Genomic DNA, 576,716 nt, shown 5'->3' with positions numbered 1-576,716 from the left:
GCACACCACCATCCCCACCCCACCGCGGTTTTCCCCACTTGGTGTCCATATGTTTGTTCTCTACATCTGTGTCTCAACTGCTGCCCTGCAAACCGGTTCACCGGTACCATTTTTCTAGGTTCCACATACATGCGTTAATATACGATATTTGTTTTTCTCTTTCTGACTTACTTCACTCTGTATGACACTCTCTAGATCCATCCAGGTCTCAACAAATGACTCAATTTCGTTCCTTTTTATGGCTGAGTAATATTCCATTGTATATACGTACCACATCTTCTTTATCCATTCATCTGTCAATGGGCATTTAGGTTGCTTCCATGACCTGGCTATTGTAAATAGTGCTGCAATGAACATTGAGGTACATGTGTCTTTTTGAATTATGGTTTTCTCTGGGTATATGCCCAGTAGTGGGATTGCTGGATTATATGGTAATTCTATTTTTAGTTTTTTAAGGAACCTCCATACTGTTCTCCATAGTGGCTGTATCAATTTACATTCCCACCAACAGTGCAAGAGGGTTCCCTTTTCTCCGCACCCTCTCCAGCATTTGTTGTTTGTAGATTTTCTGATGAAGCCCCTTCTAACTGGTGTGAGGTGATACTTCATTGTACTTTTGATCTGCATTTCTCTAATAATTAGTGATGTTGAGCAGCTTTTCATGTGCTTCTTGGCCATCTGTATGTCTTCTTTGGAGAAATGTCTATTTAGTCTTCTGCCCATTTTTGGATTGGGTTGTTTGTTTCTTTAATATTGAGCTGCATGAGCTTTTTATATATTTTGGAGATTAATCCTTTGTCCATTGATTCATTTGTGAATATTTTCTCCCATTCTGAGGGTTGTCTTTTCGTCTTGTTTATGGTTTCCTTTGCTGTGCAAAAGCTTTGAAGTTTCATTAGGTCCCATTTGTTTATTTTTGTTTTTATTTCCATTACTCTAGGAGGTGGATCAAAAAAGATCTTGCTGTGATTTATGTCAAAGAGTGTTCTTCCTATGTTTTCCTCTAAGAGTTTTATAGTGTCCGGTCTTACATTTAGGTCTTTAATCCATTTTGAGTTTATTTTTGTGTATGGTGTTAGGGAGTGTTCTAATTTCATTCTTTTACATGTAGCTGTCCAGTTTTCCCAGCAGCACTTATTGAAGAGACCGTCTTTTCTCCATTGTATATCTTTGCCTCCTTTGTCATAGTTTAGTTGACTATAGGTATGTGGATTTATTTCTGGGCTTTCTATCTTGTTCCATTGATCTATGTTTCTGTTTTTGTGCCAGTACCATATTGTCTTGATGACTGTAGCTTTGTAGTATAGTCTGAAGTCAGGGAGTCTGATTCCTCTAGCTCCATTTTTTTCCTTCAACACTGCTTTGGCTATTCGGGGTCTTTTGTGTCTCCATACAAACTTTAAGATGATTTGTTCTAGTTCCATAAAAAATGCCATTGGTAATTTAATAGGGATTGCATTGAATCTGTAGATTGCTTTGGGTAGTATAGTCATTTTCACAATATTGATTCTTTCAATCCAAGAACATGGTATATCTCTCCATCTGTTGGTATCATCTTTAATTTCTTTCAACAGTGTCTTATAATTTTCTGCATACAGGTCTTTTGTCTGCATACAGGTAGGTTTATTCCTAGGTATTTTATTCTTTTTGTTGCAATGGTAAATGGGAGTGTTTCCATAATTTCTCTTTCAGATTTTTCTGCATTAGTGTATAGGAATGCAAGAGATTTCTGTGCATTAATTTTGTATCCTGTAACTACCAAATTCATTGATTAGTTCAAGTAGTTTTCTGGTGGCATTTTTAGGATTCTCTATGTATAGTATCATGTCATCTGCAAACAGTGACAGTTCTTCTTTTCTAATTTGTATTCCTTTTATTTCTTTTCTTCTCTGATTGCCGTGGCTAGGACTTCCAAAACTATGTTGAATAATAGTGGTGAGAGTGGACATCCTTGTCTCGTTCCTGATCTTAGAGGAAATGCTTTCAGTTTTTCACCATTGAGAATGATGTTTGCTGTGGGTTTGTCATATATGGTCTTTATTATGTTGAGGTAGGTTCCCTCTATGCCCAATTTCTGGAGAGTTTTTATTATAAGTGGGTGTTGAATTTTGTCAAAAGGTTTTTCTGCATCTATTGAGATGATCATATGGTTTTTATTCTTCAATTTGTTAATATGGTGTATCACATTGACTGATTTGTGTATATTGAAGAATCCTTGCCTCCCTGGGATAAATCCCACTTGATCGTGGTGTATGATCCTTTTAATGTGCTGTTGGATTCTGTTTGCTAGTATTTTGTTGAGGATTTTTGCGTCTATATTCATCAGTGATATTGGTCTGTAATATTCTTTTTTTGTAGTATCTTTGTCTGGTTTTGGTATCAGGGTGATGGTGGCCTCACAGAATGAGTTTGGGAGTGTTCCTTCCTCTGCAATTTTTTGGAAGAGCTTGAGAAGGATGCGTGTTAGCTCTTCTCTAAATGTTTGATAGAATTCACCCGTGAAGCCATCTGGTCCTGGACTTCTGTTTTTTGGAAGATTTTTAATCACAGTTTCAATTTCTTTGCTTGTGATTGGTCTGTTCATATTTTCTGTTTCTTCTTGGTTCAGTCTTGGAAGCTTATACCTTTTTAAGAATTTGTCCATTTCTTCCAGGTTGTCCATTTTATTGGCATAGAGTTGCTTGCAGTAGTCTCTTAGGATGCTTTGTATTTCTGCAGTGTCTGTTGTAACTTCTCCTTTTTCATGTCTAATTTTATTGATTTGAGTCCTCTCCCTCTTTTTGTTGATGAGTCTGGCTAATGGTTTATCAATTTTGTTTATCTTCTCAAAGAACAAGCTTTTAGTTGTATTGATCTTTGCTATTGTTTTCTTTGTTTCTATTTCATTTATTTCTGCTCTGATCTTTATGATTTCTTTCCTTCTGCTAACTTTGGGTGTTGTTTGTTCTTCTTTCTCTAGTTCCTTTATGTGTAAGGTTAGATTGTTTATTTGAAGTTTTTCTTGTTTCTTGAGGTAGGCTTGTATAGCTATAAACTTCCCTCTTAGAACTGCTTTTGCTGCATCCCATGTTGTGTTTTCATTTTCATTTGTCTTTAAGTATTTTTTGATTTCCTCTTTGATTTCTTCAGTGATCTCTTGGTTATTTAGTAATGTATTGTTTAGCCTCCATGTTTTTGTGTTTTTTACTTTTTTTTCCCTATAATTCATTTCTAATCTCATAGCATTGTGGTCAGAAAAGATGCTTGATATGATTTCAATTTTCTTAAATTTACTGAGGCTTGATTTGTGACCCAAGATGTGATCTATCCTGGAGAATGTTCCATGCACACTTGAGAAGAAAGTGTAATCTGCTGTTTTGGGATGGAATGTCCTATAAATATCAATTAAATCTATCTGGTCTATTGTGTCATTTAAAGCTTCTGTTTCTTTTTTTATTTTCATTTTGGATGATCTGTCCATTGGTGTAAGTGAGGTGTTAAAGTCCGCACTATTATTGTGTTACTGTCGATTTCCTCTTTTATAGCTGTTAGCAGTTGCCTTTTGTATTGAGGTGCTGCTATGTTGGGTGCATATATATTTATAATTGTTATATCTTCTTCTTGGATTGATCCCTTGATCATTATGTAGTGTCCTTCCTTGTCTCTTGTAACATTCTTTATTTTAAAGTCTATTTTATCTGATATGAGTATAGCTACTCCAGCTTTCTTTTGATTTTCATTTGCATGGAATATCTTTTTCCATCCCGTCACTTTCAGTCTGTATGTGTCCCTAGGTTTGAAGTGGGTCTCTTATAGACAGCGTATATATGGGTCTTATTTTTGTATCCATTCAGCCAGCTTGTGTCTTTTGGTTGGAGCATTTAATTCATTCATGTTTAAGGTAATTATCGATATGTATGTTCCTGTGACCATTTTCTTAATTGTTTTGGGTTTGTTTTTGTAGGTCCTTTTCTTCTCTTGTGTTTCCCACTTAGAGAAATTCCTTTAGCATTTTTTGTAGAGCTGGTTTGGTGGTGCTTAATTCTCTTAGCTTTTGCTTGTCTGTAAAGCTTTTAATTTCTCCATCAAATCTGAATGAGATCCTTGCTGGGTAGAGTAATCTTGGTTTTAGGTTCTTCCCTTTCATCACTTTAAATATATCATGCCACTCCTTTCTGGCTTGTAGAGCTTCTGCTGAGAAATCAGCTGTTGACCTTATGAGAGTTCCCTTGTATGATATTTGTCATTTTTCCCTTGTTGTTTTCAATAATTTTTCTTGGTCTTTAATTTTTGCCATTTTGATTACTATGTGTCTCGGCGTGTTTCTCCTTGGGTTTATCCTGTTTGGGACTCGCTGAGCTTCCTGGACTTGGGTGGCTATTTCTTTTCTCATGTTAGGGAAGTTTTTGAGTATAATCTCTTCAAATATTTTCTTGGGTCCTTTCTCTCTCTCTTCTCCTTCTGGGACCCCTATAATGCGAATGTTGTTGTGTTTAATGTTGTCCCAGAGGTCTCTTAGGCTGTCTTCATTTCTTTTTATTCTTTTTTCTTTATTCTGTTCTGCAGCAGTGAATTCTACCATTCTGTCTTCCAGGTCACTTATCTGTTCTTCTGCCTCAGTTATTCTGCTATTGATTCCTCCTAGTGTAGTTTTCATTTCAATTATTGTATTGTTCTTCTCTGTTTGTTTGTTCTTTAATTCCTCTAGGTCTCTGTTAAACGTTTCTTGCATCTTCTCGATCTTTGCCTCCATTGTTTTTCCAAGGTCCTGGATCATCTTCACTATCATTATTCTGATTTCTTTTTCTGGAAGATTGCGTATCTCTACTTCATTTAGTTGTTTTTCTGGGGTTTTATCTTGTTCCTTCATCTGGTATATAGCCCTCTGCCTTTTCATCTTGTCTATCTTTCTGTGAATGTAGTTTTTGTTCCACAGGCTGCAGGATTGTAGTTCTTCTTGCTTCTGCTCTATAGCTCCCCAAATATTAAAGCTTGAATTCAATATGGGTTGAATAAATTTGGAATTGGGAATGCTTTTTCCCACAGAAATGCCTTCCATAGGAAATGGAGCAACCCCACAAACACCTATTAACCTATGTCATATCTATGGTACAGTATGGTGCCAGTGCTATTGTAGGATACACCACCATTTGGAACTCACTGTTGTGTAGGATCTGTCACCAGGTAGGACCCATTGTCCATTTCCACAAAGATCCCCAAGGGCACCACTAGGGAGAATGCCAAACACAAGCAGAACCCATTATAGGGAGAGGCGTTCATGGCGTAGACCTCAATGTTATATAGAGTCTGCTAGCATCTTTCTATGAGAAAATGTCCTCTTGGCATTCCAGCTGGCCATCAACTGGAGCCCTTCTCCATCTCCTGGGCTCCAGGTGGCCCTTCCTTGAACTTAGGTCCCTGGTGGGATTGTGTCTTCACAATGAGGGAAAGGAATAAAGGTGCAATGTGAGAAGGAAAGGAGATGAGGGAAGCAAGACTGACGTGAATTGAAAACTTTATGTGCCCATCATTTGGATTCTCACTGTAGTCTGGAGAAGTGGGTCTTATTTTCCCATGTTAGAAACTGAAGAAACTGGGGCATGGCTGTAAAATATTGGCCACTTGTACAGCTACCTACCCAAATAATAATAAACTATAATGGAAGTATTAGAGTTAGTGGTATAAGGGAGCCCGCTCAAACCAGCTCGTGAGAGCTGATTGCATGTATCATTTCCCAGCTCTGCCTTCAGTGACATCACATTGGTAGCCTGATATCGGCCATGGTGGGAGTGTTTACAGCACGGAGATCAACAAATGTTACTGATTCTTTTCCCCCATGGAGCCAGTTGTTAAGCATTTACCAGCACACTACTGGTTACAGTCCAAATGTGGGGTGAAATATTAGTGAAATCTAATTGCTCATTGAAGAAATGGTGACAACCCAATTGGTGAAGAGGGACAGTGGCAATGGTGCAGAATTCCACCATCCTGAATCAGGCAAGGACAACGAAGTCCCTCAATGCAACTGTGAGGGATATAATGTCCTCTTTCATCTCTACTTCCTGCCCACTTTCTGCATGGGCTGGTCAAGTTGGGGTGTGAGATCTGTGGTGAGATTGAGGAAGTAGATGGTTTGGGGAACAGGCTGGGGGACCTTCTCTTTGGAGGAGCTAAAGAGGTAGCTTGCTTGGAGATTGAGAGCTGTGGTCTCCATCTGACGGGACTAAGTTGACCTTTGTCCCAGGAAGAGATTATGAATTAATTATTAATTATGAATTAAAATGTTTTCCCCATTTGGGGTCTAGACCTACAAAGTTTTTATACCCAGTTCTCTTATAAAAAAGAGAAACTCCCAACGCTCCTCTGTTCGATTCTGGACCCTGAGAAATCTGTGGTGAGATTGAGGAAGTAGACGGTTTGGGGAACAGGCTGGGGGACCTTCTCTTTGGAGGAGCTAAAGAGGTAGCTTGCTTGGAGATTGAGAGCTGTGGTCTCCATCTGACAGGGCTAAGTTGACCTTTGTCCCAGGAAGAGATTATGAACTAATTATGAATTAAAATGTTTTTCCCTTTTGGGGTCTAGACCTACAAAGTTTTTATACCCAGTTCTCTTATAAAAAAGAGAAACTCCCAATGATCCTCTGTTGGATTCTGGACCCTGAGAAATCTGTGGTTTTCTAGAGAGTGGAGACGTGGAGGACTCTGTTCAGAGCCCTCTGCCCTCACCAGCCCCTCTGATTGCTCTAGTCTAATATTAGGAATTCAGGGCAGACAGAAAACATTTTAAGACTTGTCTGTCCAGCGGCTCTGAGGGGAGAGCAGCCTGGGTTGAGCTAGGAGGAAGCTGTGGGTTTCCATTACTAACAGTTTTCAGGCCCATTGCATAAGACTTTACTCTGCTTTTTCAAAGCCTTTACTGTACTGTACATAGTTACCCAAGAGGCCCTTCTTGCAGTCACTGTTAACACCAGCAACTTCACTCACGACCTCACTTGTTTTCCCTGGGAGTAAGCTTGCAGGCTATTTCTTACTTTTAAATTAGGGAATCAGAATATGCTTTCAAATACTAATGTGAAAAAATTTCGAAGGATGTATAAGAAACTGATTCAATGGATACTCCTGGGGTATTGGACTGGAGATCCAATATGCTTTATATACTTATCCATTTCTGAACTTTTTCAATTTCTTTTTTCCCTTTTATTATTAAACACTGCAGTAAGTACCTGTGAAGCCACCATCGCAAACAAAAACGCTATGATCTTTCTAATAATTTACATGTAACCATATGGTTCTCTTATTCCATCTTATCTCCCTGCCACTGCCCCAGCCATTAACATCTTTGCTGGGAATTAATCTTTCTCTCGCTTTCCTTTTTATAGAGTTTTATTGCAGCTAATGGATTCCTAAAAATTATGTCTCTTTATTGTCATTGTCTTAAATTTTATGAAAGAGGAATAATATTTCAAGTAAAATTTTGGCATTTGTGTTTGCTAGTTACTATTTACTGAATTGTTGAGATTCATCCAGTTGTTTGGTTCATTCATTTTGCTTGCTGTCTAAATGTTTTTTTGTTTTTTTGATTTTTTTTTGCTGTACACGGGCCTCTCACTGCTATGGCCTCTCCCGTTGCGGAGCACAGGCTCCTGACGCGCAGGCTCAGGGGCCATGGCTCACGGGCCCAGCCGCTCCGCGGCATGTGGGATCTTCCCAGACCAGGCACGAACCCGTGTCCCCTGCATCGGCAGGCGGACTCTCAACCACTGCGCCACCAGGGAAGCCCTGTCTAAATGTTTTACCAAGAGTATTTTGCACATTTTTAACAATAAGTAGTTTAAATTTTTAAAAAGTTAATATAATTATCAAAAGAAATATTATGTGTGTTAAAAGATTAGACAATAGTATTTATATAATCTTTCAGTGGGAAGTAATATTGCTCTTCACCAATTTCAGATCCTGGATTTTTGAGGTCCAGTCTTTACACCTTAATACACTCCTTTTTCTCTCGTTCTGCTTTCTCATCAAGAAGTCAAGCTTAATGGAGGTGTTATGCGAAATGTAACATACCAGAAATAACTTGAGGACAGTATAAAGACATCATGATTTGCATGACTTTTTTAAAGTTTTCATTTTAAAGATACCAAGGAATCTTTCAACTTTATACTTGTTTATGCTTTGCAAAATATTATATATCTTAGAGTAACTAAGCAGCTAGCATTTTCTCTCCCCTTAATCTACTCCGAACCCTTGTCCGGGAGGAAACACTTTTCCTCTAAACTCTTAGGTTTAGTTCTTGGAGGCCTGCAAATGAAACTGGCAAAAGACACATAGCCAGAGGTAAGACAAAATTTAATCACATAGTATTTTTTTTAATTTGTTTTATTGATATATAGTTGATTTACAATGTGTTAATTTCTACTGTACAGCCAAGTGATTCAGTTATACATATATATACATTCTTTTTCATATTCTTTTATTTTTTTATATGTATTTTAAAATTTTATTTTATTTATTTATTTTTGTCTGCGTTGGGTCTTCGTTGCTGCACGTGGGCTTTCTCTAGTTGCTGCGAGCGAGGGCTACTCTTCATTGCGGTGAGGGTGCTTCTCGTTGCGGTGGCTTCTCTTGTTGCTGTGCACGGTCAGGCTTCATTAGCTGTGGCACCTGGGCTCAGTAGTTGTGGCTCATGGGCTTAGCTGCTCCACGGCATGTGGGATCTTCCCAGACCAGGGCTTGAACCTGTGTCCCCTGCACTGGCAGGCGGATTCTTAACCACTTCGCCACCAAGGAAGCCCCCATATTCTTTTCTATTATGATTTATCACAGAATATTGAGTATAGTTCCCTGTTAATCACATATTATTATTAATGTATGTACAGGAGCTTACAGAAAAATGTGACTCAAAGGGACAGTTAAAAAAATTGGGGCTTATATACCCTCTTAGTAGAGGAAGGGGAGAGGGAGAGCAACATTTACAGGAAAACCTGACTTTCTGCAAAGATAAAATGAGCCCTCAGGAGAGTAGACGGGAGATGTGATCATTTTGTGACAATGTCTGTTTAAGTGTGTTGTGAGACTTCTCATCTCCACTTGCTCCTGGGGGAAGGGATTTATGACAATTGAATTTCTTTACTTCTTTGGCTCTGCTTTGAGGCAGATAAGAGATTTCAGGAACTCAAATGGCTTCTGCTCAAAATAATTTTTCTGCCACAGTGGTGTATTCTGGAACTCTTTCTACACGCCCCCCCAAACCTGTACTAACAGATTGTTTGCAAAATTGTCACAAAAATTTCTCAATTAACTCTACTCTTTGCCATTTTTAACATGTGTTTGGTGAGGTATACTGGAACACTCTTCATTTGTAATTCAAAACAGTATTCGACAGAGTCTTATGCATATCAGTGCTAAAGAAATTATTTCTGATATCTATGGCAACAGTGGGTAGAACTGTCTGGAAGGGCTTTCTAGGGCCTCTAGGCTTTTCCCAGAAACCCAGTTACTCTTGGTTGGACTTCCTTGCGACCTTTACCCAGGAAAAGGCCCGAGGCTTCCACAGCCGCCTGAAAGAGCCAGCCCCCTCCCAAGGCACCTGACACAGAGACTTCTGGTAAATGCCTAAAGGTGAAAGCCGGCTCTCTTCCCCTGGAGGGGGCATTGGGGGATGGCAAGAGATAAGAAGTTTCTAGGAAGAAAAGAATAAAAGGGGGGACAGTGAGGGGATAAAGGACTTCAGTTAAGAGGTAAATGAGAAAAGCATTTTCTGCCAACAAGTGAAAAGTGAAGAAAATAAAAGTAAGATTGCTTTAGGGTCAGGGCTAAAAACAACCGGGCAAAAAGAGACTTAACTTCTGTGGTAGAGGGTTTCGTAACAATGAGGGAAGACCCAAAAGTAATCCATGATATTGGGCTAGGAATGCCCAGAACAAGGTCTATTGTGGGTGCCAGAGAAGACAGCTGTCCCTGTGGGGGGATTTCAGAGGCACCAGGGAAGCTCCCTGACTCTTAAAAGTCTTCAGTTATTTTTTATTTTATTAAAATAAAATTTATTTATTTATGGCTGCATTGGGTCTTTGTTGCTGTGCGTGGGCTTTCTGTAGTTGTGGCGAGCGGGTGCTACTCTTCCTTGCGGTGCGTGGGCTTCTCGTTGCGGTGGCTTCTCTTGTTGTGGAACGCGGGCTCTAGGCACGTGGGCTCAGTAGTTGTGGCTCGTGGGCTCTAGAGCGCAGGCTCAGTAGTTGTGGTGCACAGGCTTAGTTGCTCTGCGGCATATGGGATCTTCCCAGACCGGAGCTCGAACCCGTGTCTCCTGCACTGACAGGTGGATTCTTAACCACTGCTCCACCAGGGAAGTCCCGACTGCAGTTATTTTTGGTGACCTGCACAAGGCCTGTGGCTGAGGGGCAAGTGGAGCAGAAACCAAGCATGCTCCAAGAGCGCTTCCAGCAACAGCAGGGAGGGAATCTTTGCTGGGGGGTTGTGTGCGCATAGAGAAGTAGTCTTTTTCTAATTCCTAAGAAGCTCCTTAATTCCTGAAAGAGAATCCGTAAAGAAAGGGCTATCCCACCTTGCAGAGCGCCTTTGTGCAATGATTTCCCTCAAAGGTTTGGCAGAAAAGCTACATTATTTTTTTAAATAAGCAGATAGATTGTAGAGTATAAAATCCACATGAATTTTAAACAGTCAGCACAGATTTTAAAATAAATTTCTTGTAAGAAAGTAAAATATTTAAATTTCTAGCCTCTGAGGACAGCCATAGACCTACTCCCCTGGCTTTCTTGGAATAGTAAGTCGTTCACGGTCTTCTGCTTTTGGGGTTATTTCAGCAGAGAAGTTTGAGAACAGGCTTTAGCAGAACCAAATGACACTATCAGGCAGTGAGAATCACGGAGAAGGAGGTTCTCAAGCCCAGTCTGGATGTCCAGAAAGGGCTTGGATTGTTGAGGGCAGCTGGCTGAGATGACTGACTTTGGGTCTTATTGCTGGTGAGGACCCAGAGCCCTGAGAAGTGAAGTGATATGTCTGAGGTCACACAGCTATTGGCAGAGATAGAACTAGAACCAAGATCTCCTTGTGATAATAGGAAGCAAAGCTCTGTCTCTTATTTTACTCGGCTCCAGGTACGAGGATAAATATATTCTTAGTTACATTTATACCTAGATGAAATAAAACCTTCAGGGCTAAAACTTTCTTTGAAGTGTGACTGTGTGGCATTCCAATCATGGATGAAATGAGATCTTCACTATTCATTCATTCATTCACTCATTCAACAGGCATTAATTGTTTGCCTGTCGTATGCCAGACATGTATAGGTGTGGGGAATAAAGATGGATTATTTCCTCTCCTCAAGAAGTGTGAAGATTAGAATGGGAGACACAGGAGCCTAAGGGGGTTGGTGACAGCCCATCATGGCACACCACGACGCGTGTGGGACAGCCATGGAGAGGGTTCTAAGGAAATAAAAATGGAGGTTATCTAACGCAGTCAGTTGTGGGTCAGGGACATCCTTTCAGATGTGTCCATTTATAAAATAGTAAGGGTATGGTTGCTGGACTGGAATTTACCTTTCGACAGTACAGTTTACTCTGCCAGAGTTCCTGAACTATTTTGAAGAAACATGGCAGTGAGCTGTCCTTGTATGTTCATCTCACCAACTGTTTAGATTGGTTGGCCTCTGTGGGCCACTCGATGGAAACAGCTTGTAACCTTCAGACATTATGTGATCACACGTGGCACCAAGATCCTTCTTCACGATTCATCTCCTCAAGGCCCTCACCTCTTGTTCACCCTCCTCGCTGTGACTCAGACACCGCAAGCACACTCCCACCCCAGACCTTTGGGTTGACTCCCCGCTCTGATCACTTGCCCACATATCCCCATATGTTCCTCAGGCTCCAGACGCGCAGGCTCAGTGGCCATGGCTCACAGGCCCAGCCGCTCCGAGGCATGTGGGATCCTCCCGGATCGGGGCACGAACCCGTGTCCCCTGCATCGGCAGGCGGACTCTCAACCACTGCGCCACCAGTGAAGCCCTCAAATGTCCTTTTCTTAAAAATTTATTTATTAATTTTATTTGTTTCTGGCTGCGTTGGGTCTTTATTGCTGTGCGCGGGCTGTTCTCTAGTTGCAGCGAGCGGGGGCTACTCTTCGTTATGGTGCGCGGGCTTCTCATTGCGGTGGCTTCTCTTGTTGCAGAGCACGGACTCTAGGTGTGTGGGCTTCAATAGTTGTGGCTCACGAGCTTAGCTGCCCCGAGACATTTGGGATCTTCCCGGACCAGGGCTCGAACCTGTGTCCCCTGCATTGGCAGGTGGGTTCTTAAGCACTGCACCACCGGGGAAGGCCCATCAAATTTCCTTTTAATCGGGAGGGCTTTTCTGACCACCTCGTGAGAAACAGTGACAGCAACCTGTAGTGGGTTGAGTGGTGGCCTCCCAAAAGGTATGTCTACATCCTAACCCCAGAACTCGTGAAGGTGACCTTATTTGGAAAATAGGTCCTTGCAGATGTAATTAAGTTAAGGATGTTGAGATGAGGGTGCATCGTCCTGGATTATTTGGGTGGACCCTAAATCCAATGCCAAGTGTCCCTGTAAGAGAAATCAGAGGGAGATTTGAGACAGACCAACAGTAAGAAGGACAAACATGCAGACAGAGGCAGAGAGTGGAGTATGTGGCCACAAGGAATGCTGACAGCCCCCAGAGGCTGAAAAGGGACCCTCCCTGAGAGCTTCTGGAGGAAGCAAGGCCTTACTGATAATGTTGATGTTGGACTTCTGGCCTCCAGAACTCTGAGAGAATAAGTTTCTGTTATTTTAAGCCATCAAGTTAGTGGTAATTTGTTACCACTAACTAATGGCAGCCCCAGGAAACTAATATGCAGCCCCACCCTTGCCACTCTCTGTTCCCTTTACCCTTCCTTTCAACAAGGTGTACCCTTACCAGCACCTGACATGTTATATCTCTATCTATCTATCTATCTAAATTTGTTTATTCTTTATCTTGAATGCAAACCAAGGGCTTTGTCTTTGTTCACGGCTATCGCCAGCAGCTAGAACAATGCCCAGGACACAGAAGGTGCTGGGTGGTTACTGAATGAATAGATGGATGACCTGTTGGAGTCTGAGGCTCTGTAGACACTTGGAGTTACTTTTTCATCCTGTGTGTATCCGAGCAGACAAAAGGATCCCAGTTCTGGTGATACAGAGTTGTATAGTGGGGAGGTTCAGTGATGGAGAGATCTGGATTTAAGTCATGGCTCTGCCAGTTATTAGCTGGTGACTTTGGGCTCAGAACCTCAGTTTTGTTAACAGCAAAATAAGTTTTTACTTTCCAAGGTTGCCATAAGGGCTGCAGGTTCATAGAGTGGCTGGCTGAGCACCGGAGGGGTGGTGCTCAGTATGGTTCCCTTTCTCCCCCATTCATCGTCCTAAGACTCACAGTAGAGGCAGGAAGGCTTTCCTCTGTGGGCCCATTTCCTCCTGCATCAATCACTTAGGTTCCTGAACACATCATATCCTTCTAGGACTAGGCTTTACTATGCTTTTTAAGGGTAGGATTTCCTTAACTGAACATAGTAAACCTGATGATTTTCTGTTATGAGATGATGGGCTCCATATCGCCTTGAATTTCCACCTTTGGACACTAACTCTTACACCCACTTCATTCTATTAGCCTTTGTGCTGTGAAGAGAAACACAGAGACCTTTTTATACCTGCACCATTATGGTGGTTGCTGGCATCCATCAGTGTTAGAGAGGAAGGGACAGCCTCTCAGAGCTTGGCCTGTAGGGATAGCCCTTTGGTGAATAGCGATGGTAAAATTTATATGTAGTAGGATCCCAATTTCGTTTGTAAAAGATTACACACACACACACACACACACACACACTCACAAACATGCACAACTGATCTAGTTCTCTTTCTCAAAAATATTGTTTGGAAACCAATATTAGAATATTGGTTGAAATATTCTGAAATATTAGAAATAGTTATTATATCTACATTCTAGGGCTGTTGAATAAAGCATGGTTTCTTTTTTTTTAAATTTATTTTTGGCTGCATTGGGTCTTCATTGCTGCGCGTGGGCTTTCTCTAGTTGTGGCGAGCAGGGGCTACTCTTCTTTGCGGTGTGTAGGCTTCTCATTGCGGTGGCTTCTCTTGTTGCAGAGCATGGGCTCTAGGAGCGCGGGCTTCAGTAGTTGCAGTACATAGACTCAGTAGTTGTGGCACGTGGGCTTTAGAGTGCAGGCTCAGTAGTTGTGACGCACGGGCTTAGTTGCTCCGCGACCCATGCGATCTTCCCGGACCGGGGCTTGAACCCGTGTCCCCTGCATTGGCAGGCAGATTCTTAACCACTGTGCCACCAGGGAAGCCCAAAAAGCATGGTTTTAATGTTTTTCTTGATACTTGCCTTTATTTTCAAAATCTAAATTGAAGATGTTTCTAATTCATTTTTCTGTCAGCTAAAACCCCAGGCGTTGCGTTTGCAATTTCATCTCTAGAACTGGTTTGGAATATAAATGCCAAGGTTAGCTTCAGTGCCAGCAACTGGGGATTTCTGCTAGTTTCTGGCTGATAGTGTGCAAGTTGTGTTTCTCGTTTTGTTTCTTTTCTTAAGCCATCATTCAGACACCAGACTTCCATGGCAACGAGGAATAGCAACAACTATTGTCTATCAAGAATTTTAGCCAGGATTACTTCAATCTGCTCCTCATTTTTTGCAATCTCGTTGGTTCCTTTAATGAGAACTTTTCTTGAGGTATTATGCAGACTTAATTTAAAGCATTGATTTCATCACACTTTTTAAGCTTCTGGTTAAAAATAGAATATCTCACATAATTCCCAAGGAAAGTCAGTGCTGTCCAATCTCATTGATAATTCATGAAGGGCATTTGAGTGTTCAAATAGAAAAGTGCAAGAATCCAATGGATGTTTCCTAAGTTATTGTTCCTTAAAGGAGTTTAACACCTTATCTTTGGCAACTGTGTGGACCTGAACCAGTTAAACTTAATCCAATGGAGATAAATTTGATTTTGCATGAAGGGCAGGATTTGCAAAGCTCTTGACAGATGTTTCATTCATATTCAGTTCCAGTATCTTTGGCTTTTCTTTTAAGTTTGGGAAGAAAAGGGTCTCAACCACACATTGTAGGCAAATGTGTTACATGCTTTAATGTGGAGGGAACATAAGTTGTTATTATGATAATTTTAATAACACTTTTCATGTATTACATTTTGGTTGACATTTAATCCTAATTGAGAAAAATCTAAAATTAATCTTTGTAAGAAACAAGACCAGAGTGGCTAATCAGGTTTCGAAGTGGGACTAATTGTACCATAATCAGATTGATGGGCTGTTAAATATCTGATGTGAAAACCATGTCACGAAATGATAAGAAAGAATCTGTGCAAAAGTCCGCCTGAATTTTCCCCTTGTCCTTTATTTTGCAGTTTGTTCAAAAGGCTTATTACCTTGGCTTCAAAGCACAGATCCAAGATCTCTACCAGCTGGTTACTTTTATTTTTTAATTAGCTCAGCTTTCCTGAGAGAGATGCAAAAGGAGGCCAAAAAAAAAAAAAAAAGAGTCTTTATTACCTATTTGTCCAGGGTAAGATGCTACAGTGATGATGAATTGAGGGTGGGGGCACTGAAGACCTTGTTGATTCTGATGTTTTGTAGTCAATTTTCAAGCCTGCTTTTCGTTAAATTATTGCTTGTATGGGGTGTGGCAGAGAAGCAGAGCAGAAATGGGCCTGGGAACTTGCAGAGTGGGATAAGTCTGAGTGGCAACTATTAGGTTTTTCACCAAGGTTAAATCCCTCCCTTCCTCCTTGGGCTGAAAGTCTGTCTGGTGAGGGCCCTGGTCCTCAGGATCCTCCAGTCCCGTGAGGGTTCTACCAGGGTGATGCCAGACATGAAACACTAGTTCAACTTTTGATTTTCTCCTGAAACAGGCATAAGTCAGAGCTAGGTAGTCTATGGAAGGACTCTATGCATTTATATTAGAGACTATCTAAAAATCCAGGACTGCCCAAACCCATGAGAAAGGACAGTCGTTGTCACCAATCTGATGTCACTGATAAGGTCAACAGCCACGTGCTCACTGCTCTAGTCTGTTTCAGAACTGAGGGATTATATCAAGTTACAGAGCTGTCTAAAAGAACCAGGCTCGGGCTTCCCTGGTGGCGCAGTGGTTGAGAGTCCGCCTGCCGATGCAGGGGACACGGGTTCGTGTCCCGGTCCGGGAAGATCCCACATGCCGCAGAGCGGCTGGGCCCGTGAGCCATGGCCGCTGAGCCTGCGCGTCCGGAGTCTGTGCTCCGCAGCGGGAGAGGCCACAAGAGTGAGAGGCCCGCGTACCGCAAAAAAAAAAAAAAAAAAAGAACCAGGCTCAGTATTTGTGTACAGGATTTGAGGCTAAATATGGTAGAAGCAGTGGAAAGGCATCAGAAATGAACTCAGACAAGGAGAAGGGTTGTCAATGCTTTAGAAACATAGGAAAGTCTAACCCAGAGGAGAATACTGTGTATTTGTATATGCAAAATATACATGGAGAAAACATCCAAAGATCATGTAACTTTTATTGGGGGGAGGGAAGAAGGACACAGATTAATTACACAGGATTCAAACCACGTAAATCCCACTCCTCTCTACCCTGGTCCCCCCACCAGGTGAAAAATTACATGGAGGGCGCACTTTAACCCAGCATTTTGAAGAGAGATTTAATGAACTGGAAAAAAAAAACCCAATCCCCAAAAAACATCCATTAGCTGGGCAGCGGGGCCCCTGAGAAAACTGCTCAGTCTCCTAGTGACTGGGGGCTGGAGTCGGAGATTTATCTTGTTCTCTTCCCCCTGGGCCTTTCTCAGTGCTCTAGGCTAGGACTGGGGTCAAGACCACTTTCTCGTCTTTCTTAGCAAGAAATCTGGGGCACCTTTGAGCTTCTCCAACCTCCTGGCAGGGGAAGCTCTCCCCATTGCCCCTCCCACTCTCCTCCTGCTTGGTTAGAAAGCTCAGGACCTGCCTTGTTCTATAGGCGGGGATCTCTGCCTTGAAAGTGCTAGACTGGAGTCTGGCAAAGACAGAGGAGGAGAATCCCATCGGAGGTGTGGTGTCTCCAGCTCTGACCTTGCTGGCTAACCTTGACTCCCTCACCTCCAGGCTCCCTTCCCAGCCCACCAGGACCACCTTCCACACTGCTCTTCCAGCCTCCCACTCACGCCTCAACCCCAAGGGCAGGTCAGCAAAGGAACTTCATTTGCAAATCATCTCTGTGGAAGCGGGGACGGGAGCAGGTGACACAAATGCCCAGGGTGGCTTCAGCTGACACCCAAGGCTCTGGTTGGGGAACCGAATACCGTAAGTTCTGGCCAAACCCTCCTCCGCAATGCAATGTCCAGGCACCCTTTTGCTTCATGGGATTGAATGATCTCAATGAGGTCTTTAAAAATGTGTTTGCAACATTCAGTGGAATAAATATCTGTTATAAAAAATAAAATGCACGGAAGCAGATAAAGTGAAAAGTGAAAGTTTCCATCCACCTTCTCCCTCACCCCCATCCTTGACTCCTCAATAGAGACATTGCTGGCATTGGAAATGAGTCCTTCCAGGCCCTTTTCTCTGCAATAAGAACAAAGAGCATTTAAGCCTCTGAGTGCTGAATCATTGTATCCACAAACGTGGAATCTAGAAGCTTCTTGGACAACCAGAATATGCCATCGGGTTATCAATCCCAAGCCCTCTCGACATTGAAGGCTCAGTTCTTTTCATTTTTTTCTTTTACTTCTCTATCCTATCTAAAAATGTAAAGTCCTAACGAATACGTCTGAGAGAACCTTCACTTGCCCCGAAACTCACACATATCAAAATTCATAGTATTTAATGCTCCCCATTCCTTCTCCTCAATCCCATCTGGATCTGTGCAGCCCACGGTTGAAATGAACTTAGCTAGACTCATTCACGGAAGGCTCTGGGCTTCTAGTTTCAGCCTGCCTTATATGTGATGCCTAGAAAACAATCTTAACTATTAAAAAAAAAGAAGAAGGAGGAGGGGGAGTGGGGAGGAGGAGGAGGAGGGAGGAGGGGGAGAGGAGGGAGAGGGGAGGGGGAGGGGAGGAGGAGGAGGAGGAGGAGAAGGAGGAAAAGACAGTAATCTTTCCCATGCTCCAGATCCTCAAAACTTCTTGTAAAATAACTGCTTTGAGAACTTCCTGATTTGGTTGCTTCAGGGTGGAAATGATGGTAACCTGGGTTCTGTTCCCTTTGCTGGGTCACGCAGCATGCATTGAAGGCTCCCCAGAAGTGGCCTTTTTTCCTTATCAAGAGACGGACTCAGCATTTCCTCTTTTCCAAGGGTCAAATGCTCTCCAGGGCCCACACAGGCTCACGTCTCTGAGTTCTAGTATCTTAGCTGAAAAGAGAAGCTTGTTAAAGTCCAGGTGACCGTCCTACTTTACTGTTTCTTTCAAAGAATGAGACCCAGGAAGGTGAGAGACTCTGCTAGTTTCATGAGAAATTTTTGAAAATAATAACGTAAAGGAGGGGCTTCCTTCTAGGGTCATGATCTGAGACTTCCCGGGCCAGGCTAAGTCAAGGAAGCTTCAGAGCATGAGAGTAGCTTCAGGGGACTCTCACCAAGGAGCCTATGGGACCTGAGAAAAAACCTTGGAAAGGGTCTCCGAGGCAGTTCTGGAATCTCAAGTATTACTGCTGAAAGAAACTCAGGCTTTTTCTAGCACAAGCTCCATATTTTAGAGATGAAGAGGAGAGGAGACGTGTAGGTGCTCCACGGCTGGAACAAGAGGCCAAGGCTCTGGCTTTTCACCCAGGGCACTTTGTATTATGTCCGGGTGCCCCTCTGCTGATGACTTCTCCAAATTCCTTTTCCTTTAAGTTTTTGCTTCAAAATTGTGAATGAAGTTGTATATATTGTTTTTCCTACATCATTTACTATGCTCATTTTTGAAATGATGTTTTCATTAGTTCTATTTGTGGCTGCCAAATAGGACCTGCGACACTTTAGGCTGGTGCTGCAGACCCCAGGAGGAGGGGCACGGGACACCCCTTGTACCTTATTCCTTATACCAAAATAAATTCCAGATGGATCACAGATTTAAGTATAAGAAAGTAAAATCATAAAAATGTTAGAAATAAACATGAAAGAATTTTAAATGAGTCCAGACTTTCTGAGGCTAAGATACAGAACCTAGAAGCCATAAAAGAAAAGACTAGCAAGTTTGACTACATCAAGAATTTAAGGGATTTCTCTGGTGGCTCAGTGGTTAAGAATCCGCCTGCCAATGCAGGGGACGTGGGTTCGAGCCCTGGACCAGGAAGATCCCACACGCTGTGGAGCAACGAAGCCCATGCGCCGCAACTACTGAGCCTGAGCTCTAGAGCCTGTGAGCCACAACTACTGAAGCCTGCACGCCTAGAGCCCATGCTCTGCAACAAGAGAAGCCACCGCAATGAGAAGCCCGCGCACCACAACTAGAGAAAGCCCACATGCAGCAACAAAGACCTAACACAACCAAAAATAAATAAATAAAATAAATTTATAAAAAAGTTTTAAATTTCTACATAGCAAAGAATTACCATAAAGACATTCAAAATACAAATAAAAACTTAGGAAAATATTTGAGACATTTCCCTAAGTTATTTGTATTTTGAATATTTTGCCTCCTATATATATATGGCAAAGACATAATTTACTGAATATATATTTCAAAAGTTTTACAACTCAGTAAGAAAAGGACCTACAACTCGGTAGAAGAATGGGCAAAGACCAGCTAGAGGCCAACAAAGGAAATACAACTGCTTTATAAACCTAAGGGAGAATGCCAAGTGCATGAATAATTAAATAAATGCTAACAAAAACAACAGCAAGATGACATTTTTCACCTATTAGATTGTTAAAAATCAAAAAGTTTTTATAACAAACAGTTTAGGTGAGACTTCAGAGAAAGGAACACTCAAACACAGTTGGGAGACAGGTAGGTTGGTACAACCTCTTTGGAGGGAAAATCGACAGTATTGACAAAAATTTAAAATTTGAACACATTTCGACCTAGCAATTTCTTTGTAAGGAATTATTTTAAGAAATTTATGTAGAAAGATGTTCATCACAGAACGGTTTCTTACACCAAAAGTTGAAAATCACCTAAATGATTTTCAATAGTGAGTTGACTAAATAAATTATGTACCTTCCCAGGATGGAATACTGTGCAGGATATAGATATGTATGTGAGAGGACATTTGTAAAGACATAGTCATCTCAGCATTGTTTGTAAGTTGCAAAAGATGGAAGGGACACCCCAGGTGTCTTTCAACAGGGGCCTGGTTGAGTAGATTGTGGTACAGACCTATAGTGACTTGGGAGACAGATGAGAACAGGTGCACAGAGCTGTGCTATTAGTGTGGTAATCACAGGGACATATACATGTTTGTATGTGCTTTGACCATCTCAGGAAGTAATCACAGGAAGGTGATGACCTGCCTGCCTCTGGGGAGAGGGCCATGGTGTCTGCGGAACAGGGTAGAAAGGGAAGATGTGATTTTCATTGTCTATGCATTTGTACCTGGGACAGGGGAGGAGGAGGCATTCCTAAAGGGCTGGACCAAGACTGGGATAGGAAGGGATAGGAAGGAGAAGGGGGATAGGAAGAAGTCTATCTTTTTTTTTTTTTTTTTTTTTAGAAGTCTATCTTTGACTGAATCTTACTCTGGGTACTTAGCAGGCATTTGCTGACTTGAACCTCATAACCACACTGTGGGGTGGCTATTATTATCTCCACTTTACAGATGAGGTAACTGAGGCTCAGAGAGGTTAGTTCACCTGCCCATGGTCACCCAGCTAGTACATTGTGGAGCCACACTCTATACTGTTGGACTCAATGTCCGTGGCCTTAACCACTTGAGCATACTACCCAGGAACCCTCACCTAGAAGGTTCCCTTCGAGCTTTTTTTAAAATTAATTAATTAAAAAATTTTAAGCTTTTTTTAAAAATTAATTAATTTATTTTTTGGCTGTGTTGGGTCTTCGTTTCTGTGCGAGGGCTTTCTCTAGTTGCGGCAAGCAGGGGCCACTCTTCATCACGGCGCGCGGGCCCCTCACTATCGCGGCCTCTCTTGTTGTGGAGCACAGGATCCAGACGCGCAGGCTCAGTAGTTGTGGCTCACGGGCCTAGTTGCTCCATGGCATGTGAGATCTTCCCAGACCAGGGCTCGAACCCGTGTCCCCTGCATTGGCAGGCAGATTCTCAACCACTGCGCCACCAGGGAAGCCCCAGTTCCCTTTGAGCTTTACATCTTTGCCCTACCCGATTTTGGGAGGAACCATCCAGAAACACTTTATCTCTTGGGAGATATGACAGGTAAAAAATGTGATGGGGCAGGAGATGGGACATGTGCCTTTCTTTGAAATCTTGATGAAGTTTTATTTGCAGGTAATTCTATACAAAATGAATCAGACCTAGTCTCACCACTCTCTTTATCACCTCCAGGGAACTAAGGAATTTAGGTTCAGGTCAGAGACGTGACTGAGAAGATGTTAAATCGATGGCTCCTCAGGGTCTCTGGCACTATGTCTAGGTTCTAGGTTGCTGTGTGACTTCAGCAAATCACTGATTCTCTCGGTGACCTTTAGTCAGTTCATCTGTAAAGAGGTTTGGACTAAGGGTTTTTTCTTTTTAAACAAAACAACAACCACATAATTCCCCCAGCTAATTCCAAGCTCCATATTAAATTCCAAAACAATATGAATGGTGGGACCGGGTCTGATTCATTTTGCATAGAATTACCTGCAAAAAATACTTCATTAAGAATTCAATTAGTGGAGTGTTGATTTTTTTCTCAGCATAATTGTTTTCTGACAAACTTGTGCAGGGGCATGGCTTAATCCTCCACTTTTTGTTTGGATTTCACAGTACATGCATAAGCAAGATCACTGTTTTTTGCAAAAGTATTCCAAGGCTTTATCAGTTTTTCCCAGGAGCTTCAGCCCAACCCTTTGATATATAAATAATCTCTTTTGAAGCACCTGTCTTGTCATCACCCTTAGATTTTCTCTTCTTCAATTGTTAGCTGGTATAGTTTTTCCAGATTCTCATTTGTTGATGGCTTCATGTGTCTGATTTGAGCACTTTGCCAATATCACTTTTACCCACTTCACAAAAGTTTATATTTCCCAAGGTTTGCCATCTCTTTGCATGTTTGAATATATACTTGCAAAACAGTCAACAAAGAGCATAACATTCTTACTTCAGGGGAACTGGCTTGTGTAAAAATGGGACAGATGGCTGAGGAGGTCTGACATAGAAGAGTGGTCAGTTCCTTGAGTGAATATTTTTGTGTTAGGATGACTTTTGCTTTTTCTGCGCAACCTCACATCTGAAACTTGGGTAGTTTAACAGCTATGGGAAAGTACCCAGCTACATACTTAGACAAGGAAGCACAAATAGGTGTCACCCTGTGGGCCAGCTCTAGTTGATTTCTAGTATACAGTTGTCTAAAGCATTGTGTTGAGGACTTTGAAGCTCTTTTCAGCCTTACTAGGGAAGAGTAGTACGACTGATTAATAATGACTGATGAGGTGTGGGAGCAGTGGAGTGGCAGTCTGTTTGTTAACATAGCCCACACTAAATACTCAGCAGCTGCTAAGTTTTTCTCTTAAAATGTGGCAACGTTGGGAGAGAGTTTTCAAAAATGAAAAACTTCCCTGGCGGTCCAGCGGTTAAGACCCTGTGCTTCCACTGAGGGGGCATGGGTTTGATCCCTGGTTGGCGGAGAAAGGAAGGAAGGGAGGGAGGGAGGAAGGGAGGGAGTGAGGAAGGAAGGAAGGAAGAAGAGAAGGAAAGGAAGGAAAGGAAGGAAAGAAGAAAGAAAGAAAGAAAGAAAGAGAAACTATGAACATTACTCAGAAGTAATTCGTGTCTGAGAAAAGATAGAAACCAGAGTTGGTTGAATATCTATTCTGGTAGCACCCGCCTGGCTGCTTGGCCAGCCAGATGGTAAAAAAAAAAAAAAAAAAAAAAGCCTAGTACTTCTTGGAAACATTCATGACATTTTTATTTCTCTCTTTATCTTGCAGTTGTGGAAATGTAGACGTAAAACAAGGACGCGAGATAAGGCAGAAACGTTACTTATTGTAGCCCAGGCTCTGGAGTCAGAGAAAGTTGGGTTTAATTCCAGCTTCAATATTTATTGAACTGTATTGGGAAAGTTACTAAATCTGTCTAGACCTCGGTTGCTTCATCTGCAAAATGGGAATAATAATTGTAGGTGCCACACTGGATTGTCATGAGGACTGTCAGTGTGCGTGCAGCCATTCCTTCTTCCTGCGATGGGGATAGCAAATATTTCCCCCAGAAAAGTGGTAGGACGCATAGCTAAGGGTAATGCATGCAAAGTGCTGGGAGTTTGAATGCCACCAAACCTACACATCAAAGTCTTGCCCCTAGGGTCACCCACATGGCACTGAAGCCAGGGAGAGAATTTACAGATGCAAAAGAAGCTGGTGAGCCAGCGAGGCTACTGCTCAGGATTCTCAGCTCTCCCCTTCCTGCTTCTCTCCAGGAATGTGCTTGTTGCTCAAGTAATACTCTCATTGCCACTAATTATCTTAAAAGCTAATCAGATGATACCAGGAAATACAGCATTCTCGGCATGCCTAACCTTTGCCAAATTCTCTTAAATGCTATTGTTTGAGAGAAAGTTGTTTTAATTCAAGTCTATTCAATCTTTCAGTTTCAACCTTCTCTGTTTCACTCAGGCTAAGGGTATACTTACTCTCCGGCCTGGGAGAGAGCTCAAAGCTCAGTTTCATTTGCACTAAAAAAAAAAAGAAAAAAAAAGAGAAAAGAGGAGGGGGAAGACGGGGTGGGGAGAAAGAGGGAGAAGGCTAGTTATTTTACAGTAGGAGAGTAGATAGGGTGTTTGTTTTACCAGCTTGTTTTGAGATTTTTCTTGTTGACATGAAGAGTTAAGATTTTTCCGGGGTGAAAAATGAAATGATTCAGGAGCAAAGGAGAGAAAAGGTTGAACAGGTCACAATTTAAAATATCAATAATTACTTTTGCAGTCATAAGGGTAGTAAGATAAATGATGTGAGCATTGATTACTCTCCTAACATAAATTGTCGATGAGTACCCTTTGTAAATCTGGTTCACTTGTAATTTCATCTTAAAGTGTGGGAGCATCAATTATGGGGCAGGGTGAAAGGGGCTGGGAGAGAGACTGCGCCTTCTGTGCATGGAGAATATGGAATCAGTTTTAACCATCCTCTGGGCTCTTGAGAGAGACAGTCCTGGCATCTACCAGTTCCAGGCTCTGTCACTTTCTAGCTGGAGGACATTGAGCCATACCTCTCAAAGCTTTGGTCTCCTAGACTGTAACACAGGGATAATAGTGGCTGTTATTAGGCCACGCTAAGCTGTGCTGCTATGCTTCCACTCCATGATGAGTAATAATTGTAATTAACACTAGGCATTTTATAGTTTACTCTCTCCATTTCAGGAAATAAAAGACTTGTCCTGGGTCACATGGTAACTAGAACAGCCAGGATTTAAGCACAGCTTTGATGAACAGAATCCCTTTCTCATTGATCTTTCAGGTGGGAATCATAGGCACCACAAACAGTTGCTGCTCAACCAGACTGAAAGCAATTATCTGGGCTAGTCCTGGTATAGCCTCTTTGGAAAAGTAAACAAAAGGAAAATTACTTATGTGGCCTATACCACCAAGCACAATTTTTCGAAGAGGTCCATTACCCTTTGTTAATTGGGAAAACAAATCTCTTTTCTTTTACATTGCTTAGGCTTCCTTTGAATGAACTGTATTCCTCGGGGCCTTGGCCTTCTGTGGTTAAAGGCTGAGAACATATGATAGTATGTAGAGGGAGAGGCACCTGTGCTGTCCTTTTCGTGGAAGAAGCTAAAGCTGGGCCCTCTTCCTCTGCCTCTTCATTGCCATCTACACCATCTCGCTGTGGCCCCAGGGGCTGTTTCTAGTTCTCCTGCCCAGTGAGTGGAAGTGGGCACTGAACTGGCTATAGCATTACTCCGTGTTTAAAGCCAGCCAGCACTTAGCTATCAACCTGTCTCAGTTCTTCTTTTTGCCTAACTTGCTCTAAAGCGGTGCTTTTAACACTATAAGTTGAACTCGAAGCTTCCAGGGATCTTGTTCAAATGCAGATTCTGGTTCAGTAGGTCTGGGCTGGGGTCCGAGATTCTCTGATTGTATTGGGCTCCTGGCTAGTCTCAGTGCAGCTGGTCTTCAGACCCAAATTACAAATAACATTTACTAGCTTTTCTGGCCAGGGCAAAATGGAGCATCTTGAAGCCACGTAGTTCTAAGAGATTTTAAAAAGTAATGGTAAAATAATGAAAGCTGCCCACCATGCACAAATAGTTTCTTAAATGGTCTACTCCTTAAAAAGACTCCCCCTGCCTCCCACCAGCATCCTGAGAATGCATTTAGAGTCAGCTGGCATGCTAAGATGTTTTGCTAGACTCTCTTGCCCTGTGTTTTATCCACATGTGCTTATATTAGCCTTTACCTAGTACTTCAGATGCGGGTCTCGCAGAGAGCAGTGCCTCTAATTTGATCTCTAAGTTAACCATCGGCTGCTGACGGATGGCAGATGAGGCTGACATTCTCCCGTCTGCGCCTTGCGGTGGGCTCTGGCCTTGGTAGCTGTCTGCAGTTGTGAAGTTTGGCTTGTAGAGCCATGGTTTCCTGACGTGGCTTGGCATCCCCTCTCCTTGACGCTGGTGACAAGCTTCATCCGGCACTTGACAGCCCAGGATCCACTTCCTTACAGCTCTCTCCATCAGGCTGTTTCTGCAAGTCAATGGGCTTTGGCTGCGCAGGCGCTCTGGAACGTTAGCCCCAGTATTTTTCCCATTTTCATCTCTTTCCCAGTAGATCTAAGCAACTGCTGGCCTGCTTCTGTCAGTCAGACATGAACATCCCTTCAGGGGGAGGTATGGGAAGTTTGATTATTTCAGTCATTTTTTTTTTTTACCCACAACCCCTCCACTGCCACCCCACTCTGGCTGTGAACAGCTGAAAATGCAGCAAGAAGTTGGACACCCTAAGAAAGAAATCTGCAATATGGCTTTATGGACATCATCCGGGTATTACTTTCCTCCTGAGTCTCAAAGCCATGATGAAATGCCTTCCGGCCACTGTTCGGATGATACCCATTGTGCAGATTAAAGAAGCTCTCTGGGTCTCAGGAATGCACAACCTCGGGGATGGAGAAGGAAGGCGTCAGGTAAACTCTCCGTTTGGTCTTTAAGCCCAAAGCCGGATGCCATAGCAACCACTGACCCTGGAGATGGGTCTATGGAGGGCCTTCCTGAGTCAGTAGCATCCCCAACGGGCCACTGCAGGGACAAGATAATGAACAAAGGGTTTCCCATCAGTCACCAAGGCCTGTCCCTTCTTCACAAGGCTTTCCGCACGCAGCCTCTCCCCTCCATCCCCCCCTTCTCCTCCACCTTGGTTCAGCCCTCCTCCCTGCCCCCCTCCTCCCCCGCCCCGCCCTTGCCTTGAGGCCTGCAGCCCCCGAGCATATGCCAAGAGACAAATCTCTGCAAAGTCTTGCTCTCCTTGAGCTGTTTCTCCACTTGGAAACCTGAAATAGCTCCGCATCGCCTTGGAGGTGGAGCGTGAATCCCTCTGCCCATATCAAGGAGCTTTGCGCTCTGGACTTCCCAGGCTCGTCAGCCTGTCTTGCCAACACTCCCTGCGGCCGCTCCGGTCCAGCTCCTCCCCGCGATCCCTTTGAGACTAGGCTTCGGGACTCCCTCTGCCCAATTTTGTTCTTTGGGTGCTTTCAAATGCCTTGTCCTCGCCTTCCTAGTACCTGGCACAGTGGTCACTGAAGTATTGACTGTGTAATTTCTGTTTATTGTCTGTCTGTCTCAACAGACTCAAGCCCTGTGGGCGCTGGGGGCGCCGTGTTACTCTGTCAGGGCTGCCGTGACAAAGTACCGCAGACTGGTAGGCTTACACAGCTGTGTATTTCCTCACACTTCTGGAGGCTGGAAGTCCAAGGCCAAGGCGTCTGCCAGTTTGCTTTCTCCTGTGGCCGCTCTCCTTGGCTTGCAGAGGGTTCCTCCTCACTGTGTCCTCGTGCGGTCTTCCCTCTGTGCCCTGCGTCCCTGCCGTCTCCTTGTGTATCCGTGTTTCCTCTTCTTATAAGGACACCAGTCAGATTGGCTTAGGACCTACCCAATGGCTTCGTTTTAACGTAATCACCTCTTTAAAGGCTCTGTCTCCAAACACAGTCACATTCTGAGGTACTGGCAGTTATGGCTTCAACGTGTGAATTTGGGGGAACACAGCTCTGCTGTGTGAAGTGAAGTGCTTCTATCCTGTGTGAAGGGCACTATCCTTCACTGTCACTCGTGTGTCCCCAGCGCCCATCCCCGTGTCTGGCTCGTGGAAGGCAGCACTCAGCGTAGGCCTGTGGCTGGAATGACTGTATGAAAGAAGCTACTGTCTGTCCCTGAAGTGTCCTGTCCCTCATCCACACATCATCTGAGGCCTGGGTCCAGCCCTGCTTCACCTGAGAGGCCTTCCCACACCTGGCTGACTTCTCTGCACTTCTCTGCGCTTTGCACAGGCTCCTGTTGCTGACTCTTTCCGGGGTGTTATCCTTGACCCCTTACTTAGAATGGGTGACTGGGACTGTGCCTCCCATGGATTGCACACATAGACTCCCTTCCCCCACATGAATGTGTGGGTGATTTTCCCTTAGGACTGACCTGGATCTGCCATGATTAAAATCTTCGTTGGGGAGGTCCTTGAGGGAGCTCCAGCAGGGTCCAGGAAAAGGGTCCACTCAAGCCCACCCAGCCTCCCAGAGCAGAGATAGAACAGAAGCTGTGGGTTTGGGTCCCAAGTAACAGACTGACACATTTTACTACCTCAGAGCATTTCAAATCTGCGTGGATTGTGTTTTGTTTGCAACCATTATTCTCTTGCCAGCCCCGGGAGCATTTCTGCTGGAACTGAAGGAGTTAAGGTTCGTTATGTCTTGTACACATTCCCTAGCAACTTAATTATTGACCCAGCTTGTAAATCATTCATAGCTTTCCAGAGGTATCCATATACTCCTGCTGGCAGCAAACTGGTACCCTGGGCTATTTGTGGAATGGAAGTTGGGGTCAGGGAGAGTGTGAAAAATTAAGAAGAACAACACTTCCTTTCCTGCCTGAACTTTAATTGCCCTTTTAAATACAGCCAGAGCTTTCTTCCTTTGCCACCTGCTCAGAGAACCTCAGTTCACTGCTGAAAAAGCTTTAGTTTCACTCACCATTCTCTACACCATGCCACCCCAAGGACACCAGGTGACTTCAGTTTCATCTAGGAGTGAAGTGGTTGGGACAGTCATCTTGCCTGGAGCCCCTCTGGGTTACAGCCAGGGCCTTAGGAATGTAACATCTTCACATTTAAGTAACTCTTCTAATCATATCCCTAAGGGGCTGGGTAGGAAGCAGCGGCATTCAGCTGGCCCGCCAGGGAGGCAGGTAGCCGGGTTTGTGGTTTACCAAGGCCACACACCCAGCAAGCAACAAGATGGGGTGTAATCGTAGCGGGGCTGGTGGGGGGCCGCACCTCTGTGGTGTCACGTATCAGCCAGGCCTGCTGACTTTCAAAGGGGAGGAGAGGTCCGGTCAGGTCTCCCGGCTGGCTGTGGGTTCAGCTTCAATGCCTGTGAAAACAGACACCAAAATAATCAAAGCACTGCATTCCTGTGGCTAAATGGCAGCTAATCCTCACTCCTTCAAGGAGCAGAAGCCGCAGGTGAGAGTCAAGCCCTTCGCTCTTTGGTTCATTTGTCCCCAAGTCATGTAGCTCTCAGAGCTGAAAGGAACCTTAAAGATGTCTCGGTCCATCTTACAGGTGAGGAAATGGAGGCTGGAACGTGTTTCTGGATTGTTTCTGGTAACCACGAGGGAGTGACTGGGAACCCAGTTCTGCAGTCTTCCGTTCCAGTGCTTTCTTCCCATCAGACCAGGAACTGTTTTTTCTCAAGTGGGTTAGATAAAGCTTCTTTCCTTAAGAGTTTAAATTAACACAAGCTGGAAGTAGGCCTATTTTATTCAACCCAGACAAGACATGAATGCAAGAGGCTTTTCAAGGTAAACAATTGAATATTTAAAATGCCAAGAGATGATGTCATAATGTGCCAAAGCTAGAGGCAAATCTTTCTCAGCTTGCTCAGTGAACGCAGTCTGGTTCCCAATCAGTTGCAGCCAAGCATGTCAGGACGCACATCTCCCCCCCTGGGGAAACTACTGGAATAGTTGGGCAGCTCCTTTGTGCTTTAGAATTGCTTCTTTGTTTCCCTTGGATGTGTAGTGGCTCATTGGTGGAGAGTGGGGAAGGATCTGGGAGAAGAGATCTGCTGGGAATTTTTAATAGGCTTTGAGTGTTTTACAAGCATCCTTGCAACCGGCGCTACAAGGTGCGGCATTGTGACTGCTCGTTCCCTTATAGAAGCTTCTAAGAGCCCGAGATTTCACAATCAAACATGGCAGGCGGGCGGGCGGCTCTCAAAGCCTCGTTACCAACCAGCCACCGCCTTTCTCACCAACCTCGTTTTTTCACCTTTGGAGAGCATCTGTTAAAGCCAAACAAATCCTTTTTCTAAATTCTACTGTTGCTTGTTACTATTTCTGGCCAGTTGCTTTTCATAGAGTAATTCGTTCATTTAGTATTCTTGCAAATTCTATAAGGCGGGTTTTATCATCCCCAAATTTTCAGATGAGGAAACTGAGGCTCTGAGCCAGTAAGTGGCTTCCTCAGGTAAATAAATAGCAGTATCATTGGGACTGCCTTTATTCCATCCATGATGCCTCTTTAGCAAAGTGCAGTATCCTATAATTAAAAATAAAACCAAAAATCTCTTGACCTTAGTATAGAATTCTGCTTAGATAGATGATCAGTGAATGTTGGTGACTTTTAAGAGAATTCACGCTGTGTAATTTTAGAATCCTATGCCTGTAAATTGTGTGTGTGTGCGCGCGTGTGTGTGTGACAGACCAGATGTTTGTGGACCCCCAAAATCCATATGTTGAAATCCTAACCCCAATGTAACAGTGTTAGGAGGTGGGGGCTTTGGAGGGTGTTAAGGTCATGAGGGTGGAGCCCTCATGAATGCAGTTAGTGCCCATATAAAAAGAGACATCAGAGCTTGCTGCTTTCTCTCTCTCCACCACGTGAGGACACAAGGAGAAGATGGCCATGAAACAGGAGGAGGGTTTTCATCAGAACCTGATCATGCTGGCACCTTGATCTTGAACTTCTACCCTCTAGAACTGTGAGAAATAAATGTTTCTATTGTTTGAGATACCTGGTCTATGGTAACTTGTTATAACAGCTCAAGCAGACTAATCCTACATTATGTATCATCATCATTTTCTTGCCAGGGTGAAGTCCTCGGTGGCTTGAGGGTGAAGTCACTGACTATGGGCCGCAGGGCTCGTCAGTTTATTTGAAGCACAGTGCTACGCTGAGTTGTTTTGGGGGTAGGTTGGAGGGGGGCCTCATGTTTGTTCCCAGAGGCTGTGCACATCTTGCCCTGGCTTAAGCAGTTCACAGAGGGATGTACCAGTTCTATGTAAGGGAGGACTTTACCAAAACTCAGATGAAAAAAGCTGCCTGGCTGCACACCAGAAATGCCACTTCAGGCTGTTAGGTTCCTGCTGTTCTCTCTCTCCACACCTTTTTGGCTTCAAGGAATTTGCAGGAGCTCCAACCCCCAGTTCCCTACCAGACCTCTCTCCTCTGCCAGTTTCGATGCTCCCGCCAGGCTGAGCAGTTGAGCTCAGCAGCCCTCATTCCTCAAGGGGCCCCGCCCCACCCCAGCCCCGATGTTGGTCAGGGAAGTAAAATCCTGCCCCAGAGTGTGTATACCATAATAAGATTCTACTTAAAATCTTGCTTTAAAAAATTGTAAAATGGGCTTCGCAGACACTGGAATATTGGTGTGGCTCTAAGGGCTGGCACAGTACCTGGAATTTATGAGGGATGAATTCTATGATGTTTTCCCATGCTGGAGTTAGGGTGTAGCTTTTATGTGAGGAAGAACCTTCTTTTATCTGAACCCACACCCCTTCAAATTATCTAACATTACATCTCTATTAAAGGTAAGAGAGATAATTGGATACATATCAGCATTTATAATTTATTATTGTTATATTTATTTGTGACATTTATTAAGTCAAGTTTTGTTGCCTCTTCATGATTTTCAAAGCATGAGCTCTTTGACATATTTACTCTCTTACAATAAAGAAATAGTACATCAACCAACAAGGATGGTTGAAATATATGCTTTTTATGAGTGTGTGGCCCTGGATTCATTTCTGTCTCTGAATTGGGTTCCCCATCCTGATCTCACTATAAATTAAGTCCTCTTATCTCTCTCTGGCAGGGAGGGTGTTCAATGGGATAAAGATTGTTATGTGGGAATGTCTGCAGCCTTCCTCCCTTTCCCAGATAACAAAAAATAATGCTGTCCTGGCCTGCCCAATTTCCTCCCCCCTTCCCCCCCTAAAAAGGGAGTGGTTTTATTCCTTTTTTAATTGCTGGGAGAGGGGCTGTATCAACATACACAATCAAGAGATAGAAAAAGAGAGAAAGTAAAGAAAGGAAAGACAGGGGCTGGGTTTGGAAAAAGGAATGGGGAAATTGTGGAAAGAGATTCTTTAGAACAAATGCAGCAGCTATGAGTGAGATGGGCAGAGAAGAAAGGAAAATTCGTAAATGTTGCTGTGCGCCATATTGGCCTTCATGGTTTCCAAGAACCTCAACTAAAGAATGTGAGTCTTTGAAATTCCTTTTTGTGCTGGACTGTATTTCTTTCTTTTTTTCTTTCTTTTTTTTTTTTAAGAACACATTTTAATGAATGGATGGCTTTTCATTCAGGAGATTACTAAAATATATTAATCATATTTCTGTTTGTTTATAATTTTAATGGTATTAATAAATCCATAATATATACCATTGTAATGCATTTTCTATATTTTAATCTTTTCTTTAGTTTCTACAAGTTGAATTACAGGCTCAGAGTATGAATATACTAATGACTCTTGATACATATTGCAAATTGCTTCCCCAAAAAGTTCTGCTAACAAACACAGCCATCAGCAATGTCTGAAGGTGTCTGTTCCACGTCATCACTACCAACAAACCAATGTGTTGAGATGGAGGTGGTTTTTTTTCTGTATTCTCTTATGTAAAAAAAATTTTTTTTTAATTGAAGTATAGTTGATTTACATTGTGTTAGTTTCAGGTATATATATATATATATATATATATATATATATATATATTCTTTTTCAGATTCTTTTCCATTATAGGTTATTACAAAATATTGAACAGAGTTCCCTGTGCTTTATAGCAAGTCCTTGTTGGTTATCTATTTTATATATAGTTGTGTGTATATGTTAATCCCAAACTTCTAATTTATCTCTCCCCACCTTTCCCCTTTGGTAACCATAAGTTTCTTTTCTATGTCTGTGGGTCTATTTCTGTTTTGTGAATAAGTTCTTTTTCTTTCTTTCTTTCTTTTTTTTTAGACTCCATGTATAAACAATGTCATATGATGTTTGTCTTTCTCTGTCTGGTGTTCTTCACTTCATATGATAATCTCTAGTGGACTGTATTTCTTTGACCACCACACCACTCTGAGACTGAACCATGTGGATCCTGGCTTTGTACAGGTTATCCATGAAAACTATTCCTGTGTTCCCTCCTTTTCTAAGCCTTTCTGCTACTTAGTTCCAATTCAGGGGCACAATATTATGATCACACAGCTTCATGATTTGGCTATCCTGAGGTAGATCACAGTCCTTTGGATGTGTCTACAGTAACTGTAGACATAGTTCATCTCTAACTAATCTGATGAATCTGAGAAGAACTATTTCATTACCATGGGTGAGAAACGTTCTTTTTTTTTTTTTTTTTTGGCCATGAGGTGAAGCTTATGGGATCCTAGTTACCCTACCAGGGATTAAATCCAGGCTGCCTGCAGTGGAAGCGCAGAGTCCTAACCACTGGACCACCAGGGAATTCCCTGGTGAGAGACTTTCTAATCAGAGTTTATTTAAATAGTGAGGATCTGTGGAACTTATTCCAAATGTATTGACTGGAATATTTGTTAGATAAGTTTCAAAATATTCCAGGTTTGTTCCATCCTCTTGTCTGGAGAATCCTCTGAGGATCACACCTGTCTTGCAGAAGTGTAGTCAAAACAATTTTTTTAGAGGGAACAGTGTCCCTCTGGTGTCCTTCCAACTTGTTTTTTTAAAAAAATTATTATGAGAGAAATCTCTACTTCCATAAGCCGTCAGAAAGATGTGGTGCTATATTTATCTATAACAAATATCTTCAGCTATTTTTTTCCCTATGTATTTTACTAGAGAAGTTGTTAATATGATTTATCAGGTTCAAAAATGCATTCTTAGGCCGCGTTCACCAACGCAGCCTGTAAAGAGCGCTCATGGAGTCCAGGAGATGTGTGTGTGCTTCCCTGAACTGCCGAAAGCCTCAGAACTGGGACTTGTCTCTCATTGTTATGGAATGGTGCGCTCTTAATCTGGGGGCAACGAACTAACAATTTATGTTCATCTGGTTTTTCCTCTTTTTCACCGTTCAGGTGTTTGTTACCCCAGCAAGAAGTTTGTGAAAGACAAGTTTTAAGCGATCGACAAACTAAAGGCTGATTTTTGGTGGTTAGAGTTTCCTTGGTTCTTTTTAGAACCGAAAATTAGAACTTGCCTGTATTTCCTACCTTTTTCTCTACAACATTTTAATCATTTAACTGATTTTTATGTACACAAGGCCTCATGCTCCAATTCTCTGGCTTCCCCCATTATCCAAAGTATTTTTTCCCTTCCAACCTGCCCAGCTCATCTCTTGGACCGTGAAATATAGCTGGGGTTATGCTTAAATTTGTACCAGTCCTACAAAGGTCACCTAATCCGGGAGGACTTCCCTGATTACCTTGGGTTGGGTGGAATGGAGTGGGCTTTCCTCAAAACTGTTTAGATGCTTACATTGTATTTCTTATGTGGCTTAATTCCACTTCCAGGGTGTTGGGACCTTCATGTGGGGTCCCACTGGGAAGCACCATCGAGGTCATCAAAGTTGAAACTGACTTCGGTAGGAGCTGGGGCTATGGGTTCCTGCAAGATCCCAGGAGGTGCCAGGGTCCATAGGCAGACTGAGGTCCAGGTACCAGGGTGCACACAGATGAATGTGACGTCTTGGGACCCCTCCTAAGGCGGGGATCTGAGTCAGGGCCTCAGAATCTAGAGCTGCAAGTTTGAGAGAGCAAGTGGAAGTGAAGGAAGTCTGGGGTCAAGGCTAGGGTGGGAGGAAGGAAAATGTCTAAGCAAATTTGTTGAACCATAGCTAATGCGTGCTTGAGTCCAGGTGGGGCATAGCAGGTGGGGCAGACATACCTCAGAGGTTAACCATACATCGTTTGTCCAGTAAATGAATGATTAAGCATTCGTAAAGGCACTTCCCGTTTGAGGAACAGGCAGGATATTTGAGTGTCAGAGTAGAAAGGCCCAGTGTTACGTAGGATTTGTTGTTCCGGGTCGAGAATATATATTTTCATGCATCTCCACAGGGCATTTTTATTTCTTGCTCATTTTCCACCACTCCAATCAGTATACAGTTAACACTTGATCTTCTGTTCAATCAACAAATTCCACGTTCCGTCATTTAGAGCTTCTCTGAGAGGTAATCGGTACAGAAATCTGTGTCCGTCAGGGGTTGATCAAAGATGCAGGAGCACTGGAGGAATGTGGAATAGCGAGGACAGGGGTCCTGTCTTTGCATTTGGATGAGCTGAGGGAGCTGCCTGTGTGTACCTTTGGCCCCGCATCTAGGGTTAAGGCTGAAGTTGCTATGGGTCAACGAGATGGGCAGTTGAGAAGGGAGCTGGGGGTGGATAAGAACAGACAGACACAGCAAAGACACACTGGGACCTCCATCTGTCTCTCATTGTCCCCAACCTTCATTACGAGGTGACCTGAAGGAGAAGCTTGCTCTCTTTGCGACAGATCTGCACTCGTACCTGGCCTAGGACTCAGAGAAACTGACAGAGGAGATCTGGCAGGAGCTGGAGGAACCTTGGACTGGATGTTGCCTCCCGCTAACCAGCCCAGCCAGCAAGTCAGTGACAATATTCACAGGCGACCACGGTGCCGCTACTCTGCAGGTACCTCCAGGAAGTGAGAACACGGCTACTGCTTTCCTGCCACCTTCCAAATCTGATGCAAAACATCGCCTGTGGCCAATGCAAACCTGGAACTCTACAGACGAGGGAATTCGTGGAAACGTAGTTCTACTGCCGCTCAGTTCCCATGGTACAAAGCCGCTACAGTCTAGGCCTTGTCGACTTGGCATTCACATACCCTTCTTTTATTCCTGCTTTGCTTCCAAATAAAGACAATAGCAACGTTGTGTTTTTGCCTAACATGGTGTAATTATTCTTGGACCACCTAAAACATGCTACCCTCTCCTGTAAAGAGGTTCTAGAGTCCTTGTATCTCTCTTTGGGTGACGTTAATTCCTGTCCTAGAAAAGTCACACTCCCTTGTTGCTGTTCTGTGACTTGAATACTAGAGTATACAGTTAATTACCAGGAACGCATCTTACGTTACACGGGAGGAGAATGAGAGGGGATCTTCTTTAGACAATCAAACATTTTTGACCAAAGCTAGACTCAGTAAAACCTGTATATTTTGAATGAGATTATGGATGTGCTAAACTGATGACATAGTCCCTGAGCTTAAGTTGGCTATATCCATCCCTTTTTTTTTTTTTTTTTTTTTTTTTTTTTTTGGTGGTACGCGGCCCCTCCCGCCGTGGAGCACAAGCTCCGGAAGCGCAGGCTCAGCGGCCGTGGCTCACGGGCCCAGCCGCTCCGCGGCATGTGGGATCCTCCCGGACCGGGGCACGAACCTGCATCCCCCGCATCGGCAGGCGGACTCTCAACCACTGAGCCACCGGGGAAGCCCTATCCATCCCTTTTTAATGCTGTTGAATTTATCCTGAGATGAGTGGGACTCCCAGCCAAGCCTAAACTTGTGATTCTGCAGTTTAGCCTAGTGGTAACTGATGCACTTGTGTGCAATGAACCCCCCAGGCGTCTGTTTACCTAGAGGATCTGGACACTGTGATGAAGGAGCTTTGAACAGAGGCCCCTGCGGGACAGAGGTGGAGACATAGGGAGGAAAGGCAGTGCCTTCCCAGCACAGCACTGGGGCTTAGAGCTGACCTCCAAAGACACGGGAATGGCAGTCAGAAGGGTTAGAGGGTGTATCATTCTGGCAGAGGCAATCTTGCTCCGGTACCCTGCTGGCAAACTGTGACGCAGCTGGAGAATGGGCAGTCTTTCCATTTCTTAGAGATCATCCTGGGTAAATGACACATATCATGGTCCCATTTGGCATATCCAAGGTTTGTAGGATTCGGGTATTCCTGGAAACAGGAGGGCATGGACTTGGAGACAGCAGTGGTAGAAGGGACAGTACTGGGCCTCCTCTAGAGGGCCTGTAGGAAGTGACGGTATCAAGCATGCTGGTGTGGGGAAACATATGTGAGGTTTCTCTGTGAGACATCTCCTTGGGACTCAAAAATAAATGGGGCCAGAGGTTAAGAATGGGGCAAGGAGGGAGGTGGAGTAGCACAGGGATCGTTGTGGAGATAGAACAGTTCTATATCTTGATTCTGGTGGTTGTTACATGAATCTACACAGGTGATAAAATTGCACAGAACTACACACACACACACACACACACACATACGCACACGAGTACATGTAAAATTGATGAAATCTGTGGATTGTAGCAATATCAATGTCCTGGTTTTATACAAGATGTTACCACTGAGGAAAACTAAGGGTACACAGGAGCTTTCTGAGCTATTTCTGCAACTTCCTATGAATCTATAATTATTTCAAAATAAAAAGCTGGGACTTCCCTGGTGGCGCAAGTGGTTAAGAATCCGCCTGCCAATGCAGGGGACACAGGTTCGAGCCCTGGTCTGGGAAGATCCCACATGCCACAGAGCAACGAAGCCCGTGCACCACAACTACTGAGCCTGTGCTCTAGAGCCCATGAGCCACAACTACTGAATCTGTGCTCGAGAGCCCACGAGCCACAACAAGTGAGCCCACGTGCCACAACTACTGAAGCCTGAGTGCCTGGAACCTGTGCCCGGCAACAAGAGAAGCCACCGCAAGGAGAAGCCCGTGCACCAAAACGAAGAGTAGCCCTCGCTCGCCGCAACTAGAGAAAGCCCACGTGCAGCAAGGAAGACCCAATGCAGCCAAAAATAAATAAATAGAGTAATTAATTTTAAAAAAGTATATTACAAAAACTGGGAGATATAATTGAACCGGGATATTTAGGACTGCGCCTGGGCATTAGTGTTTTTTGTTTTAAAAGCTTACCAGATTATTCCAATTGAAGCAAGACTGAGAATCATCACTTTATTGTGGAAACCCTGTGGGTCCGATTTTTGGATTTTAGTAAGGACATATGGTGCATATCCTGAATATATTTTTTTAATCCATTTATTCATTTATTTAATTTTTGGCTGCATTGGGTCTTCGCTGCTGCACACGGGTTTCCTCTAGTTGCTGAGAGCAGGGGCTACTCTTCGTTGCGGTGCGCAGGCTTCTCACTGCGGTGGCTTCTCTTGTTGCGGAGCACGGGCTCTAGGCACGCAGGCTTCAGTAGTTGCGGCTCGCGGGCTCTAGGGAACAGGCTCGATAGTGGTGGCACATGGGCTTAGTTGCTCTGCACCATGTGGGATTTTCCCGGACCAGGGCTTGAACCCATGTCCCCTGCATTGGCAGGCGGATTCTTTTTTTTTTTTTTTTTTGCGGTACGCGGGCCTCTCACTGTTGGGGCCTCTCCCGTTGCGGAGCACAGGCTCCGGACGCGCAGGCTCAGCGGCCGTGGCTCACGGGCCCAGCCGCTCCGCGGCATGTGGGATCTTCCCAGACAGGGGCACGAACCCGTGTCCCCTGCATCGGCAGGCAGACTCTCAGCCACTGTGCCACCAGGGAAGCCCGTTAAGTGTAATTTTTAAGCAGACAAGGTAGCAATAAATCTTTGTTAATAGTGATATCTATGGATGGTGAGTGTACAATTTTTATTTCCTATTTTATACTTTTTATACATTTATTTTTAAATGTTCTGCAATATTTGACTTTTATCATTAGAAGTAAAAGAAATGTTGTTAGTTTTAAAGTATGCCAAGAAATGTTAGTGTATCAAAATAATGCGGATAGCGAAATTACAGTTGGTGATTTTCTGAGTTCTGCCTGAGGCTATCAAAGTATTTAATTATAGGTTATAAAAGTTCTTGGGAACACTAAATGTAAATCTGCATTGAAATGATAGCAATAGGGAAAGTAACCAATCAGGATTTATTATTCCTTCCAAAATGAGTCCTTCCAAAATACTTTTCTTGTGATAACTTTAATATCCATATGTTGCAGAGTACAACTTAATTTGAAGTTTTGTTTTTTTTCAATGTTTCTAGAACTTAAGGAAAACAATCTGTGCCCATTAGCCGAGGCAAAACCATAATAGAAATACAATTAATTTTTAGTGCAAGCTAACTATATGCTAGGGACTTTCTTTTTTTTTTTCTTTTCTTTTCTTTTTTTTCCCCATTTAATCCTGACACCAGCCCTACAAAATAGATGTTATTATTATTTGTTTTACAGATAAAGAAACTGAGTCTCGGTGAAGTCAGGGTCACACAGTTGGGCTGCCTGACTTTAGAGTCAGGACTGCTAACACTGCAGTCCTCAAGGAAAGAGACTTAGGCTGCACTGGCATGGGGAGTGAGGTAGAACGTGAACTCTTCACGAGGAAGGGCTTCTGACCAAGGCCTGTGAGGAATGGATGGAGCTCGAGGCAGGTTGAAGTTCTCTGTGGGAGAGCAGCTCTTGGAGCAGAGCGGGTGGACAGGGCCTGCGTTAGGGCCCTAGCTTTTGGTTCCAGACAAGTTCCACCTCCTAAACGACGTGGGTTTACTTATCTGCACTAAGGAGAAAGTAAATTATTTACCTCATAGGGTGGTTTTTAGAACTGCATGAGGTAAAACAGGTTTCTAAATCCTTCAACTTTCTGGAAATCATTTTTCTTTAATATCCACGTCAAAAGGCTCAAGCCTGCGTCCCCAATTACACAAGGAATCTAGCTTCCTCCCAGCATGTTTGAAGATTCCCAGGGCATGTACGTTCCTATGGCCTCCCTCTCCCTCTGGGTCCTGCTCAGAGCAAGCCCTCAAGTGGCCCAGTGCTGTCTGGCTAGTCCAAGCCACCATCCTCTCTCTCCATTGCTTCCCTCCAGGCCAGACCTTGCTCCCCCATTTTGTTCTCCAGGCAACACATACCTCTGCTAATTAATGAGGGTAGGTGGTGTGAGTACATCTGGCTGCCTTTTACGGGAGATTTGGGAGTAGCAGAAGGGAATTACAGGTCTTCCCAACCCAGCATGAGCACATGCCAATAAGTCAACAGCAGACAAGTTTTTACAAGTTTCTAACAATCCTCCTTGTCTCTTCCCCAGGAAGCCCGGTCTCTCTTCATCAGCCGTGCTCTTTCTTGAAGATCTAGGGCCAATTCAGCAAATCTCCATCACCTTATTATGCCAGCTGGGTCCAACTCCTTGCCCAGCTCCTGGGGACAAAGGGAGATGCAGCAAGCCATTTTCTCTTCACTTTGGCCTGTGTGACCATGGGTGAGTTATGGAGCCATTCTGAGTCTTAATTTACTTGTCTGCATGGGGGTGGGGGGGATAGTAATAGAACTTAACCCCCAGGATTCTTGTAAAGATTCAGGGAACATAATTCACCCAGCACAGGGATCAGAGCCCAGTGCCTGCTCGTCAGTATCATTTCTCTGACTTTATAGCTTCCGGAGACATTCAGTCTTGTCTCCTCCCCTGCCAAGTATTGAGTCCTGCTGCCCACCTCCTCCTGGTCAGAGGGAGTGAGGACTGTCCATGGGGCCTTTACCTCTGCGTGACTGGCCCTTTTTTTTTTTTTTTTTTTTTTACTGTGGAGGCAGGAAAGAATCTGTGTGCCCTGAAACCAGCCAGGCCTGCCCCTGTCCAGGATGACAGGGAGAAAGTGAAAGGCACGATCACCGTGGTCCACTGCAGTTCAAGTGTTTGGATTTACAATGACCTCACAGGAGATCACAGATGGTCATAAGGCCCTGAAACTTGCAGAAAGGGCTAATTGAGGGTGACTCAAATGTTCGATTCATGATTTCCTTGGGAAAATACTGGGAGAGTGGGTGGAAGGGAATGGGATGGTGGTAAAGGAGGGGAACAGAATTTCAGCAGTAACATTTAAAGAGTCTATAGCTACTGAAGTGTGTTGTGCGTGAGATTTGGTACTTAGGAGTGAACATACAGGTGTCGGGCAGGACCTCCATAGAAGCAGGAATGGATAGAGGAAGAGGAAAGTCCAGCCGCCTTGCTGAGACCCTGCACGTGCACCCGAGGCGGGGCAAAGGGCAGAGGAATCTTTTGGGGGTCCCTCGGAGATCTTCAAACTCCACAGTAGGTTGTCCACTTGAAGTCTGGCCCACTCCTGGTGTCCTGCCCACCCCCTCCCTGACGCTGGGGTGCAGCCCCCTCTCCTCCCAGAGCCCCTTTCTCTTGTCTGCATCCCGATGGGTAGTGGTTGGACCCGGCCGGTTCCTGCCCTCCTGCTCCATTGCAGATCGCACTCCTTGGGCATTGGTTATCTGGGCCCAACAAGTGTTTTGCAGTGTGCCTGGCACAGAGGGCCTGCCTGTGTGCCGTGGTGGAAGGAAAGGGCTCTCAGGGGCACCTCCTGTGGTCCAGAAGAACACAGAGCCGGCCCTGTCTCTAGCTAATGGCCACTACGTTCCCTGAAGAAACAGGATAGCAGGTCTGGAGGCCCCGTGTGGGGATGGAGCTTGGAAACCTGGCTGGGAACTGAAATGGAGCTGCCCTGTTGTGCAGGGGACTTGGACAGGAGAGGGAAGAGATTCCCTTTTCTGGTGGGTGGAGTGTCTGGGGTGTCTGGGTTCTCCCACGCTGCTGGTGGAAGAAGGAAAGATGCTGCAGGGAGGACAAAACCCCATTCGGGACCAGACGCTGCGCCCTCAAGCCCTACTTGAGTTAGGAAGGGAGGAGGGAGAAAAAAAAGAAGGAAGAGGGGAAGAGGGAGGTGGAGACAGGAGGTGGAGGGAAAGAACCCTTCCTCAAAAAGCTCCACTGGGGCTGGGCTGACTCATGAAGCTGCCCACCTGGGAGTAGGGGACCAGGAGAGTCCAGGGCAGGACCTTCCTCCGCTGGACAGGCTTAGAGCTGTGAGGCAGGCCGAAGAGGCAGGCTCTGGGCATCAGCAGGAGAATCAGCCCCTGCAAGAGAGAAGCAGCCTCGGCACGTGGGTGGGACCGCGCCTGGGATGAACCAAGGCAGGTACAGCCTCTGAGCCATCTCTTAGCCGGTCCCGAATGCTGCAGGGGCTGAGGCGGGGCTTGGCTCCCAGGAATTTTATTAGTGGGTGGTCAGCCAAGACCATATGCGTATTTACTTGTTGTTGTTACCAGTAGGACGTGGCTCACCTTCTCTGACTTTTACGCCTTTAGGTTAAAAGAACCTAGGGGATCACAGGATTCCAAATAAGAGTTGATTCATCTTTTCAGGTCAAAGAGTTACAAGTGTCAAAACTCTCAGGAGAGATCTGCCCATGGCGTCATGACCACATTCCTCTACTGAAATTCCTCTTTGCAAGGAGAGTGGCATGTGTTGTTTTTTCCAGCGTGGAAATACAAATGATTCACTCTGGAAACCTTGGCTGTTGTACTGATAACTAATTTGTTTGCTGACAGTGATTACCCAGGAGCTGGGGCAGGGACCCAGATATCAAACTGCAGAAATTATTAAGTTCCCTCTGTGTGTAGACTAAATGCTTGGGGTGCTGCAAAAGAAGTAGGGGTACAGACCTCATCCAGGAGAGTTTATAGGCTAATCAGAGAAAGAAGACAGAGAAAACAACACGATACACACAGCTGCAACAGCCAGGATCTGTGCCTCTCACACAAGCCATGGTGTGATTAAAATAAGGTCAAGACAGGGAGGAAGACTTCTTGAAGGAGGTGCTCCAGCCATGTTTTGGAAAAGAGAAACCAGGGTCAGGCAGGGAGAAAGGAGGAGAGAAAACGAGCATTGAAACTGCCCTTATGGTATTTTTTAATGTTGCTCTTGTTCTTATTGGTTGATTGAGAGCAGCCATAGTACATGAAGGATAAGGATATTTGATTTAAGAAATCAAACAGGATCTTCTCAAATTAGGTCAGAGTTTTTGCCCAAGGAGAGGTCGGAGCCAGGTTTTGGAACTGTTTGGGAAATTGTTCGTTTTGGTCCCAGGACCTGATGCTTTAGTGGTTGGATAGGCCACGTGAATATTTGCCTTGTCTGCTCGTGCAAACTGTAGGTCTCCCAGACGAATAGCTCAGTAAGCCCTTCACTTCTCTGAAGGCGAGGATCTTGGACTGCCTTTGTGGGCAACGTGGACGCACTGGAGGATTTGAAGCAGAGCAGTTAGATAATCATATCTGTATCTCAGAAAGATCATTCTATCGTCAGTATTATGCTTGGGTATAATTTTGAAATACCAGCAGGCTTTCTTCTCCTAATATCTTTCTTCATCGTCTCACCTACCTCTCATCTTGCTCCTCTGAGCAAGGTTAGTCTGTGTTCATCACCTCAGTGAAGGATTCTCAACAGATAGAAGGGCCTGTTTGCTGGCTTTTGAGTTTCTCAAGTCTAAGCCCGTGTGTGTGAAGGAAGGACTCTGACATATACCAGAGGTTTGAGAGAGGACATGATACCCCACTTGAAGGTCCCTGTCCCCAGTCCCTGAGGACTCTGGGGGAAGAGGGGGCACAGAGGGAAAGCAAGAACTGTATACTCATTAAGGGATGTTTGAAAGCAGGATTGTGTGTCCCAGGTGAGTGGAAATGGAACCACCCCATGATAGAACCCACCGATTAGGTTGTGAGACTGGAGAGAGAGGGACCCGTTTCTTACTTCTAGGGTAGAGCCCTAGGAAAGTGGCAAGACCCTAAAGAAATGGATTTGGGGCATGTCTAGGCAGACAGGGCTGTAGAAACAGCCTCACAAAGTTCCCCATGCCACAGCATGGATTGAGAGCAAGGGAATGACCCCCATGCTGCTGAGAGGGGCAGGGCAGGGCAGAGTGGCTGGCTTTGAAAGGGCCTAGTGGGTAGGATGAGGGGTAGCTCAGCAGCCATCTGCATGGACGATGGCCAAGGTCAGATGAGGTGATGATGGTCTCAGCAGATGCCCTTGTGGACAGATGACTGAAGACTAGATGCCCGGCCTCACCGCCCTCCCACAGCCCTTTGTGCCCTAGAACGAAGATATAACCCCAAACTGATAAAGTTTTCACTCCTCTCGTGAAATGAAGGTTAGAGATTAAGTTGGGTTATAGAAAAGTAAAGAAACATTTACGTATCTGTAGACTAAGGTTGGTACCTGCTACTGTCTGCTGTTAAATGATAAAGATTTTCTTCCAGTTAATTTACCTAGGGTTCTAATCGGCTTTCTGGAGAATTTTGGAGAGAATTTTTAATGTCACAGCTTTTCGTTCTGATCCTGTGTTTTGGGCTCAACGTTGCCTTCTTATAACTCCTGAGAATGTTGAAAAGCAATTGTTAGAGTAGCCCAAGCTTATGTGAAGAGTAACCACAGCAGAGAGTTGGAAAATCAGCACGTAGTAGGTCCTGGCCAGGCCGGCTCATAAGCCCCTCAGTGGATGTAAATAGAAAATTCTTAGGTCCTGTAGAATAAGTGCAGGTAAAGGGAAGTTGCTTAACATGGAGCGCTGGCACAGGAAAAAAGAGAGATTGTTTACATACTGTAGAGTAAATATTTTATAATCCCAAACCTGGACATAGACCTGGGGTATGTGGCTTGTGGAGTGGCAGAATTATTGCTTGATACGGTGATACAAGTCATCTCTGGGGGCTGGCATGCCCCTTCGGGGGGATGCGGGGGGAGCCAGAGAACCCCTTAGTCCTGGGCTGCTGGGGCCCGGCCCACTCCTCACCCCAGGGGCTGCGCCCAGCACCATCCTAGGCTTATCCATCTGAGGAACAAAGGGGGACCCTGGGAGGCTGGCTGTTGTGTTGTATACGTGGTCATTTATTTTTAAATACCCTGGCATGAGTAACGTGATATGTGCATGAACAAGTAAATCCTAATCTGTTTTAGCTCTTCAGGGTGGGTTAATTAGTGGGTAAAGCAAGCCAATCAATTCTAGTCTCTGTCAACAATTTAAGTTGCCTTATTTGCATAAAAGTGTTCTAAGTAATTCTTTTTTTTAGAGAAGGAATTCTTGATTTAGTAGAACCCCCCGATTTTTTGGTGTGTGTTTGGTATGTGTATATAATAGGGCGAATTGCCTTGTGTGCATAAGGGTTAAAAATCAGCAAGCCTTCAGCTTAGGGCCCACTGGTGTGGTGTCTCCAGGGATAGGATGACTCTCACCCTCTCCCCACCATCTAACCACAGGAGCCCAGTCTTTGTGTTTGCTTCAAAGAACATGCCTCCAACAGAGGTTTACAGACCGGGGCAAGAGGGCAGATGGAGACCCACATACCATATGTCCAAATATTGAAAAGCAGCAAATCTAGCCTAGAAACTATATTGTAGACTATGTTCTATCCTTTTGTCTTCAGAGGGACCTGGAATGCAGAGTCTGAATGTAGAATCCTCAGACCCCTCAGAGTTCCACCTGCTCCTCCCTGGCTGCCCCTTCTCTGCCTACCCCCAGCTCTATCCCACACCCCATGTCTCTGTGAAGAGCTGTCTCCCGGCCTTTCCTCAGGCCTAGGGGCGAGGCACAGCCATGGGCCAGTCCCTCCTCAGAACTCAGAGCCCGAGGAGAGGACCATGCAGGCTTTGGAGATGATTTCAGGACCCTTGGGCAGGGAACTCTGGGATCCCAGGTACCAAAGGGTGGTCTAGAAGGTGAGGTATGAGCTCTGGGTAGACACACTCCCTGGGCCCTGTGACTCATTGCCCTGTGTGGAGAGGGTGCCTGAGGAGGGCCAGAGAGTTACCCCTTGAAGGACAAGGCTGAGAACAGCAAGCCTTCTTGCCTGGGTGTTTCTGCTGATTTTTTTGTGGGAGTGAGAGGGGTGCAGGAAGAAAAAAGAGAAATATCTTCTGAACCACAAATGAGACTTGTTAGATTAATTTTGTCTGCTAGCTGACAAAGTTCCCTGCATTTGATGGGATTTGGTGTGAGCTGAGACTCGCAGTTATTGTAACAACTCCATTTGGCAGCAAGCTTGTTGGGGTAGAGATGTGCAGGCCCCGCTTGTGTCCGACCGTAGCAGGCTACTGATATTTTCTATGGTTATGGGATCCTAACTTCCAGATGCAGAGCCAACCATGGCCTGAGAGTCCCGTTTGCACCTGCTCACGCCCACACTGGATTTAGCGTGTGCTGAATGAGTTCGTGTATGATCGGGTCATTCAAGATGGCTTTTCTCTTGCTCTCTGTACGTCCCCTGCTGGATCACACCCTGCTTCACTCACACGACTATCCAATTCTCTTAATTATAAGGCTTAATAAGTAACTGCGTGTGTGCTTGCCCCCTGCCCCAGCCGCTGGTTTCCCTGGTAACTGATGAGCCAACCTGACATCAATTCCGCCTGTAAGTGGTAGCCTCCTTCTCCCGCTAAGTAGCGGAGGTTGCCGCCATGTGCTGCCTGCTATCTACAGTGGGGTGTTGCTCTCGGACCTTTTGCTGGCGTCTCTGTTGCTGTGTCTGGGCTCTTTCTTCAGTCTCTGGGCTGGGCAACTACGAGGCTTACAGGCCTGTGCGATGCAGCCCAACTGTTGGGTCTGGTAAGAGCTTTCATTTCTCCCCCTAAACTTGAAAATGGAGTTCTGAAAGGGGTGGTATAAGTTCATGAACCTAAGTTTTGTCTCTTCAAGCCCATCATGGGCCTTTGCCAAGGACCCCTTTCACACTGGTCCTTAAGCTTGGAGCTGGGGCACCTTGGAGGACAGCCTCATCCAGCACCACCTAGAGAGCTGAGGAAATAAGGGTATGGGAATGCAAGCTCTGATAACTCCAGAGGTTTCAGAAAAGTGCAGTAAGCCAGGAGGGCCACTGGGCTCTCTGGGAGGCAGCAGAGGGGAAGGGAGGAGAGTGGCTCTGGGAGTCAGCTGGATTCTAGACTCAACATTGCCAAGAATTTACCAGTGAACTTGTACAAACTTCTTTCCCTTGCTGGGCCTCTGTTTCCCTACCTATAAAATGAGTGTGAATTAAATGATCTAAAATCCCTCCAAGTGCCAAAATCCTTAGGCTACCTTGCTCTCATTGGGTAAGGTGACTCCTTCTTTTTTAAATTTTATTGGAGTATAGTTGATTTACAATGTTTTGTTTCAGGTGTACAGCATAGTAATTCAGTTATACATGTATTCATCCTTTTTCAGATTCTTTTCCCATATAGGTTATTATAGAATATTGAGTAGAGTTCCCTGTGCTATACAGTAGGTCCTTGTTGGTTATCTATTTTATATATAGTAGTGAGTGTATGTTAATCCCAAGCTCCTAATTTATTCCTCCCCCCGACGTTTGCCTTTGGTAACCATAAGTTTATTTCTGAAATCTGTGAGTCTGTTTCTGTTTTATAAATGAGTTCATTTATATCATTTTTTAACTTAGATTCCCCATATGAGTGATATCATATGATATTTGTCTTTCTATGTCTTATTTACTTCACTTAGTTTGATAATCTCTATGTCCATCCATGTTGCTGCAAATGGCATTATTTCATTCTTTTTATGGCTGAGTAATATTCCATTGTATATCTGTACCACATCTTTTTTTTTTTTTTTTTTTTTTTGGCGGTACGTGGGCCTCTCACTGTTGTGGCCTCTCCCATTGCGGAGCAGAGGCTCCGGACGTGCAAGCTCAGCAGCCATGGTTCATGGGCCCCGCTGCTCCGCGGCATGTGGGATCTTCCCGGACCGGGGCACGAACCCGTGTCCCCTGCATCGGCAGGCGGACTCTCAACCACTGCGCCACCAGGGAAGCCCTGTACCACATCTTCTTTATCCATTCCTCTGTCAGTGGACATTTAAGGCTGCTTCCATGTCTTGGCTATTGTAAATAGTACTGCAATGAACATTGCAGGGTGTGTATGTTTTCGAATTATGGTTTTCTCCGGATATATGCCCAGGAGTGGGATTGCTGGATCATATGGTAGTTCTATTTTTAGTTTTTTGGGGTTTTTTTTGCGGTTCGCAGGCCTCTCACTGTTGTGGCCTCTCCCGTTGTGGAGCACAGGCTCCGGACGCGCAGGCTCAGCGGCCATGGCTCACGGGCCCAGCTGCTCCGCGGCATGTGGGATCCTCCCAGACCGGGGCACGAACCCGTGTCCCCTGCATCGACAGGCGGACTCTCAACCACTGTGCCACCAGGGAAGCCCTCTTTTTAGTTTTCTGAGGAGCCTCCATACTGTTCTCCATAATGGTTGTACCAGTTTACATTTGCACCAACAGTGTAGGAGGGTTCTAAGGTGACTTCTAACGTAAGTGAAGGTAACACTCCTCTCTTCTCCTTCAGCACAAATGGACTTCATTCTGAAGTCGTGGTGGGCAGCCTGTGTCCTGGGGGCCCTGGAAAGAGACCCTGTCCATTTGCCCTGAGTCAACAGGGACCAGAGACCTTCCTCTCATCTTTTTGGCAGGTCTGGGCTGCTGTGCTCCTGCAGGCTTCACTGCACAATTTCTTTCCCCTCACGTCAGTTGAGTTGAGCATTCACTTGTGGGTCTGCATGTCAGTTGATACTCAGTGAATCATGTGGTTTATAGACGTAGAGATGTCATATGAACCTGGAATATCTTTCCTCTTGGCCTCCACAGCCCAGGTGATCTGTATGCCTCTCTTCAGCTCCTTTCCTTTTCAGGAAAGAAAAGTGATTAAGAGGTAAAAGAATACACCTTGAGAGGGAGGTATGCTGGAGCAAAAGCTCTTCCCGGCTTTAACGTCCTGTCAGGTGCCCAGTCTGTCCCCGCTCTTAGAGATTGTTCCAGATCTTAGATACTCGGCCGCTGTGCCCAGAGGCGAATCTAGCCTGGGCAGCAGCCAGACTCATAGATCTTCCAGCTGCCTCGCTGCCTCCCTTGAGAGTGGGCGCCCTTGAGTATCACGAGCTTGTGGCGGAGACTGAGTGTCTTAATTGCTGGAAGAAAGATCAACTTCCTCGGCCTTGTTTATGTGTCGCAAACTGGCAGTCGTGACCTCCAGGTGAGTTACAGGAGACTGGGAAGAGGTTGCATTGCCAAGACCTTGAGCAGCTGTGTAGTGCTGGAAGCAAACCTAGGTTTATGGGGCCCCTTGTCTTGCGGGTCACACCCCCCTCCCTCTTCTGGTGTCCACCTCAGTTCTCCTGCTGACCCTCTCCCTCCCTCAGCCTCCTTGGTCAGCTCAGGCCCCACAAGTGTCCCTCATCATGACCCTTCTCCTCCCTGGGACCCACTCCTTTGCTCGTTTGCAGGACTGTAGGAAAAAGAGGCCTAAGGGCCTCTCATATGAACCTAAGAAATGAGCAAAGGAATTGGGGGTGTGTCTGTTTCTCAGGAGGAGACCCACTCTCCTCCCTTCCCCCTGCTGCCTCCCCAGAGAGCGTGGCGGCTCTCCTGGCTAGTTGCAGTTCTCTGAAAACCATTAGGTCAGCCTCCTTTGGACAAGGTTATGAAGCAGGTTAAATGTACTTCAGCCCCTGGCTTCCCTTTCTGAAACATCTTTTTCAATCTCTGCTCCAGCCCGCATACCCCAATCCAACGCTTTCCTATGAAAACGTCTTTCTGTAAAAATCTCCCCCATCATTTCTTTATTCTGCTAAGATGTAAAGTCAGTGCTTTACCCTCCTGAGAGATATTTGTATTTTAAGCCTCATCACTAATTGCGGAGTGAGCGAGAGTCTCTGTCCTCTGCTAAAGGAATTTCAGGCATATGCCAGCCCATGGGAGGATTTGGGAAGACATAGTGCCTTCTGTGATGTTCAGATCACACTGGCATTGAGCTCCCTGTGCCACAAAAAGGTCAGTTTGAAGTCTGCTGCTTGGTTGAAAATTTTCTTCTAGTCTTAAGGATTTTTGAAAACTCTTTCAATGTTGTACTATGGGATGCTAACTTAAGAGGAAAAAAAATCCTCCATAGATTATTTGAGAGTATCACTTAAAATTTATAAATGAGGGAACTAATTCTACACTCTACCACGACAATTTAACTTGGCCAGGTCATCTTACACTAAATGTGGATGATTTTTAATGACATCTTATATAACGTTACTCACTAGTAATTGACGTGGATGGAGAGTGTTCAGCTGAAAAAGACGTAAGTCTTTTTTCTTGGCTACTAGAGTGGGATTCGTTGATCAGCAGCATCGATGTCACCTGAGAGCTTGTTGGGCTACAGACGCCCAGGCTACACTCCTGAGTTGATGTATCAAATCTGCATCTTAAGATCCTTCAGGTGATTTGTATTCATATTAAAGTTTGAAAAGAAACACTGGCCAGGGGCTTTCCTGGTGGCCCAGTGGTTAAGACTCTGTGCTTCCACTGCAGGGTGCATGGGTTTGATCCCTGGTCAGGGAACTAAGATCCCGCATGTCACGCAGCGTGGCCAAAAAAAAGAAAGAAAGAAAGAAAACCAGGCCACCTATTGGAATTCCCTGATAGCCTTTAAAATCTACAGCGACTTGGACTCCACCTCCAAAGTCTTTTCAACATGTTGGGAGTAGAGTCCAGTGAATTCTGTATTTTTAAAAATCTCCTCAGGAACAGTCAAGTTTGGGAACCATCAATCTGGTCCATCTTTTCTGATGAGGAAAATGACCACCAGGGTGGTGAAATGACCTATCCAAATTATCAACAGATTAAAATCCAGACCCTGGACCCCCAGGCCAATCTAGCCTACACAAAAAATGTCACATTATCACATGAGATTGAAAAGACTGTACGTCTGTGGTCCTTGTCCCAAGAAATAGAAGGGATTTTGTCGGACACAACACTGAAGCTTGGCAGTAATACGAAGGAATTAGAGAACTTGAGACCGGCTCTCAAAACGCTTCTGATTCAACAGGGCAAAGAAGATGGTGGCCATCCCATTAAATAAAAACGTACATAAAGGAACCTATATGTGCAATTTGCCGCTCCAGACTTGTGTATGTGCACATGCACGTGTTGGGATTGTTTTCCCCTCCATAACCCCATAGCATTTTGTTTCCCTAGTGGACCACTTCCAACCTCCACTTCTTTCAGAAATCTTTGTGTTAAGCTTTACGCTCAGCGCAAGTGCCGAACCTTCTCTTAATGACTGTTGTAGCCGGGCTGTCAGTTCTCCGCGCACGGTAGGAACTCAGTAGCGTTTGAGGGATGGAATGCAGGATGGGGGGCTGTCCTTGAAGTAGTCATGTGATCAATTACTTAATGGTCAATAGGTGCATTATGCTGAACTAAGTGGTGAGTAGAATACCAAGTTTATAAAACACAGTCCTGCCCCAAGAATGTTTATAATCTCATAGGTGAGACTATGCATGGTCTCAAAAATATAACTAAGCTGATTAGGTAGTATGTAATAAGGGCCAACTGAAGAATGTAGCACCAACCCTACCAGACCCCAACATTCTCTAATACCTTAAAATGACTTCATTTTCTTAAAATAGAATCCATGAATTAAATAACTAGAATCCATGAATAATATAACTAACTCAATCTGTAATGAATTCCTTAATTCTGATACGAAGGAATAAAATCAATTTGTAATAAAACAACATATTTCAATATATAAATGCTCAGGCATATTTATACCAAAAACCAATGAAGTCGTCAGATATAAAATCACTGTACTGGGACAGCTACCAAAGCACACTGATACAGATATATTGTCCTGGAGACTGAAATACTGTAAGCAGCATTCCTGTCAATAATGTGCTTCCAAAATGAAGAACGGGGCTTCCCTGGTGGCGCAGTGGTTGAGAGTCCGCCTGCCGATGCAGGGGACGCGGGTTCGTGCTCCGGTCCGGCAAGATCCCACATGCCGCGGAGCAGCTGGGCCCGTGAGCCATGGCCGCTGAGCCTGCGCGTCCGGAGCCTGTGCTCCGCAACGGGAGAGGCCACAGCAGTGAGAGGCCCGCGTACCAAAAAAAAAAAAGAAAAGAAAAACGAAGGTAAAATTCTGAACAAAACAAAGCACAGTCTTCCCTGAATTCTCAGAAGTTGAATTCCTAGAAAATTGAGTGTATATTAAAACTGTGCAAACAATACTTTGTGTCTGTGTGGAAAAAGGAATTCAGTTCCGGGTTCATATAATTAAAAATAGGTTTTTCACCAACCTGCCTGCCTGGCGGCACTTTAGAAAGTCATGTGATGTATGAACCAAGTCTTCCTTATGTGGAGCTGTGCTCTACACTGCAGGCTGCCCAGCATTCTCCCGTCCAGCATTCTCCCGCCCAGCACCCACCATTGTGACAACTCCCAAATCCCCCTGTACATTTCCAAAGCACCTGTAGGGGGTAACAACTCCCACTGAGAGCCACTGGTAGAGAAGGTCAGTGCGGGTAGAGCAGTGTTTCTCAAACTTCAGTGTGCTCCGGAGTCTCCTGGGATTCTTCCTAAGATGCAGATGCAGGAGGTCTGCGGTGGAGCCTGGGACTCTGCATTTCCACCACAGCCCCAGCTGATGCTGGAGAGATCAGAGGAGGAAGAAACGACCTTTGGCTCAAGGAGCAAGGACCTCACAGAAGAGAAAGGAACACAAACAGGGGCTTGAAGAACAAACGGCTGTGGCGCTGATGATGTCACATGAGGCCCAGGCAGCTGGGAGGCAGGCCCTGGAGAGGTCCAGTAGCAAACAGTGCCCGAAGCCAGTTAACAGCCTTGCGCTGACAGCTACAGTACTGCTCACCAGGCGGGGTAAAAATAACAACTCCCTATTGGGGTTGGGTCTGCCAGACTCTGGTTAAGTTCATTTCTTTCAATAAATCCAGCAGCTTCCCCTTTGATAAATACTGTCAAGGCTGGAACACGTGGTGCTAACAAAATATGGTTTCAATTTGGGGCCCACCGCACTTGTGGTTAAATACTGTGCGTGTGTGTACAAAAGTCGACTCAGAGCCAGCCAACTTAATATGCCTGGGCTGAAAATGGTTCCATCCAGGAGGATTCAGTTATACAGATTCTGCTGCTCTGAAAGACAACCTAATCCCCATCGTCAATTTTAATGCTCCAGAACTTCTCGTGAGCATGGAAGCTTTTTAAGCTCAGCCAGTTGTGCACTTGCATCCCGGGCAGAAGCAGTGCACGCTTGTTTTCCTGATATTTTTATGCCTGCTTTATGTTCATATGTTGTTTGACATTCAGGAAAAAACACCCTGTTTTCATCAACAACTCAACACTGCATTTAAACCTGATGGTCCTTAGCTTTGTAGGAAAGGGAGGTGGAGGCAGAGGGGGAAGACAGTGTGGGGAGAGGAAACGAGAATCATAGTTTAGCAACAGACGGAGGTTTGTTCTGGTGGGATTTGTTTCTGGGAACACAGAAACTCTCGGTGTTTTTGTCAATCTGCATGTGCCGGTCTTGGAACGGCTCAGTGAAAGAAGGAAACTGGCTAAACAAGTTTCGGAGGTGGACCCTACTGGTAACTGCACCTCTAGCTCATCGTGAATAATGAAGAAGTCTGCTCCATAGTCCAAGTAGGTCACAGGAACTGCACGGAGGCAATTGCCCAGCAAACCAAAGATTACAGCACCTGGCCAATAAACTTATCGGGGAAACAAAGCTGAGAACGAGGTCAGCGGCAGGTGTCCTCGGCACGGTGGGATGCAGAGCAAGTGAAGAAGCTGGGTGGGCGGTGGGGGGGGGGGCAGGAAAGAGGGCGAAACTACCAGAATATCTCTATGCTTCAGAAGACAAGCTCATCAGGAAGGTGAGGCTGAGGCGAGTGAGCTGAGTTGTTTCATCAAGCAAGCAAGGAGGAACTGATTTCCTGAAAAGACTAGAAATTTATCACCAAGGGCACCCGGGTATGAAAAGAGCTGACAGGAATTTTTTCCAGAGGCATCTTCCATGTTGCATTTTTAAATTCGTCAGAAGTATATTTCTCTTTTTATGATTAGATGTAATTGCAGTGACAGAAAAAGCCTGAAATGCTGCGAGCAGCGACTTTCAAGACAGCCACTGGTTACAGAGGGAGCTTTGAAGGGGGCAAAGCGTTGTGGAAATTCTGAAACTTTGAATATCCGTACTTATTTTTTTTGTGGCAAAAGTGAGGCATGCTTATTGTAAAAAAAAAAAAAAAAAGTGAGATCCTAAAAAGCACAGACGTTTTTGAAAAATTGGGGAGAGTTCTCTTCATTGCTTAGGGAAGCAATTAAGCCCCTTTCACTGGGCTATCTTAGAACCATTAGGTTCAAGTTAGAACGTGCTTAGGAGCAGTCAGTGGGGAGTGAGTGGATCGAGAGACTCCAGAGGTATTTTTCACTGGTCTCTGAGGTCGGCTATGTTTTCTCTGGTTTCCTGGAGGGGGAGAGAAAAGGAAGCCTCCACTTCCCCAGGGACCCCCCCCCCCCCCCCCCGCCAAATGCTGCTGGATGGTTTGGAGCCGGGGCAGGTGCTGGTCAGGCACTGGCCGAGCCAAGCGGACGTTCGGAAGCACTGCTGCATTTGGCGCAGTTGTCTTTTTTCCTTGGATTGCTTCCTCACTCATGGAAGAGATGGAGAGGGGGGCCTGGCAATTGATCTGGGAAAAGAATTCAGAACTCTAACGGTATAGAGAGCGTGTACCATTAGGAAGGGCGGGGGAGAGGAGGATTTGTTCTCGAGCATTCATCACAGTGATGAAATGCTATAGGGACAAGAGGTCAGTGGGCATTTAACCCAAACCAAATTTAGCAAGTGGAACAAGCCTCTCATTGGAGGCCTGGATTCCACATTAAAAGCCATTCTCCACCTGATACCTTTTAAAGATACCGCTGTGGTATCTAAATTTCATGGATTTTACTCATAGCAGGTGCCCAAGCACAGTCACCATGAAGCAATGACACAGCATAGCCCAGCCTCCAGCGGCCCTAAGCCAAGGGGCTAAGTGGAGAAAGAGGCAGGGTTTTTCCTTTAGGCCCCCTGCTTCTCTACTTGTAGCCTTTTAACCCCTTCCGGGTACCTTGGTTCCAGTCTCCTCCGATAACAACCTTAGTGGGCTTCCGTTGTTTCTGCCCCAGCGTGTGTCTGCCCTTCCAGTGAATAAGAATCCAGATATTTATCAGGGGAAGTGCCCCTTCCCCCCTCTCAGTCGGTGGGGGTCTGATGACACTGACACCCCTCTGACTGGGGAGTGGAGCCTATGAGGCGCGCTGAGGCCAATCATTTCATCCTGTTTCATGGCCACATGATTGCTTCCGATGGGCCCATGACCCAGGCAGAACCTATGAGAGGCAGTGAGATTTTCATGGGTATTTCTGGAAAATAGGCTTGCACTTTCTCCTCTGGACTGGACACTTGAGAGGACGCAGGGCTGAAGCTGCTGCCATCTTCTTGCAGTCACAGGAAGCTGAGATTAATTCTATCAATGCAACAGGCAGGTCTGAAAGCTGGGAACAGAAATAAAAAAACAAAACCCAAATCCCTCCATTCTGGGCTTCCCTGGTGGCACAGTGGTTAAGAATCTGCCTGCCAATGGAGGGGACACAGGTTCGAGCCCTGGTCCAGGAAGATCCCACATGCCGCAAAGCAGCTAAGCCCGTGCACCACAACTACTGAGCGTGCACTCTAGAACCCGTGAGCCACAACTACTGAGCCCATGTGCCACAACTACTGAAGCCCACATGCCTAGAGCCCGTGCTCCACAACAACAGAAGCCACCGCAACGAGAAGCCCGCACACTGCAACGAAGAGTACCCCCGCTCGCCGCAACTAGACAAAGCCCGTGCACAGCAATGAAGACCCAACACAGCCAAAAATAAATAAAATAAAATAAATAAATTTATTAAAAAAAAGAAAAACCTGCATTCTGATGATACTATATGAGGTCTAAAAACTGCTATGCCTAGAGCCAGCCCTACCATGGAGTGTTAAGCTAGGCTTTTCAATAAATTCTCCTTTTGCTTACACCAAAATTATGTCAGGTTTTCTACCACTTGTAATCAGAATTCAGATACACCCAAGAACCTCTTGTTCCTTCTCATTAACCCCTATCACAATCTTCTTTCAGGAAAGGATTTTCCATTCTAAATTATGAACAACTGATAATGCTTCAAAGTATGGCTCCTTCAAGAGAATTTCCAGTTTTCAGCAAATTTTCATTAGCAAATATTGAGCCCCTTCTGGTACAAAGAGACGCAGGAGAGTATGTTAGGAGGAAAGGAGAGCCAAGCTTTCCCACTGAACTCAGTATTTTAGTGTCTAGTTTTGGCCATTCAGATCAGTTCCAGCTTTTGATAACGGCTGAGTAAATACTATCTGACTAATCCTTCTGCCAAAAACAATGATAAGTTCTGGACCTAAAACAAGACAATGACAAAACCTGTTCTAAGGTCCTGGAGGACAACCAAAATGGTTTGGTTCTGAAGACGAAAACTGGAGAAGATATGACCCTTGAAAAAAGTGGGGGGGGGGATCCCACTGGGCGAGGTCCATGTTGATCAGGCGTTTCCCCTGGCAGTACTCTCCTCTTCCCAGAGCTCAAGAGACAGAGCTCTTGTGGAAAGTGGCAGCCCTATGAGCTGAGGAGGCAGAAGCTGGGGTTTGGGGCTTCCCCAGAAAGGAGGGAGCCTCAGAGGGGGAGCTCCAAAATCTATGTACAAACTTCCCTCAGCTCCTCAGCTGACTCTTGCACGGTGCATGTGCAAAGTGAGGTGCAGGGAGCCCAGGGAAGAGCAATAGCTGGAAGGCTGAAATGATGGCTGCCTTGTGTTGGAAGATGGAGCTTAGAGTTCAATTCCTCCCCAGTTAGAGTGGTGTGGCAAATACCCAAGACTTTCCACGGAGACCACAGAGGGCGCACCTTAGGAGTAAGGACTACTTCCCAGGACTGAAGGTTGTGCCCTAGGAATAAAGGCAAAACCCAAATAGACCCACCCTAACAGATCTTAAAACCAATTGTTCACAGCTACACTATTCAATACAATAACCTCCATGTACATGTGGCATTTGAAATGTGATTAAAATTAAATAAAACAAATTGCACTTCCTTAGTCACTAGCTACATTTTAAAGGCTTATAGCCACTTGTGGTTAATGTCCATTATAGTGGACTGCACAGAGTATAGAACATTTCTATATGGCATTTGAATGCCATAGCTCTAGGGGCTCAAGGTGGTATGCTAGTTATTTAACTGCTTACAACAAATCTCAACTTTCTTTAAAGAAAGATAGCAGAATCTAAAGTCTCTTTAATTTACTGTCCATAAGGCTCAGTATACAATAAAAACACTACTCAATGTGCGAGGAAGCAGGAAAATGTACTCCATAATGAAGGGAAACAATAGTCAATAAACACAGACCCACATAGGACCCAGATGTTAGAATTAACTAAGTCTTAATAATTATGATAAATATGTTAAGGAATCTGTGGGAAATATGCGAATAGTAGGTGAAGAGATGGGAAATTTCAGAAAAGATATGTAAACTTGAAAAAAGAGTCAAATGGAAATCCTAGAACTGAAAAATACAATATATGAAATTGAAGACTCATTGGTTAGGCACAATGAACACAACACATGAAATTATCAGTGAATCTATAGAAAATCAATGGATATTATCTAAACAAAGAGGAAAAGAAAGATTAAAAGAAAAAGAATAGGGCCTTAATAACCTGTGGGATAGTATCAAGCAATCTAATGTACATGTAATTAGAGTCCCAGAAGGAGGGGAGAGAGCAGATGAAGAAGAAAAAGTATTTGAAGAAATATTGGAATTTTTTTTAATTTGATGAAAAATAGTAATGTCAGCAAACCTCAAATAGGATAATTTCAGGCATTTAGATATCTTTGACCCAAAACCCAGCCCCACCCACTCACTGACAAGATATAAAACTTCTGGGGTAGGATACAAATACTGAGAGGCAGTGGTGATGCTGACAGAATTCCAAAGATGTCATCCCAGGATTTGGCTGACTCCAGAAAGCAACTCTAAGGTACACTTTTCTCACGTTCCTCTTTCAGGCCACCCTGAGTTGGGGTCTCCAAACATTTTACCTTGATTTGACTCCAGCTTAACTTCAACTTGAACGTCATATTATATTTAGATGGAGAATAACTGATTTCTGAGAGGTAGAGAAAATGGGGCGGGGTGGGAAAGAAACAACGGAAAGCTAACTCAAAGCACAAATAATCTCATATCAGGAATCAGGTTGAGGGAGGGGAAATAGAGAAAAGATTGGCAGGAATTACCCCTAATCACTCACATTCCTGCTGGGTTCTCCTCTGCTACACAGCTCAGGCACTTGTGAGTACCTGTGATACCTGGGAGGCTTTCCATGGCCAATAATAACAATTTTAAAAAATTAAAAAACAAACTGTACCAAACTGACTTAAAGATAAAGAAATTCATTACCTCACAAAACTGAAATTTCCAGAAGTAGCGTGGGCTCCAGGGCTGGTTGATTCAGCAACTCCACCATGTCAACAAGGACCCGTGTTTTCTCCTTCCCTGTTCTGCTGTTCTCTGCAAAGCCTTCACCTTAAGATTGACTCCCTTCAGGTTTTAAGAAATCTCCTGGGGCACGGGGCTATGTGTATAGATTTGTTCACATCTAGCATGAGGAAGAAAAAGCAAGAAAACTCCTCCTTGAAGCAAGGAATATAAATCCTTCCCTTTGGTCTGATTCAGCTAACTTAAGTTGTGCCTATAATGAAAAAGGTATTTATCTTAAATGCTAACAATAAGGTTTTAGAACAGAGTTGTGTGGGGTAACTTTAAGCCTGAGTTTCTACTCAGGTTCCTAGGAGGGGCCTCTGATATCAAGAGGGTGTTGCAGTTACCTATCTCTATCACTTAGAAGTAAATTTCCTGTAGCAAGAGTAAATTACATTTTTCCTTTATGTTCCTAAAGGGTAAACTGACAAGCCCGTGGAGTTGCCGTGGAAGCTCTGTCTGATGGCCAGCACCGTGGGGCTTTCCTTAGGATCAGCCATCTCTCCTGCCCCTCGAGACGACCTCTGACAGCCAGCAAAGGTACGGTGTTTGAGACAGTTTAAGAGCATTTTAGGTAATAGATGATAATAATCATAGTGTCAGTAATAGAGCCAGTCTGCTCACAGTGTCATCCAGGAAATATTGAGGGCTCTCACAACAACAGCAACAAAATTCCCAACAATAATCACAAGACAACATGGGCGAGAGAACACTGAATTGAAGGTTATGTGAAGAGTTTTGACTGAGAGTACCCAAAGGGCAAGAACTTGTTGTGTGACTGCTCTAAGTCATCCTGTTGCATAAAGAAACCAGTTTGTTAAGTGCGTCTTTCACATGTGATTAGATACTGAGTTGGCGTGTTCACCATGGTGCGTGAGTATCCTTAGGAATGAGAAAAAACAACAGCATACACTGGCGATCTGTTTGTCAAGAGGAGGTCACAGCCTGCCTACTAAGAATTAGTAACCAAGTCAAACGGAAAGGAAAAAAGCTTATTGGGAAACTCAAGGGGAAAATTGGTGAGTTCAGTTTCACCGTTTACACATTGACTTTTATTTTGCTTAGTGATACCTGCAGCGTTTGTTTAGCCATCTATGGTGCAACTAAAAAATCCTGAAAGTTTACTCTCATGTCATCTTTTTTATTGAGAACAGACATCAGTTACACTGTCATCCACCTGGTGATCTTAGAGGCACCCTGGCTGCCCCGTAACCCCATTCATTGCCCTAGATGTGCTGAAAATGGGTAAAGACAGAGGATGGATACCCACGCAGAAGTGAAGTGGGGGTAGAACAGCACAGAGAAATCTTTGGAGGACAAGAGCAAAGGATGTGACAAGGCCAAAAGATGTGGTGAGAGGCAGACAGAAACCCTAGAGAAAACTGGCCTAAACAGTCCTTGGTGGGAGGATTCTTTTTAAGAATCTCCTAACCAAGGAGTTTGGTAAACTAGGCAATATGGAGACAAAGGTAAAACTCATGCCAGACTCAGCAAAAAACAGCTGGAAACAAGGAAGCCCAAGGACAGCCCTGAGCGTGGAGAAAATACTGCTGGTTAGGCATTGTTCCCGAGTCAGACCACACACACAGCGGGTCACTGCTGAAAGTGAAGGACAACTGGGGCTGGCATATGTGTCTGTCTTTGAAAAGCAGTATAATGCTTTCTGGACTTATTATAGATTCTATACTTATTTCGAATCTTCCTAATGGCACTTTTTTTTTTTTTTTTTTTTTTTTACAATCCGTGACCCAAACGTACTCAAGTTGAAGCCTCCCCCTTCATCCCTGGTCACTTCTGCTGTCTCTGCTTGCATCGGCCCCCTGGAGAACCTCTGTCTCCTGGCCTGAGTTGAAACTCCGCTCTACCCAGAGGGTATCACTTCTTTTGCAGCTCTCTTAAGTATTCTTCCGCAGCCCACACCCCCAGGATGAAGGGGAATAGCCCGCTCCTCATTCCCTGGAGCAGAGTCCAAACATTCCTGTAAAAATGGCTGCTCTCTGAAGTGCTGGTGTCGTTGACAGCCACTGGCCGCTGGAACACTCCCTCTGCTTCCCTGAGAACTTTGCCTCCTAAGGCACACTATTCCCTCACACCTCAACTCTGCCATATTCCTGGAAGACGTGAGGGTACCCACGGATGACCCAGTCCGTACTCTGGCCTCCCAGTTCCTTAATCTACCCTGCCACCTCCAGCACCTACTTCTCTGTCACACTGTGGACTTTGTCATCTGTCAAAACTCCCCTCTGTTCACAGTCCCCTCTCATTCTAGTCTAGTCTGCTTGCTCACCTAGTCTGTGCCCCAACCCTACTGAGGCCCTTAGCCTCCTGGCCCCTCTACTTTTCCTTATCCATCAACCCACTCTATCTGTTTCCCTTTGAAGCCACGTTAGATACATGGTCCATTATGTCAATCACTATCTCACCAACACCGAAAACTTACTGGTCTATTTTGTCCTTTTATCACTTTTACCTGGGGAAAAAGTCAGTCCTAGAAGAACTCAACCATAGCCCTTTTCACATCTCTGCCTAGGCAGCAAAGCACGACTCGAGAAGAACCCCCCAGCCTAGCAGAGTCTTCTTCATTATCACCTCCACCCCTGAGGAATCCCACTGTCCTCTTGCCCACTCACCTTTCAGTCTCTGAACAACCATTTCAAACTTTCCTCTTCAAGTTTTTAGTCCCTATCTCATCCCTCTCTAGTACCAGGTGTCTTTGTTCCTATTTCACAGAAGACATAGAGGCCCTCAGGTGGGCCTTCTCAGAAAATGTGTGTCACCAACCATCTCACCTTTTCTAGCCTTGATCTGTTCCCCTCTAATGGGTTCTTTTCATCAGCATCTAAACGTGCTCTAGTCACTCCTGTTCTTAAAAAATCCCGCTCCCAGACCCCCAATTTCCTTCCTGGTTCTACTCTTTTCCTCTCCTCCCCTTCACACCCAAACTGCTTGGGAGAGTTGTGCACAGTCATTGTTTGCCCTCATTCAGCACCTGTTTACCCATCAGCCCCGTCCAGCTGGCATCCTCCCCTACTTCTCTGTTAAAACTATTTTTATCACAGTATCCAGTGGCCTCTACACCCCTACATCTCATGGATACTGCGGAATTTTCACAGTATTTGACCTCTCAGTAGACTGTAGCCAATTTAACCTTCCTTCTTTGGGAAAAACTATTTTTCTTGGTATCTAAGCTGCCATATACTCTCCTCGTTTTTCTCCCACTTCTATGGCTCTATCTCTCTGTCCCTTTGCAGATTTTCCTCTTCTAATTGACCTTTAAGCATTGGAACTGCTCAGGTTCAACCCTGGATCCTCTACTTTTCTCACTCTACACTGTCTGCCTAAGTCATCTCACCCACCTTCACGGCCTCATCTCTATCCTCTCAAATTTGTACAACAGCTCAGACTTTTCTCCAATCTCCAGAGCTTCTTGACTACCTGCTTTACATCTATGCTTAGGTGACACAGACACATTTGTTTAGAACTAAACTCATGGCCTTTCCCATCATGCCAGAGATCTTGCATTTTCCTCTCCAGATCCGCTTTCACAACCCAGGAGGCTGATTTAGTTGACTATATCCACTGGCTCCCTTACTCTGGCTTCCACTTGGGTTTGGCCACTGGGGATCCCTGGGGAGAGGTTGGAAACTGGGGAGAGAGTGAGGTCAAGGTGTTCACTCCCTTAGCTCCCTGTCTGTGAGGTTGCCAGGAGCTGCCTGATTCCCTTAACTGAAGGTCGCTGCTTCTCTTAATGGGGCGTCTCTGCATGACCCTCCTCCTCAAGTCTAGGGCAGATCTGCTCAGCTGCTACCAGCTCCTGGTTATTGCTTTCTCTCTTGTGATTTCCCTATATTCTGTCTACACCATTGTAAATAGTTCCCTCTTGAAATTATCCTCATTTGAACACCTGCTGTTTCTTTCTGGTACTTGGCTGATAGAGTCATTGATATTAGAAGTTGCACCAAGAAATAGATCCTCATAATGTGCTTCTGGGATTGGGTTGGTCATGTTCGAGGAGCTGAACGATAACCTTGGGAGAATGCGGAGGTTTAAAGGATGGAAATGGACGCTCATCATCCTTGCATGCAGTAGTATCACAATCATTCAGCTGATCAGCGGTCATAGCATGGCATGAAGAGCAAGTGGAGTGCAAGACATGGGGAGATCGAAGGCTGTGGCACTTAGCTGCTCTGTTGAAGGAAGTGATTTTACAGATTATAGAGTCATCTATGTTTTTCTTACAGCTCCAAAGTGCATATATAGGCAAAAAAGATAAGAGTATGAATATATATATGTACATATATATATAATATATATAATATATTTAAGAACACTTGTGGAGAATCGAACCTCCATGGCAAACTTGAAGAAATCTCTTGTCCTGAAGTTCTTACCGTGAACAGACAAGCCCTGGGTCTCATTGCAAGGGTTGCAGAGTTAAAGTGCCAATGAAAAGTTCAGCCTTTCGGGCTTCCCTGGTGGCGCAGTGGTTGAGAGTCCGCCTGCTGATGCAGGGGACATGGGTTCGTGCCCCGGTCCAGGAAGATCCCACATGCCGCAGAGCGGCTGGGCCCGTGAGCCATGGCCGCTGAGCCTGCGCGTCTGGAGCCTGTGCTCCGCGACGGGAGAGGCCACAACAGTGAGAGGCCCGTGTACCGCCAAAAAAAAAAAAAAAAAAAGTTCAGCCTTTCTAGGTCTCTAATGCTAGTGTAAGGCACTGGTGGGACATGGATAAGGCTGAAAACTTTGAGCTCTAAATGTCCCTGAGCCTTGTTTCTGCAAAACAGTGTTTTCAGTGACTATACATGGAGCAGTTGCCTCGAGAGCTGCTGCTTATTCTCGGGCCTGCACTCTCTCTTCTCTGCCTCCAGCTCTGTAAGAAGAGTTAGAGCTCAATATAGCCCATAAGGAGAAATAGAAAAGTCCTGCTCCAGGGTAAAATAGTCTACCCACCAAGAGAGTTACAAGATCTTGACATGTGGTATCTGCAGGAGTGGGAAGATCATATGTGGGAGGAGACTGTAAGGGTGTTGGGGGAAGATAGTGAGACTCCATCAGGCTGAATGTATTGACATGGGATAGCACCTAGGACTCAGGGTTGGCTCAAGCGCCAGGGAGTGGCGTGAATAGTATGTTGGATTGGATATTAGAGCCTGGAGTCTATGATGGTCTGTGGTTCTTTAGGTCAAAGTTCTGTAAATTCTCTGGCATAATGTAGAACAGTGGTTCAAACAGAGTGGTGACCACATCACCTGGGACCATCAACATCAACTGGGAATGTATTACAGAAATGGAAATTTTTAAATCTTATCCCAGATTTACAGAATTAGAAACTCTGGAGCTGAGGCTTGGGCACTTTGCACTTTCAAAAATGAATCAGGGGCTTCCCTGGTGGCGCAGTGGTTGAGAGTCCGCCTGCCGATGCAGGGGACATGGGTTCGTGCCCCGGTCCGGGAGGATCCCACATGCCGCGGAGCAACTAAGCCCATGCGCCACCACTACTGACCCTGCGCTCTAGAGCCTGCGAGCCACAACTGCTGAGCCCACGCACCACAGGTGCTGGGGCCCGCACACCTAGAGTCCATGCTCCACAGTGGGAAAGGCCCACACACTGCAGCGAGGAGTGGCCCCTGCTCACCGCAACTAGAGAAAGCCCACGTGCAGCAGTGAAGACCCAATGCAGCCAAAAATAAATAAATTAGTTAATTTTTAAAAAATGCCCTGGGGGCTTCCCTGGTGGCGCAGTGGTTGAGCGTCCGCCTGCCGATGCAGGGGACACGGGTTCGTGCCCCGGTCCGGGAAGATCCCACATGCCGCGGAGCGGCTGGGCCCGTGAGCCATGGCCGCTGAGCCTGCGCGTCCGGAGCCTGTGCTCCGCAACGGGAAAGGCCACAACAGTGAGAGGCCCACATACCGCAAAAAAAAAAAAAAAAAATGCCCTGGGAGGACCCACCGAGAAAGGAAAAAATGCATTGGTAAAGGGCACCAGAATCATTGAAGAGTTCTGAGGTGGCTCTCTGAAGATCGGAAATAACAGAGGACTTCCCTGACAGTCCAGTGGTTAAGACTTTGCCTTCCAATGCAGGGGGTGCGGGTTCGATCCCTGGTCGGGGAGTTAAGATCCCAGACGCCTCGTGGCCAAAAAGCCAAAACATAGAACAGAAGCAAAATTGTAACAAATTCAACAAAGACTTTAAAAATGGTCCACATCAAAAAAATGTTAAAAAAAAAAAAGAAATTACAGTGCTGATGTGGCAATGAAATTGGTTTCTGTGGTCTCTGGTTTCCATCAGAGAGAAGGTAAATGCAATTACCTTAATAAGCCACAGGGATGGAGAAATAGAATTTTATATGCAGGGATCTGTGGCAATCAATGGCTAATTGATCACCTAAAATGAACTGGATGGGCAGTGTACTAAGTTACTTCCTTACAAATGAAGGGAGAAAAATTCTAGCTCTGCTGGGCAGAGACCAAACTTGCATCATCATATTGGGAATATATAGCTTCTTATCCAGTTCCCAGACCTAAGCCAGTTTGCAGACCAAGAACCTTTTGAGAAAGGACCCTGCAACTTACCTCAAGCCTAGAGGGACAAGTGACCATTTATCAGGATGACTGAGTACTGGGGAAAGGGTACTATCCATCTCGTTGGGGGGTTGTTATTGAGCTTATGCTGATGCCTAGATCAGAAATGCCATCTGGGTTCACTAGAGGAATGGCTATTGAGATCAGATGATAGAGCCTTGACCTGAACTAACAAGGGGTCCAGTGAGACCACAGTCCAACACGATCCCCTGTCCCAGAATGGATCGTTCGAGGAGATGTCCTCAGGAAATGGAATGCTCCCCATGGTGGTTCCCTGAGGGTTATGATGGCAGTGCCACCACCTCCCTGATAAATGATAAATGCCCTACCCCAAATAGCAAACCAAAAGCAATATTTTATTCCTGTCCCCACTGGGAAACCCCGAAAGCGTCGCTCTCCAGCTTCCCTCTTACTCTCGACTCCGCGTTTCTTCCCAGGATGCTCCTCCCTCACTCAACCCTTCGCTCAATGCCTGTTCCGCTGCAGACCACTCCCCTTTCTACATCCTTCCGTTCCTCTCTCAGGGTCCTGTGCTTCGTTGCCTTCACTGAAACTTGCCCTTCCAGTGAGCACCTCCTTGGGCCCAGTTTGCTTGAGGAGATACAGCTTATACTCTAGAGCAGTTGGTTAACCCTCATGTTGGTATATTTAATCTCTCCGTACAATTAAAAAATGCTTAAATCAGGGCTTCCCTGGTGGCGCAGTGGTTGAGAGTCCGCCTGCCGATGCAGGGGACACGGGTTCGTGCCCCAGTCCGGGAGGATCCCACATGCCGCGGAGCGGCTGGGCCCGTGGGCCATGGCCGCTGAGCCTGCGCGTCCAGAGCCTGTGCTCTGCAACGGGAGAGGCCACAACAGTGAGAGGCCTGCGTACTGCAAAAAAAAAAAAAAAAAAAACTTAAATCACAAAAGTCAGACATGTTGGCTGTAAAGCACTGCACCAACACAGACTAAATACGGACTAAAAATGGACTCCCTTTTTCCCTTCCTTCCTCAGAGGTAAGCAGTGTTAAACGTTCTATTTACCCACATGCACACACAAGCCGATATATGGCTTTGTTTGTTTATCACAAACAGGATAATACCGTACCCATTATTTTGTGACATGCTTTTCTCACTCAACAGTATATCACAGATCTCATATTACATCATATAGATCCACCTTATAGCTTTTTAAAATTAAACTTTATGTTTTGAGATAATGGTAGGTTCACAGGCAGTTGTAAGAAATAGTACAGGGAGATCCCATATACCCTGTAGCAAGTTTCCTCCGATGTAACATCTTGCAAAATTATAGTACAGTATCACAACTAGGATATTGATACTGATACAATTCGTCAATCTTATTCGGACATCCCTAGATTTACTTGTACTCATTTGGGTGTGTGTATGTGTGTGGGTGTGGGTGTGTTCTATGCAGTTTTATCACATGTGCAGTTTCCTGTGTGAACTATCACAGTCAAGGTACAGAGCAGTTCCGTCACCATGAGGATCCTTGTGTTGCCCTTTTATACCCACCCCCCTGCCCTCCTGCACCTTCCCTCACTCCTAACGCCTGACAAGCACTCATCTGTTCTCCATTTATATCCTTTGGTCATTTCAGAAATGTTCTATAAATGTAATCATATAGTTTATAAGCTTTGGGAATTGGCTTTTTCATTTAGCATAACTCCCTGGGGATTCATCCAAGTTGTTGTGTGTATCAATTTTTTCTTGCTGAGTAGTATCCATGATGTGGATGTACCAGTTGGTTTAACCACTCAACCACAGAAGGACAGCTGGATTGTTTCCAGTTTTTGACTGTTAGGAATAAAGTTGTTTTGAACATTCATGACAATTTCTGTGTGAACATGAGTTTATATTTCTGTGGGATAAATGTCCATAAGTATAATTGCTGGGTTGTATGGTAATTGCATGTTTAGGGGAAATGGGCACACTCATGCTACAGATATAAGTGTAAAGCAGAACAATATTTTAGGAGAGTAAATGGGCAGTGTTTATCATTTTTTTAAATGCATATACATTTTAACTCAATTTTGCTTCTAGGAACCTATCTTATAGAAATATTTGTGTACTTGCTAAAAGATATATGTACCAGGATGTTCATTACAGCATTGTTTGCACTGGGAAAAAATTTAAAACAACCAAAATGGCCATATAATACTGTATGCTATACCTCTTTCTATTTTTCTTTTTGCCATTGAGTAGGTGCAAACTGTCATCTTGTTTTAATTTGAAACTCCTTCTGTAGGAACTAGAGTTCAAGCATATTTTTCCCCAAGATTTTTGATTATTTGTATTTCTTCTTCTGGCCTAATCTTCACATTCTTTACACAAAATACACACTCGAGTGATTGTTCTTTTATTGATTTTTAGGCATTTTTATACAGTTGATATTGTGGTGTTAACCCCTTACCTGTTGCCCTGCTGCTTGACCTTTGCAACCTAAAACTTTTAGATTTCTGTGAGATCAAATCTGTCACACTTCCCTTTAAGGCTTCTTGTCTTGTTGGGTAGAGCTTTCCTACCTCCCATCGTGGTTTCATTCCTATTTTGTTAGAGTTATGCTATAACATTAGTTTGTCAGATGCCTCAGATCCTTTTGAAAGAGACGGGATACCTAGATCCCATAAATAAAGACAAATGCTGTGTGTGATCTGAGAAATAATTTTTATTTATTCATAACTGTCATGTTCCTTGACAAATATAATTCTTGCTGTGCTGTATACATGTTAGAGTGATGCCGGAAGGAGTAATTATGTCATAACTTTAAAGGATTATGAACACCTCAGGGAATGGTGCTGTTTAAACACGTTGCTAATACCGTGTTTGCACATTTTTCAAACTGCTCTAATTACGTCCACGTGGCTCGGCAGCCTGGCTTGGACTGGCCTCCTCTGAGAAGGATGGAGAATGAGAGGAGGTCAGAATCTTAATCCACCAGAGGTTGTTTAGGCAAGGAAGTCATTTATCTTGCTGTGGACACAATGAAGAGCTCGCCATCCAGCAATTTGTAATTGATCACAGTTATGTTGCCCAGTGGGGGTCAGGGGAGGAAAATGAAGGAAGGTGTTTGGTCAAAAGCACAACTCTCGGAGTGTTTAGTCAGGTCCCCAGTTTAAGTTGATTTAGCAACAGCAACAAAAATGAAGTCATTCAGAAGAACCCCAAATGAAACAAAGACATGAAAATGGAGATTTATTCCACATGTTGTGGGTTGATGTTTCCTTGGAAGGAGCGGTCAGGAATTTTTGAGCCTTAAAGCAACCACATATTTAAGTAATTTAACTAATTTAGGCATGCTTGCTGCTACCACAAAGAAAATAAATTATAGTGAGCTCTAGCCTGATGGCTAAAAAGCCAATTCACCGAAAATGGAAGAACGTTGATGGTACTCATATTAGGTAATCGGTATAGTATGTTAGCCCTAGTGGTCTGGTTAACCAAATGAATGCATATTTAGTGAAATTCAGTATAATCTTTTCCAAGAACTACCCCACTCAGTTACGGCGAAATAGGTTCTACTAATCACAGGCTGCATAACTTGAAGATTAAGCATGGTTTGGGGGACAGAGATGCTTTTTATTATATCGTTTGGTCTTTTGTGGAGCATAACGGAAGACGTGTCAGCGAGGCTAATGTGGTTTCTTTCTTTGCTTTAGGAATCCACTTAAGAGTTTAAGTGATCACAGGACTTGAACAAACGTCAGTGCTCATTCAGTCAACTCCTTTCATTTTACAAAAGAGGAAAGAGGAGAAAAAAGGCTGTGACTTGTCTGAGGTCATATAGCGAGTTCATGACAGCCTGGATGATACTTGGGTCTTCTGACGCCCAGACCTGTGTTCTTACCTTTGTAAGAAAATGCACGCTCCAAAAGTCCAGGCTGGGTGTGACCTCTGGCCCAATTTCAGGTAACTCAAAGACATTTTCAAAATCTTTCCTGGATGTAAAGCCATGTTGAGTTAATTCCATTGAGTAAAGGGATCCAGAAACTAGGTCTCTGAACTTAAGGTTAAAGCTTTAGTCATTTTTCCTTCTTTTTGGAGCTGATTGGACTCTTCGTTTCAGATGAAGACCAAGATGTGGTCACCTGTTGTGGAGAAGCCACGTCACCTGCCTCTGCTCTCTCTTGCTTGCTCTCATTTGCTGGTGGCTTTGTAATTAGGAACAACGCACCATAGGCTGAAGGTTGGGGAACTCTGAGCTGGGGGTAGGAGTGTCACAAAAGAGGGGGAAAAGGGTAGCTAACTGCTGATTGAGCACTTAAAAATTTTTTAATTTGCGATTTTTCTTTATGTATTTTGGCACCTGTAATTTCCCCCCGACTCTCAGATATTTCCTAAGGCCCTGAGAAGCTCACGGGCCCTAGACACTGTTTGTAGAGCCTGTGAGATGAGGACTTGAAAAGGAGTGCCGTCCGAGTGATCTTCTCTTCTTAGTTTCTGCAGTCCCCACCCTTCACATCCACCCAGGACTCCCTCAGTCAGGGTTGACTGCACGGTAAAGGGATCATGGAGTGACTCAGACTTGCTGAAAATGACAGACAGTTTAGCAAACTGTGAGTCATTTGATCTCATCTTATTCAAGTCCATTGGAAAACAGGTTAGCAAATCAGGTTTTATTGTCCTGTCAAATTCCCTTTCCCTCCCCACCCTGTAGGCCCAGGCCAGTGTTCTTTCACCACTTCTTTCCTGATTAACATCCTGGTGTGAAAGGAATGCTGTTGAAGTCAGGGCTGTGGTGAACGTGTAGTATTTCTTGGGCTACGCGACATCCTTTCCCCGTCCCTGACGGCATCTGATTTCTTTTAGGGAATCACCTCGTCCCCACGCATGCAGTCGTAGTGGGGTATAAACCCAGGTGCCTACCCCACTATGGAAAGTCTAGGAGAGACCTGCTTCTGCCTCTCCCAGCCCCGAGGGTGGACATATGGTCTAAGCCAGCAAATCTGATGAGCTCTTCTGGAACTTTAACCTGGAACTCCGGAATAGTTGGCAGGAAGCCACGCTGAGTAGGCTGACGTGTCTGCTCCTGACCTCTTAGACCCTCCTCGATTCCTGCCCATCTCAAGCCTGGCCCTTGACACTCCTGTCCATTCTGTGAGTACCCAGATGGCTTTTAATCCATTCCCACTTGGTTATCTTAGCTTGAACTGGTTTCTGTTGCTTGCAACCAAGAATTCTGGTACAAGATCCCTTTCTGGCTAGACCATCCCAGGTGGGTCTGCAGTGTTAGCTTCACATCCACCCTGTCTAGAGTATTCTAGAATTAGCCTAAATGAGCTCTTTCTTCCACTGGTGACACAGCCTCCAGGATTGGTTTTTTAAAGCTGGTACTAATAGAAAATGTTCCTCTAGCTTTCTAGCCCTTACAGTTTCTTGTTATTCAAACAAACAACAAAATTCATCAGGACTCCGCTCCCATAGCTATCACTGATAGGAGGGCTCCATTCTCCTGCTCAGAACTCCCAGCTCAGGAATCCACCTGTCTCAGGCAAACATATCACAAATATTTCTCTACCAGAATAGCTAAAATTAAAAAGACTGACAACACCCAGTGTTTGCAAGGATGCAGAGCAACTGCAGCTCTAATATATTTGCTGGTGGGAATGCAAAATGATACAGTCACTTTTGGAAATCTGGTTGACAGTTTCTAATAAAGTTAAATATATGCCTACTCTTTGACCTAACAATCCCACTTCTAGATATATATCGAAGAAAAATTAGTGCATATGTTTACAAAAAAACTTGTATAAGAATGTTCATAGGGGCTTCCCTGGTGGCGCAGTGGTTGAGAGTCCGCCTGCTGATGCAGGGGACGCGGGTTCATGCCCCGGTCCGGGAAGGTCCCACATGCCGCGGAGCGGCTGGGCCCGTGAGCCACGGCCGCTGAGCCTGCGCATCCGGAGCCTGTGCTCCGCAACAGGAGAGGCCACAACAGTGAGAGGCCCGCGTACCGCAAAAAAAAAAAAAAGAATGTTCATAGCTACTTTATTCATAATAGCCAGAAACTAGAAACAACCTAAGTGTTCATTAACAGAAAAATAAAGAAATTGTAGTATATTCATACAGTGGAATACTAAGCACCAATAGAAAAGACGGATGACTCATACATGTAAGAATGTGTATGAATCTCAGAAAAATTGTATTGAGCCAAAAGCTAAGAGTTCACATGACTCAATTTACATAAAGTTGAAGACAGGCAGAACTAATCTATGGTAATAGAAGTCAGAACAGTGATTATCTTTGTGGGAATATTGACTAGGAAGAGGCACAGGGAGCCTTCTGGAGTGCTGGAAATATATTTAATCTAGGTGGTAGTTACATGGGTGTATAAATATGTAAAAATCCATTAAGCTGTACACTTAAGACTTGTATGCTTTATTGTATGTGTTATACTTCAGCGAAAAAGATAAAAAGAAAAGGTAAAAGAAGAAAATGATCACATGGACATCAGCAGTTCTATAATTTAAATGTTTTGTTAATTCTGCATCCAGTCAAATTAGATGTATCCCCAGTCGCACGTATGATGTTCAGGAGAGAATGGAAACCTTTTGTACTTTTCCCCTCTGTGCTTTGTTACATCAAAGCATTAGGAAGCTAATATGTTTCCCCTTCCAGGAGGATTTGTATGTTCAAAGGAAAACCATTGGGAGAAAGTAATGATTAACACAAAGGAATGACCGGTTCAATGGTGGGCTTTCAGGCATCAGTAGAGGAGGTATTTCAGGTCAAGGGAGGGTCAAGGGAAGCTCCTAGCATATTCCACACTGAACGGGTAGAAGTGAGCAATAAACTCCTAATAGCCATTTCTGCTGATCTACTGGGGTGGTCAACAGCCTTTGGTGTTCCGCTTCTGTAATGGAAAAATCAGCTGGCTTGTTTCCAACAGCCCAGAGGAAGCGTTTGTCTCCTGGGGTCAGTCTTTTCCTTTAAAGCTGGTGGGGAGGGTGGGTCTCTCGAGCAGCTTTCCATCTGCATTGAGAATGCAGACAGAAAGCAGGAAAAAGAGAGGCCAGGATAGAGGATGCTGAAGTGAGGGTGAAAGTGAAAAAGCACGGGAGAAAGTGAGTACAGGGCAGCACCATGGGGAACAAACAGAAGACACAGCAGGAGCAAGGAGAGGGGAAGGGAACCCGGCAGAGAGTTCAATGAAAACGTAGATGGTGTGAGTGGACGAGACCCCGAAGCCAGGGCCACTGTGCCCTTGGCACCTGCAGCCTGTGAATCTGTGCCCCTCGGGAAGCAGCTGGGTGGGTGAGCTGTCTCCTGGCTTCTTCCTCTCAGACTCTGAGCTCGCCTCTCCCTCCACTGTGCCTACAACATAAAACCTCATCTGATCACATTAATCCCCAGATTAAAATTATCTAATAGCTTGACATTATCTCTTTAAAAAGTCCAAGCTTCTTAATATGGCTTACAAGTGCCTTTCTTGACACATCCCTTCTCGTTCCTCCACCCTCATCTATTTTGTGAATAATGAGTTAATGTGTTAGTAAATTTTAGTTACAATCCTGTTCACAGAATCTGGCTGTCTAGTTCCACTTGAAGAATCCTAGGAGGGTATCAACTGTATTTACCGGGCCCAACTCCAGGAGAAGCTGTGAGAGAGTTCCTGAAACAGGTGCCCTGCAGGACTTGACCCCTCCAGCCGGGATGACCCGCACCCTTCCCTGCTGAGTGGGCGCAGGAAGTTGGGATTGCCTAATTGAGGTTGGGATAAAGGCATGCCTCCTCACCCTCCGAATCTCATCCAGGACCCTTGTTCTGACAGAAAGTTCTCTTCTACCTTCCAAATCCTGGCTGCCCTTCAAGACTCACCTCAAATACCACGTCCATTATAGCCCACCAGGCTCAGGAGTAAGGCTTTCTGGTATTTTGGCAGCAGCCCTGGTCTGGGGGGGAAAGGAGGATCTTAGGACCAGAAGCTGACAGGCCTTGGGGTGGTAATGTGAGTGGGTGCTAGTGGCCCAAGGTCCAGTTTCCAGGGGCCAACAGCAGACTAACAGCTTAGTTCCCGTAAGCATCAGTCAGTAACCTGGAGGGTCCAGCTTCCTGCTGGGGCAGAGAGGCAGACGGTTGCAGAGGGGGCGACAGCTGAAGTTAAGGGACAAGTCTCTCAGTGTGGCTCCAGGTAACCAGCTTCCTTAGAGCAGGACCCCACCTGGGGATATGGAACTACAATTCCGATTCCAAAGCCCGAGAGAAGAGGCAGGCAAGAGCGAGGCAAAATGTCAGGGCCCCAGCCTGGATCAGGAGAGTGACTCAGATCCCAGTCATGCAGACCAAGTGGACCCACCAGGGAGAGCTCAGAGAAGGTGGAAATTCCATGGGCCCCAGGTGGTAAAGGCCCATGGACACTGCAGCAGTGAACTATCAACAAACTATTCATTCCAGCCTGACCAGCTGCTAGTCATCCCAGCTACAGCTCAAGGACTAGGTATGGCTGAGTTTGATGGGGAGGGGTGCTGTGAGCTGCAGCCATTCTGCGCTGGGAGAGGCAGGGGCTGAACCTTCTCTGGGAACCTGTCCCACGCACCTCACACCCCTCAACATAGCTGCTGGTCACTTTTTCTATATCCTCCTACTGTAAGTAACCCCTGAAGCATGTAGCAGAGGGCCAGGCACACACAGTGAATGTGATTTAAGTTGGACTGAATTGCATTTAGGTGCTTGGCAGTGCAGGCCTTGATGTGGGCTATGCTGTCTCAAGGAACCCTTTCCCTTGTGTCTTATATTGCTGATCAGGACAGTCACTTCCCGTTCTCCTGGGACCCATAAAGAAGTGGAGGACAGTACGTGTACCCCACACCCGCCTTCCTCTGCCATCTCAGGGTTCAGCGCCTCAGCAAAAGTGATCTATCCCTTCTTCCTTTCTGCCTCTAACATCAGTGGAAAAACTTGATCTGGTTGCCATGGAGACCAGCCACTGACTTCAGAGTGCCTGTTTATTAAAGATGAAAGTAATGCATGCCTGGTTGATCTGAGCAGCTGTCAGAGAGAGATTCGGCTGTTAGCAAAGAAAGTCACTAATTTCAAGGCATAATCACTCAAGAGGGAGACGGCCCCCCTTCATCTTCCAAGTGGAGCTGAGCAGTGTGGGTAAGATCCGCCCCAGCAAACATTTCTTGCTCAGGTTTTTTGTTTGTTTATTTTATGATTAATATGGTAACTGTACTCCTTTTCCCCCTTATTTCCTACTAAAATATGTAGCCTTTCAGTGGTGTGATAGATTGATTCGGCTTTGTGGGCAGGCTCAGGAAACCCAAACCCTCTCATGACGTCGTTTCCTTTGGAAAACGTATCCTGGATTCCATGCCACCTACTTTCCAATGAGCTTGTCTGTTTATTCATTCAACAGTCTGCACCAGGTGTGCGAGAAGAAAAGAGGTGGTGTTGAGAGATACAGAGAGCAGACTTGTTGTGTTCTGTGTGTGCCTGGACAGATGGGAGAGAAGCGGGCACCTTCCCAGGGAGACGATACCTTCGAAGAGAGGTGGGGAGTCTCCCGTCTCCCAGCCAAAGGAGTTGTGTGATCAGAAAATCAGTCCATTTGCTTTCGCTTTTTCTTCTTTTCCTTCGTTCAATGATAAAATCTGAGAGAAAATTTGAATTCCGAGATCCGTTATTTTGATTCACCAAGTATTCTCTAAAACCGGCGAAGCAAACTGGGTTAACCCCTGCTTGGCTGTAAAGGAGCAGCACGGTCCCCACTGCAGCGCTTTAAGATGAGCAAACTGACCAGGGAGGCTGAGTGCTCAGAGAAGAGGCGGCTGGTAGCTGGTCCTTATGGCTAGAAACAAAGATCTAGCCCAGCTGTCTGGTCAGAATCCAGCCAAGTCTCTCATCCTTTCTGACCTCAGTTTCCTCATCTGAAAATGAACTAATGAGCAAGCTGACCCTTTCCAGTTCTAAATTTTCTTTTGTTCTTGGTAGGGATTGTAAGTGTAGGTCTCCATAAAGAGAAAGGGCTCTTAACCTTGGACAGCTGAGCAAGGGTTAACTCTGGGTCTAGGTCCCTGTGAACCAAGGACAACCCATGCCTCTGGTCAAGGGGATCTCAGGCCAGGGCAGGTGCTTGTTTCTAGTCTCTCTGCAGCGATGGCCAGGCATTTACGTGGTGGTCTAGGCAGCAGCTTCCACCCCGCTTCTCCTGAGCTGCCTGGTCTGTGGGAACAAAGAGTTTGCAGCTAAGGAATGGAGGTGGGTGTTGTCAGTGTCTTCAGAGCACAGATCTGCCTGGAGCTCCAGGAAGGAAGCCTCTGGGCAGACAGGCCTCAGAAGTGCCAGTAGCCACCCCACTGAAGCTTTTATTTCTCACCCTCTCCATTCGTAAGGCGAGCAGAACTGCTGTCTCATGTCACTGAAATGCCTTCTCCTGAGCTCTTGCTGGAACCATGTTTCTCCAAAGGACATGCATGGGGCTTATGTTTACATGTTTCACTGAGAGAAATTTGAATCCCATTCATGGGATGCCAGGGTAAGTCATAACACATTTTTTACACATTGATTTAAAATTTTTTTATGCCAATTGTATAAAACAGTAGGGAAAGGGAATAATATGCATTCATTCATCCATCCATTCATTTAACGACTTATTGTAGGCACTTACTATGGGCCAGGCACTGTTCTAAGTACAAACTTGCCCTCAAGGGGGATACATTTATTTTTCTTAAAACCAGCTTTATTGACATGTAATTTCTATACAATAAATTCACCCATTTTAAGTGTAAAGTTTGATGCATTTTTAAATTTTTAAATTGAAGTACAGTTGATTTATAATATTGTGTTAGTTTCAGGTGTATAGCATTGTGATTCAGTTTTTTGTTTTTTGGGTGTTTTTGCAGATTATATTCCATTATAAATTGTTATAAGATATTGGGTATAATTCTCTGTGCTATAGGTAAATCCTTGTTGCTTATCTATTTTATGTATAGTAGTTTGTATTCTTTTTTAGATTCCACATGTAAGTGATATCATGTAGTATTTGTGTTTCTCTGTCTGACTTATTTCACTAAGCATAATATTCTCTAGGTCCATCCATGTTGCTGCAAACAGTAGTATTTCATTCTTTTTTATGGCTGAGTAATATTCCCGTGTGTGTGTGTGTGTGTGTGTGTGTGTGTGTGTGTGTGTGTATTCACAAGCCAATTGTCTGTTGATGGGCACTTGGGTTGCTTCCATGTCTTGGTTATTGTAAATAATGATGCTGTGAACATTGTGGGGCATGTATCTTTTTGAATTAGTGTTTTTGTTTTCTTTGACTATATAATGTACTCAGGAGTGGAATTGCTGGATCATATGGTAGTTCTATTTTTAGTCTTTTGAGGAACCTTCATACTGTTTTCCATAGTGGCTGCACCAATTTACATTCCTACCAATAGTGTACGAGGGTCCCTTTTCTCCACATCCTCTCTCGTATTTACTGTTTGTAGACTTTTTGATGACAGCTATTCTGACTGGAGTGAGATGATACCTCATTGTGATTCTGATTTATATTTCTCTAATAATTAGTGATGTTGAGCATCATTTTATGTGCCTGTTAGTCATCTGTATGTCTTCTTTGGAGAAATGTCTATTCAGGTCTTCTGCCCATTTTTTGATTGGGTTGTTTGTTTTTTTGATATTGAGTTGTATGACCTGTTTGTATATTTTGGATATTAACTCCTTGTGGGTCACATCATTTGCAAATATTTTCTCCCATTCCGTAGGTTATCTTTTTGTTTTGTTGATGGCTTCCTTTGCTGTGCAAATGCTTTTATATTTGATTAGGATTTATTTAATTTTGCTTTTATTTCTTTTGCCTTGGGGGATTGATCTAAGAAAATATTGCTCTGATTTATGTCAAAGAGTTTTCCCTATGTTCTCTTCTAGGAGTTTTATGGTGTCATGTCTTACATTTAGGTCTTTAAACCATTTTGAGTTTATTTTTGTATATGGTGTGAGGAAATGTTCTTTTTAAAAAAAAATTCTTTATTTTTTGGCTGCATTTGGCTGCATGCGGACTTTCTCTAGTTGCAGCAAGCAGGGGCTACTCTTCATTGTGGTGCATGGACTTCTCATTGCAGAGCAGGGGTCTAGGCGTGAGGGCTTCAGTAGTTGTGGCATACGGGCTCAGTAGTTGTGGCACACAGGCTCAGTAGTTGTGGCACACGGGCTTAGTTGCTCCACGGCATGTGAGATCTTCCCAGACCAGGGATCGAACCCATGTCCCCTGCATTGGCAGGCAGATTCTTAACCACTGCGCCACCAGGGAAGTCCTGTGAGGGAATGTTCTAATTTCATTGATTTACATGTAGCTGTCCAGCTTTCCTAGCACCACTTGTTGAAGAGACTGTCTTTTCTCCATTGTATATTCTTGCCTCCTTTGTTGTAGATTAATTGACCATAAGTGTGTGGGTTTATTTCTGGGCTCTCTATTCTGTTCCATTGATCCAAGTGTCTGTTTTTGTGCCAATACCTCACTGTTTTGATTACTATAGCTTTGTAGTAAAATCTGAAATCTGGAAGGGATATATCTCCAGCTTTGTTCTTTTTTCTCAGGATTGGCTTGGCAATTTGGGGTCTTTTATGATTCCATATAAATTTTAGGATAATTTTTTCTAGTTCTGTGAAAAATGACATAGTTATTTTGATAGAAATTGCATTAAATCTGTAGATTGCTTTGGGTAGTATGACAATATTAATTTTTCCAATCCAAAAGCATAGGACATCTTTCCATTTCTTTGAATCATCTTCAGTTTACTTTATCAGTGTTTTATAGTTTTCAGTGTATAAGTCTTTCACCTCCTTGGTTAAGTTTATTCCTAGGTTTGTTTTTGTTTTTGTTTTTTGAGATGTTTTTAAATGGGATTTTCTTTCCCTTTCTCCTTCTGATATAACCACCACCACAGTCAAGTTATAGAGCACTTCCATCACCTCAAAAAGTTTGCTTGGCTGCTTTGCAGTCAATCCCCTCCCCCCACCCTCAGCACCTGGCAACCACTGATCTGCTTTCTGTCCCTATACTTTGCCTTTTCTAGCATCATATAAGGAACATACTTTCCAATAGCAAATACAGCTAAAACAGTAAATAGGCATGTGCACTCCCAAATGAGGCAAGAGTTTTGAAATGGGACACACAGATTGTGCTATTGGAGCACATCAGTGATGTCAAGGAGGGACTTCCAAGCTGAGTGCTGAAGGCTAATAGCAGTTAATCAGGCAGATTCTGGTGAGGAGTGAGAGTAAGAAGTGTTCCAAGTTGTGGGAATAGGGATACCTGAGGCCAAGAGGAGGCAGAGTGCAAGGCAGGTTCGTCCGGGACCTAAAAGTTTTCATAGCTCAAGGTTGGAGTATGAGGGGGTAGGAGTGGCAAGTCAAGAATCCGAAGAGATAAGCCTTCAAACAGAGAAGGTCTTATTTGGTCCTTATTCCCTGATGGTGGGGAGCCATTGCAGGGTCTTAAGCAGGAAAGTGAGGGGATCAGAGTTGTATTTTAGAAATATCACTCTCCCCGCATATAGGAAGCATGGCAGGCAAGGCAGGAGGCGGAGCCTGATTAGGGGCTGGTGCAGTGATCCAGGTGAGAGGTGCTAGCAGACTGGGCTAGGGAGGTGGCAGGTGGTGGGAATGAAGAGAAACAAGTAAATATGGGAGAGATTTAGGAGGCAGCAGTAACCAGACTGGGTAACTTACTGGAAGCGGAGCGAGTGAGAGAGAAAGGCATCAAAGAGGACTCCGTGGCTTCTAGATTGGATGCCCGTGAGGAAGATGGTGGCATTCGCTGAGGCAGAGCGCGGTCAGTAGAGCAGCGCTGGAGGGGCGGGGAGAGGAGACGACGGGCTCTGCTCGGGAAGCGTCGAGTTTGGGGGCATCTAGGAAAATGACTTCCACAGTTGGATATGTGTGTAGAGCTTAAGAGACAGATCCTCACTGAGATTTCTCTGTAAACTAGCTTCTGGGTTCTTCCATAGAATTGACCTACAAAAGAAAGACTAAAGGTTTCATCCTGTCAAGTGGAACATTTGTTCATAGGAATAGAATTTTTTTCTTGTGTAGTTAGGTCTAGGGAGATTTGTTCCCACGTTAGGAAACTTATAAAACCTGTCAAAAGGTTACCAACTTCCAATGACCTTTGCCCCCTCCCCTTTCCCAATACGACCCGGGAGTCCACACTTGAGTATCTTTTAGATGAGGAAGCAGAAATGGGGTGCAGTGAGCACACCGGGGCCAATCATACCTGAACTTTCTGATCCTAAATTACCCAGGGGCCTGGATGTTATATGTTCCATGACGTTGACAGTATTTGGTTGTATCTACAAAACGAAGCCCACAGACATGTTTCAGTAAACTGAGTGGATTAGAGGGTCAAAGGAAACCCTTTTCTCTTCCAACTTCCTTTTCTCTCTCAAACTGAAAGACATTAAGGAAATTCAGTTTTGTTGTTGTTTGTTCTGTTTTGTTAAAGGAAGGCTGGAGAAACCTAGTCCTAGGTGCTGCCATTGAGGCAATGACACAGCACTATTTTGGTGCGGGGCAGAGGTTATAGGTTATTACAAGATATTCAATATAGTTCCTGTGCTATACGTTAGGTCCTTGCTGTTTATTTTATATATAGTGGTGTGTATCTGTTAATCCCAAGCTCCTAATTTATCCCTCCCTCACCCTTCCCTTTGGTAACCATAAGTTTGTTTCTCAGAAGCAGGTAGTGTTTTCTCTCATCTCAACAAGAACTCGGGCAACCGTGATTTTATCAGGCATGCGGCATTAGTCAGCGTATCAAAGTCTCACATGGGACTACCCTTAAGTGATCTGTGTTTCAAAAGTACCTCTCCCCTCTCCCTCCATAACCAAGAGGACGAGAAAGGGCAACTCAGTCCCTATACAAACACCGTGACTCCCGAGACCGTGACTCCCTTGCCTGCCTGAGAACTCTAGTGTCTTACGTGTTTGGTTCTTTCTCTCCTTTGCACTGACACTCAGGCCTCGTGGCTGTTTATCAGCTGTCTGAGGCTATCTTAAAAGATTTTTGCTTTCATTTATAAGTCACACTCTTCTTGCATCTGTTGCTGCGTTTTCCAAAGGGGTATGTCAAAGGAAATTCAATACCCACTTTTCTCATTATTTGCTCATCAACTTGCTTACTCATCAAAAGACCAATGCTATTTGATATTTCAGAAGATTATTTTCCCTGTTAGGTGACGTGTCTAAGGGAAGGGGAGCTGGCCCCAGCGTCAGGTGACTGAGTTTTGTTCCCAGTTCTACACTTGACTCAATACATGCCCTTGGGCAAGTCACTAAGCCTCTTCGTGCTGCGGTCTCTGGGGATGAAATCTGCCAACTGCATCATGTGGATTTGAACCTTAGCGGCCTCCGGGATAAAAATACAGGGAGCCAGGTGTCCATGTGGGCTCAAACTGATGGGAGGAGAATGACCACAGGACCTCAAAAATATCCTTGAGCTTCAAACTCTGCAACAGGGTCAGGCCACATCAGTGCCCTTGGGCATTTGTCCAGTGGCCTGTGGGGTCAATTCTAGCACTTGTATTTTTCCAGAAAAAAGGAGGAACTGCTTTGACCTCCCAGTTTGTATATCCTGCCTACTCCGTGTCCCCACGCCTCTGTACTTCCCCCGCCGTGATGCTCACTACTGGTTGTTGCTATTTGCTTGATCACTTGCCTCCTGGACTGGAAGCTTCTCGAGGGAGGGGATCATGTCTGCCTCATGCAACATTGTACCCTCAGTATCAAGCACATGCCTGGCAAATAGACGTTATGCCAGAAATATTTGCTGAAGGGATGAATTCAACCGCAACAGAGTATCCCACTTCTGCATCACTGAGGTTGCCCATTCCTAGCCAAGATGTGGTGGGATCTGATTAACCCCATCTCCCCACAGCCCCGCTGTGATGTAATAATGAAAGTAGGTCTCAGACCAAGTGCTGTGACACACACGTACATATTTATCAGTAAGAAGATCTAAAAATGTTCAAGCAGCTGGTTCTGTAAGCTCAGAGAAGTCCCAGCCCTCTGACCTTTTAGGTGCTCCGTCCACACTTTACATGAAAGGTTCTCTTGAGAGTGACAGGGCACTATTCTAAAGACCAGATTTTAGTTAGCATCAGCAGCCAGAATTGTCTGAATTCATGGCTGAACACAAGACAAGTTCCAAATCATGCCTCTGACGCCATTCTGAAAGGTGACTGGTAAAGGTCTGGCTAGAATCTTATTCTCAGCTTACATAGAGTAGACAGAGAGTATAGCCCTGATGTTCTAGCCAAGCTCATGTCTTGAACACCATTACGGTTTCACGGTAAAAGCCCATGTATAATATCCTTTGTGTTAATTAACAGATCTCTAATTTTGCCAACAAAAGCCATTTCTATCATTCATTTTGCTAATTAGCCAAGCTTCTGATTCCAGATAAAGATAGTTAAAGCACTTGGGGCAACAACCTGAGTACGTGTTTTATGGTGAACTAATGGACACAACAGAAGTCACTGAGACTTTTAAAGAGCAATTAAAAATGTCCATGAGGACTTCCCTGGTGGCGCAGTGGTTAAGAATCTGCCTGCCAATGCAGGGGACACGGGTTTGAGCCCTGGTCCGGGAAGATCCCACATGCCGCCGAGCAACTAAGCCCGCGAGCCACAACTGCTGAGCCCGCATGCCACAACTACTGAAGCTGGAGCGCCTAGAGCCCATGCTCCACGACAGGAGAAGCCACCGCAATGAGAAGCCTGCGCACTGCAGCGAAGAGTAGGCCCCGCTCACCGCAACTAGAGAAAAGCCTGCGCACAGCAACAAAGACCGAATGCAGCCATGAAAGAAAGGAAGGAAGGAAGGAAGGAAGGGAAAGGAAAGGGAAGGGAAAGAAAGAAAGAAAGGTCCATGAGACCCTGCTCTTTGAAAATGAAGAGAAGAGCAGCTGGGCGCTGGAGCTCCCCCCTCCCACCACCGTTCTTAGTGTGCCTACCAACGCTCTGGGGGATTTGGTCTACTTGCTGACTTCCCCAGGTGGCTCTCAGTCTGGGGGTTGTAACTGGAGTAATTTACCTTCTGAGTTCCCTTACAACCTCCTTAGCTAAGTAGGTAATTTTGAGTCCCAGAGGAAGATATCAGAGGGGCCCCAGAATCTTTTGGTTCTACTGACCACTTGGAAGGTTCCTCACCTTCCTCCCTTTTTCCTGATAAATACTTACAGCAAACGTCAGCTGAAAAGTCATCTGTCATGGCTGCCCCGGTTCTGTACAAACTTCTGCTGCTCCCTCCTCCTCTAGCCTCCGAGCCTTGGACACGGATGCACTGCTGACCCTCCATGCCGGCCGGGAGCCCAAGCCCCGTCGCAGGTAGAGGTCTCAAGCTATTTGTGCCACTACTGACCCTTGGTGTTACTGCAGCTGATACGTGTCCCCAGAGTTGTATCAGTGCTCTCCCCTACACATACACCTGCGTGCCCCACGCAAATTCCGTAAGAGTGGGCCTCAATCTTGTGTGTCTGCTTGGCACTCCATTTCCTCACTGGGATTAGTGGTTTGCTCTGAACTTAGACAACATGGAGATCCTGCCTTGATCTTGTCACTCCTCCCTATAGGCCTAGAACCTACCCTGGTTATGATATAACCAATCACTGGCTATCAGCAGACGCATCACCCAGAACCACGCTATGCTGCCTGACCGGCTGCCATGAGCCCGTTTGGGTACAATACACAGCCTGCAGCTGCTAACTCCTCTGGATATCGCCCTCCTGGCTGCCCCTGGGGAAGGGAGCCCTGCTGACAAGGCTCCCCGTCCTACCTGGTTATAGGATCGTTTTCCCCACCACCACCTGTGCTGCCAAGCTTGCCCAGTGAATTTCGCTTGTAGTGTTTTCACAGCAGAGGGTTAATTTTATATGGGTCTCTCCATGGTGAACAACTTATTCACATTATCTGTCATTCTCACTAACCCTGCTAGGGGAAACCCAAAGGAGCAGCTGTAAGTGGTTACACTTTGTCCCGTATGACCCCACCCCTAGAGCTGATCGGTGCAGGGTGGACACCCAACCAACAGGCAGCCACTCAGTAGGCTGGTCGGCAGCTCATTTCATAACCTGGCACACACACGTCTGAAAGCTGGGTTCATCCCCATTTCTCCCTTAGAAATTTAAACAGGGAAATGTCAAGAGAAAAAGACTTGGTAGGATGTTTAGAAACAAGAAAATAAGAGTTGAGGCCACAGTGAGTCACAATGAGCCCAAATTACAAAATATTGAAACTATAAGTAAGCAGAAGTGATGGAGGAGAGAAGAGTTTCAAGCCCAGCAGAGACTGAGCTATAGGTCAATAGGCATGACTCCTGCCACAGAGCCCAGCGGTCTCCTGAAACTAGAGTGGCTTCCCAGTGCCAGGAACTTGCCCCCTCCAATGCCTGTCCCTGGCTGTCGTGAAAGACCAGCCCCATTAACGCTTCACATGTAGTTTTACAAAAAAAAAAAATCCTCCTCCTGAGCTAGCCAGCCTGGATCTGCCCCTGAGGACCGAGAGCACCTCCACCCCCCGCAGCCTTTACTGTGTTCTCTCTGTAGGCAAAGATGGCGGCATGTATCTTTGTAGCTCTTTTCCCGTAATACAACGCATGGTAAATAATGGGTTCTCAGGAAACGAATGCTGATTAAGAGGATTTTTGAAAGCCCAATGAGCAGACAGGTTTATGCAATTATTGTCTTAGATTGCAATACCTTCAGTTTGGCTCTCTCAAAGTTGAACAAAGGATGGTCATGTTTCCTAGCACCCACTCCCCTTCCCCAAGCCTTTCCTATTCCATGAGATTAGAGAAACACTGTTAATTTTTTAAAATATAAATCCTTAATCAGATTTAAAAATCCCCCTTGAGAAGGTAAATTCTCCTATCCTATTCTCAATCTAGTTTGTTGAACTAAACAACACACAGAGGCACACGGAAACAGACACGGATAAACACACACACCCAGAGGAATTGTTTTGATTTTAGATGGTACTCAGTACTTTTAGTACCCAATTTTGTGGTTCCAACTGATTCATCTAAAAATTAACCAGAATTGGTTTGAGATCATCTTCCCCTTTGGAAGTTATTTATCAACTCACTCTATTGTAACTTTGAAGGACAGTTAATTTATTATAAGAAAGCAGTAACCTTTTTTTTCCATAGAAATAAAAATTAGTTTGGTTATAAGGAGAGCTTGTAACTTGGAGCTATGGAAAATTATTTACTATAGGAGGAACATGTAGCAATCCCCTAATATGATGATGAAAGCCATGATCCCCTACAGTGGCTGTCAGTCTACTGGTGGAGGCTGTTCTCTCTGCTTTTCCCCACCATTCCCGGAGCAGTGGTAGCTTTCGCTACACATGGCCAGTGGGGCTTCAGGAGAGGGGGGACAGGGAGGGTTCGTGCCTGACAAGAGTCAGCAAATGTTTACTGCAAAGGGCCAGATATTTTAGGTTCTGTGGGCCTTACAGTCTCCATCACAACTACTCCAATCTGCCCTTGGAGCACAAAAGCAGCCACAGACAACACGTAAACGAATGGGTACTGCTGTGTTCCTATAAAAGTTTATTTCTGGTCCCTGACATCTGAATTTTATAAATTTTCATGTGCCACAAAATATCCTTTTGATGTATTTTCAGCCATTTAGAAATGTAAGCGCCGTCCTTACCTTGCAGGCTGTACCAAAACAATATGAGAGCATAGGTGCAGGGTTGAAGCGCCTGCTTTCTGCCCCGCCTGAGGGCTGGGGGTTTGGGGTATAGAATGGGTGCCTCAGATAAACGTGCGGGTAGGGGCGCTCAGGGCGGAGAAGGCTTGGGCTTTCCTCCCAGGGTGAGCCCTGGGGAGGCTGTGAGCCCCCTGTGGAAATGCCATGTGCCCCTCGGCACAGGAGCATCAGAGCAACAGTGGCTGAGGGAGAGGCACGGACAGAAGGGCCTGGCTCCAGCTCTGTGATACGCGGCCGGAGCGGTGAGAGCAAAGCATCAGAGCTCCCGGGGCCCCATTCAGAGAGAGTGTTGGGGGATGCTGTCTGGCAGCCAGCAGATTCAGAGAAGGCTGGGCTGAGAGGAGCGACCTGCCCGGGCCCACAGCCGGAGGCCATGGCCGGACAGGGGACCTCAGCAGGGACGGCAGAGGCAGCGGTTGACACCCAAAGCCTTTGTGGCACGGGGCTCTCCTTGGAGGAGAAGCAGCCTGCTTCCGCTCCTCCGGGTTCCCCGGAGCTGATGAGGGTCAGGGGAGAAGGGCTTTTCATCTACTTGTGCTAGAGGAACCTGGGGGACTGCCTGAGCTTGCCAACGCCAGAACTGAAGCTGACCTAGGATCCGGTGTGTCCTCTTAGCAGCAGTATCTGCTGAGAACATTTTTATCCACACACAAAAGGAGGGATGTGGAAAAGCCACAGCCATCTCTTACCAGAGGACAAGGAGGGCTTCCCAGATCAGCTGCAGGATGCTTGGCCACCCAAGGGGCTGCACATTCTGTCTGAGAAAGGGGTCACCTGGCAGTGGCAGGAAGCCCAGCCAGCCCTGGTGTGCTGGACGCTTCCTGTGGGGCAGTCACATCACCCTGGAGACAGGGGGCCTCAGGGAAAAGCTCCCCGTTCTGCAATTCAACATCCTAGACTGAGCAGAGCTCTTGTGAGCAGGGCTGTGGTCTCAAGGGGGTTATTCCAGAATCCCCTCAAGGTACTTGTTGAAATTCAGAGCCAGAATGAGAACCGGAAATGATGCGATTGCCTGCCATTCATTCACTTTGCTGAGAAGCAAAGCTTTTGGTTTCTTTATGCCTCAGTTCCTTTACCTGCCTTACGGTTATGTCATATTTATTTAATTCTCCCAGCCCCTCCTTACGAGATTTTTCTTCTACTGCTGAAATCCAGTCTGCAGAAACTAAAAGCTGTAGAGTGGATATGAAATTTATAGAACCACTGTAGTCTGACATCTCAGATGCTTTAAAAGAAAAAAAGGCTAGTATTTATTTCTACAGAACTGAACTTACTAATTCAAGATAACTTCTGCTTTAAAACTCAGACTCCTCTGAATAAATAGTCAGTTTCTGGATTTTTTCCCTCCCCCTGGTCCACCTTCTCCCTGGAGGCCATCCCAGTCCCTGTGCAGAGGGAGAGAGGGCGCTGCAGCCCCCAGGCATTGGTGAGAGGGAGTTTCTGGTTTATTGGCATCCTCTGCCCCCCACTGGCATGAACTCAGCCAGAACTCATCGTGTCTTGTCCTCGTGGGCTGGGATCCACCATTCATGCCCCCAGTCCCACCACGACCTCCAACCAGCAGGCCTCCACGTTCACATTCTCTTGATCTACATCTCAGATTCCCTTGGCTCTGCAACCTGGACGTGCTTGGCCACTTGGGCACACTTGGTTGCTTCCTCTTGCCCTTGCTGGGGAGTGGGCATCTCTGAAACACTCCCTCGCCCCCTTGCGCAGTCACTGCTGGTGCCATGCCAGTCAGAGCCATCTCTTACATGCTTGCAGAGCTCCTGGCCCACACCCCGGGAAGTGAAGCACAGTTCCCTGCACACTTGGTTCCTCCTTGATCAGCATGGGAATTTTTTATTGCCCCACCTCCCCAGACCCAAATAAGGAGGCATAGTGAGAACAAGGTTTGGGGCCCGTTCAAAGATATTCATTCATAGCTATCTTAATTTCTTCTCACGATTCTGTCATTTCAGACATATCACGTCTTGGATTGCACAACTTAAATTATAAAGATATCAACTATCTCCGAATGAATTTATAAATTCAGTGCAATCCCAATCAAAATTCTAGTTGTAGTTTTTTTAAGAAACCTAATATACTTATCCTAAAATGTATAGGGAAAAATAAGTTTCACAGATAGCAAAATCAATCTAGAAACAGAAGTATAAAGAGGGGGAAATTGCCCACCAGATACTGAGACGCTTACAAAGTTGTTTTTAATGTGGCAGTGGAGAAGAATTGAGAGTGCACTGGTAGTCCTGTGTTTACCTGTAAACTTCATCTCACACAGAGGTGGTACCACAGATCGATAGGGGGAAGATGGATTGTTTAGTAGGTGGTGGTGGGAAAACAGGCAGTGAAAGAAAGAATGGAGAGAAGTAAAGTTGGGTCTCTATCTAACCCCACATACAACGGAGATTTCCAGTGGATTAGAGACCTAAATACAAAAGGTAAAACTATAAAGTTAAACAGGTGAAAAGCATAACCTGGGACAGGTAAGAATTTCTTAAACCAGACTTAGAAAGTACAAACCACAAGGCAAAATGATAGATCCGATTACATCAAAATTAAGGGTTTCTGTTAACGAGCGGCACCACAGTTGAATTTAAGAGATGGGTGACAGATTGGGAAATTTATGAGGTTTATGATGTCTAGAAGTGACAAAGGATAGACATCTAGAACACACAAAGAACTCCTGCAATTCAATTAGAAAGGAGAATACACCAAAAGAAAAATGGGTTAAATATATAAACAGACAACTTATGAAAGAGGAAAGCCAAAGGCTTTACAAGTATATGAAAGAAATTGCTCATTGATAACCAGAGAAATGCATAGGTGCAGGTGATATTCGAAGGGAGTAACATGCTATAAGGCTTGCAGCTACTAGCCTAGCACAGCTAGAAAGCTGGGTAATGCCACGTGCTGGCAGGATGTGGGGATAGAGATTCCTCTTGCTGCTGGGGGGAGCACAGGTTGGAGAATTATCTGTCAGTAGCTAATCAGATTAAGTGTATGGATACCTTAGAACCCAGCAATTCCCTTCATGGCCTAGGTCCTTTAGCAATTCTCACGCATGCCCATTAAAGGGACACGTAGACGCAGGAGTCAGTCAGGGTTTGTGGGGCTTGAAGTTTATATAACTGGGGAACACTATTTGAGAAGAAGAGTACAGATTATAAACATAAAAGCTGGGGACAGAGCTTTGAAAGGGATTTGTACAGGTGAGAAGTCTCAAAGCTGAGGTTTCATCAGCCTCTCTGTGAACTTGTCTCTGTATATGAGCAGGTTCACTGCAATGTTGCGGGCACAGTGGGGAGTTGAAATCTTCTTAGCCAATTGTGTTATCACACCTGTGGGCTCCTTGGGGTGAGTAACAGGTGATATGATCTCAGCATTCTCTTTAATATAAAGACATCTACCTAAACTTTAAAAAAGAATGCAGTCCTCCGGTAATGGAGATCCAGATCCCCCAAAAGGCTCAGATAATCTCCTATCACTTAAGCCTGAGGGCTGCTGGGTGTCAATATGCAAACAGACCCATAGAGATATAGTCAGGAAGTCCCCATGCCCCTGGCATGGCAGGAATATTCAGTCATACTTGTAGAGCGACAATATTTTGCAATACTTCCCAGCTCATTTCTTTCTTAGAAATGCCTTTCTAGTAAGCAGAGTGCTTGGAAGAAGGGGCTCTCTGAGATTCCCTGGGGTGTACTGGGGCTTGCTCCACCCTGCAGGCTGAGGGTCTGGGACGTGGCCCTGGACAGCATGCTGAGTTCATCTGCCCCAGTTTTCTTGGAGGGACAGTGAAAGCTGGAAACACTGGAGTCCTCTGAGAAGCAAGGCACCCAGAGAACAGGAAGAAGCTAGAGGGCGTTGGCTTCCCCTAAGAGGAGCTGGCTCTAGAGGTCACTACTTAGGGGACCAGAATGTGCCACTCCAAAGTACACCACTTTGGCATAAGGATTATTTTGAGCTGAAGACAATTGAGAAACAGCAGATGAAAAAAAGCTCTCTGCCCTCTCCTATTTTTTTTTTTTCCCTCTCCTATTTGCCTAAAAGCAGGCGTAGACTCCTTACCACCAGGGACTCTTATCAGTCCAGAGACAACAGGAGAGGAATCGACTTACTAAAGCAGCCCTTATCTTCCATTAGTTTCCCCCATGTATTCACCTTCCCACAAGTTTGCTGCCCTTGGAAGCCTAAAACCTATTTTCTTTGTCTTGCAGCTTCTCTACAAATGTATTGATCTTTGTTAAGATGCTATTTAAGCCCAAGTTCTAATCATCCCTTTGAGTGATGAATTTCTCTCGTGTGTGTGTGTGTGTGTGTGTGTGTGTGTGTGAGATGCACATGTTAATAAGCTCTGTTTGTTTTTCCCTTGTTAATCTGTCTTTTGTTAGTCTAGTTTGCAGGGCCCCAGCTGGAAAACCTAGGAGGGTAGAGGAAAAAACTTTCTCTAACCTACACTACACATATACAAGTAAAGAGTGAGTAGGAAATGGTGCAGTTATGTGAGTAAGAGTAACTGCAGAAGCAGGGGCAGCCAAGATAAGACTAAATGACCCAGCAGGGACCAGGCTACATTTCTGTGGCTGTGGTTGGTGTGTACCTGGCTTATTTGACACCCAGAACAGATACAGTTTTGTCAGTACTCACTTCAAGGGCAGACACTGCACTGTCTTTCTAGCCTGTTCAGCCTGGGGCTTGAGAAGGTGTGTCTTGGGAGGCCCCATTGGAAGGAGTAGAATGTACACGTCCCCACACTTTTATCCACCCTACAGGGGCTGCCTGAGAAAACCAAGCACCAGCTTGTGTCAAGGTTGCTGAGAGGGTACATGCTAGGTTTTTAGAGCCTGTTCTTAGTCTCTTCAGAAAGATTTAAGAGGATCCCACTGGTTATGGCTTGAATGTTTGTTTCCCTGCAAAATGTATATGTTGACATCCTCATGGTATCAGGAGATGGGGCCTCTGATTACGAGGTGATTAGGTCATGAGGACAGAGCCCTCATGAATGGGATTAGGGCCCCTTCTACCACGTGAGGACATAACGAGGAGACAGCCACCTGCAAACCGGAAGAGGGCTCCCACCAGAGCCCAACCGTGCTGGCACCTTGCGCTGGGACTTCCAGCCACCGGAACTGTGAGCAGTATATTTCTGCTGATGTTAAGCCGCCCAGTCTATGGTACTTTGTGACAGTAGCCTGAATGGACTAGGACAGCACTGAAGAAACGAGCATTCGTGAAGGCGGTGCAGGGGAGCATAACTTGCCACCCCAAAACGTGTCTCTTTGGCACGTGGATTATTTCAAGCTGAAAATATGTAAGGCCCAAAAGACTCAGAAGGAACCTTTGCCCTTCCTCTTAACTGCCTAAAAGAATGTAGACAGAGGACCTGGTCCTCTAACTCCATCATAATGTAGATAACTGCATTATGAGCTAGATGTGTAGACAGGAAGGAACCTAGTAATGTCTGTTTATTATCATTCCTCTCTGTGTCCCATCGCCTCTACCTGGCCCAGAAAACATTTGTTTACCCAACATTTGCTCTGCCATCTCCATGTGAATTGCCTACCTCCCTTTGAATCTCGAACCACTACCCCCAACTTCCTTTTTTGTTTTTAGCTGAAGATGGGGTTTAAAGTGTGGCTTCAGCCATTTTGGCAAGTGACTCAGTTTTCCTGGGTCTCCCTCATGTACGCATGTCATTAAAATTCACGTGACTTTCTGTTCATCTGTCTCATGTCAGTTTAACTCTTAGACCAGTCAGTAGAGCCTAGAAGGGTAGAGGAAATTTTTTTCTCCCTGACAGCTGCCTGCAGTGGACCCAGTGGTCACCCATGCCCTGGGGCTAGTAGGGTCTGTGATAGTGCATGTAACAGAGCACCCCTGGCCATCCTGGGTGGTGCTCAGGACAGATGGCGCACTCTTGTTGAAGGGCTGTCACGGTGTGTTGCGAGTCTGTGTCGTGTGTGTGTCTGTGTGATGTGTTGGGAGGTAGCCGTTGCTGCTTCAGCTCCTGAAGATTCACCTCAGGCTCAGAGCACAAGGTCAGACAACCAAATCCAGCTGCCACCTGCTGGTGCAGCTGAAGTATCTGGTCAGGAGCTCAGCCTGCCGAGGAGAAGCTGAGCAGAGCTGGCCAGAGTTACCAGAGCCCAGAGAAGGGCTGGACGCTGGCTTAGGAGTTGACGGCATTCACTGGTACTATTTCACCTGGGACTTGCCTATCAGGTACGGAGAAGGAGGGAACCCCAGGAGCCAAAGTGGAAGAGAGCTATTTTGTGATCCCATTGGGGAATCCTGAATGGGTGATGGGCCGTAGGGCCCAAATGGTGCAAGAACACGGAAGAGGAATTTGGGGTCAGGTTGGCAAGGTCCTTGAACGCTTGCAGGCCCCAGAATTTGGGCAATGAGAAGCAACAGAAGATTTTGAAAGAAAAGAAGGGGGGGGAATTAAATGTTTTAGAGCTATAACTCTGGAGTGGGGAAGAGGGAGAATGGGGGAGGGGAGAAGCTGATTGAAAGCAGCAAGCCCTGTTAGGAAGGTGTCTACAGAAGTCCCTGGGAGAGGTACCCAGGACCTGAGCTGGGGGCACAAGGATGGAAGGCCCAGATCCCCACTAAACCTGGTGCGCAAAAGATGAGAAAACAGATCAGTATAGTCAGTCATCAGACAGAGCCATGGGGACTGTGGTGACGCACAGACAAGCACCTCCCTGAGCAGGGAGCTCCGGAATATTGTAAAGAGATGGGGCGTAAGCTGCATTCTGGAGGATGATTGGGAGTGAGCCAGGCAGGAAGGCTGAGCAGAAAGCGTTCCGGGCAGGAGGTACAGCACAGGAAGGCCCCTAGAGCACGGGGCCTCCGGGGAGCTGCAAGGGAGCTGCTGTGTGTGGCTGGCATACGGTGTGAGCCGGGAATGTCAGTGGGGCTGGTTCAGAAAGGGATTGCACGCACCTCACATGGCTCCCTGAGGGCAAGTAGGAGTCACTGAAGGTCACAGGGTTGAAATTTGGGTGTGGAGCTGACAAGTCAGGTTATGGCAGAAGATACAGAGCGGAGGGTCATTGTAAGCAAATACCTGCTTAGAATAGCTGGAGGCAAACTCCCAGATTGCTTCTCTCTGTGCTCTTTTCTTTAAATTCTATTTTATGTGGCCATCAACTTACTGGTACTTTGCCCCCAGTCTAGATAATTACTAAGTGTATAATTTTTGCCAGTTTGAAATTAACCTGTTCTGTGGAGGAAATTGCTTGCATAGAACAACCTTCAAACTTCGTTTCTATCCTGGCAGCCCCACCCCCAGAGGGTCTCAGGATATGCTGAATTTGACTGTGAACTGAGGCCCAGGTGGGCTGCTGAGCCACAGGCCAAGGCTGAGGAGGGAGGTGGCTCCTGCCTTGAAGAAGGGTTCTGGGAAGAGGTTCGGGGCCGTGCTGCTCCAACCTGGGTCTAGACTCTCTCTGAGCTGCTCAGAATTCAAAGGGTCCTGCTGGGGCAAATTGCGGAAAAGCAGAAAAGTGAGAGGAATGGGAGAGATGAGGCCTAATTCCTACCAGTTCCGTATTATACATAGGAGTCGAAAAACTAATTTTTTTTTAGCCCAAAAACACTCACACTCAGTGAAAGGGAAAAAACCTTGGCATTGCTTTAGCAAATTTCAAGTAGACTCCACATTCCACCAGGACGATCTAGAATGAATTTGCTAGCTGCTTCTATATTGCAAGTCGCATTCCCCGGCAGGCCAGCAATAACACTTGGCAATAACACATTTAAAGAGAAATGCTTCATCTCCGGGTTCTGTGCTCCAGGCTTGCTGAAAAGAGGAATCAAATTAAAATAGGTTTTGAACTTTTAAAAACATTAAAATGGTGGGCTTAGTTTATGCTAAAGTGTAAATGACTAATAACAATTGAAAATGTTATTTCTATGGAGATATTGGCATTTTGCCAGGCTCAACAGCCAGTGGAAGAGATGCAGCTTAAAATTTCTTGCATCTTCCAGATGGGGAAAATATGTGCGCTTGTGTGTGAATCCCCCTAAAATTAATGTATTTATTTAATACATAGTTATTGAAGTCTGTTACAGCAAAGCCTTAGTGAAATACGGGGATGGATATAAAAGTACACAGGAAAGAATTCACACAAATGGGGAAAATGGGGCCTGGAAAGTTAAGTAAATGTCTTGCCTGAGATTACCAAATTTACTTCTGCCAATCAATTCATAAATCACTCAAGTGTTTATTGATTATTTCAAGATGTGCCTTTCATGATACAAAGAACCAGTGAGGAATATTGGAGAAATGTTACTCAGTCTGTGGCCTGAATTTACAATCTAGTTCAAGTTGCAAAAATAATATACATGAAGCAATTAGCCAGTGAGGCAAAATAATCAGTAATTAGGTGTTAAACTGTGTGGTATTAAAAAAAAAAAAGTTAGCAGAGAGGAAAATAGGCCTTAGCATGGGCATCCTCACTACCTCTGCTCACACACCACACGTTGGCTTGCTTTTGCCTTTTGAGGAGGGCACATTTTTTTTTAATTCTAGAAAGTACAAAGAATAGTGTAATAAACACCTGTGTTCCCGTTACCCAGAATTAACAAACGTTGGCAAATTTTCACTTTTGTTTCAGACACTGTTTTATATGAAACGAAGAACATTTCTTAAAGTTGGCATTCCTTGTTGCACTCCCCAGCATTGCACCTGTGGGGTTCATCAACGGGGCTTCTGTTGATTTTCAGTGCTGAGTAATTGTCCATCGTGTGACTAGAACACCTTTATTCATTCTGCTATTGATGGCCATGTAAGTTATTTCCATTTATTGGCTATTGCAAATAATCCTGCTGTGAACATTCTTGTATACATCTTTTGATGCCCAAATGCACTCGGTTCTCTTGGGTATATACATTGGAGTGAAAATGCAGCCTCATGGTGTACGCATCTATTCAACTTTTGTAGATATCGCCAGTTTTCTAAACTAAGTACGTACATTGTCACCAATACTCAGTATTTTACTTTACTAAGTTTTAGCCTTTTAGTGGGTATATAGTAATATCTCATTTGTACCACTGTGATGACTAATGAGGTTAAGCTCCTTTTCACATATTTTCAGTCATTTGAATTTCCTCTCTTGTGAAGTGACTGTTCAAGTGTTTTGCCCATTTTTCTATTGTGTTGTCAGTTTTTACTTGCTAATTTGTAGGTCTTTAGAGAGCTTGGATACAAGCTCTTTGTTATACGTGTCACAAATAATTTCACCCTCTTTGTGGTTCTCTTAATGGTGCCCTTGGATGAACAGACATTCCTAATTTTGGGTGTTCAATTTGTCAGTCTTTTCCTTTATAGTTAGTGCTTTACAATTCCTGATTAAGAAATCTTTGCCTACCTCAGAGGATATAAAATTATTCTCTTATGTTATTGTCTAGAATCTTGATTGTTTTACTTTTCAAATTCATATCTACAGTCTACCTGGAATTGATTTTTTTTTTTTTTTTTTTGCAGTACGTGGGCCTCTCACTGTTGTGGCCTCTCCCATCGCGGAGCACAGGCTCCGGACGCGCAGGCTCAGCGGCCATGGCTCACGGGCCCAGCCGCTCCGCGGCATGTGGGATCTTCCCGGACCGGGGCACAAACCCATGTCCCCTGCATCAGCAGGCAGACTCTCAACCACTGTGCCACCAGGGAAGTCCCCCTGGAATTGATTTTTAGTATGGTGTGAGACGGGGTCGAGTTTCAATTCTTCCCATCTTATTGATCTAGCACTATGTATTGAAATGGCCATTCTTTTCCTACTCTTCAGTGCCACCTTTGTCACAATCAAGTGTTCATCCAAGTGAGCATCTGTTTCTGGATTCTCTCCTTCCTTTCCTTTGGTCTATTTGTCCTTGGGGCTTGACTTCACATTCCAGATTTATCTCACCAAGGGCTGAGGAATCTGGAATATTTATTCCCCCACTCCTCTTACTCATTGCTTAAAGGTTGCCCCTGGGGACATTAACTCTCTAATACTGCTACCCTGCTCCAAGGAAAGCCCTTAGGGTTCACTTCCCCACTCACATGGTGGTGGTAGCAGCATATATCTCCTTGTGGTTATAGAACTGAGAGCTTTAGTCTTGGGTTGGCTGTTGGCCAGAGGCCACCCTTGGCTTTTAGAGGATGCTCATGGCTCTTCACTACTTGGGATTGCCCAACTTGGCCACTTACTTCTTCACAGGGAAAGGAAAACTCCAGTACGATGGGCACCGCAGTTCTGTGGAACATAATCACATAACATGTACACATATATCCTGCCACCTTTGCTCCATTCAAGTCACAGGTCCCACACTTACAGGGAGGGACATCCCACAAGAGGAAGAACACCAAGAGGCAGGAATCATAGGGCCACCTTAGGAGTCTATCTGCCACAGAAGGTATGGAAACTATCTACCAAGCTGAAGGTGACCTCCAGCGTGTGCCAAATAGATACTGGCAAGACACTTTCAGGACCTACTCTATATCTATATCCTAAACCTTCCTGAATTTCAGAAGTATATACAACAGGCTACTTAATATCTCCTCTTGGACATCTAATAGGCAACTCATCCTTAACACGTCCCAAGCCAAACTTAATTCTACTTTTTCACACCACCAGTTAACAAATAGAAAAAAACCCTTGCATTCTTCCATTTGCAAAAATCCTAGGGGACTTCCCTGGTGGCCCAGTGGTTAAGACTCTGTGCTTCCACTGCAGGGGGCGTGGGTTTGATCCCTGGGCAGGGAACTAAGATCCCGCATGCCGCGTGGTGCGGCCAAAAAATTAAAAAAAAAAAAAAAATCCCAGAGGTGTCTTTGATTTTTCTCTTTTTCTTATAAACTGTTGGTTCTGTCCTCAAGATATATCCAGAACCTGACCACTTTTTTACCACCTCTACAGCTTTCATCATGGTCCAGGCCACCATCATCTCTGGTCTGTTTCTATGCTTTAACCCCTGTAGTCAGCGGCTAGAGGGATCCCGTTCCAGTGTAAGTCAGAACATTGCAGTTCTCAGGTCAAAAATCCCTTAGTGGTCACCCACATTTCCCAGAGTACAAGCCAAAGACCTCATATGCCTACACACCCTACTGCCCCCTCGCCTCTTCCCCACTGTCGTCTTCTCTTAACTCTGCTCCAGTCACACTGGCTGCCTTGCTGTTCCTTGTTGACTCTGAGCACATTCCTACCTCAGAGGCTTTGTATTTGCTGTTCCTTCTACTAGAACATTCCTCACCCCGATAAACACAGAGACAGGGGGTCTCTGCTTAAATGCTAGTGAGGCCTTCACTTACCACGCGACATAAAACAACACCCTATCCCCCTTACTCCACTTCATTTTCCTCCATAGCAGTTATCACATAATGTGACATATTGTGTGTTTATTTTCTTATTCTATTTATTATTTTTCACCGCCCATTAAAGTGTCAGTTCCATTAGGTTAGGACTCTCTTTCTAATTCATTATCGTATCCTCTAGACACAGCCTAGAACAATGTTTCACATGTAGGAGATGCTCAATAAATAATGGTTAAAGGAGGACTTCCCTGGTGGTGCAGTGGTTAAGAATCTGCCTGCCAAGGCAGGGGACACGGGTTTGAGCCCTGGTCCAGGAAGATCCCACATGCCATGGAGCAACTAAGCCTGCGAGCCATAACTACTGAGCCTGTGTGCTGCAGCTACTGAAGCCCGCGTGCCTAGAACCCATGCTAGACAACAAAAGAAGCCACCACAATGAGAAGTCCGCGCACTGCAACAAAGAGTAGCCCCCGCTCGCCACAACTAGAGAAAGCCCACGTGCAGCAAAGAAGATCCAATGCAGTCAAAAATAAATAAATATATATATATATATTTTTAAAAAATAATAATAATGGTTAAAGGAATGAATGTTGGGACCTTAGAGGTCATCTGGTCTGGTCTCAATTCAGAGAAGGGACCAGGCTGCTACATGTTTAGTGAGTGGTAGAGCTGGGACAAGAACCCAGGTCTCTTTTTCATTGCTCTTCTTATTCTATGACTTTTTAGTCATCCGTGGAAGTTCAATACTGATAACTGATAATTAAGAAAAATAATAGGGGATAGTACCGAACGTGTTCCTGAACATTTTGCCAAATAAAACTATGCTGTTCTTTTAGTCTACTAACTTATTGTCCAAAGCAAATGTCAACAGTGAGTGGAAAGGGGCGAGGCATGAGTTATTATAACTGATAAAGCAGCAGGTTACTGATCAAGTGAGTCGTTGTCCTACCCCAGGGAACAATGGTCTGAGTTGTCTGCAAAGGTAAATGACTCTGGTAAAGAACTTGGTTTGTTCCTTCAATGAACAGGTGACGGAAGGACCTGATCAATGGCCCCTTTCACTGTGTTTTTATCTGACCAGTGACTCCACGAGCTGCTATTAATAAGCTCAGTGTACACCACGCGAAGCCCAGAAAGGGAATCCCTCCTCTACCAAGTGGCTTGGGCTCCTCTTGCAGGGAGGATGCCTGTGGGGATGCCCCCCACCCATCTCTCTCCAGTCCCTTCCTCTGTCCCATCTCTCACCATCCTTTCTAGCAAAGTCTGCTTTACTAAGACAATTTAATTAAGCTAAAACAACTTCCTAGGTCCCCAGGTCTTTTCTTTCTCCACCTTGTCTTCACATGCCTTTCTTCCTCTGTACTCTATTCAAACACATTTTCTGTAATGGCTAAACATGGAACTGGGATGTAACCTCAAAAAAGAATGCTACTATTTTTATTTGCGAGTTTCCATAATTTCTCCAGCAATATAATGGATGAGAGTAGTGGAAGGGTTTCAGACATCAAATCTGCAGATAGGATGTGTCAGAAAGTTGTCTCTTTGGTGATTGAAAATAATTCCTTATAAACACTGTGATGCACATATGTGTAAATTAACTCTAATTTTCACTCTAGGAGTTACGGATAGCACGTGAAGGAAACTAATAAGGAAATCACCATCCAGAAGTGGTTATGTAAGCATTCTAAATATTGTTATAAAATTCTATTCCAGAGGGTATGTCAACTAGCCTAGGTGGTGTAAAAAAGACTTTTTCATTGGCTAAATGAAGAGTGTTCAACCTTTGAGGTTTGATAGAAGACTGATAGGTCCCGCCCACCTTACATGGAAAGAGTATACCTTTCCAGCAAGCCCACGAGCCTTACACGTTGGGGCAGTGCTCCAGGTCCAGAAATCCATCTGACCCTGCCTCCTTCCACTGCCTGGGGGTCTCTGCTGCCTGATTTCTCCAGAAGCCCAGCTGAACAGCTGTCAGAATATTGGGATGTCTGCTCCTTCTCATTAAGGTGAGTGTTAGTATCTGAGTGTGTGGCCTTGACCAAGATTAAAGGAAGGATACGATGATGGGTTTTGTGCCTGTTTGCTAACGAAGATTTTTTTAAGTACATTTAAATATTTATCCCTTCATGTGTAAAGTAATTTTTATTTTATTTTTTTTTGTGGTATGCGGGCCTCTCACTGCTGTGGCCTCTCCCGTTGCAGAGCACAGGCTCTGGACGTGCAGGCTCAGCGGCTATGGCTCACGGGCCCAGCCACTCCACGGCATGTAGGATCTTTCCAGACCAGGACACGAACCCATGTCCCCTGCATCTGCAGGCGGACTCGTAACCACTGCGCCACCAGGGAAGCGCTGTAAAGTAAGTTAAAAAAAAATTGAGATAGAATTGACATATTAGTTTCAGGTGTGCAACATAGTGATTCGGTATTTGTATCTTAATGAAGGTTTGTATGTGTGGCAGAAACTGGCCTAAGAATGACTTTCACCATGATGACCTGCTTGGGGGTGAGATGGTGGGGGAAAGGGATACAGAGGCTCCACCCTCTTCTAACCCCAGGTACTAGCACTATTTACCACAGGGGTGTCATAATTACCAAATTATCAAATGGCTTGGGTCAATTTGCAATCCACATCTTCAGCCGTGTTTTCCAATTGTTCTTGATGAAGGTAAGAAGTAAGTAGGTCCTAGTGACTAGTGGAGAAGAGCAGGAGGTTGTTCGAAATTTGTCTTTCGATCTAGGTAAGGATTCTGACACTCCAGGCTTCTTGGTGCCTTTCATTTCCCTCATCTGGGAATGTGGTGGACACAAAATGATGGGACTTGGGTTCTCCAAGCTAATAACTGCTATTTCATAAAGAAGAGTTCTCTCAATGGTAAACGTTAAGTCAGCCTGGGGAGTTCAGGACAAAGGATCAAAATATTATTTTCAAATGTGATTTTTGGCATAGAGGGTACCTGAGACCAGGATGGAGCTCCAGAAGGAAGATAATGAGATGAATCTTCAACTGTAGCATCATCACAGAAAATGTTCCACCAAGGCACACCCCCCTGAGTAGAGTGGCTGAGGCATCCTCCTACACACATGGTTTGGGCTGATGAAGGGTGATTCACAGAAGACAAGTGATGACCCTTCAGGAGAGATCAGGTCTTCAAGGGCCAGATGTGGGAGGGCATCCTTAATTACAGACTGAGGAAGGTGGTGTCCATACAGACTGAGTGATACATTTTTACTGATCCAGATGCTTAGAAAACACAGAGAGTTATTATCTTTGCCATTATAGTATTGGAGGGTGGGCCTTCCCCCAAGCACACTCCCCAAAAGAGTCCAGTGCTGGTGTGTCCCAGCAATTCTCTTTTCCGGCCGGGTATGTGCATGAAGGGAGTGGTAGCTACAGGCCGCTTTTTCTCTTTTTCAGTTTGAAACATTTGGGGGCAGATGAGTTGGTATAAAACAAACATAATTACATGTTGACTTCAAAGATGGAAAATACCATGTATGCAAAATTACATAACCTGCCAGGAAGGAAATTATTCACATTGACCTAATTTTATTTCTGATCTACCTACCATTGTTTAGATAAAAATGTTGGTGGTTGACCTTATAATTCAATACTTCTATCAGAAAACATTTTTTCAATGACAATATATTACAGAATGGAACATGCCTTGCCCCAATTACATATTTTATAAGTAACTGATAATTATGGACAGTGGGTGGCCACTTGGTAGAGAATTTAAAATCTTTTTAAAAAGAAAAACTATAGAATCAGCCATTTTTTGTCTTTAATTTCTTGGTCTTTTATTTTTATCATTTTTATTCACTTATCATTATTAATCACTGTTTTTTTTTACCCTCTTGTTTTCATGCATTGACTCAACCTAGTTTATGTCTAAATTTCTGGTGAAATGCCACCTTATTTCACAACAGCTTTCTGGTTCATTTTATTTTAGGTGCTAGGGAAGACACTGAAAAGTAGAGATCAAAGGAATCTTGGCAATCATTCAATTCAATCCCCTCACTCCAAAGGTGAAGAAACCAGTGTCCAAAAAACTGACACAGCTTATCCAAGGTTGCACAGCTGGTTTGTGGCAAAGATGGATTTAGAACCTAAATCTCATGACTACTGGGCCAGGGCTCCTTCCCCCAAATGATACTGCTCCCAATTTCCCTGTCCATTCCATATTTTAAAATTCTGACTCTTCTCCTTTGAGTGAATTTAGACCTTTAAAAAATTTTTGTGTCAAGATGGAATTTTCCTCATCCGTACCTCTTGCCTTTTCTCTTTTCATACCTTGTGGGATCTTTGGGATCAATTAAAAGGAGATTAAAAAAAATTTTGCTACACCTAAAAAAGTCAGGGGAGGGAGATAGCCAACATAAGCAAGACTTGCTTGTCTTGTAAATGTTGCAGTCTGAAGAATCTGAAAGACACAAAGGTATTTATTTATTTAAATCGAAGTACACTTGATTTACAGTGTTGTGTTAATTTCTGCTATACAGCAAAGTGATTCAGCAATACATATATATACATTCTTTTTTTTAATGTTCTTTTCCATTATGGTTTATCATAGGATATTGAATATATTTCTCTGTGCTATATTCAACTATATTGAATATAGTTCTCTGTGCTAGGACCTTGTTGTTTATCCATTCTATATATAAAAGCTTACAGCTGCTCACCCCAAGCTCCCACTCCATCCCTCCTCCAACCCCCTCTCCCTTGGCAACCACCAGTCTGTTCTCTATGTCTGTGATTCTGTTTCTGTTGAAAGAAACAAAGGTTTTTAAGATCAGCTAAGGCTCCCTGGTTGGAAACCAGGACACTTAGGTAGAATCTTGAGAACAGGCAGAGAATAATAACAGACCAAGGGGATGCTAGAGGTGCGGTTATGGAAGAGGAGCTAGAAAGAGAGAAGGGAATTGACTTCCCATCCATGGAGGACCCTGTGTGGATTGATAGGAGAGATTTGGAACCATCCTTTAGACTCCATATGACTGGGTGATTGGCTAATGGTGGGACTCTCTTTTTGGTAGTAGGTTCTATGTGTACAGTTATGAACCCAATTTAAGAGTTACCTTGAAAATTTAGGCATATTGGTAAGTTTGGGTTCTAATACTACTACTCTGTTATTGGGAACCCTGTACCACTGCAGCTAATCTGGGCTTTCCTAAAATAGCTCTTATTGTCGCTATGTCAAGCTGTCCCATAGGGCACTTGCTTAAGGAGGGTGCAGAGGACCATACAGGATGCATAACTAGAGTGATGCTTGGGGCACTTTTTTTTTTTTTTCTCAGTCCACCCTTACCTGCTGACTTCTAGACCATTTCACCTTATATGAGCATAATGTAGTATAAAGGTTGTAGCCTTTGGCATTGAACAGATCCAAATTCTAATCTCTACTTATTAATTCCTAGTTGAGGACAAAGTTTCTTTAACTACCCAAATCTCAATTTTTTCATTTCTAAAATGACAGTATTGATATATACTCTGTAGGGTTGTTGTGAGAATTAAATAATATGGGTAACTGTATGGTCAGGCCACTCAGGATGGCTGTTCTCTTGCTCTTTATACATCCCCTGCTGGACCAGTCCCTGCTTCACCTATACCCTACCCACATGACTATCCAATCCTCTTAATCATAGGGCTTAATCATGAACTACCTATGCGCTTGCCCCCTGCCCCAGCCACTGGTTTTCCTATAAATGGTAGCCTCCTTCTCCCCTGAGTGGCGAAGGTTCCTGACTGCAGCCATACATGGTAGAGTATTGCTCCAGGACTTTGCTTCAGACTTATAAGATTCCCTATTCAATAAATGGTTGCTATCTCTGTCTCTGGGCTCTTTCTTGGGTCTTGCAGCTGGGCAATTACATGGCTTGCAGGCCTGCGGGGTGCAACGTAACAGTAACACACTGAGACAGTGCTTGGCACACAATTGTTGATAAATGGTGACTTTTATTTTTCTGGCACTACTGAGGAGAGGAGGGAGGGAGATGAATGTCCAGGGGGAAAGGGGCAGGAATTTCTTTATCCTTTGAAAGGGGGAAGGTTGGGAGATGGTAGGGATGCCTGGTAGGAATAATGAGTTGGCAAGAAGAAGGATGGATGGAGAGAGGAAAAGCAGGATAAGAAAAAAGAAGGATAGGGTGGAGAAAACAGACAAGAGCCCCAGAAGGAAGGGCAAAAAATGTCCATGAGCAGGTACAGAAGGTGTTTTCATAGCCCTTTTCTACTGAAAGTGTCCTTGGACTGGCAGCATTGACCTCACCCAGGAATTTGTTAGAAATGCAGAGTTTCGGGCCCCTCCCCAGACCTTCTGAATCAGAGTTCACATTTTAACAAGGTCTCAGGTGATTCCTGTGTCCACTAATCTGTTGATGTTGTTTTCCTCTGCTGGGGGTTAAACAGATTCAAATCAACAGGAAGGCGCCTGGGGCTTTGTGTGATCTCTGAATTTACCAGGAAGCTGTCCCAATTAAACAGGTGGGGTCCAAGATCCAGAATGTGTCACTCCCCTTGGCACTCTGATCTGGACAGAGGTGCCCCAAGCCAGAGTCAGGCTGGAGGCGCTGAGGGATTCTTAGAACTTGTCATCTGGATCCAAAGTAACAGGCGTGGAGGAACTAAGGCGTGGTTAACATTCTTTCTCTATGGAGGGTTAGGACTGTCCTTTAGACATGTCTGGTCACCCAGGGAGGCACCCTGCCCGACATGCATGCTGCCACATGTCCCTTCAGCTCCTGCTGCCCTTTCTTGCCCCTGAACAATGGAAGCATTTTTGTCTGTGCCCTGCATGGAGGGTCTTCATCACAGGTGCATGGGAAAGAATACTAGACTCATGCCCTCGGGCAACCACTTCCCTGTTCCCTGACATATAATAAAACCTTAATATTGTGATGTGAGATGCCCAGAGTTTCCCAGTGCAGTGGGGACTGGAACTGTGGCCTCTGGAGACTGTTCTACTGGATTGTACCCCTAAGCCAGCAGCCAGGCAGGTGGTGAAAATGAGAGAAGTTGCTGGATATAAAAAAAAAGAAAGTGTTGGGTCTAGGGTCAACAGGAGAGCACTTGACGCGTCAAAACAGTGGTGGCCTCCACTCAGACCTGCCAGCTGTCAGGGCCAGAGTGGCCAGATGATCTTTTTTTTTTTTAAACCTGTTTTTTAAATTAATTTATGGCTGTGTTGGGTCTTTGCTGCTGCTCACAGGCTTTCTCTAGTTGTGGCGAGCAGGGGCTGCTCTTTGTTGCAGTGCACAGGCTTCTCATTGCGGTGGCTTCTCTTGTTGCGGAGCACGGGCTCTAGGCGTGCAGGCCTCAGTAGTTGTGGCACGTGGGTTCAGTAGTTGTGGCACGCAGGCTCAGCAGCCGCAGCTCGCGGGCTCTAGAGTGCAGGCTCAGTAGCTGTGGTGCACATGCCCAGTTGCTCCACAGCACATGGGATCTTCCCAGACCAGGGCTCGAACCCGTGTCCCCTGCATTGGCAGGCGGATTCCCAAACACTGCGCCACCAGGGAAGTCCCCCGGATGATCTTTATTCCAAGAAAAGCTAGAAGTCCAGACTTTCATGTTAAATTTTCTGATTTTAAAGGCTGACAGTGAATTCATTTTTAAAACCCTGTTGCTCATACAAAACACATTTGAGGGCTGGACGCAGCCACAAGCTGCCAGTGTGTGATGTCCTTCCTGAGTCTCGTAAGAGAGGAGAATTGAAATTTTCACCAGACTGGAAACAGGCAAACAAGACAAAGTCTCTTGCATTGCTGTTTGCCCCAGTGTGGTAGGCCCTGGCGATGCCTACCTGATGAGGATGAAGATGCTGATTACCTTTCCAGATGGACACAGTTTGAATGAAATATGGCTGTCACACCCTTTTCACTGCAACTAAACCAAAAATACAAAACATTCAATAAGTCACGTATAATGGGATGAGGAGAGCCTATCATAAGTAGTTGATTAATCATTGTCAGCCTCTTGTTTGGAGTATTGATTGCATCCAAGCTAGAATTCCTTTGAGGCTGTCACCTGAAGGACACTGTGACCACAGAGGTCCACCTCAAGTTACTGCCTTTTGCAAAGTGATAATGGGGTGCACAGCCAGGTGTAATTTAAGCACATCTTCCTACAGGCAGTGGGGTGTTATGGCTGCACTGCTGTAGCTGTATTGCTTTCAGCTTTCATGGGAATCTTTATTGAAACAGAAACCTAATTCCATTTAGGTTAATAACGTGCCCACTCAATCTTCCTTTCCAGAACTAGCCTGATCTTTAAACTTTCTGAGGTGAGACTGGCAGTGATTCCTCATTGCAGGTAGATATCTCATCAGATAAAGCAGGGTTAGGAAAGGCTTACATTTTTACTCTGAGTCATTTTGATTTTTTTTTTTTCTTTCATGGTGAAAGTGCAGTAACTCTCTCTCATCTCTGAATGCATTGGTGCTAAAATCATGGTGTAGGACACAGGAGTTGGCATGTGTCTCCCAGATGGACCAACCTGAAGTTCAAGAGTGGGATGAGCTTGTATTCAGGTTTCAAACCAGGACTATAGCTATTCATTCCAACTCTGCTCTTTTAATCAGGGCTGCCCTTGTGTGATGAATGGCTATGAAAATAAATTATGGTGGCTGAAGGGGAGTCTGGGAATATAACAACCGAGATGCAACTTTCATCTTTCCTACTCCCAAACCCCCAATTTCTTCCTCTCTGGAACCAGATAAGCTGCTAACTCCTGTGGGTGGCTCGGTACGAGTGAGGCCTTGGGCTTTGGTGGGTTCCAAGTAGAGAGAATTGTGAGGTTCCTGCTTCTCCCAGTGGGTTGGGCAGGTGCCTAGAGAATGATGTCAAAGGCCAGGAGTGGGAGCAGCAAACCCTGGAAAGATTGGGCTGTTGGGGATAAAGTCAACACAGGCCTAGTGTGTCTGTGCTGGGCTTCCCACCCCAAGAGGTGAAGAAGGAACTGAATGGGGACTGTGTCCTCTACCCTGTAGCTGGGCCAGTGTGAGAAGTCTGGAGGGAAGGGTTTCCTGCAGCTTCTGTAAGTCAGCCCGTGGGGACAGAGATTGCTTCTGCCATCTGTGGGATTCTCATCACTTGGGGCTCATAAACCCCCATGTCCTAAGACGTGAAGAGCTCACACAGAAAAATACCATGCCATCTAAAAGGGGCCAGCAGCCAGAGAGAAAAAGCAAAATACATTCCCAGCAAGATGAAGCTGTGAGAGGCGTGTCTGAGTGGGGGAGGGACAGGGATATGAGCTTCCATGACAAAATAGCAACTGCTGGTGGGTGGAAAGAGAGGGAGAAAAAAATAAAATTCCAAAAGTCTAAGGGAGGAAAATGGAAAGTAAAATGATTCTAAACCTCTCATCTTATTGGAGTGAGGGGGAATCAGAAGAGAGCTGAAGCATCTCTGTGGGGAAATGATGCAAATTGGTGAGGAAAATAATATCTTGTTCTCAGAAAAATATATATATAATTTTTAAAAAAATCTGTATAAGAAGGAGTTAGGCTCCCAGGTCACCTCTCTTGCCTCACCCAGGATGAGTGGCCCTCCAATGCCTCCTGGCCAAAGACTCTCCTAGAGGCTGAACCAGAGGGATTCTGGACTAAAGGCCACCAGGCACACCAAGGCAAGGAAACCACACTGAAAATGGGGACGAGGTGGAAGATGAGTTACAGAAAGGTGGGATCCCTGGGCCCTGGTCTTCTTCTGTGCCGCACCTCTCAGACACTAGTAGCCATGCTTATCCCTCTCAGAAGGGAACTGGAGGTTTCCCCTTGGAGGACCTGACCAGCTCCGGGGAGAAGACCTAAAGATATTGATAGTTAGAAACACTCAATGAAACAGTGCTGCAGGGAAGCCCACCAGTCAACGGATTCCACCCACACAATGAACTCCTACACTGCCATCTAGTACAGCATTCTTTTTTTTAAAAATTGAAGTATAATTTATTTATAACGTTTTAGGTGTACAGCAAAGTGATTCAGTCACACACACACACACACACACACACACACACACACACACATACATATTATATATTCTTTTTCAGATTCTTTTCCATTATAGGTTATTGATATTCAAGATATTGAATACAGTTCCTTGTGCTGTACTGTAAGTACTTATTGTTTATTTTATATACAGTAGAGTATATCTGTTAATCCCCAATTTTTAATGTATCCCTCCTCCGCTTTCCCCTTTGGTAACCATGTTTGTTTTTTATGTCTGTAGTACATCAGTCTTAAATATGAGCAAATAATCAAGGATCACCGGATACGCGAGAAAAATCTAACATGGAAGGCAGAGACCAGAAAGAAAGATAAAAAAATTTGGAAAAAAGGAAAAAGTATAGGCAACAGAAGAAAACTTAAAAAGTCCTCAGTATCACCTGGAGAGAAAAGGTATTGTATTCAAGAAACAAAAGAAGCAATTAAAAAGTAACATTTAGAGAACAATTTATATATATATATATATATATATATATATTTATTGAAGTCAAGTTGATTTACAATGTTGTGCTAATTTCTGTTGTACTGAAAAGTGGTTCAGTTATACATATATATACATTCTTTTTTTTTTTTTTTCTTGCGGTACACGGGCCTCTCACTGCTGTGGCCTCTCCTGTTGCGGAGCACAGGCTCCGGACACGCAGGCTCAGTGGCCATGGCTCACGGGCCCAGCCGCTCCACGGCATGTGGGATCTTCCCGGACCAGGGCATGAACCCATGTCCCCTGCATCAGCAGGCGGACTCTCAACCACTGCACCACCAGGGAAGCCCCTATACATTCTTTTTTTAAATATTCTTTTCCATTATGGTTTATCATAGGATACGGAATATACCTCTCTGAGCTATACAGTAGGACCTTGTTGTTTATCCATTCCATATATAATAGTTTACATCTACTAACCCCAATCTCCCACTCCATCCTTCCCCCAAACCCCTCGTGCTTGGCAACCAGAAGTCTGTTCTAATATATATATATATATTTTAGAGATATATTTTTAATTGAAGATTAAAAATAGAATAGCAGAAAGGAAAAATTCAAGAGAATAATTAGATGAAGTATTGTCAATTTTAGCAAACAGAAATACAGGACTCTCAGTTTAATCTGAATTTCAGAAAACAACAAATTTTTTTAGTATAAATATGTCCCAGGCAATACTTCATTTGTCTGAAATTAATATTTACCTAAGTATCCTATATTTTATTTAGTAACCCTAGTTCCAAGACAAATTTGATGAAATCTCCAAGAAAATATAACCAGAGAGAGAGAGAGACATAATAAAATTCAAAGATCATTTGAGGAAGTCCAGTATTTGAATGATAAGGAGTTCTAGAAAAAGAGAACAGAGAAAACAGACACAAAAAATTATCAAGGAAGTTTCCCAGAACTGATTGAGAGAGTCTACCCAGAGCCAAGCACAAGGATAAAAAAATCTCTGACAAAACACATCATTATGGGACTTCCATTTTGGTACAGTGGTTAAGAATCCACCTACAAATGCAGGGGACACAGGTTCGAGCCCTGGTCCGGGAGGATCCCACATGCCTCAGAGCAACTAAACCCATGCGCCACAACTACTGAGCCTGCGCTCTAGAGCCCACAAGCCACAACTATGGAGCCCATGTGCCTAGAGCCCATGCTCCACAACAAAGAGAAGCCACCGCAATGAGAAGCCCATGCACTGCAAGGAAGAGTAGCCCCCGCTTGCCGCAACTAGAGAAAGCCCGCTCTCAGCAATGAAGACCCAATGCAGCCAAAAATAAAATAAATAAATAAATTTAATATAATTTAAAAAAATCATTATGAAGTTGCATAGCACTAAGGACAAAACAGTGAAACATCAGGGCACATACAGAGGATTAGGAATGAGAACGGCAAAAATTTTCTACAGAAAACAAGGGAGAAATGCCTTCTGAATTCTCAGAGAAAATTTATTTCTGGTCTAGAATTCTATACTCCAGCTAAACAGACCATCAGATCTGAAGGCAGAATAAAAAATTTTTTCTGGAATCTTTCGAAAAACTTAACTTATATGTACCCTTCCTCAGAAAGCTATTGGAGGATGTGCTCCCTCACGATGTGAGAGTTAACCAAGAAAGAAGATAAGGACCGCAGGAGAGAGAGTCAGGCAATCCCTAAAATGATAAAAGATGGAGATTTTAGGAAGATAACTGAATAGATATATATATATTCTTTTTCAGATTCTTTTCCATTATAGGTTATTACAAGATATTGAATATAGTTCCCTGTGCTACAGAGTAGGTCCTTGTTGTGTATCTATTTTATATATAATAGTCTGTACCTGCTAATCCCAAACTCCTAATTTATCCCTCCCCCTCCCCTTTTCCCCTTTGGTAACCATAAATTTTTTCTATGTCTGCAAGTCTATTTTTGTTTTGTAAATAAGTTCATTTGTATCATTTTTTTTAGATTCCACATATAAGTGATATCATATTATATTTGTCTTTCTCTGTCTGACTTACTTCACTTAGTATAATAATCTCTAGGTCTGTCCGTGTTGCTGCAAATGGCATTATGTCATTCTTTTTTATGGCTGAATACTATTCCATTGTAAATATATACACGACATCTTTGTTATATATTCATCTGTTGATGGACATTTTGGTCCTAAAAATATTTTAAAATAAAATTTAGCAGACATTCCTAATAAGGTAAATTAGAAACAGAAGAAAAATGATAAAATTTATAAAAATGATAAAACATACTAAAGACTACAAACAATAAGAACAAATATTATCCTAAATGGCAAAAGGAGAATGGTAGGAGATTTGGTCTTGAGAGGTAGCAACTCCTACATCATAAAGAACTTTTTTGTGCCTGTGAAATTAAGAATGTTAAGCTATTTCTTTCCTAGAGTCCCCAAAATGTGAAGGACCACCTGTATTAGAAGCACTTGTTTTAGGGCCCCAGGAATCTACGTTTCAAACAAGAGACCCAGGTAAGTCTGTTTTGGATTAACTTTTTTTTTAATACTACTTTTTTTTTTTGCTTTTAAAAAAAGTTTTATTGAGATATTTTATGTAGCATAGAATTTACCCATTTTAAGTGTACAATACAATGAATTTTAGTATATTTACAAAGTTATACAATCATCTACCAGAATCTAATTTTAGAACAACTCCATTACTCTAAAAAGAAGTTTGTGCCCATCTAGTCACTCCCTATTCCCACCTCTAGCCCTAGGCAGCTACTAATCTTCTTTCTTTCCTTCTCTATATATTTTCCTTTTAGGATATTTCACATAAGTAGAATCATACAATAGGTGTTATTTTGTGTCTGGTTTCTTTCACTGAGCACACTTTTGAGGTTTTGGATTAACTTTGAGAACCGCTACTTAGGACAACAGAAGTTACCAGAGGGTTCAAACTGAGGAGCAACAAAATGGGATTTTCAAAGACCTCCTTCCTCTTCTCCCCGCAGCGCACCCATCCCCACGTGGAGGACCAGTAGGGCTGTTACTCTAACTACACCACTTCCTATGGAAAAGTTGGGTCATGTTGCCATTCAATGCCAGAAAAGTTAGTGGAAGTGGCCTTGGTTCCTGGAGCATCAGGTTTCATCTCATTCACAGTAAACAGCAAGATAACATCTTCCTGGGACAGGGAGAGAAATAAATGCTGAGTCGTGTCTGAAAATCTGAGCTGGTCTATCTTGGTTTTGAAAGTTTTGGTTTTTTTTAAATTCCATAATAACAAAACTTAAAATAGCTCTCAGAGGTGGTCAGTGTCATTTTTGCAAGTGCTGGAGGAGGTAATCAGGGCAGAGAGAATCCTCCAAGTGGGTCTCAGAGCCCAGCTGCAGCTGTTTTCATTCAGAATTCGGTGACATAGGAAAAGCAGATGTACCATCTCTAGAGATCTGGGGAGCAACCATCCTAGAGGCCACAGGGCATCTCAGGAAACTTAAATAGCAACAATGGAAACAAACCTTCTTTCTGATCAGTTGGTTCAACCAAGGGGACTTAGTGAAGCCTTTTCCAGCCCTGGGAGACTTTTTGAACAGAAACTCTAGGCAGTGGTTCTGAAACTTAGCCTATGTCAGAATGACCTGGAGGGCTTGATAAACACTGCTCGCTGAGCACCGTCCCAGAGTTTCTGATTCAGTAGATCTGGGTGCAGCTTGAGATGTGGCATTTCTAACAAGTTCCCACGTGTTACCGAGACTTCAGGAATGGCTGCCCCGTAGTAGGCAAAAGCAATCTGCTCAGCAACATTTTTTTGCTGGGCAATGGCTTTATGCCCCTACTGAAAGGGAAAACTAGGGATGCCAATGGGAGGCATGTTGGGGTCACACTCAGAGGTCTGCAGGCTTGTAATAAAACACTCCTCTCGAGGCCAAGGAACAGACTTGGACCTACTTGGACCTATGTACCTTTTTACAACAATCAAACCACAAATATCTGATCAGTGACTATCATAACTATAGCTCCCATTTATTGAGCACTATCTGTATGCCAGGCACTCCACAGACATTTAATCTTCACAGCAGCCCTGTGGCTCGGTGCACACTGACCCTACCAGGCATACCCCACCCCAGGGCCTTGGCACTGGTGGGTCCCTTGGTCTGAAATGTGCTTCCCTCACACAGCTCTCTCCCACTGTCCTTTCGGGTCTTTGTACAAACACCGTCTTGTCAGAGAGAGCTTCCCTGGTCACCCCTGCTAGAATCTCACCCCCCCCACCCCTGCCCCCAAACTTCCATTCCCCACCTTCACAGCCTTATTTTCTCTTCTGAGCACTTATCACTAGTGTTCTATATATTTGGCTTGCTTTGTTTATTTTCTGCTTCCCTCATTAGTACGTAGGCACCAGGGCAGGGATTGTGTCATTGTTGTTTCTCTAGGGCCTAGAACTGTCTGGTACACAGTTCACAGTCCATACTTACTGGTAAAATGAACAAATGAAACCTTCAGACCGCTAAGACTTACTTTGCAGGGACATGCAGAATTTGGTAACATGATGATTAGAGCCTGTCAACTAAAAAGCCTTCACATCTGGCATTATTTCACTGGTGCTGCTTAAATGCGAGGGAGGAAAATAAGTAGAAATTAGAACAAAGAGAGGATGGAAACTGGGGGTTCGGGGTGGGAGCAGGCTGGGCTGAGTAGAAGCCCGGGCAGTGGCACAACTCACTTCGGCCCTGAGGGGAGTTGCCCCTCAAGTCGCCTGCCAAGGGTGGCTCTCAGTGGGTGGGTACGTCCCCGGGGCTCCTACTGGGGGCAGAAAACAGCTGCTGCAGTCGGCAAGCATGGAACACCCTGGCCAGCCTAGTTGCTGGAAAGCAGGATTGGTTTCTGAAATGACAAAGAAGGGTTAGTTGAAAAGAGTAGCTTTCACGTATCCCAGCCAGCTGACACTGGAGGGGACCGGAGCTAGGTTTTCACCCAGAAGTGGCAGCTGGCACAGCAGCATGATGGCAGGAAAGACGCAGGGTCAGAGAGAGGCCGGCCGTGAGCCAGCAACCGTACCCCTGAGGCAAAAGGAAGAATCGAGACCTATGATTTAGCTGCGCAAACAGACTCTGATTGGAAACACTCTCTGATGGCCTCCGTGCCACTTGGAAAATATGAAACATTTCCTTTCTTGGCACCTGTTTCTAAGGGACAGGCTGCAGTGTTGACTGCTTTGTAACAATATATATATTCAGTTCCTTAATGAACTCCAGGCCAGCGAGCCTTTTCTCCTGTGTGAACATGATACAAAAAGAAAGAAAGTGGCTGAACAGTTGAGTTCCCGGCGCTGTGCACACCGGCAGGTGCTCAGGTCACACTGCACAGTACAGCACCCCAGGGAAAAAAGAGGAAAAAAATATATAAAATAACGTGAAAGCCAAGAAAAACAGACTTCACCCACAGTGATCAACTGACCAACAGCTAGATTCAATTCGATTTAATTCCACAGTCACGGTAGAAATCAACTCAGGGTGGAAAGTCCTTTTCTAAATAAAATCCAAAGTGTGATAGTGATGATCGGGTCCCCAGTGTTAAAGGTCCTTGAATTGTCGAGGAGGTAATTTGGCAAATCTTACTTCCTGAGTCCATCAAGAGAACACAGACGACCTACTGTGGACTGCAGAGTAGAGACTGCACGGGTCCCAGCGTGATAAAGGGCAATGCTGCGATGTGGTAAGCTGAGGGAGGAGCTACGAGGCTAAGGGCTTGGTCTGGGGGAGCGCAACTGTTGATAGAGGTTGTTTACTAAAGGACGCCCAGGTCAAACATGCAGGGAACACATCAGGTGAAATAAATAAATGGGTCTCTTTACTGTATTCTTCCATAGGCTAAGGTGCCCTGGGAATCTACGAGAAGATCCCAGTATAGAGTGTTTCTCAAATAGTTGACCCTAGAAACCTTTTTTCAAAAAACCTACATTAGAAAATAAAACTGCTCTAAGCCTAGGTATCCCTCTGCACCTGGGCTTGGGAAGAAGGCTGTGGGCTAAGTGTGCAGTTTCTAAGCAGATTCTACCAGATTGGTAGGGAAGGACTTGTTACCACTGCGTTAGTGAGTTCTTGAAAGGGCTATTAAACTTCCTCAAGCCTCTACACCTGACTGTGATAAACAGTGACCTGGAGAGGATGCCTCCCTGCAGGTGGGAGAACTCAAGCTAGTCCTTTCCTGGATACGCTTTCACCAGGCAAAGCTTCAAACCATGCCATGGGAGTCGAATCTTTTTCTTTCTTTTCAAGTGCTGTTTGCAACTTACCAAATTGATTTTATCAATCTCTAAAGGGTTGCAATTTGAAAAATACCAAATTCAATCTAAATTTAAGCATGTTAAAAGTCTTAGACCTCTTCCTCCAAAGAATTCCATGCTAATTACCTCCTGGGGTAGAATAGGCAGGGGAGGCCTTAGGGCTGGGTTTTTCCTTCAGGAAAAGTAGTACCAAATACCTTCTTTGTGAAATAAAAGATCTTGACTAGGCCCTGCTTTTGGAAAAGAACTGGGAAAACTGTGGTTAAAACTGTTATTAAAACGAGGCTTTCAAATTTTAAGTGTGATTCTGTCGTCTTAAGCTATAAACGATTCACAGCTGTTCTCGAGATTTGTTCTAATTGAGATCACAGCTGAGAACCCATATAAGGAGATGATGCCAATTCGGACTATGGCGTCAGGAGTCTCCCGGGCAGTCTTACCTGAAGACGCTCTTTCCTCCCTTCACCTCCTAATTCGTGTCTGAATGCCACTTCCTGGACCCCGAGCCAGACTCAGTCTGAGGGAGAGAGGACCTAACCAACCTGACCTAACTCCGGACCCCAAAAGGCCTCCTGGTACCTCGAGAAAGGTAAGAAAGATTAGTGATTTTAAAAGATTCTGTTCATACCTTTCTAGCATATCAGAAAGGCCTGGACCCCCAGGGTGCGTTTCCGCAGGTCAGACAGCGCCTCCTCCCAACCATTTGGTGCACAAAGGGCGCGTCCAACAAAAGTTTTTTTAACTACCACTTGAATGTGATATTTTGCAAAGCACTGGAGTTTTTCAAGCTTTAACTTCGGGGGGTCTAGAAAATATTTGTGTTCTCATTTTTCCTTTTCCACTATCTTCTGTTCTCGATTCGTTTGATTTCCTTCTGAGCATTTTTGCTGCAGCGTTCCCCATGATTGTCCCTTGGAGCGATATCTGGACTATAAAATACAATCTTCTTGTTTGGAAAAATAAAAAGAAAAATAGAAGTGTAGGTACTGGGGCCTGAGGAGCAGCGGGAGAGAAATGGGGTGGTGTCGGGGGCTAAGGAGAAGCAGTAGCCCAGTTAGAATGGCAAAATCCACTGTAATTTCAAGACTGAAAAAAAGTGGATTTTACCGGGCTAAATCAGTTAACTGTTCAAATGATTATTGTTCCCCTGGTGTTTATAAAAACATGTGAAATGAATGGAGACAGATTCACACAGACTTGAAGAGTTTTCGGAAACCATGAGTATACCCACGAGGTCTGCTGTAGTTTTGCCCAGTGTTGTGAATCTCATCAACTCTATTGTCCTGCAGAAATGAGACAGTAAAGCCTGGTGGTCAAGGGGCGGGGGAGGTGTCTCTGCACTGACTCACTGTGTGACCTTGGGCAAGTCACTTGACCTTGTCAAGCCTCAGTTTCTTCCTTTTTAAGTGGGCATTACTTACCATTGTACCTACCATGTAGGATTGTTGTCAGGATTTAATGAAGTAATGTATGGAAAGCACTTACTACAAAGGCTGTCATATGGTGAATACTGAATAAATTTTGTTATGAAACGCTAAATGAATAGAGCTACTGCAAGTAAACCAAGATTTAGTTTTTGGCAGAGTTTCGTTGAGAGCCATGTGAGAGAAGGCCGGCAAGGGGAAAAGTCCTTGCAGGCCTTTTGCTTCGTATAAGCACAGCAGGTTTCAACCAGGAGCCATTTGCCCTTAAAGAGACATTTTCTGTCTGAGATACTTTTGGTTTGTCATACTGGTGGGGGTGGGGAGAGCTACTGGCGTCTAGTGGGTAGAGACTGGGGATGCTACTCAACATCCTACATTGCACAGGACAGCCCCCATGACAAAGAATTATCTGGCCCCAAATGCCAATCATGTGAGGCTAAAAAAAAATTGACCTAGAACTGTCCCGTTAACATCTCAGGTCTAGGAGTTATACTTTCCTTTATGACTCGGCCCCCCAAAAAAGTTGTAAATGAAGTCTCAAGAGACTAAAATTCTCAATTCCCTAAGGGCCAAACCCCACTGGCAAAGAAGAGATGTGGCAAAATTAGGAAATGCAGATTTTCGTATCACCTGAGATACAACACTGGTATTTACCCACAGCTGTTCCAGGCTTTCAATGTTGAGGTGAATTGGTGGAATCACAGAGGCCTATGGAGGTAGGTTAGACCAATGAAAGCATGGGCTCACTTTGAAGAATTTAGTGGGAAGAGAAATTTGTGATGTTAACTTGGGGCCTGAGATTAAAGCACAGATAGGCTCAATCTAAGGGGAGTATCTTGGTTGATAATTCCTCAGGCCTACTTAAAAATCAGTATAAATCAGGGTAGCTCCTTTCAGGAAGACTTGTTTTGATTCAAACAAATTTACGGCTGGCCCTTCATGTCTGTGGGTTCTGCATTCGAGAATTCAACCAAGTGGGGATTGCAAATATTCGGTAAAAATATGTTGAATAGAAGTGGTGAGAGTGGGCATCCCTGTTTTTTTCCTGAATTTAAGCAGGAAGGCGTTCAGCTTTTCACTGTTGAGTATTATGTTTGTTGTGGGTTGTCGTAAATGGCTTTTTTTATGTTGAGATATGTTCCCTCTATACCCACTTTGGTGACAGTTTTTATTATGACTGGATGTTGAATTTTATCAAATGCTTTTTCTGTGTCTATTAAGATGATTGTGTGTTTTTTGTCTTTTCTTGTGTTAACGTGGTGTATCACGTTGATTGATTTGCGTATGTTGAACCATCCTTGTGACCCTGGAATGAATCTAACTTAATCATAGTGTATGATCCGTTTTATGTATTGTTGGATTCAGTTTGCTAATATTTTGTTGAGGATTTTGCATCTATATTCATCAGAGATATTTGCCTGTAATTTTCTTTTTTTGTAGTGTCTGGTTTTGGTACCCGGGTGATGGTGGCCTCATAGAATGAACTTGGGAGTGTTCCCTCCTCTTCAATCTTTTGGAATAGTTTGAGAAGGGTTGGTACAGGTCTTCTCTGTATGTTTAGTAGCATTCCCCAGTGAAGTCTTCTGGTCCTGGACTTTTATTTGCAGGGAGGTGGTTTTTATTTATTTATTTAGATTCTTTTTCACTTCCAGTGATCAGTCCATTCAAATTATCTGTTTCTTCTTGACTCAATTTTAGCAGGCTGTATATTTCTAGAAACTTGTCCATTTCTTCTACATTGTTCAATTTGCTGCTCATACAACTCATAATCAAAAAAAGCAAACAGGGGACTTCCTAGTGGTGCAGTAGTTAAGAATCTGCCTGCCAATGCAGAGGACATGGGTTTGATCCCTGGTCCGGAAAGATCCCACATGCCGTGGAGCAACTAAGGCCCGTGCACCACAACTGCAGAGCCTGTGCTCTAGAGCCCACGAGCAACAACTACTGAGCCCATGTGCCACAACTACTGAAGCCCGCATGCCTAGAGCCTGTACTCTACAACAACAGAAGCCACTGCAATGAGAAGCACGTACACCACAATGAGGTGTAGCCCCCACTTGCCACAATTAGAGAGAGCCCGTGCACAGCAACGAAGACCCAGCCGAAAAAATAAAAAAGCAAACAACCCAATCAAAAAATGGGCAGAAGACCTAAATAGACATTTCTCCAAAGAAGACATACAGATGCCCAACATGAAAAGATGCTTGACATTGCTAATTTTTAGAGAAATGCAAATCAAAACCACAATGAGGTATTACCTCATACTGGTCAGAATGGCTATAATCAAAAAGTCTACAAATAATAAATGTTGGAGAGGGTGTGGAGGAAAGGGAACCCTTGTACACTGTTGGTGGGAATGTAAATTGATACAGCCACTATGGAAAACAGTCTGGAGGTTCCTTAAAAAACTAAAAATAGAGCTACCATATGATCCTGGGCATATATCTGGAAAAGATAAATTCTAATTTGAAAAGATACATGCACCCCAATGTTCATAGCAACACTATTTACAGTAGCCAAGACATGAAAAAACCCAAGTGCCTATCAGTAGATGATTAGTTTAAGAAGATGCGGTCCATATATACAATGGAATATTACTCAGCCATAAAAAAGAATGAAATATTGCTGCAACATTCATGGACCTATAGATTGTCTGACTTACTTCACTTAGTGTGATAAAGACAAATATCCTATAATATCACTTATGTGGAATCTAAAAAATAATGCAAATGAATCTAATTATATACAAAATGGAAACTCACAGACACAGAAAACAAACTTATGGTCACTAAAGGGGAAAGGGAGGTGGAGGAGGGATAAATTAGGAGTAAGGGATTAACAAATATAAACTACTATACATAAAATAGATAAGCAACAAGGATTTACTGTATAGCACTGGGAAATATATTTAATATCTTATAATAACCTATAATGGAAAATAATCTGGAAAATAATTATATATATAACTGAACCACTTTGCCATACACCTGATACTAAGACAATATTGTAAATCAACTATACTTCAATTGAAAAAATATTCGAGGAAAAAATTCCAGAACGTTCCAAAAAGTACTTGAATTTGTCGTGCTCCAGCAACTATTCACATAACATTTACATTGTATTTACATAACATTTACATTGTATTAGCTATTGTAAGTAACCTAAAGATGAATTAAAGTATATGAGAAGATGTATATAGGTTATATGCAAATACTACAACATTATATAAGGGACTTGAGCATCAACAGGATTTTGGTATCTGCAGGGGTCCATGGATACCAAGGAACAACTGTACTAAGTTGTGTGTGATTCTCTCAGATTTGCACAAATCAGATCCAAAGACTTTCTAGACTGCTGTTGACAATAGCCCCAAAGAGCGAGCTGTATCTTTATGTCTAGACAACCTCCTACCCTCTTCAACTTGAGACCAAAACATAAGACGAAGCAGAGAAACGGCTGAGAAATGTTCTGACACTGTGTTGTTACTGACTGTCAGGGTGTGAGCCTTATCCCTAGTCATCTCACGAGAAGCAGGTTAGTGGACTGTTCTGTGTTTGGGAGATGCAAACCTGTGCACATCAGAGTCCATCCTTGCTCTTGCCTAGCAGAGAGATGACCAGGCAGCAACATTCTGGTGTGCAGGTTGACAGGCCTGGCAGCCCTTCAGGCCATAGCCCCTTTGGCCTTTGCCTGAGTTGCATAAAGGCCAATCTCAGGACTAGAAGAAAGGAGGGTCAAGGATGACATGCCTGACAGGGAAAGGAGAGTCAAACAAAACCTACCAAATGGTACATGACCTTCCCATGTTAAACTTGGAATGTCAGTGCACCACTTCAACTACCGTTATAGCTTATTCCTTTTTCCGAAATCCTCCTGAAATGTTTCTTTTTATTTATTTATTTTTTTGGTACGCGGGCCTCTCACTGTTGTGGCCTCTCCCGTTGCGGAGCACAGGCTCCGGACGCCCAGACTCAGTGGCCATGGCTCACGGGCCCAGCCGCTCCACGGCACGTGGGATCCTCCCGGACCACGGCACGAACCCACGTCCCCCGCATCGGCAGGCGGACTCTCAACCACTGCGCCACCAGGGAAGCCCCTGAAATGTTTCTTGCATTTAAACTTCTGTTGGAGCTTAACCAAACTCTCCAAGGGCAACTTAAGGTTGAGAACATTTCAAAAGGATGCAAAAACTGAATAAGCTTCCTGGTTTGGGAGGGGGTCATGGCAGCATCAGGGGCACACTGACCTTGCTACTTTATGAGCAGAAGGCAGGTGTGAGCTTTCAAAATAATGTTTCAGAATATCCACAGGAAGTGAATAAAGATTACCCTGTTGTCCCATTTGAATGCTGTGCCACTGTGAACAGTGCCCAAAAGTTTGATTATATGGTCACCTTTGTTACAAGAATGGGACTTCGAGTGATTTTCATAACATTGATAGAAGTGGGTTCAATAAAATATTTCAAAGCTAGGATGTCCTCAGAGCACTGAAATTTCTGGTCATAGAAGGACACATCTGCAAGCAGATGACTTTATGACAAGCATTATATTTTGAAGAGCTCCCTAACTGACCATGATATGATAACGACCTCTATGGAACAGTAAGCTCTGGAAAGGCTCTAATGGAACCTGGAGGTCTGTTTGGTCAGAAAAAAGTTTCCTTGATGCTTACAAGGGTGAAAAAGGCACCATGGAATAATGCATGGTGGTAAAAAGAGCACTGGACCAAGAACCCAAAGACGGGCCAGCTTCTTACGTACTGCCCTTGTGATCTCATATTCTCCAGCCATAGAGTTCAGCCCCATCAGTAAAATGAAGATGGATGCTGGCATCTGCTGTGTACTCTACTGGGCTGCAAACATTTGAGAAAGCATCATGAATCGTTGACTAAACAACGGGTGTCTTATGTTCTTATCAAAAGGTAATGAGAGAATCCAGTTGTATCCTATTAAGGAAATATGTTTATAACCAAATTATTTCCTAAGAACTTCATGTTTCCTGGCATGGTCTTTCATTTCTCTCCTAATATAAAATTTGTCAGGAAACCTCTGTTTCACTGAGTAGAAAATTGCATAGCCAGTAGATATATTTTAAAATGTCTTATTTTATGGTCATCTAGATGTGGTCTTCTGGAGAGGGTCTTAGCCAGAGAGCTTTTTATTACAGGAGACAGAAACACATCCAAGTCAGTTCAAAAAAGAGAGAGCTTGTTACAAAAACGAAAGTAGAACAACAGCAGACCATCTCACATGCATTCCGGTCAATGTAGAACTATTCCTCATGCAACTGGGTTTGGGAAACCTCTGAAATCAAAGTGGTGCTTTTCTGTTTCTAGACGGCTTCATGGCTCGTTTTTCTCTTCTATATATCACAAACCCACACACTACAAATGTGGCCCAGCCAATATCCTCAAGTCTACATGACCTGTTGTTTGAAGGGTAGGAATAGAATCTGAGGGTTTGTTTAGATGTAAGGTAGTTCTATCACCTATGCTGATTCAAAGGTTCAAACTAGGAGGTAGCAGCACCACCTCCCACCCCCTCCAGGTGTCCCCGGAGGCTGTCATCTTTTGGGAATTCAATAATTTCCAACTCCAGGTCAAATGCACTGAACTCATCTTTTAAACTGGCTTGCTTGCAGGTGGAGCTCAGCATTGACGAGGGCTGGGGGTTGGGCCTCTAAGTTCATTCCCTTGGTCACTCTTTTTATCACTCACCGTTAGCATTTTTTTTTTTTTTGCGGTACGCGGGCCTCTCACTGTTGTTGTGGCCTCTCCCGTCGCGGAGCACAGGCTCCGGACGCGCAGGCTCAGCGGCCATGGCTCACGGGCCTAGCCGCTCCGCGGCATGTGGGATCTTCCCGGACCAGGGCACGAACCCGTGTCCCCTGCATCAGCAGGCGGACCCTCAACCACTGTGCCACCGGGGAAGCCCACACTGTTAGCATTTTTTCCTCTCAATTTTTTCCTCTATTTCCTGAAGCAGTAAAACCCGTAATTTTCTGTGGGCTGCTTATTTTCCATGTGGGTAGATCTGGAAATTTTCCCAAAGAACCAGCTTTTGGTTTGGTTGATCCTGGGTGTTGTTTGGGGATCTGCTTTCTGACCCCATGGCTGGGGTGGGGTGCGATTGATAGAGGGAGAGTCTCAGGTTGGTCGAGGGAGACTGTGACGGTTCTCAGTCTGGTTGCTTAGCTGCGGCTTGCAGTTCACACACCGGTGTTGCTCTCCTGCTCCAGAAGGGGCAAGGTCCCGCCTTCCTTCTAAATGCCCGCCTCTTGCCTAGAGGGCTGGCGGAGCCCTGCGAACAGGTTCCTACCACAGAGAAGGTGTCAGCATTTGTGCTGGGGGGTGGGAGGTGCCCTGAGGTTACAGCTGGGAGAAGGTCAAGGCCTCTTCCATTCACCGAGGCCGCCTCTTCCTTAGCCCCGACCCCCCATCTGCCATGTCTCTGCCTCTTCATTCTGATTCTGCCATTTAGCTCTCTGGAAGTGAGACCCTCTCCCCCACTTTCTTCATTCTGAGCTCCAAACGTCTCTGTGGTGCCTTCAGAATGGGAGATTTTTTTTTTTTTTTAATGCACACAACTTCATTTTAGAGGAGCACTAGTCTCAGGGTTCATGAATTAAGACATTACTCTTGGGACTTCACTGGTGGTCCAGTGGGTAAGAGTCCGAGCTCCCAATGCAGGGAGCCCAGGTTCTGTCCCTGGGTTGGGAAGCTATATCCCACATGCATGCCGTAGCGAAGATCCCATGTGCTGCAACTAAGACCCGGCACAGTCAAAATGAATAATAAATAAATATAAAAAAAAAAAGCATCATAAAAAAAAAAAGACATCACACTTAACTAGAAGGTTAACTCATTCTTGGCTGTGTTTGTCCTCAGTGCCTGGCTCAGGATTGGAGCGCAAGCCATAGTGGCTGAATGGCTCGCGGCTAGCACCCTGCAGGGAATCGCATCCCTGCTTGAGATTTGGTACTTTGTTTCCTAAGTTTGTCCCTTCAGTCTCTTCTCCCATCACAGACTGTATCAAGAGAAAACAAGAGATGAGTTTCTTAGAAACAGCTTCTGTCAGCAGGCAGTCTCCCTCCCGCCCCCTCCTCTGTCCAAAGTGGTGAGGCTGTAAAGCGCTTTCATCAGAAAACTGGCGCTTGGAAAATAGAAAACCAATTAGGGAACTGGCAAATGATGCAGCAAAGTGTCATCACAGAGCCAGGAGGGAGAACACACACATCGGACAAGAGCCTGTAAGATGTAACCTTTCGGGAGACAGCACTGATTGTAAATAGTCAGGTTCTAAGTTTAATCATTCACTAGCTACAGAACTCCTTTAGATATATCTTCTTGTGCTTTAAGACTGCTGGAATTTATCAAGGGGAAAGTCTACATAGTTCCTCAGGAAAACATTTTATGTGATACTCTTTTACCTTGTATATTAACCTGCTCAGGCCGCCATAACAAAATATCACGACTGGGTGGCTCAAACAACAGAAATGCGTTTTCTCACAGTTCTGGAGGCCAGAAATCTGAGGTCAAGGTTTCTGCAGGGTTGGATCCTTCTGTGGTGTCTCCCCTTGGCTTGCAGATGGTTGCCCTCTTGCTGTGTCCTCACATGGTGGATCCTCTGTGCTTGTGCCCCAGTATCCCTTTTTATAAGGACATGGGTTATGTTGGATTAGGGCCCACCCATATGACCTCACTTAACCTTAATTAAATGGTCCTATCTCCATATAGTCACATTCTAAGGTACTAGGGGTTAAGACTTCAACCTATAAATTTTTTTTTTTAACGTATGAATTTTGAGGGGGACACAGTTCAGTCTATAACACCTTGTTTGGAATTCCCTGGTGGTCCAGTGGTTAGGACTTGGCACTTTCACTGCTGGGGTCCAGGTTCAATCCCCGGTCGGGGAACTAAGATCCTATAAGCCGCATGGCCACCCCCAAACATACCACTTTGTCATAAGGATGATCTTGAGATAAAGGCACTTGAAAAACAGCACATGCGAGAAAGGTGTGCTGACCTCACCTTTCTTCCTAAAAGCAGGAGATAAAACTCCCACGTGAACGATGCCCTCCCCGTACCGGGAGGAAAGAAACGTTCTTATCAGCAGAGATGGAAAGTTGAGGCTAAGAGAGATCTGTACAAACAGACCTTGTTAGGATAACCTTCATCTTCCTTTAGCCTGCACAGACATTTTAGTTACTTTTCCACAGTGACTACTTGTTGTTCAACCTAGTGTCTAACCACTCAGGCCTAACTGCATTTTGGGTCTTCATTTGCCTGGGAAGGCTCCTATGTGCGTGTAAAACTACTAAATAGAATTTGCATGCTTTCCTCCTGTTAATCTGTCTCCTATCAGCTTAATCCTCAGGCCCAGCCGGAGGCTGTCAGAGGGTAGAGAAAAAGTTTTGCCTCTCTGCGGAGGCTTGCTGAATACTTTGTTTGTTTGTTTGTTTATGGCTGCATTGGGTCTTCATTGCTGTGCACGGGCTTTCTCAGGGTCTACTCTTCGTTGCGGTGGGTGGGCTTCTCTTGTTGCCAAGCGTGGGCTCTAGGCACACGGGCTTCAGTAGTTGTGGCACATGGGCTCAGTAGTTGTGGCTCACGGGCTCTAGAGCACAGGCTCAGTAGTTGTGGCACACGGGCTTAGTTGCTCCGTGGCATGTGGGATCTTCCCGGACTAGGGCTCGAACCTGTGTCCCCTGCATTGGCAGATGGATTCTTAACCACTGTGCCACCAGGGAAGTCCCAGCTGAATACTTTGTGTTGGATGAAAAACACCCTTCCCCCCACCCCGCCCCACCCCCTTTCTGACGATTCCTAGGATTACTGAAACAGAAATGGGTTGTAAAGGGGGGGGATGGTACAGGGGACATCCAAGAGGGGATGTGTGAATATGGACACCATTCCAGGGTCCCTGGCCTTATCTCTGCTTTGCCTTTATCTCCCTTGAGATCATGGATTCTTCCCTTGCTCTGTTTGTCAGAGCAAAAGAAATTAGACTTCAGAGTCATTTGATGGGAGTGGAGGAGGTGCAGGAAAACAATTAGTGGATTATTAATAATATTTTCAGAAGTTCTGTAGGTTTACCTCTGTGGAAACCCTGTGGGAGGCTGCGTAACAGTATTTTCACTGAGTGTAGGGCAGGGAATTGGCTTATAGCTACGGTTTCTCTGCAAGTCTCAGGAGGGGTAGCATTTCTAGCCTTTTGTCTTGAAGTGCTTTGTGTGGCGTTAGAAACTGAAGCCACGCACGAAGGAGAGTCTAGAGCAAGCTGTCACGCGATGCTGCCAACTTGCTGTGTCACAACTTGCGGCCTTGACCCTGCTGCCTAGGAGTTCCCTCCCAGGCTGACCTCCAGCAGAAAGGCCGCCCTCACTGACATGCAGAAACCGCCTGACAGGCTTCATTCCTCAATGCCATGGAGTAGAATTCAATGAACTGTCTATGTCTCAGGTGGGAGGGACTGGAAGGGTTGACTTTGGCATAGATCTGGGAGATTGATTTTTGGTCTTGCTGTGGTTATGAGAGCTCTATATTTCACTTCCAGGTCATAGCTAGGCTTTCTCATTTCTCAAAAGGAACAAATTCCCTGATAGTTTAAAAACTGATCAAATCTTAGGCACCTAATATACTTTCTTTGAAATGCAGTTGTTTATTTTTTTCTTATAAGAGTGGAAAAGGGCATTAGAGAAAAATATGTATGTTTTTGCCTTTATCTTTATGTCAAGAATTGCTAAAATAATTTAGCTTCAGAATCATTTTATCTATAAAAAAACTATGACTGAGTCTTACATGTTCTTTCTAGGCCACACAAATACCTTTCTCTTCAAATTATAGTAAATGGAATTACACAACTGAAGCAATTATTTAGTAATGAATATACAAATTTAATCAAGATTTACTTATTCAGCTATTTCTCTTGTGTTTTTGAGAACCATGGAGGTTTTTCATGGAAAAAGACACAACCAGAAATGTTGGAGGAGTATGTGTATGATTTTCAACCAAAGACTTAACTCTTGGGCTTCCCTGGTGGCGCAGTTGTTGAGAGTCCGCCTGCCGATGCAGGGGACACGGGTTCGTGCCCCGGTCCGGGAAGATCCCACATGCCGCGGAGCGGCTGGGCCCGTGAGCCATGGCCGCTGAGCCTGCGCATCCGGAGCCTGTGCTCCGCAACGGGAGAGGCCACAACAGTGAGAGGCCCGCGTACCGCAAAAAAAAAAAAAAAAAAAAAAAAAAAAATTCTGATCAGCCCCTGTGAAGATTAAAAAGTATTTTATACATTTCAAGTGATAATGTAGTTTTTGCTCTCTGTAGCTTTCATTTATTCATTTCTTATTTTAAAAAAAATGGCAACTTGGATTGCAGGGATGGTGTGTGGACCCCATAATACCTCCATTTAAATTGACCAATCTGTCCTCTGCAAAAAACAATAAAACAAAACCAGAATTTGAAGGGTAACAGTGGACTATTTAAATGTAAACAAGAACTAGCCCTGATTACAGAGGCTGTATCAGATGTGGTATATTTCCTAGACCCCATTTAAATTCCACCAACTGTCCAAACCACCCCTCTTTTTCTTTTAAGGTCTAGAATCTCATATGGAATCATATTTATGTGTCAGTCTGAAACAGTTCCACAGTCTTTCCCTGTCTCTCAAGTCATCAACAGTCTTAAGAGGCTTCCCTGGTGGCGCAGTGGTTAAGAATCTGCCTGCCAATGCAGTAGACATGGGTTCGAGCCCCGGTCTGGGAAGATCCCACATGCTGCAGAGTAACCAAGCCTGTGCACCACAACTACTGAGCCTGTCCTCTAGAGCCTGCGAGCCACAACTACTGAGCCTGTGCTCTAGAGCCTACAAGCCACAACTACTGAAGCCCGTGCACCTAGAGCCTGTGCTCCACAACAAAGAGAAGCTACCGCAATGAGAAGCCCGCACACCACAATGAAGAGTAGCCCCTGCTTGCCGCATATAGAGAAAGCCCGCATGTAGCAACGAAGACCCAACACAGCCAAAAATAAATAAATAAATTTATTAAAAAAAAAAAAATGACAGCTTACCTTCAGAACAACTGTATGGAATGTTCCATAAGACCCAAAGTCCATTTCTTACGGATTCCACATGCATCCTGTTTCACTCTTTGGTTCACACATTCTTCCTAACACTAACCATTCATCTAAGCCAGCATTTGAGACAGGAATTGAAATATTTTCAACAAATCCAAATTCAAATTCCACCATATGAGTTTAGGTCAAATGTGCTAGTTAAACAATTATGTTTACTAGGACTAACTCTTAAATGTCAGGAAAGGATTTTTAAAAGGCATAAAGGTACAAAACCTGAGAGTGGAAGAAAAAATGAGGTGGCATCCAAAAACTAGAAGCTGGAAGAAATATTTGCGCTGAATGATTTAGGTAAGAGTTTCTCAACAGGGTACTGTTGACATTTGGGGCCAGCTAATTGTTTATTGTAAAGAGCTGTTCTGGGCCTTGTAGGATGTTTGGCGGCATCCCTAGCTTCAACCCACTAGATGCTGGTAGCATCTCCTCCCCAACTGTGACAACCAAAAATATCTCCAGTATTGTCAGATGTCTCCTGAGTGCAGAGTTGTCCCTGGTTCATAACCATTGATTTAGGGAATCAGAAAAAAACCAAAAGTATCTCTAAGGGGAGAGTCCAGAAGCAGGTTTGTTCTCGCCAGAGAATTCCCCAAAGGCTAGGAGCAAGAGGCACCAGGCAGAAAACCCTATCCTCTGGCTGCCAGCAATTCATTCTTTAGAGAGGCTGATTCTGAGAAGGTGAAGTAAAGGTTTCATACTGAATGTGGGTATTATGTAAGAATCTAATAAAGCCAGTGGGATTCTAGCCTCTTGCTCGACTAAGCTCTGAGAACATAGACATCCACAAATGCATTATCCAGGCATGTGACTGGAGGATTATTATGAGAAACTGACCAAGCCTGTCCAGATCACCCTAAGCCCTACAGTAGAATCTATCAGTCAATAATCTCTCCCTCCTCTCCTTCCCCATAGCTTCTAAACATAGGTTTTCGGTGCCCCATTCTCATGAAACAGACAGCCGAGGGAGGCCAGGTATTTTAAGAAAACCTCCAGTATGAAAGAGAAGAAACAAGAAGAAAGAAGGGACTTGGAGAAAACAGAAATATTATAGGGAGCAGTTGAAGATTTCAAAAACATTATAAGTGAAGCTTCTTTTCTGGTCCAGGGCTCGAACCCGTGTCCCCTGCATTGGCAGGCAGATTCTTAACCACCGTGCCACCAGGGAAGCCTCTTAAGACTGTTGATGACTTGAGAGACAGGGAAAGACTGTGGAACTGTTTCAGACTGACACATAAATATGATTCCATATGAGAATCTAGACCTTCAAAGAAAAAGAGGGGTGGTTTGGACAGTTGGTGGAATTTAAATGGGGTCTAGGAAATATACCACATCTGATACAGCCTCTGTAATCAGGGCTAGTTCTTGTTTACATTTAAATAGTCCACTGTTACCCTTCAAATTCTGGTTTTGTTTTATTGTTTTTTTGCAGAGGACAGATTGGTCAATTTAAATGGAGGTATTATGGGGTCCACACACCACCCCTGCATTCTTTAAGTTTTTAAGAGTGGCACTAATTTCTGCCAGATCCTCTGTGATGCAATATTGTTTTTTATTTACTATCTTGGCCGTGTGTGTGTGTGTGTGTGTGTATGTATGTAAGTGTAAGAGATTGGCAGTTTCAGCGCTCTCCACTTGGCCGTCTTCACTGTGATAGCTCTTATCCCACAGGCCAAGGAGGCAGAATGGTGCTTGTTGTCAGTTACTGGGAATGTCTATCCCAAGTATATAGTCAGAGACCAGGAAAGTATTACAGATGGGTCTGCAGACCCAACAGATGCACAGTAAGCCACACCTCGGCTAGAGCTCCATTCATTTCCAGGCCACTCATATATTCCCACTAGGGCCAACTACATACTCTGCAGGGCCCAGCACAAGCTGAACATGGCAGGGTCCCTTGTTCGAAAGCTATTAAGAATTTCAAAAGGGCAATATCAGAGCATTAAACCAAGAACTAAACCACACTTAGAACCTCACAGGTCACACACACATCCATGACACTGGCCCCCACTCTAACAGGGTTCCATACTGCTGTTTCAGGGCTCTGGGCATTAATGTCAACCTGGACCCTGTGTCCAACTGTCCTTATAGTGTTTCGGTCTTCCACTTCCCCCAGCGTAGAGTTACCCAAGTAAATGGCCATGGATCCCATTGGAGAAGGACTAGGAAATCATTACTATGAACACTTGTTGTGCCTTCCTGGGCACCTGGCCTCTTTTTTTTTTTTTTTTTTTTTTGCAGTACGCGGGCCTCTCACTGCTGTGGCCTCTCCCGTTGCGGAGCACAGGCTCCAGACACGCAGGCTCAGTGGCCATGGCTCATGGGCCCAGCTGCCCCACGGCATGTGGGATCTTCCCGGACGGGGGTAGGAACCCGTGTCCCCTGCATCGGCAGGCGGACTCTCAACCACTGCGCCACCAGAGAAGCCCTGGCCTCTTTTAATTGATGGGTTCCGGGCCCCAAAGCTGGCTCCGTTCTGTAAAATGGGCAAAAGGCATCCTGACTTTTCATTGGGATGACTGCCTTCATCCTCCATCCTTGATTTCTTTTGTTTGTACAGGTTAAGTAGTACCTTCTTTGGCTACTCATGCGTTTGCTTCTGGGAACACTACGCTTATTTACCATCTCCATAACTCTATGTAGGTCAGGCCACTTGGCTGCCACTTCAACCCTACCGCTCATTACAGTAATTGCATCCACCTGGCTTCTGACGGCTAGGTACCACCACTGGCCTCTATGAGGACCGGGTTGGGGCAAAGGTGGGAGTTGCCCTATCCCTCTCACTGCTGTCAGTGAGCCGAGTTCTGTAAAGACAGCACTTCATCCCTGGTCTGTGGAGGAGAGCTACCGCTGAAGTCTTAGAGCCATTGGCACCCCTCTCGCCAGCACGTCGCTTACTGCTTTGGTAAATCGTGTATACTCTGGTGCTGCCCCCCAGCACAGTCATCTAGGCCTTATAGAGTACATCCACTCTGACACGCCCACTTCTCTGAGCCTTTTACCCCTTCTTCCACCATCTGACAGGGCAATGCTGGCGTTTAAACCTCACTTAATGCGGATCATTGCTTTTTCCTTACTTCCTGGGGTCATCCTGCCAGCATGCTCGCACCGTCTCCTGGGGTTCCTGCCAGGGTGTTGAATCCAAAGTAAAGTTTGCCTGCTTTGATCCAACACCCTTTGAATCTTGTCCCATGGATTCTCTCCCGGCCCTACCAGGACCTGTTTGCTGAGTCCTGCACTCCTCAGCTGAGTTGTGTTGTGACTTAAATCTAGTGATTGGCCTGGTGGCCAGGCTGGGAGGTTGGGGCAGATCTGAGGGTGTCGTGCTGTTTCATAGGGGTGTGGCCTTCAAATTGTCTTCTAGAAGAGGGGAGGGCTAGCCCGTAATAGGCGGGGGGTGGAGCAGTTCTGCAGGTGCCTCAATCCAGAGGTCTCCATCCTCTCCTCAGGTTCCTGTTGTGTGTTTAACCAGGGCCCTGACCTTGGCAGAGCAAGCCTGCCTTGTCTGAGAGATTAACTTTTTTGGAGCTCTGCTACCCTTAAGATTAAGTCCTGAGCCTGGTCCTCAGCTTTCTCTACATCTTTGCTGCAGGAGAAAAAAGATTTTTTACATGCTACCAAGGAGGCCTTCTGGCTTTCACATTTGCACACTTTATGAAGTCAATTAATCACTCTTAGTCTGTTATCTTTTTCCAAAGCATGAACTGAGTTTAGCGATAGCCACTTTCACTGTCCTTTTACCAATATTATCATTTTCCCCCTATTGTTCAAATGCCTGATACAATGCATCAGCTAGTGCTTTTGCTACCACCAGTGAACGTTTAACAATTGCACTGTTGCCTTGTGCTGTCTGCTTCCCCTTCCACCAACACTGGGGCTCTGCCAACCAGACGGCAGATCCAGCTCCAGAATCCCATCCTAGCAACCGCTTTCTCAGACCATTTCTGGTACCCACTGTCACAGGTTGCGTTCCTTGAAAGAAGCCTCGGAGACAGAGATTGGCAGGCAGGAGGTTTACTAGGGAGAGCTCTTGAGATCAATACCTGTGGGAAGGAAGAAAAGCAAGGAAGCAGGATTGGGCAGATGAAAAATTTGGCCTTGATAAAGGCCTTAGCTGAACCCATAGGGAGCTCTAAAGCTGGGCTGGCCCTTGAAGATTGTCCCAAGTTGCAGTGAGGGCCTTTTACCTCCATGCTGAGCAGTCGTTGAATGACAGCCACTCACCATGTCTGGGAAGGGGTCTTGACATCCATGAGCCGACTCTCAGAAGCTAATTCCAAGGCTACCGGTGGCGAGGCGTCTGCCAGCAGTGCCTCCAGCAGCTGGGAGATATATTCTGTACTAAGGAGGGAGCTGGGTGGCTCATCACAGCAGCCACTGCAGCTTACTTGTAATAATGTAAATGCTAAATTTTTATCTAACCAATAAGTATGCTGTAATTGAGAGAAGAAACGTGTGTTTTGTGTGTGTGTATGAGGTGGAAGACTGTAAATTTAAAAACCTCCCTTTACATGACAGGAAGCCAATAGATTAGATCTCAAATTTTGTTTAAAAAATTAAAACAAAAATACCTGTTACGACAGAGACTCCACAAATGGTGTCATTTATTCAGGTATTCCTCTTTTCCCCTTATTAAAAACACTGCTTTGTCTACCCACCAGGATAATGTTATTTCTAAAAAATTTTTCCAGTAAGTTTTTAATGATAAAGGCATCTTGTATCTAGTTTAAAATTTTTCCTTTTGCTGGACAGAAAGCTAAACCACAATTCAGTGCTGGACACTTGGCAACCTTAGTGCAGGTGAAGACAAAAAGAATTAAACAAATCTGATATATTTAGAAGGGATTGGTTGCCTCTTTGTTAACAAGGAATGATAATGGGCCACTTATGTGGCCCACTTATATTATCTGAATATAATACTAATATTCTTTCCCATTAACTAAATAGTATTAAATTGAATGTATATACCATGATTATTAAATCATTAAAGGGCCTTCAGGTTCTTTCCAATCCTTTGCTACTATAAGCAAACCTGTAATAGGGCTTTCTTTTATGTTTACATCTTTGCTACATTTGGAATTTATTTTGGAGTAAGAAGTGAAGTAGGGATACAGTTTTTTTTCTAGAAGTCTAGTCCTAACATGATTTATTGAATAATTCCTCTTTACCACTGATTTGAAATGCCTCCTTTATCACATGCAAAATTTTTGTAGGTGTTGGAGTAAGTTTCTAGAATTCCTATTCTGTTTTATTTATTATAGAGCAGTCTATTCAAACACTTTAATTATTATAGCCTTGTAATGTGTTTTGATATCTTATAGGACTGTTTCCGTTATTACTATTCTTCAGAATTTTCCTGGCCTTTATTGCTTGTTTATTTTTTCATAGGGCCTATGGAAAATAATTCCAAATTGGCTCTTTCCCTCCAAATTTCAAGTGACTATTGAGGACTTGGGGTATGACTGATGTTACTAATGAACCGAATTTAAAATTTTCTGTTATTAAAATTTAAATAGTTACGTGTGGCTAGTGGCTGCTGTGTTGGACAAAGCGGTTCTAACAGATTCTTATTTGTATATAGAAAGATTATTTATTTCTGAACATTAATTTTGTGTTCAGCCACTTTATTCAATTCTTACATTATTTAGAATAATTTCTCATTTGATTCTCTTCAATTTTCTAAGTATGCAATTAGTATAATCTAAAAGTGATCATTTTATCTCTTTACTTCCAATGAATATGACTTCTGTTTATTTTATTATTTTAACATCTTTATTGGAGTATAATTGCTTTACAATGGTGTGTTAGTTTCTGCTATATAACAAAGTGAATCAGCTATACATATACATATATCCCCAAATCTCCTCCCTCTTGGGTTTCCCTCCCACCCTCCCTATCCCCTCTAGGTGGTCACAAAGCACCGAGCTGATCTCCCTGTGCTATGTGGCTGCTTCCCACTAGCTATCTATTTTACATTTGGTAGTGTATATATGTCCATGCCACTCTCTCACTTCGTCCCAGCTTACCCTTCCCCCTCCCCGTGTCCTCAAGTCCATTCTCTACGTCTGCGTCTTTATTCCTGTCCTGCCCCTAGGTTCTTCATAAACTTTTTTTTTTTTTAGATTCCATATCTGTGTTAGCATATGGTATTTGTTTTTCTCTTTCTGACTTAACTTCACTCTGTGTGACAGACTCTAGGTCCATCCACCTCACTACAAATAACTCAATTTCGTTTCTTTTTATGGCTGAGTAATATTCCATTGTATATATGTGCCACATCTTCTTTATCCATTCATCTGTCGATGGACATTTAAGTTGCTTCCATGTCCTGGCTATTGTAAATAGTGCTGCAATGAACATTGTGGTACATGTCTCTTTTTGAATTATGGTTTTCTCAGGGTATGTGCCCAGTAGTGGGATTGCTAGGTCATATGGTAGTTTTATCTTTAGTTTTTTAAGGAACCTCCATACTGTTTTCCATAGTGGTTGTATCAATCTCCATTCCCACCAAAAGTGCAGGAGGGTTCCCTTTTCTCCACACCCTCTCCAGCATTTATTCTTTCTAGATTTTTTGATAATGGCCATTCTGACTGGTGTGAGGTGATACCTCACTGTAGCTTTGATTTGCATTTCTGTAGTAATTAGTGATGTTGAGCATCTTTTCATGTGCCTCTTGGCCATCTGTATGTCTTCCTTGGTGAAATGTCTGTTTAGGTCTTCTGCCCATTTTTTAACTGGATTGTTTTCTTTGATATTGAGCTCCATGAGCTGTTTGTGTATTTTGGAGATTAATCCTTTGTCTGTTGTTTCATTTGCAAATATTTTCTCCCATTCTGAGGGTTGTCTTTTTGTCTTGTTTATGGTTTCCTTTGCTGTGCAAAAGCTTTTAAGTTTCATTAGGTTCCATCTGTTTATTTTTGTTTTTATTTCTGTTACTCTATGAGGTGGGTCAAAAAACATCTTGCTGTGGTTTATGTCAAAGCGTGTTTTTCCTATGTTTTCCTCTAAGAGTTTTATAGTGTCTGGTCTTACATTTAAGTCTTTAATCCATTTGGAGTTTATTTTTGTGTATGGTGTTAGGGAGTATTCTAATTTCATTCTTTTACATATAGCTGTCCAGTTTAACCAGCAGTACTTATTGAAGAGGCCGTCTTTTCTCCATTGTATGTTCTTGCCCCCTTTGTTGTAAATTAGGTGCTCATATGTGTGTGGGTTTATCTCTGGGCATTCTATCCTGTACCATTGATCTATATTTCTGTTTTTGTGCCAGTACCATACTGTCTTGATTACTGTAGATTTGTGGTATAGTTTGAAGTTGGGGAGCCTGATTCCTCTAACTCCGTTTTTCTTTCTCAAGATTGCTTTGGCTCTTTGGGGTGTTTTGTGTTTCCATACAAATTGTAAAATTTTTTGTTCTAATACTGTGAAGAATGCCATTGGTAGTTTGATAGGGATTGCATTGACTCTGTAGATTGCTTTGGGTAGTACAGTCATTTTCACAATGTTGATTCTTCCAATCCAAGAACATGGTGTATCTCTCCATCTGTTGGTATCATCTTTAATTTCTTTCATCAGTGTCTTATAGTTTTCTGCATACAGGTCTTTTGTCTCCTTAGGTAGATTTATTCCTAGGTATTTTATTCTTTTTGTTGCAATGGTAAATGGGAGTGTTTCCTTAATTCCTTTTTCAGATGTTTCATCATTAGTGTATAGGGATGCCAGAGATCTCTGCACATTAATTTTGTATCCTGCAACCTTACCAAATTCATTGATTACCTCTAGTAGTTTTCTGGTAGAGTCTTTAGGATTTTCTGTGTGTAGTATCATGTCATCTGCAAACAGTGACAGTTTTACTTCTTCTTTTCCAATTTGTATTCCTTTTCTTTTTCTTCTCTGATTGCTGTGACTAGGACTTCCAAAACTATGTTGAATAAGAGTGGCGAGAGTGGACATCCTTGTCTTGTTCCTGATCTTAGTGGAAATGGTTTCAGTTTTTCACCATTGAGTATGATGCTTGCTGTGGGTTTGTCATATATGGCCTTTATTATGTTGAGGTAAGTTCCCTCTGTGCCCATTTTCTGGAGAGTTTTTATCATAAATCGGTGTTGAATTTTGTCAAAAGTTTTTTCTTCATCTATTGAGATGATCATACGGCTTTTATTCCTTAATTTGTTAATGTGGGGCATCACATTGATCGATTTGCATATATTGAAGAATCCTTGCACCCCTGGGATAAACCCCACTTGATCATGGTGTATGAGCCTTTTAAAGTGCTGTTGGATTCTGTTTGCTAGCATTTTGTTCAGGATTTTTGCATTTATGTTCATCAGTGATATTGGTCTATAATTTTTTTTGTGATATCTTTTTCTGGTTTTGGTATCAGGGTGATGGTGGCTTTGTAGAATGAATTTGGGAGTGTTTCTCCATCTGCGGTTTTTTGGAAGAGTTTGAGAAGGATGGGTGTTAGCTCTTCTCTAAATGTTTGATAGAATTTGCCTGTGAAGCCATCTGGTCCTGGACTTTTGTTTGTTGGAATATATATTTATTTATTTATTTATTTTTGGCTGCATTGGGTCTTTGTTGATGCATGCAGGCTTTCTCTAGTTGCAGAGAGCGGGGGCTGTGCTTCGTTGCAGTGCACAGGCTTCTCACTGCAGTGGCTTCTCTTGTTGCAGAGCCCAGGCTCTAGGCATGCCGGTTTCAGTAGTTGTGGCTCGCGGGCTCCAGAGTTCATGCTCAGTAGTTGTGGTGCACGGGCTTAGTTGCCCCACAGCATGCGGGATCTTCCTGGACCAGGGCTTGAACCTGTGTCCCCTGCATTGGCAGGCGGATTCTTAACCACTGTGTCACCAGGGAAGCCCTGTTTGTTGGAATATTTTTAATCACGGTTTCAATTTCATTACTTGTGATATGTCTGTTTATATTTTCTAATTCTTCCTGATTCAGTCTTGGAAAACTGTACCTTTACAAGAATTTGTCCATTTCTTTGTGGTTGTCCATTTTTTTGGCATATAGTTGTTTGTAGTAGTCTCTCATAATCCTTTGTATTTCTGCATTGTCAGTTGTGATTTCTCCTTTTTCATTTCTAATTTTATTGATTTGTGTCCTCTCCTTTTTTTCTTGATGAGTCTGGCTAATGGTTTATCAATTTTGTTTATCTTCTCAAAGAACCAGCTTTGAGTTTTATTGATCTTTGCTATTGTTTGCTTCGTTTCTATTTCATTTATTTCTGCTCTGATCTTTATGATTTCTTTCCTTCTACTAACTTTGGGTTTTCTTTGTTCATCTTTCTCTAGTTGTTTTAAGTGTAGGGTTAGATTCTTTACTTGAGATTTTTCTTGTTTCTTGAGGTGAGATTGTATTGCTATAAACTTCCCTCTTAGAGCTGCTTTTGCTGTATCCCATAGGTTTTGGGTCATCGTGTTTTCATTGTCATTTGTTTCTATGTATTTTTAAATTTCTTCTTTGATTTCTTCAGTCATCTCTTGGTTATTTAGTAGCACACTGTTTAGTCTCCATGTATTTGTGTTTTTTAGTTTTTTCCTGTAATTGATTTCCAGTCTCATAGCTTTGTGGTCAGAAAAGATGCTTGATATGATTTTAATTTTCTTAAATTTTCCGAGGTTGATTTGTGATCCAAGATGTGATCTATCCTGGAGAATGTTCCGTGTGCACTTGAGAAGAAAGTGTATTCTGCCACTTTTGGATGGAATGTCCTATAAATATCAATTAAGTCCTTCTTGTTTAAAGTATAATTTAAACTTGTGTTTCCTTATTTGTTTTCTGTTTGGATGATCTGTCCATTGGTGTAAGTGGGGTGTTAAAGTCCCCTACTATTATTGTGTTACTGTCAGTTTCTCCTTTCATGGTTGTTAGCATTTGCCTTATTTATTGAGGTGTTCCTATGTTGGGTGGATATACATTTATAAGTGTTATATCTTCTTCTTGGATTGATCCTTTGATTATTATGTCGTGTCCCTCCTATCTCTTGTAACAGTCTTTATTTTAAAGTCTATTTTATTTGATACAAGTATTGTTATTCCAGCTTTCTTTTGATTTCCATTTGCATGGAATATCTTTCTCCATCCCTTCACTTTCAGTCTGTATGTGTCCCTAGGTCTGAAGTGGGTCTCTTGTAGACAGCATATATATGGGTCTTGTTTTTGTATCTATTCAGCCAGTCTGTGTCTTTTGGCTGGGGCATTTAATCCATTTACATTCAAGGTTATTATCGATATGTATGTTCCTATTACCATTTTCTTAATTGTTTTGGGCTTGTTCTTGTGGGTCTTTTTCTTCTCTTGTGTTTCCTGCTTAGAGAAGTTTCTTTAGCATTTGTTTTAAAGTTGGTTTGTTGGTGCTGAATTCTCTTATCTTCTGCTTGTCTGAAAAGTTTTGACTTCTCCATCGAATCTGAATGAGATCCTTGCTGGGTAGAGTAATCTTGGTTGTAGGTTTTTCTCTTTCATCACTTTAACTATATTCTGCCACTCCCTTCTGGGCTGCAGCATGTCTGCTGAGAAATCAGCTGATCACTTTATGGGGATTCCTTATGTATGTTATTTTTTGTTTTTCCCTTGCTGCTTTTAATATTTTTTCTTTGAATTTAATTTTTGTTACTTTGATTACTATGTGTCTTGGTGTGTTTTTCCTAGGATTTATCTTGTATGGGACTCTGTGCTTCCTGGACTTGGGTGACTATTTCCCATGTTAGGGAAGTTTTCAACTGTATAATCTCTTCAAATATTTTTCAGACCCTTTCTTTTTCTCTTTTTCTTCAGGGACCCCTGTAATTCTAATGTTGGTGCATTTAGTGTTGTCCCAGAGGTCTCTGAGATTGTCTTCAATTCTTTTTTTTTTTTTTTTGTGGTACACGGGCCTCTCACTTTTGTGGCCTCTCCCATTGCAGAGCACAGGCTCCGGACATGCAGGCTCAGTGGCCATGGCTCACGGGCTCAGCCGCTCCGTGGCATGTGGGATCTTCCCGGACCAGGGCATGAACTCATGTCCTCTGCATCAGCAGGCGGACTCTCAACCACTGCGCCACCAGGGAAGCCCGTCTTCAGTTCTTTTTGTTCTCTCTTCTTTATTCTGCTCCTCGGTAGTTATTTCCACCATTTCGTCTTCCAGCTCACTTATTCGTTCTTCTGCCTCAGTTATTCTGCTATTGATTCCTTCTAGTGTATTTTTCATTTCAGTTATTGTGCTGTTCGTCTCTGTTTGTTTGTTCTTTAGTTCTTCTAGATCTTTAAGCATTGCTTTTGTTTTCTCAATCCATACCTCCATTCTATTTCCGAGATTCTGGATCATCATTACTGTCATTATTCTGAATTCTTTTTCAGGTAGATTGCCTATTTTCTCTTCATTTATGTGGTCTTGTAGGTTTTTACCTTGCTCCTTCATCTGTGACATTTTTTTGCCATCTCATTTTTTTTTAAATGGTTGGTGTTCCTTTCTTACTGGTTGTTTGGCCTGAGGCTTCCAACAGTGGAGTTTGTAGGCTCTTGGGTAGAGCTGTGTCTTGGTGCTGAGATAAGGAACTCCGTGAGACCTCACTCCTTTGAATATTCCCTGGGGTCTGAGGTTCTCTGTTGGTCCAGTGGTTCGGACTCGGAGCTCCCACCACAGGAGCTTTGGCCCGACCCTGGGTTCATGAACCAAGATCCCGCAATCCACCTGGGGTGGGAAAAAACAAAACAATAACAAAGTAAAAAATTAGACTAGGAAACTAACAGGTATGTTAGGAAGAATAAATTAAAATATAGATGAATGAAGGTACATCAGTACCACAACAGTAAAGAGGAGGAGGAGGGAAAAGAAAAAAAAGGGGGGGGAGGCCTTGGCTGTGGAGGGTGGGGCCTAAGCAAGGGTGGGGTTTGGGCAGTGGGCAGGGCCTATGCTCAGGACCCACATGGCTGGAAAAGGCCCTGGGGGCTGTGAGGGGTGGGGCTTAGGCTCAAGGAACAGAAGGGCCCAGCCATGCCCCACACCCCTGGTTTCAGAGGGCGGAGGACCTCACCTGGGAGCCCAGCAGGCTTCCTGGGCTCGAGTGGGTGAGGCAAACGCCCTTCTCTCCTCTCCTCATCCTCCAGTCTGGGAGGGCCTCTCCCGCCTGCCTCTCCTGGTTTCCCTGGCCTCCGTCCTATGCCCCCAAGGACCTATGCGGCCTGGGGGGGGGGGGCTCTGAGGGCAGGGGATCAACCTGGGAGCCCAGCAGGCTCCCCGGCCCAAGTGGCCCTGGCGATCATCCTCTGCTCCTCTCCCACTCTTCCTGGAGAGTCCCTCCCTTCTACCTCTCCTGATCTCCCCAGTCTCAGAGGCACCAATCCTGTCTGGCCTCCACTTCTCCTCCCCCCTCAGTCCCGCTATGTCCTACCGGTTCACTTTGGGGTTCCTTCCATCTCCTTGGGCATCAGAATCCCCCACCAGCAGCCGTTAGGCCCCCTAGTTGCGGGGAGACGCTAACTCTGCATCTTCCCATCTGCTATCTTGACTCCGCCTCATTACAGGTACATTTGATATGTGACACCAAAGGCAAAAGCCACAAAATCAAAAATAGGTACACTAGCCTTCAATAAAATAAAAAACTTTACTGCTTTTAAGAAAACTATCAAGAACATGAAAAGACAATTCACAGAATGGGAGAAAATATTTGCAAATCATATATCTGATAAGGGACTTGTGTCCCAAATATATCTTTTAAAAAACCTCTTAAACTCAACGATAAAAAGACAACCCAATTTTAAAATAAGCAGAGGATTTAAATACACATTTCTTCCCCCCACCAAAAAATATATATATATAATTGTCCAGTCAGCACATGAAAAGATATTCAATATCATTACTTATTAGAAAAATGCAAATCAAAACCACAGTGAGATATTACTTCACTCTCACTGGGATTGCTAAAATAACGAAGACAGACAATAACAAGGGTTAGCAAGAATATGGACAAATTGGAATCCTCATATATTGCTGGTGGGAATGTAAAACGGTGCAGCCACTTTGGTAAAGTTTGGCTGTTCCTCGAAAAGTTAAACACAGTTGAGGATATGGGGAGGGGGAAGGGTAAGCTGGGACAAAGTAAGAGAGTGGCATGGACATATATACACTACCAAACGTAAAATAGATAGTGGGAAGCAGCCACATAGCACAGGGAGATCAGCTCGGTGCTTTGTGACCACCTAGAGGGGTGGGATAGGGAGGGTGGGAGGGAGACGCAAGAGGGAGGAGATATGGGGATATGTGTATACATATAGCTGATTCACTTTGTGATACATCAGAAACTAACACACCATTGTAAAGCAATTATACTCCAATAAAGATGTTAAAAAAACAAAAAAAGACCTCCGGGTCTTTGAACTCTGTGTTAGCCAATTCTTTATTATAGGCTCACGGAAATTGCTTTAAAAATGTGCAGTCCATCAGTTCTTCCAGGTATTTTAAACTTTATCTTCAGAGGAAGCCAGATCATCAGAGAGCTATATAGCTGGTCTCTAGCATAAGTTTTCAGTAAATTGCAATTTGGTCATATTAGTTTAATGTGTATCTATAGCATCCATGGGAAAATGATAATTTCATGATTGTATGCATATATTTATAGCTCCAAACTTTTGAATACTTATTCTGTGTTGTTATGCTGGGTGCTTTAAGTGCATCATTTAAACTTAATCCTCCCAACCCTCCCTCGGAGTAAATATTACCTCCGTTTTACAGGTCAGGATACTGAAGCTCAGACAGGTTACACAGCTTGTAAATGGCAGTAATAGGATTCAAACCCAGGTATATCTGATTTTTAAATCTGGTGGCCTTACCCACTAGGGAAGCAATTGGGAAATTTCCCACCATATCACACTACACAGTCTTAGCATCTGTATAATAAATACCTTGACAAGCATTGTTAACTTTTAATCTTATTCTTGGTTTTAACCTTTTCCCCTATTTTTATCAATTCAGTGATTTCCTCAACTATTTACTTTTATACCATTGTAATAAAACATTTCTAATAAAGTGCCTAAAATCCTTTTGGATTTATATTCCATTGAGGTACAAAGAAAAAGAAATGAAAGCCCCTCTGAAATCCCGTAATTCCTTTTATTTAATGTTGGCTGGGGTTTTCTCCCGTTATTTGCTTTCATTAAACTTTCAGCGTTTTGTTCTAGTGTACACACTGCTTAAGTTATGAACTAACTGAGGAAAGCCTTCTACTTTAAACTGTCCTCTGGTGCTTCTAAACGCAATGAGTACATTTTACCCTAGGCTCGCACAGGCAACACATATTTAGCCTCAGCATAATCAGATGTTTGAGGAAAGGGAGGGAGAGTAAAAGTAGCTAATAAATGAAAGTTCGTAACAGAAACTATTGTGAAAATCCCATTAGTTTGTTCCCTTACTTAAACTGGAACAGGGTATGACACAGTTTACAGAATCCCCGAGGTCTACTTTTTGGTGCCCTGTAACCAGATCTCTTTTCACTGTTCTTTAGATCCTGTTCTAAAATCCTAAAGATATTTCTTGTCCACTGTAGAAGGTGCAGGTGATTTCCTCATAGGAATCACCATCCTTTGTCATTTTTAGAAGCTCCTCTTCTGTACCATGCTGTCTTTTCTAGATGGCCCACAGTCCTGTGTTCCCAACAACCTGGTGTCAAATAGCCATTCAAATAGAACATTCTGCCTCCCTGGTTTCAAGCGATTTTCTTGGTAACGCTAAGTGTTGGTCAACACGGATCTGGCTTGGATTTGGCTGTGTGGTGTCAGGGTGCAAAGATTTGTGAAAGCATCACATTTTTTCACTCTAGCAGTGCTTTGTTTTGCTGTCTTATCAAGGAACTCATCTTACACTTGCAGCCACCTTCGCCTTTCTGACGTGCTCTGCTGTGGCAGCCCTGTTGCTAACAATTTCAGGGTTTAATTAGCTGAGACACAGAAACCATTTTCCCCTTAAATTCCCAGACAGTGATTTGGCAAAATGAGATCTACTAGATTTAGGGTAAAGATGGAAAAGAAAGAACAGATTAGGTATCATTTCACGCTAGTTGGGTGTTATTACGTGAGAACAGTAAATGTTTCACTTCGTTATTTCCAGTTCAAATCGTTAGTGCAACTCAAGCAGAGATACAGGAATAAGAGAAATTACATAAATATTCTTTGAAAAATTTTTATTTTGAATTATACACACATAAAAGAAAGACTGGGGCAAAGATTCATCTGCTTGCCATTTGCATCATACTAGCTCCCCCAACTAAGAGTTTTCTCGTGTTATAAAGTAAAGCAATTCTCTGTCATGAATTTCTTCCTTTTTCAGGGACTCACGTCAAAATATTTAAGAATCCTAGTGGGCCTACAGGCCTGGCACAGAAAACTTTATGTAAAGTTTATCAGAGTATTTGGGAGTGGGAGGATCCCAGGGGGAGAGAAAATTATTAATGAAAAGTACCAGGCAGGTTAAACTACCACCACTCAACATCCTAGTGGTTCTGGGAAGGTTCTGCCTATGTTTTTCCTTCAGGTCTTTCATATTTAGAAAGGACTTTTTTCTTACTAAACAAAGTGAATCTGTTAAATAATAATTCAGCTCCCCACTTATACTTATCAACAATAAACAAGTGTCAAATTAGAACACATGATAAATATGAGATGACAATGGTGTTCTGGCAAAGACAAATCCAACAGTGAAACTTTATAGCGGGCAAACGTATGATTTTCATCAGATTTTTTTTTCAGATTCTGAATACATATTCCTGTTAATGTTTCTTTGTGCTCAAGGAGGCCAAAGAGAGAGCACTTGTAAAGAAAGTCAAGAGGGTAAGAAAACCATAAGGAATAGAGAATCTGGGGTAAGGGAGGAGGTCCACGGGCTTCTTCTCTTTGGCATCCTCACCAAATTATATACAAGTTTTTCATATGGGGTCTTACTTGTGTATCTTGAAACTTTCTCACTAAAACCATGCTCTACTAGCTACCAAGTTTCGAGTCCAGTCTGGTCTGTTAGGTCACAACAAATGTCTCTATGGCATCACTGAGCTTGTTTGGGATCGAACTAGAATGAACTCAGTGTAACATGGAGTTACTCTGGTTCCTTGGCATGGGGCTCTGGAATGGCAGAAGTAAGATTTTAACTGTTAGCAGGAAAGGAAAAAAGTTCTTAGTCATTGCAGCTCTATTCTTAGAGAAGTGTCTGCACCTGGGGCTCTCCCCAGAGAGAGAGGCACACCCTTGTCTTGCAGGACTCTGGGCCCCAGCAGGTTGCACTTCCTCCTGTGCTCAGAGCTCCTCCTCTACCTGCTCTGCTCAGACTTAGAAGTGGATATTCCCATTTTATTGTTTTTGTGCATTTTTAACATCCGCTGAGGCGGCCTCCACCGCATGATGAGTTGCCTGTCAGCTGGGCTGTCCAGGTTATCTCTGGAGGTACCACTTCCTGTTTTTGTTAGTGCTTTGGTTACAAAGATGTACAAGTTTTGAGAGGTTTACTAGTATACTTACATTGCTTACAGTACAGTACTAGTACTGTAAGCAATGTTCTTTTTAATGAACATTTTTACAGAATGCATCATTTTTCAGGAACATGTATCTTGTATTATAATAGAAATCCTGTACTTTGTTTATACTTAGTGGATGCTTAATAAATGCTGACAGATTATTCATAAGTAATTAACTATATCACAAGAATTTTAAAAAGCGATTCCAAGGAATGACTGTGTTGACAGTGAACCAAATTGCAAGATCACTTGACTTTTCTAGAATATAAAATCTTTAAAAGTCATAATTTGCATGATATAGTTATCACTACTATTTTAGAGAAACAGAAGCTAACTTTTCATTTTCAAAGATTGATGAACAATCATCCATTAGCTCCTGAAGCTGAATAACAGGAAACTGTACTTGTTTTTCAAACCATTTGGCAACTGTAAGAAGCTGCTGGTCACAAAATGCACGTCCAATAAACTGTAGTCCGATTGGCAACCCTTGGCTTGAGAGGGCCACAGGGACACTCACTGCTGGCAACCCTGAGGAAAAGAAAGAGACCCATTAAATGTTGATTAATTCTCCACCCTAAGATGCAGAGACCTCTTCCACTTTCCAGTGCCAGTAGGTACAAGACAAGGTTAATGAAAAAGAATCACAAAAATTATATGTATGCTTCTGTATCTTCCTTTGTTCATTTAATATCTTAGAAATCACTGTATATCTGTTCACAGAGACCTTCTTCATTCCTTTTTTATAGCTGCATAGTATTCCATCATGTGCTTTTACCATAATTTATTCAACCATTCTTCTGTGGTTGGAGATTTTGGTTGTTTTCGGTATTTAGCTATTTCATGCCAAGCCCCAGTGAATTACCTTGTGTATTTTTCTGGTATTCCTGAACGTTTCTCAGCTGAAGAGGAACTGTTTCATCAAAAGATAAATGCATATGTAATTAGATATTTTGCCAACTTTCCCTCCAAAAAAGTTGTACCTTTTCAACTCCTATCAGCAAAATGAGTGTTTTCCTACAGCCTCACCTATAGAGTGTGTTGTTCAGTTTTTGAATTTTTGCCAATTTGTTACATGAAAAATAGTAATTCAGGGTAGTTTTAATTTTAGTTTTGGGGAAGAGAAAGTAGGACAGCCTGGGACATCTTGTTATGCCATAAAATAAGAAAGTTTTCAAAAATTAATGGGGGCTGGTCTAAAGGATACGCAACTGTTGGTTAAATTTGAGCATCAAAAATAATGACAGTTAATTACTTATAATACATTGAATTCTTTTAAAAAAGGAAAGCTTTTTTAAAAATTATGTTTTCTTTTTTTAAATTAATTTATGTATTTTTTGGCTGCGTTGGGTCTTCGTTGCTGTTTGCAGGCTTTCTCTAGTTGCGGCGAGCAGGGACTACTCTGTTGTGGTACACAGGCTTTGCACTGCGGTGGCTTCTCTTGTTGCAGAGCACGGGCTCCAGCCGTGTGGACTTCAGTAGTTGTGGCACAAGTAGTTGTGGCACACGGGCTCAGTAGTTGTGGCACGTGGGCTCAGTAGTTGTGGCTTGTGGGCTGTAGAGCGCAGGCTCGGTTATTGTGATGCACGGACTTAGTTGCTCTGTGGTATGTGGGATCTTCCCAGACCAGGGCTCGAACCCATGTCCCCTGCACTGGCAGGCGGATTCGTAACCACTGCGCCACCAGGGAAGTCCCAGGAAAGCTGTTCTTTAGAGAAGGCTGCTAGCTAACATATGTAGAAGGAATGGTAGAATTAGAAAAGTCAGCATTTTGTAATTCTCTAAGTAATATTTAATTCAGGCAAGGATCATCAATAGATGCTAAAAGTGGGTTCAAGTTTATTGGGAAACACTGTCTCAAAGTATTACATCACCAATTGCTTACAACTGACAAAAGGAAAACGTGCCTTCATAAGGAAAATATCTGGTAGTTACTTCCTTAACCAAGGGATTAACTTAGCTTCCAAAAGTGGGACAAACTGATATTTAACTGTTTCTTGACATGAAGCATATGTAGTATTTGTACCAAAAATGTTTAACTCAACCCAATCATGAGGAAGCAGTCTGACAAATTCAGATTGCAGATGGGATATCCTACAGGTCAAGTGTACTAGACTCCTCAAAAGAGTCAATGTCACTTAAAACAAAATTTTTAAAAGGTTGGGTATTTCTTAGCAGTAACTATGCAGGCCAGAAGAAAGTAGCAAGGCATTTTTTAAGTGCTAAAGAACTGTCAAATCAGAATCATATATCCAGCAAAAATAACCTTTAAAAATGAAAGGAAAATCAGGACATTCTCAGAAGAAAGCTAAGAGAACTGGTTGCCAGCAGACCTACCCTAAAAGAATGGCTAACTGTTCTCCAAACAGAAAGGATATGGTAAAGCAAAGGATCTGATACATCAGGGAGAAATGAACACAGTAAATAAAAGGATAGATAGATAAATACAACAGACTGTTCCCTCTGCCCTTGAGTTTCCTACATTATGTTTGATGATTAAAACAAAAATTATAACAGTCTGATGTGGTTCAGACTGTTGTAGAACATACAGAACTGGGGAACTGTTCTAGACTTTAAGAGATATCATAAATATATCGGGGAAAACACCCTATAAAAGGCATTTTTGGTACAGCTGAGGAAAGTTAAATATGAACTGTATTTGGAATATTACTGTATTTGTGTTAGTTTTCTTAGGTGTGATGATGGAATTGTGGTTATGTAGGAGAATGTCTTCATTCTTAGACGATTCATGCTAAAGTATTTAGGGGTGAAGTAACACGATGTTGAAACTTCCAAATTATTCAAATAAAAGCTGAGTGTGTGTGTGTGTGTGTGTGTGAAAGAGAGAGAGAGAGAGGAAGGAGAAAGCAAGTGAGGCAAAATGTTAACAAAGATGAATCCAAGCAAAGGACATATGGGTATTCATTATACGACTTCAACTTTTCTGTAGATTTGAAAATTAATGTATGTGTGTGTGGTAAGTGCAAGCCTATAGATACACGCATGCACACACAAACACACATTCCCAAGCATTCCAGAAGGACAAGCTATTGCGTTTAGGGAACAATCTAGCTAGAACCTAAGTCGAAGATCAGGGTGTCTACCTAAAAATTGAAGAAAACCAGAATGTTCTTGAGGGATCCTCACCTGCCATATTTACAGCCTGTGTAAAAAGATCACCCTGGGCACTTCGTGTTCTGTTGTCTTCTCTGATGAACTCTGTGTGTGGCACTGCCTCACTCAAGGTGGTAGGAGTTAGCAAGACATCCACTCCAGAGTTAAAAACATTCACAAAATCACGAGCAATGAGTCGTCTCACCTTCTGTGCTTTGACAAAATAATTCTCATAGTTTCTGTGGAAAAAAGTAGATGACACTTTAAGGGCTTTTCGTTATTTCTTTGAATCAATTCTCATGCATAAGGCTTGTTTAAAAAAACAGATGACACTTTAAGGGCTTTTTGTTATTTCTTTGAATCAATTCTCATGCATAAGGCTTGTTAAAGAATCACTGGATTCTTGGCCTGTTGGAGCAGGCGCCGGTAAGATTCCTAACAACACATAAAAATGAATTTTGTTCAACCACACTGTTACTCTAAAAGTTTGTATAACTGGAATTAATTAAAAATCACCAGTAGATGCAATTCTGTACATATAATCACAAAATATTAACGCTTCCAGGGACATCATTAAACCAGAACATTCATTTTCAGGTGAGGAAAATCAAGTGCATAGCAACTAAATGACTTTCTAAAGGCTGCAAAGATTGACAGGGGTAGAGGAAGGACTAGAACTTAGGTCTCTGGAGGCTCATTCCAATCCTTTCTATTATTATAATGTCCTATTTCATCTATAGTTATAATTATTATAAGGACTCTGAAGTTTTGGAAAATTCTAACATGCCATCAGAATTAGACACTAGAAACTAGCAAGCTCTGGACACAGTAACTGGGGAAAGTATGCAGTGTTTGCAATTTCGTACTTTACAGACAGGTATAGCCCAGGAATGGAAATGTGAAATTCATGAAAAGATGCTTCAGGCCTGCCTGCTGAATGGGAGAAGATATTTGCAAATGCTGTATCTGATAAGGGGTTAATATCCAAAACATGCAAAGAACTCATACAATTCAACATCAAAAAAATAAACAACCAATTAAAAAATGGGCAGAGGCCCAGAACAGAGATTTTTCCAAAGAAGACATACAGATGTGCCAACAGGCACATGAAAAGATGCTCAACCTCACTAATCATCAGAGAAATGCAATTCAAAACTACAATGAAATATCACCTCACACCTTTCAGAATGGCTATTATCAAAGACAACAGGGCTTCCCTGGTGGCGCGGTGGTTGAGAGTCTGCCTGCCGATGCAGGGGACACGGATTCGTGTCCCGGTCCGGGAAGATCCCACATGCCGCGGAGCGGCTGGGCCCATGAGCCATGGCCGTTGAGCCTGCGCGTCCTCCGGACGGGAGAGGCCACAACAGTGAGAGGCCCACATACAGCAAAAAAAAAAAAAAAAAAAAAAAAAAAAAAGATAACAAATAACAAATACTGGCAAGGATGTAGGAAAAAGGGAACCTTCGTGCACTGTTGGTGGGAATGTAAAGTGGTGCAGCCACTATGGAAAACGGTATGGCGATTCCTCAAAAAATTAAAAATAGAATTACCACACAATGCAGCGATTCCACTCCTGGGTATTTATCCAAAGAAAACAGAAACACTAATTTGAAAAGATATATGCACGCTTATGTTCATTGCAGCATTATTTACAGTAGTTAAGATTTGGAAACCACCTAAAGTGTCCATCAGTAGATGAATGGATAAAGATGTAGTATCAATACATATAAAAAATGGAAAATTAGCCATAAAAAAGAATGAAATCTTGCCATCTGTGACAACATGGATAGACCTAGAGGGTATCATGCTAAGTGAAATAAGTCAGAGAAAGATACTGTATGATTTCACTTATCTGTGGAATCCAAAAAACAAATGAACAAACATAACTAACAGAAACAGAGTCATAGATAAACAAACAGGTGGTTGCCAGAGAAGAGGGGGGTGAGGGGCAAGGAGAGAAATAGGTGAAGGAGATTAAGAGTTATAAACTTTCAACTATGAAATGTACAGTTTGGGGACTACAGTCAGTAATTATGTAATATCTTTGTATGGTGACAGATGACAACTAGATGTATCATGGTGATCATTTTGAAATGCAGAGAAATATCAAGTCACTTATGTTATGCACCAGGAACTAACATAGTGTTGTAGGTCAATTGTACTTCAAAAACAAACTCACAGAAAAAGAGATCAGATTTGTTGTTACCAGAGGCGGGGTGTGGAGGGAGGGGGAATTGGATGAAGGTGGTCAAAAGGTACAAACTTCCAGTTATAAAATAAATAAGTACTAGGGATGTAATGCACAACATGATAAATATAATTAACACGGCTGTATGTTATACACGAACGTTGATAAGAGAGTAAATCCTAAGAGTTCTCATCATAAGAAAAAAATTTTTTCTTCCTATTTCTTTAATGGTGTGTCTGTATGAGATGATAGATGTTCACTAAACTAATTGTGGTAATAAAAAAAAATAATAAAGGATATGGTTACTCCCCACCCACCCCCAAAAGAAAAAATGCTTACTTTACTGAAAAGATTAAGGAATTAGCCAGACATAGGCGTGACTATAAGTCAATGATGCAAAGAAATGGAAAAAGAAAATACTCCTTAGATCCTCCTGAAGCTGTTAATGAAGGTGGCGGAAGTATTAATCATTCTAACTTCAGTTTCCTCACCTGAAAAATGGATATAACAACTCCAATCTTTCTGAGGACCAAATACAATGAGTTAAAAATGTGAAATCTTTTTATCCCGAAAAATGCTATAGAAATATCAGATGTCCTTATTATCATTTGACCACAGGATCTATAGGGAGATGAATGCAGGCATCACGTATAATTTACCCAACAGCTGATGGCTTAAATAATGTACTAACAATATCTTTTCATAAAAGAACAAATACTTCTATTAAACTTCTTCCTACTTTAAATATAGTTCAAAAGCCCAACTTCTGCTTCCATCAATGATGGGAATATTAGGGATGGATTTTCTCTGCCATTTTAAACAACCGAAAACTAGACAAAATGAAACAACCATTTTCAGACATTAGACAACATTAGAAGGGAAGCAAATAAAGCCCTTTGATTTCCCCATTAATCAAATAATAATTTTAGTTTTTGTTTTCCAGCTTTATTGATACAATTAACTATAAAATTGCTGTGTGTGTATATATATATATATATATACACACACACACACATGCACACACACATACATACAATGGAATATTATTCATTATTACATATATATATATACACACACACACACCATATTTTCTTTGTCCATTCATCTGTTGACGGCCACTTAGGTTGTTTCCATGTCTTGGCTACTGTGAATAATGCTTTGAGGCAGTGATTTCTTTCCTTCAGATATATACCCAGAAGTGGGATTTCTGGATCACATGGTAATTCTCTTTTTAATTTTTTGGGGAATCTCCATGCTGTTTTTCACAGTAGCTGTTCAAATAGTATCTTTGGAAAAAGTAATCCTAACTATTGGCCCTGAGGAGATGCACAGATGAATAAAATGCTATGTATGTATGTATCTATCTATCTGTCTATCTATCTATGGGACATAGAGCAAAACCCCAGGAAGCTATTGGTACAACCACTCTTGCTTTTTCACACTTCTCATGTCCTCTTAGACAGACCTGGTAGTATAGAAGATGAATCCTATTCACAAGATGGTGAACAAACTTATACCAAAGTCATAGTAATTTAAAATTCTTTTTTGGAGTGAACAGATACATGATGCAAGGGAAAACTACATTGATTCACTAAGTTTTTTAAGAGACACCAGTGTAACTTCCTGCTTAAGGCTCTCAGAGCAGTAAGACAATGTGGCAATAATAAGGGACATTTAATGAGGCTAAAATCCTTCAGGGCTTCCTACTTAGCTTGTACTAATCATTCAACTAGAGCATCAATGATTTGGTTTGTTTTTGAATAACCAGGAGCCAAAAGTACCATAAATGGGCCTTTAATTACGATTTCTAATTTAAATCATAAGGATTTTGCTTCCTTAGCAAATATCTCAACTTACAAGACTTGACAGACATGCTACTACTTTACTATGGAGTTTTCAAGAATGGGGAAAATTCCTAAGCTGATTATCTTACTCTTTTAATAAGAAAAAGTTTCCTGAGAGGATTCGTCCTCTCACCACATCATTGAAGCCTTCTCGTCTGGTTGCAGCATACATGGCTTCAGTAGACACATCAATGTCACATCTGTGACCTGATAACAAAAAACAAAAACAAACAAACAAAAACCCACGAAACATTAATTGAAAAGGAAGTAAAGTTTTGGCTGAAAAGCAGGTCTAGATTCACATTTGTGACCAATACTAAAATTTCATGAGATTGACCTTAATGGTTTCTCTTTTTCATCTGCCTTTGGACTGACTGACTTGTCAGGAAGCAAGGAGAGAGAAAATGATAATGAAGAGGGAAACTTCAGTTGTTCACTCCCTCATTCATTCATTCATTTTATTCAGATGTTTACTGAGCTCCTACCCTGTGCCAGGTACCACACTGTATGGACTGATAATACAAAGCTAAAATACTCTACCTTCAAGATACGCACAGTCCAGAGGGTGAGCTGAAGATACAGAGATATTATGATGAATAGTGTGACTATAATGCTAAAATGACAAAGGTAAAAGGATTCACTGATTTACTTCTCTAAATCTTAACATTATCCCTGGCAATAATATATTTCGCTACTAATAAACGAACCTTTCAAATGTTTGAGACAACTTCCTTAAAAATCCAAAACACAGGCAACTTACCATACTCTAGCCCATCAAATCTTGCCATATTCGACGCCACTTCCGATGTACACAATACATGGTAGCAGACAATTGAGTAACTGGTGTGGGGCAGGGACACTTCAATTACTTTGGCGCCCTCAGACTCAAAGAGATTAGCAGCTTTGGACCAAAGAGATTGTACTTCACTCGACAATTCTGGTGTAAGATATTCCTTATTGGAAAAAGTCAAAATACAGAAATTAGAATATCTGTATAGATGGTGTCATAAAAATTTGTACTCCAGAAACTTTGGCAATACATTAGAACATCTGATTAAATTGCTAGCAGGTAGCTAGAAAGACTGAACTAATTTAAGAGTGCTTATGGCATGACAAGATACTGTGAGCTCGATATAATAATATTAAAGATTGGAGATCTGGTTGGAGAACTTATATTTGTTAAATGTTCATTATATATCAGGCACTCTGCTAGATACTTTCCACACGTTCTCTCATTTAATGCTTTTAACAGTCTTACGATGTAGGTATTATCATCCTTCTTTTTATTAATGAAAAATATTGAGACTAGAGAAGTTAACTAACTCTCCTAATGTTACATAGCAGGTAAGTAGAGGATCCAGGATTCTCAACTAAGTCTGTTTCTCTCTAAATCCTTAAAAGTAGGCACATCTATTACCTTAATTGAAGATTTTAAAGATTTAAAGATTTTACAGTATTTCTCTACAGCAGTGGTCTCAACTGGGGGCAGTTTCCTCTCCTCTTCCTCTCAACCAGGGGATATCTGGTAACATCTGTAGACAGTTTTGCTAGTGGGGCAGTGGTGGTGGTGGGGATGCTACCTCTAGGGTTAGAGGCCAGCGATGCTGCTCAACATCTTACAATGCACAGCACAGTCTCCCAGAACAAAAAATTATTGCTAAGCTCAAAGTTAAAATGTTAAAAGGTTAGTAATTTAACATATCTATTTTCATGTGCTCAGGTCACATAGCTAATAAAAGTGGCAGAGCAGGGCTTCAAACCCAACCAGTCTGTTTCCCAAGTCTGTGCTCTGTATTTGACTTGACAGTACTTTTGTAAAGAGAGACTTACCTTCGGAATTCCTATACATAGTTTGCTCATATCTGTCAAACTGCGAAGCGTAAATGGTTTAACAGGATCTTGAATTGTGGTAGAATCTTTGGGATCATGCCCAGCTAGTATACCTGTAAGTAGGAATATTTATGAGTGACAGACACAGTACTGAAGTGAAATAACAATGTTTTGAAACTATATGGAATCGTTTAAATACCCAACACAATGGCTGCATCATCCACACATCTGGTTAAGATTCCTGGCACATCCATTGAATTCACCAGGGGAATGAGGCCATGACGAGAAACTAAGCCGTAGCTAGGTTTCAAACCAACAACCCCACAGTGGGCAGCTGGATTTCTGGTTGATCCTCCTGTATCTGATCCTAAAGCCCTGAAATTTAAATGAAATTCTCTTTAGCAGGATAATATATCTCTAATTATATTTGAAATTTATCTTTTTAAATGTATATTTTAAAAATGTATTTCCTCCTGATTTTACAAAAAATAAAACGTGCTCATCTCAGAGAATTTTTTTTATTTTATTTTTTTTGTGATACGCGGGCCTCTCACTGTTGTGGCCTCTCCCGTTGAGGAGCACAGGCTCCAGACGCGCAGGCTCAGCGGCCATGGCTCATGGGCCCAGCCGCTCCGCGGCATGTGGGATCTTCCCGGACTGGGGCACGAACCCGTATCCCCTGCATCGGCAGGAGGACTCTCTACCACTGTGCCACCAGGGAAGCCCCAGAGAATTCTTAAAATACAGGAAAGTGTAAAGATGTAACAAAATATTCCACCACCCTGAGGCAAGCACTGTTAACATTTTGGCATAGTAACTTCGTCTTTTTTTTTTTTTTTAACATCTTTATTGGAGTATAATTGCTTTACACTGGTGTGTTAGTTTCTGCTTTATAACAAAGTGAATCAGTTATACATATACATATGTTCCCATACCTCTTTCCTCTTGCGTCTCCCTCCCACCCTCCCTATCCCACCCCTCTACGTGGTCACAAACCACCGAGCTGATCTCCCTGTGCTATGCAGCTGCTTCCCACTAGCTATCTATTTTACATTTGGTAGTATATATAAGTCCATGCCACTCTCTCACTTCATCCCAGCTTACCCCTTCCCCTCCCCGTGTCCTCAAGTCCATTCTCTAATTCTGCGCCTTTATTCCTGTCCTGACCCTAGGTTCTTCAGAGCCATTTTTTTTTTTAGATTTCATACATATGTGTTAGCATACGGTATTTGTTTTTCTCTTTCTGACTTACTTCACTCTGTATGACAGACTCTAGGTCCATCTACCTCACTACAAATAACTCAATTTCGTTTCTTTTTATGGCAGAGTAATATTCCACTGTATATATGTGCCACATCTTCTTTATCCATTCATCTGTTGATGGACACTTAGGTTGCTTCCCTGTCCTGGCTATTGTAAATAGAGCTGCAATGAACATTTTGGTATATGACTCTTTGAATTATGGTTTTCTCAGGGTATATGCCCAGTAGTGGGATTGCTGGGTCATATGGTAGTTCTATTTCTAGTTTTTAAGGAACCTCCATATTGTTCTCCATAGTGGGTGTATCAATTTACATTCCCACCAACAGTGCAAGAGGGTTCCCTTTTCTCCACACCCTCTCCAGCATTTATTGTTTCTAGATTTTTTGATGATGGCCATTCTGACCAGTGTGAGATGATATCTCCTTGCAGTTTTGATTTGCATTTCTCTAATGATTAATGATGTTGAGCATTCGTTCATGTGTTTGTTGGCAATCTGTATGTCTTCATTGGAGAAATGTCTATGTAGGTCTTCTGCCCATTTTTGGATTGGGTTGTTTATTTTTTTGATATTGAGCTGCATGAGCTGCTTGTCAATTTTGGAGATTAATCCTTTGTCAGTTGCTTCATTTGCAAATATTTTCTCCCATTCTGAGGGTTGTCTTTTCGTCTTGTTTATGGTTTCCTTTGCTGTGCAAAAGCTTTGAAGTTTCATTAGGTCCCATTTGTTTATTTTTGTTTTTATTTCCATTTCTCTAGGAGGCGGGTCAAAAAGGATTTTGCTGTGATTTATGTCATAGAGTGTTCTGCCTATGTTTTCCTCTAAGAGTTTTATAGTGTCTGGCCTTACATTTAGGTCTTTAATCCATTTTGAGATTATTTTTGTGTATGGTGTTAGGAAGTGTTCTAATTTCATACTTTTACATGTACCTGTCCAGTTTTCCCAGCACCACTTATTGAAGAGGCTGTCTTTTCTCCACTGTATATTCTTGCCTCCTTTATCAAAGATAAGGTGACCATATGTGCATGGGTTTATCTCTGGGCTTTCTATCCTGTTCCATTGATCTATATTTCTGTTTTTGAGCCAGTACCATACTGTCTTGATTACTGTAGCTTTGTAGTATAGTCCAAAGTCAGGGAGCCTGATTCCTCCAGCTCCGTTTTTCGTTCTCAAGATTGCTTTGGCTATTCGGGGTCTTTTGTGTTTCCATACAAATTGTGAAATTTTTTGTTCTAGTTCTGTGAAAAATGCCAGTGGTGGTTTGATAGGGATTGCATTGAATCTGTAGATTGCTTTGGGTAGTAGAGTCATTTTCACAATATTGATTCTTCCAATCCAAGAACATGGTATATCTCTCCTTCTATTTGTATCATCTTTAATTTCTTTCATCAGTGTCTTATAATTTTCTGCATACAGGTCTTTTGTCTCCTTAGGTAGGTTTTTATTTTTATTTTTTTAAAATTAATTATTTATTTATTTATGGCTGTGTTGGGTCTTCATTTCTGTGCGAGGGCTTTCTCCAGTTGTGGCAAGCGGGGGCCACTCTTCATTGTGGTGTGCGGGCCTCTCACTATTGCGGCGTGTGAGCCTCTCACTATTGCGGCCTTGTTGCGGGGCACAGGCTCCAGACACGCAGGCTCAGTAGTTGTGGCTCACGGGCCTAGTTGCTCCACGGCATGTGGGATCTTCCCCGACCAGGGCTCGAACCTGTGTCCCCTGTATTGGCAGGCAGATTCTCAACCACTGCGCCATCAGGGAAGCCCTCCTTAGGTAGGTTCATTCCTAGATATTTTATTCTTTTTGTTGCAGTGGTAAATGGGAGTGTTTTCTTAATTTCACTTTCAGATTTTTCATCATTAGTGTATAGGAATGCCACAGATTTCTGTGCATTAATTTTGTATCCTGCTACTTTACCAAATTCATTGATTAGCTCTAGTAGTTTTCTGGTAGCATCTTTAGGATTCTCTATGTATAGTATCATGTCATCTGCAAACAGTGACAGCTTTACTTCTTCTTTTCCAATTTGGATTCCTTTTATTTCTTTTTCTTCTCTGACTGCTGTCGCTAAAACTTCCAAACTATGTTGAATAATAGTGGTAAGAGTGGGCAACCTTGTCTTTTTCCTGATCTTAGTGGAAATGGTTTCAGTTTTTCATCATTGAGGATGATGTTGGCTGTGGGTTTGTCATATATGGCCTTTATTATGTTGAGGAAAGTTCCCTCTATGCCTACTTTCTACAGGGTTTTTATCATAAATGGGTGTTGATTTTTTTTTTTTTTTTTGGGTGTTGAATTTTGTTGAAAGCTTTCTCTGCATCTATTGAGATGATCATATGGTTTTTCTCCTTCAATTTGTTAATATGGTGTATCACGTTGATTGATTTGCATATATTAAAGAATCCTTGCGTTCCTGGAATAAACCCCACTTGATCATGGTGTATGATCCTTTTAATGTGCTGTTGGATTCTGTTTGCTAGTATTTTGTTGAGGATTTTTGCATCTATGTTCATCGGTGATATTGGCCTGTAGTTTTCTTTCTTTGTGACATCCTTGTCTGGTTTTGGTATCAGGGTGATGGTGGCCTTGTAGAATGAGTTTGGGAGTGTTCCTCCCTGTGCTATATTTTGGAAGAGTTTGAGAAGGATAGGTGTTAGCTATTCTCTAAATGTTTGATAGAATTCGCCTGTGAAGCCATCTGGTCCTGGGCTTTTGTTTGTTGGAAGATTTTTAATCACAGTTTCAATTTCAGTGCTTGTGATTGGTCTGTTCATATTTTCTGTTTCTTCCTGGTTCAGTCTCGGCAGGTTGTGCATTTATAATAATTTGTCCATTTCTTCCAGGTTGTCCATTTTATTGGCATAGAGTTGCTTGTAGTAACCTCATGATCCTTTGAATTTGTGCAATGTCAGTTGTTACTTCTCCTTTTTAATTTCTAATTCTATTGATTTGAGTCTTCTCCCTTTTTTTCTTGATGAGTCTGGCTAATGGCTTATCAATTTTGTTTATCTTCTCAAAGAACCAGCTTTTAGTTTTATTGATCTTTGCTATCATTTCCTTCATTTCTTTTTCATTTATTTCTGATCTGATATTCAAGTCTTTTTTTTAATGAATTTTTCTTTCACGGTTCAGGTCATTCTGTAATCATAAGTTTCCATCTCTTTTTTGCTTATCATGAGCCTTTTACTATGTCAATAAAATTACTGAAAATTTTAAATATGTATAATACTCTTATCATATCAATTGGCAATTCCCAACTGATTCCCATTTTTAAAGTCCGTTCTCCTATCCATATACATACAAATCTTTCTTTTAAGTTATTTTCTTAATTGAAGTATAGTTGATTTACAGTGTTGTGTTAATTTCTGCTGTACAGCAAAGTGCCTCAATTATACACATATATACATTCTTTTTTATATTCTTTTCCATTATGGTTTATTCCAGGATACTGGATATAGTTCCCTGTGCTAGACAGTAGGACCTTGTTGTTTATCCATTCTATATGTAATAGTTTGCATCTACTAACCCCAAACTCCCAGTCGATCCCTTCCCCTCCCCACCTCCCCCTTGGCAACCACAAGTCTGCTCTCTCTGTCTGTGAGTCTTTCTGTTTCGTAGTTAGGTTCATCTGTGCCATATTTTAGATTCCACATATAAGTGATATCATATGGTATTTGTCTTTCTGACTTACTTCACTTAGTATGATAATCTCTAGTTGTATCCATGTTGCTACAAATGGCATTACTTCATTCTTTTTTATGGCTGAGTAGTATTCCATTATATACATGAATTTTCTTTATCCATCCATCTGCTGATGGACATTTAGGTTGTTTCCATGTCTTGGCTATTGTGAATAGTGTTGCAGTGAACACAGGGGTGCATGTAACTTTTTGAATTATGGTTTTGTCTGAATATATGCCCAAGAGTGGGATTGCTAGATCATATAGTAATTCTATTTTTAGTTTTCGGAGAAACTTCCATACTGTTTTCCACCGTGGCTGCACCAACTTACATTCCTACCAATGGTGTAGGAGGGTTCCCTTTTCTCCACACCCTCTCCAGCATTTGTTATTTGTAGACTTTTTAATGATGGCCATTCTGACCAGTGTGAGGTGGTGTGGTACCTCACTCTAGTTTTGATTTGTGTTTCTCTAATAATTAGTGATGTTGAGTATCTTTTCATGTGCCTATTGGCCATCTGTATGTCTTCTTTAGAGAAATGTCTATTTAGGTCTCCTGCCAGTTTTTTGATTGGGTTGTTTGTTTTTTTGATATAGAGCTGTATGAGCTGTTTGTACATTTTGGATATTAAGCCCCTGTTGGTTGCATTGTTTGCAAATATTTTCTCCTATTCCATAGGTTGTCTTTTTGTTTTATGGTTTCCTTTGCTGTGCAAAAGCTTCTATGTTTGATTAGGTCCCACTTGTTTATTTTTATTTCTATTGCCTTGGGAGACTGACCTAAGAAAACATTGGTACAATTTATACACATACAAATCTTATATCTTCTTTTAATGGCAATTTTATAATATGCTTTTACAAACTAAACACACCCCTCCCAGAAATTCAGATACAGCCATTCTACTACCTTTTTAGATTCATGGCTAGAAATGTATTTTAAGTTATTTAAACATTTATGTTGTTGCCAGCTAGAATAACTGCATAATAAAGTACTTGTAGGGAATTCCCTGGTGGTCCAGTAGTTAGGACTTTGTGCTTTCACTGCCGAGGGCCTGGGTTTGCTCTCTGGTTGGGGATCCCACAAGCCATGCAGTGCAGCAATCAATCAATCAATCAATAAAGTACTTTGTAATAAACACCTTTAGACATAAATCTTTGTCCATATATCTGATTAAATTTTAGGCTAGCTTCCAGGAAGTAGAGTTAATGGGACAAAAGGTCTACCTGTCATTATGAGTTCTTAATATTTTTGTCAAATTACTTGTCAGAAAGGTTATGCCAATTTATATTCCCAATTGCAGTGAGTCGGATTTTTTTATGTTTCATTATCATCACTGAATACTAGCAGCTCTTAAAATTTGGTTAATTTGATAACCTAAAGCTTTGCTAATGTGCATTTGTGAATAAATTTTCACATCTATTTGTATTTGCATTACCCAACTATGAAGTGTCTGTTCATTTCTTTGCTTAGTTATCTATATAGTCTATGTTTTTCTTATTAAGAAAAAAACCTTGAGGACATTATGCTAAGTGAAATAAGTGAGTCACAAAAGCACAAATACTGCACAATTTCACTTATATGAGGTACCTAGAGTGGTCAAATTCACAGTGACAGAAAGTAAAAGAGTGGTGGCCAGGGGTTGGAGAGGTGGGGGGAGGGCAAATGGGAGGCTATTGTTTAAGTGGTATAGAGTTTAAGCTTTGCAAATGAAACAAGTTCTGGAGACTGGCTGTGTGATAATGTGGATGTACTTAACCCCACAGAATTGTACACTTAAAAATAGTTAAGACGAGAAATTTTGTTATGTATATTTTACCACAATTAAAAATTTAAAAATTTTAACTATTTCAGGAAAAAAGGTTTTTCTAATTAGAAAAGTGTAATGTCTACTGTAAAAATTAAAATATTTTATAACTATATGATCTATAAAGTGATATTTCTCTTATAATCACTGCCCCCATAATAATCCTGTTATCACTTTTTATATATATTTATTCAGACACTTCCATGCAACTAACATATATACATATGTAATTATTATTTTTAACAGAAATAAGACATACTATACATACTGTTCTGCAACTTGTTCTCCACTTAACAGTGTATTTTGGATTTCTTCCCATGTCACCACATAGCACTCTAAATCATTCTTTTTATTGGTTGCATAGTATCAATACTCCTAGAATCTTCCTGTTTTAAAAACTATTATAAAAGAAACAAGTCAATAGGGGGGAAAACAAATCAGAACACCTGATGGTTTGGGACCCATTCAACCTGGAGTTACTTTCGGTCTGTGCCTCTCTTGAGTACATCCAGAGTGAAGCTTTGGACTGAACAAGGCTCCTACGTGTCACATGGCCCTTGTGCTCTACAGAAAATGCAAATTAGATTGTCTTTCTTACCAAGTCCACTTGAGCCACAAAATCAGACTGCTGCTTTCACAATTTCTAAAAGGACACATTTTCTTATTAGGATTCCCTGATGTCTGGGTAAAAGTAAAACCTACATTTCCATAGGAATTATGTGTCAAAATGCCATCTTCTCAAAGCACATTCAGAAAGATGAACACTAAGTGGGGTGAGGAGGATAGAAAAAAGCCCCTAATCTTGCAACCCTTGCTTGTCAGAACTCTCATTAATATTAATGTGGTGCTATAAAATTCCACAGAGATAAAATGAAATGCTTTTACTTGTTAACAAGATTTCAGGGAAACTTAAAAACCTGTAGAATCTAAATCTCCATAGCTCTAAAAAATATAAATCATTTATTGATTGCAGTGCCTCAGAAAGAGCTTAGTTTCAGTGGATAATTAAAATACACATAGTACTGCTAAAGAAAACATTCTATTTGGTTAAATTGAGACCAATAAAATAAATATAATAACAGCAATATTTATTTACTCTTCTTTAGATGGTTAAGAAATGCTTTACCAATGGGACTTAAGACAAAAGCATTGATTGATGGATTCTTTCCAAATACAAACTATGACAGTTGAACAAATAACCTCCCTGCAAATTTGAAAAAATTTTATGTACTTATATACATTTTTAGTTGTAGGTTTAGAAAAACACTATTTAATATATTCTATTGATACATATTAGGAACATTTTCTTCCTCCCTCCCTCCCTCCCTCCCTTCCTTCTTTCTTTCCTTCCTTTTTTTTTTCTTAAGTCAGATTTAGCTGAAGGATAAACCATAGCTAACAATTTAGTTCAGCAGCACTCGACTAAAGCCAAGGTATGTTAGTCTCTAAATATCTGTACAATCAGTGAGCAGATACCCAAATAAATTATTTAAAAATGAAATTCAATGAAGTCTATTTAAGCTAACTGGTTTATTCTGTAAAATCATGTTTTTAAGAGGACCATATACTGTAGAGGAAGAGTTTAAATGCTGTCTTAAATTGAAGTTAAATGTATAGAATACACATAAGTGTACCATAAAGTTGAGTGTATTTAAGATATAATTTTGATACACCATTGAGCACAAATAGCTCAGTAAAGGGAAATAAAAATACCAAGGTATGAACGACTCTATTGTTGAATTTTGTGTATGGTTTATGACTATTTGTATTAGGTTGGGTTTTTAAAGTACAGATAGTAAAAAACATCTTACGCAAAGCACGTGAACGCTGACACAGCCGCCGCGCTCCCTCCTGAGCTTCCTCCAGTTATGAGCCAATGTGAATCCTCATTCTCACCATGAGACTTCTGCTTCCTCTTTTCTCTGTATTGTTTTGAATAACTCCAGGGGTTTTTAACTGGTCCAAATATGCCATCTGTGCTTCCAGATCTGAGATGAAGAAGTGAAGCAAGATATCTTAATACAATTCATTTTATGTAAAATTTTCATCTCCTGATTGTATTATTTGCTTCTGACACTGTATAATCCACTATAACTTGAATTAGAAAAGGTAGGAAGCCTGCTTAGATGTACCTTTCTTTAATTAGACAGTTGAGGAGGTGAAGGAAGGGAAGTAAAAGCATTTGTGGTGGAAAGTAGGAAAAAACTAGTCTGCTAAGAAAAGAAAATTTTTATCCCAATTGATCATCTAATTCAGCTTAGGATGATTTCCTTCGTAAATTAAGGTCTTCCAGTTGAAGAGTGTCACAAAACATCCAAACAGTTAACAAGTAGTCTTTTGAAGGAATTCCTCTGTTAATCAGAAGTTTTAAGAGGCAAGTTCCCCAGTGGTCCAGTGGTTAGGACTCCACACTTCCACTGCAAGGGGCAACTAGGATCCACCCCTGGTCAGGGAACTAGGATCCCACATGCCACATGGGGAAGCCAAAAAAAATTTTTTTTAATAAAAAAAAATTAAAAAGTCAGTTACATTTCTATAAACGAACAATGTTAAACAATTAGAAATTGAAAAGAAAACACCATTTTCTATAACATTAAAAAAACATGAAATAGGGCTTCCCTGGTGGCGCAGTGATTGAGAGTCCACCTGCTGATGCAGGGGACATGGGTTTGTGCCCCGGTCTGGGAGGATCCCACATGCCGCGGAGCGGCTAGGCCCGTGAGCCATGGCCACTGAGCCTGCGCATCCGGAGCCTGTGCTCCACAACGGGAGAGGCCACAACAGTGAGAGGCCCGCGTACCGCAAAAAACAAACAAACATGAAATAATTGGAGACAGATCAAATGTGCAAGATTTATATACAGAAATCATAAAAATATTGCTAAGAAAAATTAAACTCTAAATGGAAAGATATACAGAATTCATAGGTCAGAAGGCACATATTAAGATGTCAATTTTCTACAACTTGATCTATAAATTCAATACCACCACAATCAAAATCCTATCAAGCTTCTCTGTAGAAATTAGTAAGCCAATTCTAAACCTTATATGGAAACGCAAAGGATCTAGCATACGTAAAATAATTTTGAAGAGGAACAACAAAGTTGAAGAACTCTTATTACCTAATTTCAAGGCTTACTATAAAGCTACAATAATCAAGATAGCGTGATACTGGATACACAGATTAAAACAGAATCCAGAAATGAACCTATATATGTGTTCAACTGATTTTTTTTTAATTAATTAATTTATTTTTGGCTGCATTGGGTCTTTGTTGCTGTGCGCGGGCTTTCTCTAGTTGCAGCGAGCGGGGGCTACTCTTCATTGCAGTGCACGGGCTTCTCATTCTGGTGGCTTCTCTTGTTGCGGAGCACAGGCTCTAGGCACACGAGCTTCAGTAGTTGTGGCTCGCAGGCTCAGTAGTTGTGGCGCACAGGCTTAGTTGCTCCGGGGCACGTGGGATCTTCTGGGACCAGGGCTCAAACCCGGGACCGCTGCATTGGCAGGTGGATTCTTAACCACTACGCCACCAGGGAAGCCCCTGTTCAACTGATTTTTGCCAAAGGAATCAAAGTAATTTAATTTGAATTCTTATACAGATAGTCCCAGATCTATAGGACAGACATATGTAAAAAAACTGAACTCTGGCTTTCTTCATATCATGTACAAAATAATTAACTCAACTGGATCACAAGTTTAAATGTAAGAACTGAAACTATAAAACTTCTAGGAGAAAACATAGGATAAAAACCTTTATGACCTTGGGAAAGGTAACAATTTCTTTGAAAAGACAAAAACATAAGTCATTAAAGAAAATGATGAACTGGACTTCATCAAAATTAGAAACTTTCACTCTTTGAAAGGCATGTTCAGAGAATGCAACGACAAGCCAGAGATTCAGAGAACATATTTTCAAATCACCTATCTGATAATGGACCTGAATCCAGAATATATGGAAAAAACTATTATAACTCAGTAAGAAGACAAGGCAACTTTTAAAAAAGGGCAAAAGATTTGAATAGATACTTCACTGAAGATATATGGGTAGCAAAATAAACACATGGTGTTTAACATCGTTAGTCATCAGGGAAATACAAATTAAAACTAAAATGAGATATGACCTATTAGCAGAACAAAATCTCATGGAGGGTCTGAGAAACTGGCATTAGAGTCCTCAAGAAATCACCTCACTACTTTTAGGTACCTACACTTAATGAAATTAAAGATGCAGATGAAAGAAATACAAGAAGAGAAAATTTCAATTTTACTTACCCCATAGCAAACTCATCTAAGTTTGTTTTTCCCATTAGTAGAGCTCCCTGATCCAACAACTTCTGAACTACTGTAGCATTGTAAGGTGGTACATAACCTGAAAAAAATTCAGTTATTTTCTTCTTTTTTAAAAAAATTGAGGTATAATTGATTTATAATGTTATATTACAGGTGTACAACATAGTAATTCAAAAATTTTATAGATTATACTCCATTTAAAGTTATTATAAAATGTTGGAATTTTATGATAAAATTCCCTGTGCTGTATAATATATTCTTGTAGCTTATTTTATACACAGTAGTTTGTACCTCTTAATCCCCTCCCCTACCTTGCCCCTGTCCTCTTAAAAATTCAGTAATTTTTATCATAGGAAAGAAAACAGGGAACACGTAAATCATATACAAGAAACAAAATTTTAAACTGCAATTAAGCAATTCATATTGACATGTTAATTATTCCTAATTTAAGTAGTAGGTTGTACTTTCTTCTGAAAGTTAATTTTTTCTACTGCTAATTGCTATATGTTTTCCAAAGAAAGTCTATATATTCTGTCTTTACATCCTAAAACAATTGACTTTTAACAGTTAGTACTACAAAGTATTGAATGAGATGTACCCAATTCATTTGAAACTAATCACAAATCATTATTTTGCTCATTGTACTTGACTTTCTCTTCTCAGATGTGCAAATACCATGGTAATTTTTATCTATTTCCAGCAGGAATAGATCTTCATTGTCAATTAAAATTTCCTCTATCTAGTGTATATTCCCAGACAATTAACAAGTCTACCTATCAGAGGAACTTGGGGCATACACCTCATAGAATGTTAGTTTTAGTGCACAGTACCCTAAATATGCTTTTTCCATTTCTTTTTCCTCCTTGGATCCAAATATCTTGATAAATATGATTCCTTTTTGACCTACTAAACTTTAAAAAATAAAACTAAGCTTCTCTATACTAAGTATAGTGATAGATGGAGGAGTCAGGAGATAAAAATAACCAGACAGGGCTTCCCTGGTGGCGCAGTGGTTGAGAGTCCGCCTGCCGATGCAGGAGACACGAATTTGTGCCCCAGTCCGGGAAGATCCCACATGCCGCAGAGCGGCTGGGCCCGTGAGCCATGGTCGCTGAGCCTGCGCATCCGGAGCCTGTGCTCCGCAACAGGAGAGGCCACAACAGTGAGAGGCCCGCGTACCGCAAAAAAAAAAAAACCAGACAGTAGATGCTAATAAATCCTCATACCATTTGCAAAAGAGGGGGAATGACAGCCACTTTATACTTATTTCTGTGTTACCAACGAGTGGGTGTTAGAGGTCACTTAGCATGTTTGTGGTCAGTTATCAAGTCTTCCTAAGTAGGATGCATCCATTAAGCAGGCCTACCCCTGAAGAATAATTTTGCATTCTGAAAGAGCAAATAGTAAAAAGGTAATATTCTACCCTAAGTTATTTCCTTTGCAAATATAATCAGTCTGAGAATATCTTTGTGCTTTAGTATCTTATCTTTAATTTAAACTGAAAAATACCTAGTTTTATAAAACAATGCTCCGGTCAGTTAAACTTTACCTTTCAGCATGTTTGATGCACATGTTGTCTCAATGCCGGCCGTGCTAAAGTTGTCTTTTACCGCAACAGGAATTCCATCTAAATCCCCAAGTGAGTGACCTGCATTAAAAAGCCAAAAGAATAGAAGAAATACTGGGTTGGCCAAAAGTTTGTTAGGGTTTTTTCATAGCATCTTATGGGAAAAGCCAAATGAACTTTTTGGCCAACCCAGTATCTAGTTCAAAATACAGATATTAATAATAGTTATTAAAATAACTACTAGTTTTTGCTAAAGATACATCTTCAGAAATCAAATTTGTGTTAGAAATTATTACAGTTGGACATTATACCCGTTAGCCTCATTTTTATTATACCTCATGGCCAGTTCTTTTATGTATGTATATATTTATTTATATTTAAAAAATTTTTTGGCCATGCCGGCTGGCTTGCAGGATCTTAGCTCCCCGACCAGGGACTGAACCTGGGCCCCCAGCAGTGGAAGCTCGGAGTCCTAACCACTGGATCGCCAGGGAATTCCCCAGTTCTTTAAATAAGGGAATTTCTTATGTTTAAAGCTCCACTTGCCAAATGGAGACTGCTACATCCAATTAAACTCTTTCTCTTGGGATGTCACAATTAAGTATAATTCAAAGTAATTTACCTTTCTTATATCTTTTCTCTGATTCTTCAGCTTGCTTTAAGGCCACCTCTTCTGATACAGTAATGTAAGCATTTAGAAACTTGGTCTTCTTGATAAGGGAGAGACATCTTTGACAGAGCTCAGTTGGAGTAACTTGGCCTTGTTTCAGTGCCGCAGAAACCTAGAGTATACACAATTCAAAAACCCTTTGCCAAGTCTGCAGAAGTTTCAAATGTTACACTGAGGCGTGCAGATAGAGTGGTTAAGTATAAAAATTTAAAGTGAGGCTTGGATTCAAAACCAGGAGAACCTATCAAGTCTACACTTACTTAGGGTGGTGAATAAGGGTAACATTGGTCAGCTGAAAGATGGGTTGGAGGACACCACAGTCATAGCCCTAGCTGAGGAACTCTACATCAGGCTTGAACAAACAAGATCGCTGGTTTAGGTAAGCCGCCCTGTCTAGGAGAAGGAGAGGCCCAGTGTGGGTGAATCATGGGTTAGGGTAGATAGTGTACAGAGAGAAGCTTAGCTGCAACACAGGCCATCCACAGTGCAAAAAACAGAATGAACTAGACAAGGCATTACAGGACTTTATGGCCCCAAATAAGTGATCTTTATTAAATAGACCTTTTTATCTATTGGAGAATTCAAGCAAGAGCCACTACAAATTGAGAGAAATGCTTGTAAAATATGGGTTCAAAAGCCAACTAAAAACAAGCTTTTCTAAAACTCTGTCTTTGATGCATTAGGAAGGCTAGTAAAGAACGCGTTAAAATAAACTGCACTTCAAGTGACCAGACCTTGCATATTGACAGTAAGTAAAGCCTAAGGTGAAGTGATGACTTGTAATACTTCCTGCAGGAAGTAATAATAAATACTTACTAATTGAATAAAAGGAATGAATAACAAGAAGTCAAAGATGATACCAAGTCTTTAGAGACCATCTGAAAAGAGTTGGATAAGATGGTAGCTCAGACAAGGGGGATGGGGGGAAAAGTAACATTTTCTGAATATTTACCAAGAGCCAGGCACTGTTGTTGCTTTCGATTCATTATTACTTTATTTAGCCCTTAAAACAACCACTTAGGGCTTCCCTGGTGGCACAGTGGTTAAGAATCCGCCTGCCAATGCAGGGGACACGGGTTCGAGCCCTGGTCCCGGAAGATCCCACATGCCATGGAGCAACTAAGCCCGTGCGCCACAACTACTGAGCCTGCGCTCTAGAGCCAGCAAGCCACAACTACTGAGCACGTGAGCCACAACTAGTGAAGCCCGTGCACCTAGAGCAACAGAAGCCACCGCAATGAGAAGCCCACGCACTGCAACGAACAGTAGCCCCCGCTCGCTGCAACCAGAGAAAGACTGTGCACAGCAACGAAGACTCAATGCAGCCAAAAAATAAATAAATTTATTAAAAAATCAAAAAAACCCCAACCACTTAAGTTAGGTATTATTAACCTCATTTTATAGATAAAGAAACTGAAGCTAAGAGAGGTTAAGTGATATGTCCAAAGTCACAGAAATAGTAAAGAGTAACTTAACAGGTAGTAATATTAAAATTTAACAGGTAACTAACTGCTCCTTCACCATTTCTCTCTGCACCAGTGGAAGCTTAGCTTGTCCTGTATGCTGACTGTACTTCCACGTGTCCTATATGCATCAAGCAATAGGAATTTGCATTTAGGGGAAAATCTGCAAATGATCTGCTCTAGGCTGTTGAATAAATCATCAAAGTGGTGGTATTCTTAGGTCTGAGGGTTTTAAGCCAGAAAAGCAGTGCAAATAGGCCATTGAGAGGATCCCTAACGCTGATGCACAAGAGGAGGAAAGGGCTGCCATGGGGATGCTGGGGGAGGGGTTCAGAATGGGGAGGGGCAGCTGGGCTCAACTTAAAGGAGGTAACCTAGCAACAAGAAGAGATATTTCTGTTGAACGGTTTGTATGAGATGTAAACTCTTTAGAAGAGAGAAACTGGAGAAAAAGAAACGACAGCAGTGTATTGTAATGTTGTAAACATGGAGTGGGCTTATGTAAATAGGCTGAGTGCAAGCGTCAGAACTAGCAAAAACGGAAAGCTAGAGACACAGAGAGGTATATAGACAGGCCTACCCCAGAGCAAAATTATAAAAATGAGGAAAATTATGCCTGCCATTTTCTCTTCTTCTTTGTCTCCCTTCAAGTCCCCTAATGCCAAGTTGTCTTCTGACTTGCCAAGTGATATGAGAATAAGAGGTAAGGAACTGCAGTTATGGTTACAAGGGCAAGAAATGAGACTGTCTGGGAGCATTCTTTTTCTTTATTTATTGAAGTATAGTTGATTTATAATGTTGTGTTGGTTTCAGGTGCAAAGCACAGTGATTCAGTGATACATACAAATATATCTATTTTTTCCAGATTCTTTTCCCTTATAGGTTATGATGTAGTATTGAATATAGTTCCCTGTGCTATAAAGTATATAGTTACCTATCTTATATATAGTAGTGTGTATATGTTAATCTCAAGCTCCTAATTTATCCATCTCCCCCACGCCCCTCCCCTTTGGTAACCATAAATTTGTTTTGTCTGCAGGTCTATTTCTGTTTTGTATATAAGTTCATTTGTATAATTTTCTTTTTTTGTAGTTTCTACATATAAGCAATATCATATATTTGTCTTTCTCTGTCTGGCTTACTTCACTTAGTATGATAATATCTAGGTCCATCCATGTTGCTGCAAATGGCATTATTTCATTTTTTATGGCTGAGTAATATTCCATTGTATATATGTACCACATCTTCTTTATCCTTTCATCTGTTGATGGACATTTAGGTTGTTTCCATGTCTTGGCTATTGTAAATAGTGCTGCAATGAACATTGAGGGGTGTGTATTTTTTCGAATTATGGTTTTCTCCAGATATATGCCCAGGAGTGGGACTGCAGATCATACGGTAGCTCTATTTTTAGTTTTTTAAGGCCGCGCCCTACTGTTCTGGGAGTACTCATTTTATTTTTTATTTATTTTTAAAAAATTGTATTTATTTTCTTTATTTTGTTTGGCTGCGTTGGGTCTTAGTTGCAGCACGCTGGGTCTTTGTTGAGGCGTGCAGGATCTTTCGTTGCAGCGTGGGCTCTTCCTTGTGGTGCACATGTTTCTCTCTAGTTGTGGTGCGCGGGCTTCTCTCTAGTTGTGACATGCACAGGGTCCAGAGCACATGGGCTCTGTAGTTTGTGGCATGCAGATTCTCTCGTTGGGGCACGCGAGCTCAGTAGTTGTGGCGCGTGGGCTTAGTTGCCCCGTGGCATGTGGGATCTTAGTTCCCCGACCAGGGATGGAACCTGCATCCCCTGCATTGGAAGGAGGATTCTTTACCCTGGACCACCAGGGAAGTCCTTGGGAGTACTCATTTTAAATGGTAATCTTTGTTAGGATCATTTTTAGGAAATTTAGATTTGACAACCTCAATAAGGGTATTGGAGAAGAGAAATGAAAACAAAGATGCTAATTAGCTAGAATGGATTAGATGTAAGGATTATGACATAAAAATAGTACAGCTCTCCTGGAGCAAAACTAAAGGTATCATATCTGAATATAAGATGAAATCAACTAGAAAAGTTTTCTCTTCCCTCTTTTCTCAAAACCCCCAGCTCATCTGAAGCACAGGCCTTGAAGGAGATTATATAACTCTCCCTGGTGTGTTAATCTACAGTCTTCCTGATACTCCTTTTCATTCACTGAAGTTTTTAGCAGCTGGTTTGCTGTAATCTTCTTTTCTATGGCTCCTATTGCTCTTTTTGTTGACTTCAAAATTCAAGTCAGGTACACGGACACCAGGCCTCTCCGTTCCTGACCTCACTTCACACAAACTCTTCCGTCACCTCACCCCAGTTACCAGCTCACATGGTCATTGGCCCAGACTATATCATTACCAACATCTGTATCATCTCCCAAACCTCAGTTCTAATTATCCCACATCTCGTCCCCTGAGCTCATTTACTCTACTACCCACATGGTCAGCAAAAAATCGGGGAACAGGGACTTCCCTGGTGGCGCAGTGGTTAAGAATCCGCCTGCCAATGCAGAGGACATGGGTTTGATCCCTGGTCCAGGAAGATCCCACATGCCATGGAGCAACTAAGCCCGTGCGCCACAACTACTGAGCCCACGCTCTAGAGCCTGCCAGCCACAACTACTGAGCCCATGTGCCACAACTACTGAAGCCTGTGTGCCTAGAGCCTGTGCTCTGCAACAAGAGAAGCCACCACGATGAGAAGCCCTCGTGCTGCAACAAAGAGTAGCCCCTGCTCACCGCAACTAGGGAAAAGCCCACGTGCGGCAATGAAGACCCAACACAGCCAAAAATAAATAAATAAATGTTAAAAAAAAAAAAAAAGAAAGAAAGAATACGGGGACCTCAGTCCTACAACCACAAGGAAATGGATTCTGCCAACCAGTGAGGTGGAAAGAGGATCCCAAGGCATCCAAAGAGACTGCGGCTCTGGCTGACACCTTGATTTCAGCCTTGTGAGACTCTGAGTAGAGAACCCAGCTACTCCATTCCTGGATTCCTGACCCACAAAACTGTGAGACGATAAGATTGTGTGTGTGTTTTAAGAATGTGTTATTTTAAGCTGAAAAGTTTATACTAATTTGTTACACAGCAGTAGAAAAGTAATATACCTTCTTAGAAAAATTAAGAAATCTCCCTCAGGAACCATTCTTCTTAGAAAACAGGGGAAGAGAAAACTGTAAATACATATAATCTAGTAATTTTGTCACTGTAACAAAATTAGTGTTAATAATGGCACTTGGTTCTAGGCATTATCCTAGATGTTTTGTATTTCATTTAATCTTCATATCCACACTAAGAGGCTGATATTATTTCCATTTTACAGATAAATTACTGAAGTTCCTGCTTAAAATCACATAGCTAGGAAGTAGCAGAGCTGGGATTCAACCAAGGCCTGATCTTGTTTCCAAAGCCCATGCTCTGGACCACTATACTCTACTACTTCTCTATGCAGGCTGTTACAGCATTTACTCCTCTGTAGCAAATAGAGAACATTTTGTTAACTTTACAGATAGCATCAAAGCTTAACTTAGGAAAAGAACTGTCTTTCAAAAGAAAAACTGTCTTGATAAATGCTGAAGGTATAGAAGAGCCCTTGAAAGCTGAGTGTCTGGTTGACTGGTACTCTCTTTAACACACTCATTTAACATTCATGCTTTTTGTCGCCATTGTTCCAAGAAATAGCACATCAAGATCACCAGTAACCTCCACATTCCTAAATCCAGCAGTCATGGCCCAGTCCAGCAGCACTCAGCATTCAACACAAGACATCACTCCCTCCTTGAAGCACTTCTTTTTCACTTGTACTTTGGGATACCAAGCCATCCTGGTTTTCCTCTTGCCTTACTGGCCACTCCTCCAAGTCTCCTTTGTGGGCTCTGCTTCCTACCGCTGACCCCTAAATGTTGGAAAGTTTCAGGCCTTGTTCTATATTTACACTCAGATCTCATCTGACCATATAACTTCAATTATGTCCTCTACTCTGGACAATTTATATCCTCATACCTAGCTTCTTTCTTGATCTCCACGTTCCTATATCCACCTGCTTAACTGACATCTTCACTTGGATATCTTTAGAAGCATCTCAAAATTAACATGTCTTGATAACTTTCTCCTCACAACATGCTCCCTGTAGAGTCTTTCCCATCTTGATAAATGTTACCATTTCTCCAATTGCCCAGGCCCCAAACCTAAGCATCCTCCTTGATTCACCTCTTTTCCCTCAAATCCCATATCCAATCCACCAGAAAGCCATACCTTAAAAAACTAACACCTGGGTTTCCCTGGTGGTGCAGTGGTTAAGAATCCGCCTGCCAATGCAGATGACATAGGTTTGAGCTCTGGTCCAGGAAGATCCCACATGCCGTGGAGCAACTAAGCCCGTGAGCCACAACTACTGAGCCCATGTGCCACAACTACTGAAGCCCACGTGCCTAGAGCCTGTGCTCCGCAACAAGAGAAGCCACCGCAATGAAGCCCGTGCACCGCAATGAAGAGTAGCCCCTGCTCACTGCAACTAGAGAAAACCTGCACGCAGCAACGAAGACCCAGCACAGCCAAAAATAAATAACTAAATAAAATTGTAAAACCCCAAAACAACGACAACAAAAAACTAACACCCACTTTGCATTACCTCTCCTCCCATCACCCTATCCATGCTGCCATCAGCTCTTGACAATGCAACGACCTTCTAACTGGTCTTCTTGCTTCCCTACTTGCTTTCCTATAGACCATAATCCTGAATAACCTGAAGGAGCTTTTTAATTTTTAAGTCAGATCATGTCCAAGGACTCACAACTTCCCAGAGGATTTGCATTACATTTAGAATAAAATCCACACTCCTTAACATGGCCGGAAAGGTAATCTGGCTCCTCCTTATCTATAACCTCATCTCCCACTACTCTTCTCGTTCAGTTCTCTTGGGCCTGCTGGCCTTCCTGCTATTCCTTGACCACATCAAGTTTGCTCTTGCTTCAGAGACATTGCACTTTTATTCTTTCCTCTGCCTGGAACACCCTTCTCCCAGATCTTCCCAGGGCTCACCCTTCTCACCCTTCAGGTCTCTACTAAATATCACCCGCTCAGTCAGCGAAACCTTCCTTGACCACTCTATCTAAAACATCCATCTCTCCAACTAATTCGCACACTATAGCCTGCTTAACCTTTTTTCATAGCACCTACACTACCTGAAATTCTATTATTTACTTAAACAAAGAAACTTATTTAATGCCTGCTTCCCCACAAAAATGTAGGCTTCATGAGGGCAGGAATTACTGTCTTCAATGCTAATCCCCAGTGTCTGGAACACAGAGGTGCTCAATAAATGTTAACTGAATGAATAACTGAGTTGTTTAAAATTTGGAGGCTATTTTCCCATAAAACAGTAATTAAATGTTCTTAGGCTAGACCCCCAAGAAGGCTACTGGATATATAATTAACTTTCTTTAATATAACAGTAATCATTTAATATAACTTTAGGGTTAATAATATTAGCCTGGCATCTGGTTCCTAGAAACACTGGGATTATGCCACAAGAAAGGAAGGTGAAAGTAAGACTCTTCCCCCTTACTGAGTGTACCTGGGTAAAATTTACAAGTAGCAGGTATACCTCCTATTTGGCATTTTACCTCCTTTTAGTGCTTCCTCCTAGGGCTCCTCTACTGCCCTAAGCCTCCACTTAGGCCCCCCAAATTGTCTCAAAATGCCATAGTTTCCAGCCCCTCCCTCAATCCCCTCCCCTGCAAAATTTTCCCTTTCCTTGATTATCTCAGTCAGGGTGTGATGGAGAAAAATCTGATTGAACTATAATAATTCACAACAGTGGATAAATAAATCATTCAACCTTCCCAAGCATCTTTACATATTTAAAATAGAATGTGTACTAAATTAATTAATCTCTAATTGGTAGAATTTAGGGCATTGGTACAATGATATGGAAAGAACAGAGTGGACAGAAGATATATTATGGGCTGGGAAAATAAGCAAATAATGTTTTCCACACAATAGGCATCGATAAATATTTGTTAAAAGAGTGATTAAGTGAAAGTAATCATGCCAAGGCAATTTCCTGACTTGGGTCAGCTTCCCTTTTCCCCCTTGAGGTAAAAGTTGTTTCTGACAATGGCTCACTGGACATTAGGAAGGGGTGGCACAAAAAAGGTAGTGTTGGGGGAAAGGGCAGAAAAAGAAAATACCGTATTTTTTTAGGTTATATTTCATTTTAAAACAAGTTTGGAGTTAAAAAATTTTTAATTTTTAAAAACAAATTGGATTCTTCATTGACAGTATACAAGATACAATTTAGGATAATAAAACAAAAATGTATTTAGGGGAATAACTATTACTTAAAACCTGTGGATTTAAAGTTCTCATAATTTACAGCTTTCTAAAAGGCTGCCAGCTGGAAAAAGAAAAAAAAGACTTCCCAGGTGAAGATACAAATGAAGATGGAAGACGGGGTACGTCCTCAATTGCTACTTATCAGCAGAATCACCTGGAACCCAAGTTAAACCATACACTCTGGGCCTTACCATACTAACCTTCCTGAGTGGGACATAACTATAGTTTTAAGGCGGGCCAAGGTGATTCTGATAGCAGTGGGCCTGCAGACAGCTCTGCAGGTTGAGAGATCAGAAAGCAAGGAGATCGGAACTAAAGCCCTAACAGCAGGGATGAAGTGAGAGAACAGATCCCAGACATAAGTTCAAAAGAGAACTAACACGGTTTAGTGACTTACTGGATATGACCTATGAAGAAGAATCTAAGGGCACCTGGGATAACAGTTGTGCCGCTAAAAACAGAATATTACGAATTCCATAATTAGGTTTTTGTTTGTTTTTTATGACGGAGATTGAGACGCAAGAGGTGATTCTGTTACAAGGATGAAGTCAGCTTTGGTTAGATTCATCAAACTCTTGTGGGAGTTTTGGAAGAGATGTCCATTAGACATTCACAAATATAGCCTAGAGTTCAAAAACGATGTCCAATTAATGGAGACACGGGTAAGAGAATCATTGGTATCTTGGTGGTAGTTGAAGCTTGAATATGTCCAGGAGGGAAAAAAGCTAAGAATCACTAGTTTGGCTTTTGCAAGGGACAGATTTCGGGCTTCTTAGTGAGGACTGCATCAGATGTGTGTAGCGGACAAGAGAGACTGACGTGGACCAGCCAAATCCCCCATATCTGGCTGAGACCGGCCAGGGCCCCACGCAGCCAGGGCGAACGAATAATCGAAAGAAGCCACTGTTCCCTTCCACCCCACAGCGCGGCGGTGCAGAAGCCTCCCCCGCGGAGATCCTAACTCCTGAACGGATATAAGGAGCACAGCCTAAGGACCCGGCGGTCCGAATTCCCCACCAAGTTCCAGGGAAGGAAGCGGCGAGGCTGACCAAGATGCACGCCGGCCGGGGGACGCCACGTCCACGTGAACAAGGACTCCGCGAATCTTCCCGACCTCCCTGGGCCCTCAGCAGACAATTCCACTCACTTCTCGGAGGGTCCGGCCCAACATGGTCCTCGTATCCCACCCGCCACCACATGCGCTTGGTGTCAAGGAGGAAAAAGAAAGGTCAGCTGCCGCTGCCGGTATTACATGGGCGCAGCCATTTGCCAGCGAACCTGTCAGCACCGAGTACTCAGATTGGTCGAACTGCAGCCCGAGGAAAATGATCTTTGCACGCGATTGGCTGGCGCCGCTAAGGAAGTCCTGCGGGGAAGTAGAGCTGGTGGCAAGGAGACTCCGGGGGTCGCGGCGGGAGCCTGGAAGTGTGTGAATTTCTCTGACAACCGAATCGCAAGCGGAGTCGCCTTGTTCCGCAGAGAGCTCCCGGGACAGGGCAGGATTCTAGCGGTTTTGTTTTTGTTTTTAAGGGGAGGGGGTGTAAGGGAGGAGGAGAATGGACAGAATACTGGCTGGAACGTTAATTGGAGCATTTCAGATGTGAAGAGTAGAGTAGTTCCGTACTCTTCTTTCTTCAGTTGCTCCATCAGTCTAACTTCATTTTTGAATTCTCAACTTTGAAACCGGCCAGAGTGTTTGGCAGAATTTGACCGAATTCAGGTGTGAGGGTTTGAGCCAGTATAAGTGCCTTTTAATTAGGGCACGCAATTCAACCACTGTTTACGATGGGATTTCTGAAGACCTGTGTACTTAGAAGAAACGCATGCACTGCGGTTTGCTTCTGGAGAAGACAAGTTGTACAAAAGCCTTCAGTTAGAAAGATTAGTACTACCTCTCCAAGGAGCACTGTCATGCCCGCTTGGGTGATAGATAAATATGGGAGTAATGAAGTGCTTCGATTTACTCAGAACATGATGATACCAATGATACACTATCCAAATGAAGTCATTATCAAAGTTCACGCTGCGAGTATAAATCCTATAGATGTTAATATGAGAAGTAAGTTTCAAAAGACATTCCTCAATTACCTTTTTTTTTCCCTTAAGACAATCTCATCAGGGACTGGTTTTAAAAGGTCAGTTGTTATTGACTACATTTTTCTGGTTAACACAAAGGAATTGTTTAGGGTTTTGACAGTATCTCAGTGTATATTATTTCCAAAATTTTTGAAATTGCAATGTCTACGGTATGCTTTAATCTTTCACAAAATATACGTTTGAATTGCTTCCAATACTACCTAAAAATGTAAATTGGGACTTGAGAATTGTATCCACAGCTAACTTTGTGATACACTCTCCTGGGAACTTTGTGATATTCTGAGGTCCATCACAGGTTTTAGAGGTATGCTTATGTTTTCATATCAGTTCAGAATTAGCATTTCCATAGTAATTTTTATTTTCCTCCCACTAATCACAGCTTTGTTTAACGGTCCAGTGGACAAAGCAGCAGAACAGGATGCCAGGATATAGACACAGTACTTTCCTCATTTTTGCTGTTGCATTCTGCAAAGTTAAAATACACTTTTCTGTTTTGCGCCATCCTCAATGGGAATAATGTTATCTTAATTTCTGCTGGTGGATATTGACAAAGCTTGGAGAGTACTGTATTCTTTATGCAATTATTATAGTGCTGAAAAGATTGATTACCATTTGTGAATTACTTTAACTTTGGAAAATAATGACAAAAAAATGAGCAATTGAAATGTGGCTAGTGTGGGATGTACAGTTAGTGTAAAATATACACTAGATTTCAAAGGCTTAGAAAAATATACATGTAAAATATCTTATTAATAATTTTATGTTCATTACATATTAACCTGATAATATTTTGGATATATTAAGTAAAATATTAACATTAATTTCACTTCTTTCTTTTTATAGTGGCTACTAGAAAATTTTAAGTCAGATATGTGGCTTGCATTATATCTCTATTGGACAGTGCTGATCTAGACATGTGAGGAATAACTGATACGTATTTCTTTGTGGGGAGGGAGTTTGGGGAAAGACTTGGACTCAAAATGTAGCTGGAGAGGTCTATTAAGAATTAATTGAAATGACTTTATGATGATTGCCTCATGAAATACACATTTGTATTCTTTTTGTTTGCTTTAAAGTAATAATTGCTATTACTAGTTGGGCATATTGTTTCAGTTTATTCCATTTACATTGTGCATGAAGATAATGTAGGTTTTATCAGAATTATCTTTAAGTGGTAGGTTTATACCCAGTGAGCATTATGTTTTTTTCATTTCCTTGATTATAAGCTCTTTGTAGGTAGATCCCATGCCCTGTCAACTGTAGCCTGTTTCTATGCTTAACATGTGTAGTTGTCATTCAGTCTTTTTTTTTTTTTTTTTTTTTTTTTTTGCGGTACGTTGTGGCCTCTCCTGTTGTGGAGCACAGGCTCTGGACGCGCAGGCTCAGCAGCCATGGCTCACGGGCCCAGCCGCTCCACGGAATGTGGGATCCTCCCAGACCGGGGCACGAACCCGCGTCCCCTGCATCGGCAGGCGGACTCTCAACCACTGCGCCACCAGGGAAGCCCAGTCATTATTTTTAATGTCATTTTATATTTTCATTCTAATTTAAGGTTACAAACTAAAATAAGTGGTTTTCATCTTCATTTAGGTCTGTTAACTTTTCATTTCTTTGAATGCACATGCACAATTTGTATCGTGTACATTTTAACTTCAGTAGAATGGCTGCATCTGGACTTTCTTGGCTGCTATTTAATATAATATTATAACACATTTTACTTTTATATAGTATTCTTGAGACATCTTAGTTTTTTATGACTTGAGTGGGTAATATTATTTGCAAGTTATCCTCTTTATTTCCTGCTCATGAATTCTTTTTGGAGAATGTGTGATTATCGTTGCGGAAGATACCTGAAATATGGGGAAATAAAATAATGAGTATAAGATCGTAAAGTGTAGGGAGCAGTTATTTCCCTTGACGAGAAAGCAAGGACGTGTCTGTTTTGAAAGATGAAAGCCAACTGTTTTTCTGGAGATGTCCACTATTGTTGGACATAAAATCATAAATCATATAAATGGCTAATGAATAATCTTAAAATAGAAAAAAAATACAGCCAACAGCATCATACCAACAAAGTTTGGTTTCTTTAGATGGAATTAAAGCTTTTGAAATGGAGGGCAGATTTAGGATTTTCCAAACCACTCCAACTCTGAACCAAACTGGTCACCTCTAAGAATGGGACAGAGCTCCTAAGGGTTCCCATTCATTGTGTCACCAAGCAGGTTCTCAGTTCCTAACTACCAGCTGTTTCTGGATTTGGGGCTAGTTTAGCTGGTACCAATGAGCCAGAGTTAACGCAGGTGATATCGAGGTGACCAAGAAAACAACCTTGCCCTGCAGGCTGTGTAGCTTAGAGAGGACTGAAGATTTTTTTTTTTTGCAGCTCTGAAACAGCAGCTAAAATTTGACATAGCTAAATGCCCGCTTCTGTTGATCAAACCCCATAGGAATTTCAGTGAATAATTGTTCAATTGTGTTTGCGAGTGGAAAAAGAATGTAAGACAGGAAAGTAAAACGTGACTTTTGTGAGTATTACATGTGAAGTTTTTCTTTCCCCTGATAGAATGCACTCGTAACCAGCCAGCTGGCAAGTTTGTAATATTGGCATGGTGGCCATCAGCTTAGATTTTCTGGGACTTTCCCAACTTTCAAACACTTTCTTCCATGTGTCTTGATTTTTATTAAAAACAACTTCTGCAAGCTACCCTCCTGTCAGCCTCTCTCCCTGTATCCTCTACCTCCTGCTGCATGGATTAACTGTCATTGCTCTCATCTAAGCCCAGCTCTCCACCTGGGTTCTAGACCCCATGCCCTCTCACCCACACAGGAGCATTGTTTCAGCAGTTCTCTCCTGCATCTTCAGTCTTTTCCTTTCTACTGGATCATTCCCATTGGCATACAAACTTGCTGTTAATTTCTCCATTCTTAAAGAGGAAAAAGAAAACAACCTTAAACATCCTTCCTCTATCGCACTAGTCCCCCTCCAGCCACTGCCCCATTTCTCTGCTCTCCTCTGTAAGCAAAACTATTTGAAAGAGTTGAATGTTCTCATGGTCTTCAATTCCTCACTCCCATTCTCTCTGTCACCCCATGCCACAGCAACCGCTCCTATGAAGGTCACGAAAGACTGCTGTGTTGTTGGATCTAGTATTTTGTTTTGTTTGTTTGGGGGGTTTTGTTTTTTAAAAGTCTATTGGCAGCTTTTGACCTTATTTGAAAAACTGTCTTCCCCATCAGCAGCATTTGACTTCTTTAAATGACCCTCTTCTCTTGGCTTTCTGAACACCTTGTCAGTGGCCAAGCCTTCTCAGGCTCCTTTGCTGGTTTCTCCCCATCCTTAGGATTTAATGAGGATGAGTGGGAGAAAAGGGGAGACTTACTGAGTGGTTTAGTGATTCTGGAGCATAAATTGTGGTACATGATACTAGAAAGGTAAGCAGGGTGCTTATCTTGGAGAGCCTTACATGGCAGAAATGTTCTTAGAAGGATGTCGAGCAGAAGAGATGACAACAGTACTTTTGTGTCTTAGAAAAGCCATTTTAGATGTTGAAGCTGTGTAATAAACTACTTTGGATTATTGTAGCCAATTTATTTGAACCAAAAAAATACTGATCAGAGGAATGTTTTCAGCTCTGTTTAGCTGATGTTTATGTAAATGTTCTTAAAAATAAAATGATGTATAATAAAGCAGTCAACCTGATTTAACATATCAGAACTGATGCAGCCAAGTGGTTCTTTTCCATTTGGGAACCTTGCACTTAACCCAGAGATGTTCTAGAAACATTTTTTGTGAGGCAGGGACAATTACTCATAGACCAGTGTCAGTGTCAACTACTATATCCATGCCTTATTTATTTGTTTATCAACCAGACAACTTTTACATTATCTTCTTCACCAGACTTGGCTTCAGATGACTTTGTCATTTAAAAAGTCCATGAATGAATAAATTAACAAAGAAACCATCTTCAAAGAACAAAGTAAAACCTATAAAAGGAAATACTTAAAGTTCTGAAGACAGTTTCAAAATTGGAATTTCAAAACCAGTGATTGTGAATCAACTATACTCCAGTATAAAAGAAAAATTAAAAACAGTGATTATGACTTTCCAAATAATTTTTTTTGAAAGGAACAACATTCATTGTTTTTATGCTTTCTTGTGTGATGGTAAAAAATGTATAAGGTTGATTACTTTATAATCTGCATCTTGAAGATCTAGAATTGTACCTGGCCTGTAACCCTGCAGTAGTTTTGAAATCATCCCATTCTTTTGGAAGAAACAAATAACTTGTATTTCATAGGTGGCTATGGAGCTACAGCTTTAAATATGAAACGTGATCCTTTACATATTAAAATCAAAGGAGAAGAATTTCCCCTGACTCTGGGCCGGGATGTGTCTGGTGTGGTGATGGAGTGTGGACTTGATGTGAGGTACTTCAAGCCTGGCGATGAGGTGAGTCATCACATTCCACTATTCCTTCTCAAAATTTGCAGATTTCATTCTGCTGCTTTTGGAAATATATTCCGTATCATTGACCTTTTTTCTTCTTTTCAACAAATATAGTGAGCTTTGGCTGGAGCCCTCATTTTCTTGGTTCAGTTCTTCTTTCTGTTGTTTCTAGTTCTGTCACAATAGCTTGCTGTGCTTGAACTTTTCTAAATCTAGTGCTTAAGAATTGCAAGACTTTAAGATATATATGATTGGGACTTTTTAAGTCTTTAAATGACAATTTCTACCTTATGGGTTAGATGGTTTTAAAATAGCTAAAGGTTGATATAATCACTTGTCCCTTGTCACTTTGAACTTTTATACCAAGAAATTAAGGTCAGCTTATAATAATAGCTAGCACTGTTCTAGTTGTTTTTCATAAAATAACTCATTTAATCCCTATGAAGTAAGTACAGTTAGGCCCAGTTTACAGGTGAGGAAAGTCAAGCTATAAAGAGGTCCCACAGCTAATAAGTGGTAGAGCCAGGATTCAGGCCCCAGAGACTGTGTTCTTACTGGTACTCTAAGCAGCCAGTAAATACAGCAGGATTTACTGGTTATCTACCTCCAAACTGGTTTGACTTGGTAAATCTAGAATCATACTAAATAATACATTGATATCATGTGAAAGTAACTCTATTATTTGCTGGATTGCTGACTTGTGCTTTTTATCACAGGGTGGCATATGTATTGGGGAACACTCTCATGCTTCACTTTGGCTTAAAAAGATCTGTTTCTAACGAAGTTGTGTGTGTTTCAGGTCTGGGCTGCAGTTCCTCCCTGGAAGCAAGGCACTCTCTCAGAGTTTGTTGTAGTCAGTGGGAATGAGGTAACTCACCAGTTCTGTGCTGAAATGCCACTGGAAAGTAGAAACAAAGACTGACAAATATCTCTGAAATAATTGGAGTTTGTTTTTTTTTTTTGAGATCAGGTTCAAGTTTTATGGGTAGTTTTGAAAGAATCGAGATAGAGAATAGGAATTTTTAAAAGATCTAAAAAAGTATTGGATGTCGTTTAAATAACACTGCCTGCCAAAGTGTTTTTATCTTTGTCTTGTGGAACAGGGATTTGGAGCAAGATCTAGAAACGCTGCTGTGTTTCTTGGTTTTATCCAGTATAAATAGTTGAAACCAAATATACCAAGTGGCGCATACCGATGCATCATAAACAGAAGCGTGGAAGTATCGAGCTGTTTCAGATAACTTTCAAAACAGGAGTCTAATCAAATCCAGTCAGGAGGCCTAACGATTTAATTAGAAAGAAGGGGGTTAATATTAAGGAAATTGCCTACAGAAGGGAGGGCAGGAAGGGAAAAAGGATTAGAAAAAAGATAAGATTAGAAAAAGTCTGGAAAGATTACCTTCCAGTAAATGGGGGTGAAGGAAACAGCTGATCACAAAAACAAATTAGAATGTATTTATGAGGGTTCAAGGTTTATTTGGGTTTATTTCTGGGTATAGTTAGGACTAATGGTATTGTTGAATGTGGTCTTTTTATGAAGCATTATGCAGCAGTATCTGATAATGTGACCTATAAAACCTTTCTGAACCTCTGCGAGGCAGGTTGAGTCATTTGGAGAAATTCCTTAGGGATAATCTTGGAGTAGGGTTTGCAATAACCACTGAACCTGGCCGAATGTTATATCTCTGAAGATAGTCGGATTCCTGTGAAGATAGATGTACTTAATTGTGTTCATAGGTTCGCAAGTCATTGCTTATTTTTGACTGTTATCTTCAAATCTAGGTCTCTCACAAGCCCAAGTCACTCACTCATGCTCAAGCTGCCTCTCTGCCATACGTGGCCCTCACAGCCTGGTCTGCCATAAACAAGATTGGTGGCCTGAATGATAAGAATTGCACAGGAAAACGGTGAGCATCAGCGGTGGCATCTAAAACTCCCTTCTTTCATTTGGTGACGTCTTTGCAGTAGATTTGTCAGAAGCATGAAAACTAGGCTCACTTACATGAGCAGAGTTGTGCTAACAGTTAAAACAATTTCCAAAGAACTCTTGTGCCAGTTTGTACTTTTTTAATCTCATTCTGTTGATTCTTAGCCCAATCAATTGAGAATTTTAAAAATATGTAGATGGATGTTAGGAGTCTGAACCTTCTAAAATGATGCAAAATTTTTGTATGTCAGTCTCTCGGAAGAAGATCCGTAGCTTTCATCAGATTCCTAAAAAGGTTAAGAATGACCTCCTTACAGATTTTAAAGAATGATGGAGTTGCTCTCACACTTGAAGGTTTCTATGAAAAACAGGTATAAAGGGTTTGAATATTGTTGAGTTCTCTTAGGCTCTGTGCTCTCTCAGGCTCCTTTAGGCAGTTCTGGTGCTTCCAGGACTTGCAGGTGTGCTTGCTGAGTTTGCAAAAACACAGTGAGTGTTAGATGTTCTTGAGTTCATATTCAGATTCTGCTGCTTTCTAGCCGGTGGCCCACTTGGACACTTCTCTTTTGTGAGTTTTGTTTTAGGGGTGAGATGAGATGACACATATAAAATCGGTGGCACGGGCTGTGGCACGCAGAAGGCACTCAGTACATGGTGGCTACTGTTCTTAGCAATGCAACTGCTGTGTTCTTTGTGTTTCAGAAAGTTGGCCTCATAGAGAAAACGGATGATTTTATTATTTGGTGAGAAAACTAGGTCCTCAGAACCATTCAGTGATTGTGATGAAGGAGAGAGCTGTAGGTCAAATTTTGTTTTCTGATTGCTAAAGACTGTGCCAGAAAAATAACAAGTCTGTGTCAATCTATACTCCTGTTGTTATGAAACATTGCACTTTACCTTTAATGGGTTGGATTATAGACATTGAATTTAGTGAACGCTTAATAGCTGTATTTCTGAAAGCAGTATAAAGGCTATTCATCTAATGAGGTGCTACCCTTCATCATAGAATTCAAGGTAAATATTCTAAAGGTCAGCGCTGTTTAATTTTTAAGCTTTTGGGCCTTATCATTCTTGAAGTTGCCATTTTGGTCCAACACTTTGTTTAAATTAAATCAGTTTGATCATGTAGATTTTTCTAATGGTTTGTCTTAGTTAATAATAACCTTGCAAAAATCATGTTCAGGATTTTTAGACGTTTATTATTATTGTAGGCTCTGCAGTGACATTGATGCTTTGTTTTGCTTTTCCTTAAAAGCATTCAGCTTTCTGTGCCCCCATGACCACTCCAGATAAAGAGCTCTCATTCCTTTTGCTGGTTCAGGCCCTCCAGGCATACATTTTTTAGTATTCTGTAGAAAATGAGTTAGAAACTGATCTAACTATCTCTTGTCTTCCCAGTTTATCGTTGGCTTTGTAGGTACTATGTTATCTTCTGTTTAAGCAGTAATGGCTGGGAGCTGGGGAAGTAGAGACCTGGGTTCCTCTCTCTACACCGCTACTAACTAATCAGCTGACCACATGCATGCTTTTTATGGTCTCTTTGCTGTTTCCACCAAGTTACTGAGTGTAGGACAATGTAGGTTGTTAGGCGAGCTTTGAGAAGTGGAAAGTTTTATACTTATAGAAGTGATTTATATATTATATTGAGTTGCGTCAGTTCATTGATTTAGCCACATGTTAACCACACTGGAATGAAATCCACTGAAAGAGCCTCACTGGCTCATATCATGGACTTGTGTCACATTCCCACATGTGTGGTGACTCAGGATGCCTTTGTTCCGAGTTCCCTTGCTGCTCTAGGAAATTTGTTTACTGAAATTATTACACATGGGTAGTAATAATGGCCTTCCTCTCCAACTCCTTATTTTTATTTTTTTTTAGAAATTTTAATAATTAATTTTTGGGGGCTGCGTTGGGTCTTCGTTGCTGCGCGCAGGCTTTCTCTCGTTGCAGCGAGCAGGGGCTACTCTTCGTTGTGGTGCATGGGCTTCTTGTTGCGGTGGCTTCTCTTGTGGAGCACAGGCTCTAGGCGCATGGGCTCAGTAGTTGTGGCTCGCGGGCTTTAGAGCGCAGGCTCTGTAGTTGTGGCACATGGGCTTAGATGCTCTGTGGCATGTGGGATCTTCCCGGACCAGGGCTCGAACCTGTGTCCCCTGCATTGGCAGGCGGACTCCTAACCACGGTACCACCAGGGAAGTCCCTCCAACTCCTTATTTGTGAGAATCACATGAGAGATGTGAGCACCTTAAAATACTGTAAAAATAATTTTACATGAAGAAATTACTATTATAGGGGGACTTTACTAACTTAAATGCAGAGGTTCCGGTGTCCAAAGTTGCTTTTTTCAGTTTGACTATCCTTTGTGATTGGTGGAGCATATTTTGGCTTCTCTAAGCAATAATTATTCTTTTACTGTTAGCTCTCGGCATTAAGGTAGTCTTTAGTCTGCACAAAGCAAATCAGTGTTTGTCATCAAGGACCAACAGTGTTTTTCTAGCCAGTTAATTAAAAAACCCTAAAACTAACAATGACAAAAACACCCACCTTGAAAGATTTTACAGGATTTCTTTGTAACAAACAGCTTTTTGAAATTAAGACAAAGCTTTCTAAGGCCTCGATGGTGTTTTGCTTTTCCTTCTTTGTTCTATAATTATATTTCTGTAACAACTGAGCATCAGTTAACCAAGGGGATAATTTAATATTGACGTTGTGTGTCTTTTTTGCCCATGCTTTGGTATCACTAGAAAAGTCAGACGAAATGATTTCCCTGTTATCAGCCCATCCATAGTTTCTTCGTGATTTATTCCGTAGGAACACATAGATAACTTAGGGTTCTCAAGATGAATAGAACTTTTTAAAAAAGTGGTTACACCAGATATTTTTGGAAAGGGGTTCTATTTGATGGTTATATTTATTGGTAGTGTCATGCTCTGCCCGAAATTCATCTCTTGCTGCGAGGTTGTACTTCACTGTTTGACAGAGGTATTAGAAAGTGTTAGAAATTGAACCATTCCTCCCCCGCAAAATAAATTTCACTTTTAAATTGTGTATACTTGAAACTCAATGAAGTGGATTTAGGAATGCTTTTCCCTTTTTCTTTTTTGAGATTAGGCTTTACGACAGTAACACTTAGTCATGTAATTGTAAATTAGGTGTCTGATTAATTCTGTTTATAGAATTAGACAGGCTCAAACATAAAACATTGTATCGCCCCCCACCCCATATGCTTACACCGGTAATTACAACAGCTTCCTTCTTTCAGCTGCCTTTGCCTGCCTGTCCTTCCCCCACCCGACCCACCTGTTCCTCTGCCCTCTCCACTCCCACCACCCCTGGGGACTTTGGGTTTTCATTTGCACTTTGACTAGATTGTACGGGGAGAGGGGAAAGGGGAAAGAGAAAGAAACCCCTGTGGTCTACTTGCTTGGAGAAATCCTGGGGTTGTGAGGAAGGGTGCTGGCTCTGGCCTGGCTGGTGTGCTGCCGATGAATCGTCTCCACCCCAGGCCTGTTTTCCAGGGAGCTCCGGGAGGGATCTGTTAAAGGAATTAGTAGCAAACTCTTTCCTGGCCATTTGTGTTTTACAGATAGTTGCTCCTGTCACCTAGAAAACTATCTTGTGACGTTTAGGAGTCGTTCACTCTTCAGTGCACCGTAACCTCACTTCCGGCTTTGCCAGTCAGGTGCAGGTGTTCTCACCGGGGTCATAGCTGACCGAGTTGCCAACCCAACGATACTTTTCATTTCTTACAATTTGACCTCTGAAGTCTCTGGCACTGTTGCCCACTTTTGTTATGCTCACTTTTTCCATGCTTTCAGGGACACTAAACTCCTTTAGTTTTCTTCTTGCCTTTTGAACCAATTCTTATCATTTTTAAAGGTTCCCTTTCCTCCCCCAGCCCTTGCACTGTACCTGCTTTCCCGTTGCCTCCGTCCGTCTTTCCTTTCTCCCAGGGTTATCTCATCTGCTCCCAGTTTCTTTATATATATATATACACACACACATATATAATTTTTTTTTTTTTTTTTGCGGTATGCGGGCCTCTCACTGTTGTGGCCTCTTCCCTTGCGGAGCACAGGCTCCGGACATGCAGGCTCAGGGGCCATGGCTCACAGGCCCAGCCACTCCGCGGCATGTGGGATCTTCCCAGACCAGGGCACAAACCCGTGTTCCCTGCATCAGCAGGCGGACTCTCAACCACCAGGCCACCAGGGAAGCCCTCTTTTTATATTTTGGTAACTTGCAGATCCTATTTCTGACCCCATCCTCTCTACTCAGTTCCATCCAGTTAGGTGTCCCCTTTGCAGCTGAAACTCAACTTGTACAAAACAAGACTTACCGATGACCACCCTGACGCTTTCTCTATATTCCTACTGTCAGTTAACTGTGATTTTCCATAAGCCAAAATATGGTATTGTTCCCAAACCCTGCTCCCTCCCCTTCTGTGCAACTCGTTATTGTCTGTGTCATGTAAAACTTAGGATTCTTGTCAGATTTGGAAAAATGTCTTCCAAGTTTCTTTATGAGTTGCAAGATTCCAGGGCATCTCATGTTTCCTTGTGCAGTGAATAAGCCCAAAATACTTTTGCATTTTAATTGACAACTTTCATTTACTAGCTTGTTATTGATATCTTCCCTATAGTGGTATCAAATAATACAATTTAATAACCAGTTTAATATCCTTTATTCAATGAAAAACCGTCCACAAGTGGCGGAGCTCTCTTCCCAAGGGATTTTGGGCAAGACTGTGTTTTATGCAGCGTTAGAAGTGGCAACACAGACACAAGGCGTGATTGGCTAGGAGGTCTGATTTCCCTATAAGGCTAGCAGGTGCTGGTTTCTAGGGTGAGGTGAGCTAAAGCTGAGTTGAAGGATGGTGATTAGTGCTAGGTTTCCTTGGCAGTGAGGCAGGCTGGGACATGGGCTGGGCCACTGGGGCGGCCTCCATTTTGTGGGTCCTGAATCACAAATTACCTTTATCAGTGATGTGTTGTACGTTTTTACATGTCTTTTAATTGGAAGAATTTTCTACAGACCAGCTTCTGGTTCTGTACATTTCAGGCTTCACTTCTCTTTCACTGCTCATATAATCCAATGCTAGGTACCGTGATATTCAGTCTTATCGTAATAAAATGTTATGATACCTTGTTGTGTTGACTTAGTGGGAAATAGGAATATTCCTGGAAGGCATTCTTAAACCAGGACAGCCTGTAATAACTTAACTGTACTCAGAAATTACTATGAACCACATCAGTATTTCCCACTAAGCCCAAAGCAGCTGTATTTCCAAATCAAATCTAGTGTCACCTGACAAGAGAGGAAGTATAGTGGAGAGGAAAGTAGGAGTGGAAAGAGGCAGCAGTTTTACTGATTGTGGTTAGTAGGGAGGAAAGATAATTTTCCGTCTACCCTTCTGAGTTCTCTGCCGAGACCTCTGTAACAGAAGACAGGGAAACGAGAAAAACAAACAGAAGTTTCTTAACATGTGCACCTCACGTATACACGAGATACCCAGGAAAAATGAGTAACTCAGAGAGTTAGCTTAGAATTCAGGCCAAAATGCCATCTTTTAGTTCAAGACAAAAGATAGAGGAGTGTAGGGAAGGCCAGTTGTGGAAAGTTTACCAGGAAAAGCAAGAATAAAGTTAGTCATGCAGATTTAAATTGCTGCCTCCTCCATTGATAAGGGTCTTCAGTTATCTCCAGGGATTAACCTTTGTCCTTGGTAAAGAGTAAAGCAAGCACCTTTGTAAACTTCTGTCCTGCTTTTAGGCAAATAGGGGGAGTACAGAGATTTCTTACGCCTACTTCTTCTCAGTTGCGTTCAGCTCTGAATAATTCTTATGCGTAAGTGGCATATTTTGGCGTGCCATATTCTTCTAGCCTTCATTAGCATATCTTACTTTTGCAAGTTTTACAAAAGCATACGTCTGTTACCCTAAAACTCGGTTCGCCTCTTGGTGGGTGTCAAGCCAAAAGACACAACCACGCCAAAGATAAGAAGGAAGGACTTGTAACATTATCATTTGCAGCAAGTAAGGAGAACGGTGGGGCTCTTTCCCAAAGCAGTCTCTCTCCAAACAGCAAAATTGGGTAAATTTTAAGCTAAGAGAACATGAATATTCATGAAGGGGCTTGGCCTTTAGTTGATTGAAGTCACAAGGGTCAGAAAAGGGCAACATCATCATCCCTTAGGTTCCAGTTCCTCTGGTGGTTGAGCGCTTCAGGCTAATCTTTATCATTGACAGAACTGGGAGTCATTACAACTGACATACTATCTTTGCTATTGTTACTTTCTTGCCTGATAAGAGTTATTTCTGCATTCTTTTGTTCCCTTAAGATCGTTAATTACTGAGACCTGTTCAAGGGCAAGCCTTGTGGCCAGGCTTATATCACAAAATGGTTTAGGCCAAAAAATGGCTTCTCTTCTGTCAAGAAAGCCCGGCCTGGTTCTCTTTCTTTGGGGATCCCCTACCCTATCTGCTTACACGTCCATTCAGATACATTGCTGGGGCTCTTCTCCAGGCCTTGTGTAAGTGGGAGGGACTGAAGCTTAAGCTTCACTGGCTCTGTAGGGGAGGAAAAATATCTTTCCTCTGCTCTTTTAAGTCTTGGCTGGGGCCCCGGTAACAAAAGGCAGATAAATTAGCAAGAGAAAAGCATACACATTTATTTGTTTGTCAGTTTTATGCAACATGGGAGCCTTTATAAGGAAATGAAGACCCAAAGAAGTGGTTAAACCTGAGCTTTTTTTTTTAATTGAAGTACAGTTGGCATATAGTATTATGTTAGTTTCAAGTGTACGACACACGATCCGACAATCAAATGTATTACAAAACGGTCACCACAAGTCCAGTAACCATCTTTCACCATACAAACTTATTACAGTATTATCGACTGTATTCCTTATGCTGTATATTACATCCCCATGACTTATTTTATCACTGTAAGTTTTTTTTTTTTTTTTTTGCGGTACGCGGGCCTCTCACTGTCGTGGCCTCTCCCGTTGTGGAGCACAGGCTCCGGACGTGCAGGCTCAGCGGCCATGGCTCACGGGCCCAGCCGCTCCGCGGCATGTGGGATCTATCCGAACCGGGGCATGAACCCGTGTCCCCTGCATCAGCAGGCGGACTCTCAACCACTGCGCCACCAGGGAAGCCCTCACCGTAAGTTTTTAGCTCTTAATCCCCTTCACCTATTTTGCCCAAGTCTCCTTCCCTTCTGGCAACCACCTATTTGCTCTCTGTATCTGTAAGTCTGTTTCCTTTTTTTTTTTTAAATTTTTTGGCCGCGCCGCATGTGGGATCCTACTTCTCCAACCAGGGATGGAACCCGTGCCCCCTGCACTGGAAGCACAGAGTCTTAACCACTGGACCACCAAGGAAGTCCCTGTTTCCATTTTTAAACCTGAGCATTTTTATGCCAGCTTTGATGAAGAGTGGAGAGTCGTGAAAAAAAACGTGATAGGACAAACATATGCGCCAAGTGTAGTACACTGAGGAAACTTAGCAAGGCCTGTTCGTTCGGAGTCCTCACTGTGTCCCATCTTGGGGATAGGGTGCTCTTTTCCTCCAGGTATAGGGCGTACACCTCTCACACGAGGGTCTTATGACCAGCTTCACGGGAGAAGATCAGAGGGTCCTTCCCTCACATGCTGTTTCTCGAATTCCTTCAGCTTAAAATATTCAGTCTGCTAAGGTGCCTTATGTTCAGGTGGTACTTCCTGAATCCTGTCACTTCCACGGTGAACCTCCTCTGACCATGCTACTTCTCTCATTCATTCTCGTGTTGCCACCAGATGGAAGGAACCAGTGTCTTGGAATGGTTCCCACTGCCTGTCCCATTTGGGGAGATGTGTTCCCAGTACCCCAGGTTGAAATTCTGAGTACATGTCCCCCAGAACCATCGTTATACTGTGTATAAGGTTCTTGGTCCATTATGGGTTAACTAAACCTTTTTAAAGGGCTACCCTGGGCATCTTGCCAAGATGTATAGATAGCTTTGTTTTCATGGGAAAATGTGTTTAAAGTTCTGAACAACTAATTTACACATGAACTCTTCTGTAAATTGGGGAATGTCTGCATGAATTACGGAGGAGTAGAAGAAGGGGACACACAAACCCAGGCTGTCTTAGTCATGTTTGGTTGATTTATTTTGTAATTCTATTCCCCTTATTCAGATTAAATTTCTCACTTAAGGGAATAAATTTAGCATATTATGATATGCTTTGCTATCTTTCACCCATTTTTCCTCCAGATTTAAAAGTAGTGTGTGAAACTAAAAGATGAGTTTATACATTTTCAGCATCATCCTTATCTTTTAAAGACCACTTATTTCTACTGATGGAAGATTTAGCCATATTTGAATCAGCTTTGTTTCAGAGCCATCAGGACTTAATGAAGGGCACTCTACTCTTGTGACTTTTTTTTTCCCATGACAAGTATGTGGTCTGGGGGGAATCGTGAAGGTCATATACGTCTACGTTAGAAAGGTGGAGAAACTAAATATAAGCTTAAATTAGATTGAAAATGCCAGTTCTCATTCACTAACACCTAGAGTACACCTCTGTGATTATCATTTCATAGCTGATGAATCTGAGGCCTAGAGATTCAGTTAATGAGAGAGTTGTGACTAGATCCCAGGTCTCTAGATATCTGGCCCTGGCATTCAGAGATTTCTGGGGCTTAGCCAGAATGTAGAAATTTGAAAGGCAATTCCCTACTTCTGGATCGCCTGCTGTTTTGTAGTATGTTTCATATATTTTTTATGTGTAAGGCAATTAGGGTGTTGATGCCTTTTCTCGTAAGATTGTGATACTGAAAAATGTGATTGTAGAGGACTTAGGTGCCCAGATGCTAAACACAAAGTGACTCAGTCATGGAAAGGAAACTAGTTGCTCCGCAGCACGTGGGATCTTCCCGGATCAGGACTTGAACCCACGTCCCCTGCATTGGCAGGTGGATTCTTAACCACTGCACCACCAGGAAAGCCCTCTCTCATATTTTTACATCTGCCACAGTGCAGTTCCCACTGACTGCCAAAGAAGCTGTGCGTGTGGACTTAGGAAGTAAGAGAAGAATGTGACTAAAATTCTTGGCAATTTTGAATTATAGTGCTTTCTGTAAAGAGAGTATTTCCTGGGCCCTTACTCTTTATAAACCGATAAGCAATACGTAGAAGATACAGCAGTACACCTTTCTTCACTCTACAAATAGGCTACTACTTCGGTGAAGTTTGAATATATTTCACGACCATTATAGCAAGCAGGGTAGAAAGTATTCCCACTATGAAGTGAATGGCCACAAGGGGTAAGCAACAGCAGTATTTTCCCTTTGTATTGAAAGTGCTTTGAAGAGTACAAGAATAGTTCCTTCAGCCATAGGGCTTCAAACCATGAGGACCACCTGACTTATTGCTGGCTTGAAAAATATATTTGTCTGCTGTCCGTTTTGGGGACTTTCTTTGTTTAAAGAAAAGTACAGGCCCTGGTTGAACCTGCACGAAACATGGAGTTTGCATGACCAGAGAATGAATGGTGTGCCCCCAGGGCTGCTTCACAAACTGACCTGTCTGTAGTACTTCTTTGGGCTTGCTCCTTGCCTGTTTTGCACTCGCGGGCGCCGTCAAGTGGCACCATCAGGAACTGAAGCTGCTAATGCAGAACCACTCCCTCTTCCACCAAGAACTGCTAAGAAACACATTTTTGCTTTTTCATATGGAGGAGTGAGACTGCTTTGAATCAAGAGTTATGGGGAAGCTATGAATTGACAATAATGAGTTGGAGATGTGTCTGACCATTGCATCCTTAAGCAGCCATTGTGTTTGGTATCCTCTTAATTCTCAGGGTGAGAATTAGAAATTCATTTCAAGCTTTTCTTTATTGGAAGAAATTTTAATGCAGTCTTTCAAATAGCCAGGTGATTCCCTCATTTGGGGTAGTAGCAATTGTTGTTAATTGTGGGATATAATGCTGATTTCGATTATTTTTATTTATTTAATTATTATTATTTTTTTTGCTGCATTGGGTCTTTGTTGCTGTGTGCGGGCTTTCTCCAGCTGTGGCGAGCGGGGACTACTCTTTGTTGCAGTGCGCAGGCTTCTCATTGCGGTGGCTTCTCTTTGTTGCGGAGCACGGGCTCTAGGCACATGGGCTTCAGTAGTTGCAGCACTCAGGCTCAGTAGTTGTGGCTTGTGGGCTCTAGAGCGCAGGCTCAGTAGTTGTGGCGCATGGGCTTAGTTGCTCTGTGGCATGGGGGATCTTCCCGGACCAGGGATCGAACCCATGTCCCCTGCATTGGCAGGGGGATTCTCAACCGCTGCGCCACCAGGGAAGTCCCTAGATGATTTTTAAAGTCAAGCAACATTGATCAGGCATCTGCTACACCCAGGGTAGTATGGCTGGTGCTGGGTGTAATATGAGGTCTCTGTCCTCAGAGTCTTGAAGAATGGCCTGGGCAGCAAGCATGTGAATGAAAGTTAACAATGTGTCCAATGCCAAATGCGGACATGGATATCAGGCTCAGGGCTATCTCTAGGGTATTGCGCAGGCAAACTGGGATTTGAGCCTTTGAGGGAAGGGAGACCTCAGCAGGCAGTGAAAGGCATTTGAGAGCCTGAGGCGTGGGCCAGCGTGCATGGGACTTTGGGTTCCGAGTGAGGGGACTAGGGAGGCTCAGGTGGAGAGTTCTGTTCCAGAAGTAGAGGAAGTCGGAGTTGCAAAAAAGATTAGATTGTGAAGAACTTAACTGAGAGTTTGACTAGTTACATTTTATAAGAATGTGCCAAAATAAGAGGGTATAATATCCAATGGATGAACTAATTTTGGGCTGTATCTGTGAAGCAGTCTTAGTGCTTCTCCCCTCCCCAACCGTGCCCCCATTTAGGAAGCATTAAAGCTATTAAATGTGTGAATTGAAGGATTTTGGAGGAGTTGGTCTTTAAAGTTTCTTTTATTCTTCACAATTTATAATTCCATGAAACGAAAAGTAACTTCTAAAAGGAACATCATTTTCAAAAAGACTTGCCTTAATTACATTTGATGGTAATTTGGTGGTAATTACAAAGGGAATAGCTGGCTTACAAATATTACTAATAACTTCTAAGATCTAAAGGGTGACAACCAACCTTCTGTGATTTGGGTAAGAGAGAAAAAAAAAATAAAATGAAACTAGGGTTAAGATTGTAGACAGAATGTACGTTCCAGGTGTACCTGATTGAGATAGGTGACAGAATTCCCTGCGCTTTCCAGCAGCCAAGTCAAAGAGGGACCCACAGCCTGCAGTTACGCAATTTGCAGTGACAGATAAATAGAAGCATAGCTACTGCCACCAACTTAGTCTTCAGAAAAATGTTTTTTTCCTGTGGGCACTCATAAAGAGAATTCTCAGGAAGAATTCTCTCAACAGTATCTCCTTAGCTAATGTAGTGTCAAATATCAAACGGACACTTTTTATAATGTCTCTCAGCCTAGACTGGTAACAGAACACCAAAGTGCAGTTCAGTACAAACAATTTTCTGAGGACCTGAATCTATGCAGTCTAGGGAAGGCAGTTCACTGGAGCTCTAGCTTAATTCAGAATAAAATGTGAGAATATGTAAAGCAGTGATTCTTGACTCGTGATTTTCTTTTGAATCATGCCTTCTTTGGGAAATTGATGATAAGTCTGGATCCTTCTTCTCCCCGATGCACATATGCATGATCTCACCAAACTTTGCATGTTATTTCAGTCAGTTCACAATTTCACAGGGTTCACACCATCACAGCTCTCACCAGCACTCATCCACAAACTCCAGGCTGCACATCCTTGGTCTAGAGTGGCAGGAAGACTACATACAGTAAGGAAACATGGTAAAAGCCTGGAGCACAAGCATGTTTGTGCTGACGGAACAGATTCATCTGCTTAACGAGAAGCCAAATTGAAGATAAGATTGGTTTCCATTTATGAAAGCTGGTGAGTGTGATGGGACATGTCTGAACAAAAGACGTTTATTCCACTTTGGCAAGAATGTGGTCAGGAATGTGATTTTTCTTAGAGAGCAACTGAATATACTGTAACACACTAAAAAGGATCCCAAAGCTCCCCCTTATAGAGAAAGCTGTGGTAATTTAAGCCCAGAAAAATTGTAAGACAGATGTTACCAAGCAGCATCTGAGCTACTTTAAAAAATACAAATCATTGGTATTTTTGGTATATTGTATTCTTGGCAAAGAGTTCATAGCATGTCTAACTTTAAGCACTTATAGGTTCTTGGTGAACGTAAAAAATCCTTGTGTAGTAGAATCTTGGGAAGCTGAACGATTTTGTTTGCTTTGGGGATTATCTTTGAGCCAGTTACATGTTGAAAACGTCTTGTTTGTTTATCCAGTTATGTTGGCTTAATATTTTCATTAGTTATAGTATTTTTGCATTGCAGTGTTTTAATCTTGGGTGCTTCAGGCGGAGTTGGTACTTTTGCTATACAGGTAAGACAATTTCTTTATCTTGTGAATAGGAAGATTATTATTTTCATGAATTTATAAATTTATATATTGTGAACTATTTTTCCTTGAAAGGTGAGAGAAATTACATTCATTGTGATTTCAGCTTGCTCTTCTAAGAAGGAAATTTTCTAATGTAGAAGGAAGTGTTAACCTTTCCAGTGGTTTAATATATGAGTGAGTTTCTGGCTGGCCTATGTAACAAATGTAGGAAAGTTTTTAAGGAGGAAGACCATGGGCAGTGAAAGTGGATGGAAGTTTGCAATTCTGTAGAAATTGATAAGCTGGTTCTAAAATATATGTAGAAATGCAATAGCCAAAATGCTGTATAGAAACGACAATACTCCCCCAAAGTGATCTACAGATTCAGTGCAGTCTTATCAAAACGGCAGCTGCCTTTTTTTTGCATAAATGGGCAAAAAGCTGAACCTAAAATGCATATGGAATTGCAAGGGACCCCAAACTGCCAAACCATCTTGAAAAAGAACAAAATTGGAGGACTCACACTTTCTAATTTAAAACTTACTTACAAAACTACAGTAATCAAAACAGTGGTACTGGCATAAAGATAGATATATAGATCAGTGGAACAGAATAGAGCATCCAAAAATGAACCTATGGTCAGTTGATTTACTTTTTAAAGGTTTATTTTATTTTATTTTTGGCCACACCATGCGGCATGTAGGATCTTAGTTCCCCAACCAGGGATCCAACCCGTGCCCCGCTGCAGTGGAAGCACAGATTCTTAACCACTGGACCACCAGGGAAGTCCCAGTGGCCAATTGATTTTTTACCTGGGTGGCAAGACCATTAAACAGGGGAAAGAATAGTCTTTTCAGTGAATGGTACTGGGGCAACTAGATGCACATGCAAAAGGATGAAGTTGGACCTCTACCTCATGTCATATGTGAAAACTAATTCAAACGGGGTTAAAGACCTAAATGTAAGAGCTAAAACCATAAAACTCTTAGAAGGAAACATAGGAGTAAATCTTCATACATTGGATTTGGCAATAGATTCTTAGAGATGACAGCAAAAGCACAAGCAAAAGAAGAAAAAATTAGATGAATTGGACTTGATTAAATTCAAAACTTTTGTGCATCAAAGGATACTATCAAGAAAGTAAAAAGACAACACACAGAATGGGAGCAGATATTTACAAATCACTTATCTAATAAAGGTATGGTATCCGGAATATGTAGAGAACTCTCACAACTCAACAACAAAAAGACAATCCAGTTAAAAAATCAACAAAGGACTTGAATAGACATTTCTTCAAAGAAGATATAAAAATGGATACTAAGTCGATGGAAAGATGTTCAACATCATTAGTCATTAGGGAAATGCAAATCAAAGCCGCAATTGAATGACTGGCTTAAGGAGATGTGTGTGTGTGTATGTATGTATGTATACACAAAGCAATATTATTTAGCCATAAAATATGTGACATGTAAGTAAAATTCAATTATCAGCAGACTTTTTGACAGCAGTGCTTTAATGCTAGTGGAGGCAGCAGGGATGGAACTAGATTAATCTAGTTCTTAATCTTGAGTGATGCTTAAAATAGTATTTGCTTTATAATAATTTGTTAAGCTGTACATTTATATTCCATGCACTTTGTGTGTTATGTTTCACAATGAACATATTTTAATAAGATTAAACAGTTGAGTAATAGATAAATATCAAGGTAGAATAATATATCTACAGACAAAACACATTGGAAAACATCAAAATGAAACCTGCAATTTCAAAAACAAGCTAAAAAAACAATTAAAAAATACGATAGAGGGCTTCCCTGGTATTGCAGTGGTTAAGAAGGTTCGAGCCCTGGTCCAGGAAGATCCTATATGCCACAGAGCAACTAAATCCGTGCGCCACAACTACTGAGCCTGCGCTCTAGAGCCCATGAGCCACAACTACTGAGTCTGTGCGCCACAACTACTGAAGCCTGTGCGCCTAGTGCCTGTGCTCCACAACAAGAGAAGCCACCGCAATGAGCGGCCTGCGCATGGCAATGAAGAGTAGCCCCCGCTCGTCGCAACTAAAGAAAGCCTGCACAGCAACAAAGACCCAATGCAGCCAAAAATAAATAAATAAATTAAAAATAAACAAATTAATATATCTAAAAAAATACGATAGAGAGCATGAAAGAACGAAATAAATCATAATTGGAAAACTCAAAAAAAAGTAAAAAAAATTATTTAGCAATGAAGACTAAACTAGAAGGAACTCAATAACAAACACAACACATAATGCTGGCCTGATAGAAACAGAACGTGTAAACAGGAAAAATTGTAAATTACGAAAGAAGGGAAGAGATAAAAACAGATTCAGAGAAAGTGTCACATATTGAAGACAGGAACGAAGATTGCTGTATGGATAATAGGAGTTTCTGAAGAAGAAAACCTAAACAAGGGGATAGAACAAATACTAAAATCAGTAATTCAAGAAACTTCCCTGCTTTCCTGAAGTTAAATGATTTGAAACTACGTATTAAATAACCAAAGCACTTATCTAAGAACATGGACCCAGAATGAGCAATATCCAGGGGAACTCTAGTAAAATTACTGGCACTTAAAGAAAAAGCAGAAACAAACAAAAAAAACCTTGGGACATTTTTTTTTTCTTTTTTTTTTTTTTGGCTGTGTTGGGTCTTCATTGCTGCGTGCGGGCTCTCTCTAGTTGCGGTGAGCTGGGGCTACTCTTTGTTGCACGGGCTTCTCATTGCGGTGGCTTCTCTTGTTGCAGAGCACGGGCTCTAGGGTGCGTGGGCTTCAGTAGTTGTGGTGTGTGGGCTCAGTAGTTGTGGCTCACGGGCTTAGTTGCTCTGTGGCCTGTGGGATCTTCGCAGACCAGGGCTCGAACCCGTGTCCCCTGCATTGGCAGGCGGATTCTTAACTGCTGCGCCACCAGGTTTTTTGCTTGTTGTTTGTTTGTTTTACACGGGGAGGAAAGTAGTTTTATTGAGTACACACTAGATGCTAGATACAATATCCTGGTTGCATTTAATTATTTTAATGTCTAATCCTCTGACAAAACTATAAGGTGGGCATTACTATTCTTATTTCACAAATGAGAAAACCAAGGCTGACAGAGGATATAATGAAAGGGACTTGGAAAGAAAGATAATTAAAGTCACACTTGGTCTTTATGATCTAGAATTGAGTCAAGTGGTTAAGTAGAGGAAGTTTCTCCATAGTACTGCCTTCACATTTCCCTTTTGGGACCGATTCTTTTTTTTTTTTAAAAAAAAATAGTATAATTGCTTTACAATAGTGTGTTCGTTTCTGCTTTATACACCAGTTGTTGTTTTTTTAAGAAAAAAATGTTACTTTTTAAATAAAAGAGCATGTGACATGTAAGTAAAATTCAATTATCAGCAGACTTTTTGACAGCAGTGCTTTAATGCTAGTGGAGGCAGCAGGGATGGAGTAACATATTTAAGACACTCGAGAAGGAATATGCTAAGCATTTTATATACAGCAAAACTGGGCTCCAAACGCTAAAGGGCACATATGAACTGTGAATAACATGCAAGAACTTGGGGAATATGTTCTTCTGATCCCTTTCTGAGAAATCTACTAGAAAATGAGCTTCTGAAAACTAAAATGGCCAGAGAGACATCGAACCAAGGACTGGTGGTAAATGTTAAATATAAAGTTATCTGTAGAACTAAAACTAAATGAGGGCTTAGAAAAAGAGAGTATAGTGTGTAACAGCCGTATGCTCTGACAAGGTAAACAGTACAGCTGTTTTTAAAAAGCGGAGGAACAGGGCTTCCCTGGTGGCACAGTGGTTGAGAGTCCGCCTGCCAATGCAGGGGACACGGGTTCGTGCCCCGGTCCGGGAAGATCCCACATGCCGCGGAGCGGCTGGGCCCGTGAGCCATGGCCGCTGGGCCTGTGCGTCCGGAGCCTGTGCTCCGCAACGGGAGAGGCCACAACAGTGAGAGGCCCGCGTACCGAAAAAAAAAAAAACAAAAAAAAACGGAGGAACAGAGAGCATATATTAAAATTATTTGAATCCTTTCATTAATCATATTGGTAGTGATATTAGTACTATTATTCAGAGACTGTTATGTTGTAATATACAGTGGAACAGTTGGGTATTTATGGCATATTTTAATTCTGTCATCCCCTTTGTCTTTGACAACCAGGGTTTTAGGAGTGGAGGAAAGGAGATACAGATGTAACAGAAAAGAGGTTAAGTAAAAGCTTGACAGTCTGGAATTTGAATTGGAAGTATCAATCTGAACTCAAGAGATATTTTGTATATGTACGTATGTAAAGCTGTCTCTTGAAATATCATTGCTTACACACAAAAAAATGCAGCGCCTTGGAGAAACGGCAGATTCCAGATCTAGGGCGCAAAATGTACGAGAATGAGCCTAGAATATATTAATAGCAAGGAAGTTAGTAAAGACTAGTTGAGCCATGTCAAAAAGACTCGGGAGCCAACTTGAAGAAACTCCCAAAGATCGTCAAAGAAGACAATTTGAGATTCAGTAATCATAATGATAATTACAGTGAATTGAAATCCTTCAACTATGTTTAAATCCATGAGTTCATGATGATATTTTTTAAAAAGTGGTCACTTTTGGAAGATGATAGGAAACCAATTTATTATTTTATAAACTGAAAAAAGGAAAAAATTATTGGCCTTTTCTATAGGAACTGTACACCTGAGTAAACTAATATATGAGGAGAGGTGTTTCTTTATAAAAGTATTCCAACTACTAAATGAAAAAAGGAGAGAGAATATCACCATTTTACAACCGCCAATAGACAGCCACTGAGATAATAAAAAGGGCAACAACCAGATATGCTATGCATCCTATAATTTTGCCAGACACTATTCATAGTCTTGCTAAATGGATTGAAACAGAAGAGACAGAGTAACAGGTAGAACTGTCCCAGGTGTGCAGTCAGAAATTCCAGAGTTTCCAGTGGAAAAAACTCTGCAGGTCACATGGCCTAGATTCTTTCACAGATAAATTTTAAGAAAGTGAAGGGGATAGGGACTTCCCTGGTGGTCCAGTGGCTAAGACTCCGCACTCCCAATGCAGGGGGCCCGGTTTGATCCCTGGTCAGGGAACTAGATCCCACATATTGCAACGAAGATCCTGAGTGCTGCAATTAAGACCCAGCACAGTCAAATAAATCGATAGGTAGGTAGGTAAGACTAAACTATGGTATCTAGGGAATGCATATATGGGTGATAAAACCTTTTTTTTTTTTTAATGCAAGGAGGTGATTACTATAAATATCAGGGTAACGGTGACTTGTGTGGGGACCGGGCACAGGGAAGAGCTTTTGGAGTGGCAGCCAGCTTGCTGTCTCTGTCTGAGTGGTGTCTGCCTTACGGACGTCTCTTACACTTGTGTTTTCGTTTACATAAAATAGTAAAACAACTAAAGCTGTTTTAAAAGCTTTTAGTAGTGTGCAAAGATATTAGATCTAAGTGGGAGAGGAAAATCTAGAAATTTGGAAAAAAAATTCATTGAACTGTTTCAAGATACGACAGATTCCTCCTGAGGATTTAATACTGTTTAAGGAAAACACAAATGTAGGTGGCTAGAACACAATTTCCTTTTTCCTTGACAGTTTCTTTTTTTATACAGATACTGGATGGTTATCTTGGATTGTATTCTTCACATATTTGAATTTAGTTTGGGACTTGCTGTTGAAGGCAACATGTCATTATACTCAAGTGTCTCTGTTTGTGGCCCATAAACTTAAACTATCATATATCATGTCAGTCCCTAAATGTTTTAATTCCCCTCAGATTTCCAGGGCATATTCCTTGGTCAGTATTTTTAAAAGTGAGAGGTAGATTGTGAGTAGTTTTTCAATCCTTTATTGTTTTTTGTTTTTAACAGATCTCCAGCATCTGTGTGTACCACAGAATGGGGATTCAGTAGTGAACAGAACAAACACAGATCTCGTATATTCTAGTGAACCTCTGCAACTTATATTAGGGAAGTTCAGGAATTGGTATTGAGGACAGGAGTGAGAAAACAGCTGATTTGTTATGACCTATAACTGCCCATTTGAAAATTTCTCAGTGAACTTCAAGTAACTGTTCTCAAATTCTGCTGCTGATGGCCCCCTTTTAATTCTATCAAATTGTCATTATAGAAAGGAACTGTAGTAATTTTGGAGCATGATGCTTTCTGGATACTTAATTCTGAATCCTTTTTTTTTAAGTCTAGTTATTTTAAAATATATTATTTTTAAAATATAAGGTATCTGCATTTTAAATCCTCCAAACCATTTATTTAGGTCTTTTTACTCCAAAGGAGAGGACCTGATGCATGTTTTAAAAGTAAAATGGGGCTTCCCTGGTGGCGCAGTCGTTGAGAGTCCGCCTGCTGATGCAGGGGACACGGGTTCGTGCCCCGGTCCGGGAAGTTCCCACATGCCGCAGAGCGGCTGGGCCCATGAGCCATGGCTGCTGAGCCTGCGCGTCCGGAGCCTGTGCTCCACAACGGGAGAGGCCACAACAGTGAGAGGCCCGCGTACCGCAAAAAAAAAAAAAAAAAGTAAAATGGCCATGTTTTCTTCCCCTCTTTTTTTTTTTTTTGGCTGTGGTGGGTCTTACTTGCAGAGCGCGGGCTTCTCTCTAGTTGTGGCGTGTGGGCCTCTCTCTAGTTGTGGCTTGTGGGCCTCTCTCTAGTTGTGGCTTGTGGGTTTTCTCTCTCTAGTTGTGGCGCGTGTGTTCCTCAGTTTGCGGCTCACGGGCTCTCTTGTTGAGGTGTACGAACTCAGCAGTTGTGCGCGGGCCTAGTTGCCCTGCGGCACATGGATTGCTAGTTCTCCAACCAGGGATCAAACCCGTGTCCCCTGCATTGCAAGATGGATTCTTTACCACTGGACCACCAGGGAAGCCCCTTCTTCCCCTCTTTTTAAGAGCACCTTTCATTTATTACCCAGTACCTGATTACCCAGTTGTCTGACTCAAGATTATACTAACACTTACTGGAGATGCAAATGAAGAGATGTTGCGTTTTTATGTTTTGGGCGCATTTTAAATATTCATCTTCTGAGGACATGATTTTTTTTCCCCCATTTTCCTTTGTCATCATTGAAAATGCTGAGCTTAAGGCCGTCAACTCCTGTCTTTTCTGATGCTGGTGAGGCACTGAGCCCTTCTATAATTGGATTGGTTATAACTTCATGACAGCAAGGCGACTAACTGTCTCGTCCACGGAAAATGAGATCTATTTCTTGGATTTTTCTTAGTGAACAAAAGTTTAATCATTTTACTAGTCTCTGGCAGATAGCTTCCTGTAGCTCTTGTTAAGACAGAGCACTTAGAATTGTCTGGAGATTAACCTGATGTATGTATACATGGTGCCAACTATTTTTTATTTAATTCAGTTTTTCTACTCCCCTCCCCCCCTTTTTTTCCTTTTTTGGGCAGGTAATGAAAGCGTGGGATGCTCACGTGACAGCAGTCTGCTCTCAGGATGCCAGTGAACTTGTAAGGAAGCTCGGGGCAGATGATGTAATTGATTACAAATCCGGAAATATGGAAGAGCAGTTGAAATATTTAAAGCCGTATGTATTCAAACAATGTTCATATTGGGAAGGTGGGAACAAAGACAGCTGATAATGCAAGCCTGAGATGGTTGGGTGGCCTTACTGTCAGGTTGGAGTCTTAGACAAGAATCTACGAAAACACTCCATGTCTCCAGAGGTTATTTAGGTTGGTTTCTGTTTTAACTCCAGATGTTAATACAGCATGATTGTGGAATGAAATTTGTACTGAGGAAGACATTTTTCCTACCTAGCCTTTTGCTAATTTTTTTTTTTTTTTTTTTTTTGCGGCACGCGGGCCTCCCACTGCTGTGGCCTCCCCTGCCGTGGAGCACAGGCTCTGGACGCGCAGGCTCAGCGGCCATGGCTCACGGGCCCAGCCGCTCCACGGCATGTGGGATCTTCCCGGACCGGGGCACGAACCCGCGTCCCCTGCATCGGCAGGCGGACTCCCAACCACTGCGCCACTAGGGAAGCCCCCTTTTGCTAATTTTTAAGTTAACTTCCTTTTATTGCTCGTGTGTAATAGGTCCGAAGGCAAAATTGGAAGTGTATTCCCTCCAGGGGCATTTGACGCCACAAGAAGAACATAGAGCAGTACGTGAAATACATGATTAGTGTTTTGGCTTCATAATGAGGGTTTCAGAGAAGCAAAGGCAGTATAGATATCAGTAATGGGACTCCGTGGATGTTCTCGGTGCGTCTGAATGCCAGGCTGTGGTCTGACGGAGTGTACCAAGTGAGAGCGGATTCAGGAATTCTCTCAGGCCCTGTCCCTCCTGACTGTGGCTCGGGCAGGGACGGAGGTGCTTAGGAATCTGGTCTTCACCCAGCCCAGGCAAAGCTGCAGCGGAGAGCGTGCCTGAGGAGTATTTGGAAAGCTGTTTTACTGCTTCTATTTCAAGGATTTTTCCTTTTTTAAATTAGTTTTCAGAAGCTAATTATTCTTGCCCACTTTAAGTAGAAGTATATTTTCATGCGTTAAAAAAAAAAGGAGACAAAGGGAGCCCCTATCTGACACAGCCCAAACTCTCAGCCAGCACCCCAACTCCCAACAGTAGATATTTGGCTGTACAGCCAGGAGCAGCCGGCCACTCATCGTCCTGGAGCTCTTTATGGAATGTCCCTTCCTGCTCGGCAGTGTTCTAAGCACAGGCTAAGACACAGTGGCGAACAAGACACATTGCCCCCTTTCGTGGGCTTGTATTCTAGTGGTTAGTGCTCTCAAGAACACTGATGCAGCGAAAGGGGGAAAGAAAGGCTGTTTTAGAAGGAGGAGGCTGTTTGCGATGGTGTGGTTGAAGAATGCCTCTAAGTGAGGCATTTGGGCAGAGGCTTCGGGAGCAAGCCAGGAGGATAGGACTTCTTTTTGTTGGGGGCAGGGGTCTTGTTCCCTGCTGTGTCCCCCTCCACCCCAGGATGGTGTAGTGACCTACAGTCACTATTTGTTTAATGACTTGTCGAGGGAATCTAGGAGAGGAGCACTTGTTCCAGGTGGAGCTAACACCCAATGTAAAGCCCCCGTGGCAGGAACACGCTCTACGGCACATTTGAGGACTAACGCTGTCCCTTGAGGAGATCCCTGCCTGTGTGGCAGGACCGAGGCTTCCAGATAGTGGTAGTTTCGGTCAGTCATCTCTCGTCTGCTGCTTCTAGGAATAGCAGCAGAGACAGGCCAAGGCCCACCCTTTCCCCCCATCCACCTTGAGTTTTTTGCATGTCTGGAACCTTTTGCCAGAGAATAGAGACCCTGACGGGTGAAGGCGAGAGCGCACCCAGGCTAGCCTCCCACCCTGCACCTCACTCTCTTCCTCCGAGTCTCCGCCCGGCGGCCTTGCCCCTTCTGTTTGCTCTTGTCCAGTCAGGGGACCTCACCAGCTCACAAATGCAGGCTATTGTTTTTTTTAATGATCGCTTTAGTTAAAATTGATCTTTGTAACTTCTGCCTGGAGGTTGGCCTCTTAATCCACCTAGAATAAATGTGTTCCTCCTTCCAAACAGCAGCCTCTTGGATTTGAATCCTAGGATTTTACAGCAGGAAAGGGCTTTGAAATCCTTCAGTCCTTCTCTATGGCATTATAGTCGAGAAAATAAGGGGCAGAGGATTTAGGAGTTTTTTTCATGCTCAGGGTCATGCCACTTAATCATTGGTGGGAGAGCTGGGTCTAGAGCCTGGTCTCTGGACTTCTTTTTGCAGGCAGTGCCAGTTCTGTAATACCAGGCTGCCCTTAAGTTTTATCTAAATTAAGTGCCATTGTGTTTGTTTATCCAAAATTTGGGAATGAAATAGGAACTTAAAAGTAGAAACTTAAGCAGAAACGTAAACTCATGAAGAAGAATTTTTCTGTTCTTTTCTAATGAGAATAGCCATCTAGTAAGGTCATTCTCCTGCACTTCATATCTTTTAATTTTTATTTGCCCTTCTTTAGTCCCATGAAAGAACTCAAGAGCCACAAAGTTGGCCAAAGCTGGTTTTAGAAGCTTTGACGTTCATCCAGACGAACTTAGGAGGGAAAAGGGACTTACCAAAAAGGAGTTCCTCTGTTAATTTGCTTAATATGTAAGCATGCATTCTCTAAACAGATCTTTATTTTCTAAAGTATTTTAAAGCTTCATTGGGTTTTATCCCCTTTAAGTAGAATGTAGCGATTATAGCAGTTTTAGGTTAGATTTAAGGAGCTGAATATCTGTCAGTTCCTGTGCATTCCATCATGACTGCATTTTTTTGGCATGTTAGAGCAGAGCTGAAGACTGAGAGCAGGCTGTTGATTTCTCTTTTGCTTTGTGTTTATGTGCATGAAACCAAAAGAAGAAAATTCCATAAGGTGAAGAGGATGCTTCTACAAGCAGTTCTGATTGTGGAGGGAATGCAAGCAAATGACTTGTGTGGGTCAAAACCTAATACACTTTTCTCTCAAGTATTCATGTGAACGAAAGAGTACTTTGACCTCACATTGGATGGATAACTTTGCAGTTTTCTATAAAGCTTGAGTCAGGGTTTCTCAGCCTTGGCAACCTTAGTTTCTCAACTACTGACATTTTGGGCTGGATAATTTTTTGTTGTGAGGGGCTGTTCTGTGCGTTGTAGGATGTTTATCATCATCCCTGGCCTCTAGATGCCAGTACCCCCTTCCCACCGCCTCCCCCAATGGTCACAACTAAAAATGTCTCTAGACATTGCCTTATATGTCTCCTGGGGGCCAAAATCACCCTCGGTTGAAAACCACTTGTTTAAGTCATTCTTAAAGTATTTGAAAATAATATGATTTTATGATTTAAAAAAATGGCATTGACTTACGGTGGAGAAAACCCAGAGATCCAGTAAGTGGGTGTGCCCTTTCCTCCTTTGTCCGGGCATCCACCCCCTGCTGTCTGCGAGCTGTCACGGAAACAAACCCTGTAGCTAACCGGCGCTGGGAGTGAAGGCGGCTTGGAGCCCTGGATAAAGGCTGACCAGGATGTTTTGATTTGATTCTTTCTCTCCAGGTTTGATTTTATTCTCGACAGTGTTGGTGGATCCACCGAAACATGGGCTCTAAATTTTCTCAAGAAGTGGTCAGGAGCCACGTATGTGACTTTGGTGACTCCTTTCCTCCTGAACATGGACCGGTTGGGCATAGCGGATGGCATGTTGCAGACAGGCGTCACCGTGGGCTCTAAGACATTGAAGGTAGGGGGAGAGTCTTGGTTGGTGGGAGCAAGCAGGCGCCTGGGGCTTCTGGAATTTGGTTTCCTCCTAGCCAGTTTCTTTTCTCAAGGAGCCAGCACAGCACAGTGGCTGCAAGCAGGGCTCTGGAGTCACGTACTGACGGGGTACAAATTCTGGCCTCCACTTGGTAGCTGTGTAGCCCCGTGCAAGTTACTTAGCGTCACTAAGCCTCAACATCTTCACCTGAGAAATGAGGCTAATGGTGTATCTCCCTTACTGTATGTTGTAAGGATTAAATGAGATAATCCACCCATGTGAAGAACTTGGCACAATGCCTGGTACCCAAGACGTTCTTATTAAATGTTAGCCTTTATTTATTTTTAAAATTTATTTATTTATTTTTGGTGCGTTGGGTCTTTGCTGCGTGAGGGCTTTCTCTAGTTGCAGTAAGCAGGGGCTACTCTTCGTTGCGGCGTGTGGGCTTCTCATTGCGGTGGCTTCTCTTGTTGTGGAGCACGGGCTCTAGGTGCGCAGGCTTCAGTACTTGTGGCACACGGGCTCAGTAGTTGTGGCTCGTGGGCTCTAGAGCACAGACTCAGTAGTTGTGGCACATGGGCTTAGTTGCTCATGGCATGTGGGATCTTCCCGGACCAGGGCTTGAACCCATGTCCCCTGCATTGGCAGGCGGATTCTTAACCACTGTGCCACCAGGGAAGTCCCGTTAAATGTTAACCTTTATTATTAGCTATTATTACCGCTCCTGATTCCATCTGATACACCTTCCGCTTTTTTCTTGTCTGCACCTGATGGCTCTCTGTTTCACTGTCTTAATACATACAGTCTCTTGTATATGAAGGCAGAAGCTTCATTAAGACAGCATAGAGCTGGCTGTTTTCATGGTAGTAACACTGGGATATGCCAGTGACTCCCAGACTGGGGCTTTCGGACCTTTAAAGGTCCATGGGAATTTTTTTGCATTTCAAAAGCCTGAAGGAAGGGGCTTCCCTGGTGGCACAGTGGTTAAGAATCCACCTGCCAATGCAGGGGACACGGGTTTGAGCCCTGGTCCGGGAAGATTCCACATGCCGTGAAGCAACTAAGCCTGTGTGCCACAACTACTGAGCCTGCGCTCTAGAGCCCGTGCTCCGCAACAAGAGATGCCACCGCAGTGAGAAGTCCGTGCACTGCAATGAAGAGTAGCTCCCGCTCACCGCAACTAGAGAAAGCCCACGTGCAACAACAAAGACCCAACTCAACCAAAAAATAAATTAATTAATTAATTAAAAAAAAAAGAAACTGAAGGAAATTGTATTCTTCCGTCAGTGAGCCTACAAAGACTAATGGAACCATCATGCTGCTTCTGGAATTGTATCAACTTGTCTTGACAGTACATGTCCCATGTGAATCAGAAACTCTAACTATTGATGGCATTCTGGGGGTTTCAAAGATTTGATTAGTCAGACTGATTTTGTTAACAGGGCCGTAAGGAGCTATGTCACCCAACTGAACACATCCCGTGCATGGTGGGCCTTCAAGACTAGTGCAGGTCAGCCCTAGTACAGGACTGATAGCAGAGCTCCAGAGTCTGCTCTCTACCCGACATGACAGTGGTGACAGAGGCTTATAATTTCATGTTATGCACTGTTGGTAATTATAGCTTATTGGTTTAAAATCTGAATTAGTGTTGAAATGGAATAAGTGACAAGAAAATATACATTGTTCTTTTTTTTTAATTAGACAAAATACTTCAGGCTCAGGAAAAAGGCAGTAGAAGGTTCCTCAAGGGTGAAAAGGTTGTGAGTCACGTCGACCTAGCCAGCACTGCCATGTATTTGCAAGATGACTGGCTTGCTAATTCTCTTTAGCTTCTCCTTGGTTCTCGAAATTAATTTGGAACCTTTTGAGGGGTGAAGTTGAGGACTTTGGTCTCTTGAATGCTGTGTACTAAGTCCTTGGAGGTGGTGAAGGAGAGCTGTGACGGAGGAGACTGCTGCTCAGTCCTTAGGAGCTGGGTCTGGGTGATAGGAGTGAACAAACCGGGCGCTGTGCTCCGGGTTCTTTAGTTTCACTTGGTTCAGATGGCAGCCAGCAGCAGTGTCCACGGGGCGCTTTGTGGTGGAGGAAGGAATCTTAGCTGTCCTTGTCTCTTCTTTCTCTTTTCATGAAACTCGGGCTTCCCACCTGCTTTAAGATATAAGTTTAAGTTTTCCATAAAATTTCACAGTTTGAATTGCAGTGAGACCTCATACAAGTTAAGCTTCAGAGCTATCCTCCGAGAGTAAGACAGGCATAGCTCTCTTCGTTTCCCTTTCCCCCTTCTTGAAAGATGATAGTGGTAATCTCACATGAAAACCTTTTAAGTAGTTTCTGATGTCTTTCTGAGAAGGTGCACAGTTAAAGCCTCATTGTAATGCCTGCCTGCTTTGGTTTACTCTCTCCTGTAATGGCCTGGAAAACCTGCACAGACCTCTTAGAGCAGAATATAAAAATTCTGCTGTTGCAGACCGATTGTTTCACTTTACGGGGCAGCCTGCTGTAAAGGAATTACAGATATGGCAGTTATGGCCACCGCTCTTCCTCTTTAAAACTCTAAACAGTGATCAGAAGGTTTTAATTATAGTCTGTAAAACCAGCCCTATGGAGAAGTACATGAACAGGTCTTCTGTGATTGCAATTAACTGGACCTGCTCTAAGCTTGGGACAGTCCCAGTGCCTCTGGTGTCTAGCCACCTAAGCCTTCAAATGTTTTTTTTGTTTGTTTTTAAGTTAGTTGTCTAGACCAATGCTTCCTGACCTCTTTCATGCTCTGACACGCAGAGAAAATGATAGTATTTGAACAGCATATCGAGACCACTCTGGGCCAAGAGCACACTGCCTGGAGGCTTGCGTTAGCCCGGGCTCTGCCCTGCTACTCCGAGGGCTTGTCATACCTATGCTAGGGTGAGCTTGGCTCTATTTACATCTGTGGTCCTGAGATAATGATCAATGGTGACCCCTTTAACTCTTACAAGTTGTTCCAGGTTAGACAATAAGGGTCACTCAGCCAAACCAGTAGGCTGTTCCTGGCGCTCTCATTGCGAAGCTCTGCCTCGACCACAGCTTGGGTTTGTCTCTCCGCAATCTTAAACTCTATTTGCATTGCCCCAGCCTTTCCTCAGTAAGCTTTACTTTCAGCACTAGGTAACTATTTATCAAATATTTTCGATGTGTCAGGCACCTTACATACATTCTCATTTAGTCCCTCCAGCCCCCCTGTCAGCTAGGTGGTGGTACCTCCATTCTGCAGGCCGGGAAGCAGGCTGAAAGTGGTAGCTTGCCCTAAATAACACAACTGTCAAGGCCTGAGGTAGAGTAGCAGGGGAGTTCCACTGCACCTGCCGGCTTCATGCCGTGATGGTCGCTGATCATCGTGCTGAGATTGTGCGGTGAGCTCAGTGGAGAAAGTCTGAGCTCGCCCAGCAGTTGGGGCAGGTGCAGGGAGGGAGGCGGCCGGGAGGTACTGGCTGGCCCCCCACCTGCCTCTGGGTCGCTCCCGTCTGATGAAGTTTAGTTGGGCAGGTCGTTGAGGTATCACTGAGAACCTCAGCTCACTTGCTGTTTTGAAAATGGCCTACCCTACCTCCAACATAAAGAATAATAATCAAAGTGGCTATGGCAGTAGAGTGGTCATGAACCCTCTTGGTGTACGATTTTTGCCTGTCTTCACCAGGGGGCATTTTGCCCCACAGTAGATTAGGTGGCTTGGGACTTGCTATAACTATAGGGGAAGACCCAGGCACGATGCATGAGGAACTTTATGCTTTGTTTTGTCTTTAAAGCTGTCTTAATTCCTCTCAGAGCCAGGAAAAAGTGTTTTGATTGGATTCTTGTTTAAGATCATATGTTGGTGCCGTACTGCCCTTAAAGCATTCTTGGATTAGGTGAAGGCTCTCTTCTGGTGCCTCAGGGCTTTATTCAAACCTTGGTAGGGAAGGTCTAGAGGTCTCAGCCCCTCATATGTTCTAGGGAAGAAATGAGTGTGTAAGATTAGACTGTCATTTTAAGAAGGGCTTTCCTGTGCTTACTTGCTTGTCAGTCGCAACCTGGGGGAGAAGCCCGAGTTCACATGGGTATATCTCTGTTCCTTCACTTATTTATGAAACATTTATGGAGCATCCGCTGTCTGTCAGTCACTGTGCTGAGGTGCTTGGGTGTACAGCTCATTGTGGCAGCATGAAATGGGAAAGCAGTTTGTCTGTCTTAGTCATGCAGGCAATACTTTTCCCAAAATTTGCATTTTGTCAGATTTCATCTTTTCCTATATTTGACACGCTTTGTTTTCTTTTTAGCATTTCTGGCAAGGAGTCCATTATCGCTGGGCTTTTTTCATGGCCAGTGGTCCATATCTAGATGACATTGCAGAACTGGTGGATGCGGGAAAGGTAAGTGTATTGCCAGGGCGTCCCTTGTCACCTTGGTGACCTGCCCAGCAAGCCTAGTCAATGGGAACTCCGCAGAGGTAGGCTCGGCCAATGTCCACACTGCCTTACACGCCAAGTTTAAGTGCTGTGTTTTGGGTTCTGTCTCCATGGGAATCATAGCCATAGGCTGCTGCATTTGAGACAGAGCGTGCACCATCTAGTGCAGCCCCTTTGGTCTGCAGATGAGAGGCAGGCCCAGAGAGCTTATGTGATTTTCCCAAAGACGCTTGGTTACATGGTAGCAGAGCTGGGATCTACAGCTGGGCTGCTGCTATTTTGATAATGGTCCTGAAAAGAAGGCACCGTGAAGGCAACTGTTGCACAAAGGTGGGGACACACTTGTGAGTTTACAGTTGAATTGCTTCTTGAGCTTCTTTAGTCCGAGGGTGAGGCTGCTTTGGAGGCAAGCAGATTTCCAGATGAGCAAGGAGATCAAACACTGTGGAATCTAAACAGAACTGGACTAGAAGTTAGGTCCCTGGGTCTCCTGTTCCCAGGCCAGTGTAATAACGTCGGCAAATAAATGGTATGTCTGAGAGGGTCAGTGGGCAGGATGTGATTCAGGATTGATGGCGATTTTGGTAGAGACAGCTGGTTGGTGTTTCTGTCTATTCGAGTCTGTCCTGCAGCGGACTTGGTGGGGAGGGACTACTGCTTGGAGCCTGGTCAGCCCTTTCTGGGTGTCGAAAGGGCTCTTAGGGCTGATGGCAGTTGAAAGACTCCTTAGCTACCACCTGCCTATTTAACTTCTTACGTGGTTTTAACGGCTCAGACGTGCCACCTCTGGACGAATAACCCAGAAGGCAAACTCATATTCTGGTACTGATATTCGTGATTTTATTGAGAAATTATATGGAATTATAAATGAAGGGAGGGCTTCCCTGGTGGCGCATTGGTTAAGAACCCGCCTGCCAGTGCAGGGAACATGGGTTCGAGCCCTGGTCCGGGAAGATCCCACATGCCGCGGAGCAACTAAGTCCGTGCGCCACAACTACTGAGCCTGCGCTCTAGAGCCCGCGAGCCACAACTACTGAGCCCACGCGCCTAGAGCCTGTGCTCCACAACAAGAGAAGTCACCACAATGAGAAGCCCGCGCACCACAACAAAGAGTAGCCCCTGCTCATCGCAACTAGAGAAAGCCCGCGGGCAGCAACGAAGACCCAACTCAGCCAAAAGTAAAAAAATAAATAAAATAAATAATAATGATTATTTTTTCTCCAAATGATTGGAGAGGCTTATGTACCCTAGAGGGTTGCATGAAGTCATAGATAAAATGATTCTCATTTTATAGATGAGAAAACTAGCTCTAAGGGATAAGGGGACATGCTCAAATTTGTAGACGTGGGACCAGGACTCATACCTCTGACCCCAGTCCTGTGCTTTTCCCTCCCCACCATTAAGCTGCATTTTTCGTGCTTGAAGCTGATCTAGGACTTCAGCTTAAATTGACTTGTCATTTTACACTGGGCAGGGAAAGGGTCTGGAGCAAGTCTAGCATCACACCACATGATCCTTGCTAAGCCATACGGAAAGAGCCCCTTGAAATGGGTTTTCTTGTGTTGCACCTGCCCCTTGCTGGCCCATCTCATCTTTCCATTTTGGTTTGGGAAAGAAATGTTTTTAGGAACTACTGGCTGCTTTTTGTGCATTTAGTTTTTTTATTCTATTTCAGCCAAGGAACTTATGATAGAAAATGGCCCACTACTATTTCCCAAATATTTTGGTTCCAAGTTTGCTTGCCTCTTCTCAGACTTCTAAGTCTTGATGTGTACTGGGTAGACAGGAGCTCAGCCTTGTTGTGGCTGCAGTGTGCCTCTCTGTAGGGATCTCCCCATATCCCACAGGGATGCTTATTTTATTTCTAGGAGGAAGGAAATGAGCCATCGTCAGATAACACGGCCCATAGTTCTGCACAGTGCTGAATGGGGATGCAGCCTCATCATTAGAGAGGTCCCCGTCCTCCAGAAGTCACCACACTTGTCCTGACATCGGCTCCAGACTGTCCACATGCTTATCATTGCTCTTTTGTGTTCAAAATATTGTGGCGCTCTCTCTACCTAGAAATTACTATTTATGCAACAAAGAGAGGTGTTTGTGTACATGTCCCTATTGAATTTGGTAGATAACTGGTGGAATGGCTAAAAGAGGACATGGTAGAAATTATGATGCCCTTCAAGTGTCCTCCTCCAAGGGTGAGTGAGATGTTCCTCTGGCCTTTGATTCTCTTCTCACCAGGGTTATTTGGGCTCAGGAGTCATTTCTGACAGTGAAGGGCTCTGGGACTATGGCGGTTGATATGTGACACCGGATCCACGAAGCGGCCAGCTGTGCTGTGCATTCTGCTTCTTTGTGGGTGTGAGAGGTTGTTGCCTGTCTACACTGGGAAGTTGGAAAGGATAACAGAACAGATCTGCTTACCCATTGTGTGGTTAGTAAAGACTGTAAAGTTGGACGAGGACACTGAAATCCTTCCAACCTTTGGCTGACTGCTTAATGAATCTAATTAGCAGGTATTCGATAGAGGGGCTGGAGTTGTTTTTTGACAGTGTGAGGCCATGAACCAGAAGAGGCTACTCTTAAAATACTTTAAGCTTTGGAATGAATAATACATTTGTAATATTCAAAATCCAAAAGGTAGGAAAAGTTATTTCATAGACTCGTCCTTTGACTCCTGTCCCTCAGTCATGGAGATTCTCCTTGTCAGGGCCCCAACATTATCAGTTTTTTGGGCATTCCAAAGACGTTTTGTGATTCAGTAGGGTGAAACAAAAAAATGATTTATAATTAGCACAGTGAGGTTAATGGGCTGCTACTGACACTGTGCCTTATGCCTGAAGTTTATTGGCATTTTCTCCTAAGCACAATAAACATTTCCTGTTTTTATACTATTTAGCAAACTGTTTTTGGTGGGGTGCCTACCACAATGCATGGGGCACACATATACAATGGAATATTACTCAGCCATAAAAAGAAATGAAATTGAGTTATTTGTAGTGAGGTGGATGGACCTAGAGTCTGTCATACAGAGTAGGAGAGAAAAACAAATACCATATGCTAATGCATATATGTGGAATCTAAAAAAAAAAAAAAGGTGCTGATGAACCTAGTTGCAGGGCAGGAATAAAGAGGTAGACATAGAGAATGGACTTGATGACATGGGGTGGGAGGGCGAAGCTGGGGCGAAGTGAGAGTAGCATGGACATATATACACTACCAAATGTAAAATAGCTGGCTGGTGGGAAGCAGCAGCACAGCACAGGGAGATCAGCTCGGTGCTTTGTGATGACCTAGACGGGTGGGATAGGGAGGGTGGGAGGGAGGCTCAAGAGGGAGGGGATAAGGGGACATGTGTATGCATATGGCTGATTCGCTTTGTTGTGCAACAGAAACTAACACAGTGCTGTGAAGCGATTATACTCCAATAAAGTTCTATTAAAAAAAAACACTTAAAAAAAAAAGACATGAAAGAAACTTGCAATACTGGTTGCTGCACCTGAGGAGGAGAACTAGATGGCTGAGGATCAAGTATGGGAGGGAGATGTTCCTTCATACCCTTTCATCTTGTTGAGCGTGTGTACGCACTTGCGGTTCGTGTACTAATTAAGGCCATTGGAGTCCACAGGCCCATTCAAGATCCTAGGTGACCAGCCAAGCTTCTTGGTTGAGCGATGTTGTATCTCGGTTTGTTTATTGTAGCCAGCATCAAAATAGTTCCTGTGGAACTTATTTGAATTTAATTCAAAACAGTTACTGAGGGCTAGTGGGCACTTTGCTTCGCCCAGTAGTGCGTGGAGAGATGCGTTGGTCACGCTGAATTACATCCTGAGCGGTGCTGTCCACTAGAACTTTCTGCAGTGATGGAAATGTTCTCTGTCTGCATTGTCTAGTGTGGTAGCCACTAGCCGTATGTGGCTGTTGACCACTTGAAATGTGGCTAGTGCAACTGAGGGACTCAATTTTTCATTTTATTTACTTTTGATTAATTAAGTAGCCCCATGTGGCTGGAGGTTAACCATTTTGGACAGTGCAGCTTTAGAGACAGTGTAATAAGTTCTGAGGCAAATGATTTCCCAGACCCGCTTTGGGATGGCCAGGCCCTAGTTTTGCAATGAACTGTATTCCAAAACTTTGAACTCCTTATTTGCAGCTGGATTTTTTCTCCCATAGAAAAAATGTAACGGCTAGGGACTGAATCCCTGGGACCACTACGAGAGTGTTATCTTGCCAGATGTGGTAGGTACCTCACAGCCTTGATGCTACTGAAGTTTTCAGATGCCACTGAAAATTTCTATGGGTAAACATAGGCCGAGTTTCTCCCCTCCCCTTCTGGCTAGAAGGAGTGCCTGTTTTTAGGGGGGCCTAGGGACAAGTCCTGGGATGCACATTTACTGCCTTGGAGAGTATCCTCCCTCAGCTCCATCTCACCTCCTACCTTCCAGCCTTGAGTTTTCCATCTGGGGCCAGGAAGTTCAGAAATAGCAAGTCTGAGCAAAGCCCACCTTTTCCTTCTTCATATCTGTTCAGTTTAAGCCCCCTTCTTCCCCTTTATCCCGCCCCAGGAAATACTGATCCTGTGTCAGAGCTCAGGGCCACGCCTATCCGAGAGGGTGCTGGCACTGTGTCCTGCCGCCCTGCGCCGGGGCCCGTCCACAGGCATGAGGACAGGGATTGCCAGGGGCCTTTAGGTCTCCCTGGATCTCTGTCATCGGCCTCTGTCTCCTCGCACTCCCCCCGCTCTGAGATCAGTTTCTGTGCCCCGTGGAGGCTGCGGCCGAGGGTCTGGGGAAGAGGTGACAGACTTGGGCTTACCTCCCCCATGCCAGGCAGTGATGACATCGGGTGTCTGGGACCCTAAGTCTGCTCCTCTGCTAAGAGCTCTGACCTTGCACTTAGCGTGTAAACACCTACGCTTCAGTTTCCTAATCTATCCAACAGGCTGGCTCAGAGGCTCCCCTGCTTTAAACTCTACTGTTCTGTGATTTGCGCAGAGTGGGGATGGAGGGAGAGCCTCTCTGCAGGCCACCGTGCCTGCCTGGGTGCCATCCTCTCTCCACCAGCTCTCCGAAGCTCCTGTGCTGAGAGGGTTTCTGCCTGAGAAGCAGGGAGGCTTGCCCTTCTGAGGCCACACCAGGGAGGTTGAGGTTCCCATGGTCCCTGTTTTCACAGGAGGGATGTCAGGTAGCAGGTGCCAAACCCCGGGGCCTGGTTTTGTGCAGCCTTTGTTTAGGAAGGGAAAGGACAATCAGAGAGCCTGAATTTGGGTCTGAGGCTGGGATGAACGCTGCAGCCGTGGACTCCCGGTCAGCTGTGCGCCCCGCGCGTCCGTGTCGCCCTCGAGTGTGGTATCAAGCCCGCCGCTTTATACCAGGTCTCCCTGAGCCGGCCAGACTACAGCAGTGTCATCACATAAATGTCCCCACCTCACCGTGAGTAACCTTTCTTTCCCCTCTCTGGATTTTTGCTCTGATCCCTTTGTCCATAGCAAACAAGCATTCCAGGTCTGACGTGAGGCTGTGTGTAGACACTGCCTCATTATCCCGTTAATCTCTGTTTGCTGTCATATATTCAGCCAACAGTGGCTTTTGCCTGCCTGTTAATTGAAAGCCTCTTTTTCATTGTCACTTACGGGAAGAACTGAATGCCCGTTATGCTACAGTCAGCCCTGTGGGATTATCCGCCACAATAGGCCTGACCAGCCAGATTAAAGTGTGCCGTCGCTGTGGGCTGCCTGGGTCATCAGTTCAGGGTCTGTCTCTCCGGTCAGGTTCTAGAGTGGGCGGAGCTAGGTGGGCGGGCCGCTCATCCTGGGTGGAGCAGGTGGATTCCCGTTCCCTTGTGACCTCTCGTAATGCCGCTGCCGGTGGTGTCCGGTGCTCACTGACAACGGATGGGTGTTCCTGCCTCCTTTCTTTTCTCGATGTCTCTCTCTGGTGCTTGCTTTGTGTGCCTGCTCTGCGTCAGTGCCTGAAACTTAGAGGGCAGACAGTCTCTGTGGAGTGGGTGAATGTGCAGGACACAAGTCAGGAACCCTAAGCTAAGGCAAAAGCCTGCAGTGATTCCCTCCCTGATGTGCAGAAAACTCACCTCACCCCTAGAGATTCTGATTTAGTTGTTCTAACTGGAGACCAAGGACTCTGCATTTTAAACATGCATTCAGGTGATTCCTTTTCAAGTAATCAGCATCCAGAAAGCAGTGTTCTAGCAGCTTGAAGGAGAGGGACAGGTTCGGGAGGTTTTGGGTGGGACATGCAGGGAACAACTTGGGTGCATTCCACTCCTTTACCAGACAAGGCAAGCTGATTTCCTCTAACAAGCCAGCTCAGATCTGTTCCGTTCACAGTGGCCACCATGCTGGGGGAGGTTGAGGTCACCCTCAGCTTGCTGGAGAGTGCCACGATTATTCGTCAGTGATGTCGTCCACAGGTGCAGGTGGGAGTGGTGGCCTATGGACCACGCAACTGCTATCCTGGTGGCCTGGAGACTGGATCCTCAGGTGGCGCAGTCTGTTAGCATGAGGCAGGCCAGCCAAGATGCAGGCTGTGATGAATCGTCATAATCCTTGGCTACCTTTCCCTCCCCTTAAGATTTCAGGAGTAGATGTAGGAAGCAGCTGCTGATATATGAAAGGCTTAGTGCGCAGTGGAGAGAGCACAGACTCTGGCACCAGCTTGAATCCTGCTCTACCGCTTAGCAGTTATGGAACGTTGGGCAACTTACTTAACTCTGCGCCTTAATTTATTCATCTGTAAAAGGGGAATAATAGTACCTACCTCATAAGGTGGTTGTAGGGGTTAAATGAAGTAAAAGATACAGAGCACTTAGAAGAGTGCCTGGCACACAGTGAGCACAGTATGTACTGTGACTTTTATGAGCTCATCGTGGTTTGTGGGTACAAAAGAATTTTCAACTCTGGAGAAGGGAACTTTTGGAGTCCGAGATGCTCTCTGGTGGCAGGGCTGTGAAATTCACACAAGAGCAAGGTCTGTCGGGTGCATGCGAACACAAAAGCACGTACTTCTTCCTCTTGTAAAGGGAGAGGGTTGCGAGACGTAGGCTTATGCCTTCTGACAACTTACACCTGCCTGTGGAAAGAGCCAGTGGATAGTTATTGATTTTTGCTTGAAGTTTTGAAAAGGATGAGTTCAGTTGGATTCGTGCATAGGGGGAGGGCGCTAACTGGTCCTAGTTTCAAAGGAGGTTGCTGGCAGTACTAACGCTACAGTAAAAAGAACCGGCAGCACTCAAGCCTTTATGCGCTGGCTGAGCTGGCGTTCCTGTAAGTTCCACCCAGCTGCTGTGTGGCTTAGCAAAGCCCCTAGGGCAGCTGCAGCCAGGGAAGGGCCACAGAGCCCACGCAAGACTCTCGCTTCCCAGTTATCTTACTGGTTTTCACCTAAGTGACACTTATTAAGCTCCTGCTGTGTGCCTAGCATTGTGCTGGGTGTTGGGGGGCGGATACAAGAGGTGACTAGCCCACAGGTGCGCTAAGCTTTGACTGAGTAGACGGGCCAGACATTCAACAAATGGAAACAATCTGTCCCTCTTCTGTGCACTGCCTGTGAGGGGCCACGGGGACACACGCAGTGAGAACCCTGGGACGCCTTCTTTGGCGTTTACCATGCAGGACGGCGTGGCTGAGATGGGCACTGGGCTGTAGCGGGCCGTCTGTGAGGAGGGCCACACAGGCTCTGCGGTGGTTCAAGGAGAGGACGCACCGCAGGCTCGGGTTGGGGCCGGGCCGGGCGCCCGGCAGACGTCGCAGAGGGGCACACACCTCACACTCAGACAATGGCAGCTAGGCCATTTTGGGAACGCGGGGTCCACGGAGGGTGGAGGTTGGAACGGTAGTGGCCTTGGGATGCTGGCCTCGGGCGCCGTGGAAGGGCCCTGAGCAGGGGAGCGAGGCGCCCGGCGTGGAGCCGGAGGAGGGTTACTGGTCAGGCTGGGCTCCCTTACACCGGAGACGCGAAGAGGCAGGAGAAGCCGGGGGGGGGGGGCAGCCGTCTTGCCGGCCCGCCTTGAGTTCCTGACCCGGGGGCACCACGCAGACTGGAGAGAGGCCCGCCCGGGCTGGGCACGCGACGCAACCAACCACCGACGTCACCCGACTTGACCCACGCGGCTCTTCTCACCTGCTCGTCAACCTTTCTTGTGTTTTACAGATTCAGCCAGTTATTGAGAAAACCTTTCCGTTTTCTAAAGTTCCAGAAGCCTTCCTGAAGGTAGAAAGAGGACATGCGCGAGGAAAGACCGTCGTCAGTGTCGTTTAAATAAACACTCAGTTCGGTGCCTGTGGGCTCTTATTTGGTGAGTTCCTGTAGGCCCCGACTCTTTTCCAGTCGTCCCTTTCCAGCTTAGACTAGAAGTTCCATGAAATAAATTTAGCACACACACGTTTCTGCCAGTCATTTCCTGTCTGCTGAGCTGAGCAGAGACTGATTTTATAGCCACAGCCCCACCCTCTGTCATCGCCTTGCTCTGCCCAGAGCGTTCTCGCGTCACCTGCCCCAACGCGGCCGCGCACTGTCTGCCGAGCTCCTCCATGCCAAGTGCAGGGGATACACACGTAAGCAGGGACAAGATATGAACATCTCTGCACTTGGACTTGTCTGTAAAGTTGCTGAATATTGCCTATTGTTTTTTCAAGCTGTTCTTTCACAGCAGATTTGCAAATTGTGGCGGCACCTTCTGTTCTAGTAGCTCAAACTCTGTTTGTTTTATCATCTTAATAATTGTGAGAGATTAGAACTTTCAGCATGTGGAGGGATGGCAGCATGAAGAGCTTACTTAAAGCTAATTCCTTCTTAGGGTCATAGTGAGCACTTTTCCCACTGGCCAAAGTTTCCTTTGATTTTTATTCCATCTGCTCCAGTGTGCGGTCATAACAGCCCTGAGTTCTGAATCTCTTAGGGTCATATGTAAAAATCTCGCCAGCGATTTGGTTGTTTACGCTTTTAGAAAATGAAATGTGATGTAAAGTTTGTAACTTTTTAAAACACTTACTTTTTTGCATAAGGCTAGTCCTCTTTCGGCAACTGAAACGTGCTTCTCTGGGGACTTTTCCGTGGAAATTACCACCATTCCATTGGGGACCAGAGTTCTCCAGTTTGACCTGAAATGCTTGCATTTAGGTATCTCGCCAATAAACCCGTTGCGGCTTTTGAGTCTCTATAGTCTGTGCCCTCTGGTCATTGACGGTAAGTGTCCAGTTCCTGCCACGATCCCCTCATTACTGCAGCTCAGCTGCTATCATTTGGCTTCTGACGTAGACCTGTCTGAGTAGCCTTCTACTTGGTTTCTTCCTGATAGACACTCATTTGTAGTGTTGCATGAGGGTTTTTCTGTAGAATTGCTGTTCTCACCAGTACAAATTTACCTCAAAAGCAAGATGTTTTTCCAGGTGTGAATAAGCCACTTTTGACTTCTCTGAATTCAACCTCAGCTCTTTCTCTTTGAGGCCTCCCAGTGGTAGTGAGGGGCATCTCTCGAGGGACGACCTCACTTACCCTCATGTCCACTCAGAAAAGTGGAGTGTGCCCCTTCACCACTGAGTCTGGAAAGAGGGTAGTCAAAAATCTCCCCCTGCTGTTATTCTAGCAGCTCTGAAACCCACCTTGTCCAGATCAGACATTTGTTTCTAATCTGCCTGCTGACCCTCTTTGAAGTGTTACGAGGGCTAGAATGGACTCTCTCAGATTTCATCAATACGGTTAACCAGAAACAAGTTTATTCAAGAGATGAATTCAACACAGACTAGACAGTCTTACCCCACCTTACTGCAGTGAGACACACAAAGGCCTAAGGCCAGAGCTGTGCACCCAAGAACAAGACCGTGGCGGCTGCTGCCGGACGTGTGCGAGCATCTTAAAGCTGAAGGTAAACTACTCTGATGGCCGCCACTGCCCACCACAGGCTCCAGAGGATCAACATTTTACAACTGGAAACATATGGAGTAGCTGAAAAGGAAACAAGATTTGTTCTTCCAAGTACCAGTGTTCAGTGACGAGGACAACGACATGAGGACAAAAAGAGGAAGCGTGTATTCAAGGAATGTTTAGCAGTTTTGTTCAAACTATGACCAGCACTGAGGCCAGGGAGCGTACAATCAGCAGCTAAATATTTTCAATTCCCACTGAAATACTTGCTGCGTCTTAGGGTTCTCAGATCTGAGATTTGGCCAACTAGGATTGCTTCAGTCTCCTTTCTTTCGCTTTCTGGAGAGGAGAATTGCTGGTCATCCTCTTGAGCCCCCCACACCTCTCGTTTCTGCTCCCAGAAGTACATGACCTGAGGCTGTCCCCCAGCAGTCACAGCAGGTGCAGGGCTGTGGAGCCTCACAGGGAAGGCAGCCCCGTGCCAGTGCAGCCGGACAGGGGGGCAGGAAATTGGGCTAAAAGACCTGAGTTTAGCAAAGGCCTGCGTAACGCTGCTTCAGAACTACCTGTAGATGAGGATGGGCTCATAAATTAGGTCATGGTAATACTGTTTCAGTAGCATCTGCAAGAAAAGCACTAAACAACACTCACATGTGACATTCTAGAGTGGGTTAAAATAATCCAGATCCTGCTAATAAATGTTAGCAGACATGGACATGCTATCTTTGTAAATTTACTAACTTTTTTAAAATATATTTTTGGCTGTGTTGGGTCTTTGCTGCTGTGCATAGGCTTTCTCTAGTTGCAGTGAGCAGGGGCTACTCTTCGTTGCGGTGTGTGGGCTTCTCATTGCAGTGGCTTCTCTTGTTGCGGAGCACGGGCTCTAGGTGCACGGGCTTCAGGAGCTGTGTCATGCAGGCTCAGTAGTTGTACCTCACGGGCTCAGCCACTCTGCATCACGTGGGATCTTCCTGGACCAGGGCTCGAACCCGTGTCCCCTGCATTGGCAGGCAGATTCTTAACCACTGTGCCCCCAGGGAAGTCCCCTAATTTTTAATATGAACAGAAACATTTTGTTTATACTTAGTTGCTTAAGGTAGGTCTGACTAGATAAGGCTTTCCCCACTTTGCTGTACGGCATAATTACTAAGTCCAGAAATCAGAAGATCAAGGACCAAAATTACAGGCCTAATAAATTATTTCTTCTCAGATGCTGAACAGTCTCCTACCATACAAACTTGAGCTTCTGTCCTTCCCTTTAAAGTGTACAGGACTTGTAGGTCTGCAAGGTCGGTAAGTTTGTTCTTGTTCTCTATCTTTGGATATAATTTAAACTGTACATAGTCTTGCTGCTAAGACAACCTGTTTAAGCAGCTACTGAAAAGAAATGAAAGGGATGAAACAAGAGGAGGATAAATGACTGGTTTAAAACGATTACAGTCTTTTGAGAAGATGAGTGGTTGTCCTGGTCACGGTGGTGTGATTCAAGAGAGAATTTAGAGCTGTTGAAGGAGCAGGTCCACTTTCTTCTTGGTGCTTCTGTCTGCAGCCCTTGTTTTTTCTTTTTTTGTTTGTTTGTTTAAATAAGGTAGCTGAAAGACCTCCAGAAATATTCCTCCTGCATTCTTTAATTCAGGTCTATAGGACCATGGCTTCCCACACTTGTGTTGACTTCTCTTTGCTGACACTGTTGAGGATAAGGTGATTTTGATCATACTGTGTACCCCCTGAAAGAAAGAAGAGGAAAACGATAGAAGGAAACATGCCCACATGAAGAGGCTGTAGCAGACACAGTTTATCACAACACCAATGTAACAAGAGCAAGCAAAGTGTAAAACTATGTGCCTCGAGGAGACAAAGCAGGGAGGAAAGCCCAGAAACGCACGGAGGGCTGAGAGGCTCCAGCCTCTGGGGGGCGATGTGTTAAAGCCCCATCATATGGCACCGGCGGGGGGCGGGGGCAGAATCTAGAAATGGGAAAAGGAGTAAAGAGATTGTGACAAATATTCAGTGTGGGATTGTGGATTTGAGATACCAGCAAAATAAGCAGGCAGGCCTGAGTAGAATAGTCATCGGAACAAATTTTGCATGAACAATGAAAAATAGTTGTATTAGGTCAAAGGGGAGGTCTGAGTGACACCCAGAAGTATAGGCAGGGCAGCACTCTCACTTCTGGGAACCCACAGGCTGTGGTGTATAAAAATTCATAGCATTTAACATGCTGCGTTCCATCAGACTGTAAAGCTAGTATGGTTTCCCTTTCACCAGAATATTTTTTTCCAAGGGTGCCTACTAGATATTTCAGATTCTTTAGCCTCATGGCCTCTTCTTTCAATGGAGAAGTATCATTAACAAAAGAAAGGGCCATGTGATTTTTTTTTCCAGTGTGGAGTAAACAGATACCTTATCCTTTTCAGCATAAGCCTCTGTACCAACGTCATAGCACCAAGGACTCCATCAAAATTAAAATCTGTTCAACTCGCTGGGGTAAGTGCGACTGGTATTGAAATCATACTGCAGCCTCAGGCCAAGAGGAATTAAATGTTCTTATTCTCTTTTAAAGCATTTACAAAACATCCAAAAGGTCTGAAAACTTACACAATAGATTTTGATAGGGAAATCATCTCTTATGCATGCCCCTCTTCTAAGAAATTGGTTAATCATCATGATAACTAAGAGCCTCTGCACAGCTAGGTATAGAATACGAAGGCAAGGTGCCCTGGGCATTTTATGCTTAAGTCTGGAAAAAAAAGTCACCACTACCACAAACCCCACCATCTCCACTGAGACACAACACACTCCACTCCACTGAGATTTCAGCAAATATTATCTTAAGGTCACAATGTCTTTTTTCATTCTTCAAGATTATAGTATCTTAAACATACCTTCTGTGTATATTACATCATAATTCTAATTAGAGTCATGATGACTAGAAAGTTCTTGAGAAATAATCTGATTCATTCTTTGCCTTTGGGGAGGATTAAAATCCTCACAGACTTTTTTAAAGTGAGTGTGAACTAGCTTATACTGTTGTTATAATGTCTTTGGTCTGGAATAATACACGGATGTCTACCAAAACACCAGGAGATAAAAGAAATAAACCTTATGGTAATATTAGTAGGTAACAAATGGTCAACAGTTGTAGCCAGTGAAAGTCACAGTCTCCTATTGAGGGATGTATTTCTATCCCCCTTGCACAGTATGTGGGATGTGTGGCCCTACTCTCTCTTGTCCACAAGATGGCATCATTCTCCCACATTCTGAGACATTTAAACTAGTTTAACAAGTGATTACTGTAGCTACCATACTCGATATACTGAGAGTTCACAAACATACAGAACAGTAGCCTTATTCCAAAGGCACTGGACTAATTTATATTGCATTTTAGGAAGTGATCTTGGAGCTTTCAAGCGAAGCCCTAAGGAGGAGGCTCCTGAAGTCCCACAGTCCTTTTCAGAGTCGAAGACTAGAAAGCTAGGAATCCTTACTCCTGGTCAACTGCCAGGGTAGCAAGTGGGGGAAAATCCCATATCCTTGGAGCTTCCAGAATGTAAGCGCTCTGAAGCCAAGGTACTGTCTTTTTTTTTTTCCTTTCAGTTTGATACCCCCAGTGTGTGGCACAGAGCCTGTCACATATTGGGTACCCAATAAATACATGTTGAAAGAATAAAAGGAATGCTCTAAGAGACTAGCTCGTAAAGATTACAGTGACCTTAACCCTGGACATAGGAAGCTGATCACATCTGTAAGAAACATGAGTCCGTATTTTCCCCAAAATCCATGTTTCCAATTCAGTCTAGTCACACTCCTTTGGCTTCTCTGGAGGTTTTCAAACTCTATCTTGTATAGACTGAGGAGCTCCAGTTTAACAAGTTGTTCAAAGTAAGAATAAAATGATAGTGACTCTTAACAGTTTGAACCTCCGGTGGATCATCTATACAATGGGTATCTTACTTGTGTACATATGGACAGATCTGTCGTGCCAGCCTACAATGCATTTGTCTCCTGCTTGTACTTTATACACTGTACGACTTTGGGCCCCATCCAGCCTGGAGTTAGATATTGCTTAGTGGTGCTCCCTAAATGTAGTGCCCTGCCTTTGCCTCACTAAACTTAGTTTGCCTCTGAGCACTTTTCTGTTCCTTAGATTCTCTGTAAATTCGAATCCCATTGTTAGGTGGCTTGGCCACTCTCCCCACCTGCAGATCAGAAGTGACGGCCACTTTTCTCCAGGGGCAGTCACCAAAGCCCCTGATGGAAATGTTCAGGCTTATTCTCCATCTTCCACAAAATTTAGTTTAAAACCAGCTGTTTCTTTACCACTCTGTCTTAATTTTTAATGACAGCTTTGGCCTAGAATCCTGACTCAGGTAAAACTGAGCCAACTTTCTAGCCATGATTTAAAGTGGTGTGTGGTATAGTATGGTTCCACTAAATTGACGAACATAACCACACTGGTTTCCTGATAGGGGACAGAAAGTCTCCATTAATAATTTGAAGCAAAATTACCCCATATGACATGAATAAAACACACCATCGTCATTTGCTTGTCTATAGCAACAAAGGTTCACTGAATTCCCATGTCTACTTGAGGTCAGTTTTTTTTGCTTTATGTTGTTTTAAAATTATCATCAGTAGTTCTCGTAGACAGGCAGCATGGGCATTACCTGGGAACTTGTTAGACATGCAGATTCTTGGGCCCTACCCCAGACCTACTGAATCAGAACCTCTGAGGGTGGAACCCAGCAATCTGTGTTTTTTAACAAGCCCTCCAGGGGATTCTCATGTAGATAAAGTTTGGAAACCCCTGGCCTAAATGTATTTGTTCTTCCCCAAGCACCATCAATCGGTTTGCTCTGGATTAACTTCACTGAACAAATGTTCAGTTGAAATCTTTTTGGCTATGTTGTTTGTTTTAATTCCTTTTCAGTCTTAGATCTTTACAATGAAAGTTTACATGCGTGTACCTGAGAATCATGAACTCTACAGACTGAGGTCATAGCCTTTTAACTTGTGAATTTTAGTCTAACATTGTTATAATAAATGGTTTAAAGTCGGCCCATGTCCAGATTCCACCTCAGCACTTAATGGGTGTGAGATTGTGGCCAAACTGATTAACTCCTCTGAGCCGCAGTATGGAGGCTGTAAAGTGGGGGGAGGAGGGATAACACAGGCCTCTTGGGGCTGCTGTGAAGATCACGTGAGATAACGTAGGTACAGTGTATACCATTGAGGCTGGCACGTAGTAAGGGATCACTTGCTATTAATAATAGTACATGCATCATTTTCAAAAGTAAAGAAGAGCTTTTTAGTTAACTAAAGAAGACACAACAAAGAAAATAAAGGAAACGATCCTTACCTTTGATATCTAAAACTAAATTTGGCTTCAGCTTGCTATAGATCCTGCCGTCAGACTTCATGCTCCAGAACTGACTGTCGATGTTCTGTTCGAGTGCCAGGCCCAGTTTAGAGCCAGAGGTTACTAGGTTCCCCACGATGGTCAGGCAGCAGTCTTCTGCTATCTGCTCAGTGGAAAAGACAAGGTATCGTAGACATGGGTGGATATACATTCAGCTACCATTGTAAGCAATTTCCTGTGTGAGCTGATTTTTAAAGTTATCTTAGTTCCTAGCTTCATTTATACCCCACATGAGGAATTTCAGCTTTTAGCCATGGTAACTGGGATCAAACAAATATTTATGCCCTTCATTTCAGATAACCTGTGATAGAAAGTTCTCAATTCTTGTCCATTGTTAAGAGATTTATGCCCTTTGTGAGGCCCTCTGTCTTATAAGTAAGGGAAGCCTCCTTAGAACACTAAAAATGCCCATCATGATATCTCCCCCCAGAAATCACCATGATCTGAGGCTGGGTCTGTAGCTAATCTCCCTGATGTATCCACTCCACTCAGCCTGACCCTTCCGGAATATGACTGCATCTCTAATTTTGAAGGCTGCTGTAGCACTGAAGTTGCTAAAAGGGCATTTTATCATTTTAAAACTTGGAATTCCATTTACTGATTTGTCTTGTCTTCCTTCATGAGAAATGTCTAAAATTTTCTAAAAAGGCATGCTATCCAAGTATAAAAAGAGAAAACATAAATGCAGTAGAGTGTGTTCTAATGCAAAGATCTTATGGGTCCTTCTATGAAGTGAATCTACCCTTAATATAAATAAGGTATGGTAGTCATGTTCATATGGCATTCACACACATTGCTATAGAAAATGCTTATGAAAAGTGTACTGTTCTACAATATATTGAGATAAAAGGATTGTGATAATCTAGGACACTTTCCTTTTTCTCACTGACCTACCAAATTCAAAGCTGTTAAAATAATATCACTGTAATGTTCATTAGAAATAATTGTTGAAAGATGCCATTTTCTTGAATTAAGATAATTCAAAGGCAGAAGCTTTTTCTATGCCTCTATATTAGTTACTTCTGTTTCTCATGCTATTTCTTCTATGCATGTCTAAATAGTACTTCTGTTTACTGAAAGGATGATTCTCCCTCAAGCACAACAGACCCAATTAACAAGTTGTACTTCCTTTCAGCAGGCCGTAATGCCTTCTGCTGACTCACAGGGCACCAGGATTAAAAAAATCAGGAGCAAACAGTCAAGCCCATAAAATCAAGGAGTTAAAATGAGTACGTACAATAGAAGTGTGAGCATCTCTCATAAAATCTTACAGCACTCAGCTTTTAAATGTGCATTGTGGCGGGAGTGATAGGAGGGAGATGGGCAATTTTCCATTTTACAACGTGTGACAATTAGGAAATGGACTGTGTTGTACACAGGGTGGTTATCTCTTCACGCTTCAACCTAGTCTGTGGGGTCCTCCAAAATGGAAACAAACCAAGAGTGATCTGTGTTGATAATGATGGGGCTTATAAGTTTATTTCTATAACAAGTAGGTTAAGGAAAAAGGGGAGGGTAACACAGACACTTGCTTTTTCTATTACTGTATAAAAATCAAGTATAGATATAAAGATTCTATCTTGGATCAGTGCTAGATTTACCTCCCATTTGGTTCCTAGACAGGTTCTATCAGAACTAAGAAATAGTTTCATGAAAAACCTTCTAACTTATTTCTGAAAATGCTCCAGGAATCATGAAGTAGCATCTACTTGAGGAGAGATGCTATTATAGACCCTTGTCTAATCCAAAAAGCTCACCCTGCATTTGAAGCATCCTTCTTGATACATCCAAATCTGATCATCAGCACCGACATCCTCCATGACCTGTATTCTGAGAAGCTTCAGATCCTCTAAGTTTCCATTGGTTGACATGAATAACCCTGTTGCTTTGTTTCGAAGTCTGAAATAAATTCGTTTCTAGAAGACAAAACCCCAGCAATAGTCATATACAAGCTGTACTTCAGAAGCACTGAACAAGCATCAGTAGCAGGGGCAGAATCCCAGATGAGGCTGGATAAGGGAAAACTGCTACATCTGAGAGTTTCAGAGGCTTTAGGATTTTCTCAGTGAGGAGAGGCTGACAGAATTTCAAAGTGCCTGGGGCTGGGAGCCTGCCTATGGACAACCCAGGGCTTGGGACATACCAGGTTTTTTGTTTGTTTTGTTTTTTTTTTTTTACAGTACGCGGGCCTCTCACTGTTGTGGCCTCTCCCATTGTGGAGCACAGGCTCCGGACGCGCAGGCTCAGCGGCCATGACTCACGGGCCCAGCCGCTCCGCGGCATGTGGGATCTTCCCGGACCGGGGCACGAACCCGTGTCCCCTGCATCGGCAGGCGGACTCTCAACCACTGCGCCACCAGGGAAGCCCCATACCAGGTTTTGATGTCAGGTGTAATAACATTTCTGAAAGCAGTCACAACCTTCTGGCACCAGAGACACAGCCGAAATTCAGAAATTCTTGGGGGTGGGGTGGGGGAGAGGCCAATTTCACACTTAAAATTGAAACTAAAAAGTTAATTACATTTACAAAAAAGATTTCAGAGAAGAGTCTATTCAAAGCATGTAAAAGAAGAAAGTACCTGAACAAAAGGTCGTAGAGAACCTATTTGGCGACAGCCACTGAATTCATACCAATTAGGCACTTCTGCTGGTGACAATAGGAACTGTCGACCCCTGTAATTGCCATATTCATAAGTAACCCATCTGGAAAACAAAAAGAGATAACCACAGTAAGTAGCAATATCCATTTCACAGTGGGCACCAATTATATTTTCAGAACACTTTGATTTTTAGACTGAGCTTTTTATTTTTATTTTTGGCTGCGTTGGGTCTTCATTGCTGTACTTGGGCTTTCTCTAGTTGCGGTGAGTGGGGGCTACTCTTCATTGCGGTGCACAGACTTCTTATTGTGGTGGCTTCTCTTGTTGCAGCATGCGGGCTTCAGCAGTTGTGGCTCATGGGCTCTAGAGCGCAGGCTCAGTAGTTGTGGCACACAGGCTTAGTTGCTCCATGGCACGTGGGATCTTCCTGGACCAGGGATCGAACCCATGTCCCCTGCATTGGCAGGCGGATTCTTAACCACTGCGCCACCAGGGAAGTACCTAGACCGAGCTTTTTATACTTTAAATATATGTTGGAGGATAAAAAAAGGAAACTACCTTATTATCAAAAACAGCTACAGCACCCATGTCTTGACAAATAGCAAATTCGTGGTACATGAGTATTTATGCCCAAAAGTTCCACTCTTGAAGAGAAATAGGTAAGTTTTTTCTTCAATAGAGATAGTCTTTTAGCAGGACAGCCCAGTACTTCCTGTGAACTTTACATAAAACATCTTCAGTTGTAATAATAGACCTTTATTTAAATGGTTAATACTTGTAAAGTTCTTACACAGGGTGCTATATAAGGGTTAGATAAAAATAGATAATAAAGTTTTATTTAAAATGAGAGTAATCTTCCTCAATCCAGAGAACTACTAAAGATACTCAGGTCTCTTCCACAGAGATGCTGGTACCCACACCTGAAGTCTGGGTTCCAGCGCAGACCAGCATGCAAGCAACACAGCAATCTTTCTCTCTGGTTGATGTATTACATCAAGGTTCTCTGTTTTTAACCCTGCAACTCTAAAATGTTATCATCGTAGTCATTTTATCATAAAAACAAAATATTAGTTTAAACCTGTTGGGAAAAAAAGTCATGCATAAAATCCTATCAATCACCCTAATAATCCGAATTTGTTTTTTAAATAGCTATAGTCCTCTCCACCATTTGATGCCTTCAAACTATACCTGCTGTTTCGGTGAGTGAAAGAAAAATACTTTTGTAAAAACACATTACATTGATAGTCCTTATTCATTTTTACATCTTAATTTCAAAATTATTCAAAGTTGAGAAAAATGTTCCCATGTTGACATTAAGTCATTTTGCCTATAACATCTGCTAGTCACTCCTAGCCGAAGGAAAATCCCAACCCTTACTCCAAAATCAAAGGACTTGGTCTTTCAAAAGGATAAGCAAAATCAGTTCTCTTTCCTACTTGCTAAGGAAGTGCTCAATTTATTGCAAAGCGTTCGCCTAGGAACTTTGAGAGTCCTTATCTTAAGTAAACTAAAAATCTGGATGAAGAGATGATGTCCCACACATGGCTCTTCCCAATAGGAAAAGTATACTGTGAGGGAACATAAATATTAACCCTTACAGAAAAAAAGGGGTTATACGTCAATTTGGTTAAGGTAACAGAGAAGAGAAATATGATCAAACTTAATTTTTAAAATCTATTTTATTGAATAAACAAGTAGGAACTCACTTACATGCCACCAATCACCTGAACAGAGCGTATGCGCGTGTTGAATCCTAGGGATTGGAGATTAACTATTTCTGTACTAAATTCAATCTTTTTTCCTTTGAAGTCTTCTCTTTCAAAAAGAATAATTGTTGGTTCAGACAATTCCTGTTTAGGAACAAAAATAATGTTCTGTTACTCATCCTTGATAGTAATTCGAACTTAACATGAAAATCACCTTATTACAAGGACAAAGCAGAAGATCTGGCTGGACTTGGCCTGCTCATAAACTCCCTTTTCCAGCAACGTCTGGGTGGTTATATACTCCAAAGCTAAAGCAAGGAAGGATGGAGGGCAGAAAGTTTTTCCCTTACATAGAAAGGCAGGTAAATGTAAAGTATTATAAAATGGGGAACATATCCCAGGCATAAAGGAACAGGTATATATGCCTGGAATATCAATTCTAATGGACTTTATTTTCAACTTTTCTGTTTTCTATTGAGATAAGAAGGGGCTGGAAAGTCAAAGACATAAATGGCGAGGGGCGGGGGCTGTGGTGATCTTTGGGGGTCTAGTGGTAATCTGCCTAATAAAGGAAGCTTCCCCTTGTATGCATTTTCAGATGTCTTTTTGTTGTTGTTTTTAACTGTCAATAAGACAATGATTCTGTGTATCCCCAAACTTTCCTGTAGGAATAATTGTTAGGAGAGAAAAAATAGGATGGAAGCCCCAAGTTCAAGTCCACTGATTTTCAGAAAAATGAGAAGTTGGCAGCTTATGCTTGTTTTTCAGATTACAGACCCTTATGACCCTAGACTAAGCTCTGATGATAATAATCCTAAAATCATAAATGATACATGAAAAATTCCCTAACTTGCTTAAAGTTTTGTGGCAACGGTGTGACACCTTACTGCTTCATTTATGTGGATGTGCTCTGATGTGTAGAAAGATCTTGACCAATAAACAGAGCAGATCAGTGTGTAGACGTGTTCTATATGGTCTAGAAATTAGGTTATATAAACCATACAAGAAGGAAATGACAGAAACTGTGGTAGTATCACTACTTTGCACGTTCACTGCACTTTTCTGAGCTGGCATGCTAAAACGTTCCAAGCACTCTAATCTAGCGACAACAACCAAACGATTTTGAAGTACTAAGTCACAATTAAAATATACGTTCTTAATATGGGTAAAATATTCATTTCATCGTAATCAAAACTTAAAAGACCATCATCTGTAAATGTCAAAAGTGATGTGAGCATATATGCTAAGTTCTGCTTGAAGGAAGGCATTTGAAAGCTTTAAATCTAAAGTGGGTTTGTTTTTTTTAAATACTTGTAGGTTGCTTTTAGAATTCTAAGCAGGTTAAATATCAAATTTTTAGATATTTTATTATTTGTAAGCTAATGAATCTTACCACATCATTTTATGTTTCACTGCTACTATTTTCACATCTCAAGGAAGGTCAACATTTTCGTTATTTGAACGGGCAGGAGGGGATGAGAAAAAGCCAACTCACATATGTTCCTTCTACCTTTAAAGCTAAAATCACCAACTACGTATGTTTAAAGCTTTTTATGAGATATCAGCTACCAAAAACTAACAAATACTTCCCAAACTGTCAGATACACCCAGACTTTAACATCTGAACATTATCTTGCAGTATTGTTCTATCGAATATTGCTTTGTCTGCATTAAAATTAAAGATCTCTGGTCAAAAAGGAGCACTATAATCTGGATTGGCACATACATGAGAAACTGAGAAAAGTCATTTCATTGCAAATCTCTAAAACAACAGAGGAATAGATTTAAAAACTATAAGGAATTTCTGCAAATCAATAACAACGACGGGAAACTAAAGAGCTGGGCAAAGGATATAAATAGGCAATTCACTGAACAGAAAACCTAAATGACTAGTACGTATATGAGATCTCACCAACAGTGAAATGCAAACTAACACAACTTCTACCCCATTCTTTCAAACTGACAAAAGTTAGAATGTCAGAGAATACTCAATAATGGCCATGATGCTGAAAACGAATCCACATGCACTGCCAGCAACAGTGTAAAGTGGTGGAATTCGGCAGTACTTACTGAAGGTTGCATATTCATGCACGTGAGATCCAGTAAATCCACTCTTTGTTTTTGGCTGCACTGGGTCTTCGTTGCTGCCCACAGGCTTTCTCTAGTTGCGGCAAGCGGGGGCCCCTCTTCATTGTGGTGGGCGTGTTTCTCATCGCGGTGTCTTCTCTTGTTGCAGAGCACAGGCTCTAGGCGCGCGGGCTCTAGAGCGCAGGCTTAGTAGTTGTGGCGCACGGGCTTAGTTGCTCTGCGGCATGTGGGATCTTCCCGGACCAGGGCTCGAACCCGTGTCCCCTGCACTGGCAGGCAGATTCTTAACCACTGTGCCACCAGGGAAGTCCCAATCCACTTTTTAATACGTATCCCCAAAAGATCCCAGGGTAATCCATTATGCTGTATGTACATCTAGTTAATGATTCCATATTGTAAATACATATTACATCATGGGCACCCATTAGAATCAATAACTAGATGTACACACAGCATAACGGATGGCTCCCAAAAAATTTCATGTAAGGAGAGTTTTTATAACATGATGAGAACTATAGCATAATACTGTATATAAATTAAAAGGCTGTATACATATTTTTAAAAACATGTATTTTATAGGAATATCCAAGCTGTACTCCAAACACATTAGAATGGGTACCTCTAAAGGTAGAGGTATAGAAATAGGGCTCAGGGGGACTTCCCTGGTGGTCCAGTGGTAAAGAATCTGCCTTACAATGCAGGGGACACGGGTTCAATCCCCGGTCGGGGAACTAAGATCCCACATGGCGCGGGGCAGCTAAGCCAGAGCCCTGAAACTACTGAGCTCGGGCGCCTCGATGAGAGAGCCCGAGTGCCGCAAACTACAGAGCCCATGCGCCCTGGAGCCTGCACGCCACAACAAAAGATCCCGCATGCCTCAACAAAGATCCTGCAACTAAGACCCGATGCAGCCATAAATAAATAAATTAATTAATTAATAATAAATAAATAAATCTTGAAAAAAAGAAATAGGGCTCAGGTGTGAAACGGAAAAAAACAAGACGGAAGGGCCTTGAACTAGCCCATGATTGTGCACTGTGCACCATGACTGACCCAACACTGCCCCTGAAGTCTGAGAAAACAGCAAACAGTTTACATTTTAAAGATCTGGAAAGAGACCAGGGTAGAAAGTTGTCCACGAAACTATTTTTTCTGCCTCCAACTTTGTCCTGAGTAAGCCTGCCTGCTGGTTCCCTTGCTCTGTCAGCTGTGTGACCATACATCTCTGTAATGCTATATTCACCCTGAGATACTTACGACATCTACAAAACGAACAGACTTGAAAGTTGCTTCAGGCAGGCATCCCATTGCAGACAGCGAAGGATAGTGGCCTTCCTCCAACACGTACTGATTACCCGAGAAATTTTCTCCGTCATATGCAACCCAGCTATAGAGGGAAAACCACACACACACGTATAAAGTGTAATTTGAGTCTTCCTAGTCAAGGAGTCTGAATTTAGAGGTAGCTGCCATACAATAAACAATGCTTATGGCTAACAGTGTTCTCTCTGCAAAAATGTCTGGATATGTTTACTGCATTTCATCTTGTGGCAACCTAATATTCATAAGTCATTTGGGAAATACATTTTTCTCCATGAAATGATTAATGCTTTCACCTCTCCACCTACCAGCATTCCTTGCACCTCTCATGGTGCCACCATTCTCCCAGCCAAGGTGGTTCTGTCAAGCCCTTGAGTCTTCGAGTCTTTTCTGAACACTCCTTCAACCTTCAGAGCTAGTCAGTCACCTGGGTCTACTGCTTCCTCCCCAGATTTCTCCCTCACCCCTTTATCCTCATTTCCAACACCTCTGCACTGGGCCAGGAGTCAAGATACCACAGTGACTTAGACAAGTCACTTAGTCTCTCTAGCACTCAGCATTATTGACAAAATGGTGATTTACCATGCTTCCCTAGAGGAGGTGGGGGGGTCTTTTTGTTTTGTTTTTGTTTAACCCAACACATACTTATTGAGGAATAACTGTGTGTCAGGTATTTTTCCATTGCTGGGGATATAACAAGACAAAATCCCTGTTATCTTGAAGTTTATACCCTAGTGAGCTGAGACAGACAATAAATGAATAACAAAAAAGTACATGCCTGGTAGTAATAAATGAAGCAGCATATGGGACAAAGAGAAACTAGGACAGAGGTGCAGGTATGTGCTAATAAACAGTGAAGCTTCATATAAATCTATGCATTTGAATGCAAAGCCGGTGCTCTTTCCACTTTGCATTGCCAAATGGCATGATGGTGCTGTTTAGACCATGAAGAACTATATGATTAAAGGCATTACTACTACTACTACTGCTACTGCTACTTATTATTATTCAACTTAATTCATCACCTTTTGCACAGATTGCTCCAAGGGTTTCCTGATCCGTTTCCCTGACTTTGAGCTCCTTGCCTTGCCCATCTTGTGTTTTCCTTTGGCATCCATCCAAATTCATATGCTCAGAAGAGTCATCACCTGAGCCCACCCTCCCTGTCCAAACTCACTTCCCCTCCCCCCTGTACAAAGCCCTCCCAGCTAGAGAGGGTGGTGTGCCCCTCATCAGCATCTCCACCCCAACCATGCACTTGCCTATCATGCAGAATGCCTGCCCTACTCCTACCCATCTGTAAAAAAAAATCTATCTTGGGAGGTCCTTAGAGATGATCTAAAGTCCCTTTACAGATGACGGGAGAGGCCTAGAGAGCAGAGAACCTGGTCTGAGTCCCATTGCACAACGAGGTGGTGATCTTCAACTTCTCCCACCCACACTGATGTCCATGTCCTCTGCCGCCCAGCACTCAGTGCTCTGAAGTCCACTTCAGTACTCACACGGTCTTGTACTATGTGGTGGTCTCATAAGGTACCAGGCTCCTACAAGTGTATTTACTTGCTGATATGTGAATCCTGTTTTCCCCCACGGGTTGGGCTCTGCCAGTCCACTGTTTTGCTTACCTGCCTCCTAAAACTCTGCAAGACTTGGCAGAAAATGACTCATCAATTTGACTTGTTGTTTCTTCAAAACACTGACTGCGACCTTGAAACTGTGGTTCCGAAAACAAGTGAATCTTTGAAAAAGTAAACAGAAATACATAAAATTCTTTTCCTAAACACATTAACTCATTCAGCCTCTGAAATGATAACCAAACATGACCTGCTAACTTTTGTTACTGTAAACTGGCATGAATTTTATAAAACCTTTAATTTTTTACTTCTACATTAATGATCAATTAGAAATACTTTGGCTGCACCATTCATGATTGTTTAATTTCATTCAGAGACATCAAAGGACAGTCCAACAATAGAGGCAGCTTTCTACAGAACACCCTCTTGTAACAAGCTGCCAGGCATTTTAAAGCTTTACTGTGGCCAAAAGTAATTGTTCACAGTTCTAACATTTACAAGAAACTGTATTTTGGAAACATGTAGTGCAGTTTTCCTCCCTCTCAATGGAAGCTACCTGCTGACTTATTAGACTCTTTTGTATGCCAATAAAGGAGGCTACAGTGGTGTTCGTGCCTCTGTAATTATGGCTCTCTGAACACTTCCATTAAAAAGTCTTTAACAAATTTAACACTTCAGTTGATACAGAGAGTCAGCATTCAAAAGGCTTAAGTGAGACACCATATAAAAGACACTATATAAAAAGCCTAATGCAGACACAGCAAATACGAAAATTCATTTTACTGTTTTCCACAATAACTATACGCTATTGTTTGAAATACTAATCCTAGTGTATTAATGTAAAACTCTGATCCACTGTAATGATATAAAAATTTAGCTTTACATAAGAACATTTTATAAGAAATATTTAGATATGGGTCAGTGCTATCAATTAAGCCTTACTGTAAACTTAAATTAATTTCAAAATATAGTTATGCTTTCAGGCACAAAAATGGGTAAAACTAACAATATGTTCCCAAATGTATGATGTTTTACACATAAATTCAGCTTTTTAACAGAAGGTTTCTAATTATGAATGATAGAATGTTTGTTAAGTTACCTGATTTTGTCTCCCTGGTCTGGTGAAAGAATCCTAAGAATGTTTAAAGAGAAGAGAAAAGGAAGTGAGTGGGGCAGACATCTCGCAAATTGTTCTGTGGGTCATTGACAATTACCATTAAAAACAATCTCAGGATAGTTTCTGTAGTTAAGTATTACATGAACCAGAAGCACACATTAAGGGCATCCAAAATTCAGTTAAATATTCTCAGAGAAAAATGTAACTCCTTACCAAACATATGGGTTGAACAGAAGAGATCTTACAATTTTTGCCTCCCCAGTCCTCAAAGCTGGTATAAAAGCCTTTATCCAGTATATACTGTTCTCCTGTGAAGTCAGGATTTTCATAGGCTACCCATCTAAAGAAACAAAAAACACTGACTTGTTATAGTTCATAGTTTACATTCACAATAAAACTATCACACCCAGGGCTTCCCTGGTGGCGCAGTGGTTGAGAATCTATCTGCCTGCCAATGCAGGGGACACAGGTTCGAGCCCTGGTCTGGGAAGATCCCACATGCCGCGGAGCAACTGGGCCCGTGAGCCACAATTACTGAGCCTGCGCGTCTGGAGCCTGTGCTCCACAGAGAACAAGAGAGGCAGCGATAGTGAGAGGCCCGCGCACGGCAATGAAGAGTGGCCCCAGCTTGCCACAACTAGAGAAAGCCCTCGCACAGAAACGAAGACCCAACACAGCCATAAATAAATAAATTAATTTTAAAAAATTTAAAAAAAAAAGAAAAAAAACTATCACACCCATTTGGATAAATATACATTGTATAGCAACTTTCATTTGTTTTACTAATAAGTAATCTGAATAATTTTTCTGGTTCTCCATTGATCTTTTAGGAGCAGATAGATTTGTCTGTAGGACAAATCAAAGTGGCAAGTGAAAGGGTATCTTTACATGAACCTTTTGGTGTTCTTGCTTATCAAATCTTATTCCCTGAGAAAACTCCAATAAGCCCATTTCTCTATATTTCTTTCTAATTCTATTCTAAGGAGACAATTTGGACTTTAAAGAAGTAGCTGTAAAAGTTCTTTTAATAAACAAGTCTTTTTGTTATCAATATTAAAGTATTTTTTCCAGAAAGATACTACAGGAAGCTATGTCTCTATTACACAACAAACCACACTGGAAAGAAAAAGCTGACATAAAAAAATGCTTAAAAAAAAAAAGATAATAAAACAGCTAAATAATGAAAATTTTGTTTCAATCAGGATTTCCAACATGACACAACTATGTAATAAGCAAAATTGAACAAACTCTTGAGAATACTAAGAATGAATCTCTTTTGGAATGTTTTCATATTTATCTTTTAAATGATCCACACTCAGAGAGGAAAATCAACAAATTACTGATGCTATTTCTTATACAAAGATAAAGTCTTTGAAGGGAAAAGAGTTTTTCAATTCTGTTATATTCAGGAGATACTGTTTTCTCCTCAGTTAATTCATAGCCCTATATTGATCCTCTCACAGCTTAAAGAAATAATACCTTTATGCCCATATATATGCTCAGAACTTTCCAAAATGCATTCACATCTATTATCACATTTAATCTTTTAGGGATGTAACACAGAATAACAAATAATAAACCTGACTTCGTATTAGATCTAGTCCTTTAGCTCTAACCTTTGTGCTCTGTTGCCTGTGCTTAGTCATGCTGGCTCTGCACCTTTATAAAGGAATGCTGCCTATTGCCTGAAATATACATGATGGTCCATTCTCAAGGCTCTGACCTTTAAAGCTTTAGTGTAAAACTTTTCCATTCACATAGAGATAAATCAAGTTGCAGAACAGAAAATAACAACTGTCTTGTGGAGGTTTCTAGGAACACTGTGACCAAACCTACGTGGACAGCTGCAAGAGCAAAGGATTCCAGCACCAAGAAGTTGGCAACAACCTACCACAGCCCCTCTCCTGTTAGTATAAAAGAAGCCTGAATTCTAAGTCGGGGAGGATGGTTGTTTGGGCCACTAGCCCACTATCTTCTCCGTCTGCTGGCTTTCTAAATAAAGTCACTATTCCTTGCCCTAACACCTTGTCTCTCGATTTACTAGCCTGTTGTGCGGCGAGCAGTACGCACTTGGACTCGGTAACAGGGAGGTACTGGTTTTCACATTTTACTGAGAAGAAAACCTAAAGACAGAAAAAGTAATTCCTTTATTCATTCAACAAACTGATTGGCCATTTACCATGTGCTGGGAACTAGACTGGCACTAGGAATGCAAGATGAAAAAAAAAGACAAAATCCTTGCCCTCGAAAGTTCAGAGATGGGTACGGAGCATCACGTGGTATTATTTGTTGGTGGTTGTTCTGAATGGGAAGTGACCTGTCAGTTAGTGGCCAGGGATGAATGAACCCTTGACCAAGTCTCCTGAGGCTCACCAGGTCTCTTCACCTTGTGACCCGAACTGCCACCTACCCTTGTAGTTTTTTCATTTACCATTCCATTAAGCCATACCTAAAACAGCCCACATGCTTCACAATTACAACAGATTACAATTTTACTATCTAAAGGGTTTGACTTAAAAACTCAAGTGCAGTTATTACTTGGAAACGAGCAGCCATCAAGAAGAACACTGTAAAAAAAAAGAAGAACACTGTAAAAATCTCAAGTGATGATGAGCTACGGCAGCTAGTATCTGGGGACTCATTTCTGGCCAGCTGAATGGAGAAACTGCTAGAAGCACTAATCACAGTCTATTTCAGAAAATGCCGCTTTCCCACTTCAGAACCTCATTAGCAACTTTAAAATCCTATTCTTCAACATTGTGAAGTGAGGAATTAGGAGGCCTGGTTCTAGGTGTGGTCATGACATTAACTTTCAGATAACTTTAAAGAGGTCATTCAACCTTTGTCAAAGTCCGTATTTTCATTTTTAAGTAAGGGCATTGACCAAGATCCCAGTGTTGACAGGGTGGGAGGCTGTACAGCTCACAGGTGCCTCTGTGTGTGGCCTCTGTTCACACAGCCTTTGGCTTATCACGAGTCATGAAGAGAAAAGAAAGCGGGGGCCCAGAACACTGCTATGTGGGGAGGAATTTCTGCAGAGCAAGTACATCTACTTTACAAAAGCCAAGACCTAAAAACAAAAAAAATTAAAGAGGATAAGACATATCACAGAAAAGTAGTCTTGGCAAGGCTCTGGGTCTATAGCAAGTTAGAGGGAAACAGAGAGGGTAAAGTCCTTTTTGCTTGATTGTTTGATTTTAAGGTTTGGAGGGAAAACAGCCAGTGAGGAGGGAAAGTCTGAATATGCAGGAGAGAAGGTGACAACTGAGCAAACCTTGGATGACACTTTAGCCAGTGCTTTTTTAAAAAAAAGCACAATTGTGAGTACTGTATTTCCCTATAAAACAAAATAAATGACCTGTAAGAAAATACCCAACACCCAAGTATGCCTATCTAACCCACTGAAGTTGAAAAAGGAAAACCATTTATTAAAATGTCACTTGAATTGACAATAGTGTTGTTTTCCTTCCAAGATGCAGCCCCCAATCCAAAATTCATTTCTGAGATTCTCTGGTATATCTATGATCTAGAGTCTACTTATAACTTATACCTGAAACTCCTAAGAAAAAAACTCCTTCCTGTCCTTGTTTAAGCATATTCCGTACATGTGAATTAACACTTCTCTCTATAAGATTGCCAAGTATAAGTACAAACGGGTCTTAGCCTCCTGGGGTCACTGCTCAGAATTTAAGGGCAGCAGGGCAAACCTGCCCTTCTGTGGAGGGAAAAGGAAAAAACTCAAAACCTACACTTTTAAAAAAAATCTGGACTCTAGAAATATTTCATTTTGCTCTGAGTTTTAAAAAAATTAGTCCAGTTTCCACTATTTGAACAAGAGAACAGCACAGAACTAGAAAATGATTAGGAGGGATGTGTAAAGGCATCTCTTTTGATGTTTCAACAAGAAACAAAATGCGGTTCCTAAAACCTCATTTGCTGGATTTGCAAGGATGCTTCCTGAAGGCTGTTCTCAGTTTCAGAGCTAATACTGAGTTCACCACCCAGGGAATTTATTACGCATGTGATAGTGGCACATCTCAACCTTCCCATCCTGCAGGGCTGAACTCCAATGCTACCTCCTCCAAAGTCTTCCCTGTGTCCAAACTGGAAATTAATCTCTCTCTGCCGTGGATCCCCAAAGCACTTAATCTTTCTGTATTTTGTAGCAATAATTAGGTTTCATATAAATACTGTAACTTCTTTGAGGATGTAATACAATGCTTTGCACATAACAGACCTCAATAAATATTTAGCAAACGATGGACTGAATGAAATATGAGGAAGCAGCTGGCCCTGGTAAGTACAGAAGCGCTTCTATAACCACAGAATTTAAAAGGAAGTGTGTGTGTGCGCGCGCACACATGCATGCCTCCTTTCAACTTCCTCCCAACAACAAAACTCAACTGCTACAACCCCCCCCCCAAAAAAAGCCTAAGCCAGGAAATGTAACTAGAAATAACTAGAAATAGAAACATATAAAAGCAACATTTTATAAAGGAAAGGGATTTTAAGTAAGGGTTGGATTAAAAAGAGAGACTGGCTCCAGGCACAATAATTCTACAGGTGCTAACAGCATAATCTACATAAATGCCCTAAGGGAATTCCACCCAGCATCCTTTTGCTTCCTCTGCTAGGGTACATGACTGGGCTCTGACTAATGAAACCAACACACCTGGTGAGTATGAAAATGTGCAACTGTTTCCCCACATTGAGTTGGTTATTGTATTTTCCCTCTAAACCAACACAAGAATTTAGTGAACGTGACTAACACTAAAAGCATATTACATTGTAGACACATCTCAAATAACCAGGGCTATTGTGGGAAGCCCCTTGAAATACAGTAGAGTTGAGGTTAGAATGACGCATAGTCTATGTTACTCATAGCATAAGAGCCTAACACCAAACGTTTTTAACAGAATCGGTGTCAAATGATTTCATATGACCATTTAAGAATACTCTCACTTATAACAAATTATCACTGACATCAGCCTGGACCATAAAAATAACTGTATAACTCACTTTAACAGACATCTGCTTTTGCCAATCCAGTATCTGTACCCACTCTTTCTGATGTGCCTGGGGAACTCCTCAGCCCTATATACACTAGTACTCCCCATGGGACTGACCCTATATCTCAGCTGCAGGGCTGGGCATGTAACACAGGCACAGCCATCTCCTTGGCTACAGCAATTGATTCAGACAGGTGCACATGACTTAAGCATACAGAATCAAAGTCAAACCTGGAACTTCTGTGGGAAAGAGAAGCTTTCCCCTAGAAGCAGTGAGATTTGAGAACAAAAGCAAGATGCTCCCACCACAGGTCCCAGATAGAAAGCGGAACAGGGAAGAACAAATCTGACTCCATACTGGATCCTTTTCTTTACTTTAACCTTATTGCTTTTGCTACAAGTTAATCCCTAAAGGGATGTTGCCATAGCTTAAAGTCAACAAAATAGCCCACCTCTGGGAACCCTGCCTCCCATGCCCAAGTGTTAAGCTAAAATACTCTTGTTTGAGTTCACAGGAAACATCTCCACAAACCTGGCTGCAGGAAAGAAGAAATTAGCACATCCTCTGGGGAGGATGAACCAGAACCAAGTATTTGCAACAATGTATCACCTTTTTAACTTTACCTCCTCACCTCCCCCTGTTTGTTCTATAAAAGAAACTAGCATCCAGGGTTTCCCTGGTGGCGCAGTGGTTGAGAGACCGCCTGACGATGCAGGGGACGTGGGTTCGTGCCCCGGTCTGGGAAGATCCCACATGACACGGAGCAGCTGGGCCCGTGAGCCATGGCCGCTGAGCCTGTGCTCCGCAGCGGGAGAAGCCACAACAGTGAGAGGCCCACGTACTGCAAAAAAAAAAAAAAGAAACTAGCATCCAAACCCCAGCAAGATGGCTCTTTTGGACACTAGTCTGCCACCTTCTCAGTCTCCTGGCTTTTCAAATAAAGTTGCTATTCCTTGTCCCAAAACCTCGTCTCTCGATTTATTGGCCTGTTGTGTGGCGAGCAGTAGGAGCTTCACCTCGGCAACAAAAGTACCTGCCTAAAGTGTAGCCAGCATAGCAAAAGCGCGGTCAAGAGACAGAGAGAGACCAAGTCCTAATGACAGTGTCTGAATCTGCGTTTGCCGTGACGCAAGCAAAATCTCTCCCAGGACTTTTCAGTTATGCACGTCAATATATTGCATTTTTATCATTTATGCACGTCAATATATTGCATTTTTATCATTTATGCCAGTTTAGACTGACCTGCAGTCACTTGCGTCCCAAAGAGTCTTGACTAATCATCTTTCAATAAAAACTTACTTTAGCATTAGTAAAACATTCAACTGCTAATTCCAGGTACACTGAAACAATTATTTTTATATTAAAATAACATAGAGCCCAGAAATGAACCCACCTACATGGTCAATTAATCTACCACAGAGGAGGCAAGAATATACAAAGGGGAAGACAGATTCTTCAATAAATCATTTTGGGAAAACTCAACAGCTACATGCAAAAGAATCAAATTGGACTACTTTCTCACACCATATAAAAAAATAAACCCAAAATGCATTAAAGACTTACACGGAAGACCTGAAACCATAAAACTCCTAGAAGAAAACACAGGCCGTAGGCTCTTTGACATCAGCCTTAGCAGTATTTTTTTGGATGTGACTCCTCAGGCAAGGGAAATAAGAACAAAAACAAACAAAAGGGACCACATCAAACTACAAAGCTATTGCCACAACAAAGAAAACTATCAACCAAAGAAAAGGCTGCCTACTGAATGGGAAAAGATATTTGCAAACAATGTATCTGGTAAGGGGTTAATATCCCACATATACAAAGGACTCATACAACCCAACATCAAAAAAGCAAGCAACCCAATTACAAAATGGGCAGAGGACCTAAAGAGACATTTTTCCAAAAAAGACCTAGTATGGCCAAGAGGCACATGAAAAAATGCTCAATATAATTAATCATCGGGAAAACGCAAATCAAAACCACAATAAGATATTGCCTCACACCTGTCAGAATGGTTATTATCAAGAAGGCAACAAACAACAATTGTTGGTGAGGATGTAGAGAAAAGGTAATCCTTGTGAACTGGGTGAGAATGTAAATTGGTGCAGACACTGTGGAAAACAGTATGGAGGTTCCTCAAAACGTTAAAAATAGAACTACTATACAATCCAGCAATTTCACTTCTGGGTATTTTTCCAAAAAAAAAAAACCCACCAAGGGCTTCACTGGTGGCGCAGTGGTTGAGAGTCCGCCTGCCGATGCAGGGGACACGGGTTCGTGCCCCGGTCCGGGAAGATCCCACATGCCGCGGAGCGGCTGGGCCTGTGAGGCATGGCCTCTGAGCCCGCGCGTCCAGAGCCTGTGCTCCGCAACGGGAGAGGCCACAGCAGTGAGAGGCCCGCGTACCATTAAAAAAACAAAAAAACAAAAAAACCCACCAAAACAAAAATACTAATTCAAAAGGATATGTGCACCTCTATGTTCACTGCAGCATTATTGACAATAGCCAAGATATGGAAGCAACCTATTTATCTACATGGATAGCTAGATGTGGTCTGTGTCTATATATATATATATATATATATATATAAATTATATTAGCCATGAAAAAGAATGAAATTTTGCCATTTGTGACAACATGGGTGGACCTAGAGAGTATTATGCTAAGTGAAATAAGTCAGACAAAGACAAACACCATATGATTTCATCTATATGTGGAATCTAAAAAACAAAACGAACAAACATAACAAAACAGGAAACAGTCACAGATACAGAGAACAGGTGGTTGCCAGAGTGGAGGGGTGTGGGAGGCTTAGTAAAGTAGGTGAGGGAAATTAAGAGGTACAAACTTCCAGTTACAAAATAAATGAGTCACGGGAGTGAAAGGTACAGCATGAGGAATATTATCAATAATTATGTTACATCTTTGTGTGGTGACAGAAGGTAACTAGACTTATCATGGTGATCATTTGAAATGCATAGAAATACTGAATCACTATGCTGTATACCACAAACTAACATGCTGTTGAAAGTCCAATTATGCTTAAAAAACAAACAAACTCATAGAAAAGGAGATCAAATTTGTGGTTACCAGAGGTGGGAGTCGGGGGGGGGAGGGGAGTTTGAGGAAGGGGGTCAAAAGGTACAAACTTCCAGTTATAAGATAAATACTGGGGATATAATCTAGAATATGATTAATATAATTAACTCTGCTGTACATTATACATGAAAGTGAGGAAATATAATGGAGCAGGTGTAGGACCACAGGAAAATCAAATGGGACTTTGTCTCAACCTCAGGTTTCTAATGTTAGATCACTATTATTATTTGTTTCCCATCATAAGAAATTCATGAGTTCTTTCCATGAAGAATGACAAGGGAAGTGGATCTGCAGATTTCTATCATGAAACTCAAAAGCCTGCTCCAATGTTATATTACACATAAAAAATACTATATGAGAAAGATTTTAAAAAGCAGCTATTAAAATATAGTGGCAGTAAGTATTAAATGGCTGACTTAATGTTTTAGTTTTTGAGATATGTACTTATTGAGTGCTACTCTGGGTCAGAGACTCCATTACTTTAACACAAACCAAAGCGAAACCCATATTTAAAATCCCAATTGGGTTATTGCACTTACACTCCACTCAGTACATTAACAGACTGTGTCTTCACTCCGTATCCAGTCTCCTTTAAATCAGCAACAATTCCTAATACATCAATACTGGAACCTTTGGATCCAAAGTTTTTTTCATTGTACATTATCATGTGAGCATTTGAAAAATCCTATTGAGAAAAAAAATTCAAAATTCAAAGGCTAGCCGTTTATTATCCCAAAATGCCCTAGTATTAGCCATTAGCTTTTCTTTGACTTACACCTAATACAGGTCGTAAAGACTGAAGTTCTCCACTGTAGCCTCCCCAGTCATTCCAGTCCTTATATTCTCCTTCTTCAAGCAAATACTGATGACCAGTAAAGCCAGGCTTCTCATAAGCAACCCAGCTACAACAAAAGAACATGAAGGAGTAGAAATTTTCAGTAGTGTTAAAGTATCAGTTTCATTGACAAATATAAATAGCTATAAAGCTAGACATGGACTCATGCATTATGACTATTGGAATGCTTCCCTAGCATTGAAGAGACTAACAGAATGGCCCCAAGAAATCAACCTAAGATGCACACACCAACGTTCCGAGAAGGGGTGTGGTGGGGTAAGTGTGCATGCGTACACGTGTGTCTGAACGTGTACGTCTAAGAACTGACTCAAAAGAGCTTCAGCAAATAAAACCGAATGAACTTTCTTCCAATAGTAATTAAAATATTGTATATTTTGGGCTATTTACAAGCCATTTTCAGGGTACAATTCTAAAGGAAATATATTAAGATCTATAAAGTGCAAAATATGATCCTAAAAAATAGAAAGCAAACTAACAGTTCAATAGTTTGGAGCATAATATTAATAAACAAGACTGTAGATTTGATCAATCTGGATGGGCCACTTTATCAGCCTTGCTCAGCTGACTGACCCCAAAACAGCCCATCAAACTGCTGTGTCAGATCCAGGTCACAACCAGCTGAAGAAAACATGTTTGAAATTCACTCTACCATACAATCTGGAATGCTATCTTTGGGAGAGAGAGAACATGTATTTTTACTTTATTAAAGGGAATAAAAAGAAATCCTTACAGGTCACTCCTGTCTACTTACATGCCTCTTAGAACTTTCATAGATCCCACTGATGTAAGGGGCAAAGGTTCATTTCCAGTTGTTTCACCTCCTTCCATGATAAAATTACACACCTCTTTTTCTAGTTCCATACATTTTCCTTCAAAGAAAGGCTTCTCATAAATAACTACCTATAACATAAATGAGATATGCTAGTAATTTGTTGAAAGTTAAATATCTCAATAGCCAAACATTAAATTAGTCACTTAATATCACTAAGTCCTGGAACACAAATTAAAATGTTCTAATATTTTTTAGGGCTTCCCTGGTGGTGCAGTGGTTGAGAGTCCGCCTGCCGATGCAGGGGACATGGGTTCGTGCCCCGGTCCAGGAAGATCCCACATGCCGCAGAGCGGCTGGGCCCATGAGCCATGGCTGCTGAGCCTGCGCGTCCGGAGCCTGTGCTCCGCAACGGGAGAGGCCACAACAGTGAGAGGCCCACATACTGCAAAAAAAAAAAAAAAAAAAAAGTTCTAATATTTTTTAAATTAATTAAATAACAGTATCTTGTAATTTTTTAATAAATTTATTCATTTTTGGCTGCATTAGGTCTTCATTGGCTGTGCGCAGGCTTTCTTGAGTTGCAGCAAGCAGGGGCTACTCTTTGTTGTGGTGTGCAGGCTTCTCATTGCGGTGGCTTCTCTTGTTGTGGAGCGTGGGCCCTAGGTGCACGGGCTTCAGTAGTTGTGGCATGCAGGCTCAGTAGTTGTGGCGCACGGGCTTAGTTGCTCCGCGGCACATGGGATCTTCCCGGACCAGGGCTCGAACCCGTGTCCCCTGCCTTGGCAGGCGGATTCTTAACCACTGTGCCACCAGGGAAGCCCCATGAAATGTAATTTTAAAAATCAGAAATTTTTTTCTGCTGTGGTGGAGCCTGAAGTCAAGGTTCAAAAGACAGTTTATGCATAATTGGTTTTTGTTCAATGTCTATAACTGATATTTAGAATTTTGCTCAGGCCAAACTAAAGGAACCAAAGTATTCTAAGTTGCTTTAAAAATGAAACAAACTATAGATCAAACTATGTGTCATAGATGTGTGAAGTAGAACTAACAGAAAGAGCATTTGGGAGTAGGGAGAACTTGTCTTGAGAAGTGAGGTTTTTCCTTGGTAACTGGCAAGTAGCAACAGGTCCTGCAGTTAGTAAATACAACCACAAACTACAAACTTAATACAACAGCGAACGCTTTGAGCCATGGCTACACATACTGTTAGTGACAACTGGTGCCGTCAGCATCACCTTCCAGCCTGAAGGATGCCGTGTAAGTTGGACAACTTCCTTTGGCTGCAATTATGTTTTATGGAAGCTGATATGTAAAATCACACAAGTATTACCTTCGTGGAGATGGAACGGGAATAAAATTTTTAAAATATATAGATTACCTTTGGATCTATAGGGAATTCAACTTTACGGCCACCCTGAAAAGAAAAATAACATAATAAGAAAAGCCGTTTGTCACAGATACGTTACCATTTTCTATTACCCACAGCAGTCTGCGGTAAGCCATGGAACTGCAGAGCAACCACATTCCTGTTTGTTTAATCAATGCTGAGACAGTTCTAAAATTACCAAAAACGCAGGGAAGATATAGGAAGACTTAAAGCAGAGTCTCACAGAGGCGGTCTATAAGCTGAATCTGTACAGTAGCTGTGCTTTTTAACCAAATGAGTGTTAGGGTTTTTTTTGTTTGTTTGTTTTAACTCAATAAACTTCTCAAAAAAAATGCGTATTTCTCACTTACCTTAAAAAGGAGTCCTAAAATCTGACATCTCTGGACCCAAATTCTCACAGGCAGCAACCTTCACCATCTGCGCTTATTAATTGGGCTCACCCTCCAGCCAGGATACAGGCTGCGGTTTGCCTGTCTCCACCTCTTCCGCAGTTCAACTCCCTGCCAGCCTACTCACGCCTATTTGCTGCCTGGCCCCGGAGGCATTTGATTTTGCAACCGCTGGCTTACAAAACTGTTGAAGTTCCCTCAAGTTCACAATATGATCTGAAGGACTTTTGAAATAACCAGGTAAACTGTTAGATAAATTTAAAGCAGCCAGAAGGATGGGTCTATGGGGGTTGCTCTATTTTTATAATAAAAATGGTTTTTTTAATCAAAAATCTCACTAAAAATCAACCACAGAAGAGGTATCTCATACAAATATTAAGTAGGGTAAAAGTTAAAATCAGCAGTGGGAAAGAAGGATAGTTTTCACCTCTATGTTTAAAAGCCTTAAAAAAAAGTACAGCCAAAGACACTCAAATACAGCAAATGAACTGTAATTATAAAGGAATGTGGCTGATTTTATCAACAAATCAGGGCTCACACAGCCAAGTAAGTACGCTTTTCAAAAGTAATCCTTTCGGAATGCTGTGAACTTCACAGTTCTGCTGCTTACCATTAAAAACTGCCACCAACCCACTATCGGGCATGTACCCTGAGAAACCATACCTCAGAAGATACATGTAGTATGTGGTGGTGGCGGTGGGGTGAACTGGGAGATTGGGCTTGACATATATACGCCAATTTGTATAAAATAGATAACTAATAAGAACCTGCTGTACAAAAAAAATAAAATTTACTTACGTAAAAAAAAACCAAAAAAGATACATGTACCACAAATGTTCACTGCAGCACTATTTACAAGAGCCAGGACACGGAAACAATGTAAATGTCCGTCGACAGACAAATGGATAAAGAGGACATGGCACATATGTACAATGGAGTATTACTCAGCCACGAAAAGGAATGAAACTGAGTTGTTTGTAGTGAGGTGGATGGACCTAGAGTCTGTCATACAGAGTGAAGTAAGTCAGAAAGAGAAAAACAAATACCGTATGCTAACGCATATATATGGAATCTAGAAAAATGGTACTGATGAACCTAGTGGTAGGGCAGGAATAAAGATGCAGACGTTGAGAATGGACTTGAGGACACAGGGGGGAAGGGTAAGCTGGGACCAACTTAGAGAGTAGCACTGACATATATATACACTACCAAATGTAAAATGGATGGCTGGTGGGAAGCTGCTGCGTAGCACGGGGAGATCAGCTCGGTGCTTTGTGACCACCTAGAGGGGAGGGATAGGGAGGGTGGGAGGGATAGGGAAGGTGGGAGGGAGGCTCAAGAGGGAGGGGATATGGGGATATGTGTGTGCATACAGCTGATTCATTCTGTTGTATGGCAGAAACTAACAACATTGTGAAGCAATTATACTCCAATAAAGATGTACAAAAAAAACCTGGCTTCAAAACCTGAGGTGATTCTTTCATACATTCATAAAACTAACAAAACTTTGTTCTTTGAAAATGGATTTAACTTTAGAAAAAAGCCCAACATTATTTGCATGAAGACCAGCAGACATCTAGGTAATTAAACTACAAGCTTTGGCAGGAGGGGTAAAATTAAGATAAAAAAATTATCTTCCTGCCTTTCTAATTTGTCTCAAACTGCCTCAGAAGACAATCACGAAGCGGAATTTCAAGAACACGGTTTAACAGGAGCCTCACTCATGCGGTAGGTTTTTAGTGAGCACCTACTACAATGCAGCTCAACATGGGTTGAGCTGCAGACTGGATCCTCCCAAGGCTTAGAGTCTTGCAGATGAAACAGACAAAGAACAAGGCAAAATACAGAGGAAGGAAGCACAGGCCCTTTCTAAGGCAAAAGCTTTGGAGAACAACACTCATTCCGACATACAGCTCCAGGGCCCTCAAAGCTGCCACCCGCCTGGCCTCCTGTCACTACAACTGGCTGGTCCGCAGCAAGCCCCGTCCTTGCCCAGCTCCGCCCTGGATCATGCAGTGTACTCTGAAACCTTCACCTAAATTAACCCTGCTTGGTTTATAAGACCCTCTTGAATTATCGTGAAGCTCTCCTAATTATCCCCCTTCTCTTTTCTGACACCTACAAGTTGGACTTTATCTGCCCGTCCTCCTGTTCTTCCTCAAAGGTTTAATTCTTCACTTTCTCATTTCTGCTCTGGGCCGAGCTCTGCACACACATCAGTGGCTCTGCAAGGCCGAGAACACCTTGAAGGCCAAGGCCATCGGCTTATCCACATTTTTTCATCTGTAGCATCTAGCAAGTTAACCTTTCTATTATTTCTATCTAGCAATAGGTCCCATCTTCTACATATTTGTTTTTAAAAAGTCTGCTTTATTGCTTTAAAGTCACATTCCATGAATTATCAAAGTTAAGCAAAGAATTACTGATTCTAAGAACACATCGTTGGATTCCATCTTTACCATTTTCAGAGGCCGCATGGATCCAATATACGCCTCCTCTGTATCCCAGAAGGATAAGTCAGGGTATTCACCAGGTTCCAGGATAAAAGGGACACCCTGAAATCCAGGCTCTTCGTAAATCAGCCATCTAAATAAGTACCAAGGAAGGAAGAAACAGAGACAATTCATCATTTCTGTCAGTGGGACACAGCACCCCACTAATGAGAGAGGAACAGAGCAGGAGAGGATGTGGATCTGGATGATGTACGGTTACACTTAGGTAATAGAGCAACATTAAACTCAAGGAGGAACAAGCCATTATATGCGCCTCTTCTTGAGCTTTTACTAGTCTCCTTGGCTTGGCTGTCTTTGTCCACTTACTTTACTTTCTACTATGAATTGCTTCAAAGTGTAAATGTCTCTATTACTTCCAAGTAATAAAAGTAGTTATCTTTTGCACTATATGTGTTTAGAGAGGCTCTACCCAGGAGATCTCAAATGTTTTAAAAGGTTACATCCCATTTGTAACCAAAGAATAGGATGTTCCACCTAATAATTTTTCACAATCAAAAATTAATAACATCTAGCAAAAGAGCTTACAAGGAATGCCACTCAGAATTCTACGTGATCCTCACAACAATGCTATTGGGAAAAAATACTATTGTCCCCATTTTACAGATGAGGCTAAGTAAATTGCCCAGGGTCACACAGCTACAAGTACCAAATGCAGGGCTGATTCTAGCTGACCCCGAAGCCAAGCTCCCAATCATCCTCTGACAGCAATGCTTCTCTTTCCAGAGAGTGCACTGAACGTAATTTCACAATGACTCAAGATCATCGCTGTGAGCATGACTCAATGCACAGGGACCTCTGTGGGGCTTTTGAAAGTCTAAGGCTGCTTGTTCCCAGGCCCAAAGCCTGTTGAGTTCTTGGACGTGATTTTTATGGCTTTTCAGTAGCACACCCTTCTATCAGACTTGTCAGCTGTCACGTCTGCTGCAGTCAGGAAATCAGAAGCCTCACCCTCCTCTTCGTAAACAAATAAGGAATTCTTCGTGATCACTCACACCCGACAATTCTTTATTAGTCTTGCTAAAGCATCCTAGTTGGGGTAACGTGACCATGTTTCCTGGAATACCGAACCAAGAAGAGGATGGCTGTAAAGGCAATCTTTTACCAGCAAAATGGTTCTGATTCTCCCCTCTTTGTTTTTCTCTTGTTCACAATTTTGGCCCAAGGGCATATTTTTGGGGATGGTTTTTGTTAAAGATTCCCCTGGATGAATTAGCAACTTCGTTCGACTAGTTATACAGAGTTTTATAATCAAAATCCCACTGAAGACCTGTCAACACACACACACACACACACACACACACGAATGCTGAGAGGCTGTGTGTGGTGTATGGGTGTGGGATCAAAACTAATCCACAGGGTTAGAAGTCAGGATAATAGCTACAAGGACAACCAGGAGAAGGCAGGAATGAGGGGGAGCTTCTAAGACACTGGTTGTGCACTATTTCTTGATCTGAGTGATGGCTACATTTTGCAAATTCACTCAGTTTACACATGTATGATTTGTTGTGCACCTTTTAATACAAATGTTATATATACTTCAGTAAAAAATTAAGGGAAAAAAGAGACATCTTTTAAATATCACTGCAATATCCCTAAACCACAAGAAAGCAGAGGCTAAGAGTGGGGCCCTCTAAACCTCCTTTTGTTTAAAGCATGACAGTTAAGGATGCATTATGTCTTTTTTGGAGCTCACAGCTCTCACACGCACACCGCACACTGATGCCCTAGCTATATAATGGCAACTTGTCCTACACTGTGGTATCTGGCTAACTGGCCAAGGGCCCTGAAGTCTGACTCTTCACAAGTAAACAGGGTGAATTTTTCATAAACACAATGGACAGCTCATAAACCAGTGATTCTGAGATTCCGACATGATGCTTACTCAAGTACCCTTTCATTCAGTCTTTCCTTCTACAGTTTGAGGTCCGAGGGTATGTATTCATCTGATACTAAATATCTCACTTTCCTTGAAGCACATGGTTTAGTCACAATAACATTCATAGAAGGAAGGTAATTTGGGGTAAAGGGTAATTTCTCAAAAAACTGAACATATACTGCCACACTTGAAAAGACTGCTGTTCTGAGGGTCCCTCCTCAGTGAGTGAGTGCTAAGGGCCTCCTGGGTAACTCAAGCAGACATTTATGAATGTTCGGTGGACTCTGGAATTTGAAAACTCATATACAGAGTGTGATCCTTTTCCCCTAAATTCTATTCCAACAAGATACATTATTCACGAGGCGCTCAAGAGAGGAGGAAACTACCTTCAGGCAGTGTTATTTCATTTTCTAAAGGTATTCTTTTATTTTCCCATGTACTCAGATAATGAGCTTTTGCTTACATTATGAATAAACAGTATGACTATAAAGAACTTTTAAAAAAATAACAGAAGTATACATACAAATGAATATTGTTGAACTAATAACAATGGCCATCCATTCATTAAAAACATTTGCATAATTACTCTTTCAGAAATACCCTTTGAGTCAGACAAGAAAAACTGGTCTTATCTTAAACAAACACTGTTCTTAAACAAACAAAGAAACAGTATTTCCTGCTGGATCCTCAGTCTTATTCTCCAGACATGGCTGCACATGAATGTTGGCTACGTACAGAAACCAGAGGGGTACTCAAAAGATTAAGTATGAACGTGCCAACTTTGAGGTTATTCAGAGGAGGGTAAGCTCTGAATCTCAAGCGGGGAAACGTGCCTTTACAATGGGGAGATGTGGGAAGCACCAATTTAACCAAGCAATCAAACTTGGGATCGTTAATGAGAAGCAGGCTGGCATGTACCACAAGTTGTGATACAGCATGAATATACACCACTATCTACAGGAAGTAGCAACCTTGTCAAAACTCTTCAATCTGCATCTGATCATACCTGCAGACTCAACCACCTCTATACAGAAAATTCAGGTGACAGAAGAACGAGTTAAATGATATCATGAGGAAACACTCAGAAAATCCAGAATGTAGCACATTCTCTAAGCAGCTAATCTAAATTCTTCAAAAAGTCAGTGGCTGGGACTTCCCTGGTGGCTCAGTGGTTAAGAATCCTCCTGCCAATTCAGGGGACACAGGTTTGATCCCTGGTCCGGGAAGATCCCACATGCGGCGGACCAGCTAGGCCCGTGCACCACAACTACTGAGCCTGTGCTCTAGAGCCCGCGAGCCACAACTACTGAGCCCACGAGCCACAATTACTGAAGCCCACACACAACTACTGAGCCCATGTGCTGCAACTACTGAAGCCTGTGCACCTAGAGCCCATGCTCCGCAACAAGACAAACCATCGCAATGAGAAGCCCGCACACCACAAGGAAGAGTAGCTCCCACTCACCGCAACCAGAGAAAGCCTGCACGCAGCAACAAAGACCCAACGCAGGAGATTGGTTCAAGATGGTGAAGTAGAAGGACGTGCTCGCACTCCCTTTTGCAAAAACACCAGAATCACAACTAACTGCTGAACAATCATCGAAAGGAAGACACCGGAACTCACCAAAAAAGATACTCCACATCCAAAGACAAAGGAGAAGCCACAATGAGACGGTAGGAGGGGCGCAATCACAATAAAATCAAATCCCATAACTGCTGGGTGGGTGACTCACAAACTGGCTGGAGAACACTTATACCACAGAAGTCCACCCACTGGAGTGAAGGTTCTGAGCCCCACGTCAGGCTTCCAAACCAGGGGGTCTGGAAAAGAGAGGAGGAATTCCTAGAAAATCAGACTTTGGAGGCTAGCAGGATTTGATTGCAGGACTTTGGCAGGACTGGGGGAAACAGAGTCCACTCTTGGAGGGCACACACAAAGTAGTGTGCACATTGGGACCCAGGGGAAGGAGCAGTGACCCCGTAGGAGACTGAACCAGACCTACCTGGTAGTGTTGGAGGGTCTCCTGCAGAGGCGGGGGGCAGCTATGGCTCACCAAGGGACAAGGACACCAGCAGCAGCAGTTCTGGGAAGTACCCCTTAGCCTGAGCCCTCCCAGAGTCCACCATTAGCCCCACCAAAGAGCCTGGCTGGGTAGGCTCCAGTGTTGGGTCACCTCAGGGCAAACAACCAACAGGGAGGGAACCAAGCCCCACCTGTCAGCAAATAAGTGGATTAAAGTTTTACTGAGCTCTGCCCACCAGAGCAACAGCCAGCTCTACCCACCACTGGTCCCTCCCATCAGGAAACTTGCACAAGCCTCTTAGATAGCCTCATCCACCAGAGGGCAGACAGCAGAAGCAAGAACTACAATACTGCAGCCTGTGGAACAAAAACCACATTCACAGAAAGACAGACAAGATGAAAAGGCAGAGGGCTAGGTACCAGATGAAGGAACAAGATAAAACCCCAGAAAAACAACTAAATGAAGTGGAGATATGCAACCTTCCAGAAAAAGAATTCAGAATAATGATAGTGAAGATGATCCAGGACCTCAGAAAAAGAAGGGAGGCAAAGATCCAGAAGATGCAAGAAATGTTTAACAAAGATCTACAAGAATTAAAGAACAAACAGAGATGAATAATACAATAACTGAAATGAAAAATACACTACAAGGAGTCAATAGCAGAATAACTGAGGCAGAAGAACAGATAACTGACCTGGAAGACAGAATGGTGGAATTCTGTTGCGGAACAGAATAAAGAAAAAAGAATGAAAACAAATGAAGACAACCTAAGAGACCTCTGGGACAACATCACACGCAACAACATTCGCATTATAGGGGTCCCAGAAGGAGAAGAGAGAGAGGAAAGACGAGAGAAAATATTTGCAGAGATTATAGTTGAAAACTTCCCTAACATGGGAAAGGAAATAGCCACCCAGGTCCAGGAAGCGCAGCGAGTCCCATACAGGATAAACCCAAGGAGAAACACACCGAGACATATAGTAATCAAATTGGCAAAAATTAAAGACAAAGAAAAATTATTGAAAGCAGCAAGGGAAAAACGACAAATAACATACAAGGGAACTCCCATAAGGTTAACAGCTGATTTCTCAGTAGAAACTCTACAAGCCAGAAGGGAGTGGCATTATATACTTAAAGTGATGAAAGGGAAGAACCTATAACCAAGATTACTCTACCTGGCAAGGATCTCATTCAGATTCAATGGAGAAATCAAAAGCGTTACAGACAAGCAAAAGCTAAGAGAATTCAGCACCACCAAACCAGCTCTACAACAAATGCTAAAGGAACTTCTCTAAGTGGGAAACACAAGAGAAGAAAAGGACCTCCAAAAACAAACCCAAAACAATTCAGAAAATGGTCATAGGAACATACATATCGATAATTACCTTAAACGTGAATGTATTAAATGCTCCAATCAAAAGACACAGGCTTGCTGAATGGATACAAAAACAAGACCCATACGTATGCTGTCTACAAGAGACCCACTTCAGACCTAGGGACACATACAGACTGAAAGTGAGGGAACAGAAAAAGATATTCCATGCAAATGGATATCAAAAGAAAGCTGGAGTAGCAATACTCATATCAGATAAAATAGACTTTAAAATAAAGAATGTTACAAGAGATAAGGAAGGACACCACATAATGATCAACATAGAAGCACCTCAACACATAAGACAACTGCTAACAGCTGTAAAAGAGAAAATCGACAGTAACACAATAATAGTGGGAGACTTTAACGCCTCACTTACACCAATGGACAGATCATCTAAAATGAAAATAAATAAGGAAACAGAAGCTTTAAAAGACAAAATAAACCAGATATATTTAATTGATATTTATACGACATTCCATCCAAAAACGGCAGATTACACTTTCTTCTCAAGTGCGCAAGGAACATCCTTCAGGATAGATCACATCTTGGGTCACAAATCAAGCCTCAGTAAATTTAAGAAAATTGAAATCATATCAAGCATCTTTTCTGACCACAATGCTATGAGATTAGAAATCAATTACAAGGAAAAAAAAATGTAAAAAACACAAACACATGGAGGATAAACAATACGTTACTAAATAACCAAGAGATCACTGAAGAAATTAAAGAGGAAATAAAAAATACCTAGAGACAAATGACAATGAAAACACGACAATCCAAAACCTATGGGATGCAGCAAAAGCAGTTCTAAGAGGGAAGTTTATAGCTATACAAGCCTACCTCAAGAAACAAGAAAAATCTCAAATAAACAACCTAATCTTACACCTAAAGGAACTAGAGAAAGAAGAATAAACAAAACCCAAAGTTAGCAGAAGGAAAGAAATCATAAAGATCAGAGCAGAAATAAATGAAATAGAAACAAAGAAAACAATAGCAAAGATCAATAAGACTAAAACGTGGTTCTTCGAGAAGATAAACAAAATTGATAAACCATTAGCCAGACTTATCAACAAAAAGAGGGAGAGGACTCAAATCAATAAAATTAGAAATGAAAAAGGAGAAGTTACAACAGACACCGCAGAAATACAAAGCATCAAAAGAGACTACTACAAGCAACTCTATGCCGATAAATAGGACAACCTGAAAGAAATGGACAAATTCTTAGAGGCATAACCTTCCAAGAATGAACCAGGAAGAAATAGAAAATATGAACAGACCAATCACAAGCAATGAAATTGAAACAGTGATTAAAAATCTTCCAACAAACAAAAGTGCAGGACCAGATGGCTTCACAGGTGAATTCTATCAAACATTTAGAGAAGAGCTAACACCCATCCTTTTCAAACTCTTCCAAAAAATTGCAGAGGAAGGAACACTCCCAAACTCATTCTATGAGGCCACCATCACCCTGATACCAAAACCAGACAAAGATACTACAAAAAAAGGAAATTACAGACCAATATCACTGATGAATATAGATGCAAAAATCCTCAACAAAATACTAGCAAACAGAATCCAACAACACATTAAAAGGATCATACACCATGATCAAGTGGGATTTATCCCAGGGATGCAAGGATTCTTCAATATACACAAATCAATCAATGTGATACACCATATTAACAAACTGAAGAATAAAAACCATATGATCATCTCAATAGATGCAGAAGCTTCTGACAAAATTCAACACCAATTTATGATAAAAACTCTTCAGAAAGTGGTCAGAGAGGGAACCTACCTCAACAAAATAAAGGCCATATACGACAAACCCACAGCAAACATCATTATCAATGGTGAAAAACTGAAAGCATTTCCTCTAAGATCAGGAACAAGACAAGGATGTCCACTCTCACCACTATTATTCAACATAGTTTTGGAAGTCCTAGCCACGGCAATCAGAGAAGAAAAAGAAATAAAAGGAATACAAATTGGAAAAGAAGTAGTAAAACTGTCACTGTTTGCAGATGACATGATACTATACGTAGAGAATCCTAAAGATGCCACCAGAAAACTACTAGAGCTAATCAATGAATTTGGTAAAGTTGCAGGATACAAAATTAATGCACAGAAACCTCTTGCATTCCTATACAGTAATAATGGAAAATCTGAATGAGAAATTAAGGAAACACTCCCATTTACCACTGCAACAAAAAGAATAAAATACCTAGGAATAAACCTACCTAGGGAGACAAAAGACCTGTATGCAGAAAACTATAAGACACTGATGAAAGGAATTAAAGATGATACCAACAGATGGAGAGATATACCATGTTCTTGGATTGAAAGAATCAATACTGTGAAAATGACTATACTACCCAAAGCAATCTACAGATTTGATGCCATTACCAATGGCATTTTTTACAGAACGAGAACAAAACATCTTAAAATTTGTATGGCGACACCAAAGACCCCGAATAGCCAAAGCAGTCTTCAGGGAAAAAAACAGAGCTGGAAGAATCAGACTATACTACAAAGCTACAGTTATCAAGACAATATGGTACTGGCACAGAAACAGAAATATAGATCAATGGAACAAGATAGGAAGCCCTGAGATAAACCCACACAGGTATGGTCAACTAATCTATGACAAAGGAGGCAAGGATATACAATGGAGAAAGGACAGTCTCTTCAATAAGTGGTGCTGGGAAAACTGGACAGCTACATGTAAAAGAGTAAAGTTAGAACACTCCCTAACACCACACACAAAAATAAATTCAAAATGGAGTAGAGACCTAAATGTAAGACCGGACACTATAAAACTCTTAGAGGAAAACATAGGAAGAACACTCTTTGACATAAATCACAGCAAGATCTTTTTTGACCCACCTCCTAGAATAATGGAAATAAAAACAAAAATAAACAAATGGGACCTAATGAAACTTCAAAGCTTTTGCACAGCAAAGGAAACCATAAACAAGACGAAAAGACAGCCCTCAGAATGGGAGAAAATATTTGCAAACGAATCAACGGACAAAGGATTAATCTCCAAAATATATAAACAGCTCATGCAGCTCAATATTAAAAAAAACAAACAACCCAATCCAAAAATGGGCAGAAGACTAAATAGACATTTCTCCAAAGAAGACATATAGATGGCCAAGAAGCACATGAAAAGCTGTTCAACGTCACTAATCATTAGAGAAATGCAAATCAAAACTACAATGAAGTATCACTTCACACCAGTTAGAATGGGCATCATCAGAAAATCTACAAACAACAAATGCTTGAGAGGGTGTGGAGGAAAGGGAACCCTCTTGCACTGTTGGTGGGAATGTAAATTGATACAGCCACTATGGAGAAGAGTATGGAGGTTCCTTGAAAAACTAAAAATAGAATTACCATATGACCCAGCAATCCCACTACTGGGCATATACCCAGAGAAAACCATAATTCAAAAAGACACATGCACCCCAATGTTCACTGCAGCACTATTTACAATAGCCAGGACATGGAAGCAACCTAAATGCTCATCAACAGACGAATGGATAAAGATGTGGTACATATATACAATGGAGTATTACTCAGCCATAAAAAGGAACAAAATTGGGTCATTTGTGGATATGTGGATGGATGAGACTGTCATACAGAGTGAAGTAAGGCAGAAAGAGAAAAACAAATATCATACATTAACACATATACGTGGAACCTAGAAAAATGGTACAGATGAACTGGTTTGCAGGGCAGAAATAGAGACACAGATGTAGAGAACAAACGAATGGACACCAAGAGGGGGAAGTGGTGGGGGATGGTGGTGGGATGAATTGGGAGATTGGGATTGACATATATACACTGATATGTGTAGAATGGATGACTAAGAAGAACCTGCTGTATAAAATAATTAATTAAAAAAAAATCATCACAATGGGACTGCTAGTTTCCACTTAAGATGGAGAAAGCTGTGAAGAGTGTTATCCTAACAAGAAGACAAAGCTGGATAAAGTAGAAGATTACAGAATTTCTTGAACGCATCAGAGAGTTGAAATCTAAGAATAGGTCATGCCTACAAGTAGGGATATGTATGAGCACAGGCCCACCTGAGTCAAGGCAGAGAGGAAGATGGGGCTCCCATCCAAGTGGGCCTTCTTTCAATAGATGACAAGTCAACTGAAGGTACAACATTGAGCCACACTTAATATCTTAACCTAAAAGCTACTTTCAGAGGATTAGTATTTGGAGTTTGATTGAATTCATTAGTCATAATTTTTACATGTGGTTATATAACATAAAACTTTTAAACAATTCTAAAGAATTGATCTAAAGAAAAGATCAATTCTTTATAGCTTTCTTTCAATGCAAAATATTTCTAAAGGCTAAGACTCCTGTGAATAGAGTCCTATTTAAAAAAAAAAAAAGACCCAATGTAGCCAAAAAATAAATTTAAAACAAACAAAAAGAGTAAGTACAGATATACTCATCAATATGGGTAATCTTAGAAACAACGTAAAGAAAAAGGAACAAGCCACACGGACGTTTGATAACATTTTTATGAAGTTCAAAAGCAAGCACAACTAAAACAGTGCAGGGACAGATACCATAGGATGAAACTATAAAATAAGTGAATGAGAAAACCACAAAGTTTCAGAGAGGGGTCACACACGTAGAGGAGTCAGGGGGATGGGAGCAGGCGGGCTATGCCAGGTTCTGCGGCAGCATTGGTAACGGTGAGGTTCTCAGTCGGGTGATGGGCACGTGGGGGCTTGACTACTAGACTTCGTAATTCACATATACACATATTCTTATATATCAAATATTTCATAACAGCACTGATCAAAAGAATATGTGGCTATTAAAAAATGTCCCTTGACTTCAGAACACCTGCATTCCAGTACCTGTTCTGCTGACGACTAATCCTAACAACTAATCCAACTTGAGAAAGTGACCAAAACCTGTCTTCCTTGGTTAAATGATGGTGTTGGAACAGATGCTCATAATGCTCCCTTTGAAGTTCTAAAATCCTTTAGCTTTGTTTATTAGAAATATACTCAAAACAAGATGCGCCCTCACCTCTACAAGGAGGGGTACCAGGATTAGCCAGCTGCTTTAAACAAAGGTTTAAAAACAAATCACAGGCAACAGAATCTGAAAGGAAATGTGAGTTAGAAATGTCTCACTTTCCCAAATAAGAAACCGACAAGTAATACTCTTAATTTGTGTATGTGTAGCAAAACCTAATCCAGAATGAATAGGCCCTGAAATAAACCTCCTAATGGAATCTAAATAAGTACCACACCCCCTACACCACCCCCAGCAAAATCTTCTCTTACACCAGTTCAGGGGACTGCTGCACCAACAGAAGCAACATGAGCTCGGGTACCTGTTATCAGCTGAATTCTCCCAACCCATTGAGATTCTCCTTGGAGATCTGTAAAAGTACTACTGACCTGGTCCCAAGATGACCAAGTTCAATGATCCCAAACTTTGAGCTGACATCCAAGGCAGCTTCCTATTATCCTAATGGAAATGAAGAACCAGAAAAAAAAAAAAAGTCTACTGCCATGCAAGCCCATCAAAACTTGTAAAACATTACTGGTTTGTAACTACCACCTATAAAACTAGGTTAAACTTACTGTCAAGGTAAGAAACTTTATTTAAGTGTAGCTCATTATGCTTCCACATAGCCCAAGCCTGAGTCATGAAACCTTCCAGACATGGAGATTAAAATATTATGGCAGACGCCTATCTCATTCTTCTAAGGAAAGTGATATTTCTCAACATTAAATGCTTTGAGAAAAAAGATGTAGAGATCTCTTTGATGTGAAAAAAATAAAAGGCAGCAAGAGATGAAGACACTTTTTTTGTTTAGATTCCTCCTTTTCTTACCAATCACTAAACACAAATCTAGCACCCGGTTTAGATATATTCTCCGTGCTGATGACTCCTGATTTTATCTCCAGCCTCACCCCAATCCCGAATTCCAGTGTCATGCATCCAGTCACCTTCCTGACCTCTTACTTGAACGTGCATAGTTGACATCTCCAACTTAACCTCACAAACTCAACTCCTGGATTTCATCCCCCCTCCTAGTTTTCTCCATTCTGGTAAATGCTGGGGTCCCAAACCCTGGACATTTCTCAGCCCCTCACACCCCACATAAAATCTGTCAGCACATGTTGGTTCTGTCTTCAAAATGTATCCAGAATCTGACCATTTTTCACCACTACTGTCATGCCAAGTCACCAAAACCTCTTGCCTATGTAACTGCAGTGACCTCCCAACTGGTTTCTTTGCTTCCATTCTTACCTCTTTACAATCTACTTTTACACAGCAGCTAGAGTGATCCTCCTAAAACACAAGTTAGATCACAATCCTCCAATGAGTTCTCACGTCACTTGGAGCCATCTAAAATCCCTCCCAAGTCCTTCAAGGTCTGACATGACAGGAGGCCTCTCTCCCATCACTGGTCCTCCTAGCTCACTCTACTACAGCCAGACCTCCCACCTGTTGCCCAAACATCCCCTGGAGGGCTTTGCAAATGCTGGGCTTCCTGCCTAGGACACTCCCCTGCTCCGCCTCCCTCAGGTGTCCCTCAGCTGACTCCCTCACTTCCTCAGGTCTCTGCTTAAAGGTCACCAGGGACCTTCCCGACCACTCTCTAATGTAGCACTTCCACTGTCCCTCTCCATAATTTATGTTTCTTGTAGTATTTACCTTCGCACTCATTACATATGTATTATCTTATGCATGTTCCATTAATAAAATCTCTTGAGCAGTCTCTGAATATATAACTTATATATATAACCACTGAATATATTATGAATTGATTAGAAAATATACACAAAGACAAAATTTGAAAAGAAGATTTTAAATAATATATAAAGAAGCTTTAGTGTTTTTTTCTGCATCTCAGTGGATGTCTGTCACATGCCCTGGGCTGTGCGCTCCACTGCAGAAGCCACAAGCTTCAGTTCTGCCGCCTGAACTTTCTAGCCTTATTTCTCCTCTGAGATATTCCCATTTCCTTCAAAATACCCTTGCAATTTCCTGTGATTTTTGAAACCAACATTCTAGGGGCTTTGGAAAGCATTGTGTGAAAATGTTAAAGGAAGTAGCATGCATGTTGGCCTCCATCCCACCTGAAATATCAGGGGCACACATGTTTTAATTACCTCCTTTGAATTACCCTGAAGGTATAAATCTGCAACTCAGCTTTGAATGAATCAGGTTCCTTTGCAAAAAGGAAATTCCCACATTAAAAATGCAGTTTTTGGACTTCCCTGGTGGTGCAGTGGTTAAGAATCCACCTGCCAATGCAGGGGACACGGGTTTGATCCCTGGTCCAGGAAGATCCCACATGCCGCAGAGCAACAAAGCCCATGCGCCACAACTACTGAGCCTGCGCTCTAGAGCCCATGAGCCACAACTACTGAAGCCTGCGCGCCTAGAGCCCGTGCTCCGTAACAAGAGAAGCCACCACAATGAGAAGCCTGCACACCACAACAAAGAGTAGCCCCTACTCGCGGCAGCTAGAGAAAGCCCGTGTGCAGCAACGAAGACCCAACACAGCCAAAAATAAATAAATAAATATTTTTAAAAAATGCAGTTTTTTCCCTGCACTTCCTCCAAGAAATCATCATTGTTTATAAGAGAGCTGAATCATAAGAACATAGGTAACACAGTAACCAAAAATATCAGATTTTTATGTGCCTTATCAAAAAAATAATAAAACCTTGTAGTCAATAATTACTTGACAGGACAACAAATCAGAGACAGAGTATCTTAAGTCCTCCTTTTACACTCAAAAAAGGGCTTCATTAGAATTGTATTGGAAATAAAATACTCACGTGCCCCAATGTACTTTAATGGAACAAGTCTTCTGCATCATACCAAACCCCTGCATTTCTTCAATATCATCAAAGTAGGAATTTAGAAGTCCTAACCCTTCTGGTTCAGTAAATAAGTCAATTTGACTAACTCTGTAATCCTAAAAAAAAAAAAGAAAAATGAATACACGAATACACGTATACATGTATAATAGTACACCATGTATTAAACTCTACAGTAAGCTCATTATTCTTCTTTTCAAATAGTTAAAAGAAGCTTTAAATATACAATAGGTTGCACAGATCACCTGCCACTTTATCCCTTTCCTGTTCTCACCCATGACCTAATAATATATGATCTTTCGGGGCAGACACATTGGTTTAGTCATATATCTCAGTGTTGCATTCAAGCAAAGAGCACCAGAAATGTATTTTAGAGTTTTGGAACATAGTTATTTCTCTCATCCTCACAAACAAACAAAAAAACAAAACTGCTTCGCTTTCCTTGGTAACATGAGTTTTAGTTCCTTTGCTCTCCTGTGACCGTCCATGTCCAGGGATACTGGTTTATAGAGTGGCTGCACTTGGAATCTTCCTCAGCTGTTTTGTGCCCATAAGCCCCCTGTGGTAACTCTCCTTGACTATGATGTCGGCTTGGTCTAAGTCATAAAAGGCAAAGGCACACGTTTATGGTGATTTAAATCTCTACACTTTAGTCACTATTCCATGCACTGCATGTCCATCAAACACTTTACAAAAGGCCTCTCTTGGCTGAGTGCCTGAGCCCTGATCGAACGGTTTTTGAACCTCTTCTGTGTTGCAGAGCGAGGTGAACTGAGGTACAGAAAAAATGGTTAACACTTGGGTCAGTTTAGGGGCAGCTCTTTCAAACATTAACAAAAGGAACAAATCTAGTGAACTGAAAAGGTGACCCCCTTGAATATACGTTGTGACTTATGTTTATGTGTCAAGAAACCATAAACACAATCTGTAAAAAGTTACAATTCGTCACATATTAGGAGCCATAAAAGTATTCTTTCTCTTTAACATGACACCATTCAGAAAAACTTACCCCAAGGAAATAAATCAGAAAATGTATACATTATTAAATGCACAAAAATGTTCATGCAGTATTATTTAAGCTAAGTTTTTCCCTAAGTCCCACAGTAAGAAGAAAGGTAAAATAAATGATAGCGCATCATACCAATGGAATATGATGCTCAGTTAAACCCCAAACCATATAATAACATGAAAAGCATTAATTCACCTTAGGTCTGCTGTTATCAGGGGAAATAGGAGGCCTCTTTACCAATGTGCTTCATTTCCCTTAGCCCACCTTCCGGGATCCCTAAATCCCCACCCCACCAGATCCTAGTATCTCCCCCAGTTGCAAATCATTGAGAGATGTTACAAACGGGAGTGTAACCTTCAGGAAAGTGGTATGGAGAGAGAAAAAAAGGATTGAGAATCACAGTTTTAAAGGAAAACAACACTGTACCTGTATTATGATTACAACTATAGAAAAAGCAGATTATAATATGGCCAAGAAAAAGTAGAGAATTCAGAAAAATGAAGGGAGGACACTTCATGAGAGATGGGATTTTGGATGATAGTTTAAAATATTGTTTCATTACCAATACTATTTGAGTAATAAATAAAAACTGCAGTAAATTATTCCACTATGACATTTTAAAATGGTGTTTCTCGTGTCTTACATAAGGTTCATCACATTATGTACTTAAAACTAGTAAGAGATAAATCGTTTAGAATACCAATCTTACCACCTAAGTCACTCAGAAATGTTGACCCAGGAAACAGGTGACATTTTCCTCCGCCAAAAGCTGTTAGTCACTCTTACTCGTTCTCATTTTGGAACATGGCTTTTTTCCCTATTGTACCCCAACACCCATGTCTAGTACACAAATGGAGTTTTTTCACTTGGAAGATACCTTTTACATTTTTAAAGGTAAAGAATCATCAAATGCCAAGAACCGTGAAGAACTGATACAAGTTCCTCAACAACGAATAAGGGACCAAGAAATTTTTACCCAATCCATAAAGTGGCCTTAAATACCTATTTTTCTAAAAACCCACATGAAATGCCAGAGTTGATCAACTGAATTATCTTTGGATTATTTATTTTTCCAAAACATAACTCCTGTAAGCCACTCAAGGTAATAAGAACTCGCACAGCAACCAAAAAACTAAGTAAAAGAAAAATCTGGCCCATGCTCCGCAACAAGAGAAGCCACCGCAATGAGAGACCTGTGTACCACAATGAAGAGTAGCCCCCGCTCGCCTCAACTAAAAAAGAAAGCCCGCACACAGCAACGAAGACTGAACGCAGCCAAAAATAAATAAATAATAAATTAATTTAAAAAAAAAAAAAGAAAGAAAAATCTGTTCAGGACTTCCCTGGTGGCACAGTGGTTAAGGTTAAGAATCCACCTGCCAATGCAGGGAACCCGGGAAGATCCCACATGCACGGAACAACTAAGCCCGTGCACCACAACTACTGAGCCTGTGCTCTAGAGCCTGCAAGCCACAACTACTGTACGCACGTGCCACAACTACTGAAGCCCGCGCACCTAGAGCCCGTGCTCCGCAACACGTGCAACACGAGAAGCCACCGCAATGAGAAGCCCGTTCACCGCAACAAAGAGTAGGCCCCGCTCTCTGCAACTAGAGAAAGTCTGCATGCAGCAACGAAGACCCAACGTAGCCAAAAATAAATACATAAATTTATTTTTAAAAAAACAAAAATCTGTACATACAGAACTCATCAAAACTAGGTTATTAAGTAAAATACATTTGCAGATGGGAATGGGGGGCCAGAATGAGAAATTTACCTTCAGGATTTATTGTGAAAAAGATGACTAACCAATTAGAATGTTTCTTAGTTCTAATTCATTTAACATGTACAAATGTTTAAAATACAGAAAATACATCCATAAAACACCAAATATTTGTCCCACTTTTATCACAAAATGAAACTCTCTCTCAAAAGAATTATACCCAGCATTCAATAAATATTTGCTGAAAGAATGGATGAAATCCAGTTTGCCTTTATTAAAACCTTACGAATTTTACCTACCTGGACCACAAGTCTGATTGAACCAATCACCACAGGCTTGGCCGACTCTGCCTCGTCATCGTTTCTTTCCAGAATATCTTCTATATCCCAAAGACCAGACAGTTCCAATTCTCCCTCTTCTAAGGGGATGGAGTGTCCTTCAAAATTTGGTTTCTCATAAAAAATCCAGCTAAGAATACAACATAGCAAAACTATTAGCCAGTCTTGGTGAGAGAGATTTTGAATACGCAAATATTCTGGCCAATAGCCACTATATATATATATATATATATATATATATATATATATATATGTATATATAGATACCATATATTAGTGGCCAATTCTCTAGCAATTAAAACAGCATAAACTCTCCCTAAAACTAAAACTTCAGTGGGCATAATTAAGCTCTGATAACTGAAGAAGTTTATGAGGATTTTAGAGGACTTTTGACTATCAATATGAACATTATAGAACTACTAAAGTTTTATAGAATTGCCAGTTGGTGGAGACTTAGTAATATGTCAGATAAATGGACGTTTATTGCAATTTTTTTCTTTTTATGTATGTAAAAAACACTTCTCTTGAGGGATTTTAACTTATATATTAGAACCATATCAATGGATATATTGATACAAAGGACTACTACATGCATGTTAATGGAAAGCATTTTTTGCAGTTTTATTGAGATCTAATTGACATATAACATTGTATTAGTTTAAGTTGTACAACATGATGATTTGATATCTGTGTATATTACGAAATGATCACCATAATAAGTTTAGTTAACATCCACCACCTCACAGTTACAATTTTTTTCCTAGTGATGAGAACTTTTAAGATCTACTGTCTTAGCAACTTTCAGATATACTATGTAATACTTTAACTTTAGTGACCCAGAAAGCATTTTTACAGTATTCTTCCCAACAACATCCGAACACTAAAGAAAAACCTCATGACAATATATGACAGTGCTGGTCTTAAGAGAAGTCAACAAAAGCTGAAGAATCACTATTCATTAAAAACAAAATTATAACTTTCAGTTTTCAAATTTAAGAACAAAAGCTAATTGTATTTTTCTAATGAATATGTTGAATATACAGAAAAATATATTAAAATATCTAAAACCTAAGAGGAAAGATGCTGCATATCTAATCAAATGGAGACCTAAAGAAAAGCTTAATAATTTTGTAAACCATAAAGAGCCCTACACTCTTTCTTTTAAACAAGCTTATAAATAGGCACTAAAGACAAGTATTCATGCCAGGTAAGTGATTTTTTTTAAAAACTGCTTTTCTTTATTCAATTTCCTGCGTATTTCCTCGAAGCATTTAAGCTGGTAATATAATTGTTTCATGGTTTCTTTACTTAATAAAAACTATCTGCTGTCAAAAAGTTAGAAAATAAAATTTAGATGAGTCCTTCACTGGACTGTCATTAAAAAATGTTAGCAAAGATGTTTTTTCTTACAGAATTTAAAAAATTCTATCAACATGACTATGACCTATCAACATGAGTAGTCCAATTCTTATCAACCTCATTGAAAAGTCAAAAACCAAAAGTATATTATGGACTCCGGTGCTCATTAGTCCAAACCAACATTATGTGGGAAAAAGAAACTTATACTGCTGCACTTTCTGATTTTTCTAACAACAACATGCATCATTCCTATCATCAGAAATAACATTATAAACCATATTTCTTACACATGAATTTCTTTTAGTATTCACTATGACTAGTATTGTCTGCCCTTTACATTGCTAAGGGCATAATTTAAAATAAGTACTAATGACCAAAAGGGTAATTAAAAATGTGAAACACACACCCTCCAAGTCAGAAACACAAAGTGTCACTCTTACCATCCTCTAACAACTTTTATGAGTATCACGGGAGAGAGGCTCCAAGAGCTGCAATCCTCAATGTCACTGAACACTTCAATGCACTCCTCTGACACGTCAGGTTCACCGTATATCACCACCTAAAGAAAGTGAGAGTGGTAGCACGTTTTACTGCACTTTAACAGATCAAAATGAAATTTAGATTCGGAATAGAAAATAATCTTACCTTTCCAGGTCGGGGATTGATTTTATTCTGGACACTTCCTTTAAGTGTCTGTAATCAGATGAACAAAAACACAACAAATAATTAAACTTTATGTAAAGTCCTCTTTTCTCCTCTCATGATCCTTTAAGATCGTATTTGCCTCATATTTGTCAATTTGGAAACACGTCTACCTTGATCTATGCCAAAGTTGTCTTAAAACTCTCTTTGACGGGACTTCGCTGGTGGCACAGTGGTTAAGAATCCGCCTGCCAGTGCAGGGGACACATGGGTTCGAGCCCTGGTCCGGGAAGATCCCACGTGCCACGGAGCAACTAAGCCCGTGTGCCACAACTACTGAGCCTGCACTCTAGAGCCCGCGAGCCACAACTACTGAGCCCGAGTGCCACAACTACTGAAGCCTGCGCGCCTACAGCTCGTGCTCTGCAACAAGAGAAGCCACCGCAATGAGAAGCCCGGGAACCTCAACGAAGAATAGCCTGCGCACAGCAACAAAGACCCAAGGCAGCCAAAAATAAAAATAAATAAAAATTTAAAAAACAAAACAAACTCTCTTTGACTCTATTAAAATAAGGGCTTTTTCCTCCCTCTAACTGTATTTGACATTTCAATTTCTTTTCATTTAAATGCCTAGGATACTTCCACCAATCTGGAAAGTTCAGGGCGTAAGAGTCAGACCTATGTTTTACATCAGTTCACAGAACAAGAACTCAGCTAAGAGATTATAATTCAAACAATCTCAGTATAATTTCAAATAAACAGAGAAATTCTAATGGATTAATCACATGTCTAGAATGAGCTGAATCCATTTTATGTGTTCATATACATATCTTATCTGAATCTATAATTACTGTTTTTTCATCACATAACTAGTCTAAATAAAGTGTTTATGGTATATTTCACAATGTACATTGTACATGGTTACTTTAATCCCTCCTTTTTGATGAACAAAATATATTTTTATATGGCTCCAAAACTAATCATTTTCAAGACCATCTGACCAGTAAAACCAGAAATGCCTAAGATAATAAAAATAGTAATTACACATGTAAAAGTATTATAAAACATGGACTACTTTCACTGCTGAACAGGATGCCTATTCTAAGGACGGCCTTTGATCTGATCGCTCTTGCACCACACCAGGGTGGAATATGCCTGAAAGACCATAGGAAGGGCCTCAGTAGAGCATTATTACAGATTAAAATGCCATATGCTTATTTATATATGCACATTTCAAGAAGACAAGCTAAAGAAAAAGCCTGATATTTAAATGAAATTCAGTTAAGACATTAAAGGGAGAATAGTTATATAGTCAACAAAGCCCAAGGTGTAAAAAAAACAAAAAAAATATTTTTTTTAATCATAAAAAGGACTAGAGAAAGTATAAAGTACTTTGTTTCTCCTTTTTACTACATTTGATTGGGTTTTTCAAGGGACTCCATAGGGAAACTGTATATTCTGTTGTCAGACTCGTTGTCAAAGAGAGGTAATCTAAGAATGATTAAAAAGACAGAATAATGCTGTAATGAATGGGAAGTGGACCAGTGTCAATTTTGTGCTTCAGAGAAATACTCAAAAATCTTAGGATTTCTAAGTGCTATAGGCTGATTCAGTTTTATCTGTTTATAGCAGTGGTTCTCAAAGTGAAATCCAGGGGTCCCTGGAGGGTCCCCAATAATTCTGCAGGGAGTCCATTAGGTCAAAACCATTTTCATAATAAGAAGAGGTTATTTCTCTTTTTCACTTTCTTTCTCTCACAGGTGTAGTGCGGAATTTTCCAGAGGGTCCATGACATGTGATGACATCATTGCTCTGATGGCTACAGGAATGTACATTTGTATGTTCTAATTTTCCTCAGTATTAATTTCTAATGTAATAGATGCCAATAGGCATAACCCATATCAACAAAAACTCTTTGGGGTCCTCAATAATTTTTACTTTATATCTATATCTATATATGTGTGTGTGTGTGTGTGTGTGTGTGTGTGTGTATGTGTGTGTGTGTGTGTGTGTGTGTGTGTGTGTGTGTGTATGGCATCCTAAGAGTAAAAAATATGAAAACTTTTGAGCAGAGGGATCTGAGCCTCTGCTGGAAATCCAACTATACATTTTGAAAGAGCTTCCAGAATTGTATTCCATGATAGGCTTGTAGCAAAAGCTAATACAACAAATTCAAACATGGGGCAGTGCCCTGTACAAATGAGGAAGTGGGCAAGATATTTTCTGCCTGGATAAACTGTGCTGGATGTTGATCTACACTTGCCAGGTAGCCTGGTTCACAGGGTGGGCAACAGGAATACAGAGGCCCACTCCTGTTTCTGGGCTTAGCAGAGCTGAGCTCTAAATCTTATCTGCCTCCCTATTTCAACTTGAGTATCAAGCTTGGTAATGGAAAGCCACAAATTCACATCAAAAACTGAGTAAAGAAAACAACTTCCAGCAGTCAGATAAAAGAAGATGGAGAAATCTTAACTGTTTCTCAAAATGGTATTTTGCCATCCTTTCTACTCTGTTACAGGAAAGTGCTAATGTAGACCAAATTCTTTACTCCCCAACAGCTTTGCAGGAAAATAATATTTCCCTAATGAAAACTAATTCCAGATAAAGAGAAAATACTTTATCAACCATGTGGGATAAACATTTATTGCTACTAAGGGGAAGAAAGAGTGAATCTCAAAGTACAAGAGAAACGGTTAGGAACAAGATTCCTCGGTGGAGGCTTTTCCAGATAAAGGAAGCTTGCTTCATAAATGCTCAAAATTCTAGGTATAGTATTGAGCATTTTTACACAGAACTAGGGAAGAAAAAACACCCTGTCTCTGAGCTCTCAAGGTACCTTAACTAAACCTTTCACAATACAACACATAAATTCACAAGTGCCCTAAAATATTTGTAGCTTATTTTCCTTGCTGGACTACAAATGCCTTGAGAACAGAATCCAAGTACCTTTTCTCTTGGACTCTAAAGACCCTTGTACATAGTAGGTTTTCAAATATGTGATGAATGAATAAAAAACTATCAGACACGAGCATAACCATTTTTAAACAAATAACATGAATTGTTCATCGTCCCCTTCTCCTCTGACTTAAAACTACCCCACATAAATAATACTATGTTGCTACTTACTGTTGTATCTGATAATGACATTTCAGAAAAAGAAATGCTTGGGTCAAACAGGGTGGATTTGAAAAGACCGGGGAAGTCTGTGTCACTGCTTCCATAGCTCGGCAAGTTCGATTTAAGAACACTTTCAATATGATTAGCCTTTTCCATATCACCACTGTTCTGCAGTTTTGAAAATTCAGAATATGTAGTTTTGGGCACGGGTAGGTTGCTTCGTGAATCCAGATCTTTTCCGGTTTCCTCTTTTTGCAGGTACTTTTCCACGGAGCTCGGACTTTCCAATCCCGAATGAGACGTATCTGACGAGTTGAAATTGAAGACCTTTACGTTGCTGGGTGGCAGACTTGGCTGTTCTTTCTCTGAACCACAGGGTGGGGCACCCTCAGCCACAGGCTGTAACACGGAAGGCCGAGAAAGAGAACTGTTGTGAGCGGTGTTGAAAGATGTGGTCATGGTATTGACTGATGTTACAGAGGGAGAAAAGATTTTGTCTTGTGGTAAAGAAGATAAGATGCTTGAGAAAAGCGCACTTTTTTCTAGCCTCGATCTCTTGACTCCACCGTTTGTGACATCCTTGTTCTCCTTGTCATTTACTTCTGGAGCCGCCAGAGGCTCGCCTTTCCCATTAGTGCGAGTTTGCAAGGACTTGAAAAGGACACTCTGTTCAGTGGATGAACTTTTGGGTCTCAGTTTGGATTTGGTGTCAAGATTCTGCATCCAATGTAAAGCCAGTGACATTTCTGGCTGGCCTTCCTTTTTCTTACCCAAACCAAAGGTAAACACGTTGGGATCAAACACCTTTTCTAAATTGTCCTCATGAATAGGAGGCATGGCGAAGTGAGGGGCAGGGGAGTTTGGCATCCTGGCCTTCTTTTTCTTCTGGGGCACACAAACTGCGCTGTCCATCTTTTTTATAATCTCAGTGAATTTTTCCATATCAGAAGAAGAATCGAATACACTATCATCACTACCAGCGGAAATGTTCAAAAGGCTTGCAGGACTGTCCTGGCCATTTACAACATTTTGATTGGGTCTTTGAGGGGTTTCTAAATGATTTCTGTTGCCAGGGTAGTTGGTGGTGCTGGATTCAGTCTTCAGGGGTTTTCCGTTGCCCTGAATAGGCAGAGTTTTTTCTGATTCGGGCAGCATGACTTGTGGGCCAGATTTTGCTACATGTTCCTCTGTGCAATGAATGTGTTTGGGTGATGTGCTCTTATTGCCCTGTACTTCCTCTTTCTGGGGAGTACGACTTGCAACGGAAACCACTTCAAGTTCCTTATTGTGATAGCTTGGCAACTGTGCTTCTCTAACTTCAGAGCTATCTGAGATGATCCCAGAGCGGACATCCTTGGTGTTCTCCACAGGGAGCATGAAGGACCTGACCTGGACAAGGACCTTGGATGGACACTCATTTCCCATAGCTGCCAGGCTGTGCTCTGGGGACAAAGGAGGGCTTCTTTCTCCCCCTCCTCCTCCTGCCAGTCTGGAGGGGGACATCATCTCATTATTCTGATGAGACACAGGCAGAGTACATCCATTATGGTTTTCCGACACTTTTAGATCAGTGCACAGAAAACTGCTTACAGGAGCTTGAGCACCTGTGTCTTTGGGATCATCCACAGGAATGGGGGCAGCCAGTGAAAGAGAAGGCCCATTAGATGACCCAGCTGGGTGCTGGGAGTCAGAAAATTCATCCTGCGGCTTCGGTATGGCTGTTGGAGGTGAATCTTTGGCCTCAAGAACGGCAGGGCTGTCTTGTGCTGTATCAGTCATATTTTCACGTTCAAGTCTTTTGCGGTCAGCAGCCTTTGAGTCGTCCTCTCCTAAGAGCTCGTGGTCCTTAACAGGAATCAGAGCAGCAACCACTGGTTCAGAAGGGCAGCCAGCATCTGTTTGCCCATCTACCTTATCACCTTGGTTAAGCAGAGAACCAGGAGTCTCCTCTTCAGGAACAGTAACTCTGGCTTCTGCCGAGGCTTCCTTCCCCAGCGCACCATTCTGGTGACTATCTGGCGGCAACTTCTTTTCAGGCCGCTCCATTTCCTTGGCTTTTTTGGCTAAATTCAGCTGTGCCCTCCCGACAAATGTTTTATTAGAGGCAGGAGTGTTCCTCGCACCTCGAAGGTCAGTGTGTCTTGGGCTATTTGCCTGCTTGTTTTCAAATAAGGAGATTTTGGTGGCAGTGTTTCCTTTGTGAACTGGCTGGCTAAGTGGATTATGCCCATTTCCCAAACCACCAAGATTCTTAGGGGTTTTAAGATTTAGTTCCACATGTTTGGGCTTGGCAGGGCTGCAAGAATAAAGGAGCAAGATAAAGTTATTAACCTGGGTTTTAAAGTGAACATACCGATTTATTGCAAAACTGTGAAAAGCCAGTATCTTTCTGATAGGTAACATTTTTGATGAAACAATTTTTAAACAATTCTAAATACACTATCAGTTACCTTTAATGGATGTTGCGCTTCCGTATGAGGGATGAAAAATTACATAGCTAAGAAAGGCTAGAGGTGAGAGGGTAACAAGTTTTCTAATAAGTTTATCATGTACCTAGTAGATAAGTACAGTGCTTGGCACTAGAGTTGGGACTGAAGAACATTAGAACCAATTTAAATACTTCCTGTACTCCCATACTTTAAATATGTAAATGATTTCCCCAAAAATCAACTGTGTATTTTTTTATAACTTTTTTTTACATTATCTCAAAAGTGAGATTATAAAAAATATTTATCTATGATTTACCTCTTTGGATAGTTTATTCCCTTCATCCTTCCCCCATAAAAATTTTCTCTGACTATACAAGTGTGTCCACTATAGAACATTTAGAAAATATAAAGACAAAAAACCACTCATAATCTTACCACTCAAACACTATCCCTGTCAACATTCTAGTATACTTCCCGTCTTTTTTGTATGCATAGGGAAATATTTTCAATAGAATTGAGATTAGTCTGTTCATAGAGTTTGGTATCTTGCCTTAAAAAAAAAAAAAAGAGATTTAACATTTTTAACATTTTTCAAGTTACTAAAAAATATGAAAAGTCTTCATAACGTCTGCATAAAAATCCATCATATAGATGTACCACAATTTACTTATCAATTACTCAGTTGTTGGTTTTGCCACCATTCTGGGGGCAAAGAGGGTCTCCCTTCTTTCTCACATTTCTTGGGTGTAATTGCCCCCTAATGGAAATTTTAAGTCTTTGAATGTACACACTGTTTTCTTTCTGAGGAAAAAAATGTCCTCTGGCTCTGGTCCTGGCTCTTATACCAATTATCTGTGTGAACTTGGTCAAGCCACCTTAACTCTCTAAACTCTACCTTCTCTACCTGTAAAAATAAACAAAAAACTAGATGGTTTAGAACGTGTGTGTGTACTGGTTCACACACGTACATGTTATCATTGAAGATATCCTGTGGTTCTCTTCAAGGGCTGCAAAAGGGGACAGTAGAAACTGGGGGATGGAACTGTTGGCCAACCACCCTCCTTTCAACCAGAATCACTCCTACTTATTTTTATATATCACTTTTATATAAGCTTTCCAAGAAGAACAGACTCTAAAGCTAAAAACAAAAATGTCTAAATCATTAGTCTAGTGGTTTATAAAATGTAAGAGATAACACCCACTGACATTCACTGATCGTCAAGCACTTTCTATGGCTTGCCTCATGTACAATTTTACACATTCTTTTTTTTTTTTTTTTTTTCCTGCGGTACGCGGGCCTCTCACTGTTGTGGCCTCTCCCGTTGTGGAGCACAGGCTCCGGACGCGCAAGCTCAGTGGCCATGGCTCACGGGCCCAGCTGCTCCGCGGCATGTGGGATCTTCCCAGACCAGGGCACGAACCCATGTCTCCTGCATTGGCAGGCGGACTCTCAACCACTGCAACACCAGGGAAGCCCCACATTCTCTTTTAGGATGTGGAAGTTGGCATCTAGAGAAGGTAAGTACTTTGCCTGAAGTCACACAGCTAGTAAGTGACAGAAGCCAGGTGTTCTGGTTTCAGATGCTATGCTCCCAACAACTCTACTATTCTGCTTCCCCAGATAGGATCAGACTAGCTTCGCCTCAATGACCGCCTCTGGTTCTGTCCAGCTTTATGATCCAAGGAGTCAGTAAATTATCAAGAGAGCTATAAGATAATCATACCTCAGAGGCCACCTCGATAATGAGAACACAAAGTAGGGAAGCACTAACATCTCACACTGTCTCCTGCATGGACTCACTGGCCTTCAAGAAGGCTGGGCCTGAGGAGCCTTTTGAAGGAACAGGCAGTAGGACCTTGGAAGAAGACACTTTATTCTTCTGGAGAAAATGATTAGACTGAGAAGACTTGAGATGTCCTTCCCAAATACAGCATTAAGAATTAGATGTTCATTTTAAAATTTTTTATTTAAATACTATATTTGATATATTCTCATGAATTTCTCCTTGGCATTGCTTTCCCCAATAGCTCCTTAAGATATCTAAGCTCCCTCACGGTGGGCCCTTACCTGAAATTTAAAAGCAAAATTAACTTACAAGCACTTCCTTAAAGATTAAATTCTAAAACCAGTGAGATGATTAGAAATAAGAGAACTTACAAATGCTATCAGTTAATGAGGGATGTTCACATAGCAGGGAATATACATTTAAAAAATTCTCACTAATCAGCTCAAGGAACAGTCAAATATCAAAGTAGATCTTATGATGTAAATGGAAAATGCTCCAGGTTAGCCAATAAGCTACGTAAGGACAGGACACACACATCTGCACGTTAAAGATTTACACCAAGATCAAAATACATTTTACAACCAAACTTTCTGTACTATTAACTTCTGCTACAGAGAGTCACTACAATTAACCTGGTTCAAACTGATTAAAAGGAAGACTCCTATAATTCGCGTTGTAATGCCTTCATTAAGATGTGAGAAGGGAAAATATTCTGGAGTCTAAGAAGCCATGGCTATAGTATGAGAAGAAAATTCTCCTTATTCTAAACATACCATGTTAAGAATCTCAACATTCAATACTTGGTAGAACTGAAGACATAATTTCTCTAGCAGCATCAAGAAACATGCTGCTTCACAGTGATTATTTTTCGGAGAATATAAAATGGTTTTAACTATAAAATTTTAGATTCAAGTTGTTTTTAGAAATAATCTGCGTAACATCTCCAGTTGAAAACAATGAGGAAAAACTAAAGGGTCTGAAAAAAATCCATCAGTCAAACATAAATGGGTCAAAGGATGAGAAACAATTATTAATTCTCCATTCCAATAATTTGCCGATTCACCAAGTGCAAGGCCGTGTGCAAAACAGAATTAAACTGAGCCTCTGGCAAAGGAAAGTTTTAGGTAGGAAATAATCACTCCTTAGAAAAAGACATTTGGTTTAGTTCTGTCACAGGAAACAGCACATGAAGAAGAGTTTCACTGCAAGATTGCTTGGTTTGTTTACCCTATCCCTTAACGGTGTAACATTTCTGGTTTTTCCACTGGTGTATTCTGACTGGAAGACCGGGGAAGCACCCTTAACCAGGTACACAGCATAGTTTCTCTAAGGCTCACACTTAGGAGGTCTGAATGTTCAGTCACACTGGCCTTCTACAAATAATGGGCATCATTCACTCAGGTTATTTCTCCGATGCTGCTGTTACAGAATAAATTGCTGACTCTATCAAAGTTCTCCAGGTTGGCAGCTGGTGAGGTAGCTCAAGTTATTCATTAAGCAGGATTTCCTCCCCTATGTTTACCAAGCAGACTGCCTACTCTTAAGCTTACTTATCCAAGAATTCAAATAGAATGAATCCATTCAGTTTAAGAATGATAATGCTGTGGACTTCCCTGGTGGCGCAGTGGTTGAGAATCCTCCTGCCAATGCAGGGGACAGGGGTTCGAGCCCTGGTCCGGGAGGATCCCACATGCCGCGGAGCAACTGGGCCCATGCGCCACAACTGCTGAGCCCACGTGCACAGCTACTGAAGCCCACGTGCCTGGAGCCCGTGCTCTGCAACGAATGAGGCCACTGCAGTGGGAGGCCCCCGCTCTCCACAACTGGAGAGAGCCCACACACAGCAACGAAGACCCAATGCAGCCAGAAATAAATTTATATATATATAAAAAGAATGATAACACTGTGAAAATCTCAGCTCTTTTAATAAATGTGTGAATGCTGGAAAAAGTTTAGATACTCACTTTTCACATGTGCTGAGAGACGCAGGAGGATGAGTGTGGGAAGGGGGATGGTCTTAAGAGTTTTCCAGGGTGCCCTCCCCGTCCTGTCTACCTATACAGATCACACCCACCATCAAGGCACAATCCCATTTCCTCCAAAACACCAACAGTGATTTCTTCCTCCTGTGCACATCCCCAGCCTTGGGGATGGTAACATCCATTTGGCAGTTTAATCAGATTATCACCTCTTACAGTTACCTGATTTGTCAGCATCTTGGGTGCCAGAATGTGTCATAAACTTTTCAAAGGCAATATATACTGAATCACAGTTGTGGCATTTTTCCCATTGTGCCTAGCACACTACCATGCACAGAAAGAAGGTACTCAATAAATATTTGAGAAATCAATAAACTTAACAGCAAGTGGTCACAGTCTGCTGTTGAGCTTGATCCTTCTAACGTGTCCTTTCATTTATCAAATAGTCTTCCAGTAAAAACACTGATCTTCCTTCATTTCAATAATTGAAAATTACTTTTGGACCTGGTGGCAAAGATATCACAAAACTACCTAACATTATAAAGGGGAACCAAGATACTCGTATTAGAGATTTTTTTTGTAAAGCTTTAGGCCCATAATGCACCAAGTTCCATAAAAGGTTCTGTGAATTCTCTTGAACTCAGACACGTCAAAGCTACTGGGTATACTGTACGTACTAGTGTTTGCTCCGTTTTCAAATTCATTTGTGTTTTAAGAATGACCCACCCAGGAATGCTGGTGCATATTCTGAATAAAGAATAGAATTAGTTCGTCAAGCCATGCAGTCTTCTATTATTTAGGTAAACACTGAACCTCCAGAGATATCTCACTTTCACATTCATTGAACTTAAAAGGCTTATATTAACAGGAATTAACAACCAACTAAGGTCCCGAATGGGTCATCTTCTTAAACCTTAACTGTGCTAACTAGCCCTTCACTATCTTAATTTCACCACCGAGGAGAAAACCCAGTGCACACAGTTCTTCCACAAATGCAAAGAACCTGCGCCCCTCGGAGCGGCCGCCCAGCCCGTGTGCGGCGACCGCGGCTCGCCAGCCCAACCCCGCAGTTACTTACATGGTCACTGTAGTGGTCACTGTCCACCTGCCCCCACCGAAATGGTTCCTGGGCTTCAAGCCGTCGGCGTCAGAACCTCCGACCGATCTGCCCAGCTCTTTGCTTCGACTTCCCTCTCCCCGGCCGTCGAAGAGGTTGGGGAGCAGCCCCCTCTTGGGCTTGGGCTTGATCTCGGGCGGCAGCGAGCTGCTCTTGACCATAAGCTTGCGGTGGATGACCCGGGCCGCCTCCTCCCCGCTCTCCTTGGCGGCCGGGCCGGGGCCGGACGCCCTCCTGAGAAGAGAGTCCTTGGCCGGAGCCCGCGGGCCGCCGGCGGGTGAGGTGGGCACAGCCTCCGGAACGTGGCTCCGGCCCCTCCTCTTGGCGGGGGACGAGGCGGGCGGCGGCTGTTTGCTCCGCTCGGACTCCCCTAGCGGCTGCCCTTTGGGGTCGGGGCTGGGCTTGGACTCTAGGCCGGAAACAGAGGCAACGCCCCCGTCGGGGGCCGCTGGAGGAGATTTCACTTTCTTTTCAGCAGAGCCGTTTTCGGCGGCTGCGTTTGGCGCCACCTCGTTGTCGAAGACCGCGTCATTCCGGGGCTCAAAGTCAGGCGGCAGCGGGTCAGCACCGGGGGAGTCGGTGGATTTCTGCGACCTCCTCCGCCTCCCCGACCTTCGGCCACTCGACCTCTTCTCCATATCTTCGCAATCGCCGCAATCTTCAGCCCCGGGACTGATCACGACCGGCTCGTCCACCGGCGCCACGTCAGTCTTACTCAAGTAGATGTCCAGAGTCAACACTTTGGCGGGGTGGGCGCGCTCGCGGGGCCGACAGTCTCGCCCCGGGGGGTCGGCTTTGCTGTTCCCCGGCGCCGAACCCGTCTGGTTCTCTGCGCCCTCAGCGGGACGGTTGCCCGCAGGAGCCGATGCGTCCTTGGGGGGCTGGCTCGGCGCGTCTTGGTGCTCCGGAGAGCCTCCTTGGGCACACAAGCGGGCGGCCCTGTCGGCCGACTGCTCCCCGGGGGGCGAGCCCGGCACGCCCCTCGCTCCCCGAGCTGGCTCCTGCTCGCGGCCAGCGCCGGGCGAAGCGTTCTCCTGCCCGGAGGAATTCCCTAGTGAGGAGTGCAGCTGCTTGGCAGCGGTGGTGGCATCTGGGAAAGTCTCTCCCTCTGCCTCCAGAGGTTCTAATTGGGGTGAATCACTTTCATGGCCCTGCTGCACAGCCGCCTCCGCTGCACGGCTGCCCGAGCCAGGTGACCGCTCGGCGTCCGGGGGGGCCGCCTGGACGCAGCCCTCGGGGCGCTGGCCCTCCGGCTCCTGGCACTTTTCCTGGGGGGAGCCCTCCTCACACGTTTCTGTCTGCTTTCGTTGGCTGCCCTGAAGTTGACTCTTCTCAGTCTCTGTTTCGGGGAGTTTGGAAGAGGTTACTTCTTTGGGAGAGACTGATACGGCATTTGAGCTGGTGGGACTCTCTAACCCGTTTCTGGTGTTCCTTCTCCTTCCTGCCGTGAACAGAGTGCCGAGTTTTCCCAAAACTGGTTTCCTTTTGTTCTCTTCTGGTGGTTGTGCGCTGGACTGAAAAATAAAAGGGGATGGGGAAAGAGAGAACCTGAGAATCCGGTTTTTTCCTTTAGTAGTTAAGTATATTATGGAACTACAAGCCAAAATGATAATAGGCCAGAGTTTCTAACTGAAAACGAGATTTGTGTTTGGGAATTCATTCCAACAAAATAAACTCTTATTTTACCTTTTGAATTTTTCTCAAACACCATCTATGCTTGGCGCTACTGAAGAGTAACATTAACTACAGAAAGAAAATTATTAAATAAAATTCGGAAGGTCCAAATAATCACTCAAGCAAAATAAACAACTCCTAGGCCTTTCTACGTTTTGCTTTTTACCTCCTTCCTCTGTAAAGATGCAATTGCAAAACATCCATGCGTGACTACTGGGCAGCAGTAACCATAATAAAGGCGGAATTTTTTCTGAAATGCCGCCTTTTCTTTTTGTAGGCGGAAAGGAGTACGAGGAAGAACAGCCTTCCCCAGAACTGAAGGAAACCACTTGGGTTCAACGTGACTGCAAACGAAAAACCTTGAGAAAACGAGAATTCGAGCCCCTGGGCGTGCCCTTCACCAAGCCCGAGGTTCTCGGCGCGCCAGGCAGCGCGCGTCCAATGGGAGAAGCACGTGGGCATCAAACGCCCGCTAGTCCTCATGGAACACAGCTGACCCCTGCCGAGCTCACCCGAGAGGGTCTTCTCCGCGGGTAGTTCCGGGGAGTGTCAGTAGGTCGAGCACCTGCGGGAGGGAGGGCGAAGGTGCTGGGCGACCGCCTTCGCAGGTCCCCACCCCCCGACCCCACCCCGATCTGGCCGGGGCTGACGGAAGGGCGCGGGGCTCTCCCAAGCCGACCTCGGCCGGGGTTCGGTCCCTCACCACCCCGCTGGGCTCCGGCTGCGCACCGGGGCGGGGGGGAAACCCCAGGGGCGGGGGGGGAACCCAGGGGGCGGACCCACCCATGGGAGGGGCCCTGGCCGCCGGCGACGAGCAGCTGGGGTGCCGGTAAGGGGAGAAACCTGCGCCTGTTACAAAGCCTGCGGCAAAACGGCCGGCATCTGGCGCCCGCGCGGGAAGCCAGGAGGGCGCTCAGGACAAATCAATTAAAGCAAATCGGCCAATGGGCGCCGTGGCGCGCCGGGAGCCGGTACGCGAGGTGCCCGGGCGGGCAGAAAGAGGAAGAGGCCCGCCTGCGGGAGGAGGGAGCGCGAGCGGCGAGTCCAGACAAGCTCCTAGCGGAGGGAAGCCTATTCCCGGTAACGAGCCCACGGCAACCCAGACCACACGTGTGGCTACAATAACTTAAGAATTACCTCTTCCACCTAAAACCCGAGAGCTACCTTTCTCGGAAGGGCAGTTTTTACAATATTGACTGCTTACAGAGGGGTTCCTGAATCACTCTTTAAAGCGGCTTCATTTCATTTGAATTATATGCAGCCAGTGGACGTGGGAGATGGTGGGAAATAGGAAAGACTGTAAGATAAAGCATGGAAGTAGCAGGGTCCACAAGCATTTACTGAGACAGTCCTGGCACTGTAACATCATGTCATTCTGCAACAGCCCCGTGAGGTGCTTGTCACCCAACAGCAGAAATAAGGAAAGCAAAGCTCAGAGCAGAGAGACTTAAGGTGTGTTAGGGGTGGGGGCAATAAAGTCAGGATCCAAACCCAGGTCCTCAGCTTCCAGATCGAGCACCCCCAACTCCCCACTGAGGACATGGCAGTGCAGTGGGCACCCTGAGCCAGAGTCAGCCCAGAGGAGCAGACTGCAGGCCACACTTCCCCCAGAATCGGCTCCTGAGGAAATGCTCCTGAATCAGATTTACTGACAAACTCCAGAGGTGATTCTTCGCGCTTGAGAAGGCCCTGGTGGGAGCTTTGGAACTAGACAGCTGCTGCATGAGGAGAGGAACAATTGAACGTTGCAGCCACTGGGAGCTTTTGTGACTGAGTTGATACGCTTCTAAAATTTAACCAGATTTTGATTAATAATTATTCAGTAGTTATATAAATAATATAGGAAGAATTCACTGTGTAATTTAAGAAAAAATACATTAAAATATTCCAGTCTCCTAAGGAATATATTTGGACTCTTTCACTATGAGTCAAAGGTATTACATGGTTTTGAAACGTAATAATTCCTTAGGCACTAGACTTACTAAGTGATTTACATAGATTCTCATCAGAGACAGCCCTGAAGATAGGTAGTGTTTTTATGCTCATTTGCCAAGGTTCCTTATCCTTGCTCAAGGTCCCACAGCCAGTAGTCTCTCTAACTCCGGAAATGGAGCTCTTTGTCTCTGCTGCCTCAACAGGCCTTCAAACATATCCTAAAGAAGTAGCCAGGAATAGGTTTGAGTCTTATTGGCTCAATTCTAGACCATGTCCAAAAAAAACTAGTGTACATGTTATCCCGTCCTGCCAATGATGTTGCAATCCATTTTTCCCATGCGGTTGAAAGGCGTCTGATCAGCCGTCTTCTCTGCTCAGTACGGGTTTTTGTTTTTCATTTTTGGCTATAGCTGCTTTTTACAGAACCGGTTGTTCTTTGTAACTTGACCTCATCAACTACTTGACTCCTTCTCCCCCCAGAGGGGCAGCCAGTTTGTCACCTGCCAAGCTGCTCTGTCTGTTGAACTTACTAGAATTCCAGACTTTTGTTTAGATGTGAATGTTCACAGCAGCTTCATTCATAATAATCAAAAACTGGAAACTTAAATGTCCCATCAGCTGGTGAATGGATCCAATAGTGGTACACCCATACAACAGAATGCTACTCAGCGATAAAAAGGACCGAACTTCTAAAACATGTAATGACATGGATGAATCTCACAAGCATTATGCTAACTGGAAGAAGCCAGACTCAAAAGGTATTGCATGGTTCAATTTAGATGACATTCTAGGCAATGCAAATCCAATCTATAATCGTAGGAAGTAAATCAAAGGTTGCCTGAGTGCGGGGTGGGCAAGGAGGTGTGACTGGAAACAGGCACAAAGGAAGTTTGGGGGATAAAGGCAGTGTTCCAGATCTTGATTGTGGTGATGGTTACACATGTGTACATATCTTTCAAAACTCATCAAACCGTACACTTAAAATGGGGACAATTTTTATATGTAAATTATCTTAATAAAGTTGATTTAAAAATAAAGGTTTTTCCCTGGGAAGTAAAGAGCAGAAACACAATCCATCTGGCTCAGGTGCCCATTTCATAGTTCTTAGTCAATGGGGGCCTCAAGTTGTTTCAAAGGCTACTTTCTCATTTACAGGGGAATGCAGTCTTCCCCCGAGGGGTCCGGGCCCTGCATCTCCAGCATCAGATCTCTGTGTAGGATCTCTGAGAGTTCAGAGTTCAGAGTGCACCATTCCTCCTGAGTAAAGTTCACAGTCACATCTTTGAGGAACACCCCTTCTTAAAACAGGACACGTTTCTTTTCAGCCAGGGATTATTTCATTACAGTGTTCATGGAGGAAGGATGAGTATAGTAGATGGAAAACAAAAATGAGATGGCCTGGGAGTTGTCTAGAGAGTAGGCACCTCCTTAAGTAGGAGCCTTTGCACCTAGAGTCCTAAACCTAGAATGGGAGGCCAAAGACCCAGCACCTTCCCCCTCGACCTTGATGATCATCTGTTAGGAAGGGGAGTGTTCTGCACAGAGGCCATGGGGGCCCATCAGTCTTCTTCCTGCTCCCCCAGGCTACTCCTCAGGCTCTTCTGGTGTGGTCAGGGTCCTGAGGGTTCTCAGGCTGGGTGTTCTCGGACTATAGCACAGCCATGCAAACCCGGGACCTCCTTTGTAGTTAGCTTTTTCCCCTGTCCTTTCTGCCCACCTCGCTGTGCAGAAACCTGCACCTGGAATCCTCCTGTCACCAATGCCCTACTGAGATAAGCGTAATCCACAATAGGACAATGTTAGAAATGATCCATGGGTTGTGTGCTGGGATTCGTTTTAGTGTTCTTTTTGTCAAACATTACATGTGGCTCATGGGGGGCCGTGTGCAAGTATCTGTAACAAGACCACAGTCCAGCAGTGTGTAGAGGCCCAGGCAGTACTGGCTGCAGTGCTGTTCTCTGATTCTCAACCTTCTTGGTATGGTAGCACCTACTATCAACAGCGGCCACTAGATAAAAGCTACCTTGTACTGTTATAAATAATTTCAGAGATCTCTACTATCTGCTCACTGGTGGGGAACAAAAGGTCAGGAAATACAGGATAAACTGTTAGTATACCAAAATGTTTGGATATACAGGCAAAATAGTTTATTGCTTTTTAAAGATTACCTTGAAGTTGTTGCTTTAAATTTAGAAGTGCTTCACCTAAATCATGTTTGGAGGTTGAAGGAAAATACGTTGAGCATATTATTTGAAAATGTAACTAACAAACTGTTTAAAAATAAATCTTTCATATATTTCCCATCTTTTCCTTGCACAGTGGAATATAAGCCCCTTAAGAGCAAGAAAATTGACCAATCTGTATTCCCAGCACCTAGCACAGGGACTTACAGTAGAGGTGGACATAAATTATTTGATGCTACTAAAAAATTAGTAACATCTCCACTCCCTTCCAAAGGGAGTCATCAGCACTCTTGCAGACAACTATAAACATGGTTAGTTCTAAACAAAACAAAAACAGAATGGAAATCTTTTCTGCACAAGACTTAGTGTGGTTGCGAGCATCATACTTAATGGTGAAAAACTGAAAGCATTTCCACTAAGATCAGGAACAAGACAAGGATGTCCACTATCACCACTCTTATTCAACATAGTTTTGGAGTCCTAGCCACAGCAATCAGAGAAGAAAAAGAAATAAAAGGAAAACAAATTGAAAAAGAAGAAGTAAAATGGTCACTCTTTGCCAATGAAATGATACTATACATAGAAAATCCTAAAGATGCCACCAGAAAACTACTAGAACTAATCAATGAATTCGGTAAGGTTGCAGGATACAAAATTAATGCACAGAAATCTCTGGCATTCCTATATACCAACAACGAAAAATCAGAAAGAGAAATTAAGGAAACACTCCCATTTACCATTGCAACAAAAAGAATAAAATACCGGGCTTCCCTGGTGGCACAGTGGTTGAGGGTCCGCCTGCCGATGCAGGGGACACGGGTTCGTGCCCTGGTCTCCGAGGATCCCACATGCCGCGGAGTGGCTAGGCCTGTGAGCCATGGCCGCTGAGCCTGCGTGTCCGGAGCCTGTGCTCTGCAACAGGAGAGGCCACAACAGTGAGAGGCCCGCGTACCGCAAAAAACCAAAAAAACCAAAAAACCAAAAACCTCCAAATGGATTAAAGACTTAAATGTAAGACCAGACACTATAAAACTCTTAGAGGAAAACATAGGAAAAACACACTTTGACATAAACCACATCAAGATCTTTTTTGACCCACCTCCTAGAGTAACAGAAGTAAAAATAAAAATAAACAAATGGGACTTAATTAAACTTAAAAGCTTTTGCACAGCAAAGGAAATCATAAACATGACAAAAAGACAACCCTCAGAATGGGAGAAAATATTTGCAAATGAAACAACAGACAAAGGATTAATCTCCAAAATATACAAACAGCTCAGGGAGCTCAATATCAAGAAAACAAATAATCCAGTTAAAATATGGGCAGAAGGCCTAAATAGACATTTCACCAAGGAAGACATACAGATGGCCAAGAGGCACATGAAAAGATGCTCAACATCACTAATTATTAGAGAAATGCAAATCAAAACTACAATGAGGTATCACTTCATGCTGGTCAGAATGGCCATTATCAAAAATCTAGAAACAATAAATGCTAGAAAGGGTGTGGTGAAAAGGGAACCCTCCTGCACTGCTGGTGGGAATGTAAATTGATACAGCCACTATGGAAATCAGTATGGAGGTTCCTTAAAAAACTAAAAATAGAACTACCATATGACCCAGCAATCCCACTACTGGGCATATATCCTGAGAAAACCATAATTCAAAAAGAGACATGTACCACAATGTTCATTGCAGCACTATTTACAATAGCCAGGACATGGAACCAACCTAAATGTCCACTGACAGATGAATGGATAAAGAAGATGTGGCACATATATACAATGGAATATTACTCAGCCATAAAAAGAAACGAAATTGAGTTATTTGTAGTGAGGTGGATGGACCTAGAGTCTGTCATACAGAGTGAAGTAAGTCAGCAAGAGAAAAACAAATACCGTATGCTAACACATATATGTGGAATCTAAAAAACAAAAAAAATGGTACTGATGAACCTAGTTGCAGGGCAGGAATAAAGAGGTAGACATAGAGAATGGACTTGATGACATGGGGTGGGAGGGTGAAGCTGGGGCGAAGTGAGAGTAGCATGGACATATATACACTACAGTATGTAAAATAGTTGGCTGGTGGGAAGCAGCAACATAGCACAGGGAGATTGGCTCCGTGCTTTGCCATGACCTAGAGGGGTGGGAGGGAGGCTCAAGAGGGAGGGGATAAGGGGACATGTGTATGCATATGGCTGATTCACTTTGTTGTGCAACAGAAACTAACACAGTATCGTGAAGCAATTATACTCCAATAAAGATCTATTAAAAAAAAAAAAGACTTAGTGTGGTCAAGAATTTGCAGCTCTCTTCTGCCCATGTGAGGATTCTGCACGGCGATGCAGCTGCTGGCACACAAACTTGGATTTCTTCAGGTTTACTGCTGGTTCCCAGCCTGAGTCTCACTTGAGAAAGCAGATCAAGATCTTTTACATGTATTCACATGTGCCTCCTGCTAAAATGTGGTCAGTGATGTACAAAAGTAACTCTTTTTTTTTAAACACTTGTGATTCCCTGTGAGCTCACTATGGACTGAGATTTGTAATAGGCATTTAAAATGATCTACTGTCCTCTTCATCAATCTATCTTTTTGGTATTGCTTGTGCTAATATATATGGCCCACTCTAAATAATACAACATACATGCACACAAAATGCAAAAGAAGAAATGTTCACATAAATACACCTTGACCTATTAAACACTGAAACTTTTCATTTTAACTTTTCAAGTATTTTTTTTCATATGTTATCAAGTTCCCTCCCTCAGAGTATACTAAATATAATTTAGCTATGGCTTAATGATTCTGGAGACAGAACTATTTACATTTGTGCTATAATAATGATTTCTTCCATGGCTGTTACAATGAGTATAGACTAAGGTTTGCACTAAATGACCCACAGACTATAATACTGTTTAATCATAAGCAGGCCTCTTACGAAGAGGCACAGGAAATGACTGCATTCAACCAGTTTTGATCTATGTACAATTTCATATGGTGCAACCAACAGTATGTTGCATCAGACCTTCAGAGCCTCTCTCCACTCTCACTGCTCCCCTGTCTCTCGGGGTGGGATGCTTGCCCCTGTGCTGTTTTCAATATCTGTCAGCATCCCATTGCCCACCCCATCTCTGCTGCTCACCATCGTTCTCTCTTTTTTTTTAAATCTCTGTCCTTTCCATTTCATGTGACACATACTTCTCTACTTACAACCTCAATGTTTGTTTTTTTTCTAATGTTGTCACTTCAAACCAAATGGCAATCATATCCTGTTGACAGAATTATAGGTATACTATTATGTAAAAGAATAGCAGCAGACTTTTTTTTTAAACTGTCAGGTTTAACAGCATCCTGAAAAAGAGGCGTTATTGAATATGAAAGCCATAATTTAGGAAATAGTTGTATGTTCGTTATTCCAAAAGTATTCCCCACCCTTTCAGAGGGTTTGAAGAAGTAAAGAGTTTCTTTTAAAAAGTAGACTCCCAGTTCCAGCTAAGGATTGTCTTTAGGTCATTTACTGTTTGAAAGAAGCAGAGTGAAAGCTAATTGTTTAAAGCCACTGACACTTGATCAATTAGAAAGGAAGGTAAGATCACAGAATGTTTGAATTGTAGGGTCGTTTACTCATTCATTCCGCTAATAATTATTGAGAGTCTGCTTTGTGTCAGATTTTCTTCTTACCTTAAAGAAGCAAACTGTGGCCCAAAGCATCAGATAATTTTCCTAAGACACAAGTCGGGCTTTCTAAAAGTTAGCTCAGTAAATTTTCCCATTTGAACTTATAGTATATCATTAGGAAAATAAGATTTCGTTTACTAGAATATGACTTTCGTACCACTTTTATGTACGTACTGACTATATAGAGTATGTTACACCTGTGTGGCATGCTTCCTCCTGAGCCTTGCAATATAATAATGGCCGGGATTGAGCTCTCACTTATGATGGAGTGCTGGCTGTAGAATCAGGTAACTCTGTAAACAGTGGGCACTTCTGTTTGCTCACCCTTTGTCACCCTTCTCTGTGCCCCAGGCCCCTGACCATGAGGAACAGAGAAACAGACTCCCTTACCCTTTGGCTTTGATAGGTTCAACCAGTAGAAGACACTGACAGGAAACCAAAGGGAGGGACTAGAGTGAGGTCAAGGTAATTCCTTCCCACCCCTCTCTCTCCTTGTTAGGCTCTGGGTTGGGTGTGGTCCAGCATGACCATAGCATCGGTCATAGCACCACCCCTGCAGCTACACTTCTGTCGCCACGTCCCAGTAATTGCTTCTTCTCTCACTCCTCCAGGCCCGGGATGGAAAGGGTCTCAGTGGTGATGGCCTGGCAGTGCTTCACTATCCTTTGCTTGGGGTGGAACCAAGATTTTTTGGGTTTTTTTGTTTTTTTATTTTTGGCTGCCTTGGGTCTTCGTTGCTGCGCGCGGGCTTTCTCGAGTTGCAGCAAGCGAGGGCTACTCTTCGTTGCGGTGCGCGGGCTTCCAATTGCGGTGGCTTCTCTTGTTGTGGAGCATGGGCTCTAGGCACGCAGGCTTCAGTAGTTGTGGCACGCAGGCTCAGTAGTTGTGGCTTGCGGGCTCTAGAGCACAGGCTCCATAGTTGTGGCGCACAGGCTTAGTTGCTCCACAGCATGTGGGATCTTCCCAGACCAGGGCTCGAACCCATGTCACCTGCATTGGCAGGCAGATTCTTAACCACCGCACTACCAGGGAAGCCCCTGGAACCAGGTTTTGTGGGGCATGAAGCATATATAATTTTGAGAGCTTTCTTTAAGAAGACGACAACAGAATATTAGATTACAGATTTAGGGACAGAGCCTGGGAAGAGGCCTTGTGAAGGAAGAAATCGTGAAGCTTAAGCTTCTTTTGCCTCTTGTGGTTTCCTTAAAACTTTGCCCATGCTTTGTACGTAGCCCCTCTTACTTAACTCAATCATCCAAGTTGACTGTGCCCTTTCCCATGCTGGGATCCTGACTAGGATTTACTATGTGCTCAATCATAGGTAACAGATAACTCACAACGTTTCTCTCTGTGTAAACTGAACAGTTTCCCCCAACATTTTTTTTCTCTATCACACTGAATTAATTTGCTTTACAGTAGAGATGTAAATATAATCCTAATTTGGTGAATAATTTTTTCCCATGTATAATGTGTAAATTACAGGAGATATGGGAATTTGACAGGGATAGCGAATATTTCTTACTACCTCCTGGGTTGTGGGCATATTTTGATAAGTACATATTCAAATCACTAGCTAGCTAGCTCCTAGTTGGAGTAAAGAAGCTTAGCCAAACTGGAAAATGAAAATGTGCTCATTGTCAAATTAGTTCCTTTTTTATTGACTCAGAACAAAAAAAGCATGTCCTTTATATATTTTAAAAAAGAATGACAGGGGCTCCCCTGGTGGCGCAGTGGTTGAGAGTCCGCCTGCCGATGCAGGGGACACGGGTTCGTGCCCCGGTCCGGGAGGATCCCACATGCCGCGGAGCGGCTGGGCCCGTGAGCCATGGCCGCTGAGCCTGCGCATCCGGAGCCTGTGCTCTGCAACGGGAGAGGCCGGCACAGTGAGAGGCCCGCGTACCGCAAAAAAAAAAAAAAAAAAAGAATGACGGGTCTTCCCTGGTGGCGCGGTGGTTGAGAATCTGCCTGCCAATGCAGGGGACACGGGTTTGAGACCTGGTCTGGGAAGATCCCACATGCCGCGGAACAACTGGGCCCGTGAGCCACAACTACTGAGCCTGCGCGTCTGGAGCCTGTGATCTGCCAACAAGAGAGGCCGAGATAGTGAGAGGCCCGCGCACCGCGATGAAGAGTGGCCCCCGCTTGCCGCAACTAGAGAAAGCCCTCGCACAGAAACGAAGACCCGACACAGCCAAAAATAAATAAATAAATTTATATTTAAAAAAAAAGAATGACTTGTACAATAACTCAGGCCAAAGATCAAGAATAAGTACTTTAGATTTTTTTTTTTTTTTTTTTTTTTTTTGCGGTACGCGGGCCTCTCACCGTTGTGGCCTCTCCCGTTGCGGAGCACAGGCTACGGACGCGCAGGCTCAGCGGCCATGGCTCACGGGCCCAGCCGCTCCGCGGCATGTGGGATTTTCCTCGACCAGGGCACGAACCCGTGTCCCCTGCATCGGCAGGCAGACGCTCAACCACTGCGGCACCAGGGAAGCCCAAGAATGAGTACTTTAAAACACTAGAAAACCATCAGTGCATTGCCGAATCCAAGCGCTCAAGTCGCAAGGATTAACTTCCAGTTAGATCATCCATATGTAGATGATGTGATGAGACGGATAGGGATATTGGGGAGATGAGGGTGAAGCAGACCAAGAGAGACTGACACAGCATGCCTGTCTCCACCAGGCACAGCTGGCAACCAAGTCCACTAAGGGGACCAGGATGAGAGAAGGAACTCGGAGGTAGCAGCTCTGTAAAGAATGAAGAAGCCTCTCCAACACAGCACTGTCAACTCCAGGCTCCCTCTGAGACTTCTAGTGACCTTGACACCTCATAACTTGAGCTTAGTGTAACCACAGTTAAAAGTATGGCAGAAAATGGTGGGGTTTTCCCCTAAAAAATAAATTTATTTCTTTATCTTTCCAATTAATATATACTTGCCAGAAATATCTCCGTTTTCTGCAATTTCTAGTGAGAATTATTGACTTCCTGGCAATTCATTTCAAATTAAGAAGGAAAATGCAGGCTTTCATGGAGAGAACTCAGGAATACTACTAAATAGGGATCAAATAATTTGTCCTCTCAAAAATTCCTCTTCTGTCCTCGAGGGTATTGAGAAATTCACGTGAAATGATATATGTGAACATGCTTTGAAAAGCACAAAGTACCTAAGACGGTGATGGCTGGCATAATTCATAGTCTGATATTCTGCTGATGTTTCATAACCCAAGTTGACGCTGACTAAATAACAGGATTAATTTATGATTCTTGGTGAGATGGAGATGAACACAGAATATGATAGACATGCAGAACTTGGCATATCATTGCTCATGGGCACTCATCTTCAATGTGTCATGACTAGAATAATGAAAAACTGAAGTCTACCCTTCCTCGTAAACATTATCTTTTCCAGATCATCATGTATAGAAGATATGCAACTAGGTAGAATGAACACCTCTGGATCACCCTATGTAAAAAAAGCACCTCACTTTCTATAACCTTATGCTCCTTTATTTTTCTTCATAGCACTTATTACCTGAACTGAAAATACTTAATATTTATTTGTATACTTTGTTGTCTGTCGTTCCTCATAGAATGTAAGCTTCATGAGAATAAGAATGTAGTTTTGTTCACCACTATGTCCCTATTCGTTCCTCAATGTGTGGTACCAATAGGCACTGAATAAATATTTATCAAAAGAACACACCAACCATATTTTCCAGAAATCTCTCAGTCTCCCACAGACAAGAGCCAGACGACATTGTGTAATGGTTCAGCCAGTAGTTTGGGGGCAATGAATTATGACTGAGGTCCTCAGTGAACGTTCTCAGACAGGAACAAAGGCCTGTCTCTAGCCTTGGCCCACTTCTCAAATGATTCCCTTAAAATCCAGTTTCTGAAATGCTCATCCTCTGGACTGTTTGAGGATCAAATGAGATGTCTGTGAAACACCTAGCACAGTCTCTGGGGAAGAGACAGGGAATGGGAAAGGAAACCTTAAAAAATATATATACATATTCATATTTGAAAGTCAGACTATATAAACAAGTACAATGAAGAAAATATAAATTGTCCTTTATCTTTTCTATCCCCAAATACCACTCTTACTATTTTTTCTTTCTGGCTTTTTATCAGGGCATTGTATAATAGCATTTTGTACCTGCTTTTTGGTGTATTATTCTTTCACTGAATTCATGCCAATAAATACATTTCTATTACAATATTTTAATGGTTGCATTAAATTCTACCATGTCAGTGTACCACAATGCCTACAGTTTATGTTATTTTCAATGCATTGCAGACTACAGAAACTATATTTGTACCTTATCTCTACACACATCCTTAATTATTCCCACAGGATATGTTCCTAATTAGTAGTGAAGGGAATGAAAAGGAAAACCACAATGAGATATCTTTACAAATCCATCAGATTGGAAAATAATTAAAAAGAGCAATGATTCCAAATATAAGAGAGGCTGTGGAGCAATAGGAACGCTCACACACTGGTGATGGGAGTGTAAATTGGAACCACTGCTTTGGAAAACACTTTGGCATTGTTGAATAGAACAGAAGATATGCATACCCTATGAGCATAGCAGCATATTCCCTAGAGTAGCAGTCCTCAAAATTTTGGTTTCAGAATTCCTTGACACCCTTAAAAAGTTAAGGCCCCCAAGAGCCTTTGTTTGTATGGGTTATATCGATCTACACTTCTCAGCTTAGAAATTAAAACTGAGCTGTTTTTAAAGTTCAACAATACTCAGGACACATTCTATTAGTCATCAGAGCAAGACATCATCGCATATCACGTTGCCTCTCAATCTTCACTGTACCCTTGTGATAGGATGAAAGTGAAAGGCAATAACATCTTAGCATTTTTATGAAAATAGTTTTGACATTACAGACTCCCCTGGAAGATCTGGGGAACCCCCAAGTGTCCCCAGACCTCACTTTGAGAACTGCTGCCCTCGAGGCTCATGCACATTGTTCAAGGACATGAGCACAAGGATGTTCCCGGCAGCATTGCTTGTACAAGCCCCCAACAAGAAACCAACCCAGATCCCAGCCACAGCAAGATGAGTAAGTTCATTGTGGTTCATTCATAAAACAGAATACTCTACAGCAACAGAAATGAATGAACTTCGGCAGCAAAATCCGTGAATGAATTTTATAAACATAAAGTTGATTGAAAGAATCCAGACCCGAACGAGAACTTGGGGTATAATTCCATTCATGTGAAATTCAAGAACAGGTAAGTTAATTTGCACTGTCTTGGGATAAAATCATAGGTGGTAAAATTATAAAGAAGAGATATGATGATTATAACAGTTAAGAGAGTAGTTACCTCTTGTGGTACAGATCCTCTCTTTATTTAAAAATTTGATATTTTGTTCACATGGATTTTTTGCATTAACCTTTTTTTTTTTTTTTTTTTTTTTTTTGCGTTACGCGGGCCTCTCACTGTTGTGGCCTCTCCCGTTGCGGAGCACAGGCTCCGGACGCGCAGGCTCACGGACCCAGCCGCTCTGCGGCATGTGGGATCCTCCCGGACCCGGGCACGAACCCACGTCCCCCGCATCGTCAGGCGGACCCTCAACCACTGCGCCACCAGGGAAGCCCCTTAACTTTTGTTTTTAAAAATATTGCAATAAAAGACTGGATTGATATATTATTTATCTTGATTACCGAGTTTCTTGGCACCCCCTTAAACTTTGCTCCTGAGGCACTCCCTTTACCCTACTCCCACTTGCTCCTGAGGCACTCCCTTTACCCTACTCCCACTCCCCTTACCCTACTACTAGCCCTGATGGTGAAGGAGGGGATGGGGTGTGATCAGAAAGAGACCCACAGGAGACTTAAGAGGTGGTAGCAATATGCTATTTCTTGACCTGCGCCTAGTTATTAGAGGTGCTTGCTTTATAATTATTCATTATACCTTACATCTATATTTTACACACTTTTCTGATGCATGCTGTAATCTACAATGACTAGGTAAACTGCATTTCTTTGCTTTCCAATGGGATTGAACATGTTTTTTATATCCTTATTGACCTTTTATTTTTCCTCTTTTTTTTTTTTTTTATTTTTCCTCTTTTGTGATTTATTTCAGCTAACATTTAAGAACCTACCATGTGCCAGGTACCTCTTAATAGTCCTGTGAGATGATAACTATCATCCTCATTTTACGTTTGAGAAAACTGCAATGTGAAAAGTGATTTGCCCAAGGTCATGCATAGCTGGTGGCACCAGAAGATGCACTGCGATGTTTGTGCTATTTCTCTCCTTCTCTTTCCTGCTCTGTTCCTTTGGGTTACATTGGTTACACACACACACACACACACACACACACACACACACCACACACACACACACCACACACACACACACACACACACACACACACACACACACACACACACTCATACTTAAATATGAACAGAGAGATAAGGGAGGTCACCCCAGACACAGAAAAAGCCGAGAAGTAAAGGGTGCTGCTAAGGAAGGTGGGGAGGAGGGGCCCTGTGAGGACAGGAAATGGCTGGGAGGGGCAGCTCCAGGGGAGTCCAGGGAACAGCACTGAACCAACAAACTGGAGGGGGTGGGGGGAATTCACACTTTAGCTCGCTGGGGCCTATACAATTATGGGTTTTCATCCAGCGTCGAATGAATATTTTTTCCACTTTCTGGGTCTCTGACCCTTCCTCTCGCTTCCTTTTTACCCTCCCAAGGAATTTAGCCTTATTCTTCATTGACTCCACTAGACTCTGTCATGGGGGATTGGGACTGTGTGTGTGTGTGCGCTGGGAGTGGGAAGACTGTGAGAAAGTTGCTGCTCGTTCAATTTTGAAAAGAGAAGCATTTCATCACCTCTCACCACTCTGTTCCTGGCGGGCGGCAGGAGCCTTGGATGCCACTCTCTGCCTCAGCTTGCAGGTCTGGAGTGTGTTTTGCAAACACTGCTCCTGTACAGACTTGAGGCGGACAAGCCTGTGCACCCAGGTTGAGCACTGCCCCAGTCCTGATTATGCCTGGAGACACAGGCAGCAGCTTCCTGCCCATTTCAACATCTGAATTAAAATGAGAATGTTGGCTCACTAGCCACCATGCTCTTAGCACCCACAGTGCCTTCTTAGCACTCCACGTACCTTTATCTCATATCACAGAGAAACTCAAGGGAAAAGCAACCTTCAAAATTACCAGCCTGGCCACTATACCTCCCCGCACTGTCCTCCCCACCCCACGCCAAGCTTACTTACCAAGGTGCATAGGCTACAGTTACGTTAATCTGCTTAGTGCATTTATAGATATTTACAATTAGGCCTTAATCAGATGGTTGACCAAAACATCAGAAATTTTACTTATTAAACTTAAAATGTTTTCTGGAGGTTTATAGTCCTAATGCTCTTAATCCTAGCTGTTTATTATTATTTTTTTAATTTGGAAAATTCACTTTAAAAAAGGCATTTCTTGTAAAACACAAGGTATTAATTCTGTTAAGATTTCTAGGGGATGATTAGGAGTTCATATCCTAAGTGTAAAGACTATTTGTCCACGTAGTTATTAAGCCACTGTGTCTAAAATATCAAAGGATAGGGGAAAGTGATAAGAATTAACAGAGAAGATGATGGCAACAATGCCCAACACTTACTTGGCCCTTTATATTTGTGCCTCTCTGAGCAAAGTAGTGAAGCAAAGTTTAATAGACTCTCACATAAACTCCTTTTTCTGAAAAGTTTACAAGATTGCTTTTTTCTCATTAACTGCCTTTAAGCCATGGCACTTCTGGAATGATAGGGTTGTAAGAAGCCGAGTCGCTCCTATAAATTTCTGTGTCCTAATAAAATCTCATTTGGGGAAAGTACGTGCAACACATAATAACGTGTTACGGGGACAGGCCCGCGTGAGCAGCAACAGCCGACACCCAGTGGAGAATGTATCTGAAAGATAACCTACATTTTAAAAGAAAGTGTAATAGAGATCTACCTTTCCCTACCATGATGAAAAATAAAAATCAATCCTTAGCACTCGACACAATGTTTCCCAACTAGTTTCTTCCAAGGGGCTAGATGTCAGTTTGCCTTTGATATTTGGAAAAGGGGTGGGGAAAAGATTTTTTTCCACTCAGGGGAGAAAAAAGGAGTAACTAAGTTCTTTGCAGCACACTCAACAACAGGTCTATAAAATTAGCGTCGTTAGAATGGCTGATGGAACTAACTCAAATATAGTCAGCAAGGGCAGCTTGTCAATGATTACCTGCAATAATTTAAAGAACCTCAAGAAGGGCAGACACAGTAGATCACATACTAGTGTTTTCATTTCTATTTCAAAGTCTCCAAGGCTACTTAGCCCCCACTCTACTCCTCAGCCTCCTACTATATTCCTTCTACTCACAATTGCTCACGATTTTTAAGCCCAGAGAATTTACCAGCTCTAGACAATAAACACACTGTGAAGTTAACTGATGTCATTAATAATAATACTACATAAATTCAAAACAAAGTCTCGGTCAGCGGGCTTCCCTGTTGGCGCAGTGGTTAAGAATCCGCCTGCCAAGGCAGGGGACACGGGTTCGAGCCCTGGTCCAGGAAGATCCCATGTGCCGCGGAGCAACTAAGCCCGTGCGCCACAGCTACTGAGCCGAACTGCCACAACTACCGAAGCCCGCGCGCCTAGAGCCTGTGCTCCGCGACAAGAGAAACCACCGCAATGAGAAGCCAGCGCGCCGCAACGAAGCGTAGCTCCCGCTCACCACAACTAGAGAAAGCCCGCGCGCAGCAACAAAAACCCAACACAGCCAAAAATAAAAATTAATTAACTAATTAATTTAAAATAAAAAGTCTCGGTCAGTGAAGAGATAACAAAACTTCACTTAGTTTCTTACCATGATGTGGCTTCTTTTTTCCTTTCTATAGACACACCAAGAGAATATGAGAAGTACAGTGTAGCTGGGCAGGCATTACCAAGATCAATCTTCCTACTTCTCAGAATAGCCTTGTCTGTCCTCCTCCTCCCAGATGACTGTGTTTAACTCTCTCCAGCTCACCTTCCTGGCAGTGCTGCTCTCTCCCAGAGCCCGAGCTGAATGACAGCTACTGACTGTTTATGTGAAGAGCACATTTAACAAAGGCGTGTTTGAGTCAAAAGTTGAAAGGGTTAACGAGGTGCGCCCTTTTTTGGGTGTGACACTGACCCAAAATTGCTGAAAAGACAACAGAGGAAGTAGTGGGCAGTTTGGGGAAAGGTGCCCTGAATATATTAAATTGGAAAACCTGATAGGAAGTAGAGCGAGAAGAACCTCTTAGCTTTGATTTTCTTTCTCTGGTGAACGAGGTCAGCTTTCTTTAATGCCGAGTTTTTGTTATGTCTCGTTTTAATTCCAGCTTCTATTTACTTATGCTTTCTTAAAAAGATATAGATTATATCCCATAAGCCACATACCATGTAACATTACCAAAAATGAAAGCATGCAGCATAACAGAAAATGTAAAAATTATGTCCACCTCATTAAAACCCAAACAATTGATACCTATTTTCATCAATAAGTAAGATTCAATAACTAGAGATTACCATGACATTTGTTCCAAAAGTTTCTAGTTTATATGTCTGATCAGAAGTTTTCAGCATTTGGTAACAAGTTTATTCTTCAACGAAATAGTCACACTACTATTAGACCAATATTTCTTAAGTCTTTGTTATTAGGTGACATCAATCATAAAAAAGTGCTCTCCTAATTTTTTCATCATGAGCATCAGTATTAGAAACATTTATTGAGCATCTACTGGCTCATTTCAATGTGCAAGTTTGTATTGATGATGGTGAGTGTGTATGTGAGGTACTATTACTCTTTTGTATGTTTTCAATTTTCTTTTAAATTATGGTAAAAAGCACACAACAAAATTTACATCTTAACCATTTTCAAGTGTACAGGTTAGTAGTGCTCACTATATTCACACTGCTGTGCACAGATCTCTAGAACTTTTTCATCTTGAACAACTGAAGCTTTATACCTATTGAACAACTCCCCATTTTGCCAACGCTGCAGCCCCTGGAAACCACTATTCTCCTTTCTGTCTCTACGAGCTGGACTATTTAGGTACCGCATAAAGTGGAAACGTACAGTACTTGTCTTTTTGTGACTACCTTATTTCATTTGGCATAATGTCCTCACGATTTGTCTATGTTGTAGCATAAGACAGGATTTCCTCCTCTTTTAAGGTTGAACAATATTCCACTGTATGTATGGATCACATTTTCTTTATCCATTCATCTGTTAATGGACATTTGGGTTACTTCCACCTCTTGGCTTTTGTGAATAACGCTGCAATGAACATGGGTGTGCAAGTATCTCTTCAAGATCCTGCATTCAATTCTTTAGGATATATACCCAGAAGTGGATCATATGGTAATTTATTTTTAATTTTTTTAGTAACCATCATACTGTTTTCCCTAGCAGCTGTACCATTTTACTTTCCCACCAACAGGGCACAAGTGTTCCAATTTCTCCACATCTTCACCAACACTTGTTATTTTTTGGTTTTTTGGTAGTGGTCTTCCTAATGATGAAGTGGTGATTATTTGTTTTTTGTTTTGTTTTGTTTTTGAGTGATAGTGCTATTCTAAAGAAAAGCTAGAAGAAGTAGATGGCTAAACTTATTTAAAATATATATTATAAATTTCTCTAGGCTTGGCAAACTCAGCTGTAATTTCCTCTGTAATCATCTATGTAAAAAGATAAATTTTGAATAGATTGAGAGATAAACTCTCCAAAAACTAAAAAAAAAAAATTATCTTAAATAACTACTTAAAAAATATTAAAAGGTTTATTTATAAAAAGACTCAATGGTCATTTGCCAACCATAACTGTATTTATAGAGTGTCACACATGATTACATGAGGGTTCTTATAGTTCACATATTCATTCAACAAGCAGTTATTGGTTGCCAACTCTGTCAGTTTCTGCAGATTCAGGAATTAAAAGATACAGTCTCTGCCATCAAGGAACTCACAGTTTGGGGTAAAAGGGAAGCAAAGAGGACAGATGTGTGCCAAGACAGAGCAAAGCAATGTTATTGTTTAGAGGTGTGTATAGGATGCAGTGGGCATCTGATGATAGCTACCATGAATGGATGGCCTGTGTAGAAAAAGTAGTGCTTTATAGAAGGGGTGGCATTTGAATTGATACTTAAAGTGCATGTATCCTAGTTATGGTACTGTGGTTAACAGATAAAACCCTTGTAATATAATATTAATTCTGCAGTTTAATATAAATCATTTATATTAAAAATATTTACCTGGTGATACAGATATATATATATATATATATATAAAATATGAAAATAAGAATTCTTCTACTGACTCAACCTGGACAGAAAAGCCATGAAACAATGACTATCTTCTATAAGTACCTACCGTGTACTCACTCGGTGAGAGGCAGAGAACATAAGGCTTACTTTGACTTCTAGGAGCTTATAGAGTTGTCTATAAAACCACCACCAGTGTGCAGACAGGCATATAATTAAGTGCTAAAATGTGTAGAAGAGACATTTGTAAGGCTTCAGGAGTTCAAAGAGGAAGAGAGGAGTGACAACGCGCCGGAAGACTGCAGGAAGGACCTAGGACTGCCTGGAAGGATAGATTTAATGAGGCAAGAGTGGAGGAACAGCATTCCAGGTGAAGGGAACAGCCAGAATAAAGGCAATGAAGTGACAACCGGCATAGGGGTTCGCTTGAGTGACGGTGCATAATGAAGGTCAGTGGGATAAGTAAGTAGGAGGCTGAATAAGTAAGAATAATTTAGTTTGGTGAGGGCCTTGAAAGGCTCGTCAAGAAGCCTAGGTGTGATGTCACGAGAAATATGGGCTCTTTGCAGGTTTCTGAGCAGGGAAGTGACATGATTTAAAGCAGTGTCGGAGGAAGACAAGCATGGCACGCTGCGGTGGGCTCAACTGCATGCGGACCTGGAGTCAGCAGTTGAGACATGAAGGGCTGAGGAGCCTGAAGTGACCACCGACTGTGGAAACAGAGGGAAGAAGAGAAAGGACTGCAGGAAAGCAGACACTGAGAGAGAGAGAGATGACTCCGAAGAACTCCGTGATGCCTCAGAGAACCCTGGGAGCTCCCTCGGAGCTCAGGAGTCTGGCGTGAGTCATGTTGAACTCAGGGCACAGTAAATGTTTCCACATGGAAATGTCCACACGCCATCTGGAACAGACCTGGAACTCATTTCCATTTTCAAAGCTACATATCTACACTGTACCTGAAGTCTCAAGCAGTCACATACCAGATCACAATTTGGTAGGAAAGACATAAGTGACAGTTTGTAACTGGCATCGCTGGCTCTATGAAGGGCCAGACGTGCTCTTACTCCCCGTAAAAGAGATGAAAGACACCTGTGTCTGTCCTCAGCTGCCATCGGCGCTTTACAGATCTGGGTCAGGACTCAGTCTCTCCAAATGTGCCTCATCCACACATGGCCCCTGCTGAGCCACCTCTGTAGTGAGAAGGGCATTAATAAACGTAAGTAATAACCACTCTGACATGACATCATTTTGTTTAAATAAAGTGTTTGAAAAAAGGTCATGCTTTGTGATTCTCATAATGAATGAAGTAAAAACAGCAAGCGTGTAGTTCTGTTTTGAAACCAATGAAAATCCTCTTGGGAGAGGAGACTTCATTAAATTAACATCTCACAGAGATGAGAGGAAGAGCTGCCAGTTTCATTTACTTTCCAGCCTCACTGGAGGTGCTGTACTGTTTCATTACTGTACATTTTTTTTAAGTGCAACTTGAAAAATAGTCAGACGCTCAGAGCCAGCAACAGGACTCCTCACAGGGGGTGGGGAAAGGCCCGAGAATCTGGCAGGCCTCCCTCCTGCCCCCTCAGCCAAGTTCCCCAGTTCCCCTGGGGTCATTCCAGCTTCAGGGCCTTTCATTTCCTCACCCACTCATTCCCTCTCTACCTGTGGGAATCTGTATTCTGGAGCAGGAAGGCAGGAATAGGAAACTACGAAAAATTCCTGCCCCTGACTCTATGGCTGGGTCTCTAAAGAGCACAGAGCAGGAGCTAAATGCAAAAGACAGCAGAATTGCCAACGCCTGACTTTCCTCCCACATTCATTGGCCCTGCCCTTCTGTATCACATTGGAAAATATTCACATCAACATATTTCAGCTGCTAGTCACAGAATAGGCGTATGAATAAATGCAGAGCATGTGTTCACAGGGCCCAATGAATCTTCCCAGTGCAAAAATTCAATATGCAAACTTTACAATTTTGCAAAAGAAATTCATCTTTAGGGGTTTCCCTGGTGGTGCAGTGGTTAAGAATCCGCCTGCCAATGCAGGGGACACGGGTTCCAGCCCTGGTCCGGGAAGATCCCACATGCTGTGGAGCAACTAAGCCCGTGCAACACAACTACTGAGCCTGCGTTGTAGAGGCCGTGAGCCACAACTACTGAGCTGCGTGCCACAACTACTGAAGCCCATGCACCTAGAGCCTGTGCTCCACAATGAGAGAAGCCACCACAATGAGAAGCCAGCGCACCGCAACGGAGAGTAGCCCCCGTTCGCCACAGCTAGAGAAAGCCCGGGCACAGCAACAAAGACCCAACACAGCCAAAAATAATAAACAAATAATAAAATAAATAAATTTATTTAAAAAAAAGAAATTCATCTTTAAATTGCCACCCTCAAAAAAAAAAAATTGCCACCCTCTGTTTTTTTTAATCTACTCAATCTATCGCTTTAGGTTCTAATTCCTCTTTCATAATCCTCCTGGTGAGATGTCCCCCTCATTAACTGAATTGTAGAGTTTTCTTTCTGTGCTTATTCCTTTAGGAACCATCAGACCAGTCACAAATCTGATTTAAAGATGGTTATGCCATCGCTGTTGATTTCCCAAAGCTCACAGTCTTCTAGGGGAAAGTGCTTCCATTCACACCAGCATGAACTAGGGATTCTTCCAGCTGTATTAAGAAACCGGCAGCATTACACCACCCTATCTCTGTGGGTATATTTGTTTTTTGTTTTTAACATCTTTATTGGAGTATAATTGCTTTACAATGGTGTGTTAGTTTCTGCTTTATAACAAAGTGAATCAGTTATACGTATACATATGTCCCCATATCTCCTCCCTCTTGCCTCTCCCTCCCTCCCACCCTCCCTATCCCACCCCTCTAGGTGGTCACAAAGCACCGAGCTGATCTCCCTGTGCTATGTGGCTGCTTCCCACTAGCTATCTATTTTACATTTGGTAGTGTATATATGTCCATGCCACTCTCTCACTTTGTCCCAGCTTCCCCTTCCCCATGTCCTCAAGTCCATTCTCTAGTAGGTCTGTGTCTTTATTCCTGTCTTGCCCCTAGGTTCTTCATGACCTTTTTTTTTTTTCCTTAGATTCCACATATATGTGTTAGCATATGGTATTTGTTTTTCTCTTTCTGACTTACTTCACTCTGTATGGCAGACTCTAGGTCCATCCACCTCACTACAAATAACTCAATTTTGTTTCTTTTTTGTGGATATATTTTAATAAAACGCTGGGTGGGATTTTGAGAGGGAAACAACACTGTAATGTGAGCTCATTAGACTAAGGACTCCCCTGTGGTTGAATTTTCATGCCCTGCCTAGAGGCATTGGTCTCTCCATTCCAGACAAAGTCTTCCCATAGTTCTTTACCTGTTCCTCAATCTATGCACTTTTTAGACATTTAGTCTGTTTCCTCACTATTAATAAACAAACTTAACTCTGTCACTTACACGGGATAATTTTGTGTTCTTGTGTACAGACTGAATAAAATGAACTGAAACCAACTCTAAACAACATAAACTACAACCAAACTAAAATGATTCAAAATAATTATTGTTTTCCTTTTCAATCTCTCAAAATAGTAATGAATTTGAAATTTTTCCTATTATTTTGAAGTAATTTGGGATCTGTGACACAATCAAATAAAAAACACTCTATTAAGACTGTTGCTCAAAAAGTATTTGTGGTAGGAAGAATTCTAAGATGGTTCCCCAAATTCCCACCCTTGGTACACACACCCTGTGTAATCCCCTCCCTTGGAGTGTGGGCAGGTCCTAACAATATGATGGATGTCGCTTCTGTGATTAGGTACATTATGAGGCAAAGGTGAAGGGATTTTGCAGATGTAATTATGTTCCCTAATGAGCTGACTTTGAGTTACTCTAAAGGGAGATTATCCTAGGTAGACCTGACCCAGTCAGGTGAGCCCTTTAAAAGAGAGCCCAGAGGTCAGAAACTTGAAGCATCAAAGACTCTCCCCTGATGACTTTTGAAAAGCAAGCTGCTATGAGGTCTACAGCAAGGAAGTGGAATCTTGCCAACAGCCACAGGAGCTTGGAAGAGGACTCCTAGCCTCAGATGCAACTCCAGCCCCAGCTGACACCATGATTGCAGGTTGTGAGACCCTGAGTGGAGAATCCAGTTAAGCCTTGTTCAGACTCCTGACCCATGGAATCTGAGACAATGAAATGCATGTTGTTTTCAGCTGCTAAATTCATGATGTTATGCAGCAATAGAAAACTAATTCAATATCAATAAATATTTATTGGCCACTTTTTGCTGGGCTACATTTTGCAATAGATTTTTTTTTAAGTGTAAAGATTAATCCATGTATTTGAGAAACTTTAATCTACTGGGGACCATAATATAGGCAACTCTGTGGGGACAAAATAAAGCAGCATGTATCTGATAAGTTGTAGCAATTCTTAAACTAGGAATGTGAAGGAGGAGAGCAGTCAGGGAAGGCTTTGTGAAAGTGGTGGCACAAGCTGGAGTTTGAATAGTTGTGTTAGGTAGAAATGAGGTAGATCAGCATCCCAGGACAAAGGAAGAGCGTGAGCAAAGCAGAGATGGAAAAGTGCAATGTCTATTTAGGGAGGAGCCAATGAAACACTCTGGCTGAAACAGAGTTCCCGTAGGGGTTGCTTGGGACTTTATTGGTGATCAACAGGCAGCCTTTGAAGGCAAGAGAGGCACCTTTTGTGTGTTAACAAGGGTAGCAAATGTTTGGCTCTCCATCTAAGTGGAAAGGTTGACTGCTTTCTTGGTTCAGAAGATAAGGGAGATCCTTTGCTCTCTCCTGGCTTTTCAGATGTTGATACTGTTATCTCCCCTGCTTCCTGATTCTCACTATGCAGTAAACACTAAGGGTTTTTTTCCTTCTATGATATCAAATATCTTGTTTACTAACAGAAAGGAGATTTCCGATCTCTGCAACAAAACACATACCGGATCCATTTCATCAGGAGGTGGAGGAAGGGCACGCAGCAGCAGGCTCAGTCTATACGCTCTCTTCCATTTAAGAGACTCATATCTAACAAGAATCAAATTATGTGGAAAAGAAGATAATCATTTCAAAATCTGTGCATTTTAGTGGATAGACATCTCAAATAAGATGGCCCTTGGTTTAGAGAAATTTTTAAAAGATTTATATATTGAAAAATAGGACAGATCAGAGTAGGAAGCATAGATCTTCATGGGAAATTTTAAAAAAAAGGAATTTGGGGGATTGAAGACTGGCCTCTAAAAATAGAATAAAGGTTGAGACTTAGAGAAAAGGTCAGTGAGTCATTCCCAGTGTGGAGAATGACTGAGGAAATTTTATCAACAGTAGTGATGAATACATGATTTTCAATTGCTAGCCATACTGTGCCACACCCTCAGTAAGAGTTCTCTGTATGCGACTGTGAGGGTAGTGGTGCTTCTGGAGAATCAAGAAGGGGACTGAAGTCCACGTACAGGCTGACGTGTGGCCAAAGGAAACATGGGAGGAGAGGTGAGAGAGGGAGTGGACACCCTGAGAAGGGTCAGTGCCAGAGGTGGGGGAGGGCAGGGAGGCCTCCGGCTTTGCCCAGCATGTGGAAGGGGGCTTCCCTCTTTTTATTTGAGCATTGAAGGACAGGTGTCCTCCTATGGCTGGAAGTCTTGGGGGACACCAAATAGCAGATATTTGTATTATATTTTTATAAATTTCAACCATAAGGGTTAACTATGTCCCAAACATGTTGCTAAGTGCTTGATATACATAATCTTATTGACTCTGAAGAGGTACTTGTTACTGTCCCCATTTTCAAATGAGGAAGCAAGTTCAGAGAAGGTAAGTAACTTGCCCAAGGGCAGAGAACGAATCAACAGTGTCCAGATTCAAACCCAGTGCTGCTGGGCTCCATGTTCTTACCCTCCGCTCTCTACACCAGCTTTCACCACACTGCTCTACCGGGAACCACTCTGTTTCTCTGGTTCCCCCTTGTCTTCCCTCATAACCCTCTTGCTTGTCTCCCTCTTATCAATTTCCTTTTTAATCCCCCCGCCACCTCAAATGTAATTTCTGCTGTCTCTTGGGAGCATCCAGCCATCTTCTGGGGGCGTCTCTCTCGGTATGTTCCCGCACCATAGATACCGTGTCAAGTTCATTGGGTAGATAGACACTCAGCCTCCTGGGATGGGTTAGGGAATGTGGCTGAGGCCACACAGGAAGAGGCAAGGCTAGTTGCTGATAAAGGTAATTCGTATATGGGGGCCCATAAAATGGAGACTGCCCCAGTAGCCTAGCCCACATCACAAATCTAAGTCATCCGGCTCTTATAGGAAACACCTGTCAAGGAAACCGAACACACACCAATCACAATTCTCCAACTCAGCTTTAGCTCACCTCGCCCTAGAAACCAGCACCTACTAGCCTTATATGGAAATCACCACCTCCTAGCCAATCACATCCTGTTTCCTTGTTGCCACTTCCAACGCTGCATAAATCTCGCTCTTGCCCAAAATCCCTCAGGAAGAGAGCTCCACCGCTTGTGAGGCACTGCACTTCCCAGATCCAGTCCTTTCCCTTGAATAAAGGACATCAAACTTGTTACTACATTGTATTATTTTTGTCAGTTGACAGTGCTATCTAGGGACCCTTTTTCCCTGGTCCCGCTGAATGGCGATCCTTTTAAAACAAGTCAGATCATGTCACTCCCCTGCTTAAAATCCTCCAATGGCTTCCATGATGTTCAGAAAGAAATTCAAAGCTCTGACAATGGCCATCAAGCCCCTGCGTGATCCAGCCCCTGCCTGCCTCAGTCGCTCCCCTCCAGCCGCTGTGCTCTCGTTACCACTCCTTCACAGAGCCAAGGGCCTTTGTGTGTGCTGCCCTTCTCCCACAGAGCTGCATGGGCATTCTTCACTTAACTCAAGTCCCTTCAGGGAGGCCTTCCGTGACTGCTGATGCTATCTAAAATGGCACTCCCTGCCATCATTTCTGCTTCCTCTGCCTGTGCTGCTTCCCCCAGCACCTACCACTAGCTAATGATACAATGTATCTATTTGATTGTCTCCCGTCAGAATGCAGGTTCCTGGAGAGCAGGGACTTTCCCTATTTCACTCACCCCAAACCCCCAGTTGCCTAAAAGAGCTGGCTCATAAGAGGCATCTCACATGTATAATAGGTACTTGAAAGACATCCGCTTAATGAATAGAGGCACTCACAGATAGTGAAAGGCTTGATTCAGGTCTGGTCTGCACATACATGCCTGACTGGGAGATAAGGTGTATCAGCCAGGTGTAAGTAAGTACAGGAAGAGTGGGAGAATTTGATGAGAGTCTGACAACAGGGCAAAGGTGTGGGCAGGGCGCGAAGAAGCTTATGTCCTGCTCCGAGGCTGCTAACGGGTCTGAAGGGCAAGGAGGGAGCAGATACCAGGACAGACAGAGCAGAGGGCTGTGCTGAGTAGGACACTGAGAGGAGCCTGCAGCCACCCCGGAGGGAGGGGATCAGGGTGGGTAGATGCCCCATCTCCCCTCCCTCCCTCTGATCTCCTGGTGTGACTCCCTTTGACTGAGCTCATCAGGAAGCGAGAGGCCAAAGCCAGACCTGGAGAAGGGTGGAGAGGAACCCAGAGGGCCCAATGGAGGGTCTCCAGCTGAGAAGGCAAAGGAATCTCTGGGGCAAGAGTAAGCCTCGCCTCTCCCTCTTGCTGTTTCTGAAGGAGGTGCAGCTGAGATTAGGGAAAGGAAGAGCTAGAGGCCTCATCATCATAAAGACTAGCATGGAGTACTGCAGACATATGAGTCATGGTCTAATTCTACTGGCTGATAAGAATCACCAGCTGGTAAGGGTTTGTAATTATTCTCTTCCTAAATTTACTTCGTCAGAGTGACAGAATTCTTCTAAGCTGAACTTTCATCTCCATTGTAGCAGCCAAGTTTCCTTTAATACTCAGATCCTCTTGGTACATGCTAGGCTGCATTGAGCAATCCTAGCTTGGTCACAGGGTCAGCCAGGCCCTCCTGTGGCCCACACCATCTTTGCCGGCCATACTGGACCTAATGAGAATCACTGGACCTCAGACCTTATGAGCTTTATACTTCCCTTAAGTCCTGGCAATCATTTCTGCAATTATGTCTTCCCAGACATCATGTCACTGAGAAAATAAACTATAATTCTAGCAAAAAACTGGATGCTGACCCCCATCTCACCCCATATATAAAAAAATAACTCAAAACTGATCAAAGACCTAAATGTAAGTTAAAGCTATAAACTCTTAAGAGAAAACATAGGCGTAAATCTTTGTGACTTTAAATTTGGCAATGGTTTCTTATAATATGTAAAGCACCAAAAATATATACAGATAAATTGGACTTCATCAAAAATAAAAACTTTCGCGCTTCTAAGAATACTAGCAAGAAAGTGAAAAGATAGCCCACAGAATGGGAGGAAATATCTGCAAATCACATATCTTGTAAATCAAACATCAAACCACATGTGGGGGTTTAGTATCCAGAACTCTTACAATTCAACAACAAAAATACAAATAACCCAATTCTAAAAGGACTTGAATAGACATTCCTCCAGAGAAGATATACAAATAGACAGTAAGCACATGAAACGATGCTCAACATCATTAGTCATTAGGCAAACACAAATCAAAAGCATAATAAGATACCACTTCACACCCACTAGGATAGATACAATCAAAACAATGACAAATTCTGGTGAGGATATGGATAAATTAGAACTCTTATATATTGTAAAATTGCAGCCAATTTGGGAAACAGTTTGGTAGTACCAGTTTTGGTACATAAAAGTACCATATGACCCAGCAACTTCACTGTTAGGTATATACTATCAGAATTGAAAATACATGTTCACAAAAAAAACTTGAACATGAATGTTCACGGTAATATTATTCATAATAGCGAAAAAGTGGAAACAACCCCAAAGTTCATTGACTGATGAATGAATAAACAAAATCTGGCATATCCATGCAGGAGAATATTATGTTGCAATACATACTACATACTGGAAGAAACTTGAGACCATGATGCTAAGTGAAAAAAGCCAGACACAAAAGACCACATATTGTATAATTCCACTTTTACCATATATCCAGAGCGGGCAAATCCACAGAGACAGAAAATGGATTAACGGTTGCCAAGGATGGGGCGGGGGGGGGGGTGGCGGGAGGAGAGGGAGTGGGGAGGGACTATGGATGGGTTTATTTTTGGGGTGCTGAAGATGTTCTGGGATTAGGTAGTGGTGATGGCTGTACAACCTTGGAAATAAAAACCACTGAACCACTGTATACTTTAAAAGGACAAGTTTTATGGTATGTGGATCACTTCTCAATTTTAAAAAATGGATGATAAACAATAATGAAGTGAGACTATTTCCAGTGTCCTTATTGCCCCAGTGCAAGGAAACTAATGAAAGTAAAATAAGATCTCAAGTTGCAAGAAAAAAGTTATGGGGCCCTGGAACAATGCTAAGGCCAAATCCATGAAAGCGCTATGGAAGGCCTTCTCACTGTGTTCTAGTGGCAGCTGCAGAAAGGGAAATGGAAAGAAGGGAGGATGGTAATTAAGGTCCGGGAGTGCCTCCTATGAGTCGGCGACTTCGGCAAAGCCTGAGGTCCCTAACAAGGGGCAGGTGCATGGCAGTCAGCCCAGGGCTCACATTCATGAAGGGCCTCAGATACAAACTTGTATTTGTCAATGACATAAAAGACTCAAGTACATGGAGACAATAACAGGAATTTTTGTCCCTTATAAAATGACATCTCATGAAATATAAACTAGTATTTTTTAGCATATCCTTATCTTGCAAATACATAATTATATTTGTGTATGCTAAGAATATTAATTTTTAAAAAGTAAAAATTTAGTAAAAGTAAAAATCAGTATTTTCATAACCCTATTTTTGACATTTTGACTTTTGGTTGTTGTTGTTGTTCTAATGTATTAGGAGTTTCTAAAATGGGAGTGAGCTCGGCCTCTCTTAATTTCTGAGGAGCCCTGATAATATTTAAGCCCCACAGCCACCCCAAGAGGTAAATATTATGGTCCCATTTCATAAGTGAGATAACTGAGGTTCAGTAAGACTAAATTAATTGACCTGTCTTGCAAAGTCATGTGACTGGGCTTTGAACCCAGGTCTGTTTGATACCAGAACTCATGGTGCCACTTTCACATGTTAAAGAAGATGAAGGGTGAAACTGTAGGTTTTTCTCCACTTAAATGCACCAGAGCACCCCCTCTGCCAAGGTCCCCGGGACCACATGGTGCCCTTGTGTACAGTCTTGATCATAGCCAGGCTGCTGGAGGAACTACTCACATCCTGCTAGAACCCTTCCCCAAAGCTCTGCTGCTCCTGAAAATGTTTCAGGACTACTTGGAAGAAGGACACACAACTGAGAAACTTCACTCAAGGCCTGCATTTGACCAGAAATAAAGAAATATCTTTGCAGGACCTTCCCTACATTCTTAAAGAGAGGACCACACATTAAACAGAGCAGAAATGCCATCTCTGGTTGCTTGCTAAGCAAGAGCAGGGCTTACTATCGCCATGCTGGACAGATCCTAAAGGATTCGGAGCACCTGATGTAAACAGACTCTTCTTCAGCTAGCATGGTGGGAGGAGAGTAGAGAAGGAGTGGGAAGGGCCCAGTCTCACCGGATGCATGCCACATGGATGCAAAAGGCCAAATGCATTATCCTCATTTTCCGGAGGAAGAAACTAGAGGTAAGAGTAACTTTTCCAAAGTCACATGGCAAGTAGAGCTGGATGGAATTCATCCCAGGTCCGCCTGGCTCCAGAGAGGATGCCCCTCCCTCTACAATAGCATGTGAGGCGGCATAATGCAGTGGTCAGGAGCACACATGTAGCTTTGTTACACAGGTTCAAATCCCAGCTCTGACACTTACTACTGAGTGACCTTGGGCAAGTCGAGAGACCTCTATTCCTCAGGGTTCTCATCTGGAGAAATAGGAGTAATAACTGTATCTACCTCAGAGTTGTTATAAGGATTAAATGGAGCTTCTGGGTTGTGAACATGTGGAGGTGCTGGGAGAGGGGTGTGCTTGGAGAGGGCATGGAAGCTCTGTGGTCCCTTCTCCATACCTTGCCCTATGCATCTCTTCCATCTGGCTGTTCCTGAGTTGCATCCTTTTATAATAAACTGGTAATCTAATTGATCTTAAATTGGAAAAACAAAAACTAAAAATGAATGAATTGTCATTGGAATCAGAGTATGAGAAAATAAAGGACTCCACTTTTGATGACTGAAAGAACATTCAAGGACCCAGGACTCGGGAAGATCCTGACCTCTTTCAAGGACAAAATCCAAAAATCCTTACGACTAAGAAACTTGACTGTGCTGATTTTCTTTTTTTTTTAACAAGTAAGTTATCATCAACTGGGATTCCCACTATATACTCTTATCCAGTGGAAAGAGAATTCCAGACCTGCAGAAGCCTCAATGAGAGTAGTTTGACGGCAGATAACCTTGACAAAAAGTTAAGTACAGGTCTTTATACTTTCCGACACTTCCATTTGCAAATGAAAATAACAACATTGGCCACATGTATTTTATACCTTTCAATAAATATGTGAATACTGCTATAAAAACAAAAACACTAAACAATGCCAGGATTAGAACGGTGCCTGGCATACAATAAATGCTGTGCTATGTAAGAATCTGCTATTATTGTTTTATACAATTTCTCCATGTCAACACAGTACAATGAGCAGGGTTTGTAAAAATACCTATCCTCTATATACATATGTAACAGGATGTTGAAATGGAATGCTTTGTGCTCAGTTTCAGGTAAACCTCAAATCTGAGAACAAACCCGTAGTGCCAGGTACCTGCACATTCCAAAGTGAGGTGCATCGACCGCCTATACCAGGACTTGCAGAGGTGATGTCTCAGAGCCAGTGTAAGAAATTCTGAAGTCAAAGAAGCTGTGAAAGAGATTGCATTTGGAGAAGGCTGCTGCAGGGTGGAATTTTTCTTCCCTCTCTCACTTCCCCCGTGGAAGAGAGAACACAGGTGCTTCCCCTCCCTCAAGCCTAGTGAGAGAAATTCAGGGGGACAAATGGAGAGCTTCATGTGTGTCTCTTAGAGGCTGGGAGACACAGAAGACAAGTGTCTGCCTCACATTTGGGAGATCTAAATTTAAGGGGCTGAGATTATTGGACAGAAAGAAGGAGGCACTGGTATTTGGACTGATGGTGAGGGAAGTTTTCCATGGAACAGATGTGGACCCTGCAGGAGAGAGCCAGCCTGGAGCAGTCTTGACTGAGACTCTGCCCGAGAAGGGGGAGGGTGTGGATCTGGACTCTAGCAGGGTCAGTGTGGGGTGGACTCAACGCCTGAGGGCTAAGGGGCAAGTTCTGGCCACCCTGGGAATTACAGTGAGCTATATGTCCAACAAGAGCCCTAGAGAAAACCACAAAAGCCCCTGGAGAGAAAGAAGCAGCTATAAATATCCACTTAAGCCAGACAACACCTTCAACATAAGACAGTGCCCCTTTTCCACCCAAATCCCCACTCCGTCTGGGCCTAACCCACAGAGAATGAGTGTGAGCTGGGACTGAAGAGCAAAGGGGTAAAATCGGGGAGCGGGGGGAACAGAGCAGAAGCCAGCTACCCCCTCCCTCCCTGCAGGGGGCCCCACCCAAAACCAACCCTAGCTGGGCAAAGGGAGAATGACCACTTGGATGACATTTAGAATTTTAACTACTACATTGGGCCAGACATTTAAATCACTGGAATTAAAGATTTTTACTTTCTAAGAAGGAGTGATAAATCCAGGGAACGGAAAGGAAATAGTTCATAGAATTTTTTTTTTTTTTTTGCGGTACAGGGGCCTCTCACTGCTGTGGCCTCTCCCGTTATGGAGCACAGGCTCTGGACGCGCAGGCTCAGTGGCCATGGTTCACGGGCCAGCCGCTCCGCGGCATGTGGGATCTTCCCAGACCGGGGCACGAACCCGTGTCCCCTGCATCGGCAGGTGGACTCTCAACCACTGCGCCACCAGGGAAGCCCCATAGAACTTTTTTGAAAAGACAGTGATGACAAGGAATAATCTTCATTGTTTCTGCTTTCGCATACTGAGTCCTACCCAATCAAAGGAATGCCACTCAGATGAGTAGCCCTCCTCACAATTCAGAAAGCAAGGCTGAGTTGCGGGTCCAGGTGGAGGGGGTGACCTGGACATGAGAAACGCACAAATGATAAAATACGCACCTTCTAGATTATAAGGGGGAGTGGAATATGAGATTCAAATAGAACAAGGTGAAATCTGTATAACATGTTGTAGCTGCTATAAGGAGAGTGAACATACAATCATAGAATACATGTAAAACACCAGGAAGGATACAGATGTTCCACTGGTGGAAATGATTTTTGATTAAAGTATATGCTCTTGGTGTCAAGGCCCATGCGAAACTGGGTTCATTCATTCATTCCTTCACACATTCATTGAGCATCAGCTATTACCCCAGCAAGGTTTCTCTTGTCCTGTGTTTATGTCTAATCAGAGGTACACACCGATTAGAAAAGGCCTGGGAAAGGCATGGTCTCCTCAGCCTGAAAGGGTTCAAAAGTAAAGCTGGCGTCGGTATTCAAAGAATGCCTGCAAAATACACTTGACATGGGCATCCTTTCCATTGATTTGTGCTCTGTCAAATGTCGACCTGTCCTTAGCAGATGTGTGAGAGGCACAACCCAATCCTTCAGGCGTTGTCCCACGTGGCCATTACTTTCAGCCCAAGATTTTACAATTCAGCCTGTGCATCAGTTTCTAGATTGTAGCTGTCATCAGCCTCAGCCCAAACCACAGTTTAACTGGCTTTGTCTGGTTACAAACATAATTGGAATTAAAGGTTTAGAAGGAGAGATAAGATAGAGCTAATCTTCTTAAAATAAAAGAAAACACACTCATTTTCTTTTTCATTTTCCTGCACCCTCATTACAGAGCAGCTCTTCCACGGCGTGCAGATCTAGCCTCGGAGGGCAGCGTATGAAGGGTTCTCCTGGCATCTTCTAAACCTAGGGGGCAGTCGTGGAAACCATCGCCGTCCCTCCACACTTTGTCTCATACTGTGGATGGCCACATCCCAGATCAGGAGGCACAATTCTGGCACTTGAGCTGCTGTCTGGCTCCCCGACAGGGAGCACAGTGTGCCCTCCTCCTGGAGGAGGGACAGGAACTCCTACAGAGCCTCCCCTGCCCTAAGGGAAGGAACTGGTGCCTTGGCACACCTCTCCCAAACGGCCCAGTGCCCTGCTCTGGCTCCACCAAATGGAGAATGAAAAGACCTTTTCATGGCTTGAGATCCTTCAGACAGGAAGAAAGCCTTCACACCCTCTTCTGATGAGCCCCATAAACGTGGTTCCCTCTCAGCTAAGGAACAGAGAGAAACTTCAGGAAAACCTCAGCAGAAAGTTGCTCTCCAATAGGGCAAAGGTCTGAAGGAAGGGTGGGGCTACAAGAAGACCCATCGTCCCCCTCCCTCTCTCTTTTTTTCTTTTCTGTCTATTTGGTCAGAGCTCGGATCACCAGGGATGACTGAAAGTGAGATGTTTTGCTAGGAGTTTTTTAAAACCCAAATAAATGAAGCTTAATTTGAGGTAATCTGAGGTAATCCATTAGCTATGAGTTGAAAACCAACCTCAGTTTGTTATCTAAGATGAAGTAGCCTGGATGGGGCTGGTCTTAGAAACCCTGACTCACTGCTTCAGCTGAACTTGAAATTTTAGTTCCTCGACCTATACCAGAATTTTCCCCCAGAAAACACCTTTTAAAGAATATTCACTATCTACTGGAAGCACAATGCTAACATAAGATCCACTTCCTTCGTTCTGCCTCTAAACCTCCTCTTCCTGAATGTTCACTGCAGAACATTCCTTCTTGAAAGCATACAGAAAAAAATACATTCATCTTTAGCAAACCGCAAATAGGATGAAACAATGATGAGAAGTCATTTTTTGTGGCTTTGGAGTTACAATCCGACCAATACAAAAAATCATTGCAAAAGTGGCTGAACTGATCTTGAAGGAGATAGGCTGGTCCACATAATTACGCCTCCAGCTCTCCATGCCAGGATGCCTTCCTAGATAAATAGCTTTATTCCTGCCTTGTCTAATAATAATAACATCTTACCAAATCCTTGTGGTGGGTGGTGTTCCAGTGCTTTACTTGTAATAAACTCACTTAATCCCCACGGCAACCCAATGAGGCAGATGAGGAAACAGAAGCACAGAAAGGTTTAGTAACTATCCCAAGGTCATACAGCTAACAAGTGGCAGAACTCAGATTTGAACCTGAGGTGATGTGACTCCAGAATGTATGCTTTTAACCAATTTACCACACTGTCTACAGGGAACTGGCCACACTTCCTGTCCCTCGTGGGCAGTCCCTAAAAATTTCACAGAAGGAATATCATCCATTAAGTTACATCTACCAGGGCTTCCCTGGTGGCGCAGTGGTTGAGAGTCCGCCTGCCGATGCAGGGGACACGGGTTCGTGCCCCGGTCCAGGAAGATCCCACATGCCGCGGAGCGGCTGGGCCCGTGAGCCATGGCCGCTGAGCCTGCGCGTCCGGAGCCTGTGCTCCGCAACGGGAGAGGCCACAACAGTGAGAGGCCCGCGTACCGCAAAAAAAAAAAAAAAAAAAAAAAAACCCAAAAAAGTTACATCTACACACTAACCCATTTTTAACGGTGATTCATGGGGAAGGGGAAATACCATTTCACATACTGAATGACCTAATAACCTTGTTATACATCCAGCATTAAAAAAAAACAAAAACTCTACCTCAAGTTTCCCTCAAATTAACTGTAGATAAATCCACACTTGCATTTATTCTCAGCCGCCAGGAAACCTAACCAGAGAGTCTGACTCAAAGTATATTAGAAATCCATTTTATGAAATGCTCTTTTGGTGTTAGATCTAACTCCATAATTATAGAACGTTAGAGTTGAAAAGGGCCTTGGAGTTTTTAGAATTTAATCTCCTTAAGGGAGGCTGTCCCAGAAGGATAAAGGACTTGCCCCAGGTCTTAAGAGCCATTCGGTGGAAGGACCGTCACCAGAACAACCTCACAGACCCCTAGGTTCCAATGTCTTTTTCCTCTTTACCACATTGCTTGCCTCACCCGACGTGACATTTTTATATAAAGGAGTGACATGTTCTCATTACCTGGGGCTAAAGACACTTTCCTATGCTCTGTACAGACAAGGTTAACATAATGATATTCCAACAGTTGAATTTTGTAAATATACTTGAACTGCTTCAATTATGAGTTAGGTGGTGCTTACCTTTCTTCATTTAGAGAAGCAGACAGGTAAATGAGAAACACTAGGACATGGAATATGAGTGTCCTAAGTGGAAAATCTATATTACTTTAATTTTCTATTATTCCATTATATTTCATCACCAGTCATTTGTTCCTGGTGGAAACTGTTGCTGATATTTCTGAAAACCATCAGGAAATGTTTAAAATTCTGTGAAAAAAAAAAAAGTCTCTTTTTCAAAATGTCTGATCCCTGGCCTGTTCTCTGGTCCAGGAGCTCAGGACTTCCTGCCAGATGGTCTGCCTGCCTCTCATCTCTCTCTGCCAGTGCGTCTGAACACAGCCATTTGATCGTTCCTTGCAAGTCACAGATTTCATACTACCATCTGTATCTCAAAAACCGTCAGCAACTATCCACTGTCTACAGGGTAAAGCCCAAACTTTCAGAACCCTAAACAGACAGTACTACATATCTTTCAAGTCCATTTGCCTTTGTGTGTGATACAAACCGTCCTCTCCTGCCAAATTAGTAAGTCTCCAGTTCCCCCAAACACACGTAGGGCTTACCTGTCTCATGGTACCTTAGCCTATGTGGCTTTTCCCTCCCAGGATATCACCTCATCTGTCTGTGCCAATCCCATTCTTTTTCTTTTTTAATATCTTTATTGAGTATAATTGCTTTACAATGGTGTGTTAGTTTCTGCTTTATAACAAAGTGAATCAGCTCTACATATATATATATATCCCCATATCTCCTCCCTTTTGCGTCTCCCTCCCACCCTCCCTATCCCACCCCTCTAGGCGGTCACAAAGCACCGAGCTGATCTCCCTGTGCTATGCGGCTGCTTCCCACTAGCTATCTGTTTTACATTTGGTAGTATATATAGGTCCATGCCACTCTCTCACTTCGTCCCATCTTCCCCTCCCCCCTCCCCGTGTCCTCTAGTCCATTCTCTACATCTGCGTCTTTATTCCTGTTCTGCCCCTAGGTTCTTCAGAACCTTTTTTTTTTTTTAGATTCTGTATATATGTGTTAGCATATGGTATTTTTCTCTTTCTGACTTACTTCACTCTGTATGACAGACTCTAGGTCCATCCACCTCACTACAAATAATTCAATTTCGTTTCTTTTTATGGCTGAGTAATATTCCATTGTATATATGTGCCACATCTTTATCCATTCATCTGTCGATGGGCACTTAGGTTGCTTCCATGTCCTGGCTATTGTAAATAGATGTGCCAATCCCATTCTGATTCACACTGCAAGGTCCAGCCTGGAGGCCTCCCTGACAACCCAAACTTCCTGAATTCCTTTTCTGAAAGCATTTATTACTAGCAACACTGATTTCATATTTGCAGTCTTACTTTAATTTTTCCATGTGCATTTCTCTTGCCTTCCCATCCAGTTTATCCTTTAGAGCAGGATACCTTTTTTAAGACTAAAAATATTTCCTCTGCATTAAACACATAAAGAACTAAGTATCAATAGCTGGTTATTTAATTGCTTTTCCATTTTCTTCCTCCTCCCCCAATATTCTCCTTGAAGAGCTGGCACTGAAAACATTTGGGATGATTTTATACACTTATTCTAAAAACTGAAAAGCTTATAGGATATATCTTTAAGTAAGAGCCTTTTACCTATAATTCATGATTAAATTCAAAGATCACCTGTTAGAGTACTTATTAATAGGTTAAGAGAATTAAGAAAATAGGAACAGATGAGCTTAATGTGTTTTTGTCTTGCTTTTAAAATCTACCCAAATTTGCCTCAACATTGGTGGCTAAAGGGGAATAAGAATATAAATTGAGGCTCACTTACTATATGTTTAAATATTTCAACGTTATAAATGAAGCTAACAAACTATTAAAGTATGTTCTAATTTCTTGCCTTTAAAAATACACCTTCAAGGCTTCCCTGCCGATGCAGGGGACGCGGGTTTGTGCCCCGGTCCGGGAGGATCCCGCATGCCGCGGAGCGGCTGGGCCCGTGAGCCATGGCCGCTGAGCCTGCGCGTCCGGAGCCTGTGCTCCGCAACGGGAGAGGCCAAAACAGTCAGAGGCCCGCGTACCGCAAAAAAAAAAAAAAAAAAAAAAAAAATACACCTTCAAAATGACCTCAAGCCCAGCTTTGCCTCCTTCTCTTCCCTCCCGTCACCATTCTGCATTACAAGTGGCCTCCCACGTTCGCAAGTGGATATTACCTTGCTTCTCCATCCTCTGGACACACTCCCTGCCACCTCTCAGGCCTGGGGCTACACACCGTGGTAGCAGGGCCTGCCCTCAGGGAGGAAGGCAAAGAAGAGTTCTTTTTAACGTGGGGCCATTCTTGCCCAGGTCTAGGGGAGATATTGAATCTGTTCTTTTTTACTTCTTAACATAAATTCATTCAGAATTTATAGCTGCATTCAAAATACCAAATAAAAGTAAAACCTTTATGACTTTAAAAAATCAGTTAAATTAAATTTCATCTTCTTAAATGTAAAAGCACTTTAAAAAGAGAAATATATAGTACAATTATAAATGTTTGCAAGTTACTACACACTATAACTATTGCTAGGAACATATCACTGTGTGAACAGCAAGATGGTTAATATTAAAAACACATTGGCCGGGGGCTTGCCTGGTGGCGCAGTGGTTGAGAGTCCGCCTGCCAATGCAGGGGACACAGGTTCGTGCCCCGTTCCGGGAAGATCCCACATGCCGCGAAGCGGCTGGGCCCATGAGCCATGGCCGCTGAGCCTGCGCGTCCGGAGCCTGTGCTCCACAACGGGAGAGGCCACAACAGTGAGAGGCACGTGTACCGCAAAAAAAAAAAAAAAAAAAAAACACATTGGCGGGTGTTGGCTGAGCCGGTCTCTCGGGCCTGACAAGTCCTCGTGCTCTCTCTCTGTGGTGATGACGGTGAAAACCGAGGTTGCTAGGGACACCCTCACTTACTCCAGGATGAGGGGCATGGTAGCAATTCTCATCGCTTTCATGAAACAGAGAAGGATGGGCCTGAACAACTTTATTCAGAAGATTGCCAATAACTCCTATGCATGCAAACACCCTGAAGTTCAGTCCATTTTGAAAATCTCCCAACCTCAGGAGCCTGAGCTCATGAATGCCAACCCTTCTCCTCCACCAAGTCCTTCTCAGCAAATTAACCTGGGCCCATCATCCAACCCTCATGCTAAACCATCTGACTTTCACTTCTTGAAAGTGATCGGGAAGGGCAGTTTTGGAAAGGTTCTCCTGGCAAGACACAAAGCCGAAGAAGCATTCTATGCAGTCAAAGTTTTACAAAAGAAAGCGATCCTGAAAAAGAAGGAGGAAAAGCATATTATGTCGGAGCGGAATGTTCTCCTGAAGAACGTGAAACACCCTTTCCTGGTGGGCCTTCACTTCTCTTTCCAGACGGCTGACGAACTGTACTTTGTCCTAGACTACATTAACGGTGGAGAGGTTGTTCTACCATCTCCAGAGGGAGCGATGCTTCCTGGAACCACGGGCTCGGTTCTATGCTGCTGAAATAGCCAGTGCCTTGGGTTACCTGCACTCTCTGAACATCGTTTATAGAGACTTAAAGCCAGAGAATATTTTGCTGGATTCACAGGGACACATTGTCCTTACTGACTTTGGACTCTGCAAGGAGAACATTGAACACAATGGCACGACATCCACCTTCTGCGGCACACCCGAGTATCTTGCACCTGAGGTGCTTCATAAGCAGCCTTATGATAGGACCGTGGACTGGTGGTGTCTGGGGGCCGTCTTATATGAGATGCTCTATGGCCTGCCTCCATTTTATAGCCGAAACACAGCTGAGATGTACGACAACATTCTGAACAAACCCCTCCAGTTGAAGCCAAATATTACAAATTCTGCAAGACATGTCCTGGAGGGCCTCCTGCAGAAGGACAGGACAAAGAGGCTTGGTGCCAAGAATGACTTTATGGAGATTAAGAATCACGTCTTCTTCTCCCTAATTAACTGGGATGATCTCATTAATAAGAAGATTACTCCCCCTTTTAACCCAAATGTGAGTGGACCCAGCGACCTGCGGCACTTTGATCCCGAGTTTACCGAAGAGCCAGTCCCCAACTCCATCGGTCGGTCGCCCGACAGTATCCTCCTCACAGCCAGCGTCAAGGAAGCGGCCGAGGCCTTCCTGGGCTTTTCCTACGCACCTCCCGTGGACTCTTTCCTCTGAGTCTTAGGGTCTTAGGGTTGGTTGTGAAGGATTTTACGGGCGTTTTTGAAATGTTTTAGTTAGCCTTTTGGCAGAGCTGCCAGCTGACAGGACATCTTAAAAGAGAATTTGCACATCCCTGGAAGCTTGCACATCTTGGCAATCTTATTGCACACTGTTTGCTGGAAGCTTTTCGAAGAGCACATCCTCCTCAGTGAGCTTGTGAGGTTTTCCTTTATTCTTCCTTCCAGTGTGGTGCTCTCTCTGAAATGAGCAGTAGAGGGCTGCCCCAGGCAGATGCAGTGGTCTCATTCGTAGGAGGACGCTGTTCGGAGAAGGAGCTTCTGAAGGTCTGTCCGGGCCGTGATAACGCATCTTATGAAACGTGCCTTTTCTGATGAGATCGTGTTAGCTCCAAAGTTCTTTCTGTTGCCGAGTGTTTCCGTTCTGTTCTTCCTTGTGGACTTTCCTGTGTGATCAGCCGTATGAGTGTGGTATGCTTGCTCACAGAAGGACTCAGTTATAAGCATCAATGTGACACTTGCAGGACACTACAACGTGGGACATTGTTTGTTCTTCCATATTTGGAAGATAAATTTATGTGTAGGCTGTTTTTTTTGTAAGATATAGTTAATAACTAAAATTTATCGAAAATGGTCTTGCAATGACTTGTATCCAGATGCTTAAAGAAGCATTGCTGCTACAAATATTTCTATTTTTAGAAAAGGTTTTTATGGACCAATGCCCCAGTTGTCAGTCAGAGCCTGGTGTTTTCATTGTTTAAAATATCACCTGTAAAATGGGCATTATTTATGTTTTTGGGTTTTTTTGTTTCTTTTTTGCATTCCTGATAATTATATGTATTGTATAAAGGAAGTCTGTACATTGGGTTGTAACACTAGTATATTTAAACTTACAGGCTTATTTGTAATGTAAACCACCATTTTAATGTACTGTAATTAACATGGTTATAATAATGTACAATTCTTTCCCCCCCTCCCTACCACACACCTTTTTTTGTGTGTGATAAACCAACTTTGGTTTGCAATAAAACCTTGAAAAAAAAAAAAAAACACACATTGGCGGGGCTTCCCTGGTGGCGCAGTGGTTGGGAGTCTGCCTGCCGATGCAGGGGACACGGGTTCGTGTCCTGGTCCGGGAAGATCCCACATGCCGCGGAGCGGCTGGCCCCGTGAGCCACGGCTGCTGAGCCTGCGCGTCCGGAGCCTGTGCTCCGCAACGGGAGAGGCCACAACAGTGAGAGGCCCGCATACCGCAAACAAACAAACAAAAAACATATTGGCAAAGGTGTCAAGGTCACAACTGACAATATCTGAACATATAACTTAAAAAATGACCACAGATATATAACTTAATGAACAGCAAGACACAGCTTCTTTTGCATTGTTATTTTTTTCAGTCCTTCTCCAGATTAGCTTCCGAGTCATGGAGTAGTTTGGCAAATGTAATCATAGTCGCCATCTTTTCTAAGCAAGCAGTGCTCTTCTTATAAAGATATAATCATAAGTCAACTCTCCATGAATTAGATTCCTCACTGAATATGTAAATACATGTTTGTCTCAGTTTATGCAAGACAAGTCTATCTTTCATGGTTAGTTCAGAAGATGACAACAGACCAAAACATGTTTTGAAATTACATGTCCAGAAAATTATCTTATGTACCACCGAAGAAAAAGAAAAATGTCAAGAAACAGTACTCAATCTTATTCTGATAATTTTTCGTTAGTATTCATAGTAAATAAAGAATCCAAAAAAGGGATGGCAGAACAGAGACTGTTTAGGTCAGCAGCTATTATTACTGGCGAACAGAATATTATTGACATTCTCTCCACTGTATGTATCTCTCTCTCTCTTCTCTTTTTCCTGTTGTCCCCTCTTCTTTCTTTATTCACTTCTGCTGCATCCATTACCTGGTTCTCTTTTCTCTTTTGTTTGTGCCTTAAATCTTCCAGTGATAGTCACCCTTGCTAGAAATGTAATCCTCTTCCTGCTATTTCCCTCTTCTGGAATTGACTTTCTTAACATTATGAATACACATTTTTAAAGATTAAAACTTTACCAGTGTCATATAAGCCTAATAAATGGATGTTTTTCATCTTTTATATTCCCGTAATATAATTTTGGCAGAGATGCAGTCACAGCACAGACAATTATGACACTAGCTGAATAGTTAGTTGTCATGTCTCCTTAGACTCCTCTTGGCCATGAGTGACACCCATTGGTTTTTATGACCTTGACAGTTTTGAGGAGTACGAGTCTGACCTTTTGTAGAATGAGCCTCTACTGGAATTTGTCTGGTGTTTCTCTCATGATTAGACTGGGGTTATGGGTTTTGGTGAAGACGAGTACAGAGGTCAATGTGATTTTCACCATATTATATCAAGGGTACATACTATCAACATGATTTGTGGCTACTGATGTTGACTTTGGTAATGTTTGCCATGTTTCTCCACTGTGAAGTTACTCTTTGATCCCCCTTCTATAGCGTAGTCTTTGGAAGGAAGTCCCCATGCGGAGCTCACACTTACAGAGTGGGGCTATTATGTTCCCCCTCCTTAAAGGTGCAGTATTTACATAAATTATTTGAAATTCTGCATTGGAGCTTTGTCTCTTCTCCTCTATTTATTTATTTATTTACTCACTTATTTCTATCAGTACGGACTCAACGATACTTATTTTATACTTTGAGTTATAATACAGTGCTGCTTTCTTTATTTTATTGCTCAAATTGTTCCAGTTTTGACTATTGGGAACTATGTCAGTTAGCTTCTAGGACCTTTTGACGTATCTCTATTATTGCATATTCGTGTGTGTGTGTGTGTGTGTGTGTGTGTGTGTGTGCGTGCGCGCGTTTGGTACATTTTTACTTTCTGGCACTATGAGACATTCCAGGCTCATCTTGTATATTTTGTGCTCCAGTCCTAAAATCAGCCATTTTTTCAAGAAGCCCTGGTTTATTTTACTGGAGAATGGTATCAGAAACCAAGATCTGGGCTCTAGTGCTTGTTGCTACTGCGGTGTCATTGCTTCTAGACCCGCTCACCTGACAGAGCAAGGAAATATGTGTGTGTATACTAACTGGTGTATATACAAATATACCTAAATGTTTCCATATGTAACCACCTGTATCTATATTAAGCTAAGTATGAGTTCATACTAATGTTGAAAGCAGTTTTTAATCCAGCTGTAAGGTGGGAAAGTAGGGGAGGTGTAGAGAAAACAAGACTGCCCAGAAGTTGGTAATTGTTGAATGGTGTGATGGTACATTATGCTATTCTCTCTACTTTTGTGTAGAGAGAATAATACACACCAAAAAAATTTTTTATACATAATAAAAAAATTTTTTTTAAATACGAACAGTTAGAGAAGGTAGTCTTGGCCTCACTCCAAGCCCATTTACTCTTCCTTTATACAAGATTCTAAAGAGCATTGTTAGCTAATTTCCAAACATGTAACTAATCCAAACACTTTAAACATTTTAAAAGATTTTTTTAAAGTACACAGTGACAAAAGTAAGAAATGACAGGTAGTAAAAGGAAACTTCTAGAAAAAAAAGAATAATACAGAAATAATTTGCTGCAATAGCAGACAGAACAATACACTTCAATAGGCTCTCAGAACATTACTGTATTTCCATAAAAAATGCTGTTATCCATAATAATCATGCTTCATCAAGAAAAAGCTAAATAATTTTAGCATATTCTGTTTTACAAAAGAAAAAATAAGTAAACATATCTTCAGATAGTTTTTACCCAAAACAGTAAAACTTTAAAAGTTTCCAACCTACAAGGATAGACACTAAGTCATCTATAAAACTCAGCTGTTTAGAACAACTCACTTCCCAAAGTTCCAGACACCCAAGTACCACAAGCCAGGGATAGACACCCGGTTCTCCAAAATATCTATGTAATTTATATTTCCACAGAAACACATTTAGTGTTCATGGCAGTCTCAAATTTACCTTAAAAAGAAAAAAAAATAATTCAACAAAATCAGTTCCCACTCTAATAACTCTTTGAAGGAAAAATACTACTTGACTTTTTTTCAAATTCCACTTCTGATTAAAGATATTAAGCAGATATCATCTTATGTTTGCAAAGTTTTTCATAGAATACTGTGATCTTCTTCTCTCCCTGCAAAGGAGAAGCTAAAGCCATACTGATATGCCTAGTGTCAGAGAGTAAGTATCTTTTGCTTAAAAATACCCTGAATCAGTGAGCAATTTATTGGCCAGCCCATTCTGTTGAAAGAAATGTTTCGACAGTTACTATTAAACTTCTCTCTTAAATCAGACCAAAGATAAGAGATAGAGGGTGAAAGATTCTCTGTTTTTGTCTATTCTGTTAGCTATTATCTATTTTTACTTATTCTATCCTTTTTGTCTATGGCATGCAAATAAAGAGGACTCTTTCTCTTTTGAGTGCCTGGCATAAAGAGAGCTTAATAAGGCTAAAACATGCTTGGGAAGGGGAGAGGCTTGGAAAACTACAACAGCTCAGAGGCTCCTGCTCACCCCTAACCCACATCCCACTTGTCACCTGGCTGGTAGTGCTGTCGCCTCCTTGGGAGAGTAACTTGCATTCAAGAGATTGTGCCAAGCACTCCCTTAAGAGGACTCTTCTTGGGGTGTGACGTTCCAGAAATTAATCCCCAGGTACTTTTTACCTATCTGGTACAGAAAGGCTTCTGAGCTCATTTGAATAATTTATAGAGATGATTAAAATAGAGATGATCCTGTGGAAATATGAATAGTGAAACCAGGTCAGCATTACCTCTCAGCAGACCAGGCAGGTACCTCTGAAATGCCTGCAGAGAAGACCTGCTCATTGATATACACACGTTCCCTCTGTTTTCATAGTTCATTGTTCTGCCATTCCTGGTGCCGGGATATTGCCTTAAGTCAAGATTTGTCTTTTTGCTTCTAGGATGTTTCAGCAACATGCTGGAAGGGGAGGCCACGTTGCATGTTCAGCCCTGCTCCATGGAGACCAACATAACTTTCAGACCTAAGAGACATCCTCAAAAAGCTTAGTTCAAGTAACTTCTCTCTAAAGACTAGAAATCACATGATGCATGTCCCTTCCACTTCCCCATGCCATGCCCCTCCTCTCCGGTCCCTCTCCTCCAGCCCCAACTGTGCCAAGCAGAGAGCAGCCTCCCTTCAGGTAGAAGACCACAAGGGCGGGGCCAAAACACTGCAAGAACAACAGGTATTTGGGTCATTTCCATTTGACTGTGTTTGACAATGTGATACATTGACTCTACAGTGCAGGAAACTCAAGTTCAGGAATTCCAGGATTCTTTACTGAGCCCAGCAGCACACTGCTTGGAGTCTAGGCACCAACACCCTTGCTTTTTCTTGTTTGCAAAGGAGAGCTAATGATACCAACTCAGGGGCTCATGTATGAGCTAATTAATGATTGCACAGGGCTAAATATAAAGAGGCTTCATGGTACAGGCAGGTAATATGTCCCTTTAGGAGTAACACATGGGAATTACACTGTGTGAGAGCCCAGCAAAGCTGTGTCAATCACTGAGGAAGGTGGTCTTAGCAGACCCACCCCAGTTCTTTATGATTATATACTTGTTGTTTGGTTTCCTATTTCATCTATTTATTTTCTTTATTATTATTATGTTTGGCTGTGTCAGGTCTTAGTTGAGGCACGCAGGATCTTTTTCGTTGCAGTACTTCGGCTTTTTCATTGCGGCGCTCAGGCTTCTCTCTAGTTGTGCCGCGCAGGCTCCAGGGCACGTGGGCTCTGCAGTTTGTAGCACGCGGTCTCTCTAGTTGAGGCACGTGAGCTCAGTAGTTGTGGCATATGGGCTTAGGTGTCCTGCGGCATGTGGGATCTTAGTTCCCCAACCAGGGTTCAAATCCGCGTCCCCTGCATTGGAAGGCAGATTCTTTACCACTGGACCAGAGGGGAAGTCCCTGTTTTCCTATTTTTAGATTCATCCTTTTCATGGTGCAGAATTACTGTATTTATATTTCTTATTTAACTTCTTACCTGTGTCTGGCTTTCAGTCACTTCAGAGCATTGTGTTTACCAGGCTTCTGCTGGACAGACAGGACGGGAGTGACTACACTAACGACCTGGGGACAAAGGGAAGCTCCGTGTCCAGGACTTGGCCTGGCAGCCTGAGTGCTATACCACCACCCCCAGCAGCACACGTGACAGCTTACTATCTCTGTATGTGTAGGCTCCATGGGCCTTGGGGCAGAGTTGTCAAAGCTGTTTGTTACAAAACTGGTTCCTGACCAAAAATACTGACTTTCTGTTACGTAAGATAGCTGCAAGGTTCTTTTAATGCCATTAATTGGGTTAGAAGATGGGAAGGTTGTGGCACAAGGGAACAAAACAGGTTTCAGACGCGACTGCCTAGGAAACACTGCAGGGATGGTTAATCCCAACAGTTACAAAACTGTAGAAAAGAGAAGCACTGTACTTACAGTATCAAATTGAAATTAATAAATCAAACCAAATTAAGAAAATTGAACAAAGTGCTGAATACCTACTAAGTAGTCATTAAAAAATAAAATAGTTAAGGAAATTAAGTTGAAAGTAGAAGGTACAGAGAAACATTTGTTCATTCATTCAACAAACATTTATTGAGCACCTAGTGTGTGTCAGACATTGTGTTAGGAAGGGGGTATAGCAGTGAATAAGAGACAAAAATCTCTGCTTCACAGAGTTTATATTGTAGGGGAGAAAGACAGAAAATAACAAGCAAACAAATAAGCAAGAAAATATATAGCAATCCGTATTGTGCAGATAATTCATGCAGGCTGAGGTGATCGTGACTGACCTTTCTGCACAGGTGACACTTAAGCTGTGAAGGATGAGAAGGAATCAGTCCTGTGAGGACTGGGGGAGTGTGTTCCAGGCCAGGCAAACAGGTAGGGTCCAATTCTCAAGATAAAAAAAGGGTTCAGCACATCAAGTAACTGCTCCAGTGTGTCTGGGGCAGAGCTGGGGGGAGTTTCAGCTGGGCAAGGGAAGGGGCCAGTTCACAAAAGGCCTGTAAACACGTGTAAAGACCTGAGTTTTCTCAAGAGAAAATATCTGCAAAAAAAGCAACTGACAAGGAATTGATCTTCAAAATATACAAACAACTCATGCAGCTCTATATCAAAAAAACAAACAACCCAATCAAAAAATGGGCAGAAGATCTAAATAGACATTTCTCCGAAGAAGACATACAGACGGCCAAAAAGCACATGAAAAAATGCTCAACATCACTAATTGTCAGAGAAACACAAATCAAAACTACAATGAGTTATCACCTCACATCAGTCAGAATGGCCATCATCAAAAAGCCCACAAACAATAAATGTTGGAGAGGGTATGGAGAAAAGGGAACCGCCCTACACTGTTGGTGGGGATGTAAATTGGTACAGCCACTATGAAGGTTCCTCAAAAAACTAAAAATAGAACTACCATATGATGCAGCAATCCCACTCCTGGGCATATATCCAGAGAAAACCATAATCCAAAAGGATACATGCACTCCAATGTTCACTGCAGCAGTATTTACAATAGCCAAGTCATGGAAACAACCTAAATGTCCATCAACCGAGGAATGGATGAAGAAGATGTGGTCCATGTATACAATGGAATATTACTCAGCCATAAAAAAGAATGAAATAACACCATTTGCAGTAACATGGATGGACCTAGAGATTACCATACTAGGTGAAGTAAGTCAGACAGGCAAAGACAAATATCATATGATATCACTCATATGTGGAATCTAATTTTAAAAAATGATACAAATGAACTTATTTACAAAACAGGAACAGACTTGCAGATATAGAAAACAAACTTATGGTTACCAAAGGGGAAACATGGGGCAGGGGGAGGGATAAATCAGGAGCTTGGAATGAACATACACACACTGCCATATATAAGATAGATAACTGACAAGGACCTACATAGCACAGGGAACTCTACTCAATATTCTGTGATAACCTATGTGACAAAAGAATCTAAAAAAGACTGAATATATGTATAACTGAACAACTATACTCCAATAAAATAAAAAAAACCAAAAACCCAGAGTTTTCTCTTTTATGTGTGATAGGAAGCCCTTGGAGAGTTACAAGCAGAGAAACAGTAGGATTTGATTTATGCCTTGAAAAGATGACTCTGCTGCCCTATGCAGAAATAATGGTGGGGGTAAGAAGGGGGGCAGAGAGACCAGCGAGGAGACGACTGCAGTGTGGCACTTACGTCCTTAGTCCTGGGATAACTACTTGCTCATTGCTGGGAAAGCAAATGACAAATGATCATTTTGTGTGCATCACTTCACATGTCACATCTACATGTCTGCTGGGACACAGAGCTATCCCACTTTTGTGGACTGGGAAATTTTAGATTGCATTAAATAACAAGAAAGTCATTGCCAAATGGTACTCTGTGTACATCTGAATTGTAGATTTATGGTGTTTTACTCATCCTGGCCCTTTTGACGCCCTCGGTTTACTGTTGACTTCCTACCATACAGTGGTTTGTCAGTGGTTACACCAAAACCACACTCAATCATCAATTCTCCCCCAGACCTATTTTTTGGGGTAGTGACTTTCTTTCTCTACAAAGAAAAGTGAAACTCTTCAGGAGGAATTCCTTCTTGTGTCAGCTTCACATTCTGATAGCTTCCTCTTAGTTTGAGAAGATGTCTCTCTTCTCCAAAACTACGGACCACCTGAGCTCAAGGTCTGTCTTGCAACCAATATGCACCTCCCAAATGATGCCCTCATTCTGAAGCATTTTTACTATAGTCCCTTCTCCTTTTTCCTCTTTTCAGCTTCTATAACTGCCTTGTCCTATCTTAACAAGCAGCCCTTCCCTCTGTGCTGCTACCCCTTTGACAGTCTTTCCTAAATCTTCCCCGTCCAGTCTTTGCTCTCCTTTAACCTGTAAATAAACCTCAGGCTCTCTCTCCAGCTGCCAGTGCCCATTTTTCCACCACTCCCATAACCTTTAAGAACTGTATGAATGCAGCTATATCCTTCTTTTTGCCAAATCCATTATCCCCTTCAACTTACTTATTTCTTGAATTCCCTCTTTCAATTTTACCTTCTACTTGTGTGAACTATAATGTTTTTCTTTTTAAGTTTAATGATTCATTCTCTTGTCATTTATTCAACCTTACAGACAACTCCCAGTTATGGATGATTCTGTCTTACCCCATCACTGGCATTCTTTCTCCAAACTTACAATCCCTGATGCAAATCTCATTGGGGTCAGAAGTATTTTAAAAGTAAGAATCTTCAGATTTTGGAAAGGTAGTATGTATACGTACCATAACACATTAATATTTCTGTAGCAAAAATGTATGACAATTTACTGTAAATGGGATAATTAAAGATAATAAATTGCCTTATAAGCATTCAGGTCAGATTTTGCTGCCAAATGAGTTTCAATGTCAATCAAAAAAAAAAACGAAAACAAACAAACAAAAAAATGAAAGAAAGAGAGAGAGAAAGAAAAGTAAAACTGAAAACTTTTCTACTTCTCATTTGCTCTGATGATAGCACAAATCTATTTCTCCATACTGCTCTCTTTTTTTTTTTTTTTTTTTTTTGCTTGCGGTACGTGGGCCTCTCACCATGGCCCACGGGCCCAACCGCTCCGCGGCATGTGGGATCCTCCCGGACCAGGGCACGAACCCGCGTCCCCTGCATTGGCAGGTGGACTCTCAACCACTGCGCCACCAGGGAAGCCCTGCTCTCTTTTTTATTCTAAAACTTTCTACCTGGTTTTCAAGTTCCTACTTCAAAGTCAACATTTTCTAAAAGGAACAAATCAATTTTTCCTTGCAAGCAGGCTTCCTTTCTAAAGGATTTCATTTGTCACCAGGAACACCATTTTTTCTAGCCTCCCAAATTAAAAATCTTAAAATCTTTCATTCTATCCACTTTTGCTCCTACATGTAATGCATCATTGGATCTCTTGACTTCACCCATTCAACAGCCTCTACCTTAATACAAGCCCATACTGTTTTTTTTTTTTGGCTGCATTGGGTCTTCATTGCTGTGCGCGGGCTTTCTCTAGTTGCGGCGAGTGGGGGCTACTCTTTGTTGCGGTGCACAGGCTTCTCATTGGAGTGGCTTCTCTTGTTGGGGAGCACAGGCTCTAGGCACTTGGGTTTCAGTAGTTGTAGCATGCGGGCTCAGTAGTTGTGGCTCGCGGGCTCTAGAGCACAGGCTCAGTAGTTGTGGTGCACAGGCTTAGTTGCTCTGTGGCATGTGGGATCTTCCCAGACCAGGGCTTGAACCTGTGTCCCCTGCATTGGCAGGCGGATTCTTAACCACTGTGCCACCAGGGAAGCCCCAAGCCCATACTGTTTTAATAGCCTCTTGGGCAGTTTCTGAGATCCCAGTCCCCACCTCTGTTCACAGCTTTTTATATCCCTCAACCCTGCCCTTCCATCACACCAGGAATATCAATGCCACTACCTCTGAAATACTGCATTCATTACGAATTCTTCTTTCCTCAAGACCTTACAATAATTTCTCTGTATTTAAAGACTGGACCCCACCCCACACTTATTCCTGAAAAAAATTCTACTTCCTAAGTTTCCTTTCTGTACCATTCTCTCTAACCAAATACATTCAATCAATACTTTGCTTAATTTATCATCTCACGTGTTCAACTATCGCCTCAATTCTGATGCCTTTCCTAATTGTAAGACAGAACAACACAGTATCAAATGTAACTGGTACACTGGGTCTTATTTTTTGTCTTAAGTAAAATTAGTTTGTCATTTCTTTTAGGCTTGTTTTAGGGTAAGTTGTTGGTAATTTGTGAGACTGAATTAGTCAGTGTACTTCCAACAATTCCCTTTTCATTCCCCTCCATTGAAAGGAGAAACTCCCATGCTTGTACCTCATTAACAAGCATGAAATGAATACATAAATAGCACAGGTACCAAACATAAGGAACAAAGGATAAGCCATCCGCAGAATGCTAGCACTAAAACTGCAGACGCACTAGGGACGTTTAATGAGCTTTGAATGAACGCTGAGCACATGGGTATTTGAATCTCTTTCCTTATTTTGTGTACTTTGACCTTCTCCTGCTTCTTTCCTTTTCTCCTATAACCTACCTACTAATTCCATCATTACTATCTATGCTGTGAAAATATGTGTTGCTCTATTTAGTACTTTAGATGACCGTCATGAATATTTACTCACAAACTTTAAAATATTTGCTCTCTCAAATATCATTTTTAAACAAGATGAGGGTCGAGAAGACAACTCATTGCAAAATCAGCAAGCACCATAGGAAGGTCAGAATATCAATTTACTCAACCATCCCTCTCCCAATAACTCCAACCTGAATACTATCATCAGATTTATAGATGAAACTAGATATTCAAGGTTGCTAATGCTCAGATAGATAGGAATGAATTTCAAAACAATTAAATTTAATAATGATTTTAAAAACTAAAGAACATTAAGATTTTACAAAACTAAAGAACATTCAGATTTAAAGAGTAACTACAAGGTGTAATAGACAAGCTGGCTAAGCACAAAATAGAACAGAAAAGACTGGTATGATGGGGGGTGGTGTGGGTATAAGTAACAAGTCAGTGAGAGCAATGTGATTATTAAGTTTCTCTTAAAAGACAATAGCAGGGATTTCCCTAGTGGTCCAGTGGTAAAGAATCCACTTGCAATGCAAGGGACGGGGGTTCGATCCCCGGTTGGGGAACTGAGATTCCACATGCCGCGGGGCAACTAAGCCCGCGCACCACAACTACTGAGCTCGCGCGCCTCAACTAGAGCCCGCGTGCTGCAAACTACAGAGCCCACGCGCCCTGGAGCCGCGTGCCACAACTAGACAGAAAACCTACACACCACAGCTAGAAAGAAGCCTGCGCTCCGCAATGAGGAGCCCGCGCACCCCCAACGAAAGATCCCTCGTGCCTCAACGAAGATCCCGCATGATGCAACTAAGACTCGAGGCTGCCAAAAATAAATAAAATGAAATATAAAAATAATAAATCTGTAAAAAAAGACAATATGATAAGATGAATTAATAAAAATGTTACATAAAATTACAGACACTAGAAGTGGAAGAACATTATATGTAATCTAGTCCAGTTGTTTTCATGATTCTATCAGCAATAAAGCATTTTATTCAAAAGAAGTTGTACAGGGATTCAGTCATATATAGAAAACAGATATAAGTGAGCATCTCTGAGTGAAGACAAGGCGTGAAGCTTGCAAGCCTGAGTTCCTCTCCCATCCAGCTTTCCATCCATCCCTTTCTTCCTGTTGCAGCCTCCAAGGCATCTCAGGGGATCCCTAGGGTTCTACAGAGCACTGTCTCATCCAACTCTCATCTCCTAATTTACAAATATAAAAGTTGAAATCAGAGCTCTGGTCTTTGGGCTACATTCTGTGCTTTATAATTCACTTTTCCAGTTATTGCAATTAGTGTATTGAGTGTCTTCTATATGGCAGGCACAGTACTAGGTGTGAATAAGATGTGAATGTGAATACCCTGCCCTAGAGAAGTCTAGTGGAGAAGAGACATAATTTCTGAATAATAATATGGAGAAATCACTTGGGATATTATAAAATTCCACGAGAACATGAGAGATATCAGACAATACCACCTGAGAATTCAGGGGAACTTCACAAATGAAATGATATTTAATTGGGGTTTTAAAGATGAATAGATGTTGATAAGTCATAATTTTTTGCATTCACAGGTACTTACCAGATTACTTTAGCCAGTTTGGATTATCACCATTTTAAAATAGAAAATCAAAGAGTTTTTTTTTTTTTCAGGGTATTTATCATTGTTACAATGTATATTGTCATTTTGGAAAATATCTGAAAAAATTCAATATTTTGAATTAACATATACATTATGATGGAACTTCACTTAATTGCTAAGCTCACAGAAGTTAATTCTTAGAAGCATTTTGATATTCTCTTCAGTTATTTTGGGCAAAGCTTATGAGAGAACTCAAGGGCAAAGTCTTCTGAACTGGTTTGAATGACATTATCACCAATAGGGAGATGCTTTAAATTAGGAATTTTAGCATCAGTGCCAAATCAGTCCCTACTTGCCTCATCTTCTAAGTTGGTTGATGTTCATTTTAAGATACTAATAAAACAAAATCAAATAAGACAAAAGTTCCACATTATTTGGGGTTCTTTTTTGGATCATTTTGGTGAATAGCATGTTCAAGTTTCTAAGATCTACATTCAAAGTCAGCAGGGAATTAGGTGAGATGGTCCACTGTTCATTGAGATGACTCAGGTTGCCTTGGAGAGATTCACTTAGGTTGCAATTGTCATAATTACAGAGATCTCTCATAATCACATGTTACCCAAAGGCTCTAAGCATTTAAGTTAGTGTTATCTGGTTGTCTTCCAGTCACAAATTTTCATTTTTTCCCATGTTTTTCTGGACATTTTTTCCATATTGCTGGTTGAAAGTCATTAAAAATACCCCTTGGTAGCTGATAATGAACCACTAGTTACCAGAGGACACAAGTCTGTAATACTAAATTTTTGACCTCTCTATACATGGTGTTTGACTAAAGCTTCCAAAAGAGAAAGTCATTAGGTAAAATGGCAGAGAGAAATCAAAGCTCTGCTAAGAAGACAGTAAAATCAATAATCATGGGAATAAACATAGAATAATTAAAATACTAAGTCCCTTGTATTCAAGTCTGAAGACTTGAACATAAGAAACAGCTAAGAGGGGTCCATCTGACCAATGTGGTCTGCAAAGTACTAACTTCAAATGTTTAATTCCACCCTCAATTGTCACTTCAGCATTTAGATGTTCTTCAAAAGTGTGTGTGTGTGTGTGTATGTGTATGCGTGTAACACACAGACATATATGTATATACATATATACACACACACATATAAACACATATATATATTTAAATCTATTACCCATTTCATTAAGTTATGGGTTACATTCTAATCAGTACCCTGAGGAAACTGTAGCTCTGAAGTACATACAGCTTGCTTTTTCTAAAGCACATTACAAAACTAGTCTGACATACACATTCTACACATTCCATTCCAGTAGCTTCAAAGCTATCATGTGCAAAACAAAGCAGATGTATAATATTACAGGTGGAGAAGAGGGGGATGAATAAGCATCAAAGGCAAGCTCAGGCTGGTGGTGCTGGCCACCTCACATATTACAAAGTAGCACAGACGATCTATTACTAAAACAAAACACTGGCTTTAACAAACAGGGACTGGGGATAATGAGTGACCACTGGTGTTGAGACCTTGAGTCACCTCTCAATCTTAAGACAACATCTCCTGGGACTTCTCTGGTGGCACAGTGGTTAAGAATCCGCCTGCCAATGCAGGGGACATGGGTTCGAGCCCTGGTCCAGGAAGATCCCACATGCCACAGAGCAACTAAGCCCAAGCACCACAACTACTGAGCCTGCGTGCCACAACTACTGAAGCCAGTGCGCCTAGAGCCTGTGCTCTGCAACAAGAGAAGCCACTGCAATGAGAAGCCTGCTCACCACGACAAAGAGTAGCCCCCGCTCGCCGCAACTAGAGAAAGCCTGTGTGCAGCAACGAACACCCAACACAGCCAAAAATAAATAAATAAATGTATATATATAAAAAAGACAACAGCTCCTGTCAAATTCGGTACACAAAAAGCAATTCTGAGCTGCTGATTCAGAATCTTAAACGAATCATTCCACTGTTCAAAGCACCTTTATGTGATTTAATATCTGATTCAATTAAGAACTTGGTAATCTGCAAATAAGCTCAGCTCACAGGAAAGTAGCTTTTGAGAGAATGTAGGGTAGCATGGTTCTCTCCCAGCATTCAAAGTTCTCAAAAGCCTAAAGTAGAGAAGACTAAGTCTCAGAGAACAGTACCCAGCAGGAGCTACCTTCACCGGCATCGACTTTCCCAATTAAGCTCTAACCAACTGCAAAAAAAAAAAAAATTGTTTAACACTCAGAAAAAAAAGTAAGGGAGTATGTTAATATATAAGACTACCATGGCATTAGCCCTGTGAAACAGTAACACATACTGATTCCCAATCATGTACCTCATACTCAATTGTTATTAAAGTGACATTGGACAAATCAATATTCAGAAAGATTCCCTCAGCAGGACTCACCTCTAGATCCCGGTTACAGTACCTGTTTCTGGAATTTTCATATCTATTCCGGGAGTCGGGGCACCTATTCCGAGAGTCTGCCCTCCCGCTGCGACTGTCGGCACACCCGCTGCACCTGCCACAACCAGAACCACAGCAGGTTCGACCCACCCACTGAGGCTCTGGGTTAGGCCAGTCTTCAGATTTTCCTCAGAAGTAAGTATTGCAGAAATGCAGTGTCCAGAGCTACATAAGCAACCAGATCGCGTTCCAATTGGCCCAAATGTCGTCGAGTGTAGCCAGAGGGCTTTGTTCTTGACTAAAGAAGGGATCCCCAATGAGGGATTCCTGACCTACATAAATATTCTATGATTAGAATATTCGAAAGAAGACCCCCCCCTCCCCAATTGTCTTCTCTCTGGCCAACATGCCGACGTGATCCTCTCTCCATGTCTTCAGGAAAACAAATGAGTGTCACTGGCCAGTGACTCCTCTTTATTCTGGGAATGACGTCACAAGAACTTTAATTTTCTCCTGTACTATATTAGCTGGTAGGAATTCAGTTTGAAATTTAAGGATATCAGAGAATAACAATAATTACTACTTATAGAGAGCTTTGTATATGCCCTGGGCTTTACAGTCACTAACGATCCTTACAAGACAGCCATGCTGGTCAGGATGACCACCAGCCAGGGATTCCTGATGGAAATGGATCTGCCTTGACTCGAGCTAGACACAGAATCCTGAAGGACTTGAACTTAAATATTTTCAGTCCTTGATACTTTGAGTCTAAGACTGTTGTAAATATTTTTTATAATAAGTGAAAGAAATTCATTTGAACAAAGGGACTGAAAGACATACAGGAGCAGGACTGAGGTGAATGAGAGGGAAAAACATTTCAGTGACTCTTCTGAGACTGTCATTTAGTTCCACTGCATGAGTGACCAAAAAATATTATTTCACAAGTCCCATTCCCACTCCTGTCTCCTCTGATACCCACTCTCTAGTAAGAGCAGAGAAGCATTTCGGGTCTTCACTACCTAACAGTTCCAGCCACACAAAACTCCCGCCCCTACAAGCACACAACAAATTTAAACCTTAACTGGATAACCGAACACTAAGTTATTTTAAATAACTTAAAATAACTTTTTAAAAGAAAAAGAATACAAAAAGGTTAAAATGTCCCCTGTAAAAACACAATTTTTAACCAGTTTGAATACCAATGATTATCACCTTGTCACAATATCTTAAGCAAGATAAACCCAACACATAAGTGAGCAAAATACATGAAAAGATAATTCACTGAAGAAATACAAATGGCCAGTAAACATAAAAAAAGAGCCCAACCTCATGCTTTTTTTTTTTTTTTTTTATAAATTTATTTATTTTTGGCTGTGTTGGGTCTTCGTTGCTGAGGGCAGGCATTCTTTAGTCGTGGTGAGCAGGGGCTACTCTTCATTGCGGTGCGCAGGCTTCTCGTGGTGGCTTCTCTTGTTGCGGAGCACAGGCTCTAGGCACGCAGGCTTCAATGGTTGTGGCACGTGGGCTCAGTAGTTGTGGCACACGAGCTTAGTTGCTCCATGGTATGTGGGATCTTCCCGGGCCAGGGCTCGAACCTGTGTCCCTTGCATTGGCAGGCAGATTCTTAACCACTGTGCCACCAGGGAAGTCCCCCAACCTCATTCCTAATTGAAGAACTATAGCTTTAAACAATGAGATACCAACAGAATGACAAAACGAAAAAAAAAAATCAATTACATACAACATTTATGAAGTGGTAGGAAAATAGGCACATTCATTCACTTTGGTTGGGAACTTAGGTTGATAAAACCTTTTTACGGGCAATTTGACAATATCTATAACATCTAAAAATAAGTGTACTTTTGATTCAGTAATTCCATTTCTAGAGAATTTATCCCATAGAAATACTGACAGGGCTTCCCTGGTGGCGCAGTGGTTGAGAGTCTGCCTGCCAATGCAGGGGACACGGGTTCATGCCCCGGCCCGGGAAGATCTCACATGCCGCAGAGCGGCTGGGCCCGTGAGCCATGGCCGCTGAGCCTGTGCGTCCGGAGCCTTGTGCTCTGCAACGGGAGAGGTCACGGCAGTGAGAGACCCGCGTACCACAAAAAAAAAAAAAACACCCAGAGAGAGGGCAATGTTTATAAAAGAAAAAAAAGTGGAAATAACTTAAATGTTCATAAATAAAGATTGGTTAACTATAAAATAGTACAGCCATCGTAATATACATATGGACTACTATCACGTAGTAGTTCAAAAGAGGTGTATTTATAGATACTGACTTGGAAAGATGATCACAAAGATTGCTTAGTAAAAAGAAACAAATTAGAGAATTGTATGCATTGCGTGATATCTTTTGGTTGGAAAAGTACAAATACACTAACTCTGTTTACATAAATGCATAACAAAAAACTCTGAAAGTATACACACCAAACTAGTTACCTTCAAGTGTAATGGGAGAATTTAAGTCTTCATTTTGTATGTTTCACACTCTTGGAAATTTTTTGCAACAAACAAATATAATATTTAGAAGAAAAATAATAAATATATTACCACATTTAAAAAACAAACAAACCTCAAAACCCTACCACAGACAAAGCTTTCCAGTTTGGGTTATGGGGAAATGGACTAGTTAATATATACTTATATATTTATTTATACATATGTGAATAAACAGCACCCACAGCCACTACCTCAAAGGAAGACAACACATGTACTTGGGGTGTAAAAAAACAAAACAAAACCGGGCTTCCCTGGCGGCACAGTGCTTGAGAGTCCGCCTGCCGATGCAGGGGACACGGGTTCGTGCCCTGGTCCGGGAAGATCCCACATGCCACGGAGCGGCTGGACCCGTGAGCCATGGCTGAGCCTGCACGTCTGGAGCCTGTGCTCCGCAAAGGGAGAGGCCACAGCAGTGAGAGGCCGGCGTACCGCAAAAAAACAAACAAACAAAAAAAGACAACAACAAATCACTCATTGATCTCCTGCTGCTTCCTTGTGACCATGGTACCTTCAAATGTACAATATCACAGATAGTTATATCCATAGGCTTGATTTTCCCAAAGCCAGCTATGCATAGGCAATCAACCTTTTTCTTATAAGGCCAGACATTTAGCTTTAATGAGAAAAAGAACTGGTATACCATATCGTGCTTTTGTAATGCCATTCTTGGGTTATTAAAGCAACATTCTCCAGCCCACAGAATGCCCAACATGTGAAACTTCCTATGTAGGAAAAGCACCTCTTGCTGCATCCAATAATACCAGGCTTTTTCAGAGGAAAAGTGCTCCCTAGGCCACTATGCTCTACCTTGATCTTCGCGGACCCCACAGCCCAAGTGCTGGAGAAGGAGGGTGGAGTCATGCTCCGGAAACAATCACATTCTCTTTCTGCTGCCCACACATGGCTTACCTGTGTGTATATGCATTTGCTGAGCTTTCCTTCTCTACCTTCTAGAGCGTAAATAAAAATTCAACTCATACGGAGCTGAAATGCTGCACACTTGCAATAGCATTGTTTTCCACTACTTTTTACTGCAAATAGACAGCGTTTCATTCATGCAAAATTGATAATGTTCCAGCCATACAAATGCAATCTGACCCTTAGGGCCTCCCAGTCTGGTAAGGAAGGAGACTTGTAAATCAATGTGGTAAATGCTGAGTTCCTGATGCATCCAAGGTAAATAAACAAGTTTTTGAGGGCAGGGAGCACAAAGAAAGAGCTGTTTCAGCAGGATCTTAAAGGATGAGTAGAATTTTGCAGGTAGACAAGTGGAAAGACTTTCTAGGCATGGGAAAGAAAATAGGCAAAGGTAGTAGAATGGTGCAATAAGAAATTTGGGAACAACAGTAACGTCCTCGGGCAATGCAGTCAGGACTGGTAGAGTTTACAGCAAATCAGAGAATCATAAAAAAATCACACGTGCATACCTAAACCATTTCAATGTGACTTTAATCACAATATAACTTAAATCATATCTATTCATTCCTCCATCTTCAAAAATATTTTGAATAGGCAATACTTTCAAATAGTTCAAAATTCAAAATATGAAAAGGTGCACAGTAAAGTCTCTCTCCCACCTGCATTCCCTATCTACTCTTTTCCCCCACCTCTATCACAAGTAATTATTACTAGCTTTTCATGTATCCTTCCATAATTTCTTAATGAATCTACAAAGATATATCTATATCTATCTATCTATTCTAATCCCCCTTTTACACAAAATGTAACATGCTGTACACATTGCTCTCTATGTTGAATTATTTTTCTTAACAGTATATTTAGCCTTTTAGATCAGTACTTATAGAGCACAGAGAGACTCCTGCCATGCAGCCAGTAGGGAAAGGGATGAGAGATTGAAACTGGGCACTAGGCCTACCTGTATGGCTAGGGCCGGTCCCAGGGTGGGGTGGGTAAAATGATGTGAAGATCTGAAGGACGATGAAAGCAGAGATTTGGGACAAGGTAGGTCTAAGGGGCCAGCAGTCCCTAATCACACACCAGATGACACATGCAAGTGTAAGACAAAGTGCCAATAGGAGTGTGGAATGCAGAGTTGGAACAGATGGATAATACTCTTAAGTCCTTCAAGGAAGTCACTATCGGGAAGGGCTAACCTTAGTAATTAAATGCCTCCATCTCAGGATTAGGGCTTGGGGGTCGGAACTTGGATTTCGAAGGTCTTACTACCTGCAGGATAATTTCAGAAGAGTCCTTGGTGAGATCAGCAACATGGGCGATCTGAGACAAAATGTAGGAGCCCAGCAACCAATGTTCATGTACTGTGTCCCAGGCCAACCCAACACTGGGCTGCATGGGATGGGGCAGGGCGGGTGGACAAGTCTGAGCCCTCTTAAGTACTTCATATTTTGAACGTAGTCCAACCGAAGAAATGAGGTAAGCCTGGGGATTGGGCATCCAGAGGAAAACCAGTGGGCCCATGTGGAGCAGCTAGAGAGAGAGAAAGCAGAAGTTATAGGGTTGGGAAGAGAAACGGATGTCACCTCTCAGAGTGTTCAACCACCTGAGAAACATGGAAATGAACGTGTTAGGAAATGTTCTGTCCTCTCTGCTACCTCGACAAATGCTTGTTGAATTGAACTGTTATCCTTATTGACTGAACTAGCATAACCAGGCTGGAAGCTGGACAACACTCCACCTTGACAATTGCAAGATTAATTGGGCGATGAAAAAGCTATCAAAAGCAACTGTGGTAGAACCATCTCTGAGATACTTGAGACTAAAGCAGATACCTGTCTTGGATGATTTGGGAGCATCCCAATCTCAAGAGTGGGATGAGACCTTCACAGATATCTCCTGAATGATGAGGCAGAGAAGCATTAACAAGAATCAAAATCTGTACACATGAGTTCTGAAGAAGCAGCACTGATTTGGCAAAATTCTTTCTCCTCTATAGATTATAGCAACTTTGGTTCGGGAGTGTGGGGCTTATTTTTCCTTTTAAAAAGCACACATACACACACTTATACACATGCACGTGCAAACACACTTACAGGCAATGGGAATTAGAGGCTTTATCCAAGTCAAGAATGAAAAAGTCCAAACAGTTAAAGCAAAATAATTCTTTTCTTTTGCTTGAATTAATCAAACAATCGCTGTGCCCACTTATTCCTTTTTACTTGTTTGAACTTGGCTCCAGAAGGATTGAAAATGTGACAATTTTACTTATCACTATTGTCAGATACAATTTTCTAGATCAAAATAAGTGATTAGAATTGAAGGGAAATTAAAAGATTTTCATACTAGAAATCACTGAAATTCTCATTAAGGTAATTACTCTCTTTGAAGATGCTAATTTTAATTAACAATACTTTGCTCAGTATTCTTATTCTATTTTTTTTAAAGAAATGCTTTAATTAATAAAGGGTGTTACTTCATGTTCTGGAAATATCTCTATGTAGTGGAATTAAGACATTTTCACTTAAAAAATGAATTCAGTAGTAAATATAATAAGTATATAATACAGCAAAACATATTAATCTACAATATTAATCCTTTCTTACATGCAAAGAATTATTCAATATAATTATCACATATGATATATGTTTTCACTCAATGATACCACTTCCTTATGCTTTTCTCTCATATTAAAAGTCTGTTACAAATATAAATATTTGTAATAAATATTTACATAAATATATCTTCTACTCTAAAGCTGACTAAAGGTTTTATGTAGCCGTTTAAAGGAAAAATTGTTTGGTATAAATAAATATAATCCCTGATGATGTTTCTCATCTAAGATTTAAATTCTAGTAATATTCTCCTTTGATTTGTAGTTGTGCTTTTTTTCCTAGTTGACGTATACATGCATTTGAGAGGCAATACCAGCTTTATAATTATAAATCCCTATTTCCGTTTATACAAGCTGGAAGAACAATGTCTTCTTTTAATTGAAGGATTCAGTACAGTATTGTCAGCTCTAAAGAATGTCTAAGGAATGTTAATAGCATGTTAAATAAGTAAACACAGTAACAGAGTGTATGGAACAAATATAGAGAAGGAATAAATCCTGGTTGTTTGGGGGAAGGCACATGGCTTCACTTCAATGAAAATAAAAAATTGAAACATTCATCTGAGTAAATAGATATAACTTAGAGGGCTAGATCAAGTCAGGTATCTTAAGAAGAACTGATGGCCTTCTGCCTGGGAAAGGCGCCAAGGGTGGCCCTGATACAACTGCCTAGTAAATCTGCTGAATCCTGCAGGAAATGACCAGGCTTGCTGCCCAGAGTGGATTAAGAGAAGAGTCCTTTGGACGTATGGGAGGCGCCCTGGCATGCTGGCACTCACAGTGGGTACGAACTACCCAGAATCTACATGGAGTTAGCTTCTGTTTCCCAGTACTACTGGCCAGGCTGGTGGTGTGGGGCTGTCCTGCACTTCTGAGAATGGTCTGGTTACTCCTCTCAGCCATGATCTCAAGAGACATAAAGTTGAGAACACATCAGTAGGCAAGAGAACGTCTGTTCCATGCCTCTTCCTTTCTCCCAGCCCTAGTAGAATATGCAGATGAGAAAGATCCAGAGAGCTAGAGCCCAGAGCAAGCAGGAGGAAGAAAGAGGGCTGATGGAGGCGGGGAGCGGGAGAGGGAGAAACAGGCAGATCCAGAAGTGGACCCGGGAGCCAGTTCTTCCTGATGTGGACGTTTGACCATCTCTGAGCAGGAGGGTGTGGTACAGGCAGAGAGTACAGACGGTGCCTGGCTGACCCCATTTCAGGCAACACGTGGAGACAGTGTAGCCAGAAGGACATTTTGCCTCTGCTTGCTCCTTTCGTCCAGTTCCTACCCTGTTTCTATCTGCCCTGGCTCCCTTCCTACACTGGGTTCCCAGTTCATCCGTTTCTGGTCCCAGGCCTCTGCCTTCCCCAGGTGTACCGACTGGCCTCTTTCTCCCTGCCAGCCTTCATGGGACTGAGCTCTCTGGCTTGGCCTCGGGGCCTCTCCCATGAGCTGCCTGGTGCTCAGGGCTCCTTGACTGCAGCCTGGGACAGCAAGCAAGGGCTGAGAGAGCATGTCTAGATGGGATAAGGGGACTAGGAAGAAGACACGCCTATTGCTGAACTGCAGACCAAGGGAGGGGGCACTGCAGACCCTTCACCGCCACCCTTCTCAGGGAATTTACTTTTTGCCGCAACTTTGAATGCTGCCCCCAATTGTTTCCTGGACTTCAGGAAACATCATAGGATAGTTAATGGCATGATACTTGCAGAATTATTTTTATTTTAAGTTATTAAAGGAAAAATGTAGAAAACAACTCGAAACTCAGGGCCAGTGACTGGATTTATCAGGTTTTGTTTCCAGTTATAAACTATTTCTTACACAGAAAGAAGAACAAAATGCAAAACCAATTTGAAAGTGAGTATAAATTATAGGAAGCCAGGTTATTTAATTTTTTAGTTTAAATTTGATTTTTTAATTTCAACATTTCATAAAATTTAATTTTATATTTCTGGTACTCTGATTGATATTATCCTACTTTGAGTTAGAAAGCATTTTCTGCTGAATTTCCCTACCTACTTTTGTCATTTTCTAATAAAATATGAGTTTATAATCGCATCATGTCCTTTTTTCTTACTTCTTTCCACCAGTAAGGATATTTTTTCATTTTAATTTTTAATTGTGGTAGAATACACATAACATACAATTTGCCATCTTAACCATTTTAAGTATATAGCTCAGTAGTCCTAAATACATTCACATTGTTGTGCATCCAATCTCCAAAATTTTTCATCTTGCACTAAGTAATTTTTTCACTTTTAATATATAGCATTACTAAAGCAAATTCCTTTGGGAGGGAGATTTCTTTCATGACAAAATATCTTTCATTACTAACCCTCAGTGATCTTATAAGAAGTTGTAACAAGAAATGTATTATACAACCTTCAAAGCCTGGCAGCTAAACCAGCTCTCACACTGTGACTCAAGACTTTATTCTACTTTGCTGCCTGCAGGCAAGGACAGGAGCCATGTCTTTTCATGGGTGAAAGGATGCAGTTAACATGCATACACGTTATCTCCCACTTTGGGAAAAACTTTTCAAGGCAATATAGTTAAGTCAGAACTTTCTGCGCAAACATCTAGATATTAAGATGTAACTACCGATAGAATGGTAACAACTTTAAATGCCTTACAGTAGGAAGTAGTAAAAATGCCTTTTATGGGAATGAATCACTATTTCCAAATATTGATGTCATTTTATTTTGTATACCTTTGAGTTAAAGGTATACAAAGGGAAAAAGGCAGGCAAAAGGCACCCAGGACAACGAGGTAGAACATTTGAAGGCAGCAAAGAGCAAAGATTCAAACTTATCCCTTGATCCTTATTTATTATCCTGGTGCGTTGATATATAATGACCTTTTTACCATCTACGTTCTTTTCAAGTATGTGTTTTTCAATCAGACAGGGGTTATTTTTCACTTTTTAATTCATTAAAGTGTTTAGTCCTGGGAGCCAAATACTGGAAATGAAGCATTACCTTTATAAACATTCCAGACTCTGTAGGTAAAGGACCAGGCACCTCACAGGCAGTGTGAAAGAACCGGGACTCCCCGCAGTGCAGTGTAAATTCTTGGCACTCTCCAGCCACATGGCCTCCATCCACTACCTCCAAAGCTCTGTAAAGAGTGGAAACAACAACTTATCAAGGATGCTGGAAAATCAAGAAGCCCAAAGGCACACTTCCCTGTGTATATTTCCAATCAACCAAAATAATGAATCATTCTTCAAAGCCTACACAGGATTGCAGATAACTTGGTACTCTCATAACACATTTATAAACAGAATTCTTTTAAACCCTGTGCAGAAAACAAATGGAGATAGATGGGTAAATAGGTAAATTGCTAGATGGTTAGATTTTGACATGAAAGCAATACAATTTCATTTTATATTTGTATGGTTGCTCTGCTGTCATTGCTCTTAAGAAAAAAAAAAAGACATTTGTATGTTTCCTGAACATTGGAAATAAAGTGGAAACTGACTCCCAGTTAGGGGAGGAATCTAGGCTATGCCAGGCAAAGGAAACTGTTCCCAGGATTATAATATTTATAAGATTTAAAAGGAATGCAAACCAACGAAGGCAGAGAGTTTTAGCAGACACTGGTGGTTGCCTAGCCCAAAACCATTTCCTTTATCTAAACCCCCAGCCTAACTGCCACACCCCTAACACACATTTTCTTTGCTAATAACCCTGATTTTGTTCAGATATCCATGTGCTTCAGAGGAAGCTGCTTCCTGCCCTGATAATCAGTCACGATTGGTCTAATCCTGGTGTCCCACTCCCCTCGCCAGTAACTGACTCAGACATATGCCCATACATATCTGTCTGGCTGGTATCAACACACTGATTTAGGTCTACCTGACCCTTAAAGTGTTTGTACTTTGCCCTACTTATCTGATGCAACTCTGGCCACTGATATGAGAGAGACAACTGCTGAAGGAATCAGGAGAAGGTCTTTCTCTTAAAAGAAGGTTTACAGAAAGCAACAGTTCTTCCCTGAAAGCCAGTGTCATGACTGCATGTGATGAATGTGACAGCCATCCTGGGACCAGAAGTGGCATTAGCCTATGGAGAATAGATGGAGGAGAAAGCAGGGCAGAAATATGAGAGCAACTTGAGTCTTCAAATACATTGTTGAGTAGCTGAATTAACCAACCCTAGACCTGCCCTAGCTCTAGAGTTCTTGTTATGTTGCATAATAAATGTCCTATTCTTTAAGCCACTTTGAGTCACCTGTTCTCTATTATCTGTAGTTGAGCAGCATTATAACTGATACAAGGGTTAATAGATTTCTTTTTCTTTTTTCTTCTTTTTTTTTTTTTTGCGGTACGTGGGCCTCTCACTGTTGTGGCCTCTCCCGTTGCGGAGCACAGGCTCCGGACGCGCAGGCTCAGCGGCCATGGCTCACGGGCCTAGCTGCTCCGCGGCATGTGGGATCTTCCCGGACCGGGGCACGAACCCGCGTCCCCTGTATCGGCAGGCGGACTCTCAACCACTGCGCCACCAGGGAAGCCCTCTTTTTCTTTTTTAAAAAATTTATTTATTTTTGGCTGTGTTGGGTCTTTGTTGCTGTGCGTGGGCTTTCTCTAGTTGTGGCGAGCGGGGGCTACTCTTCGTTGCAGTGCATGGGTTTCTCATTGCAGTGGCTTCTCTTGTGGAGCACGGGCTCTAGGCATGCAGGCTTCAGTAGTTGTTGCACGCGGGCTCTAGAGCACAGTCTCAGTAGTTATGGCGCACGGACTTAGTTGCTCCGTGGCATGTGGGATCTTCCCGGACCAGTAATCGAACCCGAGTCCCTTGCATTGGCAGGTGGATTCTTAACCACTGAGGCACCAGGGAAGTCCAGGTTGATATATTTCTTAAGCATATAATTAAGGCTGAGAAATTAAGGGCTGTATGGGAGTAATTTGAAGAAATTCATCTTGTACCTCTTTGTTTTAGAAAACATTATTCTTTGTGTTATAGAAAATATATTAGCAGCAACAATTTCTTTTTGTCTTCTCCATGGGAACTGAAATAAAAAAATAATTTCTTTAGCCCAGTCACAATTTCTCTCTGCATAAGTAACCACTCTGAACTGTTTCCTTCCTGCAATATTTACATCATATATAAGGACTTAGGAAAAAAACATTTCTACCCTCTAAAAGAAAGCACTGAAGTTCACCTTTGAGGAAAATGTCTCCTTAGGAATTACAGACGGCATGTATAAAGGGATAGAAAAACACACCTAGCTCCCTGAGAATCACATTAACAACTGAAAGGTATCTTAGAGTTGAGAAGGTGTTAAAGACTTAACCACGCTTGTATGTCTGCATCAAGACTTATTTTTACTAATTGGTCCACTGACCCTAAACCACAGTCCTTGTCCTTCTTCTGCTCACAAATAAGCCAAGAAGAGCAGCAAGCAAGAGAAGACCACTAGGACTACAATGGGGAAGAACAAATCTGACTCCATATTGGATCTATTCCTTTTACTTTCGTATTCTATTGCTTTTGTTGCAAGTTCATCACTAAAGAGACATTGCCTATAGTTTAAAGTATACATAATGGCAGGTATCTGGGAACCCTGCCTCCCAAGCCTGAGGTGTAAGCTAAAGTGCCTTTGTTTAAGTTCACAGGAAACATCCTCACCAGGCCCACCTGTAAACGGCAGCAGGAAAGAAGAAATTAACACACCCCCTCCGGAGTCTGGCTGGACCAGGAAGTATTTGCAACAGCTTTATCCCCTTTTTAACTTTGCCTCCCCTCCTCCTACTCTTTGTTCTGTAAAAGAAACTAGCATCCAAACCCAGGCAAGATGGTTCTTTGGGACCTTGGTCCACCATCTTCTCCAGCTGCTGGTTTTCCAAATAAAATCGTATTCCTTGCGTCAACACCTCATTTCTCGATTTATTGGCATATTGTGAGGTGAGCAGTACAAGCTTGGACTCAGGACAGAAAATGGATTCCAACCACTGCAGTTTTATAAATTGTAAAAGTAACAAGAAATGTACAGAAAGTCTGCCACTTTTAGTATTTTTTCTTTTTGAGGAAAAAAATATATGCCATTGAATGGATCTAGTGATGCAGTGATAAACCTGAACTACATGTGCTTCCTAAGCTTTATATTGTTGGAGGTGGGCAGAGTTCCAAAACGGAGTTCTCCCTTCCTGCTAGATACTTATGTATTGTGTGATGAAAAGCTGGCAATGGTGCTCTTTTTTCTAAATTTTTCTTGTGATCCAATCCCTGCCTATAGTATAGGATTCTTTTGCCTACAAGTAACAGAAATTCCAACTCACAGAAGCCTAATCAAACACGAAGTTTATTACTGCATATAAACGAGAAGGGTGGACTGAGTTGGTTTAATCGGTTTATTCAGTTTCTGCTGAATTGAGTGACTGCTACAGTTCTGGTCATTACATATAGATATGATAGATACGATAATTCCAGGGGATGAAAAGACTATCTTTTCCTGTGTCTCTCTCTCAGAAGTAAGGAAGTCTTGGGAGTTTGGGATTGACATGTACACATTGCTATATTTAAAAAGGATAACCAACGAGGACCTACTGTATGGCACAGGGGACTCTGCTCAATGTTATGTGGCAGCCTGGATGGAAGGGGAGTCTGGGGGAGAATGGATACCTGTATATGTATGGCTGAGTCACTTTGCTGTGCACCTGAAACTATCACAGCATTGTTAATCGGCTATGCTCCAATATAAAAAATATATGTGTGTGTGTGTGTGTGTGTGTGTATATATATATATATATATATATATATATATAAAGAAGTAAGGAAGTCTTCTCTAGAAACCACCTAGCAGACTTCTCTACGTGTCTCATGCCTACACCAAAACAATCACTGGACCTACCCCCTTGAGGCTGGGGCCTAAAGGACATCACCATGCAGAGAGTGGGCACCAGAACAAGCTGGTGTTCTATCAGGAAGAGAGGATTAGGGGGCAAGTGGACGTGGATGTTGGTGTGTGTCACCTCACCTCCCTGTCTGACAACACGTTCCCCACACCTACTACACTGTTGGTAGACGTGGAGTCAGTATATACTCATGGTTGAATTTGAGTTACCAAAGCAGAAACGTTCATGACTCTGGCCTCATTGCATGTTGAACCCAGGCAGTGTACTTGTCCTCCTGATTTGGGGATAAACTAACAAGACTTAGCCTGCTATCCAAAGGTCAATTCTATATGCTTTGGGTCATGATCTCAGAAGGCAGATTTAGCTTCCCAGTGGTCAGAGGAAGGGGATGACCCTCACAGGTAGTCCAGGCAAGGTCCTTGCTTCATCTGCAATTCCCAAGCCAGGAATTGCCGAGTTTGTGCTACAGCCAGTGACCTCTGACCTCCCTTGGAGGGGAGGGGAATGAGGGGTTGGCTGAATTCCTCTTCTTCCAGATCCAGATCCAAGCAGTCCTGCTGAGCACCTGGTCACAGGTGTCATTATTTCAAAGTTGGCTCCAGGACTCGGTTGGGAGGTAAAGAAAGGCCACGGGATGTGTGGGCTGGGAGGGCTTCACAAGCTGAGTTCAGCTTTGGGAGCTTCTCCCCGCAGACGCTGAGGCCACCCTGGGAGCCTTTTCTAGTTCCTCTAATGTCAGACACAGAACTTCTACTCATGGCAAACGTATTACACAAGTGTGTCTCCTGAAACACAACCTTTGCGAAACATGACACAGATATAATACACCCAGAATCATGCTGGAGGGACCCCCAGGCCCTACATTAACTTTGAAATAATATCTAGCTCTCATTCTTTCAGCAAGCATTTTTACATTTCCTGCCATGTGTCATATGTCCAAGGACACAAAGGTGAAGCCCTCAGGATATCAAGGTCTAGTAGACATAGGAGCGCATCGCGTGGACAAAATATTTTAATTGTGAATAATAGTCACAGATGGAGCTAGACATAGATAAGTCCCCCTAGCTTAAAAGAAAATCTTAGTGTTTGCAACAGGAAAGACCAATTGGAAAGTTCATTTTTCTTTTCCAAAGGGTACATTTCAGTTTAACTCCTGATGGGCTGTTGGTAGTCTTAAGAAAGACTAAGCATAGCCCCCTGGTGAGAAATTTAAGATTTATAAATGAAAGTAGACTTTCCCTTCTGAATAGTCACTACTGGTCTCTTATTAAGCACAACACTTCTGGGGTTAAAAAATAAGACAGAATAAAATCAAATCCTCAAACATTGCCATACCGGTCTGGAGTTTTAGCAGAGGATAATTTACTAATTTGCTAATTTATAATCTGTACTTTCCTCTTTTTAGTACAGGTATTATGCTGCCAGAAGTGAAAGAGTTTCAGTGTTAAGTATTGTATTTTACTCAGACTCATAAACAAGTGGAATATTGGCCCACTCATTCCATTATTTCCTGTTTCCTTTTTATTTGGCTTGCTTTTAAAAACCAGATTGCCCTTGTCCTTGGAGATTAAGTAGGTAGAAAATTAATAACGGCAGGATTGTTTACCCTTTCCTAAATTAAAAGAGCCACATGGCTATTTCCAGACAAATCCAAGCTTTGGGAGGCTTGAAGCTTATATAATTTTGGAGCCCTCTTTAAGAAAAAGAAAACAAAATTTATAGCACTAGGGCCCCTCCTAAGGCATTGGAGCTGCCCATGAAACTTCAGCTTTGTTTGCTTCCTATAAATCCACCTCAGGTTTTCCTAATCTGGTCTGCTCCATCAAGCTGTTCCTCAAGCATTTTAATATGCGTAGCCCAATATAAAGCAAGTTATGAGCTTCTCTGTCTAATAATTCTTACTTCAGAGATAATGTACATGTAAAATAAAATGAGACAGAAAACTAAAGGTTTGGGATTAACTCTAGGGTATAAATTGATGCTCTACTGCCATCTAGTGGCTACTCAGAGAATTCACAGTATGTTCTACTAAACCTTGGAGGTGTGACTTGAAAGATACCAAAAGGCATCTCCAAGAGAGCTGAAAACACCAGATATTAGAACCACTCTTCTGAATTAAGGCAGTGGTTGTAAGGCTACGTAAGTTTTCTGGCCGCAAAGAAAGGGAGGAAACTTTTAATTCACTAACAAACAGCACTAAATAGTATGTGTAGTATTTCCTTGCTGCAACTGCTAAATGGTAGGGAGCTGCCATATACTGAGCAACTTCTATCCTGCTAATATTAGACCCTGTATCAGATTATGGACACACCATCAGATAATTCTAGACCTGGAAAGGTCCCTAGTGAGTACCTGGTGCAGTCCCTCTTTGCACATTTAAAGAGACACTGGCTCTGAGAAACCACAAGGTTGACAGGGCCCTGGGCCTGCTGGTTACCCATGTGCATGAAACTGGATGTTAGGCTTTTCTGCCAAGACTCACAAAGAGGCATCTAATGACAGTGTGACAGTAGAGCCAAGTAAATCTGTCCTATCTCCAGGAAAAAAGACCAAAAACCAAACGAAAAAAACCCTAATATATTTCCCTTGGAAAACCAAGGATTTTGGATTTACAGAATGAGTTTTTCTTTCAGAAGCAATGATGCATTCAAATTTGTATTTTTCTCACCTGAATCAGAGAGGAAATATAGCAATGGTATACACACCGATTTCAGAGTCATACCAGCCTAGTCATTAGCCATGTGATCTTGGGCTACTTACTTAACTTCTCTCAGCCTCAGTTTCCTCATCTGAAAAATGGGGATTAGAATCAGACTGTCAGAAGACTTAAATTAGGTAATGCTCATGAAACACTTAGCCTAGTATTGCCACATAGTAGGTGCTCAATAAGTATCAGCTATGTTAATTACGCCTATGAATATCAGTTGACATTTGCTGAAGAATACAATAACTTACTAGGCATCATGTGGATTGTATTTTGAGCTAGCATAGTTATCAGGCTCAACTACGAAAGGATATAGAAATGAGAATATCTGAGTTGGAAGATACCTCAGAGATAATCTAGTGACCCAATCATGTCATTTTTCAGTTGAGCTCATTGAGGACCAGAGACGTTCATTGTTCATGGTCACAGGGCTAATTATTGACAGAGTTGAGGGTATAGAACCCGTCTGACTCCTAGTTTAGAGACTGATTTCAAATTCTCTGTAGATGAGTTTTATGATCACAAAATCCCTAGTTGGATGGAGAGATGAATAAATTCTCTATGCTCATTCAAGTTTTGAAAATCCAAAACATCCTCATAGTTTTAGCCATATAAAGAATTACTTACATCATTAATACCAGTATTTGGTGTTAGCAAACGGTGATAGCTTTTAATGAAGAAAGGCTGCCATCTAGTGGTTTCACTAGAGCATCAATCTTTTCATCCTTTTTAGTAGTGTTTCTGTAAACAGTAACACATCCTGGTTTGGTTGGCCTCTATTGCTCCCAACTGCCTCCATCTTTCTGGGCCCCTTGATTTTTTTTTTTTTTTTTTTTAGAGCAAGAAAGATATTTATTGTTATGCACTGCCAAGGAAACTGGCAGATGCCACTAACAAATGATAAAACATTCTTCTATGGCTCATTATTTCCATAAAAATAAACTATTTTTCAGCTATCATTTCTGAAACAGAATATAAACCCAACTATAAATGACCAAAAAATACAGTGGCCAGCAAACCCCAGTGCAGTGCGTGTCACTAAACTCGATGCTTTAAATGGCAGCTCAAAAGCTGGGAACCATCTCGCGACGTGCTGCGTGGGACAGAATTCCCCCCGTGTCTGTCCAAGTTCCCCTCATATCTGACGGCTGGGAATGCAGATCATCGTCTCTCCTACCAAGGCTGGGTTTTGCCCTAGTAGTTCCATGCAGTGACATCTAGGCTTTGGGTGCTACAGAGTGTGTGAAATTTAACCAAGCTATCTCAGGACCAATATAATACACAAATTTTGGTCACTTAGGATCACTTCCCATGATTAACAAACTATGAAGCCCCCCCAGAACCAGGCTGGGCTCAACGAGGTTTGGCTTTATTAGTGTTGGTCCCAGAGGAAAGAAGGATCTCAATCTGAGCAAGAGCAAAGAGGACCAGGGCCCCAACCAGCCGGGGAATCATTGCCCAAAACCCCGAGAGAACTGAGGACCCGTGGTCTGTATCTCAAGGAATGGCTTAGGTTCATCAGGAGTCTTGTGTTTCATGCATGACGGCATATGCTCTCACTTACAGCTGCTGAAGATTCTGGCATTTTTTTTTCAGCTTTTCTTTACAATATTCCAGTTGGACAAGTTTAGTTTTTAGTTGTCAAAATATTAAAAGTTTTCTTGATTGCTCGTATTTTCCTTTTAAGCCTACTCAAATTTCTATAACCTAATAGCAGAGAAAATGTAGCTCTTCTTCTGACGACATATATAACCCCCAAAGAAAGACTAATGACTTTACTAAGCTCATAAATAACAAATAAATAATGCAAGAGAGAGCATTTTATTTATTTATTTTTAACATCTTTATTGGAGTATAATTGCTTTACAATGGTGTGTTAGTTTCTGCTTTATAAAAAAGTGTATCAGTTATACATATACATAAGTTCCCATATCTCTTCCCTCTTGCGTCTCCCTCCCACCCTCCCTATCCCACCCCTCTAGGTGGTCACAAAGCACCGAGCTGATCTCCCTGTGCTATGCGGCTGCTTCCCACTAGCTAGCTATCTTACGCTTGGTAGTGTATATATGTCCATGCCACTCAAGAGAGAGTTTTTTTTTTTTCTTGCGGTACGCGGGCCTCTCACTGTTGTGGCCTCTTACGTTGTGGAGCACAGGCTCCGGACGTGCAGGCTCAGCGGCCATGGCTCACGGGCCTAGTCGCTTCGCGGCATGTGGGATCTTCCCAGACCGGGGCACGAACCAGCGTCCCCTGCATCGGCAGGCAGTCTCTCAACCACTGCGCCACCAGGGAAGCCCAAGAGAGAGTATTTTAAATTGCTGTCTTTTGCAACACAAAACAAAAGCTAATGGTGATTATATAACCATGGAGCAGGCAATGAGCAGGAAGCTTGGAATATAGTTATATGTACAAGGGTAGAAAACCAACCCCGAATCACTAGAGGCAACTCTGGGGAGTTATCCCTGAGCTCTCCTGTTCCCAGCACCCCACCTCCGATCACTGGTCAGGGGCTCTTTGTCATCATACCTGAGCTTGCTTTGAGAGGCACTAAAAATGCAGCCACATTAGACCTCTTTGTTGAACATATTGCAGGGAACCCGAGAAGGGTGTAAGCCACCATCTTATTTAATATTCTCTCTGCAGGGACTGAAAGGAGAAGTTTCTCTCTTTCTTAAGTGCCAAATAAACCTTTTCTTTTCCTCACCAGGTGTCTTTCAGACAATGTGGACTGTGTACCTGACCATGAAAAAATGTTAATAATTATACAGAATCATATACATTCTGTAAAGTAATTGTCTCTCTGGCCTTATCACACTACTATTCCTTTAGTTTTCTTGTCTTCACTTATTTACATTGTTAATTCAAGATAAACTGTAAATCTTTAGAGGAGGAAGGGATGGGGTGGCAGTTATAAATGCATGGAACATGCTTCCACCTTGCCAGTATGATGTCCATCTCCCCTTGTCCACTCCAACTACCGTTATCCTACTTCCTAACTTCACTATCTCTTCAATTTACAGAGTTTTCCAGCTATTCTCTGCTATCTGGTCTCTCCTGCATCCTCTAACCCATTCTAAAGCTATGAATGGATTGATCTTCCTGGTGTAGACTGGTGTTTGAAAACCATCAGATGGTTCAGCACTGTGTACAGAAGAGTCTTAACTCCACAGTTTAGTATTCAAGCTCTTCTACTTTCTGGACCCAATTTACCTTTTCAAACATAGCTTTCCTACACGCCCTATGTCACAGGCAATTTTACTGTAATTTAGCTTTATCATAATCATGGATGGTTCTTTCTCTCATCCCAGAGAGGAAGTTCCTTTGTATATGTAATTCCCTCTGTTTCTGACACAGCATCTGACCACATCTGGCACATCACAGACATTCAGTAAGGACTTCCTGGGTGAGAGAATACAAAGCCCCTTTCACAAAGATGGTTTGACTCATAACTAGTAGCTTACAACTACTCGTAAGTAGCAGCTTGCAGAGCCTGCTGTTTACGACTGTTTCAAAGAAGGTCAACATAAAGCTTTAGTTCAAAAGCACCTCTTCCTAACCACGACAGCTGCATGCTAGGCTGGTCTGTCGTTATTTTCCACAAGTCTATGGTGATGTCACATACTTTGAAGTTGACTTTACAGCACCTTTACTAGGCACCATCTACTTCCTTTGTTTACCTTGGCCCCACCTACCTCACTAGTCCAAAACGACTCTGGTGCCATGACAATTAGGAGTTTATGAAACTCTGGGGTCCCTAAATAACCTGGAACTGAACTCTTCTGCCTTAGTTAGTCCTTCCAGGCACTCAAAGAATTATCTTCCTCAATCCAGAGCTTTGATAATACTTGCATTGCTGTAAACATTATTACTTTGTAGCATTTCTAGGAGCAATAAAGTTTCAAGAGAAATTGTGTAATTTGTTCCTCATACCAATAATGTTTAGTATTTACGGCATTTCCTGAACTTACAAATACTTATTTTTCCTACAAATCAGATACTCTCAAAATTCTCACAGCTATAATTCAGAGATTTAAAGGCTCTAATCAATATGTTTTTGCTATATGATGGTCCGTAATTCTCATAAACCTAAAAGTGAGAATTGAGTCTTTAAATGTTACTTGTAAGACATTAAAACATTCCCACACACAATCTGGTGCTTATAGTAAATGTCCTTTGATGATAATGTGAAACTAAAAAAACTTTCAAAATATGAGGATGAGTCTCATTATCTCTTTTTTTTAACTTTTCAAGATCAGTCTTATGGAGGTTAGCTTTCACATTAATTTTCGTAACTGTCAATTTCATCATGTTTGACTTACTGGATTTCCAAATGCCTGTCAGTTGTTTGATGATTAATGTAACATGCACAGTAATTAGTACATAATTGCCTGAATTACATCTTTGGCTTCCCCTATCCACCTGCACCAGGTGGGTAAACGCCACAAGGGTCTCCTAGATACATCCTTTGGTAGTGACTAGAACTGTTATCATTTACTTAATGAATGAGTTCAATTAATGTCTTTACATTAGAAAATTAATTGTCTTTACGAAAGAAAACTCTAATTAAAAATCATCTCTAACAAGAAGTAATAATGTAAAACATCTTGCCGACATATCAGGAATCCAGATTGCTGACTGAAGATGGTGGGAAGCTGGATCTGAGAACAGACTGACATTTATCATCTCGGCTCTCATGAACTGAAATCTCTCAGGTGTATGAGGCAACAAGAGATTATCACTGTGTCCCTACTCTCCATCTAGCTTAATAAAGTTGTCCTTACAGAGATGCTAGCAACAATCTCCAAATTCCCCACCCTGAGGGGTTCTCCAACACCACTCTAACCCCCCTCTCCTCTCTCCAAACTCAGCCTTTCAGTCATGGTCAGAGAAATCTGTTTGCATTTCCCTTATGTACACCTTGCTTCATTATTTATATGTCTTTGCTTGGGCTGCCTATTAATTCTTTTCCCTTTTCTCTTTGCAATCTTTGGCTGTCAGATTCTATTAAAACTAATTACAAAAGTCATTTATCCCGGAATATCACTGATTGTAATGAATCTTGTGTTTCCTTACCCCTTAGATATCCGGTTTATACTAAAGGAAATCCCAATTTACCAAAAGGTTGTGTTCCAAACTTTTTTTTTTAAATAACTGATTTATTATTCTGTAAATACAAAGTTATAAGTGGTGGTTTAATTCCCAAATAAGCCCTAAAAGTCAATTTCATGTAGCTGAAATAGTACGTCATAGCAAAAAAGAAAGGAAAAATGAAAGCCAATATGAAAGACAGAACTGTTTCAGTATTGGTAAAAACAAAACAAAAAAACAAGAAAGCAATAAAACAGTCTGAGAAATAGTCTTTCTTTTTCCCAAGGGGATTATTCTCTTTCTGAGATAAGGATTACTGAGAAAAAGGTTCAGTTGAAAAGAGATAATGGTTAGAGATTTTTTCAGAGATTATAAAGTGACTTTACAGAGCTTTTGTTATTACCAGATCTAGATTGCTATTATTTCACATCAGAACTCATGGTTTTCCCTTTCCTTCACACAAATGTATCACTAGCTTTACTCTTGGGCTTCACAGCCATTGACCGTGTGATCATGATTCATAGTGGAATGAAAGAAGACACAAAGAAGGAAAGAAAAAGAGGAAGAGGACAATCCTGCAGCCTGTGGAACAAAAACCACATTCACAGAAAAACAGACAAGAAGAAAAGGCAGAGGGCTATGTACCAGATGAAGGAACAAGATAAAACCCCAGAAAAACAATTAAATGAAGTGGAGATAGGCAACCTTCCAGAAAAAGAATTCAGAATAATGATAGTGAAGATGATCCAGGACCTCGGAAAAAGAATGGAACTTTGGAAAAAGAATGGAGGCAAAGATCGAGGAGATGCAAGTAATGTTTAACAAAGACCTAGAAGAATTAAGGAACAAACATACAGAAATGAACAATACAATAATTGAAATGAAAACTACACTAGAAGGAATCAATAGCAGAATAACTGAGGCAGAAGAACAGATAAGTGACCTAGAAGACAGAATGGTGGAATTCACTGCTGCAGAACAGAATAAAGAATGAAAAGAAATGAAGACAGCCTAAAAGACCTCTGGGACAACATTACACGCAACAACATTCACATTATAGGGGTCCCAGAAGGATAAGAGAGAGAGAAAGGACCAGAGAAAATATTTGAAGAGATTATAGTCGAAAACTTCCCTAACATGGAAAAGGAAATAGCCACCCATGTCCAGGAAGCGCAGAGAGTCCCATACAGGATACACCCAAGGAGAAACACGTCGAGACACATAGTAATCAAATTGGCAAAAATTAAACACAAAGAAAAATTATTGAAAGCAGCAAGGGAAAAATGACAACATACAAGGGAACTCGCATAAGGTTAACAGCTGATTTCTTAGCAGAAACTCTACAAGCCAGAAGGGAGTGGCATGATATACCTAAAGTGATGAAAGGGAAGAACCTACAACCAAGATTACTCTACCCAGCAAGGATCTCATTCAGATTCAATGGAGAAATCAAAAGCTTTACAGACAAGCAAAAGCTAAGAGAATTCAGCACCACCAAACCAGCTCTACAACAAATGCTAAAGGAACTTCTCTAAGTGGGAAACACAAGAGAAGAAAAGGACCTACAAAAACAAACCCAAAACAACTCAGAAAATGGTCATAGGAACATATATATCGATAATTACCTTAAATGTGAATGGATTAAATGCTCCAACCAAAAGACACAGGCTTGCTGAATGGATACATAAACAAGCACCCATATATATGCTGTCTACAAAAGGCCCACTTCAGACCTAGGGACACATACAGACTGAAAGTGAGGGGACGGAAAAAGATATTCCATGCAAATGGAAATGAAAAGAAAGCTGGAGGGCTTCCCTGGTGGTGCAATGGTTAAGAATCCACCTGCCAATGCAGGGGACATGGGCTCGAGCCCTGGTCTGGGAAGATTCCCACATGCCACAGGGCAACTACACCCATGTGCCACAACTACTGAGCATGTACTCTAGAGCCTGTGAGCCACAACTACTGAAGCCCGCGCCTAGAGCCCGTGCTCCACAACAAGAGAAGCCACTGCGGTGAGAAGCCGGTGCTCCACAACGAAGAGTAGCCCCTGCTGGTCGCAACTAGAGAAAGCTCGTGTGCAGCAACGGAGACCCAATGCAGCCATAAATAAATAAATAATAAATTTATTAAAAAAAGAAAGAAAGCTGGAGTAGCAGTACTCATCTCAGATAAAATAGACTTTAAAATAAAGAATGTTCTAAGAGACAAGGAAGGACACTACATAATGATCAAGGGATCAATCCAAGAAGAAGATATAACAATTATAAATATATATGCACCCAACATAGGAGCACCTCGATACATGAGGCAACTGCTAACAGCTGTAAAAGAGGAAACTGACAGTAACACAGTAATACTGGGGGACTTTAACACCTCACTTACACCAATGGGCAGATCATCCAAAATGAAAATAAATAAGGAAACAGAGCTTTAAATGACACAATAGACCAGATAGATTTAATTGATATTTATACAACATTCCATCCCAAAACAGCAGATTACACTTTCTTCTCAAGTGCACATGGAACATTCTCCAGGATAGATCACATCTTGGGTCACAAATCAAGCCTCAGTAAATTTAAGAAAACAGAAATCCTATCAAGCATCTTTTCTGACCACAATGCTATGAGATTAGAAATGAATTACAGGGGAAAAAACGTAAAAAACACAAACACATGGAGGCTAAACAATGCGTTACTAAATAACCAAGAGATCACTGAAGAAATCAAAGAGGAAATCAAAAAATACCTAGAGACAAATGACAATGAAAACACGACAATCCAAAACCTATGGGATACAGCAAAAGCAGTTCTAAGAGGGAAGTTTATAGCTATACAAGCCTACCTCAAGAAACAAGAAAAATCTCAAATAAACAATCTAACCTTACACCTAAAGGAACTTGAGAAAGAAGAACAAACAAAACCCAAAGTTAGCAGAAGGAGAGAAATCATAACGATCAGACAGAAATTAATGAAATAGAAACAAAGAAAATAATAGCAAAGATCAATAAAACTAAAAGCTGGTTCTTTGAGAAGATAAACAAAATTGATAAACCATTAGCAAGACTCACCAGGAAAAAGGAGAGGACTCAAATCAATAAAATTAGACATGAAAAAGGAGAAGTTACAACAGACACCACAGAAATACAAAGCATCAGAAGAGACTACTACAAGCAACTCTATGCCAATAAAATGGACAACCTGGAAGAAATGGACAAATTCTTAGAAAGGTATAACGTTCCAAGACTGAACCAAGGGAAGAAACAGAAAATATGAACAGACAAATCACAAGTAAGGAAATTGAAACAGTGATTAAAAATCTTCCAACAAACCAAAGTGCAGGACCAGATGGCTTCACAGGTGAATTCTATCAAACATTTAGAGAAGAGCTAATACCCATCCTTCTCAAACTCTTCCAAAAAATTGCAGAGGAAGAAACACTCCCAAACTCATTCTATGAGGCCACCATCACCCTGATACCAAAACCAGACAAAGATACTACAAAAAAAGGAAATTACAGACCAATATCACTGATGAACATAGATGCAAAAATCCTCAACAAACTACTAGCAAACAGAATCCAGCAACACATTAAAAGGATCATACACCATGATCAAGTGGGGTTTATCCCAGGGATACAAGGATCCTTCAATATACGCAAATCAATCAATGTGATACACCATATTAACAAATTGAAGAATAAAAACCATATGATCATCTCAATAGATGCAGAAAAAGCTTTTGACAAAATTCAACACCCATTTATGATAAAAACTCTCCAGAAAGTGGGCACAGAGGGAACCTACCTCAACAAAATAAAGGCCATATACGACAAACCCACAGCAAACATCATTCTCAATGGTGAAAAACTGAAAGCATTTCCTCTAAGATCAGGAACAAGACAAGGATGTCCACTCTCACCACTATTATTCAACATAGTTTTGGAAGTCCTAGACATGGCAATCAGAGAAGAAAAAGAAATAAAAGGAATACAAATTGGAAAAGAAGTAGTAAAACTGTCACTGTTTGCAGATGACATGATACTATACATAGAGAATCCTAAAGATGCCACCAGAAAACTACTAGAGCTGATCAATGAATTTGGTAAAGTTGCAGGATACAAAATTAATGCACAGAAATCTCTTGCATTCCTATACACTAACGATGAAAAATCTAAACGAGAAATTAAGGAAACACTCCCATTTACCACTGCAACAAAAAGAATAAAATACCTAGGAATAAACCTTCTGAGGGAGACAAAAGACCTGTATGCAGAAAACTATAAGACACTGATGAAAGAAATTAGAGATGATACCAACAGATGGAGAGATATACTATGTTCTTGGATTGGAAGAATCAATATTGTGAAAATGACTATACTACCCAAAGCAATCTACAGATTCAATGCAATCCCTATCAAATGACCAATGGCATTTTTTATGGAACTAGAACAAAAAATCTTACAATTTGTATGGAGACACCAAAGACCCCGAATAGCCAAAGCAGTCTTGAGGGAAAAAAGCGGAGCTGAAGGAGTCAGGCTCACTGACTTCAGACTATACTACAAAGCTACAGTAATCAAGACAATATGGTACTGGCACAAAAACAGAAACATAGATCAATGGAACAAGATAGAAAGCCCAGAGGTAAACCCACACACCTTTGGTCAACTAATCTATGACAAAGGAGGCAAGGATATACAATGGAGAAAAGACAGTCTCTTCAACAAGTGGTGCTGGGAAAACTGGACAGCTACATGTAAAAGAATGAAATTAGACACTCCCTAACACCATACACAAAAATAAACTCAAAATGGATTAGAGACCTAAATATAAGACCGGACACTGTAAAACTCTTAGAGGAAAACATAAGAAGGACACTCTTTGACATAAATCACAGCAAGATCTTTTTTGATCCACCTCCTACAGTAATGGAAATAAAAAACAAAAATAAACAAATGGGACCTAATGAGACTTAAAAGCTTTTGCACAGCAAAGGAGACCATAAACAAGATGAAAAGACAACTGTCAGAATGGGAGAAAATATTTGCAAACAAATCAACAGACAAAGGATTAATCTCCAAAATATATAAACAGCTCATGCAGCTCAATATTAAAAAAACAAACAACCCAATCCAAAAATGGGCAGAAGACTTAAATAGATATTTCTCCAAAGAAGACATAAAGATGGCCAAGAAGCACATGAAAAGCTGCTCAACATCACTAATTATTAGAGAAATGCAAATCAAAACCACAATGAGGTATCACCTCACACCAGTTAGAATGGGCTTCATCAGAAAATCTACAAACAACAAATGCTGGAGAGGGTGTGGAGAAAACGGAACCCTCTTGCACTGTTGGTGGGAATGTAAATTGATACAGCCACTATAGAGAAGAGTATGGAGGTTCCTTGAAAAACTAAAAACAGAATTACCGTATGATCTAGCAATCCCACTACTGGGCATATACCCAGAGAAAACCACAATTCAAAAAGACACATGCACCCCAGTGTTCATTGCACCACTATTTACAATAGCCAGGTCATGGAAGCAACCTAAATGCCCATCGACAGAAGAATGGATAAAGAAGATGTGGCACATATATACAATGGAATTTCCTCAGCCATAAAAAGGAACAAAATTGGGTCATTTGTTGAGACGTGGATGGACCTAGAGACTGTCATACAGAGTGAAGTAAGTCAGAAAGAGAAAAACAAATATCGTATATTAACGCATATATGTGGAACCTAGAAAAATGGTACAGATGAACTGGTTTGCAGGGCAGAAATTGAGACATAGATGTAGAGAACAAACATATGGACACCAAGGGGGGAAAGCCGTGGGTGGTGGTGGTGGTGGTGTGATAAATTGGGCGATTGGGATTGACAGGTATACACTGATGTGTATAAAATTGATGACTAATAAGAACCTGCTGTATAAAAAAATAAAATTTAAAAATTAAAAAAAAAAAGAGGAAGAGGAAGGGAGGAGAGGGATGGGGAGAGAATTTCCTTGGCAAAAACCAGAAAGGAACAGGAAGAGAGGAAAGTATTCAAAACAAGGTGAGGCTATGCTTAGGAGGAAAGAAAATCCTCACATGTGGAAATAATAGAGCTGGGGACGGACAGCTGAGGGCAGAAGAAAAGAGGCAGCATGGCCTGTGCACAGTTCTCCGAGGGAAAACCCACCGGCCCCCCATCCCCTAGGCTGAGGGTTGAGGTACAAGGCTCAGGACAGGATGTTGTGCACCACAGTTTTTTATACACAAAGGACTAAAGGACGTGCAAAATTCAGGTGAGTGACAGTAACTGGTTTTGAACTTTTAGGTTGAATGTTTTTAAGTATCATTTGTGTAGGTCAAAACCAGTCAAATATTGCAATTCCATATGGTTCAACCTAGTATTATTTGTTAGGTGTTCAATTAGGTTTTCTGTGAACATATATCATTTTTCACTTCAATTATGTGTTTTGGGGAGTTAAGAATCATATCTTCTTCTATCCCTATAACCTGAACTCAATAGGTATATAATAAATGCTTTTTTTTTTTTAAGACAGGGATGATTTAAAACAAGTTTTTTCTTGTGGCACTGACTGAGAACCCAGTTTCCAGCACTGAGAGAGAGTTGAGTCACTAAACCACAAAGCATTCTACCCTAAGAAAATATTTATTTTGTCTAATAGGATTTTAAATTAGGCAGTGTTATCTCATCAGTATAATGAGAACTTGTGAGTCAACAAGCTCTGTGTACACAGGAGAGCTTTACTTCTCTACTCAAGATGAAGGAAGGGACTTTCTCCCTGTTTGGCTGTGAAATCAGCCACAAGCTAACAGAAAGGAAGAGCTATCTTCACTTTCTTTGCTTAAAAATATCTTCAGACTGTTTCTGTAATAAAAATGTTTAAATATGGCCAATACTTCAAAAAGGAAATAAACTTGTTTTGCATAAACCAGGTAATGGTGGGACTTAAAATGCTTCTTAAAAATGAGCAATTTATAAAATCAAATAGTAGATATGCAAATTTTATTTAAAATTTTCATTTGGCATATTGTTTTAAATGGATAAAAAGGGCTACTGGCATTTCCCCAGCCTTAGCAATTGCTTTTTACTAAAAAGAATCAAAATAATATGATTAGCAAAATTAATTTCCAATCTGTCATTCTTTTTTCCCTTCAAATTAACAGAATCTTAGGGTTCCCCCTATTTAGGAAGGAGTTGAAGTATTTTTCTCCCGTTATTGAATTTAGTAGTTACAACTCATGTCACTAGACATCAAATATGAAAAAATCCAATGATTTCAGTTACTATTAATTTATGTAATATATTTTTTTGAAAACAGAAAAGATTTGACATGAATCTTTTAAATCATTCCAAAGGATTACTCATTTTATTCTTTTACTTCCCCATCAAACAGTTTATATATGTTACTAACAGAAAAGGAAGATATTGGTCAACCTAATTAAACACTTGGACTCCCCACTTAAAATGCAAGCAAGTTACCGAGAAAGCAAAACAGATGCGGGTTTACCATTTATCTGGTTATAGGACCAGCCATGGACAAAGGGGTGGAATCTGACATTGGCCCCTTTCCCCTCCCCCTCAGTTCTCCCTGCATTTTCTCCCTTTGCCTCCTCACTACAGATCCCAGGATCTTCCTCTGGTTCCATGTCAGCTGTTAAACAGAAAGGTGATCTAATAAAACTAAATAATGTGAAAGAACTATTCACTCACTGTGTGTACTGGGATGAATAGTATCCCCCCAAATTCATGTTCACCTGGAACCTCAGAACATGACCTTACCTGACACAGGGTCTTTTCAGGTGTAATTAATTAAATTAAGATGAAGTCATACTGGATTTGGTTGGACCCTAATCCAATGACTGGTGAACTTATAAGGAGAGGGAAATCTGGATACACAAACACAGACCCAGATCCAGAGGGAAGAAAACCATGTGATGCTGGAGACAGAGACTGGAGTGATGCTAGTTGAGGACACCAAGGATTTCTTGCAATGACCAGAAGCTGGGAAGAGGCAAGGAAGGAGCTTCCCTGGAGCCTCTGAGGGAGGATGGCCCTGCCGACACCTTGTTTTCAGACTTCTAGCCTCCAGAACTGTGACAGAATAAATTTCTGTTGTTCTAAACCACCAAGTTTGTGGTAATTTGTCATGGCTGCCAGAAGAAACTAAAACACTGTGCTACTCTGCTGAGGTGAATGTGCGTTTTTAAGAAGATTTCTGGAAGAGGGTGATCTTTAATGCAAAGAGATGAAATAACAGGTGTTTCCAGCATGAAAAATAACTTAGAGAAGACATTTTTAGGGATGTGGGCCTTCTGAGTTCCTTTTAAATAAAGCTTGGCATGTAGCAGCCTCCTCCATGGAGATGTGCGTCTGGACTAGTTTGAGTGGAGCATTTTACTAAGCCTTAGGGAGGGAAGAAAGAGAAATGAAAAGGGTGAATGCACTTTGCCATCCAGGGCACTCGAAAGACACCAAAAGTCCTGAGGTAAAAAAATGCTGCTTCGGGTAACCAGAAACCCTGAAATAAAATCAAGAACCACAGGAGTACTAAGAGAGAATCTCTAACAAACAGCACTGTATATCTCTATACCACTCGCTCCTTTATATCCTAGTAAAGTCACAACATATAGCAATATTAATGCTAGGTGGCTGAAAGAATTAAATATAAAAACATGAAATCATAAAGAAGATTAGAAGGTCACTATATGTCACGTTAGAAGATAATACAGGATGGGAAACAATTTCCTAAGATTAAAAGCAATAGAAAAAAGAAAAAGAAAAATACTGGTAATTTTACTGTGCAAAAAGTTTAAATTTTTATACATTTTTTAAAAAGTGAAAGGCAATAACAAGCCAAGAAAATATTTTCAACATAAACATCCAACAACTGGTTAAGATATCATACAAATATATAAGAAAAATACTAACAAACCCGGTAAAATGGGTAAAGGAAATAAATAATTTTCAAAGGAAGAAAGAAATGTTTAATGACAATACTTCCCCAAATTCACTAGTAATTAAAATGCAAATTAAAGTAACAATAGATACCATTTTAAAATTAACAATGTTCAATGATTTTACATACTACTGGGGGCAGGTATATCAATTGCCACAGCCATTTAGTAAGCAATTTATTAGTATTTATCCAGAGACTTTAAAATGTTAATATACCTGTACCCTGTGATTATACTTCTAAGAAAGGTTTATAAGGAAATAAAGAAGTATTCAAAGTTTTTTTACCAAGATGTTATGGCAGTGTTATCTATAATAAAATTTGTAAACAACTCAACCAACTTGGGTAATGATTAAGTAAGTTATGGAACATCCATATTATAGAATACCATTAATCCTTTAAGGCATGGGGTAAGACTTGTGATATCATGGTAAGTTGAAAAGTGGAATAAAATATTGTATGTATCAACTATGTTAAATATCCAAGAACACATGGAAAGGACATACGCTAAAATCTTAACAGTGGTCATCTCTGGCTAGTTGGATTATGAGTAATTTATGCTCTTATCAGTATTTTCTACATTGTCATACAGTCTCTTCCAGTAAGAAAAATATTTAATTTAAAAAGTTTTAAAACTCCTAATAGCCTCCTCAGGGAAGTTTAAATAATGATTTTGAGTGGCAGTAGCAGAAGGTAAAACCTACATGATGAGACAGACTTTTTATATAATCTAATAAAATATTAATGCACAGATTTTTACTTGCCAGTCTCAATTTCTTTTTGCCAATTTCTTAGGCTAATATCAGTAATTCCCAACCTAGATTTTGGAATATCCCAAGTTATTGTCAATTATCTCATGAGAGTCACAAATTTTCTCTTGGGTGGTTTCCAAGACACCATTTGTTTTTAAAATTTGCAAGGAAAAAGAATACTTTCAGGGAACCTCACCCTGTTTGAGGCAATCAAGATCTGTTTTGAGTTTGTCAAAACATATCTTGATCAAAAGGTAGGTTTGCAGTGGTGGCAGCTAGATTGAGACGAGGGACAGGAGAGCACAGAAACTGACAGAGGATGATTTTGTTTCCTACTGTGCGTAATTCCAAAATCATTTATTCTACTTCAAAGGGGACATGGTGCAAATAACCAATGAGTATCCTGATTTCACTTATTGTTTCATTTTCCAGGGCTCTGTATCTCTTTATTGCTCCTGCAGCTCTTTTTTTTTTTATTATTTATATACATTTAATAGAATAAATCAGTAAATCCGTAAAATGAAACTGGTGGAGGTCTGCTTTCACACTGATCCTGGATAAAATCTTCTGATTTTTTTTTTTTTTTTTTGCAGTACACGGGCCTCTCACTGTTGTGGCCTCTCCCGTTGCACAGGCTCAGCAGCCATGGCTCATGGGCCTAGCCGCTCCGCGGCATGTGGGATCTTCCCAGACTGGGGCACGAACCCATGTCCCCTGCATCAGCAGGCGGACTCTCAACCACTGAGCCCTCTCAACCACTGCGCCACCAGGGAAGCCCCAAATCTTCTGATTTATTATTCTGTAGTTTTCTTTTACATCACGGGTTGGCAAACTATGGTCTGGAGGCCATGTCTGGCCCACTGCCTATTTTTGTAAATAAAGTTTTATTGAAACAATCACACAGTAGTTGTAACCCAGAAGTATCTATGGCTGCTTTAGTGCTACAATGGTAGAGACTAGATGGTCGACGGTGTCTAAACTATTCACTCTTTGGCCCTTTATCTGCTGAACCCTCTTTTAGATCATAAACTCCTACAGGCTTGCTTGGCAGAGGGTCTTCTTTTTGCACCTTCATAACCTTCATTGAAGAGGAATAAGTACTCCTAAAACTCTAATAAATATTATTAGGTAGTTACTATACACCTTAGGCTCAAGTTTACCCAAGTTTGGATAAATTCAAAGACAGGAAGAATTCACCCACAATCCTAGAGGTAGGTCCAAATCTGCATAATTCTTTGATTTACTTAGTTTTCTTGACTCCTGTTGCAGCTGTCCTCCAAGATGTCCCCCATGATCTGCTCCACCTGGTATTTATGGCTTTGGGTAGTTCACTCACACATGTGACGGTATCTCACTTCTAAGACTCATAACAATGTAGCTTTTCTCTCCCTCTGTCTCTATTTCTCTGTCTCTCATCACCTACTGCTGTCATCCCATGGAGAGGCCCACATGACAAGGAACTGGGACCTCCAACCAATTGCCAGTGAGGAACTGAGGCCCCCTCACAACAGCCATATGAGTAACAGCCCCCGTCAGTCTTCCATACGACTGCAGCCCTGGCCGAGAGCTTGACTGCTACCGAAGACAGAACCTGCGCTGCAACCACACAGCTAAGCTGCTCCCAAATTCCTGATTTGCTCAGACTGTCAGATGATAAATGTTTGTTTTTTTAAGCCCCTTAATTTGGGGGTAATTTGTTTACACAGCAACAGGGAACGAATACACTTTCCTCTGCCTCCACTTACATATCCCAGTTTCTAGCTTTGGAAAGCTTTCTGCACAGGACTGTCAGACATAAGACATGGTCCTTGAAACGGATCCTGAATTGGACCTAGCTCAGGTCACAATATCAATGTCATGGGCTTCAAACCAATCGGAAACTTTCCTCTGTACTATAAAAACTCCAGGTTTACGTCAGCCACTAAAGCAGCTCTTAATTATTCCTCTACTGCAACAAAGATGCTAAAGACTGAGATGACTGAGGTAACATGGGGGCCCTGGAAACAGCACCATGTTCACACCAGGAGGACGAAAACCCACCAGAACATAGCAAACAAAGCCCCAAAGTGTCGTGGGAACCTGAGCTCAAACTTCGCAGACCAGTTTAGGCTTCCGAACAGCTTTCAGCCTTGTTTGTACTTCTACCAGGAGAGGTGAACGATACCAAAAATATTCACATTTCTGTAGCACTTTGTCATTAGAAAAGTAATGACTTTATGTGATATTCTATCTTTAATCCTCACAGCAACCCTGACTTGTAGGTTTAAAGTGTTATCTTACTTTAATGTTGTACAGCACAGGGATGTATAGCCATTATTTTGTAATAACTTTAGAGTATAATCTATAAAAATATTGAATCACTATGTCGTACACCTGAAACTAATATAATATTGTAAATCAACTATACTTCAATAAAAAAGAGTCATCTTACTTTAAGATGAGATGAGAGAGAACATTAAGAGAGATTAATATTTAAGACAGAGAATATTAGTATCAGAATAGAAAATAGCATCTGATTATTTCTGTGAAGTATTAGGATGTTTTGCAGAGAATGTGTAAAGCCCAGAAGTTTAATGGAGGGGCCTCAGAGGCCAAATCAAGGGTCAAGTGGGGACAGGCTGAGGTCACCCTGGTGGCACCCCATTACCAGGATTCTACCAGAGAACCCCATTTTTTTCTCAGGTTCACTACCCAGGGCACACTCTCCATATCTATGTTTGGATTAGAGAATCACACCCTTGACCCTCAACTGTTCAAGCCCTCCAAGAACCTTTGTTACCCTGATAACATACTTAACTCCTGGAGGGCAGGTACTCATCTTTGTACCCCCCAGCAGCTTGTAGTACAGTGAATTCACATGGAAGGTCCTCAATAAATGTGTGAGAAAGGAAAGGAGAGTGGAAAAGAGGAAGGAAGTAAAGAAGGGATGTGACAAATAATATAATTTTCTTCTTCAACCTATAAAACACACTGTATTACAAAGTATTTTAAACAAAGGTGTATAATTTCTCTTGATGGACTTCCTTCTATTTACAATTTCTGAAGTGGACAAAAATCTGGCAGAAAACATTAATGGAAGACAAAGGAGGGGAGAAAAGCTCCTCTTTGAATTAACAGTGACTCATCTTCTAAGAAATCTAGGTTATGAGGCACAATTAAGAGACTATGTGAAAAGGGAACACCCTTGCACTGCTGGTGGGAATGTGAATTGGTTCAGCCACTATGGAGAACAGTATGGAGGTTCCTTAAAAAACTACAAATAGAACTACCATATGACCCAGCAATCCCACTACTGGGCATATACCCTGAGAAAACCGAAATTCAAAAAGAGTCATGTACCAAAATGTTCATTGCAGCTCTATTTACAATAGCCCGGAGATGGAAACAACCTAAGTGCCCATCATCGGATGAATGGATAAAGAAGATGTGGCACATATATACAATGGAATATTACTCAGCCATAAAAAGAAACGAAATTGAGCTCTTTGTAATGAGGTGGATAGACCTAGAGTCTGTCATACAGAGTGAAGTAAGTCAGAAAGAAAAAGACAAATACTGTATGCTAACACATATATATGGAATTTAAGAAAAAAAAAATGTCATGAAGAACCTAGGGGTAAGGCAGGAATAAAGACGCAGACCTACTAGAGAACAGACTTGAGGTTATGGGGAGGAGGAAGGGTGAGCTGTGACAGGGCGAGAGAGAGTCATGGACATATACACACTAACAAACGTAGTAAGGTAGATAGCTAGTGGGAAGCAGCTGCATGGCACAGGGATATTGGCTCGGTGCTTTGTGACAGCCTGGAGGGGTGGGATAGGGAGGGTGGGAGGGAGGGAGACGCAAGAGGGAAGAGATATGGGAACATATGTATATGTATAACTGATTCACTTTGTTATAAAGCAGAAACTAACACACCATTGTAAAGCAATTATACCCCAATAAAGATGTTAAAAATAAATAAATAAATAAGTAGCTGGCCACTGGAAAGAAAAAAAAGAGACTATGTGTATTGGAATGTTGCACTCTCAAAGAGCTTCAAGAGACAAGAGGCACGCAGAAGACAGCAATGATTTTTGTCATGCTGAAATTAATATTCTGCTCCCTTAAGAACATAATCGTTATTTATAGCAGTGTTACCAAGGGCCCTGCCCACAAGCACCTGTAAACAAATTGATGACTCAGCGAACAATGTAAAGAAACCCCTCCATGTAAACACAACCTTGTGGGTGGCACATTCATCATGTCATTTGTACCCACTGATAACATCTGGTTCTGAGAGTCCAGAGTGGACCCACATCAGCTCTTGGCCCTGACAGACTCCCAGGGAGCCAGCCAAGCCTCGGTACAGCGGGTGCTACAGGCTACAGAAACATTCCAAGCACACCTGGGCACCTTCACAGGACAAGCTCTGACAAAATATTTAAAGTGCTCAAAACAAAAAATACAACAAACCACAAAGCAATGTGGCTATTTCCGCATGTATCTTCCCCCCACCCTGGTGTACTCGTCCTACCTACAGGTAGAAAGATGAAGTCAATAAAATAGAACCCAATGCCGCTTTTTCAGTTTGGTGTGTCTGCTTAACCAAAATAGGCAGTTTGTTTGCCCATCTGGGTCTATAATCCCCTTGTCTTAAATTCCACTTCAGACATGATTCCCAAGATGGTTTGGAATCTGAATGTTTAAGTTTCGAAAAGACTGTGTGAAGAAAGTATTTGGACTGAATGAAATATTAAAGTGTCCACCTAAGAATGTATTTATATATCACTTAGGAAGGTTATAGGCTATTTAGAGAGGTTTATTACAAAGCAGGGATTAGGAGCCTAAATGGTAGAGGGCTGGATGGACACATTTTTAGGAGGCTGTGGTCTCCAGAGACGGCCCCAGCAGTCTGCCCTCTCTGGGTTCTGCTTGCTAATCCTCACGCTGAATGGTGGAGTTATTTTCCCCTTTTGAGTTGCCTTGTAAGAGATGCAGCTACCCTGGGGGAGAGGCCACATGGAGGGAGGATACAGGGAGAACCTTGGGACTCGACCAAAAGCAAGAACTGAGGCCCTGGACATACAGTCCCAGTAGGACAGTCCCCAACAGCTCCCAGCTGTTTAGCTGAGTTGTCAGGCATGGGACTGAGGGAGCAATCTGAGAAGTTCCAGCCTCAGCAGACATCACGTAGAGCAGAGACAAGCTGATCCCATGTGTCCTGCTCAAATTCCAATCATCAGAAGCAATAAAGTGATTGTTATTTTAGGTCACCAACTTTTGGGATAGATGTTATGCAGCAATAGATAACTGAAACAGGCTAATGTCAAATAGCTTTCTGCTAAAATCCTTTTTTTTTAAAACGCCACACTTGGTTATTTCTTACAGAAATCATCCACAGAAAACCCAGTTGTACTAAGAATTTATTAGGTAGAACCTGGAATCTGAATAGATATACTCTAGAAAGGATAGAAAGATTCAGGGAGTCCCACTTTTTATTTTAAAATATATATATACGTTTTGTAATTTTTATCTTATTTTAAATGAATAGAGCAGTAGGGGAGGACAAATAGAGAATCAACTCAGCAGTACTAAGCACCTAAGATAATTGTAGTGTAGTAGTAATAATTACCTTTTATGGGGTGATTGCTATATCCCAAGCACTGTGCTAAGTGCTTTACAGTTATTATATCATTTAATCCTTACAACAAAACTGTGAGAGGGCTTCCCTGGTGGCACAGTGGTTGAGACTCCGCCTGCCGATGCAGGGGACGCGGGTTCGTGCCCCGGTCCGGGAAGATCCCACATGCCTCAGAGCGGCTGGGCCTGTAAGCCATGGCCACTGAGCCTGGGCGTCCGGAGCCTGTGCTCCGCAACGGGAGAGGCCACAACAGTGAGAGGCCCGCGTACCGCAAAAAAACAAAAAAACAAAAAACTGTGAGATAGCTGTTATTATCTGCCTTTTATATAGATGAGGAAACTGAGGCTCTAAGAGATTAAGCAATTGGCCTAAAATCACCCAGCTAGGAAGTTGTGGAGCTGGGATTTGAACTTGGCCAGCCCAACATGAAAGCCTTTTAACTACTTAATTACAATACAGCCTGCAGCTTTAACAGTAAAATAGTTTCATTATTTGGGTACTTTTATGTTCAGAGGAGAATGTGTCCCACAGTAATAATAGTGAAAATAAAGCCATATTTTGGTCTTAAGTATTTTGCATGCATTTTGGCATCCTTTTGCATTACTACAGTATTCTGTCAGATTCACGCTATATAATTATTGGAAGCTATAGGAAAATTTCTCATATACAGTATGGACATCTGTCCTTTTGCTATTTTGTTTTATACTTCCTAGAAGATTATTTGTTATACAAAAGGTAGAACGGAGGCATCACCATCTGATTCTGAGGATTTATCCTGACCAGTCCTCCTGTGAACCATAACATCTGATTTGCTCTCTACTTTGGCTGGCCCTGCCCATCTCACCTATTTTTCCTTTCTTTCAAAGACACACACTCTCCCTCACACAAGTACATGCTATCCTTTCATTATTGAGAGGGCTTATGCTCAATAACCCTGATTAGCAAGGCTGCAGATAGCAATATAGTCCACACAGAGCCAGAGAATAGAAGGAAATGAAAGGAACATAATTTTGTCAAAGGGTATAATTTCCAGGTTATCAACTCTGCCAGCACTACAAAATAGTTTTCTATTTCAAAGAGTTTAAACACATTGTAAAAATCCCCAAAAAAGTGTTGTTCTAAAACCAAGTGAATGGCTAGTTTTGGTTGCTTCTAGAACCTTAATCCACAACTTGCTTTCACAAAAGATCAAGGGAAAGGACACTCTTGTTTATCTGATAAAAAGTTGGAGGAGAAGCTACCAAACCTCAGAACACCTGATCTGTTACTTCCACAAAGAGCCTTCATAGCCTCTCGGCTTTACCAAATAGCACTAGAATTCAGGATGATGCTTTGATATGTGCAAAGGACAATGAACTAAAGGACTGATATGCTTGTTTTAGGACAAACGTTTGTGTGTACTTGCATCCTTAGAGTAAAAGGAGAATCTGATTTGGTATCAGAGGACCTCACCTAAAATACCATCTCTGCCACATCTAACTGTATCACTTTGGGCAAGACACTTAATCTGTCTGATTTTCAGATTCATCTGTAAAATAAGGATGATGATACGACATGCCACAGAGTTGTTGTAAGGTTTAAATGAGATGGTACTTGTGAAAGCACTTTGTAAATTGCAAAGCTCATGACAAATTTTAATTATTATAAGGTCTCCTACCTTATAGGAACATTTTACTATATATTACATGAGTGTACTACTCTTAACTTTCCAAAAAAATATACTATTATACATCATATTGATTGTTTAAATCAGACACATCAAAAACCAGAAGAGAGGAGATATTTAATTTATATATATATATTTCATATATATATACATACACACACACACACACACACACACACATATATATGTAAAATAAGCCCACATCTCGGGGAAGAGCATTACTATGCAGAGGGAACAGCAAACACAAAGACTTGAGCTTGATGTGGTCCAAGAAAGTCAAAAAGGCTAGTGTGTATGGAAGGGCTGAATAAGGCAGACAGTGGCAGGAGGTGATGCAGTTAGGGACTAGGTCATGGGCCATGCTGCTTGGAATTTTATTCTTATTGCAATGGGGAGAATTGGAACAGGGAAATAATACCATATGACAGGTTTTTCAAGAATCCCCCTGGCTGATATGTAGGGAACAGACGGTAGGGAGAGTAAGAGTGAAAAGAGAAAAACCAGACCAGAAGCCGCTGGAATAATCCAAGCTAGATATGGTACAAGTAGGCACCAGGATGAAAGTAGCAGAGTGCGTGCTAAGAAGTGGTCAGATTCTAGACATATTTTAAAGCTATGGCCAACAGAATTTACTGATAAAATGAAGGTTTTCAAGATGATTACAGGATTTTTTTTGGCCTGAACTACTGGGTTATTAGGTTTGCTAGATGGGGAGCGCTAGGGAAGAGGTGGGTTTTGGACCTGTTATGCTAGAATGGCACGTTAGACATTTACGTCGTGATGTCAGAAGGCTACTGGATATATGAGTCTGGGATGTGGGAGAGAGGTTGACACTGGAGATATAAATATGAGAGTCATCAGCATATGCATGATTAAATGTGTGGGACTAGACAGCTCACCTAGAAAGTAAATGCAGAGAAAGGAAAGGGCTCCAAGGGTTGAGCCCTGAGGCCTTCCAACATTTAGAAGAGAAAGAGTAACCTCCAAGACTGGGAAGAGGAGGAATAAACAGCCAACGAGGCAAAAAGAGATTCTACGGAGACAGGAGAGAAATGAAGACGTATTAGCGTCACACGAACACAATGAAAGAAGGAAGCCTGGAGGTGTGCAAAACGATGCTGATAATTTGAGTTAAATAAGGTCTACAAACTGACTGTTGAATTTTGCAGCCTGGTAGCCCTTAAACCTGATGTTTCGTTCCACATGGAAGGAATTCATTTAGAGTGACTCTTGGCCCCTGTCCACACCTATCCTCACTCTGCCTCTGTAGAGACAGTGACTTCTCCAGGCGGTAAATCTCGGCAGAATTAACTGGGCATGCTTGGTTCATCTCTCCTCCTCTTGGGAGCTGGTTGCTTGCAGGGAGCAGGTATTCTCTGCTTCTCCGCGGGCAGGATCTCTGCCCAGGTCGGGGAGCCTGAGATATAATCTGTACAGAACCCAGGCAAGAAAATGAGTGCTATTAATTAGGCAGCCCGTGGAGACCTCCAGAGCCTCACTGTGTCAGAGGAGACTGGTTGGAGTAAGCTTCAAAGGAAAAAACGTGAAGAGAAAAAATATGGAGACAGCAAGTATAAACAACGCATATGTGAGGTTTTCTGCTCAAGGGCATCAGAGAAATGAAGAGGGGGACATGGGGCCAAGGCAGCTGTATGTGTTTTAAGATAGACGGTATTATAGTGCTAGTTTGCTGATAGGAATGACCCAACAGAGAGTGGGAGGAACAACGAAGCGGGAGAGAGCTTACTCATGGAGCAAAGATCCCTGAGTAGGTGAAAAGGGATGGGATTAAGTGCACAAGTGGAAGGCTTGGCTTTACATAGGAGCATGGACATCCATGGTAGTAGGAGAAAAGTCAGGGTATAAGGACAAATGAAGGTAAATTAGTGGTGGCTGAATTTTCTCCAAATGAGAAGCAACGTCATCCGCTGAGATGGGGTGTGGGGTTGAAGATCTGGGGACAGGCAATGATGTGGGAGAATGAAGGATTTAAGGAAATACCATAGGCTTGCGGGTCAGCACCTAGGACCCATCCAGCCTATGCGGTCATGATTGTAAAGTGAAACCAGTCAGCACAGTTGTGAATTTTTCTCCAGTCACTTTCAGTTAGAAAAGGTATTTGGTTAGGCAACTGTATTTTGTCAGTATTGGGGTTTTCCCAGGTGAATATAATGGGACGGAGGCAAGGAAGCTGAGGTTGTGTGCAAAGGAGTGATGGTAATGGACCAAAAATCTACACTGAAGGGAGTCAGGTGGAATGATAGACGGTATAAAAGGCGAAGGTCAAGGCATGGGATAAACTAAGGTTTCTGGAGATAGTGAAAATGCTGGTAATGACAAGGCCTAGGGCATAATAGTGGGCATGGCGGAGGTGAGGACAGCAACCTGAGAATCAAGGCTGGGTCATCTACATGGATATTGAAATTGCCAAGAGCCAGGCCAGGAATAGGGCCAGCCAGAGAGAAGGTGATCCCAGTGCTAAGTCTTCACTGAGTGAGAAGGGGGTAGCAGGAGGACTGGCAAGGATAGCATATGTCTCTGTGGGGCTGAAAAGGTAGGCAGAACAATGGTCTAGAAAGAGCAACAGGAGGCAGGAAAACCCCTCCCCCACTGAGTGAGAGGCAGAACTGAGAAAGCAGGCATCCACTATGGGAGAGGGACGCGGGGAAGGTAATATCCTGGGGGGGGGTATCAAGTATTTGCTCTGAAGCGTACCCGGAGGGAGTCTGGGGGGATTTTCCTGATGATGCACCCCAGATTGCAGAGGACACAGTGGAAGGACTTGGGGAGAAGTTCAGAGAGTCTGGAGAGAAAAGTCCAATGACAAAGAGTGACTAGAGTGAAGAGACTTCTGGTAATGACTGAGGCCGACAGCACGCAGGCCCTGGCAGGTTGGTCCTGACGGCCTCTGAATAATTGGTTCTCACTAGAGCCTCCTTTTGGGGCCGGTTCTCAGGGCCACGTGCAGCTGGGCTGGAGGAGAAGGTGGTGCTCAGGGGGCTCTTTTGGCCTCCACGTGCTCCTCACACATGTGGTGAATGAGTGAATCAATAGAAACAAGTCTGGCTTTTCACTGCAGTAAGAGAGTCCTGTGAGTCCTGTGTCATCATTAGATTGTTATTAAAATGTACATTGTTAATAACTTTTGTAGTTTTATTTGGAAGCTGAGGAAAAGCCAGTCGGCTGATTAATTACCCTTCAAAGAGTGCAACAAATAGGAGGAAAAAAACCCACCTGTTATCGTGCTTTGTACTATGTGTTCCTAGAAAAGTTGTTTGGACGCAGAATTTTATAAACCAAATATTATCTATAGCTTGTGAGGTAAAAGAAGTTATTTTTCTAAGTGGAGAATCCTTTGCAGTACAAATGGTTCTGGCTTGCTTATTTACATAATTTTGCTTTTTGTATATTAGGTTACCTTAAATCACAACATATAAAGGAGAGCGGTGAAGGAGGAAGAGGAAGGAGGAGGAGAAAGGGAGAAAAGGGAGTTAAAGCAAATTAAATCTTCCAGTATTTTAAAACAGTACCCCAATAGTTCAACTGGAATGTGCTTCAATACACCTCTTGTATTAACATAAATAGGCCTGAATGTTATGCTTGTGTCTATATTTATAACACAAATAAAAATGTTTCTGCTGCAGAGTTTTACATGAAAACTGCTTGACAGATCAAGTTTTTTTCCTACTGAATTTGATTCAAAAAAGAAAAAGAAGAAGTTGAATGACTGAACTGTGGCTGGGAGGTACCTTAGCAAAATGTACTTGCTATGAAAAAGTCTTTGTTCATAAAAACAATTAACTCCAGCATTACTTTGATGAGTCAAGCTTCCTTTAGTCTGCAGGTGATATCAGTTCCTCAATTAATTCAACCCAGACTGTGATTCTCTGACATCAATTCATTATTTTCCAAAGATCAAGAGTTCATTAAAAAGTAAATGTGTTTTTTTCCACACACCAAGAACCACATCAGGGCAGCAAGTGACCAAATGTTGTCCTGGTTGCTTCCAAGAGTCTGTTGAACTTACCAACAGGACAATTCACTTTAGAGTGTGCTAGTCACCATCCACCTTTGAAGGACTTTAAAAAGTACCTGCTCTTCTCCGACTTTACCACAGCAACATCACTATTCTAAAATGAAGCTCCTGAAAAAGGTGATAATGTGAGTCACACTGGTTTTAGGCACCTAATCTCCACGATTGTTGATAGCATCACCACATCCTTATCTAGCTGTTGATTCTGTCCATTTACTTGAAAAGAACTCCTTGAGGGAAGGGACCATCTTTCATCATCCCCAGTAGTCTATATAAAGAACATTACGGAATAAGTAGCAAATAAGAACATTTATGTATTGTCCCAAGTGAGACTGCAGAAGAAGGACTGAAATGTGTGCTTTTTATTCCTGAAAAAACAAAACAAAAATCTATCTACTAGATTCTTGACAATGCTACCACCTGAAGAGTTTTATTTGCCAATACTTCCCAAATAATACTTAACATGCTCTTTTAACAAGGAATTGATTCCTCTACGGAATTCCAAGTTTCCATAGTATTTTATAAAAAAAAAAAAAGAGAGAGAGAGTGGGATGGAGGAGAAATGAAATAGGTCAGGGTAGCAAGAGAAAAGGAGTATGATTATTTGGAAAAAAGAAAACTATTTTTAAAGGGGCACTACAATTTTGAATTCATAAAAATACAGTTTGAAACACTAATAAGAATAATGTTGACAGGATAGCTAACTAAGGGCCAAACCATGAAAACATTAATACAAAATCTACCAAATTGCTTCTTAAAAATATTAAATATGAGATATCAATTTTCTCAAGTCATAAAACAGTGATACCATACCTAGATACAGAAGAAATGGGTATTATACTGAAATAAGAAAAGTCTTAAATAGTTTTATTTGAATTTGGATTTAGATATTATAATGTATTTCATAGTCTCGAAGTAGACATAATCTACTCATACAATCAGGGATGATATTCAAAATATTTAAGAACCAGATAGATGCCAACTAATTAAAACAGATACCCAATCAATCCAAATGGAAGTTGACTAGGATATTTTACCGGTGGGCATCTGCCATATATCAGTTCTGGACACAATGGAATAATTTGCACCCATTAACCTTTTTTTTTTTTTGAGAAATAACTAATCACATGGAAAATTATAATATATGTATGTAGTTTAATTGTCCAGAAGTTTATCTTTTTTTAATTGTCCATTTGTTAAGGCATTCATTTGGCTGATTTGTTGGGGTTTTTTTAAATTAATTTATTTATTTTTGGCTGCGTTGCGTCTTCGTTGCTGTGCATGGGCTTTCTCTAGTTGCGGGGAGCAGGGGCTACTCTTCATTGTGGTGCGTGGGCTTCTCATTGCGGTGGCTTCTCTCATTGCAGAGCATGGGCTCTAGGCACACGGGCTCAGTAGTTGTGGCTCACGGGCTCTAGAGCACAGGCTCAGTAGCTGTGGTGCTCGGGCTTAGTTGCTCCGCGGCACGTGGGATCTTCCCGGACCAGGTCTCGAACCCATGTTCCCTGCATTGGCAGGCGGATTCTTAACCACTGCGCCACCAGGGAAGCCCTTGTTATTTGATTAGTCTAATAATGTTTATGAAATCGCTTAATAGAGTGATGTATGAATGTAAGATATTATTCTAATTTGAATACCTTATGTATTTTAACAAATGAGCTAATAGCAGAGAGAAGAAAGCAGACTGTTCAGTACCAGAGAAACAAAGAATAATTCCTATCCTAAAGTGATCCTTCCTGCCCCAAATCAAAAACATCAGACATCATGGGGAAATATAAGGGGTTATCCCAGATTCTGGTGAATTCACTCTCAAGGAATCATAATATATTTTAAAGGATAAACGAAGGATATATATATATATGATGTTATGGAAAAACCTGAATGAATTTTTTGGCCAACCCAACACACACACACACACACACACACACACACACACACACACACACACACACACACACACACACACGAACTAGCATTTACTGAGATTCTTTGGTTCCAGGAAATCACTAGTCACTAGAGCTTCAAAGCCATGTTTTCTTCTGTTAAGAGTTTATCAACTACTGAGGAGACAAACATGTAAAGACTGTGTGCAAAAAGGGTTGTCGGGCCATAAAGGAAGTACGTATGTATAGGCCACAGTAGGATCCAGGAGGGGGTCACCAACTCTAATGAGAAGAGCTCAGAGAAGACCGCAAGCTGACCTCAAGGCCCAAAACACTGAAAGAAAGCTGAATCTGGGGTGGTGGAAGGTGAGAGAGGAAGCTGAAACCAAGAGAAATTTGAGATCCTAGTCCATAGACTAAAAGGACAAGATACTGAGTCATATATCTAAGGTGGGATGCAAATGACACCCTACGCATAGCCCTCTGCTTTCGAGGGCCTCTCATGGAAGCTAGAGGCCCTACTCTCTCAGGCTTAGCTCCAGTGGTCCTAAAGGCAGTCGGGACCCAAACTCCCAAGAAACACATCCACGCATATGGGCGTCTACCATCTGGAACTGATTACATGTAGAAAAGTATGGTACATACAGAGAATAAACTAGTGGTTGCCAGGGAGGGGACGTGGGGGGATGAGTGAAATAGGTGAAGGGGATTAAGAGGTACAAACTTCAGTTATAAAATAAATGTCATGGGGATGTACAGCACAGGGACTATTGTAGTAACTTTGTATGGTGACAGATGGCAACTAGACTTATCAAGATGATCATTTCATAATGTATAAAAATATCAAGCCACTATGTTTTACACCTAAAAATAATATAAAATTGCAATTCAATTACACTTCAATAATAAAAAGGATGGTTTCCACCACCCCATCTCCCCTGCAGCCAAAAATGACTTTACATCAAGTTCCGTTCAGGATATGGTAAGGGAAACTTCATTGCCCAAACTTGAAATTCTGAAATCATTCTCTACTCCTCTACACTCCCATTACCCATATCCGGTCAGCAGCTAAGCTGTAATGAGTCTCCCTGCATTATTATGCTGATATATGACTTATTTTCCATTGCCACTGTAGCCTCCCAAATCCCCAGGCTTCCCTGGCCTCTGACCCCGTCACTGCTTCTCTCCTGGATGTGTTGACTCCCTCCGTTTTTCCGGGTGGGAGGGCTTTCTGCCTCCATTCCAGCACAGCCCCAGCCCCTCTGAAGCCTCCCCACAAGGCCAGGAAGCCTCCTTGGAGATCTCTCCTTTTTGCACGTGTCCATGTTCTCACTCTCCTCACTGCTCTGTTGGCACATCCTACTCTTACCCTCACCTCTCCGGTACTTGGCATTATCAGCAAATGAGGCTTTCCCCATAAGTGAATATACTAAAAAATGGAAGCTTACCAAAAACGTAACTTTACCAAAAACGTAACCATTTTTGACAGCAATTTGTGCCAAAGTATGTGATTCTTCGCACTCAGAGTACACGGAATATAACGTACCTTTCCTTTAATATTTGGAATCATATTGAAGTGTACAAAATTACTACAGCCTACTGTCTGAGCTGGCTGAGAGGACTTCTATATGGTCCCATCTCCCGTTGTAAACACATGCTAAAAGCACACGTTTCTGATCTGCTAGACTTAGGATGAACTGCCGAGGAAATCAGAGAGCAAAGTTTATTAGATCAGTGGCTTTACAGATACAAATCTAAATCAGTATGGTCTGGCCTCAGGGACAGCTTCAATCTCTATTCAGAAAGGAATAAAAATTTCAAAACAGCTATATTTGCAACTCAGAGGATTTTTTTCCTGCCTTGGGAGTTTTGATCATAAATCAGAGTTGAGCTTGCTGGAGGCTCTTTTGAATTAGTGGAGTAACGTTTCTGTGCTAAACTTTCCCAGCATGACTAGCTTGTCACTTTAAAACTTGGAAGGGCTAATGTTAATTCTTATATTTCTTTATCTTCCTCGTGGTACTATGCTTAATGTAGATGAGTCATGTCTACTGACTCCATAATTATGAACCCAAGTCATTGCCAAACTCTTGTCATGATGGCAGTTAACAGGTTGGAAGACAGCTGTGAGTTGACGGTGAGGCTGTTCAGGCTGAAACAAAAGTGGAGTTTGGAAAAGGAATTTAGAACTGAATTTGAGTTGTAAATGGTAAAGAACAGATAATGTATCACCTTCCGTTGATGGAAGATACCAATGATGGAAGATAAAGCGGCAGAAAAAGGTAAGAGCATTTGATTATCTTTACAGGATTTAGACTTTGGGAGACATACATGCCCTGTGTCTAGGGTGGTGGTCTGAGGGTCAAACAGAGCAATATCTTCCACATTTTGCTCCTTGGGTTTCTTTCTGACACACAGGGCTAGGACTAGGGTGAGCAAGAGAGGCATCTATGGTGCGAACTCTAAAGAAGTGCCCACTCTCAGGCCACTTGCTCGACCCTGAGATCGAGCGTCTCTGTTTTAAACCCTAGATGCCTCTCTTGACTCACCCTAGTCTCAGCTTGGCTGCCACTTTTTCTTCCTTACTCTTCAACATCTCAGCTGCCAATTTCTAGCCCTCCTTTTAAAATATATTTTTTTTTAATTAAAAAAATCAATTTTAAAAAAATGTAAATTCCACTATGGCTTTCTTCTGTTTGTTAAAGAAAAACGTGCTTAAAGGAAAACAATTCAAGAAACACAGTATAAGTGGAATCTTAAAAATAAATAAAAATTCAAAGGGGCTTCCCTGATGCCACAGTGGTTAAGAATCCTCCTGCCAATGCAGGGGACACGGGTTCGAGCCCTGGTCCAGGAAGATCCCACATGCTGCGGAGCAACTAAGCCCGTGTTCACCACAACTACTGAGCCTGCACTCTAGAGCCCACGAGCCACAACTACTGAGCCCACGTGCCACAACTACTGAGCCTGCACACCTAGAGCCCGTGCTCCACAACAGGAGAAGCCACCACAATGAGAAGCCCGCGCACTGCAATGAAGAGTAGCCCCTGCTCGCCGCGAATAGAGAAAGCCCGTGCGCAGCAACAAAGACCCAACACAGCCAAAAATAAATAAATAAATTTTTTAAAAAAGGAGTATTGTGTAAATCAAAAAGTAACTCAAATTTATTAAAAAAAAAAACAAAAAAACGCATAGAAGAAGCGATCAGATTTGCGGTTTTCAGAAGCTGGGGGGTAGGGGTAGGGGAACTGAATGAAGGTGGTCAAAAGGTACAAACTTCTAGTTACACGATAAATAAGTACTAGGGCTGTCACGTACAGCATGATGACCATAGTTAGCACTGCTGTATGGCATGTAGGAAAGTTGCTAAGAGAGTAAACCCTAAAAGTTCTCATCACAAAGAAAAATACACTTTTGTTTCTTCTTTTTTTTTCTCTATATGAGATGACAGATGTTAACTAAACTTACTGTGGTAATCATTTTGCAATATATTTAAGTCTAGTAATTATGCTGTACACCTTAAACTTATATAGTGCTGTATGTCAATTATATCTCAGTAAAACTGGAAGAAAAAAAACCACAGAAACAAGTTGGAAATTAAAATCCCCATAATGCCACAGCCAGAGATAAACATTATAAAGATTATTCACTGCGTATGCACACGCACACATGCACACACATCTTTTTCAACAAAAATGAGATTAGACTATACATACTGTTCTTATTTTATTTACTTAACAGGGTATCATGAGTAGCTTCTGTGTCCCAAAACATACACACACACAATGTGTTTAACGAATACCGTAATTTTTTTTTTTTTTACTAAATCCTTGATTGAAGGACTTTTAGGATGGTTCCAGTTTTTTTGCTTTTCTAAATCACTCTGAGATAAACATTCATTTATTCAAATATTTACAACTTTCCTTTTTGTTCTCAAAATTTCAGCTGAAGCTCCACATTTGAGAACAATGGGCAACACATTCTGAAGAAAGGTATCAGAAAACCCTGTGCCAGACTGACTAAAATACAGCAGAACCAGTCTAGCAACTATCTACCCCCGCCTTTCACCTTAGGCTAAAATAAAACAAGACTAGAAATCTGAGGGGAGACCTAAGAGCGCCATCAGAGTAAAGCTTACACCTGGGTGTCTTTCCCTTCCCTCATGGTGGGAAGAAAGAGTACTTTTCTCTCCACTGCAGCAAACCAAGTAAGGGAAGCCCCAAGAAAATCAAAAATAGAAATTAGAAATGCCTGCAAGAAGGAAAGACAGCACTTCCCCCAATACTGTTTATTGCACTATGGAATTTGGCCCTGGGGGTGCCATGGGTCCACCGTAGAAGCATTCTTGGGAGAGTCTGACCAGTATGCCCTGGAGTCTGGGGACATACACGGACAGAGGGCAGTGCTGGCTTCTTACCAGGAGAAGTCTGAAGGCTGAGGGACTAGAGTCGCTCTCAACTGTGAGACCAAGAAAGGGGGCAGCAGAGGGAAGAGTCTCCAGTAAGTTTGCAGGAGTTTTTCTTGGAAGAGATCCGTGCTGCAAAGTTGCCAGACTTGCGTCATCTTAATTGGGCCCCCCAAGAGGCCTGCTGCTCTGGCAAAGGGAACTAGACAATGAGAGGCTGTGGGCTGGACTCCAGGGCAGAGGCCAGAAAAGGGATGCTAAGAGGAGAGTCACATCACTGCCCGTATCGGGGAATGCTGCAGGGTCAAATCACCTGTTGAAGCTTCCAAGGAATCCATAAAATCACCCCAAGAGTGAACCAAGAGAGAAACAGCCAACATTTGAAGACCTGCCATATGCAGAGCCAAAAGAGGAGAGTCAAATGTTACCAGCCAAGTGGAAGATTTTTGCCCTTCTTCCTCCAATCACTCCTTCCCCTGCCCAGTCTTAAAAGTAGAGCTGGAGAAAAAGCACTGGGGATTACTTTTATATAAACAGATTTTTCAAAAAGCATTTTAATGCAGAATTATGTCGCCTACTATTTTTTTATGAAAAAAAGTAATATCTATTTCCCAAGAACAATTAACTATATATAAAAAATATAAAGAAACATCCTAATGAGATACTTAATGTTATTTAACCTGAGTAAGAAGCTAAAACCATGAGATGGTCTTTGACATTCTATCAATTTTAACTTTGCATATTAAGGGCAATCACAGCTGAAAACCTGGACTCATAAAGGCTGTAGAACCAGGTGGACTCTGAGCTTTCACTGTATGTTGATCACATCTCAATAAAACTGGAAAGAAAAAACTCTCATCTCTCACTTTGCCAGGTTAAAGTCAAATTTATGTGAAAAAAGGTCAGGATTTCTTCAAAATTCTGCCAGTGGAATTCATTTGCATTCTTTCTTTTATCCTCAAGTCAATGAGATCATCTTCAGCCAGGGCTATGTGGCTGATGTTGGTTCTATGAGAAAGGAAGAGATTATAAATCCACTTCCAATTTTTAAGTCATGTGGGCTAAACAGTACTCTTGAAAGTAATTGATAGTGTTTCCAGGTGATCTTTGCCTACAAAGAAAGTGATGAAAGCCTGCCTCAACCCTGCTTCTAGTCCTGAAAAGTCCACATAATTGTGTGCCTCCGAACTCTTCATCCAGAGGGATGGCTTAGAACTCACAGCTAATCTCCCCATGTTTCCCTCTGCTCTAGGAGCAGCATCCTTAACATTGCCTGCAGGGCTGTGAATATCAAGGTTCACATGACTGACAAAGCTAAACATGTATAAGTGAAGCCAAAACAAACATTTGCAGCTCCCTGTAAACTTGCTCCAAGAATGGACTTTCCTTATCTCTCTGTCAAAAGAAAGTGAAACTTCTGAAGGTCAATTAAGTACTTCCAACTTGTCTTCCAGAACCAATGGCCCTCTGTGGAATAGAGAAAAACTTGATATGCTGCTCCAGTTCTTGGTAAAAACTTCTCAAAGGGGAAGAAATTCCCGACTCTGGCTCTGGAGGAGTAGTCTGCAACAGACAAGGCTTTCTTTGGCCAGGCCCATGGTGGCAATCCATGCCTGTGCAGACGGCCAGTGAGCCAGCACAGCTCGTGGAGTTTCTTCTTCACCAAAGGAGCAAACTAAGTGTGCTGCTATGCATCAAAGGAATTCCACCAGAGCACAGAAGGTCAAGATTCACTTCCATTTGAAGTGTTGTTTAAAAAGGTAAGTTTTGAAACTTTCTGGATATTTCAAAGGCAATGGAAGTCTTTGTAGTATCCAAAAGAGGCTCACAAACCAGAAAGTCTTATCAGATGAAAGAGCACACACAGGATGGAGCAAAGCCAGGAGCTGATCGTACCAAGAGGTGTCAGCAATTTCATTCAGTTGGATGCTACAAGGAATGAGAACATTGCCAACTTCTCCAAAAGTTTGGCTAAGTTCACTGGGGAGAACAAAAAGCACTGAAATCTGGAGCCGCATCAGGTTCAGAGTTGAAGGTGAAAATAAGAGAGAATAAGCTTTGTCATATTTTCTTTGCTTTAATATTTCCCAACTTCTGTTAGGACAAAGTAAACAAAGACCAATTTCCCTAATCATGAGGGCGAGGCTCATGCAGCAGTGATGACCACACAACCACAGTAACAATCCACTACAGTCCATGCCACCCTGCACATGTGTGGGATAAAACAATACTGCAATAACATATTGATACCTTCTTTTTCTAACAAAGTCAGACTTTAAAGTAATAGGAAGTACTTCAGGTGATGCCATTCCAAACACAAAGAAAATCTGGATACATAATAAAATATTTAAAATATGTAATTTACACTCAAAAGCAAGAAAGACAATTTTATGGTGCCAAAAAGAAGAGGAGACTCAAACCATCAGCAAAGCAGTGTGAAGCTGCCTGGCATAGGGGGAGGGGGCGTACTGGGGCCAAAAATCCACTCCCTAGAGCTGGGTCTTTAATGCCAGTACCAGGACGGGCATGGGGGCATCATGCCTCATGTGAGGAAGGTGAAGTTGTAAGAAGGACTAGAAGAAGATTCACCTGCAGCCCCGGCAATAAGATGCAAAGAGAACTCTGGGTAAAAAAACATCACTCAAAAAAATTTATACCCAAGACCTTAAGCCTATGTAGATACAAATATATGGTGACAGAAGCTCTCAGACAAGAAACTAAACTAACGTTAAAACTGTTGAGTTCTGGGCTTCCCTGGTGGCGCAGTGGTTGAGAGTCCGCCTGCTGATGCAGGGGACACGGGTTCGTGCCCCGGTCCGGGAAGATCCCACATGCCGCGGAGCGGCTGGGCCCGTGAACCGTGGCCGCTGAGCCTGTGCGTCCGAAGCCTGTGCTCCGCAACGGGAGAGGCCACAACAGTGAGAGGCCCGCGTACCACAAAAACAAAAAACAAAAAAAACCTGTTGAACCCTGGTGAAACCAGTAGGCAGATGCTAGGCTGCCTCCTGGGTGTAACCCCACAGGCCAGGGCACACATGGGGTGCCCACAGAAATCAACCCTGCTACAGACAAGCTCATCTCAGAAACGTTTCCCAGTCAAAAGTAGGTCAATACAAGTTGGATTTTTTTTTTTTTTTTTGCTGTGTACATGATTTTTCTTTTCTTTTTTTAAAATTGAGGTATAATTTATGTACAGCACTGTATTAGTTTCAAATATAAAATGTAATGATTTGATACTTGTACATATTGCTAAATGATCATCACAAGAAGTCTAGTTAACATCCTGTCACCATACATGGTTAAAAAATTTTTTTTCAGAACATTTTATGGCCCAAAGTGTCTGTGATAGTTCAAAAAGCCAATCTCCTCTAGAAGCTCAGCAGAAAACGTATTTCAAACTGATTTTACTACCTCAAGTCAACATCACAAATGCTTTCTAATTTATATACATTACTTATTAACCACATTTTACCTTTCATCTTTTTACCCAGTTCTTAAGATTAAAATCAATCTCCCAGGGGTTTTCAACCATTAGCATTTTTATGATGAATACATTTCTTGATTTACTCTCCCACTCTTTCTGCCAAAATATCAATGAAGATATTATGTGACTGAGATTTGGATGTTCAGATATAATCATTCTTTTTACGACACAGATTAACGATTATGTTCCTAGATTTCTGAAGAAGCAGTTCATACACCTCAATCTTCATTTTTAATACCAAATTGGTTAAATAGTATTAGCAGCAGAACTCATAGTTCTAGCACAGAAATGTAGACCTGTCAAAACGTAGCACCGTCACTTTATAAGCCTAGTTCTTTTTCCACACGTATGTATGAAACAGTGCAGTATGATGCAAAGATCGCCAGACCAGTGATAAGGAGGCCCGGAACCCAGCTCTGCTGTATCCTCTCAGTAGCCATGTAGTCTTGTAGCCTTGCGGCAAGTCACATGACCTCCCTAGGCTTCAGCATCCAGATGTATGAAATGGTGATAAGATCAGCAAGCCTCTGTGCCTCAGATCATTGTGAAAAAGCACTGACAGGCAAGGCTGAAGGGAACCATGGAAAGATCACAGATAGGGGAGAAGTCTGGGCATTAGTCCCCTCTGATAGTACTCCCCTGTGCCCTGAAGCAGGTTTTCTCTATGGCAGACTTTCCATCTGGATTCTATAACTCCTAAAATCTTTCCCACACAGCTGTTATACATTCCCCTGGAACTAGCATCTCTCCAGATTTCTGCTTTGCATATTGTTTTTAAGCTATCGTGTTTTGACCTTTCTTAGATCACCTAAAGTTGATGGTGCCTATAATTTTATGCAGAGAGCCTCCATCAGTAGAGATTTTATTCCCCACAGAATCAAATCCATTTCAAAGTGTACTTACGACCCATGAGTCATATTGGTTTCGACCACTACTTTTTAAAAATACCAAATAGAACAGAAAATAATGGAGCACATCACACTTAGTAAGGATAAGCACTGTTCATAAACATCATTTCAGTTATGTGTATCTGTGTTTTACCAGGTTTTAATGTAAAATGTGTTTCTCACTATTGGTCACCATCAAAGAGTTGGAAAGCACTGGCTTTATACTGCAGAGCAAATCCAGTCATGCTTAAGATCCTTTTGTTCCACTGCCAAGGACAAAGCCCCTTATCTTTAACATGGACACAAGGCCTTGTATAGCTCTGTCTTTCTCTCAGAATCACATTATTCCATGCAACCCCTTGTTCTCTGTGTCCCAGCCACAAAGGGATCTTTTCAATTCCTCCTTCAACAGGTTGTTTGGTTAGGAACCTGCCACATGTCAGACGACGTTCTAGGTGCATGAGCTAGCCCGGACCAGCTCCCTGCCCCCACAGAGCTTACAATGCAGGTCTGAAAGCAGCATGCTCCTCGCCACCGGTGGGTCTGCTCAGCCCTCACTCTCTACCCCTGGCCCAGCACCCCGATCCCACATACTGTTGAGCTAACGATCTAATGCTCATTCCTTTTTCAGGCCACAGACAAAGGGCTCGGGTGTCATTTCCTCATGGTCACTTCCCCTGACATGTCCCCATCATTCACTGAATGATCCTGAGCGAGTGTCAAAGACTCATTCACAAGACAAGAGAATGATATTACTAGTGATAGAAAATATGACTGAAAAATTCTCAGAATCTAATTTCCTATTAAAAAAAAAGCAAAATGAAAAAGAAATTTAGAAATCAAAAATAATAAAAATTTAAAAAAGCAAAATGAAGGTAAAACTCTCTCCGTGGTAGATAACACACACAAAATACAAGTAAAGTCCAAAGCATTCACCAGTTCTTTCTTAAGAGTTATTTGTTACAAATGAATCCAACTCTATTATTTGCTCTGCATGTTGAAAAGAGGTTCAGAGAATCTTCACAATTTTAGAGTTAATATCAAGAAAAAAATCCTTCATACCTCTTTTTACCTGAAAACTCAGTTATGACCAGAAGATCATTAGATAATCTAGGAACTTGGAGAAGAAAAGGTAGTGCCTGCGGGCACTGCCTCAGTGAGAGCATAGCACTGGGTCACTGATCAATACCTCAACTAGCTAGCAAGACAGTTTCCCGAAGCACCAGGCACTTTTGTAGCTCTACTCACCTTCTCTTTGCTTAAAATGCTCTTCCCCTAGCCCTCCTCTACTTAGCTCCTACTTTAAGATTTAGCTCATGTGCCTCCTTTGTGAAACCTTTGACTTTCCCTCAAAGAAATGATCACCCTCCTCTATGTCCTCATAAACGCTGTGGGTGTCGTAATTTTCTTATGACATTATAGATAGTTGGTCAGTGTCTGTCTGTACCACTAGATTATGAGGTCCATGTAGGCATGAAGTGTATCACATTCATCTTTCTATTTCTATTCTCGTTCTTTGCACAGTGGCTGGCACTTACTGGGGTTCATTCTATGTTCTATAAGTATCCAATAAATATTTAAGAGTCCACTCTTAAAGGGCTCCGATAAATCATTCAGTTTCTTCCAACACCAAGGCAAATCTTTTCACGATTACCTGAAAATATTCTGCCCTCACTTGTGATCAAACTGCTCCTCCTGTTGCACCTGTTTTCATTCCTATCCTTCTGGAATATTTTTTCCATCCATTTCTAGGGTCCAATAAAGTGAAATAAGAGATGGAGAAAACACAAACATAATTTCACTAATATAAAAAATGAAAGAAAAAGGGTACTGCCTCAAGTAAGATTTGGCAATGTCTGTTTTTATATGTGGAGGCAATACGTTTAATATTGCATCTTAAAGAACAGATCTGGAAAACCCAAACTAAAGTTATCACACAGAAAAATCTCTTTCTAAACAATAAGAGAATATTTAAAGCTTACTTCCCTGGGTCCACAGAGTTTTTAAAGGTTTTACCATCTCTATATTACACATCCAAAAAGTTGTTCAAATGGCTGCTCTCAACAAGTTCAAAACTGTCTAAAAGAAACATGAATGTAACTTTTTAAGTTCTTGATATTTAATGATTGAGGTGCAACAAGGGCACCAAGTAAGTTGTAAGATAGTAGTGAGTTATTTTTTGGTCTAGAAAGTTAGAAGGGTAAACTAAAGTATGAGACAAATTGTAATTTAGACAATTAAAGGGTGAAAAAGAAATTCCTTTTAAGCTTATTGCAAAAACTGTCTACAGTGTTTGATCTATTGACTCATGTCAGGATTTTCTACATACTCAATTATCAAAGTGCTGACCAAAAGGTTTTTCTGAGGTGAAGAGGCTTTGACAAGAAGCGGCAAGGTGACTCACGCTTCTTCAGTTATGTTTTAAATGCACAGACTCAAGGTGGAATTAAATTTGGTATTTTAAAGTATTCTATATATTTGTCGGTGCTTCTACTATGGAAAATAAACTGGCTCTCTGGGCAAACTTCCTCACTGGAAAGGTTTAATAGAAAGGTGCACTATAGTTCTTGATAGAATCTAGGTAAAAAACACTAAGACTAACCTAGTCTTCATTTATTCACTCAACAAATCTCTATGGGAGATGTATTATGTGCCACATATCATGCTAGGCACTAGGGACAAAGGATGACACTAGCCTTTAAGAAGCTGATGTTCTGGTGGAGAGAAACAGGCATGTAAACAAACAAATGCAAGAAAGCATTGTGACAGAAGGATTTAGAAGATATGACAAAAAGAAGGAAGGGGGTCAATTTTGCTTGAAGGAAACCAAGAAGATTTCATAGAAGAGGTAGCACTCTGAAATAACATTTGAGCAACTGAGAAGTAGGATAAGAAAATGAATAAATAAGACTTGAGGATAGCTTAAAGGTCAGAAAAAAGGTCACCCCAGAGAGACTTTGAATATTTTAGTGTTCAAAAGAACACACTTCTAAAGGAAATAATAAAGATCAGAGAGGAAATAAATAAAATAGAGATTAAAGAATAGAAAAGATCAATGAGACCAAGAGCTGATTTTTTGAAAAGATAAACAAAATTAACAAACTTCTAGCCAGGCTCACCAGGAATAAAGGAGAGAGGACTCAAATAAACAAAATAAGAATGAAAGAAGAGAAATAACAACCAATACCACAGAAATATAAAAAATCATAAGAGAATAACTATAAACAAATTGGACAACCTAGAAGAAATGGACAAGTTTCCAGAAACATGCAGCCTGCCAAAACCGAGTCAAGAAGAAACAGATAATTTGAACAGACTGATCACTCATAGAGAAAATCTGTAGTTAAAAAAAAAACAAGCAAAAAAAACTCCCTGCAAAAGAAGTCCAGGACCAGACGGCTTCACTGGGGAATTCTACCAAACATACAAAAAGAGCTAATACCTATCCTTCTCAAACTATTCCAAAAGACTGAAGAGGAGGGAATATTCCCAAATTCATTCTATGAGGCCACCATCACCCTGATACCAGAACCAGAGAAAGACACTACAAAAAAATAAAGACACAGGCTAATATCTTTGATGAATATAGATGCAAAAATTCTCAACAAAATATTAGCAAACCAAATCCAACAATACATAAAAAGGATCATACACCATGATCAAGTTGGATTCATTCCAGGATCACAGGGATGGTTCAACATATGCAAATCATCAATGTGATAGACCACATTAACAAAAGAAAAGACAAAAATCACATGACTATCTCAATAGACACAGAAAAGGCATCTGACAAAATTCAACATTCATTAATGATAAAAACTCTCACCAAAGTGGGTATAGAAAGAACATAGCTCAACATAATAAAGACCATTTATGACAAACCCACAGCCAACATCACACTCAGTGGTGTAAAGATAAAAGCCTTCCTGTTAAATTCAGGAACAAGACAAGGGTGCCCACCCTCACTGCTCTATTTAACATAGTACTGGAAGTCCTAGCCACAGCAATCAGACAAGATAAAGAAATAAAAGGTATGCAGATTGTAAGGGAAAAGGTAAAACTGTCACTGTTTGCAGATGACATGATACTCTATATAGGGAACCTAAAGTCTCCATCCAAAAACTATTACAACTAATAAATGAATTCAGCAAGGTTGCAGGATACAAAATTAGTTTAAAGAAATCTGTTGCATTTCTATACACTAACAATGAACTATCAGAAAGAGAAATGAAGAAAACAACCCCATTTACAACTGCATCAAAAAGAATAAAATAACTAGGAATAAATTTAACTAAGGAGCTAAAAGACCTATACTCAGAAAACTATAAAACACTGATGAAGGAAATTAAAGATGGTTCAAAGAGATGGAAAGATATCCCATAATCTTGGATTGGAAGAATTAATGTTATTAAAATGGCCATACTACTCAAAGCAATCTATAAATTTAATGCAATCCCTATCAAAATACCCATGACACTTTTCACAGAACTAGAATAATCCTCAAATTTATACGGAATCACAAAAGACCCAGAATTGTCAAAGCAATCCTTACAGACTATACTACAAAGCTACAGTAATCAAAACAGTGTGATACTGGCACACAAACAGACATATAGATCAATGGAACAGAATAAAGAGCACAGAAATAAACTCACCCACCTATGGTCAATTAATCTATGACAAAAGAGGCAAGAATGTACAATGAAGAAAAGACAGTCTCTTCAACAAGTGGTGCTGGGAAAGCTGGACAGCTACATGTAAATCAATGAAATCAAAACATTTCCTCATACCATATACAAAAATAAAATGGTTTAACGACCTAAATATAAAACATGATACCATAAAATCCCTAGAAGAGAACCTAGGCAAAACATTCTCAGACATAAATCACAGCAATGTTTTCTTAGATCAGCCTCCCGATCCAAAAGAAATAAAAGTAAAAATAAACAAATCAACCTAATCAAACTTAAAAGCTTTTGCACAGCAAAGGAAACCATAAAGAAAATGAAAAGACAACCTATGGACTGGGAGAAAATATTTGCAAATGATACAACCAACAAGGGGTTAATATTCAAAATACACAAACAACTCATACAACTCAATACTGAAAAACAAACAACCCAATCAAAAAATGGGCAGAAGACCTAAACAGAAAATTTTCCAAAGAAGACATACAGATGGCCAATAGGCACATGAAAAGATGCTCAGCATCACTAATTATTAGAGAAATGTAAATCAAAACCACAATGAGGTATCACCTCACACATGTCAGAATGGCTATCACCAAGAAGTCTGCAAATAATAAAGACTGGAGAGGGTATGGAGAAAAGGGAACCCTTGTACATTGCTGGTAGGGATGTAAATTAGCATGATCACTATGGAAAACAGCATGGAGGTTCCTTAAGAAACTAAAAATAGAGCTACCGTATGATCCCGCAATCCCACTCTTGGGTATATATACAGAAAAAATGAAAACACTAATTCAAAAAGATACATGCACCCCGATGTTCACAGTAGCATTATTTACAGTAGCCAAGATATGGAAACAACCCAAGTGCCCATCTACGGACGATTGGCTTAAGAAGTTGTGAGATACATATATATATACATATACACACACACACACACACACACACACACAATGGAATATTACTCAGCCATATAAAAGAATGAAGTATTGTCATTTGCCACAACATGGATGGACCTAGAGAATATTATACTTAGTGAAGTAAGTCAGACAGAGAAAGACATACTGTATGATATCATCTATATGTGGAGCCTAAAAAATAATGCAAATTCATCTATACACAAAACAGAAACAGACTCACAGACATAGAAAACAAAGTTGTGGTTACCAAAGAAGGGGAGGGGCAAATTAGGAGTATGAAATTAATAGATACAAGCTATTATACATAAATAAGCAACAAGGATTTACTGTATAGCACAAGGAATTATATTCAATATCTTATAATAACCTATAATGGAATATAATCAGAAAAAATAGTAACTGAATCAATGAGCTCTGTACCTGAACTAACACAATATTGTAAGTCAACTACACTTCAATTAAAAAAAGAACACACTTCTGTATATTTTATAGGAGATAGATTTTTTGCCATCGATTGCTGAAATGGCTTCTGAATTCATTAGTTGTTGTTTGTTGAATTTTTGTTGTTATTATTCTGTTCCCTTTGCTTAGTATACTCCTGTCTACTAGACCTGAGATCCTTGAAAGTAGGGAAGATGGGCAAGGGTTCAATATATATATTGTACTTCATAACTTCCTGAGGAAAAAAATGAAAGACAATTTGTATGACAGCACAATGAGACTTGGTCTTTTTGGCACTTACTGATAAACTAGGGTACATTTCATGATGACACTAATTGCTAGAGAATGTAGGGCCTATAAATTTGATTTAGAGACAGTCAACACCCAAAGGCTCCATTGATGCAGAGATACAGCAGCTCAAATTCCTGCATTTATAATAGCAAAGGGTAAAAACACAGGATTTCCTGGAATTGTACAGGGAGTGGGTGAGTATTACAATTTATCCCTAGTTAATTCTTCATTAGAAATATTCAAATGTGAAGATTATCACTCAGTGGTCAGGGAGTGGGTGGTGATACGCCCCACTGTTTTCATAGAGGCAGGTATGAAAATAGCCTTCCATTGACCCCAAACCACCTCATTCTGGGCATAAAGCTGACTTCTGCACTCTGTGTTCCTTGATCACACCCTCTCCTTTGTCAGAGATGAGCGGACTAGAGCCGAGGATTATAGCAGGATTGTGTCGCAGGCCATGAACTGAATGGAGCTCATTAAAAGTACCTAACCCTTTCAGCTCCTAAACTCTAACCTGATGTTTCTCTTACTTGAGGCAATTTCTGAAACAATGATTTCAAGCCCTCTTTGAATCTACAGTCACGTACATATTAGAAGTAAAGTGAATCAGGATAACAGCCATTTGGGAAAATATAGTTCTTAAATACTATGACTTCATGTAATACCACAGCAACTTCAGTTTGGGTGTCTTTGCATACCATGATGTAATCAATCAAAATTCAAGCAGTGGGTGTTGCCCTGAGGTCTTGTTTTTCTGGCAGAACAGGGCATCAGCAAGTCCACAGTCTGCACATTTGGTCAAAAGACAATACTATTAAACCTGACCTTTCTACTTACCCACGCTAAGAGTGGAATGCCTGAGGTTTTAGGTACTTGTTTTTCTGACTCTGGTGCTAAAGCTGTCAATGAGGAAAAATGGGTCCTTCTTGAAATGCTAGAAATGAAACTACATATTCTGGCAAAAGTGGTAGAATTCTCCTTTGCTAGAGGTTGGTGAAGTCACACACACAGATGCCAATACTAAAATTACTTGATGTAAACTACAGAAGAACTGTGATGTGCTCTTTACTTCCCACTGAATTTACGAGTTCATTTGCTGTCCACTCTGAAACAGGGGTCACAATTCTGCCTAGAAAGATCACTGAGAGGCTAATCAAAGGTTGACACCCTTTCACTATAAACACAGAAATGTGAGAAAAAATTTACTAAATTAAAATTCATAGCTGAGCTAAAGAGAGAGAGAGAAGAAAGAAAAACAAATATCCTGGTATCAGAAATAAATAAAGGACTCAAAGCAAAAGCAGTAAGTGCACAAGCTGGCACTCAGACATCCTGATGCGGATAGTAGATCCAGAAATAAGCTCTAATATCTAGAGATTAGGGCTTCAATGATCCTGAGGAGACAAGACACACAGCCCTAGGATCACGCAAGGCAGAGAGCTGGAAATAAGACCCAGTCATAAGGTTGGATCCATGGGTGGGGTACCTCTTCCATGAAAATGGAAGCAGAAACACCCCACAATGGCCCAGGGAAAGAATAAGGAAGCTTGCCATGTGCCCAGGGCTCAGGATAGGGAAAAAAGTCTCCCATGAAAAACAAAACGCCAAGGTCTGAATTTATAGTACCTTTGTAATGTAGTAATCACAGCTGAGGAACTAATATAAAAACTAGTCTTGAATAGATGAGACTCCTGCAGGTAGGGCAGAAGCAAAACCACCACTTAAAGAAAATAAACAAAATCCTAAATCTTTGAAAATTTATAATCTCACACCTAAATTATTCATGAGTCCAAGGAGACATCATAATTAGAACCGTAAAACAGAACTGAATAACAATGAAAATACTATACTGTTTAACAAATTAAAGGTATTTGGGTAAATCAGTACTTGGAAAATAATTCAGAGCTTTAAATATATATAAAAGAAAAAAGATAAAAAATTAATGAACTGAGCATTCACATAATAAGTTAGAAAAAGAACAGTTTATACAGTTTATACAAATGAGAGGAATATAAAGATAAGATCAGAAATTAATGAAATAGGAAACAAATACTTGAGAGGAAAAAGAAAACTAAAAACATTAGGAATAATGACAGAAACCTAACTGCAGAAACAGAAATGGTTTTCTAAATCATGAAATATTATGCCAATATATTTGAAAATTTAAAGAGAATAGAAACTTTTCTAAAAGTATATAAATTAACAAAATTGACTCAAGATGAAATAGACACACTGATTAAAGTCCTATTAAATTAAGGAAATTGAAACAGTATTCCATAAATTACCAAAAACTCATTGGCCCTGATATTTTTACAGTAACCTTTACTAAAACTTCTGGTAACATTTATCTTATAACCTCTCTTATGTAAACTGTTACAGAGAATACAGAAAGAGGAAAAGCTCAGCAATTAATTTTTTGAGGCTCATATATACTTGATATCCAAACAGATATGGGTTATATAAAGGAAAGAAAACTGTGGGCCAATCTCAATTACAGGCATAGTCACAAAAATGCTAAATAAAATATTGGCAAAATGAATCAATCAATGTATAAAAATACAATGTATCTTCACCAAGAAGAATTTACCCCATAAATTTCAGCCTGATTTAACATTAGACAATTAGTGTTACTACTAATATAACAAATGAGAGTAACAAATTAAAGGAGAAAAACTATATGGTTTTCTCAATATACACAGAATAATCTCATGATAAAATTCAATAGCCATTCATGTCAAAATCCCCTAGCAGGGACTTACCTGGTGGTCCAGTGGTTAAGAATCTGCCTTCCAATGCAGGGGACATGGGTTCGATCCCTGGTCCGGGAACTAAGATCCCACATGCCACGGGGCAACTAAGCCCACACACTGCAACTAGAGTCCACGCACCGCAACTACTGAGCCTGTGTGCTCTGGAGCCCACACACAGCACAACTAGAGAAGCCTACACACCACAACTAGAGAAGCCTGCACGTCACAACTAGAGAGGCTGCGTGTCACAACTAGAGAGCCCAAGCGCCACAACTACTGAGCCTGCGTGCTCTGGAGCCTGCACGCCACAACGAAGCAAAGACCCAGCGCAGCTAAAAAAGTAAAAAAAAAAAAAATCCCCTAGCAAACTAAATAGAAAAATTCTTGTTGTGAGATGCAATCTGCTATCACTTCCAAACATCCTTACAGGGCCTTTCTGAGTATGCCAAATCTCAAGGCCTTAACCAGCCCATCCTTGAACCATTTCTGCAGCCAACTAAATAGATCAAGGCAACCGAGACATGACTATGGGACAACTACTCATTCTGTGGGGGAGGACTGGCTTGTTTACTGCTTGATATAAAATGTGCTGAGCTCTTAGCCCTGGGTTTCTCAGCTTGGCACACTGGGCCGTCACATCACACCAAGGTCCTTGGGGGTCAGGAGAACTGGCATGCCATGCTGATGCTCAAGCTGTTTGCTGTGTGTGAATAATAAACTGTCATGCTCTGACCCACTGAGTCTCATTATCTATTTTAGGCATCTGTGGAGTTATGGCAAGACAACCTGATGCCTTGTGTCTCTTTTGGAGTCTTGTTACTTTCTGTAATTCTCAACAGAGGTTGGAGTTCTTCCCTGACAAAGGATATCTACAAAAAGCATACAGCAAGCATCATACGATAGTGAAATGTTAGAAACAGTCTCTTTAAAGCCAAGATTAAGACCATGATACCTCTATCACCATGTCTATTCATCACTGAACTGGAGTTTCTAGTCAGTGAAAAAGATAAGAAAAAGAAATATAGTATAAAGATTAGAATAAAAGAAACAAAATTGTTATTATTCATGGATTAAATGATTATCTAAGAAAAGCCAAGGCAATCTACAAACTATTAAAAGTAACAAGAGAGTTTATCAAGGTTGTTACATTTAAGATTGATGTATAAAAATCAGTTATGTTTCTATATACCAAAAACTATAATTAGAGAATGTAAAAAAAATTGTTAAAATCCTGTCCACAACAACAAAAACTAAAGGTATCTAGGCATTCAAAAAAACAGTCCAGGCTTTCAGGAATAAAATTATAATCTTTCCTAAAGGACATGAATAAAGATCTAAATAGAGAGAGATAATTATGGATAAGAATAATTCACATCACAAAGATGTCAAATTTCCTTCCAATTATCCTACAAACCCACTGCTTTTCTAATAGAAATGCCATGAGATCTTTTCAACAAACTTACCGAGATGATCCTAAATTTATAATGGAAGAGCAAAAGGCCAAAAATAGCCAAGGCAATTTTGAGGAAGACTAAGAAATCTTTCAGGGAGATATTGATAAATGTTATCACATTAAAATTTTTTAAACTTCTATATTACACAAGAAACCATTAAAGTTAAACAATAACAACAAAAACGCCATAGGCTGAGAGGAGCTATTCACAATACATATAAGAAGCAAAGGATTAGTATTCAGAATATAGAAAGAACTCAAGAAGGATAACTCAACAGAAAAATGGGCAAAACATACACGTATTAATTCATGGAAGAGGAAATTTAAATAACCAATACACATATAAAAAATTTCACCAGGAGGGCTTCCCTGGTGGCGCAGTGGTTGAGAGTCCACCTGCCGATGCAGGGGACGCAGGTTCGTGCCCCGGTCCGGGAAGATCCCACATGCCGCGGAGCGGCTGGGCCCGTGAGCCATGGCCGCTGAGCCTGTGCGTCCGGAGCCTGTGCTCCGCAACGGGAGAGGCCACAACAGTGAGAGGCCCACGAACCACCAAAAAAAAAAAAAAAAATTTCACCAGGAAAATGTAGATTAAACTACATTAAAACTCAAAATGAAGAACATTCTATCAATACACTAGGACTATATTCTTATATTCTTCAAATATTCTATATTCTTTAAAACAAAGAAAGGCTGAGGATCTGATCCAGATTAAAGATCAAAGACTTTAATCAAATACTATACCTGATTTTGAACAAGGGAGAAAATTGCTATAAAGGACATTATTAGTCAATGGACAAAATTATGAGTGGTAGATTGGATAAAAGTATTATATGTTAGGTTAATTTTCCTGAAGCTGATCATTGTACTGGGATAATATAAGAGATATTCTTATTCTTAGGAAATATACATTGAAACATTTAGGTGTAAGGGGGCATAATGCAAACAGCTTAATCTGAAGTGACTCAGAAAAATATGCATATACAGAGAGAATGAAAAAGCAAATAAGGCAAAATGTTAACAATTGGTGAATCTGGGTAAAGAGTATATGAGAGTGCTTTGTACTATTTTCCCCACATTTCTGTAAGTTTGAAAATGCTTCCAAATTAAAATTTTCTTAAAAACCCAACACACAGATACCATTTTACACCCATCAGATTGGCAAAAATTTAAGAGTTGGATAATACCAAATGTTGGTGAGGATGTAGGAAATGGGAACTCACACATTTTGATAAATCCACACTGGAAAAGAATTTCTTACTTTCTAATAAGGTTTAAAATGCACATATCCTATTACCCAGCAAGTCTACTTCTAGGTAAAAACCCTAGAGGAACGTTTATACATGTGCTATAAAGAGAGGCAGACAAGGGTGCTCACTGCCACATCGTTTGCATATTTGGTCAGAAGGCAATATCATTAGACTTGGCCTTTCCACTGACCCATGCTAAGAATGGCATGCCAGAGATTTTAGGTGCTGGTTTTCCTGACTCTGGTGTTAAAGCTGTCAATGAGGAAAAATGGGTCATTCCTGAAATGCTAGAAATGAAATTACATACTCTGGCAAAAGTGGTAGAATTCTCCTTTGCTAGAGGTTGGTGAAGTCATACATACAAAGGCTAATACTATAATTATTTGATGTTTAAATATGGAAGAATTGTCATGTGATCTTTGCGCCCCACTGAACTGGTAGTTCATTCAGTGTTCACACTCAAATAGGATGGTGTTTTCACATGATGAAAAATTAGAAAAATCAGGAAAACCTAAATATCCATCAGAAGAGATTGGATATAAATAAATTACGATATTGCAAAAATATGTAAATTTCTATAGCACTTAAAAAATCCTAGATCTACTTATACCATCATATATAAATCTCAAAAAACATAGAGTATTTTAAAAAGCAGATCATAAAAGGATAGGTAAAAGCAATACAATACTATTTGTGTAAACTTAAAATATTTAAAACAATAATATATATCACTTATAGGCACATGCACATGCAATAAAAGTATTCAAACATGAGTGGGAAGGATACCCACCAATTTCAGTTAAAAATAACAACTAGAGAAAGGGAGGAAAATGGAATGAATGGGGACAGCCTTAAAATACATCTTTAAGGGCTTCCCTGGTTGGCAGTGGTTGGGAGTCCGCCTGCCAATGCAGGGGACGTGGGTTCGTGCCCTGGTCCGGGAAGATCCCACATGCCGCGGAGCGGCTGGGCCCGACAGCCATGGCTGCTGAGCCTGCGCGTCCAAAGCCTGTGCTCTGCAGCGGGAGAGGCCACAACAGTGAGAGGCCCACGTACCACAAAAAAAAAAACCCCACAAATCTGTAAGTTTTTTTCTTAAAAAAAAAAAAGGAGACAGGTTGGCAAATTGTTAACAATTATACAGTTTGTAAAAAAAAAAAAAGCAAACCTATTTTTTGTGCATGAAATACACATTGAACAATTTAAAACAAAAAAGTTTTCAAGAAAGACATAGATGGGTATTAGCACTCTTTGGAACTCTACAATATATCCATAATTTCAAAGGAGATTCAATATTTAAAGCACTCTTAAAACTATGAAATAATAATAATGTATAATATTTTTAATAACTGTAGCAAGAATAACTCAAGGAAATAAACTTTTTAGGTTTCTACTTTCAGAAGTTGATATAGGTGATTCCTTTTCCCTTAAATTGTTCTTTACAGATCATCAAGTATATACTGAGCTATATTTAAGGTTCTAGTAAGATCTCCAGTGTTTCTTCACTTTTCCTTTGAAGTCTAAGTATTTTTAGAAAGAGCACTTTAAAATGTGATTAGTATCAATTCCTGCTGTGTGCATTTAACACAATCGCTATAACCTCCCTAAGGCATTGCACTACCAAATAAGAAATACTCTTTTTTTCTTCTTTGAAAGATTAAGCTTGTCAAGTTTCTTTAAAATGTTTGCTTTTTAACTTAACATCCATAAGCAGAAATTACATGGTTCATTTAACTTGAATGCACTATTATGAAACAAACAACTTACTTGTTTAGAAACTGCTTTACTTTAGAAAACAAGCTTATATTTCGGAAATAACTTAAAATCACTTTATTTTTTCTTTACCAGATACGGTGCTTAACGATGCCAGGAATGAAAATCAAGGTGTTTTGATGCCCAGCTTTTCTAGAATTCGGCCGCTTAAAGCAATCCCTTGATAACAACTCTAAGATAATCTTATAAGAACATAAGAGAAGCTTGGAGGTTTGAAAGAAAAAAAATGTTTACCAATATGTTTACCAGTTGAGTAAAAATGTTTACTCAGTTGTCTGTGATAAATGGAAATGGGCATGATGCAGAAAATATAAATATTTAGTAAACACTTAATGAGTAGTGAACACCCATGAGTGTAAGATGCTGTTTTGTACTTCTAAGAAAAATAGCAGACATGGAACCTTCGGAAAACATGAGGGTAAACAGGACAAAGCGAAGGATAAACAATGTTAGAGACAATTATTAGCAAGCAGTGTTCAGAGATGCCAAAGAAATATGGTGCCAGGGAAGTTGAATCAAGTGTAAAGTGTACAAGTTCATAGTAAAGGTGCTTCTAGAAAGAGTGGACAAAAAAAGCAGAGAAGATGACGTTTGCAGAAGACACCTGAGTATGGAGTGTTTACATGTGGAGGGCACCGGCTGCACAGTCAGAGCCAGGCAAACTTGGGTGATTCATCACTAGTGAATAAAGAAACACTTGCTTATCTTCAGCTACACATGACATACAGCACCTCACCCAGACTCGTCAGCTGTCCTTAACAGGTGTTTCCCAAACTTTGATGGAGGCAGGAGACATTCCCATACAGCAGGGGCACAGAGTTTGTGGGAAACAGCAATCAATACATTTATTTCCATGAAATAAGACTGGAGAGAAAATATAAATAATATAGATACAACACCTCAAATAGAAGTAATTGGTGCTGTGAAATACTACTTATAAAATGTAGAAAATATACTTGTTCCCATAGCTCATTCATCTATTAAATATTTACTACATGTCTACTACATGGTGGGCAAAGATTTCCAAAACAGTAAACATAAAAGAATTATGAAAGAAAAGATTGATAAATTAATGTTGTATTTGTATATTACATATACCATTCTTGGTATATGTAAAAGATATAAAAGAATGCATATAAATCAATAATTTTAAAAGAAAACAGTCCAGAATATTAATCAGCTACAAAAAACAATGAAATAATGCCATTTGCCGCAACATGGATGGACCTAGAGATTGCCATACTGAGTGAAGTAAATCAGACAGAGAAAGACATATGATATCGCTTATATGTGGAATCTAAAAAAAAGGGTACAAATGAACTTAACTACAAAACAGAAATAGAGTCACAAATGTAGAAAACAAACTTATGGTTACCAGGGGGTAAGGGAGAGGAGGGATAAACTGGGAGATTGGGATTGACATATACACACTACTATATATAAAATAGATAACTAACAAGGACCTACTGTATAGCACAGGGAACTCTCTATTCAATACTCTGTAATGGCCTTTATGGGAAAAGAATCTAAAAGAGAGTGCATATATGTATAACTGATTCACTTTGCTGTACACCTGAAACTAACACAACATTGTAAATCAACTATACTCCAATAAATTTTAAAAATAAATAAAAAAACAATCCATTTTCTGAAATGGGTAAAATATTTAATAGTCACTTCACAAAAAAAGGATATCAAATGGCCAGTAAGTTTATGAAAAGGTTTTCAAGATCATTAGTCATCAGGGAAAAGAGATAAATTAAAACCACAACGAGGGACTTCCCTGGCAGTTCAGTGGTTGAGACTTCACCTTCCAATGCAGGGGGTGCGGGTTCGATCCCTGGTCAAGGAACTAAGATCCCACATGCCTCACGGCCAAAAACACAAAACATAAAACAGAAGCAATATTGTAACAAATTCGATAAAGACTTTAAAAATGGTGCACATCAAAAAACAAATCTGTAAAAAAAAAAAAAAAAAAAAAAACCACAACAAGATACACTATCAACCACCAGTGCACACCAGAATGGCCAAAATTAAAAGGACTGACAAGTAACCGGGATGCTAATACACTACTGGTGGGAATGTAAGTTGGTACAATCGCTTTGGAAAATAGTTTGGAAGTATCTACTACTCTAAGCATATGTTTGCCTTACATCCCAGCCATTCAAATATTGAGTATACCCAGCAGATATGAGTACAGATGTTTATGTTTGTCAAAAGGCACAAGAAGGCTCATAGGAGCTTTATACATAATAGTGAAAAACTGGAAACAACCCGAAGGTCCAGTGACAATAGAATGTATAAAATAAACTATGACATAGTCATATAATAGAATATTACACAGCAATAACTATTTTATGCAAAATATGGATGACTCTTATAAATGTAATATTGAGTGAGAGCCAGACACATACCGTATGATTCCAATGATATAAAGATAAAAACAGTAAAGTTAATTCATGGTGAACAGAGGCCAGAATAGCAGTTATTTTCACATTGGTGGAGGAAGGGGGCATTACACAAGAAAGCCTTCTGGGGTGATGGCATTGTTCTGCATTTTCATCTGAGTTGTGATTACATGGGTACATAAATACATAAAAAATAAACTAGCTGTACTAATAATAAGTAATAGCTGTACTTAATATTTTGGTACTTTGCTCTGTGTAAGCTATACGCAATTAGAAATGAAAGAAGGGAAGAGGAAAGGAAAGTGAAGGAAGAGAGAGGATAGGAAGCGGGGGCTGGGGGGGCATGAGAGCTATTACACCATGCCGCTGCCTCAGACACTGCGATTTAATAAGGAAGCACCAAAGAACCTGTGGTAATTTCTACAATAATATTTTCTGCTTTGTTACCAAGCCCTTAAAACCCAGCATCTCCAAACGGTAGAATATTTGTTCTTTGGTAGGTCTAATCAGAATACAGTTTTCTTTATAGGTCCATCTTACAAAAGATTCATCTTAATGCTATTTGTCTTTGAACAATAACAGTCTTCAGGGATAAAATTAATTAAACTATTTATCTAAATCTATGGATTATTTTCAATTAAAATCAGTTACAGACATAAAAATTAATAATTTCTTCTGCCAAAAGAGCGCTTAAATTACTTTAACAGTAATTATGAAATAAAGTTGATTTTAACATTAATGACAAGTTATGGCAGCTGAAAAAAGCCAAAAATCACAATACAACAGAAATACAATACAACCTCTCATTACAGGGTTCAATTAGACTAGAAAATTATGCAAAAAATAAAAAGTGATAAAATATTCATATATATATATATAATTCATAAAAGTAAATGTCAAAAAGGACTCAACCATCTCTCTCACACACAAAAATATCCAGCTAACATATGTTGTATAAGTTACTTCCAATTCCTGCTCAAGAAAGAAAACTCACACTTATAGTATATAAAGAGGTAAATAATTACTATTTTTCTAAAATATAACTTAAGATGACAAACTAAAAAAAAAATATGTGATCTCTGTCTTACCAGGATGCCTTGAATTTTGAAGCAATTGATTGGTTTATTTCATAGTATTTTTTTTCAAAGAATTAATTTTGACAAAATTTGGAACACTACTATGGTTCATAAAAAATTTTTAATTGGACATATAGACTTGAATTTTGTAAAAGAAAAGTGGTTCCATTCACCATATTAAGAAAAAGCATATTGCCAATAAACGCCCTCTGCCCACTTTAATTTTACTCCTAAACTCTTACAAATCAGTAAGAAAATACAAACACACCAATATTAAAATTGGCAAAGGACATGCCACAAAAGAATAAATACAAATAAATAGCCAATAAGCATATGAGGCAATTTCTACTTCCCTAGTAATCAAATAAATACAAATCATACATCAACAAAAGGCAATTTTTAACCTAAAAAAAAGAAAGAGATTTTTAAAATTATGAAAGACAGATGAAACTATGAAGGAAGTTTTGGGGAAAGGAATTTTAATTCAAAGTGCAATCTCAGTACTGAGCTGAGGATAAATAGGTGAGCAAAAATATAAACTAAACTCTGGGTAATTTAGAAATTGGTGAGATCGGTACCAACTTTATGCCAGTGTTTATTTTTCTGCTTAGGTATTTCCTTTTTTAAAAGTTTAGAAGTACTAAATATTCCTAGGTATCATAGTAAAGAATTCTATTTTTATTTTAAATTAGATAAAACTGTGAAAGACACTGATTTTTCTCTTAGCTAGACACCTCTGTGGTATGAAGCTAGGGTTTTCACAAGATGGCTATAACCCAAATACTGTTTCTTGTATGGCGGCATCTTACTCTAATTATTAGGAGAGTACATAAATAGAAACAGCTTGAGAAATAAACTTGCCAATCTGAACCTATAAAGTGAAAAGTGTAATGTAATTCACAAGGCCATAGATTAGATGGTATTTTTCTCTGCACACTGATTGATGGTTGATGCCAGAAATTACTATACTACTCTGAATTGAAGTATATTCCCCTTTTTATGAGGCTTCTGCTGAAAATGAAATGTCTTAATACACATAAAATTATATATTTAAGATATCTTTGAACCATAAGAGAGTTTGCTCTGAAATCGCTAATAGAGCTAGAAGGAAGTAGTTCAATTAAACAATTGCCAATAATTTATGAAGAATACTTAGTTCCTGGGCGAGGATGGAGGAAAGGGACAGGGTGGAAAAGGGAATCAAATCTCCCCTCCCTTCTTCACATTTAAGTGCAGTGCATTAGCCCCAAGATAGTTCAGGGCCCAGAAATAGTTGGAGGTGCAAAGATGTAGGTAGTAAAAATACCCATCAAGTGATTTTCAGACTTCTGGGGAAGCTTTTCAACATACACAGAAAAGAAGTGCATGTAATTCACCAGTCTCCCAATGTGGCAGCAGGGCCTTAAGTTTAAGCTTAGAAAAAGCAGTGTAGTTAGTTCAGGGTGGGGTGACCTTATAACTTATCGTTCAAACAAGGATCTTTTCAAGAGTACAAGGGGATGCTGGTAATAAGAGTGCCAGGCAGGGGAGAGGAGAAAGGGCCTCTGGAGGGGTGGGCTGTGAGTACAGAGGAAGGTACAGTTGCCCCATGCTCCAGGCCCCATGAGGAAACTTGGAAACTTCTGTCTCTCCTGCACATGAAAGGCAGGTTGAGTTTATCTTCCTCAGCTTTTTTCTTCCTCACCTCTCCTCAGTGTTGGTGGAAATTCTAACAGCTCAACACATTCTTTAAATCCCTACAACTTCATATTGTCATTTTATTAATTTGCATATCAATTCCTAGATTGCTTTGTATTGGCCTCCTGCAGAACTGCCTTAACTAAATTATATTCCAAGTCAACATTAGGGGTTTTAAGAAACACCCCTCACCCCAGGAAATTTATTGTTTAATCTATTTTAAGAAATTGTCAATAGCATTGTTCCTTAGATCATAGAATTCTCTTTATAAGGATGCCCCAGAGAGAATTCTGATCTGAATAAAAAGAAGTGTTGTAATTCTCTTCATGGGTCTCTTCTAAATTAAGGACTGAACTGTGTGACTTAAACCATTTCTTGTTTTATGAGAGTGTTAGAAAACTCAGCACCAAATTTGAGGCCCAGTCATACTAGTGGGTAGGTCATTATGATCAGTAAATTTAGCCTTACTAACTTGGGTCCCACCTTTGTTTTTTCACTGTTGTTTTACTATATTTGTAAATTATGCTACTTTGTTATATTTTATGCCCCCTGGTAAAGGCTTGAAATCCTTACTGGATTAAGATAAGCTTACAAGAACAAGAAGGAAGGGCCAGAGAGGAGACAAAGTAGAGCAATTGTCTCCCAATTCTATTTTTGCTTTAATCCATGTCAAAATCAACCCTGGTGCAAAATCAACCTGTCGCGACTCTGTCTCCTCTAAATTAGAGGGCCCAGGTACCTGTGAGAGGCTCCTGGAGGGTCAGAGGGTCACAGAAGATTCTCCGCAGCCTTGTTTAAACTCATGGAATTTCCCATCCTCAACAAAGGTGACACTAACCACCCACCAACAGCAGGAAGTGCCCTGCAAGTTGCCCTCCTCCCAGGTGATGTGCTGAGCTGAGCTGTGCACTTGCTCTCACCTGGTGCCTGCACGGACAACACTGCACATCTTCAGGAAGACTTGCCTTGTGACAAATGCAGTTTATGAACAAGGAAGCATTTTTTTTTTCTTAGAGCAAAGCTGACTGGTCACATACAGGAATGAGAACCGCAATTACAGCTTCCCTAGCCCCAAGTACTAATCATGCAAACTCACCAGCCCACACAGTCATCAACTACCTGGCTCTGAGCAGTTGACTTGCTGGTTGGAACACGTAGGAGGTTGAATATGAAAAACTGCAGGAGGAAGTTATCTGTGGCAAACTTGTCAAATATGAACAATAGATGTGGAAATGAAGAAGTGATCAGAGGAAAAATACGTATGACAAATCATATGATACATTCGTATCAGAGCCTTGTTAGAAATCCATTCATACCAGAACTAGTCATTTGTTGTGCTTTGTATTTTTTTAGGATGTAAAGCCCAGCCTTCCAAAACTGTTCCTATTATTCTAGTCTGCATACATTTCATTTACATATTTATACATATAAGAGGGTTGAGACTTTACACATCTGCTGTATTTGGTTCTCTAGTCAATAATTACTTATGCAAAGGATAAGTTTGGAATATGGGTTCAAATATTTATAAAAATTACAAATATAAAGAAACAAACTTTAAACTCAAGAGACCTGGTTTTGGCCCCAGCTCTGCCACCAGGCAGCTGGGTAACCTCGGGAAGACCCTCTTGAGATTTTTATTTATTTATTTATTTTGCGGTACGTGGGCCTCTCACTGTTGTGGCCTCTCCCGTTGTGGAGCACAGGCTCCGGACGCGCAGGCTCAGCAGCCATGGCTCACGCGCCCAGCTGCTCCGCGGCATGTGGGATCTTCCCGGACTGGGTTACGAACCTGCGTCCCCTGCATTGGCAGGCAGACTCTCAGCCACTGCTCCACCAGGGAAGCCCCATCCTCTTGAGATTTTTATATCCTAATCCCCATTGGGCTAGATCTGTGGTTCTCAAACATTGACAGGTGGGTCAAAATGCAGATTCCTAGGCCCTACTCCAAACCTACCAAATTTTAATTCCTGGACGTGGGGACAGGACTCTGCTTTTTTCTCCAGGTGTTTCTGATTTGGATATTTAAGAAACACATTTTGAGAAACACTAGACCTCCTTACATACTTTTTAAAAATCCATAAAATTCTGCTTCATGATTAGCTCAAATTCACTTTTCAACATCCTTTCCCCAAAGATCTTACCTAAAGAGTCCATCTGCCCTCTTGATTTCTTATCTGCCTTTCATGGACATGCAGACATGAGAAAACGATTGCAGGATTTCCCATTAGTCCTACCTGGATATCAATAATCTTGTAGTAAGCAGATTACCTAATAGCAATATAGTCATGATGCCTTCATTATCATTTTCTTTTGCAATGTGACTAAATCAAGGACGATTATACACTGGGGCATATTATTGTTAATAACACCCTTTTTATAATAATTGTAAGTACACCGATTATCAAAGGTCTTCTGCTAGCTTCTCCATACCAGGAGTACAGAAACCATTTTTAAACACTTAGCTTTTAATTCTGGCCTAAATATTTAATTATTACAGAAATATGAAACAAAGTTACATTTCTAACAGAAATATAGTTATATTTCGAAAACACATTTTTCCACTGTATAAATAGCAAAACATAGGAAAAAAGATTGATTTTTAAAAGCCAACTTCACCTAGAAAGCAACAGAGTTTTCACAAAACTTTGGGTGATGCCGAAGGAACAAAAATTTAATGCTCATGCCAAACATTCTATTTTAAAACCCAGATGTTTCAAAATCAGTCAAGGATGTTGCTGACAGCTGGTTTGATTCTCCATAGAACCTGATAGAAGGAAATTCTGTATCTCCTAACATGCTTTTATAACACCTCAGGGAATGTGCTTTCTCTATCAAAAGGAGAGTTTCTACAAAATAAAAACATATTCCTTGCGAGTTTCACCCTTTGCATCACAAAGTTCTCATGGATGCTACTCCCTTTAAAGTGTCCCAGACGTAGCCAGCCAGCAATTAGGCCCTGCAATTTTGACTACACTCATGGCACATGTACTGTCAACACGTCTTTTTGCAATGTCCATGGCCTGCCTCCCAGATCTACCGTAAACAGGCACTCAGGAGCCTGCCCCTCCCTGGCTGCTACATGTCATTGTGTTTAGGAAAACATTGTTAGACGGGAAATCTCTGCAGCTGGGAGGGCTGCTCATCACTTCCTGGTGAACTGCTTCAGTGTCCCTTAGTGGTGCATCCTTCTGAACGTGGATGCATACCTACCTTCAGTTGGTGCACCACAGGGCAGTAGTTTCGCTGTACTGCTCTGGCTGTACCGCTGTAACCAGATTATGGCAGGCACTGTAATCCCTTCAGGACACTGTGGCCTGGGACCCTGCACTTCCAACCACCAGGGGGCTTTCTGGCCTGCAACAGTCCACATTGCCTGAGGCAGGAAGTGCCAGAGAAACAATGCCCTGTAGGGGCAGCTCTCAACCAGTGACTTGCAGAACCTGCTGTTCTAATACTCCAATTCCCCTGCCCCAGAGATAGCACAGCTCTGACTTTTACAGTGACATTCAGGATTCCCTGAGGGGACTAACCTCCATTTACTTACAGTGGAAACAGAAGTGATCATTCCCCCTTTACTGGCTGGCTTCCCTTCCCTGCTCACTTTCTCACTCCCTAGAAGTATTTCCTGAGTTCTAGCTGTACTTGAATCCTTGTCATAGCACCTGCTTCTGGGAGAACCATCTCCTAGGAGTCAGTCCTCAGTTAAACTAGCTTTCCCTGGATACGGTTTTTAACATTTGCGATTGGCTGGTGCATAAATGTTGGAGATAACATTTGCATTTGTTTATGTCGTTCAACCTCCCCAATAGCAAGCTGGAATCTGTAGACAAACAGAATATAAAATCTGGAAAGAGGTTGATTAAAATCCCTTCATCATCCCACTGGTTCACTTTTCATATCTGAGGGAACTGAGCTCCAAAGAGGTGAAATGATTTGCCTAAGGCAACACAATCAGAAACGGCTGAACCGGGAGCAGAATTTAGATATTTTGGCCACAAGTTCAGGGCTGAAGACACTATGCCTCAAACCTGTAAAGAAAGTAGTATGCTATTTTATGAAGTCAAAAGATACTTTAGGACTACGTAGAAGCCAGACATAGACATTTTCTACATTTTTTCCCCAAATATGTGTTAGTAAAGGCTTCTAGGCTGCAAATAGGATTGTCTGCACATTCCTCAGTTGAATTTTATGATCCTAGGCTGCATTAGTGAAATGACGATCAAACATAAAGACACAGATGTATACATCTTAAGAGACTCCTCAAAACAGTATTTATATGATTCACCCTTCATGTCATGTGTCTAAGTTAAACGCATAACTGTTAATGTTTCCTTCTTTTCCCTTTTGCAACTGTGCAAGATGTACAAGCTTCCTACTCATGAGAGGTATAGAAACTCTAACCTTGCCAACCTACCTCATGACATTGATGGCTCTACTTTTCATCAAGGGACACTCTCATTGAAAAGGGTAGAAATAACTACTTATCATTAGAACCAACTCAGTTTCTGTATGCCTTACACATTGCTGTTTATTGTACTTAAACCTTGACCAACTTTCCTGGAAACTGATCAACTCAAATACATAATTCAGAGGACTTAGACAAGAACAAACCTTATGATGGAAGACCAATTCACCCCCTCCTACTATAAATGAGGAACCTAAGCTCCAGGAAAGACAACTGATTTTACTGAATTAACACAGCCAATAAGTAGAGATCCAAGTCTTCAGATTTCTGCTTTGGCTCTTTCCCCAAATTGTTATTAATCTCCTTTTTTAAAAAAATTCATCTACATGACTGGTACAAAAATACAAAGATTGCGATAGAAACAGCTACATCCTCCTCTGATGGCTAATAAACCATCAGATTCCTTTAGGCGGCTAGTCCATCGGCCCTCTGATCCACCACCAGGCTTCAATGCTCAGGGAAGTTGACTGCAGCTACTCTGGGTTCCTGTCCATGCCCAAGCCTTGGCTTTGGGGCTACAGAACCTCTTGATAATTCACATCGTGAGTTCCCAAATGAAATTACCCTAGGGATATTTTTATTTGTTAAATATTTGAATTTCCTAAATACATTGTGTTCAATGATACTCAAATTTCCACTTAGGGAAAAAACACAACTGAAGGTGTGTGCTAGGACTTGAACATGAGTAGCTCTGATAGGAAAGGTGTCTGGTGGAGTAATAACTTCTGAGATTTTGCTCCACTGAAGTTGTACAAGTCAGGACAGTGTCTTTGGTTATCCAACTCCAAACACTGAAAGGCCCTAGAGACAACTGTCTTTCAAAAGAGCATACAATAGGTAAGAGTCAAACTTGCCAATTCAACAGCCATCCATTTGTTACTAACAAAAATCCATTATTTTCGGGGCTTCCCTGGTGGCACAGTGGTTGAGAGTCCGCCTGTCCATGCGGGGGACACGGGTTTGTGCCCCGGTCCGGGAGGATCCCACATGCCGCGGAGCGGCTGGGCCCGTGAGTCATGGCCGCTGAGCCTGCACTTCCGGAGCCTGTGCTCTGCAGCGGGAGAGGCCACGACAGTGAGAGGCCCATGTATAGCAAAAGAAAAAAGAAAAAAAAAATCCATTATTTTCTACATATAGAATTTTCTTAGAAATGTTATCTTAGAAATTTAATATTTATAATAGTGTAATCTTGGGCTTCCCTGGTGATGCAGTGATTAAGAATCCACCTGCCAATACAGGAGACAGGGGTTTGAGCCCTGATCTGAGAAGATCCCACACGCCGCGGAGCAACTAAACCCATGCACCAGAACTACTGAGCCTGCGCTCTAGAGCCTGCAAGCCACAACTACTGAGCCCGTGTGCCGCAACTCCTGAAGCCCACGCGCCCTAGAGCCCGTGCTCTGCAACGAGAGAAGCCACTGCAGTGAGGAGCCCGCGCACCACAAGGAAGAGCGGCCCCCGCTCACCGCAACTAGAGAAAGCCAGCACGCAGCACCGAAGATCCAACGCAGCCAAAAATAAATAAATAAATAATTTTTTTTTTAAAGTGCAATCTTTAAATAGAATGTAAGGATAATGTCTTACGTTACTAATCAAATAAATATTTTTCAATTTCTTCTTCTACTTAAATATCATTTTATTCCATTAACTTGACCATGTTAAATTAAAAAAGGGAAGAAAAAGAAAGCACATCACAAAAACCAATAAAGCTACAAACATTTTTTTTTCTATCTACCCTGCTGGGACATCTGTGAAGCTAGAGCGGAAAGAGCACTGGCTACAATTCTGGAGTCCTGGGATATAGTGCTCACTTTCATTAAAAAACTTCATGCCTCAACTGCTTAATCTGTTAAGTGGAGACAACCAGACCTAACTACTTAGAATTATGTGGGAATCCCATGAGCCTCCTCTGTGAAATACGCTGCATCTGTAAGAGAAAGGCAACCACTTGGCAGTGGCTGAGGAAATAGCTGGCGGTGTCCATCCAGCTACCACAATTCCCATAGGCATTTAGGTGGCACAGACTGAAGGGATAGGGGAAGAAAGCCGAGAAGGAGGGGCCGTGCAGAACAGCACGAGGATCCAGAGTCCCCACTTTCACCTCGTCACTTTGCACAGGGACATGGATGGGAGTGCCCCATACCAGCTTCAGACCAGAATTCCGGAGACGGGGAGGAATGGACACCGAGGAGATTAGGATGGAGAAAAGATAGGGAAAAGCGAATACTGCCATGTATCCACTCAGTTTTGAAAAGACCAAAGGAAAAGGGAAAATAATTTACGAGTCTTCCAGAAAAGAAGTGAGGAGAGCCAAGGGATGAGTCAAGGGGTGATGGAGTTTACCGAAAACCTCACAGTTCTCACCACACTTTTCACACACTGTTTCCAAGGAGCCTCTCAACAGCCTGGTGGGGAGCTAGGCAGGTTGGTATCATTCCCATTTTATTGATGAATACCCTGAGGCTCAAAGAGTTTAGATGATTTGCCCAAAGTTTTCTAATTTGGAACTGAGAAATACGGGATTAAGACCGAAGCCCTCTCATTTCTCTACTGCTGGGTTTTTGGTTTTGTTTTTTCTTTTCTGCCATCACTGGTAATTATTAAATGGTGAGAATTTTATACATTGAATTTTAAGTGAATTATCCTTACTCCATACCTGGGGTAGAATATATTCATAACAATTCACATTTCTAAGAGCATGAAATATAATGTGAATATCAAATCAACAAAGACATTTCCTAAAATACATAAAATTTATTTTTTAAAAGGGACTAGACTTTTGAGCAACCAGGTGAGTCCTTGGATAAGCCTCAATACTCCATGTCAGTCAGGGATCTGGTCAGTGATGACCCATTAGCCATGGATGACATTATCATTCGACTGAAAAGATTTGTGAACTAATAACAGCCCCTAGTAAGTTTGATGAACACTTTGGCATTTGTGCTGGAAAATTATAGACTCTAAGATTTCGAAACGAAGCAAAAGTGAATGAAGTTAACTGTTTGCTAGGTGCTTTGCTTTTTGTTTAAAGACTAAGAAAGTTATCACTCATATATGGAAGAATTCCAAACACATGGCATCTACTCAGCTCACAAAATCCTAAGTGTGCTTTCTATAAGGAAGAGGTCATAAGAAACATGTAGATGAAGAAGGAATATTGGGTTGGCCAAAAAGTTCCATAACATCTTATGGAAAAACCCAAACAAACTTTTTGGCCAACACAATGTAAGTGGATATAGAAGGCCGTATATATGAATGTGCAAACTGCCAAGAACAGGAGGAAAAATATAAGGGGTGAGCCACAAAATCCCAGAATGAAAATGAATCAACTGAGCCAATTATATCCAAATGCAACATGAGAACTGGAAACATTTGGCAGCTAAGATATCCTCCTTATCTTTTAAGTACAGGCATTTTCAACACAGGGCACGGAAGACTTTATTGCCCCCTTCTCTCTGTTCCAAAAGCAATTTGCTTATATCTCTATGAGAGTAATTTAATTCAATCTAGCACCAGCTTGGTCCTGACTTCATTGAACTTTCCTACCCTATTCTGAATGGTCTTTTACCTTTCTGCAGTGCAAAGACCCTAACTTAAAATATAATAAAAAGAACATACCACTCAGATTCAGATAATGTCAGACAGGATCCCAGCAGGGAACAGATGGCACACACAGAAGAGATGACTGAAAAGTGTTTAAAGAACTATTTACAAGATGTGGGAAGGAGAAGGAAAATCAATAAAGGGCAGTGGAGCAGCCCAGGGCTCCTAACAGCAGGAAATCATTGCTACCTCTAGACAGATAGGCAAGGGGAGGGTGTGAGTACTGGAACTGGCAAGATCTGAGCTGTAGAAGAGGCTGTAGCTTTCAGCAGAGTAACAAAACCACTACCACACTCCAGTGCCACCTCCTGCTCCTGCCCTCTCCTCCAAAGCCTCCCATTGGCTGAACCCAGCTAGAAACCAGAGGGCAGGAGAGCTTGGTCCACACAGTCTGTCAATCAGCTCTCAGGAGCACAGAGGAAGGTGGAGAGCGGATCTGGAAGGGCAAACAGAGAATATCCAGAGACTGAGGTTTCACACAGAGATGTTCACTGCAGCATTACTACTAATAATGAAAAATCAGAAAGAACCTAAGTGTCCAGAGATAGAGGAATGAGTAAGAAAATTATTTTACATATTTTAACGACATGAGAATATACTTATGATATAACACTAAGTGAAAATAAAACAGGACACAAAAGGCATCTAATGCTGCCTTTGTAATTTCATCTTTAGTGCTAAATTATATGAAAATACGCACAGAAAAAGAACAGAAAGTGTTTTCATAACTAGTTATTAAAGCTACCAAAATAGCTGAAGCAAATGTAGTCTACATCAACAAAAAAAAACAAGAGTCTCAATCATAAAAGAACAGTCCCTTCGAAGGTTCACTACTCTGACCACTTCCATAGAACCGGACAGGTCATTTGAAAAGTGGTATCAACCAATCAAGCCTTTTCAGGGAAGATAAAATGATACTTTTGGGATCTGGAATACAACTCATGTGAAGAACATGAGAATAAACTGGGCACATTTCTCTCTTACTTTCCATAGTTCACATCATATTTTCCTCCACCCCCGCCAACCCCAACCGGCAGCTCTTTAAACAAGGAATATAGAGAAATCTGTATAATGATCACTTGAACCAGTAAAAAGATTATGCCTCTCTCAACCAATATGCCACTCAAAATAAAAACAATTCTAAACTCTAAAACAAAATGTTGATATTCTGAAATAACATAAAACTTCTAGGAATATTCTGAAGTTTTTTCTCTTTCTCATCCCTCCCTGCTTTGCTAATATTGTAAGCACATGCTTAATTTACCAAGTAAGTAATCTAGTACTGGGCACAGATATGAGTACATGTGTGTATACACATATGCATGCATAGGTGAGTACATATAAATACATACAGGTGTGTGCATATAAAGATACACACTGAGTGTGTGTATATATACACACACATACAGGCCAGCATAAGTACTTTACACATATATATGTCCATAGAATAGATGGATAGAACATTATCGAGTGGTCTTTGGAATTCCTTTAGCAGTATCAATGTTGAGACCTCTCAAACATCATAAATCCTTCATCCCCCGTGAGTCTTAAGTTCCTGCATCTCTCAGCCTCTGTCTTGTGCATGTTTGAACATTCACTCTTCTACCTTATTATAATGGCAAATGGGCAACTTTTCATTTTAATGGTGAGTATTGCACAGTCTTCAGAGACAGGAGAATGAGACTCAGTTTCCCAACAATAGAGCTTGAACTGGTTTGCCAGCCCATACCCCAGGGCCTCACACACAGCAGATGTCCACATATGTTAAATAAGTGAATTACATTGGTGCACTTTCTTTTTTTTTTTTTGCAGCACACGGGCCTCTCATTGTTGTGGCCTCTCGCGTTGCGGAGCACAGGCTCCGGACACGCAGGCTCAGCGGCCACGGCTCACGGGCCCAGCCGCTCCGCGGCATGTGGGATCTTCCTGGACCGGGGCACGAACCCGTGTCCCCTGCATCGGCAGGTGGACTCTCAACCACTGTGCCACCAGGGAAGCCCCATCGGTGCACTTTCACTCTCACATTTACTTACCTTCCTGAGTGTGACAGACACAGACACCAAAGACCATACATTAAGACCGCTTTTGATAGAGATAACATCTGCTCAGTTGCTTGAGTCACACGAAAGAAGCAAACCTGATGCTTCAATTACCATTATCACTGGATAACTGTTTTTAAAATTGGAGAAAGTCTATAATAAGCAGAACTGAGCAGAGAGTGTGGTTCAAGATAAAGTAGCAAATTTCCAGTTGTACTCTGGGAATTAGGCAGTACTAATGACTATAGTAATTTATGCTTTAAAATAACTACAATAAATCTAAGTACCAGAGCAGAAGTTTTAGCCTAGTATAATGGAAAAAGAAATTCACTCTCTTCTATGAACTACTGTAAGTTAGTTTTGTGCGTATAATAATACTCATAGAAATTAATGAACATTCTTAAATGTAATTTTAAGAATAACTCAAACACATAAAAGTCAAAATAAAATTCAATTTTCAGAGAAATGAGCACTAAAGACAAACTTGCTAGCTCCTATAAAGAGAAAGATTATTTAAAGGGTTTTCATAATCCTTTTACATCAAACTCTCTAGATCTACGTCTTTCAAGCCAACAGTATTTACTATAAATTCCGAGTCTTGGTCACCAGCATTTTCTTTCCTCTTCTAGGGCTATGATTAATCTTTGCGCAGAGTGAAAAATCCTCAACATTTTTCACCTTAGATTCCTTTGCATACTCTGTGAATCATCTCAGCAACAGGTAAAGGCTTGGTGGCTTTGAGAGTAGATTGGAAATCAGGTGCAACAAGTTTAGCTAACACTTCAGGGACTGAGTCACTGATTCTCGGCAGTATTATCTCAAGTCAAATGTTCCCAGGAAAACAAGAATGCCTCATGGACTTCCCAGCACACATGAATTCTTCATTCTTGGGTATTCCCCTTTTCTAAATAGGATGTGGTAGTGTGCAGATAATTAAAAAGGAGAAATGCATCTTTCCTGGTCTTTGAAAGGGTGATTGCTCTGAGAGTAAATGGATAACTACATTTCTGTTTGATGCTTCTGTTCTTTAACTACCACACACACACACACACACACACACACACACACACACTCATTCACACATTCTACCAACTGCTCATCCAATCAGCTTTAGTTTTCTCATGGTGTGGTGAAAATATTACGAGCTCTGGAGTCTGAAAGACCTGGGTTCAAATACTGTTCTGTCATTTACCAGCTAAATCAGCCTGCGTAAGCTACTTCCCCTCTTTCAGGTTCTGTGTTCTCAACTGTAAAAATGGGGGTAAAATCACCTACTTAGCAGAGCTATTATGAAGATTAGATGAGATACACTGAATATTAAGGCAACTGTCACATAATAGGTAATCAACAACTCGTGCCCTTTCACCTATGTATTCTTTTTTTTTTCTTTTTGGCTCGTGGGCTCTAGAGCGCAGGCTTAGTAGCCGTGCGTATGGCCTCAGTTGCTTCGTGGCATGCGGGATCCTCCCGGACCAGGGGTCGAACCCATGTCCCCTGCATTGGTAGGCGGACTCCCAACCACTGCGCCACCAGGTAAGTCCCCACCTATGTATTCTTAAGTTTCTTATGTTTACTTAACTTATAGGAGAGGTTGGGAATTATTGGGCTGAGAAGAATTCCCCTCCTCCATTCCCCACCTCCGCACCCATTTTCCTCAGAAAACGGCCCAAACCCAACTGGCTGTCTTTTGCTCTTTGTTGATCAGTTCCTGGGTGGCATGAAGACAAAAATTGGTGCTCCCCTTTGTTTAACATCTGCTGGCTTTGTAAATTTGTGGAATTGTAACCAGAGTATGATTACACACACAGAAAGCAACCAGGAGTCCTGTAGTGAGCAAGGAAGTCGATGCATAAACTCCTGAGACGCTTCTCTGTGGGAAACCACGTGATGAAGCAAACACAGCCTCAATGCATCAAGTTATCACCTAGATCTAGGACTGATTGTTCCCTTATGGGCATAAAAAAGAGCTTTAAATAAAAGTGAAATAACAAGGAAGGATACAATTAAGCACCGGTAATGCACTAGCTACTATGACTTCTAGGTCAAAGTACTTGAAACTTCTTACAGGGTGAGATTAGGACAATCACAATATGCAAAGTGGTAAAAGTCAAAACCGAGCCAATGCTGGATATTCAGTCATACTTGTCATACTTTGCTTTTTTATCTTGAAAAAAATTATCCAATTTCTAGTTTTAGACTAACTTGTTTAAACATGTTTACTGACACATATGGGGAATACAAATGTTCTTGTTTCCATCCAAAGTAGCCTCCAATGAAGGATTCCTGAACGATAACTGAGTCTATTCCAGACAAAATTGTTTTGGGGAGTCAATAGTAAAAGAGAATAGTTTTGTAACCCCACCTTGGAGCAACTACATTTTGTTTTGCATATAATAACAGCAAGATAATATTCCTTGCAGATAATAGCAACCACTTAGTTCTCAGGAGGGGAACAGTGGGCAAGCAAGCCAACCTTTGCAAGTAGAGCCAAGAATGGCTGGCAAGGCCTGGGGCAGCCTCCCCTGCACAGGCTTGAAAAGGGCCAGTTCTTAGGTTTGCACGTGGCGCTCATGATAAGGGAGACACTTACACTGTATGTCAACATCAATGTCAACAGTTTGGTTCTACTGTCAACTTTTTCTAATAGCAGAGGCAAAAACAATCAAACTGTGCTTTCATAGAGTATTTATGAAATTCATCAGTATTACGAAAACATTTAAATGACAGATCATAAATAAAATATATTCCCCATCTCAGCACCATTATTATGTCAGGCCCCATAAAAGGAATTCTTGAATGGGTACAATATGGATAGACTCTATAATTTTATTTTATTTATTTTTTGGATAAGACAACAGAAATTTATTTTCTCACAGTTCTGGAGGCTAGAAATCCCAGCCCTAAGTGTCGGCAGGGCTGATTTTCCTGAGGCCTCTCTCCTTGGCTTACAGACGGCTGCTCTCTTGCTGCCTCTTCACATGGTTGCTCCTCTGTGCGTACATGCCCCGGTGTCTCTCTGTGTATCCTAATCTCCTCTTCTTATTATGACAACAGTTAGATTTGTTTGGGGCCCACCCTAATGGCCTCATTATTTAACTTTTTCTCTTTAAAGTCCCTCTCTCCAAATACAATCACATTCTGAGGTACTGGAGTTTAGCGCTTCAGTTATGAATTTTAGGGGGACACATTCATATACTCTATACTTTTTTTCATTTCATTTATTTTTTTTTTATGGCTGCGTTGGGTCTTCGTTGCTACATGCGGGCCTTCTCTAGTTGTGGAGAGCAGAGGCTACTCTTCGTTGCGGTGCGTGGGCTTCTCATCGCGGTGGCTTCTCTTGTTGCAGAGCACAGGCTCTAGGCACATGGGCTTCAGTAGTTGTGGCATACAGGCTCAGTAGTTGTGGCTCGTGGGCTCTACAGTGCAGGCTCAGTAGTTGTGGAACACGAGCTTAGTTGCTCAGTGGCATGTGGGATCTTCCTGGACCAGGGCTCGAACCCATGTCCCCTGCATTGGCAGGCGGATTCTTTTTTTTTTTTTTTTCTTTTTTGCGGTATGCGGGCCTCTCACTGTTGTGGCCTCTCCCGTTGCAGAGCACAGGCTCCGGACGCGCAGGCTCAGTGGCCATGGCTCACAGGCCAAGCCGCTCCGCGGCATGTGGGATCCTGCCGGACCAGGGCACAAACCCATGTTCCCTGCATTGGCAGGCAGACTCCCAACCACTGCGCCACCAGGGAAGCCCTGGCAGGCGGATTCCTAACCACTGCGCCACCAGGAAGTCCCTACTCTATAATTTTAAAGACCATCTTATTATTATAAAATATGGGTTGTGCAAACTTTAAACATTTTTTGAAAACATGAATTAAGATATTTTGTGTGTGTGCGTGTTTTGTTTGTTTGGGTTTTGGGTTTGTTTCTTTTTTGTTTTTTAGGTAGTAGGTGAAGTACTAATTACAGCAGGAACTCTGAAGGTATTCAGTATGTCAGTAAGCAGACTACAGTGTATATTCCAGCTGAATAACTAATAACTCAATCTGGGGATCAGACAGTCTCATAGTTGTTGGTTTATGAATCTAGGCAAAGATTTCCCAGAGAATAGTCATCAGGAAGTTAGATGAGTCAGTTGGGCTCCTGCCAGAGTTGGGTAGAGGCCAGGAATGGAGCGGTACAGTCTATAACCCAAGAGAATCCAAAAGAACAGCTGAGCAGAAAGCAGAAAACCTGCTTTTAGTTGCACTTCCCCATTTGCATTGCATTCTTTGAACTTCAGTTCCCTCATCTACAAAATGAGGGTCTGGGCTTACTAGTAGCACAGAGCCATTACGAGCTTCATGAGGGATAAAATACCAGCAGTAGTTTATAATCCTTGAAGTGTAAGGTCAACATAAGGTGAAACTTGTATTCGTTAACAGGGAGCCCTCAATGATAAATCAGCAAGTAAAACCAAAGGATTCAAGCAGCAGGACCTCTAGAGACCTAAGTGAGAGCTACTCCTTGAGAAATTCTGACACCCCACTTAGCCTGAGCAGCAACTATAAATTCTGAGGGCCACCTAGCTAGCCACTTATATCTGACTTTGCACTCTACTGCCTGGGCCGAGACTGTGAGGGAAGAAGAAGGGTGTACCAACCAGGTCCCCTTCCAGGTCATGCTGTTTCCTGACGAAGCTTGGGCAGAAGCCCCAGACTAAGGATCTAGACACGGATGCTTTTGGATATAACATACACTTTAGAATTTCTGCTTTAAAATTGTTTTTTCTTCCAAGAATTTAACACATGGTACTTTAATGTATTTAAATAGTTTTTCTCTTCACTAATTAATATAGAAATTGTTTAGTACCAAACATTAATTTGTTTTCCTATGTATATTATAATCCCTGCATGTGAAATCTACAGCCTAAATACACTCACTGTGGGAATACAAAGAAGGTAGCGTTAACCACAGTGCTTCCAATTTGCAGTGATTAACTGCAGGACTCAAGACCACCAGCTGGAGAACCCTAGCCCCAACCATAAAGAACTCCCTGACAGTCAAGTTACCATATGCCTCTCTGTACCTCATTCTTCCTCAAAATAGGAATAATATTGATAATATTACCTACCTCTCAGGGATGTTATGAATTAACTGTAGTGAGTTAATAGTTGTAAAGTACTTAGAACAGTGTCTGACAGACACAGTGTATGTTAAATAAGCTGCATCTTTCAACGAAATCTTGATGGAAAACAATGTTTTCACAGACATGGTCTAAAGCTATTATAAATCAACTGCCTCCTGTATTTTCTTGTCTTATTCATAGCACATGTTATTTTGCCTCTTGACCCCAACTTCAAGATGAAAAACTATCCAACTAGAGAACCAAACTACAAACCAATATCTTGCCAAGCTTAACAGTAACTTATTTTCACTCATTTAACTTCCATACAGGGGAAGGTAAAAAACAAAAGGCACTCGTTAATTCTGTGTTTCATTCTTCCGCGTTAGCTACAGGTTCTACCTGTCCTCGTCTTATCTATAACTTGTAGATGAGAGAAACTGGGACACCACAAACGGACTCAGGATTCTCTGCCTCACCTGTGTGTCTCGGGGGTCTCCTGGTACTTTGTCAAAATGATCCCTTGTTATGAAGTTTCTCTATCATTGCTTCACTCCCATTGAATAGGCCAATCCAGGAGACACACAGTGCTGTAAAGACAGCACTAAGCAAGTGCTCATTCTCTAGCGTGAAGGCGTCTCATAAACCTGAACGCACAGAGGTATTTTGATGAGGCATTTGCATTGGCCCAACGCAGCTGTGTTTTAAGGGAGCGATAAGTGAGCTAATGAGACTCATAAACAATTGGCTGGCCTTTCTTGCCAAAATCCCCACAGGTGTCAGATATTTATACATACCTTATCTTGAAAACTCACTTTGGGACAAGATATTGAATTCACATTTCAATCCTCTCTTGGGTAAAAGTCCAGAATTCATTTTTCTAAAGTGCATATATGAAAAGACACCTGTTGGATATGCCAGGAAATTTGGTATGACAATAAAGATAGGTTGCTCTTAAGGAAGAACACCGGCAATGCTGGACTCTTCCTGATGGAGACTCCAGAATCATTCTGACGGAGATTGAGTAGACACCAAGTTAGCTGTGTACCCTATATAACAATCCTCTCTGGATCTGTAAATCTATCTAAAAAATGTCAAGAACCACTCATTTTTAGCCTGTAATCTTAGAGTATTAATATCATGTTTACCTATAATTTCAGCGAAGGTTTTCAAATCAATATGTCACAATTGAAGGCCAATCTTTATTCCTAGGTGCCAAAATGCGATAGAATAGCTGAGATAATCTAAGGCTCTAGATATTTTAAATAGAAAATTATTTATGCATAATCCTGAATACATGATTCTCTTTGTTTTAAATGCCACTGAGAAAATAAAAGTTTCCACGATTTTTCTTTTTGTCCAGTATTGGATATAGTTTAAGATGAGCATAATCTGAAGAAGATTTAGAGCCTTTGACGATCTCTGTATGAGAGAATAAAAATTCTCATTAATTATTCAGTATGAGTAAAACTTCTTCAGGAGAGAAGAAATTTTCTCCTCCTTCAAGGTAATCCTTATTCTGACCTCAGTGCATTTGGTTAAATCTTCTATTTCTGCACTTAAGGCATGATATGCTACTTTATTCACCCATATGCCCCTCCTCCACTAAATTACAAGTATCTTAGGAGCAGAGGTCAGCTCTAATTTCATTGTTCTTTTCTCCAGTGCCTGATACAGAATAAGTGCTCAGTAAGTGTTTGTTGGACATAAGAAACTTCTCTTTAAATTCGGATTGAGAATCATTTCAATAAGATACAGAAAGGAATTTGCTGCCATAGACTAATGTATCATTAATCCTAGAAAAATGATTCTGTAGGTAAGATTGCATTGCTTTTCATGAACAGGCTCTCTAGATCTTCTATACAGTAGCTAAAACATGAAAGGGAGATTAAACAATCATTTGATAAATTTTTCAAGGTAAACAGAAATGCATACAGTTCAAGATTCAAATAATCTCACCAGACACAGTTTTTTTAATAACTAAATCACTTCTTTCTGCATGGACATTCCTAAAACACAACCAACGCCTTAGGTGAACTAAAAGTTAAGACAGATAAGCGTTTTTAATGTTCATAGTAAGATGGGCATTTTGAATGAATATTAGCAGTTAGAAAATAAATTTCAATATTGAATATCTTTGCTACATGGCTCTAATCATGCATGAATAGTAAAGCAGTGATTCGCTGTCTCATCCTTATAAATAAAATTTATAATTGAAAGCTACAGAAGAAAAAAGAAATAAACCTAAGCCCAGAAGTACTAAAGGTCTCCAAAAGTGTTCACATCACTTGGTTACGGACTAAGACGATTATGACTAAAAGTGTAGAAATAGAGTGGATAAAGTAATATAATGACAGAGCTAAGTGGCAAAGAATTATCCTATACTAAACTTAGACTCCAAAATCACTTCAGGAGAGGGATTTCCCTGGCGGTCCAGTGGTTTAAAACTGTGCCTTCCAATGCGGGGGGTGTGGGTTCGACCCCTGGTTGGGGAACTAAAATCCCATATGCCTTGTGGCCAAAAAACCAAAACATAAAAACAGAAAGCAATATTGTAACAAATTCAATAAAGACTTTAAAAAAAAGGTCCACATTTTAAAAAAATCTAACAAAACAAAACAAAACCAAAAAATCACTTCAGGAGAAATGCCTCTAACTTCAAGTATAAAGTTTATCTTTGGCTTCTTAAATCAGATGTATTAAGACTTTTAAGTCATTGAATGCACAAAGGCCTGCACTTTTACAACTACAAAGGTACTTCCAGTTACCCAAAGGTACTTCAAGTCTTGACAGACCTGGTTACAACCTCTCCTGGACTTGGAGTTGTTTGACTCCACTTACAAAGTACAAAGGGATTTATGAATGCTACCACCATTACTATGCAGACAACGACAATTACAACATCACTGCCACAATCACTCCCACTCCCATCACCTTTCATCTGTCCAGCACCTGCTTCAGGTTGGGCCCTGGGCCAGGTGTTTTACATAGATAGTATTTAACCATCAGAGAGCCCCAGAAGAGAAGTGCTATTGTCTCCATTTTACAGAGAAAGCTGAGGCTTAGCAAAACTTATCCAAATAGCAGAGACAAATTTGAAACTGAGTCTGTCCAACACCACAGTCTATGCCTTTTTCCACTGCAGCGTGCTCTCAGAGCTATTTATTGAGCCTCTGTTATCTTCCAGGCACTGTGCTAGTCATTGTAAATACATATTTAGAAGTCTCCAAAACAATGCTAAGAGGTAGGTCGCAGATCATGAAACTGAAGTTAGAGCAGTAAAGAAACTTCCCCAGGACCTCACCGCTAGTAAGTGACAGGGCTAAAATTTAAACTCCTGCTTTATCAGTGGTGAAACCACATAAACTTAAAATGTCAAACTCTTGCCTTTGGCATAAGCTAAATAAGGGAAATAACCCAGTATGTATTAACCAGTTTAGATGCAATATTAGGTAAAACAAACTTAGGCTTATCTAGCTATGTCCTTTATATTAGAAAATAATTAAACCTGTTTAGAGTTCTAAACACTAAACCAGCCACAAAAGACTGAAAACTAGAGTCAATTAAGTCACGAAGACTAACACTCTACAGTTCCAGAACGCTTTCAAATAACATTTTATTGTTCTTTTTCTCATGGAATAAAACAGCAGTTTATCCTCACAACACTCTAGTGATATAAACAGGGAGTAAGTTGTTTTCCCTTTATAGAAGGAAAAGGTCCATGCCAGGACAGAAAAACTAAGGGACTGTTGACAGTCCCAAAACTTGAACCTATGTACCCTGTAATGAGGATGCTCTGCTCTCTGGCTCTGGCTGCATTTTGTCCTCCAAATGAAACCAGGTCTGCTGATTTTCAGAGGATTATGGAGCCCAGCCATCACCTGAGTTTGGCTTCCCTGCAGAGAGCATTAATGCTTGCTTCTAGGTTTCGAGTTCAGTTCAGTTCGTGGGTGATCATTTTTAATTCACTGTACTGACCTTAGCGAAGAGCCCATTTCTAGTCAAAATAACACTGGATGTCTTGATTAGGGAGAATAAAAAGGAACAACTATTTTCTAGCAGAAAATAAACAATGAAATTACTACTCAAAAGAAAGTATAGGGCTTCCCTGGTGTCACAGTGGTTAAGAATCCGCCTGCCAATGCAGGGGACACAGGTTCGAGCCCTGGTCCAGGAAGATCCCACATGCCACCGAGCAACTATGCTCATGTGCCACAACTACTGAGCCTGCGCTCTAGAGCCCACGAGCCACAACTACTGGGCCTGCGTGCCACAACTACTGAAGCTTGCGTGCCTAGAGCCTGTGCTCCACAACAAGAGAAGCCACCGCAATGAGAAGCCCACACACTGCAACGAAGAGTAGCCCCCGCTTACTGCAACTAGAGAAAGCCCGTGCGCGGCAATAAAGACTCAACACAGCCAAAGATAAATAAAATAAACTAAATTTATTAAAAAAAAAGAAAGTATAGGCAAGATAGTAGTAAGAAAAAGGAGAAACAGCTCCCATTTATTGAGCACTCATAATGTGCCAGTCACTTTTCTGAGCACCTGACATGCATTAACTTACTTATTTTTATAACAATGCTTATTATGTCCCTTTTATGGATGAGAAAACTGAAGCACAGAAAGGATAATAACTTGCCCAGGATGACACAGCTCAGTGTCACAGTAAGTAGAACAGGGATTTAAACCCAGATAGAGAATCCACACTCTGAATAAATTGTTTACAACATGAAGTATAATTCAAGGGCTTCCCTGCTGGTGCAGTGGTTAAGAATCCGCCTGCCAATGCAGGGGACACGGGTTCGACCCCTGGTCCGGGAAGATCCCACATGCCACGGAGCAACTAAGCCCGTGCGCCACAACTACTGAGCCCGCGCTGAGCCCACAAGCCACAACTACAGAGCCCGTGCCCCTAGAGCCCGTGCTCCGCAACAAGAGACGCCACCGCAATGAGGAGCCCGCGCACTGCAACGAAGAGTAGCCCCCGCTCACCACAACTAGAGAAAGCCCGCACGCAGCAACAAAGACCCAACGCAGCCAAAAATAAATAAATAAAAAATTTTTAAAAAATGAAGTGTAATTCAAAACCTAATAAATGACGGTGCCACTAATGGCTGCTAAGGAAAGTCTGGCCATAGCTCGCCATGCCCTCTCCACACACCAACGTGGTCCCTCTGATGGCAAGAGCAGAATGGACGAGACAGGAGATGAGGCTGACCCAGAAGGGCGAGGCTCTATTTCTATGGAAAATTACATATTAACATGTTTACCAAAACCAAGCTGAAAAAAACCTCTAAGGGTGAATTTCAGGAAGAGAGTCAGCCATGTTCAAATTATTTTATGTAAAGAAAGCAAGCAATGGTCACTGAATTTTAGAACATCTACACTGAAAGTCACAAATATTTGCAGAATACAGAAATCTAACATCAATAAACTTTGAACCATCGTTGGAGTGGTAAAAGCTCTTTTAGGAAGAGAAGCATTTTCCCCCTCCCCAACCCTGTTTTTTCCATTTCTCCCATTAGACCTTTGCATTTATAATAATGATGATGGTGGTGATGGTGGTGGTGGTGATGGTGATGATGGCTTTACATTTACTGAGTTTCTACTTTGTGTCCAGAAGTGTGATAAGAGTTTTACATTTAATCACATGAATTATCATGTGGTATTCATGACAGCCTTACAAAGTTAGTATTACTCTTTTCTCCATTTTCCATATGAAGAAACTGAGACTCAGAAAGGTGAAGTAACTTGCGCAAGGTCACGCATCCAGGACATAAATTCACTTTCATTTGCTCTAAAAGCCCACAATATTAATCGTGTATGACCAGCAGATAAGTGTGGCCACCTGACTGTCCCATCGTTATGTAGAAACAAAGGCCACAGTGAGTGCTGCACATTCCAGCTGAAGTCCACCACCTCCAAATCCTGGACAGAAATGAACGTACCGGGCAGATGGCTCAAGAGAGCCACGTTGGCCAAAGATGGGCCAGAAACCTAAGGGTGCTTTAGCTGCTCTCTTTACTAGAAACAGGTACAATCTCTCAGAAGTAAACAAAATATTTATAAACATGGTATAACTAGAAAAACATCCCAAAGACAGACCAGTAAGTTTAGTTCTCAGGACATTTGTTAGTACAAAGTTCATCATAGTTCTGAAGGAAAGAATGGAATGCTTCAAGACTGAACTAAAATACATGAAGCTCAAGGAGAGAAACAAAGACTCCTATTTTAAGTTTCAATCTAAAACGTATTTGCGTTTGAATAAATTGTTTACAGCTGTGCATTATCTCATTTGATAGATACGAAATGATGTGACTAGGTCAAATAAGAACCACCACTATGGAAGTTTTTAAAATATTTACTGAGGTAATAGGAAAAATGCTTTTATGTTGGATACATCATTATTAAGTAACATATTTTGTTAGAAATTTCAATTAGTAGTTAAGCACAGTAAGTCTTTATGTGGATAAAAAAAATGTCCTATTACAACCAAGTACTACTGGGAATGATAAATATGAGAAAAAATACCTTCTCTCTTAGCACACCTCTCCCTATGCCCTCACACATAGACTGCCCTGAACCACCTGTTCAGGAAGTACTTCTCAGAAAGTACCATATTCTTCCAAGTGTTGGCGATGCTCATAATGCACCTCTGCCTGGAACTTGTTGCTCCTCCCCTTTTCTGTCTGACTAAAGCGCTTCAGTCATCCTCCTCCAGGAAGCCTCCCTAGATCCCCTCCTCTATGCTAACAACTATCATAGCACTTAACCCACTGTTTACTTTTTGGGCTCCTCAAGACATTAAAAAGTCTTTGATAACAGAGACCACTCTCATTGTTTTTGATATCCCAGCACTTAGTTAATAAAATATTTGCTAAATGAATGAAAATGTGTTGCAAATTAAGACCTTTTTTAGAAACAAAGGAAAAATATTCCTACAATGCAAATCTTGCACAGTATTATTCTCATTGTTCATAAAGGTGTGTTTTAAAAACACATACAGAAGGATATACTGGATATTGCCACCTGTCCTTCATTAAAAATATTTCACACACCTGTACTCCATAAAAATACTGTTACATCCAATTGATTATTGTTCAACGAATCCATCAGTTCAGATAGTATAATTGAATAATTATGCATAAAGGATAAAATCATCACAAAATCATGGCAAAGAATTTAAAAGCACAATGGCAGTTACACTTTGAATAACTAGGTTCTGCCTGGTTCTCCCACTGATTCCAATGGGGACAAGCCATTCACCCTTTGGTCTCAGATTCTCCACGCATAAAATGGGGGTAACCATTCCTCCCACTTCTTCCTCCATTCGGATCCTCTGAGGACAATGGAGATATAACAACTGCAAGAGTGGGACTCTTCACAATTCAGGCACCACTATCAAGTCTTACAGAATCCCCAGGTGGAGCTCCGATCATCATTCGTTATGGTAATAACCCTTCACAACCCACACGCTCTCGTTAGCAAGTTGATAGTATAGACTCTGGTGTAGAGTCTTTGCCAGTCAAAATAAAGAACACATGTGTGGGCACAAGTTCCTCTCGCTGGAGCTTGGTCTGAGCTAGAAGCCGCGAGGAACCCGGTCACACGCAGCGGCCACCACATCCCCCCCTTGGAACCCGTTACGCTCCTGTCAGGGGAAACGACCCTGGGCCTTTCCCCTTCTCCGAGAGGGGTCGAGCGGGCTGACGGTGGAGAGGACTCCAGGGTCAGCGCAGCAGGAGTAGAAAGGGGGCAGGAGGAGGTGAGACTGTTGGGGGGAGGGAGGAGCTCGGCGAGGGGCTTACCTGGCCTCGCCGAAGGACGCCGGGGGCGGGTGCGGAATGAACACCCCACAGTCAGACCGCGGAGGTTGCTGTTTCTTCTTGGAGCGCCAGATATGGAAAGAGGCGTGCTTCTTGGGGGTCCTGGACGGACTGGACTCCCCGTGGTCGCCCTGAGGTGGCAGCGACAGTGGCATCTTCTCGTCTGCTTCCTCCTCCGGCTGCTCGGATGCTGCCGTCTCCGCCGCCCGGTCCTTGTGGAAGAACGCACCTGGGCGCCAAGCTGGCCCGCCTTTCCCAGCGCGCCGTCCGACCCCGCCCCCTGGTCGCGGGACCGCAGCAAAGCGCGCCCCCCACACCCGACCGCGGCGCGGAAGGCAAGGGGCGGGAGCCCAGGTGAGGTGCGCGCGCCGGAGTCCCAAGGTAGGGAGGACACGCCCCCGGGCCCGGGCCTCGAGGAGCGCGGCGGCCGCGGGACAGCGACACCTACTGGACAGCCTGGGAACCGCGTCTCCTGACGCTGCATCCTCTACCCTAGTGGGAGCAAGAGTCGGGTCGGGTTTTGACACCACCTCTGACGCATGTGCCATCGGTCGTCTGAGGAGTTGCTGGTCACTCTTGGCCTTCGCAAGGCTGGCACGAAGAATGCTAAGCCACGAGCCCCGCCTGAAAGAAGGATGGGGAGAGGCGCATCCCGTGGCCGGGCTGCTCGGCAATTAGAACTAATCCCTCTCCCCTTTAGGTGTCTTGAGCAATGTCATGTGAGGAGTGGCTTCTGTTCCTGTTTGTAATCACGGGTGCCAACTCCTCTCCTCTCCCTTCAAGAGTCTGAAAAATTAATTTGTACTTGCACCTCATAAAGCACAAAAGGATAAAAAACTGAAGGGAATGAGGCATATTCCCCAGTTCCCAAGGGCTTAATAGATCCCTCATTGTGAATTAATGCCAGTCCCACAGGCCTCTCCGACATCTGTTTTACTGTTAATGATTTCCTTTTTTAACCACACAATCCTGGTTAAGTAGCAAAGGGGACTAATATTTAAGCAAAAGAAGTCCATGAGCAATTCACTTTGGGCATTATTGGAGTATAAAGTGCTGAAGAACCAAGTACTGCTTTAAAATTCAATGCAGTACAAGTCCCTCTTACACTGTAATACTTCTTTCTTTGCTCTTTGAAGACCCAACTTATTCATTCATTCATTCAAGAACATTCATTTTTATTTATTTTTATATTTACATTTTTATCAATGTAATCCTACATATAGTAAAAAAAAGCACAAACCATTAAGTATATAACTCAAATATTTACATATTTATGTGGTTGGGGGTATAAAATGTTTTTAAAAAGGACAGTTGACATTGCCTTAGAAAATCCTTCTGTATGTGGATTTTAAATATACCATTATAAAAATATAGAATATTTCCCAAACCACCTTAGTCCCTCTCCTGTCCCCTTCCACTGCCTTACCCCTCCCTTCTGTAAAAGTTTACCATTATTTCAATTTATATCACCAGAGATTAATTTTGACTCTTCTGGAACTTCACTGAAGTGGAATCACAAGATGTACCTCTTTGTCTCTGGTTTCTTTTGCTCAGTATTAGTCTATGAGAATCATCCACATTGCTTCACATAGCAGTTTTTCATTTAAAAAAATTATTGTGTACTCTCCCATGATATAAATATACCACAATTCGCTTGTCTGTTCTACTGTGGATGGACATTTAGGTGTTTCGAGATTGGGGCTATTACGAATAAAGCTGGTGTGAACCTGTTGCACTATAAGCATCCATTTCTTTTGGATATGTACCCAGGAGCTCAGCCTCTGGGTAACACGGTGGGCGTATGTTCAGCGTCAATCGATTTTGCCAAAAAATTTTCCAAAATGGTTGTATCAATTTATTCTCCTTTCAGCAATGTTTAAAACTTCCAGTTTTTCTATATTTTCATCAACACTTGATATCAATTTTTAAAATTTCAGCCATTTTGATGGAGGTGTAATGTTATCTCACTGTAGTCTTAATTTATATTTCCTCAAGAAACATTTATTGAGTTTACTGAGTACTAATTATGTGCCAGGCCTTGACTTCGGGGGGAAGGGTGGTTGGTGACTGACAGACACATAGATGATATACGTCAAAGGGTAAGAGAATTAGTAGAGGTACGTACCAGGCCTTATGGGAGTTTGGAAACATTACTAACCCAGCCTGGGAGTTTGGGAGGGAGGAAGAGGAGTGGTCAGTAAAGGTTTATTATAAAAGTAGCCCTTGAGTTGAATCTTATTTATTTATTTATTTATTTGTGGCTGTGTTGGCTCTTTGTTGCTGCGCACGGGCTTTCTCTAGATGCGGCGAGCAGGGGTTACTCTTCGTTGCGGTGCATGGGCTTCTCATTGCGGTGGCTTCCCTTGTTGCAGAGCATAGGCGCGTGGGCTTCAGTAGTTGTGGTTCATGGACTCTAGAGCGCAGGATCAGTAGTTGTGCTGCACGGGCTTAGTTGCTCCGCAGCATGTGGGATCTTCCCGGACCAGGGCTCGAACCTGTGTCCCCTGCATTGGCAGGTGGATTCTTAACCACTGTGCCACTAGGGAAGCCCCTTGAGTTGAATCTTAAAGGGCAAAGGGATCAGCAAGAAAAAAGGAAGAGAAAGGAAGAGGGAAGGAGGGAAAAGAGAAGTTAAAGGGAAAAAAGAGGACATCTTCTCAAGCACACTTGCTCAAATATTACAAGTTCAGTAATTCATTCTTTCATTCCTGACTCCTCCAAGCAGATTCTTCATGCTATTCCCTTCTACCATCAAGGAATCTGGAACATATTTCAGTTATCACACTGTCCATATCGCACGGACATGATTTGTTTACGTATGTGTCTCCTATTAGCCTGAGAGAAACACAAGAACATTTCTCATTTATTTTTACATTTTCAAAATGTAAATATCCATTCATTGAAAAAATTAATCAAATGAATTGGTATTTAAACTAACTGGATACCTAGAATGTTTCAGGCACAGATCTTGTAGACTGTTTAGTTTGTAAGAGCAAAGATCGCATGGGTCTTTTTTACTATTATATCCCCAGTGACTAGCACGGTGCATGGCACAGAGTTGGCACCCAATATAGATTTTTTTATCTGAGTGATAAGAAATTAGAACTATGTATAGGAGACCTAAAATACAGTACTTGTGATTAATCTAGTGAGGGAAATAGACACTTAAATACAACTTGATAAAATACAACTTGTACCATAAAACTTGATATGTTCTAACCAAAGTGTTTCACTGTTTTCCAGTCATTGCAAAAGTAGACAAACTTAGGCTTGTTTAAGCAATAAATTAACTTATCATGGCATGTGAGATGGCTCACAGACTATCCCACAAAGCTAGAGAGCCAGACTCTGAAGCCCAAACATGTCCAGCCACTCCTGAGAGCTGGTCTAGCAAACACCACACTTATCACCTCTCGCAGTAGGGGCTACACACAGGCAGCTCTGCTACTGCCATCCCAAGAATCAAAGATTTGTTCTGATCACTCTTGACCGAAGATCAGCCCCACACCTTGCCCCCTTACACACTAACGCTCACTTCTAAAAAAAAAGTTCCGTTCAGGTACATCTGATTGAGGGAGCTCAGATCCTTTAATGGCTTCTTAGCTGCAAGGGAAATTTGAGATTTCTGGGTTCTACTTCAGAGAGATGGAATTCATGTGGCTCAAAATTTGCCAAACATAACACCGATACTCAAAAGAACCTAGGCAGCCAAAAGCACACAAGATGGTCACTGCCGAAGGAAAGGGCAAAAGGCTATGGGAACACAGAACAAGTGACTAACTCTGGATGGCTCTGGGAAGTCATCAGCAGGGAGGTGACAGGTTGATGAGCTGTGCTGATGAATAAGAATTTATCAGATAGAGAAGAGAGGGCTGGTAATCCAGAAAGGGTAAACAACATGGGCCAAAGCCCAGCATTGTGCAAGGTGCATGTGTTGGTGGGGAATAGTGAGAAGTTCAGTGAGGTTGGATAAAAGGGGATGGGGTGGGGCAGGAAGGGAGGAGATGATGCTGGTATGATCAGGTGGGCCCAGATTGCTAAGCACTTGGTGAGCCATGCTTTTAAGGAATTGGGATTTAGCTTTGTAGGCAATAGGGACCCAGCTTACATTTTTTTCTTCTTTTTTTTGCGGTATGCGGGCCTCTCACTGTTGTGGCCTCTCCCGTTGCGGAGCACAGGCTCCGGATGTGCAGGCTCAGCGGCCATGGCTCACAGGCCCAGCCGCTCTGCAGCATGTGGGATCTTCCCGGACCGGGGCAAGAACCCGTGTCCCCTGCATCAGCAGGTGGACTCTCAACCACTGCGCCACCAGGGAAGCCCAGCTTACATTTTTAAATAGAGTGACATGAACAAACTTGGGACTTACAACGTCCCTGAATGGAATGGAGTAGCGAAAAACTAGAAAGGTGAAAATATTTGAGGAAGACCAGTTAAGAGGTTGCTGCAAGAGGTCAGGGGAGGGGTGATGAGAGTCCACACCAAGGCGATGGGGTGGAAATGGACTGAAGGGAATGGATACAAAATCATGTAGGAGATGGAATCACCAGGAATTGTAGTAAATAGAGAAGAAGTAATCAAGAATGACAATGAGGTTAGATTTTTAGCTTAGGTAAATGGATGAAGGTGAAACCATTAACTAAAAACAGGAAAGCAGGAGAAAGATCAGGGTCTCTGGGCATGAAAATAAATTTGGTTTTGAACATATTGAGGCTGAAGGGCTTGGAGGCTATATAGGCACAGATGTCTAAGAATTCATTGAACATATGGTTATGGAGGCCACAGGTCAGGGCTACATACGTAGATTTGGACTTCATCACCGAATAGGTGGAATCTGATGCTGTGAAATCAGGTGAAATTACCTAGGGCAAATGTGTAGAATAAGGATAAAGGAGGAGCAAGGACAAAACCCTGAGTAACACTGACATTTACGTGCTTTGCAGGTAAGGGGGAGCCTACACACAACAGAGGGCAGACAGTGCAGTTAAAGAGGTAGGAGGTTGTCTGGGGCAAAGTGCATCCCTTTGGCAACGTCATGTGATGCCTATCTTCAAGATTTTATAGATAGATAGAAGCTGGGTCCTCTATCTTATTATGCCCTTTGCACTCTTCTCCCTCTATCCAGCAATCTCAGGTGCATTTAACATCTCTTCTCATTCTCCAACAGAGAATGAGGTCAAGAGGCCAGCTGTCTCTAACCTACACTGATTTTTTATTTCTTTCTTTAGCCTTCTCTTATATTTTCTATCTGAATTTAAGTTGACATTGAGGTAAACTGTAAAAATGCCCATAATTCTCCACTCTTCCCATAAAGAAGTAGAATCCATTTACTCACTCCTTAAATCTAAGTGAGTTATGTGACTTATTTTGGCAAATGAAACATTAGCACATGTGATGCAAGCAGTACTTGAAAAGAACTTGCACTTTGGGGCTTAGTTCCTTGCTTCTCTTGGAATCCTGCTGCTCTATGAACATACCTAAACTAGCCTACAGGATTATGAGAGATGTGTGGCTAAGTCACCCCTATTACCCCCAACGAACAGACAGCAAACCATCAGAAATATGAGTGAGATTATCTGGGACAAGCCAATACCCAGTCAAGCCACCAACTGATCCCTGACACACGAAAGAGCCATTGGAGATCAGCTAAGCCTGTCCCAGACCAGGACTGCCCAGCAGATTCATGAGCCAAATAAATAGTGCAGTTTTAAGCCACTAGTTTTTTGTCTAAAAACATTTGCTTAAAAAAAAGCAGTGACCTGGCACAAGGTCAATAAACAGCCAACTCAGTTGTGAGCACCTTTTGTATCTTAACCTCAGAGATGTGCAATGAATGTAGGCAATGGAAAAATCCTGAACTACCACATAAAGATTCAATTATTCCAAACTACTTGGTAAGAAAATGCATCTGTTTCTATGAGACAATATATTCTAAATTTTAAACAACTGACTTACAAAATGCAGCTAATTTGTAATTTGGAGACTTCAAAAATGCGACTTGATCTTCCTGCTTGAACAGACCAATAAGCTAGTACCTGTATCAGTTTTCTATTGTCTTTTGCTGCATAACAAACCACCCCCAAATTTAGTAGTTAAATTGAACACTGTCTTTCTAATATACTACAAATACAAAATGTTTATTATATTAAGGCTACTTTGAGGATTCCCTGTTCCATCTATTAAAATTATTTTTAAGTAGATTTTTAATTTATCTAATTCAGCAAAACACTCTGTAACTGATTTAGGCTAAGATGCATCATGTTAGAACTCTAAATAAAACCATAATGCAGGTAATCGTTTTATCTGAGATTCAGTGGTAAGCTACCTGAGGACAGGAACTGTCTGGGTCTGACATGTCAGGCAGTGACAAACCCCCAAATTTTATCCTAGGATATTCCTAGTCAAGTGGCTAATAGAGTCCTCAGTTGTGAAGTAAAGTTAAAACTCACAACTACTAAAATATTTACTACCATATCAACGAACCAAAAATTTACTTGCTTTTAATCTTATGCAATAGAGTATATACCTCTAGTTTGACATAAAATTTATCTTGTAATTCATTTACCATATTCTTAGTATTTTTGAAAGGTTCATTTTAATTTCCTCTTGTTGTTACAGCTCTATGGCCATTGTGTAACAAAATGGGAAATACAATGCTGAGCAAGTGGAATACCACAAAGTAGTAATGGCAGGGTGGCATACTTAAATCTTGTGATTTAGAGTCAGACAGACCTTGGCTGGAGTCCAAGCTCTGCCACTTACTAATTATGTAACTCTGAATAAATTACTCAACTGCTCTTAGCCTCAGTTTTTCTTCTCCAAAAAAAATGGGAAAGGGACTTCCCTGGTGGTGCAGTGGTTAAGAGTCTGCCTGCCAATGCAGGGGACATGGGTTCGAGCCCTGGTCTGGGAAGATCCCACATGCTGCAGAGCAACCAAGCCCGCGTGCCACAACTACTGAGCCTGAGCTCTAGGGCCCACGAGCCACAACTACTGAGCCCACGTGACACAACTACTGAAGCCCGCACACCTAGAGCTCATTCTCCGCAACAAGAGAAGCCACCGCAACAAGAGAAGCCCACACACTACAACGAACAGTAGCACCTGCTCGCTGCAACTAGAGAGAGCCCACACAGCAACAAAGACCCAATGCAGCCAAAAATAAATAGATAAAATAAACAAATTTATTTTAAAAAATGAGAAAAATATACTAAAGTAGGAAGGTAAGTGACGTGTGTTAATAGGGAACATAAGAGGATTTGGGGGGATGGAAATATTCATATTCTATATCATGATTGTAATGGTAGTTAGTTACATGACTAAAGCATTTGTCAAAATTCATGGAACTGTACACCAAAAGGTATGAATTTTACTGAATGTCAAGTATACCTCAGTAAAACTTATCTTTAAAAATATAATAATAAAAATTTTCAATGCATGTGAAGTAGTTAGCACAGTGTTTGACACTTAGTAAGGGCATAATAAATGATAGTTTAATATATGAAAATTATGAAAAATTAATTTTTCCATTGTCACAGCAATGATTCTCCCCATAGTTAATAAATTCCTACATCTCGGTGTACTGAATTGGAGATCAAATTCAGCATTCCCTGTATACCTCTTCTGCTCTTTAAATGTTATTAAATATCAAAGGAAAGTGCAAAGGAAATAGTCAGAACATACTTCCAGCTATGGTGCTGAATATTTTCACTTTACAAAGGTCTGTTAAACTCCCATTGAGGGCCCACTCTATGGGATGCAGAGAGATATAAAGACAATACAGGCATTCTGCCAACTTAAACACTTTATATATTCATTCATTCCAAAAATATTTCTTGAAAACCTACTGTGCACCAAGGACTTGCACCTGGAAATACATTTGGGGCTGGAGGAAACACTCACTATCCTTGTGAAACAGTCTTGTGGGAGAAGTGGACTTTAACCCAGGAATTACCCAAATACATATTAAACGTCTCAAAAATAGATACAAATCGATAGCTGGCTTGGAAACATTCCACAAAGAATAGCTGACCTGAAATTCAGCAGAGATGAGAGCAAACCAAGAGTTTTCTTTTTGTGGTGCAAGGAATATGGCAGATAAGAAGGTGAAAGATATAATCCTAGTGGTAGAGAACTTCTTTCTGGGAGGGATTCTCAATTTTGGATTCAAAACATGTGGCCTATGGACAGTTGGGGATATTTGAATATGGATTTATGTTAGATGATGGTATTGTATCAATGCTGGATTTTCTGAGTGTAGTAATTATACTGTGGTTACATAGGAGATTATTCTTGTACTTAGGAGACATGTTGAAGTGTACCTAGATGTTTGCTTATAGTCACAAAACATAGTTGTTCTCCTATCTACATTTAATCAAACTGCTGTGGCATCTGGTGATGCTAATATTACAAACATAGTTGTCATTAACCAACTTTGGGTCCTAGGAGATGCACAGTAAAAATTCTCCCCTTTATTGGTGTATTATTAGTATTAATGCTTGAGCAAACTTAATGCCTAGAGAGGGCTTCCCTGGTGGTGCAGTGGTTGGGAGTCCGCCTGCCAATGCAGGGGACACAGGTTCGGGCCCTGGTCCAGGAGGATCCCACATGCCGCGGAGCAACGAGGTCCGTGCGCCACAGCTACCGAGCCTGTGCTCTAGAGCTGCGAGCCACAAATGCTGAGCCCGCATGCCACAACTACTGAAGCCTGTGCTCCTAGAGCCCGTGCTCTGCAACAAGAGAAGCCACTGCAACGGGAGGCCTGCACACTGCAACAAGGAGTAGCCCCCGCTCGCTGCAACTAGAGAGGGCCCGCGTGCAGCAACGAACACCCAAAGCGGCCAAAAATAAATAAATAGATAAATTTTTTAAAAGAAAGAATGCCTAAAGAGAGTGGTCCATGGGTTAATTATAGACAATCCTCACTATACAGTTTCAGCCTGTATACACGGTTTAAGATTTCTCAATATGTGGCACAAAAACAGACATACAGATCAATGGAACAGAATAGAGTGCCCAGAAGTAAACCAACACACCTATGGACAACTAATCTTTGACAAAGGAAGCAAGAATATACAATGGAGAAAAGACAGTCTCTTCAGCAAGTTGTGTTGGGAAAGTTGGACAGCCACATGTAAATCAATGAAGTTAGAACACACCCTCACACCATACACAAAAATAAACTCATAATGGCTTAAAGACTTAAATATAAGACAAGACACCATAAAACTCCTAGAAGAGAACATAGGCAAAACATTCTCTGACATAAATCATACAAATGTTTTCTTAGGTCAGTCTCCCAAGGCAATAGAAATAAAAAACAAAATAAACAAATGGGACCTAATCAAGCTTATAAGCTTTTGCACAGCAAAGGCAACCAAAAACAAAATGAAAAGACAACCTACGGACTGGGAGAAAATATTTGCCAATGATGAGACCTATAAGGGCTTAATTTCCAAAATATACAAACAGCACGTACAATTCAATAAGAATAAAACAACCTAATTGAAAAATGGGCAGAAGACCTAAATAGCTATTTCTCCAAAAAAGACATACAGATGGCCAATTATGCACATGAAAAGATGCTCATCATTGCTAATTATTAGAGAAATGCAAATTAAAACTACAATGAGGTATCACCTCACACCAGTCAGAACGGCCGTCATTAAAAAATCTACAAATAATAAATGCTGGAGAGTGTGTGGAGAAAAGGGAACCCTCTTACACTGTTGGTGGGAATGTAAATAGGTACAGCCACTGTGGAAAACAGTATGGATGTGCCTCAAAAAACTAAAAATACAGTTGCCATATGATCCAGCAATTCCACTCCTGGGTATATACCCAGACAAAACTATAATTCGAAAACATACATGCACCCCTATGTTCACAGCAGCACTATTTACAATAGCCAAGACATGGAAGCAACCTAAGTGTCCATCGACAGATGAATGGATAAAGATGACGTGGCACATATATACAATGGAATATTACTCAGCCATAAAAATAAACGAAATTGAGTTATTTGTAGTGAGGTAGATGGACCTAGAGACTGTCATATAGATTGAAGTAAGTCAGCAAGAGAAAAACAAATACCATATGCTAACACATATATATGGAATCTAAAAATAAAAATAAAAATAATAATAATGGTTCTGAAGAACCTAGGGGCAGGACAGGAATAAAGACGCAGACATAGAGAATGGAGTTGAGGACACGGGGAGGGGGAAAGGTAAGCTGGGACGAAGTGAGAGAGTGGCATGGACATATATACAGTACCAAATGTAAAATAGATAGCTAGTGGGGAGCAGCTGCATAGCACACGGAGATCAGCTCCGTGCTTTGTGTCCACCTAGAGGGGTGGGATAGGGAGGGTGGGAGGGAGATGCAAGAGGGAGGAGATATGGGGATGTATGTATATCTATAGCTGATTCATTTTGTCATACAGCAGAAACTAACACACCACTGTAAAGCAATTATACTCCAATAAAGATGTTTTAAAAAAAAGTCCATTGACAGATGAATGGATAAAGAAGGTATGATATATACATATACAGTGGAATATTACTCAGCCATGAAAAAGAATGAAATAATGCCATTTGCAGCAACATGGATGGACCTAGAGATTATAATACTAAGCAAAGTAAGTCAGAAAGAGAAAGACAAATACTATATAATATTACTTATATTTGGAATCTAAAATACAACACAAGTGAACCTATCTATGAAACAGAAACAGACTCAAAGACATAGAGAACAAACTTGTGGTTGCCAAGGGGAAGGGAGGGGAGGGGAGGGAAGGATTGGGAGTTTGGGATTAACAGATGCAAACTATTATATATAGGATGGATAAACAACATGGTCCTACTGTATAGCCCAGGGAACCATATTCAATATCCTGTGATAAACCATGATGGAAAAGAATATATATATATATATATATATATATATATATATATATATATATATAAAACTGAGTCACTTTGCTGTACAGCAGAAATTGACAAATACTGTAAATCAACTATACTTCAATACAATTTTAAAAATTTCTCAATATGGAGATTTAGTATATTACAATGATCCTATGTCATGTTTATTTCAGTACATTTAATGGCTACAAATTTATTCTTCAAGGACATTTTTTAAAAACACAACCAAGAGGGCTTCCCTGGTGGCGCAGTGGTTGAGAGTCCGCCTGACGATGCAGGGGACGCGGGTTTGTGCCCCGATCCGGGAAGATTCCACATGCCGCGGAGTGGCTGGGCCCGTGAGCCATGGCCGCTGAGCCTGCGTGTCCGGAGCCTGTGCTCCGCAATGGGAGAGGCCACAGCAGTGAGAGGCCCACGTACCACACACACAAAAAAACCACACACACACAACCAAGAGTTATCTAAAGCCAAATATGATGAATAAAATGAACAATCCAAATATGTATTTTTTTCCAGTGGGAGAGGTAACAGAAATTAGCCATATTTATAAACTGAATTGTTTTTCTTGTATGTTTCTTAACTTGGCTTTAGTAAAGGCAATTGCAAAAGAGTTTGCTGATGCTTTTGAAACAATGCACCTCAGATTGGGACTTGAACCCACACAGCTGGGACTCGAACCCGAGCCAAAACCCACAGTCTTCCAACTGAGATCACACACCTGGTTTCAGGACTTAACGAAGGTCAGGTTCTTGATGTTTCATTGCAGAAAGAATTCAGTGAGAGACAAAGTGTTAGGTAAGAAGTGAATTTATTTAGAGAGAAACACACTCCACAGACAGAGTGTGGGCCATCTCAGAAGGTGAGAAAGGCCCCAGGGTATTGCATTTTCAGTTTTTATAGGAGTGGAGAGATATAAAGATATATAAATAAGATATAAAGATATATAAATTTCATAGGCTAAAGAGTGGGAGGAGTACTCCAGCTATTTTAGGAAGGGGAGGGGATTTCTAGGAATTGGGCCACTGCCCACTTTTTGATCCTTATGGAACTGTCATGGCGCCTGTGGGTGTGTCATTCAGCTTGCTGATGTGGGCGTATACTGAGGCTCAAGGTCTAGTGGAAGTCGACTTGTCCACCATTTTGGACCTATTTGGTTCTAATCAGTTTATGTCATGTCCTCAGGCTATGTCATTCTTTCAAAGGCTGTGCCCTGCCTCCTTCCCTCCTGTTTCATTTTGAGTAATTACATTATTGTTCAACAAGTGTGTAGCCTTCTGGAGTTTCAACTTTGAGGAACAACATAATTTATATTTCATTATGTTTTTTTTAAAAGTCACCTAAATTTATAGTTGTACCTTTAAGCAGATGGCTTTAATTCAAGTAATTCATTTTAGCTATAAAAAGAATTTAGTGGTAATTGGAAATTAACACTGGAATTTTTTTTAAGAGTTTGAAAATATTTTATTTATTTTTATTGAAGTATAGTTGATTTACAATATCATATCAGTTTCAGGTGTACAGTATAGTGATTCAGATTTTTTTTTTTTGCAGATTATATTCCATTATAGGTTATTTCAAGATATTGGGCATAAATCCCTATGTTATACAGTAAATCCTTGTTGCTTATCTGTTTTATGTATAGTAGTTTTTATCTGTTAATTCCATACTCCTAATTTGTCTCTCCTCCCCCACTTTGGTAACCATAAATTTGTTTTCTATGTCTGTGAATCTGTTTCTGTTCTGTTTATAGATTCATTTGTGTTATTCTTTAGATTCCACATATAAGTGATATCATAGAGTATTTATCTTTCTCTGACTTATTTCAGTAAGCATAATATTCTCTAAGTCTATCCATGTTGCTGCAAATGGCAATATTTCATTCTTTTCATGGCTGAGTAATATTCCATTATATATCACATCTCCTCAAGCCAATTGTCTGTTGATGGGCAACATTGTAATTTTTAATAAATATATCATTCAGTCAGTAAGCATGGCTCAGGGCACTGCTAAGTGCTATGCGGGGCCCACAACATCCTTTAGGAATTTAACATCCAGTTTAACACGTAAGACTAAATATTAAATGGTAAGGGTCAAAATTTAAAAGTTGTTGCTCTAATGTGAGCCTTTAATCATTATTTTATCATTCGCTTACTCATCTAATGCATAAAACTAATACATTTTATTTTGTCTCATTCCTTGGCTGCACCTTCGTCCACCATTACTCCTCTGCTCCTAAATAACTATTCAGGACAACACCCATACCCGATTTACATTCAGATTGTTTGGAGGCAGTCCCGTCCTACAACTAAGATATGGTGATCCACATACCACCCAGGTTAAGCATTACCCATCCGTAGTAAATTGAGAACATTATATAATTCTTCCAGATGAATGAGGACTTTGCGAGAGAAGACATAATTAGTATATAGAGAAACAAAAATAATATTTATTCTCATATGCCATGCTTATTAAATTATATGAATTACATATTACTGGATTTTTTTTCCTCATATTTGTCTTGTTCCAGAAAAGAATTTGAGGTAGGTGAGTAAACTATAGATAATTCATAAGCAATGGGCTATGTAGGTTGATTTCCCCACTCAAAAACATAGATAATTTCATACACTGTAGTGATAGCATAATAAAAGTAGCTTAAATGTTTAAGCAACTAGATTCAAACACTAGTTATGGGTAATTTATACTTGGGACAATCTAGCCCATTAGTCACTACTATATTTAGCATCCAGAGCAATTCATATCAACGTGGGCTAATTATTCTGACCAAATGGATCAGCCAATTCAATTCAAAAGTTAGTATAATTGATTTTCCTCCTACTGAATTGACATTGGCTGTGATGTTTCCATTACCTGAATTACGGCATTCCAGATCAAGCCCATAGTACTAGATCTTAAACCTCAACCCCCTCAAAAGCACCGTCTTCCAGTCAGTCACTATTTCTCCTTCCCACCCCTTCCTTTCCATCCCACGCCATTATCTTTCTTGTCATTTCTCAGTTGACTCTAGTAGCTTTTCAGATGCTCCCATTGCCACCATCGCTGGTCAAAATACCCTTCATGCCATGGTCTGAGGAAGTTTCCCAAACCACAGATCTGATCGTATCACATCCTTAATTGAAACCCTTCCCAACGGCTCCCCTGTGGTTACAGCAGGAGCTTTAGAATCTTCTTGACTTAATCTATTGGAAGAAATAATCACAACTCAAGGCACACATACTAGTTCAGGATGTGCATATATATGCATGATATGTATAACTGAAGTAAAAGTTTTATGAAACAAACCTACCCTTGCTTCTTGTGATGCACTCGGATCTATTCTATTCTATTCTTCTGTTCTATAAAATTCTATTTCACATAAAAAGTTATTGCAAACCACTAAATTGATCTCACAATCCACTAATAGGTCATAAGGTACAGTTTGGAAAATCCTGGCCTAGGGGATATAGTTCAAACCACTTACCTCGGTTTCCAAGGCTTTTTCTACTATAGCCCTAGGTGACAATTCTGGCTTCATTCATTTATCCGTCTAACCAGTAAGTAGCCGCCCAACGCCCACTACTGTCAGGCCCTATGTGGGGAATTAAACAGTGGGTAAAGGGTCAGTGCCGACCAGAGAGAAGAGCGCAGACCAGTAAAAGGTCTATTACCATTCCGTGATAAAAGGAAGGCAAGACTCGCCGGTCGCAGGGAAAAGGCGGAGGCGGCGGCCACCACGGCTCGGCCGGGGTTCCCAGCGCCACGTCCGCCGCACCCCCTCCCCGTCTCCCGCGCCCGCGAAGCCTGATGCGACTCCAGCCGGACCCGCTGGCTGCCCCTGTCACCGCCACCACACCCCACCCCCAGCACCGCGAGTAACCTGATGCCGGACTGCGCGCCCAGTGCCCGCACGGCTCGCACGGAGGAGGCGCTCCGGACCCTGGTCGCCAGTGGCCTCCCTGTGGACATTCAACCCAAAGAACTCTACCTGCTCTTCAGGCCGTGCAAGGGGTATGAAGCGTCCCCGATCAAGCTCACATCGAGGCAGCCTGCTGGTTTTACGATCTTTGACGACCGGGCAGGAGCAGAAGCCGCCCAGAAGGCGTTAAACGGTATTCGCTTCGATCCTGAGACCCCGCAGACCCTGAGGCTAGTGTGCCAAAGCCAACACCAAGACGTCCAAGAACAAGCTGACGGCTACGCCAAATCCCACCAACGCTCACCCCTCCCTAGGAGCACACTCAGAGCTGATGGGGGCCCCTCTGATCCCCGCATACCCAGGGTCCTGGGCCCCCTGCCCTCTGTACACCACAGAGCTGACCCCAGCCACCTCACCTGCTGCGCTCACCTACCCCGCTGCCACTACCGCTGCCGCCGCTGCCCTACATGCTCAGAGGATGCAGGTCAGGTGGCGCTTTCCCATTTTCAGGATGAAGAAACTGATGTCCAGAGGTGCGCTGGTACCCTTCCTCTGATACCACCCAGCAAGGTTGGAAGTCTTGTCAGTTCTGTTAGTTCTTCGGTCTTGTCACCACAGCTCGAGGCCCCCGCCCCACTGAGGAGGAAGCCGTCCTGAGCTTCCACTGCCCCCAGGCAGCCTGTGCAGAGCTGCTGCTTCCCTCCAAAGCCTGAGAATTTTAAGCGTGACTCAGTGCACTGTTCCCTGTTTCCTTTCTCTCCTCTTCCTCAGCCCTGTCCTGCCCCCAAACCCTTCTTCAAGGTGCTTACGGCAGGATTCAGGGGCCTTCTCTCTGGGACACCCAGACCCAGCTCAGAGGCCTCCCTGGGACTGAGCGAGGCCTGACCTCCAGTCCAAATGTGCTTCCATAGCTCCATCTCAAAGAAATGACATGTTTAATTTTGCATGTTTTCTGGAATGGATTAAGACACTTAAACCTGTGTATATGTGAGTGTACCATTTGTTCTCACATTGTGTCACCATAGCAACAGGTCCTGACCATGAATGGTTCATCATTCCCAGCCCCTCTGTCCACACCCCTCCCTGCACCCACCCTGCTTCAGTGAGCACCAAGCCCTGCAGCCAGTTCCGCCCAACAGGAAGGACCACCCAGCCAAGACAGAGCATTTTCCTGGTCACTTCAAATCGGGGTCCTCTGCTTCCTCCTCCTCAGATGGGCCAACAGTCGTTAATAAAATCCTTTCTCGGGACCTCCCTGGTGGTCCAGTGGTTAAGAATCCCCCTGCCAATGCAGGGGACATGGGTTTGATCCCTGGTCCAGGAAGATCCCACATGCCGCAGAGCAACGAAGCCCATGTGCCACAACTACTGAAGCCTGCGTGTTGCAACTACTGAAGTCCCCGCCTAAAGCCCTGCCTCGGCAACAAAAGAAGCCACTGCGATAGGAAGCCCGCGCACTGCAACGAAAAGTAGCCCCCACTTGCTGCAACCAGAGAAAGCCCATGAGCAGCAACGAAGACCCAAAGCAGCCACACACACAAAAAAAAAATCCTTTCTCTGCCCGTTTTGCGTACCTCTCCACATCGCACCCCACCCCTACTGTGGCCCGTCATTCTTTTCAAACTTTGAAACCAACCAAAACGTGAAAGTATTTTTGTACCTTGTGTAACAAAATATTTATGCCACATAAAGTAGAAAAAAAAAAAGGTAAATACAGGCTGTTAAGGCAACACATAGGAGAGATATTTGGGCCATTCTCGTGGGGAGTAGAAGGACTTCCCAGAGGCAGAGACCTCTAAACTAACACCTAACAGATAAGTAGGTGTTAACCAGGAAAAAGGAGTGGTGAGAAGTAGAGTCCCGAGCAGAAAAAATAGCTTGTATACCCCCGGAGGTGATAGAGGGCAGGATCTTTATGAAAAGTGAAAAGTGTTTCTGTGAGGCTGGAGGACAGAGCTCAGGGAATATGATAGAAGATAAGGATGGAGAGGTATTAATGCCCCATGGAGGGTGTTGAAAGCCACACTTGCTCTTTTAGGCCAGGGGTTTCCAGATCTGTCCGAGGGATCCCAAGGGCTCCTTGATCTTGCCTCTGCCTGCAGAGGCAATACCAAGGCCAAGCAGGCTGGGCTCTCCTGATCCCCTTCAACCAGGATAGCAGTGACACAATATCAGCTTTGGGAATATGGATTCCCAACAGTGGGAAGTGTGGAACATAGATTAGAAGAGGGCCAAATGGACAGGTGTCCCAAACTAGGGGAGTGGCAGAAAGAGGAGTGGGAAGAATTCAGAGTCAAGAGAAAGAAAAGGCAGCACTGGTGACTGAATTCTTGAACAAGTTCTTATCTTTAAACTTGCTGTGTCTTTTTTTTTTTTTTGGCTGTGTTGGGTCTTTGTTGCTGCGTGCGGGCTTTCTCTAGTTGCGATGAGCGGGGGCTATTCTTTGTTGTGGCACGCGGGCTTCTCATTGCGGTGGCTTCTCTTGTTGCGGAGTCCAGGCTCTAGGCGCGCAGGCTTCAGTAGTTGTGGCACGTGGGCTCAGTAGTTGTGGCCCGCGGGCTCTAGAGCGCAGGCTCAGTAGTTGCGGTGCATGGGCTTAGGTGCTCTGCGGCATGTGGGATCTTCCTGGACCAGGGATCAAACCCGTGTCCCCTGCATTGGCAGGCAGATTCTTAACCACTGCACCACCAGGGAAGTCCCAAACTTGCTGTGTCTTCTGTTCCCTTTGCCTGGAACAGCGATTCTTAACCTTACTTTTATTCTTTTTTCACAATGAATCTCTTAGTCTGGTGAAGTCTGTGGAGCCCTTCTCAGAATAATATATTTAAATGCATAAACATACATATTATTACATAGACATACGTATTACTACAAAGAGATAATTGTATATTCCTATACAATTATCAGAATGTTAGGAAAAAAAATTTGTGTTATGTAGTATGCAATAAATAATAAGGTCTCGCAGTGAGTCAAATTCCTACTGTAATTTCAAAGTAGCAATATGTGTAAAATAATGTTTCAAGAATCTGAGTCAACTGCAATATGAATATATCTATGTTGAATATATCTATGTTTCTACTGGTGACAAGTTACAAGTATTGCTAATACTACTCCAGTTTGTGCCCTATATTTATAATGGAAAAAAATGCTAAATTTCAAACTGGAGGTTAGTGAAAATAAAGACGTACTCATTTTCTCATCCAAATTCTTCAGGCTCCGTAATTTGAACCGTGGACCCCTTGGTTAAGAGCCCCTGGCTTAAAAGCCCTTTCTTTCCTTGTCCACATGTTGTATCTATTTATCCTCTAAGATTTATTTTATACGTTTCTACTGATTCTCAAAGCTAGGTTCCCATAACAGTTGTACATAGTCCTATTACAGCCAGTTAGGGACTATTGCAATCATTTGTTTACTTATCTGTTCTCTGCCAAACTGGAATGTGAGTTCCCTGAGGGAAGAAATTAATTTCTGATGCATCTTAGTATCCTGAGTACCTGGTACAGCCTGGCACATAAAAGCCTATTAAGTGAATGAACACACTGTTCTGCGAGAACACTAATCATTTTATAAATTGCTGGGAAAGTGTGGAGAGGGGGCAAAAAAGGATACTTTATTCATATCCGTCTTTCTGGAATACAGAAATTTCATGTTATAGTTTGATGCAAAGATGAAAAGAATGTTAGAAAATCTGCCTAGAATAAGGCAGTGAATAAAATCAGTGCATAAATGGTGGCTAGAAATGTGTGGCAAGCAGAACATGAAAGCTTCTTGTTTAATTTTGCTCTTTGCTCTAATGGCAATATAACCGAGCTCTTCTAGGGAGAAATGGAGACCATGGGACAAGAAGCAGTCTTGGATACCTGTGAGAGGTGAAGAATTGGGCTGCCTGAAGCTTACTTCTTCACTTCAGTCTCTCAGTCATGGGAAATGCAGGTGAGTTTACTGTGAAGCTTAATTTTCAGGTCTCTTCACTTACATGGGTCCTTTCTAAGGCCACCTAATTTTGTATTTCTTTGTATGTGTGCTTTCCAAAGAGGACCTCCCAAATTGTATGAGGTTAGAATATTAGAAAAGTGTTATAGAATCATGCCCAGCACATAGTATGCTCTGTAAATGTTAACTAACTAGATAAGTAGTGTGTATGATGAATTGTCTAACCTCCTGACCTAGAGTACCTTACATTTGCAGAATAAAATATACTCACAGCATCCAGGCGTGAACGTGACTGTTTCATCCCTGCTTTTGATCATTCTTTTTTCCTTTCCTGAAATACCTATACCTTTCCCTTCTCTCTCATTCTCTTAAATCATGACAGTCCTATAAAGCCCAAGGTAATAAATGGATCCTAGGAACTCAGTGATGGCTATAGAGCGTGTCAGTAGTAGTGTTTAGGAAAACATGAAAAGTAAACCATGGCATGTGTGTGGTAGCAATACCACTAAAGGAGAAAGATAAAGGAGAAAGGTATGGACTGACTGTGCCATCAGATCTGGGAGGCGAATGAAAAAAGTAATGATTACACAATGGGCTTTTTAAAAATTCAGCAGTTATTCCACAACAGACTTTATTTTTAGGCAAACTGAATACCTGAATTTTTAAAAAAATCAGTATTTTAAACCATCCCGCTTGTCCCTAAAATTGAGAGAGACTTTAGGAACATACCACCTCTGAGATGACAATTCTGATACTTAATGTATGTGGGCAAATTATCCCACAGAAAGGTCCCCAACACAAGAGTTGTTGGTAAACATACATTTTTTTTTTTTTACTTTTTAAATTATGTGTATGTTTTGGGTCTTCTTTTTAAAATTATTTATTTATTTATTTATTTATTTATGGCGGCGTTGGGTCTTCATTGCTGCCCGCAGGCTTTTCTCTAGTTGCAGTGAACCAGGGCTACTCTTCGGTGCAGTGCGTGGGCTTCTCATTGCGGTGGCTTCTCTTCTTGTGGAGCATGGGCTCTAGGCGCAGTTGTGGCTCGCAGGCTCTAGAGTGCAGGCTCAGTAGTAGCAGTGGCACACGGGCTTAGTTGCTCTGCGGCATGTGGGATCTTCCTGGACCAGGGATCAAACCCATGTCCCCTGCATTGGCAGGTGGTTTCTTAACCACTGAGGCACCAGGGAAGTCCTAAACCTACTTTTTAAAGTAAAAAATTAGTACTCTGTATAATTAAATGTGACTTTCATTCAAAATTTTATTTAAAAAACATTGTACCCTGAAAAGACATGAAGAAAATTTAATTGCATATGACTAACTGAAAGAAACCAATCTAAAAAGGCCTCATACTTTATCATTTCAACTATACAACATTCTCAAAAACTCAAAACTATGGAGACATAAGAGGATCAGTGGTTGCCAAGTGTTCAGAGGAGGGAGGGATGAATAGACAGAGCACAGAGGGTTTTTAAGGCAATGAAACAACTCTGTATGATACTATAATGGTGAATACCTGTCATTACACATTTGACTAAACTCATGTTTAGCCTCTTTGACTAAATCAAGAGTGAACCATAATGTAAATATGGACTTCAGGTGATAAAGATGTGTCAGTGTAGGTTCATCAATTGTAACAAACGTACTGTTGCAGGATGTGATAGTGGAAGGAGTTGCGTGTGTGTGGCGATGGCATATGGGAACTCCGGACTTTCTGCTCAATTTTGCTGTAAACCTAAAACTGCTCTAAAAATAATGAATTAAAAGTATATATTGCCCCTGCTTTTAAGTTTAGCATTTAATAACTGAGGGATATGAATTATATTTTTGAAAAAGAATCCATGGAGCTCTGTGTTTTGATACATATAACATAGAGTCTGTGCATAACATAGTAACCATTAATAAACTATGAAATGAAATGCTTTAAAAAGTGCCATTTCAGTCATGGCTTCTACTTCTGAACTTCTAAGACATTTTTTTCCTTGACCATTCTTTTCACCTTGTCTTGCGTTCTTGCTGAATCTCTGTGTGATATTGTTTCCCAGTCTATGTTGTAAACAGCTCTAAGGCAGAACTGTGACTCTTATTCTTGTATTTCCCCTACAGTCCCGGGGAGAGGGCATTTCCAGCAGAAGGAACAGCGTCAGCAAAGACGCAGGATGTGAGGCAGAGGTCAGAGAGAGACCAGGGAGCCAGACAAGTGATGGGTGATGAAGCTGGAAAACTGGATTAGGTTAGTCCAAGAAATTTGGGTTTTATTCTGTAGGCAGTGAGGGTTGGCTTTTGTAAAAAACAGGGCAGCGACATAATTAGAACTGTGCTAAAGAAGATTACTCTGGCAGAAGATTGTAAAATGGGTTGGTGCAGGGGAAGGGAGGCACAGAGCCTGATGAAGGACATAAAAACAACAGCTCCTGTTTATTGAGGGCTCACCATTTACCAAGCACTGTGGTAAATGTTTCATGTGCATCATCCTCCCTCACCTTCACGGGTCTATGAAGCAGGTGCTATCATTATCCTCATTTAACCGTGAGGAAAATGGAGAAATGGAGGCTGGGAGAAGTTACATAAGAGTCAGGTTCTTGGGCATGTGACCTGTCGTATGCACAGCACTTGATTTAATGCTCTGCTGTCGCCATCTTCAAATTCCTTTCCTCAACAAAGAGCCCTCATTTTCATTTTGCACTGGCCCTGTGGAATTACGTAGCCAGTACTGGTTAAATAATTTTTTTTCTGGGGCCACACAGATAATAGATGTCGCATATGGGATTTAAAAGCACATCCTCAGCTATGCTATACTGCACTAGTTTATGATCGAAGAACAAACACAGGTGAAGGAAAGGGAACGGATTTGAAGGAAATTTTGTCAGTACTGACAAGGTTTAGAAAGTGTTTGTTTTTTGTTTTTTTTCAAATTAAAGTAATTTTGTTGTGAAAACTTTTTTAGGATTTCACAAAATCTCTTGAGATAAGTTGAACTTTCCTATTGGGAAACAGTCTATTACATCACTGAGGGTGCTACTGACTGGACTTGCTGGTTGGGGAGCTCTGAGCTTTGTGTCAGGTTGATTGTGACACCTGGTGACAGCAACGTATTATTGCAAGGATTTATTCTGCTGTTTCAAGAATCAGGTTGTTCAGTTGGGTTTTATTTTTTTTTAAGACTTTCCCTTCAGTTTTATATTTCCCAGACTATTTTTCTTCTGCACACATTGAGAAAACAGATTGAAAAGCTGCTTGACTAATTTTTCCCAGTTTTTAATAGGAGCTATTTATAGAAAATATTCCTATGGGAACAGCCAAATAATCTAATCCAAAGATTTTTTTAAGAATAATAGTAATTTGGGGCATCAAAAATTAAAACACAAATGTATACAAGTTATGAATGTATATATTTTTTCCAAAGAATATTTGGCATATTGTTTTGATTCACTCCTATACAATCTATGTAGGCAAGTAGAGAGTACTGAGTAACTGGAATCATAGTCTTATAACACAATATTTTCAACAAAAACCCACATTTTATCTGTAGCAGTGCTGGAATTACATATGGTATTATATAGTTGACATGGTAGTCATAAGAAAACTGCTCCAAATTGTGATTTTAAAATATATATTCATGTAATGAAATTTGGGAGGTTCCTTTGTTGTTACTTAAGAGTTACTTATTTTCACTTTACCAAGTACCTAATTATGTGAACACAAGAAATGTTTAAATGACTGAATGAAGACTTGTCACAGTGAATGAAAGGCTGTCACTGAAGCTAAAAGAGTCTATCTATCGAGCTCCTGGATTCATTTTAGAATGTCAATTAAGTAGATACAAATGGGATGTCTATGACTGTTCAGCTTTCAAAGCCTCAAAATAGTATTTGAATCCTCCAAATACTCTCTCACCTCACAGGAGAGAACACTGTATAATGATATTTTCCCAACTTTCAAGTGTGTGTCCTTAGAATTGCCTAAAGGTAAAAACTTAGAACTATAAATATGATCACAATCACAGTCAAATGTGTGTTATTCACATTTGAATAATGCATTCTGGCCTAGTTGTTTTGGTCTTTTGTTCAAAATGAATATTTACGTGCAAAGAACTGAGGTAGGCAGTGCCTTAGAAACTAGAAGAAGAGCTATAGAGGAGTGTTACGCTCCAAAGCCTTTAGCATCCAGATAGGTAATCTAAAGTCTAAATAAGTGATAGTGTGGGAACAGTGAGAAACTGGAGAGGGCATTCCCAGCCTAAAAGGGGGCAGGCTGCAGCTCCACTCCAGCACTTGGTTGCCATGTGGGAATGTGGTCCCAGGGTTGTCAGATTCCAGGATAAGTCAGAAATCCAAATTTTTGAAACCTGTTACCATTTTTTCCCCTTTTTTTAGAGTTTAAGAAACATTTTAAAGGGAAGAGTGGATATCTGTCACTCTTGGTAACTGATTGAGAGAGACGACGTAATGTTAACAAATGGAAATGACGGAGAACAAATATAGAATTCCTCTTATTTCCAAATTTTTGCTCAAGGAGCACAACCATGAGATGGGAAAGAGTACAACGACTGGACCATATCCAGAGGAGAGATATGTCATGTGAAGAATGGCTGAAAGAACTGACAGTGTTTATCCTGAGTGGGTTATAAGGCATATCTTTTCATAGCTGAAGTGCTGTCTATTAGAACAAGGGTTAGCTATTTCTATTGTAGGTTGGGGGTGGGGTAGAGGAGGGACAAGGGGAGGAAGGAAATAAACAGGGTCAATTTTTAAAGGTTACAAGAAGCTGGATTTTAGCTCAATATAATCACTTTCTACCCATTAGGGTTCTCCATAAATCGTTTCTCTGCCCCCTCCCCAAACATTTTATTAGGAAAAACTTCAAGCATAACAGCAAAGTTGAAAGAATTTTACAGTGAACACCCATGTTCTCACCACCTAGATTCTACCATTAACATTTTACTGTACTTGCATTATCACATATTTATCCATCTATCCATCCCTCTAGCCATTCGTCCATCCACCTAATTTTTTCGATACATTTCAGAGTAAATTCCATTTAGTTTTGCCTACCTTTGGGAAGTGGGGGCAACTATCCCAAGAGCTTTTTTACAGAGGCTAATGTTTGTCTGTTGGGGACGCTATAGAGAGGATTTCTGCATTAAGTAAGTGGAGTGGACGGGACTGTGGCTTTCAATTTTTTTTGACTGTTACCCATATCAAGAAATGTATTTCACATTCCTACACAGTGTAAACCATGTACATACTAAAGTAAAAACTTCAGGAAACAATATTTACCTTTAGTATGTGTGAAGCATGCCAATATTTTCTATTTTTTTTAACTTAAAAATTGCTAGTCATGACCCACTAACTTGATTTGATGACTCACCAATGAGTTGTGATTCACCACTGGAAAATCATTGGGCTAGACAACCTCCAATAAGTTTTGTTTTATTTTTTTTTGGCTGCGCTGCACGGGCCTGTGGGATCTTAGTTCCCCGACCAGGGATTGAACCCACGCCCTCAGGCAGTGAAAGCGTGGAGTCCTAACCACTGGACAGCCAGGGAATTCCTAGAAGATTCTTCCTTTAAAAAGGATCCTGTGGCTAATACTAGGATTTTCCTAGTCTTCCCACTTATCAGGAACCTATCGAGTCTCAGCACAGTAGTATTCACTTGGCATGCATAGCATTATGTTGAAAGCCATGTGTAATGAAGAGAAAAACGCTAAATGCCTGCTAAGACTTCTGGATAGACCTAATGCAAACACTTTTTAGGAGTAAATTGACTAATTGCTTGTCATTTTCACCAACAGGAAGACATAGGTACTTACAATTGGAGGGATGGCTGGGCTTCAGTATTCAAGTATTTTAGTCTTTTGTTAAATGCGGCTCTTAATCCGTTCTGTGGCTCTGACAAAGTGGAGAAGATCAAATGAGAAAATAGATATGAAAACACTTTGAAAACCAACGTTTTATTAATTTTACTGTGTGAAGCCAGGACAGGGATGCTGCGATGAAGCTCTAGTGACGCAGTGACTCATTATTTGTAAAACTCTCTGCTCTCACGGAACTGTTATATTAACCTCACTAAACAACAATGACTATGCCAAAAGCACAGGACTCTCGGAAGAGGGCAGAAGCAGGGAACTTGCCAGGGGTTTGACCGAACATTCACGCTCTCTGCTCTGTCCGCGCATGCTCAAGCGCGGCTCCAGCCTCCTCACGGGGTTGGGCCGAACTGGGAGGGCAGAGTGCGGGCCACGTGGGGCCCCGTGACGTCATCTCCGGGCGCCGAGGGTGACTGCACTTGCGGTGGGCTTCCAGAGCTCCGCGGCGCTGCAGGCTGTCTTCGCTGGATACGGGAGGGCGGAAGTGCAGCAGGGTTCGACTCCGACCTCCACGCTGGTGCCTTCTGCGGCTGCGCGGGCCAGCGGGACTCCAGTCTGGTGCACCTCTGCGGGACTGCGTGTCTGGCGCTCTCCGCCGCCGCCCAGCCAGAGCCCGAGACCCGAGCGTCCTCACCGGTGCAGGAAGGCGGAGGAGAAGCCTGAGCTTCTGGTAGGGTATGTGTGTGTCTGTCACCCCAGTGTGAGGAAGTGCCCGGAGGAAGAGGGTTGGGGAAGTGCTAGGTAGGTGTGGTAAGAAGGAGGGGGGCGTGTGCGGCGAGAGGAGCGCTCCCCCGGGCGGTGGTGGCGGGTGAGGGTGGTTCCTCCGGGGGAGGTGGCGTTGGCCGAGCGCCGACCTCGGAGCCCTACTGCCGGCTGGAGGGTGTAGCCTGCGCGGTCTTTCGGGGAATACGTCTGTTCCTTACTAAGGTGGGAAGCTTGGGTCTCGTCGCAGGCTCTAGAGTTTAGTTCGGGACCTCCATTTTTCGTGGAATAGTTAGTTATTTAGATCATAGTTATTTTTACAGCAAGTTCGATTCTATCCGAAATCGGTGGGGTTTCTCCCCAATTTATCTTCTCAGACGCATTCATTGTCTCATTTTAATAATAATATTTAGTGCCAACAAAGCCATTTTCCCTTGGCAGAGCACTTTCACATACTTTATAGTTTGGATTATTTTCAAGTCACACCTGAACTTGGGGAACCTAGGGAAAGTGGACTGGTTCTAGATTTTTCTGAGGGATGGGGAGGCACAGCATGTTTTCAGCAAGAATCAGAACCCAGAGGCTATCAAACAGCACTGAATTTCCAAGGCCTTCCGGAGTTTACTTGATAAATTTCAGTCTTTGGGACTGTGTGTACTTGGATCTGAACGGACTTATTTTGTGTTTTCCATAAAGGGAGTTGTTGGTTGAATTTTGAATTTGAAAGTAAAGATGTTGGGCTGAGGATAGCAGTGGAGGGAACTTTTAGAATTTTATATTGGATTTAAGTAGGTGCTTTGATCCTCAAATGTATGCTGATTAAAATTGGGGAAAGTGAACAGAATGGTACTATATGGTTAAGAGTTTTTAGAATAAGGTACAAGCTTCAAGTGTAGGTTCACTTTATTAATTTAACAGATACTAAGTGCTACTTATGTGCCAGGCACTGAACAAAAAGTAAACAAAACAGTAAACAGTGAGGAAGACAATAAAAACCCCTGCCATCATGAAGTTCACTTTGAGGGTTGAGGGGGGAGACATTAATTTAAAAATTAATTAAAATATGTGTCAGGTAGTGAAAAGTGCTATGGAGAAAAAATAAGTAATGAAGGGGAATGGGGAGTGCTGGTAGCATGCATGGGAAATTATAGTGGTGGCCTTAGAAAAGATGACATTTGAGCAGAGACCTAATAGTGATAAAGAAGGGTGCCTGTGGATGTAGTGGAGAGGGCCATCAGAGCAACCACAAAGTCCCTGAGGCGGGAGCACATCAGCGAGTTTGGCTGGAACTGGGGGAGCAAGTTGCGGAGAGAAGTAGATAAGCAGGTCAGAGTGGGGTCGGGTCATATAGGGCCTGCTAACACCTTGTAAGACTTTAGTTTTTACTTTGAATGAGATGGTGGGGTTTTGAGTCAAGGAGTGAACTGATCTGACTTCTGTTTTAAAGGATTTTTCTGATTACTTTGTTGTCTCTCTGCAGCAAGGGCAGAAACGTTGAGACCTCTGTTGGTAGGCCATTGCATTTATCTGGGTTAAAGGTCAAGGTGACTTGGATCAGTGTGGTAAGAGTGGAGGTGGTGAGAAATGGCCAGATTCTAGATTTATATCTAAGCTAGAGCCATCAAGTGTGAAGAGGGGTCATGGATGACTCCCAGATTTATGGCCTGAGAAGCTAAAGAATGGAGTTACCACTCAGTGATTTGGGGAAGATCACAGAGTAATAGGGAGAGGAGGGAGGAAGATCTGCAATCATTTTCAGTTTCAAAAATGAATTTTCAAATGAAATTTCAGTATACAGTAGTATATATGAAACTGGAGTTCAGAAGTCTAGGCTGAAGATGTAAATGTGGGAATTGTTAATGTGTAAGTGATATTTAAAGCTCTGAGAGATCTCCAAAGGCAGGGTTCAAGGACCGTGGGGCACTTCAGCATTTGGAGATTGGAGGGAGTTATGAACTATCCCCCAGGGTGGAGGTGGGGCTGTTCCTTAAAACCCCTGTTCAGAACCAGTGATCCTCAGTAACCAGATAGAAGGAAATAGAAAGCCAGGTCATTAGCTGAGAGAGAGTGAGGAAGGAGATGTGAAAATTTGAGGAGGGGGAGTTGATTTAAGACAGTGGAAGAATAAATGGACTAGGGAAGTATGAGAATACTGGGCAATACTCAGAGCCCACGTCTGAGGTCAGTGTTCATGAATTTAAAGGGAGACCAGCCAGCATATATATTTTTAGATGTTTACAAATTTACTACTACTAGTAGGTATTTGATATTTTAAGTAATTTATGAGTAGTTGGGGATTTTGTCAGCAAAACAGCTTCAGGTAATAGGTTAGCCTTTCTTGGTTTGTAGTGTAAAAGGGACTGTTAATTGTGCATTATATTGGGTTGGCCAAAAAGTTCATTCAGGTTTCTGTAACAGGTTATGGAAAAACCCAAACGAACTTTTTGACCAGCCCAATATTTTTATCATACTCACTGTGCTGTTTGCTGAGTGTTGTTGGTTGGGCACCTGCCTCTTTTCCAGGCCATGAATTAGATGCTGAGAATACAGCAGTCAAGAGGTAGTCCCTGCCCTCAGGAAGCTTACTTCTAGTAGACTGCATCATGGGTTGGGATTTCTATTCTTCCAAAACATTGCCTTCAAGTTGGATGCATGGTGTTGATATCGTAGTATATGTATGAGAGGGAAAAATAGTGAAATTTGCTGAATATGAAATGTGATTGTACATATTTAGGAAAGAGTTTAGGTGGAAAAGTTTAAGTAGCTAGTACAACTTTTGGATTTACACATTTTATTTATTTATATATTTTCCAGTTGTTTAACAAAAATTCCAGAGCCTATTATGTGCTGATTATGCTAACATCCTGGATACAAAGGTATATATGACTCAGTTTCTGTTGTCAAGGAACTGACAGGTCAGTGTGGGGAGGGGCAAGAGACAGATAAGATACACAGCTGCAATTCATTGTTATACCATATAACAATAAAGATATAATAACAGAAGTAATTAGATTATAGTGTGCTTAGTGGAAAGCTTCCCAAGGAGTTAATGTTAAGCTGACTCTTAAAAGAGGATTAAGAGTTGGCCAAGAGAAGGGGCAAAGGGTATTCAAGCAGAGGGGCCATGGAAGCACAGGGAAACCATGTATTAAATACATTTACCATTTTTCCAGTGGTTGGTTACTAGGTGCTAAATACCCAACAACCCTGTGAAATTAGAATTATCTTCAGTTTATAGATATGAGGTTTAGAGATGTCAGGTTTGTTGTCCAAGGACATACAGCTTATATGTGGAAGTCAGGGTTGAAACCCATGTCAGTCTGATTTCAAAACCCCTTAACTACTTTACTGTATAGCCTGCTGTAAGCATTTAAATCTTCTCTGTCCTTGTTCTTTGTCCCTCAGCCAGTCTTTTTACCAACTTCTATTCATTCTTCCTTGGAAAGCCCTCCTGTCTCTCATCAATCCACTGCTACCAGTCTAGGTCAGGCACTCATTATATGCCTTAGTTGCTGAAATTGCTTCCTGGCTAGCCTCTCTCTGGCTTTGGATCCCCTTTTGTGCACTGCTACCAGATAATTGTTTTTGTTTCACTATTATAAAACCTTTGTAGGCTTGTTGGATGAAATTGAAAACCCACAATTTTCTATTTGGTGTACTTCATGATCCAGTTACATTTTATATTTACAAATTTGACATTAAAAGAATAATAATTGCTTTTATTTCTCAGCACATGCTGTGTCCATTACCATGTCAAATACTTTATAGACTTTTTTTTTTTCTAGAACAACCTGGCGACTTTTACAGGTAAGGAAATTTAGACTTAGTGAAGTAAAGTGACTTACCTAGGATCAGGTATGATAGTAAAACGTGTCACAGCTCAGCTGTTTCATTATCTACTACTCCTCCCAACACAAAGTTTCCTTAAAAGTTGGTACACATACTGCGCCTGCCACTTCCTGCCTTTGCTGATGCTATTTTGCCTTGCTTGGAATATTTGTCTTCTTTTTGTCTGTCCATATTCTACCCATTCTTCAAGTTCAATATCTTTTAAGATTCTTCCCTGAACACTATAGGTTCTGTTAATATTTAACTTCTTCCCCTCCTGCATTATGAAAGCTCTCACAAGTAACATTTAGTTATAACCGTGGACATTTTGGAATTGGAAGGGATGTTTGGCAGTAAGTATGGTATGATGGAAAAAATATGAGATTGGAAATCCTGCTGTAGTAGAGGAAAAGTAAAGGCACAGTGAGGTAACAGAGGTTCTGTCTGATTCATACATAGAAGAAAGGCTATTTTGAGCAGTGTCCTGAATGATGTGTAAGTTGGAAGGTGAGGTGGGGAAGGCTACTTCAGGGTAAGGAACCACCGGCATGAGCAAAGCCATGCAAAGGACATGAAAGTGCATGGTATGTTTAGCAGATTTGTAACTAATACCTTCTAGGCAATGCCTGAGGTTTTAAAAAAGTTGTTATCACCACCATCATCATCATCATCTTGTATGCCCTCAGCACCTGCCACAGAGCTGGACATATCAGATGATCAAATGTTTATTGACTCTCTATTGAATGTTATTAGCAGTGTTCAATGTATAATTTTTAGTTATTTTCCTTTACTCTCATAATTCCAGTTTACACTAAATAATGCTTTTGATTATTCTAAGTTCTTAAAGTCTTTGACTTTTGAACATTTTTTGAGACATGCTCTGGTTGGTTCTATCAATTATGATGATAAATACATTTTATAGTACTGTGTTATAGGCATTGTTCTAAGTGTTCTACATGTATTAATTTAATTTTCATATCTATCTTATGTGGTCAGTGCTGTTATTCCCATTTTACAGATGAGAAAACTGAGACACAGAGAAGTTATAGGTGAAGAGTTCACTTTAGATAAAGCGGTAGACTTTTGGGGCTTGAGAGAATGATGCAAGTATAATTTCACTTTGGCTGTGGTTCATTAGTTGTATATGTAATTTTGAAATGGTTACTTCCGTGATCTCTTTAAATAAATAATAGCTCCACATTTAGAATTTGTTGTACTGATTTTTGCATTCATTCTAAAGAATGCCCATCACGGAGTTTTTTGAAGTGAATAATCTGTATGCATTCTTTTTTTCCTATAATCTTTCTTTGTTTTGGAGCAGGTTCATTTATACCTGCAAGGACCTAATACTCTGTTTTATTTTCAGTTTGGCTTTGGCTGGAAAAGAATTTAGCCTATATGTACTGCTTTAACCATTGGAAGAATGACAGATGACAAAGATGTGCTTCGAGATGTGTGGTTTGGACGAATTCCAACTTGCTTCACCCTCTATCAGGATGAGATAACTGAACGGGAGGCAGAACCATATTATGTAAGTATGTTGATGGTGGCAAATGGGATACCATAACTTTGTCCATTTTTGTAAATAAAGCTCTAAGAACCTGGAGGCTGTTTTTCAACATTTTATATACAATTAGTATGTGCTTATTGTGGGAAAAAATTAGGAGACAGATCTACGAAAAGAAGGAAATAAGAATTACCTCTCATCCTACTACTCAGAGGCAAAAACCACTGTTGTGTTGATGTGGGACCTTCTTGACTTTCTTTTTCTTATGCATATATAGTATATGATAATGAATCATAAGTTATGTGTGGTTTTTTAACAGGAAGGTATTTTGAAAATGCTAAGTTCAGACTTGATTCTTTTGTATTTAGGTGGTTCAAAGCAACTATTTAAATCCTTTTGCAAGCTGAGTGAACATATGAACGTGTGTGTGACTTCATATGTTCATGAGCTAATATAGATTATATGAAATATATTGTTTAATAACATAAATCACTGTATATAGGCTTGTAGGTTTGAGTTAGTGTATTATCTGTTCTAAAAAAAAAGAGTATCGGGCTTCCCTGGTGGCGCAGTGGTTGAGAGTCCGCCTGCTGATGCAGGGGACGTGGGTTCGTGCCCCGGTCCGGGAAGATCCCACATGCTGCGGAGCGGCTACGCCCATGAGCCATGGCCGCTGAGCCTGCGCGTCCGGAGCCTGTGCTCCTCAACGGGAGAGACCACAACAGTGAGAGGCCCGCATACCACAAAAAAAAAAAAAAAAAAAAAAAAAAAGAGTATCAATTATCTTCTGATTTTAGTCTGCTTTTTTTTCTTTTCTAACTGCATATATATGATCCAAACATAAGCATCTGTCAGTCAGAGATAATAGTATCTTGCCTTTTTACTAAATAGTCCCTAGTAGGCAAAGACATTCTCAATTGTTATTTTAGGTTTTTTCTTTTCATCTCAGATACACATAATATTGTTTACTCAGGAGGATCTGGAGAAGTGGAAATGTATCTGTGGTTCTGGATTATTTCTTGTTTCGCTTTTTAAAAAAATTAATTAATTTTTTGGGCTGCATTGGGTCTTCGTTGCTGCGCGCAGGCTTTCTCTAGTTGCGGCGAGCGGGGGCTTCTCTTCATTGCGGCGCACTGGCTTCTCATTGCAGTGGCTTCTCTTGTAGCGGAGCACGGGCTTTAAGTGCGAGGGCTTCAGTAGTTGTGGCCCGCGAGCTCTAGAGCGCAGGCTCAGTAGTTGTGGCACACGGGCTTAGTTGCTCCGCAGCATGTGGGATCTTCCCGGACCAGGGCTCGAACCCGTGTCCCCTGCATCGACAGGCGGATCTTAACCACTGCGCCACCAGGGAAGTCCTCTTGTTTCACTTAAGTAATGCTTGCGCTTGGCTTTATTCCTGTCTGTTGGAGAGGCAGCAGTATTCCACAGCCTTCTCCAGCTGTGGGAAGTCAGACTGCTGGAAGAAGCTCCTTCAGGGGCCCATTCACTAAATTTTTGGGTAGAGGAACTTGCATTTTTCTCTGCACATTCTCGAATCTGGCATACGTCATGCAAATGGTAGATACTCAGTGCATGAAAGCCTCTCCACACCCATGTTAGGGGTTTGTTTTAACTTCTCTGGGTTTTCTTAATGAATGATAATTTCAGAGAAATTGGGCAGTCTTTTGTACTAGTATTTAGGTAGTCGTAGCTGATTACATTTATAAATTTGAGTCGTTTTAACTTTGGAAACCTCAACAATTTTCTGCCTTTAGAAAAACTTCCATAGTTAAAAATGAAGTGTGATCATAGTTTATTTTTAGAGACATTTCATTTGTTAGATGTATTTTTCCTCTTCTCCCCCTGTAGCATGGGTTAGGATATCATTTATGTTTGTTTCCAAACTAGCTTTTGCTATTTTAATGAAAACTTTTAACTTTGGGTAGCTTTCTGATAGTATCTAACAAAAGAGTATATGTGTCCAGTTGGTCAAAGTGGCAAAAACTAAGAAATATATAATTTAAGACTGTTTACTTTTAAATCAGAGTATGATGTTTGACACACTTTCTGCAGTTAAAAAAAAAATCCAAGTAAAGAATGTAACATTTTTCCTTCCTTATATATGAATCTGTTTAAATATGAAAAGACCGTTGTGAGAACTAGAGGGTAAGTTGTTTTCTGTCTGTTCCTAATCGAATTAAAAATGGCAAAGAGTAACAGGGGATAACTGTTGGAAGAAGAGGATTGTTTTGTCTAATAGTAATTGATTTTTTTTCTTGAATTCTTCCTAATTCTTCCCCCAAAAGAAACTCTTACATAGTCATTGTGATTATGTTTTTGCAGAATATTGGGTGATAGGCATATAATAAATATTAAACAAAGAACTGGATTTTAAAACCATGCAGCATAATTCAGATTTTGTTCTTTAAATACATACATACTTAATAAACACATACGTACTTAAGTATAAGAAAGACAATATACAAAACCACTAGCAGTGGTTACCCTTAGAATTATTATAGGTGAGCATTTTAGTGCCAACATGATTTTAGTTCACCTGTCTCTTGGTTGTAAATTAAACTTGAATGTATTTTTTAATTGCTTTGAGTTATAATAATGATAACGTTTTAAAGATTCTGGATGAAATGAGATGAAAATATCATAGCCTGAGAGCCAGTAGACCTCTTTCCCAGACATTCTCAAAGTTCAGGTGAGGTAACATAACAGGGTTGTCACCAAGGGTTGAAGAGTCCATTCACGTTCACGTGGAGGTGCAGGAAGGATGGGTGAAAGGGAATGTAGTTTATTTTTATTAATGTTTATAGCTTATTTCTTAGAAACTAGATTTAAAAATATCCACTTGTACCAAATTTATAAATTATTATTCATATAGTTTTCTGGAATTTCCTGTTTCCATTGGAAAAGCATGTTAATGTTAGACATATTCCTGTCTATTTGTTGGCTCCGTATAAATCTTTCAGCCATCATCCTATATGTATATCATTGAGAATTACATCTTATTTTACAGGGAGTATTAGGAAGGAAATTTGTTAGAAAATAGGCAACTTTTCTGTTTTTGTTGTTTCTCTTATATTCATTTGAACTGTTGCTTTTCATTTAGATTATCCAGTATGAAACATACATACTAAATCGCATTCATAGTTTGTGACTGTTACCAGAGGAAATCACACAGATATGTGGTCATCGATTTGAGTGGACCCTAAACATTTCCCAGCATTCCTTTTATGTTTCCTTAGTTAGCTGTCTCTGTTCTTCTCCGCTAGGACTATTTCTCTGAGTCCTGACCTCATCTTTCTTGACAGGTGACCTCACTTTCTACTTCACAAAGGAAATAGAAACCATACAATAGGACCTTCCTTAACTTTCTGCCACCAAGTCTGTAAAACATATCTGCACTCAACATACTTTTACTTCTCCTCTCTCCTGTTTTAATGGAAGAGGTGTGCTTTCTTCCTAGACAAGGCCCAGCCTTCCATCTGTGTTCTGGATCCCATCTCCTGCTTCTCTATTTACTTTACTCTCAAATTTTTCTATCTACTGACTTCTTCTTTGCAGTATTTATATTGTCTCAAATCCTATCTATCCTAAAACAGCCCTCTGTTGACCTCATCCTCCTTTCAACTGCTTGCTTTTCCTTCACAGCCAGACTTATTAAAAAGACTGTTTGTACTCATTGTTTCCTTCCCATCTCCCATCACTTACTTCACTGTAATCATATTTCACCCATCTCCAACAGAACTGTTCTTGTCACTGTCACTAATGACATCTTTTTTTTTTTTTTTTTTTTTAACCAGACCTAGAGTCTGTTTTTGACCTTTCGTTTGCTTGATCTCTCAGCACTATTTGATGTCATTGGCTGTTTTCTCCATTGCTCTGCAGTGCCTCATTCCTGGTTTTGCTTCTGTGGTCCCCTTTGCCAGGGGACCTCTTTTGCTTGTTGCTCAGTGTTGGCATTCGTTGGGGCTTTGCCTTTTTTTTTCTTTTTCCACCCCAGAGCTTTCACTCCATTTTTATGTCTTTGTTGAGCATTTTTATATTGACAGCTCCCCAGGATTTTTCTCCTGAGCTCCAGACCTATATGTCTTTCTGCTGGATAACCTCACTTAGATGTCTTGAAGGAACTCAAACTGAGTGAGTTTGAAACTGGACTCATGATCTTTACTCCAGAAAACCTGATTATCTGCCATCTTCCCTTCCTGTTTTATCATCCAGCTAATTAATTACTCTTACAGTAATTAATATGGTATTCATGCTTTGATACTTCCTTCTCCCGTATCCCTGACATTAATTCATAACTTAGTCCATCTGATTTTACATCTCAAATATTTCACGCTTTTCTGATTCCTTTCATACCCACTGATACAGCCTAGTTCAGGCCACCATTTAAAAACTAGTGTATTGGGACTTCCCTGGTGGCGCAGTGGTTAAGAATCCACCTACCAATGCGGGGGACACGGGTTTGAGCCCCGGTCTGCGAAGGTCCCACATGCTGCGGAGCAACTAAGCCCGTGTGCCACAACTACTGAGCCTGCGCTCTAGAGCCCGCGAGCCACAACTACTGAGCCCACATGCCACAACTACTGAAGCTCGCGTGCCTAGAGCCCATGCTCCACAATGAGAGAAGCCACCGCAATGAGAAACTCACGCACCGCAACAAAGAGTAGCCCCCTCTCGCCCCTGTGCGTAGCAACGAAGACCCAACTCAGCCAAATAAATAAATAAATTTATAAAACAACAACAACAACAAAAAACTAGCGTATTGTATAGTATTAACTAATTTCCCTGGTTTCAGTCTTGCCCTCTCCATTTTCCAGTCTGCAGTTGGAGTCATCTTTTCAGAACATGTATCTGACATTGTCACCTGCCAGCTAGAAACCTTTAGTGGCTTTTCATTGTCTTTAGGATCCTTAATATAGTTTGCAAGGCTCTTCATGATCTGGTCCCTTGCTTCTTCAGTATTATTCTGTCCTAAACCTCTACAGTCCTGTTGTATTCAACTTCTTATAATTCCTCACGTGCCAGTCTCTGTCCTTTTGTATTCACGCCATGCCTTCTTGCAGTTTCCTCTGCTGGAATGAGCAGCAGTATCTCCCACCCCTGCTCACACCCAGACATCCACACCAACGCATGTTTGGTTCATTCCTGTTTCCCTTTTGACCCTTGCCTTAAAATTGACTTCCTGTCAAGGCTTCCCTGAGCTCCTAGGTTGGGTTAAATTTCTTTGCTACTTGCTCCTATAACGTTCTTTACTTCCTCTTTGCATTCATCATATTTATAATTTTGTTTTTACTGTCTGCCTCTCAAGCCTGTAAGCTCCATGAGAGGAAGAATTCTTTGTCTCATTCAGTGCTCTATCCTCATCACCTAGTGTGATGCCTCACACATTGAAATGGGACAGAATTCTAGTGTATTTTAATTCTGTTTTTGTTTTTAGATAAGTGAATCTCTAATTTTATAATTGAAAATTGTTGGACAAAATAGGATTTGGTGTAAACAAATAATATTACGGGCACTTTTTTTCTGAAACATAAGTAATCTATACAACTATGTAAAACATGTATTACTTATAAGCTGTACAGAAAAAAAAAATGAATCACTTGTGTCATACTGAGTACTTGACAGTGCTGAATGAGGAATAAGGGAATGACAGAGTCCATGTAGTGGACAGTGTCCCCGGGGGGGTTAATCCTTTTTGTATTAAAAGAACTTAAAGAACCTTGAAGACATTAATCAAAGTGAAATAAGCCAGACACAAAAGGACAAATATTTTATGATTCCATTTAGATGAGGTACCTAGAATGATCTAATTCAAAGAGACAGAAAGTAAAAAAGTGATTATAAAGGGCCTGGGGGAAGAGGAGAACGGGGGAATTACTGTTTAATAGGTACAGCGTTTGAGTTTGGGATGATGAAAAATTCTGGAGATGGACAGTGGTGATAGTTGCACAGCAGTGTGGATGTACTTAATGCCACTGAACTATACACTTGAAATGGTTAACCTGGTAAATTTAACACTAGGTATATTTTACCACAATTTTTAAAAATGAACTTGAAGTAAACCAATTTGGTACACCAAAGAAAAACCTTATGTGATACAATCTGGATGTAGAAGGCAGGGTGATGTCTTTTTGCTGTTATTTTCTTTCCCTTTTTACCTATTTAAATGTTTACTAGATAAAGTATCTATACCTACTCTAGTTATTTCTTATTGCTACTATGTATAGATATTTATGTTAGTTACTGATTACTCACACAGGCTAATTTAGGACAGAAGATTCCAGCTACATTTTAGTGTACCTTCTGTCTGAAGAAGCATTCTTTTACAATTTATCACTTTTGACCTTTTGTCCCACTTAACCTTTTGCATCTCCGATTCATTCAGCAAATATTTATTGTATGCCTGCTATGAAGCAGGCACGATATTGGGCATTGGGAATGTTAGTTAGCAGTGAACAAAACAGATGAAAACCCCTGTCTTACTGGAGCTTACATTCTAATGTTCCTCATTCCTTATTGTAAATGTTTTTGTTTCATGAAAATCATTTGTGAATTTTTCAGCATATTTGGTTGAACCCTATGCATGTAGTACAGCTCTTTCCAAAATCAGGAGTTGATATCCATACTCATTTAGTCCTGATATATCTTCCTTCCTATGATCTCCATAGGGTAATATCATTCTCTACAGAATAGATAGCTATGCAATGCCCAACAGACATTTTAAATTAAAGTCCTTGACTTACTAACATAGAACTATTGGACTAATAGACCATACTTATTTATTTTTTAAAAATGGCTAACTTACCGTGCTATTTTAATTTCTTAGAGACTGTCCATGATACTTCTGTACTTGATTCTGTCATTTCTGACTCTAATGAATCATTTCTTTGCCATTTATTTAATAGAATATGGTTTTGGCAAGTTATTTAAGCTGTATGTAAAATAGAGGTGATAATAATTCTGCCTGTAAAACAGCTAGTGCTTTTCCTTATACATAGTATTAGTTTCCTTTTTTTTCTTCCCTAATCACATTCTAGTTGTTTCTTTATAAAAGAGGAACTTATGTTCTATTGAATCCACACAGCTATCCAACACCTTGTTCCTAGTATTAGTACCTTTTATTCCATACTGGAGCATGCCAACTACTGCCCATACCCCTGTACCCTGTAGCTCCTAGGACTACTGTCATGTTCCCTTACCTAACTGGGGCCTGTTACCTTGATCTTTAGTGATTAAGTATCAGAGTCCCTTTAACCAGAATATTTCTCTTTGTATATATTTCCCAGCCTGCTACATAATTCTACTTAATTTACTGATCAAAAGACATAACCTTGAATAAGCAGCATGAAAATTGATGCAGAGTTACACTCACAGAAGAAGCTGAAAGAGAGTAACAAAACAGTTTTACCAGCAAAAGAAGACAGAAGCTTAGGAAAACAAGAAATGGCTGGAGAGTCTGCTGCAAAGGAGGAAAATACATGAATTTTTGCCAGTTTCCTCCTTTTATCTACTTGTAGGTTCTTTAAATAAATTCTTGCTCTTTTATGTTTTCTTTCTCGGTACCTTTCCTAGGGGAAAAACGCTGACAGCCTTCATACTATTCCAGTTGAGGCTTTACCAACCTCAGTGTTCCTTTCCAGACTTTTCTCTCTCCAGAGTCCAAGTAGGTCCAGCCTCCATAAGGATAGATTGAGGGAGTTGATTGACAGTGGGAGGATCATCAGTCTACCAGCATTATACTCTAAGCTTGTACTTCATTGCATTTAAATATTTGAATGTGTAGCTCAAAAGTCAGTCATCTAACTTACCTCTCTCCTTGAGATTTCTTCATTAGTAATCACAAAAATCAGACCTCCCCCACTTTTCCATTCCTTCTTTCTCATCTCATGTAATATTTCCTTAACAGATTTCCTATCTAGAATCTTACCTTATTGCAATTTTTACATACAATGGCTAGAATATTCCTCAAGTACTGTTTTTCATCATGCCATTAATGGTATCATAGTAGGCTTCACTGTTTATCAAATGAAAATTTCTATTCCACCTTCAAAGTTCTTTCTATTGCTGCCATGAAGTATTTTTGTAAGTACTTTTTATGAATTTTCTTAATTTTGTTTTGTTTTTAGCCTCCACTTTATTTTAGCCTCTTAGAAAAGGATAGATTATGTCCTTGTCTTGGTGTTCTTCACTGCAGCTAAGCCAGTACACAGTAGATTATCAAAATGTGATGGACCAATTGAGAAGTCCTGATTGATAAGTCAAGGTGTACATTAGACTGAGTTGATTATCTTCTCAGAAGTTGAATTAACTCAGGTGAATCATATTAATTTTTAAGTTAAATTTGATAGAACTAATAAGTATCCTAAATAGTATGACATCTGATTGCGTTGTATTTTTATTTGGAAAAAAGTATTACAGAAAGATTGCACATAGACTTGTGTTGTTTATTATTCCAGGCATTTATCCTATAAGCTATACATAAGTAATGACCTCATAAGAAATTTTAAAACATCTTAGCCTTTAGCCTTTGATTTTCTATAAAAAGCAGTTGACATTGTGTGGAATATTCAGAATAATGCAAAGAAAATTGTTGTTTTTCAGAATATTCAAAATATATTAAAAAACCTATTTAGTATATTTCTTTTTGAAAAAATAGTAAATAAATATGGTTTACAAATTTTCATTTCAGTTGCTTTTGCCAAGAGTAAGTTATTTGACGTTGGTAACTGACAAAGTGAAAAAGCACTTTCAGAAGGTTATGAGACAAGAAGACATTAGTGAGATATGGTTTGAATATGAAGGCACACCACTGAAATGGTGAGTGAATTTTTCTGCATTATTAAGCGTTGAGTATATACTAGCTTTAAGAAGGTATAGTGCCTTGAAGCAGTTTTTTAAAAGTTCTATACAAGAAATCACTAGTCTAGCTCTATAATACAGTGAATTTTAAACCAATGCTGGAATATTTTATTGGCAATATTTCTGTCTTCTATTTGGATGCATGGGAGACTGGACAGATTTGTATATTTTCATCAATAGATTTTTTTATACGGCATAATAATAGTATATTTGGTTATGGAGTTTTTGTTTTTTATTTTTTTTAAACGTATATTTAAAACGCCCTTATGAATAAGTCACTCTGTGACACTATTCAGTTTTGTTTCTATCTCTAAAATCTTTATAAACAGAACTTTATATACACATGATTACCTAAAGGGGCATCTTTTAAACTGATTGTCATATATAGTTGACCACTGTGCTATAAGCACATGTTGTTTAGCCTTGGTTTAGTATTTAACTTATATTGATTTCCTTTTTGTGTGAAAAATAATTTTGGTAGTATATCGGAATACCGTTTTTTCAGAAACATTTAAAATAAATATCCTTTTCAGACACATAAATCTGGGCTTATCCATGTATAGATGATGTAATTTTGTACTTCCTCTGTTACTGGGAGCTTTGGTCATTGTGCTTCCAAAAATATTTAATGAAATTGAAGAAATTACAGGGAGAAGAATGTTAAAAAATGACTCAAGATACGCTGAGATATAGGTGTTGAAATGCTGCCATATAGATGTAGTTGAATGAGAAAGATACAGGCTGAGTCGAGCTTTAAGTGAAATATGAAAAATGTAAATAGTTTAATAATGGACTTGCTCTTTGAATCTGGGAATAATAAAAATGAAGAGTTTTAAAAGAGACTTAAAGCAAATAAAAGGAAGCTAGTAGGTGTGTAATAAGTAGAGCTGACTTGAATCCAAGGATTACTTAGAAACAAGGAGTGAACTTTTAGAACTCACCTTGTGCTGATGAATTTCCAAGAGTGGGTAGATTTCTCTTAATGATTTAGAGACATGCAAGGTGATATGTTGTATTGAGTTATGGGTCACATCACTAACCTTTTTTTTCTTTTCTTTTCTTTTTTGTATAACGTTCATTATTTAGTCAAAACAGAATACTGAGCTTCATAATCACATTATCAGACTCATTATGACTCTTGAATAGTTCTAGACCTCTGGCAGCATAGATAAGTCAATGTTTTCTGTTTCTTTTTATTTCTCAGAAGAATTGGAGGTTTTGGAATGGGAAGGTGGCTTAGAAGAAGTATAAGAGGAGCAAGGATCAGGAGAGTAGAGGGAGAGGAAGGAGGGGGAAAGATTGTGGGTGAGTAGCAGCAATAGGATATCTCTGTGTTCTTGACAGTTCTATCTGTATTATAGATGGATGTTGAAATTGTATTGCTTTATGTGATTTAGTTATAGATTCCCTTAAGAACTCATGTGACTGACAGTGGGCTTTTCAGTTTTATCACTGTAAAGCATGGGTTCTCAACAAGGGCCCTACTGACATTTTGGACCCAGATAATTCTTTGCTGTGGGAGAGCTACTCTGTATGTTGTAGTGTTTTTAGCAGCAGCCCTGGTCTCTACCCACTATTGCCAGTTGCACGCCCTTCAGTTGTGATTGTAAAAATGTTGCTAAATGTCCTGGGGCAAGGGGTGCAAAACCACCCCCAGTTGAGAAACTCTGGAAAAGATGGGAAACCTCAGTTTAGCTTTTATAGTGAATGATTATTAAGTCATCATCTTTCAGCTGCCATTTTAATTTATCTTGTGTGGTGATTATTTTTGTATTTGCTATGATTTGTCTTCTGTAGGTTTGTATGCTGTATATGATATCAGTAAACAACATTTGGACTCATTCCTCCCTGTTACGACAGAGTGATGATTTTGGCTTCAAGAGACGTGTTCCTACTTTGTCATTATTTATCCCCTCTGAAAGTCTTTTATTAAAGAGTGAAATTATTTTTCCTTTTAGAGAGCTTATGTGAAAGCAGTTGTGTTCACATATCTTCATTTTAGTTTTTGGGGTGTTAGCATAAGCTTTTTATGCATGATACCACTTTCATAGCTGTGTCTTGCTGTACACTCATTGTATTTAATGGCTTTTGATACAGCTTTTCCTGTAGTGTTAGGTATTCTATATATTTGAGGAATGAATAACTTATCGAGGCATGAATAGAATTTAGGACCTCTGGGCTAAGTTCTGATCTTTTCTGTCTTTGCTCCCAACAATAGCAATTTTCTTTTGTGTGATAAGAGTTATCTTCCTGGAAATAGGCTGTCAATATCTATCTGGCATTTAAACAGGGGCTTCATAGGATAGGATAATCATTGTAGGGAAGCAGCTACCACTGAAGCTTTGTAGGACTTGGACTTTTGAGACCATAAATGTGTCTTAAGCATAGAGGAGCATTTATTTCAGTAGGATGATAATATCTGCCTTATACTTGATTCTTTGGAGTTTTAAGTAAATTCAAGTGAGAAAGGAAATCAAACACCAGTTTAGACAATTCATAAAAGAAGGAAGAAAGCATAAATTGATATTCCTTCTCCCTCTGTAACCCTTTCTCCTATTCATATTAATTATTATTACAAATATTTAATCATCTGTGAGATGCTTGAGCAGGTGCTCTGTACCTTAAGCAGTAGCTTGTAAGAGGTGCTACATAAATGTTTGTTGAATGAAAAAATGAATCTAAATAAGTCTCTTTTTTTAATTGAGAAAACTGAGGCTCAAATAAATAACTTACTCAAATGAGCAAGTAGGACCATATTTTGAGGGCTCTCTACCATACATGCTGATATTCTCTTTCTTAGTTGTTGTTGTTTTCTCTGATTCTGTATGTTCTAATTACTTATGTTAATTTGTCTATATTAGAATAGAAAAGTATTTAAGAACAGTGGTATGCAAATAATGAATACTTAATATGTTGTTGATTTGTAGAGAGATGCCAAGGAGGCCTTATCAGATTAGTGCTTTTAAAAATTATATGGGAAATGGAAAGTGCTGATCTGAATTCAAATTGAGGATCTCTTTTTAAAGAGTGATTTGAGTTGATTAGTCAGCAGAGGGTGCTCTAACATTACATTTTAAGGGATAAAGTTTCTTGTTCCCATAACTCAAGTGTTCAAAATTTGTATTTGTTACTTTTATATTAGGCTTATCTTAAGAGAAAAGTTCTTGGTTCTTCTAAAGAATACTTTGTTAGTATACCCTAATGCTAGTTAGATCTTAGGCCTCCAGGTACAAAATTTAGAAAAAGGTTCTTTGTCAACTGTAAAACAAGTGTCTCTACAAGGATATTATTATTTTGTGTAAATTGACTTATTTTCAGGACTGGTTGTTGAAAATGTTGAAACTACCTTTGGAATTAAAAAAAAAAAAGGCAGCAAATACTGATGTTGATCTTAAATGTAGGCATAATACAGTGACCCAGAATTTAATACTGTACCTATGTGATTTCAAAAGTAAATTTTAACAAAGTAATTTAAACATCTTAATTGTAAATATTGTGCAGGCTCTTCTCTTATGTCCAGTCATTTTTCTAAGGTTGTGCATTTTTAGAATTTTATAAATTATTCTGTAAACTAGATTTTTTGAAATGTGGTCGACTTAGCATTTTATACATGTAGTATCCCTTTAGTTGGTTATTTCTGTACTTTTCCATCCATAAGAATAGGCTTAGAAAGCTGAGAAACACAGCACTGGCCTGTTATTGTCTGTGTTTGTACTATAGACAGAGTAACGCAAAATAGATTGTAATCATTAAATTACTTTGGTTTACGTTTGAGTTAAACCCTTATTCATTAGAATGTAATCCTGTTTTCAGTGAATCACTAATGTAGCAAACTTATGAATAGGATGCATTTATTTCAGTGAAATGGAGTGGGACAATAGTTCTCTAGTATGTAGGGAAGATTCCTTTCAATACTGATCTTAAAATACTGGTTTGCTATCTAACTGCAGATGTTTAGACTAGAATGAGCACCCTTGACTGACCTCAAAGCGTATCTGTTACTGCCATACGCCAGTATGTATATGTATTTTAGCAGTAATGAAAGGGTAAAGAAGAAGCAACTTATGCAAAAAAAAAAGAAAACGTTAATTCATTTAGAGAATTGAATTTAGAAAAGGCTAGAGCAATTTAAGGAAGAGAAAGAAAATGAATAAAATGTGAAAGTAGACACAACACTAAATATTCCGGTGCAGTTAATTTTTATAGTGCGGTAGATTGAAACTTTACCAGTTTGGTCCTCTTCTGCGGTATTCCAGGTTCAAATCCTCACCACTTCCTTTTCTTTTAAATTTAGGTTAAATTGGCAGGAATAGCAATGTAACAGCCAAATGGCTACATTACGATTTACTCACAGTTATGGCTTACATGGTTTCTGTGTTATGGGTTAGGAGCCTCATAACAGAATTACATGGAATATCTGTTGAGAGGAATTGTGCAAATTAGTACTTTGAAATCTGACATAAATCAGATAATAGTGTAAGAGAAAGTCAGTACTTTTAATTTTTGCCGGTTCTGTTTTTTAGATTTTCTTGCATATTAATAGATTCATCAGAAATAAGCCATCTTGGAACCAGTTAATTCAGGTGGTGTATTTGTTTGGAGTTAGTATAATACTTGCATCAAAATCGTTCTGACATAAGCATCTGCATTGATGATCCACGTATGGTCTATATACCTTGACAATAGATAGAAGTAAATAGTTATTTTACTCCTAAATTTTTCTGGCTTAGTTTTATTTCTAACGATTGTTACAGGATAACTGTTAGCTGTTGTATTATTTAGAATGCTCTTATGTTAATATTTTTTATATTTTTAAATCTTAAATATAAGTTTTAGAAATTATCATACTTAAATTTCCATCCTAACCCTTAGTATATCAGGAAAAAGTCATCATCCTTTACTTTTTTTTTTTTTGCGGTACGCGGGCCTCTCACTGTTGTGGCCTCTCCCGTTGCGGAGCACAGGCTCCGGACGCGCAGGCTCAGCGGCCATGGCTCATGGACCCAGCCGCTCCGTGGCATGTGGGATCTTCCCGGACCGGGGCACAAACCCGTGTCCCCTGCATCGGCAGGTGGACTCTCAACCACTGCACCACCAGGGAAGCCCATAATTTACTATTTGAGACCAATGAACTTTAAAATATATGTGTGTGTGTGTGTGTGTGTGTGTGTGTGTGTGTGTGTGTGTGTGTGTGTGTGTGTGTGTGTGTATATGTGTGTGTGTGTGTGTGTGTGTAAGTCACTTTATAAATAACTTAGAGAAGTATAAAGGAATGGCATATAACAACTTTATTATAGAAATTTTAATAAGCATTTAAATATAGAAATTCAAATTTTCACTCCATGTTTTCCTGGTTTCAAAGGTATATATATACCAGAAGTGGGCAATGTCCTCAATGCAAGTTACTGCTCATTAGTTGTCAAACATTCAAATAGACTTGTATGAGGTTCCAGCTTGTCATCGCTTCTGGCTCTTCTTGCGTTTAACGGCAATACTTTACGAAATTTAAAAAGCCCTAGATCGTGATTTTGTTGTAAAATAATTTATTACATGAGTAAACATCCTGAGTGAGCAGTCCAATTGTTTTTAATTTCTACATCACCTAATTCCTTCCAGTCATCTTTGTGTACAAATCTGGCTTTAATATTTGCCCACTTACTGTCAAGTAAATTGCAGTGTACAAATGGCATTAAAGATAAGAATACTGATCCACATCCTTTTAGCAAAATGGAATGGTCTAGGTTCTAGTCATGAAATACTGTATGAAGAAATCCTTTCTTTTGAATGACTAAGTGGATAAGAATGCCATATGTCCTTAGAAATACATTGTTTATGCATTAGTTCTTGAGTTTTATAAAATTCACCTAGGATATCATCATCTAAAGACTCATAGTCTGAGATTTCACTTATATGATCAGTTTACCAATGTCATTAAAGTCTAAAGTACTGCTATCTGTCTCTTTGCAAAAATCTTTTGATTTATCTAATTATGTAATGTCTTCCTCTGTCGATATAGGTGGAAAATAAGACATTTTGAATTTTCAGCTGTATTAATGAGAGATAAAAGCAGACTCCAAAGACGGGGTCTGCATCCTTATTTTATGCTTTTTGGAATATGATATAATGTTTTGGGTGACAAAGTAAGAAAATGGAAGAAGAATGCATTATTATATCTTTCTTCTAGGCATAACATTATTCTTCCAAATTCTTATTATTTTAATCTTTTTTTTAGCTAGGAATAATTGATAAGTAATGATGAAATAATCCCGAGAATGATGAAATAGCAAAATGTTTCAAGATAGAGGAAAAAAATAAGATCACTAAGATACCACAATATATCTTAGATTTGTAGAAGTCCAGTGAGTTCACATGGCAGTTACTAGACAGACTAAGTTTTTTTCTTCTTTTTTCTTAAGTGAGTTTTCTCTGTGATTTTTGGAAGACGTTTAAGAAAGAATAAAAGGGGGGACTTCCCTGGTGGTCCAGTGGATAAGACTTCACCTTCCAGTGCAGGGGGTGCAGGTTTAATCCTTGGTTGGGGAGCTAAGAGCCCACATGCCTCACGGCCAAAAAAATAAAACAGAAGCAATATTGTAACAAATTCAGTAAAGACTTTTAAAATGGTCCATATCAAAAAAATGTTTAAAAAAAAGAATAAAAGTTATAAAGTATTAATCTTAAAATAGAGCTGCTCAGAAAAGAAGTTCAGAACCTAAAATTGGGTGCATTGGATCTTCATGGTATACCAAGGGTTAACTATTCTGTGGATCTTTGATTTATGCATTCAGCAGCTATTAGCTACTTTGTTCAAGATTCTGTGCACTTGCAGGCCTTTTTTTTTTTTAATATTGAGGGTAAAAAAATAACTGATTATTTTGAGTCTTTTTATGTTTAAATTGTATTCTAACTCAAATACTTGTTATTTATTTTTAAGGTTGTACTTGATTTTATGTGACTGTATAGATTACTTTAAGATAATATTTTATTTAACTTTAGAATTTGTATATAGTTCCATTTGTGAATGGTGGAGAACGTGTACAACACTGAATTGCTAGTCATTTTATGGGGTTACTGGTGAAACTATCCAATAGGTCAATAATTTGCTAAAGGGATTCTATAATTATATCTGCAGTGCTACATCGAGTTTGGAAAGCAGTATGCTCTATTAGTTTAAGTACCCATATTCATTCTTAACCTAGTTGCACATAACTCAGAGGGACATGAAGACTAAAAAAGGTCTAATTTGTAAAAGTGCAGGGCATTATGTAGAGCCTGTGCAATTTTAAGAGGTCAGAGAGAAAGATCAGAATTGGATAGAATCTATAACTTGTTTATAGTGCAATATTTTTGTGTTTTTTTAATTAATATTTTTATTTCAGTTTTTAACTGAGACTGGAGTTTTTCCTGATTAGAGAATTTCCTAAAGGAAGCATTCTGTAATTTAGTTAATTCAAGATTTACTTCATATTCATTCCTAGTTATGAAGGATTTGTGTTAGATACTGACTTTCGACTAGAGAGAAGTTTGAGTGTTTTATTAAGAGATACAACACATATATGACTAAAACTACTCACTGTTTTATTTTGCTAGCAGGGCATTCATCTTAAATTCATTCTAAATAAATATATGATCTCTAATGACTGATGATTTTTCCACAATTATATTATGTAGATGTAAGCAAACATAAATAGTATTAGCTAATATTTGAATATTGATCAGGTCATATATTTGGGTCACTCATTTGGAAGGAAATTAGATGTATTTTCAAAGTTTTCCACTCTTAAATTTAGGAGTAATTCACTAATATATAGGAAAGAACGGGACTGTACATAAAACCAGACAGTCTTCTTTTTGTCTTTGTTGGGAGGATTATTTATTCTGATTCACTGATTAAGCTACTTTAGATTCTTTAAAAGGATGTAAAAAATAAGGTTTGTCCACTGAAATCTGCAAGGTTTGTATTATTAACTTGTTTGTTACTAAATAATTTGCTTCACTGTGAGTAATGGTTATATTAGGAAATGTTCTCTCATTTAGGAAGTCCCAAATTTATTATTTTATTATTAGGCCACAGAAGAATATTCAGTGACTTGGAAAATGTTCACATATTGTTATATGAAAAAAGCAGGTTATGGCAGTCTGTAAAGGATAAGTCTAATGTATATTTAGATATGTATGCATAAAGAAAAGACTGGAAATTTATATACTGTAATGTTAATAGTAATAAGTACAAAATAGGTGATTGCATGCTCTTTTAGGTGCTCTTCTCAGTTCTTAACATTTTCTAAAATTTTGAGGTTTTTTTTTTTAACATCTTTATTGCAGTATAATTGCTTTACAATGGTGTGTTAGTTTCTGCTTTATAACAAAGTGAATCAGCTATACATATACATATATCCCCATATCTCCTCCCTCTTGTGTCTCCCTCCCTCCCACCTTCCCTATCCCACCCCTCCAGAAAAAAACTGGTTGTCCAATATGAATGCTTGGATGATAATTAGATGTGGCAGTACTGTGACATAACCGTGCTCATGGCTGATAAAAGGTGCCTTAGTACAATTTCATTATGTATGTTGAGGATTCCCTGGGGAACGGTATGGTTAGAAAGAAAAAAAAAAAAACACCCGATGCCTAGAAACTATGCCATATTAGCCCAGGCAAGTAACTGTGTAAAACATTACCTTTCTGTGATTTGTAGTTGAAGTCCCCTGATGTTTGATGTTGAAACATGCTGGAAATTTATTTTGGAGTTGTAGTTTAACTTTAAATATTTATTTTATCTTAAAATATACTCTTTCATTTTTAGGCATTATCCAATTGGTTTGCTCTTTGATCTTCTTGCATCAAGTTCAGCTCTTCCTTGGAACATCACAGTACATTTTAAGGTATAGTTTAAATAACATTTCCCATTTGTCCCACTTGTGGTACTACTTAGTAAGTAGACTTAGAGTAGAATTTTGTTTTTAAGTTGTTTATTGCTTTTCCCATGATACTTTTTATTTGCTAAGCTGCCATTAGTGTTTATAAAATGCCTTTCAATTTCTTCTTAACTCTTGACAGAACTATTTAAACATTTAACGTATAAGTGCCTATTCTTTGTTGGAGCTGGATGTACTATGTTTAAAATTTATAATATTTTGGAATATTTATATTCATTAAAAAAAAACCCTCAAATAGGAAGAACAAAATCCTGAGTGCATGTGGGCTTGGGAATGGGGAAGGAGGCAACCTAACACTGAGTAACTCTAAGGCTCTTTTGATGGAATGAAAAGAAGCGTTAGGAGACAGAAATACAAAGACTTGATTTAAGTCTGTTTTGAGAAATATTAATTCCTGTAGTTTTTAAGAGTCCAGGCTAGATTTTTTTGTAACCTAATTTTGTCTCATTATTTTATAAAAATCTCATCACTTTCTCACTAAACACCCTGATTCTCCATCCTCCACCCCACAAGCAAGTACCGCTGAAGGATTGAACCCCCTCTATTAATTGATCACTAGGCAGTGATTCTCAAATGGTGACATATAGTGGGAGGGAGACATGCTAAGAGTTTGAGAAGTCATTTAGGTGTCTGATTTGCTTTCCCATTAGGGTCACTTATTCAAAGTCATTGCCCAAAGGCTCACCCAGTCTTCCTAAGTTACTTTCCTTTCCGTTTTACTGAAAGTGGATTTGTGGGGCGTTTGCATTTATTTCACTGTTATTTGCACTGATATACTTTGCACAGCACCATGCTACCACAGATGTTAGTTACCACGGAGCCATACAGAGTGAGGACATGGTTCTAATATGCATGAGTTTCAGTTACCATGAAGAACAAGGACTGCCTGTATGTATAATAATTTAAATGTAGAATGGTAGGAAGGTAAAACTACTCCAAGTATAGTAAGTGTAGAGGTTCCATATTGCCTAACAGGTCTTTCCCATTATGTTGAAAAGCATTTCCAGTAATCGATGTGTGTGTGTGTGTGTGTGTGTGTGTGTGTGTGTGTATAGAATGCACTCTAAAAGACTTTGAAATCTAGGTTAAAATATATCATAGTTACCCACTTATTTATTCATTCAACAAATATTGAGAGCCTGCTGTGTGCCAGCCACGCACTGTTCTAGGAGCCTGGGATATACGAGTGAATGATACAAAAGATACTCAAACAAATTTTATGGTACCTAGTTGGCATTGCCTGTTAGGCCGTCTGTAATTATTGGTTGAATTAGTTGATGGATTGTAATAATGATAGGAAAGGCTTAGAATTCTTATGATTGGTATAGTGTTGTGGTTCTCAGAGTGTTTGATGGACCCAGATCCATGGGGATTCCTATTTCCATAATAATATTAAGATGCTATTTGCCCTTTCCACTGTGTTTAAATTTGTACTGATCTGCAAAAGCGATGGTGAGCAAAACTTTTGGCACCTTAGCACAGAGCAAGGCCCTGTACCAAAATGTGCTAGTGGTCGTTGTATTCTTCACCACCACACACTAGGCCTGTCCTGGGTGAAGTGGTACAAATTATTAATTATTATTAATCTTGACTCTTAAGTACATGTCTTTTTAGTCTCATGTGGTGAAATGGGAATACACATAAAGCACTTCTGCTGTGTGCCAAATACGATGGCTGTCTTAAGGAAAAGCATTGTGCCCTTGTTTACTTTGAGAGCTACATGAGCCACTTTTCTCACGAAACAGCATTTTTTATTTGAAAGAGTGACTGACAAACTGTGGTTTATTCACACTTGGGTATTTGTTAGTTTCTTTAAAACAAACAAAGTGACCTCTCATTGCAGAGAAAACAACTGACAGTATTTGTTTCCAATAATAAGATTTGCACTTTAAGTGAAAATTAGAATTTTAGAAAACATGTATCTGCCACCATGAGCTTGACAGCTTTATTATTCTCAAAGAATTTTCTGATGAGATTGGTGGTCATTTTAACAAATTGATTTTTAAGAAATTTTATATAGTGAAACATGAAAACGTTTGGAGAAGGCCTACCTTAACTCAGTAAACAGATACTTTGCAAATGATCAATGCATTATGTTGAGAAATTATGCATGTGTGAAAGATCTGTTTAAAGTGCATGGCTGGCATCAGGAATTTTAATGTAACAGAGGTCAAAATGTTTATTGATGTGTTTTCAGATTCCACATTAATGTTATAATAAACTAATTGAATTGATGTAGTATCAAAAAAGAATATCCATAAATCTGAAAAGACTATTAAAATACTACTTTTTCCAACTACATATTTTTATAAACCTGTATAATTACATACTTTAACCAAAACAGCTGCATAGTATTGAATGTGGAAGCAAATAAGATAACTCCATCTACTTCCCATTAAGCCAGACGTTATAAAGATATTTGCAAAACTATACAGCAGTGCCGGTCTTCTCCCTAAATTGTTGTTGTTGTCGTCCTGGAAAATATAGTTATTTTTCACAAAAATACGGTTTTTGTGTTGACAGGTAATGGGTTTATGCTTTTTTTTTTTTCTTTTTTTTGCGGCACGTGGGCCCCTCACTGCTGTGGCCTCTCCCGTTGCGGAGCACAGGCTCCAGACGCGCAGGCTCAGCGGCCATGGCTCATGGGCCTAGCTGCTCCGCAGCATGTGGGATCTTCCTGGAACGGGGCACGAACCCGTGTCCCCTGCATCGGCAGGCGGACGCTCAACCACTGCGCCACCAGGGAAGCCCTGGGTTTATTCTTGATATTTTAAAATGAATTGCTCTTTGGGATCCTTAGTAGGTCATACATTGTCTTCCCCGATGGAAAGTTTTTTAGAGAAATTAAATAGAAAGCAGAATGTTAGAGGATGTTTTAAATTTGCTCCGACTACCAGCGTGTTTCTGTCAGCTGCTCTTACTCTTTCTGACCCTGGCCTGTGTTGGAGGAAAATTATTGCCCAGATTTCTTTCTCCCTATACTAAGTTCCCTTTATTTAGGGTTATAAGACCTGGTTTACCACAAAGGTCATCCTCAGGTATTTAATTGATAGCTTATACGGCCTGATGTAGGCCCACATCCCCTTGTAGTGCCTTACGGCTTTTGATTGATTATAATGAAACTGAGTAAGCATTAAATTTGCAGGTAGAAAAGCAATGCTTTTAGATTGAGGAAACAAGTTTTCTTTAAATTTCTAGAAAATAATTTCTCATCAACAGGTTAAATTTATCGAGTAACAACTTTCTGTCAGTTGATGCATCAGTATTTTATCTTTTATGATTTTGTATTGAGTGTGTCAGATGATGTGTGTGCTTTAACCAGACTGCTTAGAATTTTTATTTTACAGTTGCTTTCAAAGATACTGATTTTAATTAGATTTTGTGCAACACTGAAGTCTCCAAGAGATTCCCCCACCTCCATCACACACATTTCTGTCAGTTCATAGTTCACACTGAATTCTTGGGGAGAAAACCTGTTAAAAATTTTTCGAAAGGACATATTTTCTCTAATCTTTAACTGACTTTGATGCTTGTCATTTGAATAGATTCATAATGTTTATAGTAAATGAATTTTAATGTCTAGAGCAGTACTTTACAAAATTTAACATACGTACAAATCACATGTGTGTCTTGTTAAAGTGCAGATTTTGATTCTGATTCCGTAGGTTTGCGCTGAGGGCAGAGGTTCTGCATTTTTAACAAGTTCGCAGTGCTGTTGATGCACCAGACCATGGGTTGAATAACAAGAGTTTAGAAAACAATGCAGGTTTACAAGTTAGTGTTGGACTTCCCTGGTGGCGCAGTGGTTGAGAATCCACCTGCCAATGCAGGGGATACGGGTTCGAGCTCAGGTCCGGGAAGATCCCACATGCCGCGGAGCAGCTAAGCCCGTGCACCACAACTACGGAGCCTGCACTCTAGAGCCCGCAAGCCACAACTACTGAAGCGTGTGTGCCTAGAGCCTGTGCTCCACAACAAGAGAAGCCACCGCAATGAGAAGCCCATGCACCAGAATGAAGAGTAGCCCCCGCTCGCCGCAACTAGAGAAAAGTCCGTGCGCAACAACAAAGACCCAACGCAGCCATAAATAAATAAATTTATTTTTTAAAAAAAGTTAGTGGTGTGTACAAAACCAAAAGGTTGTAAAGGATGATTCAGAAAATTGTTTTTGTAGGAATTTTTATATTATTTTTTGAATTCTGAGAGAGAAATATTATGCAATTGTAAAGTGTTAACGACTTTAAAACATGCAGATTTGCTTTGCTTTCTTTTCCTGTTTACCAAAACAGGAATGAAAAAGGTATCTTCTTCATGGTTTTCTTAATTAGCTTCAAGGACATTTTTGATTCCTAAATCTGATTAGCCTCCTGAGAAAATTATCTTATTTCTCTTTCCTCAGCTTTTATTTTTTAAAATTCAAACCTGTATTAGAAAGATTGAGAGTCGAACACCCACATACCTTTCACCTGGATTTGCCAATTGGTATTTTGCTACCTTTGCTTTATTTCTCTCTGATTTTTTATTTGCTATTTTATTATTCCTATAGGCATTTTGCTTGCAAAGCTGCATTATAATCAACAGGTTGCTTACAGCATGTGCAGTTTTTAAAGAGGGAAGTTAGTAGTGTGATTCAGAAATTTAGTAACATCGAATGAAGAGAGTGGGCTCTTTAAAATGCTCAGGTCTATTGCATATCTATCCTAAAAAAAAATTAATGGAGTAAAAAAAACCCAACAATAATTCAGTGTTTTTCTTTTTCTCTTAATAAAATGGTGCTAAACTGATTTATTTAGGTTTTGAAAAGAACAGACATTTAAATTTTGAATCTTGACAGTGATTATTAGGGGTCAGAGCTCACATTTGCTAGGCAAAATTGGGTCAGCATTAAGGTAGGTGTTTCTGTGTAAAACACTGCTGAATGATTGTGACCAGACAAACTTAGGTTTTTGGTTTCCTGCGGGGCATGGGAAGGCACTACCACTGGTCCTGACTATACTTGTAGGACTGACAACACCCTTTGTCTGATGCACAAGTTTTCTTACTAGGCCAAGAGCCACTGTGTCTCTCTCTAAGGTAATTTACCATGTCCCTGCTCCTTCCACTGTGTGTTGATGACATAGATCTGAGGTAGCTTTCCTTGTTCTTAAGTGCACATCATGGTCTCCCCTATGCTTCTGCTGCCTGTACTTCCCAGCTCTATATATTGGTGGCTGTCTTGAAGTGTTTTATCAATAGTGTATTATATTACCTGTCTATCACGGTGGGACAGGTCACCAGAAATGTAGCAGCTTAAAACAGCGCACATTTATTTTTGCACAGTTTCTGTGGGTGAGGCTTACCTGGATCCTCAGCTTAGTGTCTCACAAGGCTGTAGTCAAGGTATTGACTGGCCTGTATTCTTGCCTCGAGACTTGAGAATCTGCTTCCAAGTTCACTCAGGTTGCTGGCAGAGTTCATTTCTTTGTGATTGTGGGACTGAGGGATATATCTTCTTGTTGACAGTTAGCTAGAGGCCATACTCAGCACCTCCAGGCTGCTTGAAGTTCCTTGCCATGTGGATTTTCCCAGCATGGTAGCTTACTTCATTGAGTCAACAAAAAGAGCCTCTAGGGCTAGTCTGTTAGCAAGACCAGAGTTATATAACATGACTTAATCACAGGAGTAGTATCCCATAATCTCTGCCACATTTTTTTTTAATTTTTAATTTATTTTTGGCTGCTTTGGGTCTTTGTTGTTGCATGTGGGCTTTCTCTAGTTGCGGCGAGCGGGGGCTACTCTTCGTTGTGGTGCGCGGGCTTCTCATTGCAGTGGCTTCTCTTGTTACGGAGCACGGGCTGTAGGCGTGCAGGCTTCAGTAGTTGCAGCATGTGGGCTCAGTAGCTGCGGCACACAGGCTCTAGAGTGCAGGCTCAGTAGTTGTGGCGCATGGGCTTAGTTTCTCCACGGCATGTGGGATCTTCCCGGACCAGGGATTGAACCCGTGTCCCCTTTATTGGCAGGCGGATTCTTAACCACTGTACCACCAGGGAAGTCCCTTTGCCATATTCTTTTGATTAATGCAGATCACAGGTCCTACCTACCAGGGGAAGGGATTACAGAAAGGTGTGGACACCAAGAGGTTGAGATCACAGAGGGTCACACATACTTAAAACTTTATGAAATAAGGTTTGTTTAGTCATTAAATTATGTATCAAATATTTATTGTGGTTAACATCTGCTTTCATCTCTGACAGTAAGTGGATTGTATTTTTCCTCTAGTCATAAGCAGCTATAAAGCCAGACAAAGTATATGAAGTGGAGCTGTTTTCAGGCACTGGATGTAGCGAGAAAGAGAACAAACTAGGTGAGCCCCACATTTAGCCCATCTCTGTGCTTCAGGGTAATTGGCTAACTATGTCATGGGGAGTGGAACTCAAGCGGAGCAAGGAAGTTCTACTGAACTGAGGGTGCAGAGATTGGAGTTTTGGGCTGCTGAAGCAGCTGGAACTTGTTAGACAGGTTGTTGAAGAAGAGGGCATGTACAGAAGTATGAGTTCCCCAAGAGTGCCTGGCTGAGGGTTGGGCTGCACACATGTAGGTGATGTTCCTTAAGGCCTAGTAGAGTGTGCATGTTAGGGGGTTAAAAGTGGGAGAAATATCATAATACCTGGAGATGTTGGATTTCAGCCCATCCAGAGTGGAGAAAGACCTAGTTAATATACTGGATATTAATCTTAGATTCCTGAAAGGCTGTGCTTTTGGAAAGGTTTGGCAAGTTATGGCCCGTGTGCCAAATCTGGCCCACTGACTGTTTTTATATGTCCTGTGATCTAAGGATGTTTTTTATATTTGTTAGTGGCTGAAAAGAAATTAGAAGAATAATATTTTGTGACATGTGAAAATGATGTGGAATATAAATTCTAGTGACCATAAATAATGGATGGATGCAGCCAGCCATGCTAATTCATTTACATACTGCTTTTGGACTACAACAGCAGAGTTGAGTGCTTGCGATAGACATTGTATGGCCCACAAATAATACATTTACCATCTTGCTCTTTACAAAGTTTAACTCCTCTTACAGAGTAAGGATTGCTCTAGATCTGCCCTAATAAAGCCTAAAATTAAGCCTTTTTAAGATCAAGGAGAGGCTCCAGGCAGAACAAACTCAACAAGAAAGACAGTATAATCTAGAATCCTTACACCATATTCACAGTGTTTAGCATACAATCGTCTATTACTAGACATGCAAATAAGCAGGGAAACTTGAACCATATCAAGGGGAAAAGTGCTGTCAGTAGACATTGACCCTGAGATAACCCACATTTGGAATTAGCAAAAAATGAATTAAAGCAACTATTAAAAACTCAGTGACTTAAGATAACAAAATTGCAGAACTGAAAAGAACAGTATCTGAAACTAAAAGTTCACTGATGGACTTAACAGTGAATTGGAGATGGCATAAGAAAGCTTCTGTGAACTTGACAGATCCATAGAAATTATCCAATGTAAAGAACTGAGAGAAGAAAATTGGAGGGAGGTGGGGACAGAGTCCCAATGACTTCTAGGATAATATCAAGCAGTCTAACATCATGTAATTGGAGTCCTAGAAGGAAAGGAAGGAGGGCATGGGTCAGAAAGAAAATTTTAAGAAATATGATTTGACTCACATTTCCTGGTTTCAAAGCAACAGTAAACACAACTACATGGTAACAGCAACTAAAGTACAAGCAACCAAAGAAAAAAATAGATAAATTGGACTTCATCAAAATGAAATACTTTCTGTGCTTCAAAGGAAGTGAAAAGACAACCCACAGAATAGAAGAAAATATTTGCAAAATTATATATTTAATATGGTCTGGTGTCCCGAATATATAAAGAACTGTTAGAATTTAGTAATAAAAAGGTAAATAACCCAATTAAAAATGGAAAAAGGATTTGAGTAGACATTTCTCCAAAGAAGATATATAAATGGCCAGTAAGCATATGAAAAGAAACCAAGCATAATTATTTATAGTTGCCAAGACATGGAAAAAACCTCAGTGTCCATCAACAGATGAATGGATAAGGAAGATGTGGTATATATATATATATATATATATATATATATACACACACATACATACATACAATGGGATACTACTCAGCCATAAGAAAGAATGAAATTTTGCCATTTGCAGTAACATGGATAGACTTGGAGGGCATTATGCTAAGTGAAATAAGTCAGAGAAAGATAAATACTGTATGATGTCACTTATGTGTGGAATCTAAAAAATAGGATAAACTAGTGAATATGACATAAAAGAAGGAGATTCACAGATAATAGAGAACAAACTAGTGGTTACCACTGTTGGGGGAGAGGAGACATAGAGGTGGGGGAAGTGGGAGGTACAAACTCTTGGGTGTTAGGTAGGCTCAAGGATGTACTGAGCAATGTGAGGAATATAGCCAGTATTTTGTAATAACTGTAAATGGAAAGTAACCTTTAAAAATTGTATAAAAATAAAAAATGAAAAAACCCCCACAAAACCTCAGCATAATTAGTCATTAGGGAACTGCAAAGAAATACCTCAGTGAGTTACCCCTTCATGCCCACTAAAATAGCTATGATCAAAATGTTGGACAATAACAGGTGTTGGAGAGAGTGGGCTAATCGGTACTTTTCATATGTTACATGTTACTGTTGTGAATGTAAAATGCTGCAGCTGCTTTGGAGAAAAATCTGGCAATTCCCTCAAATGCCATATGACCCACCAACTCCATTCATAGTTATATACACAAGGGAATTGAAAACATATGTCTACCCATCAACTTGTACATGGTTGTTCATAGCAGCTTTAGTCATAAGAACCAAGAAGTGGAAGCAATCCAGATGCTTATCAACTGATGAATGGTTATACAAAATGTATATCCATACAATGGAATATAGTTTGGCCATAAAAAGGAACGGAGTACTGTTACATGCTGTAGCACAGATGAACCTTGAAACATCATACTGAGCCTGAGCAAAAGGAGGCAGACTCAAAAGGCTGCACTTTATATGATTCATTATATGAAACGTCCAAAATATGCAAATCCATGGAGACAGAAAGTTGAGTGGTGGTTTTCAAGAGCTGGAGGGAGGACAGAATGGGGAGTGACTGCTTACAGATACAAGGTTTGTTTCTTGAGTGTTGAAAATATTATGTAATTAGATAGCAGTAATGGTTGTACAGCTTGTGAATAGAGTTGTCCCTGGGTGTCTGTGGGGGGTTGGTTCCATGACCCCGCTCTCCATAACAAAATCCGCTGGATGCTGAAGTCCCCTATATAAAATGGTGTAGTACAGTCAACCCTCCGTATCCACAAGTTCTGCATCCACAGATAAAACCAACTGCATTTTGATCCGTGGTTGGTTGAATACATGGATGAAGAAGCTGCAGGTATGGAGGGCAACTGCATACTAAAAACTACTGAGTTCTGGTCTTTAAAATGGTCAATTTTAAGTGAATTGTATATGAACTATATCTCAATTTTTAAAAAAAGAAATAATGATTAATAATTTTCCAAATTTGGGGGAGAAAACAGTCTGTGTGTTAAAGAAGGTCAGCAAATCTAAAGCAAGTAACTATTATAGAAAACCACATCCAAGCACATCATAAACTGCTGAAAACCAGTTATAAACAGAAAATCTTGAAAGCAGCCACCAAAAAAATGACACAAAAGAACAGTAGGTTAATGATGGGTGACTTCTCATCAAATAGTGAAGAACAGAAGAAAATGGAATGATGTCTTAAAGCACTGGAAGAAGCTACAGGCAGGGATGAAGAACACTAGAAATGGTAAATAAATGATAAATAGAAAAAATTACCTCTTTTAACTTCTTTAAAAGAGAAATGACAGTTTAAGGCAAGAATAATATAATTTTAAGGAAGGGTTAATAATGTCTGTAAGTAAATATGTGGCCGCATTTATCTAAAGGATGAGGCCACTAAATCTTCAATTATCTGTGGGTCAAAGAAGAAATCACAAGGGAAATTTTAAAAGTATTTCAAACTGAATGATAATGGAAACACAACATATTGAAGTTTGTGGGAGTCATCCTAAGCAGTGCTTAGAGGGAATTAAAAACTTTCTACAGGGCTTCCCTGGTGGCGCAGTGGTTGAGAGTCCGCCTGCCGATGCAGGGGACATGGGTTCGTGCCCTGATGCGGGAGGATCCCACATGCCGCGGAGCGGCTGGGCCCGTGAGCCATGGCCGCTGAGCCTGCGGATCTGGAGCCTGTGCTCCACAAGGGGAGAGACCACAACAGTGAGAGGCCCGCGTACTGCAAAAAAAAAAAAAGAAAAATCTTTCTATAGTAGGAATACATAATTTCTGCTACCAGGAATGAAGAAGATGGGATATTTCTACAGATCCTATAAACATTAATAGGATAGTAAGAAATATCATGAACAACTTTATGCCAGAAAATTTGACAAATGGACAAATTCAATGAAAAGAAGAAGTAGCAGATATGAATAGCCCCTGAATGTATGTAGAAGTTAGATTTGTAATTTAAAGAAAAATCCTCACAAAGTAAAATTCCTTGCCTAGTTTCGTGATTGGTGAATTCTATCAAACATTTAAGGAATAAGTAATGTCAATCTGTAGGCTTTTTCCAGAAATAGAAGGGGAGGGAATATTTCCCAATTTGTTTTACAGGTCAGAATAACTCTGATACCAAAACCTATTAAAGATATTAAAGGAAAATTGCAGACCAGTATTTCTAATGAACTTAGATGCAGACACTCAAGAAAATACAAGCAAATCGAATGTAGCAACATATAAAAAGGACAATACACCATGACCATGTTGAGATTGTCCCACAAATACAAGGGTGACTCAACTTCATTATCAGTGAATCGATTTAATTCATTTCAGCATATTAGCAGAAAAAAGAGAAATCATGATTTGATGAATAGATGCAAAAAAAGCTTTTGACAAAACTCAGTACCCGTTTTTCATGAAAACTCTTAGCAAGCTTAGGAATAGAAGGGAATTGGCTCAATTTGACAAAGACTAAATATGAGAAGCCTACAGCTGAAATCATGCTAAATGGTGGTTTACTGAATGTTTCACCCAAGATCAGGAAAAAGGCAAGAGTGTCTGCTTTCACCACTTCTACATAGTTTTGCTCTACTGCAAGGTACATATTCCTAAAAAGTACTGTGTTGTTAAAAATCAGAGGAAACCCCAAAACTTCATTAATGACAAATGAAAAAGATAGGAACCTAATAAAAGCACAATTTTACATTTTAACAAATTTTACATATGTTAAATGGTTAAGGAATACGTAAGTACTACAATGAATATGGCACTCTATGTTGAAAAAGACTGGAAATTTGCTTGTTGAAAAGAGCATTGGAAAGGATTGCAGCTTGTTAGTTATTGTGAAGTGATAGGAGGAAGGTTACCTGAAATCAGACAAAATTATAACATAGGATGTGGATGAGTGTAGCTCATAGTATGAATTGAAGTGGTGGATCCATTTCTGAGGTGTGTGTGTGTTCTGTGTGTTCTGATTTGGTTTGGTTTAGCTGGGTACATTTTTTGTCTTCACCTACTATTGTGGACAATGTTTACAAAAGTAAACATGAAATTTACATTGTTCAAATTGTTCCCTAATACATCATTCACTTTGGAACACATCCAAAAGATCTAAACAGAGATATATATGCACACACACATATATATGTGTATATATATGAACAGGTATATAATATATGTATGTTATGTATGTTCATATGGGAATAACCAATTAGCACATGAAAAGGTGCTCACCATCATCAGTCATCAGGGAAATGTGTATTAAAAAAGGGATTCCCTGGTGGTCCAGTGGTTAGGACTTGGCACTTTCACTGCCCTGGGGCAGGTTCAGTCTCTGGTCAGGGAACTAAGATCCTGCAAGCCACATGCGGTGCAGCCAAAAAAAAAAATTCTGACAGTACTAAGTTTGGGGAATGTAGTAACCAGAACTCTCTTACATTGCTGGAGGGAGTGTAAAATTGTACTTTCATCTTGGAAAATAGTTTGGCAGTTTTTAAATAAAGTTAGACATAAACTTTCTTTATGACAACATTACTATTTCAAGGTATATACTCAAGAAAAATGAAAACATGTTCTCAGAAGACTTGTACACTAATGTTTATAGCAACTTTCTTAATAATAGCCAAAATTTGCATATAATCTTAATGTCTACTAACAGGGTTTTGGATTAACAGATGGTGGTATATCCATTCAGTTGTACGCTACTATGCAATAAAAAGAAACTACGGATACATGCAGTAACAAAAATGAATCTCAAAAACATGCTAAGTGAAAGATGCTAGAGTACACAACACCGCACATTGTATGATTCTGTTGATATGTGATTATATTATAGGCAAAACTAATCTCTGGTGATACAAATCACATCAGTGGTAGCTGAGGTTCAAAATGGGGGAACTGATTGCACAGGGCACCAAGGAACTTTTTAGAAGGTGATGGTAATGTTCTGTATCTTGTTTGGGCTGACAGTTACGCAGTATCAAAATTTATCTAACTGTATGTGTAAAATTTCTTCATTTGGCTGTATGTGAAATCATATCTCAGTAAAGTTACTTATTTTTAAAAGTTTATTGAGATGACACAGACTTGAGAATAGTCTTAGTCTCTGTCTTGTAGCGACAGAGACCAGCTTTAAGAGTACGGTGACATAAGAATATAAATGATATTATAGAGTTAAGTATAAGGACTTTGTGAACATGACCTAGACTTGGGGAGTAAGGGAAATTTCCTGAAGGAAGTGATATCAAAACTGAATCTGAATTTTGAGGAGGACTTTTTTGGGGGGTAGGCATGTAGGTGGTTGAGAGATAGGCAAGGAGAGTGTGCCAGGCAGAAGAAATAGTTTGTGTAAAGGAACAGAAAAGAGAGTATGGCTGAAAGAATGTCTGAACAGATGACAGATATTCAGGATCGTTGGAGCAGAGACTGTATGTGGGAGAGAAGGGAAAGAGAATGGAGTACGTGAAATGCGAGTAAGAGATTATGCTGGAGAGGTTAGCAGGGAGAGAAATCATTTGAATGTTGAAAGCATTAGAAGTTTGATTTTATCCTAAAAGTAGAACAGAGCAGCTGAGTGAGAAGACCAGATTTGCATTTTAGAAAGATCACCATGACTCCAAATGTGAAAAATGAATTAAAGAGGGTAAGATTTTGGGCATGGGATCCAGTCACGAGGTTTTTGAGAAATTTCACATAGTTGTTAATTTGTACTAGGAAAGTGGCATTGGGAATGTTGAAAGTGAATGGATTCAGATCTATTTAGGATGTAGATTCAACAGAACTTGATTGGGTGTGGGAGACGGGGAGAAGGAGGAATCAGCAGTACATGGGAAATGTTTTTTTGTTTTGCTCTATTGTCATAATAGAGCTTGTAATATTATTATTAATCGACTGAAAAAGCTTTTTTTCCCACTAACTTTGTAAGTAGTTTTAGTGTTTCGTTTAGTGTTATTTGGTTATCTCTAATGCATCTGGACATACTCCAGACTGCCTGGATTAATATTTTAATTAAAGGACACAGGTAATAATATATAAGTAAATGGAACCTTTCAGGAAAAAAGTGAAATTAGATCTAGTTTATTAGGATTCTGACTTGGAAGATTAATGAAAGCAAGTAAACATGGTGTTAAAGTCGCTGCCTTTATTTGCAAGAATTTGGACTGAAAAGATATGCACTTAAACACAACTGCTCATGTATATGAGAAGAGATTTAGAAATATAATGTAACAAATCAAGATTCTGCTTGTAATTTTATTGTGAAGCTTTCAAAAAAAAGATTTCCCACCCCAGCCCAAGCTAATCATGGGAAGAAGAGCATTTCATGAGTAGCAGCTGTGGTGGCTTTGGCTGAGACATCTGACACTGTGTTCATTGCCACAATTAATTCAACTGCTATGGCTGCCTAAGCAGGTATCTCCGTTTTTCTGTTACTGCTCTCATGCTTCCCCTGAGTTCATTTCATTAAAGAGTTCATCTGGAGATAGGGCATTCTCTGTTGAAGGGTAGGTGTACAAACATGCACTCTCTTAACAGACTCCCTCTTTTGCTATAAAGACTAGGCATTTGGAATTGTCAGCTATCAGTTATAGGTGTCGGCATTGGTTAAGTTTAGAAACCTGCAAAGCAGTGGAAGTCTGGGAAAAGGAAAACCTCAGTACCTTCTCTGGTTACAAGAGCCATTGAAGGAAATAGCAGCCTATGCTGATGCAACACTAAAAAATGGCGGGATTTTTTTCCTCCTGATTTTTCAAACCAGTGGTTTGAGAGATCCTAACTCCTTTTTTTCATAATCAGCTTGTATACAATTTTAAGAAATTCTAACGGTATTTAAGCTTAAATAGGTCATAAATTAAAGTACATGAAGACAATATTTTCTTTGGAATATGAACTTTTATATTTTCTGCCACTCATTCATAACTGAAGTGGATAATTAGCAGTGTAGTGAACTGTACAACAGGGGTCCCCAGCCTGTTAGGAACCAGGCCGCACAGCAGGAGGTGAGTGGCGGGCAAGCGAGCGAAGCTTCGTTACCCCCTGAACCTCCCCCGCCTGCCCGCCCAAATCCCTTCCCGGGAAAAACCGGTCCCTGGTGCCGAAAAGGTTGGGGACTACTGTACAACAACTGAAAAAGCCCTTCTAGACTTCCCTGGTGGTCCAGTGGCTAAGACTCCGCCCTTCCACTGCAGGGGGTTCAGGTTGTATCCCTGGTTGGTTGGGGAGCAAAGATCCCACATGCTGCACGCCTAAAAAAGTAAAAAATAAAGAAAGCATTGGTCTGAAAAAGCCCTTCTAATTTTATAGATCAAGTATAACAAAATTGAAATTTTCTTAAATCATAATGCTAATCATTATCATATTGCTAATCCATTTGACTGTAATAGAATTGATATGATGTACACTTAATTCTTTGTCCTGGTCAGGAATCCAGGGCAAATCCCTTCATTCTAGCTGATTCAAAGCAAATACAGCTGATTGTAAAGTTGCTTAAGGCAGGGACACTCTCTCTGCTGTCCATATCCTCTCTCATCTTTTAGTTTTATCTGTCCCTCATACTCTCCTTTTGCCTTTTCATTCTTAAGACATTTTATATTTTCTCCTATTCTTTGCCTTTGTGTGCCTGTTTGAAAGTATCCATCTTAATTCTTTATGGACTTCTAGTTCAAGAGCACCATGAAACTGGAATCCATTTGTACCTAGAGAGACAATTTGATTGTTTCAGCTGTTTCCTTCTGCTCTAGGCAACTGTGACTAGCGGGTAGTTATATAGTGGCTTACCGTTTACTCAGCAGAAACTGTGAGACTGGATTCTATGAAAATAGAAGGAGGTGTGACTGATTATTTGCGTTTAAAAAATATGCTTTAGGAGATAGCCATAGGTAGTCAAGTGCCTTTTCCTTTGGTAGGAGGGCATCTATGGTAAATTTCCTAATCATTCAGGAGCTTTCCATGACTTGGATAATTGAATGTTGTCTATTAATAACATGAGTAGGCTATAACTAATGCTATTTTCTACCATTATTATTTGACTCCATTTTTATTAAAGGACTTACAGAACAATGTCTTTTTTTGGTAAGATAATGTTCAAATAGAATCATTAAGTACATATTTAGGTCTTAGGGAGGAAGTGGTATTGCATGGTGGTTTAAGAGCTGGGGTTGTTGAGTCAGACTAATTCTAGCTCCACCACTAGCAAGCTGTACAATTCCATCCACTCCCAGAGCTTTATTTATATATTTTTTATCTGTAAAATAGCAATAACAATAGTGTTTACCTCAAGAGATGTTAGGAAAATTAAATGATTTAATCCATATTAAAGTCTTAGTACAATGTTTGTCACATAGTAAGCGTTCAGTTAGCTATTATTGTTAACATCTTTCTTTTTTTTCGGTGAAAAGTACATGTCATCTCATTTACATTACTGCTTATTTATCCAATGATCATTGCCTCAACTGCCTAAAAGATTCAGTGAAGGTAAAGAATGTAAATTTAGCTATTTGACCTTACATTTTAACACCTTTGTTAAGCTCTAATTGACCTAAAGGAAACTATGCATGTTAAAAGTGTACACTTTGATAAGTTTATACTGCAGTTTATATATTTGTTTACCTGTTGACACTTAGGTTGCTTCCTGTGTTTTTACTGCTACAAATAAAGCTGCTGTGAACATTCATGTACAAATCTTTGTGTAGACATATGCTTTTATTCCTCTTAAGTAAATACCTAGTTGTAGAATGACAGGATCAGATGGTAGGTGTCTGCTTTTTTAGAAGAAACTACGAAACTGTTTTCCACAGTGTTTGTACCATTTCACATTTCCATCCACATTCTTGACAATACTAGGTATGGCCAGTCAAAAAGCTATTTTTAAAATTCTTGTTCTTTCATATCTTTTTTCATGTTGTATAAATGCATACCATATCACATAAAGATTATTTGGAAAAAGTGCAGAATATGCCAGACAGCTAAAGATTTTTAAGTTAATTTAAAAAAGTATTTGGAGTTATACTAAAGTCTCTTTATTGCAAAGGTAAGAGGTGGTTTGCTTAAAATATTGGAAAATTGCAGGAGATAACAGTTCTTTGAAGAGCTAATTTTGTAATGTGTGTACCTGTTTTATATGTGTATTTTTTCTTCCTTTGATAGAGTTTTCCAGAAAAGGACCTTCTGCACTGTCCATCTAAGGATGTAATTGAAGCTCATTTTATGTCTTGTGTGAAAGAAGCAGATGCTTTAAAGCACAAAAGTCAAGTAATCAATGAAATGCAGAAAAAAGATCACAAGCAACTCTGGATGGGTTTACAAAATGGTAAATATAACAGTGTTTAATTTCATAATACCGCTTTATGAAGTATGAAGTAACTGTAATCCTGTGAGTAATTGGTACATCTTAGGGTTGGTGATACAAGTTTAAATTCCAGCCTCTGTGCACAGAATTTCACAAAGAAGCCACCTTTGGTCATACCTTTCTTACATTGTACCCTTCTAGCATCCCTCACTTCCTGGATTCCCTAGCATTAGACAGATTGCTTTGCCCCTAATATAAGACAGTATAAACTTCCTGTGTTTAGCTTCTGGAAAAAGTGCCCTTAGTCCTAGTCACGATCCTTCTGGAATTGCAACTGAATACCCTGTGTATGTACCAAAATACCTCCACCTGGGTAGGGCACAATCTCTAGTCTCTGCTTTCTCAGAACAGGAAGCCTTGCTTTGTGCTCAGATTCTCTCTCTCCTGGCTGGGATTTAGAAAATACACTCAAGGAAAAAGCTGAGGGGAATCTGCAATTTACTGATATATTCTTCTTCTCTTAGCCATCATAGTTCCTTAATCTTGCCTGCACTGATTGCCTTCCAGTGCCTACACACAGTTCTGTATGAAGGCAGTTCTCACTTTGCATGGGTCAGATATGCATGAATTTCAGTTAACATGCTTTAGTTAAATAATGCCAGTTCCCCAACAATGTGGCTCAAATTTCATTTGTGTGTATTAACTGTGAATAATCACATAAAGTACAATTACGTAAGAGTGAGCTCTTCGGTTCAGTCATTATGTAACAACAGATACATGTCATGATCAGTGACCGGTCACTTTCTTTGAGTGTCTGTCAGTGAATCGTCGTTATGCCGCTGTTATTTAATTCACTCACAGACAGCAAAGCATGCAGTTGTGTTGCCCCCTTGTGTCCATTGATAAGCCCACATAACATTTTGTAAAACTGGATAATTGAAAGAGGGAATTAGCCAAGAAAGATGAAAGTGTAGCAAAGAAACAAAAAATGATAATGCTGGAAGTGAAATTTGAATAGAAGGTAGTGGAATTATAGAAGACATAGCTAACTGTGGGGCTGTTGACACTACCACCATTTGAGAGACTTTAGATATGCAGCCCCAGGAGCTTAGTGAAGGCAAACTCTTCCACACAAATGAGGGAAGTGGTTGTGATGAAAAGGATGCAGTTATCCCAGAGGGAGTGATACTGGCAAAAATATCACATTAAAGGAACAGGGATATCTCATGGTGTTGAAAGTGCAAGTAACATGTTTGAAGTTGATCCAAACTTAGAAAGGAGTATGATAATTTGCCAAAGTTTAGGAAAGATGCTTGCTTGTAAGAAAGCAGGCACTATTCAAACTGTGTATAAGATTTTTACAAATAAAGCACTTTAATTCTCCATGTTTCTAATGCTTTAATTAGTGTACTGTTAAACACAGTACTAAATAAATATTAGTTTTATTTACTTTTTTCATTTTCCTGTACATTTATAACCATCAGAGTTTTTAATATTTTGACAATTTTCTAAAAGATCACAAAACAATCATAAATTTTCCCATTAACTATTAAGATCACTTTGCATGGTTTTATGTTACATGGTAATTTTTCCAGTCCTGCACTACTGTGCAAAGCAAGGACTGTCTGTATTTCGTCCATCTTCAATAGTTGTTTTTGGACAAGGAGTTGGTACAATATAAGCTGCTCTTTCATAGCAACAACTAGAATAAGAGAAGACCCCTCTTTTCCCCTTAAAAAAAAATTTAAAAAATGTGATACAGTTTTATCTTTTGGACTATATCATTAACCATCTCACAGAGTTGTCTGTAGTTATTTAGTATTTATTAAACTTTCATTATGCAAAATACAGGGCATTATCTGTGACTTCATTAGTACAAAAGGTACGTATTTTATGACAGTGTGTCCTGTAAATTAAATTTTCACATTTCTTTTAAGTTTCTTAGATTTGACCCAAGTTACATGGAGTTGCTCCTTAGTTTCATATTTGTACCTCTGATATTTCTCAATTAGGTTGTAAGGTTTGCAAAAGGAAGGCACCAGGCCTTTCACTTCATTTATATTACTGAGTACACATATTCTTATTAAGTGATGAAAAGAGTTTACAACCCCTTAGGAAGGTGTACGTTTTCCTTTTCCTGGCTGGCTATTTGTAGGTGAAGTGACATTTTAGGAGGCTTGTGAATAAAAGGATTGCTTAAAGGGAAGAAGACAGGAATGTTCTAAAGAGAGAAGAGATCTGAGAGTAATTTGTCTTCAGAATTTAAGTAAATAATTTAGATGAACTTTTAAGTAGATGTTCTTGAAATCTATTGTGAGCATGGTGAGTCAGCTATAGAGAGCCCAGGGAGTCAGCAGAGGATTCTAAAAATGATTGAACTGTTTCAGTTGGGGCATTAGAGGATTAGTTATGGAGGGTGATGGGTAAGAGTTGTGGAAATAACAAAGGTGTGGTTTTTAGACTCAGCTCTTCTGGTAGCTCCTTAGGGCAAGTCACTCAATCCCTTTTAGCTTCAGTTTCTTTATCTGTAAAATAAGAGAATTTCTGCTGTGGTTTCCTATAAATGTTTTTAGAAGCTTTAACGAAACAATAATACAGTTAATGTGAAAGTGTTCGAAAGGAAGTAAAGCTGTCTCGATAAAAAGAATTATTGAGAAGTCACTTTGAGACACGAGAACAGGGGTTGGCAAAAAGTGTGGTCCTGCCTGCCGATGCAGGGGACACGAGTTTGTGCCCCGGTCCGGGAAGATCCCACATGCCGCGGAGCGGCTGGGCCCGTGAGCCATGGCCGCTGAGCCTGCACGTCCGGAACCTGTGCTCCACAGCGGGAGAGGCCATGGCAGTGAGAGGCCCGCGTACTGCAAAAAAAAAAAAACACAAACAAACAAAAAGTGTGGTCATGAGCCAGCCACCTGTTTTTGTAAATAAAGATTTATTAGAACCCTGCCACAATTCATTTATGTAACATCTGCGGCTACTTTCATGCTACAACAGCTGAGTTAAATAGTTGTGATCAAAAAAACAAACAACCCAATCCAAAAATGGGCAGAAGACCTAAATAGACATTTCTCCAAAGAAGACATACAGATTGCCAACAAACACATGAAAGGGTACTCAACATCACTAATCATTAGAGAAATGCAAATCAAAACTACAATAAGGTATCACGTCACACCAATCAGAATGGCCATCATCAAAAAATCTACAAACATGGGCTTCCCTGGTGGTGCAGTGTTTGAGAGTCCGCCTGCTGCTGCAGGGGACATGGGTTCGTGCCCCGGTCCGGGAGGATCCCACATGCTGCAGAGCGGTCGCTGGGCCTGCGTGTCCAGAGCCTGTGCTCCGCAGCGGGAGAGGCCACAGCAGTGAGAGGCCCGCGTACCGCAAAAAAAAAAAAAAAAAATCTACAAACAGTGAGAGAGTGGCATGGACATACATATACTACTAAATGTAAAATAGCTAGTGGGAAGCAGCCAATTAGCACAGGGAGATCAACTCATGCTTTGTGACCACCTAGAGGGGTGGGATAGAGACGCAAAAGGGAGGGGATATGGGGATATATGTATATGTATGGCTGATTCACTTTGTTATACAGCAGCAGCTAACACAACAATGTAAAGCAATTATACTCCAATAAAGATGCTTAAAAAAAAAAGTCAAAAAAAATAGTTGTGAAAGAGACCATGTGGCCCACAGCTTAAAATATTTACTCTCTAACCCTTTTAGAAAACATTTGCCAGCCTATAGAAGGTTGATTAAACCAACAGCTTGTATTTATCATTGATCTAAAGCATGACTCACAGTGTCACACATTCAGAACTTGGTATAACTTAACGTATCAGACTTAGTCTAATAACTGCCTTCAATGCTATTTTTTATATAAAAAAAATATTGTTTTATAAAATTCCTTTTTTCCTGTTTTTGTCTTAGCTTATATTCTTGCTTAGATATATGACTATTTTAAAGTTATTTTTATTAATTTAACTTTTATTAAATTACTTTTCAAATTGAGTTTCATTAAATCCAACTTAAAATGGTATGTGGTTAAAATATATTTTGTTCCTTCTTTTAGCTATAAATTATTTTTGTAGCTATTATGTTTGGTTTTATTGGTACTGCTAATGATTAAGTTTACACACTCAAAATCCTACATGTGGTATCCAGTGGGGACCTTGATAGTTTATTTTCTACTTTTTAAAATTGAAATATACATTTAGAAAATCTTTGGCTGGGTAGAGGTTGTTTGTAGAAAATATATTTTGGGGTAAAATGTTGAATGTTACCTACATTAAGGTAAATTGGTGAAAGGTGGGTATAGTAGTTCATTCTGTTCCTTCTGCCTAGAATAACCTTTCCCTCCCTTTTTGTCTATTTAATTCTTACTTAATGTTATAATGCTCATCTGTCTTGTCACCCTCTAAGTGAAAACTTCCCTGTTTCATTTTTTTTTAGCCAACAAACTATTTATTGAACATCTAATATGTGCCTGACACTATGCTAGGAGCTAGTGATCATCCAGCAGTGATAGAACAAACATGAATCCTGTTTTTGTGAAGCTACAGCCAAGTGGAGGCAGAACTATTTATATTTTCATGCTCTCATGGCTCCTTGTTCATTCATATGCATTCTTGCTCTCATAATTCACTCTCTGGTATAGTTATGGTTTATGTATTCTGCTAGAATATAAGTTTCTCTTGGTTAGAGTGTATCATGCATTTTCTGTATCCCCAGCACCTAGTATATTCTTAGGCATAGAATGAACAAAATAAATACTGACCGAGTGACTCCTTTATTTTAATTCTATGTAGTACAACAAGGAAATACTGTTAACAGCTTTTTATAAATAGATTAGTATTAGATAAAATAGAGGAAGTACCTTTAAAATTTTTAATTATGGAAGTGGATTTTATGTTTAAGAATTTTTCCATCCAAAAGAAAGTCTTACAGGTTTGTTAGGGCAAAGACATTTCACCTGTCGGTTAGTGTAATTGTAAACTGGTCAGAATTGAGAAAAAGCAGATGGTAAATTTATTTCATTCAGAACTGCACCTGTACAGCATAGCAACTAAACGATTTAAACAATTTTTGAATACTTTCAAATGCTAATTTTAATTTTTCAGATCTCTGTGAAAGAGAAATAAGAAAAGCTTTTGAAACCAAGAAAGCTCATTTAAGACATACTGTGCCTTTCAGTGTTTTTTATGGGTTTTCATTTTAGATATAAAAGTATTTAACCACCTTGTGAAACAAAGGTAATGACCACAAAAAAAGAGAAGAAAGTAACATTTTTCTTATTTATGAGGCACTTGTCACTATATTTGCAGGCTATTTTCTATTAAATGTCAGGAGGTTTTTCTTATAAGCTAGAGATTTGAGGAAATCTCTAAAAAATATTTTTAACATAATATATGACTTAGTTTTCAGCTTTGATTTTCTGAGTATACTAAAAAAGAAAAGATGGCATCAAATAAATTCCATAGACCTTCAAATAAATGCAAGTTTTCACTGCTAAATATTGAAAATTTACATTGTTTATAAAGTATGGTTAATCCTTTTGAGCTAAGTAATTTTTTAGAGAAATCAGTTATTTGGTAGTGTACCATTTTAACTTAAAACTGTTTTTTAAGAGGAAATAGTGGTTAGCTTAAGGTGAATTTTATGATAAGTCATAGCATTTTGAAAATTCTTTTGTTTGGTGGGTGATGCAAAAGAAACGCAATGGTTCTCACAGGCTTATATGATAGAGACAGTTGGGTTATGATTGCATTGCTTTGTTTTTATCAGTTGCAATATAGTAGTGTAAGTAATGGACTGAGAATCTCTTGGTCCGAGAAGGAGCATTGGGTCATTAACATATGCTCCAAAGGAGCATTGATCTTTCTTTGCTTATCTCCTATTGGTTGTGTGGCCATGGCAGATCACTCTTCTGAGATGGAGTTTCCTTATAAATGTCAAGGTGATGATACCTCACAAGACTCAGATTCAAAGACTGTACAGTGGTAATCACTTACACCTGAATTCTGGTGATTAGATATTCTTGATTCCAGAGGATTTCCTGGAAGAATAATTATTGTTTATTTCTCTCTCTCTCTCTCTCTCTCTCTCTCTCTCTCTCTCTCTCTGTCTTTCTCTCTTTACCTCTCCCTCTTTGCCTCTCTTCCTCCCTCGTCCTTTCAAGCAGGACTTAGGTAAAAGGCAATAGATAACTTTCTAAAAATAAATGTGGTGTCATAGAAAGACTACTAAAACAGAAAGACAAGAGATTTTTGGACTTAACTCTGTATCTTGAAGCTTCCATTTCTGTGCTGTTACCACAGTGTCAGTACTGTTCTAATGTGTAGATGGTGTGGAAGGAGATTACTAAGTAGAGCTGTCAATAGGAAGCATAAGCATTCTTCTTGAACCTTTTGTCTCAGTGAAAGGTCACTATTTGGTAAGCTTCCTTTCTTTAGAAAAACTCAGATGTTTATCAGTCATGAGAACACTGGGATCACATTGTATAAATAAGAGCAAAGAAAATAGTGTAATTAGTATCCACACACCTATCACCCATCTCAGCAGTTATCAGTATATGGTCAGTCTTGTTTCCTCTGCTCTCACCCCTGCCCCACTTTGAGTTTATAGAAATTTTCATTCTTTAATCTAGCGCTACGAGTATTGCTCACAGATTTATATTCTTCACAGACTTTATACTCTGTTATTTAATCAAGTCTTGGAAAGGACAATCATACGAGAGTTATGCCCAGATCCTGATCGTATGGATTAGCCAATTATAAGAACCTGCCACATGCCAGGCACTGTGCTAGGCATAGGGGGCGCTGGGGTGAGTATGACAGCCACGGTTCCTTCCCTCAGAGTTCACATTCTGGTGGGGGAGGCAGACATTAAACAGATAGCCTTTAAATAATTATTACATTTGTGTCTTGAGTTATAGAGGAAGGGATAGAGAGCAGTGTGGTTGGGATGAAAGTGTTCCAGGCACAGGGAATGATGTAGGTTAGGCTGAGAAGGAGAAAAGAGCTTAATAAATTCTAGGGGCTCTAAGAAGGCTATTCTTTTTTTTTTTTCAAAATCAATATTTTATTTAAGGGGTACTTTTACTTCCTTTAAGCAAACCTTTAAAGCCATTTTACTTGGACTTCCCCCTTCAAGCCTCCTGTGGTTCTTCTGTGTTTAGTCAGAGGTTCTCCAAGGCCTCAGTTTTCTTTATAAGGCTCCAGAAGGCTATTCTGACTGGAGCACGGTGATTGAGAGTGGCAAGTAGATAACACTGCAAATTGGATAGAGGACCCTATCTATTCAGGGTCTGATAGGACATTTTAGTGATATTGAACTTAATCTCCAGGGAGTGAGGCGAGGTAGATAGGGGACTGCTGAAAGATTATAAGCAGGGATATAAAGGAATCAGATGTTCTTTTTTAAGTTATCTCTGGCTACTGTATGGTTAATGAATTAGAAGGGAACAAATATGGAATTAGAAAGCCAAGTACGAGTCCATTCCAGTGGTTAGGTAGCAGATGAATTTTTCAGACTACAGGGCAGTCTTGAAGGTAGAGAGAAGTGGACGGTTTTGAGAAATATTTGAGATGTAGACTTGCTAGGACTTAGCATTTGGTTGAATGTGGTGGGTAATAGAATGAAAACTGTCATAGTTTGTTCCCAGACATTTTAGAAACTGTTGAGTGTGCCTAACTACACTTATCCAGCTTATAGACACCCAGAAGGAGATCTTTATCGTTACATTAAGATAAACCACTTTTTTGGTATCCAGTACCTTAATACTGTCATAAAAAGAAACATGGTCTCTTTGATGCTATAAGTATTTTAAAATTTATGCTGATTTCTACTAATTATTGTTTTACTTTCTGAATGCTTAAAAACATTCTAAAACTTTGCTAAAGATTGACGTCAGGCTTACCAGTTGATAAAATCCATTCATATTTTTAGGTTGAAGCATTTGCCTGTCTGCTGACCTCAGGCACCTCTCTCATTTTCCATTGTTTCATAAGATTATTGGCATTGGTTTTGTAATCCTATCTTTAAGTTCTTTTAGTGTCCTCTGAAGTAATTTTCCTTTGTCTGAAGACTTGCATTAATTTAAAGCAAAGTACCTACTGTTATGTCTGAATATGTCATTTTTATTTTAGCTAAGTTTTCACACTTGCTTCTTTGAAAATCATTCTCTTGTTGAAGAAAATGGAAACTAAACAGAAGTTGGATAGTTTAGCTTTCTCTCTGTCATCTCTTAATATGATAACCATCTTTCCCAATAATGTTCTCCATGCGTTCGTTCTTTCTTTACCAAACATGGTTTATAAAGCTCGTTTTGTTTTTCCTCCCTTTTTTTTTTTTTTAAATAAACCTCATCTTGTGCTTGGTGTTGACCTTCCTGCCACTCTTCTTACATACTTACATACTCCTTTTATTAGTCAGGATTCTCCAGAGAAATAGAATGAATACACACACACACACACACACACACACACACAGATTTATTATGAGGAACTGGGTCATGTGATTTTGGAGTCTTACAAGTCCCACAGTCTGCCCTCTGCAAGCTGAAGACTCAGGAAGGTCAGAGGTGTAATTCACTCTGAATTTCAAGGCCTGAGAACCAAGGATGCTGCTGGTGTAAATCCCAGTTCAATGGTAGGAAAAGATGAGATGTCTCAGCTCAAGCAATGGGGCAGAAAAAAGGGGGGCAGATTCCTATTTCCTCTGCCTTTCCTTTTGTTCTCTTCAGGTTCTCAACTGATTGGACGATGTCCACTCACATTGGGGTGGGCAGTCTACTGAAATGACACATAGTCATATGCTAATCTCATCCCCAAACACCCTCACAGGCACACCCAGGAATAATGTTTAATCTGGGCATCTGTGGCCAGTCAAGTTGATGCATAAAATTAACCATCACATTCCTGCTGTAACTTGGTTCATCTTTTATGGGTGTCATTTTAGTGTTAATTCATTGAACAGATAATTATTGAATCCATACTGGAGATAAAGTAGTAAAAAAAAAAATAGACTGAATTTCCTGCCCTTATGCAGCTTAAATTATCGTGGGGGAGACAGACAATAAGTATATATAAAAGTAACATACATTATGTGCCTTATGACGATGAGGAGTGCTGTGGGAGAAAAAGCAGGGAAAGATGAGAAAGGACTGTGTTGGGAGAGGGCATTGCTGTTTTTAATCAGGTGGTCTCAGAGGCCTCACTGATTGCATGACATTAAATGAAGACCTAAAGCAGGACCATACATTTATCTGGGGTTCCTAATACCTTCCTAGGCAGAGGGAATGGCAGGGGCAAAGCCCCTGAGGTGGGGAAAAATGCTAGGTACTTTTGAAGACTTAATCCTATTAGTAGCTTTTACCAAAAGTGAGGGAGAACATAAGTTGTTTTTCCCTAAGATACCGTTTTCCTCTAGTGTGCTTGTCATATTTCCCCTGTGAGAAACAATCTATAGTATAGTCTCATCATTAAAAAAAAAAAATTCTAAGTAGCAAAAATGTCACTTTTCTATTATCTGGTTCTTTCCATAAGTTTCATGTGACAGAAAGCATCCTTTTGGCAGTGATCTTACCCTATTTTGAAAGCAATAAACAGTGCTGAGAATAGAGATCATTAGGGATTGGGCCTGTTTTTATTAAGGTAGTTATAAAAGACCTGTTTGACAAGATGATATTTAAGCTGAAATCTTAAGGATGAAAGGGAACTAGTCACATTAGGGAATGGCATGTTTTAAGAACATGAGGCAAAAAGGAGTTCGGTACATTTTAAAAAATAGAAAGAAGGCCAGTGTGTCTTGGCCAGTGACCAAGACAGAAGAGTGACATGCAATGAGGTTAGAGAAATGGGAAAGATCTAGGTGATATAGGGCCTTTCAAGTCAAGGAAAAGAAAATTATTTATTTATTTATTTTATTTATTTTTATTTTTGGCTATGTTGGGTCTTCATTGCTGCATGCGGGCTTTTTCCAGCTGCGGCGAGTGGGGGCCACTCCCCATTGTGGTGCACAGGCTCCTCATCGCAGCGGCCTCTCCTATTGCGGAGCACAGGCTCTAGGCACGTGGGCTTCAATAGATGTGGCATGCAGGCTCAGTAGTTGTGGCTTGTGGGCTCTAGAGCATAGGCTTAGCAGTTGTGGCACACGGGCTTAGTTGCTCAGTGGCATGTGGATCTTCCCGGACCAGGGCTCGAACCCGTGTCCCCTGCATTGGCAGGCGGACTCTTAACCACTTCGCCACCAGGGAAGCTCAAGGAAAGAATTGTGATATTAAGTGCATTGCGAAGCCATTGGAGGATTTTTGAGCAGGAGAGTGATGAGATGCAGAATATGACGGAAGAACATTGTAGCTGCTGAATAGAGGGTGGAATAGAGGGAGCCAAGAGTGGCAGTGGAGAGTCTGTAGTAGTAGGTTCAGGTATAAGATGATGGTGACCTTTAGGGTGATGATGGTAGAGATGGAGAAAAGTCAGTAAATCTGGGGTTTATTTTGGAGGTAGCATTGACAGAATCTATTATTAGGTGGGGTATTAGGTTGTTACTAAACCAAACTTGAGTCTGCTCACCCACACACAGTAAAGCCAATCTACTGACACTGGGTTGTGGTGAAGGAAAGTACAGTGTTTACTGCAGGGCACCAAGCAAGGAGAATGGGCAATTCACGCTCAAAAGACCCAAACTCACCAACGGCTTTCAGGGAAGGGGTTTTAAAGGCAGTGTGAGGGGGGGGCTGCAGGGTGTGTGATCAGCTGTTGCACAATTCTCTGATTGGTTGGCATCAAGGTGAAGTTCCAAGCATCATCAACCTTCTGGTTTCAACCAGACTAGGATCTGTGTTCTTGTGGTCAGCAGTTTCCATCTGGTGGGGGCCTGCTTCCTTTAAAAACAACTCAGGAGGGCTTCCCGGGTGGTGCAGTGGTTGAGAGTCCACCTGCCGATGCAGGGGACACGGGTTCGTGCCCCGGTCTGGGAAGATCCCACATGCTGCGGAGCGGCTGGGCCCGTGAGCCATGGCCGCTGAGCCTGTGCATCCGGAGCCTGTGCTCCGCAACGGGAGAGGCCACAACAGTGAGAGGCCCGCATACCGCAAAAAAAAAAAAAAAAAAAGACAACTCAGGAATGTGTGTCAGGCCTTTATCTGTATCTTTCAGGGACCTGGGAGTTGGGTGACTGTGCTGTGTGGTGGATTTTTAGTCTAAATTGTTACCAGTTTCCCAGCCCAACAGCTATTCTTTATTTCTACATCTTCACATTTCCTAATCATTAACTCTTGAGTCAGCCTTTTGAGACACAAGGGAGGCCTGGGAGACTAAAGCAAAAGCCTTTTACTTCAAAGGACAGGGACACAGGGGTTTGTGTATGGTTTCACGTTTAGGTTGAAAGAAAGGAAAGAATCATTCCTGAGTTCTGACTTGGGCAGCTAGATGGATAGTAGCGCTTTATACCATGATATGAAATAACTAGATAAAAAATAGGTTTGGGATGGGGAACAAAGCCAAATTGAGAAGGTCAGCCTTGAAGGCAAAAGTTTGAAATGTGGGCTTCCCTGGTGGTGCAGTGGTTAAGAATCCACCTGCCAGCGCAGGGGACACAGGTTCGAGCCCTGGTCCGGGAAGATTCCACATGCCGCGGAGCAGCTAAGCCTGTGCACCACAACTACTGAGCATGCACTAGAGCCCGTGAACCATAACTGCTGAGCCCGCATGCCTAGAGCCTGTGCTGCACAACAGGAGAAGCCACCACAATGAAAAGCCCACATACCGCAACGAAGAGTAGACCCCGCTCACCACAACTAGAGAAAGCCCGTGTACAGCAACGAAGTCCCAACGCAGCCAAAAATAAATAAATAAAATAAATTTAAAAAGAAAAGTTTGAAATGTCTCTGAGACATTCACGTGCAGATGCATTGAGTTAGATGTTGATAGAATTAAGTATTGTGAGTGTGTGTCAGTAGATGAAGAAAGCTTAACAGATTTGAATCGAATGCTGCAACTTCTAATTTCATAGTCATTTACTTTAACAATAAGTGCCCTGTTTATTATTTTATCTTAAAGGATATGACAGTTGATGTCCCAGTGATACAAGGCAATGAATATGGAGCAATCCCATACATTCCTAATGTTTGAGAGTTCTTTATATCCACTAACTGTGTTTTGCTTTTTTTCTGCATACAGCTGAGATAGTCGTTTCCTTTATTGTTTTGTCTGCAGTATAGTAAGATAAATAAGTTCAGTCTGAAGCTGTGTGTGTGGCTTCAAGAATCTACAACTTTGTGAGAAATTTGCTTAGAGAAAATTTGTAACCTGCTTGAGCATTCAAGTTTTACTGTTGAACAAACAAGCATTTTACTCTATTATGCTACATGTTTTAAATCAATCTCTTGGTATTCTAACTTTCTGTAATTAGAAATAATGATGAAAATCTAAAAAGTTTATGCATTTGTGTTTTAATATAAAATCATAAAGATACTTTGCTTGGCTTCTGGAGAAAGATTGCTCTTGGGAATTACATGATTTGAATGAATAAATAAATTTGGTGATAACTTGGATCATAGCTTCTTACAGTGCTTTGGGTATACTTGGCAGTGAACGTCATGGATAATAAAACTTGGTGAAAACATTTAGAGTTATTTCATAATACACTACAAATTATACTAACATAAGTTTATTGAAGAGTTCATTAATTACAGTGAATGGTCATATGTTCCAGAGTTAATCAGTGGTAGAGAGAATACATTTTTGTGTATGAGATTCAGTTGATAAATGTACAAATCTATGAGACTAGATTTATAGTTCAGTCTAAACTCTGATCAGTACTTGAAAATATTTTTAGTGAACTCTTAGTGTTGCAGGAATACAAAGGTTTAGTTTGTAATGTCATTTTAAGTAAAATTCCAAATTAGCTACAGTAAGAAGACTACCTTATCATATCTTTTATTTATCTGGTCCAGTTAAAAAACTTTAAAAAAATGTATGCCTTGTGATGTACTGTTACTTTTTTGTAAGGTAAGTTTGGGAAGGTTCAAGAAGCTTTTTCTTATGAATGTTGGTACCCTATATAAAGGAAATGCAGATGAACATCTGTCAGATATTGATCCAATATCAATATCCGGATATTGATTTTCACTCTTGGACTCATGACCTATTCTTATTATTTGAATTTACAGTATGATTCCTCTTTCTTCTTAAAAAAAAACAAAACACGGTATACACACAAACACAAAACACATATATATATACACAGGTATATATGCATATATAATTTAACTTAACTTTGTTTTTATATTTTTATTTTAGTTTTTAATTTTTTAAATTTAGATATAATTGACATGTAGCGTTATATTATTTTCAGGTGTACAGTATAATGATTCGATATTTGTATATATAGCAAAGTGCTCACTACCACAGTAAGTCTAGTTAACATGTCATTTTACATAGTTGTAAAAAACTTTTTTTTGTGATGAGAACTTTTAAGATCTACTCTCTTAGCAACTTTCAAATATGCCATACAGTATTATGAACTGTAGTCACCATGCTGTACCTTACCAGTTATAAAATAACTAAAAATAACTAAAATACTGGCTGCGCCAGTTTACATTCCCACCAGCAGTGCACAGGGTTTCCTTTTCTCCCCGTCCTTGCCAACACTTGTTATCTCTTTTCTTTTTGACAGTAGCCATTCTGACAGGTGTGAGGTGATATCTTTTTTTTTTTGGCTGTGTTGTATCTTCGTTGCTGTGTGCGGACTTTCTCTAGTTGTGGCGAGCGGGGGCTACTCTTCGTTGAGGTGCGCGGGCTTCTCATTGCGGTGGCTTCTCTTGTTGCGGAGCACGGGCTCTAGGCTCACGGGCTTCAGTAGTTGTGGCATGCAGGCTCAGTAGTTGTGGCTCGTGGGCTTTAGAGCGCAGGCTCAGTAGTTGTGGTGCACAGGCTTAGTTGCTCCGCTGGCATGTGGGATCTTCCTGGACCAGGGCTCGAACGCATGTCCCCTGCATTGGCAGGCAGATTCTTAATCACTGTGCCACCAGGGAAGCCCGTGAGGTGATATCTTATTGTGGTTTTGATTTTCTTATTATTAGTGATGTTGAGCACTTTTCATCTACCTGTTAGCCATCTATATGTCTTCTTTGAAAATGTCCATTCAGATCTTCTGCCCATTTTTAAATTGGATTGTTTAGGGGTTTTTTGCTATTGAGTTGTATGAGTTTTTTTTATATATTTTGGATATTAACCTCTTATCAGATACAAGATTTGCAAATATTTTTTCCCATTCAGTAAGTTGTCTTTTCATTTTGTTGATGATTTCTTTCGCTGAGCAGAAGCTTTTTAGCTTGATGTAGTTCCACTTGTTTATTTTTGCTTTTGTTGGCTTTGCTTTTGATGTCAGACTGAAAAAAATTGCCAGGACCTATGTTAAGGTATATGTGCATATATATTTTAACTTATTTTGTTTTTAAATGAATCTTTTGTTTTGAAACTTAATATCGTAATTCTCCTCAAGAGAATGGAAAACCCCAAGTGTACTTACTTTTCGTAATATTTTTTTTGTTTTGTCAATTAGCTCCTGATCACTTTTCCCTAGAGCAGTGTTTCTCAAAGTGTAGACAATGGGACAGAAGTATCAGTTTTAGCTAGGAACTGATTAGAAATGTATCCTAAACCAACTGAGTCAGAAACTCTGGGGCAGATCCCAGTAACTTGTGGTCCAGCACCCCTCCAGGTGATTGTGATGCACTAAAGTTTGAGAGCCACTACTCTTGAGCAGGATTTCTCATTGTTGGCACCATTAGATATTTTGGACTGGATAATTCTTTGATGTTGGGGTGGCGGCAGGGAGGGGCTGTCCTGTGCACTATAGGATGTTTGGCAGCATTCCTGGCCTCTGCCCACTCACTAGATGCCAGGAGCACACTACTCCCCGTTCTCAATCATCACATTAAAAAATGTCTCCAGACATTGCCAGATATCCCCTAAGCGGCAGAATCACCCCATTTGAGTACCACTGCTCTGAGAGAGGTGATGTAGAATTTTTTTTTTTATTTAATAAAGTTTTATTTTTCAAAATATACAGCTGGTGGGACCTGTTAATGCATCTTCACCAGCAGCTGGAGCATCTCCACCCTTGGTATTTCTGGTGTAAATTACTTGAGCTCTGTGCTTTGAAACCAGTTTAATAAGTCCTTTACTAAGCAGCTCCTGCAGGGCTGCCCTGGCCAGGGAGCCACAAATCTTCAGTCTCTCAGAGACGACAGCTGGAGTTATAAGCTTATAGTTTGGAACTTCTTTACAGAGTTTGTCATACGTTGCTTTGTCAAACAAGACTAGGTTATTGAGCTTGTCCCGAGCTTTGCCTTTGGACCACTTCTTCTTTTTGGCCTTGCCCCCAGATTTGTTCACTGGGTCTTTTTCTTGGCCGACTTTCCGGCATCTTTCTTCTTCTTGTCATCCTTGGGCGGCTTTTGCGCTTTGCGGCTAGCTGTGAGGCAGTCACACGTTGCTGTTTCCTGACACTAAAAACTGGGGAAAAGGGACGGAAAACAATTTTCTAGATCCCGACAGCTAACTTCCTGGCGTTACTGACAGCCAGGCGTGCTCCAAGTGTGCAAGCGCCGCAGCCGGCCGCGCTCCGGAGTCCGTGATGTAGAATTACTGCATAAAACTGCTTCTCCATTAAAGTAGCAGTGATCATTTATTGAATCCCCAAGTTCTGTCCTGGGTACTTTACATGAATTATCACTGTCATCTCAACAGCCTTGTGAGATGTGTTTGAAAGTCTAAAGCCTGGGCCAATTTATTTATGAAGTTTCTCATCTGTTCCACCAACTCAGCCTTTGAGAACTACTATGTTCAGTTGTTACAGTGACTCATTTAGGCTGTATTTGGAACTATATCCTTTAAACAAAAGGACTTTGACATGTAAACAAATTAAAAAGTTATTTTAATCAGTTAACTCTTCTTGTATGTAACCATAACCATGTGAACTTCTTATTGTAAACTTAGCTATAATTGTTTCTGGATGATGAGGATTATTTTATTTTTGTTGAGGTTACTGTTAAATGACAAATGAATCAATAGTATGCTGTCATTTCAGTAAGACTGTTTACATTTTTTAAAAATTCATTTATTTATTTATTTTTGGCTGCGTTGGGTCTTCGTTGCTGCGCGCGGGGTTTCTCTAGTTGTGGTGAACGGGGGCTACTCTTCATTGCAGTGCGCGGGCTTCTCATTGTGGTGGCTTCTCTTGTAGAAGAGCACGGGCTCTAGGTGCACGGGCTTCAGTAGTTGCAGCACATGGGCTCAGTAGTTCTGGCTCGTCGGCTCTAGAGCATGGGCTCAGTAGTTGTGGCACACGGGCTTAGTTGCTCTGCGGCATGTGGGATCTTCCCGGACCAGGGATCGAGCCCATGTCCCTGCATTGGCAGGCGGATTCTTAACCACTGCACCACCAGGGAAGTCCCTGTTTACATTTTTTGAAGTAACATGTGTCTTCCATATTTTTCCTTTTCCTTCTTTTGCTGCCTTTCCTCTCCCTCTCCAGCTTTCTGTGTGGCACTTGATCTAGTTCTGAGTATGTTGCTAACACTTCTTTCCCTCTCTTACCTCTCATTTAAACTTTTACCTACTCTCTGACCAATTCTTTCATTATCTTTCTAGGGTCTGGATGACCAGATAAACATTTTAGCTCAACAGTCTAATTAATGCGGGCCAGTGTGTTACCTATTCCCAGGTACCTATTTCATGTACTTTTTAACAAAGACCTAGAAATTACTTTATTGAGAATTCTAGAATTTCCTCCCCCTCCACTCTCCCAGTCCTATCCCTGTGACATTCTATTTACTCCATCTCTGCCTGTGCAGACCAGTCCTGACTAGTGGCTGTGATAAGAAGTTCTTGATGTCACAGTTCTCCATATTAATGATGTTTTTTCTGAACCAAAGAAGTAACTGCCGTTCTATAGCAGGGCTAATTTGTTATTATTCGTTGCATGTCTCTTTTATTGCTTTAGAAACTAAAAGATTCAGAAATCCTTTTATGTGAAAATTACATTTAAATATTAAACTATTCCAGTGTTTTAATTAGTATTTAGAGAGTTGCACGATTTTAACCCAAATGCTGGAAAACTAGAAAAGAAGCAACCCATAAAAAATGAGTGCAAAATAAACAAATTTGTGTATCTAAGATACAGGGTGTTCAGTCAAGTCCTGATCATTATCTTCAAAGTGGCTTTCTACTTAAGAAGCATTTCTTCCCACAGGGTCCCTTTAGGATCCAGACTATCTCTGGTTCCTGGGCTTTTCTACATCTAGCTTATTTCTATCTTTCTCTGTAGAGGAATATCAATAAAATATCCCAAATGGTATTTTTAATTGGAGTTTATTTGCATAAAAGATTTAGCCAGATTCAGATTTCGCTTTATTTCACATTACCATAAACCACACTCAGAAGTACACTTCAAGATATATGCCTCTTTTTCTTAAAGTAGCTTCTTGTTTTTGTTAATAAACTCAGATTTTTTTTTCCTACAAGTATATTAACCTGCACTTAACTTTTCACTTATTTTAAGGTGAAATTATTTTTATGTGGGTTTTTAAAACCCTATAAAAACATTTTTGCAAGAAAAAAAATGTATTGCTATTTGTCCACTCAGAATATAAGGAAGGAGGAGCAGAGGAAAAAAGGCAATTAGTGGACATCTAATATCTGGGAAGGAGGAATAGAAGAGAGCAACTGCATAGGCTCATTGAGTGAAGGAGAAAGGGTTTACATACAGAAGTTTCCCCCCAAAAGTGGCAGGGGAGGGTGGTGGTGGTGATGGGATGAATTGGGAGATTGGGATTGACATATATACACTAATATGTATAAAATAGATAACTAATAACAACCTGCTGTACAAAATAAATAATATAAAATTCAAAAAAAAGTTTCCCCCCAATATTTTTATCATCATTTATTTTAAGGTGTTATTACACTCAGAATAATATTCTGTGGGATTCAGATATTTGAGTGTAAATGAATAAGTTGAGAAGCACTGGTAGAATAATTTCAATTTTTAATAACTTTATTCTTATTTCTACTGGAATTCTTAGAAATCCTGATTAACTTTTAGGATACATTATATCACTTATTACTAAAACCTACTGAATACATTTAAAATAATAGTATTTATTCTAAAATAAACTCACTATAGGAAGTAATATAGTTTATAAAATGTTGGATGGGCCCTATTTTGGGGGGTATGTGTATAATTTTACAAGTCAACTTTGTTTTGATAGTGAATGAGTTGTTATAATAAATAAATTGTGTAGTAATTGCCACCTGAATAATCCTAGTAGCTAAAAGCTAAACTATGGTTGAATTTTCCCGTTTTCCTCATCATTGTCCATGTCTGCTTTTAAGAGGTAGTTGTTCCTAGTTGAATGATGTTTTCAATTATCAGTTGCATTTTTCCTTGTTCTCATTGAAAAATAATGCCTTAATGTGCATGTTGAAGTAAATTTTTATTTACTTAAATGTTTATTAAGTATTTCTGCAGCAGCTACTGCTAACTGTTCAGTTTGAGATCTGTAACTGCCAAAGGAGACAAGATTTGGTAAACTATTATACCTGACACTACCATGAATTTTGAAGTATAGGACTGGAATTTTTGATAATGTGAACATTCTGTTCATGAACAGTTTCTCAGATTCCTGTTAATCATACGTCATTGAATTGACTCAACTTGGAGTTTTAACAAGCAAGCAGCGTTTTAATTTATAGAAATGTAACTGAAAGTTTTCTGTGATATGGTAGCATCCCTGAGAATCTACTGACCTGGTGACCTCAAGCAAATCATTTACCTGCTTTGAACCGCAGCTTCCCTCAAAAGTTGCTTTGAAAATCAAACAACATAAAATTCATTTAGGGTTTTAAAAAAACAGTTAAATTCTGTTCAGGTATGTTATTAATAAAAATGATCTCTGAGTTTCTACTATAATCAGAACCCATGACTTTTCACTCTAGCATCACTTGAGTTATTTTAATACCACTTTTTTACCAGCCTAACTTTTTAAAAAATTTTTATTTTTGGCTGTGTTGGGTCTTTGTTGCTGTGCGCGGGCTTTCTCTGGTTGTGGCGAACAGGTTGCGGTGTGCGGGCTTCTCATTGTGATGGCCTATCTTGTTGTGGAGCACGGGCCCTAGATCATGCGGGCTTCAGTAGTTGCGGCGCGTGGGCTCTAGAGCGCAGGCTCAGTAGTTGTGGCGCATGGGCTTGGTTGTTCCATGGCATGTGGGATCTTCCTGGACCAGAGATCAAACCCGTGTCCCCCTGCATTGGCAGGCAGATTCTTAACCCCTGCGCCACCAGGGAAGTCCCCAGCCTAACTTTTAACATGCTTTTTACTTAAGCATCTGTCACTTGGTCACCTGCATTAGAAGAGAAGGGCGGGGAGGACTTGAACCATCAGGCACTACTAATGCACAATAAAGGACCAATCGGACCCATGAGAAATTGTGGTAACTTTATGTATGTCAGTTTGGCTTCCCCAGCTACATATTAAGTAAAGGAGAGTCCGTGTACTTGTTTTATATTTTGGTTTTTAATTCTCTACAGCTCCCAGTACTCAATTAGGTACATAATAGGAGTAAATAAACACTTTAATAGATTTAACTCTATGCAGATCCTACAAAGTAAAAACTTAATTGAGTATACTGTTACTTCTATCAGTTGTTTTACTTTTACTTTTCTCTTCCTTGCCTGAATTAAACTGGAGATTCATAATATGAACTATTTGCAAATGGGGGACTTCTTTTAAAGAGGCATTTTTCATGTAGCCACCTTGGACAGATGAGATGGATTTGAAATAGAACAGAATTTACCTATAATCATATTACATTTACTAAATTCCTGTGATGTCCCAGTCCTGGATATGCCTTCTTAGTGATTCTTCCTAAGAATTAGATAAACATTATCAACTTTAAAAATGAGGAAAAGAGCTTACAGGGCTAGTAAGAGATGGGACCAGGATTTGATCTTAGATCTCTGATTCTAAAGCCAGTGTATTTTCCATCTGGAGGCTGTTAACTCTGGCTACATATTGGAATCATCTGGGCGTTTCCAAAAAATACAGTTCCAGGGAATCTGAAATAACTGGTCTGGAGTGGGTCCTTGACATTAGTATTTTTTTTAAAAGTTTCTCAGGTGGTCCAGGTAGGCAGCTAAAGCTGAGAAATGTTGCATGATATATTGCATCTCCAGTGACCGCTGGTGCCCCACCCAGCTTTTTAAGCTTTTGTCATTTGTCTATGAAGAATTATTAATAAAATTTTTTCATTTACAGTTTCTCATCAGAAGCATGAGGAATTTGTATTAGAATAAAGATAGAGTATCCTGCATAACAAACATTGCAAAGATAATAGTGAATATAATGGAGTATCTTTTTCTCCATTGGTCTTTCAAAAGTTAAAATAGATTTTTGTTTTTGTCTTATGACTTTGGAGTGCTCTGAGTGAAGTAAAACTGGGCTTGATTACATGTTAAGTTTGTTTCTGGCCCTCTGAATTTAGGAAAGTGATAAACTGTAACTTAACCTGAGAGGAAGAATATTTTCTCAATTTACAGTAGTTTTGAAAGGTAACAAGTCAGGTAATCTGGTTAAAAATCTATAGGTGATTTACGCAGGAATACATTTAGTTAATTAGCGCTGGCCTGCCACTGGCTATAGCTCTTTAAATCTCTTTTTAGCAAACAAGCTACTTTAAAAATTGTCTTGTAGAGCCAGTGAAGACTTGAATATAATTGAGGGTCATTTCTTCCTTTTTTTAAATTTTTAACATGAGCACATAGAATAAGTTGCGGGTTTTTAACATTATGATTTTTTTTGAATTTTGAATCCCTTTTATGTTGTTACTGGCCCAATTTGAAAATAAATTTGAAGTAAATGTTTCTTAATTGGTTGAAATACAGTAATTGAATTCTGTCTATTAAAATAAAGTCAACTACTTTATTTTATTGACTCTTGGAATGCATTTTAATTGGGGGAGAGAGAGTAACTAATTAAACATGTAAATAGGGTAATTTCAAAGAACGGTTAAGTGTTTAGAAGAAAACAGAATAATACTTTAGCTAGAATTATGAGGAAATTCTCCCCTGAGGAGGTGACACTTCTGTTGAGACTTGGATGATGACAAAAAAGCAGCTATGTGACGATTGGAAAAGTGGGGGATTCCAAGCCTCTAACTGTGATATGGGGATAAGCTTGGTGTTTTCTAGGGACAGAAAAGAAAAATAGTGTGATTTGGAGCTTTAGTAAGTAAGCAGATTGGTAGCAGCGAGATCTCAGAGGGATGCAGGAACCATTGCATTCCAAGGGAGTGGGAGGGGGCTGAAAGGAACCAGCTTCCCGGGAAGGAGGTATTTCATTACCAACATTATGGTTGCTTGCATGCAGAGTTTGAGTGGGGAGCAGTCTGCCCCATTTGTAGCCAGTAAGGAGATGCATTGGATTTTTTCTTTTAATAATGATTCTAGTACTTAACTTCAAATAATCGTATTGTTAAAGTACATTATAAAGCATTATTCCTTATGGCCCATTAGAAAAATGTTTAGAAATTTATTCATTCATGGTATGATTCAATTTATGTTTTAAAAGAGCATTCTGGATGCTGTGTATTATGGATACAAGTGGAAGGGCAGAGCCCAATTAGGAGGCTGTCGCAATGGTTCAGATGAGAGTTGATGGTGGTTTAGATGAAAGTTGTAGCAGTGAATACAGAGAGAATTGCACTGTAAAAATATATATTGATTCCTCTCCTTGAGGCCAGTTTTCTAGACGGTGTGTTACAGCATCTTTAATGTTTTCCAAGAGTGAATCCCAGTAATTGACTTTATTTTAATAGACAGCACTTCTTTTTTAGGGCAGAGGACTATGGTAGTTCTCCTTATTCATGGTTTTGTTTTCCACAGTTTCAGTTTCCTGTGGGCATACGTGGTCTGAAGATATTAAATGAAAAATTCCAGAAATCAGTAATTCACAAGTTTTAAATCGTGCACTGTTCTGAGTAGCATGATGAAACCTTGTTCCGTCTCACCTCAGCATGTGAAGTATAGGGGATGATTCTGGTATATCCACACTGTATGTGCTACCCTCCTGTTAGTCACGTAGTAGCCGTCTCAGTTATCACATCAACTGTTGTGGTATTGCTGGGCTTGTGTTCAAGTAACCCTTATTTTACTTAATAATGGCCACAAAATGTTAGTGATGCTGGCAATCGGGATAGTCTCTTACTGTGCCTAATTTATAAATTAAACTTTATTACAGGTATGTAGGTATAAGAAAAACACAGTATGTGTAGGATTCGGTACTATCCGCTGTTTCAGGCATCCACTGGAGGTCTTGGAACGTATCCCCCATGGATAAGGGGAGACTACTATAAATGTCTTCTCTCAGTTTATTCTGAGACAGTGATGCTCCAGGTCAAAGATTTCCTCAGATCCAGGTTTTATTGCTCTTTTGATTCACTCTAACAACAAATTCCCCAGGGTACAATCCTATTGCCAAGATGAGTGTTTACGAACAGGATTAAGGATTGACCTTCTCCTGGTTTGGTTCTCCTCTCAGCCTTAATACAGAGGCCAGCCTGCTGGTCCTGCCTACTTTTGTTTTCATGACAAATTTTCAGGGGTCCTTGAAGCATTTTCAAGACTTCTTTGAAGATACATCACAGTAACTTTAAACCTCAAACAGAAGTTCTCATGGAAATGTGTGGGTGCAGTTCTGTTAAGAAGCATCCAAGCACCAGTGGACTTGCTGCCGTACAGAGAATGTTCCCTTCCCTGGGTCAGCCCTAACTGTCCTGTTAACATATGACTCAGAGGACAAATGAGTTTGAAGATACAGGTCACATATTTAACACACCTGTGTTTGGTACCTACCAGTAATTACTGTTTTTTTTCCCCTCCTACTTTGCTTCACAAAGATGTTTACTATATTACATGTTAAGAAATTAATTCGAATAGGTCTGTACTTGGATATGTTTTCTGCTATAAATTTTGAAAGCCTCTGGTCAAAACACCATGTATATTACATGACCACCTGTAGTACTGATTTGAATAATACTGTTGATAAATGCAGAATTCTGTGAGGAGTGTGTTCCCTTCAGTAGTGATTTTCAACCATTTGCTTTTCTCTTTAAAGAAAAACTTAAAGCCTGTGTTTTATGGGCCATGATGATCTGACACTTATTTAGGGTGCTGTAAATCTGTTCTTTTTGACATCACAGACTTAAAGAGCAGGAAGTGGATGGTGTGCATGTGGAAGCCATTTCACCCCTTTCCTATGGTTATATCCCAGCCAGCAATACCACATTACTGAATTGAGGCTGGGTCGCAGTCCCTTAGATGTCCTCCACGTTTCCTGTGGGATCCTGTAAACGAATACATTGTTTGTGGCATTTGAATATTAAAAATTATTTTGCCTTGAGTTCTTAATAAAGCTTAAGTGGAAGAGCAGAAACATCCTTTAAGATCGCCACTTTTTTCTGCAGCTTTTTCCATGTGAGGAACAAAGAATACAAATGTAATCAATTTATTTTTCATGCTTCTTAAGAAGATCTTTGGTTTAAAAAATTTTTTTTTCTGGATTTTTAAAAAATTTCCAAGACCAATATAAAAGCTTAATTCAGCAGAGAGTGAGAAAAAAAAAATTGGTGGCCACCAGGATTTTGAGGAATTCTGTTTTTAATATCTTTAAAAAAAATAGATTGACTTTCTATAGCACAGCTATAGAAAACAGAAACCAGCTTATCAATCATATTCTTAATAGCTCTGGCAAGAAGTACGTTAAGTTACCTTCTTTTCTCCCATTCTTTGTATAAGCTAAGTGACTGCTAGTTTTAATTTTTTCTTCTACTTAGTAGTTTGTTTTGTTTTAGAATTAGAACTAAATTAACATGAAAGCTGTTGAAATAGATACATTTACCTAACTTTACAGTTTAAACTTTACAGTTTAAAAAATGAGCAGCTAAAGACCATTGAGCTTCTTTTACTTGTAGGTACTGTTTTCGTGGCCAATGACACAAATAACTAAATTTACAACTTAATTATAATAACTAATTGTTTGGTGACAGGTTAATATATACTTGATTCATTACTATGTAGGAAGTTAGCAATACATCCTTACTCCAATTTTATTTAATTATTGACTAAGGGATAAAAGAGTTCCTGATGTTACAAAACCCAGTGTGAAAGACATTTGGTTATAAACTGAAACTCAGCACTGATTTTCTTTTAATTTCTTTTATTTGTGTCTTTCTAATTAATAACTTTGACTTATAAAAGTTAGATTATTCTTGGTTGGAATGTTTTTGGTATTGTTGAGGAAATGCCTATTTTATATAAGAACATAACATTTTTATAAGAAGATAAAGCTAATCTTAATTAATACAGATTTTTATTATGTCTTTATTCCTTTAAAACATAGTTGTATCAGACTAGATCCAGTTAGGAGATAGAAACCACACAGAGGGATAAATAGGTTAAGTATGATATACTGAATGATTAAACTCCGGTAAAAGAGTAACTGAAGATATAAGAAAATCATATCTGGTACCCTGGGGCTAAAGAGGAAGGTCACACTTAAAAGGAGCCCCTTCCCAGGGCTGGGTTTAGAACTCATTGGAGAATGTATATTCCAGCCCATTGGGTTAGTAGAGAAGTGTTCACTATTTTGCCCAGATTGGAGCAGGTCTGCAGTGGCTGGGAAGTCAGGAAAATCTGGAGTGCCGGCCACCAGCAACAAGTGGCACAAGCATGCAGAGGGACTGGCGTCTCTGTGGGAAACTGTAGGCCAGCCACCCATATGGGCCTGCAGAGGAAAGCAGGGTGCTAATTTGGGCAAGGAGCCTTCAGTGTGTGTGTGTGTAGGCAGGAGCCCCTTTCTCCTGCAGTGTCCTTTCAGTACTCTCTACTGAGAAAGCTTAATGTGATTGTCACGCTAGAGATGCTTAAAGAAATTGTGTCCGTTATGCCTGTGTATATATTGACGGGTGAATTTGGGGTTGAGTGTCAGCAAATTGATAATGTGCACAGTAATGTTTCTTTTTCCAGTTTACTTTTTTGCAGTATAGGTACGTGAAAGCTTTTCACTAATTACCTTTCTGTACTTTTTGTTTGTTTGTGTTTGCTTTCCTTCCTTTAGCCCTATTGACATTTTGAGTCAGATAATTCTTGGTTGTGGAGAGCTGTCCTATGCATTGTGGTATGTTTAGCAGCATCCCTGTCTTTTACCCACTAGATGCTAGTAACACACACATATTGGTGACATCCAAAAATGTCCCCAGACCCACAGTGGAGCAAAATCTTCCCTGGTTAAGGACCACTGCTTTAGCCCATTTTTTCCCCTCTGTTAGAAACAGTATAAATTTTTCATTTAATAGAGGTTTGCTTGTGGTTTTTAATAAGTTATATTTTGATAAAGAAGGTGTCTTAAATAATTACAAAATTTTATTTTTAGAAGAGGTATTAGAACTATTTAACTCCTTTTATTTCATCTGTAAGTGAATTAGGGCAGAATTTTCAGTTGATTTGTTATTTCTAGTCTAGCTATTAAGTTACAGACCTAGGATAAGAATCCAAAAATTTTAATGAAAATTTATGTATGTAGTATTCTGTTATTCATTGATTCAAGAGCATATGTTGTGCATGCACTGTGGTAGGTGTTAGAGATTTAATGACGAGGCAGTGAGTAAAATTTTAGCAGTGCACGAAGAATCACTTTATTTAGCTATCACATTCTTGCTTGATACTTGAAAGCAGAAAGATACTTTTAAAAAAGCATTGACTGAATAATTGATTCATACATGAAAGAATTGTGGTTAAAGGAGCTACTCTTAGCATTAAGATGCAGTTTTGTGGTTGCAACTGTTGAAACGGTTGTGGACTTTGAATCAGAAGACCAAGAGTCTTGTCTTGGTTCTTAACTAAACTCATAACAAGCTGGACCTTAGTTGTCATCTGTGAAATTGCCCTGGACTGACTGGGTTCTAAATTCCCTATCCTACCAGTTCTATTGTAGTATGTGTCTTTCCCCAGATTGGAGTTGAAAATGAGATTAGAGAAGGCCTAGAGCCTGTCACAGTCATCTAAGAAGAAACAGCTAAACTTTGTTTTTTATATATAATTATGATGGCTTAAGCAGTATGAATATATTACCAGTAAATTGGGTTGAGATGAGTCTAGTAGTAGATAATATACCAGGCTGACCTGAGATTCTGGAGTATTCATGTACTTTACAGAGATTTGATTCTGAGATAAATTTCTGTGTATAAAAAATATTTTAAGGTAGAAATCCGGGTGAGTTAAAGGCGTTAAAAAACAACACACAGAATGGGAAAAAAAATAGTTGTGTATTATTTATCAGATTAAGGAGCTTGTATCCAGAATACATAAAGAACTCTTACAATACTCAACAACAAAAAGATAAACAACCCAGTTAAAAAGAGGACAAAGGATTTGATAGTCATTTCTCCAAAAGAAAATATATAAATGGCTAGGAAACAAATGAAAAGATACTCAGCATAATTAGTCTTTAGGGAAATGGAAATCAAACCATAAGGGGATACCACTTCATACCCACTAGAATGACTATAATAAAGAAGATGGACAATAATGTGTTGGCAAGGATGTGGACAGATCAGAACCCTCATATATTGTTGGCGGGGGTGTAAAATGGTGCAGCCTCTTTGGAAAGCAGTTTGGCAGTTCTTCAAAACATAGTTACCATATGGCAGATAAACAGTTACTGTGTAACTCAGCAGTTCCATTCTTAGGTAATATGCCCAAGAAAATAGAAAATACGCATCCATACAGAAACTTGTACGTGAATGTTCATGGTAGCATTAATCATAATAGCCAAAAAGTGGGAACAGCCCAAATGTCTACAAACTATTGAATGGGTAAACAAAATGTGGTATCTCCATACAATGACATATTATTTGGTAGTAAAAATAAAGTTCTGATAACATGCTACAACATGAATGAACCTTGAAAACATAGTAAGAAAGGAGAACAGATGCAGAAAACCACATATTATATGATTCCATTTATATGAAATTTCTGGAATAGAAATAGAGATTAGTGATTTCCAGGGGATGTGGGGGGAGGGCATAATTATTAATGGGTATAGGTTTCTTTTGGGGATGATGAAAATGTTCTGAAATTATATATTGGCAACTCTGAATATGCTAACAACCACTCAGTTAACACTTCAAAAGGGTGAATTTTATGGTATGTGAATTATGTATCAGTAAAGTGGGGTTTTTTTTGTTTAAAGCAAGCCTTACATTTTTAAAAAGGAGTTGTTTAATCAGTCTGGGATTAAGCTGCAACTGACAGTTATTTAAGTGTCAGTTTCACATTTCTTTCAAAGCCTGTCCTATAATTTTATCTTTTTTCTGTTTAATGTGTACTGTGTTTGGTATTTTTACTTTGTTTCTTTAAACAATTTGTGGTTAAACTTTAGGTCACTTGAAGCTGTGCCTTTAGTTTAGACAGTAGGAATAGGACCAAGGGAATCGAGACATTCATCTATACCTGATGTTTTTTGCTGTGATAACACCAGTAGTCATAATCTATTTAGAGTTTCTCTTATGAGAAAAAATGTCTATGGAGATATCTAGGAAAAGGAAGCAACAATAATGTAGAAAAAAAATAATTTTATATCTTGCTTTATGTTTAGTTATGGAAAGATAAGTTTAAGAAAAATAATATAGAAATAATGCCCTTTCAGAAACTTCTATTAGAATGGATGCTTAACAACTTTAATCTCTTCATATGAGGTATTAAATTATAATGTTGTTCATTTTTAATGAATAATTTATCATTACAGACAGATTTGACCAGTTTTGGGCCATCAATCGGAAACTCATGGAATATCCTGCAGAGGAAAATGGATTTCGTTACATCCCTTTTAGAATATACCAGGTAGGAAGTAACATTTTTAACAATACCAACTTATGAAAGTCTCGGACATCTTAACTTCTTGAAGCACTCTAGTCCAAACTCTTTTCAGTTTGCATAGTAACTGAATAACATTTATTAGGGTTTTCCAGATCTCTTCCTTTTGGTGGCAGTCAAATCAGAGACTGTACTGTGAAATATGTGACTCATTTAGTTGGTGCTCTTTATTTGCAGATTTTGTATTTGCAGATTAGCCTGCTTGCTAAAATTTATTTGCAACCTCAAAGTCAGTACTCAACAGTACTTCCCTGGACATGTGCAGAGTGATGAAAAATTTGCTTTGCCCATGTGCACATTTTCAGTGATGCTGTGCCTTCTTGTTTCTGCTCTCATACTGTAAACAAGTGACTTTTCCCAGTCTATTTAGTGCCGCGTTCTTCACGTTTTTGTGCTTTTCGTTGGTAATTTTGATGTTAAAAATGACTCCCAAGCATAGTGCTGAAGTGCTACCTTTATACAGAAACATACATAAAACAAGGTTATGTATTGATGAGTTGAAGACATGTGACCAGAGACTTGCAGTAACCCTTGTAGTCCCCCTAAGAGCAATGGTTCAGTATTTGTTAATTCAGTCAGTGTTTGCAGTAACTTTATAGAACATAAGTACCACAGATGAGAATCGACTGTATTTGTTTTAGATGATGGGTCCTCAGTGTTGTACAACAAAATAAATAGTAGCGTCTCATTACTGTACACTTTCATGGGGTTAAGAAACTCCATGTTTCTGTAGAGTACTTTAAAACTACCATATATTTCCTATATAGCAATACTGAGTAAATTTTCATTGAATGAATGGTATCCAGAAAGCTAGTTGCCTACGATCATGGAAAAAGCAGTTAAGAATAGGAATTAGAAACACAGTATCACAAACATAGACTCTCATCTAGCAGGCCTTCGATTCAGACTCAAAGAAATTGTGTCATAACTTCTCTCTGTAGCCATTTTTACTATCTAACAGTCTTTACTCATAGTTACTTCTACAGTTATTTTTTAATCTTTTATAGTGCCATCAGATTAATGTGTGTTCAAAGAGGAAAACAAACTGTCCAATTGAAAAGTAAAAAACAAAAATCCCAATATACTCAAAGAATGAAAAGTTTTTATGACTTAAATAAGGTTGCTTCTCATTTATTTCATTAACATAATGGCAAATAGACTATGTTTAGATCATGGATTCATAATACGTACAATAGAAATAAAATGAGAAAAATGCCTGATGGAATAAAGACCAGATGATCTAATCAGCCGCACTCCTCTGCTTCCTTTTTTCAGGAAAGTAAAATTTTAATTCCACGAGTCTTTGTTAAGCACAAATATTACCCAGTGGGTTTGGAAATGCCATAATTTATTTATTTATACTTTATCTTATATCATGAAGAATCTGAGGCAATTTACAAGAATATATTTTGTATAGTCACAAAATAGAAAAAGGTTGAAATTTAAAATTAGAGCCACCAAAGATATGAAATGGAAACCCAGCATGAAATGAACTACGCTATGAATAAGTGAGATCGTCAAATTTATTAAAATTGACCTATAAATTTGACCCCAAGCTTCCTTGTAGCCAGAGCAAAGGGGAAGGAAATGTGATGAGATATAACTTTGTTTTTCATTTTATATATGATGAAAACTTACTAGGTCATCAGGAAAGCTGACTTTTCTTGAGCACCACCTAGGAAAGAAATTCTCACATGGCCTCACTTTGAAGGGACAGGGCAATCAATATCCTTTATACCTTACCTACAGTAAAAATATAATAATAGTTTCAGTAAAGCTGCTTCCTAAAGTGTCACTCAGCGATAGCTAAAGACAATGTGTCATAAGCCATGGATCATCCACAGTATAATAAAGACTTGGCGAAGTAATGGGAAGGCTAAGGCAGAATAAAATTTTAGGTTATTTTATGGAAGAATGTGTTTATCAAATAAGAAGGAAAGTAATTGATGGAGCAAGGCAGTTGAGGATTGGGATTAACCAGTAAAGTTTTTAGCCCAAGAGAAGAGAGGTTTGCAGAGACCTGTTAAGGAAAAGGAAGGGAAACATTGTTGCTGCTCACATGAGAGAGTCTCAGTCTTCTCTGTACAGGCAGCAGAGCAGTAGAACAGTTTCGGCAACTGTTAATGTTAAACAGTGTGCAAATAGGACAGTTTCTATATCTGCATAAAATAATGTGAGAAAGGTGGCAGGAAGCCTAGTTGTATGGAGAGAAGAAATGTGTCACGTTACGTAAATTGGTACTGACCACCTAGGTATTCCCTAAGAGAACTTCAGCAGTGATTTTACAGAACTAGATTCAGTAGTGATATGCTTTAGTTATTGCACTGAGAAAAGCCAAAACGGAGTCAGATTTTATGGACTAAGTATAGTACTTATAGTGGGTAGGATCCTTTATGTGGTCTGTAAATCTCATAGGGAGAGGCTGCGTCTTCACCATCACTGACATAGATATTGGTGATTAAAATACGGATTAAAAACAGTAACAGGTTATTACGGAATTTTAGAGTGGTCCTGAAGTTTTCTGAGTAGATTTCATTTTTTTTTTTTTTTAATGCAGCAGCCCACTTTTGGGTTGAACTTGGAAGGGGTGGGTAGATGGGGATAAGTGATATTGACTCAGGTGGCTTGACTCTGTCCTCCTGGGGACCAGTGGTTATAGCATCACATATTTATGGAAATTCTAAAGCACAGTTTGAAAATCTCTTTATCTAGGCCTGGACAGGTTCAGTGATTTGCCCAAGTTAGGTAATTCTTGATCTAACTAGCACTGTGGATACACTAATACGCTCAACATGCTAGTGATATCTTTGAAGGCAAGGTTAGTTTTTTTTGTTTGTTTGGGCTTTTTTTTTGTTTTTTCCTTTTTAAATCTGTGTAGTAGGATTTATTTAGCACAGTGTTACGTACACTGTAGGTGCTTCACAAGTACTTACTTCGTTGAATCTTGGAATATTAAAAGCACCAAAGATCACATAATTCTGAAGCTGAAAAAAAGACTTTATAGTTCAAATAATCCAAAACTGAAAGAACTAGCTGGCTTTAACAAGGATAGTGCTGTTGTAGTAATTGAAGAAAACACACTTCTAAAATTAATTCAAATGGTGGGAGAATAGTAGGAGCAAGTGGAAAAGAGCTGTTGGAGGGCTTGCATCCAGAAACAGCGCATGATAGATCAAGATCACAGTTTTGCCTTATTCACCTAGTCTGACAATTTGTGACTTCATGTAAACCTCTCTGAGCTCGCCAAGTTGTCAGATATTTGAGACATAAAGGCCAAAGCAGTTTCCCTTGAAAAACAGGTTTCCTACTAAGAGCACTGCACTAGAAGGGAGGCCTCTGAGGCTCTGTGGGAGGTGTGACACTGACGAGTTGTGTGTCCACAGGCACTTACTGTCTTGCTGGGCCTTCATTTCCTCATCCACAAAATGAAAAGGGCATGACTGAGTGAATTTATACATCTGGTCGGAATTGTTCTTTAAAGAAGCCATATTACAGGTTTATCTAATTATACCAATGATATTCTTTTTCAAACACTTTATACTCCTGATTTCAGAGCAGATTTATTATTTTTACAGTAAGTACAGTTCTTTCCTTTATGTTAGTATTTACCATTCTTTTCTGGGGAATATTGTCAGATGTATCCATACCTGTTACTGTCATATCATAACATTAAAAGGATTCAGAGAGAGAATGTGAGAGAGAGAGGGAAAGAGAATGTGTATGTGTGAGAGAGAATGGTTTTCATAAAGTGCTATAATTAGATAGAAAGTGGGAAGCTAGAGAATTCTCAAAATTTGCTTGACAAAACCTGGCTGCCAGGTGGTGACTGTTAGGGCAGAGCTTGCTGCCTGATCTTTCCTCTGTCAAGACAGTGGCAGCTTTTCCTCAAACAGGGAGAGACAGAGCCTCAGGGTTTTTTGTTATTTATCTATTTATTTATTTTTGGCTGCGTTGGGTCTTCGTTGCTGCGCATAGGCTTTCTCTAGTTGTGGCGATGGGGGGCTACTCTTCGTTGTGGTGTGCAGGCTTCTCATTGCGGTGGCTTCTCTTGTTGTGGAACACGGGCTCTAGGCATGCAGGCTTCAGTAGTTGTGGCTCGTGAGCTCTAGAGTGCAGGCTCAGTAGTTGTGGCACACGGGCTTAGTTGCTCTGCAGCATGTGGGATCTTCCTGGACCAGGGCTCGAACCCATGTCCCCTGCATTGAAAGGCGGGTTCTTAACTGCTGCGCCACCAGAGAAGAGCCTGAGCCTCATGGTTTTATTGGTTCTCTTTATTGACTTTGCTTTTGGCTTTACCCTTATCTGGTTTGGTTCTTACTGGAACTTGATTAAAATTTTAGACGTGAGATGCATAAGTGAATATAAAAATTTAGGAGACTTAGTTTTTGCCCATTGTCCATTCTCTGGCTTTTTCCATTTCCCTATTTTGTACTTTTGAATCTTCATTCATACCTTGACCAAAGGAAGATGGGATCTGCTTTCTGTTTTCCTTAATTATATGATCTAAAGGTGATACCATATTTCTCCTGTTCTACAGCTGATTAGTTTGTGTGGTTGGGATAGTCTGTTGATTAAGTGTAGCTTTTACTTATGTGGCATTTTGATTAATCTGTACTTTTCATTTCTTTAATATACTAGATATAGATCTCTGTACTATTTGAGACCTTAAATTAGTAAGTAAATTTAAATAAAACCTGAAAATCCAGGTTTATTAATAAGACAAATAAAGGGCATAATTTTGCTAAACTTTTTTCTTTGCAGCATTCTAATAGAATTCCTGTATAGCAGGGGGTAGAAAGGATAGGACAGCGAGCATGCTTGGGTGAGGCCCATTTTATCTTTGGAAGCCTCAAAACCATCTTAGGATGTAGGGATCATTATCTGATTTTACACTCAGGAAACTGAAGCTGAGGAATTTTTTTTTTTTTTTTTTTTTTTTTTGCGGAACGCGGGCCTGTCACTGTTGTGGCCTATCCCGTTACGGAGCACAGGCTCCGGACGCGCAGGCCCAGCGGCCATGGCTCACGGGCCCAGCCGCTCCACGGCATGTGGGATCTTCCCGGACCGGGGCACGAACCCGTGTCCCCTGCATCGGCAGGCGGACTCTCAACCACTGCGCCACCAGGGAAGCCCCAGCTGAGGAATTTTAAATCACTTGCTCAGGGGCACACATATGAAATGTGGAACAACTAGTATCCAGACGTAGGTGAGACTTACAAAGAAAATATAATTTTATTTATAAAAATTAAGTTTACAGAATTTTCAAGACATAAGTGTTACATAAAGTGAGGTCCACTTTGACCAAACCTAGAAAATCTCTAACTGGTGATATTCTTTAAAGGTTGACTTTTATACAGATTGTTGGAAAACTTTAGTTCTTTTTCATCTGTAATTTGATTACCATGGACTCAAAATGACTCTAAATTCAATGATGGAATTTTAGTGGTAAAAGTAAAATAGGTCCAAAAGTAGTTTAGAGATCCATTACAGACCCCAAAATGTGTCATTTCTGTCATTTACATGGCAGTTTACTTTAGCCTCTGTGTTCCTGAAATCCAGGTGCTTCATATTAGCCAGTATTCTAGAGACGAGGTTAATGGCAGGAAGTGCTTCAAAAATGTAACTAAAATGTTATTGAGATAAGCACACGTAAACAGGTGTGATTAAGGAGGATATCTGTTTAAAAAGACTTGTAAAGTGACTGTGAAATCCTTAGGCATTGGTATTTAGGTTGTATAGTAAAAATTAGGCACATAATTTCTGTTTTTCAAGAAGCAGTGGATTCATAACTGTTATCCTACCAATATGCTACATGTATGAAAAGGTTGTCTCATTCATTCATTCAAGTTCATTTGTTCACAGACATTGCATGCTATGCCTAATACTGTGCACAGGGGATGCAAGTGGTTATTAATACGGTACATCATCCTTTAAAAGTTTATAATCTAGAGGTGGAAATAAATTAATCAAATAAGTACACAAACAAATTTTAAATCACAACTGTGATTGGTGCTGTGAAGGAGAGGTATATAGTGCAATAAAGCCTAATTCCTCTAAGGGGAATCTGATCTAGTTTAATAGGGCAGAGAAGCCTTCTTTGATGAAAGTGTCATGTCTTTTGAGGTCTGACAAGTGGATAGACTTAAGGTAGGCAAAGAGTAATGAGAGGACCTTTGAAGGCAGAGGGGACATTGTAAGTATGAGGACAGCCTGTTGGTCTTGAGCACAGAGTTGGGAGCAAAATAAATATTTTGCTTACTTTTCTTTTGGGTTATTTATCTGATTTAAAAAAAATTATTTTTATAGATATTAACCATTTTTCTGTCAAACACTTTGTAAAAAATAATCACAACTATAAAATTTGTCTTGATTTTTTATGGTATCTTTATGTAAAAAATGTTTACAAACCATTCCATTGGTTTATTTGTATTTTCTTTTCTTTTCTTTTTTTTTTTTTGCGATACGCGGGCCTCTCACTGTTGTGGCCTCTCCCGTTGCGGAGCACAGGCTCTGGACGCACAGGCTCAGCAGCCATGGCTCACGGGCCCAGCCGCTCCACGGCATGTGGGATCTTCCCAGACCGGGGCACGAACCCATGTCCCCTGCATCGGCAGGCAGACTCTCAACCACTGCGCCACCAGGGAAGCCCTATTCGTATTTTCTTATAACAGTATTATTTTTATTTGATTTTAGTCTTCTGATATCTGCTGGGACAATTCACCTCTTACCTTTTTTTCAGTCTTTTCATGCTTAATAAGTGGAAATACATTTCTGTTTTAATTTTGGTAGAATTCACCTTTTTATATCATTAAATCTTCCTACATAAGAACATGGTACATCTTTTTTGTTTGTTTTTGTTTTTGGCTGCATTGGGTCTTCGTTGCAGTGCGCGGGCTTCTCATTGTGGTGGCTTCTCTTGTTATGGAGCACGGGCTCTAGGCGCGCGGGCTTCAGTAGTTGTGGCTCGTGGGCTCTAGAGCGCAGGCTCAGTAGTTGTGGTGCACGGGCTTAGTTGCTCTGCGGCACGTGGGATATTCCCGGACCAGGGCTCGAACCCATGACCCCTGCGTTGGCAGGCGGATTCTTAACCACTGCGCTACCAGGGAAGCCCAGGTACATCTTTCTTATTCAGATTTTGTTTTATGTTCTCAAATAGGCCCTGTGCCTTTCTTTTTAATTTATTTCTAGGTGTTTTTTAGATTTTGTTTTTCTTTATTTCATTTCCATTTCTAGATATTTATTTATGGCATCAACCCCAAAAACAACACCTCTTGCTGTCATTTTTATCAGCCATTTCTTGTTTGCTTTATCACATTGCTAGTATTGCATTGCCAAGACAGTATTGAAAATAAATTTTACTAGCAGGAATTCAGCCTTTTTTCCCAGCTTTTTCCTTAGCCTTTGGGGATCCATAGGCTCGTTGGTCCTTAGGCTCATGTCCACCCAGAGGGGAGAATATTGCAGAGGGTTTGTAGCTCCTCCATGTAGGTCCTCCCTGCCTACTCACCCCAATAGGTGCCTTAGCTCAGGAGAGCCACTGTGTTGGGTATGAGATAGATTTGGGAGTAGAAGGGGGAGGGGGAAGCGTTAAGCTTCCATGCTCCCAGAATCCTCTCCATGTATAGTTGTTGTTATGCTGTTTTTTCATGTAAAGAATTATATGGCGGTAATCCTTGGGGCAAGGTGTCTAATACTTAATTCACACTCTAGCTGTGGCGGTACATGCTACAATGAATATTAAGACATCTGTGCTTAAAAACAGGATTTGTATCTCATATGTAAAGACAAGAAAGTAGAGAATGGATGCTCAGTTCTCAAAATAACTTCACTTCTGATCCAAGTGAAGGTAACAGTTATAAAATGATAAATAACCTGCAAGTTGAAGGCATATCATTCATTTTCACCTTTCTATATATAAATTTAAGGTGAGCTTATGAAGTTAATTTCTTTCCAGAGTATTTTTTTTTCTCTCTCTCTTTTTTTTTTTTTTTGCGGTATGCAAGCCTCTCACTGTTGTGGCCTCTCCCGTTGCGGAGCACAGGCTCCGGACGGGCAGGCTCAGCGGCCATGGCTCACGGGCCCAGCCGCTCCGCGGCATGTGGGATCTTCCCGGACCGGGGCACGAACCCTTGTCCCCCGCATCGGCAGGCGGACTCTCAACCACTGTGCCACCAGGGAAGCCCTCTCTTTTTTTTTTAATAGATCTTTATTAGAGTATAATTGCTTCACAATACTGTGTTAGTTTCTGTTGCACAACAAAGCAAATCAGCCATATGCATACACATATCCCCTTATCCCCTTCCTCTTGAGCCTCCCTCCCATCCTCCCTATCCCACCCGTCTAGGTCATCACAAAGCACCGAGCTGATCTCCCTGTGCTGTGCTGCTGCTTCCCACCAGCCAGCTATTTTACATTCAGTAGTATATATATGTCCATGCTACTCTCACTTCGCCCCAGCTTTCCCCTCCCACCCCATGTCATCAAGTCCATTCTCTATGTCTACCTCTTTATTCCTGCCCTGCAACTAGGTTCATCAGTACTGTTTTTTTTTTTTTTTAGATTCCATGTATATGTGTTAGCATACGGTATTTGTTTTTCTCTTTCTGACTTCCTTCACTCTGTATGACAGACTCTAGGTCTATCCACCTCACTACAAATAACTCAATTTCGTTTCTTTTTATGGCTGAGTAATATTCCATTGTATATATGTGCCACATCTTCTTTACCATTCATGCGTCGATGGACATTTAGGTTGGTCAGAGTATTTTAAACATTTATTAAACAGCTAAGGAGAATTTCTTCTTTAGTAAGCGCAGAGAAGAAGTTGAGCCTCTGTACTGTGCTTATATCTTTGTGTTCATCACAATGCCATACACATAATAGGTGCTCGGTAAATACACAAACTGTATAACAAACTAAGGAAGGTCTCATTATCTATGAAGGTGGTGGTCATTCTGGTCTCATAATAAATTAGACTGTAACATTCATACCATACATTTTTACTACAGAATTCTGGGCTGGATTTTCTGTTGAGTAAACTATCATTCTCTACTGTTGCCCTAACCACTCTCAACCACTGTGCCACCAGGGAAGCCCTTTGTTCTTCTTAAGATTGCTTTGGCTATTCAGGATCTTTTGTGGTTCCATATCACAAAATTTTAGGATCAGATATTCTAGTGGGTTATTTTTTTGAGATCTAATTCACATCCATAAAATTCACCCCTTTAAAGTGTACAGTTTTAGTATTTCACAATTGTGCAGCCATCACCACTATCTAATTTCAAAATATTTTCATCACCTCAAAAAGAAACTCCATACCATTAGTAGTCACTTCTCTTCCCTCCTCTCCCTGGCCCCTGGCAACTACTAATTTACTTTCTGTTTCTGTGGATGTGCTATATGGACATATAAATGGAATCATATCACCCATTAGTAGTCACTTCTCTTCCCTCCTCTCCCTGGCAACTACTAATTTACTTTCTGTTTTTGTGGATGTGCTACATGGACGTATAAATGGAATCACATCATATGTGTCTTTTTGTGTCTGCCTTCTTTCCTGTGGCATAATATTTTCAAGGTTCATCTGTCTTGTAGCATGTAGTACTGCATCATTTTTTTAACTAAGTAACATTCCATTGTATGGATACATCACATTTTGTTTAACCATTCATCGGGTTGATGAATATTTGGGTGGTTTCCACTTTAGGGCTCTTATGAAGAAAGCTCCTATGAACATTTATGTACAAATTTGGGGGTGGGCATATGTTTTCACTTTTCCTGAGTATATACCTAGGGGTGGAACTGGTGGGTCATATAATAACTCCACATTGAGCCTTTTGAGGAACTGCCATATTGTTTTCCAAATTGGTTGCACCATTTTACATTCCCACCAGCAATGAATGAGGGTTTCAGTTTCTCCATGTCCCTGCCAACACTTGTTATTGTACATCGTTTTGATTAGTTATCCTAAGTGGATATGAAGGGGTATTTCATTATGATTTTGATTTGCATTTCCCTAATGACTAATGATGCTGAGCGTCTTTTTATGTGCTCACTGACGGTTTATATATCTTCTTCGGAAAAATGTCTCTTCTTTGCTTATTTTTAAATTGGGTTGTCTTTTCGTTGTTGAGTTGTAAAAGTTCTTTATATATTCTGGATCCTAGACCTTTACTAGATATATGCTTTATAAATAGTTACTTCTGTTCTGTGGGCTGTCTTTTTACTTTCGTGGTCATGGCCTTTGAAACACAGAAGTTTTTAGTTCTGATGAAGTCCAGTTCTTTTTGTGTTGTTGTTACTTATGCTTTTATGTTATCATATCTAAGAAAACCTTGCCTAATACTAAGTGATGAAGATTTCCTCTTATGTTTTCTTCTAAAGTTTTATAGTTTTGGTTCTTTCATTTAGGTGTTTGATCCATTTTGAGTTAATTTTTTGTATATGGTGTAAGGTAAAGGGGTCCAACTTCATTCTTTTGTATGTACATATTCCAGTTCTCCCAGCGTGATTTGTTGAAGACTTCTCTTTCTCTCATTGGATTGTCTTAGCACTCTTTTTGAAAATTAGTTGTCCACAATGTGTGGATTTGTATCTAGAGTCTCAATTCTATTCCACTGATTATATGTCTGTTCTTGAATTCTGTAGCTTTGTGTAGTAAGTTTTGAAATCAAGAGGTATGAGTCCTCCATCTTTTTTTTTTCAAGATTATTTTGGCTATTCTGGATCTTTTGCATTTCCATATGAATACTAGGATCAGCTTGTCAGTTTCTACCAAAAAAAAAGACACTTAGGATTTTGATAGGAATTGTATTCAATATGTAGATCAATTTCTGGAGTACTGCTATCTTTTTTTTCTTTTTGGCTGCACCACACAGCTTGCAGGATCTTAGTTCCCTGACCAGGGATCGAACCTGGGCCCACAGCAGTAAAAGCCCATGTCCTAACCACTGGACTGCCAGGGAATTCCCTGGAGTATTGCTATCTTAACAAACAATATTAAGTCTTCCAATCAGTAAACACAGGATTTTTTCCCATATATGTAGGTCTTCAATGATGTTTTGTAGTTTTCAGTGTACAAGTTGCCCACTTCTTTTGTTAAATTTATTCCTACGTAATTTTTTCTTTTTGATCCAGTTTTTATTATCATTTTTGGACTTTTTGCTAGTGTGTATAAATAGTATTGATTTTTTTGTATATTGATCTTGTCCAGTAGCCTCATTGAACTTGTTTCTTACTTCTAACAGTTTTGGGGGGGTTTTTTTGTTTGTTTTTTTTTTTTTACTGCTGCTTCCTTAGAATTTTCCATATAGAAGGTCATATCACTACAAATGGAGATAGTTTTACTTCTCCCTTTCCAGTTTGAATGCCTTTTACTTCTTTTTCCTGCCTCATTTCCCTGACTAGAACCTTCAGTACAGAATCAAAATAAAAGTGGCAAAAGCAGACATCCTTGTTTTATTCCTGATCTTAAGGGGGAAGAAAGCTTACAGTCTCTCATTATTGAGTATGATGTTAGCCTGTAAGTTTCTCTTATATGCCCTTTATAAGACTGAGTTCTGTTCCCTATATTTTGTTGAGTATTTTTATCATGAAAGGGTGTTGGATTTTGTCAGGTGCTTTTTCTGTGTCTATTCAGGTTCTTATGTGGGTTTTTCCCCTTTATTTTATTAATACGATGTATTGCATTGCTTGATTTTCTTTATTGAACCAACCTCGTATTCCTGGGATAGATACCAGTCAGTCAGATTATATAACATATGTAGCTGGGTTTGGTTTGCTGGTTTCTTTCTTTTCTTTTTTTTTTTTTAAATTTATTTACTTTTTAAAATTTTTAGCTGCTTTGGGTCTTCGTTGCTGCATGTGGGCTTTCTCTAGTTGCAGCGAGCAGGGGCTACTCTTCATTGCTGTGCGCAGGCTTCTCTTGTTGCGGAGCACGGGCTCTAAGTGCATGGGCTTCCGTAGTTGCAGCACGCGAGCTCAGTGGTTGTGGCTCACAGGCTCTAGGTGCTCAGCTCAGTAGTTGTGGTGCATGGGCTTAGTTGCTCCGTGGCATGTGGGATCTTCCTGGACCAGGGCTCGAACCCGTGTCCATTGCATTGGCAGGTGGATTCTTAACTACTGTGCCACCAGGGAAATCCAAGTTCGCTGGTTTCTTGTTGAGGATTTTGTGTCTATATTCATAATGATTGTTGGTCTCTAGTATTCTTATCTTGTATGTCTTCATCTGGTTTTGATATCCGGGTAATACTGGCCTCATAGAATGAGTTGGGTAGTGTTCCCTCTTCTAGTTTTTGGAAGAGTTTGTGAAGGATTCGTGTTAAATCTTGAAATAATTGGTAGAATTCACCTGGGAAGCCATCTGGTTCTGGGTGTTTCTTTGTGGGAAGTTTTAAAAATTAATAATTCAGTCTCTCAACAGTTTTTGCCAGTGTTCTCATTGCTTTTATGGAAGATAGGATATTTGAAGTCCTTACTCCATCATTACTGATGACATCACCACTTCTAATAATTCTTAACCTCCAAATTTAGATAGGTGGATTTTGTAGAAATTTGGGAAAGAGAATAAAGACTGAGGAGTTTTCTAAGGTTTTTTTTTTAATCTGTTCTTTCTAATTATTTCTAAATACAAAAATTTTAACTTAACGTATTGCTTAAGAACATGAATATTGCTATAAATGATAGATGATTATTACTTTTTCTAAAAGTTGTCTATCCTTGATTATTTTGGAATTTTTTTTCTACATAGGTTCTCCAGTAAAGAACTTTGAAAAATTTGTAGGAATTGAATCTGTAACTTTCATTAATATACCAAGTGGTTAAGATGGAGAAGTTTCATTTAGGGAAGTATATCCCAGTTAGCTGTGATTTGGGGCATTCACTTCACATCTCTGGACCTCAATTTTATCATTCGTAGAATAGGGATAATAATATTTCATAGGGTTGTTAATGAAAATTAAATGTAATACTTTTTGATATTATGCCTGGCACATAGGAAATAATTTACAAATTATTTGCTGTAATTATTATTAGATTTTATTGCTGTGAATTATCTTATCAGTGATGATAGGGATTGCCATACCCCCTATGACTACTATAACATATGTGACAAATAGTTCACTCCATTTATCAATATATTTCTGGCCTTAGTGTAGTCTTCTCTGTGAGGCTCTGTCTGGTCCCCCAAATCTATTACTCATTACTGCCAAGTACTCACATAACCGACTCTTTCTGTTTCAGTTCCCTATTTCTTTACCACTTTCTTTCAATTTTCTAGACAAAATACCTTGGAATCTCTTTTGATTAGTTTCTTAGAATTGTACAGTACCAGAACTATTTGCATTTATCACTTTCTTGCCATTTGCACTAATTTCAGTTACTGTTAATTTGATTTTCATGAAACAAAGCTAGACTCCTACCAAATAACATCATGTATTGTTCCCTAAAACATGCTTGATATTTTAATTTTCTTACTCTGTTCACTCCTGCTGGGAATAGCCCCTATTCCCAGAATGCTTCTTAACGCAGCTCAAATGTCACTTCCCCCAAGAAGTCTTTCTTGATTTCTCTGTATGTGCCCCAACTCTTCATACCATGTATAAATTATTTCTTCTTTCTCTGAATTTTGTTTTAAAACATTCCCTTCTGCCTCTTATTATGGCAAATGTAATTATACATTAGGAGGAATCCTTAGGAATCATCTAATTCAGCCCCCTAATTTTAGAAAGCTTGCACAAAACTCTTGCCCAGATGTTCAACTGGATACTTAATGGCAGAGACAAGAAGAGTAGAACTTGAGTCTTGGATTTCCAGCCTGGTTCTTTTTCTACATGCAACATTGTAATATAGACATTTCTTAAGCTATTTTGCAGTACTTCACCATGGATCTGTTGAAGTCTATGTGATTTCTCTGTAAGATGTAACCTGTGAATTACTGGAGGTCAAGGAATTGTTTCATTTCTCTCTGTATCTTTATAGAGGTTTCTTAGAGACTGTTTCCTGCTAGAATGAATGAATGAATAATACTTTGCTTTATAATTAATTAATATTCTTAATGTAAGATTCTAATGATATTCCCTTAGACACCTTTTAAAAGAAATTGGTGAATTGAGGCCTGTAGGGGGCAGCCCAACACAGCAGATTTTGATTGCCGTTGCTAAATAAGCTAGCTACTGCTGTCTGGGATTGTTTTAGTCTTAAATTGCTTCCTATGTGGATTTTTGAAAAATGAAAGCAACTATTAATTATAAGCTTATTTGGCGGGTATATTTTTTTTAAATTGTCTTGTATAAGAATGGGAACTTTTTGATGCAGATGATTTGCTGTTTTGTTTTTAAGGCATTGGATATATATTAGAGCTTCTTAAAAATTTGCTTCGTTTATTAATTCCAGAATAACACAGATAATGTAATGGCAAATGTTGTCCTTAATTTATTGTTAAAGAAGTTAAAATATGCAAATTAATAGTATTATCCCAAAGTACTAAAGTTATTATTAAATGAAGTCAACATTTTCTTATTACTAATTTGTTACACTAAGCTAAGTCATTGTTTCATTTAATATTTTCAAGAATAAAAAACATTGCTGGTAATTAAAGTAAGCTATAGAGAAACACCAATAATAGCTAACATTTATTGAGTACTTTGTGTGCCAGGTACTATTTGAAATACTACTTTACATGTATTAGTTCATTTACTTCTCACTAGAGTCCTCTGGGACATATGCTGGTACTGTCCCTATTGTATGGATGAAGTAATTGGTTGGTTATTGAAAATTGCCTAGGGTCACTCAGGAAGTGGAAGAGCTGGGGTTTGAACCCAGGAAGTCTGGCTCCAGAGCTCTCACTCTTAATCACTATTCCTTTGATACATTGTTGAGTTCATTGCTTTTATTTTCTTACTCCTTTCTATCACAACTTTCCATTTGAGACTGTTTTCCAGTTTTTACACACATCAGGCTACTTATTACTCCACCCTTTCTGTTGCTTCCTGCCTTCAGTCCTTTTTTACTTCTTCTTCTTCTTCTAATAGAGAAAATGCAGGACAGAAAGTAAAAACATGACATCCTCCCTTTAGTGTGAAGAGATTGAAACAGATAGCTAAAGCTGTGCGGTTTTCTTTCTCTTTTATTTACAGAATGTTCTTTTTCCAGTTACCAATTAAGCGATTTTTAGTGATCACATTAAAGCATAAACTCTCAAATTTAGGAATAGAATGAACTTCACTCCCCTGCTTAAGCATGTAGTACTATGGGGTAATTTTAAGAACTGAAAGATTAAATACCTCATTTTAAAAAGATAGACAGGGCTTCCCTGGTGGCACAGTGGTTGAGAGTCTGCCTTCCGATGCGGGGGACACGGGTTCGTGCCCCGGTCCGGGAGGATCCCACATGCCGCGGAGCGGCTGGGCCCGTGAGCCATGGCTGCTGAGCCTGCCCGTCCGGAGCCTGTGCTCCTTAACGGGAGAGGCCACAGCAGTGAGAAGACCGCATACTGCAAAAAAAAAAAAAAGATAGGCAAATTTTGATAAGATGGTCTTAATTATTTCACTAAAAATTATATTTTAGATCCCTCCATAAAAAATTATTAGTTTAATAACATGCTTATATTTTATTATGGTATTCTAATATATGTAAAAATTAACATTACTGTCAGTTATTCTTGTGTATTTTCTTTCTCATTCTCTCCTTTTGATAATTTCAACTCTCCTTAAACACTCTGAGAATATGAATAGATATGGTAAAAATAAGTTGAACTCCAGTCAGTTTGAAATTTGAAAAAAGCTTAGGTTAACTGTGAGATGACATAAAAAATTATAATTTGGCTAAAATGAAAATAGAGTTGTTTCATACCTAAGTATTCAATAGTATTTATATCACAAAATAAGATCTTGGTGTATAACTCTTTTAAGAAAATATTTTCAATTCAAGTTTACTCCTTGGTTTATTATTATTATTTATTTATTAAGGCACCTCATATTACAGGTAATATTTGAGTTTCTTGGAGGAATTGTCAACCGTATGCCATGGATAACCTACACCTTAGGATGGTCAGCTGCTGCTTTAATGGGTTGATTTACAGCCTTCCCATCTTTTTCTAACTGACATGGGTTTTAGTTTCCTGATTTACTGCTGGCCTAATGAGGTCTTGGCAGATGTTAAGCTCAGTCCCTGTCTAAAGAATGTTTTTTTCCTTCAGAAAGTTTTCTACTACCCATATCATTTGTGTGTGTCGTTATCACATTTTTCTTTCAGTCCCTTTCCATCTCAGAGAATGCCAGCATCCAGAAATGATGCCCTATAGGGTGATCATTTAATCTATTGACAATTTCATGGTGTAAGAAAATTTGCTTAATCACTTATCTATTCCAATAGTGAAAACTACCTTCTGATTTTTTTTTTCCTGTTCTTCTCATAAATGATTTTCATATAACAGGCCAGAACACACAACACCTGTCCGTTAAGAACAGAATTACTAGGCTTTGATTCTTAGTAGTGGTTCCTTCTTTTGGGTAAATATGAGAATTGCTTTTGGTCTAATTACTCATACTTTTAAAATAACTACTTACTAATAATTTCAAGTAGGTAATGTATGTGTGATTATTTAGGAATATTAGAAGGAAAAACCAATATAAAAATACACAGGGTAATATCTTATTCTTTATTTCTGGCCTGAACCTAGAAAATTTTGTTTGGCATTTTATATCCTGGTATATTACTCTTTGATGAAGTTTGTGTCTTAGTTGTTGGGTCATACCCATTTTGTTTTTTTTTTTTAAATTTTGTTTTTAATTTTCAAGGTTTTGGGGGGTTTATATATTTTTGCTTCGTGATCCATGCAGGTCATTTATAATAATAAGACAAGTATTAAGGAGATCATGTAAATACAGAGATATATGTGTAGATATATTGATGCATGCATCAATTGTATTGCTATTACATATAGATGCAGATCTTGATATATACATATTTGAAATTTCTAAATTGTTGGCTAGGCAAGTTGCTCCTTTTGCAGATCGATTGTGATATATTAAAATGTTAATTCTCAGTTAAGAAATATAATCTAAACTATACTAAACAGTCAATTGCGTTATCTTTTGATGCCTTGGGAGCATTTTATAGAATATATCTTGTCTCAAACAGGATGTGTCTCTCAAAGGTCTGTTTCAAACAACCCTGTAAATGTAAAGGAATGTCAATGCTGGTTCAAAGAGCCACTGTTTGAGTGTGTTGCTTAGAGTGGGTAGTGGATAGGGAGGGCTCTCTAACAATGGAATGATGAGTCTTGATCACAATTAAGTTCAACAGGATTGGATCTACATTTGGCAGTCATATATGAGGAGACCATATGTCTACCTTGGGCGTGATCTTTTCATGAAAGTCACCTATCTGTTATGTTGTGACACAGTTATGTACACGACTTTAATTAAAATCGTATGAACTGTAAAATTCATACAACTTTTGAAATTGTATGAATTGTAAAATTCATACAGTTGTGAAATTGTATGAATTAGTAAGCTGAGGATTTCAAATGATTATTGAATTCACTGATGAGTGATTTGTGTATTAGATGTGTGGCTGAGTTAATGTGCACAAAACTTTGAGAAGTCAAACTAATATGTTACTTATTATTAAACTTCATTAACCACATTTTACACCATATTAAATCTGTCTTCAAAACATTCATGTAAATGGATATTACATTTCAAATGTAGAAAATTAACAAACTAAGAAATAACATGTCCTCAAAACTAAACACTCAAAATGTTAAGAATACATACTGCCTTGGATTTCTGTTTGTCTAGGTATTTCAAAGCATAGATAAGAGAAACGTTGTTTATTTCATGTATATGAGAAGAAAGAATTTCTCCTGTTAGTTTAAAATTTGAAAGAAATAATGTATTTCAGTAGGCACTTCTGTCCTTTAAGTCTTTCCTTCCTTTCTTTTCTTTTCCTCCTCCATTTCTTTTTCTTCATCTTTCTGTCCCACCTTTTTCTTTTACAGAACCTCTCCTTTTCTCTGCCTCACTAATCTGAGAAGTTTTTACTATGTAATAAGCATTTCCTTTTCTTTTTTTTTTTTTTTTTTTTTTTGCGGTACGCGGGCCTCTCACTGTTGTGGCCTCTCCCGCTGCGGAGCACAGGCTCCGGACGCGCAGGCTCAGCGGCCATGGCTCACGCGCCCAGCTGCTCCGTGGCATGTGGGATCTTCCCGGACTGGGTTACGAACCAGTGTCCCCTGCATTGGCAGGCAGACTCCCAACCACTGTGCCACCAGGGAAGCCCAGCATTTCCTATTTTAATTAAAGTTTTGAAGTTTACTTTTAAAAGCAGAGCTTTACTAAAGGAAAAATACCTCTATTAGCTTACATTTAAAATCTTTTTCATCATGATGAGGGTAATTATCTGTTACTTCTAAGAAGTAAGCCACAGCTAATTTCTGACTGCATACATGTTTAAAGTAACTTAGCCTTGGGACAGTTCTGACGTCTGCTTGTGTAATGCAGCATTTGTACTCTTCACTAGGTGTTCATTTTAGCTACAGATGCTTCATATTAAACAGGGTAGAGTAGCTTTCAAAAGGATCTACACATCAAAGTATAACTAGAATTCTGGTTTTTACGTTGCTTAAGGAATCCTTAATGGAGTAGAAATAACAAATTTGCTCTTCCCTCTAACACATTATTGTTTTAAAAACTTTTTTACTTCCATGCCTTCCTGAGTCATATCACATATAATTGAATAGATTTATTACTTCGGAATGTTTTAACAATGTCCACATTAAATAATATAGTAATTTATGTTCTGTGTAAAGAAGGCTTTCTTTAATTGTAATTAATTCTGGGGAATAATGATCTGCTTTTGGAAAAACAAATAAAATTCCTTAAATAAAGAACTATATTTTAAGTTGAAATACACACTCTTTCACCCATTTTGTAGTTCAGCTGATAACTCTTCATAAGTGTCATGATAATAGCTTTTAGCCACAGTTTATTCTCTTCTGCCTCACCACAGTCTTCCATTTCTCAGCTGGATAAACTGTCACTTAAGTTACACAAGAATTAATCTTCGCTCTCTATGGTCCTCTTAGACCCTTATTTAAAAAATCACCACTTCAGTGCACTAAATAGCAAAATGTTTATGCTATTTTAAAACTCCCATTGTGGAAAGAAACCTGCAATTCTGACTTGCTGAATTGGTGGTATTGGAAAATTATCTTGAACTAAAATTCTGATGGGATATATTAGCCTACTTTGGATTCTACAGACAGTCCTTTCTTCACATATTGTGTTCCAAAAATTTGGATCTGTAAAGGAGATAGGACTTGTATTATAAGTAAAAAAAATTCCTAGGATAGGCTACATAATTAGTAATGAAATTGAACTATGATATTGGTACTGTAAAGCCTAACCTGCACTTAGAATATCATTCCTTTACCATTCTAGATTCTAAGTCGAGAATCTGTGAGAGGAAGAGCCCCTCTTACTGCAGAGTCCCTCCTCTCCATTCGGGTCTCAGAAGCGTGGGTTGGAATCAGAGGTTCCAAGCTAGCAGGAAGGAAGTAGGTAGATGAGGAGTTCCCCTCCTGCCCTGACTGGTGGAGTGGGTTCTGGGAAATCTCAGAAATAAGAGACGTAATGAATCTACAAGCTGGGCAACAGTTGATCAATAAGGACATTTTTTATGATCCAGACACCCTATTTGGTAAGATAGATTAATTCTGTTTTATATAACCCTTTATTATTAAATTCTGAACTCATTTTAGTAAGTCTACCCCACCCCACCCCCGCCGCACACGCATGCTTTAAACTAGGTTTTATAATTTCAAAACTTTCGGGCTTCATTTTAAGCATCAGAACATGATTTTAAATGAGTTAAACAAATTAAGGCAGAGTTATTTAAATTCCCACAGGCAACTTTAAAATTGGCACGATGCTATACAACTCTTTAAAGAAAAATTTATAATTTTTCTGAATTCATGAGGACAGGGATATTTCCCTGATCCTTATTGTTTGGAAACTCTTGACTTTAAAATTTTTTAATTTGTGGGGGTGGTATAATTATTGTTTTTTAAGAACTCATGAAACAAACATGGTTTGATGAATAGTTGTAAATCAAACTATGATGAATCTGAATTATCACCCCAGAAGGACTCCCCCCACTGCCCACCCATTTGAAGACTTTTTACATTGTTTTCTTTTTTTTTTTTTTTTTTTTTTTTTTGCGGTACGTGGGCCTCTCACTGTTGTGGCCTCTCCCGTTGTGGAGCACAGGCCCCGGACGCGCAGGCTCAGCGGCCATGGCTCATGGGCCCAGCCACTCCGCGGCATGTGGGATCCTCCCGGACTGGGGCACGAACCCGTGTCCCCTGCATCGGCAGGCAGACTCTCAACCACTGCGCCACCAGGGAAGCCCCCATTGTTTTCTTTTTAATAATAGCTTTATTAAAGTAAAACTTTGATATCATAAAGTTCACCCTTTTTTTTCTTTTGGCTGTGCCGCATGGCATGCGGAATCTTAGTTCCCCGACCAGTGATCAAACCCAGGCCCCCTGCAGCGGAAGTGCAGTCTTAACCACTGGGCTGCCAGTGAAGTCCTAAAGTTCACCCTTTTAAAGTGTGCTATTCATTGATTTTTTTAAAGAATATTCACAAAATTGGTGCAACCATCACTGTTATGTAATTTCAGAACACTTTTATCACCCCCAAAAGACCCTACACCTGATTAGCAGTCACTCATTCTTCCTTCCTTCCTTTCTTTCAGCCCATGACAAATTCTCCCTCGCCTCCAGTTCATGGCAACCACTAATCTACTTTCTCTCTCTGTCTCTCAATGGATTTGCCTATTCTGAACGTTTTGTGTAAATGTAATCTTAAAGTATATGGCCTTTTGTGTCTGGCTTCTTTCACTTTCATTATATTTCCATGGTTCATCAATGTTGTAGCATGTTTCAGTACATTCCTTTTTATGGCCAAGTAATATTCCACTGTTTGGAGATATCACATGTTGTTTATCTGTTCACCAATTGATGGTTATTTGGATTGTTTCTGCATTTTGGCTGTTATGGATAAACGTTGCTGTAGACAATAATGTACTAGTTTTTGTGTGGACATATACTTTCAGCTCTCTTGGGTAGATACTTAAGAGTGGAATTGCTGGGTTATGCGATAATTCTATGTTTAATCTTTTGAGGAACTGCCAGACTGTTTTCCAAAGCATGTGCACCATTTTACGTTTCGCTAGCCAAGTACGAGGGTTCCAATTTATCTACATCCTTGTCAGCACTTGTTATTTTCTATCATTTTAATTATAGCCATCTTAGTGGGTATGAAGGGGTATATCGTTTTGGTGTCAGTTTTCACTTCCCTAATTACTAATGATGTTAAACATCTTTTCATACGTTTAGTGGTCATTTGTATGTTATCTTAGGAGAAATATCTTCAAAACCTTTGTTCTTTTTTAGTTGGGTTGTCTTTTTATTACTGAATTATAAGAGCTCTTTATATCTTCTAGACACTAATTCCTTATCAGATATATGATTTGCATATATTTTCTCCCATACTGTAGATTTTATTTTCATTTTCTTAATAGTGTCCTTTGAAATACAGAGATTTTTAATTTTGATTAAATTCAGCTTATTTTTTCTTTGGTTGCTTGTGCTTTCAGCTTGTCTTGCCAAATCCGAGGCCATAATGATTTCCTTCTATGTTTTCTTTCAAGAGTTTTATAGTTTTACTACATTGTTTTTCTTCATATGTTTCTTAGAGTAGTCAAGGGCTATGTTTTTTTAATTTCTTAATCAGCAGATTACTTTCAACAGTGAGATCTGTAAAATATTTATCACTAGTTTTTATTTGCTACTTGTAAAAAATTCACAAGGATTTATGAAATCTGCTTTTGATGATACTTCAGTAGGATAATTTTTTAAAGTTATTTGTATCAGAAACAAAAATATCAACATTCCCATAGTATAAACTTTATTTAGCATTCACTGTAAAACCTACAGACCTTGCTCAGAGGACTGAGGATCTTGTAGAGCTTCATAGCTCCTGGCCCAAGTTTAGAAACACTTTTCTAGTGGATAAGACACTTGACTGGACATCAAGAGAACAGAATTTTAATTCTGAGGTCAACACAACCTCTTTTACCCAGATGTTTCTTCTTGCTACCTGGATTTCTATATTTGTACAAATTAAAAGTGCTGCATAGTTATTTTATGTAATTATACCATAAAGATAGAAATAATATGTATATAAAAGTATCCTTTGATTCTTTAGTCAAAAACAGTTTATTAATTACATTACTCTTGTAGTAGCCTACCTTTTAGTATGGCTTTTAGGTAAAATTAGAAAAGATATTTTAAAGCTCTTATAGATAATGAAATTTAAACTATGATTCCCCAGGTATGGTTTTGAAATCTTTCCAGAGAAACCTTAGAAGAATTAAGATAATTATTACTAATCACATCAATCCTAGCACTTTTATAGGAAGCTTTTCAGTTGGCCACTCTACTAATAATTTCAAATAAAACATTTTAAAGCCATATAACTTGTTTTATAAATTAGCTCATAAACAGCATCAAGTTGATCTCAATCTTGAGTAAGAGGGATATGGTACTTCCCTGTAACACATTTTATTCAGTGAAAGGATATGAGGAAGACACAAACTGTTGCCTGTATTTGAAGAAAATTTGCCTTAATTATTTATGCGGCAAAATATATTTTGTATTGTCTAGGCAGAAATATAATAAATATAACAATTTAAATAAGACAAAACATAAGCTTCAAACCAGATGTGTGGATATAATTCTGATGGGTGCTTTCATTTAAACATAGTCTCAATTAAGACACTGCTGCTTTGAGGATTAAGTGTCCCTGACTATAATAATGACAGCTTTTCAAATGTTAATTATTATTTTTCAGAGTTGTCGGGAATATTCAAAATGGACTTCAGACTCTGGTAGCATAACTACAGAAAGTGCTTATTTTCAAGTCTCCTATTTCCCTACATAAAGGATAAAAGTAGTCTGATTAAGTGGCACAGACTCCCCCCTCCCGCTGTCCTCCCTGTCCCCCTACTTCCCACCACCAAAAGGACTGTTTACTGTAAAGGTCTAAAAGCATTCATTTGAAAATGGCCTGTTCTTTTTTACTTAATGAGGTATTGTAATTGTGTATATTCTTAAGCTAATTTTAACATGAGGCTTCTTTTGAAAAGCATGTGATGCAAAATTTGACATGCATGAATATATCTAAGGCCAGATATGCATGTGACAGTTTGAAGCACATATCATGTGTCATTGTTGGTAAAGTCTGTCACCATATCCTCTATAAACCCCTATTTTCTTTTTCTTTGTGCCACATATTCTAATGAACAAGACTTCAAAGGGAACAACTCATGGTTGGATACTAATTATTTTTTATTCTCTCTGTTTTTGGTTCTGTAAAGACTAGATAGTGTTACCTTTCTTTGGTCCACATTTAACCGTGGTTTTAAACGGAGAAATGAAAGGAATTAATCATTGTTAAAACACCTGTTGCACTAGGTGTTTTGTGTATCTCATCTTATTTAATTGTTACAACAGTCATTCAAAAATATATATTATTTCCATTTTTCAGATTTAGAAACAGACTCCCAAAGACTGATGTAATTTGCCTTACGTACCCAGTCAGTTGTGTTGTGAGTTGGGATTCCAACCAAGCCCTTGCTAATTCAATGCATTTGACATTCCACGCTTTATGTGCTAAATTTGTAGGCCGCTTTGCTCCCCTTATCCACTAATTTCTCACAGGTACTGTTATATTCCATCTGCCTCTGAATATTTTAGTGGGGAGGGGCATATGAAAGGGAAGGATTGGTGCTGTACTCTGCCTGAAATAGTCTTGTCTCTTTCTCTGTTTTAAAAAAAAATTCTCCATTTCAAGTTGGAAACTGGAAGACCTATATTCTCTCCTTTGTTTTCATCTTCTTTAGAAACTCCCTACAATTTTATTTAATACATTACATTCTACCACACTTAGCATATTTTACTTTGAACCTACTGGTATATCTTGCACACTTATAAAATGAAATTATGTAACCAGTTTTTTGTTTGACGTTTGTTTGTTTTTTACTTTTGTTTTTGCTCTAGCTGCCAAAAAGTCCAGAGTTAAAAAGTTTAAGCTTGGGCTTTAAAATTTTCTCATAGCACTTTGTACATATTTCTGTTATCACTTAACACTGTTACAGTTATTTGTTTATGTGTGCATTGTTCATCTTTGTATTTACTAGCACAAGTGATACCTTCATAAGTGCTCAACAAATGTTTAATGAATGAAGATTTCTAATGTATTTACCCCTGCCCTCTGGTTGTTAGAGATCCTGGACATGGGTACTACTACTGGGATAATTCTTTTTGTTTGTTTGTTTTGTTGTGTTGTGTTGTGGCTGGACTCTTGACTGTCTGGGTCTGGGCTGTTTGGGGGCAGGTGGGGAGACAGCCATGAGGACTGTGCCTAGTTGCCAAGACCACAGGGCTTCACTGGACTAGGCAAGAATTTACCCAAAACACATGAAATCAGCCTAACTCTCTAAAAATAGGAAGTAGGAAGTACATCTAAGAAGCCAGAGATGAGAGCTGCCAACGGGGTGAAGTGGAATCATAGTCAGGAAAAGAAGATGTGATCAGAAACTGGGAGATTTGGGAACAGGCTAGGAAGCAGAATTTGAAAGGATGTGGAGGGAATGTTTCTGGATGGAGGCTGTGAGCACTCTTAGGGGGTGGGACTAATTTTTGAGTTACTGGATTAAAGGAGAGCTACTCAGGGCTGGTCAGAGAACTTTGTGAGGGGAGGAACCCTGCTCATTTTCTGCTGAATACCTTTAACAACTGCCTGATACAGAAAAGAGGTGAATTAAAGTAAGAATAAACAAATGAATTAAGGAAACAAATCTATTTTCAGATCACACAATCTATCCACATCCCTTATATCCACTCTCTCCATTTTCTTTGCCACCACACAAGTTCTTATCCTCATTATTTCTCAAGCTAACCAAAGAGACTCCCCAATTCTCCAATCTCTTCCAATTTTAATTTGTTATAGACTGTAGCAGGATTAGTCCTTTTTTTCCCTCATTCAATTTCTGTAAACTAAAAACAAAAACAGTTCACCCAATTCTCCCACCCCCATACTCCCCGCCTCTGGCAACCACTGATCTGTTCTCTGGATCAGTGAGCTTGGTTTGTTGGGTTTTTTTGTTTTTTGTTTTTGCGGTACGCGGGCCTCTCACAGTTGTGGCCTCTCCCGTTGCGGAGCACAGACTCTGGATGCGCAGGCTCACTGGCCATGGCTCACGGGCCTAGCCTCTCTGCGGCATGTGGGATCTTCCCGGACCGGGGCACGAACCTGTGTCCCCTGCATCGGCAGGCGGACTCTCAACCACTGCGCCACCTGGGAAGCCCCTGGTTTGTTGTTTTTATTTTTTGGATTCTGCATATAAGAGATGGGATCATTCTATCCAAGACAAAGATGTGTTAATAGTTTTTATTGTTATTATATGCATGCTTTTGCTACAAGCAATCTCAAATCCTTTTTTTAAAAAAACATTGACAGGAAATAAATGTAATATTCTTTGTTTCAGTTTATTTATCTTTATATCCTTGTAATGCTTGTCACATTACAAGGATTAATGGAATATCAGTGGCCACATGATTCTCAAAAGTAAAGTATATATTGTGGGTTTTTTCTACGGATATAAGGAAAGTTTTATTGGTGTTCATCATGTCACCATTTTGGCAATAATGAAGGCTTCATTACTTATTATGTAAAGCTTTTAAAATATAGTAAATTTAGTTATTTTAAAATTGTGTCAAGTGAAAATGCACTGATTTTGATGGCCCTAGTTAGTGGAGTTTTTAATATTGGAAGTAACTTTACAGTTATATGTGTTTTATTGGACTTATAAAATCTAGTGTTTCCAATGCCTTTCAGTTCAATTTATGCTAGTTACAAATATAGTAGATTTGCATAAAAATCAGAGCAATTTTTTTCACTTCTTGATATTTTTATAATTTATTCCTTTTCCATATTTAATTCTTCTAAAACACATAGTACTATCTATATAGTCAATGAAATAAATCTAATTAACATTCTCTATTAATAAGTAGGCATTGCTAATTCGTTATAGTTCAGTATAGCTGATTTTTTTAAAAAAAATCTAAAAACCTAACAAGTGAACTCCTTTTTTTTTCCGATACGCGGGCCTCTCACTGCTGTGGCCTCTCCCGTTGCGGAGCACAGGCTCCGGACGTGCAGGCTCAGCAGCCATGGCTAACGGGCCCAGCTGCTCCGCAGCATGTGGGATCCTCCCGGACCAGGGCACGAACCTGCGTCCCCTGCATCGGCAGGCAGACTTTCAACCACTGCACCACCAGGGAAGCCCAGAACTCCTTTGATATACTTAAGCAAGTCTTGTAAATCAAATTTTATTTACAAATATAGTAAACCAATTATCCTGACTCTTTCATAGGACTTAAAAGCAAAACATACAAAGTAGCTGATGATATCAAAACTTGTTGCTGTACCTGGAGAACTACAACATATATAAAGTATCAATATAATATTTATTTCTTCAGCCCAACCAAGGGCTTAGAATACCAGTCTAAGGCTCACTGGACCAAATATTATGGATTCAGTTTACAGCGAGTCAGATCAGAGATCCTGAACCTGGGTACTACTACTGGGATGATTCTATCCAAGCAGTTCTAACAAACGGAGTCCCTTGTCATCATGAGGTACTGCTTGATGTATCAGTAGGAGACCCACCTACCCCCAGCCTTTTAATTAAGGGCGTTTATAAGTTTCACAAACAAGTGAATCATCATGCATCTACTGGGCATCTTTTAGGTTGTATCCTTTCTGAATTTTTATTTTTCTCTTTCATAACTTTTAATCTCTTTGTTTCAGTGAATAGAATCTCCTTTTCCTATTGGATATGATTCTTTCCTCTTTAAGGTCACTAACTCCATGGTCCGTGAACCAAATGTGTCCAGCTGTAATTTGTCATTTTCAACAAACTAACATTTCTAACTCATTACATTGATACAATATATATTACCAAAACGACAAAATCAGCCCTAATGCTATGTAGTAACAGTGTGATGACAAGATTAGTATATCTTCTTATCATCCATATTTCATATTACAACTCAATATAAAATACATGTTAGTGTTTAATAAATTTCCTTTGACTGTCAAGTCATGCTTAATAAGAACAGTAACAGCACTTATTGAGCAATTACTGTTCACTAGGCCTTCTTCTAAATGCTTTTCATAAATTAACATGTATAATCTTCACATGAAGTTGTAACAGATGATACAGAAACATCTCCATACTCTTCACCCAGTTACCCCGACTGGTGACGTCTTCTATAACTACAGTAAAATATCATAGCCAGGAAAAGTGACGTTGATACAATCCACAAACTTTATTCATATTTCATTAGTTTTGTTCCAACACAAAGGCTACCCTTTTATGGCTCAGCCTCCAACCTCACTTTCTCCTTTCCCTGACCTCTGACAACTACTAATTTGTTCCCCATTTCTAAAATTTTATCATTTTACTAATGTTATGTAAGTATAATCATATAGTACATAAGCTTGAGATTGGATTTTTTTCACGTAGTGTAATTCCTTTGCATTCCATACAATTTGTTGCATGTATTAATAGGTTTTTACATTATTATTACTGAGTAGTATTCTGTGGTATAGATATACCACAGTTTAACCATTCACCTGTTGAAAGACATTGGGATTGTTTTTACTATGAACAATTGTGTACAATTTTTTTGAGAACATATGTTTGCGCTTCTCTGGAAGTACTCAAGAGTACAATTGCTGGGTCATATGGTAAATGTATGTTTAGTTTTGTAAGAAACTACCTTACCCTTTTCCATAAGAGCTGAACCATTTTACATTTGTACTAGCAATAGTACGAGAGATCTCGTTTCTCCACATGCTCACCAGCATTTGGTATTATTACCATTTTTTATTTTAGACATGCTGGTAGGTGTGTAGGGATGTTGTATTGTGGTTTTAATTTGCATTTCCTTAGTGGCTAATGACATGTCAGACATCTTTTTATTATTAATTAATTAATTTTATTTATTTATTTTTGGCTGAGTTGGGTCTTCGTTGCTGCGCGTGGGCGTTCTCTAGTTGCGGCGAGCGGGGGCTACTCTTTGTTGTGGGGCGCAGGCTTCTCATTGTGGTGGCTTCTCTTGTGGCGGAGCACAGGCTCTAGGCATGCAGGCTTCAGTAGTTGTGGCATGCGGGCTCAGTAGTTGTGGCTCACAGGCTCTAGAGCGCAGACTTAGTAGTTGTGGTGCACGGGCTTAGTTGCTCTGCAGCATGTGGGATCTTCCTGGACCAGGGCTCGAACCTACATCCCCTGCATTGGCAGGCGTATTCTTAACCACTGCGCCACCAGGGAAGCCCTCAAACATCTTTTCACGTGCTTATTTGCCATATGTATATCCTGTTTGGTGAAATGTCTGTTGGTGTCTTTTGCTTATTTTCTAATTGAATTCTTTGTGTTTTTTACTGTTGGATTCTTAGAGTTCTTTATATATTCTGGATACAAGACCTTTGTTGGATATGTAGTCTTGCAGATATTTTCTTTCAGTCTTGTCTTTTCATCTTCTTCACAGAATCTTTTCTAGAGTAGAAGTTTATTTTGATAAGGGTCCAGTTTATCAATATTTCCTTTTATGGATCTTGCTTTTTGGTGTTAAGTTCTAGACTAGCTCTGAATCAAGTCCTAAAGTGACTTTGCTTTTTTTACCCTGCCGTATAAAAACATTACAACATAAGCTGAATTTCATGATTCTGGACTTTTTAGCATCTAGATAAGTGAACTTAGAGAAAGTAGATTAAAACTAAAAAGAAAGAAAATTTGAGTCTGCTAAATTGGGACAGTATTAAGTTAAAATATTCATTACAGTGCTCTAAAACTGTTGATTGTGGTGGTGGTAATGTTGCGGTGGTAGTGTGTGTTTTAGTGTGTATTTAGGTGGTTGTGTGTACCATGATTGTACTGTGTATATATTTTATCTCAGAAACTCTGCAGTGTAGATATTACCTCCATTTATACTCATGCATATGTGTGCAAACTTGATTCAGTAAAAGCTTACAAATTTAACTTAAAATTTTTACAAATTTAGTTCCTCTGCTTCTGTTCAGTATATCTCCAAGGTAAATCAACAGCATAACTTTTTCATACAAGAAAAAGTTATTGGTACAGTGATGAGGGTGCCTAAGTAAAGAAGGGATGGGGCACAGCCAGCCAGTAGCATCCTAATTTTATATACATTTGATGTGTTTAAGAAATGACTAACAGGGGCTTCCCTGGTGGCGCAGTGGTTGAGAGTCCGCCTGCCGATGCAGGGGACACGGGTTCGTGCCCCGGTCTGGGAGGATCCCACATGCCGCGGAGCGGCTGGGCCCGTGAGCCATGGCCGCTGAGCCTGCGCGTCCGGAGCCTGTGCTCGGCGGTGGGAGAGGCCACAACAGTGAGAGGCCCGCGTGACGCAAAAAAAAAAAAAGAAATGACTAACATATTTAATTTAAAAACTAGCAAGGGCAGTTTCAAATATGACTTTACCAAGTCATATTATTTCTCATGAGAAAGTAATTCTGTTTCTTGAAAGTCCCTGAAATAGTTTGCATATTTACAAATATATGGCTAGATTAAGTGTTGTGGTGTAGTTTTATTACAGTGGCTTTCTTATCTATCAGGCTAAGGTTCAGATTACCATGGATATTGTTAGCATTATCTGGTTTTATGTATACTAAATCAAAGTTTAAAGAATTCATGTTCGTGGAGTTTTTGTATTTTTAAAATTCTTGCTATATTCAAAAGGAAAATAGCTTTTAAATACTTCCTAGTATAATTTAGTCTTCTCTGCTTAACTCCAACTTAGGTTTAATGAGATCTGTTAAGAAATTTACATGAATTTACCCTTCATTCCCATTGCCCTTTAGAACCTCTGTACAGTAGTTGAATTCCTGATCTGTCTGTGGAGGGCTTTTGTTTTAAGGATAAATAACTCTCAAAATTGAGTAGTTTTCATAATCTTTGGTGTAACTTAGACACTTAATGGCTCTTTTCTAACATACTAACTTTTTAAGAATGAGAATATGTTTTTTTAATATGATTTTTAAAAATTAATTTATTTATTATTTATTTTTGGCTGTGTTCGGTCTTCGCTGCTACACGCAGGCTTTCTCTCGTGGCGAGCGGGGGCTACTCTTCTTCGTGGTGTGCGGGCTTCTCATTGCAGTGGCTTCTCTTGTTGCGGATCACAGGCTCTAGGTGCGCGGGCTTCAGTAGTTGTGGCTCACAGGCTTAGTTGCTCCGCGGCATGTGGGATCTTCCTGGACCAGGGCTCAAACCCGTGTCCCATGCATTGTCAGGCGGGCTCTTAACCACTGCGCAACCAGGGAAGCCCGAGAATGCAGGTTTTTAAAGGCACTCGAATAAATGTTAAACAGAAAGTGTTTATTAGATTTTTTATTGGGGTATCTTAATAAAGGTTTTTATTATTTGAAAAACAGCAGTTTACTTTGATGAGAGTTTTCTTGGTTACCATTCTACGGAATTTACTTAGAATATGTGGGCTTTCCCCCTCCCCCCAAGCAAATTGCATTGTAAAGGTTGTTGAAGTTATACCTTTATTATAACTGCTCCACTTTGGGAGAGAGTTGAAAAAAGAGAAGTACAGGGAAATTACAGGCCATTTTTTCTAGGAATGGGAATAGGGGAGAATTTCTGTTTTTTAATATGTGGCTAAGACTACTCAGCCTTTCCTGTTTAGCATATTTTTTCATATTATTATAATATATATTATATTATTAGAGCTAAGCCACCTCATAGTTCTGTCACTAAGTAGGGGGCGAATGAATCTTGAAAAGATTTATTTGGCTTTGCTGAAAACCTTAGTATTTTCAGATCAGAGCATGGATGATACATTTTGACTTTTTTTTAATTGGGGGTACAGTCCTGCCCCTCCTTTTCTACTGACCGGGGCCTAGTTGTCATCACATAGGCTTGCATTACTCAGACAGCCTCTCACCGATCATCCTGATGTTACCTCTTCACCAAGTCATTGTACACAGAGCTGCTTTCCATTAGTCTTCAGAAAAAGCCTCTTTCATCACGTCACTTCCTTTGCTAAAAAGTCTTAAAAGCCTCTTCATTGCCTGGAAGATAGAAAGCCCTAAGTGGGTGGTGGCTATTTTAAATTATTATTGCAGTCCCCTATTCATTTCTTTTTTCTCTGAATTCTTCTAACCTTTATTATCTTCACATAGTTAATCCTTGATTGTGCATGATATCATTCTCAGTTTCACCTGTGGGAAAACTATGAGCTTCCAAAATTGAAGGATATCAATCACACTTTAAAAAAAAATTTTTATTGGTGTATAATTGATTTACAGTGTTGTGTTAGTTTCAGGTGTACAGCAAAGTGAATCTGTTACACAAATACATATATCCACTCTTTTTTAGATTCTTTTCCCATATAGGCCATTACAGAGTATTGAGTAGAGTTCCCTGTTCAATCATACTTTTAAAAAATGAAGAGTTCAGTTAGTGAAGTGAATTGCATTATATTCAGTGCATACTTATTAAAATTTTAGTTTTTTTCATACTTTCCATATATGCTCAACTGTATTATTGTAACACCGTTTTTAACATTTATTATGTATTCACTGAACACACAGTGTAAAGCCAGGAGAGGTACTCACATGCTTGCACCACGTCTAGCTTTTCTTACATCGTAGTTTATGTCTGCACTTAAAATCAGATGATTTTTTTACCAAATCCGGTAAAAGTTATCTTGAAGAAGTTGAGGTATATACCTCTGTGATTTAAAAACAAACAAACAAACAGGGACTTCCCTGGTGGTCCAGGGGGTAAAACTCTGCGCTCCCAATGCAGAGGGCCCGGGTTCTATACCTAGTTGGGAAACTAGATCCCACATGCATGCCACAACTAATGATACCACATGCTGCAACTAAACATGCCGCAACTACGACCCGGTGCAGCCTAAATAAATAAATTAATTAAAAAACGAACAAACAAACCAAAAACTTGTCTTTAGTGGCTAGGTATTTGAAATCATTTTCTTATAAAATATTAAGATATTACTCTGTTCCTGTAGGTTTTTATGATTTTTCATTCCAGGAAGCTTAAAACAAAAACTTACCATCTTAAAATGAAATACCAGTTAAGAGTTGTGGTGGGTATTATTCTCCTTATCATTTACTTATTCTGTTCTTGGCAGTTCTCCTATTCCCAGAATAAACTTAAGAGGTATGGAATGTCCCAGATTTCCAAAGAAACTGGGTGCAAGATCATAGAACTCAAAAACGACAGTGCTGTTTATTCATAGATTGGCTGATTCCAGAGCCTCCGCAGTCTGTCATGGGGAGGCTGCATCATTGTTGTCGTGCTTCTAGAGAGGGAGTTTGAGAAAATTAAACCTCATTTTTCGAATGGGTAAGACGTTGAAATTCTTAGCAATAAATTATGACATAGTGCTAATAACAATTGTCAGAGGAAATACATCTACTATTTTGAAATTTGTTGAACCTATAGAAAAGATAAAATAATAAAACAACTAAGACCATATAATACCCTTCACCTGGATTCACCAGTAATTAACATTTTTTCACATTTGCTGTCTCTTTCTACACACATACTCTTTCTCGCTCCCCTCCCCAAACCATTGGACTGTAGGTTTCAGACATCATGGTACCTTACTCCTAAATACTGGATCATGAATTTCTTAACAATAAGGATATTGTCCTTATAAACATTATCACACCTAAGAAATTTGACATTAAAATAATATTATCTAATGTTCATTTCGTATTTCCCCATTTATTCCAAAAATGTCTTTTATGGCTGATCTTTTTAAATTTCTTTCTCCAATCCAGTATTCAGTCAGACTTTTATGTTTTGTATTTAGTTGTTATATCTTGTCAGTCTCTCTTAATCTTTTTGTATTGTTTTTGTTTTTTTAATGCCTTTGACTTTTTTGAAGTGTTCAGGCCAGCTGTGTTTAGAATGCTGCACGTTCTGAATTTGTTTTATTGCTTCCTGTGATTAGATTTACTTGAGTTTGTGTTAAGCATTTTGGGCCATAATACCACATTTGTGATGTTATATGCTTCTGATTACACTATATCAGAAGACAGCTAATGCCAGCTTTAAATTTCTGATCTATTAATTCATAATTCGCAGCAACAGAGACTTAATTGTTTGAAATCTTTTTTCATTTTTCGAATAGACAACAACTGAACGGCCTTTCATTCAGAAGCTTTTTCGTCCTGTGGCTACAGATGGACAATTGCATACACTAGGAGACCTCCTCAAAGAAGTCTGTCCTTCTGCAGTTGCTCCTGAAGGTAATATAATCAGCAACATTAAAACATCTCTTTCATTTCTCTTTGTTACTGAAGTAACATAAGCATTCTATATTTATAAATAACAGTTGTTAGTTACTTCAGGAAGATATTTTCATTATCTTGTTCATCTTTTGAAATAGAAGCACTTGATATTTAACTTACTATTTTATAAATTATTGACACTAAGAGAATAAGAATTTCACTCTCTTTAGCAAACTAAAATACACTTTTAAAATTACTCTCATATTTCTGGGGCCTTGCATCTTTCATTTGTGAATTCAGTTCTGGTAAACATTATTTTTAATCTCCCATTGTGTTTCTTCATTCTAAAGGAATAAGAGATAGTAAAAAAGAAAAGAAAAGAAAAGAAAAGGTCTTGCCTTTGGTTGATATTTTAAATTTCAAAATATTGAATAATGGATACGTATTTTATTTGAATTTTTTGCTACTCTTTAGTGTTTTACTCAACATTGTTCTCTGAGACTTTAACATTTCACAAGTCCAGTCAAGAACTTGCCCTGTTTTGTAGTCCTCATTTTGTAGCTTAGGTTAAGATTGTTTTCCTGTAAGCAGAGGAAAAATATAAAAACCACAATTCTCTTTTCTTAATTGCAACATAAGGAACACTAGGAAAATGCAGAAAACTAGGGGGGGAAATGCTATAGACCCCTAACTCATAGAGGCCACTATTGACACACACATGCAGATATATACTTGAATATTTGAGGGGGCTGTGTGTGTATAAAATTATATGTCCTGCTGCTTTTTTCACCTAACATAACATGATAGTCATTAAAAATTCTTTAAAGCTATGTTTTTAAATACCAGCATATGGTCCTTTATATCAATGTACCATAATTTGACCATCACCCTGTTACTGAATGACTTGTCTTATTATTGGTTACACTAAGCTGTAGGGGAAATTTCAGTGGCATATTGCTGTATTTGTTAATATATTGCCTAGACTTGGATTTATCATATAGAAAAACATTTAAAACTTGCCACTTTAAATCCTTTATGGGAAGAGGTAAGGCATTAGTAAATACAAAGGTAATACTTCAGTAGATAATGCTGTGTTTCTTATTAATATATCCTAAGTTGTGGTGATGGCAGTATTATTTACATGACTTGTAACTATATCACACAGTTCAAGAATCATATAGTATCTATGGAAATGGTTTGCCTATTAAGTAGAATTAGAAATAGTAGGATTGAGAGGAATGTTGATATTCTAGCCTAAAAGACTAAACAAAGAATATGGAACTCAAAATGTATGCTATTTGGCCTGTGAATATAACTATTTTTCTTAATTAAATATGCTTGCCTTTCCTGGCATTCCTATGTATATCTATCTTTGAAAATACACAAAGGCTCAAAAGGAGGGGAGAAGAGGGGCATCTGAAATACCATCAGAACCAGTTCCAGAAGGGATCAATAGAAAAGATCATTGACCACTACTCAAAATTATGAAAATTGAGCAAGTTTCATTGGTTTAAGAGGTTACTAAATAACCTCTAAGTTATAACCTCTTATAATAACCTTACAGTTTACTAAATATAGTAAACTATATTTACTGAGTCATTTGTCACCACTGTACTATACTAGTCAAGGTTTTTGATACTGTCATACATACTCATATCTCTAATAATAGGATAATAGTATCTTATAATCCTCATCTTCTTTATTGCTATATAGTTTTCATTTTCAGTAAGAGTTTTTGTTAAATAATTTTTTTGCCATTCAGTGATTTTTATTAAATTTATAGAGTCGTGCAGCCATCGCCACAATCTAGTTTTGGAATATTTCCATCACCTCAGTGTTCCCACGTGCTTGTTTGTAGCTAATTTCTGCTCCTATTGGCAATTATAGACAATTACCAGTCTGCTTTCTGTCTCTGTAATTTACCTCTTTTGGATATTTCACATAAAAGGAATTATACAAAATTGCAACTGATTGTTTTCACTTAGCATAATGTTTTTGGGTTTCATTCATATTGTAGTATAAATTAGTAGTTTCTTCCTTTTTATTACTGAGTAGTATTCCATTGGGTGTATGTATCACATTTTATTTATTCACCAATTGATGGGCATTTGGGTTGTTTCCACCTTTTCACCTTTATGAATGATGCTGCTCTGAACATCCACATACAGGACATATGTTTTCATTTTTCTTGGGTAGATTCCTAGGAGTGGAATGGCTGGGTTGTATGGTAAGTTTATATTTAATTTTTTAAGAAGCTGCTAAACTTTTCCAAAGTGGCTGCACCATTTTACAGTTCTACCAGCAATGAATGAGGATTCCAGTTTCTTCACATCTTCATCAGTGTATATATTTTTTGTCTTATTATAGCCATCCTAGTGTTGTGTAGTGGTATCTCATGTTGGTTTTTTAAAATTTCCCTAATGACTAATGATGTTGAGTGTTTTCATGTGCTTATTGTTACTCATGGATATATTTGATGAAATGTCTTATGTAAATCCTTTTCTCATTTTTTTCATGGATTATATGTCATATAATCCATGAGTTTTGAGAGTTATTTATATATTCTTCATACAAGTACTTTACCAGACATGGTTTGTAATTATTTTCTTCTAGTCTGAGACTTACCTTTTCATTTTTTTGGAAGAGTAAAAAATATTTTATTTTGATGAAGTCCTATTTATCAAGGTTTTTAATACATGTGTTCAGTTAAATAATCAAATATTTTTTCTAGTAGACAATACACTTGTATAGTTCCAAAATCTAAAAGTTTATAAAGGAATTTAGTGAAAAGTCTCTATCCCAACTCCTGTACATAAAATCCTGACTCAGTTCCCCTCTCCAGAGACAACCAGTGTTGCCATTTTCCTGTAAATCCTCACAGAGATAGTTAAGTAAACTTTTTAGTTTTGAACTCAAGTTATAGAAATTTGGACTGGGATATTCCCAGTAATTTTAGGAATAATCTTATTTTTCCAATTCATTTGATCCATGCTATAAGGGGTTTGTGTGTGTTTTTAAAATCTATTTAATGTCTATTTTGCTACATTCTTGAAGATTTGGGAATATAGACTAGTTTTTCCATTTGAAGTATAATTAAGAGATTGATCATTTTTATTGCTGTCAGAGACAGGACCCACAGGCTGCCCCCACTGCAAGCATTGGCCTTCAGTTATTCATTTCTCTGCACTGTATTTTTCTTTCTTTTTGAGTACTTTGCAGTATTTTAAAGAACATCGAAAAAATGCTTTTATCAATTAAGAGTAAATTGAAATTTAAGCTAAAACTTAATGTTGAAATGGCTACCTGATTGTACTTTTCTTAGATGTTTTTTGACAATCTTCTTTCCAGAACATTGTCATGTAAAATGTACTTCTTTATAACATCCTTGACTATTGAGTGAGAACATCACAATAAGGCTCAAAACCTTAATAAAACTGTTCTACTGTAAGGCGCTAGCCCCCCAACTGGCAGCACAGATATCAACAAATCCACAGAATGATGAGACAAAACCTTAGTGGAGGGAGAGCAGGAAGAAATTGGTTGGGTGTTAATTTTGTATTTGACATCTTTAAAGAATCATATAACTGTTGAACCTTAGAGTTATTTTAGTTCAGTCTCTTAGTTTTTTGTTGTTGTTGTTTTGTGGTACGCGGGCCTCTCACTGTTGTGGCCTCTCCCATTGCGGAGCACAGGCTCCGGACGCGCAGGCTCAGCGGCCATGGCTCACGGGCCCAGCCGCTCCACGGCATGTGGGATCTTCCCGGACCGGGGCACGAACCCGTGTCCCCTGCATCGGCAGGCGGACTCTCAACCACGGCACCACTAGGGAAGCCCCATTCTCTTATTTTTTTAGATGATTTGCTAAAGGTCTGCTTAATTGTAGAACTAGGTTTAGAACTCAAGTCTCATCTCCTGGTCCATTGGTTTTTCCACTTTACTATGCTACCATTTATTTTCATTTTCACCTTTTCAATCTTTTCACTTTTTTGTTTACTTTAAAATAACATTCTGAAATGTTTGCTTTTTCCTAACTCAATTTATTCTATGATTTGTGTTTAGTACCTAATCTGGCCTGCATGCAAGACCTACACTTTCTTTCAGTGTTCCCTGGCGTGATATTAGGGACCTGAGCTGCTGTTGTTACTGTAGTGTTCCTGTGTATAATTCTGGCTACTCTTCTTGTTGATTTTATGAAAATGCTGTCTATGACGTTCTGACATGTAAATGATAAGCAGTCACGTGGTTTGAGCTGACACATTTGTCAGAATGCACCTTAGTGCTTTTTTGCCATTCCTACACCCAGATCACAGTACATATACAAAGTTACTGTGGTCCTGCACAAGAATGGCACACACATTTGTGAGGCTTTTTTATTCCTTTAAAGACTCTTTATTCTCTCCTAAATTTTTTTAAAACATTTGTAAAATATTTATTTATTTTGTTTATTTATTTTTGGCTATGTTAGGTCTTTGCTGCTATGCGCGGGTTTTCTCTGGTTGTGGCAAGCGAGGACTACTCTTCGTTGCAATGAGCAGGCTTCTCATTGCAGTGGCTTGTTGCGGAGCATGGGCTCTAGGCACATGGGCTTCAGTAGTTGTGGCTCACAGGCTCAGTAGTTGTGGCTCGCAGGCTCAGTAGTTGTGGCTCGTGGGCTCTAGAGCGCAGGCTCAGTAGTTGTGGCGCACGGGCTTAGTTGCTCCGTGGCATGTGGGATCTTCCCGGACCAGGGCTCAAACCCGTGTCCCCTGTGTTGTCAGGCGGATTCTTAACTACTGCACCACCAGGGAAGCCCTCTCCTAAATTTTTAACCTGCACTACCTGCCCATCCATTCCTAAATAATACACAAGGTGACTCCCCTTGTTTTTTGGGTCTTTTTTAAAGGGAGGGCAGTGAGGTAGCCACTCACAGCATTAATCCACTAACCTGCCTCTTAGGCAGGTATCTTTTTGTGACAGACTTCTTCCCACCCAAACTGTCACATGCTTGTATCCATCAGGGAACATACACATACCATACACATACTTCATTGAAATGATGTAAATAGTACGTATACTTTTGAGGTACTCTTGATGGTACATTTCCAGGAGGAGGCCACATTTCTAATACCAGTATCTTATCTTCGGAAAAACTTTTATTTGCCTCTTCTTTTTGTCACCTCATTGGAAAATAACTGTCAGTCATTTCAGGATCTATGGGGAGTATTCAAAACATCAAGTCACTCTTTCAGTAAAAAACTTTACTGTCTCGTTCAGTACACCTGTGATATTGTCCGTAGTGAAGCATTTTGAAACACCTGCACCCAACTTAAGTTGAAAGTGAAAGACTTTAAGATTGGGTGTGTATGGATAAGAACTAGCTATCATCACATGATTACAGGAGAAAGTGCTTCATAAAAGTTATGTGGCACCATTGTCTACTATTCCTTACAACAAGTGATTCATGCATGAAGGAATTTTGCCTTATTTCATCATATGAAGGTAGAATGTACTAATATGCATGAAGACGTGCTTTAGGTCATTATTCTTGTAACTAATGATGAGCTGCTTCATGTGTTTCTGTTTTTGTTTTGTAAGTGACTAGATAAGTTAGCCAAGGTAACAGGAAGTAACCAAAGGTGAACTCAGGTAAATTTTTTCTGTGGTGTCAGTAGTAGTTAAAATGACTCAGAGAGCTAAGCTTCTGTAGCAGGCTTGAAGTGAAATTTCTTTCTTTGCCCATTAGAAACAACATACAAAAATTTTTAAAAACTAAAGATCATAGCTTTTATTCTTTTACTTTGGAGAATACAAAAATCTTATAAGCTTTGCCCAATCATGTTTCATTGCTTAGTTTTCTAATGTAATGTATAAAAACCTAGTAAGTTAGGGTTATAAAAATAATAATGTCCATTCTCACTTTTTTTTTTTTTTTTTTTTTTTTTGCGGTACACGGGCCTCTCACCGCTGCGGCCTCTCCCGTTGGTGGAGCACAGGCTCCGGACGCGCAGGGCCAGCGGCCACGGCTCACGGGCCCAGCCGCTCCGCAGCACGTGGGATCTTCCCGGACCGGGGCACGAACCCGCGTCCCCTGCATCGGCAGGCGGACTCCCAACCACTGCACCACCAGGGAAGCCCCATTCTCACTCTTATAAGTTTATTTCAAAGTTCCGGTTGATCAGTCCTCTGTAACAGTTGGGCTCTTATAATCCTGAATTTATATTTGGTATTGTACAAATGGAGTGTGTGTATAGGGAAAGGCTTACATTCAGTGGCAAATTAGTCAGGGTTGCCTGCATCTCTCTTACCAGCAAGTACAGTCTTCTTGCTGCTTGCCTTTTTCCATTTCTGCCCTGCTTCCTGGGATTTTATTTACTCTTTGAGCCCCTTCCCAACTACCATTTAACTTTTGGGTTCCATTTGATGTTGTAGCTTTCATTATTCGTCAGTTTCTTCACATCATACTGTCTTCTGACACTGGGGTTACTAAGGTGTCCCTGCTTTTAAGAAACTTTAGTCCAGTTGGAGTGGACAGAAAGATGCACAGATGTGATATGTGTAGGAATGGAGATTTGCAAAAGATAGTAGGAAGATTCATTGTCTTATCCATTCCAGAGTAGGCAGTAAAGACTGAGCTAAGTCTTAAAAGATGAGCAGAAATTAGTTGCAAAGGAGGGACCAGGTCACAGTGTCCCACTGTAGTAGAATCCTTCACTAGTTAGCCAGGGGCTGGTTGCTCAGGGGTAATGTCTAGTCTGAAATGCTGACCTAAAATGTCCCTACTCTATTTCCTGAAAGACTAACTTTATTTTTCTACTTTTCTCCCATAAATGTGGACAAGATTTTCAATGAGGTCAGATGTGGGGGGAAAGTATTGAGGAACTAAGTGACTAAAATTGATCTTTTATTTGCTTAGTACAAATCTTTTTATTTGTACAAGTCTTTTATTGTACAGATCTTTTATTTGTGCTAATCTTTTTTAGTACAAATCTTATTTGTACTAATCTTTTATTAGTACAAATCTTTTATTTGTCAGTACATTAGAATATAATTTTAACAACTGAGGCTAGGGAGTCATAATATCCCATTTAGGTAGTCTAACTTGAAAATTATACTGCTTTATTTTTGACATGCTTTATGAGAAACCACAGAATAGTTTCTATAAAAAGTAAGGAAAGATGGTGCATTCACATTTTTTTCTCCTTAGCCCCATAGCATATGATTAGATTGTTTTATAAAGTGAATCAACTGTTTGTTGTAACAGCTTTTTTCAGACATAAAGCAATTAGAGAAAAGAAACATCTATACCGCAAAAAAAAAAAAAAGAAGAAACATCTAAATCTCACATTATTCTTCCAAGGCAGATCCTTCAATTTGAAGTTTGAACTTCAAATTGGCACTTTTGTCAGCATGGTGACACTGACCCCCAAAGAGGTGGCATTTCAATTTGCCAGTTCATGCCACAGAAACATGAAGCCTTCAAACCCCAAACTTCATCAGAATGAGGGTTTAGGAGTAAGAATAATAATCGTTCTACAGTTTCAGTAATTCTTTTTTCACTCATTTAAAATTTGTTTTCATTCTAGTATCCTTTTGTACCTTCATACAAAGGTATGATTGATTGATTTAGAAGATCATTTAGTAGTTGCTTTTTTTTTAATGGTTCTTACTCAATAAAATAAGGGTGTTACCTGCTACGCACCCGATAGGATGGTTGGAGGGTTTAAATGAACAAAAGATTTGTTTAAGTGAGATTTCATAATCTAATATTTTTCACAGTTTTACAATTAACATTTTTTTGTTTTCTTATGGTTTTGTTAGTATTTTTTCACAAATAACCGTACTCATAAGAAATTTACCAAGTGGAGTTAGCAAGAACCAGTTTTATTTTTTCTTGTTGTCATTTGTTGATAATCCTACTCTGCAGAGATAAGTACGTGTTGATATTCAGCCTCTGCACGGAAAATAGAGATGTAGGATGAGCTCTAAATGTAAACTGATGTTGGAACCGCTTATACCTCAGGTTATGGCAAGAGTTCCGTGCTACTGAGTTTTTAACTTTTTTTAGAAGTTACCTTCTGGATGTGATTAGGAATGCTCTGGTAAGACATAAGTAAGCTTATCTCCATAGTCCCTGCAGCCAGCTGGACTAGCATATACTTGTTAAAATACGTTAAAAAGGAAAAATCTTAAGGCAAGAGGTCCGGAAGTGTTGCTGCTAGTGAAAGCTTTTCATTGAAGACTATAAGCAACAAATCACATATTTATTTGAAGTTTCATCTATTCACAAGTAACCCTGGAAGGCCCATTTGTAACTCCACTGAGGTACCGTGAGCCTGCCATGTGGGACTGGGTCATTGGACTGCAGTCTTATCCTAACACTCTCTACTCTTCATTGTTTTCTCTCTCTGGGTGTAAAAGAAATGATACAGTGTCATTCACAGTGGTAATACAAGAAGTTCTTCAAATGTAGCCCTCATCAACAAAGATCTACTATATTGAAGTCTGGACAGAAGTAACTTATGAGGCTTATTTTAAACTTGGTAATTATAATATATTTTCTTAAATGTATGATTATGTCATCAAATCTAAACTGAATCGAACTCTTCACCTTGTTTGTTTGATTCTCCCTCCATCTCTGTGCTTTGTCCCAACACATGGGTAACATGGGCTAATTTTGGTGGTACAGAATCTGTTAATGACTTAACCCATTGACATATGTCTTTTCTAAAATGAAAGAAATAATAAACTGATTATTTTCATTATTCTCCATTAGTGAAGATGGGATTACTGGGCCTGTCAGGAGATGCCTCTGATTTCCTTTATCTAGATCCCAAGAAGTTAAATGAATTAACTTGACTCTTTGAAAAGTGGGAACAGATCTTACACAATTAATATTTCATCTTTAGCACTAGAAAACAATTCCCTTAACAAAATAATAACACATGCAGGCAATTAAAAGCAAGTCATCTCTTCGTTAAAACAAGTCCTGTGAGACCTTAATCTGACCATATATAAACAGTGTAATTACTGCCTGTATTTTAAATAAAACAATTAGTTTTGAATTATTCTGTAACTCATAATTGACAAATATTAACGAGCCCTATTACACCCAACTAGAATTACTGGATCATTTTATAAAATTAGTTCAAAAACATTTGAACCTATATTTTCAAAGTTTTATTTTTGGGGGCGGGAGGTTTCTTGAAGTGAACACGTTTTAATTTCTAACTTGTACCACACTTTTATCTTATCAGGAGGCATTTAATCAGTTTATGTAAATGGTCTCACAGTCACTTAATACAATGTTCTTTTTATAATTATAGCTAATTTGGGGGTTAAGTTTAAATTTTGGTTTATTACCTCCTCATTAAGAAATATAAAGGTTATAAGCAAGTCAGTGAAAGAATTAACATAGACATGTTTTGAAAAATCTTATACAAAATGTTAAGAGTCAAGGCTTTGGTAATATTTTGGACAGAAATAATAAAAATATATATAAAGATAAAATTTACGCATGGGAAAAGATATTCGGTATATATTAACTGTGATATTCTATGTTCATTAAAACCTATACTACTAAATGAGCATAGATCCGGAAGAAGTTAATGTAAGTATTTTTAAATAGGTTTGTATTTCTCTGATAAACAGCACTCTCCTTCTGTTTGTGATCATAGGATAAAAGCTCTGTAAGCTTGTATATGTTCATTTTTACTGCTACATCATGTAGTATGCTCTTAAGATTGAGATCTCATTCCCCAGGAAGCATTTCTGTCTAAGATTAATTGCCCTTTTAAAATCAGCGTTTGATGTGTTCCTTTGGCTATATCCTGGCTTGGTTTAACCCTCTTTGACCTGACCTCACTGACTATTATCGCTGAAGCTGAGTCAAAATCCTTCAGCATGATGTATGCACTCCAGATTTCAGCCTGTGGTTTTTCATGTCGATGGACTCAATTAGTTGGCGTTTTACTAACGAACATACCAGAAGTTAAAGAATTTGTCAGAGCAACATTGTTCAGAATAGTGACAGTAAAAAAGTTTATCTCTGTTTTTCAGAAGTATCAAATATTTTTCAGAAGTTTTACCTTCAGCATCACACATTCCAAGATAGCAAATCAAGGCGTTTTCTGCTGAACTGTGTAAAACATAAATGTGAAGCCACAAATCTAAACACAGTGGTTACAACCTGTGGCCTTAGATTTCTGTTATTCCATATCCACAGGTGTGAACTAAAAAAACAGGTTACTAATCTGAAATGTTCTGATTAAAAGCACTTTCCCTTAGAGATATATCATCCATTTCTCTAGCTTCCTTTAAATTCAAAGAAGTTTCACATATTTAGTTACACGTATTAATAGTAAGAGTGAAACTCATGCATCTCTCTAGAATCTCAAGTAACCTGTTTTTAAAGACATTTAGGTCCTATTCCTTGTTAATAATTGGCTTAAAAATAATGGCTAAAATGCAGATTGGGATGGGGAAGGCTGTGAGCCATTGCTAATAGAAATCTCTAAAAAGCAGATTCATCACATACTCTTAAGTTCTCAAATAATGATATACTTTAAAATGTATAACAAAGATTTTTGAAGTTTTTTTCCCCCTACTTGAATTTTTCATCTTTAAAATAAAATAAGAACCATACCTGAAGTCTATTAAGTAACATCACCATGGTACAGTAGGGCTCATTTGACTTATCCAGGATGTGCTCTGCTGAATATACATATTTAGAGCAGTACTAGATTTATCCAGAGGTTTACAGTGCTTAATGACTTTTTAAAAATGTCATTCATTTTGTTGTTTGCATAATGATAGAGTCTTTGGGTTTTTTTGTTCTCATCTCTCTCTTTTTTTTTTCTTAACACATTCATAAAATCCTTGTGCCACACTGCATAATAATGGGTCTGAGTAATGCAGAGTGTATATTAACATGAGGCCAAATTCTCACACCCTTTGCATGCCAGTCACTTAATTAAATCCACAGTTTTTATATACGTTTTGGTATATCACTCACTTTATTGAATGCCTACTATGTCCAAGCCCTGTGCTGGGCTCTGTGCTGAGTGCTTTATTTGGATATCCCATTTGATCCTCTCTGCAACCCTGGAGGTTAGAATTCTTTACCTACACTGTAGGAGGAGGAAAGTGGGACTCAAAAGGTTAAGTGATTTGCCTAAGAATTAAAAGCTAGTGTATTATGCTGGTTTAAACTCAAATAGTTCACTGTCTTTGCATAAAAGACTCATGTACTAGAACTGGAAGACTTGTTACCAATCCTCTGTTTCAGACCAGTGCTTTACAAACTGACCCGTGGCGTTGAATCACAAACTGCCATGGATCGTAAGTCAGCAAGCAGCAGGACTTGGGAGACGGGCTTCAATCCCACATCAGCCAAAGCTGCCCCACCTTCACCTGTGTTATATATTGTGCTTCTGCATAAGATTTTGTTTGAAGAAAAATTCTATACCCATATTATTATACGATTTATTTAAGGGAACATTTTAAAAAAGACTTTACCCCAGAGATTGATTCAGGTCTGGAGAGGTTATATATTTTTAAAAATCTTCCAAAGATTTCTTCCAAAGACCATGATTCTGATGGTCAGCCAGATTTGCAAACCATAGATCTAGACAGACATCTTCATTTTATATATAAGGAAAGAGATGAGTTCTGCCTAGAGTCCTTCATTATCAGAATTGGAATTCAAGTTGCCTCCCTCCCAATTTGTGTCTTTTTTTAAAGTTCATAATTTTCATTAATGACTTGTTGACTAATATGAATTTTCTTTCTTTTCTTTTTGTTTCTGTATGTAATTCTTACTCTTTTAATCATACAGCCAAAATCTGTCTAAATATATTTTTCTTAAAATGTCACACATCTCTAAAATGCTCACTTTAAAGTAGATGCTAGAATTGTTTGTTTTTATTAGGGTATTGGTGATAATAAAACATTATGTGATGTGTTTACATTTTTATCTTTCATAATACTGAGGCTTATAAGTAAGATGAATATAAGAAATGAAATTTTATTATGATATTCTCTGTATTGATTTATGATCTCTTTAGATTTAACATCTAACTCTTAAAGTGAATTTAATTGCTACTCAAAGAAAATGCTTGTCTCTGATATTTTTTCTGTCCGTTTCCTTAATTCACAAACTCAAAGTATTTATGAATGATTGTCCTTATATTTACAAGATGAATTAAAAGAGTTGTTTTTTTAAATTGCTGTGTGGACATTCTACAAAATAATGACATGTGTTCTTCAAAATTGTCGAGGTTAAGAAAGGCAAGGAAAGGCTAAAAACTGTCCAAGTTAAAGGAGAGTATAGAGACCTGAAAATTAAATGCAGTGTGTGGTTCCTGGACTGGATCTTAGACTGGAGAAAAAAATAATTAGGATAGTTAGTAACATTTGAAATGATTACATAATAGTATAATATCAATGTTAATGTTTTTTATTTTGATAACTGTACTATGGTTATATAAAAGAATATTTTTATTAGAAAGTATATACTGAAATATTTAAAGGTAAAGGACTCTGTTTCTAATTTACTCTCAAATGATTCAGAAAGTATTTATATATATACACAGAATGATAAAGCAATTGGGGTAAAAATGTAAACAGTTGATGACTCTGGGTGAAGAGGAATTCCTTGTGCTATTCTTGCAACTTTTCTCTAAGTTTGAAATTATATCCAAATCAAAAGTTACCCCCAAAAGTGCCCTGTATGTGAAAATTTCATATAGAATGAGTTCACTCGATAACTGTCTCAAACGTTTGCCTACTTTAAAGCATCAGACTAACGTTTTTAAAAATCTGAGTGGGTGGGACGTGGAGTAACATATTTCTCCTGAGTCATTTACTTTGTAGTGACATATTTCTTATTCCCAAGTATTAAATTCTAGATTCCAATTTTGAAACACAAAGATATATTTACCAAAAACACGATTTACTTTAGTAGCAGTATCATCAAGTGTTTCCTTTCTGTTAGGGGAAAAAAATCTGCTAAATTTTTACTATTTAGTCTTGTTAGCTTTGATATTGCCAAAATGTCCAGTCATGCTTTGTTGTTATTTGTGGTAGCGTCAGTTTTGGTGATGGCATATATACTTCTTGGCTTATTTGGAAACATTTTGACTTTTTGTTGTTTCAATAACCAAAACAGTCTTTATCAGTAGAGCTCTTCTACATAGGAGTGGTAGTCATTAGAAACTATTTTCAAAACATTAATTTTGATAGTGTGTTTTACCAGCAGCAAAATGATCCAAGCTCTGAAAACACTTATTGTCAGGTACCACGCTAGGCACTGAGGATACAGTGATAAATAAGAGAGAAGTATTATTTAAGAGTTTCAAGGAAACTGCTGTCCCATTGTAAGAATCCTTCTGATGAGAGTTACGTCATCAGAGAAAGTCAGAAAACCAAAAAGATAAATATACACAAGTGAAATATTTGGACAAATGTAAGCAGTGACCAAATTATATACTTAAAATCTTAGACTGTTGTGTTGAGGGATATGACATCACTTGCTTAGTTGTCTGTGTTTAGCGACACGTTTATGTTCCAGATTAAAAGTGGCCCCAGGTTAAACCAGAGAATCAGGGCTGCCTATTCAGGTTTCTGATAACGTGATTTATTGGGTTTGTTTTACAAAGTGTTTGAATTGTGCTTATGTTCTCCAGCTTCTGCTGTACAGTTCTTAAACTGTCCTCTTGTGTAACAGGGTTATAGCCTTTTGCCTTTCAGACACACCACGCGTCAGTGTGCCACATTTACATGCTGCAGAGTATTTTGGATATTCAGCTCTATTTCATAGTATCCAAAGGTGACACTGCTTAAGGAAGAGCTTTACAGTTAAGGAACTTTGACTCTTATACCAGTGCTCTTTAATTTTTTTTTGACTCAGTGCTAAGTAGGAGGAAGATTCTGAGACCATTAAGGTATTTCAAAGAAATATACAAGAATATAAAGAGAACTACAGCGGAAGTGTTTTTAAATATTCTAAGAAAGATTTAATACAGTGAAACCTTGGCAGTCTAGAACTTACAAAGTATGAATCATTCCAGATAGCTGAGGGCTTATCCATTTGAATATCAACATTTTAAAATCTTCTCAAAGTACTAATACTGTGCTTTCTATAGTATTCTGTATATAGCTTAATCTTTTAGTTATAAATGATTCACATCATTATGGAAACCAATCATTGTATTAATACTGTGATCACAACTGTGTAAAAAGTATGTATAGATGCAACAAAGATTGGTGGACAAATCAAAACAATGAGAGAATTTTTTTAAGTTAGTAGTATTATAAGGTGATATCTTTTTCCAAAATTGTTTTAAGCTATGACACAGTGTTTCAGGGTTTTTTGGAGACATTTATTTGGTTATCTTTGGGGTTGATAATATGTTTGTTAGGTCTTTATTTTTGGCATTCTTTTAGCAATTCTCTAGTGTTTTTGTGTCCTCTCATTGTCAATCTGTTGACTGTCACTGCCCAGGACTGTGCTGCCTCTAATAGGGAGTTTAAATATTTCTTTAAAAGGGTCTCTTGTTTCAGGTGCCAGCCAAGCCATTATCACCATACATCATCAGCCCATTTTGCCTAGACATTTGAGCACTAGGGATGCAAAAGTCATTTTGAACAGAGCAGAAAGGAGAAATAGGGTATTTCCTTCTCATACAGTTCCATGAATTCCCTGTTGCCTTGCTGTCTTCTGTGTCCAGGAAGCTGAGAGATTTAGATGTTGTAGATTGAAGAGACTAAAAGAGACAAACCAAGAATTGTGCTAAAGGAGTGATACAAAGTTTCTTCAAGGTTCTTTGTTTTGTTTTATTTTGTTTTCTGTTTTTAGAAAAAGAGTTGGGTTTTACTTTCTTTGTTTTTCTGTAGCAACCAAGCATGCTTCCGTTTTCTTTAAAGATCGTCAGTATATCATACAAAAATCATAAAAGACACAAAACTAATCTTAAATTTAATTTGTAATAAAATTTGAACTTCAGAGAAGAGTGTGAATTTAAGCAACGTTTTAATTAGCGAATGGGTGTTAACAAAAATCAATCAAGTTTCAGTACTCTGAAACAGAAATCCCTGAGTCAGACTCCCAGTTCCTTCTCATTAAAACTTTTAACTCTTCTTCTAATAGTCCCTAAAATTTTCTCATACATATATGAACAGCTTTATTGAAAATTAACTTACAGCTCCCATCTGTTTTATTAAACATCTTCCTAAACACTGCTCTTATTCTTGATGACTTCTAGACACATTTCTGTTTTGTATGTTTTAAATATGTATTGACCTACTTCACCCACCTGTCATTTTTAATAGCCGTATAGTACAGTTTTTAATGTGTAACTAAAATAAATTTTGGTCAGTGGGTACAATGGGCTGTTTTCTCCACTGTGGTTTCATTAACGTCAATCTTAGGTAAGCACAGTAATTAAGAAAGAATGAATACTTTCACATATAGCAACAGAATTTTTATCAGAATTCATTGTAACCCTCAGGTTTCTGTTTTGGGTGATACATATTGCAACATTTGAACTTTCTCCATGTCCACATTTCCTGCTCAGGAAACAGACCAGGTTTTTAACCTGTTAAAGCAGTAAAATCCATTTAATTCACTGAGGATTCTCAAAGGCAACAGATTATTTTTTCTTCAACTGTTTTGACTCTTATCGATTATTGTTGGATTTCTTTCTTGGAATAGATGGGGGAAAAAAGAATCAAGTGATGATTCATGGAATTGAACCAATGTTGGAAACACCTTTGCAGTGGCTGAGTGAACATCTGAGCTACCCAGATAATTTTCTTCATATTAGTATCATCCCGCAACCAACAGATTGAAGGATCAACCATTTGCTTAAACGGAATCACCGTTAAACAGGATTTACCAGAGCATGTCACCTTTCTGCTTCAGTCAGGTTTGGTGGAGGCAGCCTGACCAGAAACACTGCTACAAGCCAAACAGGAAAAAGATTCCATGTCAGATAAGGGCACTTGGGCTGGTCTTACTTTGCATCACCACTGCTTTCCTCCGCTGCCGTCATTAAACCTCAGCTGCGACATGAAAGACTTTACAGGACCACTGCAAGTCTTCTGTTTTCTTGTAAAATATAATGAAGCTGAAGCCTTTGGCCTAAGAAGAAAATGGAAATATGTGCCACTCAATTTGTATTTCTGATTAACAAATAAACAGGGGTATTTCCTAAGGTGACCATGGTTGAACTTTAGCTCAAGGGAGTGGAAACATTGGTTTAATTTTCAAGAGCATTAGACTTAAGAAAGTAAAAGAGAAATTCTGTTATCAATAACTTTCAGTAATTTTTTGTAAAAGATCAAATTACAGTAAACCCATCTTTCCTTAATGAAAATTTCCTATGTTTACAGTCTGTCTATTGGTATGCAATCTTGTAACTTTGATAATGAACAGTGAGAGATTTTTAAATAAAGCCTCTAAATATGTTTTGTCATTTAATAACATACAATTTTGTCATTTTTCCAGTACTTTCTGACTCACATACATGAGATCACTGTTTTCACTGTGTGTTACCTTTCAGTCTGGTCATCATTGGCATGGAATGGGTGTAGGGCATAGGATAACTTGTCTCAGGAGCTGTCATAGAATTTCTTGCTGCCGATTTTTCAATCTGTGTTATTTACACCAAAAGTATAAATAATGTTGCCATTTATCATTGCTGTTTTATCACTGTAAATCTGTCAAATCATAGTATCTTAAGCATCTGTATAATTTTACATTTTTTTTTGGAAAAACCCATTCCTTTTCAAGCTAGTGTTTTTCATTGGCCTCAGGTCTAATGTTTCACGGTGGTCCCTGGTAGCCAATCTTTGAAGTTTAAAGATTACCGATCTCCAGACTGCAATAGCTTTTCCTTAACTTTACCAAAAATATTCAGAGGTTACTAGAGTTCTTATTCAAATAAGGAAATTTTTGCTGCACTTTATTACCACGCTGCTGGGATTCTACCAGCTGAACGTACTTGTGCATTACACTTTGTTTCTTGTGAGCTAGCTTGCTGTTCATATTGAATGTTGACCCGTTTGAGTATGCTAAAAGACAGTATCATACAATAATGGTTTTAGATTCCAAAATAAAGATGAATGTTTTTCTCATAAAAAAAAATTGTACGAATGTGAAGTGAGATCCTGCTAGTGCTCACTGCTTCCTTTTTCCTTTTATGATTTTCACTAATCAGCAGACTTATCCACAGAATGAGATAAAGTTAGTCAAAGATCAAATATTCTGGAATGGAAAGTATACGCCTCAATCAAAAAGAAAAACACAGGATACCAATATGATCAGAGAAAAATAGAAGCAAGTAGCAAATACTTGGCTAATGTCAATAAAATGAAAAGTGCCATTTTAGTAAGGCGGAAAAAATAGTAATATTTCAGGTACTTAAGGATTAAAAATCCCACTGACTTGTATTTTTTCAAAAGAGGTTGATCTGAATATGATTGTTCACATTAAAAGTGTTTATTCATCTATTCAGTTTGGGGATTTTCCCTCTTGATGTTTTGACAGACTGATGTGAGCTTCAGTGAGCAAAGGGATCAAAATGCCAGGAGTGCTAAGCTGTGAAGAAGATAAGTGTGGTAAGAGCAGTAAGCCTTAGTAGTTTTCACAGACAAGACCAATGCATGGCCTCTGCAGTGGGCTCAAGTGAGCTACTGATCTTTACTTCCAGATTTGAAAGTAAGTTTTATCAAGCCATTTCCCATTTTTACCTACTTGTTCATTATTACACCAGCATCATAACTGTATTACTCTACTCTAGTCCCAGGTAAGTCAAGCTTCTGATACCCAGAGAAAGAATAAAAACAGAAATTAGTGCTGGCTTAAATATCTATTTTTGTTTCTTTTTATTTGAATATTTAAATTTTATGGTTTATTAAAAAATTAAATTAATTTTGTGTCTGTCTTTATTTCTAGAAGTTGAAAATGAAATTTACTATAAATCAGCTTACCTATTGGGGAAATCATTAAAATTTCCTTATTCTTACACCTGTCATAAAAGTTTCTCAAAGAAATAACCGATAGGAGAGTTAAAGGAGAACATATGAAAGAAAACTGGAGAGGACCACAAATCTCAGTGTGCTTGTTTAACTCATCCTCGGCAGTGAGCATCCTAAGGAAATGAAAATGTGTTCTTAAGTTATTGGCATTGTTTAACTAGGAAGGAATAAATTCAGCCTAAATAAAGGAAATCATTGCTTGTCCTTCATAATGTTGTTTTTCACTTGGATGGCCCAAGTTCATGGATAGAGTGAACTGATAAGGACCTTATGTATCTAAAGACCCAAAGTAGCTTGCTCATAGTTAAAGCTGACCTACTAGTCTTTATAGCATGGTGATGTTCAGAACACATTGTAGTCCGTCGGACGTGAACGCAGGATGGGCTGCTCCTGTTATGTTTATTCCCCCATTCACTGGAAGCTAGGTGGGAATGGATGGTTTGCTAAGAAAACAATATACAAGATGTGATATTGAGTGACACTTACTTTTAATGGTAATCTTTCTAGGATATGTTTATATTTTGTAGGCTCTATGAGGTTAACATTTTTTTCTTTCAATTTTCAGAAATATGGTTTACATGGGTCATGCCCAAGAATGACAGTCTCATGTTTTATTTATCATACTGTTGATATTTAGGTCTGAGGTAAGTTGGGTTTCCTTTTAGATGTGCCAACACAGTTGAAATAGAAGTGTAGGATCTTGGAGTATGATAGGAAAAAATCAAGTATGACAGTATTTATAGTCCATTCCATTCATGGTCAGTCACTGGCGTGGAATCAGTCAAAATACTTACCTGTCTCTTGAGTTCTGTCATCCACTTAAGTTTTTATAAATACAGTCATCTCTTGGTCTGAAAGTATTAAAAATTACCGACACGGGTGTTGGAGAGAAGGACGTCATGCCTCTTTTCAAGTAATTTGAGATTAAATGATTCTTTGTAATAAAAATTCATTTACCACATAGATTTATTTGTCCAGGTTTCTCAAACATGAATTACAGATTTGATTCTCCACACTTATTGGCAAGTGTAATACTACTATGGAATCTTAGTAGTCACAATATAGGAACCATAGAGTGAAAAAGCACTCTACTTTTAGATCCTGTAGGTGGTTCATTAAGTATTTAAGTTTTTTAATATTTAACTATTCTTGTCAACTGACAGTATGTTGGAATGATCACCAGTGAGATAAAGACTAATCTGAAGATTTAGAAATGTCAACATGTTTCAACATACTAATTGATTCTTCTGAAAGTGATGAATTTGGCTTTCCCTCTATAGCTTCCCCACCCCCATATCACAAGAATAAATAAAGCACAACCAGGCTTTTTCCTCTTTGTTTACCATGGTTCTTAGTAGAGTGTCTTGCACATAGTTGGTGCTTTGCAACTATGTATAAAAAAGAAAAAAACAGGATTATTTAATGATGCTTTAAAATCAATGCTGTGTTTTCCTGTTAAAAATACCAGCTATAAAAATAGGAAGGACCTTGTTGTTTAGAAATCAATATACAAAGTGCAGTGAGTGCAGGTTTGCAGTACTGGTGAAGACTGGGTTACTCAAATTGGCTACTTTCAGCAGGAACCACTGTGGATCGGAACCTTGCGTCAGTCCACGTTCATTTTAGTTGTAGCATAGACCGCAGCACAGATCTTCTGTTTCAACATCACTGTAATTTAAGCAGCCCCTAAAGTTTGAGCTATTCTCATCAAGCGTCTAGAGGTATTTATTAATTCTGACCTTTTCATAAATGAGTGGTTTGTGTCTTGCTTTTGCCTTTAGACCTTACTTCTGAAAATGTAATACATGTTTAGCAAGGGAAATGTGTTAGACCTGTGAGCAGGGTTCTTCAAACTGAGGTAGACTCTTAGGACCAAGTTTATGAAAAGCTTTAAGAGAAATATTTGTCTTTCAGTCTTTTATATTCAGTGGAAGAGGTATCTGCTTCATGTATCATTTAGAAAATACTGATGAACTTTTCCTTCGTAATGTTTACTGTGGTTTATAATAAATATTTGTATGCTATTTGTTTCTCACACTGAGCACAAACTCCATAAGAGCAGAGACCAGGTCTGTTTGGCCCAGGATTGTATTCTCAGGACCTAGCACTGTGCTGCAACACAGCGGACTATATACTACATACTTGTTGAATAAAAGGTTGGAAAAGTCTGTGTAGTATATCTCCCTTTTAGACTCCAAAGCATATTGATACATTAAAGACTTTGAGAAATTCTAAGGTTAAGAGCCCTATTTGATCTAGCATTTCCCAAATTTTCTTGATTATAGGATTTTTCCTCCAGTACCACATCATATTGAACTCTAGTTTGGGGAATACTACATTAAATCGTTACATCCTAATGACCTAGGGTTTAGAGCGTAAGCCTTATCCCACTTTTTCTGACAACTCCATTTGAAAGTATCTCTTAAGCTTAGGACCCCTCCAAAAAATATCTCGAGTCTATTCATGCCATCCTCTAGCTATGTTCCATTTTTGTCAGTATCATTCCTGAAATTCATTCACCAAGTGTATAATGAGTAATATATGCCAAGCTATGTGCAAGAAATACAATAGGTTAGAACTTGTCGTGGTAACGCTGGGTGGACGGTCTGGGTGCACAGCAGTGCCATAATTTGACGGCACATACAGAGTAAGATGTGGTCAAAGGGCTGGAAACCACAGGGTCTCTTTACAAGACTTCCATCCCAGTATAAAAACTAGGCAAATGGTCAGTCCTTAGGTGTGAAAGTAAGCAGGAATCAGGGGTGAATAATTGCTCTCAGGGAACCTCCATTAAGGTAGGCAAAAGAGCCATGGAGCTGAAATGCGGCATTCCAGGGAACTAATTACCAGAGCTCCAAATGGAAAGGCCAAGCAGAGAGCCTGGCTCCACAGATGGGTGATTTTCTGTGGCACTGGTACATGTGGCAGGCGTTTCTTATCTCTAGGGAGACACTGTACTTGTTTGGGATGTGGTGACTATATCTTTGTGCTGTCTAATGCACATTTTCCAAATAAGCTATGTTGCTGAAAGCTTAAATCCATAATTTGGACGTTGATATTCTTGTTACTCAAAACTGTTGGGTTTTAGCTTTCTTTTACAGAGACAGTAACTCAGTGACCTGTTACCTGTATCTGATCTGTTGTGTGCAGGCCTAGAGAAAAATTTTGTGCCCTGACTACTAGCCTTTTTCTGCGTAGGCCATCTCAACCATGCCCCCCTTAAGAATTTGGTCATTCCTAAGTGCCTGTATTTCAATAGTTCCTTTTGTCATGGTTTTGAAATTAATTATCATGTAATATGAAATGTCAACTTACCTGATGTCTCTGATGTTCCATAGTGATGCTAACATTCAAGTGTGACACAGAAAGTTATTGATGATACTGCTGACGTGTGAAGGTATCAACTGGAGCCAACTTTAGATGAGGGCTAGCCAGGTGGGGGCAGGGGTTGGGGAGGAGTATATATATATAAGCAAATCAGGTAAAAGTTAAGTTACTTTGGGGTTGTACCATGCATGAAACATTCGAATAAAAAAATAGAAATGCCAGATAGGTTGTGATTAGCTGTAGTTCAACTCTAATTCAGATGCATGGTGGACACTTTTCATTCTAGGCAGAATGAAGACCATGCCTTAGTCTTAGAGCATTTAGGATATCTTAGTAAAAACCAACTCTGATTGCTAATTCTGTGTTCCGCATATTCTCCCAAATCTTAAAGAATTCTACATGATTCGTCTATTCAAACATTTGTTGAGCAAGTAGGGTAGTGGATATTTTGAGAGAAAAGACATGGTCTCTGACCTTAAGGGACCTCTGTAAGAGGAGAGAAGACAAAAGTAACTACAACATAATAGTTGGATATTGCAATGAGAACATACAAATAAACCACTATGAGAAAAACGGAGCTGAGAGAATGATTTACTTTGAGCGAACTAGATGTTATCTTGCTTGACCTCTCAGAAGCATTTGACAGTTCATCACACCTTCATTCTTGAAACACTTTCTTCACTGGACACCACACCCTCCTGGTTTTCCACCTACCTCAGCCCCTTTCTCAGTTTTCTTTGATGATTCTTTTCTTCACTCCTAAATGTTGCAGTACTCTAGGGCTCAGGCTTTGGTCCTCTTCTCTAGCTACACTCAGCGTGTGAGCTCATCCTGTGGCTTTTAACAGCATATGTTTTCTGCAATATTAACTTCTCATGAGTTCCAGACTTCTACCCAACCACTTACTTGACAACCATCTTAGATGTCTAATAGTTCAAATTTTATTGAGTCAAAGCAGAACTCTTGATTTTCTGCCCGTACCTGTAGCTCTCTCTTTCCCATCCTAATAAATGCAACCCAGCCCCAAAGCCTAGTATCTTTTTTTTTTTTAATTTATTTATTTTTGGCTGTGTTGGGTCTTCGTTGCTGTGTGCAGTCTTTCTGTAGTTGCAGCTAGTGGGGGCTACTCGTTGTGGTGGCTTCTCTTGTTGCGGAGCATGGTTCTAGGCGCACAGGCTTCAATAGTTGTGGCTCGTGGGCTCTAGAGCGCAGGCTCGGTAGTTGTGGCGCATGGGCTTAGTTGCTCTGCGGCATGTGGGATCGTCATGGAGTAGGGCTCGAACATGTCTCCCCTGCATTGGCAGGTGGATTCTTTTTTTTTTTTTTTTTTTTTTTCTTGCGGTACGTGGGCCTCTCACTGTTGTGGCCTCTCCCGTTGCGGAGCACAGGCTCCGGACGCGCAGGCTCAGTGGCCATGCCTCACCGGCCCAGCCGCTCCGCGGCATGTGGGATCTTCCCGGACCGGGGCCCGAACCCGTGTGCCCTGCATCGGCAGGAGGACTCTCAACCACTGCGCCACCAGGGAAGCCCGGCAGCTGGATTCTTAACCATTGCGCCACCAGGGAAGTCCCCTAACCTAGTCATCTTTAATTTCTTTCTCCACATCCGTGTCTAGTCCATCAACGAGTCCTAATGAGTCTACCTTAAAATATACCCTGAATATATTTTTTTTACCACCTCCACTGTTTCCACCAAAGTCTCAGCAACCATTGTCTCTCCTGGACTACTTAACAGTAGCCTCTTATCTGGCCTCTCCTTAAAACATGTGACGTCATGGCAGTTCTTTGATGAAAACATTCCAGTGTCTTTCCAGCCCACCAAAATAGATCTAAAGTTACCAAGTTCTGCTTGATCTGATCCCTGCTTCTGACCTCATCACTCTCTGCCTCCACTACTTTATTATGTCTGTACTGGCCTCCTTCCCCACCTTGTCCTTTAAATACACCAAGATGGTTCTCCCTCTGGGGATTCTGCATGGCTAT

The 576,716-nt window shown here is 40.8% G+C and overlaps 5 protein-coding genes and 2 pseudogenes across 10 annotated transcripts; 4 read left to right on the top strand and 3 right to left on the bottom strand.

Annotated features, from left to right (window-relative positions):
* Positions 1-139,787: 139,787 nt before the first annotated feature.
* On the bottom strand, positions 139,788-172,431 carry QRSL1 (glutaminyl-tRNA amidotransferase subunit QRSL1). Its single transcript, XM_082668889.1, has 11 exons — positions 172,302-172,431; positions 163,287-163,446; positions 162,647-162,745; positions 161,080-161,176; positions 158,620-158,796; positions 150,265-150,440; positions 150,066-150,178; positions 148,996-149,188; positions 148,325-148,442; positions 144,234-144,439; positions 139,788-141,617 (listed from the first exon to the last, which is right to left on the bottom strand). Exons 1-11 carry the CDS (start codon positions 172,323-172,325, stop codon positions 141,400-141,402), a joined length of 1,581 nt encoding a protein of 526 aa, XP_082525015.1. The 5' UTR covers positions 172,326-172,431; the 3' UTR covers positions 139,788-141,399.
* A 98-nt stretch (positions 172,432-172,529) lies between these two features.
* RTN4IP1 (reticulon 4 interacting protein 1) lies at positions 172,530-216,893 on the top strand. The gene is made up of 9 exons (XM_082669019.1): positions 172,530-173,213; positions 177,550-177,701; positions 178,498-178,566; positions 179,481-179,605; positions 192,040-192,088; positions 199,526-199,662; positions 203,128-203,311; positions 207,619-207,711; positions 215,913-216,893. The coding sequence occupies exons 1-9, from the start codon at positions 172,940-172,942 to the stop codon at positions 216,018-216,020; spliced, it is 1,191 nt and encodes a 396-aa protein (XP_082525145.1). The 5' UTR covers positions 172,530-172,939; the 3' UTR covers positions 216,021-216,893.
* Positions 216,894-217,455: 562 nt separating this feature from the next.
* On the bottom strand, positions 217,456-426,820 carry CRYBG1 (crystallin beta-gamma domain containing 1; the record flags this gene model as incomplete). Its single annotated transcript, XM_082668869.1, has 22 exons — positions 217,456-219,352; positions 222,985-223,147; positions 224,802-224,960; positions 225,624-225,747; positions 227,355-227,494; positions 230,696-230,825; positions 232,384-232,496; positions 233,432-233,464; positions 233,663-233,789; positions 242,102-242,247; positions 242,338-242,464; positions 243,170-243,318; positions 244,569-244,604; positions 247,426-247,552; positions 260,596-260,735; positions 263,669-263,837; positions 265,507-265,625; positions 265,712-265,759; positions 268,835-271,121; positions 276,099-277,651; positions 341,525-341,663; positions 426,648-426,820. The coding sequence occupies 22 exons, from the start codon at positions 426,818-426,820 to the stop codon at positions 219,264-219,266; spliced, it is 6,291 nt and encodes a 2,096-aa protein (XP_082524995.1). The 3' UTR covers positions 217,456-219,263.
* Positions 316,053-317,637, top strand: LOC309831600 (serine/threonine-protein kinase Sgk1-like). The gene is given in 2 exon segments (XM_082668870.1): positions 316,053-316,642; positions 316,644-317,637. Coding segments are annotated over 2 exon segments (1,296 nt in total). The 5' UTR covers positions 316,053-316,093; the 3' UTR covers positions 317,391-317,637.
* Positions 426,821-441,464: 14,644 nt separating the features above from the next.
* LOC309831480 (RNA-binding protein with multiple splicing 2-like) lies at positions 441,465-442,056 on the top strand (annotated as a pseudogene). Its single transcript has one exon. The product of its transcript is annotated as an RNA-binding protein with multiple splicing 2-like (transcript).
* Positions 442,057-451,714: 9,658 nt separating this feature from the next.
* ATG5 (autophagy related 5) lies at positions 451,715-571,224 on the top strand. Of its 4 annotated transcripts, none has more exons than XM_082668885.1 (8): positions 451,715-451,974; positions 457,201-457,365; positions 466,025-466,152; positions 475,001-475,079; positions 491,824-491,986; positions 519,837-519,931; positions 553,293-553,410; positions 569,081-571,224. In XM_082668885.1, the coding sequence occupies exons 2-8, from the start codon at positions 457,258-457,260 to the stop codon at positions 569,215-569,217; spliced, it is 828 nt and encodes a 275-aa protein (XP_082525011.1). In that variant the 5' UTR covers positions 451,715-451,974; positions 457,201-457,257; the 3' UTR covers positions 569,218-571,224. The 4 variants fall into 4 exon arrangements, with proteins under 4 accessions (XP_082525011.1, XP_082525012.1, XP_082525013.1 ...); XM_082668886.1 differs by having other exon boundaries at positions 451,715-451,979; XM_082668887.1 differs by lacking the exon at positions 451,715-451,974 and adding an exon at positions 452,132-452,231.
* Positions 507,000-507,643, bottom strand: LOC309831815 (small ribosomal subunit protein eS25-like; annotated as a pseudogene). Its single transcript has 2 exons — positions 507,554-507,643; positions 507,000-507,482 (listed from the first exon to the last, which is right to left on the bottom strand). The product of its transcript is annotated as a small ribosomal subunit protein eS25-like (transcript).
* Positions 571,225-576,716: the final 5,492 nt, after the last annotated feature.

The sequence above is a fragment of the Grampus griseus genome (genome assembly GCF_964374135.1).
Source record: "Grampus griseus genome assembly, chromosome: 13".
In the NCBI taxonomy this organism is placed as follows: Eukaryota; Metazoa; Chordata; class Mammalia; order Artiodactyla; family Delphinidae; genus Grampus; species Grampus griseus.
Note: the sequence above shows the minus strand (reverse complement) of the source record. Positions and strands in the feature narration are given on the sequence as shown.

Excerpts from the sequence above, each read along its gene's own strand:
- QRSL1 (XM_082668889.1), bottom strand. The coding sequence starts at position 172,325 with ATGTTGGGCCGGACCCTCCGAGAA. Across the intron at positions 158,797-161,079 it reads TTAGATGAGTTTGCTATGGG|ATCTGGAAGCACAGATGGCA; the intron begins GTAAGTAAAATT and ends TCTTCATCTCAG. Across the intron at positions 148,443-148,995 it reads ATTTGATGGGCTAGAGTATG|GTCACAGATGTGACATTGAT; the intron begins GTAAGTTGCCTG and ends TTTTGTTATCAG.
- RTN4IP1 (XM_082669019.1), top strand. The coding sequence starts at position 172,940 with ATGGGATTTCTGAAGACCTGTGTACTTAGAAGAAACGCATGCACTGCG. Across the intron at positions 173,214-177,549 it reads TATAGATGTTAATATGAGAA|GTGGCTATGGAGCTACAGCT; the intron begins GTAAGTTTCAAA and ends TGTATTTCATAG. Across the intron at positions 207,712-215,912 it reads AACTGGTGGATGCGGGAAAG|ATTCAGCCAGTTATTGAGAA; the intron begins GTAAGTGTATTG and ends TGTGTTTTACAG.
- ATG5 (XM_082668885.1), top strand. The coding sequence starts at position 457,258 with ATGACAGATGACAAAGATGTGCTTCGAGATGTGTGGTTTGGACGAATT. Across the intron at positions 457,366-466,024 it reads GGGAGGCAGAACCATATTAT|TTGCTTTTGCCAAGAGTAAG; the intron begins GTAAGTATGTTG and ends TTTTCATTTCAG. Across the intron at positions 491,987-519,836 it reads CTGGATGGGTTTACAAAATG|ACAGATTTGACCAGTTTTGG; the intron begins GTAAATATAACA and ends TTATCATTACAG.